At 40.9% G+C, this 523,453-nt stretch overlaps 10 protein-coding genes across 18 annotated transcripts; 7 read left to right on the top strand and 3 right to left on the bottom strand.

The window, feature by feature from the left end:
- Positions 1–67,641: 67,641 nt before the first annotated feature.
- Positions 67,642–254,838, top strand: raraa (retinoic acid receptor, alpha a). Of its 3 annotated transcripts, XM_028026871.1 has the most exons (10): positions 67,642–67,953; positions 91,334–91,403; positions 149,980–150,785; positions 234,409–234,557; positions 239,961–240,102; positions 248,395–248,555; positions 248,663–248,839; positions 248,952–249,156; positions 249,643–249,801; positions 250,688–254,838. In XM_028026871.1, exons 3-10 carry the CDS (start codon positions 150,632–150,634, stop codon positions 250,882–250,884), a joined length of 1,344 nt encoding a protein of 447 aa, XP_027882672.1. In that variant the 5' UTR covers positions 67,642–67,953; positions 91,334–91,403; positions 149,980–150,631; the 3' UTR covers positions 250,885–254,838. The 3 variants fall into 3 exon arrangements, with proteins under 3 accessions (XP_027882672.1, XP_027882673.1, XP_027882671.1); XM_028026872.1 differs by lacking the exon at positions 91,334–91,403; XM_028026870.1 differs by lacking the exons at positions 67,642–67,953; positions 91,334–91,403; positions 149,980–150,785 and adding an exon at positions 201,175–202,199.
- Positions 170,830–171,105, top strand: LOC114150469 (40S ribosomal protein S29-like). Its single transcript, XM_028026873.1, has one exon. The coding sequence runs from the start codon at positions 170,871–170,873 to the stop codon at positions 171,039–171,041; it is 171 nt and encodes a 56-aa protein (XP_027882674.1). The 5' UTR covers positions 170,830–170,870; the 3' UTR covers positions 171,042–171,105.
- A 2,118-nt stretch (positions 254,839–256,956) lies between the features above and the next one.
- mki67 (marker of proliferation Ki-67) lies at positions 256,957–267,475 on the top strand. 3 transcript variants are annotated; one of them, XM_028026869.1, is made up of 16 exons: positions 256,957–257,126; positions 257,560–257,663; positions 258,803–258,884; positions 258,972–259,087; positions 259,396–259,465; positions 259,575–259,620; positions 261,631–262,233; positions 262,338–262,567; positions 262,649–263,046; positions 263,098–263,381; positions 263,502–263,617; positions 263,715–263,892; positions 263,973–264,110; positions 264,227–265,086; positions 265,210–265,735; positions 265,851–267,475. In XM_028026869.1, exons 2-16 carry the CDS (start codon positions 257,575–257,577, stop codon positions 267,371–267,373), a joined length of 5,259 nt encoding a protein of 1,752 aa, XP_027882670.1. In that variant the 5' UTR covers positions 256,957–257,126; positions 257,560–257,574; the 3' UTR covers positions 267,374–267,475. The 3 variants fall into 3 exon arrangements, with proteins under 3 accessions (XP_027882670.1, XP_027882669.1, XP_027882667.1); XM_028026868.1 differs by having other exon boundaries at positions 256,958–257,126; positions 262,649–263,062; positions 263,114–263,381; XM_028026866.1 differs by having other exon boundaries at positions 256,958–257,126; positions 262,649–263,381.
- Positions 267,476–268,188: 713 nt separating this feature from the next.
- Positions 268,189–294,122, top strand: tut1 (terminal uridylyl transferase 1, U6 snRNA-specific). Its single transcript, XM_028028005.1, has 10 exons — positions 268,189–268,415; positions 269,393–269,583; positions 269,688–269,894; positions 271,048–271,162; positions 271,251–271,378; positions 271,465–271,691; positions 271,792–271,901; positions 274,712–274,834; positions 275,752–275,844; positions 292,759–294,122. Exons 1-10 carry the CDS (start codon positions 268,340–268,342, stop codon positions 293,820–293,822), a joined length of 2,334 nt encoding a protein of 777 aa, XP_027883806.1. The 5' UTR covers positions 268,189–268,339; the 3' UTR covers positions 293,823–294,122.
- Positions 294,123–303,893: 9,771 nt separating this feature from the next.
- Positions 303,894–306,596, top strand: LOC114150479 (peptide Y-like). The gene is made up of 4 exons (XM_028026883.1): positions 303,894–304,046; positions 304,272–304,459; positions 305,980–306,060; positions 306,296–306,596. Exons 2-4 carry the CDS (start codon positions 304,272–304,274, stop codon positions 306,318–306,320), a joined length of 294 nt encoding a protein of 97 aa, XP_027882684.1. The 5' UTR covers positions 303,894–304,046; the 3' UTR covers positions 306,321–306,596.
- A 126-nt stretch (positions 306,597–306,722) lies between these two features.
- mpp2b (MAGUK p55 scaffold protein 2b) lies at positions 306,723–361,677 on the top strand. Of its 3 annotated transcripts, none has more exons than XM_028028631.1 (13): positions 306,723–306,934; positions 320,801–320,880; positions 339,865–339,965; positions 349,729–349,881; positions 349,991–350,146; positions 351,294–351,521; positions 355,497–355,628; positions 355,716–355,818; positions 357,921–357,989; positions 358,113–358,274; positions 358,745–358,947; positions 359,447–359,575; positions 360,243–360,419. In XM_028028631.1, exons 2-13 carry the CDS (start codon positions 320,850–320,852, stop codon positions 360,417–360,419), a joined length of 1,644 nt encoding a protein of 547 aa, XP_027884432.1. In that variant the 5' UTR covers positions 306,723–306,934; positions 320,801–320,849. The 3 variants fall into 3 exon arrangements, with proteins under 3 accessions (XP_027884432.1, XP_027884431.1, XP_027884430.1); XM_028028630.1 differs by having other exon boundaries at positions 306,723–307,159; XM_028028629.1 differs by lacking the exons at positions 306,723–306,934; positions 320,801–320,880 and adding an exon at positions 328,341–328,622 and having other exon boundaries at positions 360,243–361,677.
- Positions 361,678–364,979: 3,302 nt separating this feature from the next.
- Positions 364,980–370,077, bottom strand: abi3b (ABI family, member 3b). Its single transcript, XM_028028876.1, has 5 exons — positions 369,794–370,077; positions 369,470–369,637; positions 368,294–368,473; positions 368,135–368,193; positions 364,980–367,131 (listed from the first exon to the last, which is right to left on the bottom strand). Exons 1-5 carry the CDS (start codon positions 369,935–369,937, stop codon positions 366,591–366,593), a joined length of 1,092 nt encoding a protein of 363 aa, XP_027884677.1. The 5' UTR covers positions 369,938–370,077; the 3' UTR covers positions 364,980–366,590.
- Positions 370,078–386,040: 15,963 nt separating this feature from the next.
- LOC114151374 (angiotensin-converting enzyme) lies at positions 386,041–406,737 on the top strand. The gene is made up of 25 exons (XM_028028539.1): positions 386,041–386,286; positions 391,729–391,896; positions 392,020–392,107; positions 392,851–392,994; positions 393,088–393,279; positions 393,607–393,704; positions 393,793–393,962; positions 395,370–395,593; positions 395,712–395,856; positions 396,644–396,742; positions 398,142–398,264; positions 398,350–398,555; positions 398,634–398,770; positions 399,569–399,727; positions 400,046–400,133; positions 400,257–400,400; positions 401,425–401,616; positions 402,032–402,129; positions 402,277–402,449; positions 403,421–403,644; positions 403,716–403,860; positions 403,968–404,066; positions 404,240–404,362; positions 405,093–405,277; positions 405,960–406,737. Exons 1-25 carry the CDS (start codon positions 386,041–386,043, stop codon positions 406,160–406,162), a joined length of 3,873 nt encoding a protein of 1,290 aa, XP_027884340.1. The 3' UTR covers positions 406,163–406,737.
- Positions 406,738–409,737: 3,000 nt separating this feature from the next.
- On the bottom strand, positions 409,738–449,602 carry itga3b (integrin, alpha 3b). 3 transcript variants are annotated; one of them, XM_028028234.1, is made up of 26 exons: positions 449,276–449,601; positions 430,634–430,758; positions 427,721–427,803; positions 425,697–425,934; positions 425,509–425,607; positions 424,868–425,072; positions 423,686–423,879; positions 423,356–423,444; positions 423,125–423,261; positions 422,290–422,376; positions 422,124–422,191; positions 421,867–422,009; positions 420,688–420,825; positions 420,458–420,555; positions 420,206–420,374; positions 419,937–420,011; positions 419,319–419,398; positions 419,110–419,187; positions 417,974–418,076; positions 417,539–417,712; positions 416,035–416,172; positions 413,832–413,945; positions 413,642–413,740; positions 413,428–413,553; positions 412,725–412,881; positions 411,105–411,243 (listed from the first exon to the last, which is right to left on the bottom strand). In XM_028028234.1, the coding sequence occupies exons 1-25, from the start codon at positions 449,464–449,466 to the stop codon at positions 412,771–412,773; spliced, it is 3,162 nt and encodes a 1,053-aa protein (XP_027884035.1). In that variant the 5' UTR covers positions 449,467–449,601; the 3' UTR covers positions 411,105–411,243; positions 412,725–412,770. The 3 variants fall into 3 exon arrangements, with proteins under 3 accessions (XP_027884033.1, XP_027884035.1, XP_027884034.1); XM_028028232.1 differs by lacking the exon at positions 412,725–412,881 and having other exon boundaries at positions 409,738–411,243; positions 449,276–449,602; XM_028028233.1 differs by lacking the exon at positions 411,105–411,243 and having other exon boundaries at positions 412,107–412,881.
- A 19,340-nt stretch (positions 449,603–468,942) lies between these two features.
- LOC114151388 (cytohesin-3) lies at positions 468,943–514,712 on the bottom strand. Its single transcript, XM_028028560.1, has 13 exons — positions 514,358–514,712; positions 500,720–500,802; positions 499,623–499,687; positions 498,052–498,118; positions 497,445–497,563; positions 494,296–494,376; positions 494,092–494,204; positions 483,698–483,846; positions 483,413–483,524; positions 477,599–477,675; positions 474,940–475,011; positions 474,667–474,821; positions 468,943–471,253 (listed from the first exon to the last, which is right to left on the bottom strand). The coding sequence occupies exons 1-13, from the start codon at positions 514,374–514,376 to the stop codon at positions 471,181–471,183; spliced, it is 1,185 nt and encodes a 394-aa protein (XP_027884361.1). The 5' UTR covers positions 514,377–514,712; the 3' UTR covers positions 468,943–471,180.
- Positions 514,713–523,453: the final 8,741 nt, after the last annotated feature.

Here is a 523,453-nt window from a genome sequence, read left to right as displayed (position 1 = left end):
TAAACTGGGTACTTGCAGGGCTTGGCCTAGGTAACAGTTAATGGAGAAAGGTTTTAAGATGTACGCCTTGTTATACATTCAGAGATACAAAGGTGAGTTTTACTTTCTTTAAGCTTTGTGATTAACATTAACTTTAGCTTATGCTTGTAGGCAATATTCTTGGGACATTTTTATTATAAAATTGTGCTATTTAAATATCTAAATATTTTAATCCATCCTAATGGACAATATTTTTTACCTTATTCTGTTCTTATTTTCAAGTATAGTATGTGTGTTTATTGTCGTTAGTGTCAAACTGAGACTAGGTAACTGGGCAGGTTACGGTTCTTGCTTTTTGCTTCTGAAGCATGAGGAAGCACAAGCCCCGTAGCTTACAAGTACGGCAGCTCTGGTGTCAGCTGACTGTTCAGATTCAAAGGTGTTGCTTTAAGAAAAATATGGCCGTGTTTTAAGGTCTCTGTGTTATTTAGTTTTATTACTTTTGCATGCTTCTTGTGAAGAGCTCAAATAGGACGGAGTTCACAGCGGTGTGTACAGGCGGATCAGTTGCTCGGCTGTCTGGCTGTGGTCCGCTCTCTCGTTCCCGTACACTCGCTCTTTCAGGCTGTGTTATTTCAATGACCGGCTCCTTTATTTACCATTCGTCTCCCTCCGGTAGTTTTAGGCTGAAGAAGTTGATCCGGAGTGAAATTAAGGCTGCAAACTTTGCTGTGCGACGTTAGCTTTAACTTGTAGCAACGAATATTTTCAAGCCACCGTTTCCTTAATTCAGGATGTTTGGAAATCCATGAAAACTTAAAAAGCCCATCATATTTGGAAGACAACAATGTTCATAGTATTGCTTTATTTGCTTCTAAAATACGACTTTGTACACTGCTCAAAAAAATAAAGGGAACACTCAAATAGCACATCCTAGATCTGAATGAAAGAAATATTCTCATTGAATACTTTGTTCTGTACAAAGTTGAATGTGCTGACAACAAAATCACACAAAAATCATCAATGGAAATCAAATTTATTAACCAATGGAGGCCTGGATTTGGAGCCACACAAATAACACTACATGCTGATCCAACTTTAATGTAATGTCCTTAAAACAAGTCAAAATGAGGCTCAGTATTGTGTGTGGCCTCCACGTGCCTGTATGACCTCCCTACAACGCCTGGGCATGCTCCTGATGAGGTGGCAGATGGTCTCCTGAGGGATCTCCTCCCAGACCTGGACTAAAGCATCCGCCAACTCCTGGACAGTCTGTGGTGCAACGTGACGTTGGTGGATGGAGGAGACATGATGTCCCAGATGTGCTCAATCGGATTCAGGTCTGGGGAACGGGCTTTAAAATTAACATCCATATTCCCTGCTTCTTGCTCAGCCCAGTAACTATGGCAACTAGTGACAGTTTAAAAGTCCACTGAGGCTTTCTGCAGTCCACCTTCTGAATATGAAATGAAACTGTGACTTCACAATGTGACATGACAATAAAACTCCAAAAGCAGAATTCTGACATCACCAGTGATTACATAAGTTCCTCACATCGATCTACTTTCATCACAACCTTTTAGCAGCCGTTGTTGATACGTTCCTCTTGAGAGTTTATTGAGCAGTTCACAGTAAGATCTTCAACTTTGTTTGGTGAACATTTCTTTTGGAGATCGACATCAAACGTAACTTGAAATCTTTACTGAGTTTCTAAAGAAGTGATTTATCCTAGAACCTAAAACAAGCAAAGGTTACAATGCAGTCCAACCAGCCTAGAGTTGAAGAGGTTGAATTCGACAACATTGTCGAAAGCGAATTACAGCCACCCAATCCACCCAAGCGCAAGAAGAAGAAGGTGTCATTTGCAGTCTGGTGGGAGCTGCACGCAGCTGAGGAGCTAAAGATTTCTGCTGAAAATATCCAACAGCAGGACCCTTCACTGGTGGTTGAAAATGGATCGATTGCCAAAGCAAAGGAGACAGTGGATCACAAAGGGGACAGACCGACACCTGAGAGTGAGACCAATGAGAAGAACCAGGTACCATTTAAAACCTGGTCGGAGGAACAAGTCCCCATTGACCAAGAGATTTCTGCAGGAAATATTGAAAAGCAGAACGATTCACTGCTCAGTGAAGAAGAGTCCATCACTAGAGTGCAGGAGACAATCAATATAGCAGAGAAGGAACAGCCCTCTAAGTCTGAGGAACAGCCACCAACCACCAGGCGCCACAAGAAGAAAAAGATACCATTTCATATCTGGCTGGAGAAACATGCCCCTGCTGATCTAAGGATTTCATCTGAAGGTACTGGAACGGAAGATATTTCACCAGTTACTGAAAAAGCATCGATCTCTGTACTGCAGGAGACAATCAATGTAGCAGAGAAGGAAGAGTCCTTTAAGTCTTGCCCAGAAAATGTTAATAAGCAAGATACTTCTCTGACTGAAGAAGGTGATCAGGCTGTTTCCTTAAAAAAGGAGATTTGCGCCGAGGAAACACCACTGGTCACTGCACAAGATTTCATCTCCAAAACACAGGAGACACTGGATCAGCAAGAGGAGGAACAGCCACCAACCACCAGGCGCTACAAGAAGAAAAAGATACCGTTTCAAATCTGGTTGGAGAAACATGCCCCCACTGATCTAAGGATTACATCTGAAAGTGCTGGAACGGAAGATGTTTCACCAGTTACTGAAAAAGCATCGATCTCCGTACTGCAGGAGACAATCAATGTAGCAGAGAAGGAAGAGTCCTTTAAGTCTTGCACTGAAAATGTTAATAAGCAAGACACTTCTCTGCCTGAAGAGGAAAGTGATCAGGCTGTTTCCTTAAAAAAGGAGATTTGCACCGAGGAAACACCACTGGACACTGAACAAGATTTCATCTCCAAAACACAGGAGACACTGGATCAGCAAGAGGAGGAACAGCCACCAAAGACCAGGCGCCACAAGAAGAAAAAGATACCGTTTCATATCTGGCTGGAGAAACATGCCCCTGCTGATCTAAGGATTTCATCTGAAAGTGCTGGAACGGAAGATGTTTCACCAGTTACTGAAAAAGCATCGATCTCCGTACTGCAGGAGACAATCAATGTAGCAGAGAAGGAAGAGTCCTTTAAGTCTTGCCCAGAAAATGTTGATAAGCAAGACACTTCTCTGACTGAAGAAGGTGATCAGGAAGATTCCTTGAAAAGGGAGATATGTGCCAAGGAAACGCCACTGGTCACTGAACAGGATTTCATCTCCAAAACACAGGAGACACTCAATCAGCAAGAGGAGGAACAGCCACCAACCACCAGGCGCCACAAGAAGAAAAAGATACCGTTTCATATCTGGTTGGAGAGAAATGCCCCCACTGATCTAAAGATTTCATCTGAAGGTACTGGAACGGAAGATGTTTCACCAGTTACTGAAAAAACATCGATCTCCGTACTGCAGGAGACAATCAATGTAGCAGAGAAGGAAGAGTCCTTTAAGTCTTGCTCTGAAAATGTTGATAAGCAAGACACTTCTCTGACTGAAGAAGGTGATCAGGAAGATTCCTTGAAAAAGGAGATTTGTACAGAAGAACCTGTGATTTTTACAACACAGCTGGTCAACAGAAAGAAATCCATCTTGAAATCACAGAAGAAAGTGGATCAAAAAGGGGAGAAACAGACATCAAAGACAAAGCGCATCAAGAAGACGCCACTATTATGGAAATCTTTCCCCGAGTCAGACGCTTGTGTAGATCTAACGTTTATGACACAAAGTAGTGACGTCAATAACGATCCTCTACCAGAAAAACCAAGTTATCAGTCAGCTTTGCCCAGCAGAGGAAAGAAAACATTTTGGAAAGTGTTCCCTGAATCAGAACCTCGCATTGACCTAAATTTCTTTGCTGAACATATCAAAGGGCAAGATGTTTCAGTTCCGGCAAAACACGGTGAACAGGTAGCTTCCTTGGAAAATCAGTGTTATTCCAAGGACACTGTGATTTCCACAACAAGTCAAGCAAAGTGTTTGTGTCAGGCCAAATCGAAGGAACCTGAATTGGGAAATATCGAACTACAGAAATACTTAATGAGACAACTTGATGAGATGTTCGACATAAATCGTAAACTAAGTGCTAAACTCAAATACCAGAACGATCTGTTGAAGAAAGTATTCTCAGAGCAAAGACAAAACAGGAAGTCAACGGGGTGGGGCCACGTGTGGGTTGAGTGATTGGTGGGAATTTAAAAAGAGCTTCTGATGTTGTTAATTGGACATTTTAGATAATATTAAAAAGCAAAGACATCAGTACTCATGTTCATCCATTGTAAGATTTTTATTTCTAATTCTAAACAGAAAATAAGACAACCACATTTATTAATTAAAGGGAGATTTAGAAAAAGAAAATGTAAACAACATGGAACAAAAAGAGACTTTTAGAAGTTTAAACCTATACAAATTGGGGAAAATTTAGAAAACTATTTCTCTTTCTGGGAAAGATATATCTATATCTAAATTTATGTCCCTCTCTCTATATCTATCTATCTATCTATAGAAATATATATATATATTTCCATATAAATCAGAAATATAGATTTAGATATCCATCTATCTCTCTCTATATATATATCTACATATATATAGATCTATGTCTATATACCTATGTATATGTATGTATATATAATCTACACATCTATATCTGTAGCTCTATCTGTAATCCATAAATCTATAGATCTATATATCCATAAACCTATATCTATATATATATCTGATTTATAAATAAATCAGATATATAGATTTAGTTATCTATATATATATGTATAGAGAGAGAGAGAGATCTAGATATATAGATATATCTATCTACATAGATCCATCTACCTAGATAAAGAAATATATATAGATATACATATCTATGTATATATATATATATATATATATACATACAGATAGATCTATATGTGTATATAGATCTATCTGTTTATATATCTATGTATATATAATCTACACATCTATATCTATAGATATCTCTATATATATACAGTATATAGTGTAGATATAGATATAAATATATATATAGATATCTCTCTCTCTCTTTCTCTCTCTCTCTCTATAGATATATATATATATATAATCTACACATCTATATCCATAAATATATATACAGTATATGTATATATATATATACACACTGCTCAAAAAAATAAAGGGAACACTCAAATAACACATCCTAGATCTGAATGAAAGAAATATTCTCATTGAATACTTTGTTCTGTACAAAGTTGAATGTGCTGACAACAAAATCACACAAAAATCATCAATGGAAATCAAATTTATTAACCAATGGAGGCCTGGATTTGGAGCCACACACAAAATTAAAGTGAAATAACACTACACGCTGATCCAACTTTAATGTAATGTCCTTAAAACAAGTCAAAATGAGGCTCAGTATTGTGTGTGGCCTCCACGTGCCTGTATGACCTCCCTACAACGCCTGGGCATGCTCCTGATGAGGTGGCAGATGGTCTCCTGAGGGATCTCCTCCCAGACCTGGACTAAAGCATCCGCCAACTCCTGGACAGTCTGTGGTGCAACGTGACGTTGGTGGATGGAGGAGACATGATGTCCCAGATGTGCTCAATCGGATTCAGGTCTGGGGAACGGGCTGGCCAGTCCATAGCTTCAATGCCTTCATCTTGCAGGAACTGCTGACACACTCCAGCCACATGAGGTCTAGCATTGTCCTGCATTAGGAGGAACCCAGGGCCAACCGCACCAGCATATGGTCTCACAAGGGGTCTGAGGATCTCCTCTCGGTACCTAATGGCAGTCAGGCTACCTCTGGTGAGCACATGGAGGGCTGTGTGGCCCTCCAAAGAAATGCCACCCCACACCATTACTGACCCACTGCCTAACCGGTCATGCTGAAGGATGTTGCAGGCAGCAGACCGCTCTCCACGGCGTCTCCAGACTCTGTGACGTCTGTCACATGTGCTCAGTGTGAACCTGCTTTCATCTGTGAAGAGCACAAGGCGCCAGTGGCGAATTTGCCAATCCTGGAATTTAATGACACCCCCTGATGGATACGAATTTGCACAAGGTCAGTATGAAGCATCCAGTGGCAGAAGACTCAAATTCATACCTGTAAAAATAAAGTATGAAAGAAACAAAAGTACAAAGACACAAAATGGCGACAGGCGGTAATGACCAGCATCCATTCTGAAAGCCTGGCGACTGTATTTATTGTTTCACAGTGAGTCTCTTTTCTTTTTTTTTTATTTACTGAATGATAAACTCTGAATTAAGAACACAATGAGGAAAAGATGAACAACTGGATTCATTTTTCTAATATTAAACTCAGGCTTTATTACATTTAGTGGCTCCAGGTTGACTTTGGACGTGACATTTATCTTCAGAAGTGCACTATGACATAGATCGGGTGAAATGCCCCATGAACAGCCATTTCCAAGATCCATGCTACATGTGCTAGTTGGAGAACGTTAGCCGTTTGTAAGCCGTTTGAATGTGTGCCATAAAACAAGCTCAACAACATTTCTTTCATGCCTTGCCTGGAATATCAACTGAAATTGAACACAAACTGCCTTGTTCCAGCTGTCTGGAATATTGTTTCCTTTTCTTATTTGTCAGTAGTTTGACATTCAACCGTCTTGGACTTTGTAACTGCGGAGTCACCTCTGCAGTTTCATTCTTACTTAGCCTGAAGAAACTCAGTCCATCACAAGAAGGCAAAACTGATACGTTATCTTTCCAGCATATTCTTATCTCACTGATTTCTTATGTACAGATTATGTTAAGCTAACATGGTTGGTACAAATGGAATTTTTTTTGTTATCTCAAGCTGATTTAAAAATGTTAGTTGGAAATAAAGTTAGTTTTCCATTTTCACATAAAATATTTCTCCATGTTTACTTATGGAAGCCCTGTTAGCTCCTATTGTGGTAGATATTATTCTTCCTGGGGTCCACATCACAAACATTACCATAAAATTATACTTTTACAAACATTACAAAAAATTTAAAAAAAACAAACATAATGGAATACCTTAAAACACACATAAAATCAAAATGCAAATTTCAAATAAAAAAATTCTCAACAGGTTTATTATTTCACAAAATACATTAAAACACAAAACTAAAGCAATTTCAAAGATAAATTAAAAAGAATAATAATCTTCACTTTTAGCATGAATTCGCCAGTTCAATCAAGTCAATATAATTTCATTTTCTATTATAGGTATTTATAAGGTTTGTTTTAAAGTTTTCATGATCATCAATTAATGTAATTACAGAAGGCAACATATTCCAGTAAGAACTAGTTCTATACACAACATTGTTTTGCTTTTTGTTTTTGTTCTCATTAAATATCTAAGCATGTCTTGGCGTGTAGCAGGTCTTTTGTCGCTGCTGTCTGTGACAACTGGTTTGTAAGAAGTGGCAATAGGCGAAACATGATGTATCAAGTGTGGCGTTTCTCCTCTTCAAGTCGTTGCTCCATGTCAAGATTTAAGCATAATGTAAGGCCACAAGAAAGAAGAAAAGCTGAATCCAAATTTGTGTCTAAGGATTATTTTACCTGCAACTGGAAGAGATCAAGAAAAATAAATATTGTCACTGCATAGCAAAGCGTTTCGGTCAGGACTCTGACTGGTCACCCCAGAATGTTAATCTAACTTTCAGTAAGAACAAACGTGTTGGTAAAATAAAAGGAATACTTCAAACTTTTGATCTATCAATTTGGAACAGAAGTAGTTGTAAAAGTACTATGTACATTAGTAAAACTGAGTGTCTGTATTCAGAGGCTTTTATAAATTTGCTGTAATACAAACTGCTTTCCTGCCCACAGCCACCACCATCTACAACACTTTGACTTAATATGGCTTACAATAATTTAATTTCCCTTTAGGATCAATAAAGTATTGTAGAATTGAATTAAATGTGGCACTACCAGATTTTTGTTTTGTGGGATAAGTTATTAGTATTATTTTTTTTACATATGACCAGCCTTCTTTGAATAGTTTTCTTTTCTCTTATAATTTAAATCAATTGAAAACCTAGTTTGCATTTACTTAAGTTATTTGTCTTATACATAATGGTTTTATGATCAGAAATATTTAAGTGTGGCAAAAACGAAAAGCAAAACCAATCTGTTGGTTGTTTTTAATGACCCTGTAGATGGTAGTGAAAGAAAATGTACCCAAAAAGTCCCAAAACTGCAGCCTGATGTAAGATGAAAAATAAACTGAGTCCATGGGGATCTTCTGCCTCATTTCAGAAGGAAGTGCGTGATTCCACACTCACAAACAAATGTAACCTGCATGGGCAGCTTGCCAGGAAAAAACCTCTCATCCCCTCCAGAAACACATTCAAAGAAAACAAAAACCTTTTTTCCGTGACTTGTTTGGTCTCAATGACGACAAACACAAACACAAGGCGTCTCTTCGGGAAGAGTAACCTGAGATCGATTGGCGCGGCCAGAGAAACGTGATTATGGTTTATGATTCCTCTACTTCGTCTGGAACTTGGTTAGAGTTCAAAGAGCAGAGTTTTAATCTTATCTTAATGAATCACGGCCTTAAAAAATATAGTTGTACCCCTTAAGGCTTTAGTTAATCGACATCCGCTCATTCCAGAGTATTTTTTAATAGATCAAGACAAAGTAGTGCTTCAAATAAAAAAATAAATAAAAGACACTTCCACAGCATGATAAATGTTACTGTCATTCTTTAACCTTAAAGTTGCAGTATATAACTTTAAAAAAATTATATATATATATATATATATATATATTCTTTTCTACATTTGTTGAAACTGTCACTGCCATGACAGTTAATTATGAGACAGATAATCTGAAAAAAATTGATCTCTACCTGCTGCCAGTGCTAACTAGAAACAGCCAATCAGACAGAGCCGTGAGGCGGGTCTTAGCGCTCTCAATCACAATCTTCTGTGGCTGCCCATCCTCACCTCCCCTCTCCTTACTCACTGCTACATTACAGTTAGCATAGCCTGTTGTGAATCCTCAGGCTAATTAGCAGAGATAAACTGTTTTCCTGTAATGTTAAGTTGTTTCACCGTCATTAGCAATATTTAGCAGCGAGTACTTGAGAATGACTGACAGTGCTAAGCCCCTCCTTCTGGCTCTGATTGGTTGTTTTTGGTTGGGAGTGTTGCATAGTAGGATTAAACAAGAGTTAACTTCCTCCTGCTCCTTTTCAAACAGAAAAGCAGTGGTAAACAAATGATTTTGTTGTTGGTCATGTGTTCGCATGTTTTCTTGTTTTTAAAAACCTGCTTGAAATAAATAATTAAGGTCAAATCAAAAATCCCGATTCTAAAATGATTTCATTGTTTAGTTCAAAAACATCCCCAAAACACTTAGGTTGTTTTTTTTTTTTTCAGTCATTAGCATTAAATGCAAACTTTTCACATGAGCGCATAAACGGATTCAGCAGCGTGGAAAACCAAATTAGGCAGCCGAGCAGATTGTTCCGACTCACGTTGCCGTTGGAGTCTTTATGCAACTTTGATTGCATTCAGTTTTAGTAAATATTGTCTCAGTTGGTAGGTCGACTTAGACGGGGTGTTGCATACTTTCACCAGCAGGTGGCAGCAGTGGTCCAATTAAAAACAAGTTGTGTTATGAAGCCCTAATCCTCTGAGATGACTTCATTTGCTGCCATGTTATTCCAGTGACAGATTGTCTCCACACTTTCTCATCGCCCGAGCGTCTTATTTCCCACAGAAACAATATATATTTTGAACGCATCTCAACAGGAAGCGACGCCACTCGAACACTTTGCAGCCGCACGGCTGCATAAACAGACACTGTTCTTCTCTTTTCAGTCATTTCTGCAGGGTTTTGTGTCCTGATTAAACAAAAAAAAAGAGAAAAAAGGATTGTCTTCTGAGGACTTAAGCAGTCACAGATCCAAGTGGCTCTGACTAATCTAAATACTCTCCAAAGAAGCTTATTTTAGACTCCAAAAATTCCTGTAAGACACACACACACACACGCACACACAGTCCTCCTGCAGCTCCCTGGACGCATCACATATGCAGATTGCAAAGCGGTGCAGGCTCTTTGATGTGCATAGAACAGAATTCTGGATGTGCTTTATATAACCACTGGAGAGGAAAGGAAGGGAGAGTCGAGGAGGGTTACCGTCAAAACTTTTCCCTGTTTCCTTTTGTCTGCCTGCCTTTTTCTTTCTACCTTTTCATGTCTGCCTTGTCGAGATGGATGCGTGGCTGTTCCTGTCGCTGTGGATCTGCTCCGTGCGCGTCATCCCTCTCCCACTTTTCCATGCCTTCTCCATGCCGGTCCTTAATGCAGCGAGGCTCCTGCTGCTGGAAGCCTCTCTCTCTTTATAAAATGTAGGTCATCCGTTTTTGTTTTTTGTTATTTTTTTCTTCTGCAGCTCCCTTCACACCAGCGTGGAGGAGGAGATGGAAGTGATAACATCTTTTTTTTCTTTCTGTGTTTCTTCCTCTCCACCTCCTTGTTGCTTTTGCGTGCTCTTTGAGTGAGACACTTCAGGGGCCCCCCTGTGCTCTACCTGTGTCCCCCGTGTGTCTGCCTCTGTACACACGGCGCTGAGTGACAGACAGCTCTATTTGGAGCGTCTCTGCCGTAGCGCAGGTGTTGCCCTGTCATGTAGGGGCGAAGTCTTTGCCGAGATGCCTTCATTTCGAATGGGGGTTTATTTTTAAAACGTCTTCGTTTCGCTCGTTCCCTGTCCTCCAAATATAGCATCGACGTCAACTTGGCTTCGACTTGGTTCATTCTGGATCAAATTCCAGTCAAATTAAAAGGGTTTGTTCACCAGACCTCCCCCTTAAAGAGGCAGTATTATGTGTTTTCCTGGCACATGGTGTAATTCTATAACACTACCACAGTTGTGTTATAAAAATGGTCTATATATCAAAGACTTAAAATAAAATTTACCTTGTATTTCAGTGCCTTGAAATTGGGCTTTGGTCCCTTTAAAAACTCCTGCTCTTTCTAAAACTCCGCCTTCAACAAGTCATCACAACATGGCTCCTCTATTAACCCTTTAACAATGTTTTTACCAGTGTTACACTGAGCAGATGAGCAGTTCCACCAGGTGTTTGCTAATTGCTGCTGGCTAGTCTGAAGGTGGCTGACCTGCTCTGTGAGGTGGAGGTTCTGAAGTTTGGAAACTGCAACTCAGAGGTGGAGCTGCGCCTTGGAGGTGGTGCTATGTTGCCTATGGCAACCGACTCAAAGGTTGCCAAGGGAGATTAAAGGATTTCCCAAACATGCCTGAAAGAATCAAGGCAACACTCCAGGTAGGTTTTTGATGAAGGGATAACATTATAAGATGATGTAAAACTAAAAGTAAAAATTAGTTTACATAATACTGCCCCGCTAAATTTGATCACAAAATTTAGGATCATTTGTGTTAAACAGAAATGTAACTTTGTTACTTTAGCTTTTGGTTGTTTTTTTGTTTTCATTCAAAATTTTCATTGAGACAATAAAACAAAGAGGCAAATTGATCAAATATCTGGTAAATACATTAACGTGAATTTATCTTTACATTTAGAAGAATCCAACCTTTAATTTGAGTTCATTCATTTAGTTTAAAACAAAATCTCTTCCCTGTTTCTCCATTAGTGCAGCTCTGAGTCTTTTCCTACAACATTTCACAAAGTACGAGCTTAGAGATACAGATATTTGACCATAGCTCTTTGTAACTTCTAACTAGGTCAAAGGTCAAAAGCTTGCAGATCTATATTTTTGCCCTCAGACCTGGAAAGGAACATTAAATTTGGAACCACTGAAGATGTTCAATCATTGAAAAAGTGTAATTTTTCTGTAATTATATCATTTTGGATATTTGTTTTCATTTTGCTTATTAAATTGACACCATTTAATTTCCGTTATGGGTATAAATACAATTTATATTCTAAGATCAAGGATGTATGTAGAATGAATACGTTTCTTCTGCAAATCGTTCATATTTGTGAAAAGTAGTCAGAAATGTACACAATGTGTCATAAAAAACACTGTTTTATGTTAATCTGCTGTGGAAATGTTGTCACAATATTACATTAAAACACATGAACACTAAAGCTAGCCTTTTGTCATAACTTTCATATTTGAAAACATTGCCGAGTTGGTTTGAACATTTGGTCAAAATTCTGAAATCTCAAATGTGGAAAAAGTCAAAAATGTTAAAATTTCTTCTCCCAAAATTTCAAAACTTTTTGCCGGAAATTTACTCCAATGTTTGTTTGTTTTCTCCACCTACGACCGTCAGAACCAACTGTCTGCATGTATGATGCTTCACAATCTGGATGCATGAACCTTTCCACTTCTGTAAGAAGCATTTTACTGTTGATATTCTTAATTTTCAGATTGCATTGGAGTAAAAAAAGATAATTTTCTATCAGTCTTGCTTCTAACTAACACAGATGTGACGGTAATTAAACCTAAATAATGCAGTCAGTATCTCTGACTAAGCCTGATAAAAGCTCACAAAACTGGAACGAACTTATGCAGCTGGAGAATAAATGTGCCTTGACAGCAAATACACTCCAAGATTCCCAGAAGGCGTTTTCTTTTTCTTACCCACTTAACCCTAACCTATAAATAATCCAAGCATAACTAATGTGTCTACATGTAAGCGACATCTGAGGGGGGGGGGGGGGGCTATTTAAAAATCTTTCTTTTGTATCTGTTGGCTTCTCGGCTTGTTGCTGGTTATGGGTCTATTCTATTAAAATGTCTGTTTGAGTCTACAAAAACACACATGACCTTTGAACCACCAGAGGGATTCCTAGATGTTTAAAATGGCAACTGATTGTCGTTTAGTTTGTTTTATAATGGAACAAAACAATTGACTGAATGTTAGCATGCACTTAAATGTGAGGTTATAACCAGGACTATCTCTATAGTCACAATGGCAGGTTGGTTTAAAAGACCTGGAGTAATCGCAGCAAACAAACAAAAAATAAAATGAAATAAGCAGAGCTAATATAAAAACCCATCAAAGTTAAATATAATCATGTTTTCTGTGGCCATATCTGGAACAAACTTCCAGAAAACTCCAAAACAGCTGAAACACTGACTTCCTTCAAACCAAACCTGTTTTGGTTACTGATTAATAATAATAAGTGGAACATTGATCAATATTTTTCATTATTTGATTTGATTTTTCATTTGATTTGATGTATATTTGCTTGATGATTTTGATGATGACATTTGGCAGAACGCAATATTCATGTCTTGTTTCATATTTTATAGTGACACTGACTAATTTTCTGTTTCTCAGGATCTGATGCATTTTATTGTTTTTGCTCTCAGATTATTTCTGAACGGGACATTTCTGATTGAAAAATGAATAAATACACGTAGCTGGATTTAAATTTAGGTTGAGGTTTAGGTAAAGTGCATTGAGATGACTTTATATTCTGACTTCAAACTTTATTTTCATCCCATGCCCACAATAACACATGGTGGAGGTTGCATCATGGAGTGGGGACGCTTTTCTTGAACAGGGAAAATGGCGGCTAATTTGAAGATGGGTGGAGTTGTTAGAAACTAGATCTGGTAAGACTGGAGACCGGGTTGGACGGTCATCTTCCAGCAGTGAAGGTGAACATGCAGCTTCATGTCGTAAAATGGCCTAGTCGAAGTTTAAACCTACATCCAATTGAGAATTTGTTGGTCTGAATTGAAAGAATTGAACATTTATGCACAACTTTGTGTTTTCTTCTCTCATAAAATCCCAATTAAACACACTGGGATCAAACAACAGCCTAGTTTGTTTGTAATGATGCAAAAGGTGAAGAGGCTTGAGAGTATGAATTCTTTCTAGATGTATTGTAGAAATAAATCCCTTATTTTCTGCGTTTTTATGTTTTATGATCTCAATATGATCCGATTCAAGCATTGGGCAGTAAATTAGTACAGACAGAAACATGGAGGGGTTCAGGAGATCCAGTTCTTCCTTTCAGGACGTGTAAGGCTGCGTGCGTTCAGGTGTAATCGGACAAATCAACACCATCACTGTTTGATCTGAAACTCTGGGAGAAACGATCAGGCATCTCCTAGAGCTCACAGACTCCAAATATATATATATATATATATATAATTTTCCTTTCCACCTTAGTAACTCCTGGAATGTTCTGCTTCAGTGTTCATGTGCGCTGAGAAGTGTGAGTCACTCAGCTTTCCTCCGTTTGGCTGATTATAGGAAATCCATACATCCCGATGCTCTTTAGAAGTCACACACCTCCTTCTCTCTGCTGTCACATCATCAATAAAACATTAATGACCCGGCGCCATGAGGAGTCCGGGGTGCCGCTCCTATCCGTTGAACTGACGATGCTTTGAATTGTCAACCTTTTCAAACGCTCCCTTGAGTTTTTCCTTCTCATCATCCTTGTAAAGGTTCACTTCCATTTTGATCAGCTTCCTTGTTATTCCCACGTTATCTTTTCCATAAGGTCATTTGTCCTTTGTTGAACTGGTTCACGTTGTAGAGTGTTGGTCGATTTCTTCTCCTTCTGTTTTGCCGTTGTGAAAAGGGATTTGTTTATGTTGTTAAGACATGACTTAACTGTGACTAACCACATGTTTTGATGAGCAGGTTTCAATTTGACAAGCCACACCCAGACTGGATTGCCTCTAGAATCAAGAAATCACTTGGGGTGTGTTCACACCAGCCCTGTCTAGTCCGCTTTAATCAAACTCTGGTCTGTTTGCGTAGAAAGTCCGGTTCGTTTGAGGAACGTGAGAGAGGAATATGGAATATTCATGGGAAAATAATAATACTGGAGCACAGCGGGAAAGACTGGTAAAAAACTGTAGTTTCCCAAAACGGGAGACTTGACAGGTATGAAGAGGTTTTTGTGTCGTTTCCTTCAGTGGGTCATGCTGCAGCGCCACCACAGGTGAGGAGAGGAACAGGTTTTTCAAAGAGTTGCTTCATTTGATACAGTCCAACGCGAAGGTGAACTACACCAGATGAAAATGTAACAAATATTGTGAACCAGTCAACCAGGTGAAACCTTTGGTTACTTTATGTCTGTTAACATAAAATAAGATAAAACTTCTCCAAAAGCAACGCATCATATCCAGATCTAAAGAAATTCAGAAGCATGAATGAAGACGACTTTTTACATTTGCTCAGCTTATTTTTGGTTTGATGATAAAATTTCTAGGATGATCTGAAACATTCAACTGTGACTAAAAAGCAAAAGCAGAATCAATCCATAAGGGGAACAGAGACTTCCTGACTGCAGGAGTCCTGATACTCTGAGCTCTACAGACGTTCCCGGCTCTACGGAATGCTGCGGCTCCGTTATGTAACTGTAAGTGCAGTGCTGACGCTGCCTCTACAGTGGTGCACGCGCTCACTGACCTTTAACCCTCCACATGCTTGGCCACAGAGCTGATGGCGCTCAGCTCTCTCTCTCTCTCTCTCTCTGCGGGGCTCGGGGCGTCTGTCTTCATGGCTTCACCCAGCCGTTTGGGTCACAGCACATCACACCTCACCAGTCGTCTTCCTCCATACATGCAGCTGCTACCCCTCCACCCACAGCCCCACGCTCCCTACCCCACATTACAATGTGATTGCAGCTTTTTAAAATGTTCTCTAGCCTATATTTCCTTTCTTTCATCTCTCCCTCCATCTACTATCGTCATCTTCTTGCTGATTTCTCAGCCTGAAAATATTGTGTAAATGCCTTTGGGCTCTTGGCCATGGAGCCCCATTGGACACAATGACCAGCAGAGTGGATGAGCTGACTGCTGTCCCCCTCATTACCCCCCCCACTGACAGAATAGCTTTGCTAGATGAAGACGATGCTTCTTGGCCGCCTCTCTTCTCTCCGAGCGAAGAGAGCTTTACTGTTTGATGACAGTAAATTGCCGCGGTTCGTTCGGAGCAGCGAACACATCTGGGTTTGAAGAGTTTCATTTCCACACCGGGACGTCGTCTGGACGCTGAGGCCAGAGAGCCAGACTGCAGCGTCGTTTGAACCCAGAGGTGGGCAAAGACGTTGGGGGCAGGGGAGGGTGTTGGGGGGTCAGGTGCTCAAGCTGTGCGACAATCATGAAACCATCAGCTGGCTGCCTTATAGGGTGAGGGGGGTTTGGTTTTTTTAACAGGTGAAATTACACTGTAAAAAAAAATTCAGAAGGTCCTTATCTAGTTTCTTGTACACTTGAAATAAGACAAATCTAACTTAGAAATAACTTTTCAGCAATAAATAGGAGCTTGTTTTAGGTCAATAATTCCTCAATATTGATGAAAAATTACTAGTTCCACTGGCAGATGATTTCGCTTATAACAAGACCATGTTAGAAGAGAAATCATCTGTCAGTGGAACTACTGTAGTACTACCTTGGATCATAAGTATATTTCTATTCTGATAGCTCAAGTTTTCATGTTATGATCATGGATGGATGGATATGAAGTCAGTTTGTTGAACTCTCCAGGTTTCTGTTGACTTATATTCAATGTCCTTGTGAACCTCGTGGGTGACTAACGTGTGTGTTTGCGTCCAAGTGCAGATGTTGTGTCCTTGTGAATCTAAACTTGTGTGTGTGTGTGTGTGTGTGTGTGTGTGCGTGTGTGTGTAAGGCGTGCGCCTGTGTGTGTGGAGCAGATCTGACCAGAGTGGTGTGCTCAGCAGCCGTGCTCGGCTGCACACTAACTGGATGTGACAGAGCAGAAATACCAGTACCCACCACGCTCTAGCCCACCCACCGTCGCACACAGCATCTCCACCCGTCACATCCACCACCACCCTCCTCTCCCCACCCCCCATCCCTCTCCGTGGCACGCCCACACTCCATTGGCTATCTGCTTCCCTCACTCCATGTCTTCTGCTCGGAGACAGAACCGTTCCCCCCCTTACATCCCCATGGTCTCCAGCGTTGTACCTCCACCCCCCAACGACTAAAAACATCCGCCCAACCCAGTTTGCTTATACTGTCTCTGTAATGTAAAATTGGTGCATATTATGTAAGGTGCCATTACGCTACGCCACATTTTGATATGTTCACCCGACCATTAATCAGAGATGAATTATTCTCTGCTGTACTTTTAATACCCCACCGCCACGCCCCCCTGCCCGTCTTTTACACAGTTTGCTCCCTGAACGCTGAGCCAAGGTGACAGTCACAGTAGGGGACACGTTGTTTTGACATTTGCAGCCGTCCCGGTTTGAACCCTGACCTCCGTTCGCTCAGCAGCTGGCGGCCGCTCGCCGATAGGACGGACATGTAAATACCGCGCCATCTTCTCATCATAACACAAACTCAGAGACAGCTTTCCGTTTAGCCTCTGGCCACGGTGTCAAGGAGGGGGGGGCAGATTTATCATGCGGCACCTTGCTTCATATTTAGACCATTACACTGTTTCACGCCTGGATGCTGCTGGAGAAAAGGCCGATCTGCGGCTCCTCCGCCAGAGCGTTTCACTCTCCTCATGCTCGGCTCCAGGACATTTTTTTATTTATTCATTTTTACACTTGTTGAGTGAGAAGAGTTGAATTTGAAATATAAAGAACACATGTTTGACACGCTTCAAAAATGGAAAACTGGAGCGTTTCGTATTCTAAGAGTTCGGGTTTTGGGGATGAATTTATGATCAAGTTTCATGAGTGGTGGAGCAGAGAATGTTGAGAAACCATCACTTTTATGTTTGCATGATGTTTTTGTGACGCAACATCATTAAGAAAACTGTGTAGAAAGAAAAAGAAACCTAGTATTTTTTTTAAATATCATAAATAATAAAAAAAAGAATTTCAGGGCTGAAGCAACTAATCTGATTAATTGCGACGAATAATCATTAACCACAGTAGACAGTTTCTATTTAAGGCCGTTTGCTGAAAGAACAACATATTAAGAGCAGTAATTAAGCCAAAACTGTACAATAAGAATATACATTTTGCATTAAAGATAAAAAAAACCTTTGTCTGTAAATCTGTTCTACTTAGAACCTATTTAGAAGACTTTTATAATGTGTTTATTTGCAAATGTTATGTATTTTTAATGCTCCAAAAAATAAGCTTAAGTGGTCAACAGAAAAATCAGCCGATTTCAAGTCAGGTTAATCGATTCATCGAATTATCACCAGAATAAGTGATAGAATCTTCGATTAGTAAAATAATTTTCAGCTGCAGCCCTAGAAATTTTACTGTGCCTTTACGCGAGTCAGTAGCTTACTGACCATATAATTTCACAATTTAACGTTTCGAAAATACATTTTCTTAATCGAAATAAGGCAAGTATGAAAAAACTCTCCTCCTTCGATTAAAAAGTTTCGCCGCTTTAGGATGAGGTGATTTATTGGTTTATTTCGCAAAACTACAATAATAAAAACAAATGTCCATAATATGTTAGTTTCAGATTTATTCTAGCATTTATTCATCCCAGCAAATATGACCAGTGTTTCTTTATTCTGGGACAGATTTGTTCTACAGCAGAGGAAAACAGAAATGTTTCCCTTGTTGCATAACTGTTTCTTTTTTCCTTCTCTCTGTTGATCACATTTAATTCAGGCAACTATTTAGACTGGCAACAAAAAAAAAACAAAAAAAAACAGAAATATAACCCAGTGGGAGAGGAAAAGAAGAATGGGGATCAGAAAAACAACACTGACAGACACAAACCACAAACCCCATGATGTGTGTGTTTTTTTTTTATCCCACATCATGCCAAACCAAAATAAACTCAGGAACCCATCAGTCTGAAAATGGTTACAACACCATTTCCACAACCGATCCAACAATGGAGACAATGTAGAATATTAGTGTACCTTCCCAAAAGGTCACAAAGGAATATCTAAACCATTGCTGACCAAAAGAAACACAAACTCTCATCTCATATAAATAAATAAATAAATACTTGCAGGTCAAACAAATTGTTTAAAAACTAAAATCAAGTTTTCTGGCTTTTTAAAAAAAAAACTTTTTTAACCTACTCCACAGTACACTTGGCCTGAAATATTTTAATTGAACAAATAAAATAGTCCGATCTTAGAATGTGTGAATCTTTCTTCATCCAAAATTTCAAAATGGTTGTACATGGTTTTCCCAATTTAACAAAAAAGGCAGTTACTTTACTCATTTATTTTGGGCTCGATTGAAAAAAAAAAAAAGCTAAAAAGGATTTAAGGTATTCTCTCAGTTAAAACATGAATTAGCTCATTCTTTCTTTGAAAATGCTTGCTGCCAAGTTAGCAGATGTGGATTGTTTTTTTTTAATCTTCCTTGAGATGGTTCTAGTCCTTCATTGGGGTCCAGCTGTGTTTAATTAAACTAATTGGACTTCATTAGAAAAGACACACACCTTTCCTAATGTCACAGCTCACAGTGAACAATATAGCTACAATAGCTGTTTGAATAAGGTTTCCAGCAAAAAAAAAATAACAGCATGAAAATCTGTTTAGTAGTTAACAAGTTGTTATTAATTAAATGCGCTAATATTTTATTACGTATGCCAAACATTTAACACTGAGTGGAGCGGTCGACCGCTCCAAGATGGCGGCCCTATCTCAAGTCAGCGACAATAGCGCTTTGGAACCGACGTCACTGCGTATGACTTTTACGTCTCGCGCTGTCGCTCGGCGCCATCTTTAAAGGCCAAAGACCAAAACAAACTTTATTCCGGCGTTTTCATTGTGTTGCCCACCGCAGTGAAGTTGTTTTCAAGTTGGATATTGAATATTCGCGCTCCCCGGACTGAGGGCCGTTTAGCTCAAGGTTGATCCGATTTATGAACGCTGATTCCGGCCAGCTGTTCTCTACCGCTCCCTCCTCAAGCGCTGGGAGGTTCACATGGGGACCTTCGATTTTCCAACCAAACACTCCTGTAAATAAATGCCTTGTGACCAACTGATACAAAAAGTGGTAATTCATGCTATAACACGAGGCACACTATCCTCAATTAAAAGTTTAAGTCATATTCAATATTTTAAATAATTTTAATATTAAATAATATAATTCAGCTAATTCTGTGAAATTCAGTCCAGACTGGGTGACGTCCATAGCGATGAAATTAGCATATGATGTTTGCAGTGACGTGCGGTCAGGGGAGGCAGGTGAGGCAGTGCCTCACCAGCCATCATGGAAAGAAAGAAAATATATAATCATAAAGTAATTTAAATTGTTATATTCATCCGGTGGTTTGTACTAAAAAATATTTATTTTTCATGTAGCTTCACCAATTTCGATTTTTATTTGTTCAAAATCGCTGAATTTTCTTATTTTCCCATTCAAATGCTTGGAAGCGATGCCGGTGAGGCAGCAGCGAGCTCTGCCTCACCTTGGATTGCGCAACCCCTGGCTCTGCGCTGGCTGCTAAGCGGAGAGAGCATGTTGCTGTACGGCGTCAATAAAATGGTTTAAACAAATTTAATATGTGAACTTATTTCCAATAATTTAGCTTATGTATATAATGTACAGTGCTTTTTGTCACCAACTGTGTTTGTGTAACGTGTTTCGTGTAATGAGCGATTATAAACGGCAGAGAACAGGTTCGAGGTGAGGCAGGCAGTTCTCTTGCCTCATGGCAGGGGGCGCTCAAGATCCCAGACGTTCGTCTTGTTCACTCCTCAACTGCCGAGTAAGTGACAGCGAGCTAGGCTAAACGATTCGGGAAGCAAGTCAAGTGCAGCGATAGATTATAATAGAGATAGTGATTTTTTTTCCTCTCGCTTATCCCGACTTTCGACATGGATGACTACATTACAACACTAAAAAAGTTTTCTCAAGTGGACTTTCAATCGAAGCAGGAGATAATAACCTTTATAAGTAAAGGTAAGACAGTAATAACATTTATTTTGTTTTGTTTTTTAAGGAAATGTGTGTTTTGTGAGCTACAGTTTGTATGTGTAAGGATGCAGAAGTGAAACATAACCTGTAAACTGCTGTCAGTCTATGCATCTATTTGCAAATCTGATTCTGATGACGTCAGTGCCTCACCAGCTATGAACCTCACCGCACGTCACTGGATGTTTGTTTTTTAACCGGTTTTCTCCTGAATATGGTCCAGCCGTAATTGCAGTCGCACTATATAATCACGTTGCAGTGTGATGTCACACGCAGCATCCTGCCCTTCATCTCTAGAGGGCAAAAAGCTGCTTGCTGAGGATGAGTACCATTGGTACCATTGGTGTGACATAGAAAAGAAAAAGGGAAAAGGGATGCAGTGTTTTACTAATAGTCAACACAACAATAACTAGATAACAAGGTCAGGTCAAAGTTTTAATTCAGAAAAAGATAGCGAGGAAGAGGAAAGTAGGTCAATCATGCTAGCTTGAGTTTGTCAACCTCACCATGTAGATGTGATGTGGAATGAATTTGATTCAGTTAACCAAAAAAAAAGCGACCTACACACCAGCTCTGAAAGCTCTTCAGTAGAACAAGTTTTTAAATTAGCTAAACAACCAACACTATAGTAGATGAGCTGATAGCAGCACTAGCTAATCCACAGTGATCAATTATTAATAACGGCATTAACATAAGCCCTAAAAACATAAAACTGTAACGGACTGAATGTTCTGTTCTTTGTCGGTGAAATGTTTGCATGTTTTTTGGTGCTCAATCCGGATACACTGGCATTGTTGTCAGTTGCTATGGCAATAATCTGAGTGGTTTCAGTGGTTTTTCTGCATTATTTCCCCCTTTGCTGTGGCACTATATTAATAACACCTTCATCTCCAGGTTTCATTTGATGCTAACAAAACTGTTCTACTGCGGTGATCAACGGAAAGTAAATGAATGATCTTTTTGCCCTCCATCGTTGTCCGGATGTAAACAATAACATGCGACATGTCTGTACATACATGAGCGTAAACACATACGTAAAAATGTGTTTGAATTAAAGCAACTATGTAAAGATGAATGGAACAAAATTCCTGTAAATCAGTGTCAACTTGCTTGAACATTGTGACTGAAAGAGGCACCAGCTGTTAGTCAGGGGTCAATTACCCCTTCATACAGAACCAGGCTGGTTTCTAAAGCTTTGTATTAAGGTAAGATATTGACTACACATAGGCCTTGTTGTATTTATTTTACGCAACTAATGAACACCTGTCTCCATGTCCCTCTCCTTCCCACCCACCTTCCTCCTTACAGACTCTCTCTCCCTCTCCTTCCACACCCTCTCTCTCCTCCCTCTCTCCTTCCATCTTGTGTATTTCTCTGTCCTCAGGGAGGCAGCTGCGTACAGCAGCATTGTGGATCACTGAGCTTTAAGTCACCGTCTCTAAAAATTGCTCCATTTTTCTGCAGAGCCCTGTTTTCATTTTTTTCCCCCCCAAAGAGTGCCTGAGCGGGACAAGCCGCCTGATATGATGCTAGCTACTTTCCTCCTGGAATCCGCCGTATAAATCAGGGTTTCGATACATTATGGATGCACCGTGTTTCCTTTTGTCCTTGTCACAGCTTATTAAGTCATATTTGTGGCTTTAAAAGCCTTTTTCAAATCGGCACATCATTTGATGGGAATGTTTTCAAACATAAATCTGCTGTAATGTGTAATAATCAAGACGCCCCCCGGTGGGTGCAGAGCTGCCCTCCTCCTGATTTAATCTATGGCAGTGTAGGTTTCACAGCAGCACGGCCCTGGAGGCATCCATCTTGGATCGTCTCCAGTCCAGGGGAGGCATGGTGATGGTGGGGAGGGGAGTGCACAGTGGAAAATACATCTTGGCTCCCTTCCAGTCCAGTGGATATGAAGCAGGCCTCAGAGGCTCCGTGGATTTCCCTGAACACACCATCCCGCTCTGCTCTCCATTAACCAATTAGAGGAGAGGATCAGCTTAACTGGACACAGAAAAGGCGGCGGGGTGGTGGGGAAAAAAGTCAGAAAGAAACGGAGAAAGAAAAACACACCATGGATAGTAAGAATGAGAGAAAAGGGCCAATTAGAATAACAGAAGATATTGGAGCATAACCTCTCTCTCACACACACACACATGCAAACACACACACTTCCTCCTCCCTCTGCTCCTCCGCCGCTTCTGATTCATCTCTCACACATTTCGCACTCAGATGGGCAGGCCTGTGATAGATGTTTATGAGCTAATGTCAATTTTCTTCTGCGAATTTACTGTCAGGACATGATGAATGCACTCAATATCACTAGTTATTCATCTCATCCGTTCCCGGCAACGGCTCCCGTCGGCATGGCGACGTCTCTCCAATAGGTGTCATCGTTGGCCAGCTTGTCTGAGGGGGCCCCACTGAGGAGAGTTTTTTTTTTTTTTTTTAAGTCATGCTCAGAGTGATCACATGCGGAGGCCAGTATTTAATGAAATAATGGCTTATGTCTCTTTTTTTTGCCAAAGGATGAGCTAGGCAAAAAAAAATAAATAAATAAAACATTTCTGCCACAAGACAAAAAAATTTTAGCAAAAAAAAGTGCAATGAGTCTTTTTTGCCACTTTTGGAAAATATGACTAAGGCCATAATTTTAGGAAGTCGATGATATGAGAGATTAATTCATGCATCCAGGTTGTATAAATTTTTGTGCTGCTTTTATAGCGCAAAAAAGATAAAAGCTGGTGGAAGTTTTTATATTATCAATCAATCGATCAAATCTATTTATCCCATTAGGTAGATTTGGTTACAGCGATGTGAGTCAGCTTTCTTGACAGACTGGAAACTTTACTGGCAATGAATATAAATATAACGTGATTCAAAACATTAAAACAAATTTGACTTTGTAATTTAACACCTTGAAATTGGGCCTTTGTCTCTTTAAGAAACTCCTGCTATTTCTGATACTCCACCTTCAGGAAGTCATGACAACATGGCTCCTCTATTAACCCTCTAACAATGATTTTACCAGTGTTGCTCTGAGGAGTAGCTCCTATAGTGAGCTCCACAGCTCCACCAGATGTTGGCTAATTGCTGCTGGCTAGTCTGAAGGAGCTGAGTGGGAGAGTCACTGAGGAGGGGGAAGCTTGGAAACTGCAGCTCCGAGGAGGCGGAGCCAGGTCCACCCAGGCGTTTAGCACAATTGAACGGTTGCCATAGAGATTAGATTATTTCTCAAACATGCATGAAAGAGTCAAGGTAACACTCCAGGTTTGTTTTTGATGAGAGAATAAAATTATATCATGATGTAAAGTTTAAAAAAAATCAATTTTACATAATACTGCCCATTTAAAAACCATGAAAACAATTTAAAAAATGACTTATACAGTATCCTCATTAGGACAAGATTAGAAAAACAAAATAAAATGACATTAAAACTAAGCGAAATCTAATTTTGCAAGCTGTTATAGCAACAGGAGCCAAACTCTCCAGGTCACCTTTACCTGTGTGTGTCGTCGTCCTTGTGGAAATATAGGGGACTCGCAGGCATTTGGAGGGGCCTCTGCCCTTTTCCCAGTGCTGCCTGAGAAATGTGATGTGACAAGTGGGATGAGTAAGATGGAGCGAGGGGGGAGGAGAGGTGGAGGGAGGAAGGAGGATAGGTGAGATGGTTGGAGGTAGATTCAAGGGGACATTTCAAAACACAGAGAGACGCCTTGTGTTTTGAAACACAGTGCAAACCCAGAACACACACCTGGTGCAGCGGATGGATGCGCTGTGGAACGCCCGGGAGAGAGACGGGATTAAAAATGTACTTTCTGGATCATTTCTGCTGGGAACTTATACAGAAAGTAGGAAGTGTCGAGACTTCTTTAGAGATTGTCTTTGACTTTAATAGTTTGGCTGAAACTAAAGTTTGCTGCATCACCTATAAGTAGGAAACAGGAACTGTGCCAAGTTTTTAAGAAGTGCTTCAAAAAAAACAAACAAAAAAAACCCTAATTCATACGTCCGACTGAATTTAAAGCTACAGCGTCGTTATTTTATACCAACGGATACGTCAGTATTTTGAATTTCCTGACAGGGAACATTTTTATCAATACTTTACTAAAGTTTATGGTAATTTTTCTTAACTTCTAATGAATGCGGTTACCTTATATGAAACCTCTTGGATGCAGAAAGTAATTCTTGCTTTTAGTAAAAATGTGAATGAGATGTTTCTGGAGCCTGAAGCTAACAGATCAAAGTGGACTTTTACCATCGTAAAACATCCAAAATAAAGGCAGTGTGTGCAAATGTTCATTTATGAACCTTTGCATTCTTATTGTTTTTGCATTGGACTGCATTGGACTCACACTGGAACTGATGCATTCATCTAATCAAAAAATGTCTTGATGATGCATTCTTTTGGTTCCACAAGCCCCGAGATACATAAACCGTAGTGTGTTTCTCACCATACTTTTTCTTTTCATTCAACTTTCTATGAATATGCTATAACTTTTTCACTCTATTCAAATTTTCTGACACACTGAGTTTTGGGTTTTAATTGAAATTTGTGTAAGTCATAACTTTCAAAATACACAAAAAAGTCTTGGAGTATTTTTGCTCTATGTGTAATGAATCTGAGTTTTGCTTTCTGACAAAATTGTGCTCAAAAATCAGGAGGTACATATAGCTATATATTTTGACCGTTTTAATGCGAGTCGCAGCATATTTGTGGGTAAACAGATATGCTGCTTACCCACAGCAGAATATCTGTCAAATATTCCTGTAAGATCTGTCATTCTGCTCAGTAATTTCAAACTCACCATCATAGGTGGACAGCAGATAGCAAAATATATGAATGCAACAAGACATCCATCCAGTCACCACGTCCAGACAAGGATGTTCATAGCACTTATTTTTAGAGGTCAAAATTCTTATAATCAGCTAAAACTGCATACGTACATACGTACATTTTACAAAAATATGTTGTTTTCTTTCATATTTGCTAAAACTGTCACCATGTCGTGACATTGTAAGACAGACAATCTGTGAAGAGATGGAGTTCCTTCACCTCCTCCCTGACCTGGTACTGCCGATTACAGAAATGCGCCGCTCCCGACCAAAAACAACCAATCAGAGCCAGGAGGAGGGACTTAGAGCTGTCAATCAACCTCCTGAACCTGCTGATAAAATGCGAATGGCGGAGAAACAAATTGCCGTTACAGGAAAACCGTTTGTCCGCTGTCATTGGTGGCTATGCTAACTAGCCTTAGCATTCATGGCAAGCTAAGTTGTGATGAACCAACTGTAGCGTAGCAGAGTGAAAGGGGGAAGATAGACAGTGCTAAGACCCTCCTCCTGGCTCTGATTGGTTGTTTCCTGAGGTGCGGTGCAGCAGATCCATAGAGAGAAGGCAGAAGAGCAAAAAAAAATTTCACAGATTATTTATTTTGTATTACACCAACACGACATAGTAACTGTCTCAACAAATATGTTAAAAACATATCTTTTCAAATAGAAGTTATATACTGTCACGTCTAATAATTTTTCACACGTACAAATTAGATTTTTTTATTTCTTTCAAGATTAAGATTGTAATATATTAAAGCGACTGGGAGCATGCAGAGCGTCCAGTCACCATCGTGCTTGTGTTAGCTAAAAGATTAGCAGAAGGGAACGATGGTAAGGAAGAAGATGAGAGACGGAGGAGAAATCTGTTACAGTGACAAGACGCCTATAAAGCCTGAGACCTCTGGGGACGCACTCCAAGTGCTTGGTGCTAAAATAAAATACAGAAGGAGGCTAGTGGAATGGATACAAGGAGACACATGTGACTAAATATAAAGGGAGCAGTAGGAGCCAAAATGTCAGCTGTGTATGTAAACACAGAGCCTTCAGAAATCTAACTTCCGGCCCCCGAAAAGCAAATGCAGTGTTTCAGAGTGTGAATGCATATGCTCAGAGACTGATCACTTCTGTTGTACACCGATCGACGTATGGGGGGCATGTGTTCTCCCCTCCCACCCCCCTGACTTCTGAGTGCTACCAGGATGAGTGTGTTCCAGATGTATGTCAGCTCCGATCACTCAGAGGAGACTGGGGGGAGGGGGGACAAAGCAGGGTGGATGTGGCGGGGGGGGGGGGGGGGGGGGGGCAGCAGCCGACATCGACATCAGTCTGGGATGTCGATGGGGTCTGCATCTCAGACAAGAGAGGTGAGGAAAAACAAGGGCTGCAGAGTTTCAGGAAGGAGGTGACAGACGACAGCGGCGGAAGGAGTTCGCTGGGGAGGGAGGGAAAGAATTACCGGAGCTGCTGGCTAATATTCATCCATCTCTTCTCTTTTTACAGTGCAAAAGAATTCATACTCCTCGTCCAATTGGGATTTCATGTGACAGACCAACACAAAGTAGAACAAAGCTGTGTGTAAGTAAAGCAATACATGATTCTCAGATTTGTATGCACCTATAAACCTGAACACTGGGCATCATTGACCCATATCCTGATACCCACAAATAAAATCCCCAATGAAAAAAGAAATCAATAAAATACAACAATCTGCCTTCAGAGGGCCACTAAATCAGGGGGTCTCCAAGCTTTCTCGCACTGTTATCACCTTTATGAAGGACAAATGATAAAAATAATATAATGTGTAAAGTAAGGTACATATAAAAGGAAGAGGTAAGGTCAAATAAGTTCATACTTCTGCCCTGCTCCTTTTTAAACAGAGTTACCAAAATATTTATCATGGTATTTGAATGTGAATGTGTTTGAAAATCTAAGCTAAACAAAAACTAAGTTAAGCTAAATTAAACTAAATTAATCTAAGCTACATTGATGTAATCTCATCTAAAATAAGGTAAGATAAACTAAACTAAACTAAGCTTTATAGACTGACTGCAGAGTCAGACTCTTACCGGTTCCATTTTTTACCATGGAAAGCCATTTTGGACATAAGTTGTGCGTCTCTGTGTCCACCTGATGTCAGATTAAGAAATATCACCCAGTGAATCTTCAATTTACTGCCTTTGCACCGTACTATGCATATATGATTAAAAATAATGACTATGAATAAAGGTATTCATTTATTTTTTCTCTCCTGCCATGTCGTTGTGCTAAAAGCTAAAGGACCGGTAAGCAGAGTCAACTAGTGTAATGAAACCCCTGCAGGTGTTCCATGAGAAACATGGAAGTGGCAGTATTGCACCGAGGGAAATTTTTCTTGCAATGGGGCCACTTAGAAAACATGTGCTAAACACAAGGCTCTAGGGCCAAATCTGGCCCACCTTTATTTGTTTTGTGGCCCTCTGTGGCTTAAATATTTTTTCACCAATCAAATCATATCAGTTTTTCCTGTGTACTGCCAAATCACCTCAATGTGAAAATCTGTTCCCTATTATCTAACCTTAAGAAGCGCTCACTGAATGCAGAGACTGCTATTTATTAATATGTGAACAGTCTGCTAATGGGTTTTTATCAATACAACGAGGACATTTATGATCTTTGGCCCAAAGTGGAGATGAGTTTGACACTCCTGGCTCAGACTGTGGTGAAGGTTGCTCCTCCACCTGGAGGACACAACCACATTTACAAGGACATTGTTCGGATCACAGCATACTGAAGAATGGCAGACTCTTCAGATTTTTATTGGTCTCATTTTTCTTTTACATCATAAGTCTGTGCCCCGTTGTGTTGATGTGTCACTTAAAATCCCAGTTATTTACTCACAGGTTTTTGGTTTTAATGTGACAAAATGTTCACGCCTCCTGAATGCCTTTCCGAGGCATGTTATGTATTTTTATTTCCGGCCTCTCCATATTTCTTCCTCTCTATGTCTCTCTCTCTCCCTGCCCCACCCATGTGTACTTTGACACCACACTCCCACTCAGCGTGACGAAGCCCCCCTCCCCTCCAGCCTCTAACGTCCTAGACCTCAGTCATGTGACATTGACCTGTTATGTTTTACAAGGCCTCAGTGCAGCGAGGGGGCCTCCGAGGAAAAGGGTTGAGTTCACCAGCGGCAGGAAACAAAGCAGAACTCGGAGGGGAGAGCTGTCTGTCTGTCTGTGTGTGCCTCATTGCGGGGGTGTGTGTGTGTGTGTGTGTGTGTGTGTGTGTGTGTGTGTGTGTGTGTGGGTGGGGGATCAGGAAGCAGTATTTCAAGGGATGGAACTCCACCATAAAAACTTTGACATCAAGCAGTGTGTGTAGTTTTCCAGCAAAGCCACATTTGGCGCGTGCTGTATTGTGGTCTGTAGGAGACGAAAAAAAATATTTGATCAAAGAAACTTTGATCAAAACCCTGGTTTTTTCCACCTGGCTGGTGTTGATTTTTCAACTCTTATTGGCATGCTTGGATGAGCTGAACTTTAATCTCCACCTTCCTTCACCCTCCACCTCCTTTTCTCTCTCCCCCCTTGCATTAAATCTCATGCATCTGAAGCTCATATACCACCCCAGCCCCCCGCCCCCCGCCCCCAAACCCTTTCCCCTCCTCGACTCTCGTTTATTCCCAAATGAGTTGACCTTCACCGTTGCTGGGCTCCGCATGGCCATAAGTCTGCCCTCGCCTGCTCTGCCGCCTTAATCTATGGCTGCAGACGCTGACGTATCCTGTTGCTCCCCTCCTCTGCGCCCCGCCAGTCCGCAAGTGCACACATGCACACAAAAGAGACTTCACATAGAAGAGAGTGTACATGAGGGATGACCACAGGTACTTATGGGGCAAGTGCGGACACATGCGAATGCACGCAGACTTGCACTCACGCACGCACGCGCATATATCCATGTCGTTCCTGAGAGATTTTCGTCCATTAAACCAGAACAGCCCGGTCCGGTCTCTCAGATCGCTGCCGCCCCCCATTCCTTCTTTGTTCCCCCAAAATCAGGAACAGCTGTGTTCCTCCACAGTTGTAAGTCACTCACTCAGTGGAAATTTAAAAGCCATTAGGCGAGGCCCCTCTCCTCTTCCCCACCTCTTCATGTGAAGGGGTGTGTGTGCCTGTCTCTCTTTTCCGTCTCGCTTATCTAAATCTGCTCAGAGGGACACGGACACATTTATACGGACTCTTGTGTGTGCATGTTGGAAGTCTAAAATCACCTCCCCAAACCCCTCACTCCCTCCTTCCCTCATTCATTCCACCCAGCACAGCAGAGCGCCTCTTGAAGTGGACTCGCTTATCGAATCACGGTGATCGCGGTTGAAACACCCCTAGTGAAGTGCAGACTCATCCCAGGCACTTCAGCTTCGCTTGCCCAGAAAACTTCCCCTTGTTTCAGCAAGCTGGAGGGGTGGTGGTGCGGTGGAGGAGGGGGGGCTCCCTGCAAGGGAGTTGAGCGGTCACATAAGGTTGTGTTGTCTTTGAGCGTGGGACAACAAAAACGAGGCCCCGCTGAAATAGCTCGCTGCTTGTCCATTTTCTTGGCTGAGCCGGCGAATTACTATGCCAGGAAAGAACAACAAGCCTGAAGCCCTTTTTTATGTAGGGCCACTGCACGGATGCATGCACAGCTGCACACTCTGACATGCAGATGTTCAAGGAGACACAGAGACAAGGGGGTAAGTAGAAGATAACAGAGACCATAACTTGAAAAGTTAGACGTTCTGATGTCAGGAGTCAGATCTATGATTCCTTTGGCTGTTTGTCTTTTGTAACCCCCTCCTAACCTACTGCTCCTCAACCCCTCTGCTCTATCTCCTGTGGAGATCTCTCATTTCCTGCAGGCCCGATGTTGATTTCATACTGGAGCTCAGGGCTTAAGAGTGGGAGTCTACAAGATTGGTGATGGGGTGTGGGGGAGGTAAGGGGTTGATTGGGTTCAGGCCAAACACAACTCTTACCTCCACCTCTCTCAACTGCTTTGTGCTGATACTTTTAAATCTTAAAATCACTCGCCCTTTTTTCCACCCAAGAAGACTGGGTCGCTGCAAGACTTCCAAGGTGTTTCATGATATAGTGGATCATGATAAATCTACGTAAAAAACTAGTTGGTTATTGATTTATTTCCACAGGTTGGTCTTACTAGTTGTGTTTTCATCACAAGACAAAACTATTAATATTCCGCTAATGTGTAGAAAGCACAGTGGCAGTGTGTCTGTTAAATGAGAAACACAATTAAAACCACACGTGAATAAGTTTGTTCACTTGAGAAGTCACTAAAAACATGCTGCAACATCATCCTCCAGGAGAAAGTTGTCTTCTTTGTGGTTTCTGCCAGTGGCAACATCTGGTTGTTGCTCATGTGACTCATCTGATGCGAAAAAAGAGTTTCTATGGTAGTTTTGTGAAATAAACTAATTTTGATATGGCCGAAAAGCCACCTCATCTTATAGCACCAAATCCTTTCATCAAAAAAATGTGGTTGTTTCAAAATTGACGCGTTTCCATTTAGCAATTTTATCTCTCAAAATGTCGTTATGCAATTATGTGGTCACTGGAAACACAGCTACTAAGATCAAATACAGAGAACTCCTGATATTCGTTGGGGTTGTGGGGCACAACCGACAGCCAATACCCGAGATTCTCTCTCTAAAAATGCTTAGTGTTGCCTGACATAATAGTTCAAACACCAAATATACCTTAATATGCATTGAAAAAACATATAAAATAAAAAGTTCAACAAGTCTTAAATTGTATTGGTGCTGACCTGGTCCATGCTCATAATGCTCTCATCACTCGCAGTGGGAACTATCTCGACACAACCGCAGAAGCCAACATCAACAATCAACCATATCTCCAACCTTTGGAGTACAGCCAATCGGCGACAAGGAAATTGAGTTGTAGTGTGTTTGGAGTGAACACATTACAAATTTTAGTCAGTGTAGTGTAGTTTTCAAGTGTTTATTGAACAGAATATCGCATATTTTTGTCACCCATTTCCTCGTAGAACAATAAAGGTTTTAAAAGCTCATATTAGCTGGTTTATTAGTCAGGCTGTCTGTAGGCCACTTACGGCCTCAAACCTTCCAGTATGTTTTACTGACCGATAAATTTGTGTCATGACAAAAATGCTTGCCACCTGTACCTGCTCACTAGGGTCAAATTAAAAAAATATATAAATAGTCTGCGCATCAGTGCACTATCTGACTGGCCAAAATTATCACTGGCATGCGGAGTGTGAAGGCATGGCAGTTGAAATATGATGTCCTGCTGAGTATTCCCTCCAAGCGGTGCTTTGTGATTCTGATACTGCACTTACTGACGATGCAACGACAACTGCAATTCGGCGTAGTGTGCTGCTCCGTCACAACAGCAATTATATTCCCATCCAAAAGGTGGCGCCAAATACACAGATGTTAAAGGAAAGCACGACTCAGGACATGACAGAAGAAGAACAGCATTTGGATAATGTATCTCCCAGGAATACAAAGACAGGAAAACTTGATATCACGGTAAGAAATGACTTTATTCTTTCCCTTAAGTATTTTTTCCTCTTCTTCTTCTCCTGTAGTTTCAACTATGTCTTTGTTTTAATAGTTTGGTTTAATTAAGGCAAATAGAGTATGAACAGATACTTGTGCTTGTCGTCATGGTACACAGACTCACGTTCAAGGATATGGGGAGGAATGGACCTTACCAAGCTCCGCCCACAACTGACCCACGTGACCGCAAGTCTCACAAACAAAGCCTCGCAGCGCGTTGTTTCTATGTAAACATGACTCGATTAGTGCATCATTTCTACCTTATTTTTACAATATATCAGCTACTAAATGGACAGAGGAACTAACAAGTTCATGTCATCATCTGGGAGGAGGTTACTGGTTTCTCAGTCACAAGCTGGTTGCAAACCTGAGGCCAGCAGGTGTCAGTCCGTTATGGTAGATCTGAACTTTGACCTCAATATGAGAAGCTACAAACTGATAGGAGGAACCAAAGAGCTCTGTAAAGGTAAAGGCAAATCTTCTGAAGTTGGGATATAATTAATTTAATTTCACATAATTACCACGGTAGAAGCCATTTGTTTGTTAAAATGTAATGAAATATATTTGTTCTGTTTGATGTTTGTTGTGAATGATATCAAGTTTCCAGGCTTGATATTTATTTCTCGATTATTAATCAGCGCTTCCCTGAACACAGCGATGGTTGATTGACTAGCTGTACTTGGTGCTAACATGGCTAACATGAGTAACAGTTTAGTCCAAAGCCTTTTCTGCTAAAATAAAATCTTTAGTGTATGTCAGATACAGACACATTGCATATTGATCTGTTTAGCTAACGTCAGACTGTGTAGCAGACAGGCTTCAAGGTGTAGAAGTTGTATCAGTTCTGCCATTAAGCTGTACTTAGCTAACGGGAAGCTAAGTGTGTTTGTGAGACGGCCACACACGTGACCATGTAGAATGGACATGAGCCAATGAAAAGCGGCCCCTGCAGTAAGGTCCATGTCAAGGCTTTAACACACATGATCCTGCCAATTGTACTTCTGAAAACTTCACAAGAAGTTAAATAGTGTATTAGCCTTATTTTAGCTAGCTGACCAGCAGCGCGCAGCAGATGCAGGGAGAGGGGATTACCCTACACTCTATTCAGAAACTTTTTTTTGTATCAGAGGTGCTGTGGTGGCCACTGGAGGCCTTAGTTTTTAGTTTTTGACGCAGACATTGCAGGTTCGATTCCCGGCCTGGTGATCTTTGCCGCACGTCTTCCCCCTCTCTCTTTACCTACTTTTCTAGAGGTAAAGAGCCAAAAAGAATCATTTTTAAAAAAGTTTTTTTTTTTAAAAATCCCGTCTCCTGTACCTTCTCTGGATTCTTATTAAATCTACTTTAATCTCAAAGAACTGCATGACGGGAATGTTTAGTGGTTTTGAAATGTAACATTTTAAAAACTTAGATACAGGAAAGTGGGCCACGCCTACACCCTGGCATCAGTCTTAGTGTTCTGTTCACTGTATCATGTGTTTAAAATAAAAAAAAATAAGATGAACTTTCAAAGTCCCTAAATAATCACTGACTGACACGTATCATGATTTTGACCTTTGTGGGTAAAGATAACACCTCGCCTGGCACAGGAAACAGTCTAGTTGCTTCTATAAGCGGAAACTTAAACTTAGTTGAGGCTGATTCATTCGTTGCCACACAAAACCCCGAATGAATCATTTGATCTTTAAGTCGAAGCTAAACGTGACATCCATCCAGGATCCGTTCGCGCTGTCCGTGCTTATCTGGCCAGGCTATAACCGGGGAAAAGGAAACGGCCTGAATAAAAAAGGGGGAAGTTCAAGCCCCGCACGTTGCTGGCGCACACAGACAGCGGCAACATGCGCAATCTGATATGCGCGTGTGGCAGATTGTTTCACTCAGATAACTGCGGCACATGGACAATTTCTGCTCCTCACTTCCTTTCTCTCGTTGTTAGCATAGATGGCACCTTCTAGACATGAACAGCTGCAGCCCTCGGCTTTCACTTCCCCTTCTATGAAACCACACATGTATCTGTTACCACAACAAGTTCTCTAAATGTGGCCTCTAATACCCTCTGTGCCTCCACCATGGTGGCTCATGCACGCATGTGCTGCCATGCATGCTTACATAAATAAATATAGAGAACATGGCTGCCACTGTGGCTCAAATGAAAGCAGTCTGGGAGGTGACTGCAATCTGCGAGGTTGTCCCATGTGTTCATTGTTGCAATTTAATGATGTTTCCAGACCAGTGAGTGTGCAGTGGCGAGGAGAGGGGGGTGGAAGGGAAGAGATATATTTTTTTTGTATGTGCAGCGCTTCCTGTATGCAGGTTTCTTAATATTAGATGGTAGATTTCCATGTTTGCATAACATACGGACTGAACGCTGAAACACTCGAGGCAGCACAGACATGCATGCACACACTGACACAAACTGCAGCATTGCGTGACTGAGGCTTCACACTCTCTCTCTCTTTCAGTCAATGAAAGCATGAAAAAAAACCTCACTCACAGTAACGTGAGAACTCTCTCTCTCTCTCTCTCTTGCTCCCTCTTTCTCTCCTAATCTCTCCCTCTGTATGTGTGTGTGTGTGTGTGTGTTTGTGTTTTTGGCATTTATCACCTTCTGAGGCCCATTTCACCAACCAATGCTACATTGTGAGCACCCAGCGCTTCTTATGGGCCCTAATCAATTAGTCAATCAAATCTTTATTTGTACAGCACTATTACACGCAGTGAAGTGACCAACGTGCTTCGCAGCTAAAATAGGCAAAATAGTGAAATGAAAAGAAATAGGAACACAATGTCACAAAACAAAAAAGGCAACAAAAGCTAACGAAATAGTAACGTAACCAGCCTAATTCTCCCTAGCGCCGTAGAATGGAAAGCCAAGGAAAACAAATGAGTTTTTAAGAGATTTAAATTCACCGAAGCTACTGGCGGACCTCAAGGAAACTGAGAGACTGCTCCACAATTTAGAGAAATAAAAAACAGCCCAAAAAAGCTTGATCTCTTTTACTCACCAGCTTAGTCTTTGGAACAACTAAAAGCATTTGGTTTTCAGATCTTAGCAACCTACAAGGACTGAGTTTATGTAAAAGATCAGTGAGGTAAGACAGTGCCAGACCATTTAATAATTCAAAATCCAAAAGTAGAATCTTGAAAGTTATTCTAAAAGAAACAGCCGGCCAGGGAAGACAGGATAGAATAGGGCTGATATGCTCTGGTCGTCTTTTCCCAGTTAGCAGGCTCGTAGCAGCACACTGGACAAGTTGAGGACAATTGAGAAGGTTTCTGGCTGATCCCACTGTAAAGGGAATTGCAGTAGTCCAGTCTAGTAGTAATAAAAGCACAAATGACTCTTTCAAGAGCAGTTTGAGGAAGATATGGCCTAATTTTGTTGGTCAAAATCAAATGATAAAAGTTAGACTGGACTACTGAACTAACCTGCTTGGCAAACTTGAGCTCAGCGTTAAAGATGACTCAGAGAGTCAAGAGGGCCAACAGTTCTGTTTACAAAGAAAACCACTTTGGTTTTCTTGACATTTAGACACAAGTACTTCAACGTCACCCACATGAAGTTTAGCAGATTTTCAACTGCCTGATCACCTTATGATGGTAGATAGGCTGTGTGTGCGGGCGCGTGGGCGTGTGTGTGTTGTACATGCATTCTCTGACACAGACTTCCTATGTCTTTGTTTGGTATCTGTCTTTTGTCATTTCCAAGTCTACTATATATGCCTGTGCAGAAATAGACTGAGCCTCATGTGCCCACTTTACACACTGGTGGAGGCAGTGTAGCTCACGCCAGAGAGAACCCACCTATGTTTGCATTGTGTACACACATGCTGCTCCACGTTCACACTTGAAGGCCTTTATTTGTGAATGAACTCATTGACACATCAGCTCAGCCCTTTCTTTTTTCTTGTTCCTCCTTCCTTCCACTGGGAATCTGGTGAAATCATTGCGATTTGAAGGCGTAAGCCTGCAGTCATTAACAATGCCTCTCCAGCTATTCCTGCTGAGTGTCTTGAGTGCTAAAAGGAAAGGCTCCTGTTGGCTTGAATGTTCAATTTGCTGCCAAAGCAATCTCGTATGATCTTGTCCACAGAATGAAAAAGAGCGTGTTTTGGGCGCCCAGGTGGCTGATTGAGCTGTTCCCAGGAACGGCCTGTGACAGTGTGCCATCCTGTGCCAAGGTGTTGCCATTTCCCAGGCTTCAGTAATGGATGCTTTCAGTCGCTGTAAAGCGTGTCCAATTACCCTGCCACGGAGTGAGCTCATGGTACCAGGCACATGGCAAAAGACGCGGGGTTAAGTGGGCCAGTTGATAAGAATCTATAGACGTGCTTTTCCAGACACACGTGCGCAAGCCATTGGGACCTTAATGATTTGCTCGGATTCATACTATTCTTGAGTCAGTTGGACCAATCAGAGGAATGTCAGGTTTTTTATAGGGTGGTAATAATGTACTGGTTGTCAACTGAAGGAAATACTTCAGAGTGGTTATTTACCTGGAGTTCAGTCCTTTTTTGGTGTTATGTATTCAGCAAGCATCTTTGCTGTGTTGTCTGTATACAGTTATACAGTGTAACTGTACTGTACTGTGTATATATACAGTACAGACCAAAAGTTTGGACACACCTTCTAATTCAATGGGTTTTCTTTATTTTCATGACTATTTATAAGGCAAGAAATCCCACTTATCAACCTGACAGAGCAGGTTGACCTATGAAGTGAAAACCATTTCAGGTGACGACCTCTTGAAGCTCATCAAGAAAATGCAGAGTGTGTGCAAAGCAGTAATCACAGCAAAAGGTTGCTACTTTGAAGAAACTAGAATATAAAGGGTATTTTCAGTTGTTTTACACTTTTTTGTTTAGTGCATATTTCCACATGTGTTATTCATAGTTTTGATGCCTTCAGTGTGAATCTGCAATGTCAATAGTCATGAAAATAAAGGAAACTCATTGAATTAAAAGGTGTGTCCAAACTTTTGGTCTGTACTGTATATATATATATATATATATATATATATATATACACTGTATATCTTATTGTATAACTGCAGTTCTCCATTGTTTTCAGCTTTATCGCCTTAGTATTCATTTCTGCTACAAACCATGTTCGTTTAGCGCTGTAGCGTTAGCAGAACTAATGTTTAGGATTAGAGTTCTAAGGATTTAGTTTTGCTAACTAAAACTAACATTTTAGTTAGCAGTCTATGAGTGCGTATGAATGGGTGAATGACTGACCGTATTGTAAAGTGTCCTTGATTAGTAGAGAGCTATAAAAGTGCAGACGATTTGCGACCGATATCCATTTCAGACACATTCCGTTTTATTTACAAACCACTGAGGGAACCTGAACGCATAAAAAGCCCCTCACACATAAACATGTCTTTAATTAAAAAGAAGACAAAGGAAGGGAGAAGGTAAAGTTAAGGCCTGCTTTCGAATCCCATTAAAACACTCCAAATTTAGTATTATGGGAACAGTCTGTCATCACATATCCAAAAAAAAAAAAAAAATGAGCATAATACATTTCTGTAACTAAGTATGTTCATACAATTACCTTAACTGTGTGTTTCACCTAATTTAGGTGTCATGAGTTCGCGATGCAGAAACCAGATGAAGCCAGATTTTAATGACGCAGGCAGCTGATGGCTTTCTTCTTTATTCACTCTTCAGCTTTTAAAGATCCCGTTTCATGATAGGCGCGTTTCTTCGACTCCGTTCACATGCAGTGGACGCGATTCCGCCTTCACAAAGTTTTTGGATCCTCGCTAGATATTCTTAGTCATTTACTGGAAGCAGTACCATATGTGCATCTGTGCACGTCGATATATCAAAACACACACTTTCTGCTTGTCTTTCCCCCTTTCTGTTTTCTTTGGAGAGAGTTGTATTGGGAGGGAAGGCTGTGGTGGAGATTTGCCAGCTGTGAGGAATCCGTTTCACGACTGTAAACACGGTCTGTGACACCCTCCCCCCTACACCGCTACGCCTCCCCCTCCCACCACCACTACCCCTCTAAGCCTAAATCTAATTTCTGAAAAGTGTGTCTTTTGAAATGCTTCAGCTCATGGGTGTGCCCCACAAACCTCTACAACCTACCTACCCTCTAAAGCACCACTACCAAACATCCTACCCACTTTAACCCCCCGCTCCCTTTTCCTTTTTGTGTTTCCTGTTGAGCTGGCTAGACTCCTTTGACAGATTTACAACTCGGGGGTCAAAGTTTTCCGATGGCAGCAGATAAATCTTACACCACCGCCCCCGCTCGCTTCTCCCTCACCTGATAAAAAGACACACAGTCATGAACAGCCATGCTGCGCTGCCCCCACCGTTGGCACACCACCTACCGCCTCACCCCACAACCTTTCATGTGTAATTTGCCTCTCTCTGTTTTTTTCCCTAATGAAAATTAAAGTCTTTGCTTCTCTGCATAAGTATGTGGGGAATGACTCCTGTGTTCATGTGCTGTAACAGCGTTGTGTGCTTGTGTGCTTGTGCAGAGGGGGGTGTAGGCGTGTGTGTGTGTGTTCAAGTCCCTGTTTTGTGGTTCAGAGAACCATGGAGGCAGGCCCCAGTTGTTTCTGGGGGTAGGTCCAGTCCGCTCATTCTTCTTTCAGTAATTTCTATGTTTTGGTCCCAGTGTGACACTCTCTCTGTTTTTATCTGCTCTCCAAGTAGATAAAAGGAGCAGGGGTATGCTTTATTCCTTACAGCATCAGCGGTACTTCTCCCTACTTTTGTTCTGACCCACAAGCTTAAAACACACACACACGCACACACAGCTCCGGGGGCCAGGTTTTCCCCACTCTGTCCTTTCCCCGGGTCCTTATCTGCTCTGATCTCTCCTGCAGAGGGGGAGGCGTGTATATCATGGTTCACAATCTGCAGCCAGAGCCCTTAAAACCTCTTTCAGCCAGGCTAATAAAACATACACATTACTGTACTTTGGTCTGCTCGCTCCCTTTCATTTCCCCTCCCCGTGAGAAAGCAGCATTTTTTTAGGCCTGTTTGGATTGGTGAAAGACACAAGGAGCTGTGCTAGCTTGCATATTGATGGTCAGTGTCTCAGTTACCAAAAAGTAAAGATGACACTCTATCTGTGTGTCCTTTGCAGACATGTGTGAGTCTTTGTAGATACTCTGCTAATGTTGGACAAACACAACTTTGCATTTGCTGTGTTTCCGTTAAATAAGAACAAGTTTATTCACGTGAGAAGTCATTGCAAAACATGCTGCGCCATCATCCTCCAACTACTTCCTGTTGTCATCTTCTGTAGTTTGCGCCAGCGGCAGCATCCAATTGTTGATCATGTGGAAAAAGTGCTTCCATTGCAGTTTTGCGTAGTAAGCCAATATCAATACGACCAAAAAAACCCTTCGTCCTAGTGCCAAAACGTTTGTACTTTTTTTTTTAATTGTTGTGTTTTCATTGAGCAAATTTATTTTCAAAATGTCAAATCATGCAATTATATGGTCAACGGAAACACAACCTCTGATCTTCGGCATTCAAATGAGACCCTGAAAAAACTAAAGTACTGCAGGAGTTCCGAGGAAAAAGAGGAGGACCACCATGCATCGATTTGGAAGCCCAAAAGATTTAAATACCTGTTGCTAAATTCCCCTTCACACCAGATGAAGACTGCCCTACAAAGTAAAAAGTTCTGCCAGTACACGGACGCTCCTTGTGGGTTTCCAGCGATGTCTTCTAGTGTGGAAATTGCTTGGCACTTATAGAGCTACTGCAAGTTGATGGTGGCTTTTTATTACGGAGGTAGCAGCACCTGGTGATCCTGGGTATAGTACGATGACGCCAGTGGCAGTGTCTCCATTATGTGGGGCATGATCGGAACCCCTCACCACGCCGTTGAGCCAACAGGGTTCCAAGCAAGTCCATGGAACAATCTTGACTTGGTGATTGTGTTCCACCTTTGCCCTTGCTGCAAACATTTTGGCTGTGCAACTCTCTGACAAAACTTTCACCACATGGTTCTATGATCAACCCGTCCTCAGTGGGGCCAATAAATACTGCAGCAGATTGCATCTCATCCACAGATGAGGCGAGAGAGGCTGAGCTTTCAGCGATTCGTGCACAAACAACGCCGTCCTCTTGGAATATGTGTGCGTGATTCCTTCCGATTAGACTGGCCCAGGTATGCTGACCTTGCAAAGTATTTGTGCAGTCAGCATGCAGTTACCAGTCGCTGTGAAACAAATTCCACCAGTGTAAAAAAAATAAAAACGTAAAATGTGGTTTCACAGTTGAGCCGAAACTGACAGTGGAAGTGTGGAAACTTTCTATGGACCCTTTCCAAAAGAATTTGAATATCATGGAATAGTTGATTAATTCCCATAATTCCATTCAAAAAGTAAAACGTTTGTAGGTTATAGATTCAGGGTCCACAGTATAAAACAATTTTAAGTACTTCCAGCTCATAAAACCTACAAAAACAGGAATTCAAAAAATTTGAATACTTTGAAGAAAGCTAAACTATGAAACTATAACTTTTTGAATGGAATTATGGGAATTAAACAACTTGTCCTTTCCATGATATTCAAATGTTTTTGGGAAGAGTCTGCATATACAATGACAAATTCCTTAGTATCAGCAGAACAAAATGACAAGATGTGATCTTCTAGCGCATTCCTGCATACTGTTTCAGTCAGAGGCGTAGTGAGAAATTGGTCACATGCTGAAGAATTGCGGTGGAAAGTTTCTGTTGACAGATAGACCATGGTGAAGAAACAACTCACAGACATTAATCCGATTGGACGCAGGGCTGATGCTGGTCTCCATTTGTAAGCCAAACTTAAAATTCTTAGAATTTTCCAGACTGGGAGAAAAAAAAAAAACTGAAGTCATAATTAGAACTTTCACATTTGGCTGTTTCTCAAACTGAAAATCCAAAATGGCTGCCACACATTGGACACATTATGATAGTTTGGAGGATGTTTCAAATCCAAACAGATGCATTGCTGTAAACCTGTATTCCTAATTGTCATTAGCCTTGTTATTGAGCGCAACAGTTAGCAAGTCCCACTGGGTTTTGAACCTGCAACCAGATCTCAGAAAGGCTGAACATAACTTTTTGACCTTATCTGAGTTGCGACTTTAAGATAAGTGAATTTCTCAAAGTTTTATTTTCAACCTGTGGAATGTTCTGGTCCCAATAAAAGATCAGATTAATTTCTGCTTCAATGTCATCAACTAGTCTCTCAACAATTTGCTATTTATCCTTATAACAAGAACTCATTCAAGTAAAATAATTACCCAAAATATGAACTAACGGTTCACTACGGTCCCATTTAAAAATAAACATGTTGGTCAAGTTTATGTAAGACTACCCAACGATTTGAAAGGCAAACGCCTTCAGGAGCCGCTAGAATCCTCTACAGTTGCGGTTCACCGTTTCAATGAACTGACTCGACCTCGGCCGATGAGCGAGCTGAAGAAAACATTTCATGCGTCATCGCCACAAATTCTGAGTCACAAGTTTGAAAATAAACATCGGCATGAGTCGGATGCATTTTGGAAACAAGCCCTGTGGACTAATGAGGCAAAGATGTCGTTAAATAAAACCTTTAAGAGTGCGCCGTGCAGCGGAGGGCACCGCCACGCTCTCTGGCTTGTTTCGCAACCAGAAGCGCGGAGAACAATCAGCCAGTGAAAGTGGAGTAGATTAAAGGAAGCAGCGCCAATTGTTAATAGAAAACCAGGCTTTACCTTGTGCTCCGTTTCACCTTGCGAGCCTTGTAAATCAGCTTTGATTATTTTAATGTAATTTAAGATGTCCAGCGCAAACATGTCCTAAACATTACCTAACACACACGCACACAAACACACGTCTGTTCTTCACATATTTTTGAATCGATGGGTGTGATTGATTCGGCTGCCGGCTGACAGCCGGGCCTGATCAATGTTGGATTTGGTGACGGCCACCGACCCTTCATCACTGTCGTTCGGAGTGGCCGTCCAAACAGAGCGTTACAGAGTTCTTCCATCTCTCCTGATAAATAGCTGTCTGTTTTATCACAGCGCCTCATTATGTCCGACATCAGGTTTGCCCAGCAAATGTCGTTCTTCAAACTGCGAGCAAAAGGGAGGAGGGCGGGTTAAATATTTATGCCGCTGCAGGCGCAAACTTACAAAACCTAAAGCTGTTGGCTGAAGTGATTGATGTTCCAGCAAAGGTGAAGTTATGGTTATAGTTTAAGTGTGGTGGTTTGGAGTAAAACAGAACCCTGCATGTAGGGTGATCTCAGTTTTACGGATGCAACAAAAATCTTCATTGTGAAAGCAGATCTGACTAGAGAGCAAAGTTTGACAAGTCAACGAAGTCCAAGTCTTTTTTTTTTAGCAAGTCACAAATAAGTCTCTTATCTTTCCTGTCAAGACTTGAGTCAAGTTTAAAGTAAGTGCTTGTAAGACTAACTGGAAGCCACAATCAAGACATGCTTTATTTACTTTCAACTCAAATCCAAGTCCTACATTTTAATTGTTAAATAAACAAGTCGCTCAATCTGCAGCAAACAATGTAATGCAGTGTGTTGGTCACATGCTCATGAAGCTATTAACACTATTAGTTTGAGCTTCAAACACCTCAGTCATCATCATCATCATCATAATCGTCATCATCTACATATAGAAAAACATAACTGTGAACTTATGACCTGGTCCTCTTAGCTAAACAGGAAGGGCGGTTAAGGGGAGCGTTAATCAGAGTCAACGCACTTCTTGATGACTCTGCAGAGATCCACACCTTCTGTTGCCAGAATAATTATTTTGTAATTATATTGTATTTGTTTGCAGTTTGCCTCACGTTAAGCATGTGAAACAGGATGTTCTGTTTAGAATCATCTGGCGGACATGTGAAACAGTTAACATGGCCCAGAGTTCACAGTGGCAGCATCACACTGTGGGGTGAATAGGGACATCTTTTTTGTAGCTGTAATAAATTTTTTTTGTGTAAATTACAAAGAGACTTAGTGATTATAATTGCTAAAAAAAAAGGTGATTTTATTAAAGGGGGGCTTCATGCAAACGCACACCACACTTTTCAGATTTTTATTTGTAAACAGTTTTGAAAACCATAAATCATTTTTTCCACTTTGAGGTCACGCATTACTTTGTGTTGGTGTGTCGCTTTAAGTCCTAGTAAAACATATCGCAGTTTGTATTCGCATTGTGACAAAATGTAAAAAAAAAAAGAAATCAGGAGCAATTCACACTTTTACCAGGCAGTGCTAACAGCAAATCACTGCCTTCTCTGCGGCGCAGAAATGTTCTGCAGGTCTTAAAAACAGACCTCCTGTCACTATCTGTGAGAGCGGCCATACTTATGAGACGAAGGTGCGTGACAGCCCTGCAGCGAAGCCCAAATGAATCAACTGAGTCTTAAGAAAGTCTCATGATGTTGAAACAAAGCTAAAACAAATCTAAAAGCATGAAAACAGTCAGTGAGAACACACCCAGTCCAAAGGTCACCCTGTTGCACAAACACACACACACGCACGCGCAGCCCCGCACACACACAGACTGCTGTCTTTGAATGCACCGTCAGTAGATCCAAGTTCTCCAAAGGCAAATCCAACTTTTATTTTCCCAAGAATACCTTTGTTCTAATGAGTGCTTACTAAACCCTTAACTGTCACCTTCAAAATGCTAAGTCGGTATGTAGATGAGGACACTGGTGTCATCGTGACAGTTAAGAGGTCAAAGGTAACTCCAAAGAAGAATTTAAGACGTTATTCCATTTTGAAAGCCACGCTCTAAAACGCAAGTTGCTCCTCGCAAAGATAAACGCGCTCATTTATGAGTGCACACTATCATCACAGGGAGGCGTATCAAATATTACAAAACATCACAAGGCTTGCGCAACACTCCGCGCGCCGTGGCGTATGTTCTATCATACAGTGACCCCTCCTCCGTCCCCTCAATCCCTCCCACTACCCAACAACCTTCACACATCAGTGCCATGGGAATGAGTGATATGATGGCAAGTGAAGATGTGACAGAAAAAGGCTTCCTGACAGGGAAGAGGAGAGTTAAAACAGTAAAGAGGGAGGAGCGGAGGGGGACGCGGGGTGGAGTGGGACGGTCACAGGTCTCCGGGGAAATCTCATCGGAACAAAGTGGGAGGGTTGTGGTGGCGGGGTGGAGGGGGTTTCCCACCGGAGTTAGCACATCAGAGGTGAGGGAGATTCGAGGATTAGCAAATGAACCGATGCGCCGTCCTCTCTTCAACTCTGTATTTACATCTCATGATCATCTTCTGCATGCTTGTTTTCATCGCCTCGGTAAAGTATTTACACCCCTTGGGTTTTCTCCACGGTCACTTCACACCACAACTGCAAACCATAGCATATTTTTTGGGGACTTTATAGACCAATATAAAGTTCAGAGTTGCAAAGTGGAAGTAAAATTGTTTCCCCCCCAAAAAATTGGAAATGGATTACCTACCCACACAATCATCCACACCTACAGACACACATACTTGTCTAATCTTCATAAACAACTCAAGCTCAGTCAGATGGGATGGAGAACATCCGTTAACAGGAAACTTCTCAAATTCTCAGTTAATTTAGATCTAGACTTTGATTAGACCATTCAGACACATGAATATGCTCTTCCCCAGTCTTCTGAATCAGAGTGAGACTGAATATTTCTGCATCCTTGTATCATTTTGAATTGAATTTGAAATCTATTCAGTAAGAGACAGTGACAATAGTCAACATACATTAAAACAACCAAGCAAAAACAGCAGTCGTGTTTATAAATCTGTTGTCGTTTAATGATTTGTTGATGTGGTTTGCACTTCAGGGCCACCTAACCCTATCCGATAAAATTCCAATAAAATACATTAAAGTTTGCGGTTGTAATATGATAAAATCTGGTAAAGAAAAAAAAAGCTCCATCTCAAAAAAGACGCTGAATCTTAATAAATCTTTTTTACAGGGCCAGTCATCAAATGACTCATGTTCCAAAGCTTCTCCTTCCCTCTTTGACGTTGGTTTACTGGACTTGCTTCTCCTACTCAAAATCCCACCATCCCTCATCTCCTTCCTTTCTCTCCGGTTCTGAGCATTTCTGTTTCCTCCCCTCCTCAGGGATAATAAGGACAGGATAGACAGTCGAGGAAGTAGGACAGAAAGAAAGAGAGCTTACATAACACTCTAATCTGGTTGATTTTCTTTGGCTTCGCGCACCTTGTGTCACTCCAGTGGTCTTATGTTGGCCATAATATCAAGTGACAGGCCAGCTTTCCACTTCGACAAGCCTGTGTCTCTAAAGCAGCGAGCAAGAGGGAGGCCAGCACGAGAAAGAGAGGGATGTCTGAGAATGGGTAAAAGGATGGCAAGGGAGATATTAAAAAATAATCAGATGTGAGCTTGCAGGAGGAGCAGATGAGGATATGAAGGCAAAGAAGATGAAACAGAAACAACACAGAGGGAAAAAAAGCCACGCCGTCCTGCGTCCGACGCTGCTCCTTCCACTGGGTCAGCTCCGCCCTCCAGCAGTGCAGAGGTCAGCTATTCTATACGAGCGATCCAGTGACCTTTGAGAGCAAACATTGATGTTAACTTTACTTGATTTGTTTGCTTGCTCGCTCCACCACAGCGGTGAGGGGAGATAGAATGAGCCAGGATAGAGAGACAGAGAGTGGAGTGTGTTTTTCTGAAAGTAGGCCAGTCACTGTCTAGAAATGTGGACGCTCCCGTTTCAAGCCATTCCCCAGAGGAGGAAGCCTGACTGCCGTCTGCCCGCCCGCCTGCTTGGCCAGTTCACTGTCCGCTGTGCTGCTTTCACGGTCGTCATCTTTTACGTGTTTCAGATTAAAACCGTTCACAGCCAGGGAGATGGCTGGAAGATGAGGTTTACTTACTTTAAAGAGCTGACTATTTCATGTGTTGCAAAAACCTCTAACCCTCCAGCAGTCTTAAGAAATCCATTGGACCCAGCGTCACACCGACCTCTCATGTGCTTTATTAGTTGGGGGTTTTTTTTGTGCATTTGGTTTTGTGAACTGACGGTCTGACGGGAATATTAAGAAGTATTCACATCTGGCACATCTGGTCCACTTTAAATGGACCAGAGTTCTTTTCCATCAATGACTTTTTGTGCACTCTAGCTAAAGATTTCTTTGTTTTTTAATGCCCAAAATTCACACAAGAATCAAATCTCCCTGGACCTGCTGAATAGAAGCACCCCCCACATTATGATGCTGCCACCACCATGTTTCACAGTGACACCTGTTTTTTACGCCAATCGTACTATTTTGCCTGTAAGCCAGCCAGAAAAAAAGAAAAATCTCCACCAGAGCGCCTTCTTCGACATGTTTAAGCATCAACTGCATCACTTGTGCCAAACTGTGTCAACTTTGTGAAAATAAATCTCTCATCAAAATAATTTGATTTCATCTCAAAGGAATAATAAGTGAAACTGTTTGGGGAGCCGTATAGAAGGATCCAGAAATGGGTGCTTGCGAGAAGCTAAAACTGAACTGAGATAAAGGGGAGAAAACTCTCCACCAAGGCTTAGAGCAAAAGGTTGAGACCTTCGATTGATCTGACCTGCTTTCAGAACTCGTCCCATATCTCTGACTTCATGGCCCTCTCTATAGTAGAAACGGTAGCCATGTGCAGGGAGAATGCGAGGACGATCACCAAGGCGCCCTGCCCACCCCTTATGTCTGCTTGGTGTGGCTAACCCATTAGCATCATGTAGCTCCTAGCGCTAATCCAACCAGGACAGTGTGACCTTAATCTCCTCATTTGTTTCTGAGCTCCTAACACATCTGGCCGTCTCCAGATGCCGCTGACGGCTCTGCACAGCTTGCAGAGGGCGTGATAATCTTGGACGGGTTCTACGGCCCACTCCACACACATCTCTATAGATCACCCCTCACTAGACTGCGCTCCCTAATCAGCTCTGGCATTATGCATGGCTCAGACATGATGGGGATTACAAGGAAACCAGACTTATTAGACCTTTACCTTATGGCCTACTGCTCACACATTCGACCACCAGTCTCATTTTAAACCAGAGCGTTTAGCGTTTAGCACTCACAGCAGCTACATCAAAAACCAGCAGGTCCGAGTGATTAGATTATTTGTATGTTTGGGATTGGATTGACATGAAGTAGAATTTTGTTTCTGATGATGATAATTATGGCATGTAAATCGAGCCAAATGACATTATTACAGACTTAACTGAAAACACCAAAACAGAAGTTTGTGGTTAGCTGATCAGTTTAGAACAAAAAAGAATAAACAGTTTGAATTTTAAAAGGTGTGATGTGGGATATTTATGAAACATGTAAGACAGCGTATTAACATGCTACAGAATTGAATTGATGTAGAGGGTACTGTAGTGACCACTAACATTTGCATGTTTTAGACTGTAACGTCATGCTTACGGCCTCTGAAGAGGACAGTGACGTGTCTGAAGGTAATGATTCTGATGATGATACCGATTGTGAGACAGTCAGAAAAATTTAATAGGCTACTTCGTATTAGGTCACCTTACTAATGTCCCCCTGATGGAAAAGTCTTATATGGATGACATTTTAAATGGATAACAACTTAGGGAAGAAGAGAAATAGCTTCAATTAGTCAGAACTATTTTTGGGAGTTTTATGTATTTATGTGTATGTCAGTCCTTGACCTTCACATTGCGAGTCACTCACTATATTCCAGCTCTGCTTATTTTTGTGACATCCCACAAAAAACCCTCTTTAAAAAAAATCCTGGACACACCCCTGCTCAGCTTTCTTAAAGCTGCAGTATGGTACTTTGACATATTTCTTAAAACTATAACCACCTTGTGACAGTTTGAGACAGATAATCTGTGAAAAGATCAACCTCCTCCTCCACCTCCTCTCTGATCTGCTGTTGCTGTCTGAAGAAATGCGCCGCTCATGACCAAAAACAACCAATGGGAGCCAGGAGGAGGGGCTTAGCGCTGACAATCCATCAGCTTACCATTGTAGGGAAACTTCTTATCCGCCGTCATTGGTGACTAGCCAACATTTGTGAGCAGCAGAAAGTAGAGAGATTAATAAAAAATCAGCAATATTTTAATGAAACACCACAATGTTAGTATAGACCCATGACTTTAATATGAACAGGCACAGTATACACAAAAAAGTATATTTCTGGGACCCCCCCCCAAAACAAAACAAAAAACTGGGAAGCAGTACATCAGAGGAGAAGCAAGAAACACGGCAGGAACAGGGAAATAATGACATTTTATGTGTGAAGCTTTAAAAAAATATGTTGATTTCTTTTAAATAATCAATATTTTTTTCTTTTATATATATATATTTTGACTCAGTGGATGCTACTCTGTCTGGCACCCCTGCACCCACCTCCCTTACCAGTCCCTGTGTACCATACGGTCTTTAAGAACTGTGTCAACTGTTCCCGTGTTTATTTCTTTCACTCTCCTGAATATACATTTCAGATATACTTTTAAATGTAGCACATCAAAGCTGCCAGTCAATGGCGCGGCTACATTTTTATTTCCCCTGTAATCCCTTTTTTTTTTTTTTTTTTTTTTTACATCTTTAAATCTTAGTCAGATTTGGAAACACCCAACGACCTTTCTGCAGATGAGGTTTTGCAGCAAAGTGGAGAAAAACACGAGTGTAAAACACGAGAACACACACTTCCTCTTTCCTCCAACGAGCAGACATAAAACCGCACTGCCAGTGGCAGAGACAACAGGAAATAGCTACGTTGGTATTTTTGTGAATTAACTTGGGGGCATTTGTAGTTGAAAGGTGTCTGGACATAATTTGACAAATTATCTTCCAAAATCTGTGTTTATTTTATTACTATTACTATTATTATTATTATTATCCATCCATCCATCCATTGTCTGTTCACCCTTGTCCCTAATGGGGTCGGGAGGGTTGCTGGTGCCTATCTCCAGCTACGTTCCAGGCGGGAGGCGGGGTACACCCTGGACAGGTCGCCAGTCTGTCGCAGGGCAACACAGAGACATACAGGACAAACAACCATTCACACACAACACACACCCCTAGGGAGAATTTAGATAGACCAATTAACCTAACAGTCATGTTTTTGGACTGTGGGAGGAAGCCGGAGTACCCGGAGAGAACCCACGCATGCACAGGGAGAACATGCAAACTCCATGCAGAAAGACCCCGGCCGGGAATCGAACCCAGGACCTTCTTGCTGCAAGGCAACAGTGCTACCAACTGCGCCACTGTGCAGCCTATTATTATTATATAATGCAAAAACAAAAAAATCATGATTGATGTCCTTAAAATCGTTTTCAGCCACAGTGACAATTTTGGGGGTTGATGCAGATCTGCTTTTATTTCCTATAGAAATATAGATATACATATCTCTTTAAAAACTGTGTGGGGGGGAATTGTCAGCGGAATCTTGCTGTAGAAAATAAATTCTGTGCCGACACTCATCCCTGCAGCATTTAAACTTTTTTGTTTTTTTGAGAGCGAACAATGGCTGCACAAGATTTTCCCCTCTGAGCTCTCGCTTCCACACGGAGCGAGGCGAAGGGAAGGAGTTTCCCTTCTCCGCCTCATTGAGGTGGGCTCTTCAGCAGGTTTGCAGCGGATCACCGGGAGCTATTGGAGGATCATGGGGCTGGCCCTCGTCGGCTGTTTCCGTCGGCATCTGCGCAGCCGCTGCTGTATTTGTGGCTCTGGGAAGTGCGGCAGCAGTCGCAGATGAGCAACATCTGATCCCAGGCGATCGGTATGTGCCGTATCATTTCCCATTTGCGTGCCGCTGTTCGATGACTCACGGCGACAATGTGTCAAGAAGTCCCAGTTTAGACACTGAAGCTGGTGACGGAAAAGGCCGACATGTTTGCTTGAATGCGTTTGTGTCAATTTAAAGCTGGAAAAAAAACACAATCTTCATTATTAACATTTGACTTGCTTTTTTTTTTTTTTTTACACCCCTCCAGGGGGTCTTTTGTGGTCTCTAGTGTTCCTTATATGAAAGTGGGCTGACAGGAAAGGGGGGGAAGACATGCGGCAAATATCGTGGGGTCTGGGAGTCGAGGCCTCAAGGCCTCCAAACATGGGTCACGCTATCCCCTACGCCACCACGGCACGCCTGGCTTGCTTTTTTTTTTTCTTTTCTTTTTTAAATTGTCATTAAGAGCACATGATAAAATCTGCCATTAGACTCGTTTTATCTAAAGAAAACATTCCAACACAGCCTTTGATCCCTCCCTCCCAATTAGAAGCCAGTTAACATGCAGTAAATACTCAGATATTGGCGTTTACTTCTGCTTTAAGGCCTTACTTGGAATAAAGGTTTTAGCTCTTTGCGTCTGTGAGCGTTTGTGCGCGCAGTCCTCTAGGGCACATGATGGTGACTAACACAGGAAACCCCAAACAGATCAAGCAAGAGATTTGGGTGGCGATAAAAGCCGAAACCTCAAACTTCCGTCACCGTGCACATGATGTTTTTCCTCCCGTTTCAGCAATGAACTCGATGCCGCACGTTAACGACCAAAAGTTGATGTTTTCAACAGTGGCGCGTCACTTTCTCTTTCTTCAACCGAGAGCTCTCTAAGTAAGCAAAAAGAAGAAAAAAAAAGCGTCTGGCTTTAAAAACCGGAGCTGTAAAGCAGGTTGTGCTCATGACGACGAGTGTCGGGCAGAGTTCAGTTTAGCTCTGAGGCTGCTTCCTGCTCTGCCAGGCGTTGCATCCCTTAGTTTGCATCGCATCCAGGTTTTTCTTCCTTTTGTCACAGTGGGACATGCTAATCAATAAGCAATTAAAAAGGCTAAAGGACAAAGGGGTTACACTACTTAGCTACAAACAGAGACAGATTAATGAGGATGTGAGCCCTTTGGCTAGCTTAACTGGACCATACACCCAATTTTCTCTTACACATGCAAATTATAATAAATCAATGTTGAGGTACACATCAACCTCATGATGCGCATGCTTTGTTTTTTCCTTTCTCTGAGATCCTCATAACCAAGGCTTCCTTTCTAGTGATGTCTTCATCCACACACACAAAAAAACTGACGTTTACAAAAAACATGAGCATGAGTACTTAGCCGTTCTATTCTTTTACCCCAAATTATAATCCTGAGAAACCAATTGGCCTTCAGAAGTCTCCAGGAGTCCAGCTGTGTGTAATTAGATCTCAGTATAAATCGAGTTGCTCTGTGAAAGCCTCCATGTTTTGTTTTTTTTGTTTGTTTTTTTTATTAGAGAACATTAGTATATTAGTGGAATCATGAAGACCGAGGAGCAGAGCAGAAACATCAGGTAGAGAGTTTAAAGCTGAGTTATGTTATAGGATCGTTTCCAAGGCTTTCAACATCTCGTGTACAAAAATGGAAGGTCTGGACCAGCTACAAACCCACCAAAAACATGGCCGTCCTCCTGAACCCACAGGCTGGGCAAGCTATTGATCAGAGAAGCAGCCATGCTAGCTCTCAGGTGGAAGAATCTGTCAATGGGGTGATTATTAGCTGACCTTTATGAAGACTGACAAGGCTGTGAAATAAAAAAAAAAAAATCTTTAAAGGTTATGTAAAATCTACTTTTTTTTTTTTAGCTTAATACCATGTTCTAATGTCATTACCTCACTACAAACATAGCTGGAGTGTTGCCTTGATTCTTCAATGTGTGTTTAAGAAATCCTTGAGTCTCCCGTGGCAACCATTCAGGGTTTCCCAAGTGCTTGCTCTCACAAAGCGCCGCCTATTTCCACAGAGCTCCTCTTCAGAGCTTATTGTAAACGACACAATGGAAAGGCATTGTTGTGATGAAGTCCTGCAGGCAGAGTGTCGGATAAAGCAGGAGCTTCTTAAAGAGACAGAGTCCCAATTTCAAGGCAAATTGCAAAGTCAAATTTCTTTAAGTCTTGTCTGATATTCATAAGCATTTTTTATAAAAACTGAAGGCAACACAGTTACTCGATTGTGCTCTAAAATGGCACCTTGTGGCTAGAAAATGCACAACACCGCCCCTTTAAAAGTTCAATTTGCAGTTGGCCGCAAGCTATGCAAGAGTCAGAGCAAATCGCTAGATTGGACCGGAACAGAGCTTTTTGGCCCACATGCAACACCGCATGTGAGTGGGAAAACTAACAACCTGAACACACACAATCGCCAGCTTAAAACATGGTGGTGGCAGCATCATGGTGTGGTTAGGTTTGTTTGTCCAAAAGAGGTAGGAAGATGGGTGGAGTTAAATGCAGGTCAGTCAAATCTAGATTTACATCATTAAAGAGACCTTACTATCTTTATGTATATATATGTATATATCACAGACCTATTGTGCAGGACATAGAGATCATAAAAAGCCTCATACTTTACCTCCACATCTCCTGAAAACTCACTCTGCCACTTTCAGCTTTCTGTTCAGCAGCTACAGGCTCGATGCACAACACTCTACTGACATCAGTGTTCTCTTTCGACCCTGAGGCCGATTGCGTGAATCTATGAATAACACCCCAGGTTGCAATAAGTCTTAAAGGAGCGTGTGGGGGGGGGAGACAAGCGGGCTCAAGGTCATACGATTCCCAGCGGCAACCTGAACCAGGAAGAGGCGTTGGAAACCGCCCATCCTGTGCGAAGGAGTAGCTGCCGCTGGTTTACAGGGAATTCACACGCAGCGGTCACGCTGCTTCTCCCACCCCTGTGTTCCATTGTCGCTGGGCGCCGCGGCAACCAGAAAGCAGTTTACAGTTCGGACCGACCGACAAAACCCGAGGAGCATATTAAGTTCGTCAGGCGACAGTTTAGACTGTGTCATCTGCTGAGGGAATCGGAGGGAAGCGTGTTTGAGGAAAGATCCCAGAATCCCCTTTTGTTTGTGTTTTTCAGTGTGTGTGTGGCCCGTCTCATTACAATGCCGACACCTCGTTCTGCTGTCTTTTGACCTTGTGAGACAGACAGCTGTGGCAGATGTCTCCCATCAGGCTTGTGCCGTCCACCCCCGACATCTTTGATATGACGAACCTGCTGGCAGCCCTCCCTGGGTGGTTGTTTGAAAAAAGACTTTAAAGAGAGCAGATCTGTGTGAAGAGAGTCGTGCAAACGCCTCGCGTCAAATGATGTTTTTCTACCTGAACAGCTCTCGAATCCACAAGAATTAGAATGCTTCAGTTCAGAATTATGCAGCAAGGTTTTGCTAGAAGGTTATTAGCATTTTTTTTTTTTTTTTTAATGTGGGTCAGCTATGACAGAAAGGCTTGCTATTTTCATTTAGGGTGAAGATGAGTTGTTTCTTAAGGATGAAACTAATGACTAAATAGGAGACAACACTTCTACCATCTTAACCCTCCAGTCACAAAAATGTAATAATACTTTATGTTATCAGGTTTTCATTGAGACTTTACACAGAAGTTGTTGATGATTTACACAGGATATGAAGTCAGGAGGCGGTGCACCAGCAGGGATCTTCCTGTGTGAAACATACTGAGAACAGAACATGTAAAGCATTTTCGGTCCCTTTTCACACAGGAAGCTCATTGATGGCGCACTCCCTCCAACCTCCATTTCCTGTGTAAAGGTTAATTGGTTCTCTGTTCCATAAATTAGCTTATGTATAACCAGCATGTTCATTTTTAAGCAACACAAGTCCACTTTACTATTAGTTCTTCCCAGATTGTACCTGGGTTCCAGTTTTTGGGGTCCAATTAGTCTGGATTTATTCTTACTCAAAATCTGAAGAGAGTTTTTTTTTTTGCTCTCGCTAATATGTCACCTGCTTACAGCCTTTTAACAGAACCTTAATTCAAAAAGTCCCAGACTATAGTGTTGAGAAGAAATATATAGTTTGTCATGGTGTGGATCGCCGCAGCAACTGTTGACATCATTTCTTAAAATCCTTTTTTTGAAGCAATTCTCTTTAAAGTATTTTCCTACAAAATCCAACACTGTTCTGAGAATTCAATACATTCGGATTGAGAACACTTTTTCCTCGGTGAAGCATGCTGAACTAACCAGAACGAGGACACAAGTGTGATTTGGTGATGAAGATAAGGAACGGTACGAGGGTTCACCACAAGTGGGCCATTTAAGGAGGTCGGTTGTGTTTTCTACCAAAGAGAAGGACTTTAGAGCATTTAAACTAGCAAGAGAGTAAAAGAAGAAAGAGCAATTTGGTAACTATGCAGATTAGCAATGAGTGTATGGATTTTATTTCCATGTTGCTGGTACATCTAAAACAGGCACCACTTCGGAACAGCAGTGTGTGTGGTGCTTTGGGGAAAAATAGTTGTGAACTTTTTTCAATGAGTGTGAAATAAAAATAAAAAAAACATTGGAAAAAAAGCAAAAGAATAACAAAATGAGAAAACAGGGAATTGTTTATTGGACGTTTAGCTCTAAATCAAGAGTATGTGTGTGTCCTTCTCAGTGTCTGTGCTTTTTATGTGTGCGCAGGCTCTGATCTACGAGCTGTAAATGTTCCACATTAATGCGAGAGATGAAAAACGAGGAGGGGGAGGACTGGTGCCGAACTCTAGAAAACTATTCCCTCCTAACCCTTTTTTTCTCCAACACTTTGTTTTTTACAGGCTGCCATTTCCACTAGATTAGTGCCCAGGGTTTTAATTGCAGTTTATGAAGCTCATTTATTGGCCCGAGAGTTTGAAAGTTTGTGTAATGTGGCATCCAGTGAGGCAGGCAAGCATCCAAGCCACCCTGTGGTTTTCCATTTCTATTTTTTTTCTCTCTCTCTCTCTCTGCCCCCAGCTCTGTTGTTTTCCTTCGCCCCTCCATCCCCCCCCTACTTCTTTCTTTTTTTAACACCAGAATGTTTCTGGGCTCACCCGTACATGCTGCTGTTTTTATAGAGAATTAGCACTTCTCTACCCAGCACTGGCTGTGTGGCTCCGCACTGGAAATGTTGCCTTTAAGTCAGCCGCCCCCTTTAAAACCGCAGAAGCACGTGCCAGGAACGTTTAGCACACAGAGGCAAACGTCTCTCGTGGCTCCAACCAAAGCAGTTGGTTGTAGGACTAATAAACCGAACGAGCACACGTTGCGTTGTTGACCCATGATCTTCCCTAAATATCCGTTTCGCTTCCAGTTTCCCTTCCTTTCCTCCCTCGCGTCGTTCCCTCCGTGGCGTTCCAGTGGCACCCTGGAGGCTAATTAAGCCTTAATTACATTTGTTGGAATTGATTTGTGATTTAGTCTTTCCTCTGTTGTTCCAGCTCATTGGCCCCCGCAGAAATGTCATTAATGCGCCATTATTTTCACGGGCGGTCTAATTAAAGGGACATACTCCCTGGGTTTCCTCTGATGAGACACGAGGAAGGGGAGCATGTTGGCAACTGGCACCCTGAGGATCCAGAATGGAAGACCCAGCGGGAAGACCATGTCAAACAGTTGCATGTGTAAGTACAGAGATGCTGAGTACACAGGGGCAGACAGGGTTAGAACCAGCATCCCATTCACAGTGCTTAACACATGAATGATGAGACTTATTTAACTGGTTGGTTCGGGTCTAGAAGGAGACACTCGCTGGTTGGCGAGTCGAATTAAAATGACCTGCATTGTACGATGATAATGGTTTCCTTGAAGGATTCAGAGGATTGGTTTTTAGTCTAGAAGTTTCTCCATAAGACGGGAGAGCAGAGTTAGCAGAGTTCCAAGATAAACATATTACTGATGTTTTGAATTTCTGACTTTCCGAAATGCAACAAGAATCACCAGCCGCTTTTACATCAATGATGCTTGTGTGGAGACAGTGTTGGTCATCAAACCAAACCTACCTTTGGAGAGAGGTGGGTGTATTCATGTGAATATTTAGTTTTTATGGAGTAGATGAGGTGAGGGTTAACTATGCTGACCCATTAAAACAAGTTGAAGGCATTGAAAACATTTCCGGAGGTGACCAACCAATCATCGGGTAAAGAAGGGACGATTTGCAGGTTTTCCTGAGCTGTGTCCTTAATGAGGGCTTTAAACTATCAGACCTTTTGAGGACAGGAACAGCCAAGAGAATAAAAATAACAACCAAACCCCGGACATGACAAAATCTAAGAATGTTATGGAGCTTTGGTCGCAGATCTTATACAGTATTTTTGACTTTTTCTTATCTGGATTCCTGTAAAAGCTGAGTTGACATATCAACTAGTCAACATATAATCGACAAGTGATAAGCGATAACAATCTTAATCCCTCCACTGAGAACAGCAGAGGGGTTACCTGCTTTAAGAATGTCTGCAAGCACATCCCAATCATCCTCTTGTGTTGAAGGAAAGACAAATGTAAACATTATGATGGAGAGACAAGGACAGGGCTGGACGATATCTGAAAGACATATCATAATATAATCACGTTATGATAGTTAACATTGATAATTATTGATTGTGCGAGTTACTCAACAGGTTTTCTGCTAAGTAAGCAAAGAATGAGTGAGTGACCTTTTTAATGGCACATGGGAACTGAAGTGTGTCATTTTTGGGCTGGCTGATCCGCTTGTCTTTGTCTAGAAGTTTAACTGTGTGACGGGGTTCTGTTACTGTGACTTGGACAACCACAAACGACTGGCCAAGGCCAGAGATCACTTCAGTGAAATTTATTATGCTTTTCTTCACGTGAACAAAGACGGCAGGTGCAGAATATGTACAAAGGACGTCCAAGGCAGGTTAAAAAAACAGACAAAGAGCAGTACCTTAAATGCACGGGTCCATCACCTTAAGTGTGACTTCTCAGGAGTCTAGCCACAGACTGCCTCCCTGTGGAGCAGAGCCCTGCTTTTAAAGCCACAGACTCCGCCCACAAAGGTCCAAACAAGCAACAACAACAAAACAAAAAAACTAAGCAATTACTTCTAACTCAAATAAACTCTTAAAGTATACAAAATAATAATAATTATAATAATAATTAATGAGAGAAAAAATAAATAAATTAACCTGTAATCAAAAATTAAAAAAAAACACTCAGTACGTTCTGACGACATCACTACGTCATCATGACGCTCCCTCCCGGCACAATCCAGAAACAACCCTGCTTGAAAATAGGACCGGGAAAATGTTTGAAGCTGAAAATGACAGGTTAGGATGAATGTGTTAAGTGAAGCAGAAACACCCGCGGTGAGCCGCGTCAGTTTAAGCTGCAACAAAAAGTAAGTTAGCGATTGTGTGTGTGTTTGTGCGCGTGCTGGCGTGCTGACACGAACTCGCTCGTGACGGTTCCTCCGTCACACCATACTAATAAGCTAATGCTAATAGGTTTGCTCTAGACTTCAAATACCCTCCAGATATGGTTTTCTCATTGCATATTTTTGTTATGTTTAACACACAAAAAAACCTTATGGCCCAGTGACTTTACAGTCCCGTTATCTCAACCTGCTGTACATCTGCGCTACAGACAATGTCCACAGCAAGAGCTGAACAAAAAACACCTGACGGAGCCACAGAGCTTCAGCCACGTTTGGGGGTCAAGGGTCGAGATAAAGGGGAACTGCCTCAAAGTTTGAGAAGAATGCTATCCGGTCAAAATCAGTTCTCAGCCATCAAACTGAGAAGAAGAAGAAGAAGAAGAAGAAAAAAAAAATGGTTTGCTTGCAATACACACAGAAAGCAAAAAATAATAATAAAAAAAGAGAATATTTGGTTGATGTTCCCTCGAGGCAGCCTTTGAGTTTGAGGAAGAGGAGGCCCTCTGCGAAGCATTCACATGTGGAAGGTCAAAGATTAGTTTTTTTTCACATGGCTTTTATTTATTTTATTTTTTTTAATACACTGTTAAGATCCCCTGCCTGCTACCTGCCTGCCGTTCGATTTTGGTGCAATCCTATCAGTCGTCTCCGTGTGCCCTTTTCTGTTCCTTCACGATTGTGTATGGGATTCAGTCCAGCGTGTTGGCAGGCAGGCCGACGGGTGTGTTGGACAACTGCTTCACAGTTGGCTGGCCCAGTAAGAAGGGAGGTGTACGAGGGGGTGAGAGAGAATGAGAAAATAGAGCGGAGGGGAGGGAACATCAGAGGTGGAGACAGAGCGGGAGAGCAGGGAATGGGGTCACTTGAGTTTGTTGTTTATAGGATATCAGGCTTTCTCTCCACCCCGTTTGGTAGTCTGACTCCTCTCCTGCCTCCTGTTTCTTCCAAACGGCCATCTTTGGGAGTGTTACTGCGGCGAAAACGTCCAGCAGAGAACAAGAGGCCCATGTTTTCAGTCAGCTCAGTCGAACCTCGAGTCGTCCGTTTTACTTCACAGCAAAGTTCGCAAAAAAAACAAAACAAAACCATCCCATCTTTGAAGACGATACCTAAGATTCTCTTGGTTACTTGAATGACATAAACACCCTAGCCTATTTAGTGACTCTGTTAGGGGTTTTTAATCATCGCTCATAAGGAGTTCTTCTTTGTTTTTCTGTCCAAACCCCAGTGATTGCTGAGTCATCTGGAAAAATCAGCACTCCAGCATTCTTTATTCTTGGGCAGTGCAGCATAAGGGAGCTTCCATTTTTAGCCTCACGGCAAATTTCATTAAGCCACAGTTCAATGAGTGCTAATGCTTTGAAAGTAACAAAAATTGACAGGAAGGGGTAGAAGTTTTGCCGCGTCGCTCGGGCTTTCTCCCAGCCAACCAGGCCTCCCCCTTTCTCAGCTCTGTTCCCGCTGCAGCGGCCGGTACGCCAGGGGTTAAACCTGTCTGCTGCCCACATCTGGGAGTCATTTGAAACATTCCACAAGTCTTACCACATGTTTTCAGATGGACTAAATCCTGCGAAAGGCTCGCCTGTCAGAGGGGTTGAGAAAAATCATCTTTCGCTCTCGCTCCCTTTTTTTTCTCCCACCCCCCCTCCAGGAGGAGGGGTAAAAATTGAGGAGAAAATTAAAAGTAAATAACAGGTTTAATGTTCTTGCAGGTGAGTCCAAAGGTACCGATGTGGGTGGGCGTGCAGGGGGTTGTTTCTGGGCTTGTTCGTGAAACTGGTGGCAGTGACCGTGCCCCCCCCCCAATCCCGGTTCCCCCGTTGCATGTTCATGTTCCAAAAGAAAACCGTTTCTTAACAGCTATTTGCAAGTAAAAAAACAAAAACGTCTTTGAGGCTTAGCTAACTGTTTCCATGCTGCTGATACCATCTCTTCTGCGCTCTTATTCTCTCCCTGGCGCATTTCTTTTTTATTCTTCACAGTCTAGCACCGTAAAGCCGACCGATGTGAGAGCCCTGTAGCCCTTCAGCTCGCCTCCAGACACGCAGGCGTGAAGGGCAAAATTAGCTTCTGGTACAGTAGAATGTGTGTTTTTTGTTTGTTTGTTTTTTGTTTTTGTCCATGCAAGTACAAAGATTTTTTTTAATTTCTTGTGATATATCCCGAATCTTTTATTTTCTACTGGTCCGGTAGGATAGCTTCAATTATTACACTGAAGTTCTCTTTGGGACATTAGAGGGTAATAAGCCTCAAACAATCGGTCAACTGTTATTCCAAGTAGTTTAAGAGTTAAATAGCTTAAAGGATACTTAATGATGACCAAGAGCGAATCACCTTTTTAATTGTGTAACTCCTACCTGGCTTTAGATGTTGACATTTTTTGGCTAATCAAAATTTGAAACAGGAACCATATATTTTCCCAATGTTGGCGTCTCTTCACTGGCTTCCTATTTAGTCCAGAATAAAATTTCAGATTCTCCTTCTCACGTATAATGAAGTGGTATTTTTCTCTTCATAGAAGCTGCATCTGGCCCAACAACTGAGGGAGGTATTGCTGAAGCTAACGGTTTGCTATTTATTTTTCATTTTACACCCAGCTTAAAGCTAATATGTTCAGCTGTGTTTCTCTTATAGATGAATCCAATGGAGGACTTGTTGTTTTTTTATTTATTATTTATTTAATTAAATTTTATTTGTTGTCGTTTTTACCATAGAAAATACTCCTGTATATGCTCTGGCTCCATATCAGTCAGTTGTGATCAAAAATTGACTGGTGTTTTTAGAATTCTGCTAGAAGGCTGAAGATGAACATGAGTTGCATTTACCAGAGTCCGTCCGTCCGTCTGTCCGTCCGTCCGTCCGTCCGTCCGTCCGTCCGTCCGTCCATCCATCCATCCATCCATCCATCCATCCATCCATCCATCTTCTTCCGCTTATCTGGGGTCGGGTTGCGGGGGTAGCAGCTTCAGAAGGGAGGCCCAGACTTCCCTCTCCCCAGCCACTTCTTCTAGCTCTTCCGGGGGAATCCCGAGGCGTTCCCAGGCCAGCCGAGAGACATAGTCCCTCCAACGTGTCCTGGGTCTTCCCCGGGGCCTCCTCCCGGTGGGATGGGCCTCACCAGGGAGGCGTCCAGAGGCATCCTGACCACATGCTCGAGCCACCTCAACTGACTCCTCTCGATGTGAGTCCAAGGGTGTAAGTTTGTGTTGCACGTTGGTGGGGACGAGGGAGGGGGCGCCAATGTATCCACAGTTACTGGAAGGCCTTTTCTTTTTTTGTGCTAAGAATAATGCCACAACTTGAGTGTGAATGCCATACAGTCTTATTCAATAAATTAGGATACGCCCTGATCAGGCTTGCCAGATTAATAGTACCTTTTGAAAATAACCTTTTAGCAGGTTTTAAACATACCACGAAATATAAATATGTTAAAAGATCTAATTAATCTATATAATGTCTTTCACTTGGTGATGGAATTACTAACAAAGGAACTTTTCAGTCATAATCTAATTTATATAATGAGTCTGTATTTGCTGAGTATATTTGCTTTAATATAGCAAATATTAAAGACGCAAAAACCTTTTTGGGTCTGGTTGGAGCAGTTGGTGAATAGAGAGACCATCGATGTTACATCAACGGTGGGATTTAAATGATTCATGGTGGTCAGGTTTTGTACCCTGGAATAATGTTGCTTTAACAGCAGAGGGTGGAACATTTAGATCCACTGTTACATTACACTCACCTTTACCTCACAAACTGACACATCACTGCTCTCCAGTCTGGTGATATACAGGCAGGGCTCAGACTTGGTCTTAGTAAGTTCACGGCTCTCTATCTCCAGAAATGCAAACACACTCGGTAGACTGTTCAGGTGTCACAACTTCATAAAAAGGTCAACACCTTTTTTTTTTTTTCCCTTTTTGACCTTCAATGTTAAAAATACTTAGTACAATACAACAAAAAAGTGAATAAATTGGTGAGGGAGATATTAAAAACAAAAGGCTAAATAAGCGTTTTCATTTCATATTCATTGCTCAACATCTTGAATCAATTACAAAGACTCTGATCTGGCTTGGAATAAAATTCAGCTGTCTGAGAAGAATTTTCCTGATATTTGTTTTTATGTCCTTTTAGTCAAAGCGATTCTTTTCAGAGAGGTTCCACAGGGTGGAAATAATTTTATTGTGTAGTAGTATCAGTCAGAAGATCCACACACACACACACACAAAAACACACAGCCTTATACGCTCATATTCAGTAAATTAGAAAATTGAGGTTTGCCTGTCAGATTAAAAGTACGTTTTGAAAAAGACAACCTTTAAGTAAGTATTAAATGTCCTTTTCAGTAAGCCCACATTTCTGTGTTATGTTTTTTTATTTGTCTGATGTACTATTTTTAATGTTAAATGTTGTGTTTTTCTTAACTGTGACTGGAAAAATAATCATAAATTACAAAAATTAAGGCTTGAAAGCAGAAGTCTGGGTGTAATTGATCTGCATAATGTGTTTCACTGAAATGAATTAACTTTTAAATAACAAATTTATTGAATATTACTGTATGTATAGCTTGGTACTGTGGAAACGTTAATCAGAAAGTGAAGGAAAAATGAAAGAAACGCGTCAGGACAAGAATTTCTTCAAATCTGATGACGAGACAAAAACCTTTCAGGGAGTCTGCCAGCATCACTGAAGAAAAATCTTTTCTAAAAAAAAAAAAAGAAAAAAAAAGCAATATCTAGTTTGATCAACCTCGTGAAAAGGTTCGTTATTTGATAAAATAAAAGTGACATTTTTGGGGGCACATTTCCAAAAAAATGTCTTTTGGACCAAAACACAACACCAAACCAAAGCAGCGCCATACCCAACATGATGGGGACAGCCTCTGGATCTTTATATGAAACCAGGGTTTTCATTGTAGTGGATGAAATTATGAACTCTTCCAAATATTTCATCCTAAAACCTGTAGCGGTCCTCTCCACGTTTGGGATCAAGCATGTTTACAAGGGTGTGCGCACTGTTTTAGATCCACTGCATACTAGATGGACTGGCTCATCTTGACATCAAGCCCCTGGCTCTCAGGTTTCCCCAGAGCATTGTACGCTGTAATTACCCACAGACATTCAGGAAGCTGCAAATGTTTCTGCTGGGTGAGAGTGACACCCTACACAGCTGGGGGGGGGGCTTGGTCTCTAACACCCTGTCCATTTCTTTGTAATCCAGGACAAGACATGTGGTATGTGGGCCCGTGCTGGGGGTTAAAAGCATTATCAGGTTGGCTAATGTTACTACACTTTGGAAATAGCAGCAGACTTTCACACGGGACGGTAAACAGGCGAGCAGCATCTGAAGGCTGAGCACCTGTTTACAGGGCTGCACCGGATCCCATGTAACGAGGAAAATGAGAGTCTCAGTGGCATCATCAATGACCATCTACAGGGATTATTTATCTCATACATGATGTTTCAGATTAGACCAAAAAATATGATTTAAAAAAAAAAAAAAATGTGTATACCACTGGCTTAAAGGTCAAAGAGGCAGTATTTTGTGTTTTCCACAAAACACACGACACATGGTATCACTTTATAGCACAATCATGTAACTGTTACCCTCACTTTGTTTTTATCAAATATGACTTTAAATATGTTTGTAATTTAACACCTTGAAATTTGTGCCTCTGTCTCTTTAAAAACTCCTGCTCTTACTGAAACTCCGCCTTCAGGAAGTCACCTAACATGGCTCCTCTATTAAACCTTAAACAACGTTTTTACCAGCGTTTCACTGAGACGTAGCTCAGCTCATACAATGAGCTCAGAAGATGCGCAGTTCCAGCAGCTGTTTGCTAATTGCTGCAGACTAGTCTGAAGGAGCAGCGAGGGGCTGCTCTGTGAGGCAGAAACTTGGAAGCTTGCAGGAGGAGTTTCATCATTGAAGGTGGAGGTTGGTCTCACTGGGCATTTTGCACAACCATTTGGTTGCCATGGGAGATTAAAGGATTTCTCAAACATACATGAAAGAATCATGTCAACACTCCAGATGTGTTTGTGATGAAGAAATGACATTATGGCACGAGGTAAAGCTCAAAAAAGTCGATTTTACATAATAATGTCCCTATAATACTTTCAAAAGGTACTTTTAAAGGGGTAGTTATTCAGTATCTGTTGAGATTCAGAAAGAGCAGAAGTTTTTAAAGAGATACATGCCCCAATTTTAAGGCATTAATTTAGGAAGTCAAATTTCTTTTAAGGGCAAAAGGTTGAAAATTTGGGAAATCGAGTTTTACAATTAAGAGCCAAGTTGGCTGTGAACAGCTCAACTGCTCTCTGAAGGTCATGGCTTGAAAGTCCCAACAGAACCACATCATATGGAAAGAGCAAAACATGACATCCTGAGGCTCATCTACCACATTACCTCCAGCCCATGTTCATGAACAACAACGGGGAGCAACCTGGACAGAGACCACACAGTTCTACATATACATATAAGGTATTTGAAGTCTGCAGTGACCCTATTGGATGCTGAACTAGCCTATTGGCGTAGTTCAGCATCCAATGGACCACCCTCAAAAAGTCCCACACTGCACCCCCTTATGCAAAAAAGTCTTTTTGACTGCACTTTAATGTTTTGGCCCTCTGCTTTCTCTGAGGGAAACATTTTAGAGACCACAACATGAGAATGCTAAGCTAATTGGCTACCAGCTGTTGCTCGGTTGATGAGAGATGCCTTCTTCCTGTGTAAGTATTGTCTTAACTAGACAGGACATTTTTTGTTGTTTGGCTTAACGTTCTGTTGAACTTTCTCCAGCACCATGATTTGCTTGCATTTAGTAATCCCTGAATTATTTAAATGGCCTTTTAATGTGACACACCGCTAGCTTGTTGCACGCACACGCAACCAAAGAGCACAACCAGCGCTGTGTGTGGAAGTTGTTTAATCCTTCCAGCCTTTGTCTTGTCCCGTCTGTTTCTCTATGCAACGCTCCACTGAAAGCAGCAGCAGAAACCTTGGCTCTCCGAAGCATGTCCAAATTCTGATTTCCTGACTCTGAGTATTGCCAGAAACAAATGGCAAAGTGGTAAATGCCCTGTACTGTGTATAGCGCACCTAGACAAAGTGAGTCCTACCACCGTCTCAAAGCAGACTAAAGTGTTTCCTACACGTTGCATGAAGGGAGCAATGTCAAACATTAAAAGGAAACATGCGTCAGATTTCCACGATCCTTCTGCATGCCCCTGAACATGTTTTGATGCAGCCTGTGTTTATGCTGCAGAGCATGGATTGGACACACTGAGCTGCAACGCCGTTAAAATTCAGCTCCAGTAACTTCACATCAAACGTGGCCACAAGCAAATCATGCAGCTGGGCTAAGGGTACCCAGGAGGCCTCCCTGGTCCACCTAAAGACATGCGATGGAAACACAACGCTTCACTCTGCAAATCCCCACACTGCAGGCTGGGTCCGTCCAGTCTGCACCGACACATGCTGGACACATGCGTGGCAGGCCCAGGCCCACCTGTCAGAGGGCGGTGAAATAAGACAGCTCCATCACGTCAAGCCTTGTGTTATGACAGCAGCTACTTCCACCACTGCATTCTTTTAGCGTTTGACGGCTCCGGTCCGTGGCTTCTTGCATGCCTGTGTGTCCCGTGTCACAACCAGTTTCCTAGAGTCGCATGCCTCGCCCGTGTGGTGATGTGTGACAACTGACACAGTTTAGTGTCACTCAGTGGCTTTTGTACAGGAAAGCCTTAAAGGCAGTGAGGGGGACGAGGAGGGTCCTGACGCTTACTCTCTGAGAAACATGGAGATATTGTAGAGTCAAGAGCTTTCTTTTGGTGTTATGTCCTAAGATTGGGGGTAGGGGGTATCTAAAATAAAAACTTAGATTCTGCTTGAGAGTGAAAAGGTTTCCCATGCTTTTTTATGCTTAGAAATCATTTTATATAACTTAAAGCTGCAACATGTAACTTTCTTATTTACTTATTTATTTTTTTTACATATTTGCCAAAACTGTCAGCATGACGTGACTGTGAGACAGGTAATCTGTGAACAGATTGATCTCCTCCCTCCACCGCCCTGAGCTACTGTTGCATCTGAAGAAACCAACCAAAAGCAACCAATCAGAGGCAGGGGAGGGGCATAACGCTGTCAATCAATGCTGCTAAATGTGCTAATGACAGGGAAACAACTTATTATTTCAGGAGAAATGTTTGTGTTCCACCGTTGGTAGCCATGCCAACTGGCCAGCGCATTCACAACATTTTCTGCAGCAGCAGGGAGCATGGGGGGCATAGGTGGGCGGAGCAGTGCAGAGACCCGCCTCCTTGCTCTGATTGGTTGTTTTTAGTTGGTACTGCAAGAAGACAGAGGAGCTCGATTATTTTTTCTCACAGATTATCTGCCTCATACCATACTGTCTCCAAATAGTGACGGTTTCAACAAATAAGTGAAAAATAAAATTTTTAAAAATAAAACTTACATACTGCAGCTTTAAAGTAAATGCATGTATTTCTGTAGAACTGGCAAAATGAAAAACATGTCATAAAGACAAAGGTTTTCCACAGCAGAGCGGTAGGTACTGTTTGAATTTTTTCTTATAAAAAACATCAATTTGTGCTTTAGGGTCAAAATATTGTGGACAAAATAAATATTTGTCAAATAAACAAGATTGCTTACATTTTTCATTATAAAAAACAACTTCTAACAATGCATGGAAACAAAATGTCGAGGATAAAGTACATTGTGAAAAAAACAAAAACCCTAGAAATTATGGATTAGTTTAGGGATTATTTTCCATCCATCCGTTCACTGTCTGCACCCACTTGTCCTTGCAGGGAGACAGGGATGTGGGGTGCCTCTCCCCAGCAGCCATTGGGCAAGAGTCTAGGTACGCACAAACACAGGACAAACAAACATGAACATACACACCCACTCATATGTAATGGCAACATAGAGAGACCAATTTAACTAACAGTCAAACACAGCGAGAACATGCAAACTCCATTCGGACACAAAAACCAATCTGGATATTTGTCCTTTTGATGCCACCATTACTGCAAGGTAGCACTGGCACCAACTGCTTCACTGTGCAGTGGCAGCAAGACCGAGAGTAAAGTCAAAGTACAGAAAATAAACTTCATGTCATTTTTTTGTTATCAAGATAAAATAACAAAGGAAATCAAAATACGGAGAGTTTTTTGACAACACTCTAGTAACAAAATTCCCAAAGGAACCTGTACAAAAACATATGAAAACACACACGAACACATAAATGAACGAGCTAATAAACACATAAAAAGCATTTAGTACATAATAATCGACATAAGAATCAAATGTTGCTGCTGTCGTCACACATTGCAAATCTAATAGCTTTTCTGAGACACAAAGCTCTCAGCTCGAAACGTGTTTAAAATTTCACGAGGACCCGTCTCCACTCTTTAATATCATAAGCACTTTAAACTAAAAATATACCAGATTTTCTTTACTGCCTTACTATTTAAAAGTCACAGTTAACAACATAAACAAACAAGGACACGCCGGGTCATATACGTAAAACACATTCCATGTTAGATGCATATTTTTGATTGACATAAGACCTTAAAGCATATAAAACAAAAGTGGTTCTTTCACAAAGTGATTTAGCTGCTGGCTTCCTGTCAGTGCTGTCGCTCTGCATGGAATCGATAGGATTGCTGGTCAGAGTGGCACAAGGGTACAGAACATACTGTAATGGTGGGTACTGTAGAGTCCTTAATGGTCCTCACAGCAGGACAGGGCGGCCTTGTCACGCATTGGAGGAGGGGCCCCGGACCGGTGTTACGTGACTGGTTTTGATGCAAAGACACATTTGAAATAATAAAAAAAACCCTCTACAGCAAAGATGCTGATATGTATGTAAATATACAGATGGATAGAATAGATAGACAGATAGCAGTCACAAATGTAGTTTTTTTTATTCTCCTTAAAATAAAAATATAGAATAGAACGAAAAGTATTCTATTACTAAATTGCGTGTTGCAGGAGTATAAATGTGAAAAGCCGCAGAAGAGACCACTATCTTTAAACACACTTTGCCACTCTTGAGAGAGAGAGAGAGAGAGAGAGAGCTTGTTCATATGTTTTCTTACTGCAAATGTAAAAGGAACGGCTTCCAGCATTCAGTGGCGCATATATAATAGATCTGTAGGACCAGTCATTAAAACGTCGGGCTTTTCCTGCAGCCTTTTCTTTACATTGGCAGAGCAGGGAGAAGAACATCTGGAGAGGAGCGGGACATCCACGTTTCAGCCCTGCTCTCCATATAAGGAAAAGGGGGCGGGGATCCCACGGCAAGGAGAACGTGACTGCCATAGTTGTCTTTGGTAAGAGCCGTGCCAAACTTGCTCCTGCTCTTTGAAAGCGGCTCGACTGCCTTTACCTACGGTCTGTCCTCGGGGTTAATTTCGCGCAGCCCTCGTGGGAGACGCTCTCTGGACGCTTGAGAGTCGGCAGAAAACTTTGGAGGAAAAAAGAAAGAAAGAAAGAAACAAAAGAGGAGAAGAAGACTACCGCCGGCAAGAGAGATACCAGCGGCAGCGCGACTGAACTTCCACTAGCGAGTCCGAAAGGGGGACCGGGAGGAGGAGTCAACAGGTCGCAGGTATCACCGCACACTTGCCACTGTCAACATTTGACAGCGTGTCTGAGCCAGGTGTTGTTTGGGGAGCGGGAAACCTTTTACCTGGAGGGCTCTGAATGCGTCATTAATTCATTACACGAGCGGGTGTGACATTTTCTTATTTGTGTGTTTCTTCTCTGAAATTCCCCATGTAACCGGATAATGAAAGCCGTCTGTAGCTGGTAGCGCGTGCCTACCAAGTATCCGGGTGCCAATAACGTCTACATGTCATCGTGCTCTCTGTAGGGTATTTAACGGCTTCAGACTCTGTACAGCTGTTAGGGTTTGCTAGCATGCAGAGCTAGTAAAAAAACCCAACAACATACAAACAAACAAAAAAAAAAAAACAATGTTTGAGCTGTTTAAGACATTGGCACAGATTCAGCTACGGGCTGTTTACTCGACTAAGTTAGCCTAGCCGCTCCGGCTTGGCACGACTGAAAAGCGGTGACACAAAGAGTTACAACCCTGCAACATGCACCTCTGACAACAGCCTGGGTCAGGCACACATATGAGTGTTATTCAACATTTCCAAATGTGTTACATAGGCTAGGAGGTTCAAATGTTCCTAAATATATACACTGCTAACTACTTACTACTTCAGTTTTTAAGTGCAAAACGAAAGTTAATTTATTTTAGTTTATGTTGTAAAAGTCAAACTCAAAGTGATGTATTTTAAATAGCTTTTGTTCATTGTCTCCTCTTTCTTGGAATATTTAGAATATCATGTAAACCTTTCTATATCTTTAATTAATAAAGAACAGTCTGCCTACAGAAAATACATGCATGTCCTGTACAGTGTATTATGATTAATGGAGCCATTGTAGATGAAAGGAGAAAAAAAATGGCAATGAAAGAGTAAATGTGCGCCAAAAAAACAAAGAAAAATGATTAAAGGAATATAAATCTACAATACTTGGCTGAGCTTCTTTTTGCAAGAATTACTGCATGAATGTAGTGTGGATAAAAGCTTGACAACTGTATACGTTGCTTCAGTCTACAGTAGCAGCCTTAAGCTCTTCTTCATCTTGAAAACACTTACAGATTCTCTTTGGATTTTTATGTCCGATGAGTTTTGTGACCAACAAGCGCAGTGATATCATAGTCATTAAATAAGGTATCGGTTCTTATAGCAACGTGTGCTGCTGCCAAGTCCATAAAGTGCAGGGAATCATTAAGGGCTTTTAATATTTCCTAGTTAATGTCTGCTGTAACTTTGACGGTTTGAGACAAACCCTGCACTACCGGCTCCCCCAATCATCAGCAACTGTGAGAACGTCACTATTCTGTGATTTTTTTATTATTATTATTTTTTTTACAGAAAAAAATCACATAAGTCACATTATGGTGATTTTTCTCTTGTCCTGCAGACTATGAGCGTCCAGTTGTCGTCCTGAAGGTCTGGTATCCTGGAATAAAACGTCTCCTTCTCCAGCACAGTTGATTCAAATGGCTCAATTAGCTCTTTTGCTAATCCTTCATTCATGTAATTCAAGTCTGCTAAACCAGGGAAACATCTTAAACGTGTAGGACATTCGCCCTTGAGGACCTTGTGATGTCATGAGTGTGGTTTTGCTTTACAGTAGACTCACTCTAAAGTCGCTGGTTAGTTACTCGTGCACCTTTTCTAGATCACTTTTGCCTTCCACTAAACTTTGCGTTCGTTTTCTTGGACGTGAATAGCCGGATTCTTTCCTGTTTGTGGCTCTCCCTCCTCGTTGGCTGTCTGCCGGACGGCCGTCAAGTTAGCAATGTTGCAGATGATTACGGAGACCACAATATAACATTTATGAATTTATTTGTTTTATGTAACTATTTGACTAAATTTGTGGTTTTCATTACCAGGAAGTAGTAATTCTAAAAATCCACAGATATGTTACACGCGCATAATATATCACTCTGCATGTAATGAATCCTTGAGTTTCCCTTTTTGAACTGAATTGCTGGAATAAATGAACTTTTCAGTGATATTCTGATAAACTTCATGTGATTGTCTTTTTAAAGCATTTTAAATATGCCACAACTCGGTAAATACTAAGTTTTTTATTTTTTTTTTTTTAAAGCATTTTCAACATTCCAGTGCCCATTTGTAATATTTGGCCCCGGTCAGAAAAGCTTGTGCTCACGTCAAGTCAGCTGATTTTTGGTTTAATGCTTCTTGAAAAGAAGAACCAGCGGCGCGTTGTCGTTCTACTCGGAAGTTTGAACAAGAAGTGGGAATGGTGACCTGGAATAGCAGAAGGTGAAAGACACTCGTCCTTTTCTCTGACAGCCTGTGACATTCAGAGCGGGATGCATTAGCGGAAGAGTCACTCTGTGGCAAATCTGGTGTGGATGAGGGTTTTCCCACCCTGTCACCTACTCTCTGAGTGTGATTCACAGTTTGGCGTTATGCCCTCTGCATAATTGGGGAAAGGGCTAACACTCGATACAAGGTTTACCCCATGAAAGCTGTCGCATGCAGTGACATTTTAGAAAGTTGGGTAAAAAGAAAAGGCTGCTATCTAGATTAGTTACGATGGTGGATCTCGTCCGTGTGTGTTGTATGTTTTCTGAAATTGAAGTTGAGGTAAACATCCTATTTTGGAACTCGTCTTTTTAAAAGTTGGGGTTTTTTTTAGCCTTTATTGAACAGTAAATTGAGAAATAAAAAGCAAACAGTTAGAATAATAGAAATATATGTTTTTTAACCATTTAAACCTTAGAAGCGTTTGAGATTGTAACCTGCCTTCATTTCCAATGCAATCCATTGCTGTCCACATTTCTGGTGTGCAAAAGTGTGAAACTCTTCATTTGTTTTAGCATAATCTCACACTACAAAAAAAATAAATAAATAAATAAACCCTTTAATTTCATTACTTTGACTAAGAACTTACTGTGGACACAGTGATTAGGACTCCTACCGATTCTTTGAAAATAGATGTAACTCAGTTATTTATTTAATCTACTCTGCATTTTTTAAAAATTGATCACAGTTTGGAGGAACTCTTTAATTCATAAGGCATGACTTTTTTTTTGTTTCCCTTGGGTTGAAATATGAAACGACACAGAAGTCCATTTATCTTGGCCAAGGGCTTCCAGGCTGGACAAGGACCCATATTTTATCTGTGCCACCATGCAGAGTGAGCAGGACGGTAATGGAGGTACAAAACAAATCATCATGGAGAACTAAAGCAGAGGTCCATCTTTGAGTCATCAGCATTAACACTGAATACAAGCGGGTTTGATGTAAAACAGAAAAGCAAGAGAACTCAAAAAAAAAAAAACTAAACAGAAAAACCTCCTTGCACCAGTGTTGCATACAGATCTATGATGTTTTGGGCTCATTTCTTGTTCCAGACGCAATGAGATCATTTTTGTAGAGCACAGTATAGCATGTTGTACACTACAAAACTGGTGATTTTCAAGTATAATTACATTTAAATCTTCATTTATCCCAAAGATAAATGAAATGCTGTGTTTACTCATATCATCCAAGTATCTTCAAAGAGTGGTTGTGAATGGTGAAGCCGTGGATAGGAAGGATCTCCATTAGCAGTCAGGCTTGCAATGAATCTGGAGATTTTTGCTGCATGGCAATCTGATGACCATGATGACATGCTAATGGCTCATTTTCCGAGGCAATATTCCATGGCAACATGTTTTGAATGACATCATCCATTGTTGGCAAGCACAGCTAATCCACCTCATTTGCTTTTAGAGATCCTTTTTACATCTCTGTCTGGCCGGATGGTTTGCAAGCCAGGTAGAGAGATGATGGAGTAGGGGATATGATTCTTGCCCATTCTGATGGAAGAAATGGTTTGAACTTCCTCTCTTTCTCTCTCTCTGCTCTGCATCCTCAAAATCTCCTTTTTAAGTCCTCTGGGATCTGGGTCGTAGTTCAGGCGTCAATTGAGCTTCATCAGCTGCTCACAGATGTAAAAACAATACCATATTGCCATGGTTACCCATGATAACAATAGTTGGAAGGTAAAAAAAATCCTTCCAGCTGTACAGCATTCAAAACCAGAGGGAATAATTGGTGAAACATGCAACCATAAAAGTGATGAACAAAAAGTCTAGAAACAGAACAAATAGAGCTAAAGTAACAGAGCTCCTCCGACTTGCTTTCACAGTTATAGAATGCTAGAGTTTGGGATAATGAAATAGATTCTTTCCCCACCGACTACAACGCTCGATTTTTTTCTAAAGCTTTCCATTCTAGGCAATGCCACCGCAGCCAAAGATGAAATCATTTGGTGGTAGAGAACTGCTTTCTTGTAAACGTTGTAGTTTTTCTGTTGCATCAACAGCAGCAGTATTCTCTGCCTTTCTCTTTTTTGAGTTGGGTAAACTCATGAAAACGGTGCCGTTTAGAGGCCTCATAATGACGTAGTTTCACATGGTGTAAGAAAACGTCGAATCAAAGCGAGGGTGACGCCCCAACACTTTCGTTGTGCCCCTTACCTCCTCTTCAGATTGTAACTGGAAAGGGTCTGCGTTGTCATGGGCCAATGCTGAGGCCCCCCTAGAGTTTCCTTTCTTGTGGGAACTGAAGAGTTATCAAAGTTGCTTGATCATAATTTGAGGTCTTTTAAGGGTTTGTTTCAGTCTGCTGAATATTGAAAGTCTGACTGGCCCATTTCTGATGGTGCTGCACGGGTCATCTTTCAGGTTGAGTAGATTGTAGGAGGTCTTGTCTCACAGAGCAGTATTTTAGAGATGTACTCTTCAGTCCAGAGTGTGTCAGGTGGTTTGCTCTGTTGCCACAGTGGCGTGCTGCCCCTTGTTGACGAGCCAGGCTGACTCACAAGGCTGCGGCCACAGCGCTGTGCAAACTCATCAGCGGTGACTGATGAGACGAGCTCCTCACAATGGCAGCACTCCCCGGAGATGCCACCCCGTGCTTACTTAACGGTAAACACCTCTACCCAGTCCCACCCACGCTCTGTCACACTCTGACTGCTGGGAGCGCTGCTTTTTTTTTTTTTTTTGGAGTAGGAAGTGCTCATAGTGAAAGCCCGGACTGCAGAGCGAGAGTTACTGGTACATTAAAGACGCTGGGGGTGGGTTCAGTTCTTCAGAATCTTGTTTTCATCTGTTGGGTTACGTCTAGGGGGAATAGTTTGTCAGCAAAAAACAAAAAAAAGAACTACCTCGGTTTGGAGGAACTTTTCCTTTGACACATGAAGTCCAGTGGAATGAGGCCATGTTGCTTTTGGTCCAATAAAACCAGCCTTGACCCAAATGAAAGAGGCGCAGAGTCTGTCAGAATAAGTAGAAATAAATTGGGATATTACAGCGGTTTTACTGTGGTGCCCAGTGACGTAGGCTTTGCCTTAGGGACCAGGGCTAGTGTGGGAAAAGTGGGAGAGGAGAAGGGCGGGGAGCCGGTACCAGGAGAGAGCGCAGCCGAAGTCAAGCGGGATTGTTTTATTTTTTTTATTCAGAGGGGGAAGGGATCTGCTGTGATGTTGGAGCTGTGCTTAACACTGGCTGCAACAGCATGCTGATTATTTTCTTTCTTTCTTTCCTTCTTTCTTTAGCCTGATCAGGCTGACTTGGCCCTTCTCGTCACCGAAGGAGTTAAATCTCCTTCAGCCTCCTTTTTAGTCCTCCACTTGGCTTTGATTGTATTAAATAATCTTTACGTGTCAGCTCCCAGTGTTCGTGCGAGGAGTACAAGAGAGCAATTAGGTCAGCCTTAAAGCACCAGGCTACCTTCAGAAGAGGTCCGAGGCCATTGAGGTCATCCGACAGGCCGAACGTTTTACCGTGCTGTCCTACAGTCGTCTGCTAAAATGTCCCAGAATGGATCGGTTGTATTATTTTAGGTTCCTCACTATGCTAGATTGCCTGAAGAATCAGGCCACATTTGTCTCCTCATTCTTTTTGCCTAATGAGGTTGAGCATAAAGACCTATATAACCAATTATTCAGGTTATTGATTGGGAATGTGTCGCCAGCTGCAATCAGCGTTAAAATCAGCAACAATCTGTATGTAAGTTGGCAAAAATATTTAGACCGCAATTATTTTTCTAATTTATGTTACTTGGCTTTTATGTTATAAATCTGTATAACATAAAATAATTTTAGTAATCGATCATTATTGTGACGGTTAACCTACTAACAAATAAAAAAAGCTACAATCAACAGATTTATTTAACCACTGAAACCTTTTTTATACAATACTAGAAATACATTAAAATATGCAAATAAACAAACAATTTCCTTTTTATATAAGTAAATCTTGTTACCTAAAATGCAGTAACATAGCATTCCTATTGTGAATTATAACCGGGGCAACACATATTTACAGACAAAGGGCTTTTTCTTAATTGGAAAATGTATGCATGTGCCATTCAGTTTTAGCTTAATTACTACTCTGAATATGTAGGTTTTTTGTTGTTTTTTTCAGAAAATTGTCTTTTTTGAGTCTGTATTCTCCAGCTAATGATTAATCAATTACTGAATTAGTTGGCGGTTGTTTCAATAATGGATTAATCATGATTAATAGTTTCAGCCCTATATAACCCGATGTCATGGTCATGATTGCAGATCAGGTGGAAAATTATGCATGTTTTAAAACATTTTGTTCAAATAAAAATCTGAAAAGTGCAGCATGCAGTTGTGTTTAGCCGCCATGTGCAGCAGGTGCTATTGGGTATGTCTCGACTAGCTTTGCACAGTTGGATAATAAGAAATATGCCAAATGTTTCATTAGAAGTTCAAGTTTAGTCAGATAATATGATCTGTAAACATACATTTTTAAGTCTTGACACAGATTCTCAACTTTGATTAGACCATTTGATTGGACATACACTGGGAGTTGAATCCTTCCTTTGTAGCTCATGTTGCATGTTTTGGGAGAGAGTTCCCTTCGAGTAACAGCAAAGTTTCTGCTTGTATTGACTCAAAAATGTAAAAAACTTCAGGGGGTCTGAATACTTTCACAAAGTTCCATTTGCATGTTGCTTTGTGCTGCCTTGTTTAAATGCTTAAAACAAAATACCCTTATTGGATCCAAGTGACAGTAACTAACTCAAGTTCCTTTGTTTTACTGCTTGTATCATCTGCGCTGTTAACTTTCTCACAGCCCGCCGCCCCACATTTGAGATTTAATTTCCGATGATTTGCATGCAAATGTTCTGGCTCATGTGCGCCCTTCGTTTTCCCCGAGTCGTCACATAATAACTTCATACTAGTTTCCACAAGTTTTGTACCTTGGCTTTTCACAAAACAGCCTCTGCCCAGTTGGATAGTCCCCTGGTGTGACGGCTGACATTTCCAGTGAAAGAGCCCCATTGTTGGCCCTCCATTCCCCCCCCTTCCTCAACCCTCCTCTCCATAAAACAATGGTATCAATTGCTTCCACTGAGTACATCCACAGCTCTGTGAGAGAGACAGGCTGGCTGGGCCCGTTGGATAGTTCTGCAGCCGTCCCGCTAGGCACCCAGGACCCCCTCCATACTCTCAGCGGCCGCTCCGTGCATCAGCCTCCTCAGACGCCGGCGCTGTACCTCGGTTGTAACGTCAACCTGTAAATGCACAAATAATGGCTTGTGTATACATTCATTTTCCTTGCAGTGACAGCAGAGCAGACAGATGAGTTCAACACACCTCCCCCTACCCCCCTGTCCCATACCTTCGTAATGAATGGTCTTTATTCCATTTTTCCTCTCGCTTTCCCCAAGACACTGCCATTAACCGTGACAGATGATATGTTCTTTCACTGAAACAGTGATCCCGAGCACACTGTCACTGGAAAATTGAATTCATACTCCCACCCTCCTTTTCTCCTCTTTTCCTTTTCTGCATTCTAATGTTTTTTTTGCTCCTGTTTCTCTCCCTTAGTCTGAGGGACATGCTGTTAATATTACCTATTACAGAGGCTCTGTACTGTTGAATAACCACGTTGCCCCCCCCACCCCACCCTGCTGTCGCAAGTCACACGGCGCGAAAGATACCAGGCGTCAATTATACAGATGTCTGACAAGGCACCATGTCCTACTTGGACTTCCCTGAGTTGAATGTTTCTGCAGTCGTATAGATAACTGGAGATAAAGTGATCGCTCTGGAGGGAGACACTTGGCAGCTTCTGGGATGTTAGCGCTCCCTTTCAGACCAGCATACATAAAAAAAAATTTTAAAAAAGCAAGGACTTTCACTTTTGTTCCTCATGGTTGGTCTAATGTACAGTGGCTTCAAAAAGTATTCACGTACCTTGAACTTTTTTTCACGTTATGTTGTGTTTGCAACTGGAAACGTCTTATGCATTTTGTTGGGATTCGATGTAGTAGACAAACACAGAGCAGAAGTGGAAATATTACTACTTGATTAATTTTTAATCAAATTAATTGCAGTGCAGTACGTTGGGGTTTACCCCGGTGAACGAGAGGATAGCCTCTCTCTGCCTACGGGTGGGGGGGTCCTGACTGTTGTTTGTGCTTACGGGCCGAATGACAATTCAGATTACCCGCCCTTCTTGGAGTCCTTAGAGGGGGTACTGGAGAGTGCCCCTCCTGGGGACTCCCTTGTTCTGCTGGAGGACTTCAACACTCACGTGGGAAATTACAATGAGACCTGGGGGGCGTGGTTGGGAGCAATGGCCCCCTCGATCTGAACTCGAGTGGTGTTCTGTTGTTGGACTTTTGTGCTCGACACGGATTGTCCATAACGAACACCATGTTCAGTCATAAGGGTGTCCATATGTGCACTTGGCACCAGGACACTCTAGGCCGCTGTTCGATCATCTGATCTACCACTACCTGTTGGTGAGTTGGCTCCGGTGGTGGGGGAGGACACCGGTCAGACCTGGCAAGCCCAAACGTGTTGTGAGGGTCTGCTGGGAATGTCTGGCAGAATCCCCTGTGAGATGGAACTTTAACTCCCATCTCCGGTAGAACTTTAAACACGTTCTGGGAGAGGTGGGGGACATTGAGTCTGAGTGGACCATGTTCCGTGCCTCCATTGTCGAGGCGGCTTATCGGAACTGTGGCCGCAAGGTTGTCGGTGCCTGTTGCGGCAGCAACCCTCGAACTTGTTGGTGGACACCTTCGGTGAGGGATGCTGTCAGGCTGAAGAAGAAGTCCTATCGGGCGTTTTTAACATGTAGGACTCCGGAAGCAGCTGATGGGTACCGGCGGGCAAAGCGGCATGCGGCTCAGGTGGATGCTGAGGCAAAAACTCAGGCATGGGAGGAGTTTGGAGAGGCCATGGAGAAAGACTTCCGCACAGCTTCAAGGCGATTCTGGTCCGCCATCCGGTGTCTCAGGAGGAGGAAGCAGTACAGTACCAACACTGTTTATAGTGGGGATGGTGTGGTACTGACCTCAACTCGGGACGTTGTGGGCCGGTGGGCAGAATACTTCGAAGACCTCCTCAATCCCACCAACATGCATTCCATTGAGGAAGCTGAGCCTGGGGACTCTGGGTTGGGCTCTCCAATCTCTGGGGATGAGGTCGCCAAGGTGGTTAAAAAGCTCCTTGGTGGTAGGGCCCCGGGGGGTGGATGAGATTCGCCTGGAGTTCCTTAAAGCTCTGGATGGTGTTGGCTGATGCGACTCTGCAATATTGCATGGACATCAGGAGCAGTTCCCCTGGTTTGGCAGACTGGGGTAGTGGTCCCCCTGTTCAAAAAGGGGGACCAAAGGGTGTGCTCCAATTATAGGGGGGTCACACTCTTAAGCCTCCCTGGCAAGGTCTATTCAGGGGTCCTGGAGAGGAGGGTCCGTCGGATAGTCGAACCTCGGATTCAGGAAGAGCAGTGTGGTTTTCGTCCTGGTTGTGGAACACTGGACCAGCTCTACACCCTCAGCAGGGTCCTGGAGGGTGCATGGGAGTTCGCCCAACCGGACTACATGTGTTTTGTGGACTTGGAGAAGGCGTTCGACCGTGTCCCTCGGGGAGCCCTGTTGGGGGTTCTCCAGGAGTATGGGGTACTGGGCCCTTTGATATGGGGGGAGGTGCGCGCGGAGTACTCCGATGTTGTTTTGTTACTCATTCTGCTGCAAGTTGACTCAATTTTGACGCGCAAGACGTAACCGATAAAATCCGGTTTAGGATTTTCAAAATAAAAGATCCAGAAGTAGTTTGTTATTTCTTACGCAGCCCGGTACCAATTGGTCCGTGGACCAATACCCGCGGGAGCGGGAGATCGACAAGCTGATTGGCGCAGCGTCTGCCGTGAAGCGGGCGCTGTACCGGTCTGTCGTGGTGAAGAGAGAGCTGAGTCAAAAAGCGAAGCTCTCGATTTACTGGTCGATTTATATTCATACACATTTAAGTGATGAAATCTTTTCATAGAGAAGTTTTTAATTAAAAATTGCAAGTAATGCTACTGACAGAAATTCACGGTTAGCTAGTCTTTGAAGTAATCAGTTTGTATGTGAGCTATATCTGAGCAGAACCAAAGTCTTATATTTGTGGGAGAAACTACAAATATGTTGTAGAAGGTGTCCTGTACACCAGCTATCACATCGGCTGTAGCTCCGTGTTCATTTCTAGCAGTAGATGATAAAAAACTCTTTTGTTATCAGACTGGGGTGGGCGATATGGACTTAAAGTTGTATTATAGTATTTGGCGGTACTGATGTGAAAACGATAAAAAGTGATAACAAATATTTATTAAACATTTTATAGGTAACTGCATGACTGTGACTGTGTGTCACAGTAATTATAGCCCCACAAACACAAATAATGAGCTTGAAAACTATTCCCATTTGTAATGCGCTTCTTTAGTCACATAAAGAAGGGTGATTTGTATCACTAAGCTGCACACAGTAACTATATTTTCAAATTTATTGGTATTTATCAACACTTCCATTGGATAAACTGCGGAGAAAATGGCAGAATTATCAATCCTGACAAGACAGACAGTTATGGGGCGGTTTAAACATCATTAATTAAAATCTATTGTAACAACGATGAATCAAAATCTTTATCATAAGAAATTTATCTTGATAAATGATAAAATGATAGATAAACTCTCACCCTCAGGTTGTGGGTGTTCTTCTCCTTAGGAAGGATGTGGAAGCTTGTCAGAGTCAGTTGGATGACGGGTGTGAACTCTTTTGGAGTTGAGCTTTACTAGCTACTTGAATCTGATCCTCATTCATCTCTGTGATGAGAACATCCCATCACAGAGATAAAGGTAATGAAACAAATCCAGAGTCACTCATGCTCTTTGCAGCACAGGCAACAATGAGCTCACTGCTAGCTGCATCATCATCCTCATGTGGCTCCGCTGCCCTTGCTTGCGCCCGTCAAATACAGCTTATGAGTCCCTGCTGAATATTCTCTGTCCATGGGCTGCCATCTCAGTGCAGGCCGCCCAAACGAGGAGCCATCACACCAAATCACTGTCGGCCTGAACCAGGCCGGTCTGTTGGATGACTGCATTTTCTGTCTTTGCTGCAGGAAAAGTGGCAGCAGAGCCAGAAATGCCTAAAATGGGAGCAAGTAATGCTTGGAGTTGTGCATTATTTAATGTTTTGAGTCTGGCTCATATGAAAGCTCTTTAATACATGTATAAACTGTATGTGGAGCACACGTGAAGAAGTATGTCGGAAATAGGAACTCAAGCAGAATGTTGTTGGTTCAAGATTGCAGCCCGTACTGCGACAACATCAGTAACGGCGCATCATGCGACGGCGTTCATACTTTACTTTGCGTCAACGTGATTTCCATTTTTGTTGGCTCTTATTGTCGCAGTAATAATTCTGTTATATGGCGCACCAGGCAACATATGGCTGCCATGTATGATCAACAGCCTCTGGAAGGAGGTAGCCGGGATATGCAAATGTCTGCATGCTAATGGAATTGTAATGTAATGAAGTTGGTCGTATATGGCCAATAACGAGCTGCGGTTATTGAATGTTGATGGCTTATTCTAAGCCAAGCAATGTTGTTTCACGAGCTGCAGCTTTCTCGTTTGTTCATCTATGCACACAAATGCATTATTGCACGACAAGCAACTGTGTGTACACGAGCGCACGCACACACACATAGACTTGGAAACATGAACACTGTATTGGCTGAAGAGCATATTGATAAATACCTGAAGTACGTGCCCGCTGAAACGTTGAAACTAAATTGGGCAGAACTGAGACAGATGCGGCGCAGTAAATTAAACAAGCGATCTTCTCTGTTGGGTGACAGCACAATGGTGATTAGGGTTTCATGTGAGCCGCACTGCATTATTTATGGCTGTGCTGTGGGCCCAGTTGAATAGACCCACAGTCCATTGACTGGGCATATTATTGAAGACCAACTCGCAGTGAGAGGCGGGGGTTAGAAATGGCTTTATTTCCTCTCGAGGAGGTCCATTTTCATCTAAATGAAGGTGGAAGCCCCCAAGCGAGTTGTTTCCTCGCCCTGCATGTGTGAATTGTGTTGACTGTGTTCCACAACACATCTCTGCACCCGACTGCTTCGTGTCCATCTCTTAAGTTTCATTTATACACAGCAGTCACAGTCAGGTTGCCTCTCCTGTCTGATCTGCCAGTTCAAATACTAGCTGATACCTTTGCATTCAGGGTCGTCTGTTTGCTCTATTTAAAACACACTTGCTGTCATCTCTGGCATATTAACAGGATACTTTGTAGGCTTCCATTTTACTGGATATAAAATTGGGTAGAAAAGCTTTAATTGGATTGATGTAACAAAATACTGGGCATAATAGTTTAGATAGAATTGCTCTGTTGTCAAAATTTGGTTTTAGTAATTTATCCATATCGTTTTCTACTTCTCAAAATACAGCAGGTCATTACAGACAGCGTCTGAATTGAACTTCTGAAAATAAAGTTTCTCCATCAGACTTGAGTCTCAGGTTTTAAAAACTAGAATAAAGTCCAAAGTCTTTGTTGCAGAATTGAGTTTCAGTCTATCTTCCGTACATCAGCCTAAATATATATTTTATGTTTTCTTCAACATGTGAAGATTACAAGTCTATCTGTAAGTTACTGGGAATTATTTAGCTTTTTAACATGACTTGTCGAAAAAAATAGGAAATTCATATAGCATGAATAAGAATGGGGCGTGCTGTGGTGGCGCAGGGGGTTAGCACGCCCCACGTTTGGAGGCCTTAGTCGGGAGTCCTTGACGCGGACGTCGCGGGTTCGACTCCCGGTCTCGGCGACCTTTGCCGCATGTCCTCTCCTCGCCTTCTTTCCTGTCTGCCTACTGTCGCAAAAAAAAAATACGGGCCACTATTGCTGCAAAAACTCTTCAGAGAAGAAAATGGAAAGAAAGAAGAATGGCCTTGTATATTTTAGAATAAATGCCTGACATCATAAAAAATGTTTCAGTGACTAGTTCTTCTTGTGCAATATGTTGTATCAAATAAATAATTTTCAATTTAGGGAAGTGCTTGTTGATGTTTTAAAAGATTAAAAAAGCCATTCAAGAATGATTTATAAAGAACTGCAAAGACACCCAAGCACATTTCAGTTCCTTGTGTTGAATTTTTAGTTGACAGTATAAATTCCTGAAGCCTACACAAGCTTCTTGAGTCAACAAACAGTTTTTTTCGCCTCTCTGTCACTCATGGACTCAAAGTCTGAGATGGTTCAAAGATTACATTGTTTCATCTCCAGAAATGTTTTCTAAGGCTAAAATGCATTCAGATATTGCCCTAACTATCCTCTGTTTTCCTCAACAGGAATGAAAGGCTGCTTCCTGTTCAGCTTTGCTACTTACAGAGCACTGATTCTGAACACAGAGCTTTCGGGCATTTAAATTATAGTTTGTTTGACTAGAGAGAATTTTCAGACATTTTCAGACACCGAGAGTGATTTCACTTGTTGGTCAGTTGCTATGACTAATAGGCAAAACAGCAAAGTGTCTTCTAAGTGGATGTGGTTAACGATGGTGGAAGAAAAACTGTTCGGAAAAAAAAACACTTTTTATTCAGAGGTTTTGGAGCTTAGCCCTTTTTCACACCTATTAGTAATTGTGTTATTTTGAGCTAAATGCAATTATTTGCTTCAGGAAATCCTGTTCCGGGTGCAAAAGTAAAAAAGATCAACTTTCAAGATCAACCAACGTTTGGCTACTTGATCTATTGGTTCCTGTTGGTTGATAGCATGTGCATCTTTTCATGTTTTAACAAAATAAAAACAAATTTCAGCTAGCATGGAATGGGATCAGTTTGACATATTTTATGAGGGCAGTAATTAGTTTTAGAGACTACAATTACAATATCCTAAATAGTTTTTTTGTGTGTTTTCTCAGCAACAAGGACAGGAAATGGATCGAAATATGTATCTAGACAAGTTAGTGTTGAGTTTAATAAACTCGACGAGTTTGTTTATGTAGAGACAAATCACTAAGCTGCCTCTCTTTGTTTACAAGTTATCGAAGATTCAGGGCTCCTCACCTGTTCAACTGACTTTACTCCCTAAGGCTTATGAAAATACATATTTCTCCATCTGGTGACATCAGCAGTTACTCCTTACTTCAGCAGCCTTTTTGCCACAAAATTTCTTACTTGAGTCTTTTCTTGGATGACTAATTTTAACTTTTACTTGAGTTAAAATATATTGAAGTAGTGCTACTCTTACTTGAGTGTGACTTATGGATACTCAACCCACCTGTGAGGCACATCCCAGAGGAAGTCCTTTGATCATTCAGTGCATGCAGGTTTTCTCGTTCAGCAGCTGACATCCCTCCATAGTTTTCTGTTCATATAGCTTCCTCTAACTTCTGTGATTTCTGTAACTTCATCTTCAAGTACTTCACTAGCTGCATTTCCATTACAAATGTGCGTACCACTATGTTGAAAAAACACAATGTCACATTTGCCGTGTTTCCGTTGAATATGAAATGCAATTAAAATCACACATAAATAAGTTTATTCACACTATAAGTCCTTAATAAACATCCTCCTGCCACTTCCTGTCGTCTTCTTCATTTTTTCCGCCAGCAGTGACATCCGGTTGTTTGTCACTTGAGTCTTGTGATGCAAAAAAATTTTCTATTACAGTTTTGTGAAATACACTTTGACACGGCCAAAGTATGTTGAAAAACATACGTTTTTTGTTTGTTTTTTTGAAATGTGTGTTTTAACTAAGCAAATTCATTTTTGTAATTCCAATTTGTGCAATTTTATGATAAATGGAAATGCAGCCATTGATGGAAGAAGACTATCATTGAGTCTTCTTCCATTGGTAATGACTTCCACACTGAAGAGTGGCTTTTTTTTAAGCACATAGTTATGTTGACTTCACTGATTGGAAAAAGTGTAGTCAACACTTCAGTACCTTGTAGATAACATTTGCTGACCACCACATGACGCCATGCGACCCAACTCTGCTGCTCCTTGTTCGCATCCAAGCTGCGTTATCGTTCCAAAAATATCTGGGATTTATTCTCTGTCTTTAGAAACACAACTACAACAGTTTTGAGTTTCTGGATAGCCTGTCTCTGGTGAGGGCCAGTAAAGCTGAAAATAAGGTTCTCTGAGCAATCCCAACCAGTAATCTGCTATTTGTGTGTATGTTTGTGTTTCCTTCCCCTGCTATGACATTTTTCTAGAGCAAAGCTGGCATCATACTGCAGGGTTTGTTTTTCGTGGACTCCAGCTTCCAGTTTTTCCATTGTCTTGTTTACATTCTCTTGAAGGTCTTTCAGCATCCCCAGGCATCTTGTACTGTGGGATCCCCCTCTGAGGCAGCGACAGAACACTTGACTGTGTTTAACAAAGCCGATCATTTCTATGGCTTTGGCACATCCTGGTAAAATGCCTAGAATCCTTTCATTGTGGCCATGTAAACACTCCACCTCTCTAACTGATAGACACTGAGCTGTTTCTCCGAAACTCAAAACTTTACTTGTTCTTTGTGTGTTGGAAGTGTGGGATTAACATGAGATGCCATAACAAGTAATCTATTGCATCTTTTCATCTGCTATTGTCGATAATCAGCCCATGCACATGTTATGAAATGCCTAACAAAGGGCCTGTGTTTGTGAATTATCTGTCATCCCCAATTGATAGATGGTTGCTGCGTGAGGATTTCGTAAGGATTTTTTTCACAGCAGCATATTTTCATCTCGGCTGGCCTCCGGCCCAGGATCCCACTCAGACTGTATTCTTCTTGTCCACAGAGCCAAAACAATACCAAGCCGCCGTGCTGCTGCTTCTACAGGGAAAGCTACTCTCGGAAAGTCCCCTTGGAAACTGGTCGTTTTCTGCTCTGTGTGGTTTTCAATAGGGTTTGGACATTGCCGTTCGCTATCTCCCTTTCACCTACTCGTCTTCCGATCAACTGAAATTTATATTTGAGGATGAGTGTTTTATATTGGCTTTGGCAGGTATTTAAAGCTCTAATTTGCTCCAGGTTGCGCTCATTAAATCGTCAGTATGATGTAATGTTTCACCGCTGCTACTGTGTGCCAGCATGGCATGTTTTTCCACTTAGGGATTCCAGAACTCGTCTCTCTGCCGTAAAAGCGGCGCATCTGTCGGCTTCTTTGGAGTCTGACAAGAAAATACGGCTAAATATCCGAGGAGAGGGGCTGCCTTTTTCATTCATCAGCTTGCGTAGGTATGATAAATGTTCCTGATCACCTCTTGACCCTTTGAGGTCAAGCTTTTGCCCCGTCACCCTCCTCCTCCCTGCTGACTCCATACCCTGTGGATAGCCTTTGCTCTGACCACCTGAAGACACCATGCAACACAACTCTGCTGCTCCTCATTCGTATCCAAGCTACATTATCATTCCAAAAATATCTGGGATTTATTCTCTGGCTTCAAAAGCACAATTACAATTGGATACAGTGAGCTCAAACCAGCATGCTCCACTTCCTTTGTATTCAGCTTTAGTTTTAACCTCACATGATCAACTTTAATAACCCCACTGTGGGGATAAGTACACAGAAGAAAATGTGAGATTATCAGGAAAAATAATCTTCTGCAAGACACAAATGTAACTGAAGTATTGAGGACAGATTCCTCTACACACATACATGCACACACCGTATCTGCTTTAAAGAGTTACTTCTCATTTTGTTTCCCTCTGGCATTGTAAGGAATCAAAGAGGAGCTTTTGTTCTGTTGAAAATCCACCTGATAATGTTGGTAACCAGCCAACTCCCTGCCAGAGTTGGCTGGGTTTAACAGGCGAAAAGGAGGAGGGAAAGAAAAAAGAAAAGAAAACACTCCACTCTGTAGTGCCCAGTCTGGTGTTACACACTTTGCACACCCAGCACAGTGGCCCACATTTCTGTACAATCTCCCAGAGAAACCGCTCTTGTGCTCGGAGCCTTTAGAAGAGGGTGGTGAATGTCATTTTCAAGAGGGTAACCCTTAAGAGTTGAAAAGTGCAGCTCAGGTAGTGGCACTATAATAGCACCAGCAGGATGCCAGGTATTCTGGGTTCGCAGATAGGCCCCTTACTTTCCGCTTAAAGTGGTCTGTATGAGACTGATTGAGCCATTTCTCCCAGCTAAGCTGCGTGAAGAGAGCTACTTCTATAATGAAAGAATACTGCTAAATCAGGGCTTGACAAATCTACTTTCTCCATGTCCACGCGCTGACGGTTGGAGGATTAGCCTCTAATTTTAGTGCCACTTATCTCTTTGGCTGCTTTTGGGAATTAGTTCCAAATAACCCGGCCTAAAAAGTGTGAAAAATATGAAGGGTTTTCGGGAGGTTGTATGGGAGGGCGGTGAGAGGTTTTCTATTGTCAGGGAAGCATGGCTGCCAGGAAGAGATTGTCTAGAAGCAGTGAAGGGGTTTTATTGGATAAAACATAGACATTTTACATGCACTCAACACAAATTTCGGAACCAATGAGACAACAGTTTTTAGAAACAATAGGTCAGAGCTCAGGTTTAAAGGTAATTTAAATTCAGGAGCTTGTTGGGGGATGCAGAAAGTGTGATTTCTCTGCAGTTTACTAAAAGATATTTGTTCAAATTTCATGAATGGGTGTCTGCATGTCAGCTTTTTTGTTTCATTTAGTTTAGGGTTTCAAACTCATTTTTATTTTGTGCAATGTCAAGATCATAAATGTTCTCAAGGACCGGTACCAGAATGCATTGATAAAACTCATTAAACAATAGTAATAAGTTGTTGTCTCTGCATTCAGTAAGTAAGCCTTAAAATAAAATATTGATCATCTTTTCAGATTGATCAATCCCTCCAAGATTTCTCAGTTGTTTTTGGGATTTCTATTTTTCCAATCAAAATCAGAGATTTTTGGTGCTAATTGAGAAATATCTCCAAGGAATTTTGCAATATTTGCACTTTCATATGACTTGTAAATGAATTTTTGTTACTTGCCATATCGATCATGGGCGATAACTTGACATCAGGTAAGGTTGAGGCAGCCATGTAGTAGGAGTATAAAATACAGCCTCCTGCAGGTGGGAGTTCGCGCCACTTAAACCCAGAGATTTTGACGATTTTGCAGAAAATTTACAGTAAACTCACACTTATTGAAAAATATTGGTGATTTGTTCATTTTTTGGGAATATTTTGAATAGCATAATGGCGAAAAACTGGAGGAACAAATGGATGTATTTGGCTTCTGGAGCCCAGAGGGCCACATGAAAAGCTATGGTGGGCCAGATTTTAGTTTGTCATATGGGTTTAGTGGATTTGTGTCAAGTAGAAAAGAAAATTGACATCAAATTGAAATATGTGCACTTCACTGAAGTTGTTTTGTTTCATCATTTCTGCTGGAGAAAAAGAGCAATTTCAATGCATCAGTAATAGAAACCCCAAATTACCATAGAGGACAGTTGTTGAGCAGAACGCTCAAGGACAATGTCTCAAGTGCTTCAATGACATCAGGCCGTCTGAGTTTTAAACAAAGTCATGAAAATTTACCAAAAGCAGAACCTGCTTACTTTTTTTGACTTTTTTCTATTATTTTAGTCAGTCAGTCAGGAATTTCGAGCTGCAAAAACAACCAGCGTTTTTACTGTTTGAAACCTGTAAAAACTGTGACCCCAACAGGTTGGAGTTTTCAATCTCAGGAGTATTTGACTGCGGTGACGCGTCATCAATATCAAATGCCTATCGATACGGTGCTAGAGGCAGGTGCATTTAAAACAAAGGAGGACAGAGTGTCGGTGTGAATTCAGTGCTTTTGACTAGCTGTCAGCTTATTGATTCCCCCTCAAGACGGACATTAATTCTGCTCTGCCCGCTCCGCTCTGTTTGTGACGGAGAAGCATAGATGTACATTTACAACAACAACAAAATCACCTTCTTTGCATCAGATATGCTTCTCTTTGAAAAGAATCCTTGATGTTCAGCTTGGTGTTTTGGCGCGATTATGTAATTCATCAGGGTGATGGCACAAAGGGAATGGGGCGGGGCATGTGGAGGGCTTGGAAGGGCTGCTCATCGTCTAGCAACAGCCCAAGGGCAGGAATGTTTTGTGCGCCAGTGTGTCCGACAGGTGGCTAGGAGACGCTAATTGATTAATGGTCAGGGTTGATGTATGAGCCCCCTTGGCCAACCCCAACATAAAGGCTCAGAGCGCCAGTGTCGCCCTAAATCATTTCCTACCAGGCCCGTAAACCCAAAACAGTTCCCTTCATTTGCATTTGAAAGGCCAACTGCGAGACGGGCCGCAGCTTTTAGGACCTCTGTAGGCCGTCTATTGCCAACACCCCGAGTTTGAATTAACAAGCTAGAATTTTATGTCACAGGAATAATGACAACAAAGATGGTTTTATAATAAGGGTCACTTGACACTAATGAATGATTAACATCTCTACAATCTAAGCCTCTTATGATGTTTAGATCTTCTTCTTGCTTTATCCTTGAAGCGCTGAAAACAAACCCCATTTTCCTGCTGCTGTTATTCCACAGAGAGAGAAAAAAAATCTGGAGTCTAATTGAATGCATTTTTTTTTTTTACAGATACCCTAATACCAAACTCTTTTACACCCCAGGGTGTGATGATTTACATTATTTTTATCCATATGTGTTTTTGCTGGCAAAGTTTTTTGGGATGACACATTCGGAGTGTCGGATTCTTCCTGAGTAATTGAGCATAAGTCAAATTCACCTTTCCCCTGATAATGTTTGGCTCCATAAAACTCCATATGGAAGCAGTCTTTTATTTTTTATTTATTTTTTTGTTGTTGTTGTTCCGAGCGTTCTGTCTGTCTGACTCCCTGTCTCACTTTCTGGTTGTTTGCCATTCCACTGGGGGCCTCTCGTGACCCTCCTTGTTGTTTTTGTTCGATGACTGTTGAGGACAATGGCAGTCTGGAGCCTTGGCCGACACGCAGCGTGTGTGAATCTGCATCTTTCCAATGGGAGTTCTGTCCTCCGGTGTCAGGGGAGGTTATGTGATCTCTGTGTCACTGAAGGGGCTTTCCACCGCCGCGAGTGAGTGTCTGAGGAAGAAGGGTTTATCTCCACCGAACGCTCGCTCGTGTGCGTGTGCGCGCACGTGCCTGGAGGAATTTTATGAAACCAAGCAAGTTAAAACAACACATTGTGTCTGTTTAAATGTGAGCTCATGACTGTCGCTGCAGGGCTGCCAATCCCAAAGTTAGGCACACAGTGGAAGACTGCTGCTTTTTATCAGTCGATACGAGGCTCAGGAATGATTCCACTTTGAGTCCAGATTCCAAGGCTGGTGAAGAAATTAACTTGGAGAGTTGGTTTGCTCGTCACAAAACCCAGGTGTGGTCGTAACCCCGTGCCTTGGAGACCATCTTTTAAAGTCTTCTCTTGGCGAGAAAGGGAGTTCTTGATCGAACAAGTTCTTGTTCTCTGCAGCCGATTTAGATTGCATCTGAGAGTCTGACAGAGCTCCAACAGTATATGTTAAAGGTGAATTTCTGCACTGAGTAGCTTTCGCCCTTCAGCAAGAATAAAGACATGATTACCCGAGGCTATTCCTGTCTGCTTTCATCAGTGTAGCTGCAGGGTTTGGACATGCATCATCTGAAATGCACGCAAACACACATGGGTATGCATCCACTCTGTCCTTCTTTCTTCTGGTCTCCTCTGCTTTCTAGAAATGTAACTACTCTTGTTTTTGTGGCCTAGTAAAAAGAGAAGAAAACGTTCGGTTCTAAACACCATTCAGAATTACAAACAGGAAATGAGGGTGTGTAATGAAACAGGACGTGCCAAGGCCCCTGCACAAATCAACTGACTGGGTTATTGTTGGGATGGAATAGAAACTAGCACATACACACATGCGTGCGCACACCATGAATGTTGCACATTAAAGTGTTTTCATCTGCACCAATAAACAGTATTTCATTAACAAGATCATAAAACAGACATTCAGCCTGCAACTATATGCTGTGTGTGATATTAGTTTGACTTTGAATTTTCACATGTAGGGCTCATGCCAAGCTTCTAACTACCTCAGTAATGCTGGCTCTAGGCGAGGCTGTGGTTGTTTTGGATACAGAATGTTTAAGGTTTATTGCTGGACACTTTCTTCCTTACCTTGATCGTAAATAGAAAGGAAGCCTCACAATGCAAGGTGGCATTTGCTTCAAGGCTTCGAGGCATACTAGCACAAACCCTGTCAACTTCTACACCACAGGGCTGCTTTGTACACCAGGTGTTTATGCTGTAGATGTGGACGAGCTGGGATAAGGTTATGTAAGATGAGATTACTTTTGAATTGTTGTCATTAAAATAAAACCGCTTCAGCTACAGAAAAGCTAAAGCTTATCGTGCTCAAACATCTTTGTTTTACTGGAATTTTATCATGAAATGGAAAGAAACAGAGTTTTAAAAAAATTAACAGGTATGGTGTGCATTAATGGGTAAATACTTTGTTGAGTCACCTTTTGTCTCCAAAAGCTCATTGTTCTTTTTAAAATAGCTAAATATCAGCCGGTGTCAATTGACATTATTTTTGCCACAGATTCGTATTGAATTTCAGTCTGAACTTTGACTGGGCCAATAATATGGTTTGATTTAAACCATTCCATTGTAGCTCTGATTGCATGTTTAGGATTGTGCTGCTGTAATGTGAACTTCCACTGCGGTATCTAGTCTTTTTAGTATCCTTCTAGGATTGTCTTATTTGTAGCTCCATCCATCTTCACATCAACTTTGACCACCTTCCTTTTCTTTCCTTTCCCTTCCCTGTGATACTGAATAGGAATGATCTCTGGAGTAAGGAAGTTGAAAATAAATCTCCACCTTTCCTTGTTTATTACTTTGTCTTGGTTTATCAAATTAAATACCTCAAAGCTACATAAAAAGTTTTGATTGCCACATCAGAAAATATGAAAATCTTAAAGGGGTGTGAATACTTTTAAAAGAGAGTGCACCATATGCTTCAACAGTTTATCCTCAGGAACCGGTGATAACAGACTAATGTGAAATTCATTTGGTGCTTGTAAAATGGCGCAACCTCTCCCTGAAGGAGTCTTATTTTTTTTGGGACAGGGTCTTCTTCCTCCTAGCCCTAGCCAAGAGGAATTGTTTTAAACCCATATTTTTTATTTCCCTATTTCTGTAATATTTGGATTTATTTGTTTCTTTTTAAGCACACCTTGGAAGACCCCATTCCCTTCTTACATTCTTTCGGAGCTCGAGGGATTTGTATACCCAGAGTATGTTAAAGAGAACTTTATTTCTAAATGTGATTGGTCATGATTAAGTAGTTTGGCATTGTTGTTGAATCAAATACATCCACCAGTTCTGCTTTCAACTTGTGGTAACTTTTATCCACTTGATTTAGCTTGAGACATTTCAAGAAATATGTTTCCAAGTTTTCTACTTCCACAAAGGTGCCATTTACCAGATTTTTTCAGAAGTGCCATGTGACTTTTTTTTTCCAGATTAGATCTGAAATTAGATTCTGAACATTTATTAACGTCTGACAACCTCCATGAACAAAATGGTGTTATTCTCACCCTCCAAACTAGTGTTGCTGAATCATTGTCTGCGATGGCCATTCATCTGTTCAGCGTCGGCCCCCAACTCCTCTTCTGTGAAGAGATGACACGCCACTTCAGATTTTTCTCTGTCCTGACAATGAAGGCGCCTCTGTGTCCCTATTTGCGCATCAGGCTAAGGGGATTTCTAGGCCGCCACCTGATTCACATTGCTGTAATTGAGTTGTGGCCATAAGCACCACTGTGCCTGCCTAGGCCCTAGGTAATTTACACACCACAAAAGCACTTCTTTACTCCACTTTTCACATGATGTCTGAGGCACAAATGTAGCAGAGGAGAGAGTGCAATCTATCGGAAAAAGGGTGGGGAGATTACAGAAAGTACGAGAGGGGAAAAAGAGTGTAAGAGTTTTCATGTAGCAAGGCAGGTCTATGCCAGGGAGACTTGGGAGTCTCTGAGTCTGCAGCACGTGGATAAGGCCCACAAAAGCTCTCGGTTTCAAATATCTTTCTCTCTGTCTCTCCCTCTCTCTCTCTTTGCAGAGTGTAGGAGTTGCTATCAATTCAAAGGGACGTTTCTTTGGCGCAGGACGTGGAGGCTGACGTTTTTGGGGTAAGTGGGAATTTGTTGTTGTTTTTGGCTCTGTGTAATTGGACTTTCAACACTTGCGTCTCTGGGCATTGCTCCGTCCTGTGTCACATGCCACATTTGAATTGTGGTCACAAGGATGAACTTGCAAGCTCACGATGGAGTCTGTCGCCTTGGTTTGTCCCATGTCATGCCTTCTGCTTCTTGCGGGCTTTGAGAAAAAGTCAGAGCTTGTGCGGATCTGGCTTGATGTCAGACCTGTGGAGTCACTTTTGTGCGATCTTGCAGAAACCTTGTGCGTTGCATGCTGAATGGGTAACATCGTGCCTTAATTCTGGGTCTGTTGTATCTGAAACGGAGCTGGCAGTCCAAAACAACCCAGCTGTTTGTCATTACAAACTCGTTTGTTGAACATGAGCTATTTCTCTGTGAAGACAGACTTTTGGGACTGATCCATCTTCCTAATATTAGTTATAAGAGTTTAAGGCAGTCAAAGAATTTGCGATTCAGTTTGATCTCATTCCTTCAGCTTCCCTCAGCTAGTCAAAGCAGCAGTCCAGTTTTTCCTTTTTTTTTTGTCTGCAAGTCTCGAGGTTGAGGGGCTTCTAGTGTCACTTTCTGGCATGTCTTCCGCCAGATGAATACCTGCCCTCATACCAGACTGGAAGCATTAGCAAATGGGTCGGTATGTGTACCTGCATGTATATGCCAGCCATTACAGACTCCCTCTAGAAAAGAGCCGCTTGTCAGATGCCCACATCACACCCACATAAGATGTTCATGTGTCGTAAGTGGGAATGTCAAGTGGTTTGGCGGATGTTCCCTTGTTGGCATCCAGTTTGGCAAATGGCTGGTTAAAAGCTAGCTGTTTTTATTTTCCAAGCTTACAGCTCAAAGTTTTTTGTTAAAGTCTCTTCTCCTCGTCCAAATATACAGTGGTTTGCAAAAGTGTTCATACCCCCAGAATGTTTTCAGACTTTGGCACTCTGCAACCACAAACGTCAGTGTAGTTTATGAGAGTTTTGTGTGATTCACATAAAGTAGTACATCATAGTGAACTGTAAGGAAAAGGAGACAGCTTTTTCAATTCCTTTTTTTTTTTGGCGTGACAGTTGGTATAAACGGGTTTCAGATATTTTGTTTATGTCTCTACCAGGTTTAGACATCTCTCTGACATTTTTGCCCATTCCTCCTTGCAAAAACAGCTTAAGCTCAATCAAATCAACTGGAAAACCTCTGGTAGGATTACATTTTAAGCTTTGCCACAGATTCAAAAATGCAGATTAATTTTATTTCTGGACTTTGACTGGGCCATTCTGACAAGTGAGTACGCTTTGATTTGAACCAGTCAATAGTACTTGTGGCCTATATTTAAAGTTGTTGCCCTGCTTGAAGATGAAGGTCTGCCACAGTTGCAAGTCTTTTGTATATTCCAACAGGTTTTTTTCCGTTTTTTCAACGGAACCTTGATTTGGTTCCGTTAATCTTTCCATCAACTCAGACCAGCTACCCAACCCGCATTTGAATCAACGCGTTCCTACGTTATGTTGCGACCGGTTTGTATGCCATAACATTCAGATCAAACATGGTTTAGGGCAAAATGCAAACCGGACCTTTTTTCTGGTTTTCTGTCAGAATTTCTTTCAAAAAATGTAGTCAGAGCTAAAGTAGAACACTTTAGATCAAATATTGTTTGAAAGGTCAAAGGTCAGCTTTAAATCCAATTTAGTATGGGTGGATGTATTTAAACATTAGTGTTCACAGAACTTTATCCAGTCGGACAGAGCAATCAACCAGAACTGGTACAGACATGCCTTCAAAGACTTGAAGCTAGAATTGCAGTGAAGGTTCAGCAAAGTATCGATTCATTGCAACTGAATGCAAACACCTTCCACACTTACCAGATTTTTCTTGATGAAAACATTTTCAAACCATGCAATGTTTTCCTCCCACTTAGCAATACAATAAAAGAACAGTAATATAAATCACAACAGACACGTGATCAATATCAATAGGCAATAAGTTTGGTAGAATTTTCAATAATTTCACTGAACTTCAATCCAGAACTGCACAGCATTCTGGGAGACGCAGGCAGAGGAAAGGCCTCCTCTGCTTTACCTCTCACGGCCAGCTAAGCTAGGTTGGTGGCGTCAACCAACTCACTCTTTGGTTACCTAGCAACAACCTGATGACTAACTTGCACATCAGCAGTTTAACGTTTCACCACCATGCTATATAACTGCTTAAAAATAAAAATACAGCGGCATAGTGGGAAAACTGGATAAAAGAGGAAAGCTAATGCCAGCAGTTTGGCTGTATTTCAGATATTTAAAACAAAAAACTAATAAATGCTTATAAATGCTGACTTATATGAAATGCTTGTATCGTGATAAATTTTTCAGCCATATTGTCCAGCCCTACTTAGTAAACAATAGGTTACTTTAATCTATCACATAAAGTCTAAGCTAAAAACAGCATATTGATGTTTGTGGTTGGTGCAGTGCAAAAAGTGAGACTGCTAAAGGGGATGGAATAGGTTTGTAGGGAGCTTTATATGTTTGAACGTGTTCCTTTGTTGTGTTAGCCTTAGTAAGCCAGGAAGCTAGTAATGAGAAGCAAGAAAAACATGATGCGATTCAGTGATGATGATGATTTAGCTTTGTTTTCCCATTTGTTGTCTTTCCTCTTGATCTTTTTCACCTCATTATATCCAATAGGGACCGTCGCACTTCTTGGAAATTATATAATCATTCTATTAGCAGCCTCATTTACTCATTACTGCTTTGTTTTGACAAAGGGGGAAGAAAAAGATGTTTTCCATCTCGCTTTCACTCTCTGACTGAGCAGGTTTTGGGGTTTTCTGCTCCATGTAAAATAGCATTTAACCCTCTCCTCCCATCGTAATTTAGATCCCAGTCTCATAAGTGAGTTGGAAGCAGCCCCAGCAGCTGATGTGGAACACATGCATTTAATGATTCACACTCTGTGCGGTAGGTCGGCGATGACTGCTGAGCCGGCTGCCTTTCCCCTCAGTCTAGAATAGTTCTCCACTGTTGTTTTTCAGTGCAAATGTTTCTTTTCCAGCTTCCCTACTTGCATAAAAATGTGACGGCGGTTGAAGTGTGTTGCTTCAGCTCAGCTGTTCCTGTGTAATTACGCTAAACATCGCAGCCGAAGCTAGAAGCAAAATGAATACTGTTGAAACTTTTTATTTTCTTTTTCCTGCAAGCACTTTCACCGAGTGATGATTCTACCGCTGCATTTCATTGTAGCTCATGTATTGTAAGATATTTGAATAGCAAGGTACTGTTTAAAGGTTTCCTTCCTTATGCTCAGCAGGATTGCAGACGCTTTTAAGTGCTGACTCTCAGGTAGAAATTTAGCTGTTTAATCTGCTTTTGAAAACGCCTGTCAAGGTTATGGAAAGTTGTTTTTTTTAAATGCTAGAAGTGTTGTCATACCATCTCTGTGCTTTAAATTCCTTTAAGATACACCTGAAAGTACATGAGAGACTGGAGTTTTCTCTAGTTTTATTAAGCGGAGAGAAAAGCAGCTCAGCCCCACCCCTACCTGCTGCTGTATACTCTTAGTCAGCTGGCTAAACATTTATGTTATGGCATAGAAACTAATGAAGAGGTACCCATTATGTTTACAGTGGACACTTGGACATGGAAATCCTTTTAGTCTCCCGTGGCAACCATTCAGCTGCGCAAAATACCTGCTGGGACCTAGCTCCGCCTCTTATGACAAAGCTCCTCCTTGCAGCTGCAGTTGAAGTCAAATTTCTTTTAAGGAATAATACAGAATTTTTATAACAACTGCAGTTAACATAGCTACTTGATTATGCTATAAAATGACACTATATGACTGGAAAACATATAATACTGCCCCTTTAAGATCTGTATTATAGCAATATATATTTAAATGATCTTCATTTAGTAGTCATTTATGATTCGCTTGGGAGCAGAGTTAGGATAGCAATCACTGTAAAACAGATAAAACAATTCCAGTAGTGACATTTTAAATATGTGACATCAAATATTAGCTATTAGCAGAGTTAACAGTCATTCCATAAAAAGGCAGTCTGCTTGTGTTATTACGTTTACATTGTCAATCTGGTAGAAACATCCACAAGGTATAACAATAAACTTAAGATGACTTGGGATTGGTTATTAATGCAGTCCAGTATAAAGCCATCCTGTTATGTGAAGTATCAAAAAGACCTGATTGATACTTAAAATACTTAACTTTGAGTCTTTACTCTGGAACAACGTCCTCTAACTGGCCAAAGATCAGATGTGTGAACTTCAGACCAGCTGGCAATTAATCAAGGCAGATGAGGTTGGAAATCCTCTAGTTCTACCCACACACTGGTTTCTTGTTGCTCCTGAACATGAATTAAATGGTGAGGATAGCATCATTCATACCAGCTCATCTCTATTCCTTATATTCCTTGTGGAAATAGTGAGTAAAGTGGGATCTCTTCCTTTGTCTCACGGCCCTGGTCTCACGTCTTTTAGTGTGGCCTTGTCTGACCCTTTCTTTCTCCACTTATTCACTCCCTCATCTCTCCATCTACTGACACACACACACACACACACACATAATCGCGGACTGGTCATCACACATATATGATATGAAGACAAATGATGGCTCATTGCCCAGACATAACTCTGAGTGGCTCTTTCCATTTTGCAAAGTAACAAATTTGTCTGCATCCTCAGCACTTGAGAGAGATAATGCACTTAATGGCCCCTCATAGATTAAAAAGGCTGCTCATGAACAGTGGATGGAAGAAATGGTGTGAAGCATTTATCGATTATCTGAACCCAACGCAACATAAGGCTGTTATGATCTGAGGAGGCGTGTGTGGGTGTGTGTGTGCGTGTGTGTGTGTATGCTAGGAGTCAGAACACATTACTCTTTAATTTAGCTCCCCTCCCACCATCACCCCCGCCTCCAACAACTGCTCCAGTCAGTTCACAAGAGTTATACCAGTGTTGTGTTTTTAATGTGGTGGTACTCAGATTTTACAGCACCTATAATCAACCGCATAACAAAGAGCCCCTCGTAAAATGTTGTTTTAATGAAACCTCTTCGCGCCCTTTCGTGTGTTTTCCAGAGCGTTGTTGTAAATCTTTTAAGGCTTGTGAATTAAGCTTTCTGCTGGAGCTTGTTTTACTTATTGGAACAATAGATGGTGAGATGTTTGGAGAGCTGTAATTGACGAGGGGGACCTCCCTGGATCCGAGTGTTGCTGCAGAGCTCTACCCAATACTGTACTCTGATGAAAGAAAAAAAAAACCAAAACAAAAAAAACACCCCAGTCATACTAGGCGAGAGGGCGTAGCTCGCTGTACTGAGCAGTCTGCAGTTCCTCTTTGGGGCGCCTCCTGACAGGAACTTGGCAGCAAGGAAACATAAACAAATTCCCTGTGGTGGGCTGGCAGGCTTCAGCTGCATGGTTCTCCTCCGAGTTACCATACATATTGAGTGAAGCTAAGCCTGCTCAGCTCAGAACCCACAAGCTGGGAGAAATAGATTGTCAAGGACAGGACAGGTGCTGCTGGTTCTCCTCACAGCAGCCTCATGTCTCCTGTTTACATTGTAGTCGTCATGGTTGCATAATCCAACGCATTTACCGTATTTTCCAGACTATAAGATTTCACTTTTTTGTAGTTTGGCTGAAAAACGATTTATTTATATATATATATACAGTATATACACGTATATATACATGTATATACTGTATATATACATACAGTATGTATATATACAATTTTTTTTCCCATGATGCAGTTTTTGACTTGATGCGTTAAATATTAATTGATTCTGATGGACCTAAACCAAGGATTAAACCTCACCGTCCGCAGCCACGAGGAAAGCAAATCGCAATATGAAAGCAAGATGGCCAGACTTGGAGGAACGATTCCAGTTGGGTACATAAAGAACGTCCTGCCGATGTTCTTACAACTTTTCTGCGGTAGCGCTAGGCCTGTTGTGATAACAACTTTTCCTGGATGATAAATTGTCTCAGGAATTATTTCACTAAACAATAATATTGTCATTTTGAGACCGCTTTCAAGAAATATAATAAGAATAACATATAAATGCAAGTACATGCTCTCAAAGATCAAAGAAACTTTAATTTATTAAAAAAAAAATTAATAGTGGAACTGGAAAACATTTTAAATACTACTTTGTGCTGGGCGTCAAATGTTTGCAGCGTTTCTCAAAATGCCGGCTATTCCATGATATTAAAGGGGAGCAACTCTTTAACGACTGTTGTCCAAATAGAAGTCCTCACATTCATCTTATTTGTTGCTTATTGTCAGAGGCTTACGGAGCACGTCTGTCTGTCAGCGCCAGAACCTTTGGACACTGCCAGAACACCTATTGAGGCTAGTGAGTGGTGGAGATACGTCCCCACATAACCTTTCACCAGGTCATATCATTAACATGGACGACGCCCCTCTAACTTTTAACTATTTCCAAATAAATGCTGCTTATACTCCAGTGCATCTTGCATATGTTTTATTTTCTCTTCACAACTGATGGGACTTGTAGTCTGGAAAATACGGTACTTTTTGCCCTTAATGTTTTAGACTCACAGCGATATATATGGGTGTGTGTGTGTGTGTGTGTGTATGTTGGTTCTGGTGAACAGCCCAACAACTTCATGCACACACACTGGCTCGGAGAGGAGGACTGAATGCCAGGGGTCCTGAAATGGATGGTAGAGAAAATGCTGGAGGAGCAATGATGTAATGATGTAGTGTAGAGAAACCTGAGAGTCGAGTTGTTTCAGCCATGTTAGGCCTCACGGTTGCAACACCCCCACACACACAAAAAATACGCGTGCAAACCTCCACATTTCATCAAACAAAGCATACATTACTGCATCCATGTCTTATTTATACTGCAGCTTTGTGTTCCAGGGCTCTCATGCCTGCAGTTTTTGTTTTCTTTCTTTTTTTTCTTTCCTTCTTTCCATCTCCAAACACAGTGGCGTATTGTGCTGGCTGACCTGGTCCCTGTCCAAAGGCAAAGGGAACCCAGATTGCTGAAACAGAGGGCCCGCTGCTAATAGGCCGACCGGGCAGTAGACCGCTGTGGCCGTCCAAACCAACGGGGACGGCTAGCTGGGCCAAGAAACCATGCGCGTGCATGCGTTTCTTTTTGATCAGCCGTAGAAGGATTTAGTTGGAGAGCTGACATGGCACCTCCGTGCTGGTCAGTAATCACTGGTAAAGGCATTGAACTGACTTTTAATAGGCCTCCTCCTGCATAACATCACTTAAGGGCACCAGTTATAGTTGCTCCTTTGCGTGGTGAGAGAAGGGGGGGAGACAAGGAGGTCCATCTCTTCCTCCAGTTCGTACTAGAAGGATTAAACGCTTCAGTGGTTTTAGTTGCCTGCTTGACTGCCTGTTAGTCTGTTAGTTTTTATATGATTACCTCTCTGTAATGATGTCAAACGTAAGAACTAAGAAGTCCAATGTTTTAAGGAGGCAGATTTTACCCTCATCTGCGGTTGTTTTGAAAAAGTATTCACACCCCTTTGAAGGTTTCCACATTTTATGAATTACAACCACTAATTTCAGTGTATTTTATGTAATAGTTCAATACAAAGCAGTGCTTAATGCCAAAATAGAGGGAAAGGGTTTCCTTCTTTTAAAAATGTTTTACAATGAAGCCTTTGAAAAGTGCCTTTGAGTTCAACCACCTTGGATCAGTATGTTACAGAAGCACCTTTTGGGTCAGACTGGATGGTCTTTGAACTTTGATTTTCAAGTCTAGATTGACTATTGGGATCGAAACATGTTCTGTTAGCTGTTGTAATTAATTGTGTGGGTACCAACGGAGCCGTTTTCCTGCTTCATCAACATTGCCCTTTGCTTTGCAACTTGTAGTTATTAATGAACATAGTTGGGTAACTGTATTGGGACCGACAGCCAGGCAGACGCCAGCTTCAGAGCACACCAGCAGAGAGAAAGCAGTAGGTACAACATGCTTTCACTGTAACCATCAAAGTGTGCACTTTGAATTTGAAGATTTTTCATTAAATGCATACATGACGGAGAGGTGTTCCCCGTATGAAATCTATGATATTACATGTTTTAATATCTAAACATTTCAGCCCACATTTGGGAACACTGCCGGAGTCCAGATTAGATTTTCAGTTCGGATCTGGATTTAAGTAAAAAAGTATAAATGACCAGGTGACACAATTAATATCACTGTAAAGACAGATTGTGTCTGTAGTGTCAAATATATACATTGTTAAATATTGGAATGTCAAGATGCCATGTATGCAAAATATTACATCATTTTTGTGCATGGTGGCAGGTACAACTGTACAGTGGACACGCCGCCAATTCACAGATTTTTTTTTTCTTGAAGCATATCTCAAATGTTCTACAGAACATGCAGCTTGGGAAGCTGAAGCATGGCTTTTGACATGCTATTGACTGGCTTTTGCAAAGCAACCAATCCAGAAGCACCATAAATTTTTCTTGGCATTGATTTGCTGCATTCCCAAGATATGAGATAATGAAAACTGTAGATGTTAGCTTCTGTGGACATGCTAAGGCAGTTTCCACCGTTGGTTTTAATGCATATTAAGATATAAATGGTAAACAATTAAAGTAGGCAATTATAAGTGTTTCTAGAGGGAGTTTCAAGTAGGTTGGTCTCATCTTACTAGAGCCCTTTTTACCAGATGTTGATACTTTGTTGGTATATTATGTCAAATCCCAATAAAACAAATGAAAGTTTGTTGCCATGGTGCGACAAACTTCCATCTCCAAGCATCTGAATAGTTTTGGAAAGCGCTATATTTTAGAGAGAATGTTTGTCTTATAATGATGCCTTTTGATTTTCTATTTCTGCAGTTGTTTTTCTTTTCAAACTGAGCCTAAAATTATTGTGATGACACAGAACATAGATTTTTCTTTACTTAAATTTAAAGTACATTCACTTTTAACAAGCAAGTGTGTCCAAGGTTGAGACTTCTCATGCCTTTAGTCACTTCTTTTCCTCAAGGTATTCCAGCTCTAATACACGCCCTGATAAACATGTAGACATCGTTTTTATTAATTGCTGCGCACACTTCAAGAACACGTAAAAACTGCAAGTGTTGAGAGGATTATGTCACAGGCAAGTCAGTTTGCAGAAGTACCAGTTTGGTCGTTTTCTTTGTGCACACACGTGCTCGGTTATTTTGAGACAGAGGGAGATTAAACTCCCTCTCAAGCTGTGAGTGAAGAGCAAAGTTCAGAATGGGTTCGAATGAAGCTTACCCAGTGAGGTGTGGTTGTGGGGGAATCAAAAAGAGATGATGGAGGGCAAGGGTGTATAAGATGGGACCAGATGTGAGGACACTAAAAATAGGAGTTGGAGAAAAGGAAACAAAGAAACACTCTTAATCCGGAATCCTTCTGGGAAACCATTAGCTGGCGTGGGTGTGTGTTGGGTGATACTTTTTATTTATCTTAGAACTTGTTCTAAGATAAAGGAAACTCTTCCACTGAGTTTCCTTTCCTCCTTTCAGCTTGTGTGTTCATGGTCGTATTTTGAGTAAAACTTCACACCGTTAAGGGGAGGAAGACTACATCAAGGGGCCCCAGATGCATCTTCACTCCCTCCCTAGCTTCCACGTCCCAGTAGGCACATCTCAGTAATGGCCCCCTATCGATCCTGAGGCCTCCTTGTCCACACTCAATGCCCATCGATCGGCAGCTCGCAAAGAGTCTCAGAGGCCCGCTGCACATCCTGTGGCCACGGCGCATTGTGTGCATATCTGTAAAGCAGCACTTGTTAAAGTAACCTTAATTAACTTATATTTTTCCTTTATCCGTTTAAAGAGATGAAGGCCGGATTCTGCGTGCAGCGATTTCATACGGGGAACACCTCTCCGTTAAGAGCTTGGGACCTTGAGTAGAAAGCGAGGGGCCTTGGGCTCATTAAACCGTGAACGATCTAGGCCTCTGTGAGTTAAAACCTTGCCGCATGAAGACATAAACACTCGACATAAAATGACTCGCGCAGCAACTGTTGTCTCAAGAGACGCGGGACATAAAAAGAGAACTGTTGCGTCGACCGTATTAAAAACGACAACAACTGATTAATCAGTCAAGCTGCAAGTAAAACTTTTCTTGTTATTGTTATAGCTTGATTTATTGAAAGTCTGGATTTGGGTCAAACTTCCCCCCACTTAGTCCCCTTTTCCTCCTTCCTTTTTGTTGCTTTTTTACCATCTTTTTTTCCTTCTCTCTCTCTCTCTCTACCTAAATAAGAGCCAACCCCCCACGTCTCTTCCTTTTGTCTCTCATCTGGTTTTCTGTTTTTGTTAAAGAACACTTGATTAATGATACCACAGACAAAGCCCGCAGTCTGTTCTCTGCCGGAGCTCAGATAGGACGCTGCTTTAGGTAAACCAAAACATGTGTGCCAGTGGAAAGAAAGAAAGAAAGAAAGGTGAACGACAACAAGTTAAAGACAGTAGTTGTTTGTTTCATGTAGACATAAATCTGGGTCCTGCTCTCAGAACTATGCTGGAGAAAAAGCAAGCTGTTAATTTGTGTCGTATCATTATTTTTGCTTTTTACAGTTTCTGAGCAACTGCAGTTCGGTGGTTATGTTTGAAACCCCTTTTTTAAATTTAACAATATAGGTATTCCTCTCAGCATTATTAGAGATATGCAAATCATGCTTTTCTTTCCTAAGAACAGCAGATATATTGTTAAAGGTAGTGAACCAAACAGAAAATGCATGACAGCATTTGACAGGTTTAGGGACTACAGTTACTGGCAAATAGCCAAAAATTAGTGATGGGACTCAATTAAAATTTTCAGTCAAGTTAAATGCAGTGTCTGTAATTGATTAATCACATTTTAATCAAAAACTATATATTTACAAAATAGACATTTTCAATTGGAAAAACACTTTTTACTGCTAAATTATTGAATATATAACCTTATGAGCTCAACAACAAAGATATTGTTTTTAATTTGTTATTTAGGTTATTCAACCATCAGATTTATGCAAAGTGCCATTATGACCATTCACCTTTCAGGGTTTCAGAAACTTCTGATCATCCATGTAGCAACTGACTGTGGACGCTTAGTGTTGGAGACATCTGTGCTGCTGCTACATGTTTAGCATTGAGATACTATTAAAGGCTTCGCTGATAGGCTAACTTATTTTAGCACAACTTGCACTCAACAATAGTCTTTTTCCAGCGTCCAAACTCCAGCCAACAGCCTGTCTCGTAGCGTTACGTCTTGGTATTTCAGCTTCCCAAGCTGCATTTTCTTTTGAATATTTGAGAGAGAAAAAAATCAACGAATAGGTACATTTTCCACAAACAATTTGAGGTTGCATTCCATCGCAAAATCCACAAACAGATTAAACCGCAGATAGTGAAGTGTGGTTCTTTAAAATGCTTGTACTGTTGGATTATAATGATCAGAATTATGCAACAAGCATAATTAGTGATGTCAACTCTGTTTGTGTACTTAATGTGTAAAAACATAATTGCCTTTTAGCATTATTATTAGTATTACCATAGTAGTGTACTATTGCGGCAACATTTTCAGTATTTGTTGCTTTCAATTTTAAACAAATGCAACTCGATCCCGCTGCATGGTTTTGTTTTCCTGCAGGTCATCATCATATCGTGAGAATCTCATACCAGCCCATGCCTGTTTGCCTGTCTGCCTCCAGGCTCCCCAGGATTGAGCTCAGTGCCACTGAAAGCCCTTATAGCAGCCGGGTCGCTTTGCTGAATGATAATCAAGCATATTATTCCTGTGACTGCATTGTTAGCTGTCTTCATAATGGAGGGGCTTGACACTGGTGACCTACTTTATTGCTACAATCCTCAATGTTTGCGCAGCATTGACATGGTCTAATTGGGTTCGCTCTGTGCCTAAGGTAAACATGTCCTCTGTGAAATTATTACCCAGAAGCTATATTGGCTAATAACAGTTATGTGTTTGGTTATTTCTGCTTGGCACTGACTCACTGGACCCTTCTATCTGTCTAATGTTCAGACCTTTTATATGGACTTTGCTCTAAGTCAATACAGACACACAATGGTCTTTAATTTATTGTTTAGGGATATATGAAGAATAATGAAATTCGCCTCTTATTTCTTTGCTTTTGTCTGACTGATAGAAATTGCCAGTGATGTGATATTATGGTCTATGCATCTTAGATGTAAAGACTGTGCATTAAGACAGTAGTGGTTTTCTTTTCTGTATAAAAGTCGGCCATGGCAGTTAGGTGTTAGGGGTCTTTGCAGACACTGAGGTTAACGTAGGACAGTGATGCAGGCATTTAGAGAATGTCAGAGTGGTGTGCAAGTTGCAGTATCATCGTCCTGCCTGTGGGTTGCTGTAGTTTCTAAAGAATAAATAAATAAAGTGGCTTGGTAACAACCTCCCAGTGAGAAAATGTGCTGGAGAATTCTCAGTAAACAGACGGAGGTCGGTTTGTCCCTTCGCCAACAGGAGGGATGGCATTTCCTTTTGCACTTAAAATTTGCCTTGCTAAATTTGCTTTTCAACTATGGGTTCAATTTGAATGTGTCATCACTTCCTTCCTGATTCAAGCACACACTCAATGCATCCGTTCAACTCGAAGCTTATCTGATGAACTTTTCCTCAAAAAGTCAACTCAGTAGAGCAAAAAAAACAACAACAACAGAAACGTCTTGACTTCATGTTCTGCTTTGTGTAGTTTGGTAGTATAATCATCTCCAGCAATCTTCCCGTCTTCCCAACTGTACACATGTTGTGATCTGTGCGATGTGCAGTGAAAAAAGTGTTTTGCATGTGGACCAAAAAGTTCAGTTTGGGTCAAGCGTGGCTGTCTGGTTCTACCATGTTGAAACCTAGTGGCTGATCTTCATTTTATTAGACTGAGCTTCTCTAAATAATTCACACCCTTCTGTTTCCTGGGAGGAAAAACCAAAGGCTCAGCTGGACCTGTCTTTCTTTATTTCTTTTTGCTGGACATTCTTGCCCAATTCCCATTTTGGACAGCAAGTTATTTACTCGCGCATGCCCCCCCCTGACCCTCACAGTGCATTGTGCACCTGCCTAGACGAGCAGATGATGCTATAGAGCCAGAGGCAAAGGTAGAGTATCTTTGGCATGTGTGTTTTTCATCCTAGTCGTCTGCTTTTTTTCTAAACCCATCTCTACCTGCGCTGTCACTGCACTGAGACAGTATGTACCCACTATTCATCCAATCTTCCTCTCTCCCCCTCCCACTGGAGCATTATTTCTTTCTACTTTTCTAATTTTTGCCTTATTTCCTCCTTAATTCTGAGCATTTCTGTATTATTCTCTCAGATCTTCCCTTATGTACACACACACACACCCCGTAGCTTTGATTCCTCCCCACCACTCCCACTTAACTACGTTGCATAACCACCTTCTGCAAAGACTAGGTTTGCACTCCATTCTTCCACAAACACTCACAGTAGCTGACGACCTCGCTTCTTGCTCCCTATGTGTGTCTCTTCCCCTCCTTTTCTTTAGCTCCTCCTTTAGTTCTCATCTTCTTTTTCATTCCTTTCTCTACTCATCTCCCTCTTCCTGCCTCCTGCTCTCCCAGTGGTCTCATTAGGCATGAGGGAGGCAGCCTGGTGTGTATGAGTCTGTGTGTATGCGTGTTCTCGTTGCCAAAGTCTCACTTGACTGAGCATGCCATTGCACTAGCAAGGGCCAGGGCTCCATTATTACCACAAAGCTGTCACAAATAGTATATAAAGTAACCTCCTGTTGCCAAGTAGTGTGCGAGTATAGGAGCCACTCTCTTAACATCACAAGCCACCACTGCTTCTCTTCAGTAGCACTACAGAGAGCCAGGTGTTGCTATGGTGGTGGCAGCCTGTCAGTATCTATGCACATGAAAAGATCTGGATTGCTAGACAACAACAGTGCCTTGGAAAAATATTGATTCACCTTGAACTCTTTCACACTTTAAGTAAAAAGCAGGAGCCTCCATGTATCTTTGGGAGGTATAAAAGTAGAAGGAAAGCGATGTAAGGTTTTCAAACCTCTTTCCTTCACCACCTGAAGAAAAGGATCCCTGCAGCATAATGCAGAGTCAAGTACAGTGTTAGTTTTTCCACTAAATATAGCATTTTGCTGGCCTTATAAAGTCCAGCACCTTGTTCTACTCTTTGCTTCAAACACAGGGTGTGGACCCTCAGCTATTGAGAAACGATTGCTTCCTGTAGGCGTGAACTCTGTTGAGGTTTTAAACGAGTGGATCTGATTTTACCCAATTGCTAATGTTTGGTTGTGATGTATGTAATGCGCCAGCTCAATGAAGCTTACTGGAAATTGAGTGCGTGTGAACAACCCAATGGGGAGTAGGCCCTACAATATCTTTATCAGCAATATAATGCCTTAAACGTTCCTCTTACTCCGACTTTAATTTCTCAACATTTGGAAGGCTGGACAACACAGACTGAATGCCTTTGCCAAATTACCTCTCTACATAGGCAGATCACAAGTCTACAACAGCATAGAAAATCCACCTCATCATTCCCAACTCCTCCTTCGATTCATTGATTGACGTTCAGCCGGAGAAATCCCAGCACTGAAGGGAGATGAAAATCGAGTGAAATTGTATAGGAAGATGATGGCCAGGCTAGTGTTTTGCATGTGGGCCAAACATTTTTGGTGTCTTTCAACCAGAAGACCTTCCTCCAAAGGTTTGTTGTGTTGAAGATGCTGCAACATTTGCCTGGCTTGTCCCACGATTATAGGGTTTCTTCTAGCCGTTCTTCCATAAAGACCAGGTTTGTGGACTGCATGACTAAATGTTGTCATCCTCACAGATTCTCTCATCAGAGCTGCTGTTCTCTGCAGCTCCTCCAGAGTTTCCACAGTCATCATGACTACTCTTCACAAAACGTGAATCATTTTTGCAATGCACTGCATACATTTGATAATCGTTGCAAACACATGGTGCTCTGGATGCTTAACACCACATACCAAACACATCTGTCTCTTGTCTATAATGACACCCCACCTATGTGGTCCTGCCTCTGGGATGTCGTCCTATCTCCTGACTGAATGAGTGATTACGCTGAATGAGTACGCTTGTGTGTGTGTGTGACCACAACTGTTTTGCTAGTGTCTAGTTACGGGGTTGGGGCTGTGGGCAGGAATGGTTCTTCCTGCTGCCCTGCTGGCAGGCCTGACCCCAGTGGGTCATCGTCCATTTCCACACCAAACCCAAATGTCAAGCGCAGACCCCCTGCTAAAGCCATTTGTCATCCTCTGTGGGTCAGGCAGCCTAAATACACGCACACATGCAGACATGCTCACCTGCTAATACTCGGCTAGCATGCACATCACCACACACCCCCTGTAGACGAGTGTGTCTCAGGACGGCGTTTCCAATAGCACAAAAAAAGAAGGCAAAACAAGAGAAAACATAAATGGAAGGGAGTTCCTGTGAGGCAACTAGCTTAGAAAAAGTGTGAGCTCGTGTGTTGGCGAGGTCCCAACAGCTTGTGCACTTTTCCTTGGAAAAGCACGTCGAGCCCTTCGTGCAGGGCTCCTGCTGCATCGGGGATAAAAGCATGCAAATGTTACTTTGAGTCTTGAGTGGAGAGGCATGCATGTGCATTTGGATCTGTTCTTTGTGGGTTAAAGTCTGTGCACAAGCCACTGTGTAAAGACGACTAAAAGGAAAGCTAAAAGGGGAAGGGATGTGGGTGGAGGAGGAAAAATGAAGGACAAAGAAGAAAAAAACACACCATCAGAGTCATATGTCATGTTGGAAAGGCCCTTGAGACTGCTTTCAATCTTTCAGTCAATATTCAACGTGCCGGCTTGTAAGGCATCATTAAAAAGAGGATGCTTTACTGCTTATTTATCATGAGGACACATAGCTGACAGCTTCCTGTAAACAACTCCTATATGTTTACATATGCACGCTCCCGTCTGCACTGCCCTTTATCTGTAAAAACGGATTGCTGTTGCTTAATAATGTAAGTAACAAGTGATGGAGTGAGCTTCTGATAATAGCACTCATTGCTCTGTGTATATGGGAGATGGGAGGGGGAAAAAAAGCTCTTTCCATATTGAACTGAGCTTAGGAAACTTGCTTCAGCCAAGTGGGAACAAATGAGGTGCTGTATCGTTTTCAAGCTGTTTTCCACGTATAATCACCACAGAGATCAATATTCAAATACTGAGTGAGTCACTATCATGGAGCGATTAAGGCAGAGAGATTTCAACACTTTGGCTCCTCTTCTAAATGTCTCAACTCCTGCATAGTTTGGCCCCGGACGAATCGCATCAGCAGGAAAAATAGTTACCAAAAAAAATTTTTTTAAAAAGAGAGAGGAGCAGTGCTTAGCTTACTCAGCAGTTCATAACAAGGAAGGTCACCCAGGCCTTTCATAGAGAACAAAACAGAGAGGAAACTTTAAAATTGTTACTTCAAACAATTAAAAGAAAACTAGTGGAGTGACTGGAAACTGAATGAGTCCCTGAATGACTTTTTTTTAAGCTAGTTGCCTCACAGGAACTCCCTTCCATTCATGTTTTCTCTTGTTTTGCCTTCTTTTTTTGTGCTATTGGAAACGCCGTCCTGAGACACACTCGTCTACAGGGGGTGTGTGGTTGTGTGCATCCCCCATTTTTTTATTTATTCATGTTTTAAAATGCAGGATGGTAGAGTTTCAGAATGCAGTCTTTTATATGTATATTAAAAGTAACACATCAGTGGTGTCCAAAGTGGCCTGATCTTGTGTCAGTTCAGGAAAGATACAGAATTGGAATTTGATGCAAGATGTAATTTACAATTTTCTTAGGGGATTTTTTTTTCTGAAGTTTTAAAGTCTTTTCAGAATGAAAATGTTGAGTACACTTTTTTGTGGTCTTAAAGTTAACAGGATGTAGGACCACAAACATCCATTGACATTTACCAAAATAAAGACTTGGGTACATCCATTCATCAAAGTTGGCAAAAATACTGCAACTTCTGCAAAGAAAGAATAACTGTTATGTTTCCAATCTATAATGAATTGCAGATCCCTTTTCTACAAAAATTGTAGTTGTTGTTTTTTTAATATTGCATGTCTGATGTTGGTGAAAAGAAAAAGAAACAAAAATGACAACGTAATATTTGTATTTTTAATACAGAAACTGTCCCTGGAGTAGGTTGAATGTTGCAGCCTACATGACCGAAAGTTTGAATGCTTCAAACCCTGCAGTTATGGATGTATATGCATAACATTCTTCTGTTAGACTCTTATTGTGCTTCAATTTGTTTCATAGGGGCAGATTTTCTTTGTAGCAGCACCCAATGTGAGAAAAAAGAAGTGCAGTACCGTAAGTGTTTCATAAATTAGGCAGCGGAATAGGATTCATATTGAATATTTTAGATACACAAACATTCTACAAATAGGTGAATCTATGAATATGCTTTGACAATTCAGTAAATGCAAAACATCTGATCAGCCAGTAAATAACAATATATATATATATTAAGTTACAATAGCTGGGTTTTCATTACAAATCTTTGTTGATGTTCCGCTTTTGTTGATGAAGCACAATTTCACAATTTGCAGCGTTTCCATGAAATAAGAAATGCAATTACAATCACAAGTGAATATGCTTGTTCCCGCAGTAAGTCAAAAAAATCATGACATCGACTGATGTAAACACTTGCATAATTAATATCATGCGGCGCTGGTGTCATTTCCTATTTTTCCTCTGTGTAGAAGCTCATAGCAGCGCTTAGTAAACGCTGACAGGTCTTACTTTGTTCTCAAACCGAGCTCCTATTTTTCCTTTTAAAAACAATGGAAGCAATGTCAAACCCCATTTTTCAAGGGCAGCAACCAGTAGCTGAAGCACAAGGAGTATTAATAAGACGAAGGTGATGGCAAACATAAAGAAATTAAAAAACAAACACTAAAGTGCTCTCCGTGAACAACAGAGAGCAGTTTCCGTCTTTGCACGGCCTTTAGTAATGGTGTATCAGAATAGCACCTGCACAGAGAGCCGCAAAGAACATGTCCTCTTCTTCTTCTCCTTTGATAAATGTTTCATCGCTTATTTTGTCTTTGTCCCAGGTTTTTTTTTTTTTTGTCTTGAGTATTTGCCAAGTCTGGCAAGCTTTTTTTTCCCAGAGTGTTAGTCAAGCATTTGATGTTGTTGTTGATCTGCCTCCCTGGACCAACATCACAGACAGCATCTAGCTACACAGCCACTACTGCTCGACAGTCTTCTTATTAATACTTTTTTTTTTTTTTTGTAATGGGTTCTACTTAAGAAACTACATCCTGCCCCCTTTTTTAACTATTAACAGCTGCCCTATTTTATGGATCTAATCTTAGCTACACTCAGCCACTGAACGGATGGTTTTTCTTGTTATGGAGAGGGGGGTGCGGGGGGTAGTAGAAAGGGGTGGGGGTAGAGTGATACCTGGTCGCCACAAAGACTCTGGGTTAATAGATACTTGCTGATGTCACTGTGCTGATTACTTACTTTTTTACCCTCTTTGGCCTCTTAAAGTTGCTGTTTAACCCCATTATCTGATTAGATGTATGTGTTTTTTGTTCAGGAGTGTGTGTGTGGGGACTAGAGGGGGGTCATTTTGTGTACGTATGCGTGTGATACCCTGTTGCCTCACAAAGATAAAGAGCTTTCCATTTACCTAAGGGGTATGAGGTTTGACAAAACTGTAGTCCCAAGCCCACCATCCCCCCTCTGCTGATAAATGTGTTTTTCTTAAGGGAAGGAGGTGGTTGCTTTAGAAGAGTCTGTTTTAATGTAGCTCTTTTTTTTAATGTGTGTGTGTGGGGTGTGTGGGTCTTACTAATGCAGAGCAGTGCGGCAGGGCTAGGCACACTCGGAGGCAGGCCCACAACCTCGACCCCAGCATCATTTGTTTGGACGAGGGCCGTCAGCGGCTGTCACGGGGCCCATGATGAAGTGTCAGTCGATAATTGTCCCCGCGAAGCATCCACATCTCTGGGGGTGATGGGGGAGTGATGTGGGGGTGGAGGAGGAAGGCAGAGAGCTGACACAGAGAGAAATGACACCCTGGGCTCCTCCTATTCTCTCTCTTTCCTTCTCACTTCCCCTGTTTCCTTGGAGTTTTCCTCCTGACTCCACCCACAGCTCCACCGTGCCGTCCATGGAGCCTCAGCCTTAAAGTGCCTCCACCTGATCTCCTATCAGCCAGCCTCTCTGTTCCTATTACTTAAAATAGGTTTATTATTTCAACTGCTTTTGAAAGCTCTTCAGTGAGACTTGGAATGCCTGGACTCCTGCCACCCTCTAAATATCCATATTCATGCATTCTAGGCTCGGCAGTTCTGGTAATTAGATTTTACAGAATCTTTTATTGATCGGACGATGTCTCTCTGTAATGAAAAGCTTTTATAGGAGCTTGTTGGAGAGCGATCCATAATGTCTTGCAGTAGTTTGGAGCCCCAATGTCCCATAAATTCTCAGAGGAAGTTGGATTTTATAGGCCTGATTTCAGGGGTTAATGATAGGCATGTGATTGCTGAATCGTCTAGCGGAAGATATAAAATTCTCCCTGTGTAACAAATCCTGAATACATTTTATACTGTTATTCCGATTACAAAAATATTAAATATAAGACGACAAAACATGAACTAATTATAGAGATGGACAGAGATATCAGCCAGTGACCAGAGGGAGAGTTTATTTTTAGTGCTTGATCACACCTGGCTTTTGTCTGGATGATCAGAAACTCCCAAATCCTTTTTTTTTCTCTGTCAGTGAATGCACCATATTCAGTTCCACCAGGATTATCCAATAGAAAAAGCTCTTTGGCTCCATTGTCTGTGACAGTTTGATAGGTATGTGGTTTGCTGCGAGACGGAAAGAGAGAGCAAGACTACATTGCATGACAGAAAGGCTGAACGGCGTACAGAAAAGTTACTCTGTTTTATTCTTGCAAGCCAGGGTTGTTCCCCGTGTGGCCCAGGGGCCATTTGTGGCATGGGCCCCTTACTGCAACTCTGCAGATGTTACACCACTACTGTTGGTTGATGCAGATGGAGAGTTTTGATTTACTAATCAGGATAAAATTACCAACATAATATTCTGACAACAGAAAGTGTTAAGTACGACACAAAGTATTCGTCTTCTTGTAACTTTTAAAATTAGTAGAGCCACGTCTATCCAGATACTTTGCTGCAGCCAAATCAGTTTTTATTTAATTTATTAAACTTGACTAAATATAGCAAGCATTTTGACAGGAAGTGACCCAAATCCAGTACTTACAACTGAGAACAAATTTGTTCAGTTCAGCTTAAAACATTTTAAAAACTAAATTCTCTTCTTTTAGTATCTCTTTCCTAGAAAAAAACAAGCAAACAAAACCAATCTGACCATTTCATCTGCTTGATAATTAATTTCTCTTTAGTACTTTTGACTCTACAATTTAGGCCCACGAGACAAAAAGTTTGCCCGCTCTCCTTGTTATAAGCTTTCCAGTTCTGTTTGAAAATGTTGGCAGCCTTTTGGAAATCTTAAGATACAAGTTTACTCTGCTAGGGGAGGACACACAGCTGTCAGGCTGAAACTGCAACTTTTTAGATTCTCACTAGTTACAGCTCATTTCTAGACGAGACAAAGCTGTTAGAGAGATTAAAGAGGCGGCAAAGAGAAGAGTGGTTACAAATCAGCAATAATGGAAGCCATTTTACACGGAGGAGGAGTGTAGATGACTGAATACTGAAAGCAGGGAAGGGAAGGATATGGAGATGAAGAGGAGTTTGAAGGTCTTGTCCTCCATTAATCAGCTAGCGTGATATTTTACGCATATATTCCTCACTGATCAGTTGAAATCGACGTAACATAAAAGCCACACGTAAAAATTGGATTTCCTAAGGAGACGCCAAAGGAGAAGTCAGGAGGGAAAAGCAGGATGGGGGGAAAAAAATACAGCTCCTCTTCTGGCATGTGGCCACCTTCGACACCCTGAGGACAGCAGGTGACTTCGGAGGAGGCAGATGGGAGGGATCCTCGTCCTCATCCCTGTGTGTGTGTGGAGGGGGGGTGTGCAGGTGGAAAACAGCCAGCCCCTCCTGCTCTCTGAATGAGGAGACCCTCTCCTCCTCTTCTGCTTCTCTTTCTTCCTCTTTAATGGGGCACTGGCCCTCGGCGTCCAACCGGCTCCCTCTGGTACCGGCGCACAAACACCACGCATACACACACACTGATGCCACATGACACACACTCCCTGAGTATCCTCGGTCACAGCGTGATGTGCACACACAGAGTTAGGGGGAAGCAGTGGAAACCGCAGCCCATTAAATTACGCTCTGGTCTGTGGGATGATGAATCTGGGCGGTGATTAGTTAGTCGAGGAGGGAGGAACACTGCTTGGGCTCTTTAATGGGTCATCATTTGGAAGATAACTCTATTGTCCCATCTCTCTTGACATTTAAATCCAATCAGAACGGATACTGCTGTGGTCCACAGCAGGGAATTCTGGGAGAAATTGAAAAGCTGGAAGCAGAGAACGAGTTCGTTCAAACCTCGCTGATTGCAGAAATCTTCATACCCTTTAAACTTTTCCACATTCTTTTCCATTAAAATCACATATTCCAATCTGCCTCATTGGGATTTTATGGAATACAGCAAAACATTATGAAGTTACAGAACTTTAAGATGGTTGTTTTGTGAAGACATGAGATGGGGACAAAAAGCAAATAATGGAGATGTTTAAAACAGAGATGGATTACAAAATGATATCACCGCCTTTTAAAAAACACACAGAAAAACTTGAACTGTCACATAAAACCCCCCAATAAAATAGCTTTATGACAAAATATAAAAAAGGCAGTAGTGTCCAAACTTTTTGCCTTGGGGGCCAAAACTGGCAAATTTAAACTATTGGCTGGCCACAAAATGTATTGCATTAAAAATGCCAAAATGTGTTTTATGTGAATTTGTTTTTATTTTTTTTAATGAAATCTGTAAATCATTAAAGATCCAAAACATGAAAAAATACCTTGGACTTTTGCCTTATTAAAAGAAAAACAATTTCCAGATTTTTGGGGTCAACAATTATTTTCTGTTGTTGGCCAATTTTTTTTATTTTTTATTTTTTAGCATTCTTTATTTGTGGTCAGGGGCCAAAAAAAAAAAAAAATTAAAGGCCACAAATAGGTTCTGTGTCACAGTTCAAGGCATTTTTTTTATTCAGATCATTTAAATTTAGCATCACTGATGCATATAAAGTCACATTTTCTGCACTGTATATGCAGAAACATCACAAGGGATTTTCCCCCCCCCCCCCCCTGCTTCTTATTACCCCAAATGAGATTCTCAGGTTGATTAACACTTCTTTCATCCTCTTTATTAGCAGAGGAAAGCCACATCGGCAGCTGCATGAATTAGAATCTACTTATTCCATACACTGTGACCAATTCCACACAATGCAGCTTAACGGTCGCAAGTAATAGGAAAAGGGCGTTTCTACCAGTTTCTGCGGAGGGCTCAGTGTGTGTTGCGGCAGCTGTTTCCTCACAGCAAAACCGGGACGCTCAAACGGCCTGAACGGAGTCCAACGGCAGCACTGCACGGCCTGCACGACAATCCGGCTCCACGCAGCTCATGAGCAATAAATGCGTTTAGACGAGCCAATTTCCTCTGGCGAAGCATCCTGCCGAGTGGAGGAGCCGGGCCTCAGTCGATGAGAACCACCTGGTGCTGAGGGAAGTGATTAGGGCCAGCACCGCCATGTGCAAGGAGTTGTTTTGTTTAGGAAGACTGAGATACGAGTAGAGAGGAGTCAGGGGTGCGGGGGTTGAACTGAGATAAGTTTGCTGGTGAATCATTGATGAGGAAGATCTGAGAGGCAGGATAGTTTGGTTGGTGAACGATTAGAGGGAAGAATTCCGGTTTTGACGTGTTCCGATGTTGGTTCTGTTTAGTTGTATTGTGATATGGGAGACGCGGCAGCAGTGGTGCAGCGGGTTCCACTTCCACACCACAGCCTACAGCCGGACAATCAGGCCATTTTTAACGCGCTGATGGAAGTTTTATGGTAGCGCCAGAAATTTGTCTGAAAATACCCATGCAGGGAACGGCGACTGTATCTCCATGGTAAGTTTGCTAACACTTAATTCAATCAGGCTCTCTGGATAAAAGCCCACTTAGTGGCATTTACAGTTCTTTGCCAAAGCTTTTTGACTGTGACATTGAATCAAAACAGCCATTACATTTGCCATCTTGAATGCATTAGTGTGCACAAACTGGCCTTGGCAAGATGAGCCCAGTTTTTACACCAAAGACTTCAAAGCAGATATCTTTGACCAAAAGCTGACATGTACTTTAAGAGAACCCGAGTTAGGTTTGTTTTTATAATGGAAACATTAGACGGTACCAAATTTCACTTTTCAATTAAACATACCAGCCACTTTTTGACGTCTTTTTCCTGATACTGTTGCCACATTGTTATTCTGCTATAACAACAGCCATATTGTATATAACTATTACCATTTCTTTCAATACAAACAATATTAGGAACGTCCTGTTCTGATCCAAAGAATTTGATAGAAATCCAGATGAAGGCATTTTAAATGACTGGTAATGAACTGGACACAATAGAAGACTTGCTTTAAAACCATACTTATAGAATATGACAAAATATTATCCTGAGACTTCAGTTAAGTGATCATGTTTAATAAAACAGAGTATGGGTGCATTCTTGCTTCACCGTTCACATGGCAGCTAGCTAGATAAAAAGCTAACACATGCTTTAGCCAACTTGACCCCTTTTACTGATACTACCAAATGCTTCAAAGCCAATGGCAGCATATTTTGTTCTATAAAACAGGGTGCTTTAGTTAAGTCAGTGATGGGTTTTGGGGGTTGTATGTTTTGTCACCTTTTACAGTGTAATTCACAAGGAAAGAACCAAAGAAGCTCTTGCATGTGTTCTGAAACACTGGTTCTAGATGCAGGTCAGGGAAACTACAGATTCCTGCCTCTTTGCAGTGTGTTCAGGTATCCCCAGACAGCTGTTGTTTTGTGCAAAAAGCAGCTGAAACTCTAGTCATTAATATTATGATGTTCAAACTGAATCACTGGGCTTATAAAGCAGGAGAACTCTTTCTGTCGGTTTTCCCACAAATTTCTCAACAAGAACTGATTGATATGTGTTGCTAACCAAACTGAGTCACATCAAATTAGATTGACCTGATAGCCTTAGCCTAGTGCTTCAGCCACATGAAATCACTATGAGCTGTGCTTAACATGAGAATTTGTCACAAACTGTAACTTTGTGTTTTGAGTCGGGTATGGAGTAAATGCTACAAATATGGATGTTTATGTGACACTGTTGTGCAGAAACTTCCTTTGGGACCAAAACATACATCACTGTCACAAAGAGCTGATGGAGATTACAGCATCTGGAAAGTGTTTTAAAGTAACTTGTTCTGGGTAACTGTCCCTTTACTGATCATAATACTAATGTAGACATTTTGCTACTATTAAAATGTGGTCTGTTAGTGTTCCTACACTGTAAATATACAGAATTGTTAACCATATCCACATATTAAGTTATTTGGAGCAAATTGTGTCAAATTACTCTGATTTGTATCAAAATCCGTAATACTTACAGTACTTCTTTTTCTCTTCGCTAGCCTCTAGACTGCAGCACAATTCATCTGATCTTATTGACATCAATGTTCATTTAATATATTTGACCTTTTAATGTGACTCGACATGTCAGATTCTTCTCAGGGTTCGGTGTTTGCTTGTATAAAAAGAGTCCCTTTGTGTTTGTCGTCCTGTAGGGGTAATTGCAGCTGACTGAATGTTGGCATGTGCAGAGTGGCTGATCACATTTGATGACAGAAGTCCACTGCATACCGCTGAGGATCGGGTCTGTTTGTACATTTTATAGGGGTGTGTCTATGCAGAGAGTTCGGGGAACACAACATCTTCTCGCAACTTGTACAACTTTTTCATGGCTTCATTTAAGCACAAAGCTCTTTTGTCCTCCTTCTTTCTGTTTTTCCCGATTTAGCTATTCATGAGATCTTTTTGGGTTTTTGCAAATTCCTAGAAGACATCCGCATATTGTCTATTTAACCTAATTTCTTTTTTGCAGCCTGTTTTGCGCCAAAGTCGACCCTCATTCACCGGTTAATCTCTCTTCATCTGTCCCCAGTCTGGATCTTGGCATTCAGGCTCCTAATTGAGCTGGCATCACTTGAGTACTTCATGAAACAGAAACAACAGAGAATCCTGCCATTGTGTTCAGTGCCTGGCTTTCAGAGAGGGAAGGCATGCTTTACTCTGTGTGTGGATGATAGAGGCCATTTTATTCACATATTTTTTAATAGTGTATCACATTTTTATTTGAATCCTTCTTTTATATGTATCTATTACAACAGTGCAGCTATGCTCTTAAGTTTTTATTACACTTTTTGTGACGAGTAAAGTGGACCTGCCTATTCTTGGTCCAAAATGTTTAGATTTTTCTGTGGAATGTAGCTCCAAATTGTCTGTGGAAAACCTTGTTATTCCTGGCTGATGTTTGCAAAGCAGCCAATTCAGGAGTGTCATTTATTTTTCTTTGTGCTGATTGGCTGTACCTCCCAGAGCTGAAATCAGGAAGGCTGTAGACGTTACCTTCTGCAGTAGTGCTATGATGGTTTCCATTGTGTATTAATGCATATTAAAGGGGCAGTTTTCTTTGTTTTCCAGGCACATAGTGCCATTTTGTAGTATAATCAAGTCATTATGTTGACATCAATTGTTTTTAAAATGCTATATATTTGATGTGACTTGAAAGAAATTTGACTTTGCAATTTAACTCTTTGAAATCGGGCTTCTGTCTCTTTAAGAAGCTCCTACTCTTTCTGAAAATCCGCTTTCAGGACATCATCACAACAGCACTCATCTCTAACCCTTTAACAACATTTTTACCAGCATTGCAATGAGAAGTAGCTCCTACAATGAGCTCAGCAGATGAGCAGTTCCACCAGGTGTTTGCTAATTGCTGCTGGCTAGTCTGAAGGAGCTGAGTGGGGAAGTATTGGGGGAGAACTAGTCTGTGAGACGGAAACTTGGATGCTGCAGCTCCAAGGAGGAGCTGCGTTGTCAAAGGCGGGGCCAGGCCTACCCAGATATTTGCATAGCTGAATGTTTGCCACGGGAGATTAAAGGACTTCTCACACATGCATGGAAGAATCAAAGCAACACTCCAGCTATGTTTTTGATGAGGAAATGACAGTATAACATGACGTGGAGCTCAGAAAAGTTGATTTTACATAATACTGTCCCTTTAAGATATACAGTATTTGTTCTTTGAACTATTAAGATAGACAATTGCACGTATTTTCCCAGTGAGTCTCCAAGTGCAGATTTTGGTACCTAATCTCTGCAAATACCAGAACTGAACTGTTAAAATACACTAAATATAAGTATTATTTTTTGTGTTTAAAGTTAAATCAAAATTGGAGGGATTGAAATCTCTGGTAGCGTAATAAGTTTTCAGATCTAGTGCAGACTGAATAATCAATGAATTTTGATCTAGTGCAGACTGAATAATCAATGAATTTTGATCTAGTGCAGACTGGACAATCAATGAATTAAGTATGAACATGTATCAGTCAGGGGAATCAGAGCTGAAATCGTTTGGAAATGTTTGTCCTTGCTCATCTGCTCGCAGTTTAAGATCACTCATTTTGAAAAGGAAATGCGAGTCACTGCTGTGTTCATAATCTGCTTTTAAAGGCATTTATAAATGCAGCTCACAACTTTGTTTATAAACACAAGTGATTCTTCTAGATCATCATCCGGTGTTAATAAATCGTAACTGTTTCTCTAATTCCTTGTTGCATTTATCAGTACAGATCAGAAGCCACCATAGTGTGAATCATTCTGACATGAATTGTTGTTTGGAACTGAGTTTTTTCGAAAGTGAAAATGCGTGTTTTTTTAGGGATGAATCCTATATGGGCGCACAGAGACAAAGTGATTCAGGTTTTTCGGTGATACGACGTAAAAAAACGAAACCAGTTCTCTTCCTTTTTTTTAACAACCAGCTAAGCACTAGTTGAGTACTGGAACTGCTTTTGTTGGAAAAACCTCTTCTGTTTTGTGCCTAGACTGGCAGCTTATTCCACAGATCAGAACATATAAACTCCTAAATCCCATTGTGAACATAAAAAAAAATAAATCAAAACCACAATTGGCCAGCTGTCTGGGAGTAAAGAGTTCAGGTCAACAGATTCACAGCCAGTCAATGAAATGTTGCTCTCAGCATTTAGGCAAAGCTTCCAACGAGATCCGTAGCTGGTCCCATCAGCCGTTAGTGCAAACCTTTCACCTCTGTTTGTTTTACCTGTGACTGTAATCCATTCCAGCGTTCATACTGGGTTAAAACTCGCTTACGGAATCCAAGCAGACCTCTCTTGCTCGGGAAGCGGTGTGTGATTGTGTGTCGCTGTGTGGGAGCTGCTTGCCTTTCTCTGTTTGTCAGGTGAGAGGTGGATCAGGGACGGAAGTGTGAGTGTGAATAAGGGATGGAGTGAGCTCTCAAGTTGAGGGCTGAAAGAGGAGCCACTATAGTGTAGCCTAAAGGCAACCAGCAAAGCCTACACATGCACAAAGTGCGGTGCACACCACTCTGTGTTTATGAATGGGGGTTCTCTGTCCTGCACTGTATTCTGTTTCAAATTTCAGTTGCTTTTCTGCATATGTGTGTGTATGTGTGTGTGTGTGGGGGGGGGTGTCTTTGCTCGGTCTGGCTGTCCTTTTGGCCTGTAAATCATAATGGATCTCATTATCCAGCTGGGATGGCTTGGTGGGGCCTGTCTGGCAGGAGATGATAGCTGGATGGCTGAGGGGCTCCCATCACACACACATTCACTCTCTCTCTCGCTCTCTCTCGCTCTCTCGTCTTTATCCATTTACAGCACGCGTGTTATTTAGCTACTGTAGGAGCAGTTATGTCTCATTTTCACAAAAACACGAACACACACACACACATAAAGACACGCAGCGGCAGACTTTGTTCCTTTGCAGCCCATCCAGACACAATGGACATTAGCGGCTCAGCTTGCCATCAGACAGAAGGCAAAGGGATGCAAAGAGGAGGGAGGGACGGCTGAAATATTGGCTTCATCCTCCTGCACCTCGTTTCTCGCCGACTTTCGTCCTTCAGTTCTGTCCACCGCTTGTCTCCCAAATATCTAATATACGAGAGGGCAGTTCAGAGTGCGTTTGATTCGATGCCGCATCTCTGTAAATCTCATGTTTATGATGTTAATCCACAGCCGCGTGCTGGCTGCTGCACTGCGAACACTGGAGCAACCAACTGCTCCGCCTAACGTGGTTAAGGCCTACACTATTTGTCTGGACATGACCATTACCCCAGCCAATTACTGGCTGGTGTTCAGACTAGTCGCCAGGAACCTAATGTTTTCCCGTCATGCCCGCCTTCCCCTCCAAAACCTCCCTCCCTACATACACACACACACACACACACACACCCCACACACACACACACACACACACACACACACACACACACATGCTGACAGAGAGAGAGAAAGGGGGTGAAGGCTAGTAAAAGATGGAGAGGAAGAGTGGAGGGCCTGGGGCAAAACTCCCAACCCCATCCTGACTTGACTGACTGATACAGCTAATAAACTTTCATTTAAGCTAATGTCCCCTTTGTTTTGTCCTCCATCTGTTTTTTTCTTCCTTTTATTACCTTTGTCTCCTTCTCTCAGCCATATTTATCATTCATCTCCCTCTCTCTCTCTTGCCTTTATTTGTTTATTTCTCTCGTTTTACTTTTATTTCTTTTTCTTTTTTTACATTGAATAAGGGTTTGTTTGTTAAATCATCAGCTAGAAGCCAAGTTGTGCAAAAGGAACACACCAATCAATCAGCCTGAACAGCAACACACCGGGCTGCTGGCAGCAGAGTGAGGCAGGGACACTGTATACAGCACTAGATCTTGAACAGAGGACATTGTATAAATCAAAAACACACTGTGAAACGGCAGTAAATGTCATCAACTGGAAAACAAGAAAAAATATACAACATAGATCCCAGTTCAACCTGCATTAAGTCATATAAACAGGAAAGAGTATTGTCTGAACCCATTATGAATCTTTAAATACTGAAAGTGTTCAACTAATGGAACTTTCTTGACAGGCGGTAAAGCTCTTTGTTATATGTGACTTTCCCTTTGACAGCTACTGTGTCCATAGATGTTAACACTACAATTTTTGCTTTGCTGTACTTTTGCCAGGTTCTGTTGCTAGGTTTGACCAAATTTGTAGTATCTGATGGCGTGTTTCTGCTTTGAAAGGATTCTTGAATTTGTGTGTGATTTCGGTGTAGTGTCACAAGTGTTTGTGGTGTACACAACATGTAAACAGAGTTTATGCTTCATGTTGGTGGTCATGTATATCTAGCTTTAGGTATGGTTGTCTTGGCCAGGATTATTTGTCCCATGATACCGAGAGGAGTGATGTATCATCAGGCATATGCTTGAAAACTGAGTTGATGCTGTCAGGTTCAAGTTCATTTGCATAGCACATTCCAGCAACAAGGAAGTTCAAAGTGCTTTACACCATAAAAATATCACAGTTACCAATAGTGAAACAAGCGACAAACTTCATATCTACTTCTTTTCAACAATGCTACATCCTCCTGAAGGTTTTTTTTATATCTGATAATGTGGTAGACTTGAGGACCAAAATGGCAACATTTGTTACATTTTCAGCTGGTGGTGTTTTCTTTCACTCTGCGCATCTCAAACCTTTTGAGCAACCTGTTTACCTCCTTGCCTGTGATGGTGCTGCACCAAGAACCACTGAGGAAAACGGCCTGAAAATCTCTGAAGAAGACACTGAGCGCAAATTCTTTCTTCATAAAATGTAAACAAAAATTAAGTGATGTCAAATTTTTGTGCCTGTATGATTTCTCCATTTCACCAGCTACTGCTAGACTGGTGGGTTTGTCGTGGTTGTATTTACCCAGAATGCCCTGCGCAATAGTTCACTTCCTGCTTTTTTAAGGGTCTTCAGCCCGCTTGACATTCGCATATGCATTCGAACAGCACCAGAACTGGACTTTCTAGGCAAACAAGCTAGAGTTTGATAGTGCACTAAACAGGGCTGTTGTGAATGCATCCTAACTCATCCTTGAATGATGCTCCAGGAGCTGCAGTAGCCATGTTTCTTGACAGCAACATGTATTTTGTCAACTCATACACCCCACTGTCTTTCAGTATGCTCACACCTGCTCCTGCTGATGATATTTTGTTCTATTACTAAGCATGTTTTCTGTCTGTTTTCTCTACGACTTGTAATATAATTTGACAGTAACATTTTCCAGTGCAGTTACTGTTGAGCATTCTTGGGGATAACTTAAGGAAAGGTTGTTTTGCTGCTTTATCAACTTAGCATCTTGCTTGTCATTGTTTCAGCAGCTTGTTGTTACACTGTTCAAGAACAGCACACGGAGCGAGGCATGCAACAAAATAATGTACATGGTCTAAAATTAGGCTTTGTAAGCCATGCACAAAAAACTAGCTATCATTTTAAAACGTCACACAAGGCGTGATGGCTAATACCGCGTAGCAGACCTAGTATGTGTTGAAATTCAGGGGCTACATCATACCATCACAACAATGCAATGATATCGGTCCAGAATTAAAGGCTCCTCCAAATGTGTCCTTCTTTTTGCCAGATTTGATGGACCTGACTGGCGTTTCCTTCTTGGCCAACTTTATCTCATGATTCATTAATCCAATAAAAGGTTCTACTTTTCTCTGAAAGAATTCACTGTAGTGCTAAAGGTATGCAATGAGGAATGCCATCTCTCACCTTGACTGTGAATCAGTGTGTGAGTTGTTGTCAAGGTATGTACAGCATGTTGAAGCCTTGCAGCCTTCACCTACATATTTGTGCAGCCTTTCAAAGAGTGCTTCCTCAATCCATAAGGGTGCAGCTCGGCTGTCTCCTCATCCATCCAGAAGTGATGGCCTCCGGCCTGGAATGGGAGCTCTGCTACAGTAGGTGAAGCAGACAGCGTTAGTATTTTTTAATAAGAAGGGCAATAACGATAAATCCTACAGGCTAATCACCAGCGTGCCAATAACCCCAACCCCTCCTCCGAGCCCCGTACCCAGGACGACGCGGCATTACCCCGCCACCGCTGCCTTCAATTACACCATTCATCATGTGTCTTATCTGGCTGCTGCTTTGATTGAGTGTACGGCAGGAGGAGTTGCAAATCCTGCATCCTCTATATCAGTGTTGGGTGTTTGGGTGCTGACAGCGATGGAAAACTGCATTAGGGAGGATGTGGGCAAGTGTGGGTGTATATGGGATGAATCAGTCAGAGTGCGAGTACGCACAGCAGATCCATAGGAGTGTATAAATCAAAACAGATGATCGTCCCCTGCTCTGATCCACCCTATCGCCTCCCACCCCCGCCACCATCCCACTATCCCTGTAGTTTCTTCCCGTCTTGTATTCCTCCGCCTCCTCTCTGAAACAGATTTGTCTGGGGGCCCCTGTATAATCTGCAGCAGTAGCGGGTGTTGGAAGATGGGCGACAAATTTTAATAAGCAACTGGGCGCTGTAATTTAGCAGCCTCGGAGGGAGATTAGGCTGATTGATGCTGGGCTCTCCTAATGGTCCAGCCTACGGCCCCCAACCTAAATTGGTGGTAATGAAAGTTTTGTGCAAATTGAGATGGAGGAAAATAAGGCATCCTCTCATCTCCCCTCGCTCTCTATCTTCATTCTCTTCTCTGTTCCTCCCTGCCTGTTCATTTTCCCTTCTGCACTCTCAATCTTTCTGACAAGGTGCATCTCCCCTGCTCTTTCTCTTCCCTCCTCTCTGTTTGAGCAACTTTTAGTCCATCCCCTTTTTTGTTGTATTCCTCCTTTTTCCTGCCAAGCTTCACTCAGAATTGATTTGTCCCTCCACCTGTTTTTCAGACTTTTACTCTTTACATTAACTAGTTTTTCTCAGACACTCCTGCTTCCATAAAGTATGTTACTTACTGTAATTTACGATTACTGACACCCTCATTTGTTTCCTCCATTCTGTCTTCTTTGCCTGTAGGTGTGCATTAATGTTTTGCAGATGGGAGAAGTGGTATTGACTGCATTGGATTTTGTCAGAAGAAATGTATCTAGATCTAGAGAGAAATCAATATTTCTCCTTTTATTAAATCTTCTTACCTTACATCCATTTTCTCTTCTTTGTCTGGTTTCCTTTTGCCAAACATTTTCAGCCAGATCCTTTGTAGGTCAGGTGAATATTTCTGTACAGCAACTTGGCCCCTGGCAAATTCCATGTACCTTTAAGTTTAGTCTGGCTACAGATTCTCAATTGGAATTATGTTTGGACTTTGATTGTACCACTCCAACACATAATTATGTTTTACTCAAAACCATTCTACAGTACCCATACCTGTATGTTAAGGGTCGTGGTTCTGACGGAGGACTCAAGTCATTTGCTTCCACTATTGGTATCGACACACGTGGAGCGACAGCCAGAAATTATCACCACCAAGGAAGAAACCCAATACACAGGACACAATATTGACGGCAACATTGCAAATCATACTCTCTGACCGCTTGTCTCCAGGAATTTTGATTAGTTATTAACTTGGAGAAAATTTTCACATTTTCGAAGCAGTCCATGACAAGCATCGAGGATGAAGAGTCTGGAATTAACTGAAATCTTTCTGGCACCAACAAGTTCCCATAAGAGTACCTTTTTGATGTATATCTCCATAATCATTATGAGAAGTGTCATGTAGAACAGGAAAGTCGGTCACAGCTAAAATGATGTGTTCCTCTTGGCTGAACTTGGTTGCAGTCTGCAGTTTGTAGCCTACTCTCAGCTTTGTGTACATCTGTCTTTTGTAGAGTGGTGCATGTTTAGCTCTTCACAGTATACTGCCCACAAAGCAGGGCTTCATTGGCCACTATGAGGCTGAGAAAACTGTATATCTCTGAATTGAAGGCTGTATTTCAAATGAGCTAAAAATAGCATATATAGGGTGTGTTGGTTGGTTGGTTATGTTCACAGATGCAGAGAGATAATGTCAAGGCCTTAGCAGGTTGTTTTCAAGGATTGCCCTGTACCTAACTCTACTATATCTGATTACTGTCTCTCAACATTTTTCAGCTTACCTATCATTGCTGTATCAAAGCACACCCTCCATAGCTTGGCAATGATGAGATTAGTGGAGTGCCAAACTACTAAAGACCTGTAGAGCTGCAGATTCTTTAAAGTCACCATGAGTCTCATGGCTTCTTCTCTGCTTGAGATTCTCCATGCCTTGCCTGTCTCCTTAGTTCAAGTACCTTGTATTGGTTTGTTGTTGTGCCTTCCTCTTCCCATGTTCAGATGATGGCATATTGGTTTCTAACCTAACCCTGCTTTAAACTTGTCCACAACTCGATTTGTCTGTTGTGTTCCTTGGTCTTCATGATGCAAAAGAATCTTCAATAAAAATATGTATACTTTTCTTTGCTTATCACAATAATCTGTGAATACCTTATTTAAGGCGGTGGTAATGGCAATGCCTCCTACTGAATGCCAAACTTTGAAAACCTAGGATGTTATAAGAAGGCGTTTCATCACAACTCTCTGCTTTAACTCTTGGGTTTCTATCTTTGTATCTCAGATTGGATGAGGCATAAAAGTTTAGATCTTCTAAGTTGCATGTGAGCAGATTTTTGTCTGTACTGAATCTCCCAACTCCTTTGTGTGAAACTCCTCTAACATTGAGGCATACAGTAACAGGAATAAAAGCTGTACATATTGAATTCAGGGATGGGGATGAGTGGGGTGGTGTGCTGTGGGGAGGTGGGCAGCAGTAATCCACTGGTAATGGAAGACTCCACCATTGTATATAGCATTCCCTTCATTTCACATGATGTAAAATCCCCCTTGAGAATGGATGGGCTGTTGGAAAGTCACATGGGATTTGTTGGCCCTCCAGGAATCCATCTATGATGTATTTACATGTGCTCGCTATAGAAGTTTCAGCGTATTGATGTGCTGCTATGAATGCATTGCATTTCAGCTCCTTTTTACCCTCCCTAATTTCTGTGCGTTATATATATGTGTGTGTGTGTGTGCGTGTGTGTGTGGGTGTGTTTGTGTATTAGCCAGCTTCACTTCCCTTTTCCCAACAACATAACCAATGCCTGGAGGCACTTTTCAGTCCCGTTTTCCTCTTAACTCCCACACAGCTCTCCGCCGGCTGTAATTATTTCTTAAGGCCATTCTGGCTGTGTTATGCTCCTCCTTTTTTGCTGCCACTTTGAGTTATGCACTGTTGGATCATTAATAGCTTCATTTCACCCTCTGAAGTGCTCAATTGTGCTCACTACTAACATCTTTGTTACAAAAATAAGAGGGGGGAATAACTCCATAGTTCTAATGTTTGAACATGGCGCAGCGCACGCTTTGCTTCCAATGCAGCATATGCACACCGGCCTCATTTTAAGTGTTTCTTCATATCACACAGCAAGCAACTTTTTGCTGTCTCCAAGACAAATGTGAGAACGAACAAGTGTCCTAAAGCCAATTTGCAACAAAGACTCTAAATACGCAGTGAGCTGCCTGTGAAGTTTATCTTGGCAAGAGGCAGGCCTTGTTGATTGCTTACTAGAGTCTGTGGTTTAAAACCCCAGACAACACAATGTAATCTAGCCTTCCAAGTGCCTGCAACTGCCTAAATGCAGTGTGGTTGTGGAACTGGTATGGGAAGTGTCAGATCAGATGTGGTTTGTCTTCATAGGAGCTGTTAAGGCTTTGTGAGATTCATAATTATGCTGCCAAAGTGGCTTCTTCTGTGTTTTTCTTTTTGTTTTTTTAATTTAAGTTGGTAGGAGGTGAGGAAGGTAGACGGAGGAGAAAAGAGAAATGCTTCTGTTTGAGTGCAGGATAGAGGAATACATTCTTAAGAATGTATCTTAAGATGGTTAACTCGTGGGGATTGCTAGTTTCTGGTTGTGTTTTGACAGTCGGAGCTTGCCTGATTTTTCCGGTGGTTGTCTAAAAGGCGTATATATATCTAAAATACTGTATATATCTAATGACGCTTGATAAATATAGTCAGTTTTAAATGATTTATGTTTAAATGATATGCTTCAACTATGAGTTGACTCATCACAAATTGATTTTAACATCTTGCCCGTCTGTGGTTCTTTACTGACTGAAGGTGAATTCGTTCAAACCTTTTTGTTTTTAGGACGCCAGACAGACTTAAAACCACATTGAGAAGGATGTCTAAATAAAGCACAAAAACACAATTTTCCAGAGTTTCTCCACAAACTAAATAAAACTACTGAAGATCATTGACAGCGCTTTAAAAGGTCTGCGTGTATGGGATTCTCCAAGCCTTATTTACAAGTCCTTAAACTGAAACTGAACTGGTTCACTGAAGCCCACATGCCAGAGAAGCAGTGATGAGGCTCAATACTACACTTGAAAAATAAGAACGTATCGTTTTTGTTTCATGATTGGTGGAATCTTCGAGTGACAAGACTTAATATTCATATTACAAAATGTCCAGGATGTCTCAACTTTGGGAAAAACATCAAACTGATTCTGGAAACCTATTGGATATTTCAATAAGAAATGGATGGAATTGGATCACAAGTGTCAAACTCCAGTCCTCAAGGGCCGCTGTCCTGCAGTTTATAGAAGTGCCACAGGTACAAAACACTGGAATGAAATGGCTTCATTACCTCCTCCTTGTGTAGATCAGTTCTCCAGAGCCTTGCTAATGAGCTAATTATTCTATTCAGGTGGTGCAGCAGAGGCACATCTAAAAGTTGCAGGACACCGGCCCTTGAGGACTGGAGTTTGAGACCCCTGAATTAGATTGATATTCACAGAATCTGACCTGAACCAGGTTCTATGTAACTGTATTGGAATTGGAGCTGACTGTAAAGTGCATTGAGATGACTTGTTGTTATTTTTGGTTCTATAAATGGACTGAATTGAAATGCACATATTTCTATATTAGTATCATGCTGTGCTGCTTCTCAGATGGGGCGCTTTGATAAATAAGCCCTTGTTATAGTGGAAGTTGTAGATAATGCAGCTATTTTCTCTCTTTTCATTAGATTTCGGCGTGCTTCTTTGACAGGGTGTGAAGATATGAAGTGATCACGGGTTATCTACCTCCCGTGATGCCGACTAGTGGAAGAGCAATAACGCAGGAAAGTGAGAGCGTTGGAACAGTCTCCGTTTGCTGAATGTTCTCCTCCCACCTCATCGCTTTATGGTGGATGACGCTGTTAGATATTAAATGGAGCGAACTGAATGCTTTGAAGTTCCCCTTCATAAGATCGCGGGATATGCCTGATGGTGTGATTTAAGTCGGAGGTGGGGAGTTTGTGCTTCCTCCTGGCTGGTTTCACGGGGAAGTGGAAGGCAGCGTGAGGGAATGAGGGGCATGTGACAGGCGAGGCAGGGAGGGAGAGGCAAGGAGAAGTGCAAGGTGCTGATGGGAAATAGACGAATGGCGTGCCAATGTCAGAAGTGGTCATGTGCAGAGGAAGGAGTGGAGGAGAACGGCGGAGGGGAGGATGGAAGGGAGGGCTTGACTGATTAACCTGTTTACCTCCCTGAAAATGCTCCAGGCGCCATTCTGATTAAAGTTCAGTCTTTCATCTATCATCGCCGTGACCGGCTCAAAGCTTCAGAGCCTCAGATACCAAACGCCTTCACAACCACCCAGCTTCCAGCCTCCACACAAGAGAGTCAACGCAACTATCACTACCAGGAACTTCATTTGCATATTCATTCTTCCCCGTCACCTCCTGACTTGTCAACATCAACAACAACAACCACCCACTTCCTTCCATTTGTTCTCAGTCCCCACCCTCATGCTCAGATTGTATATGTCTGTTTGTCTTCATTCCCTCCCCTCTCTCTGCCTCTAAGCTTCTTGCTCTTAAGATTCCCAGGGAACGGAGCTCGTGTGTCTCAGCCCTTTTCCTCCAATGACTTGCCTTCCCAACTTAAGGCTTTTAGCACCTCCAGCATAATACGATTACACCCATTCAGGGACGAGGGAGTTATTGTCAACGGCTTTCTATAAATAGCCCTCCAGTGTAGTCACAGCAGCACAGCGGTGCTAGGAGTGGACTGGACGCAGAGGAGGGCAGAGGCAGAGCTTCAGAAAGTGTTTTGGTCACTCAAGCACAAATGTTGCCTTTTTAAAAGCTTTTTGCACTCTCAGAAGCCCTTTTTAAGAGAGTGTGTAAGTGTGTGTCAAGTCGGATAGAAAAATGGAAAAATAGGGTCCATGGTCAAATAAATTCCAAAGGTTGAGCAAAGTATATAATATCAATTAACTCGTGTTATATGAAAATATAACAAATGTATTTAACCTCTAGTTTTGGAAACAAGGTCACATTTATTAATGTGACCTCGTTAACTTATTAAAGTTATTGTTTCAGAGAGATGTTTGAATAAAACTGACACTAATCACTACAGTAATCGGGGATATCCTGATACAACTTTTTCACTTCCGATATAATGCCGACATTCAGCTTTGAGTGTCAGCCGATACCGATATTGACTTAATATGAGTACTTTCATTACTTATCTTGAACTCTGGAATGTTAGAAAAGACTTCATCCGGTGATATTAATCAAACACAAAACACAAGTCGACAACAGTACGTATGAGAACAACTGGCCCATTCATTATTATCCAATGGGCCGGTGGACGGGATACAGAAGCTTTTGGATAGAAACGCTGAGGCAGACTAAATGCTGGAACTGTCTAAATGCTGGAGTGGACTAAGTGTTGGAGCGGAGTGCATATATCGGTGATTTTAGATGATTGAAAACTCTTTTTTTTTTTGGCTGATATCGGACTGATTTCTAATATCAGTAACAACCCTGGCAGTAATGCCCAATATTATTCCTAATGAAAGTATCAATTATCACTATTACATGTTTATTTAACCACAAACATTAGTTAAATTTTGAATCTCGTGTTTTGTTTTTTTAGGAATCCCCATTACAGAAATTTGTGCTGATAGTGATAGCTAATATTAAAATTGATGTTATGGCTGATAACCAATATATACCTATATAATTTATATTATACATATTTCACAACCCTTTTAACCCTTTTAACCCTTTTGACTCAATGAAAACCAAGATGGAAATAAATATCTGTTGTCAACGTTGGCCCAGTTTTTTTAAATCGATACCGATCTATTAAAAAATGACTAATATCAGCCAAAACTAATATTGCTGATTTTATATATATATTTTTTTTATTTTTTTTTTCTGCTATCAAAATGTTCAAGAAATATGAAATTATTTTATTATTGTCAGAGTATATCTTTGTATCAAAAGTGTGTCTGTTCAGCAAAAAATATGCAGTTATGAATATTGATTGTGTACTATAAACAAAGCTTACGTGTTTGGTAGAGACTTCTCAGTGTTGAAAGTAATTCAAGAATCATCAGATAGAGTTCAGGTCATTAATGCTTGAAAACGCTGGAAAATGAAACTGCTGAATTGTAATTAAACTGCGTACCAACGAGTAACTCGCCGAACACAATATTAGCTTAAATTGTTGTTTTCATCTGTCTACATAGTACCTGTCGCCAGGTGTAACAAGAAAGGTTTTGGTCATTTCATATCAGCGCTGACAGCTTCTATGGTGTTACAGCAACCTGTGATGGACTGCTTTCATTCCACCAATGGTTCTCCTAAGACGCACAAAGAGGGGGCTGATACATTCGTACACACAACTACACACCAAGTTAGCCCTCGGTCATATATATTTTTGTATATGTGAGGAAGATGGTGGTTTGTGTGCACAAGGATAGAAGAAAAAGGTCACTGGAGCTACCGTCGCCCCCTCCTTACTGCTCTCAAGGTTAATGTGGGACTGACTGACTGACTGGGGTGGGGGACTTGCTGTTAGCAGCTTTTAGATTAACGCCTACAAAATGCAGAGCTGATTCATCCTGGTGGCAACAGTGCATTAAGATCTAACACTTTTATTCCTTAGTGTCACTCACCCTTTTAGACAGAAGCTACATCATCATTTCACATTTCCTATTAACTTCTATTGTCTACACTCAAGCATGCTGTCCCATTAAAGGGCTAGGTGCCGCCGCAACTGCCTCATTCTCACAGGTCACTTAACAGTTCCTATATGTCATTATTTCATGTCAGCCCATTGTTCGCTAATTGAAATACCACCAGCGTTTTCCGAATGGACCATTAAAAGGATAGAAGCTCCGTTCCTAATTGTCACCACTGTGTTTGGGGCAAGCTTATTAATTCTCATTGTTTGACGTTTGGCGTTTACGGCAAGTAGGGGCGGAGTGTGGAGGGAAAAAATGCCACCGCAAGACGTGAACGTGATCGCGCCGACACCTCACCTAAACCATTTAAAGCTCATTTACATGTTAATTCAAAGTCATTAAACAGATGCTCTTACCAAGTGCGAGGTAATGTGCAGCATCATGCTCAAGGACATTTTAATGAGAGGAGTTGCAAAGTAAAGCAACCAGAGTCAGATTGTTCTTTTTCCTGTTTTAATTAGAAGTTACACTTTAGTTATTTTCTGTCCAATGTTGCCGGTTTTAAAGTGTCTGTTTCATCTAATAATCACAGTGAATGGTTTCACAATTTGCGAAGTAAATCTAAAGCTGAGCCAAGCAGTGAAAAGATAGTTTATTGTAAATCTCCCAAGACAGCAATCACAGTGAAAGTGTTTGATAGAGAGAGGGACAGTTTTTGTCCGTTATCTGCTATCTTTTTCACAGATACAAGAGTACAAGTGATGCCTGTCAGTCAATCAATTTGCCAATCGATACTCATCTGCTGATAGCCGAGAGACAATTGGTGGAGAAAAAAAAAAAACCACTACTTGAAACAGTATAACCTAGGCATGGCTGAGATTCTCACAGTATGACCACATTTAGTAGAAATCCATGTTTTCTTTAGAATAGAAATGTGCAACAGGATCTACTTAATCTAAAACAGAAATACTACAATAATTGACAAAAAGCTTCTAGTTTTGACAGTGTACATTTTTAAAACAAGAGAACTGTTAACTATTCCCTGTCTAACTGTGTAACCCACCTGACCCACATATAAACTCCATTTTGAACCTCCACCAAATGTTTTCTTTCCTTAGTTGTGCTTGCTGTAAACTTGTTTCTTCCCTGTACTCAGAAGCAGTTTGAAGTCCAGAAAAAATGAACTTAAGAATACAGGAATGTCTAACAAATACCAAGTAAAAATGAACAGATGTGTATCTGTCAAGGGAGTGAGTATTTGGTACAGCTGTGAGCATATATTGAGAATGTGTAGTTAACTGTCTGTGGAAAAAAGTAACAATATCTTATTGGTTTGGCAAGAGTTTGTGGTATGAGCACTTTGTTTAATGGAGGGTGGTATGTTTATTATGGATCTTATTACCAAAATAAACTAAACTGAATTCAGCACATGCTCAACCATCTGACTGTAGCCATGTGAAAGAACAAAAAATAGTAAATTCTTCTTTACCCCTTATTCCTCCTGTTTTCCTTCCTCCCACATTCCTTCTAAAGGAAAGCAGGATTAAGACCAGCTACATTTTTACACCATTAGAAGATAGCCCTGACTGCTTATTGAGTCCATTTATTTTGGAATGGGCTAAAAAAGGACACAGTCTTTGGATATTTGCATTCTTGTGTTAATAAGAGAAAGTTAGATTCCCTGGATAGTAAGAAGTGCCAGTAACATAAAATTATATAATCACAAAATCACTTTTTAGTACATACATATAGCTAAAGAGTAACTTACAAGCTAACAGCTACAGAGTCATTTAGCTCTTAGGTTAAAGAGCAGGTTAAAACTTGCAGGTTAAAGATTAACCTGCAAGCTAACAGCTAAGGAGTAGTGGTTAAGGAATAACCTAGAAGATAGTGGCTCAAGAATAACATAGAAGCTAACAGCTACAGAATAACCTAGAAGCTAGTGGCTATATAATAACCCAGAAGCTGCCCGCTATGGAATAACCTAGAAGCTAACCTCTATAGAAAACCTAGAAGATGGCAACTCAAGAGCTACGGAGTAACCTGGAAACTACAGAATAACCTTAAAGCTAGCGGCTGCCCCCATGCTGAGATTTGAACCAAGGAACAGTGCTGCATTGAGTAACCCTCAAGCTAATTGCTAAAGGACAACCATCAACCTAATGACTAAAGCGTAACATGCAAACAGTGAATGAGGAAATGATGAGCTTGTGTCTGAAGATACTGAAGAACACTGGAGCTTCCATGCTACATGCTAATACAGCTGCCATTCTTTGATGTAAACTTTGCTTTGTTTAACATATTAAGAATAAATCATTCTTAACCACTACCCATGTTTTGCTTCTTCTGCCGTTAACAGGTTTACATTCAGTCACTGTCTAATCAGATAATTACAAACACCACAAGGGATTTGATATTAAACAAACATCACTAGGCGCTTAATGGAGCACAAGCTGGTGGTGTCCTATCAGATCAGGGATAAGTATAAATATTGTGTTTATTTGGGGCTAAGTTGTTCACTCCTTTATCGCCCTATATTTTCAGTGAGGTAAAGGTCATTTTTTATTTCTACTATCTCCCCAGCACGGAGAATGCTTTCAGTTAATAACACTTTTTACTTGACATGTGGTCAGAGTGTAATGAGTTCTTGCAATAAAAAGCCCTAAAACACCTGCAGTCAGACTTTGTCTGGTGTTGTAGAAGTGATTATGATGTGCCTGGCATATAATGGTGAATGTTTTACACTTAACACCCTACTCTGTCTCTGTTTGAAACTCTTAATTTGAATTATAGAACAATTGTTCTGTTGTAAAGCTGCAGTGACACAATTGGCTAATAAAAATTACTCTTCAATTTAGCTGATGAGACATGGCTAAAAAAGTATTGAGGAAACCTCCACCATGAATAATCCATAAACACTGAGAAAAATCAGACTGGTTAACTAACTTTGAAGCTTTCTATTAGCGCCAAATTAAAGGGCTCTTTTGTAGATTTTAAAGAGTTGGCTGGAATGTATTTTATCATATCTGGTTTAAATCTTACTTAGAATAATCAAAAATGAAATAGATTGTTCTATGCTGAACGAAGACTGAGTGTGTTTTTTATTCTACTTGTGAAAACAAAAAACTAGTACTCTGGAGGATTTTTAGGCATTAGGAGCACCTTAGAATTAGACATGCATAAAAACAGCTCTTTATGAACCAATCAGCACTGAACTGTACTGTTCTGCTGATTTTTTCCCCCCCACAGTTTGTGAAATATTTTTTCTATTTGTGGAACAAAAACAAAACAATATGGGATCGTTGGTTTTCTTTAAAAATATGGCAAATGCTTTGTCTCCTTCTCATGAACACGAAATAGTGTACTCTCGCATCTAAATTCAAAATGAATTCCCTGTTTTGATGAATATTCCTTTAGGTTAAAATATAGAAAAAACCCTAGAATTATTCATTTATTTATTTTTTCTTTCCTGTTGTTCCTGCTCCACATTGTGACTTTAAAATTGAGCTATGTACCAAAGCTTGTTTTTTTTATATGTTTAACAGCCTACCAAACTATGAAGATGAACCCATTCTCTGATTCTTTTTCTTGCTACATAAGGGATTTTTATCTTTATCTTGCTTATTCTTGCTTATTTTCACAAGCTGGGGTAAATCACATTATATTAAACAGAACAGAAACAATTCCCACTAATTTATAATGGAGTGGAAATATAATAGTATCATAAAAGAATAATTTCCAACATCCATGTCTTTCTCATATGAAGATGCTCACATAGATCATGAATTCACTCTTCTTGGTGACCGTTACTAGGCGGAATAAGACGAGAAAACAGAATCCAGCTGTTATTTTTACCTTTTCTGCTTAGTTTCACATGTTTCCCGACTTCCAGATGGCCTGTGGATTTACATGCACAATTTATTGTGGATGCATTTGGCTTATATTTGTTCCTAATCTTGCAGCTTTGGCATTTCTCTGATGACCTCTGGACTGCTCAGCTGCACACACGCAAACACTCACCCCAACACGCAACGTTGGATAGCTAATGAATGTGTCCTAGAAAGGTCGTAGCTGTTGACCTCCACTTTGTAGTATTCATCCGTGTCAGGATTGACCTACATACCCTGACCCGCTGTTTTATATAAGCATTAATACACATGAACACACACACAAACGCATAGTGACAGTGCTCTCAGTGATCTCACTCTGACCCACATACTGCTACTGATGGCCTGCTTAGTTAGCTAATGGCATCGGTGGTGAGCTGTAGAAATATGCATTTTCTTTTCAGAGGAAAGAACGACATACAGCATGAGGGGGATGTCGAGTCCACCTCGGTCAGAGGCGTTGAATAAGGAAAAAGGCTCAGTAGGAAGCAGCTGTGGGTGCCACCATGTGACTTTTGCATACTGCAGCTTGCATGCTGACATGGTGATTTCATCACACTTTGACATGTTTGTACAAAGTGTGCAACTTCTGGTGCTTTAAAAAAAAATTTTTTTTAGGGATGTTATTGTTTTGAATCAGAACTTAAAAGCAGTAGAGAAGACATGACACAGAGGTGTTATGCATAAACGGGAATGTGGTTTATTTAGATTTTAGATGATAGACCAACTGAAAATCACTCAATATGTAATGTTATTTACTCATAAAAACATACTGGAGATTTTCCTTGATTCTTTCATGCATGTTTGAGATATCCTGTAGTCTCCATGGCAACTATTCAGCTGTGCAAAAACGCCTGGGTGGACCTAGCTCAACCTATGAGATACAGCTCCTGCAGATTCCAAGCTACCACCTCACACAGAGCAGCCCACTCCCACGACTCCCTCACTCAGCTCCTTCAGACTAGCCAGCTGCAACTGGCAAACACCTGATGGAACTGCTTATTAATTAAGCTACTTCTCAGTGCAAAACTGGTAAAAACGTCATTAAGGGTTAAAAGAGGAGCCATGTTGTGATGACTTCCTGAAGGTGGATTTTCAGAAAGAGCAGGAGTTTTTAAAGAGACAGAGGACCAGTTCCAAGGCGGTAAATTACAAAGTAAAATTTCTTTTAAGCCATATTAAATGTATATAGCATTGTCATAACAACTGATGGTAACGGTTACTTTTTTGGGTAAGACTTTATTGGAAGGTGTATGCATGAGACTGACTTGACCCTGTCATAAACATAACATAACATCTGTTATGAACATGAAGGAGTCTTTATGAATTTTTATGACTGTTGTCATGAAGTGTCATTCGGTAAATAATGACACTTTTAATGCAAAGTTGTACTAAAACTCGCATTACAAGTGTCATTATTTACGGATCGACAGGTGTTATATAATGTTTATGATGAAATTATGTCAGTGTTATGCACACTCCTTCAAATAAAGTGTTACCCTTTATGGTGCTATAAAATTTCTGTGTGTTCCTGGAAAATACATAATACTGCCCTTTTAAAGAAATAAAAATATGGAGTTTACACATTTTATTTTAAGACCTGATACCCCAAAACAAAATTTTATGCAGAACAGATGTCTGACAATTAACAAACACAGCTTATGTCCATCAACATTTTTTTTCTTTTTTTTTTTTTTTTTTACATAACTAGCCGTGTACTTTAATCTGAGTATAAATACAGGAACACAGCAGACATGTCAGGGAGGAAACAAAATTGGTGATCCATCACATAAAATCTTAATAAAATACATTATTTTCTACAATGAAATACATGTATTTTATTAAGTTAAGCTGTAACATGACAAAATGTAAAAAAAAATTTTTTTTAAATCCAGGGGTGTGAATACTTCTGCAAGACATTGGGGCAGTTTGCTACATAGCTACACAGTGTGTCACAGGTATACGTCCTTGGCCTATAATTCAATATGGTGGTATGAAGTCATTCATCACTAGTTTATCCTGGTGTCCTGGAAGCTTTTATAAATGACTGTGCCAGAGCGGATGATAAAAGCCGTGCGCCTCTCTGTGTGAATATACTGATGTACACACAGTTGCACTCAATAGTGAATTATTCAGCTAATTGAATTTAGCTCTCTATAAACAAGACTGTAACATGCCCCATGGAAATACAGTGACATTTATTCTGGTGAGTCAGGCTGGCTTTTTGTTCGCAAACACACACACCCTCTGCATACATACAGTATTTGACGGCCGCTTATTAAAAGCTCCATGTTGGCGGTTGGAGAACCTAGACGTCAATACATAAACACGCTCCTTTTGTGTTTCTTAACGCATACTGCAGAATCGCTGTTGCACAGAAAATTCTCCTTCTTATTGTATGGGTATATTGATGTGTGCAATTCTTCCTTCTTTATAGAAATGGTCTTGACATTGAGGTTGACTGCAGGTCCCGGAGGGCGTGCCCACTCTTAAGACCAGCTCTTGTTTGATCCTTAAGCAAGCAAGTGGTGGTATAAACAGGAAGGGGCCCTTGCGCTTTAGTGCGTCATCTGCTCGTGTCATTGGATCTTCTGTGTTGGAATGTGCTGGAGTGTTTCACATAACATTGTCAGCCAGATATCCTGGATAGGTACACAAAGGTGACGCAGCCATAAAGGCCGACACACACACACCGTGATTGTGTGAGCGGCCTGCAGGAAAAACAAAAGGTCTTCTTAAGGCGGGTTGTCTTTGGTTTCCTTCACGGGGGGGGAGTGATATAAAGGTCCGGACCCATATCTACAGTATGTTCATGCATAATGAGGTGTGGCAGCTTAAGTGTTTTGACTATAAATGTTTTTTTTTGTGTGTGTGTTTGAGTTTCTCAGGAATATGGACTTAATTTCTGTTGGGCCTCTTCCACTAACTGGAACCGGCCTTGAGGGGGACTGAGTTTGCCAGTCTCTCTCTCCCTCTCACACACACACGCCCCCACGCCCACGCATGCACAAACACACACAGACGGAGAATTTTATGCGGTGGATAGGGCACACTCAGCTCCCTGCTTTCAACCAGAACAATCTATTATGTTGTTATTCAGAAAAGGGTACTCTACCCTCTCCAATCATTACAAACTCATCCTTACATTTAGAAATGGCCTTTACAGTTTACTCACAATGGAGTCCAACTAATTTGAGCCATTATTGAAGTACAAAATAAATATTAAAGTGCTATTCTTTCTTCTTCCTTTAACAAAAGTCTTCATGATGGAGTCCTTTTAACCAATTAAAGCTCAGGTTCTTAATGGTAGCCTCATACAAAACATTGATATCCTCTATTCAACCAAAAATGTTAACCTTATAGTTTAACCAACATAGTAATATCAGAGCTTATGTTATTAGTTTTTTTGGGTAGCATATTGATTCTCAGGTGATATTTTATATGGAAGAGTCTTGTTCATTTTGAGTAGTTGCTTGATTTTGGTGTTTTGTTATGTAGTCTCTGCGCCCCGTTGTGTCATTAATAGGGTCGTTGGGCACCTGTTCTATGTCTTCCTGCTTCATGGTTTTCTATTTCCATACGCTATAAAATCGGACTTGTTTATGTTTTTCAATCTTCACTAAAGACCTGCACGGTAGTTAGCTCCTAACAACACAGCTAATTGGTTCGCAAGGGAACACAGGAAGCCTACCTGCCAAGGTGCTGATCCAAGTAAGAGGAACCAATCCAGTTAAGTTGCTTAGGGGAGCTAATTAGTGCGGCACAGTGTTGGTTACACTAGTTCACCGAGCATTTTCCCAACTATCCCTGTCCAAAGACATGGATGTTGTTCTGTCTGTGCAGAAACAAACAACTGAATGCCAGTGAAGTCCTCAGCCACTCACTCGGGTTTCGGCTAATGCTAGATCAGATAACAAATAGATATTTAACCAGTTGCAATGTTGCTAACCAGGGTTTTGTATAGACGCAGCCCACAGTGGTTTGCATTTCTTGAACCGAGAGGCATCTTCCATTAAACCTTCACAAATGTCATATTTTAAAGCTTGTTAAAATAGTTTACTGGATCCTCCCTGCTTGTAAAAGCTCAGCAGTCTCAGTGGTGGGTGCGTTGTTTGTCCGTGCTGCAGACTGTCATCAACACCCATAAACTCTACATGCTTGTCAATTAAACACAAGTAGTGAAGTTTGTTAATCACTGCTTGTAAAAATGAAACAAAACCTTCAATCCACATGCTGGATGTGTTACTGGGACTGCTGTTATTTTTCATTCCACATGCAAATACAGCAGTACTACTACTGTAATAAAAATAATTTACTGTATAGCAATTACTGAAAAATGTGAACAATTAAAAGAAGAACCATTACTATATACTCCACTTTGTTTTAAAATGTAGCTATTAAAACATTATCAATAACTTATTGCTAATAAGTTAGAAGGATAAAATTTAAAAAAATTAAGAATGTAAAAAGTTTTTATTATAATGCTTATGTTATAATAATAATAATATATATATATTTAACTTTTTTTAATGGATAGCTGTGGTAACTGAATATGTTTGCATGTTTAACTGGTTACTGTAAAGTTTGTGCATGCATCGTTGCTTGTCTTGTGCGTATGTGTTGCCCTTTGACCTTCTCAGTTCCCTATTAAAGCTGGACATGGGCATCAATCCCCCTGAAACCATGGAGGGATGAACTCGTGCAAAAAAATTCTCATGTTTCATATTGTACCATCCCTACTTAAATGACCATTCTGCACAGAAAATGAGAAAATGTTGCGTTTTAATATTATATTTGAGGTAATAACACAGCTGTGAAAACTCTTGGTGCCCATTAAGGGTTGTGGTGGTAAACCTAAATGAATAATTTAGATACCAGTGCAGAAAGTTAGTCTACAGCCCTGACTCATTGCTGCAGTGAGGGTTTTTAAAGATTTTTTTTTTTGGTAAGATTTCTAATGTGCTATTTTCCATTTCATAAAACCTTTTTCAGGTTTTGTTGAAGAAATGTGTCTGAAAGTTTCTGCCTGAGCCTGAAGAGGCAGAGCTGCCTGTGAGGAGGCAATGTGTGATTACTAGGAAAGAACAACATGCACTGCAGACCCCAGACCACAGGAGGCATGACTCACTCACCACTGAAACCTCGCGTCTTTCTGCTCTTCACTGCGTTTACTCTTTAGCTCCTCCTCAGGTTGTCTGTTAAGTTCGCTCCTCGTCTTGATTCGGCACCGCCTCACTCCAGGTCCCGCTCTCACCTCGCCCGTTAGCCGCCCTCTTTTCTCTTTTTCCTGACAATGTCACCCCTTCCCGCCACATCCCTCTCACTTGGCTCCCTTTCCTCTCGTCTCCCTCTCACCTCTCCACTCTCTCCATATTTCATATTAAGCAATCTTTTCCATGGAGCCAGCTGTGTAAACAATAGGGACCAGCCCTTAATGTTTTCTCAGAACCAGAGAAAAATGTAAAGGGGGGGTGGACGCAGATACAAGGAGCCGTCCACAACATGATCTATGGCCCTTTGTCTCCCTCGTCCCCTTCGAGCACGAGTGGGATTCTCCAGGCAGATTTGTTGGTTTTTTTTTGTGTGTGTGTGCAAGAGTGTGTGAGGGTCATGCATACAGGAGTGTGTTTATGCGGTTCACGAGAGCTTTCTGTTACCATAGCCTCCCGCAAATATTGACTCGAGTTGAATAGCTACAGTGAGTGGCTCAAAAAGCAAACACTGCTTTCTATGGCTGGCCAGATATGCTTGGAGTTTTGTCACCAAGTGCACTCTGACCACAAATAATTAGGCTTGCTCAATGCCTCGAGTTCACAAGTTCTCCCCACTACTTCCTGTGATTTATGCTGACGATTTGTAGGGCTGCTGAGAATGAACCTCAGCTGCTTGTCGTATATTTAGGAGATTCTGCTGTTATCTGTCGCACCATAATCCGCCTGCTTATTTTTCCAGGAGCTGTTTTCTGTTTTTTTGTTCTCCAATCCTCATGGAAGGTAGCATTTGCTCTAGAAGAAATGCACTCTTCCTGATTTGGTTAACCCGACTTGGTGCTATAGGTTTGCTAATTTGTCTTACACAACTATTACTATATAACTTTGCATTTAAAATGATCAGAATTTTCGTGACCGATTTCCAGTCTGCATCTTTTATGAAGCTGTCTTACATTCTGATTCTGATTAGTTTTTCTTCAAGAGTTTTTCATCTTTTATCTTCTACAACAGAAAATAAAAGAAGCGAACTGAAATATGTTTTTAGTATTTTTTTCTGTAAGTCATTATATTGTTCTCAGAGGTGATGTCACACTGTGTGTGTCAGAACAGACACTGTCTTGCTACAGAACAGGATTTACTGTCACCCTAAAACAAAGACAAAATGATTATCTTTTTAAACTAACTTTAGCATCTTATTTTAGTGATTCGAGTGACTGTCTGTTTGTATTGATCAATCAGCATTTTCAGTGTGTATCTCCTAGAAAGTGTGTTTATTTTAACCCTGTTTCCAAAGGGGTGCCAACTTTTAAATCCATCATGCCATGACAGGAGTGGAAAGCCTATACAGGACAAAGCAGAGATACTTTGCTTACTCTTAAGCAAAGTTTGTCTGGCCGATAGATTGGTCCCGATTTCTTTAATTTTGTGAGAACGGTGATTGGCCGGTATTTTTCAGATGAAAAATTTGGTAAAAGCCAAAATCGAAATCGGCATTAAAGTCATTTTAAAGATTTGTAATCTTTTTAGCCTTGCTATTATCTGCTTTTAAGCCTTGCTCTCGCTCGAAGCTGGAAGGAACCTAAGAGGTTTCTCATCTTGTAAAATATGCCGCTACCTTTTAAACAGCTTCACATATTGTCTAACCTCAGCTTTAAACATCTTTAACATCTTGAAAAAAGCTTTGTGTTTTTCACTCAGTAACAGTGTCGACACTGAAGAATAACATTGCTTGTGTGACCTGTAATGCCTTAGAAATTGTTTATTCACTGATTGGAAAAAGATATGATTTTAAGTTATTTTCTAAAAAAGGCTTACCAGGCTGGAACCCAACCACATTCTGGACTCCGGGCGACTTCTCAGTGCATCTCTATACTTTGTTTGCAACAATGTGCACCTTCCCAGGACTGGATTGTGTGTTTACAGATCATGCAGGTGGGCAGATGGTCCGGTTCTGCTCTGACAGACACTCTCGGGCTCATTCCGCGCTGGAGAAGCAGACGCACACACTTCCAGTGCTCATCCTCGGGTTTATTTTTTGCAGGTGCCGTGCTTGCTGGCATTTGAGATAATTAAGGGCTGACCTTTCTGAGGTGAGCAGAAATGTCACCCAGCCTGCTCCTCTGACAAGTGGATTCACCCAGCAGGGGGGGCCTTGGCAAAGCCACTGAGGATTCTCACAACCTTGAATGTTCACTTAGCACCCGTTAGCCTTTCTCAGCTCCATTCTTGGGCTGGCATTGAAAAGTAGCTCCCACCTTTTGCTCTCTCAGTCACAGTGTCAGACTCCTGTATCGTTTCAGGAGGAAGAACCGCTGAGCTGGAAGTCTGAGGAGGTCAGACAGTCTGAAAGAAGTTACTTTAAGCTTCTAATTGATGCTAATTAATGCAGTTTAGAAAAGACTACCACTAGCACATGCTGTATGCTAATATTGTAATTATGTAGCACTTAACTCATCCAGCAATGGCATTCAAGACAGTTTAGTTACTATTTTCTATATCTCTGTGTTCCAAAAGACGACATTTAAATCGGATCAGATTCTTTTGTCATGTAGGAAAAGAACAATACAACAATAAAATGCTAAAATACACATCAGTTTTAGCACAATTTCCCATCAGTCTAAAGCAGTTGACATAATGTTCTTATGATTTTTACCTCTTTGAATGGCGATTTTAAAACTTTCAGTAAAGGGAAAAGAAAAATACATATTCCAGAACATTTGGAACAAAAGTAGGAAAAAGTTGAGTCTGTTTCTTCAAACTACAACACGCATTTAACAAATGTGAACTCAAGACTTGAAGTGCACTCAGTCTCATGCTGCTTTGCCAAACTCTAAATGTATGTTAATCTAGAAGGTAAACACCCACCACTCAGACAAAGTGCACTTCTGCTAAATACAGGCTAGCTTCTGAAGCTAGAGAATCAGGCTGTTCACTGGATTTGGGTTTTGAGATGGAACTCAATATATTTAGGAGAAAATGGAATGAAAATTATTTTAGCAATACTCATTTAAAATGAGTTAGAAAGTCAACTCTTAGTAGATTTTAGTTAGTCTATACCAAGTATTTTCAGGATATATCTATTTTCCAATGACGTATGAGAATAGCTCTTAAGATAAAACACGGAATTTTTTACTCCAAAGGATCAAATAAAAATGTTAACTTGTAAGACAAATATTGCAAGATAACGTGTAAAGTCTCATGAAATATGGAGTAATATAATAAAATCAATATAATAATAAAAAAAAGATGCATTTGTGAATGTAACAACAGATTGAAATTTGCCCAATGCTCATCACTACCATCCCTCTGTTTTGGAACATTGCCAACATATCCGGATCTTTCAGGATCCAGCACCTGCTCTCAAATCTGGTGAATATGATATTTTGTGAATAACTGAGTAGATCACCTCAAATTAGAACTGCCGAGAATTCCCCCGTTCAGGTTCCAGCTCCCTGCGACTTTGACATAAATTGACCTTAACTGAAGTATGAATTTATGAATCCTGACAAAATCTCTCACAGATGCCTACGTGGATAATGTGAGGAAGTGGTGACATTTCTTGTGAAAAAGGTCAACTGTCAGCTTCATGGTGACATGGGGATGTTTTGCACAGCCGCGTTTTCTGGTTGAGTTCAGTAGCAGCGGGGAACAGAAGGAGACACGGTGGCGGCGGCGTTTCAGATGGGTTCGTGTCATGAACGCTTGTGTTGACGTAACTCACACCTCACAGCTACGGTCGACCGGTTAAGTTTTGTTGAAGGAGCACCAAACAGATGATGGATGTTTTCATTGGTTGAGTTTTTGAGGAAAGATCCATATTTGGTCGTGTTGTATTTGGATTGCATGTGTGGTCCCAGGATTTACTCTAGTTTTGTGTGTTTATATTTTCTATCCTTATAATTACTGCTGTCCTGCTACTCTTAACAGACAGAACGTAACATCATTTATATTTCTGTATTTTAATCCATGTAGTACTTGGTTCTGAACTACCCTGACGATGTCCTGTGCTACAGACTTGTCAAAAACCCCAAATCTACCAATAACACCTTTCACCTCTGAAAACATGGAGTTATTCAACCTATGTCCTACCATGATGAACTAGTAATATACAGTAAATGCAGTGAACTGGAAGATCCCTCCTTGAGGGCGCAGGGATGATACGCATGTGTGATCGAGAGCATAAAACTGGCACACAAGCCATGCGTGACTGCCGGCACCACCCGTACGCTCAGCTAAAAGTATGTTTATTTCATCCTGTGTGGATTGTGTACGTTCATTTGTACACACTGTTTAGTTTTTTTCCCCCCTGCAGCATCTTATCTCACTACTGACGTATTTATCAACCCACGCTGACGTCCTCATAAATATTGGAGAGCAGCGTGCTTGAGCGGCTTCCATTTCGTGTGCCGCTGCGTGTCCGCGCCGGGTGGCGGTGACGTTTGAGGAGGGGACATCTTTCTACCAGCCTCACTGACAGTTTCTGAGTTGAAGCGACGCCATGTAGTAGATTTGCTGGCTTTTTTTTTTTTCTCTAAAGCTTAAATGTGAAAACTCCAAGTTGTGAGTTAAGAAGTGGAAGTGAACACACCACCTTGAAAAAGAAGTCTCATTAATGTCGACGTTTTGTCAAAGTACTGCTACAAATCTCAATGGATTCTATAGGAATGTTGTATGACAGAAAAATGTTGCACAGTTTCCTCTAAAACATACATTCAAGCCTCCTGAGTCAATTCTTTGTCGAAGCACCTCTTTGAAGTCGCTCAGTTAGATTTAGGTGCGGACTTTGACTGGGCCATGCATATATTCTGATGGAAATCATTAATTGATTGTATGTTTAATGTCATTCTTAAAAGTTTAAAGCCTCCGGCGTTCTTGCTATGCATTTACTTTCCCATCAGGCGCTTTCCTTACAGCACCTATAAAAACTATTAGCGCCTCTGGATGATTTACCTTTGTATAATCAATCATGATCAGCAAACTTTGACTTTTTTGACAAAGGAAAAACAAAAAAAAAACCCAGCTTTTAATGTCAAAGGGAAAACTGATTTCTTAAAAGGATGAAAGCATTTAAATAAGAATACTAACATAAGATAAATGATTGCATAAATATTCACCTCCTTTGTAGGGGAGTTACTTTGTATTTTCACAATGAGTGGAATGTAGTGAGTGTGTCTCTAGTGACTGTAGTTTAAACACACCTGTGTGTGTGGAAGGTCCAGTCACTGGTACATCAGTTTTTCTGGCTACCATTGATTTAAAAAAAACAATAAAAGGCTAAAACACCAAACAGGGGGAATACTTTTAAAAGACAATGCATATTGAAACAACAGGTGCATTATCTTAGACATGAAGGCATCAACATAACGTATTATTCCTCCCAGCTCAGCAGCTGCCTCCGACACATTTCAGAGCCAGTTGTTCAGAAGGAAATCTGCTGCATTAAGGTTCAGTGTTGGACAGAAAATACACCTTTCTTTAGTTCTACTTTCTCTTCCTGATCACCTTTAATCTTTGCTCATGTATCCCTCCACACACTGATCAGTGTGTACGTTCCCATGTACTGGTCCGTGTGTGAGCAGAGCTCCTCTGCGTGCCATGCGTTCCGCAGCTTCCCCCCGTGGCTGCGTTTTGCGTGTGTAGCTCTCGCCTGCCCTGACCTCACGCTGCCATTTCCTGCCTTTTTTGATTATTAATTCAGTGTTTGCTGTCATAACCGATCACAGGCTCTCATGCCCCGTAACCTCTAACCTTTCCTTCCCTCTGCCTGCTATATGCCAAAGAGAGTTAAGTCCGGCTGACCCAGATTGTTTATTTTTATTTTGCCCCTCGCTGTAAGGGACGGCGTCCGCTCCCCGAGGAGACGCCCTCCATGCACCACCTTGCTTAGAAGCTGTTGAGATGAATTTGGCAAGTGCTAAGAATTCTGTTTAAATCTTTAAAAAGAAATACATTAATGATGCGACTCCAAGCCCGGGGGTCTTTTTTACTTTTCTACTTCATTGCATTTTTGCTTAATCTGAGACTGCTTTTGCTCCATAAGTGTTTATTTTTATAATACAGAAGCTCGCTTGTCAGCTGTGTATTTTTTCTTCTGTGTTCACAAAATGGCAGCAAATAGGAACGCTCCGATATGTTCATGGTGGTTTTTGGTTGACCTGTCAATAAAAAGTCTTTCTACATTTTGTATTTTCTTGTTTGGCAAAAAATGTGGGTCGCAACGAACAAATTCATGCACAGAGGCACCTCCTACTGCGAGTAGTGAGGCGAATCTGTCTATATTTATGCATTAACATGCATATTTATAGTTTTATTTTGGTTGCAAACACCCCTGCAGAGTTATATTCACGTCAGAATTTGGAACTTGGTTTCTCGGAATCCCGACGCTTCCAAAGTAGCCGTGCTCCAATTGCAATCAGTAAAAACTTTCTGGCTGCTTGTAGCATTTAAGTCAATAATGAAGTATGGCTGAGCATCTTTTGCATTCAAACTGTGTAGCAACACTTTCCCTAACAGAGGGAAAGTGTGAGATTAAAACCTTCGGAAAGCGTAATACAGTTTTTCGGTTGCCATCAGTTCATTTAAAATTTATTGCAGTCGGGCAAGTTAGAGTAAAAAAAAACACACATTAACAGTACAGCCTCACTATTTAACCAGCTAATAACAGCGTTTTGTTTCAGTGGTGGCGAAACTTTTGTAATTAGGCCCAAAGCGTCAAGTCAAAGGCTCTTTCCAGCAATAAAATGTTAATTTGAGAGGGGAAAAAAAAAAGAAATTTGCAAATCATTGTAGATACCCTTCCCACGTTTGCCATATGGAAGAACAGCATCCAGTTGGTAAATCATTGCAAATTAAATAACGACAAAATATGGGGGAAAATGAGTCTTTGCTCTGAAAACAGAACATGAACACATTATAAATAAATGCACTGAAAGCAGATTTTGGTGCAAAATTATTTTTAAGTAAAAATCAATGGACAAGGGAATGCAAAAAGTGTTATTAGAAGTTGAGTATTTTGTTTCCATCCCAAAAAGATTTCATTTTTGCAGTAGTAGTTTTTCGCTAATTAAAAATAAAATAAATAAAATAAAATCGGTAACACTTTATTTGAAGAGTTGTGCATAAGACTGATTACACTGTCATAAACATGACATAACACCTGTTATGACCATGAATGAGTCCTCGTGTCTATTTACGACTGTTGTCATGAAGTGTCATTAAGTAAATAATGCCACTGTTATTGCAAAGTTGACACTTTTAATAGATGTTTAATGCTAATTTTAATAGAACTTTGCATTAAAAAGGTCATTATTGACTGATTAAGGGAAAGTTTACACTTTTACTGGACTTTTAATGCAACTTCATTGCATTTCTGCATTAAAAGTGGCATTATATACTGAATGACACTTCATGACAACAGTTGTAAACAATCATGAGCACTCATTCATGTTCATAACAGGTGTTATGTTTATGAAGGTGTAATGTCAGTCTTATTGCACACCCCTTCAAATAAAGTGTTACAATCTACATACGAGTTAACTGCTCAAATGTGTGTCATTCATAAATTCCTAACGAGGGCCAAACAGTGGCCCCCAGACTGCATGTTGGACACCTTATGTTCTCTGTCTCTTTGTAAACTAATGATCTACACTGCAGTGGGAAACTGCAGCTAATTTTAGCAGGCTGTTGTGTCCTCTTTTACACCATGACTCTGAAATACTGGTAGTGTACTGAAGGTCCCATGACTTTGTGTGGCAGCCATGTTGGATTTTGTATTTGGGGTTTGTTAAAAAAAAAACTCCAAGTTTCCATGTAGGAATTCCATTGTCATCCCATTTGATATTTTTTGTACAGTTTGCATACTGACATATTAGAGGTCCAAATATACCAAGTCACAGTCATCATAGTGAGTTATAAAGGACTAGTTGGGAGAGTGTTTGGTTGACACCAACTTTGCTAGCCTGTTGCATATTATTTGGTCTTGCTGATGGCCTTCCACTACCTTGCAATGGCAAAACCTGCCATATATTTTGGTCACCAACATGCCGAAGCTGTACTCAGACAGAACGGCGAGGACTTCCAGATGACGCAAGAGAGAGAAAGATGGAGGAAAACGCATAACGATAATTTGTGTGCAGCTGAGCTCTGCAGAAACGGGGCAGAGAACGGGCAGAGTCGGCTCAACGGACGCAGCTGTTGTGACCGGTTTGGCCTGGAAGGAGGATGTGGAGCGTTTGTTGCCGCCGTTGGCCAGTTCCAGTCTCCCGTGTGCAGTTTTCACAGCCGATTATTCACATCATCAGTCTTACCTTGCTTCCTCCCAACACGGTGTGCGCTTGTCTCGATGCGACCATTTTGTTTTTATTATCACCTCTGGCATGGTGATTCTGTGTTCATTCTCCTGCTTCCGGAAATGTTAAAATGCCTTTTTTTTTTCTATTAGTTTCAAACATGAATTAACTCCTTCACTAAGAGCCCTTCTGAAAAGGACTTGTGGGATTAAATAATGTTCAGAGTCTGAGATAGAAAAAGAATCCTTGAGGCTGCTCTTTAGCTAATTATTGTTTTGTAATCAGGTACTTTGATGTCAGAAATCTGCTTTATACATATAAAAAGGTCAGGCTATTTAAACGTTAAGCAAATTTTCACCTTTATTTCATGACTGTTCTATCATAAGGTTTTGTTTAGTTGTATTTTTTTGTACAAAGTCTACTGCACAATGACCTTGATGTAAAAACCTCGGATGGACCGTAGTGTAGCAAAGCAGTGGCACTTTCTGCTGCAGTAGGTCTTCCCCAGCCTGACTGCTGTGAGTAAATGGAATAAGACGATGAGTTCACTACAGCAGAAGGACGACTGGTGTAAGTGCACAATGGTGTAAGATGTCACCCATCATCCAAACTGCCCATTCTACATTTGACAATGACGGTACAGCTGACTGTCCAAGTTTCAACCTGTGGGTAATTCTCCCACTCCAACAGTAAAGTACCTTATGAAGATTCTCACATCAGTTCTCTGTTTGTCTTATTGGCATTTTGAGCCAAAATACCAACCTGATGGTTCTAAATTCACCTGATGATTTTAAAAGAGGGCAGTAGTAAAATAAATATTCAACTGAAACAAGGCTTTTGTTAGTATATGTGTGAATATGTATATAAAAGACATGGCAACGTTTGTAAGACAACTGCACATCAGGCTTTATGTAACTTCAATGTAAGTTTCTTTCATGGTTTTCCATTTAATTTTGAATAGATTCGCAGTAAGGACTCCACCGAGGCAATGTTTTCTAACAGTAATAGGTATTTTATATCATACAGTCAGATATAACACCGGAAAGGTGTTATTTATATGATGTATTAGCTGACTGGAAAGGTAAGAAAAGGGGCTATAAAAGGAAATCAAAGCAGACTTGACTCGTGGCTTTAGAATACACTGTAAAAACTCACACCAATGCATTCCCTCCTTTCAGCGCTCATTTCCTAAACAAAGCAGGTAAATGGGGAAAGTGGCCTTTTATATCTCTGATAATGAGCAAATTAATAACAATTCAAATGAATGCAAAGCCTATAAAATGAATTTCTCTGAAAACAACTGCATCCTTATTCAGAATGAGGTGGAAATGCATTCATATTTATCATTTCCTCTTACAGTGAACCAAAGCTGAAGGTGTTTCTGTGGTATTTGCTTTATTCTCCACCTGTCTCACCTGTGGTTCGCCGGTGCAGCACAGGCTCCATGCAAGCGGGAACAGGCCGACCTGACCCCTCCTGCCATGTCCCCATTTCATTCTCGCTAGAGCGCCACATTCCTGAGCATACCGGCTCATGCAAAGACACATTTCTCCCGCTTTTGCTTCTGTGTCTCTTAAACCCCCGAGCCCCCCCCCAAAATGTTTGGCAACGCTAACATCCTGTTTTGTGGTAATAATTGTACTCTTCGGTCGCGTAGCTGTCAGTGCCCCTTGCGTCCTGCTCCCACTTTCTGCTGTGATCACAGATCTGTTTTGCTCCTGATTCAGAAGCCAAGCTTCCAGAATGGCACCTTGGGTCTCACCTTCCGCAAACCGGCGTAATTAGCAAAGTTTGCCTTTGTGCTGCCGTCTCGGCTTGTGTTTTGGCTCGGCTCCCACCGTGTTTGTGGCCTGTCACCGTTAATGAGCGCGCGCGCAGAGCTGCAAGGAGACATCACACACCTCCAACTTTAACACTCCATTAGATAATTAAGGAGGATGGGGTGTTTTTGTAACATTTCAGCTGAGACATTCCCATTAATTAGCGTCAGAGGAAAGGAACAGTTTTGCTCAGGCACTTTACTACAAAGGGATGTGATCTCTACCTTGTCACTGAAGCACTAAATGATCTCTTCTCTGTTTTTTTTTTCTTTTTCTATTTATCTTTCTAGGGAGACGCTTCGCAACCCGCAAAGAAGAGGCCCGACTAAGGAGAGCAACTCTTCCATGGCATCATGTGATCTGCACATTCCCTCGGCGAGCTCTACGGCGGAGGAGTGAATTGTGAAAGCATCCCAACCACTAGCAGCCCCCCTATCACCACTATCGCTGCTCCTGTTCGCTGCCATCAAAGTCTCGTCTTCGTGACTCAACTTGCCTCTTTTTCTTTGCCTTCGTCTTGAAGATAAAGAATGGCTGTGCTGCTTCCCTGCCCCTCCAACGCCTCCTGCAAATAAGGCCTTTATAGCTCGTCGAATAATACGTGAGAAAGTAGGCATAAAAGAGCTTTTTATATTTCTGCTGTGTGTGTCTTTTTTATCTTTTTGTCCGCAGCAAGTCAGCCCTAAAGACACACATACTGACTAAACAAACAGGGTTTTTTTGTCCTGCTGACATCTACAGGAGGTGTTTTCTGAACTTTTTTAACCTTAAGCGGATTATTTGACAAACCTTTACCTGGCAGTCCTTTGGAATATCTAATGACGAAGCTTCTCTATGGGGGATTAAATCATCCCAGGAACCCGTACTGACTCCTCTTTGGTTCGGCCGCATCTTAACCAGGGGTTGATTTCGTCACTGAGCTCTGTTTGTGGGCGAGCCATCATGGCCGGGAAGGGCAACCCGGTACCAGGCGGACACCTCAACGGCTTCCCCATGCCCCCCTACTCCTACTTTTTCCCCCACATGCTGGGGGGCATGTCGCCTCCGGCTCTGTCAGGACTTCCCATCAGTGGATACAGCACCCCCTCCCCAGCAAGTAAGTCAACTTTTTTCCCTCTTTTCATCTGCCTGCTGGAGGTTTTGTGTTTCAGCTGCGTTTTACAGTCTAAAGTGCAAGTTGCTTCTTGAATGATAGCAGTTGTTGAAGTTGTTTTACTTTCTTTGTGTGTGTGTGTGTGTGTGTGTGTGTGTAGCATAAGTAGAGCAATGGGCGGTGCTCCTTTAGTTTTAACGCCATGACTTTCCAAACAGCCTACTGGGGCTCTTGCAACGGTTATAATATTGACAAATATGACAATGACAACATCAGTTGCCGTATATGCCTGTTTTCTTCTGTCATATCTTTCTCATCCGTTCTTCTGTCACTCTGTGACCTTCAGCATTTGTGTCTGGTGTTGGCTTCTGCTGCCTAGCAGCTCTGCCAGCTAAATATAAGCTTGCGTTTTACATTCTAATGTAATATTAATTTTACTTAGGGATGCAAGTTGACTGATCTTATCAATCAATGAATAGTTAATTGATAACCAGCCATTTTCTTTAAAACCTGAGTTTTTTGTTTTATGAAGAGGGTTAACTGTCTTTCCATTATAAAAAGGGCAAAATGTTTCATAGTATGCTGGATGAAAAAAAGAATGAGACATAGTGAGAGTTAAGGAGCTTGTTGAGTGTTTGTATTTCAAAACCGAATGGCATAAAGTGCATTCCGCACCAAACTCTGTTGGACTGTTTTTCTTTCCAGTTCTGGTATGGCCCTGCCATATTTGTTTTTGTTTCAACTGGTTCTGCTTAAGGATGACCAGCGGTGCCCTCTTCTGGATGGCGTTCAAACTACAACAGTGAAAGAAGATCTAAGCAGAGGTTATTAATCAGTTGGAACCAGTGATGTCAGTAACGTGTGAACCACTTTTTTCAGTAACGAGTAATCTAACTCTTTGCTATTTCAAATCCAGTAGTCAGACTACAGTTACTTATCAAAATCACTTTGCGTTACTGTGCGTTACTATTTTCTTTTGTAATTTAATTTTATTTCCTCTACGCCTCTTGGGGAGTGACCGTCGTTTCTATGTGACAGTGTCAGCAGTGACAGAAACATCAACAATGGAGGGAAAATGCGCATTTTGTTGCTGGAAAAACTATTTTGTATAGTTTTTCTATACTATACTATTTTGTATAGTTACTGTGACTATATAATAGTCACAGGAACTATTTTGAGTTTTGCTTGCCAAGCCCGATTATAAGCAGCTTTGGACTTGTTTTTTTATGAAGTCGCTTGCAGTTTTAATGAGTCGAGGGTTGCTGTTTTGGGGCTTGCAAATAAGCAGACATACGCAAGTCTGACATCCAGTTAGTTTTAGTCAAAATCCTATTATATATATAATATGATTTGCCACTTTTCTGCCACATCTTTCATTTGGCAAAAAGTTCAGTTTTGGTCTACAGAGGACCTTCTTCCACATGATGCTGTTTTCCTACGTAACTTGTTTCAAGCTTCAAATTGGGGATCGTCTGACTTTTTTGCCTTAAAGTTTCATAAAATCCTTTGTGGAGTGTGTTGGAATTTATGAAAACCAAGTGAATTTATACTGAGATTATATCCACATATGTTCTGTTCTTTACTAATTAAGTGACTTCTGATGGTAGCTCTGGATTTTCTTTGTGTATTTGCATTGTTCTGGTCACATAACATCCCAATAAAATACTTGAAGAAAAAGTGAAAAAGTTGCAGATGAACTTTATGTACACTTTAGCACTGTGTACTTTGGAGCCTTCTGGTGAAAGAACACTTTCATCTCATCCTGTTCAGATCATTCCTGTTTTGAAAGATGCGTGTGTGTGTGTGTGTGTGTGTGTGTGTGTGTGTGTGTGTGTGTGTGTGCGTGTGTGTGCGTGTGTGTGTGTGTGCGTGTGTGTGCGTGCGTGTGTGTGTGTGTGTGTAGGTAAGCAAAGAGAGGCACACAAACATGCAGAGCCGCGTCGCCTCCAGCGCTGTCCTTAATTTACAAACCCACACACACATCAGCTCTCAGACACACATGGAAATTTCAGCAGAGATCACAAGGAAATGAAGCGGGACAGTCAGACAAGCGCATTGTTTGTTTGGGGAACACAAGTTTGGCAAGTGGTCCTAAAATACATTTCACAAATACTCTCATTGTGGTTGATGGTCACGCAACAGCTCCTTTCACACAGGCTGTGAAAAGCTGTGGAATTGACTTGCAAAAAAAAAGAAAAAAACAAAACACAAAGACAAAAAATGTCAAACAAGGTGAAGACTGGCTTTGAAAAGAGGAAGCCAACTTTTCTGTCATGTGTTAACACAGAAAATCTACCTATTGGTAATTAGCACATTTATTTTTCCATCTTTATAAGTTGAGATTTATAAGTTGAGAAAGTGCGTGTCATGTTAGTTCCTGTTGATTCACCGCTGCGTAGTCCTAGCAGAACATCCCGGTTCCCAGGTTAATGAAATGCGGGAAAGGCAGCTGACAAATGAGCTGGAGCAAACATTTTCTAACATCTACCACCTTGAATTTCAGTGCTGTAGTAGAACAAGAATTAGATGATCAGTTCGTTGTGCTCTTATTCATCTGCGTTGTATGATTTGTTTAAAGATGCAGTCGAGTTATCTTTTATTTTTTATCATTTTAAGCTGCTTCGATAATGGAGTACATCAATCTCGTTAGAAGTCCGAATTCCAAGTTGGAAATTTGGCTTTCCCCCATCAGTGGCTCCAAAATCCAATATGGCTGCTCTGCATATTAAACTTAGTGATCGCCACAGTAAAAAAAAATAAAAATGTTTATTTGCTGTTCCAATGTTCTGTATTAAATCTTTTACACACACAGCCTTATGCAATCTCCTTTATAAAACAAAAACAGTAATACCTTGGCATTAGCTTAGATTGCTAGCAGGTAGCCGAGTCACTCAGGGTATTAATTGGCAAATGCCGTTTGTTTTTGAATTTAGAACTGGTTTTGGTCCCCATACCTTTCCTGCCTGCCTGCCAGACTGAGACCCAGGGAAGCATTGATAAAGGAGCTAAAGATGCAGATATGGGTGGATTGTGCGAACTGGAGCTGACAGACCTTTCTTCACTATTACAGGTTCACAGTAGGTCACCGTATTGATTCTTTTATTTAGTGTCTGCTGGAGCTTGCATGTGCAGCCAGAGATGAGGGGAAGTGAAGAACAGTTGGTGCCCAGCCCTGTCACTCCCACTTCCCCAAATACCAAACACCCCGTCTCACTCACAAAGACTGGAACTCCCGTTGGATTCCTCTTTTCACACTGTCGCGAGCGCCCCGTGTGTTTGTGTGTTTGTCTTTGTGCGTATCCAGCAGTGTTTGCCTTGCGGGGAGGCAAGATTTCTTCCCTTTTGCCTGGACAAACATTTCCTGTCTGTAAACACTGGAGAGCCAGGGACACCGTGGCTTCCTGCCATGCACGAGTGAGCGCTCACATTTACGCACATGCACAACATAAACACAATCTTTGCCCTTCAGGCTGGCTCACTTTCTCTCACTCCGGTTCCTCACGTGCGAGTAACTGCAGGCACAATTCACACTTACTCGCTCTCTCTCTCTCTCCCTCTGTCGCACACACAGAGCAATCGAAACACACTACTTCCTCCTTGTCTCCTTATGTTAACTGCAACAAAGTGCTTTCAACCCTTCCTTTTCCTCTTCCTGTTCCAGATTGTATCTCTCTCCCTTCCTCTTGCTTCTTTCTTTCCCATTTATACACAAAAACTACCGTCCAGTTTTTGGACGGCAGTTTTTGGAAATGGGTAGAAAAGATTTGGATGGATGAGGAAAATAGTTTGATACTTGAATAGAGAGGGGATTTACAATATACCAGATTGAAGGCGCAGCAGTAAAGCAGAGTCCTTGATGGATTTCAAACATGACAGAGCCTCCAGTTTAGGATTAATGCATATGACGGAATGCCTTTTCAGCCATAACTGTTATTCACACTGAATATTGATTTTTTATTTTTTTTATTTTTCCCCCCCTCGCTGTGATTGTTAGCTCTTATAAATCTACATGCAGTTGAATTGTGGGAGCATTGGTATCGTACGTATTTCTACAAATTTACGCTGGCAAGCTGTGCAGTGATTATATAAAACTAAGATGTAGTGAATGGAAGCAGCTGAAAGTCTCACTTTTCTAATCGTATACATTGTTTTACTCGTGACAGCTTACTCTGTAATGTAGTAATCTTGTTGTTGAAGTCTTCTTTTTATGAAACCTGCTATCAAAACAGTCAACATCTTATCCAAAAAGTTTTCTACAGTTAGTTTTATCAGGAAGGATACATGAAGGATGTATGAAAAATAAAAACTTGTACAACTTCAGATCTGAGAAACTTTATGGTCCTGACGTCTTTTTGAGCAGACCAGATCACTCTTAACACACCACTCACTGCAGTAAGATTAACTTCAGAGCCATCCTGATAATTGGAGCGTCCTTAAGGTTGTTGGAAGGGGAAAATTGGGACAAAAAATTGGCATAAAAACGTTGCAACGTTAACTAGAGATTAAGAAACATCCATCCACTTTTTGTACCTAGAGCAGTCTTTGAAGGAGAGTAGGAGTACTCACTCTCTATCTTTGATATTGCCAATTAGTGGCTTAACATCCATGTTGTCCTTATTAATGGCCTTTCTTTTCCAAGAAAAAGCCTATGTTTCTGTTCCCACAGTCATCATTCTCTTAAGTTTCACACCACAAATCACCCATATATGGTCGTTCCTTTCCATTTTACTGAGGTTCGACTCCAACCGCTCTTTTAGAAAATGCTTATGATATGTTTATATAATTTAAAGTTGTTTTTTAAGAAGCTTCAAAGTTTTTCTGTCTCCACACTTTGATGAAAGTCTGAAACGGCCTTAAAAGCGGATAGAAACACGGAACACACATTCCTAAAGGCCGGTCTTCTTTAAAAACTCAAAGCACTTACAATTAAAACCTCGATTTGCTGACCTCCTTTTCTATCCTCCTTCACCTTTTCCTCTCTAAGCTGTTGACCTCCTCTATCTCAGCCGCTTTCAACAAACCACAGTAGACCAATTATTTCGACCAAGCCAAGCAGAAGGGTTAATCTAGCCCTAAAATGCGCTGTTTTCTCTCTGCCTTGAAGCCCAACCTCTAGGGCTGCGTCTTCACATCACATTATCTGAGAATCAACGGGTTAGGCTACTCACTGGAGCAGATCAGCTGAAGGTATTGACATTACATTCATCGCCTGCAGCTTTATTAGTTAGTTGAATATTATCAGCAGATTGATTCCACCTGTAAACCTAAACATGCACACATAATATCCTCCAGTGCTCATTACGTGCAGTTTCACACACCAGAATCCTCTAAACTCCGCTCATGTGAAGATGTTGAACTATTCAGAAATAGTATCGATTGGAGCTCTTATTATCATAAAGCAGTCCGCTGTCAGTCTAGCTGCTCTAGCGTGCCGCTGATTTACTAGGCGAGTGTTATTACGGATGGTAACAAATGGAGTCGACTTGCTACCTGCTGCCACGGCGGACTAATTGGTTTTTACCCACAGAGGCCGCTTGTTTTACCAAACACGGTAATTGTTTGCTACAGGCTGCGTTTTCCTCAGCCACCTGCCACATGAGCGCCATCTCTGTTGACTTATTAAGGCCTAAAATGGCATTTATGAATGTAGTATGAGGGCCAGTAGCAGAAACATGCTGGTTTCAGACTCCAACAAAGCTTGTGTTTGTGTCTGTGTGCTATCTGTCCCATTAAGCAGCCCGTGGTGGAACATATAAACCGCGGGTAAATGTGAATATGGTAATGTCGGGCAGAAAGGGTGTTTGGGGGTGTGTGGGTGTGTGTTGCTTTTCGAGGATGGACAGGTGGTTCCTCTCTGCCTCGGTGGTCTGCAGGATTCCAGAGAGCAAGTTAGTATGCTGCCCAGGTGGCAAAATGAACCCCCAAAAACAAACTCCTTTTTTTGTTTCTATCTCATACTCTTTTCACACAACATGTTTGGTAGAGAAAAGGATGATGAGAGTTAAAAGCATTTTAGTTTTGGTCACTATTGTGCGGGTATGGTACACAGTACCAGGTGCCAGGCTGCGTTTAGCAGCATCAGGAATCCAAACACATTCTGCAGCCTCTCTGGGGAGCTGGTTGTCATCACTGGGAAGTCATTAGAGGGGTGCCAAATTCTGCCACTTATTAAACATGGAGTGTTAGACATTTCCCGCACTGAAGCGCAGCACTTCACCACCAAATTAATGGCCTTATTAATTAATTGCTCTGCAGTGGAACGAGGGAAAAAACATGAACACGTGAGGCTTTGTGTTTGGACATGTTCAAAGGAGCCGCCATAACCGATGCCTCTACATCCCTGACACGTTTCAGCTTTTGGGACTATAAAACTGCTTTATAGTTCTTTTATTTTTATGTCTTTTCTATATATTTTTTTTTCACATATACAGAGGTACATGTTGCATACTTTCTGTGCACTTATCTGTGAGGCAGGTTTATTTTAACCCTAATCATGGTAGGAAGAGTAAGGCTGCAGCTAGTGATTATTTTAGTAATCGGTTATAGTATCGATTATTCTAACGATAAATTGATTAATTTGTATTAAAATACAAAATATTGGCACATTCTTCAGATTTTTCATTTAACTACCTAAGCCTGTTGTATATAATATTAAAAATACTTTTAAAAAAATAACATTTCAGTGTTTAGAATGCAATAACACAGCATTTCGTGTACCCTTGATTATTTGTAGAAAATGATGCATCTGCAGCTAAAAAATACTTCTAACATCAACCTGCGAAAAGCTTATCCCTTTCAATACAACGTAGGGCTAATCTGTTGATTATTTTTTAGATTAACCGATTGAGTAGAAAGGATGCTGAAAAGGGGATATATAGATTTTTTTTATTTTTTTATTTTTCTTTAGAGAATTTGAACCAGGCGAAGCTAAAACTGCCACTTGAGGAGTTTTACCTTGAATGCAAGCAATATATACTGTGTCATTTCCACAAGTGGGCTTTTTTTTTTTTTTAGTTTATATCGATTAGTCTGATTAATCGTTTCAGCACTAATGTAGAGCGTTGGCTGATTGCATGTACTGGTACTGGCGTAATTCAAATACAGCTTAGGTAAGATGTTCACATTCACATCATGACTTTTTATGAGGTGGAACCATTATATAGCACACCCTTCACTGGAATTGTACCTTTCCAACATAATCTAGCTAGATATTTAACCACTCTTCTTTTCAAACTGCTAAAGTTTGTTTAGGTATGGTGGTTTCCATTCAGTTTGATATGGAAACCACCAGAGCCCTTGCCTTACCAGGGCTCTGGTAACGCCGTTGGTGAACAAAGTCATCCTCCCTTTTTTATTTTCTGTTCTTACTTCATTTTTCTCTTTTAGATTGTTTTACAGTTTTACCATTTATTATCACACAGTAGATAGTAGTCCAAGTTTTCCTGTGTGCTCTATCTGCGTCAGTCATGCGCCAGATTTTATTTGCTTGAAAACAAACTCATTAAGATCTGTTTACTCACGGACACCTGAAATGTTTCGGAGGATATGTCGGGCGATTGGTTCCAATCTTTTCTGTGTCCTTCCAGCTCACTGAGCAGGCTGTATGAGCTCGCTGATGACTGCCTCTAGTGTTGATGTCAGAATCGCGTGTGTTTGAATGTTTCTACTACATTCATGAATGACTTGATGACATAAAAGGTCAGCATCCATACTCACTTATACTCGGGTAATGGCCTGGAAGAGGCTTCAGTAAGCAAATATTCAGCCATTAAGTGCGTAAGTCCTTCCTTGTTCACCTCTTTTTGTTTTGTTGCTCACAGTAAGTGGCCTTCATGGTTTTTATTGGGTCTTAAAGTCAACACATCTCTAACTCATTAAAAGAGATGCACCAAGGACACTGCTGTTGACCAGAATTGGAGGATTTTCAGCATGCTTGGCTCTGACCAGTGACCGGATGGACAGATATTCAAAAACCTTTATCCAGTCATCAAACGCACAATACCTAAGTACTATATAGGCCAAACCAGCAAAACTCTTTGGTGTGGAAGTTGTGACTCGAAGTCAGCTTCTTTTAGTTTGACAAGTGTTTTAAGTAAGAGGGCAGAGATGTAAGGATGTATTCACACCAGACCTGTCCAGTCCGCTTCAGATAAACTCTAGTTTGTTTGCCTAGAAAGTCTGGTTCATTTGGGAAGGTGTGAATCGAACTCTGACGCCGACCAAACAAGCGAACTCTGGTTTAACTAGAAACCTTTCAGTGTGAAAGTGAACCGCGCCAGCTGAAAATGTACCAAATGTTTTTACTCTGGTCCCCAATCAAACTGAATCTACCGGACTGTCGGGTGGGAAAACTGTACAAGATGCTATTTTGTAAAGACACACAGAGCAAGAGAGCAAAACGTTTAGCAGATAACTAGAAAGCTGATCAAAGTACTGTAAAGTTTCTCTGTTGCTAAAGATAGTTACAAATGTTAACTCAATCATTACTTTGTTTTGGTTTTAAAATATTAGCAGTAATATTACAAAAACATTTCTCTTACATAATTAATAACCTTCTCACATAAAAGCTGTTCTTACATCATCATATTAAATTTTTTTAGGGTATATTATGCACATGTCTTCACTTTTTCTCAGATTTTTCCTGTTGACTGAATGAACTTATTGAGGCTCAAAGTCCTTGTAGCTCTTACTCATTATATCAGGTGAGAAAGAGTAAAAATCTGTTTATCTGAGTCGTACAGTGCTGGGGGAGAAGTGTGACAGTGAGCACTGGAAGCATTCGGTACAGATGTGACAAGAGTGGGAGTAGAAACACACACACTTGAGACACGAGCTTTGGCAGCAGCTATGCCCTCAACCATCCTCCTGTGCCAAAATACCGGCAAGCTCCACTGACAGTCTCCTCTCCTCCCTCCCAGCTTCCACTTTCCTTCCCTCCTTCCATCTTTCTTTCATCATACCTACAGACCCCACAGTCTCCTCATTCCTCTCTGTGTCTCTATAGACCCTCTCCTCTCCATGATACTTGACAGGGCTATTATTACCATGGCACCAATTTATTTGCAGCCTATTATTTTCCATTTGCTTTGAGGAGACCCTTGGCCAAAATCCCTGCCCACAGGTCTCAGTCCCAGCCGCAGGGTTTACCCCCCTCTGAGTAGCCTGGCAAATCTGATCCACTACCACTTTTTCCTTCTTCTTTATTTCTTCCTCCTTTCTTTTTTTTACTACTTCTTCTTCCTCTCACATTCTTTCTTTCTTTCTACAGGTTTTCCCTTCCATGACCGCTTATGCAAATAGAGGCCCTCCTTTTCAAAGAGCTGTCTCTCCATAATCCGATGGATGGCTCCATTTCCACTGCTCTACACTCTCACACACACACAGAGAGAAAGAGAGTGAGAGAGAGGGAGAATCACCTACTCTATCAGGAATACAAGGACACATGCTATCTCTCATAAACATTCACCGATTCACACACACAAACACTCAGCAGACAAGATGCCCTTCTCTGCAGCAGCCGTGTTATATTTTGAGCAGCCAGCACTCTAAGCGGTGGTTGGGCCGTAACGACTTAAAAAGCCAGCAGGCTGTCGCCAGCAGCCACGCAGCACTCAGTTGGGTAAACACTGGCATAATCTAAATCTCTCTCTGATGTGCTAGAACAAGTCTCTTTATTTCTGCGCTCCTCAAAAAGGCCCCCGAAGGAAGTCAAGACAAGGGTAAAGCGATAACTCTCCTCTTTTTTTTTGTGTCCCCCTCCTCTCAGACTGACCCTTTCTTCACTCGCACGCATACATCTCTATCTTCTCACAGCCCGTTTCGCAATATTCATTTCAGAGAGCCGTAAATCACTCCGCTGCCTACATTCAAATGTCAGGGCTTCTCTCCAAGGCATCGTTCCTCCAACTGTCCTTTGATAAGCGAGCGGGAATGATGGCATCCGTAAAATATAGAGCGGTTACCTAATGGAGGAGACAGCGGAGGAAGAAGGGAAGGAAGGAAGGAGCGAGAGAGTGATTAAATTATCAAGCAGAGCTTTGCCCGTTGTCCAAAGTGGGGAGGGGGTGTTCAGAGGGAAAGCCCTTTTCTTGGAGGCTAATGCGCTTTCTCAGCCCGGCACAATGGGTCTCTGTTGAGGAAAGGAGTTAAGAGCAGCTCTGTTGGGCCAGAGCTTATGGGGCCACCAGGTCTCTCCTGGCACCTTTCTAAGGGGCCCCGGGCCACACTTAACCTCCAGCCTGTCTACCAGCATTAGCACATAACCTCATCAGGGTGGTAAGATAATGCCCTTGTGACAACATTAGCACATTATAGGTGCTAGGTGTACCACAGCCTGCCTAATGCAAATTGAGTGGTGGCATGTTTAATTAATCATTAGCATTCCAGAGGTTCGTGGACGGCTTTGCTTAACGCTGTCGTCGTTCCTTCTGTCCTTCTGCTGTTTGTTATAACATGCTAGTGTTCATTGGGAAAATGAACACTTAGCCTAGTTATCGTGTTACTAGCGGATATGCGACTCTTTAATTTAGTTTAATTCAGAAATACTTTATTAGTCCCAAAGGGAAATTAAACATAGTTGTCCTTTACTGTCAGTATTACAGTGGTTCTGAAGAAGCCTCTGACTGAAGACACTCTGTTGTTGTATAACAGACTCATGAACAGGATGCTCAGGGATGTTCATAATGTTTTTCATGTTATAGGCAAGTAAATTGAATATTTCACATGCGGATATAAGAAACCTATCTACAGAAAAGTTCAAGATGGCCACGATGACCGTCAAGAAAAATTTATTTCTGCCAATATTAATCACTAATGATTATTTTGGGTGTCAAGTCATACATAATTGGAGCCATAGAAATCATATATTAGGATTTTTTTGAAGACATATAGTCTTATACAGACATACAGTCTTTTGGTCTGTATTTTGGTCAATACAGACCAAAAGTTTGGACACACTTTCTCATTGAATTCAATGAGAATTGAATTCAATTCAACTTTCTCATTGAATTCAATGAGAAAGTCTGTACTGACTTTTGGTCTGTACTGTATATCTAAACTTTATGCCTTCATACAGGAAACCAGCTCATGTCTAGTTGCACAGTACTGACCACATTTACATTATATAGCTTTAAAAAGAATCACAAGTTCAATTTCGCAAGACCAACAGAAGATCATCCACCCATGCATTGTTTTCTGCTTGGCGTAATTATCCAGATATTCCTGTCCCATGCCAGAAGGGAAACGTAGTCCATCCAGCAAGTTCTTGTTTTCTTTCTTATTGGACATGCTCGGAAAACCTCCAAAGAGAGTAACCTCATCAAATACCCTGACAACCTCTACTACCTCCACTCCAAACTCCGCTGTGGTCCTAGAGCTCGTCAGTCTGTCTCTAAGGGTGGGTCCTGATGTGCGATGGACGAAGCTCATTTCAGGAGCCTTTTCTGGGTTGCTGTGGTCAGGATCTATCTCCCATGGCTGTAGGTGCGGTCTGGAAGGGAGACAGACCAGTAAATTGAGTGCTTTGCTTTGGCTCTGATCTTTCTGAGCCGCAACAGGCCAGAGGAGCCACCGCACTGCTGAAAAGTGAACGGATTTTCTATTAAAATGCTCATTTTCTTGAGGGACCCTGAATGTAAATAAGGATCTATTTATATCAGACAAATATATAAAGATGAATGTGCAGTCTTGGTGATTGGCTGGTGTTTACACACACACACAGTCTACGGAAGACTACAGACGTCTTCAAGATGGCTAAATAAGGAGGAATTATTTAAACCCATGGAACATTTTCTGCAGAGAAAAGCACCAAAGTTAATCTTAGAGCACAAAACTTCAAATCAAATCACCACATGTTCTCTAGCCTAGGATTTGGATCTGTGGTAAATATTTAGGGGTGCAATTATTGCTGCTGTGTAGTGGACAGGAATATAAACACATGTGCCCCAGACGGGATAAAAATTTGAGAGCAGCACATGCAAAATTAAAGTCAACAGAGCTCACTTGCTTAAATAAATTCCCTCTGCGTAATGTATCCTGTGAACATGTGCAGCTTCAGGCGCAGATGTGGGGCGTCCAACTTGGTGAGGGCCACAGATTGAAACATAATCCAGAAGACAATTTGTATACGTCTCCTAAATTAGGGGTTGGACATTTGTGGTTTGTGCTCTGTGTTGGAGCACATGTGGGGGACGTGTGGTTCATTGCACTTGTTGAAAACATTTTTTACTGATTAGCCAGGAAGAGAGTGCTAATGATCGGTTATGAGCTGCTTTTCTAAAGCTAGAAAAGTATCAGAACACAATTCGCCCTCTTAAATATTACTAATGTGTCATTTGTCATGCAAAAAAGACGCACTCAGTCTGTCAGCCATACCACTTCTATACAACTGAGCCAGAAACATGTTTTGCATTTTAAACTTTCATTACTTAATTAGTCTGACCGAAAAAAGAAGCCCGAGGTCTGTAACATGTAACACGAGGTCACCGGTTAACCTGAAGCGCAGAGTGAAGGCTTCCATGTTGATGTTTTTTTTTTTTTGTTTGTGCCTGACCTCAGGGTGTTCATTGTTGGCTTTCTCAGCTAAGCTGTTGGTGGTTGTGAAAGTAGTGTGATCTGCTGCTGCTGTGAAGCAACTCCACCACATTGACACTGACAGATGAACCTCTGCCAAGATTGAGTCTGAAGTCTGAGATCATAATTCCTAGGACTTTAGGAGAACATTTTCTCTGTCCATCAACTCTGACAAACTTGCAGTGCTGGGTTGAACTAGTTAACCCGAACTACACCAAAACATGTAACTTTGGTTTAAAAAGCTCACATGGTATGAATTTTTGACAAAAATAACCAAAGATGACACACACATGTGAAATTTATAGGTGTTATTTAATGCGCATTTTGAAGTATCACATTAGGAGACAGCTGCAAATTGGAAACTTCAAAATGACTTCCTCAATTTCGCAAAAAGAGTTTTTGTGCTCTTTTGAGGAGGTTTTTTCTGAAAAAGAGTTGATGCGCTAAAGGGAAGATGGAAATGCGTTTGCAGAATAAGTTCTGACGTAGCGAACATTTTCCTCACATGAGGTTTCCTCATGCATTGGAATATTTCTTACTTTATGTCGACAGCGTGCAGCACCGGCAATATTAGTTGACATAACAGAACACTCACAATTTGATTTTTCAGAAACGTTTGGTCCATGCTAGTTTGCAACATCTATTTCCTGTTTACTACAGCCATGCGTAGAGTCAGCTTCTGATGAAATTACGCTTTGTGTAACCTATCTGATTCGCTCCTAATCAAAAGATGTAAACTAGCCTAATTCACATTTTTCTTTTTTTTTTTGCGACACTTTCAAAGTTCAGTCAAAATTCACCTGACCATTGAATGGAAACATAGCTACAGGTTTATTTGTAGAATAAGTACACACTAATTTGGGGCTTAGTTGACATATTAGTACTTTATAGCATATAATCACACATTTGTTGATATTAGCTGTTTATGATCTATAAGTACATTTGAGTATATTTTACAGGAATTAGCTTTAAATGAAATGAGTTTTTCTACTGGAAGCTTTTTTCCCGTGTCAGTATTGCTCTAGTTGTTGTGTTTCTGGGCTCCACTAAGGCAAAGGAGTGAACACAGTTTTTTTTTCTTTTTTGTTTCTTGTTTTTTTGTTGGTTTTTTTTTTTTTTTTTTTACACACGCACACACACACACCGAGGGAAATTCGCCGCTGTGCTTGAATACTTCAAAGCTAGCTGCCCCTTGAGGAACTTCAAACGCTGGGGAGGCCATTAAAAGACAAAAATTATTTTCTGTAAGGTCGTGATTTATTTGATTGAAAAATGAAACCACTAACCCAACAGACATTATTTTCCCTTTCCAGGGCCTGCTTTACCAGGCACAACCCAAATTGTTTCCAGGTGGGAATCCTCTTAAGAGCAGAAGGGCTCTGCTTGAGGAGCCCCGGCCCTCCGTGCTTTCTCTTGTCCTCCAGCTCTCCTGGCTTTGTTTCTGCCGCTTCCTTATGTCTGTTCTTCCTCAGAGTGAAATTTCTTCATTAGCTGCATACTGAATAAACGCACAAACACACACACACACACACAGACTTGTCTGTTTTAATGCCATTGTGTTCAGCGTAGTGTAAACTCAGCCTTGGCCTGCAGCGCTCGAGTACAGTCTCGCAGCCATCAGTCAGAGAAGAAAAGATAAAAGAGGTGGAGAAAGAGGTTTGTGAGTGCGTCGGGGAGAAATGGGTCAGGAGTGAAATCCTAGCGTGTGAGAGAGCGACAGGCTTGAAGTGTGTGGCAAGAAGAGGAGACAGGTGAAAGGCATGTTGGACTGAATAACAATTTTACAGGTTTACGAGACAGGCACTGAGGAGAACTGAGTGAGGAGGACGACGAGGTGGAAGTCCAGTTAAATAATTGACTATCTGTTGTCGGTCCTTAAAAATGGAAATCCAAGGTTGGTGTCATGTATTTATGATCACCCAGAGGGAATGCATCAAGCAGCCTCAGTCTGTGAATTATTGTTTTGGCAACGCAAACTTGAGGGAAAAAAAATGTCCAAACTCTTGTTTACAAGCTGATTTGAGTTAACTTGTGGAAAAAAATGTGCTATGATCCTCCTGAAATCCCAAAAGCTCAGTATTAGCAGTGCAAATCTGTGTGTGCATTGTGCTTTTTCCAGCTTATTGCAGCAGCATTTGCCCTATGGTGCTGTTGCTGCTGACATTATTTAACTGGAAAAACACAGGCAATAGCCACAAACCTTTGCACCTTCCCATGCGACGCCACATACAGCACTCACCTAGAACTGGTGCCATTTGCCCCACATTTTCCCTAACCAAAGTTCGATTGATGTGTTGGTGCCTTGTTTTCTGGGGGAAAGGCTTCATGAGGCACTAATATTTAGCCTTCAGAGCTGCGACATGGTCTTGCTTCTGGGTTAATTTCCCAAAAATCTGAGGGTGTTAGTTTAGTTAGAACTATTGTTCATTTGCATGGAACGTCCAGTTCCATGTTTCAGAAGGGGTGAATGCGTAATCAAAGTCTGATGCGGACCAAAAAAGCAAACACTGCTCCGGCTACAGGCCTAGGTCTCAATTCGGTTGAAGTGAACTCTAGTGCAGTTTGAATGAATATGCCAAGCGGACCGAAGACCCCTTCAAAATCAGGAAATGGACCAGAGTGCAGGGTATTCTGGGTAGATTTAGTCAAAACCAATGCACCAGTCCAGCGCTAGCCGGAGAAATGGCTTGTGGTCTTTTGCCAAAGACAAAAGGGAAATCCTACAACTGCTCAAATCTCACGTCACCCGATTGTTTACACTTCTTGAAGAAGGTGGTTGCTCTCTGTGTCTTCTTCTTCAGAGGTTTTTGCGTTGTTTTCTTCAGTGGTTTTTGGTAGAGCTCCACCACAGGAGAGGAGGTGAACAGGTTTATCAAAGGGCTTGATTTATTTGAATTTGCAGTGTGAAAGCGAACCACACCAACTGAAAATAGAACAAATGATGCAATTTTGGTCCCTAATCGAACCGAGTCTACCAAGATGTGAAAACATCCTAAAGGTGTTAATTGGAGTTAGGAGAACTTGCCCTGAATCAGAGAGGGACTTTAAGAGCAACAATGTAGCATGTACTGCCAAAAAACGACTATATTAATATAGTCAAGGGGGGTTTTATGATTTTGTTGTTTGCACCAACTAGCCTTGTAGTTCCTCGACAGTGATTGCAGTGTACTTTAGAGCATCCATTTAAACTTCCATTCATTGTCTTCTGGTTATTTCTGATTGATTTGTGTGGTAACAGATCCAGAAGGGAAACCCAGTCTGCCCCTAAACCAGCGTTTCTCAATTCCGGTCCTCACGCCCCCCCTGCCCTACATGTTTTAGGTGTTTCCCTTCTGCCACACATCTGGATTGAATATGTGGGTGATTAACAGGCTTCTGCAGCACTTGATGGTCATGCAATCATTTCAATCAGCTGTTCTGGAATAGAGGTACATCTTAAACATGCAGAGCAGGGGGGCCTGACGACTGGAATTGAGAAGTGCTGCCCTAAACCCAGGTGTTTGTATTAACTCTAGAATCATTAATATTGTGTTTGTTGTTGGGTTTTTTTAATTACTACCAAGGATTCCAAATCTAGCATATTCCATAACAGAGGTTAGCAGCTCAAAAGGATAAAACAACCACTTGTCTGTATTCCCTTCTGCTTTTCTGTTGTCTTCTGAAAGTCTGGCTCTCTCTCGCCCTCTCGCAGCCTCTGTTAAAACAGATGAGATTTGAGTTTCCAAATGATTCAGTCACCTGTCAGGGCTGAGCAAGGTTAAAAGAGTGGTTGGTTGTTGGATAGCGGACCATAATAAAAATTAAACTTGGCCCATCTTTTTCCTCTCAGGGCCCCAACACAATTAACACCAAAAGACCTAAACGTTGTCTTGTAATAGCCACAATTTGACATGGAAGCACTAATATGCTTGAGTCATAATAGGATTCATTCACATTGTAAGAAATGGATGGGGCATCCTATGAAATATAATTGCAACAAAGCATTGTATGTGCTGCACAACGGATGTTACAGCTCCTCGGTGGTTGAGGTTTCTGTTGCCTTTGTTTGTGTTGCTGGCAGCAGAGAGAAGGAAGACAATCTGTTTTCCCGCATCTCACACGCCGACATTTTCCCCGACGATCCTGCGGTGTGAGCATGTCCGCCACTCGTGTCATGAATCACTCGTTTCAAATCTCTCCACGCGTTTATCCCCACTGTTTGTTTAGAAGTGCTTCTGTGTGTGTGTGTGTGTGTGTGTGTGTGTGTGTGTGTGTGTGTGTGTGTGTGTGTGTGTGTGTGTCTACACCGCTGATGAAATTGCATCTCTCTCCCCCTCATACCCTCCTCCAGCACCAGCTCCTCCTTCTAATGTTATCTCACTTCCTCTGGGCCCCTGACAAACCCACCAAACAGGGAGAAAATAGAGCACTTTATTGGGACGCCTGTCAGGGCTCCCTCTGGATTTATGACCACCAGACAGCGTTTATCACTCAGCCGAGAGAGGCAGAGTAAAAAAAAGGAGTGGTTTGGGGGTTTGGTGGTTGGAGGGCTGGGTAGGGGTAGAAGAAAACAGAGAAAAAAATGGATAAAGGAGCAGAATGAACCGGAGTATGCAGTGTGCTCTTCACCTGCAGTCAAAGATAGGAGTGAAGGTTTGCAGCCACACCTGGGAGGAGGAACAGGAGTTGATGGAACGACTGAAAAAGGAGGAGAAGCACTTAAAGCTGTAGTATATAACTTTTAGAAATAATGGTTTTGTTTTTTTTACATGTCGCCATGTCGTAACAGTGTGTTCTGTGACGGATAATCTGTGAAAAGATTGATGTCCTCCGCCTCCTCCCTGAGCTACGATTGCTGTCTGAAGAAATGCACCAAAAACAACCAGTCAGAGCCAGGAGGAGGGGCTTAGCGCTGTCAGTCATCCTCATGTACTCTCTGCTACCATTCCAGGAATACCGTTTATCTTCCAACATCGATGCTATTGCTAACTTGCCTTAATATTCATGACATGCTAGCTGCAGCGTAGCAGAGAGCAAAGGGTGGGAAAGAGAGTGTGATTGACATTGCTAAGACTGTCCACTGGCTCTGTTTGGTTGTTTCTAGTTAGCACAGGGAGACGACAGAGGTGCTCGATTTCTTTTTTTTTTTTTTTCATTTTTTCACAGATTATCTGCGATTATATATGTAAAAAAAAAAACCTTACTTATTAAAGTTATATACTGCAGCTTTGAAGGATTCATTAGTACATAGTGGCTTAACTGGCAAGATATGGAGCTGTGCTGGGTTTTTTCGGGCATCTTAAAGCTATCCTCTTGTGGACTTGAAGTGGAAGACTTTGCTCCTCTCTTGCTCTATCCTTCCTTCCCCTCAGGAGTTCCCCTCTGTGTTTTTCTCCCTCTCCCGTCTATTCCCTCTCTTCTTCTTTTCTGAATCGTCTCCTAACACCAACCCCTCTAGTTTTCGCGTTCTCCCTCCACCCTCTCGCTTTCGCTCTCTCATTTTCTCCTTCTCCTCTCCAGTGTTGAACGTGCATTAAGATTTAATGCCCCCAAACAAGCTTTCAGTGTTAGCCCACAGAGAGTGTCAGCGGGGGCTCTCTCGTTTCCCTCCCCCGTCCCTACTCCTCCTTCTCCATCTCTCTCTCTGTCTCTGCGCCGTGTGAATCAGAAATAACACACAAGCTGAGGCGAACGCCACCCGCTTTGGACTGTTTTTCCGCACACTGCACCTTTTACTTGGTGTCACGCCTGGACCAATCCGGACGCATCTCATCACTGCCCAGAGGGGTTCTCCACATGCTGCTGGAGAGTCGGCATGCACATGTGTCAGGCGACCTACCCACCAATCACATTTGGCCCTCTCCATGGGCACCGCGGCCATCAGGATAGGGTCACTCTGCCGTCTGACTGGGCCTGGCCTTTGAATCAAATACACACACATTAACTCTCCTGCTGCTGGTCTCAAGGCCTCACACTGGCCATTAACGTCATTCTAACCCATTACTCCATGATTTCCTCAGCTCCATGGTTACCCAGACATGCTGCCATCCATATATACACACAGGCTAACAGTATATAGCCTGTGTGTATATATGGATGCTAGAACTGACACTAGCTGCATTTCCATTAACCATAGAAATATGCAAAGTGGAAATACAAAAATAAATGTACTTAATGGAAACAAGGCAGTTTCGATAAGTTTTTGGTCCAGGATGAGGTGGTTTTTCTTCCGTAGATGTATTTAGCAAAACTGCAATGGAAACACTTTTTTCACATCACGAGTTACTACTAGCGAAAACCACGACAAAGACGACAGGAAGTAGTAGGAGGATGAAAGGTTTTGTTTTTTTTCCTGACAATGTGCAGTTCATAAAATGTTGTGTGTTTCATAAAAATGGCTCTGCTGGGATGGCCATTTCTAAGAAAATCTGACTAAAGCTGTTTAAAAAAAAACTTAATTGTTGAGATTTTTGCTTTATGATGGATGGAAAAAAGAATCTAAAATGAACATGTGTAGCGCCACATTCAAACAGTACCAGTCAGAGGTTTATACTCTCTTCATCAACTTGAAAGTTTTTTACTTCAGGCTCACAGTGATGAATTTGAACCGTTCTTTTTCCAAACTTATTGTAGGCTTTCACTTATCTACATTGGTCGGAAATCACGTGTAGGCTTACATGCATGCACTTTTTCTACCAGATCTGTGTTCCAGTGGCCAACAAGCTGGTATAATTCTGACAATGTTTAATCACTTGTTTTGTCAGAAAAGGTAGAGTTCTATGAAATTGGCTGGTTTCTGTATTTTAGTCATTGTAAGTTTTTAAGAGTTAAATTCAGGACCTTAGGAGCCAAACACAGACAGAAACCTGATTTCTGTCTGTGTTTGGGACCATTGTCCATTTGGAACACCTTATTTTTTCCAGTTTTCAACCCTCTTGGCTTTTTTTTTTAAATGAAGTAGAAGAGTTTGGAGGCTAAGTGGACCTCCAACTATTTCCGGTTCCACATTTTGCGTATTCACGGATTTTCCTGTGGAACGTAACTCCAAATAATTCCCAGAAAATTAGCCTACTCACAGAATTCAACAGATTAGAAACAAATAATGCACCTTGAGAAGCTGAAGTGCCTAGCAGCAATGCTACTGATGTGCTAATGGCCGGCATTTGTAAAGTAGCCAATCAAGAAGCGCCACTCATGAGGAAGAGTGTAGATGTTACCTTCTGCAGTAGTGACAAGATGGTTTCCACTGAATGCATTGATGCATATTAAGGTATATTTGGCATTTGAACTATTAAGATAGGCACTTCTAAGCCTTTTTAGATGAGATATTTGCTGATTTTAGCTATTTGTTGGGGTTGTAGTCCATAAGTCTATAATACCAAGAGCCCACTGTAATCCAGAAGCTTTGTCTGCTTCAGGAGCCCCACTGTTGACAAAAAGATCCTCAGCATAATCCTCTCACCACCATGCTTGTTAGCTGGTGTAGTTGTCTTAATTTAAAAGCCTCACCTTTCCGACACTCGAGCGAGAAGAGACAAGATGGGCCATCAGCAGCTCTTCTGGAGTCACCCGAGAAAATTCGGTCAGGGATCCCGCTCCTGCCGAGTGTGTTCAAACAGACATGGCCTGATCCGTAAATACGGACTCAATATGTGCCGTCAGTGCTTCAGGCAGTACGCAAAAGACATCGACTTCGTAAAGCTGGATTAGATGTGCTGTGCTGACATCCACTGGCTAACGACAGCTGGCTGAAATGGAAGAAATTCAACTTCTCGTCTGACCATAAACGCCTTTCTTCAAAAAGGCAGAAACTTGTCTATAACAGGTTAATATAGCATACCCATAGTTCGGTGCTCCAGACATTTGAAAACTGGTTTTGGGATGGATAAAACAGAGCAAGGTTGGGCTTCTGGAATGGTGCAGAGGTCAGCCCTACTGAATACTTATATCTAAAGAGTAAAATTGAATAGAGCTGACATTTTACATGATGGTGACATTTAGTTGCAGGAAACATGGATTCAGTCAAAAAGAGGTAGTTGGCTTTTGTTATTACACATGTGTGACCTAAATGAAGAGAGGACATGCATTAGGTGGTTAGATTTACATATCCGTACCACGAATTCCTGTTTTTAACATCTAATTAAGCCAACAATTTAGCTTAAATTAAAAGCAGTTTGAGTTCCCCAATCAAAAAAACTGCTTAAAGTGGTAAACGTGTCCATGTCTTCTGACTCTGCTCTTTCTCTTTCTCTCTTTTTTTAGCGCGCAAAACCAGAGCAGATGGCGTTCACGGCACGGCGCATGCTCACGCTCTCTAATCACGTCTTTGCCGGGCCGCTGGCTTGTCTTCTTTCGTTCTCAAACTGCGGTGACTTTACAGTGGCATCCCTCTGCCCCTCCTCCATGCCTCTGCTGCCCTGCATCACAGTTCACACCATCTTTGTTTCACTTCCAGTAATTCTGTCAGTCATTCATAAAACCACAGAAACAAACGGCAAAGAACGGAGGCCAGCGCGCCCAGCGATAGACGGAGAGAAACCGAGTGTTTGTATGCGAGAGGGCACGTCGTGCGCTGGCGTGCTCAGGCAGAAGTTGTTGTTGATGGTGGTGGTGTGTGTATGCGTGTTTCCACGAGTGCGTGTTATGTTGTTGAATAAGATGCTCAAGAGGGCTTGTTTACCATTCTGCTGCTGTGAACTTTGAGAGGCTGACTGACCAAACTCTCCTAATTAGTTCCTCTTACACACACGCACACACACATGCACACAGCACTCTCTAGAAGCATAACAGCAGCCACTGGGGGTCATTGTTCCCCATGACTCCATCCTTAAACTTTCTACGTTCTCCACACTCTGCTGCTGTTTGGTGGTGAGGGTTTGCTTGGCTGTGTTTAAGTCAGAGGTTCCTGCTGTTACCTCGCCCTCTCAAACAGCACCAGTGACAGTCAGTCACCCGAATAAATGAAGGAGATTGGGATTATGTATTTCTGACTTTGTTTATCCCATTTAACACCTTTTTGATTCCTCTAAGTAAGCGTTCTGACTGTTTATTCAAAGAGGTGTGTTGTCATCTCCTTTTTTCTTTTTCTTTTCCCCCCTCCATGAAATCTTCCCTCATCTGTGGTTTTTCTCTCATTGAGATGCAGAGTCTCGCTGATCTCCTCCCCTCATTACCTCTTTGTCTTAGTCTCCCATGCTCCCCTTTTCTCTGGTTTGCTTTCTTCTCCGGAACAGGAGCATTGACCCTCTTTTGATGGTTTCTCTCTAAAATAGCTGCCTACACTCTTCCCATTTAATTTTGAAGTTTGCTTCCTGGAAGTTTCGCTTGGTTTGTCTGTGACTTTTTCTAACAAATTATGCATACCTAAGTGAAGCCGACCCTCCACCTTCTTCAAATAAAACTAAATTGGTGCCAAATGTTTGTGCAGCAAAAATATTTTTGTGCTGCTGTCGTTTTAAAGATATTAATAAATGTTTGCAGAGGTCATCAAATGTACCCCCATATTTACAAAATCAAACAAATTTTGTGTCAGTCAACTCGGCTATGGACAACTGAATATTGTTGCTGCACAAACGTGGCGCAGTTGACTGACACCATATTTAGTTTGATTTTCTAAATGTGGTGGGGCTGGTTGACCTTTGACCCCTGGAAACATTTATTAATTTCTTTAAATTGGAAATTTTTGCTGCACAAACGTCTGACACCAATTTGGTTTAATTTGAAGAAGGTCGGGTGGGGGGGCAGAGACGGAGAGCTACACTCAGGTGTTATGCATCAGCTTCTACCTGCCTTTTTGTGTTGCTGTGACAACCAAAATATCGATTTCAACTATTGGTTGTCAAAGCAACAGACAACATCCTCCAAATTACTAATAATTTGCTGTAAGAAAATGTGGTTGTTGTTGAACAGATCGCTTTTTTTTTTTAGTTCGAACAGGTATAGTTAAATGATCAGATTTAGTTCATTTTTATGCATATTTAACCTTAATGTTTTATTGCTTTAATTTGTAACGACCAAGACAAATAAGCTGATGCAGAGTGGTTTAGCTACATTGTTTAAAAGTATGGAATGGGAATATGAGTATGCAGCAGTTGAATGTGCGCTTTGGCCTTAAATGGAGCTTAACCCAGTGTGTGTCAGTAGTACCTGAATTTAGACAGATTTCTGCAGTTCTGCGGGTGTATTAGTAGTCCATGCCAGCTAATAATGGCACTACCATTTAACCTTCAACCCTGAAGGCCAACTTACTGAGTATACCGTGAGCACATGACGGCTAATGGATTAATGCCTAATCCGTGGATGTACTAAAGCTTGTTGGGTAAAGAAACCAATCCTCAAATTGCCCTGGTTCAGGAGTAAGCATCAGCTGGTTGGTGTCAAGGCATGCCAGGGTTTTAAAAAGTCAGTCGTCTTCAGTTGTATTTTCTCTACAGTGTAAGTTCCTCTTGATAGAGATGCCAGCAAAATCGCATCATTTTCTGCATGCAGGATAGAGTAACACAACCACGCCCCTCCTTTAACTAATACTTTTTCTTTTTTTTCTTTTTTTTTTGCAACAAAGATGAATGTCACAGTTTAGAAATATGCATGATGTGGAAACTGGAAAAACACTGCTGCTGTTCATTGCCCCTTTGTTAAAGGCCTTATCTCACCTTATTTTTGGTGGTAAAATAAGATTTTGACACTTGAGGAAACGTTAGAGTGCTGTGTTTGAGGAAAAAGAGCAGAAATATTCCACGCTTACAAAAATAGCCAAACCTTCATCTATGGTCACCAGGAATATTGGCTTCCTGCTCAAAAAATGGCAAGACGGAGTGTGATAGGCAGGGGCGCCGTATAGGGGACAATTCCAGGGGCCCCTGACCAACAGGGCACCCTCCATATTATTTTTTTTATATATAAATTACATAAAATGGGTCCCTGTCAATTACAAAATTTATCATATTGTTTTTATGAGTAAAAATTAAATGTTAGCACTCCCAGACCAAAAAGCACACATCCATATTTGCACTGAACTCCCTGGATCTGCGTGAAATGGTTACTTCCTGCTTGACGGTGACGATGTTCAGCAGCAGTCAGTAGAAGACAAGAACGACTGTGGCTGTTATTTTGTTACTAAAACTTTTTTTAGAAAATCAGGTTTTCAAAAAAAATTGAGAGAGAAAGAGACAAGAGTGTCTATTTGTAACCCAGTTTTTCTCCGAGGTGGTTAGACTGTGAGATTGTCAACAATTTAGCATAGTTAGCTTAGCTACAGACTGTTTGCTTCTATGTCACTAGCAGTTAATGAATTAAGACAAGAAATTATGAATATATTCATATATTGAATTTGTCCCTGAACCTTTTACCACTTAACAACAGGTGAGTCAGTCAGCAGCAGCTCTAACTCACGTCCCTCCTGACCTGTCCTCTCCTGAGTGAAATTAAACCTGCAGTATGTAACTTTTATTAAAAAAAATATTTTTTAAAATATTTGTTAAAACTGCCATTATATTGTGACAGTTCAGCATGAGAGATAATCTATGAAAAATCTATTTCCTCTGCCTTCTTCCAGTGCTATCTAGAAACAACCAATCAGAGACAGGAGAGTTTTACTGCTGTCAATCACAATCTCATGTGGTGCTGCTCATCCTCCCTCCCCTTGCTCTGTCCTATGCTGTAGGGGGCCTTATCTAAGTTTTTGTCATGGGGCCCAAGAGTCCTAGCGGCACCCCTGTATGTATGTAAATATATATATACATATACTGTATATATATTTATGGATATAGATGTGTAGATTATATATATATATATATATATATATATATATAGAGAGAGAGAGAGAGAGTGAGAGAGAGAGAGAGAGAAAGAGATATATATATATATATATATATATATATTTATATCTACACTATATACTGTATATATAGAGAGATATCTATAGATATAGATGTGTAGATTATATATACATAGATATATAAGCAGATAGATCTATATACACATATAGATCCATCTGTATATATATATATATATATATATGTATGTATATCTATATAGATATATATTTCTTCATCTAGGTAGATGGATCTATGTAGATAGATATATCTATATATCTAGATCTCTCTCTATATATATATATATATATTTAGATATATAGATAGATATCTAAATCTATATTTCTGATTTATTTATAAATCAGATATATATATATATAGGTATATGGATATATAGATCTATAGATTTATGGATTACAGATAGAGCTACAGATATAGATGTGTAGATTATATATACATACATATACATAGGTATATAGACGGAGATCTATATATATGTAGATATATATATATATAGAGAGAGAGAGAGAGATTTAGATATATAGATGGATATCTAAATCTATATTTCTGATTTATATAGAAATATATATATATATATGCATATATATATATATATATATATATATATATATATATTTCTATATCTAGACAGATAGATAGATCGATCTAAATTTATCTATCTATCTAGGTTCTAGATAGATAGATATATTTAGATATAGATATATCTTTCCCAGAAAGAGAAATAGTTTTCTAAATTTTCCCCAATTTGTATAGGTTTAAACTTCTAAAAGGCTCTTTTTGTTCCATGTTGTTTACATTTTCTTTTTCTAAATCTCCCTTTAATTAATAAATGTGGTTGTCTTATTTTCTGTTTAGAATTAGAAATAAAAATCTTACAATGGATGAACATGAGTACTGATGTCTTTGCTTTTTAATATTATCTAAAATGTCCAATTAACAACATCAGAAGCTCTTTTTAAATTCCCACCAATCACTCAACCCACACGTGGCCCCACCCCGTTGACTTCCTGTTTTGTCTTTGCTCTGAGAATACTTTCTTCAACAGATCGTTCTGGTATTTGAGTTTAGCACTTAGTTTACGATTTATGTCGAACATCTCATCAAGTTGTCTCATTAAGTATTTCTGTAGTTCGATATTTCCCAATTCAGGTTCCTTCGATTTGGCCTGACACAAACACTCTGCTTGACTTGTTGTGGAAATCACAGTGTCCTTGGAATAACACTGATTTTCCAAGGAAGCTACCTGTTCACCGTGTTTTGCCGGAACTGAAACATCTTGCCCTTCGATATGTTCAGCAAAGAAATTTAGGTCAATGCGAGGTTCTGATTCAGGGAGCACTTTCCAAAATGTTTTCTTTCCTCTGCTGGGCAAAGTTGACTGATAACTTGGTTTTTCTGGCAGAGGATCGTTATTGACGTCACTATCTTGTGTCAAAAACGTTAGATCTACACAAGCGTCTGACTCGGGGAAAGATTTCCATAATAGTGGCGTCTTCTTGATGCGCTTTGTCTTTGATGTCTGTTTCTCCCCTTTTTGATCCACTTTCTTCTGTGATTTCAAGATGGATTTCTTTTTGGTGACCAGCTGTGTTGTAAAAATCACAGGTTCTTCTGTACAAATCTCCTTTTTCAAGGAATCTTCCTGATCACCTTCTTCAGTCAGAGAAGTGTCTTGCTTATCAACATTTTCTGGGCAAGACTTAAAGGACTCTTCCTTCTCTGCTACATTGATTGTCTCCTGCAGTACGGAGATCGATGATTTTTCAGTAACTGGTGAAACATCTTCCGTTCCAGTACCTTCAGATGAAATCCTTAGATCAGTGGGGGCATGTTTCTCCAACCAGATATGAAACGGTATCTTTTTCTTCTTGTGGCGCCTGGTGGTTGGTGGCTGTTCCTCCTCTTGCTGATCCAGTGTCTCCTGTGTTTTGGAGATGAAATCTTGTTCAGTGACCAGTGGTGTTTCCTCGGCGCAAATCTCCTTTTTTAAGGAAACAGCCTGATCACTTTCCTCTTCAGTCAGAGAAGTGTCTTGCTTATCAACATTTTCAGAGCAAGACTTAAAGGACTCTTCCTTCTCTGCTAGATCGATTGTCTCCTGCAGTACGGAGATCGATGCTTTTTCGGTAACTGGTGAAACATCTTCCGTTCCAGTACCTTCAGATGAAATCCTTAGATCAGTGGGGGCATGTTTCTCCAACCAGATTTGAAACGGTATCTTTTTCTTCTTGTGGCGCCTGGTGGTTGGTGGCTGTTCCTCAGACTTAGAAGGCTGTTCCTCCTCTTGCTGATCCAGTGTCTCCTGTGTTTTGGAGATGAAATCCTGTTCAGTGACCAGTGGTGTTTCCTCGGCACGTATCTCCTTTTTCAAGGAATCTTCCTGATCACTTTCCTCTTCAGTCAGAGAAGTGTCTTGCTTATCAACATTTTCAGTGCAAGACTTAAAGGACTCTTCCTTCTCTGCAACATTGATTGTCTCCTGCAGTACGGAGATCGATGCTTTTTCAGTAACTGGTGAAACGTTTTCCGTTCCAGTACCTTCAGATGAAATCCTTAGATCAGCAGGGGCATGTTTCTCCAACCAGATATGAAATGGTATCTTTTTCCTCTTGTTGCGCCTGGTGGTTGGTGGCTGTTCCTCAGACTTAGAGGGCTGTTCCTTCTCTGCTATATTGATTGTCTCCTGCACTCTAGTGATGGACTCTTCTTCACTGAGCAGTGAATCGTTCTGCTTTTCAATATTTCCTGCAGAAATCTCTTGGTCAATGGGGACGTGTTCCTCCGACCAGGTTTTAAATGGTACCTGGTTCTTCTCATTGGTCTCACTCTCAGGTGTCGGTCTGTCCCCTTTGTGATCCACTGTCTCCTTTGCTTTGGCAATCGATCCATTTTCAACCACCAGTGAAGGGTCCTGCTGTTGGATATTTTCAGCAGAAATCTTTAGCTCCTCAGCTGCGTGCAGCTCCCACCAGACTGCAAATGACACCTTCTTCTTCTTGTGCTTGGGTGGCTTGGGTGGCTGTAATTCGCTTTCGACAATGTTGTCGAATTCAACCTCTTCAACTCTAGGCTGGTTGGACTGCATTGTAACCTTTGCTTGTTTCAGGTTCTAAGATAAATCACTTCTTTAAAAACTCAGTAAAGATTTCAAGTTAAGTTTGATGTCGATCTCCAAAAGAAATGTTCACCAAACAAAGTTGAAGATCTTACTGTGAACTGCTCAATAAACTCTCAAGAGGAACGTATCAACAACGGCTGCTAAAAGGTCGTGATGAAAGTAGATAGATGTGAGGAACTTATATAATCACTGGTGATGTCAGAATTCTGCTTTTGGAGTTTTATTGTCATGTCACATTGTGATGTCATAGTTTCATTTCATATTCAGAAGGTGGACTGCAGAAAGCCTCAGTGGGCTTTTAAACTGTCACTGGTTGCCATAGTTACTGGGTTGAGCAAGAAGCAGGGAATATGGATGTTAATTTTAAAGCATCGGAACATCTTTACAAACATCAGAAACAATTCTCTGGCCGGTCACGATCTTTAAAAATCTGACTTGCTGAAATTCTTTTGTGCGTGTGTGTTCAAAATATAGCAAAAAATTTGGCAATCATGGAGTGACTGTTGTAAACCTTGCATGGAGAGAAGACCTGGTGGTTGGGACTGTCCATCAACCCTCAATCATGGTGGACAGTTTCTGATTTTTGTTACCTTGTAGGTAGATAAGGTTTGTGGATAAGATCGGTTCCACAAGTAAGTCACGGACAAATGCCGACCACCCAAAGGGAAGGAAATCAGGGATATGTATGTATGTACTGTATGTATGCATGTATGCATATATGTGTATGTAGGGGTGTGTGTGTGTGAATATATATATAAAATTTTTATAACGATGATTAAATAGGGCCCGCACCTTGGCTCAAGCCCAAGGGCCCACTCCGGCCCTGGATAATGGTGAGGTTTTACATGATTTTGTACCTATTCTTTTTTTTTTTTTTTGCATTATTTACTTAATTTTAAATATTTCACATGTCCTTAGTCATAACAACTGGAGGCCTGATTCCAACTTTAAAATTACCCATCACCTAGATACCTAACTAGTAAAATCAACTTTAAAAGCTTAAAAATGACTTGGCTCCACAAGTTGGCCCTTATGAGTATAGAAGTGTGTGTCCAAAACACACAGTAACAAATAGCAAGCCAGGAAGCTAACAGAACTGACCATGTGTTTTAGGTTTTTTTTGTTTTTTTTTTTACCATCAGCTTTCTCTGGATTGCAACTCAGCCAGTCGCGTTCCCCTTCACTCCTTTTCTCATCACAAAGAAAGGGTGTTTTACGAGGTCTGGAGGCTGTAAAACCTAAGGGCTATAGTGAGGAGGTGGAGGGGGCATAGAAGGCTGTCAAAGGAGATGTAAATTACGCAAATAAAACTGGCACTGAACTACCCCCCAAAAGAGAGACAGGGACCAAGCAGGATGGGTCTGAGCAGAGGGGGTGATGGGGAAGAGAAGAGGAACTGGATATTCACCGTAACTTCAGAGAGCAGAGAAGTGGGTCAGACAGCAGGATTAAAGGGGAAAAAGCAAAGGTCAGAAAATAGAGAATGTACAGAGGAGAGGTAATGAAAGTGAAGAGAGAAAAGGGAAAATATATGTGCAGGAGCCTCACTGACACCTCCTTCCTCTTCCCACAGCATTCCTTCCCTCCATCCTGAAGCTTAGTTAATGGCCGGTGTTGTCATCCTTGTGCATTTATATAACGTGGCGAAGCTGGTGCATGAGAAATATTGATCAGCTGGAAGCACGAGCCTGCGAACAAGCTGTTCTACAATCCATCGCAACAGAAGTTAATGGCACAGAAAATGTAATAAAAAAAAACAAAACAGCCTAAGAGGAAGAAGGAAACTGTCACATATCACTTGGCTTCAACTGGGCTTCAGTATGCACCACTGTGAAAAAGTATTTGTCCCCGCCATGGGTTTCTGTTGTCATGCTTGGGGCACATTTACCCAGCCCTGTTTACTCTTCTTTAAATCCAACTCCAGTTTGTTTGCCTAGAAAGTCCGGTTCGTTTAGGGAGGCGTGAATGTACAACCGAACTCTGATCCAAAAACACGATCCCTGGTGCGCCTCTAAACCCAGGTCTCAGTTCGGTAAAAGTGAACTCTGGTGTGGTTTGAATGCATATGTGAATTCCAGCAGACCGGAGAACGCTCCAAAAGCAGAAAGTGGACTACAGCGCAGGGCGTTCTGGGTAAATACAGCCAAAACAAATGCTAGGGCTAGCTAGAGAAAAAGCTTGTACTCTTTTGCCAAAGACAAAAGATAAATCCTCCAGCCACTAATATCCGACGCCAGCCCATTTGTTTACATTTCAATAAAGAGGTTGCGCTCATGTCTTCCCCAGAAACTTTTGTCACTTTCTTCAGTGGTTCTTGCTGCAGCGCCCCCACTGGTGAGGAGGTAAACAGATTGCTCAATGCTTTGACTTTTCTCTACTAATAGATGTTGTCCATAAGGCAGTTTTGTACAAGTACATTATGGAATACTGTAGCTAGTGCATACTAGCACTAAAAGCAGCTGGTGTTTCGTCGTCACTGGCTGGCAAAGCTCCCATCGGCTTCACCGTAAGCCAAGAAAGTAGTCGTGTGACCAGTAAACCTCATGGCGGCTTGGCATGGCAGAAGGCAAAGAAGTTAAGTTGATTACGCTGTGGATTTCTTCAGTTGACTAAACCAAAGAATGAAAACAAATAAGAGGGTTAGGTAAAGACACTGAAGAAAAACAACAAAAATCGTCAAATCGAGATGGCAGCTAATCTCTACCCTCAGTTTGAAACAGTTTTCACATAGGCGCTATTACTGTTCCAGAAAAAATAGATAAATAGATGTAGAAATTACCTACAAAATTATGTCTTCCTTTTCAAATGTTTCAAATGTGGAGAACATTTTTGTTTTCGTTGTACAAAGCATGTTGGACCTGTTTCTCTATCACATGTAATTGAGAAAATAATTTTGTTGCCCAAGAGTTTTGAAAGCAAAGAAAATTGTTGTAATGGGGAAAATTGTTCTCCTGTCCATTTTTAATTCAAGCTCCTGCTCTAATAATGGTACAAATTCAATAACGTATCTAAGAAGTAGAAAAGATGAGCTGCATTTGTGCGTACACAGATGTGCGGTGCCATTATGGGCCATTATTCCTGAAATCTTGTCTCTTGTTCAGTTCTTGGAATTAAGTACTCTCCTCCTCAAAAGATAATTTTGGAGCCTAATTATATTTACTACAGAGTGAGGTACTTTTATAATTGCATTGGTTACCCTGCTAGCAATGTTCCCTTTGAATCCTCGCTGAAACTTTTTTGCTCACATTCCAAAATACAAAACAAACCAATCCTTTCATGACTGCTTTAAGGACATTAGCTAATGTCCTGATGAATGGCTAAGGACCACAGTAGCCATAGAGTTCTTTCTATTTGTATCTTTCTTTTTTTTTTACCATTTCTTAGAACTGCGTATACACCCGCATTCATATCTATATGCACTTCAAAAAATTAGGGCTTATACCTCAGTTAGCTTGGCCAAATGGCCTTGAAGGCAGGTAATTAGAAATGCCGTCTATTTAAAAAGTACCTTTTTAATCCTCATATGTTATTCAATATTGGTATGAATAAAACAGCCCACTTTTATAGAAGTAACTTGCAACCAACGCATCCCCTCCTAAAAAGTATAAGTATACATTGCTGATGGTTGGGATGTTCTGGATTCCATTTTTCCAGATACTGATACTGATACTGATCATTTAAGCAGATATGAATTGTCTCTTTGAAAGTGATACATTAATATACTGTTGCTAGGGTTATTTGGATTGAGTACCTAGCATCTAAAACAAGCAGATATTTATTGTTGCCACAATTTGATTCTACAGCTACTGTCATTTAGAAGTATAGGTTCTGTTGATGGTTTTAGTACCAAAAACAGCATTTTTCCATCTTGTTTAGAGGTTTATGTGTCGTTTCCTTCAGGGGTTCTTAGTGCAGCGCCACCACAGGCGAGGAGGTAAACAGATTTTTCAAAGGGTTTGGTTCGTTTGACACGGTTCATCAAAACAAATGTTGCAATTTTGGTCCCCAATTGAACTGAGCCTCCCGGACTATCAGACGTGAAAACACCGTTGGTTTATATATGTAATATTGTGTTGCAATATAAATTCTGAATGAGCATGACAGTCAGTGTGTTTGTTTTCATGTAGTGTCACTCTTGTATGCTGCGACCTGACTCTTGGTTAACAGTGTGGTTGAATACTCGCAGCTACATCACACCGTACTGCTCTAGATCTTAACTGTATCCAGTGGAACACATGGAACTCTCATTCTAGATGCTCTTATTCTATACCTATCTACAAGCCAAGAGAAATAAACAATTTTAGAAAATATGACAAAGAAAAGCAAAATCTAAATACTTTTTTTTTTGTTCTTTTGTGGGTGAAACTCTGGCCTTTAAACATTAATGTCACTGATTTTGCCCGTGGGTGAGCGATATTGTGTGGCTTTACTGTAGGTCGCTGAACACACCCTTGTTGATGTGTACCGCTCAGCTCTTTTGCCAGATGACTGGGTTTTTGGCACACACACCACAGTAGAGAGATAGAGAGGTGGCCGCGGCCCTTTGTTATCTCTTTGCTGGAATGATCGTGCACCTGCATGCAGCTGATGGTGGGATTTGCGTCGCTGGGGGGAAGCGCCTGAAACAGCCGGGACGTGAAAAGCAGGAATGCGAGCCGCCGCTGCTCTCGCTGATTATTTCAACACTCAATCGGCTTATGTTTCAACGCCACATTCATTGCATCTTGTCAGATCTGTGGCTTTGCACATTAATACTCACTGATTTTTTTTTTTTTTTTTCCATCAAGCAAAACCACATTGCCTTGTAAAAGCATTCACACCTCTGGAGCCACTTTACATTTTGTCACATTAAAAACCACAAGCTAAAATGACTTTTATTGGAAATTTCTGTGAGAAACCAACACCATGCGGTGTAGACTTGTGAAGTGAGAGGAAAATGATACATGGTTGGCATGCATTCGTGTTGTTGTGCACCACCGAAGCAGTGCATTGTGCTACCTGCATGTAAAGCCACAAGAATCTCGCCAGATCTGTTTGCACATTCTTCCTTGTTGTAAACAGCAATTTTCAGATTCCTCTACAGATTCTCCATTGGATTTAAGCTTTGGGTTGTTGTCCTACTCTAAGGTGAAGATCCAGCCCCGTATCAAGCTTTAAACCTGATTTCACCCCACAGCATGATGCCTCCACTGTAGTGTTTTACCATGTGAAAAACACCACAGTGTTTGGTAGTGTGCTGACAGTGTGGCGGCACACTGTTTTAAGCATTGCCACCATAAAGATGGAAATTCCCGGACACGCCGCCAACATTCGCCTGCAGCAGCCAGACGGGTATTGGTTGCTTTTCGGTTCACCCACCTTTTTTCAACACGAGCGGATGTGCGTTCGGTGGCCGCTAGACATGCAAATTATTTCCAGTTATCTGCTTTTGCTGGTTAGTTGACCACTTTATGTGCCACTCCAGGAGGAATATTGATGTAAACCTATTGTGAAATACAGTTGAAAAAGCAAAAGGCAGCAGCTTCACGGACATTTATGGTGGCATGGTTGTCTTTTATTGTGTTGTATCGTTTTCCCTATGCGACTGGGTGTTTTTGACTGTTTGCGTGCTCGCTCATACTTAACAGGTTATTTAATGTGAATTTCTATTTAGGACAGATGAATGTCAGCAGATCCATTATCCTTTATCTGAACCCCTCCGAGTGCAGTGAGGAGGGGAGCGAGACGGGATGAATGAGGATGCTTGACTGGATGGATGGATGGATGAAGCTTTAGTGTCCTATGACACACTCCCGTTAACTGTCACTTTCTGTCCTTTATGAATTATTATTATACAGCCAGTGTCTTTGCCTCTGTACTGCCATCTCTAGTGTTGGATAAACCTTAGCGGCTCTCGGATGAGGGTTTGGTTTTCACATAGAGGAAACTGTCAGCTTCAGCATGTGTTGCAGGTGCATCTGAGGGATTGAGTTTAAATGTTTATTGCTTATAGGTAATAAAAAAATAATAGAAATACAGGTTCTGTGAAATTTGGTACGTCATATAAGACCATTTAAATTATTATATTTTTGTGATGCACAATAAATTGGTATTAGCATTGGTATTGATTAATATTAGTCATTTTTTAACATATTGTATCAATCTGGTAAATAATACTAGGATGTAATATTGATTTCCGTATTTTGCTGTGTGCGTTTCCGGAGGGTGTTGTGGTCATGTGATAGTGACGCAGCAAAGGATTGTGGGGCGTTTCACTGAAAAAGAGAAGCAACAAAGTGGGGTTGTCATCTTATGATGTCAGAAGGGAAATATATGTAATATCTGTAAATATTGGTAATCAGTTGTAACAGCAGTATTACTATCAATATATTGACATTGGGCCAAATATTTATGCCGGTACATCCCTAAATTTGAATACATTAATATATGTTTCAGGGCAATAAAGATGAGAACAAGCAGACTAAAAAGCACTTCCCCTTGTTTCCCTGAATACCACAAATTCATCCAAACCCTGAACAATCACCGTTTTTCTTGTTTCTAATATATATATATATATATATACTGTATATATTTATTTTAATATACTTTTTTTCCCCAAGAGTTGCTATTTTTTAAAATTTGTTATGCTTTTTTCTGTTTGTGATTCTGATATAGAAATGTCAGCCTACTGTACAGAATGTCCATGTACTGTACAGTTCATGCACTCAATATGTGGATGGGGGTTTTGCATGAATTGCTGCAATAATGCAGCGTGACATGGAAGCTCTGCTGAGGTATTCAGGAAGCCTGCACATCTGCTTCTGCCACGTTCTGTCTACTTAACCCTACATTAATATGCTCACATATGATATTCGGTGAATATGATATTCATAGCAATGACCATCTATGACTGTCCTTCCTTGCTGAGAATGTCGACGGAAAACTGTCCAGTCAGCAGGCTTCTCCATGATTCTGTGAGCCCCGATAAAACATTTCTGTGACAAAAATCCTTTCGCTATTGATGACAACTTCAAAACTACTGGAAATAAAAACTTTAAATACATCACTCTGGGTTGAATACTGAATATTTTCTCTTCAAATTGATGTGCTGGTGGAAAAACAAAACTTTTCAACAACATCCCTGTCGATGTAGGTGTACTTGTGCTTTTTAATTTAGGTGTTTATGATCAAATCGGACAAATTCCCAAAAGCACGGACGGTCCCGGACTCGCTAGCGTCGTTATCAAGACGTTTGCTGACGTCCATATTAAGGGCACTGCGGCGACAGGCACGCCAATCTGCATGCACATATCAAACGTATGACTGCCACTGGTTTTGCAACATAGGGAAGTTGCATCAAGTAAGGGGAAGTGTAGAAACCATCAGTTCTGAGTGCATTTTGTTAACACCCCTTTACTGTACGTTATACTGTCTCTTTCCATTGGGTTAAAGTTGACACAAGTATTATTGCAAAATCGGTGTCAACATGTGTGGCGGTTACACAATGCGTGAAGTGGGATGAGCTCACACCCTTTCAGTGGATCATTTCTGCTGTTTTATTTGGTGGACCAGCATTTACCGCATTAAAGCTGGTCATCTAACCTCAGGACTGCTTTTCCTCTACTAAAGTGCTCTTAATGGTTTTTAACGCAGAAAACAGCAGCCTCTTATATCGCTCAAGTATTACACGTGGCCCATTCAGAAAGCATAAGCAACTCCACTTCATCAGTCCGTTTAAGCACAGCCGAACATTAGCAAGTATATGCTGCAGGTTAGAATAACAAAATTATTCAATTTGCCGCGAGTCGGCAAACGATCCGAAGCGATTTTCTGCTCAGAGGAGAAAAAGCATTAGGAGGGAGGGAAAGATGGCAGTGATGATCCGCGCACTGAGGCGGGGTGAGGGAGAGAGGCCGGCTGCTGGCCAAGCAGGTTTAGAGGTGTTAGTGTTAACGTCTGCCCGAGTGCATAGAAACTACTCCAGTGTACAAACACACTGACCCCCGAGCAAACGCTCCTCTTGTCAGGCCGTTGCAGCCAGACACGTGGCTGGGCTTCCTTCTGAAATATGCACCATTTCTTCTTTATGTACCACACACACAAATATCAAATGCAGACCTGGACAGAGTTGTTGGGGCGTGGAGAGAAGAAGCATTTGTAAAAAAAAAAAAAGAAACGTTGGGTAGGTGGATAGTTTATTGCAGCAGCATCATTTGTAGAGATGTGAATCTTTCGGTGTTCAGTGATTTGAATCCGATTTTTTTTTCTTCAGGGTCACAATTCGATTCAGAAAGGATTTTGAATCCAGAAAATAATTTTTCTGTTCATCCTAGCGATTCTGTTTAATTCATGACTAAAAAATAAAACATTCATTTAAAGCAATTCTATTAGGTTCCATCATGTATCAAATTCAATCAGTTTTTCTGGAAAAAAAATAATTAAATTCTGTAACTTGAATTGCCAGTGTTAGGTTAGCTAGGCTGCCTTGCTTTTTGTTAAAAAATAAATGTTAAAGAATTATTCAAAATATAATTTTATAAAAATTGAAATAGATTTTTGAACATTTTGAATCTATTAAGAATTCCCTGACTAGACATTACCATTTTCTGTAGAAATGATTTTTTTCTGCACTTGTAAGTATTTCTCACAATGATCTTCAGTTTGCCAAAAACTTTCCCGGTTAGAAAAATCCTACCATTACAAACGTAAATACGCTGGCCTGTTTTTGCAAATACTTTAAACAGGTTTGCCTGATAAATATGTAGATATATCCTGAAAACTGTTATTAATGTGAATATTTCCAATATTCCCAGGATATTTTGAGTGATTCCTGTTGGACTCTGCCAGAGCACTAGTGAGGTGTCACTGGGGCTTTCAACAGCATAACGATATAAAATGTTACCAAAGCAACACAAATGGTTCACCACACACCAAATCAACTTTTTTTTCCTCCACTGAATAAATCTGCTCCATTTTTTTCTTCAAATTTTGATTGTCAGATTTCACTATGGCAGCAAATAATGAACTTTACGTCTTCATTTGATTAAACTGAGCCTACCTCAAAATAGAATATCATTTCTCAGTGATTAAAAGTTAAGAAAAGACTGAATATTGACTCGAAAGATCATTTGTGTTCATTGTCAACGAGCCGCATCCATAAATCTGCACAAACACACAACTTTCTTACAAAACCACTGACGCTTAGCTTGACGTTTTTTCAGGAGCCTTTTGGCAGCTCCGATGGAGGGACAGAAACAGCTCTAGAGACAGTAGAGAGAGAGAGAAAGAGAGAGAGAGAGAGTGTGAGAGGAGGAGACAAAGGAATTAAGGGAGTCAGAATGAGGCTCTCCATCATGCTGTCAGTGAGCTGCAGCTTTAGCCTTAGCGAGGAATAAAAAGTGTTTTTAAAAGGTGCTGCAAGGTGCAGCAAAGATGAGTCGGATAAATGACTTCTCTTTTTCATTCAAAGAGCCCACTAAAGCCCACCGGGTCATTGCTTACATGGATGTGCATGTGTATGTGTGAGGATATGGACTGAGACAAAAAAAAAACATGTCTGCGAGAAAAGGAGGAGAAAGAGACGGTCTGCCTGGAGTTTGTGTTTGAGAATGCATGCAAAAAGCCAGACTTTTGACGTTTTTGTTAGCCCTGACACTATAACATATGAAGTTCCTTTTCTGGCCGTTGTTGCTCTCCTTTCACCGCCGAGTGGGAAAAGTAATGTATCTCGGAGGAGGCATGCAATGTGGAACAATGGGCCAAAAATATTGAATACAGGCTGAAAAGGAGCATCAGTCTGAATGACAATAGGCCTAAAACTGGGGGTGAGGACTAATGATGCGGGGGGAGAAGGTCCAGACTGATGATGGATCTCCACTGGTTAAATATTATCAGGACTCCTTTTTTCATGTAGCAACCCCCAAGCCTGTCCTGGTATCAAGCAGAGAATGGCAACATGTGAGCAGATAATGATTTGCTCCTCTGTGGCTTTCCCTTTTTTTTTTTTTCTCCCCCATCAGCCTATTTACATTCTTGTGAGACAATCTGTCTTAGAGCTTCACCACACAGATGGCCCTGGTAGCCACAATAGCTACGAATCCGTTGACCGTAACATTGCACAAATTGAAAGTACAAAAAATACATTCACTTATTGGAAACACAGCAGTTTTGAAAAAATTTGAATTCTTTTGCTAAAAAGTTTTTTCACCCGTATGGGAATAGCTGTATTTCGCAGGACTGCAATGGAAACACTTTGTTGGCATCATACAAGTCGCATGTTCAACAGCTGGATGTTGCGATTGTGAAAACAACAAAGTAGTAGGAGGATGATGATTTGTTTTTGTTTTTTCTCATAATGTGCAGTTGGCTCCACCAGAGCTCTCACAGGATTACAGTTCATAAAAAGTTATGTGTAATTCCAAAGTGTGTGGAATTACACGGATTCGCTGTAAAATGGCCAACTACAATTTCTCCAAAAATTGTAGTTGTAAAAAATTGTAACCACTCCCAATTAGGCAGGGCTTGTTGCTGCAACCACTGAATAAGACATCTCCTCTGAGTCTTATGTAACTGTTTATATCCATTGCTGCCATGATTTTTAATGATTTACCACATGAACAAACTTATTCATATGTGATTTTAATTTAATTTCTTATTTAATGGAAACTCCACAATTATGAATTTATGTTTTCTCAACATTAGCGGAACATAGACAAAGATTTGCGCACATTTGTAATGGAAACACAACTAGTGACTGCAAATGGATGCTTTCAGACCAAAACTTAACTTTATTGTTCTACACGTTGAAACTTGTATCATCTGCAAAGAAAGATATTTAATATTTTTATTTGAGCTTTTTAAAACAAGGCTGGATCTGTAGTCATAGTTGAAGCTACATTCAGCTCAGTTAGTGGGAAGAAAAATGTTAATTTGTGGAGTTCAGCTTTCACACGTCTTTAACCAAATATGCATCAGTGTAGATCTGTTTATTGGAGAAGACACGGAATTCAGATTACAATATGTGTAACATTATTGAGCAACAACCCGGCATATGAAAAGCCATGTGAGGTTGATGAATGTCTACACAAAGGAGGACATGGGAGCAGAAAGTTTGACTATCTCCGAAATTCACCCACAGCTTTTTAATTTCCGGCTGCCTGTGGTTAAGACGAGTAAACCTTGGCCCGCCTAAACTACCACAACACAGGGATGTCTGCCGTGGTACGACAGGGTAGACTAGTACAGCTTGAGCTTCCAAGGGAAGCATGTCATTAAAACCTAAACAAAGGAATGTGAATATGATACTTGTTTTAAAAAACAACAACTCTGTAGTACTGTGGGGATTCAAGTAGCTGAAAGAAATGTTTATGGAGGAATACAACTAGAGTTTGGACAGACATTGGAGTTCTTCAGGAGTTTGGTTCTTAGTAAGAATAACCTGTGCAGTGGATCCTCTGGGTGAGGAACCACAACTACCTGTGAATAGTTGAAAGACTCCCTCAAACAAGGCTTAGAACTGCCTGTTTTAATAGCACAAACACCAAATATACCTTAATATGCATTAATACACACAGTGGAAACCGTCTTTGCTCTGCTGCAGAAGCTAACATCCACTGTCTTCCTCATCTCCACTGTTGGCAGCACAACCAATCAGTGCCAAGGAACATGAATGCTGCTCTTGGATTGGTTTCTTTGCAAACGCCAGCCAGTAGCATGTCAGCTTGCATTGCGCCGAGCTGTTTGGGGTTTTCAGTCTATTCTTTCAAATATTATAGATGAAAACATCCACAAATAGGCTAATTGTCCTCAAATATTTTGGAGTTCCACAAAAGAATTGTGAAATACCGAACTACTGTATTATAGCGTGTGTGTGGCCAGCCACATCAGTTCAGTCTTAGCCAACTAAGGCACAAATAACATTCCACTTATTCCCAATCCTTACCTTTCTTACCTTAAAGTTTGTGGTTACAACCACAAACTTTAATTTATTTGTTGGGATTTTACGTGATCCACCGACACAAAGTAATTGTTGTGTGAATTTGTACTCGGTCCCTCACATGATACTTTGTCAAACCACATTCACTGCAGTTCCACCTTCTAGTCATTTGGGGGTATGATTGCAATATTTTCAAATTATTGCTTGCGAAATAGCTCAAGATCAGTCAGACTTTAATTTAGGTCTGGACTTTAGACCAGTCTATAATAAATTTCTTTATTTAATCAGGTAAACCCCATTGAGATCTAGATCTCATTTTCAAGAGGGATCTGACACAAACTTCACTCCCCGTCGGGGAATCGAACCCCGGTCTCCCGTGTGACAGGCGGGGATACTCACCACTATACTAACAAGGACTGCCAGACATCCCATTGTAGCTCTTAGCACAGCAGACCTCCTTGGAGATGAACCTCAGTCTGGACCCTTTCACAGTTTTCTTCATGGATTGCCATTGATCTGCATCGGTGTTGCAGAAAGCCATAATGCTCCTGCCACATGGTGCGTTCAGGGTGATGGCTTTCTTCTCAGTTTTCCTCCCTGACTGCTGTTCTGTGGTCATCATGATGCTGATCTGTAACAAACCTCTGAGGCCTTCACTCAACAGCTGCATTTAAACTGAAATCAGATCACAAACAAGTGAACTCTGGTAAATAGGCGACTTCAAAGTGAAACTGTTGCGCTGGAATTGTTTAGGGATATCAGAGTAAAGCAGGCGGATTGTAAACACATGCTGTGCTATTTTTTTATACATATAGATTTTTGTTTTGTTTTTATTTGAAAGCTTTGTGTCATTTTAAAAATTGTGCTAGATTTTCTTTTTATATATCACAAACAATGTAGCAAAGATATGAATGAACTGTACCTTTTGGTTGTTAGAGAATGCTCATGACATACCCAATAGACATCTAGAACTTATGTATTATTATTGTATTATTATGCTTGTATTATTGACTCACTTTTTTCTTTCTTATGTATGAATCTATATTTACATATTGAAGGCCTATTTTGAGGTTGTGTGGTGGAAAATAACCAAATAAGTCCTTTCCATGACTCCCCCCCCCCCACACACACACAACTTGTTGTTTATAAAATGTTGAGAGCTCCTCCTTCTCACTTCTCTGTTCTCCTCTCTCTTAATTTCTCAGAGTCTTCCTTTGCACCATTCCCTCCTCCTGTTTGCCTCCCCAGGTCTGAATGAGACAGAACCCCATGCAGCGCCGCCCCCCTGACCTCCCCCAGCTTTTCATCCCCACCTCCCCGTACAAAGCGGGGCAACAGGGGCCACGGAGGTGACTGTGGCAGAGGCATTTGTCATGCTCCGAAGCGGTGCAGTCTGTTGCTCTCCCGAGGGCCTTTGTTGTCCCCAGCTCCCGACTTGCTGGCTAAGCAGGAGGTTTCACATGTTTTATTAACATACGAACCTGCCCAGCATTTTGAAACACTTCACAATACTTCAGGGGTTGTGCACCAAAGCGTGCGCAACTCATACACGCTCAGAATGCATCAGTGTGCAGCAAGCGAAATGCCCAGAAGAGAGAAGATGGGTTTTTCTGACAGGACAGAGTGGGATTAGAGCTGCATTAAAGGCGCCGCCACCCAGCACCACAAACACAAACACATCCCAGAATCAGACACTACACAACAATAACCCTGCAGTTTTTCAATACGAGTGTGTTTCGGTGGGGGGCGGCGGGCACACTCAGTCTTTGTGCACCAAGCACGACAATCACTGCACCCTGCCTGGCGCTGGCGTTGGGGGCACCACTCAAGCGAAGGTCATCCACAGAAGTGTTATAATGCTTTGGGTTGGGCACAACAAGACCGAGGGCAATCCACTTAAAGCGAACCTCTAACCCCCCTCACTTCCTCTCAGATCTCCTCCAGTATCACACTTCTCAATAGAAATGAGCAAATTGGCCCTCAGCAGCACCTCAGATAATAAAGCGATTGAAAGCGGCGAGAAGCGTTGAGCGGGGAATGCTCAAATCTTCTGCACAAGGCCAGGAAGTGCTCTGAACTGAGCCAAGAGGCTGAATTGAAAGCCTGAGACACAGTTCAAGTGTAGATTAAATTTCTTATTAGCACTTAATGTGTGCTTCAGTGCTGCGTTGCTGGAGATCAACTTCTGCAAACCATTTCTGATTCATCTATTGAGTCAGTTAGATGGTTAATGATAGCCTTTCTCATTGTTGTATTTCTGTTTCCTGAAATGCAATCTTTTTGCTCTACTAGTACAAAAGGGTTTAATTTCTTAGTTTCGGTCTAACTGACCAAAACTACGCCCATATTTTATCCTAAACAACTGGTGCCAACCGGTTGGTCGCCGACATTTCAACAAGTGGTGCCCGGCAACCCCTCTTTTTCTGATCTGTTCAGAAATATAGATGCTTCTGATAAATCAAATTGTTCTAATAAAACAATTTGAAGTCATATTGTCTGTTCTGTCTTGGTGTATCTCAGGGCGACACGTTTGAAAAAGACACCACAGCAGCTGTGATGAGTGTCCCTCGTCATTACAAAACACTGCTGAGTTTGTGGCCTAAAACACACATGTAGTCGGATATCTGGGGAAACAGATATATTTTTGTGTGTTCTGGCCTTTCATCCACACAAAAAGTCTATTTTTATATCACAAAAAATAATTTAGTTGAGGTCTGAGAAAACTTTGAGTGTGTACAAGGGAAAATGGAGATTTAGGGTTTTGCTCATTACTGTGTACGACCAGTAATGTGCCAATTTATACACATTCTTGCTTCAATACAATCCTCAATCAACATCGTCTTGTGTTTTTGTTTTGTTTTGTTTTTTTAATTAAGGTTTTCTTGGCCCAAATGACCTTTAAGTAAGAGAGGTCAGACAAGAAAATGGATAACAAGAAAGGACGATGACATGTGGCAAAGATCATCAGGCCAGGACTCGAACCTGTGACATCCTTCAACCTTTATATCTTTCCAAACAAGTGAACTTCTTGAAGCCTGTTGATTCCTAAAAGGAAGTTGTTCTTGTTTTGTAGTAATCTGATTGGCTGACGTAGGTTTTTAGCTTTGCACTACACTGCCCCCCATGGGTTTTTCATGTTTAAAACAATACTCAGCTGCATATTTCTGTGGGTTGATGTGAATGAAAAGTTTTCTGAAACCGATCTCGTGTGTATATATATTTTTTTTAAATGATGTGGCCGATGTTTCTTTCATAAAATCAGCTTCAGTTTTGTTTCTATGGACAGGTCACATTCCCTAAAACATTGTAGTTTTCAGATCTGTTCTATTTTACACCAAAATGGTTTAAGAAATTACCATTTTCAAATACATTTCAGTTTCAATAACTGCTTCTCTCTATGACAATACATTCTTAATTTTTCTGTTTCTTTCAGGCAGCATTCAGCTACTTCATCACACGTTTGTTTCTATTAGTGCTCTGAGTGCATCCAGAAAATAATACATTTTGGTGGTGACTGCTTGCTGTTCTAACATCTCGTTTAGCTTTTTCTTGTCAAACCATTTTACTCCTGATCTCTTTTGTCTTCTTTTTTCATGAAATGAACCTGCTGTCCTTCTGTGTGTACTCCACACCTCCATGTTTCTGACAGCTAATAGGGGCCATTCCAAGTCTTGGATGGCTTATATGAAGATATCCTTCCTCTAGTAACATCCTTTGCAATTTTCTCTTGATTTGCTGAGTGATGGACTCTATTCAGAGGGACATAGTCTTAATGATCATTGAGGATATGGGCTTTCTAACTCAAGGCTGGAGAGCATGGACGACTACAAGGTATGCGATACGCTAAGTCTCCTCCCCCCCCTTCCTCTGTCTCCTCTTGCTCTGCCGAGGTATTTCCAGAATGCCGCCGGCCACGATGGATTTATGAGAGGGGCCATACTTTGGTAAACACCGATGGTGTGCAGCTTTGTCCTCCCCCCAGTGATATAGTGAAGGTCCCCATAAAAAATGGGAAAACCAGGTTACGGCCGCAATAGAGCTCAGCTAAACAATAAAAGGCTTTATGGGCAGATATAGGCCTGTACCATAAATGCTGGAATCTGCCGTTGGAAAAACATTAAAGGGATAATGATTGGGAGGGGGGGTGGCTTTCACAAAGATGCATGTAGCCACTTAGAGTGGCTTTTTACAGAGGGCAGACAGAGAGAGGACAGCAAAGCACCAATCTGAGATCTCCAGAACACTTTTGAGGCTCTACAGTGGGTGTAATAGTGAATTTCACAAGATTTATCGTCAGATGTCTTGCAAAGCCCTGATTTCTGTCGGCATGACTTCCTTTTTGTGAAATAAGTCTAAGCCATAGGAGCCCCAGATATCAAAGTGAGTGCTTTAAGTATACCTGAATTGCCTTCTTTTTCCATGACAATTCACAAAAATTCGTGCTATGGGTTTCCTAACTAGACCTGGTGATCACATTCAGTTTGAGTGTAACAATGATCGCTGGGTGTCTGTTGCTGTTTGGTTTCTGTTTGGTCTGTGGATCAGGGCAGAAAGTCACAAACCATTGACAGTCATCTAAACCGAGCTGCTGTTGTTTATGTATTGTTGACTATTGGGCTGTTGTATTGATTTATTGTGAATCACTTTATGATTTTTATATCTTTAATTATTATTTGAGTAAATTTTCAAAGTTAAAGTTGAACTAGACCTGATTAAAACCATAGCACCGCCCCAGACAATTACTGAAAAGTTCTACCAAAGTGGGCGGAGCTAAGACACTGGGGATGAGCAGAGCAGGTTAAATGGGGGTGTGGTCACTGCTGCCAACTTAGCAACATCATTATTATATTTAGTGACTTTTCATAGCCTTTCACAATGTTTTTTCAGTAAAGCGTCTAGCGACAAAGCTAGCTGCTTTTCTTGTTATTTGAAACTTTGGCGACATGTGAAGCACAGGTCTGTCTGGGGCCATGTGTCTGAGATGGTTTGTACCTGAACACCAGAATTTGCAAAGAAACAAAAGGTAGCACCCTTAAAGACCAATTTATACAGTTTATCTGCTAAAAAGTGGACTCTTAAGTATAATTTCATTATCAGAGCCAAGCATAGGTTTTTCCTAGTACAACTAAAGGCAGCACTTGTACACACACTCAGTGACACCTATTTGAGAAACAATGTTTTAACCCTTAACTGTCAACCTCAGAACATATAGTCAATTAGTCCATGACAACACCAGTGTCCACATGAAAGTTAAGGGATTAAAATTCACTTTATAATTTCATAAAACCTTTACTTGATTTATAAATAAAAAGTTTTTCTAAAAATATTGCAAAAAGTTTGTTCCATCTCGTGCTCCGTGAATCCAGTCGTGCGCATCGTCACATGCGCCACATTGGGCGGACTGATGGAAGCGAGGTGAAAGTGATGCACAACTGCATCTTGTTCTCGCATGCAGGGCTCATTTCCCTCAGAGTCTGCTTCCTTGCTGTGGTGGAGAACAGCTGCCTGTTCAGGCTGCATCCCAGCAGCTGTGCAAACAAGCTGTGAGAGGAAGAGAGGGGACAGAAAGGTTGAGGATCTTCATGTAGACCTGAAACCCAACTGTTGGTGTGTGTTGGGGTAGGAGTACAGTCAACCTGACCTGGACGCTCAGTCTAGACCTGACCGTGTCATTAGGAAGTTAGTGATTAGGGTGGGGGTTGGAGAGGATTACGGCACTGAGCATCACAATCGCAGGATAATGCCCTGGACGTGCTCAGAGCTTTGCGCCAACACAACTCTTATCTTAGGTTCTCTAGCTGCCCAGCTGCACCCTTCAGATCCTTGCAGTGCTTCCCATCAGAAGGACTCTTCTGTTTTCTTTCCCCTGCTGAGCTTCTTTATTAGGTCACTGGGAAGGTTTAAGAAAGATGGAAAGCTTTGCTGAGGCTTGTCCCAACTTCTTTTATCGTCTGGGCATTAGCCATCTGCTGGCACATGTGCAGGAGTGCTGGGGGGGAGGTGTAGCGCTGTAGTAGTGGAGTGGTGGAGCAGTCAGCACATGTGTTTGTGTTGTAGCCACTAAGGCAGACAGGAACTCTAAAATTAGGTCCTGGCTATTCTAACTCTAACATGTCTGGCCTTATCTTGTCAGGAGGTGGCTTTTACCCAAGCAGTGTTGTCTTAGTGATACGGCAGGTCTGATCTGTTTTCTGTTTTCACATATCCTGGTAAAGGGGTCTTCGGGCAGCCAGAGCTCAGCAGAATTTTCCATGACTTTAAGGCAATATGATTGTGTTTTGATTTGGATGTCCACTCCAATAAGGAGTGCACTGTGCAGGAAGCACTCATGCCTTTGGATTTAAAAAAAAAAAAAAAAAACAACGAAAAAAACAAAACAAAAAGACATCCCTGGAGTGCAGCAACATGAGGGTCAAGACATAGTTGATTGCAGATGTTGGTGGATTATCTCCAGAGTCTGCTGAGCATTCAAGTCAAATTCTCACTGATTAGCTTGACCAAGGTCCGCTCAGACTGTTTACAGCTCTGCGTCCGTTCCCAGAGAAGGTGCTTTCCCTCCTCCTTTTATCATGCACAATAATCCAAATGACAAAACAACCTATTGTTTGTTCTAACCTGTCGGCTCATCTCCTTGGGAAGGAATGGCGGGGTGGGGGAAGTGCTTTTTACTGCTTCCTAGCACCCCTGATTGGAGCAAGCGAGAACGAGAGTGGGGGCAGTAAAAAATAGTTTGACACCCTCAAGGTCCAGCCAGCAATCTCCTCTCCTGCCCATGCCTATAAAACTCTTTGAATTCCCCTCTGAAATCCCGCTCCCTCTCTCTCCCCTCACCACTCTTTGCCTGAAACTCATTTACAGCTTTGCTGAAAACCAAGGACGCTGCGTTTGCCGCTTCTGGCGTTCCTCAAGCCATTTCTCGTTACGTAACTGTGCATTTACACCCTGATGCCACACAGATCACGCCTTAATATCAGTTTGACTCGATTTTTATGCAGTCGAAGCTCCTCGTCTGTGACTCGGCTCTCTGCGACATCCTCAAGACACTATCTCATTCTCTCAGTCTTTCCTCTGGTAAAGTACTTTTCCATGTACTCAGGAGTGTGCTGCATGTTGATGCTGGAACAAGGGCAGCCACCTGGACTGGTGTGTTAATGTGCTCTGAACCTCTTGTGGTCTCTCTTCTCTTTTTCCCCCAGTCTTAACACAGTCATGAAAATGGAGGAGAGACCACTCACATCTCTTACCTCCTTTGGTTTTGTGGCACCAGTTGTCAAACATGTTGCTCGGCACATGCATAAATGCTTAATAACTGCGCTATTAGAAATCCTAAGTTGTGGCGGCCCAGTTCATTGCCTTTCTAAGCTATTCCGCTCGATTTGAACAGGAGTGCAAGAGATGCAGGTTGACTTTGACCTCCCCCCTCCACACCGCGTAGGTCCTTGCACAGAATGGGCAGAAAAGGGCAAAAACGTGTGTTAATCCTGCTTTACAGTGTTGTTTGAAAGCAGCTTGTCTGAAAGTGGCATGAGAGTACAACGACGTACAACAGACAAAGACCTAAAGCAACCATAGCCATAAAGATGGAGTTTATGATATGCTGCTCACACGTTCTGTGAATTTACTCCTAATATCCTGAACATGGATTGAAATTGTTGTTCATTTAGGCTTTCAACTTTTTTCTGCACCCTCTCTAACTTACTCCTAGTAAATATGAATAAAGTGTTCTAAAATAAGAGGTGTGCGATATTTCATATATTGATATGGATCTGACACCAAGTAAATACAGGGACAGTATCATATTGATACCAATACTGACTATTTTTATTATGTAGGTTTAATGTAACATCAAACTTCAGGTGTTTTTGTGGCTTTCCTTTCAGTTAGTTAGTTTAAGCTTAGGATAGAATTTAATTGTCTACAAAATACGTTAGGAATATACAATATATACATAACCTTAACTGTCTACTGACTGGTGTTGAGAGGTTAAGAGTTAAGAAGTTAACACAATAAATAGAAAAAATAGAAAAGCAAAACTAATTTGTGTGCATTTTATGTCTAAATAAATAAAGTGCAAAAACTTAAAGAGCAAAACAAAATCTTTTTCGAGGTAGAGTTGAGAAACTATGATGCAAAAATAAAATAAAAGTCCAAATCTGAAACTAAAGTGTTGATTTGACCAAACTAGTATTGATTTGATACTGATACAGCCTTGTTGTTGATATTATTGATACTTTGGATCAAGCCGCCCTCCTCCACCTAAAATAATTTATCTTGCACTAAAAAAAAGCGCAAATTTCGATTAGATTTTTATAGAAATCACTTCTTCCAGTCATTGGAACAAGTGATTCCAAACGCTCCGAAAAAGATTAGCAATCCATCCAGTTCTGTTGGGGTATACACATGGTTGATTCCTAATTTGTCACAAACATTCTTCAGATTGGGAAAGATGGCACAACACTCCATCCAGCCAACCCACCTGTGTGTTGATCTTCAACAGTCAGATCACTACTTGCCTAAAATGTTTATTTTTCTACAGTCAGAGCAAGAATGAAAAAAACTAAAGAAACATAGACTGGATGAGGGCTCAAGATCTACAAATTGAGGAGGATGGTAAAGAAAGGCTCACTGCAGCAAAGTGTGCCATATTCATAAGATCGATTCATCTTAAGGCTTTCGTGCACATTCTACAAGGCATGCCAATAATAGTGGAGAATGCTGTAAATCTCTCTCTCTCTCTCTGAGATGTCTGTTAAAGGTTGGAGGGAAAAGACCTCCCTCCCTAATTAAGTAATGATCAACAGCCTGTTATCTGTCAGCTTGTCCTCTGCAATCACAGGGTATCACTCCAGGATGAATGCCATCCCCTTCGGAGAAGAAAACAGAGCCTGGAAAATTAGCATTTTCTGACAGCCATTACTCATCTGGCTAATCCTGTCGAGGAATGCGTGGCTATCAATGCAGGCGAGGGGTCGCCGCGGCCCGGGTCTGCACATCGCCTCTTATCAGGCAGGGTAAACACAGCGGGATCTGCATTAAATAAGTGTCACAGTCAGCTGGGGGTGGAGCAGGGAACCCCCTCCACTCACCCTCCCGCTCCTCCCTCCTGCTAGTCTCCATTCTGATCATCTTTTTCAAAAGCTGGCTTGGGCAGACCCAGCTGTGGCTTGTGGCTCAGGTGTAGGATCACCGGAGGAGGAGGGCTGTTCCGTCAGCGGCGTCATTTACAACACAAGTCCGTCGGCTTTGTGTCCGAACCCATAATGAAGCAGACATTTGAAAAGGTCACTCTGTTACAGTTTGTTCAGCCAAAGTTATTCTGAAAAGCCTTCATTCGTGCCGAGATTCTTCAACGTGGAACATCTTGTCGCCTGTCAGGCAGTCCAGGCTGCGTCCGCCTAACGTCATCTGATGCAGCTACGCATTCTACAGACTTTTTTTAATGCGTCTTGTCTGGCAGTATGGCACTCAGGACTGTTATGTCAATTTAAGGCCCAACAGATTTACTTTCATAAGTGGAGCATTACAGATTTAGCCATGACGCGCTACTTGATGTGAAACTTTATTAGAGGTTGCTTTGCTTTTATTAGAGGTTTATTTCAAATGTAATGGACGCAGCGAAAGATAGAGTGGTGGGGCAAAGGTCTAAAGGGAAAGAGGGAGATAAGGGTAGAAGAGAGAAGGAAGCATAAAGAGGACACAAGTCAACACCCTAGAAGTCTGAAAGAAAGAGAGAGAACTAAACAGAGGAACCACAGCAACAAACAACATATGCATATGAAGTAATAACAATAGCATCAGTCAAAACCTGTGATTGGCAGCAACTGTGCCCCAACGTAGTGCATCTGAAAAACATACCCTAAGTAATTAAACATGTAAACATGTCAGAAGTTACATATTTTTTTAGAAGTAGAGACGCACAAATCAGAATTTTCTGGTTGATTTTTAATTAGATTTCTCTCTATAAACTGAAGTGCATAATTTATTCTTTTTTTTCCCCACCAGATTCTATAGAAGTCCTAAGAAGCTCTGATTTTGAGTGTGTAAAAGTTAGAGACGTTCCTTCTTGGTGTCAGGATCATCTCTGCTTCTTCTTCTCTTCCACCGATGACGTTTGTTGTGCTTTCCGGCTGCGTTGTTCTAGTTCTAGCTTTGGCCCAGAATCCGGTTGCGAGCCTGACACCGCTGCACGCTCGCATGACGAGTCTCTGCAGCGATGCATGGAATGCTGCACAGTAAAGGTGCGAAGAACAACAAGAACAACAAAAAAGAAACCTGTAAACAACTTCCTGGGCTTTCTTCCAGCTGTAAGCAGGCTGTGAGAAACTCGCCTGCCTCTCTGCCACCGGGTGACTTCGCCACTTTCGTTTGTCGGCGTCCTCCGTCTGCGGGACCAGCGCTTGAGGAGTGAGCGCGGCGCCGTTACTCGGGGTGTACAACAAGGTGGGAAACCTTGAATAATGTGAGACGGGGAGCGAGCCGGAGAGGCGAAGCCCGAGTCAAACCAGCGGGTCACCGGGAGGTGAGGCTCGCCTTCTTCCCTGGGTTCAGCTAAAGTTCAGCAGCATAGCATTAGGCAAATTAGGGAGACAAGAGTGTTGGGGTTGGAAGGAGGAAAAAAAAAAAGAAAAAAAAAACAGGTTGAGGGACTGATTGAAGATGGTAAGGAGTGAGGAACTAACAGGGAGAAGAAAAAAATATCAGAGAGATGCATTCTGCTGCAGCTTTCATTATACCCATAAACTCCCGTGGAAAGATATGAAAGACTAATTACTGCGCTTATATAACTCAATCATGTCATGAAAGCCGTTCCTATTTAAAGCCCCCGCTGCTGGGTAGAGGGAGGGCCCCGCTCTGCCTCATTCAGGCCCTGCGTTGCAGAAAGGGACATCCATTGTCACGTCCCTGAAAGGGTTAAATATGGGCGGAGCGGCTGCATGAAAGACACGGAGGAGGAGGAGGTGGTGGTGGTGATGGTGGTGGTGGTAGGGGGGTGAAAAAGGCCGGAGCCCGCTGGAGGTGGAGCCAGATCCCCTCAGCTCAGCTGCTGCGCCTTGTCACATTTCTGCACAATATGATCGCCGCTCGTCTTGCTGTGGGAACAATTTCTCTCTCTGCAAACACGAAGCAGCCGGGAGTCTGAGTGAGAGCGAAAGGAAGCCGCCGGGTTGCTGCACAGGAGAGGAGGGGACGGCGGTGGCTGGCGGTGGAGGGGGAAGCTGACAAGGAGTCCAGCCGAGGCGGCTCGGGCGCTAACGGGACAACCGAGCGGAACCCAGCCGGACGACGGAGCGCAACTCCGCGGAATCTTAACGCCTCTGTCCCGGATCGGATTTATTCCTGCTGTCTGGGATTTAATTGCGGTTCGCAACGCGGACGGAGCCTTGTTTAAATGTTGCTCCGACTCCGATCGAGGCCGACCTGAGAGGACCGGACCGGACCGGACAGGACAGATCTATTTCTGCTGAACTTCCCTCGGTTCGGTTTGGCGTATTGTGTGTGTGTGTTTTTTTTTTCTTTCTTTCTTTCTTTTTCTTGGTGCTGCTCCGACGGACACAATGCGGACTGCTTTTTTAAATCTTCTTCTCAAACGAGGTTGATGTCTTTTTATTATTATTTTTTTCATTTTGCTGCTGCTGTCGCGGTTCCTGCAGGAAGATGCCAGATGTCCAGATCGTCCCGCTGTGTTTGGATCTATCACTTTTCCCTCGATCTTGATGCCGTTTCCCCCCTCGCTCTCCCCTCCATCTGAGCCAGTCTACCTCTGAGCACCGCTCCGTGTTTTCAGCGCCTCTCCCCCGCCGCCGCCGCCGCCTCTCTGCCGCGTATGATGTACGAGAGCGTGGACGTTGTGGGACTGAATCCCAGCCCGAACCCTTTTTTAATGATGGATTATTACAACCAGAGCAGAGGATGCTTGATCCCAGAGAAGGGGCTGGTGCCCGGGGCGCCCCATCCTTACAGCACGTCCATCAGGAACCATCACTGGAACGGCTCCAATCACTGTAGGTGTCCCCCCCTCCACCCTCTCTCTCTCTCTCTCTCTCTCTTTATATTCCCTGCAACTTCAACTCATTCTTTAGGAAAAGTTTGGAGAATTGTAGTTATTTATTCAAATATATTCCGTTTCGTTATGTTCCACGTGAAATACTCACATGCCTGTTTAAAAGAAGATGCATCTTTTCTTGTGTGTATATATAGGCTCCATCTGACCTACTTTTCTATTTCTTTCTGCGTTTGCTGCCTCACAAGGCAGGCAGCCTGCCGGGGTGTTTAGTTTTCTGTTCCCTCATCCTGAGAAACCTCAGGGTTTGCTGCCGCTCTGACCCCAGCCACTTTATCCCAGGCTTTTTCGTTCCTGAAATATGCTCTAAATACAGCCAGTGTTTTTGCAGGCCATGTAAGCCTTAATCAGCTCAAACTTCTTCTGCCTGAGTTCTCCCCGGGGTTCTCCAGTAATCTGGAGAGCTGCACCCTGAGCAGCAGCAGCAGCAGCAGCCTGTCACAACCTGGACAGCACTGTTTGGTAGTTTCTAGTCGGTTTGTGATTGGCACCAGAGCCGGCTCAAGGTTGTCTTGAGGCCATGAGCGGGATCCTGTTTTGGGGCCACCACAAAAATAATTTCTTTATTTTTGATTATTCATGCACATCAACTTTTGTATATTTACGTATTAATATAGTAGCTCTGTAAAGCTGAGCATAAATATTGCATCATTTCTTTGCTGTTCTGTTAGTAAATATTACATTTAAGCATTTAAATATTACATTTAACATATTACATTAAATATTACATTTAAGCATTTCTTTTGTATTTATTTTTCAGCCTTTAACTTCCTTTTGCATAGTTTCTCAAGGCCAAAGAGCATCATTTAATAAAATCAAATCATTTGATCCTTTACTGAACCTACTCTCAGAAAAACAAGTTATTCTAAATAAACCGTTTCTTACAGACAGTGGAAGGTAGTGGGCTGTTAAAAAGTTGCAGGTTTAAAAACCGCTGACATTTTCCGTCGCATGTTTCTAAAGGTTTTACTGCGATCTCAGAGAATGAGACGGGAAATCTGGGATTTTATCACAGGGAAACACTGCTCTGCCCCTCCCCCATCTGTTGCTGCGCACTGCTAATCAGCTAGGCTATAAGAAGCCCTGAAAGTTTTCCTCTTGATTACTGGAAAGATGAGTTTAATACAAGTTGTGAAACTAGTAAAAAAAAATGGAAGCAGGTGAATCGTATCATATTCACTTATTTATTCTGTAAATACAGTTTGATGGTTTTCAGACCTGGACAATTTTAATCTGTGTGATTGTTGGCCCCTTTCTGTTTCCTTTTGGCCCTCATTCTTTTTATCACTTTAATTCTTTACTCAAAATATTCCAGTTAGGTGGGAAAAAACAAATTTTTAACATTTTTTAATAATAACAATAGTAATCCTGATGCATTTATTTATTATACTCTCCCAGATATGACGATTCCAGGCTCTCTGTCATGTCTATGAACAGCATTTTAATATTTCATTGACTCAGATCAGTGATTTTTCTTTTGGTATGCATTACGTCGTTTTTTTTTCTTTTTTCTTTTTTGTCCTTCACGCAATATCCAGCAAGAAGCACGCATCTGCCTGGCTGATAGTCTCTCTGTTGCAATAAAACTAGCAGCAGCCCGTCCCATTATTTACTTCAAAGCAGCTGCACCACACAGAGCTTAATGGAGGAGAGTTCTGTTGTCTTTCACTGCTGTAGGAGCGTAAAAAAAAAAAAAAAAGAAAGAAGACAGGAATCTCCACAGGCTCTTAAGGGCCAATTTCCTCCCCATCCCCAGACTATAGGAACATGTGACAAAGAGGATATGTAGACAGGAATTTCTGATGTTTGGCAGCAAGAACTAAAAGCACCTAAAACACTTCTTTTTTTCTTCTTTTTTGTTGTTGTTTGCGTTGGAGTCCGTCTCCATCGTCTTCTGTCACTGCTTGTTTTTCCAAGTCAGATGAGATTAGAGTACCCCCCCTCCCCGTCCTCCTCCTCCAGCCCCCAACGTCCCCTCCTGACCGGAGGAGACAAATCACTATCAAAGCACATATCCGACGCGAGCCCAGATAGTATTTATTGAGCCGATCCACTAAACGGCTCTAGCGGCGGCATTGATTCAAACCATGTGAGCTCGTCTGAGGGGAGACGGTGGGGGTTTTTGGCCCTGGAAGAGACCTCTGATCCCTCAATTCCTCATTGTTTTGCTCAAGTGAGGGATAGCAAGCGGGGCGGGGGGAGGCGGCTCTTTCCCTTTACTGCAACGGTGCAATAAAGGATTTAATGCACATCTAGAGGGGGGGGCAGGCACTAACATCATCTGTTAGTGTCATCACGGCTCAGACACCTATAGCTGGGCTGGAAACCACACAGACAGAAGGTCGGATTGTTTTTCACTTTATTATATCAGCGATAAAAACAAATCATAATTTGAAAACAGAGAACATCCGAGGCTCAGTGGAGATGAATGTTTGGAGGTTGTTTTTTTTTTTGCTTGAGCTTTGACCTCTTGTCCACATGCAGAGATTTTTGGTCATTTGTCAATAATGTAAATCCAATCCGTTTAAATGGAGTTTTATAAAAGTTTCCACAGATTAGTAGAGGCAAGAATGCAATATGTCTCTTTCACTACATCCTGACTTTATTTCCATCAATCTTCAGGCAGAAGCTCTGGAAGCTGAATGACCAGGAAGCATGTCAAAGATGGCTCCAATTATTTTTGGCAGAATCTGTTTCCCAGCACTGCTTTAGCCACATTCACCGTCTTCTTCTGCTGTTTGCTGCTAATGTTGCCACAACCTCCTCCTGCTGCAGCAGCAGCAGCAGACATCTTTCACTCAAATCCCAGCATGCTTTTTTTCTTCCAAAACCAGAACATCAATATTCATTTTCTAATAATTAATTTTCTTATAGATTTGAGCTTTCATTTCTTAGCTCATTATGTTTATCCTTTCTTTCTTTTTTCGTTTAATTTTTCTACTGTTTGCGAGTAAATACAAGTGAGGTGGTTAGAACATGTTAGCTGCTTTGTTTTTATTCAACTTAGAACGACTTTAAGAAACGCGGCAGTTTTTTTGTTGTTGTTGTTTTCTTGCCAATTTCCTATTCATTAGGAAATTCCTTCATTTTGTAAAGGAAACTTACAGTATTATCTCCATGTAACCATTGCCAGATTTTTGTGAAAGTACATACATAACTAAAGAAGCTATTTGGCTTCTGCACCTATACACTAAATATATTGATGAATCTAGCAAAAAAAAAAAAAAAAGATATATTCTTAAGGATGAATTCCTTGATGCATCACTTAAAAAAAAACTGGATTTGCTTTCATTTTATTTCTCCTAAAGATAGCAGATTGTACTCATAATATTTTCTTACCGGTTGCCATTTGGTGCCTCTTACCCCCATCGGTTCCCGTTTATGGTCCTCTGTCTTTTCAACCTTTCAGTGTTGGATCTATTTATTCATTAGGACTTTTACAGCAGCACTGTGTGGCTCTAAGAATGCACATCTTCAGTGAGGTTGTCCAGGCCTATCGTGGCCTTCAGGACCCATTGGGTATCTGGCCGTAAATCTGGAAGGTGCGGACGCTTCATTCTCAGTGCCATTAGTTCCTTAAACATGCTTTCTTTCCAGCTGTTACTCTTTTATCCGTCAGCACACGTTTTAGCTAACTTCTGTAATCTGGTTACTGTGGGAGCGCCGATTCTTTGCATACATTTTCTTTAAAAAAGAAAAGAAAAAGTCTCAGACCTTGCAGATTAAATGTGCTTGATTTTTCACCCTCTGCTTGTCAGAAGTCTAACAACAGTTGGAGGCTCATGCATGAAAGAATGTGCATGACCTTGTTCACATGACTGTCACACTCTAAAAAAAAAAAATGAGAGGAGGGATGAAGCGAAAAGGGGGGATTGCATCAGGGGCTCAGCAGTCCATTGGGTTTTTGTTAGCTTTTTTTCTTCTTCTCCTCCTCTCAGTCTGTCCGCTGGATGAAGAAAAACGATCGCCAGGGATTTCCATAGAGAGAAGATGAAGCGGAGTGAGACGAGCTCTCTGCTAGTTTGTCTTGTGGAGAGCGGATGCAGGAGGGCTGGGCAGGGAGGGGGACATGACCGCTGTGCGTCTGAGAGGCAAAAGGGGACTGGCAGCTTAATCTGACTCATGTGGTATTTTAAGTGCGGAAGTCCTATTGCCTAGCGGGAGATGAGGCCCATGAAGAAACAGATGGCGCTTTATTGTTTGTCGGTGCGCTGATCTGGAGGGCACCGTCACCATCCATTTGAAGTCTGTCCGTGAGCGAGGCCGTTTGGCGTGATTTGCACGGAAGAAAGTCCACGCAAATTTCCCGAGTTTCTCAGACGGTACGGCGTTACGGGACGCAGCTGAAGTGTCCCTAACGGTGTGCGCTGTCAGGCTGCATGAAAACATACTAAAAACACTTGTTGATGGGTTTGGACTCTTTTTTTTTTTTTTTTGCAAGCTGGTGGTTTTGGAAAGAACTACAAAGATGACCTCTTTGCTTTGTTTTTATATGCACTTGTGTTTATTTGGCAGGGATGGGCTGAGAAGTGAGAAAACACACAGCACAGCATAAATACCTCTAATAACACAGTCAGTTCTGACTCCATGTCAGTTTCCCCCATGTTGCCCACATTTTGCCAAAGGTCATTTAAATTATTCCGTATAGTGTATTATTTCTTGAATTATGCCAATAAATGTTCTTAACATGCCAAAAATATGTATACTATGTGATACTAAATATTTTCTGAAATATTAGAATAAATGCACATAGAGTAATGCTAGCTGTGGTACTTGTTTGGACCAGATATTTCTTCTAAATTATGACCTCTGATCAAATAACCTCCATGACCTTTTGCTGTGAATTATTAACAATAAGAATTTTTCCTTACAGTGTAAGGAAAAATATCTGTAATTTTTTCTTACACTGATATTTTCTATCAGTGCAGAAAATAACCAAAATTTCAGGGTGCACCGATGTGAACATTTTGGGCCAATATTGAAACATTTCAGTAACAAGGCAGGTCAAAGTGCTTTATATCATAAAAACATTGTACACGGCAGAAAATAGTTTGGAGACTATTCATTTATTTCCCCCAAGTTCTTCCCTCCTTCTAACTCCAAATAGAATGCTCCATTAAACTTCAGGTTGATAATGATCATGTCTCATATTGTCTGGTACTTCAGTGTGTTCTCCTTCAGCCCAGCAATACCCTGAGACGACGTTCCTTTTGGGGGAGGGAAAATCAGACAATTTTCTTTGTTGGTGAAACCTTTCAGCCAATGGCGGCATTGAATAGAACCGTCAGACACAGGAAATGGTGGAAAGGATCAGATTATCCAAAGGAACACATCGGCTTTGACCTTCAGGTCTACATCCATAATGCGTTCTGTCATCCAGGTATGTTTTTCTGTCGATGGCAGAAAAAAATAATGGTGAAAGGACTTGAAGTCCTCTCCTGCTGCCTTCCATGGGAATGGCTGGGGGGCATTTCACAATCTGCCAACACTCGCTCCAAAATCAGCACCTCACCACCAACATTCAAAGCTGCCACTGCCCTTTTTAATGCAATTTACCCTTTACCGAATTGAGATGCCCTCAGAGCAGGAGACGTAGCATGTTGCAAGGTTACCCAGGGCAACTGAGGTGCACGGATCTCTTTTGACTCCTTAAGCTGTCAGAAATTTTCAGGTGTACTGAAAGGGGTGTGGCCCGAGCAGAACATGCACAAGTGGACTCCTAATCACTGAATGATGGCGCGTCCCATGTTGTGTTGGTTTTCCTTGGACCCCCCCCCCCCCCCCCCCAAAAAAAAAAAAAGGCTCTCAGGTTTAGCGACGGGCCTCGTCTTGTTTGGAGAGAGAATTAGCCGGAGGCGCTCTACTGTACACGGGCTTGATTTGTCACTAAATCCCCAAACAAGGCCTGGTGTTCTCTGCACAGCTCGCTTTGATGAACAAAGCAGGGGCAGACGGTACGGATTCAGGCAGTGTCATTGATTCACGGAGGCTTAAAGAAGCCAAGCTGATTGCAGACATTGTGACAATAGGGCCATAATCTCACTATCAATAATTACATTCTCCCTGATGTCACAAGGAGACACACACACATACACACACAGGCAGAACCACAGACACACGGATGAGAAGATCAAAAAATGTTCAGGTGAACGAGGGAAGAGAGAGAGAGAGGATCCCTATAAAATATTCATAGCTTCTTCATTTAAATCAATTCAGCTCTACAGGGGCAGTCAAGCATCAACTGTCAGAAATTGAGCTGGGCCTGTTGTAATCACTTCTTTACTTATTTCTACAGATGGCTTGTTCGCAATGGGCTCTGCATGGACAGTTCACTGACACACACACTCACACACACACCCACACATGTGCACTCCCCAGCCCCGGTCTCCATGTTTTATCCCCCAGCCCACGCTGTAATTCATGTGCGGTATTGAACTATGGACATTCATCACCCCAGAAATCATCTGCAGGGCATTTTCATTCTCAAAGTGTCTCTCTTCTCTCTCGCACTTTATCTCCCCCTCCTCTCTCTCTCTGTTACCACCTCTGCGGTGGCATCGTCTGCATGGCAGGCTAGAGACGGGCGCTTGGTGTCATGATTAATCTTTAAAGCTCGCCTGCCCTAATTTTCCCTCATATTTTACAAGAAACCCCCCAGCCCCTTACCTGCCATCACATCTGCTATATATAGAGTGATTACCCTGTGTGTTGTTTCATTGGTTGCAGGGAAAACCACCCTTTGCAGCTCTCAGGCCAGAGCTCACTTCACGAAATCTCACACTTCCCCTCTCCCTCTAGGGATCTGTGTTAACATCACATGGATGACAACTGTCCACATCTCAAGTAGTACACATACACACAACATTGTGGTGGAATGTGCTCCTATTCTGAGAGTGGGACAGCCATGAAAATAGGGTAGAGGTTAGGATGCTAAAAATACGAGAGCCTGGCAGTTTGGCGGCTGCAAAAATAGCGCCGTGTTGCTGCCGTGTCTGTCGATTCTGTTAATGGAGGCGGGACGGGAGCATACTCTGCTCGTGTTTGTGTTCAACGCATGAAACGGCCGCCGAGAAGACGTCTGAATTGCTCAGACTTAGCCCCATGTGTTCTCTGCACATGGGACAATGTGCCCCCCCCCTGTCCCCTGGCTAGAGCCATGCTTTTAATAAGCTAGCAGTCCATCTCCGAAGATAGAAGGGAGTCTCAGAGCGTCAGATGATCTCATTGTGGTTTCAAAGCTCAGACGTTTTTGTTGCTTCCCATAATACCTTTTGTGGAGATTTTCATGATTACCACACACACTAAGGGTGTATGTGTAAGGAAAATGACTATTTTGTACAATGTCTGGAGTAGACTTTTTTTTTTAGATTTTTGTGGTGAATATAACAGTTTTAGAGCATTAGTCTATCAACACTATTAAAATGTCAAACAAAACTGTGTAATATGAACAAATTGTGTTTATTTCAAACATGGAAGCAACGATTATTCCTAAAATTGCTGAAATAAAATATGGCATAATATTATTGTTACACTATGGCTGAAAAAATGAATAAAACCACATTTAATCAGTTAACAAAACTAAATTAGTAATCAAATTATTGTTAACTTGAGTATACAGACTCTAAAACATGCTTTTTGCTGAGAGAACAACACAATCAGAGCAGTAATTAAGCCAAAACTGTAAAAAAGAACATTGTGCATTTAAGATGGAAAACTTTTGTCTGTTAATATGCTGCACTATTGGCCTAGTTTTAGCTTCACCTGCCCAAGCTTTTCAATTCAGCGAAGCTATATTGAAATTCTATTTTCACATGCACTTGTTTTTGCAAGCATGTTGCTAGAAGTACTTGTCTTTTACTTTGAAAAACCACTTGTTTTTCAATAAGGTTTGGCGCTTGGATGAAGAGGACGTTTGGCCGTATTGACATTGGTTTATATCACAAAACTGCAATTGAAACACTTTTTGTTGTTTTTTTTCATTACACATCAGAAGATGAAAGATGGCAGGAAGTAGCTGGACAACGATGGCGTGGCATATTTTTTAATGGCCTATCATGTGAACAAACTCATCCACATGTGATTTTTAAATCTCTCTTGTTATTAAATGGGAACACCACATTGCGAAATTGTGTTTTTTTTAATATTGCCAATATTTTGTTTCAGCCAGCTGACCAGGAGCAAACAGTAATCTCTTTTAGCAGTGCAGTCTTAATTTTACCAGCACTGGTAAACACATCATCATATAACCATGTACATGTCTTCATTGTGGTCAAGTATTTGCATGTTCTTTTAATTTTAGTACCGGCCCCCATTTGGGCCACTTCAGTCTGCTCGACATTCGATAAGCTGGAAACGGAAAACTGGTTGAAGCAGGTACCAAACGTCCTACGGTAGAAGGCAACAGAACAACAGACCAACAACCCCTTAGGCTCTAAACCAGCAGAAAAATCTCTTATCACTCCATCTCTTTTTCTGGCATGTCACTTTAAGGAGATGATATACCATGATATAAGTAAACGGCCCTTGCCCGGTCTTGAGTAACATTGGATATCCGTGGTGTGTGTCATTTCTTCCTCTTGTCCAGGCCCATCCCTCAGTGACTCAGTCTACTCCCACCCGGTGACGGAGGAGCCATGACTGTCTTCACACACCGCTCTCCTCTGTTTCCCACAGTCCCCCTAACTCATTTCATATTCATTAAGTGTCTTGGTGCAGCCCAGCCTTTGACATTTGACTCTTAAAGACCCACCTGGGACCGGCATGAAATACACTACCACCGGTTTCTGCGGAGGTGAGAATGAAGAGCGTAGTGCTGGGTAGAGATGGATAGGACGGTATTATCCATATATTTTTTTGGAAGGAGTCTGACGGACTCCGGTTACAGAGCACTTGTTTCCTGTAACAGCGTTTGTGAGATGTTTGCGCGTCGTGGCAAATGAGAGATGCCTTGTAGTCGAGTTGCTCTGATCACAGCAAGTGAGAGGTGAGAAAATACCGAAACAACTGGATCCTGTTTCCTCATGAATGGAGCCACTGTATTTTAAGATGGATGCACTCTGATATCAAGCAGCCGGTAGTTTTAAATAGACAGTGTCTTTCACGGATCCTTGTAAATGAAGCTTATATCACACCAGCTAGCAGTTCCCATAAGGACTTTAGAAGATCCCATTGTCTAAAAAAAACACTTAGCTGCATGTTTGTTTGCCAGGAGCCATGGTGTTGGGTTCAGCTGATGACCTAGTAGTCTCTGACATTCATACCCTGAGACAGTGCTCTGGAAAAGAAACCAAGATAAAGTCATCAACATGACATGTCAAGCTCTTTGAGTAAAACAAGACACAGAAACGTCTCTGTCTATTCCTTATTCTGACTCTTTTTCAAAAGGCCTGTCATCCCGGAGATTGAGAAATATGCAGGCATGCAGCGCTGAGAGCTAAGATGTGGGAGTTCATGACACAGAATCCAGCAATGTTAGAATACCATGTTTCTTGTTAAAGTGATGTACTAGTCAGTATTATCGAGCCGTGAATGTGAAGAGTGTGCTATAAACGTGACATTGCGGGCCCCACAGTGTGGGGTGTGTCCAAATTCAGGGGCTGCATCCTTCGAAGGCCGATTACATCACAGTTATGTGACAATGCCTTTCCAAATTCGAAAGCTCCTCTAAATGCGTCCTCCTTTTTGAGAGACAGGTCTGGTGTATCCTTCTATCTAGTACCAAGATGCATTGTGGGCAGAATGGAAAATTTTTGTTCTTGCAACAATGACGTACAAAGCGGGAGACTAGAGTTGTAAATACAAGTATTTTAGTGAATTAGAAGCTTACAACATTTGTGTTGTATGGCTTTTCTAAAAAAGAATCAATTAATTTAATTAATAAAATAATTCAATAAAAATTATTTTGAAAAGCTTGTCTTTAGTTCTTTCACTGTTGCTTGACGACAACACAAACGGCGAGGTAAGGATAGGAATAAACCTGAAGGCTTACCATCCAGTACCAGCCCGTGTAGTTAACGAAGAACCTTCCGTATGTTAACTGGGTAGACTGGGTCCCTGAGTTTGAGGCCCTTATTTTGAAGTAAGAAAGAAAGTAGTTCCTACCCACTCCCGTTGTGTAAGCTAATAAAGCCTTCTCAACAGGCTGACTGTAAACACTTGGTTATAGTAGTGTTCAAGGAAACCCCCATCACTGGGTAGTTTGAAACTGTGACAGTATGGCAGACGAGAGTTGGGAGAATAACGTGTCTAGCTAACCGCTAGTTGCTAAAACTAAAGTTAGCATCTGCCTTGCATTTTCCAATTGGTGTTAAGCTATTTATTTCCAGAATTTGGATTGACTTTGATCAACTTTAGCTTCCAGTTTAAAAGAATCATATTAAGCCTGAAATTAACTTCTTTTTTTTTTTTTTACACTGAAAAGTTTGATATTTATTTAGTCTTTCGGCTGCACTGTAGAGTGGCAATCATCATCATACAACATTGGATACAACATTTGATCATCTTCTCTTCCAGCTTGTCCCTTCAGGGATTGCCATAGTGAATCATACGTCTCCATTCTGTCGTGTCCTCTGTGCCCTCTACCTTCACTCCAGCTTGTTGGGGATAAAATATAAAGAGTTGACTTTCTTTGTCGAACGTTCTTCCCTCCCGTCTGTCTCTTCTTCAGTCGTAAAGCTGACTAATGGAAAATATGACAACTATTTGAAGCAGAGCTGTCGAGCGGCGCAGCACGCCTCAGCCATCTCCTTGGCTTGTAGCTGTGATGTTCGGCAACTCTGCCGCAGCGGGACACCCGGCTTTGCCCTCGCGCCATACGTGGGAAAAACCTTTGCGGTGCAGTGCTGTGCCACTGTGGTGCTTCCACAGCGGAGCTGGATTATTGTGTCTGGGCTGTCGGCACCTCTCAGCTGAAAGAAAATGAGAGTGAAGTTAGGGGAGAGAAGTGGAGAGGGGGGAAAGAGAGAGAGGGAGAGAAAAATCATCTGGAGGGCTGACATTTTCAAACAGTAATCTCTGTGGAGCCTTTCAGGGGATTTAATGTCATTTTTGGCCTCTGGATTTTTGCCCTTTTTCCTCTTTTTGAACAAAAAAGCAGCTGAGAGCAAATATGAGGGGTAAAGAAGGAGGAGCTAGGAGAAGGGATCTAACAGAGATGGAGAGAGCCTCTCAACTGATGTGATTAGTGCGGCTGACAGGTACTTGGCCTTCATCCAGCAGCTGCCAGCAGGCCGATGGCAGTAAATGGACTCTGGTATATGATGGCCCATATAATGGTCATATTTTACACATTGTTGTTACGCCAGATTCTTCATTCTCTCAACATTTTTAGAGGTTAAGTTACAAAATTATCAATTAATAAGTTAATCTAAAGTCCATTGCCCTTATCGATCTACTAACAATTAATTGATAAGCGGCCATCTTCTTAGAAACCAGCGTTTTCTCTTATTTCAAGAGAGCTGATCGTCTTTCCATAGCAGTAAAGTTTTTTTTTTAATATGCTGATTTTAAAAACATTGTTGTATTTAACAAAAAAAATGTTTTTCTTTCATCTGTGTTAAATTACTGGTTGAATAAACAATGTGTGTATTTTCTTTTTAGCATATCAGTAATGTTTGGTTGTGAAGTTGTCACTGCTCTGCTATGCTGCACGGCTGAATGAGCATTATTAATGTGATAGTTTAAGCTTGGCTAGTGTTTGTTTCATAACAGTACTGCATAAAATGCACCATGCATCCCAAATCTGACTCCTTTTGAACTGTTCCACTTTCCTGTTCTGGGATGCCTCCGCCATGATTATTTCTCTGTCAACTGGCTCCACTTAAGGATGACCAGCACTGAAAAGGTTTAAGTGGATGTTATTAGTCAAATGGAACTAATCTTAATCTAATAAACCATTAATCGACAATTAATTGTAAGTCGATTAATTGTTTGCATCCCTAGTTGAGTGTGTAGCAGTTGTTGTAGTTGTAGCAGAAGACAAAAGACTCAGAATGGTCCTTAAGCTTTGCTAAATTCAGCTTCCTTTGTGTCAAGCTTTCATGCCGATGCAAAGAGTATTAAAGCGTTCCAAATATGTTCGTTCTGGCTACTGGTTCCAGCAGTAACCTTTCCTGTGTGAGTTATGGTTTGGCCGGGACGCGGTGATTACAGACATGCACCTGCAAACCCGTCGCCTCCAGCACCAACCAGCTAGAACTTCCCTAGAGAGGACTTTCCTGACCAAAAAAAAAAAAAAAAAAAAAAGTCTGCAATGAGCACTTTTCTCTGCCCTTTACCACCTTGGTTTGTCCTCCCCACACTGCTCATCTCTAATGAGCCTCTGCAACCATATGCATCCTGAAGCTGGGAAGAGAAGAGAGAGAGAAAAAAAAGGAATCCACGCTCTCATACACGCATGCTAAAGCCTTTCATGTCTGTAATCCCCACTAGCGAGAGGAGCTGCATGGGAATCTTGGTCAGCTGACTTTAAAGAGAGAGGAAGGGAAGGAGGAGCTACTGCAGGGTTGAAACCTAAAGCCTCCTCTTCCGTTAAAGCCTGCTGGGATTCTCCGCGGGCTCGGCTCACCCAGCCTCACCTGGCTCCATCAGCGGCTTCCCCTGAGCTGGCCTACTTGGGACTGTTTGATCTCATTGTGGAAGATGCGAGCTCACCCGCCGCCTGGCAGGCAGAGAGAATTCCTTGATGCTGAGGGTTGAAGAGGTGGAGCGGACTTCAGTGGAGAGGCTTAATAACTGTATTAACATCGCTGGCTCCCCCAGGACACACTCCTACACTGAGATGGGTGTTGGGAGGGTAGTCTAGCCTCTCTTCTCTCTTTCTGCACATGCCCTGTTCAGCTTAGCTTGTTAATTTGGAGTGATTTAAAAATCACGTTGGACTCAAACCTTCTTTTTCTTCTCTCTTTTCAATATTTATATATGTTTAACTATGCTACATCCATTTCAGTTTGCACACTAACTCATTCCTGAAGTAATCCACTTACACTAACTTCATTTCCTCAGTATATCCTGTTGTATTTTATCTAATTGCCAGTCTATGTTCCTGGCCTCTGTTAGGGAACGATCTTAACCCTTTCATGCATGAATTATGATCCTTTGTGTCAGAATTTTTTTTCCATTTTTTAAAAGTTTTTTCTTAAGGCATAAAAAAAGGTAGGAACATTTTTTGTAAAAATAATTTTTTTTATTTTCTTTTTTTTATGTGATTGTAATTTTCTCCAAATACAAAGTTGTTATTTGAAAAATACATCAGTAGTATTGTTCTTTAGGGGTTATCTGATGTCACAATACTTTTTTTACTTGCAAGAGTAAGTAAAACTCTTGCAGACTTCAGATGACTGTAAAACATGTAACCGCTTCTTTAGACTTCAACTTACAAATGTTGAAGCTGGTCCCTCCTTCTACTGTAGACGACTACAGTAGAAGGAGGGACCGGGTCGGTTCTCATGCTTTTTTGTCTGTCGGCCATATTGTATTTAACAAAAGTAATTTCTTGCATTTGCAGCTGATGGCCAGTAGTTGATGGTATATTTTATGATGCATTAGTGTCCACTTCAGTGGTCTGTGTGCATTTATAACATAAAAATCCACAGGAAGCACAAGAAAATGGCTTTTAGACAGCTGTCCACTGTAGTGACCACTATGCATGAAAGGGTTAATATTCATGCTGTTAGACATGGTGCTACGTTGATCTTTATCATGACGGATTCCTGTTTGTCCGGATTCTTGGACCACACACCCTCCACTCATTATTGACTTGGTGTGCATTCACACCAGCCTGTTTAGTCCGCTTTAATCCAACTCTAGTTTGTTTGCCTAGAAAGTCTGGTTCGTTTGTGTAATCAAGCTCTGAAGCAGATCAAAAATAAGTGATCTCTGGTCCCCCTACAAACCATCGGTCTCAGTTTAGTTGAAGTGAACTGTCGTGCAGTTCGAATGCACATGTGAATGCCAAGTGGATTGGAGAGCACTCCAAAAGCAGAAAACGGATTATATTGCAGGACATTCTGGGTAAATATAACCAAAACAAAGGCGGGAGTCCAGAACTAACGGGAGAAATGACTCGTGTTTTTTTTTTTTTTACCAAAGACAGGAGAAAACCTACAAACACTAAAGTCTGATGCTACTCCATTTTTATTTAGATTTTGTGAAGAAGGCAGTAGCGCTCAGCGTTGTGTCCTTCAGTGGTTCTTGGTGTAGCGCCACCACAGGCGAGAGGAGGAACAGGTTGCTCAAAGGGTTTGGTTTGTCTGCATTGTGAAAGCAAACTGCACCAGCTGAAAATGGAACAAATGTAGTCTACGGAACTACCAGGTGTGAAAACACCTTTGGTTTATTGTCGTGTCTTTTCTAAATGTCCTCCTGGCTACACTTTGCACAGAGTTTGTAATATTTAATTCAACTTTGAACTCAAGGTAATGAACTCTCTGCACACTTGTGTGTGGCACCTTGACACTTGAATTATACATGGGAAAGGGTTTAATAATTGACGACTCTCACTTAGCTTAATGGACAGAGCTAACTGTGAGCGCTGTGCCTTCCTATCACTGTGGAACTAGGTTGCAAAAGAAAAACCCATACCCACAGGGCCGTAATTTGGCCCAGGATTCCTGCCGAACAGAGTCAGCAGCCAGCCAACCAGCCAGCCAGCTGGCCTGGGATTAAATGGACCCCAGAGGGACGGGAAGGCCGAAGAGAGGTGGAAGCTCACCTGGACACTTGGCCCTGGTGACGTCTACTCTCCGAGTCATGCCAAGTGAAAAACTGCTGAGGTTTTGCCACACTTAAAATGGTGTGAAAATGTTTAAATGTGTCCATCTTTTAGTTTTCTCTTTGGTGCTACGAAGGGAAACTGTCACTATGAGACCTAATGTAGAGTGAAGAAACGGTAAACTGCAGAAATCTTCACACTCGGCGGCAGGAAGGAGAGCCTTTATTGAAAATCATAAGTTGATGTTCATCACTCACTCTGAACACCTCCAAACTGTGAAACATGGTAGTGGCAGCATCATGCTGTGGGGGTTATCAGCTACAGGGTGGACTATTGACAGAAACATGGATGGAGCTAAAAGGTCAGACATGGATAAGGAGCTGTTAGAGGCTACAGAAGACTTGAGACTTAGCTGGACAACATAGATCCATGTGTTCAATGTGTTGCAATGACCTAGTCAAAGTGCTGGCCGAAAATGATTTGATTTGAAGACATAAAAAACGTCTTTCAGTGTTGGGGAAAAGACACAATCTCTGGATGCGCATAGATGGTAGAGATGTACTCCAAGAAAATTGCAGCTCAGAGGGAGTTGGATAGAAATTTACGCCACACTTTTCAGATTGTTTTTTGTAAATTATTATAATTTCTTTCTGCTTTGCACTACTTTCTGCCACATTAAAAGGTGATGGGTGCATCGTGATTGTCGAAACATGAGAAATATTGCTACAGGACTCTGCATATTTGCTTAAATAACAACCCTGCCATTGTTTTCTCTTCACATGAGAAACACTCCAGGACCATTTGAAGTAATTCAACAATGCCTCCTGAAGCACTTGAGTGAAAAATAACAAGGAACCAATTTAAAACACACAAAAAAACCCTCCATTGAGCTAAATGAAACCTTCATTAATAACAGACAGGGGAACACCTTGCAGCACCGCAGTCCTAAAACTGAAGCGAACCACAGCATGCATGCTGCTTCCTCTCACCAGGTGACCTCACACGCATGTTCTTGGACTGTGGGAATGGATGGTCCGGGCGTAGAGATGACAGCGACGGCGCTCCATCACATCACTCCACCGTGCAACAATTACAGCATGTTCAAGCTCGTAATTCCTTCATTTTTCTGGGCTTTAGATCGACTCTGCCTCAGTCAGACCTGTTCAGAAACTGCCAGGCAGCCATATCACAGGAAGTAGTGTGTGTCTTTGTGTGTGTGTGCGTGTAGGGGTGTGTGTGTGTGTGTGTGTGTCATGATCAAATGGCTCCCCCCAGGCTACAGTGAAAGGTCAGGGATCTATGCAGGAAATTAGTGTCTGCAGAGGCACAGACAGCACATACATACACACACACACACACACACACACACACAGAGAGAGAGAGAGAGAGAGGGTTAAAGCAGAGCTCATACCCGAGGAAGCCAAACATGTCCTTCATTAAATCCTGGTACCATCCCACATCCCCTCCCTAACCCCCGATGGCCCCGCCAGCTCTCATCAGCCATTTGTCCTGATCACAAAACAAAATGAAAGTCCCCATCGACCAACACCTCCAGTTTTGTTCCTGTGTTTATTTAGTGTAAGCACCGACACCAAAGACAAATGATTGTGCTCCTCTCCGCCCACCTTCTCGCCCCTCGCTCTGCCCACGCCCCCCTGCTAAGGAGCCCCCACGACTCCTCACATCAGACGTCTGAATAAAAAGCGTGCCATGGCTCATCATTAGGCGGCATAAGGAGAGCAAAGGCTGGCCCAGTGGCTCTCGGGTGCTTCTAGCTGACGTTGTGCTCATTGGCTTTAGAATATTGGCTTCGCTCAGTCAGGTGAGTCAGACTGCAGCTTTCAGCTCACAACCTGATGTGGATCCACACTGAGACTGAACAGCAGGGCAGTTCGCCTGCCTTGAGGCTCAGCACCGTGTTTAGTTTATGGAACTGCAGTGAAAACGTATCCGATCAGAAATATCAGATCAGTATCAGGCAGTTGCCATTAGCATAGCTCCTCGGCAACCATGGCCTCACACAAAGATCTTCTGCAGAGCGAGATGTGCATTTACTCGAGACAGTATGTAGCACAAAGCTTTGTGTCAAGTTTGTTTTATAGAAAATAAAATCCTACACCTCTATGACATCATTTATGTTCACATTTTGTGAAGGAGGAAGTAGTGCTGAGTGTCTTCTTCAGGGGTTTTCATGTCGTGTTTGGTACAGCGCCACCACAGGAAAGTGGGTGAGCAGGTTACTGAAAGTGTTTGGCTTATTTGACACAGAGAAGTGTGGAAGCGAAGCACAGCAGCTGAAAATGTAACAAATGAAACAATTTTGGTCTCCAGTCTATCGGAGACTTCCACGTCAGAAGATGGGACATTATAGCAGCTTCTTCAAACTGGCCTTGAAGCAGATGAAGTTGTCCACAAACAATAGTAATTTTAATACCGATGAAAATGTAGTATAAATGTTGAGTTCATATCAGAAGAATTTCTCTTTTGTGTGTGTGTGTATTTTGAACACATTTTTATTTTGTTGGATGTTGGAGACCCTGTTCTTCCCTGGATCATGGAGCTCTTAAACAGGACAATGTCAGGATACAGTTTATCTACTGCGTTCTCAATCAGACCCCAAAAAACGACTTTGGCACTTTGGGCTAATTTATGAAGGGTGTTGTTATATTTTTCTGTCTTGTCTGCGATTCTGGAATGCACCTCAACCAGCTGAGACTTTAGAGCAGAGAAAGAATAACTAATATATCTCTAACCTACGTTGACAAGCGACTAAAGGGCCAAACCCAACCTTTTTTGGGTGACTGAGAGAAACGGCCCGATGACGAGGTCATTCGCTGAGCACACTTTCTCAGCCAGCCCAAGTCACGCACAGGCCGCTCCAGCGACCTCACCCCTTACTTCCACTGTCACGCTCCCGCTCTGAAGCCAAGGAGATCAAAACCCTCGTAATCTATTCCCCCCGTGATCGAGTATTGTTATCCGCAGAGGAGGAGGAGAAAAAGGAGAACATGCGTTAAGAGGAGTGTTTTAACATGACAAAGCCGTTCTCGGTCAAGCCTCTCTTTTTTGTTGTTTTTCTTACTTCTCTCCTTGTCTTCATGAACCTTTTTCTCCTTTTCCCTTGTTTTCTGCTTTTTTCCCCCTCTTTTAATATCCACCTCCCGCTGCCCCATTGGAAATCCACTTCAGCCCTCCGATGCAAATAGCCCTTTGCCCCCTCCATATTTATGATCCTGCTTCCTCAACTGTTGAATATGCGCTTAAGTACAGAGAGCTTTGAATACTGCCAGTCAGATTGGATTAGTGGGTGTCAATGGGTAGATAACCTCTCTGTTAGAGTGAGTGAAGAGCAAACACTCGAGCATAAGCATTCATGACGGTCCTTTGGCCTTCAAACACTGAGAGGCACTGTGTGTGGCACTCAGCCCAATAAAGATGAATAGGCTCTTGTTAATGTGTATAGGTGTAATTTCAGGGCTGGCAGACTAGCTTGCGAATGAGTAGCATTTTCCAGGATTTTCTTCCCCAGCAATTGTTTTTGAATGCAGAGGCCAGAAATGTGTTCACAATCACTCCGCTAATTGAAATCATCTGTCTTAAATCTCACAACAATAATGTTTTTGAATGACTTACTGTGCTCCGAGCAGGCTGTTCTGCTCCACCACCCACCTCTTTCTGATGACTTTGTCAGATGAATATTTTGGAGGCCTGTTGCGCGCTAAGACTGAATTATATGTTTCTGGTTATGTTGACATGTACTTCCATGAGAAGAAAATGAGTCCAGGCTGATTATGGTTAGACAAAAAAAAGTTGCCTTAAGACGGCTAAGAAGCTTTTACATCACACACAAAGATTGGAACTATCCACAGACTGGTATGTGACCTTCTTCTCAGATGCTTGCTGTGATATTTTTATTCACTGTTTTGTATGTTATTGTATGTCCAAACAACCAAATTTGTATTTTCCTGTAAGCAAGGAAAAAGTGCAGAAGCTATTTTTGAGTCAGTTGATTAGTGGTAGATATCAACTTTAGTGCCATTAGCACATTGTTTATCTGTTTCTACCTTGTCCCCAGAATGTCTCCTTATGCACAAGTGACCAAGTGTTTTCAGTCGGGCAACTCTAGAATGACTTCCCGTGGTACTTATAAATAAAAGTATCAAAATTAGATTCAGGATGTGGAGCTTAAAGCACCCACTACACAGCCAGGACTCATACTAATAGCTTGTACTTCGCTCAGGCTTCCCTTTGACTAGGAAAATTGACTTATTTTAATATGATGGCATCTTGTATAGGATTGTATTTGAAATGTAATCAATTACAAATTTATTGATGGAACTTGACTTAATGCTGTGTTTTGATTGTTGATTCTATATTGCATTGTGTTTCTGTATTTGTAATGATGTAAAGCACTTTGAAATGCCTTGCTGCTGAAATGTGCTATACAAATAAAATTTGATTGATTGATTGATTGATTGATTGTACCAGAGGTATATCACACTCTGGAAGCTAGAGCATATGCTCATCTGATATTTTCAGATGAGCATCCTCATCTGAAAATATCAGATGAGGATGTTTCTGTCTGACTGATGATGTAAACAATTGAAAAGCATGATTCATTTTAGCAGAAAATCACACTTGGCTCTCGTGGCTCCTAATCATTCTCATTCCTGATCAGTTGCTGGAAACGCTCAGGAAGATCTACTCACATTTGGTCTGTTGTTGATTTTTTCTTTTTCTTTTTTTTGCTGGAATGTGGAAACTGGAAGCAGGCAGAGCGGAGTAAATGATGCAGACATTTAGTTTTCTCCCTAGATGCCCCTGTTTCAGAACATTTCGGCATCGTTTCAGGCCTGCAGCAACTTGAATGAAAAGGACTCGGTTTTTGGTGCTCCGGATTTAGTAACTGCTCTTTGCTCTCTACGGACTCCCGATATGCATGAGTGCAAGTTTGTTTATCGTCTGAGAGGACAGAACCAAGCAGTCGGCCACTTTAGCGCAATCATACAGCCGACGGGGAGAAACTCAGCAAAACATTGCAGCTTAATGTTTCATGATGGGGTTTTTTTCTCTGTCTTTTCATTTTTTCCTGTTGAAACTGATACATTTTGAGATTGTTTCATATGTGTGTGTGCTGTTGTCAAGCTCTAAAGACGACCTTAAGAGACATTCCAGTTGTTAGGGTTCTCCAGGAAGGGCGTATCATTTACCTTTAAGAAAGTTGACAAAGGCAGATTGCACTCTGGTTGCACCTTCTCGGTTTCTTTCTCTCTCTCTCTTTTTTTTTTTTTAGTAAGCGGTGAAGCAAACATTGTACACTTTCTTTTTTTCTTGCTTAATCTCTGATTTTGAAATGTTTTTCTCGCATCTGGAGCTCGCCGGTGAACCCTGACCCTCCTTCCTCCACATTTCCCAACCTCTGATTGCTCATCCTGACGGTAAACAACTGATTACTACCAATAAACGTTGTGCCCGGTTGTGAATCCTCCATAATCATTAGAAGTATTTATCAACTCCAGCCTCAGGTTTGGATTCACACACACACACGCTCGCCCTACGTGTTGTGGGTTGACAGCATTACAGGCCCTTTTAAACACCCTTCCATTCCTCCTCCCTCCCTCTGCTCTGTCTGCACTCATCCTGGCACCCTTTGACCGATGAGGGCTGACTTTTGGCCTCTTTTGCCCACCGTCATGTCCCTCACCATCAACTCATGCCAGATATCTCCGGTCACCCCGGGGCATGTGCCAGCTTGCATAGCTCCACTGTCACTCAGCAGGCATTGACAGCTGCTGGGTTAGAGTTGCTCCCTGGTACTTTGCAGGGGGAGAGTTGATGTTGGAGGTCACCCGGTTCTCCCTTCCCCCCCACCAAGATGATATTTTCTCGATCCTCTCGATGCTGTTTTCTTTCCCCGATAGATTCAGAAATAATAGATGTTGAAATGATAGAACTTTTCACATTTTGTAACCTTAAACATACCTTAGTTTTTATGGGCAGATAACATAAATCTAATCTTTTATTTTTCTATCTTCACCCAGACTGTTGCAATAAGCAACCAATTAATCACATGAAAAATTAAAATGAGCTGAATTTCCTTTCTAACGGTCAAGGGGAGTTTTGATTAGACTTTATAATCCATTTTATTTATGATTTCAGTTGTTTGGTTTTTATTTCTTTATTTGTTGTGTTTTATTTCGGATATTTAAAATGTCGTCCAGTTGCGGTGTTAAGTCTTCTTTACAAAATCAAAGTTTTAGTCTTTAAGAGGGGGAACTTGCATTATTATGCCATTATATGGTTTCGCAACTATTACTTGAAAATGGTTGCGAAACAACAATTTTATCATTTATCGCAATTATTCTTGGGACAATTTATCCTTGAGTACAATTTATTGTGACAGACTTTTAATTATCTATTAAATACAACTATCTCTATGGTGAAACATGGCGGTGGCAGCATCATGCTGGGCTTTCCTTCAGTAGGGATGTGGAAGTTCAGTCCTGGAGGAGGATAAATACTTTTCTGTCATCTTACAACCATTTTAAATTCAGACGCCTCCATCCAGTCTGATTTGAAGATATTTTGAAAAGTAGAAATAATAATGATGCTGATGAGGATGAGGTCATACTTCATAAAGGCTTGTAGCTCTGCTTGCATTGAAAGGTAGTCCTGGAAAGTTTTGATGTAATGAGCTAGATGCATATCTCTGCTGGAACTGTTTAGGTTTTCATTTGTGAAATAAATATTCTAACGGTGTTAGAAACTTTTGTGATGGCGTTAACGTCTGTAAATCTTGCGATGATGTCAGTTGCAGTATATTCCTGTTTAATGCTTTCCTCGCTTTCTCATCGCCGCTTGCATCACTTTGTGACCTTTGGCCTTTTTGGCAAATGTCCATTTATTTCTGCTGCCTTGACACTCTGTCCAACTATTGTAACAAAATATAAATATCACAAACGTTAATGACTCTCAGAATACATTAACCAAACAATTATTGCTATAGATTGTGCAAAATATATATAAAAGTATATATATATATATATATATATATATATATATATTTTTTTTTTTTTTTAGAGCCTAGATTTAAACGCATTAATTTTGATTACTTTATTATCTCAAATTTTGTGCGATAAGATTTTTAACTGCATTTCTGTTTACATACAAAGGAATCTTTGTATTTGCGCGTTTCGCACAAACAACATCCGTAAACAGTGGCGGGGGGGATTCTTGAATTGATGTGGCTTGTTTCAATTAAAATGAGATTATTTCTAACTATTATAATTAATCTTGTAGATGCCTTCCTTCCACTGCGTAATTATGCGGTACGTCTTGTTGGCTGTGACGTGACAGCAGGTGCAAGAGTGGAATACTGTTTTTAGCTGTGGTCTGTGTGCTGCAGCTGTCCTCTGGTTTGACAGGAGGCTCCTAATCACCTACAACAGTGGTGGCATGTGGCAGAAGTCGCTATAGTTAACATGAAGTCTTTGCTCAATGTCTGGTCACCTTCGCCATCTGCTCAATCACTCGCCACCGCCCCACCCCCGGCCTCCTCACACCCCCTCAGACTCTAGTTTGTCCACACATGCTCTCTACTCCGTCTCCATTTGCCGTCGAGCCGATGATAGTGAAACCTGGTGTGGTGATGTGTTGGGAGCCCTGGCGGAGTGGGGATTGTCCCGGGGAACACGGCGGCGCTGATGAAAACCAGACCCCCTCCCCACCGCCTCTCAGGACCACGCTGACGCACACGGAGCGCCCGTCACTGAGCACGCTCTAAACCCAGAGGCCTTCATTCGCCTCGCTAGCAGCTAACAAACAACAACAAAAAATCCGCATGACATCCATATATGCTGTTTTGCAAAAAGAAAAAGAAAATGCATCGCTCTGATGTAGAAATGTCGTAAATTTCTCATGTTAAGTACAATCTGGTTTTTCCCTGCGTCTGCTCCAACACAAACACCAGCGTTCCCTGGTGTGGGGGAGAGAGATCATCAGAACAGGCAGGGCTCCGCCTTTCCCTTCGGCCTATGCTCAGGCCCTCGTTTATCACTCACATATGTGTTTTTCTTGCTGTAGCACTATAGATGGGCTAGTTATCTGGCACCAATTTGGAGCACCATCCATCAAGATTTAGACACGGCGGCGAACGGAGCCTTCAAACGCAGGCTGCAACGGCCGTAGCCGCAGCTGTCACTTCACATTTCTGCGCTGCTCGCGAAATTTGAATATCAACAATGTTTGCAACAAAAAAAAAAAAGACAAGAAAAACAACAAGCTGTCATTTTACTGAGACGTCAGCCGTGGCGTGCTCCGTGTCATTTCTTCGTGTCCTGCCTCTCGGTGAAACAACATCGTATAAATATGGAAAATGCTCGCAATAACCTGATTTTTAGACTTTTTATGTAGACGTGCCAGGTTTAAATTATTTCCACAAACATCAGAGATTCTTCATAAATCTCTCTCTCGCCCCTCCTGCGACTCTGACATGTCGGGCTGTACTATCGACATGAAGCAGCTCAGATGGAGCGCTATCAGGCACAGCGATACGAGCTGAGCCTCTGACGGGAGGAGATGATGATGATGACGACGAGCAGCATGCTGAAGGAGCAGTGGAAAGATTCTTTTTTGTAAACTGTGATATCACAGTTTGATTTATTTATTTTTTTGTCTTGCAATAGCATGACGGCTCCAATCTCCTGTTAAGTTGACTAACTTTCGCTGCAGCTAGCGGCTGTTTATCTATCAATCCATCCAATATTAAGACCATGAAATTGGCACATTTTGCCGATTTTACATTCAAGTCTTTTTTTCTACAATATTAAGATGCGCTCAAATTAATTTCATTCTGTTTTTAAATAAGAAAATAAAGTTTTTATGGCTCAAAATGCAATGACAGCACTGCTTTAGTGAAAACATGATGATTTGTAGCGAAGGAAGCATCTGCAGCAAAAAAAAAACAACTTCTGCTTGGCTTCACATCAGTACAGTGTAGGGTTGATAGGTTGACTATTTCTGGATCAATTTATTAATAACTGAATAGAAAAAAGGTTCATGTTAGGAGATTTTTTTTACAGTATTTGAATGGGGTGAAGCTATAATTAGGCAACTTGTTGAGTTTTCGGTAGAGCATATTTACATAAAATTCATATGTTTTTGCAGAGTTTTGGCTTAATTACTCCTCTGAGTATGTTGTTCTTTCAGCAGCTGGTCTTTGTTTTTTGAGCCTGTAGTCTCCGGTTAATGATTAAGCGATTACTACATCAGCTGATGCAGGTTTTCTCTCTAAGCACTAAAACTGTGGATGCATTAAGAAATCAGCAGGTGAGTGAATTTTAGTCACCTTTGCTGCTTTTGGTTGAGTAAGCAATTATCAGTTACTCTCATATACTAACGCTGTTCAGGGCTTTACTAATGTCGCCCTGGGCAACTGCCCAGACCAAGCAGAGAAATCATCTCTCGTCAGGTTGCGGTGGCGGCAGCAGACTTCTGTGTCAAAGTTAGCTACTTTCAGTGCCAGTAAGATGTTCAGAATGACTTCTGTGTAAGAAGTGATTTAAAAGGAAACTGTGTTTTCTGCGACATTTTAAGACGTGTGTGCAGTTCTTACAGGCTGCGAGAGAGATAACAGGAAGGCTGAACAGAATTACAACAAAGTAAGTCTGTTTTATGCTTTGGCACTTGTTGGCTGCAACTTCCTCCCTCCCACACGCAGCGTGATGTCACCGCTGCTCCTAATATGAAGACTTGATGCCCTCTCACTACAGGAAGGCCGGGACTGTAACTATATTCCTAAACGTTTCAGAGTTACAGTTCTAAAAGAGGAATCAGAACCATCAGCAACTCGTTTTAACAATGAGTTGATCACTTTCTTGACTGTGATCAACTCCTTATTAAAACATTTAATTCAACAATTAAATAACGCACAGTGGCTGTAAAAGAAACGTGGTAGAAAAATGATTTTAGACAACAAAAAGTAGTTTTGACACATTTGATGAACAGGAAGGATATGTAGAATATTCAGCATTTGACCTGCTGATCAACAATGGCATCTAAGCGAGGAAAAGTTTCCATATTTAGCCCAGTGGCCGACTGACTGATTCATTCATCTCCGTTTTGCACCCATGCTGGCATTGGAAGCATGCATTGCGAATATGACGGAATTGCTTTTGGCAAAGGAATCAGCGAGGCTCCAGATAATAAAAGGATTTTGGGTTCTTAAGATGCTCAGTGGGAGGAGGCAGGAGATGTCACTGGAAGGCTTAGAGTGGAGCTGCAGGCCGGCCTGGATGAGAGCTGGTAGACTGGATTTGGTTGCAATGAGTAGGTGTGAGGCTCAGTGTCTGCTCCTCTGGCCTGTGGTAACCTCCACTCCTTTCTCTGGTGTGTGTGTGTGTATGTTCACTTGCGCTGCCGTCAGATTTCTCTTTCTATCCCGCCTAATAAGTGTTCACACTCTGTGTTTGAACACAAACACACACCCCAGTGGTGCTGCCCCTCTCACAGCCTGTCAGTATGAGTGAGATCGCCTCACGCCCGCCCCCGCCTCGTGTCGGGACGCCGTGTCGGTAATCAGTGCGAGGGCAGCGAACAAACTCCAGCCGGTTTTTCACCGTGACTTTCTGTCAGAGAATGGCAGGATTTCCCTGGAAGCGAGGAAATGGTCCCATTTCCCCTTTAGGTTATTCAACATTGCTGACAAAGCATGCCACATCCACGTGTGTTTCACATATTCTGGCACACTTCCTATTTTCCTGCATGAAAACATTTGTACAAAGTCTGGACTGTTGCATTCACAGCCCTTTTTTTGTCATGTTACATCCCCAAACGTCAATGTTTTATTGGGATTTTATGTGATTTATGGATTTAGCTCTATCCATTTTCCCACCAACTTACACCAGTTTCCCCATCACTGCTCATCAAAAGCACCCCCACAGGATGATGCTGCCACTACCATGTTTCTCTCTAGAGATGGATTGTGCTTTACATAAAGTCCAAAGTCATCTTTAGAGACATCATTTTCAGATTGGTATTTCTAAAAAAAACATCAAATGTTGAATTGCATGTTTTGTAATTAGGGCCGAGACTTTAACACATTACTGTTGATAAATTAACTAAATAGATTTTAAGACGTTGTTTCTTTTTTGAGCAAATTAATCGCGTTGTGTTTGTTTTTTATTTTCATACAAAAATCCCAAGCTGGAACTTTTGTATTTGCGTGTTTCTTGTAAAGCTGACATACAGGCGACACCCGCTAACAGTGGTAACATCCACTTCTCTTCTCATTTTTGTTTCAAAAGAACTTTGTGGTTAGACGCTGGAGAAGACTGTTGTTGTGTTCAAGTTGTGCTAAAGAGTTACCCTGTGTGAAACTATTCAAGCCTGAAATAGCATCTCCATGCTAAACATGACGTCTCCAATGCTAATGTCAGCGTCCAGAGTCCACATTTGTAAAGACGTATTTTCTCAAAACAGTTCCGTGAATACAATTTTTAAAATGATGCTTATTTTCTCTACGTACAGTTTTCAATTAATTGCGATTAACTCTGTGAACATTTTAATGGAGTCCCACCACTATTATTATTATTATTATTATTATTTCCTTTCAAGTCGCAGTAGTTTCTCATGAGAAACACTGAGTGATTTGGAATCATTTCTTCTGTCTGATATTCTGACCTGTGTGGTTTTGCATGGTGGTCTCTCTCCCCTGACCTCTACGTTAGCCATCCAGTTGCATCATGTCTGGAACTCTCCGCAGACGGCCTGTCTGTAGCATCGTTGTCCCTTTTTGCCTGATTTCTTGGCATATGGAGGAAGCACAAATGCATCTCTATGTGCTCCCCCATGTGCTTAACACATGGTGTGTGTGTGTGTGTGTGTGTGTGTGTGTGTGTGTGTGTGTGTGTGTGTGTGTGTGTGTCCAGTTAACCTAATGGAACCTAGGGAACACAATGGACCACGACTGAGTAGGGATCAGCAAAGTGGAAGACCCTCACCCCCTCGTCCCTGCCGTCTTTATTTTCTCCTGCTCTTTTTGCCACAGTCCAGCCTGCCAGCCCGCTAATGTCGTTAGCTTCCCTCTAATGATGGCAAAATCTCATTAATATGCTTCACAGCCAGGCCCCAGTAACCAGTGGGGATGAAGGTAATCAAATCTCAAAGGACTAACCTAGAGCTGAACCCCGAGAACTGCTGGGCTGCGCCGGGCTGAGACAGTCCAGTGTCTGGAGGCTTGATAATAGCCAGTGGGCTCCAGTGTCTGTGTGGTTCTCCGCCTTTGAAGTGGTGATGTTAGCCAGGCCATCTTCTGTCAGGATTACGGCTCTGAGTAGTTCATCATCGGAACAGATTTCATTTCAGCCTGGTGGTGCTTATTTGTCCGTTTAACTCTAGCCCGGCGCTAATTGCCGACGTGGCTTCAGCCTGGGCGCGCTCGCTGCTCTTTATGTAGAGCAGAGCGAGCTTAAGCAGCATTGCTGGACAACGCTCTAACTTGAACCTAATTAAATCACTGATACTTTGACTCTGGAGCGCGAGAGCGGCTCAGAACACGAGCTGTTAAGACACTTGGGAGCAGATGAATTCCACGCCATCACGTCCAGCTCACTGTACGGGTAAAATCACAAAAACCAAGCTTAAGTATCGGCCCTGATACTGAAAACAATTCTAGACAGGGTATCAGTGACAACGTGCCTGATTTATAAGGACAGATCTATTCAGTCTAACTCTATGCTTTGTGCTCTGAGCGATGTCATGCTTTATTATTTATTTTACATATTTAAAATTCCTTTTGACCATTTGAAAAAAGTTTTGTTGCAGTTTATTTTTTGCACGTTTGACCAAAGCACTCAACCTGTTGTTTTATTCAGTTTATTTGTTTTGCATTTGGATGTTCTACTCCTAATTGTTCTTACTGAACAAATTAAAGTTGTTTTTTCATGTTTGACCAAACTTGTGGTGCTGTTGGTGTATTTGAGTGGGCTGGTGCAAAGTTGACAAATAATTCAGTACATTTGTGTCTGTTTAAAAAAAAAAAAAAAAAGAAATGTTTAAACTCAATTCAGCTGCAGATATCGGTCATTACTAAACTTCTGATATCGGTATCAGAAGTGAAAACAGTGGATCCCTAGTACACAATAACGTCATTAATTCAGCGGCCATTTTCAACTTCTTATTTTGCAGCTTTTTCTGCTTTTTAACCAGTGTATCTGCTCAACAATTAAAGCCACTGTGGCTCACCAACTCAACTTTTACAGTTCCAAGACAGATGGCTGGGGCTTCTTTAGTTTCCACACCACAACATGATGTAAAAGTGAAGGACCAACTTTACCAGATTTTATTGACTCTGCTGCTAAAAGTGTGCAAAAAAGCCTTAAAATAAGTTTTTGGGTTTTTTTTTTGGTGGTGACATAAACTTATGCTGCTCTCCACCAGTCCCACTGTGTTTGTCATAGTTAACGTTGTTTATTACTTTGAAGAATGTCTGAGACAAGCCAGCCTCTGAATCACATTATATTTGAATGCCAGAGAAAGAAGAAGAGATTGATTACTAACAATGTTCCTGGAAACCATCATGAAAGGAAGGCATAGATTTAAAAATAGCTTCAGTTTGATTTAGTTTTGTAGGAATTATTTGAGGAGCCTTTAAAGCATTTAAATGTACTTAAATCAAAAAGTTGGATTCTTAAAAAAATAAAAAATAAATTAAGTTCAGTGAATTAATTAATTTTAAGGATTTTTGTGGGTTAGGGTTAGCAGCTGCACCATATATGGATGCTATCAATCCTCAGCCGTCCAGAGTTCGATTCCCAGCTCTGACCTTTACTGCATGTCTTCCTACCTTCTCTCTCTGCCCCACAAATAAATACCACTGCAGGGTTTACCCCATAAAACCTGCTAAGCCCAGTGGTAGAGGGCGCTAGGGCAGTCATCCAGCAGCCCACCGTGTTTTTGTGTTGAAAAATGTCAAAAGTCACAAAAATGTTGATGTGCATAAACACGCGTCATAATTCTGAAACAATAGCACGTGAGTCCAAAGGTCATTTGCTTGGACAGCTGCCCCAGTTTAATGAGTCAACTATAAACCTAGCTTAATCTGTCTTTACTGTCACTCTTACTGGTGCTTTGAAAAAACTCAATTTAAAATAAACAAACGATCCTCAGACTGGTGGGGTTTAAAGTAAAGCCTGTTGGCCCACCAGGCTTATAATCCACTGGAGAAAATCCTGTCACTAGTACATTTTATTTCTAAAAAGAAATAAATAATTTTTAGGCTTTTTCCATATGTTTAATAAATATTGTGCTGTCAGACATGAGACGTGACCTCATCTGATCAGTCTGGTTTCCAGTCTGTTCTCACTGGTTACGCCTGATTGTCGTTGTGCTGTTTATTCCCAGCGCTGGGACTGGTTTGACAACATGCCGGCCGGCACGCTTTAATCCCGCCTCTGCTCTGATTAATGGTTTATGGTTCACCTTCCAACCAAGAGTCCTCAGCTCCATCATACGGCCATAAGAACCGTCACTCACGGCCCACAGTGAGGCGTTCTTATGGACAAAGGAGAGATGTTTTTCAGTGCGTTTTTTTACTATAGGGAATCTGCATTTCCAGAGGTCGCAGTAAGCTCCTCTGGTAAATCTGAGTGACTTCTTTCAGTTTCTCTGCATCCGATTTCATTTTCACTCTGCAAATGGCACAATAGTCGGGCTTGTGGGCTGCTTGGTGCTGATCAGAGTTAGGGCCAGCGAGGGCAGCCGATGGCCTAAGTAGCCCTGTCCTCGCCGCTCAGACTCTGTGTTTCTGTCCACAGGCCCGCCATTGTTTTTGCTCCATGCCTCGGCTTGACAGGCCTCCAGAAGCCAGCCATTGTATTTAATTACAGGTCGTCGGCCCCCTCACAGACTCTTGTCCTTGTGTCCTAGATTTCCATGGGTGCTCTCATTAAGAGACTGTACATTCAGTTTGTGTGTGTGTGTGTGTGTGTGTGGGTGTGTGTGTGTGAGAGAAAAAAAATAATCACTTCCTTAATTGTCCTGTGAAAACTATACATCTGAGATTTTAGTGTAAATTTCTCTGGCTCCTTAGAATATGTTTTGTTGTTTTTCTTCAGTATTCATGCCCATGAAGCACCTGAAAGCACCACGCCGTAATGAGCCCCCGTCAAGCATGGCGGGACAGCGAAGAGAACTGAATGGATTTCTGATGATGAGAAAATATGCCACGTTATGCAAGCGCTGCCCTGTTTAAGCTTAATTTGCTTGACATGAGCGTAGTGACTGCGTCGCCCAGCGGCATGGCCCACAGCCGCTCCCAATGACCCCTGCGTCAACGGCGAAGTTTCCCTCGCTGCCTCCATCTCATGTCTGCTTCACTTAAAACTGCTGCTCTGCTGTGTTCTGGAGACACTGCAGAAGTTTCTCATTGTCTTTTTGTGTGCTTCTGGTTTTGGCCTTTTTGTTTGGCTCCTCTCCTCTTTCTGACTGGAGAAACTTCTATTGATTTTTTTCCCCTTTACTCCCAGCTGCTATCTGAAACCTGCGGAAGGTGGTACAGAATATCTGGATCTTTCAGTGTTTAAACTCGATGCCACAGTGAAACCCGTTTTGTTTCAGAGCGTTTTCAGAAGAAGACACCGAGCACAAAACTTCCTCCTTCATGAAATGTAACCATTTGGCATCAGATTTCAGCAGTTGTGGGATTTTTCTTTTGTCTTTGGCAAAAGATTACTAGCCATTTCTCCTGCTGCTAGCACAAGACTCCCACGTTTATTTTAGTTGTGTTTATCCAGAATGCTCTGTGCTGTAGTCCACTTCCTGCTTTAGGAACGGTCTCTGGTTCGCTTGGCGTTCATATATGCATTTGAACCGTACCAGAGTTCACTTCAATCAAACCCAGATGTAGGTTTGTAAACATAAAATGCGCATCGGACTTCAATCACACATTTTATGTGTGATTTTTTTTAAATATAACCAATATAATCTGTTGGAATTTTCTTTTTTCTTTCTGTGATAGATTTCAGTTCTGCAATAAGATGCAATGGTACACGTCTTTACCATTGCGTCTTTAGTTAGCATCACTCATTGATGTTGAAATGAAATATGGAGCTTCCTGGAGGTGGGCTTAACTGTACCGACACCAGAAACCCTCTTGGACCTGCTTGATGTGTTTCAGATAACAGACTGCGAACAGGCATCTTACTGTGACTCCAGCTCTAGCCATGGGGCACTTTGTTATATCCCTCTCCCTCTTTCTCGTCTCGCTTTTTTCCAGGAAAAACAACGTTTCCAATGTGTGAATATATTTTTGTATTTATAAGCTGTAATTCTTCCTTTTGTATCTCTTCATCTGGAGCATGAAAGACTAGGTCTACCTCTTGAAACTAATCGTTGCTGGCAGCGAGGGGAATAAAGGAAGTAAATCTTTAGAGCTCCTGTAGACAAAGCCAGCACAGACATGCTAGAGTTTCAAAAGCTGCATAAAAACAAATGTTGTTATGAAGCCGCTTGGCAGAGCTGTACTATTTTAAAGTGTTCAAAGCGTCCAGATCTTAGCTGGTTCCACCCTCCACCCGCTTTCGCCTGACCGAAGCTGGCTTGGCATCAGCACTCGCCAAAGCAGGATTATAGACTTATTTGGTCAAGGGTTGGCTGTTCGTTGTGTGAATGCAGATTTTATAATTGATTTAAGAGCAGTGTTTTGTAACACACTCGCTATTGAGGTCAAAGTCCAACACTTATTACATGAAGACAGGTTTTGTCCTCCATAATCCCAGCGCCACATGTTGTTTGCTTGGCCGGTGTAACCTTGACAGCCACCAAGATGGTTTTTGTTGCACTTGCCGCGCGTGGCACCGGGGCCCCAGTAAAGCAGCACAGCCTCGCAGCGCGCCCTGCTTGCTTTGAACGAGTCCGTCGCAGCCTGCGATCGATCCCACGGTCAGTCCAAACACGCATGCTTTAGAGAAACACAGAATTTTTAAAACGGAGGCAGTATTCCAGGTCTTGTATCAGACAAAGCCAGACTTTGAACCTCTCTGCCAGTGCGGCCGCCTCGTGCTGCTCTCGTACACACAGACGTGTAATATGAGCTCTGAGTGAGATTTCTGCAGTGATTCCTGTCGTCGCTGGTTTGATAAGAGACATTTTTCCGCTGAAAACACCTGATAAGAAGCTCGTCTTTGACTTTAAAACTGCTTTTTCAATGCATGCCTACAAGTTAGCCTGTTGGTGATTTGTATTGGACGTAGCTAAGCATATCTGTTTGCAGGAGGAAAGGGGGGGATTGCTTAAGATCTGCGTCTGGGTGTGCGCTCGTGAGATTGTGTTTATCCCCACTTGTATCGATTAACGCCGAACGTCTGTCAGCGCCGGCCTGATAGTGTTTGCTAACCCCGCTCTCATTGCTCGCTCACATTTTTTCCCCCTCTACTCTCTGCAGCAATAGAGACCCAGAGCACCAGTTCAGAAGAGATAGTGCCAAGCCCACCCTCGCCTCCCCCGCCGCCCCGCGTCTACAAACCCTGCTTTGTGTGCCAGGACAAGTCCTCAGGGTACCACTATGGTGTCAGCGCCTGTGAAGGCTGCAAGGTAAGACTTCCCCCGGCCTTCCTCTGAATCTGCCAAACAAGCAAGATTTTCAGCAATCTCACAGCCTTTGTGTGATTTGCACCACAAAAAAAGCGGATGGGGGAACACACTCCCACCTCCCTCCCGCCGCCTTTTTAGCATTTTCAGGCCAAATTTTCACATCTTTTTGAGATTTCTCAGTGTTAGATGCTAGAATCTGATTCAGAATCATGAGTTGGGAGTTTTTCTTAAATCTAACTGGCATTATCATCAGTGGGACTTCTTCCATCACTCGTACATTATACGACAAGATCTCTCCTGTGATGGATGCTCCTCTTATCACAAGGGTGTATGAAATGTCATCTGTGCAGGATTTCAGATTTTCGCTCCTCATATCGGTGCTGCTGACATGTCCAAACCGGGGCTGCCTGTTATCAATACCGCCCTGTTGCACAGGTGTTGAAGAGGTCGCGTAACCCTCATCTGCTCCCTTATTAGCTGATAGTTGCTGTGTGTGCATACATGTTCTCCTGCTGGAGGTGAACACACAGTGTGTTTATCTAGCCGATTCCCTGGCGAAGCAGGCCGGTAGTTTAACATAGGATGAGACGAAGGTGTCCTTTTACTTTAAATGCATTCACATAAGGAGGTGCACTGATCTGATATGAGATTTTGAACAGGCCAAACTGATTTAACTGAGTTTTATTATTTTTAAAACATCGTCTGTAGCAGATCTATCTTTCTCCAGCTTGGAAATGTTGGGTAGAAAGTCTTGAAAACTCCAAAAATGTAGTGATGGTCTGGATGAATGGCTGGCATTTCTGTGGAAAATAGTTTCTGCAGGGTCTTACAGGTAAAAAATGTTTGATTTTATAGATTTTCATATCCAGTCCTAAATTCTTGTTAACTCCTGAAAAGCTTTTCCTCCCACAAACTGTCCTGTTATCGTTTCTTCAGAGAAATAAAACCCAAAGGTTTGTTAGTAACGACCATCGTCTGTGTCGTGAAAGAAAACTTACATTCAATATTTGGCTTGAGAATGCCAAACTTCAGAAGTCGACTAAAATCCATCATCAAAGCTGCGTTTGAAGGTGATGAAGCCGGGTAAACTCCAGAGACAGGTGCCAGAGCCGAGCAGCGCCAACGTCTCTGGATCTAATTTCACTGAAATTACCTGGATTTTTCTAAAAAGAAAATTCCGAAAAATTCTTGCGCTTTGATTACCGAAACAATAACTTCTGAGTTTCCAAAAGTGGGTCACTAGGTCACAAGGCTGTAGAAACTGAAAATGCTCCGATTTCCGTCACCAGCCAGTTTCTCTTGAATACTGCAGAAGTCTTTGCAATGAGAAATGATCAGAATAGCCCAGGTAACCAAAGAGTTTGTCACATAAATACTTTTTGCATAAAATAAAAATGTATAACAATTTGAAAAGGAACTAGAAGTCAGCTTGTTCCGTTGCTGAAACAGGTCTTTGTAAAACCAAAGTTTTGATGCACCATGAAGCTGTATTACAGGTCCTGTACATTATTGAGTTCATTATTTTTTCAAACACTTTGTCCTGCAACATTTACTTCCTGCTGGGGTCATATGACCTGCTTTGATCTGAACAGACCTGAACAATGAGTCATTCAGTTTGGGAGTTTATTGCAGAATTCTGTCCAGAACAAACAACTTTTTTCTCCTCTAATTATCACCAGGACAAATCTGGAATACTTTTTTTTTTACCTTAACGAAAAGGTTTCCAGTAATCAGACTGATTGAAATAATACATGTAATAGTTTATTAGGCTGTTCCTGAATCAGTCCTCCTCTAAGTACATTTTTGCTCCTTATGTTTATTCCTTACTCTGTTAGTAGTTCTCGGTGGTACAACTCTTCAAATTCTGTTTCTGGTTTAATAGATTTTTTTTTCTCACTTTTTTTCCTTTGAAAATAATAAAACAAGATGGCGGCTCCAGGTGGATTGACATGACCTGAAGTATGGAACCCCAATGAGTGCATTGGTGGAAAAAGTATCTTAATTCCCCTAAAGTTATATCTTCCTGTTACAGTGTTGGTTTAAAGCAGTGCTTCTCAATTCCAGTCCTCAGGCCCCCCTGCTCTGCATGTTTTAGATGTCCCTCTATTCCAGAACAGCTGATTCAAATGATTGCAAGACCATCAAGTGCTGCAGAAACCTGTTGATCACCCATAGATTCAATCCAGGTGTGTAGCAGAAGGGAAACACCTAAAACATGCAGGGCAGGGGGGCCTGAGGACCGGAATTGAGAAACGCTGGTTTAAAGCCTTAAAAAGTTAATAAATAAGGAAGCAGAACCAAGTCTGACTTGTATCTCTACACTAGTTGTGTGTGGGGACGAAACTGAGGCTTTAGTGGGTCACTCCCACCACAAAGCCTCATCCAACCTCTGCCGTGCGTTCCCACCTATGAGCTCACTCCATATCTGCAGTGCTAATTCGAGAAGTTTGGGGAGGCTGGGGCGTATCTCTGACTTCAGAGGAGATGCCTTGGTATAGGATGTTCAATAATTCAACACTACAGGCAACCAGGAGAATGTATATAGTGTCTCATTTGAGACTGGGGTAAGTTGAGGGTTAGCAGCATCAGCTTCGCTGCAGCATGCCAAACTACAAAGGCATATCCTGGGGGCTGCAACGAGCTGGGGAAAGGAACAGGGGGGTTGGTGGTGTGTGTGCGTGCGTGTGGGGGTGGGCGTGTGTGTGTATGTGTGTAAGGTTGGAGGGGGGTGCATGTCGAGCTCTGCTTGCTTGGGAGACAGCTCTTTCATTTGTTGTTAAAGAAGTTCCACCGCCCGCACATACTTACCAGGAATGCACTTTTTTTTTTGCCTGCAGATATTAACACTTAGCGTTAAATATGCATGGCCACCTCTTCGTGTTTATGTTTCTATCTTGGAGGCACGGCAGTGCGGGAAAGTTTGCGGTATCCAGCGCCATCAGACCCCTCCCCACCTCGACAGCCCCTCTGCAGCTCCGGTGTGCTGTGACTTTTCGGATGTAAGAAAAGACGAACGCCCTTTACGTCCGCGGTGCCTCGCGTCAGCTGCGCCGTAGCGGGGTTGAGGGTACTGTCATGGGTTCAGGAAGGTTTCCACAGACACACTCTCAGTAGGAGGCTGGGTTAATCTGGGAACAGCGTGAAAGTCGCAATTCCTCCACTTCCCGCTTAACCACACAGAGGCAAGGCGCATACGTAATGTCTCCCAACGAGAAACACACGACGAATGGAACCACCAATGTGTTGTTGCCACCTCCCATCTCTTCCCCTGCACTTCTTGCAGCTCTCATCTCCTCCGATCTCTGCAGGGCGGCTGACAGGCCCGCTGAGGGCTCTTGTCGCCGGTTGGATTAAGCGCTGATAGCAAAAGAGGCTTAAAGGCAGCAGGAAGCAATGACTCCAAAAAGGAGGAGGAGGTTCTAGTGTGAGGGGGGAGGGAGCGCCGCCCAATCAGAAGATGCTCCGAGGGGCCACCTGCACTTCGTGCGATCGGGAGGGAGCGGGTCAATCCCCTCGTGACATCCAGGTCAGGGTCAGGACTCTATCGGGTCAAAGAGGAGACCGAGACGCGCACACAAAGACCAGCAGACTAATCCCGCCACAAATAAAATGAAAACTACAAGCCTTGTTGTCCTTCACCATGTTATCTGCCCAGACTCACTCATCTGTAGTCCTGAGGAGATGCTGCCGCACAGCTGTTTCCACACTTTAACTAACCCAAAGAAACCCGTGGAATAACTGAGTAGGACATATTTGTTTGAAAATTGGACCCAGATATAGCATTCACTCTGAAATATGCTCGATAATGAGCCGTCCGATGGCACCGTCTTGCTCAGTTTGATGAGAAACGGGAGACACAGTGCAGTTTCCTCTTTTTTTTTTTTTTTTGCTGGTCCGAGGCCCGGCTCACTTCCACTCTGCGGTGGCGGACTGGAGATGTGAGAGGAAGGTTGGTGATCCGAGCAGGGAGGACAAATTGCGGGCTTATAACTATCAGCCATCTGTCGGCTAGCACGACTAATCCAGCAGCATCGGATGGGGCTCCCACCTCCTACCCCCACCAACAAAACATCAATCCTGACACTGACCTGTATTGCATCCATCTACAGCCTCTGCTTCTTTTGCACCAGTTGTTGCCTGGTTTGCATTAACTTTTTCTTTCTTTAGCAACACTAAATCAGAGATTAACAGTGAGAGTATCATTCAGTATTGAGGATGGCTCAGTTTTACAATGGATGGCTTTTCAACTCATCTGTTTATTTGTTGCAGAAATCAGCATTTAAAGTTTGCTGAACGGCTTGAGCTTCATATTAGTGATTATTCTGGCTGGTCTGAAAGATTTTAGGAACAGATGGATAACGGAATGCTAATGCTAACACCACTGTTTCACATAAAAGAGTTGCCTACAATTATTTATCGATAATTTGATTTGGAGTTACAGACTGAAGCAAAAACCTAAAGGAATACCTGCGGAATTGAGTAGAATGTTTCATCTTTTTGCTGAATATAAAAGGCTGATGTTAGCTTGTTAAGCTGCAGGGTGCATCCAACATGCTGCTACTACTTTAGCCTTGCTTAGCTTAGCTTAGCAACTGTAGCTTTCAAACCCAAAGGAGAGCTAGAGTGATCTGTAGTAAGGCACTTTTTACACTCTTTGTGTCATCTCATTAGTGTCTATAAACTGTAGGAAGAGTATGACATAATGTTTATTTTCCAGATTTGTTTGCGAAGCTTTTCTAAAAGAAAATTGACCTTGGGAAGCTGAAATAGCTTCTCAAGGTCAATAGTGTGTAGCTAGCCCACACACTATTGGCTTGTCAGTCCAAAAACGCTGTTTATTTGTTTTATTTTGGAGCTGGTTGGCTTTCAGCCCCAAAAAGTGGAGATAAACAAGACAGTAGATGTTAGCTTTTGCGGTAGTGCTAAGACATTTTCCACTGTGTAAATAAACACATGTGGAACTGAAGATCATCGCTCTCACCTAGCGCTTACAGCTTGATGTAATTGACTGGGTCGGTGAACAGTCAGGTTCTCTGACTGGTTCTGAAGGCCGGTCGGTTCTGCTGAGCTGCGGTTTCCTGACGTGCTAGCATAAATGGAGCGCACTGCGTCACAGATTAACCCTCTTATGGACTTAACTCTGTGATGGTTCGGTCTCTGTTAACCGCAGCTTTTAAGTACGATGCCATTTTGGTCGTGGGTTCAACTTCACATATTGCTAGGTGTTTTGTAGTCGTGAGGATGAACGTTTTGTGGCGACCACCGGGAAACGCTTGGAGACGGTTTGGCGGGAGGTCATGTAGAGAAAATGGAAACGGAACAGTCAGAAGCATCGTTTTTAGAAAAGAAGTCGCCCCGACTGCTGGTTTCATCCTGTTCTCCCTGTGTGTTTCTGTTCTGTAGGGATTCTTTCGGAGAAGCATCCAGAAGAACATGGTGTACACTTGTCACCGGGAGAAGAACTGCATCATCAACAAAGTCACCCGCAATCGCTGCCAGTACTGTCGGTTACAGAAGTGCCTGGAAGTTGGGATGTCCAAGGAGTGTAAGTAGGAACTCGCCGTTTCTGCAAATCCCTTCCTGCCGGGCCAGAGCGGCAGATCTCATCATGGCAGTTTTAATCCTGCAGTGTGTCACGGCTGCACAAAATGTTACATGTCCTCAGCTCACAATGTTGCGTAAGCAGTGTTCGGTGCTTGCACGCATCGGCTTTGACAGGGATTCAGGTGTGAATGCTGATGCTTCATTTAGTGATTAGTATCTCTCACTTCAGGCAGATGATAAGCTACACCAGAATAATGCTTCTGGTGCATAAATGGCTTTAGATTTCAGGATGAACAAAACAGACTTCATATGCAGTCTGGGAAAACATCTGAACATATATGGCCGTTTATAAGGAGATTCTTAAGGGCCAGGGAAAAAGTTTTTGTTTTTAAGTCTTGTTCACTGGATCCATACACCCATCTGTTCATCCCTCCATCCATACATTCATTTCATTACACTGGTGTTGCACGTAATTTTCAGTTCCCTTATTAGTGTTTATTATTCAATTTACAGAAATCCAAGTTTGTAACATTTAATTAATACACTCTGTTAGAAAACATTTTTTTTCTCCTAAAACCATTTTTGGATGAGAAATATGAACAGAAATGAACTGATGATGTCACAAAAATGTCATCAATTTTGTCATTTTTTTGTAACCCAGTGACATCCATCCATCCATCCACCCACACACCCACACGCCCACACACACACACACAGTTTAAACATGAGTTAGAAATAAAACTGTAGACTAGTGTGAACTTCGAAGACCTAAAAAATGAAGGAGCCCCGACACTAATGATGCTTTGTTGAGGATGATGGACTGGACTGTGTGTGGGGAAAAGGGCAGCCATGTTCACTGAGTGGCAGTGACAGTGTTTGCGTGTTCAGGGTCTGGCAGGCCCCTGTGATGAATTCGTTCTCACCTGCCGAGAGCCAAAGAGCAGGCGTCTGCTCCCATCATGGGGGACGCTCGGTGAACACACACCGCACACCGGCAGCCAGAAACAGTCATTGGCGGAGGTGTGACCGCTAGGAGTTCGGAGGCCAGTGCGGAGTTCAACCTGGTCACGTGACTCACCCACAGCCCCCGTGCAGCGGCGCACATCCAAACCCCATTTGTTGTAGCAAATACAAGAATCAATAAAAGTCCAATCCAGAAAGTCTCTTCCTGCTTCCTCCACCTGTTCAGACGCATGCAGCCAGCCCGTGCTGCTCTCTGCGCCTCGCGTCTTTATACAACTATTTACCTCCTGGTTGGGCTGCAGGAAGCGCTCCCCGTGCAGCAGCACTGTGGCTTACAGTAAAACAAGTTATCCTCTGAGCTCCTTACCTTTGAATGGGGCCATTAATCATGCTTACAAGTATCACAGCAGCCTTCTCTACGCACAGCTGCACACTGCATTCAAGCAGTGCTGCAGAGTGGAGCTTTAGAGCCATCTAGTGACGAAAAAGTGGTACTGCAGAAAATAGTTGCCTGAATGGACTCCTGGCTGGGGATTTAAATGTTTTCACTGGTTCGCTGAATTGATTGTTTTGTAGTTGTTGTTTATTATTATTCTGCAAGCGGTTTGTGGTCGTTTTGTGCAGTATGGGCAGATTGCTCATCCTCTGGTCAGAGAAAGTGACATTGGTCAGTGGAAGTGGCCAAAAAACCGGGAGGCCGGTGCTGAGGGAGAGGCAGGCCATCTGGGGCCCACTGGGGATTCTGACACCGGCTCGCGCTCATCACAACGCCCACTCCTGCATAGTAACGACGCTCAGGCCGCAATTATGCATGCGCAAGGTGACAACACAAGAACGAGTGAACGCGAAGGCATCACCAAGACCAAAACCGCTCTCCTCCGCACAGGAAGTGGACCGGCGAAGGGCGTCTTGGTGACCTTGTGTCTGCTGGCAGATGGCTCCAGGCGACAGCGCCAGGCCTTCTGCCAGGTGGCAATGCCAAACAAGACAGAAGAGGGGGGTTGGGGTAAAGGTCCATGGAGGCGCTCAGCAGCTTCAGAGAAAGTGCCTATAATCCTGCTGCCTGGTTAATATTAACGTGACGGCATGTGGTAAAGGAAGAGAGCTAATTATGACCTGAAAGGAAGGTTGATCCTTCATAGTTTGCATCCAGCCATGAAAAGAGGGAGTGAGACGTCCACCCATGTTTAGACTGCTCAGGAAACATCAGCTCATTTATCTTTGATCTCAGCCCAGAATGCAGTCTCACACCTAGAGGAACCTCGCGTCTCCAGGGGTTTATTAGCTGAAAGGCTGACGTTGCTTTTATCTCAGCCTTTAGTGGAAAAAGTAGGTGGGAAGTCCTACAGGGTTCATCCGCTATAAACTCAGCATTGCAGCGATTTCCCTCAAAAAAACCTGCTAAGGCCGGTGGTAGGGGGCGCTAGGCTATTCATCCAGCAGCCCTACGTGTTTTTGAGTTAAAAAAGGTTCAAAGTCCACAGGAAATTTGAAAGTATCACTAGGTAATTATGTGCTATTGGAAGACATTAACGATAACTTAACACCAACTACAGTCTTATAAAAAGGCAAACGAAGCAAAAAATAACAAAACTACAATTAAAATAGACATAAGTTCTTTACACTTCAGTTGTTTCACCCTAATTAAAGTGTCCAAAATCTTTTAATCCTTTCTCACTTTATTTGCTGAAGTTGTTAACATGTAGAGCAGTAAAGACAGGAAGTGGTTATGAATAAAGCAGACACCTGACCTCAGTCTCCCTATGTGTTCACACACTGACCATAGTACGCTGCCATTGTGCTTCCAACCGTTTCATCAAAGACACTCTTTAATATCGCTAGAAACCTTCTAGCATAATGTAAATCTGTATGAACCTTAGTCCTGTGAGCAGTCAGTATCATCAGGTGGTGTAACACCAGCCTGTCAGAGGGCAGCTGACATAAAGCAGGTTTTTATTATTATAAGTTTAAATTAAGGACATGTTGAGATAAACTCTATTTTCAACTGTTCTTTACAAAGTTCACAACATAATGGAGTTGCTATGTGCTCATCCCGGAGGAGTGGGTGCTTCAACTCAGTGACTCGATGCAGTCTGCTGGGCTTCCTTAAATGGAAATGTAATGTCCCGTTTGATAACTAGCATCAGTTGGAACGTATGTGTGTGACTGAATTGAGATTACTTTTTTTTTGTAAAGTGCCTCAAGACCACATTTGCTGTGGAATAAACTGAATTGAATTAGCGTCTTCTGTTAGCAAGTACTGTGATTAGCATCACTGAAACATCACTCTGTGTGTATTATCTCAACAATGCAGACCTTTGTCATTTTAAAAAATGTTTCACCCATTCTGAAAGTAGCTAACTTCCCTCAATAAGTGTGCACATTAAAGGATGTTACTATGGAAACCTGGTAGTGATGCATATACATACATTAGTTTTTAGCATATCAGTATTGGCTTCGAATAAATAAAACTAGGCCAACCTTATCTACAGATTTTTATTTTTTTCTTGTTGCCATGTGTTTTGTTAGGGGAGGGGCGGAAGGCTGGTCATGTGGTATTTGTTTGGTCATGTGACAGCATAGGATTATGAGGAGTTTAACTGAAGCAGAGAAGCAATGTCATCTGTGTTGTTTTCACGCTGTTGAAAGTGTAGGAAAATGCATATAGTGGTTTGAAGATCGACCCAAATTTACATATTTTCCATCCCTGGTTTATCCGTACAGTTTGGATGAAATACGTATTTGTTGCTTGAAATATAGATCCAAGAGAAGTGATCAGGGAAAGAAAAGAAAAGCAGAAGTCCAGCTGCACATTTCTGCTGTTTCCTCCTGTAAATCTTTGTGTATTGGACACGTCTCCCTCAGCTGTGTTCAAGTTCAGAGCAGTCTCTGTCCCCCAGTTACATCACCTCCCCTCGTTTGTCAAACTCCCAATATCACCCAGACGGCTACATTTTCCTCCAGGAAGGCTTTACACAACGACAGACAAAGTAATAAAAGTAAAAATAAGATGAAGCCCCAAATGATAGAGAACAGCACCAAGTGAGGATAACATCAGCAGAGGAGGCCAGATGGGGGAAAGAGAGTGGAGGAGGAATATGAGAAGCTGAGGGTGTGTGTGGGGTGGGGGGGTTCATCTCTCTGTGAGCTACAGGAGCAGGGGGAGAAACATTGACATTTTTATCTTTCCATTGAATTTAATCTGCGTGATGGACGAGCTGCCAGCGCTTTAATTTTCCTCACACGAATTATCCAAGTCTGCCTACCTCTGTCTGTTTGTGCTGCACACACACACACCCCGACGCACACAATACACACCAGTGCTGAAATCCAGCATGAGAATGACTGACTGACTGATGTCTCGTCACTGTTTTCTATGACACTCCAGCTCCTGTAAATCACATAAATGGAATAAAGACATAAATATAAACGATTTGGGATGAATGTTGCTCTATTAACATCCATATTGTCTTAATACGTTTTGAAAAGATGCATTTATTGAAGCTGACAACACTCTTACACACACAAACACGTCCGTGTAGCAGGAAACCAAGACTCATTCATTTGCATGATTCCCGAGCCCAGGCCTCCTCAACACCCCCCAAGTTATTGGATGTGGCAATCCGCCATGACAGATCGCCAGTCGCGCCTAATAGTTCTTTAATGACTTCATTAAACTGTGTTGTGCGGCATATGATTGTGCTGCCAATTTGTCAGTGCGGGTAATGTCTGGGCACTGGGGATGCCCCACTTTTATTTGTGAATTAATTGGACATGGGCTCTGCCGCTGCCCTCCACCCCTTCCTCCCCCCTGGTGGCAAACACAAGACTGATTCCCAATCAGGCCCACAAGCAGGGCTGGCCCAGATCTGCTGAGCAGCTTAACACACATGTACACAAACCTCCTCCAAAGCCGAGCGCTGTCTGACAGCCTGGACCCTTACTAAGACGTAATTATGTCATAAGCAGAAATGGAAACGGAGGATATTTTTTGCTGTTTTTAATGTGTGTGTGTGGGGGGGGGGGGCAGAGGAAGCAACTTCCTTATAAGTGTCGATAAGCCCTGGGAAGGAACACATTAACATGATCGCAGCAGGGTCGTCGTCTCACGTTGTGGCAAGCGGTGCTTAGCGGCAACATAATGCAGGATAAGACTTCCAGCCCCCGCCTTCCTGCTTGCCTTAATGTTCTCCCAGGCAGGGAGGCCTGTCTGTGGGCTGATGAATGAGCTGCAGCACAGAGCTGTGCTTTCCCCTCTTTGGCCCCAGTCCACGGCCAACCCGCTATCAGAGACAGAGACTTCCCAACAGGCCTGGCGCGCCGACCCTCTGTGGTCAAGGTTCGGATCGAGACAAGGAAATTCTGATCTTGGGTCAGGAAGAGGAGACAATGCAGGTTTACCATGGGGAGATGGAGATAATAGAGTTGATAAGAGGTGGTTGGTTTAAGGTAAAAGAGTGTTTATAAGGTTTCTCCTGATCAGATTCCCTTGGTCACAGATACTGATCAGAGTTATTTAGGAAAAGGCCTTTGCCAATACCAAGACTAAGTACAGTAGATAAGGAATACTGTAGATGTTAGCTTCTGTTGCAGTGCTAAAACACTTTTCACTGTGTGTGTTAATCCACATTAAGGTGTATTTGATATTTAAAGTATTCAAATGAGCCGCTAGAGGTGTCTTAGAGAGGCCTCGAGTATATGCAGATTGTAGCTTCTGGTGAACAGTGTGGTCACTAACCCCATGAATACCTGGGGGTTTATCCAAAAGGTCACAAGGCACTATTGACCAGGAAAGGACACAAAGCCACAATTCACATTTGCGGAGACAATTTTTGATAACGATGTTTTAACATAGTTTGATGAACTGTTATGCTAATGCTAGCCGGATAAAACACTAGTGTGAAAATCTTGCGTAAAAAGTTAGTCTGCTTCTTCATGCTGTAGAGTATCTCCATCATTACAAAGGACAAAATGTTTGGGGGAAACCCCAGAATCTGTAGGTCAACAGAATAGTCTACCAAACCACTAGTAAAACTTCCCAAGTCTTGCTTTTAAGAAAAGGTCATTAATTCTAAAAATGAATTATATTGTACACTAATAACATATCAGGAGTTGAGTTGTGTCAGCAGCTCTGTTACCAGCCATTTAAAACGGCCTTCATCGGGACATCCTTAACATCCACCATGTTTATCTCTAGAGAAGAAAGCAAAGCGAGAGAATGACTGGGAAAGTGAGAACATGTTGTAAACCAAGAGAGAGAGAGACGAGGAAAAGAAAAGGCTGGAGGCGCCCCCTCACCCTCCAGCCCCCCACCCCCCCCCACCCCCCCACCCCCACCCCACCCCCTGTTATGGGCGCTACAGCCGAGCCTTTTAAAACCATTACAGGCAGGATATTTGTCATATTATGTTATTACATTAGCTGGGACCCCTAATGAAAGTTGTGGCAATTTGTCAGCCTTATGGATAGCTCCATCCCCCTCCACTATTTATCAACTTGCACCCCATCTCACCCAATCTACACGTACACCCCCCCATACACACACACACACCCCTACACACAGCCTAATCAGAGCTGGCGTGGATAGGCTGGGAGATATGGATCAGCCTTGTAATGGGATTCCAATGCTAAACACCCGCCCAGTGTTTTTTGTCATTTGGGGTGATCATGCTCTCAGCCAGATCGCCTAGAGGGAAACAACAGTGGATTATGTCGAGCTTTTTTTCCTCCTTCTTCTTATTCCCTCTCCTCACACCATTAGCGCAGCCGTTCCTGGATGCAGCTGCCTCACAACATTTGTCTTTCAGCCTCTGATAACAAAAGGAGCCGTTTCTGCCGCCCCGCCGCACACAATATCACGTCTTTAAGGCTTTTGACTTCTGCTTTCTTTAGTTCCTGTCAGAAGATTTTAATCATGTCTGAATGGATTGAAAGATTTGCCTGATATTCAGGAATTCCCTTTGGAGGGAAATTATTGTTTTGGGTTTTTTTTCCAATTGTGTTTTTATAGATAAATACAGCGCCTTGCAAAAGTCTGCCTACACCTTGGACTCTTTCCATTTTCTCACAACCACAAACTTGATTTTAATTTTATTGGGTCTGCATGTGAGAAACAATCAAAAAGTAACACACAATTGTGAAGTAAAATAAAAGAGAAAAGATGTATGGATTTCAAATTTGTTTATAAAATAAAGCCAAGGCATACACAGGAATAAAAACAAATAAAAAATTTTTAAAAACAAAACGTTTGTTTGGCATTTACTCAGAAATCAGAGTTTTTAGAAGTCGCCTAATTGGTCCAGCAGAGTTGGTCAGAGCCATGCAGTTCATACAGCATGTGGAGGAAGGTGATCGAAATTGAACAATCCTTTTCCCCAAAGAGAAAAGGATTGAGCTTTTTGGTTTGGAAGAATGGGAGGAAAACATTAGGCTGCTAATGCAGTGTTTTTCGAAGTGGGGGCCACCAGGAGGCGCTATTGAGAACTCAGAAAACTGGAGGGAAGATGAGAAAAAAAAATGCAGTCGATTTTTTTTAATTTTATTTCATAAAATCTTTTTTTTATCATCAGTATAACATCTAAGATAAAACAAATAATTAAAATGTTATTTGACCTGTTCATCTTTCTGATTGGCTACCAGTCAAATTTATCAACTAGCTGTACTCAAGCTAGCATGGCTAGCTAAGGTAAAGCTATGAGGCCGCATTTATGCTAAATGAATGCAGCAATCATAAACCCTTTCATGCATAAATTATGATTCTTTATGTCAGGATTTTTTTTTTTTTTTTAAGGTATAAAACATGTGGGAAAAAATTTTGTGTTGAAAACAAATTCTAAGATTTTTTTTCTCTAGGCGATTATTTGTAATTTTCTCCAAATACAAATCAGCAGTATTGTTCTTTAGGGGTTACTATATATTTGTCTACCTGTATGAGTCGTCTACAGTAGGAGGGGGGACTGGATATTTCTGACTCCCATATTGGATTTAACAAAAATGTTCTTCCACTTGCAGTGACTAGCCAGTAGTTGATGATGTGTTGTATGATGCACTAGTGTCCACTTCAGTGGTCTGTGTGCATTTATAACATAAAAATCCATAAGAAACACAAGGAAATGGCTTTTAGATACCTGTCCACTGCAGTGACTGACCGCTATGTGTTAAAAACATTCTAATAGTCGTTGCCTTCTTGGTTTGTAGCGTTGTCTGACAGCAGGTCTCCGTCCAGAATCTAATGCTGCTTGGGGAAAAGTTCGTGCTTGCAGCTGTAAACGTGTCCTCCCATATAAGACTCGTTGGCATGTAACCCTTGTGTTTCCTTTGCTCTGGGCAGCGGTGAGGAACGACCGGAACAAGAAGAAGAAGGATGAGAAGAAGCAGGAATGCACGGAGAGCTACGTGCTGAGTCCCGACACGGAGCAGATGATCGACAGGGTTCGCAAGGCGCACCAGGATACTTTCCCTTCGCTCTGCCAGCTGGGCAAATACACTACGGTCAGTGAGTGGAAGTATAACCGTCTGTGTGTCTCGCTTGTGTTATTTCAGCTTTTGTTTCTTAATGTTGTGTAAGCCATTGTCTGACCTGCTAATGATCTTCACAGTCTAACAGCTCAGAAAGGCGCGTGTCTTTGGACATAGACCTGTGGGACAAGTTCAGCGAACTGTCCACCAAGTGCATCATAAAGACGGTGGAGTTCGCCAAGCAGCTGCCGGGCTTCACGACGCTCACCATCGCCGACCAGATCACTCTGCTCAAAGCCGCCTGTCTGGATATTCTGGTACAAATATCTACTCATCTTTCTGTCTCGGTTCAGAATTTCACATCAGATTTTAGTTATTTAAATGACTATCTCCTCAAAACGTTTTTTTTTTCTTTTTTCTGTTTTCCAGATACTGCGCATCTGTACACGTTACACACCAGAGCAAGACACCATGACCTTCTCAGACGGCCTCACGCTAAACCGAACCCAGATGCACAACGCCGGCTTCGGTCCCCTCACTGACCTGGTGTTTGCCTTCGCCAACCAGCTCCTGCCTCTGGAGATGGACGACGCAGAAACGGGGCTTCTTAGCGCCATCTGCCTGCTGTGTGGAGGTAAAACCCTGTCAGAGCTAACATTAGATTTGACACGTGTTTCTTTTAGCCCTCCAGCTCGTCAGCAACTTTCTTCAAAAACCTGATGTATGAAATTCTCTGCCTGCCTCTAGTGGAGTATTTAAGTAGTACAGCTGGCAAGAATCTGAGATCAATTTCTGTGTAAAAAATGCAAAATCAATAGAAAAATCATTTGTAAAGTTGTGGACAATTGTGGCATAAAAATGACATTGGTTAGAATTAAAATGCAGTTTGACACCTCACTATAAATCCATAAATGTCTAATGCAACAAGTATGAGACAACTATGGCTTTGAAGTAAAATAAATAAATCCAAAATCACATTTATTCTAGCTGCTGAAAAAAAATGTTCCAAGTTTTAATGGATGTTGTTTTTTTTCTCTAATTAGCAAAGAGACACGGCAACAGTCGAGGATTATTATCTCGTCTCTTTGAGTTTTATGTCTCTTTTTTTCTTCTGTTGTAGATCGGCAAGATTTAGAAGAAGCAGACAAAGTGGACATCCTGCAGGAGCCCCTGCTGGAGGCCCTGAAGATTTACGTACGGAAGAGGAGGCCCCACAAACCTCACATGTTCCCCAAGATGCTGATGAAGATTACTGATCTGAGGAGCATCAGTGCTAAAGGTCTGATGTTCCTCACATGTACAAACATCTCATCTTCACATCTGTCATATTTAGCTTTCAGCTGCTTTGGTTTTACTTGCAAATTAGGGCCGTCACTATTAGGATTTCTTTGATACACATTCCAATCAGTTGAGAACAATTTGCTCATCATAGAGTGTCAGATAATTCATTCAAACTAGTGGCAGATACACAACGTCATTTAAAACAATGCTAGTTTTGTCATGTTATTCAGCATATACATAGGTTGATGCTTAAAGACACTGTAATTCATTCAGCTTACATCTTGCTTTTTTTATGTAAAGCAATGCTGGAAGTGCTACGCTAATGTTAGCATTAGCCTAGTGTTTGATATGACTCAGCCGCTACCAAAACTTACAGAAAATATATTTGTCTTGCTTCATCAACAACGCTTTGCTTTGTACATGATAGAATTGAATGCCTGGAGTTTCAGCTGCTTTCTTGATTCTGAAGCAGGTCACATGACACAGTCAGACTGAAGGCTTATTGCTAAAGACAAAATTGAGCAGAAATTCCATAGATCAGCAAATTAAAATGTGGTCTTTAAAAATACCTTAAAAGTTGCTTGAGGCTAATGGTAACTAGCTGCTAACATAGCTAGCTAGCTTTTTTTGCAGCTATCATGGAAATTGATCACCAGTTGGCTGAATGAAGTTTGTACATTTCTGTGGAAATGCAGGTCTTAAATTCCGTTCACATTAGCCTTAAAGAGTCTTAAGAGGTTCAACCATTTACAGGCTGAAGCCTGTAAACGCCCTGCTACAGCAGATGTCTGGAATTGAGATTTTTGGTATTGATCGTAAGACAAAAAAAGACTGAATGAATGGACAAAAGTTGATGTTGCTTTTTGCGTCCATCCTCTCTGCAGGAGCGGAGCGTGTCATCACACTGAAGATGGAGATCCCTGGATCCATGCCGCCTCTCATCCAGGAGATGCTGGAGAACTCTGAGGGCCTGGAGAGCGGCGCGGCGGGCAGCAGGCCCAGCGGCGCCCCCCCAGGCAGCTGCAGCCCCAGCCTGTCCCCCAGCTCGGCCCAAAGCAGTCCAGCCACACAGTCACCATAGAGACGGCCCTCTCGTTTTCACCGTTTTCTTCTCTTCATGTCGTCTCCAAACAGAAATGAGGGGGGGAGGGGCAAAGGAAGGTGGGCTTCGATCCTTACTGCTGATCACAGGAGACTGGCGGAGACGCCTCCTTCTCTCCACCACACCCCCATCCTCCCACCACCCGACACAAGTCCACATCTCCTGATCTGCTTGCTGTCGCTGTGGAACACTGTCCGGACAGGAGGGGGGAGGTATGGGGGATTGAGACTGGGATGGACCGGACCGGAGCGGACTGGGACGGGACGAGAGATGAACCCCGTAAACACCGACTCCTCCTCCTTTTCCTCCACCTTCCTCAGAGTCACAGACGTTAACAAGTCCGGATGCAGCGACCTGTTCTGAATGAGTGAGAGCAGCACAATGGGACGAAGACATGGACATGGACATGGACATGGACGGAGACTGACTTGACAAACACCAGACACTTTGTTGTTGTTTCTCTACAGATTACAACTTTGAACGTTGAAGACCCCACTCCTCAAAAGACTCTGGGTCTTTCCTCTGTTTTTTTTTTTTTCCTTTTGTGTTTGATTTTCAAACAAACAAAAAAGAACAACAACCAGATTTTGTACAAAAGATATATAAATATATATAGAAGAGTTAAGGAACTATGGTGCTTGGCGTGTCCGGGAGCGAACGGCAGGCTGACACCAGGATGAGTTTACCGCACTGAGATTAGAACTTGTTGTACTCCTTCACTGTTTGAATCTTTTTCATACCTATCAAAGAATAATGAGAGACGTTTCCGTTTCACGTTTGTATATTATTCTTAATAACAAGAAGATAAACAAAAAAAAAACAAAAAAGACATTGACATTTCTCTGGAGTCGTACACAAACACAGAAACGTGCACAAGAAAACGATGAATATCAGCTACTATTCCAGGTTGGATGTGTTTTCCCTTTAATCTAATCTTTTTTTTTTTTCTGTTCTGTTTTCTTCCCTAGCGAATGAAAAAAAAAACTGATTGTATGAACTTGGTTGTATGATATTGTCACAGGTCCTTTCAAGAAATCAAATTAATGAAGAGTCATTATTAAGGTGTATTTTCAGTGGCTTTGAGTTTGTGTATATAAGCTGTATTCATTTCTTTAAAACTATGAAGAGTTTTAGGCCTCACATGATTTCTTTTTTTTTTTTTTAATTCCTCTTTTTGTGTTTTGTTCTAGTTTTTGTGATTCAAGAAAATACATTTTTGAGCACATTTTACCGAAGGAAGTTGTTTTCATGCTTTGTGTCCTACTGGAGCGTGTTGGACGAGCCCTTCACTTCACCCGTCACTCTTCACACACTATTTAAACATCTGCCCCTTCCATTCTACAGCTGTGTGTCTTCATGGTGTACAGAATGACAACTAGGCATGGGCCGGTGTGATGTCACCACCGTCTGCCGCCATATCAAAGTGTTTGCACAAAAACGTTTGTGTCGACAGGCCAAGGAAAGTGTTTTTTCTGGGCACATTAAGATGAATACGATCATCTCCGTCTGCTTTGTCAGGAATAAAAGTGCATTTTTAATTCCATTTTTAAGAATTAATAACATTTATTTATTGGTTAATTTCATTTTGATTCAGTCTTAACATTCAAGTAGCCAAAAATAACTAAGCAGAATTAAAAATGAATTATAAGCTAATTATCAGTGCCTGCTCTAGTAGCTAGCTGGCTTATAAGTGGGACTCAAAAATATTCATATCCCTGACAGATTTAGATTCCAAATTATTTTTATTCATGTTATTCAAGCAGTTTTCAGACAGGAAGTGAAGCATTTCTCTAAAGATTGTAAATATGTAAAAGCAGCATCATTTTTCTGTGTTTAAATTCTGGTAAAACAAAAAAAAGGCATATTGAAAATTAGCTGTAACCTCAGTAATCAATAGAAAAATCTATCAAACTTCCTATTTAAGACCTCCTTGCCATCACCCTAATGTTTAATTCCCTCCACAGATTCTCTGTCAGATATCAGAATGTGAATATTGCTTCCAGTCAGCAGAAACATATCGGTAATTTAAACAAACCAAAAAAAAAAAAAAAAAAAAAGGCAACACAAACTGCTGGGGATGTGAATCATTTTAGGTTTAACTCCAGTTTCAAGACGATGTTGCACTCCTTTCATTTCCCCATCGTGACTGTTGCTGGTTTTTGTGACTGGAAGTATTTCCAAATTTCACCTCATTTCTTTTACCCAGAAAAAAAAGTGTAACGGCTGTTTTTTTGTTTTTTTCAGCCAGATGATTGGAGGAAGATGAAGTCCAACCTTTTCTATTGTATCTCGTTATAAGGTCATCAAATAGAAACAGTATGCAAAAAAACACATAAAGTCTTACAAAGTGTATTTGGTCTAGTTTCTTGTGAAAATGTCTTAGAACACTTGAAATCAGACAAAACTAACTTTAAAGTAACTTTCAAGCAAGAAGTGGGATCTTGTTTTAAGTAAATCATTAATATTGATGAAAACGTACTGGTTCCACTGGGAGGTTATTTCACTTATAACGTGGGAAAAATGTCCTGTTGGAAATGAATTAATTTACCACTTTTTCATCAACATTAATGAATTATTTACTTAAAATAAGCTCCTATATCTTGCTGGAAAGTTAATTGTAATTTAGTTTTGTCTTATTTAAGATATTTGCGCCGTAAACTAGATAAAAAATAAAATAAAAAAACTTGGTAAGACTTTGTGTTTTTTTACTTTTTGGGACATTTTAACCGTCACACACATAAATAAATACTACGTCACTATTATTTTCTGTTAATGCGCTCCTGTCTGGTGTTTCTCCCGGTTAAACTCGTTTTCCTCAGAAGCTTCCAGTGAAACTGTCCGCAGCTGAACTCCAGTAACCGGTTCTGTCTCGACAGGTCCAACAGAACCACACCCCGCCGGTGTTTTGGCCTACATTGATCCGGGTAGCCGGCCCATGCCTATAGTTAATAAATTAAACACTCCTGTCAGAGCACAGCTTTCGGTTTTTTTGTTGTTTTTTTTACATTGTAGCCGAAAAAAAACGAACAAAAATGGCGAGTAAGACGGCTCGTGGGGCGAAGGAGGCTCGGCCCAGCCCCAGCAGGTCAGCTTCAGAGAGAGTTGTCATGTGAGGGAGGGTGTGTTATGACACTCTGTGTTAAACACACAAGTGTTTAAATACTTGTATTAATGTGAGGGAGGGTGTATGCGCTCTGTGTTAAACACCTGCCATGTTCTCGGTACTCTGAATGAACGGGTTTGCGTTGAACAGGGCGGGACTGGATTGTAGTTGGCGTCTGTCAGAGAAGGTTCCAGACAGAAGTTCTCCCCAGAACCAATCAGCTTTCACAACAGAAATGTGTGTCAGATCCGGAGCAGCCGGTCGCCCTGTGACCCACTTCACACTAAAACGCCTCCACCGTGAACAACGCGCCGTCCGGACCATCGTTACTGTACCGCACCAATGTCTCAGGAAGGAATCATTTATGTGTGCTTGGCCTGTTGCGTGTATTTGTTCTGTGATGCGATCCCTAAAGCCTCCAATCACAAATGCACATGTGTACACACTTCTGCTACTGAGCCCGACCTCGCTGCCCCCGAACACCCGCCCCCTCCACGCACCCCACACACACACGAATATTTCCTCCAATCACCCATTTTTGTTAAAGCCTGGCCCGCCAGGACTGATGGAGAGAGAGTCGGACTCTGAACCTCTCGATGTTGCAACATAGGAAGCCAGTGTGATTTGTACCTTTCATTTGTATGAATATATATATATATATATATATATATATATATATATATATATATATAGCTGCTTTCATCCTTTCAGGACTGTGTCCAGAACAGCGCACAACGCCCCGCCCCCTTTCACAGAGAACAGACACACCGTCAGCTTGAGAAGTATGGAATACGTTGCAGTTTTGTCAAGTTTATCAAGGAACTTTGGGGGAAAAAAAAAAAAAGGATTAAAAAAGTAAATAAAATCAACATTTAATAATGAAATGTCTCCGTCTGCCATCCTTTTGGTAAATTTCATAATAATCTGTTCTTCTGTAGCCATTGCAAAGTGTGTAATTATGTAAATATTGATTGCATTCAATTCCAAAACTGAAATTCTAAAGGTTATTAATACACAGTGATATGTTTTTAAGAGTTTATTCTTGTTCGTTTTTGTAAATATGTCCGGAAATTAGCTGATAGTTCGGTACTGAAAATAGGCTTGAATAGAATTATCGGTTTTAAATTCCAGTCTACATTATCATTTGGTTGTGATTTTAGTTTTACATAAAGGTAAACACATTCTGGCATCTGACTTTTCCAGACTTTGAATCGCCATTTTCAATACATTCTCAAATATATTCTTAATGTTGGTACACAATTAAGCAAAACGCCATGAGAAGTTCCTGGAATTGACTCTGCGTTCCCACAGCGAGTGGGTAGCTGTTACACGGGATTCGGAGAAATCTCAGCATTTCACAAAACCAATATAAAAAGTATTTTTAATAGAGAAATGTTATGTTATGGATCACATAAGACTTCTGGTTTTACAGTTGTCCAACAGTCACTGACAACCAACACCAGCAAAGATAGTCAAAAAAAACAACAAAGAAACAAACAACTCCGAGTGACATTAATTTAACATTTTAAACTGAATACAGAAACACCTTATTGGTTTTATTCTTATTTACTGCAACGGAGAAGGAGATGTCTGGTTTAGTCTATGAGTATGAATATATAACATATGCGCTTCCTTAGTGTAGAAAGCGTACAAACTTATATTTTTTATTTTGCTATGATGTTTTCATTTTTAATTTTTATCTCGCATCATTGAGAAATTAGATGATTACTCCGCATTGCACTTACTGACTTATTTGAGGTCTGGGGAATTGCTAAAATATCCCTGTGAGTACCTGGGGTTTCTGGGAACGTTGTAGTGCGCTTACACTTTTTGGCCAGTAGATGGCAGCACTTGGGTTTGACTCATTGCCAGCTTTTATCAATCTCGGACCTGTCACGCTTTACAGAACTCAATCATTTATTTTCCCTCCTCTTTTTCAAAATATGGGATCAAGACTCTAACGCAGGTGAAATGAAAGACTTATGATTTACTAGTAACTATTTAAAAAATACTTATTACTCAAGCCAGTCTAATAATTTATTATTATTTGTATTTATTTATTTGTTTTAAGTGATCCAGTAGCCAGGGGGCGCTAGAGGATGTTACAGCTCCCCCTGTATGAGTCATAGCACCTACAACTAAATATTTGCCATGTTTCCAAATGGCATAAATGCAGGTGTATTTGTCGAACTCACTCTTTATATGAGCGATTGTGGTGGGAGATATTGGATTAACAGATTAACCTAAATCTTAATAATTACTGTTACGGATACCTTCTATATCGGGTCTGATTTATTCAAAATAAGTCTTTTTTTTTAATTTTTTTTACCAAGTCTAAAAAACCAAAATCATGTATATTACGGACATGTCATTGGCAAATTCACTACTTGTGTTGCCTTCACCTCTAAATGTGGTTGAGCTTGTTAAAATAATAATAGTTTATTTTGCTGCGTCTCTGTGTGTTGAGAACTGTAGGAACAAATTATCCTTCATAGCGCCTCAACCCGGGACCATGTCAAGCAACACCATTTATTTTAAAGGTGCGTAAAACTTATTCTTGCGCCTTTGATGCAAAAATGTATGATGCATAAAAAGTATTATTCGTCTTCACTGTAGTAGCTAAGCCCCGCCCTCCTCGTAAAGCTGATCTTAAGCCAATGAGAGTCCTTCGCGCGGAATTTCAAATATTTTTCAAATTCCGATTCTTTCCACGTAGTGAGATTGCTCCGCCAAATTTGTAAACAAAGTAGTCCCTTTAAGGAACCTGTTGTTAAAATGAGAGTTTTAGCGTAAAAAGTAACACACTGTGAAATCACAGCAACATGAAAGAGTAGGTTTGACAAGCAAATGGGAAATAGCTAACGCTGACATTTCTGTGAGTTTCTGTGCGCGTGAAGTTGTGCGGAGGGATTTTTGCAGCAACATTGCGGAAGAGGACAGAGCACAAGGAACGGCTGTCTGCTGTAGTTAACGTCAAAGACTCGTCGGTAGGTTGGGTGGTCAGTTCTGTTTTTAGCCCGATTATGATGGAATTTTAAAATTAAAAGGTATTCTAGTCTTTAGCAGGTTTACGTTTATGGATAGACGAAAGACGAGGTACATTTGAACGGATCTACAGGTAAGACGTCACCGGTAATGATTGTTTAACGGAATTTTTTTTCCTGTATAAACTTAGATACGTTAGTCTTTAACGTCAATAGGTAACGTTGTAGCGAAGTGATGAAACTGTACGTGCCCTAAAGGGGCACATTTCGTCTTGTAGCATAATTACCTGCTGAGAATATTTATATTCATGCCTCTTTTTGATAGTTTAGGCCACAAAGGCGAACTTTTGTGTCGACATTGCACGTGGGCCTTGATACAGCGTTTTAACTCGAGGCTTTACAGCAATAAAGTAAAATACGGCGAAATTGCATTAATTTCTGTTATTTGATTGGCTTCATGCTTCTAAGTTTTCCAATACAATACGCCACATTCCCACCGCTATGTTCAGCTCAAATTTGACTTCTCATTTCTCACACATTAACTTTGATCTACCTTAACATTCTCAGGTAAACGCTGGTAAAATGCCTCTGCATGGTAAAATAGTGGTTATTAAGAGGAGAGGAGGAGACGGAACCGAGTTTCCTCTGACTGCACCGTGTTTGTTTGGAAGGTGAGCTCAAATAATGAATGTTTTCTATGTTTTTTGTTCTTTTACTTTTTTAGAAGAACTTATAAAACAGCAACGGTTCTTCCATAGAAATATGGAAGATAAAAGAAGTGTGGATGAATGTTGACATTCATTCTGCATGTCAAGCTCTACATTTCTTACCTATCCCATGTATCCTTCCACTTGTAGCACCCAGCTGTTTGTCTCTCATCCTCGAAATATGAATCAATAGTTCTGTCGTGGAAAAAAAAATATTTCCAAGCACTGTTCAGGTGAAATCACTCAATCCGGTTTATTCATATATTGTTCACAATACAGAGAAGCTTGTAGGACAATCAGTAATGAAGCAGGTCTGGATGAAAAGCTCTGCCAGGCAGAGAAACACATGAGTTTTATACAAAGGGATAAGGGATCCTAAGCATGGAAACAGACTGGTTCCCATGCAGCTTTGAAAAATAACGTCCAACCTTGTACATGTAACCACAATAGTTTAACTTGGTGGGAATATACAGGAACTTAGAATAAACATATAGCAATACAACTAGCAGGTGTGACCTTACTTTAATTTTTCCACTGCACCTTCCATCCAGTTATTTATCCTTTGTCTCTCTGAGTCCGTTTCTGCCGCCGTCTGTCCATCTTAGCTTTCTTTTCATCCTTTCACTTTGTGATTTTCACAGCTGTACAAATATCAAAAATGTGTATTTTTGACAACAAGGAAAGCATAGAATCTCACTTTTGAGGAACCAGAAACACAAGTTCTGTTCCTGTTGTCAAGGCGAGCGAATATATAATCAGCTTTGTCTAATGAAGTGAATAGATTTTATTTATATTTGCGGTCTTTTTTTAATTGTAAATCTTATGCACATATGTACACATCTTACAATTTATTTTAAATTACCTGCACAGTTGCACATTTCTTTTGATTTATTTTTTTCTTGGAAACAGTAAAAAAAATAAAAAAAAAAAAATATATATATATATATATATATATATATATATATATTAGTTGTCTATTTTTAAATTATTTTTAGTATTATTTTAAATGTGACCTTTAGATGTATTTTTTGCTGTCCATTACATTTCACTGTAAACATATTGAAATGCTCCTCTCGTTGACGTGTTCCCCTCTGGTCTTGCAGGAAGACCGAATGCGACATTCGTATTCAGCTTCCTCAGGTTTCCAAGGAGCACTGCAGAATTGACTTGAATGAAAACAAAGAGGTGAATGCGCCTGCAAATATCGTTTGTTCTGTCTTTACGCGGTCGTGTTGGATGTGCTTTGCGCTGACTGTTCTTTGCCTCCCCCAGATCATTTTGACCAATCTGAGCTCAGCCAATCCGACCCGTGTCAACGGCGAGGCTCTGAGTCAGTCTGAGCGCTTGAAGCACGGTGATGTGATAACTATTGTCGATCGTTCTTTCAGGTAAGCAGGAAAGTGAAAATGTTGCAGTAAGACTAAAAATATTAGATACGATTTTTTATGTCTTTCTTATTTTGTCAGGTTTCTTTCTAACCCTTACTGAGCAGAGCAGTGGTGGCCATTTATCAGCAGTGATATTATAATGTGGACATGTGTGCAATTAGCTTGCACAGAAATGAATTGATTTGTTTCAAAATGATGCTCTGACATAAAACCCGGTGAAAACACAGAGCTTAATGTGATCATGCTTCAATTTCCATCAACCTGATGAGGAATTGTGTGATTTTTTTTTTTTTCCGACAATATTTCAGGTTTGAGTATGCGCCTACACAAACACCGAAGAAGAGGTCGTCTTCTGGGGCCAAGTCTGAAACCGTTAAGGTGATTTTAGCTTTTTATATTCTATCAACATTGCCTGGCAATTAACACATTTTTGAGTCTTCACTTCTGATAAAACAAATGTCATTTAGAGATATTTGAATGTGTTTAGGTTGCCGTGGACGCAGGAGAAAAGAGAATCTCTGAGGTCTCTACAGGTAACACTGTTAACTTCAATCCCATGTTTGTGCTGCACATTTGGTTGGTAGTAGATTAAAATTTACCAATCTAAAAATAAAAATCCAAACACAAGATGACAAGTATTAGCAGGTTCTTTCTCGGTTTGCATGGAATGAGAAATTAGTCACTTAATAAAAGAAGGCGGTTAAATGTTTGTGTTCAGTATTTATTTCTGACTTGAATGGAAGTGCTTCTTGAAGATAAATATCTTTGCTTTTCCACATTCTGCTGGGATTTTAACTATCTGTTCTTTGGGCTTTTAGTTACTGACTTAACTTGCAGATAATTCTGCATTCATTTTACAAACAGGATATTTCACAGCTTTTGGGGACTCTCTTGCCTTATGGAGGGTTGAAATTGGCTGTGTTAAAACAGCAACAAGATTTTATATATATATATTTAAAAAAAAACAGAATAAAGGTTCACAATCATTGTGTGTAAGAACTTTTTCAGTGCAGAATTTGTATAGTTTTTGAAACTGAGGTCATTAAGTAAAGTTATTTTTATATATTTTTAACACTTTTGCAACTTTTGTATGAACATACATATTCTGATGAGGCTGCTACTCTTGAATTTCTATTACACTAAGAATATTTTTATTCCTTTTTTCTTTTATTCCTGAAATATTGGTATTGTATTCTGTTTTAGATTTTTTTTACATATTTCAAATGGTTTTAAAATTGAAAGATATAAACTTTTTAGTGGGTTTTGTCTCAGTTGCATCATTGTCATTTCATAACAATGATGTGTAATTGAATATATTCCCTTTCTATAATGAGTAGAGAGCCTTATTGCAAATTAGGAACTGATTAAACATGGAACACATCTGTGATGTGTTAATCTAACTATGATGTTGGATTGCTTTGTCCAACACAAATAAGCCACTGCAGTGGTGCAGGTTCTCATTAGTAGACGATCCAAACGTGTCCCAAACTATGAAATTGAGATTTTGCTCACATGTCCCAATATGTGACTTAAAAGACTGCGGTAAAGCTAGCCGCCTTTTCGAAAATGACAGTAAAGCCGGCCCGCACTACTATATGTAAAGGTCATTTTTATATGTTTGTCATATGTGGTTATGTTTATTCAGTTAAAAATGTTAACTACTAAAAAAACACAACTCACCTCCAAATCATAGTGCATATTTTGAAATGAAACATCAGATGTGGTTGACATTTGCTGGTTGTGTTCTAGAGGTGACCCTCTTCCATCCAGAAGTGACAGATGTTACTGGAAACAGAGAATTTTTCAGCAATGTGTATGTCAACTTTGGTAAAACTAAAAGGCTTTTATTTTGAAATTAAACATCAGATCGTGACATTTTCTAGTTGTGTTCTAGAGGTGTCCCTCTTCCACCCAGAAGTGACAGGTGTTACCGGAAACAGAGAGTTTTTAAGCAACAAGCACAGCAATTTAGGGGGAAAAAATAAAAGCGTGCTCTTTTAACAGGCTTTTATTTTGGAATTAAACATTAGTTGTGGTTGCCATTTGCTGGTTGTGTTCTAGAGGTGTCCCTCTGTCACCCAGAAGTGAGCGAAGTCACTGGAAACAGAGAGTTTTCAGCATTGCTTAATGTCCCCAGTTATTTCCAATACATTATTTCTTTTTGTAACTGCATAAATACAAAGTCTAAACATGAAGCCACTGGAAATCTACTTGCAGTAGATCAAACATGAACCGGATGTGCGCTTTTATTGTGAAAACATCACGTAAATGTGTGTACCGTAATGTCTTGAGCTGTCGTGCACGTGAATATTGTGTGCGGGGTTTTCGAAGAGGCGGCTAGCTTTACTGCAGTCTTAAACTTCACTTGGAACGACGAGTCAGGGCTGCAGAGCAGGTCTTACAAAGATGAAGTCCACCTCTGTTTTTCTGTGTTCAACATGGTTGTTTTGAGTACCTTTCTATTTGGTAAGAACAATTAAATGGAAAATAATGTTTCACAGTAACTTTGACATGTAAAAATATATTTTTATTTTCTTTTTTAGACCCTCATCTCAAAGATGGAGCTAACTATAACAACATCCAGCGATCCTTGGAGAAAACCTTGGAATTGGAGTCCCAGAAAGATGAGAAGAACTCGCCATTCAATGATCTGTGTCAAATGATCAAAAAGTCGTTGGATGTCAAGACACCTCGCAAGTCTTCCGCAAGTGTGGTTCAGACACCGTCCTCAAAGTTCTGCACGCCGAGACTGGGTCCGGTTGTCAAGAAGAGTGAAAAAGGGGTCGTTTTCATACCCAAGAAGGAAGAAGATCCCAAATGTAAAACCCCAGAGATTGCTAAGAAACAGGGAAAGACCTTCCAGGTTCCTTCTGCTGAGGGCCCTGGACCCACAGTGGACAAAGCTGGAAAGTCTGAAGGTACTTCACAGCAGAGAAGGATCTCAACTCCTCAGAAATTCACAGCCTCAGAGGTTATTGAGCAAACAACGGCTTCAGCATCTAAGTCACCGGTCAGAAGGAGAAGCAAGGAATGCACACCGGCTAAATCTGGCGTGTCCATGGAGCAAGAAGGACAAGCTGGAAAATCTCCCAAACTGGAAAATCCACCAAAGAGATCTCCTAAAAACTCAGGATCTGCTGAAAAAGGTTTTGTTCCTTCTTTTACTTTTTTGGATTAGCTTATACAAAACAATTAGTTGAGTACCACAGCTTGCATTTAAGTTCATGTAAAGATTTATGTTTTTTCTTAGTGAAAATGTCCAAAAAACGCAAGAGTGAGGAGCTTGGGAAAGACCTGCCGATACCAAACCTGAAAAGGAAACGAGTTTCCTTCGGAGACCACCTCAGCCCAGAGTTATTTGACAAACGCCTGCCACCTGACTCTCCACTGCGTAAAGGGGCCAGTCCAAGGAGGAGCCTATCTCTCTATAAACCCAAATTGTCTCTTCTTAGGAGAGTTTCTGTCATTGGGTTGCTAAAAGTTAGTGAAAACTTTTTCTTCTTGAAGCTGCTGTTTTAGGTCATAAAAGTGTATTTAAAATGTTTTAAAATTTTTCCTTAGGAGCAGAGGACCCCGTCACCTAAGTTCAAAAAGAGTGCTTCTCCCAAGACTCCAACAGGGAAGGCATCACCAAAATCAAGGTCCACTTCCCCTGCTGAGAAGTCTCCCAGGTCCAAGTCAGCTTCACCCAAAGCCACACCTGGAAAAAAGTCTCCCAAGGCGACAAGTCCAGCTCAGACGTCTCCTAAATCCAGGTCCGCTTCTCCCAAGGCGACAAGTCCAGCTCAGAAGACTCCTAAATCCCGGTCCGCTTCTCCCAAGGCGACAAGTCCAGCTCAGAAGACTCCTAAATCCCGGTCCGCTTCTCCCAAGGCGACAAGTCCAGCTCAGAAGACTCCTAAATCCAGGTCCGCTTCTCCCAAGGCGACAAGTCCAGCTCAGAAGACTCCTAAATCCAGGTCCGCTTCTCCCAAGGCGACAAGTCCAGCTCAGAAGACTCCTAAATCCAGGTCCGCTTCTCCCAAGGCCTTGACCAGCACAACACCAGTGAAAACACCTTTGAATTCAGGCATCCAAACCCCGTCCGTCCAAGGTCGCTTCTCTGTCTCACGTATCAGGACCCCCTCTCCAACTACAGCAGTCGCTCAACAGATGCCTTTGCTTGCTGGTACCCCAAAAATCCCTCTCAGGAGGAAGAGCATGAAGAATGCATCACGTAGGACTTCAGGTGTTGCCAGGAGTGCAGTAAAAGTCTTTCAGAGACGAAGTGGCATTTCACGGGCATCAATGAAAGGTGTGTTATATGCTGAAGTATGAAAGTAACTTTTGCTTCCTTGTGAGTACTATGGAAAAAACTTTGAGCTACTCAAAGCAGTCATATTTGTTCATTATTTGTGTTTCATTGACTCTCCAGCTCAAAGTTCCTGGGCAAATATTGTAAAATTTGGACAAATTAAGACGTCAGCTGTTGCTCCAGCTGTAAAGAAGATCATACAGAAACCCCTGAAGAAGGTTGTGCCCAAACAACAGGTTTGTTCTTTAGATTGATCTATTCAAACTGTTGTAAAACCATAAAACCACAACTACTGCTGAAGTGTCTGGGTTTTTTCCCCTTTCAATCTTTCAGACCCCTGCCAGGAAGCTAAAAGACCATATGAGCACTGGACATGCAGATTCCCCTGCCACCATCCTTGTTGGGAGAGCTCACAAAAGAACCATTGTACATCCAACTGGAGCTGCACCAAAAGTGGTCATGAATCCTGCACTGTTCAAAAAGGACATGAAAATGGATGACGATTTAACAGGTAGCTGTAGCTTTCTCTGTCACCACAGATCACATGTTGTGGATTTCAGTTTTGCAACTGACTGTATCTTTGAATTTCAGGACTCTCTGAGATGTTCAAAACTCCTGTAAATGAGAAGAGAAGAAGGTCTTTGGTCAGTGAGAGCAGTGCCAAGAAGACGCCAATAGCGACTTCTTCTATAGTGGAACCGTCGGTGCTGAACACCCCGGAGGAGCCAGGTAATTTGGCCTTTCAGGTGACGCTATTGGCGTATTGAAGCCGACTAAAATCGTAATTATTTTTGCCAAAACTGGTTCAGGGCTGAAGGTGTTCAAAAATTTAACTTGCCTTTCAGATGAAATGATGGTGTCTCCACTGAGTTTAGCGTCTACAGTAAAGAGTCAAAGGTACAACAGCGAGGCAGTCCAGCGCCTTCTCAGTGGGGGTGAAGAAGCAAGTTTTGTCGGTGATGCTCCTGCCTCGGAAGTTTGTTCAGAGTCTAAACACACAGATCCAAAGGCGGGCTCTGTTAAAACTCCCAAACAGAAGCCAGAATTACCCATCTGTCTCACTGGAATCAAGAGGATCATGAAAACACCAAGACAGAAGGCTGAGCCCATTGACGATTTGAGAGGAAAACTCTTGAAAACTCCAAAACAGAAACCTGTGCAGCAGGAATGTCTCACTGGAATCAAGAGGATCATGAAGACACCAAGACAGAAAGCTGAACCTTTAGAGGACATCCGAGGAAATCTTTTGGTAACTCCTAAACAGAAAACTGAGCAACCAGAGTGTCTCACTGGGGTCAAACGCATCTTTGCAACTCCGAAGCAGAAGGTGGAACCTCTTGAAGACCTTTGGGGAAAACTGTTGAAGACTCCAAATGTCAGACAGAGCTCTGATGTCAGCTTGGATGGTGTTAAGGAGCTTCTCCAGACACCAATTCACCAGTCCCAGATGCTGGATCTTGCCACTGTTGAGACAATGATGAAGACGCCCAAAGAGAAGACTGCTCCAGTTGTGGATGTGGTTGGTATGAAGAGGCTACCAAAAACTCCCAAACAGAAGGGTGAACCCGTAGAAGACAACTTTGGCATCAAAAGGTTGATGAAATCCCCAAGACTGAGAGGAAATCCACCAGTGGAAGACTTTGAGGGACTTCAGGAGCTCATGGAGGAGCCAGTGACCTACCTGACAGAGCAGCGGCCAGAAAAGGTAATAATTGGAGCATGAACAATTGTAATGAATTATGAAAAATCTTTATATTGAGTATTTTGTCAAATGAATTTGTCTTATTGCTCTGTTTGAACAAGTATCTCTTGCCTTTCACATTTGTAGCCATCAGATGCCATGGAAACGCAACCTCAAAGTGTCATAGAGAGCAATACAACTTCTGCCAGCGCTTCTCTTGACAAAAAATCTGTTCGGGGTAGGAGGGCAAAAGCTGTGGAACCAGAACAAGAGGAAACAAAAGAACTGCCGGAATCTTCTCAAAATGCCGTGGTGTCTGCACCACCTAGAGGAAGAAGAGGAAAGAAATCTGAGACCAAAGCACCACCTGCTGTTAGACACACAAGAGGCAGGAATGCAGAAGTCCCTGAAAGCAGAGATGTTGAAGAAAGTCTCCCAGAGTCTCCAAACGTTGCTATGAAAAGACAAAGACCTATCAAAAGAGCCCAAGAGGAGGCAATAGAGCTTGAGCAGAATCCTGCTGTTGAAGAGGTAGTGACCCCAGAACTTGAGATCAATTCAATGCCAGCCATTGATGTGCATGGAGGTCCAGCACTTGTAGAGAAAGCAGTGCTGAAGCCCAAACGAGGAAGAAAACTCAAACAACCTGAAGAACTGGCACAGCATGCTAAGAGTGAGTCATTCTTCAATGCATAATTTCCTTTTTAATCGCTTATGACATTAACTGTTTACACCTGTTTAGTTTAGAAATATTGATACCGTTATACTGACTTTAATCTTATTTTCAGATGCAGATAAAGACAAGAGTGTTAACTCATCAGACGCTGAGCGTGTGAAGCTACCTGAAGAAGAGAATGCAAATACGGAAGTTGCAGAAACTAGCTTGACTCAGAAGAAATCTGTGAGAGGCAAAAGAGCTAAACCCGTGGAGGCTAAAGAAGCTCAGAAAGCTGAGGAGACCTCCAATAGGCCTGTTCCTCCTCCAGTCAGAGGAAGGAGAGGAAACAAGATGGAAGCAACAGCATCTCCTGCTGTTAAACGGAACACAAGAACCAGAAATGCAAAGTCTCAAAACACTGTTGATCAGCCAGCTGTTGAAGCACAAGCGTTAACTGAGATTTCCAATGAAGCCGTGATCCCTCAAATATCAGAGAAGTCCAATGAAAAGACAACTGACCCTGTAAGCTCAGTACAAGTGACAACCAAGCCACTCAGAGGGAAAAAAGCTAAAGTAACATCCACTGAACCTGAGAGAGATGAATGTCCTGCTGCAAATGCTGAAACTCCTCAAGTCATTCCTTCTGTTGGTAAACCCAGGAGAGGAAGAAAAGCCAAACCTGATGTTGAGGAGCCAACTGAGGTGGCAGAAGACACCTGTCTCCCTGTGGAGACCAAGCCTCCAACAAGGGCTAAAAGAGGAAGACGTGCTCTCCCCAAAGAGGACAAACAGATTGAGGATGACAAGGTGACTTCACAGGAGCCCTCTGAACATCAGGAGCCACCTAAGAAATCACGGAGAACAAGAAAACCCGAGCAAGAGCCTCTAAAAGCAAAGGAAGACACTGTGGTCCCAGAAAATGAACCTAGTTCTGAACAAAGTTCTGGTGCTGCAAAGCCCAGGAGAGGAGGACGGAAAGCTAAAGCAGATGCTGTGAAGCCCTCAGTACTAATGGCTGACGCTACAGAGAAACCAAAACGAGGCAGAAAAGGAGAACAAATCCCTCAGAAGACTGTCCCTGCCAAGAATCCTGAACATGAAGAGATCTCTGCGCCATCTCCTCAGGTCCATAAACCTAATCGGGCAACACCGGTGAAAAGCAAGGTTTCACAAACTGCTCCAGCTAAGAGAGGCCGCCGGGGTGCAGCTCTTCTTCTGGTGGAACCCAAACAAGAACCTGCTTCAGAACCAGTCGTACCAGCAAAAAGAGGAAGACGGGTTGCGGCAAAGCCCAAAGCGGACGATGGGGCCAGTGGTGAGGCAAATCCCACCGAAAGCTCGAAGGATGACCACCAAGACCCAAAGATGACCAAAAAGGCAGTCACATTTAAAAAATACCTGGAAAGCCATGAAATTCCAAAAGCTACGTCGGTGAAGGCCGTTCGAGGCAGGAAGACGAAAGTTCCAGACCAGGCTGACACTAGAGGTAAAGACGGAACAAAGGAGGCCAGCAGCACAGAAGAGAAGACTCTCTCGCATGACGTCGTCGAGACCACCAAGAGAGGACGGCGAGGAGCGAAGGTTGCAGAGGTGGTGGCGGAAGACATTGGAGCACAGAAAAAAAACCGACTGGGGAGATCAGCAAAGAAATGACTGTTTTGTAAATACTTTTCATCCTAATTACGGTTTCCCCAAATTTTTTTGTTATTCCAAATTTTAGGTGTGAAGGCATTGTAGTAGGTAGTTTTATCTTCTGAAAATTAAGCACTGCCAGTTCTTCAGGGATTTTGTTTTCTTTTAACCCTTTCATATTTTTTGTATGGTTTTACAAATATAATTTTGTCGCTGTGGCAAAAAATTCATTAAAATTTTTTGTCTACAGTACAATAGTGCAATGGTCTCCTTTTTTATTTACTGCTAAATGGTTCTCAAGGTGCATCAGACATGATAGTTTTGAAAGCTTTTGTATAAAATGTCAATATAATTTAGGTCAAAACAATATTAGAAAATAATGAGATGTTAATATTACAGTGGTGTTATTCTGATTAATCTTAGCTGTGTTTCCAGAATTATTTTGTGCCTTTAGCATTAGGCTCCAAACAGACTTAATCTGGCCACACTTGGAATATGTCAGCATACCGACACTATGGTCTGGTGTTTATTAGTGTGCAGACCCTTAAATTCATGGAAAAAATACATTTGTACCAACAGTTTAATTTTGATTCTCCATAATAAATATATAATTTTAAACTACGCAACACTGAGTTTTGTTGAACGAAATTCAGATTGCTTGATGAAATCTCTGGTAGTGAAGTTATAGTTATTAAACACTGATTGGTTGTAATAATACAAATTTAAGCCACAGGTTTGAATAGTTCCTATAGTTCATTGTTATATACTGCTACAACCAACCGACTTGAAATCGCTTTTGCGTGGTAGGAACCTTGTCAGGAAAACATTGTCACACCCGAACAGATTTTGCTGGCGGACTGAACACAAACGAAGACCTGGCGCTGGAGGGAGATTTGACCATGGCGCAGTAAGGGTAGCTGCCCTCAAACTATCCGAGACTGAAGTGTTTAGGTGTTTCCATCAATTTTTAGATAAATACTGGCCGCCATGTCTTCAGACAGCGATATACAAACGACACCCAGAGGGTTCTGCTGCAAACTGTGTAACGTCAACTTACCGAACTGTGAGTAACATAAGCTAACCGGGGCACGCGCCTGTTTGGTTAAAAAGTTCAGCTTCAGGTCTTAACGCGTTTTAATTTTATTGGAAATATATGTATTTATGTGAACAGGCAGTCTAGTGGACAACTATGATGTGGTGGCAGCAGTTCAAAGATAACATTTAAGCCCACGAGTCGAAGCTATGATTGAAATGATCACGTTTTGGTTCAAACAATCAATCAACAATGTTGTTGTTGTGCAGCAGACAATGCAATTTACACAGAGGAAGTAAGACAAATTGTGTTGGATCCAAACATATTAATGGAAAGTTGGGTGGAAGGAGAAACTGTTGGAAAAAGGTGCACAAACAATAGGGATAACCAAAACACTGAGAGGACCCAGGACAGAGGCTACAACTGTAACCTTTGTTGTTCTCTCTCTTGTTCTGATTTGTTGGATTTTCAGTAAATTGATTTGACACTAAAAAAAAATATGTGCAAAATAAATCTGTTTGAAATGTTTGTTTCATCTTGCTGAGTTTTAGCACATTGAAAAATAATGGTCCCTGCACTGGGCATGGAGGAGGAAGTGTGACCGCCAGGTTCACTACATGGAACTGATTTTTAAAAGTTTTATTATAAAGCAAAACAAAACATAATGACTATGTAGGAGTTGTAGTTTAGCAAAATATCATTTGGAGCCTCTTGGCTTAAAACCCACCAATGTTTTTGAAGATAAACCAGAAAAATTAAGGATTTGTCAAAATTGTTTGTCACGTTTATTTCTTCATGTAACACTAATGAATTTAAAAAAATCTATTTCTACAAAATTGGAAAAATAAAAATGGGATTAAATTGTAGTCCTGTAGTTCACATTACACCAAACAGGTAATACATTTTTACAAGTATCAGACATGTTCTGTTACTCAAACGTAGTTATCTGGTCTGTCTAATAGTTGATTTTTTTCTTCTTCTTTTTTTTTTTTTAAATGACTATCCAGTGCCGAGTGTGGAGCAGCATGTGAAGGGGCGGAAGCACCAGACGCTGAGCGCCGTCCGCTCCACCAGGAAGAGCCACGAGGAGCACAGCGTGTTCGTCAGCGGCATCAAACCACAGATCTCCTCGACCGACCTGACCGAGTACTTTGAGCAGTTTGGGGCCATCTCTGACGTCATCGTGGATAAGGACAAGGTCGGTCCGCTTCGGCCGGTCGCAGTGTGCAGCTTTTGTTTTTGTGACGTTTATTAGAACTTCTTCAGAGCGACTGATGAGATGCTGAACTGTTCCTTTGCCAGGGGGTGTATGCCATCGTTCAGTTCTGTGAGACAGAGAGCATCCAGGCGACTCTGGCCTGCGTCGAGCACCGACTCAAAGGCCTGAAGCTGCGGGTTAAACCTCGGGAAAAGAAGGAGTTCAAACTGATTCCCAAGAAGAAGAACGATCCTCAGAGCCTCCAGCAGATCTTTGACCGGCTCAAGCCTGAGCTGTGTCAGCTTTCTTCGGTAAACCTCCACTTCATACCAGACTCGTTTTGCTGGAGCACATACTTCATATGATGTTGATGTCTTGCTTTTCTGTCACAGCTGGAAAATAGCATAATGCTGCCACACCATATTTACTGTCACCACACGCGGCCTTTCTTTTTTTGTAATTAGTCAAGAAGTTTAATTTTATTCTCACTTGATCTCTGCAGCTCCTCCACATCCCTGATTAACGCTCGCCCTGTCTAGCCTGTCGGTTTATCCACCATGTCTTGCTAGGTTAGCAGTAGAGTCGGGCAATGTGGCCGAAAAAAATGATCACGATGCATTTTTCTGTGTTGAACAATTTCAATCTTTCAAATGAAACAATGCAGTTCCTAGAATGGCAAGTTGAGCATGGTGGTCACTGCTGGCTAATATGTTAGTTCTGCTAAAGCGCTGCATCAACACAGTATTTATTGAAAGCTAATGCTAAACCGCTAACTTCAATTCAAATTACATCTGCTCTTGAAAGATTACATTTGACATTATAATTTACATGTTCAATAATCCTGTCTGTGTTTTCTGTCTTTCTTGTATGCTTCTTGTTTTAAATAAAGTTATGGGGGAAGAAAGAGGAAACGGACCTGCCTCCTAAACAGACTTCACCAAATTCAAAATAAGAGCATGAATATAAACGCAGTCGATAACCAAAACCTCGACACCGATCACAAGTTCACAAGACAACCAAGTAAATTATCACTACAGAGTTTATTTGAAAAAATGAATTCATGGGAAGCTTAGGGCGCTAAACGTTTTCAAAGCCAAGCTAAAAATGATCTCTGCCATTACCCACCACTGCAAGCTGAAAGAAATAAAAATAATAATTAGTAATTAAATAGTAAATAATTATGTTACAAGAAAACAAACAAAAAACTACAGTTGTTTTAAACCAGGAAAACATTGAGCTAATCCTGTGTTAGCTTGTCTCTTCTGTCTGTCCTTCTAAATTAAAGTTGTGTAGTATTGTGATGAAATGTAGAAAATCTCAAGGTGAATAAAATCTGCCAGTGTTCTAACGTTTATCTGACTCCATTGGATTCGAGTCAAAGTCTGGAAGCTGTTTAATGTAGTAAAATTGTGCATGGTTGATTGTTACTGACGCAGCTTTGGTCTACCCTGTGCTTCGTCCCAGGTGGATGCCCAGATGAAGCTGCTGGTGGAGCGACTCCAGCTGGGAGAGAATGAAAAGAAGGCCAGAGTGTTGGTGGTCCAACTCCTGCAGGAGGTCTTTGTTGAATTCTTTCCAGGTGACTGTCTCCTGCATGACCCTAGCATGAGAGATGTTCACTTTTCATGATGTTTAATGTCTATTTTCAACATTCCTGCGGGTTACAGACAGTCAGATTTTGCTCTTTGGTTCATCCGTCAACACTTTCGGCATTCACTCGTGCGACTTGGACCTGTTCCTGGACCTGGAAAACACCAAGACGTTCCAAGCACGGGCTAAGACCTCCACAGAGCAGGTCTGATGCTCTCACCCTCACCTCGACCTGTCCAGATGTTGCCCTGAATGGGTCGAGGTGAATCTTTGCTCTCCTCCTCCCTCCAGGCAGGCGAAGGCGTGTCGGACGACGGCCGCTCAGAGGACTCCATCCTGTCCGACATCGATCTGTCCGCGGCGTCTGCAGCCGAGGTCTTGGAGCTCGTGGCCACCATTCTGAAGCGCTGCGTCCCCAGCGTGCACAAAGTCCATGTGGTCAGCACCGCTCGCCTCCCCGTCGTCAAGTACCATCACCGCGAGCTCAACCTGCACGGAGACATCACGCTGAACAACAGGTTGGTGAAGAATATGTTGGGGGTTTTTTGTTGGGTTTTGTTTTTTAATCAATGCATTTTTCTGTATGTTTTGCTTTTCCCTCTGGTCTCTGTTGGGCAGACTTGGTGTGAGGAACACCCGCTTCCTGCAGCTGCTGTCGGGGCTGGAGGAGAGGCTGAGGCCTCTGGTGTTCACCGTCCGATACTGGGCCAAGCAGAAGCAGATAGCTGGTAGGATTCCAATTAAATTCCAAAAGACTTTATTGATCCCAGAGGGAGATGAAATGTTGTAACTCATATACATTTAAAAGAGTTACTGTAGATGGGGATGGCATCTTTAGATTTTCCATTTATAAATGTCAAGTATTGCATGTTCACTTAGGTTGTTATTCCAGTCTCTGACCAGCAGGTGTCAGTAGAACCACACATTCCTCCCTAACAATTCCTCTAAACTCATTTATCTTTCACTTTATTTCTTATTAATTTATTTTACCTTCTTTTTTTTTTTTTTTTACTTAAGCTTCGGCAAAGAATAAAGAAATCAAAATTACAGCTGCTTTTGTGTTGGGTCAGTAAACCTAAATGAAATCTTATTAAAGCCGTTCTTCACCTGAAGAGCACTAATTACCTTCGCTCTGCGCCAGCTCTCTTTGAACTGGAGGCCGGCGCCGCCGCCGCCGCCGGGCCTTTCATCAGAGTAGTCAGGCGAGCCTGATGACATGTAAAGCTGCAGCTTTGACCCAAAATGGCCGTCTGAAAGCAATCGCTTTGATCAGCGCTGGCAATTTACAAAAGACCCAATAATCATAGGAAATTATCGTGTGTTACAATGAAGTTTTCCCAACATCAAAACCGATTGTTGAACTCCAGTTCTATTAGTTTGATTGGGCTGTTTTATTATTATTATTATTTATTTATTTATTTTCACATTATGGCTGCAGTTCCAGTCAGATGTATAAATATATTCCTCATAGGCATGAAAACTGTATAAATATGAAAATTTTACTTACTTATTTTAAAGTGTGAAAAGGTAAAGCGACATAAGACTTCAATTTCTTTAATGCACAATATTTTTGCTTAAGCAGTTTTAATACGTGATGCATTTTCTCTAATCAGCGCACGGTCAGAAATATACATACAGCCTCAAATATAAACACTGCAGATGCAGCGATAAATCTACTGAGTTCCTTAATTTTGGGTGATATCAGTTGGTCAGTACTGGCAAATGAACAAAAAAAAATCAGTCAAAATAGGAATCAGCTGGTCAGGCTTTTTAAAGATCGGTTTGAAAACTGCAATCGGTGCAACTCTAATAAATACTGCACCGAGTTGCACCTGGACCTCGCCTCTTCCTGCAGCCAAAAGGTTCTGGAATAATCCTGGCTCCATACTTGACCGTTCTCATCAGCAGAACCAGTTCAGTTTATTTCAACTTGTTTCATCTTTTCAACATAGTTTGTAAAGTTTCAGCTGACTTCATGTCTCGGCCATTCCAGATTAACATTAGTCTGCTTTATTCACTCCAAGACTAGTTCCAGGGTGTGTTTAGACTAGTTCCAGAGTGTGTTTAGACTAGTTCCAGGGTTTGTTTAGACTAGTTTAGATTAGTTCCAGAGTGTGTTTAGACTAGTTCCAGGGTGTGTTTAGACTAGTTCCAGGGTTTGTTTAGACTAGTTTAGATTAGTTCCAGAGTGTGTTTAGACTAGTTCCAGGGTGTGTTTAGACTAGTTCCAGGGTTTGTTTAGACTAGTTTAGATTAGTTCCAGAGTGTGTTTAGACTAGTTCCAGGGTGTGTTTAGACTAGTTTAGATTAGTTCCAGAGTGTGTTTAGACTAGTTCCAGGGTGTGTTTAGACTAGTTCCAGAGTGTGTTTAGACTAGTTCCAGGGTTTGTTTAGACTAGTTTAGATTAGTTCCAGAGTGTGTTTAGACTAGTTCCAGGGTGTGTTTAGACTAGTTCCAGAGTGTGTTTAGACTAGTTCCAGGGTTTGTTTAGACTAGTTCCAGGGTGTGTTTAGACTAGTTCCAGGGTTTGTTTAGACTAGTTTAGATTAGTTCCAGAGTGTGTTTAGACTAGTTCCAGGGTGTGTTTAGACTAGTTCCAGGGTGTGTTTAGACTAGTTCCAGGGTTTGTTTAGACTAGTTCCAGAGTGTGTTTAGACTAGTTCCAGAGTGTGTTTAGACTAGTTCCAGAGTGTGTTTAGACTAGTTCCAGGGTTTGTTTAGACTAGTTCCAGGGTTTGTTTAGACTAGTTTAGATTAGTTCCAGAGTGTGTTTAGACTAGTTCCAGGGTGTGTTTAGACTAGTTCCAGAGTGTTTAGGATCATCTTCCTGTTGGATTTCCAAGTGTTCTTCCTTCTGAGGGAATTTGGTTAGCATATTCTAGAACAACCCAGGAAAAACCAAGACTTAAACCAATCAAAGCTATGAACATGCATTGATCAGCTTCACTGTCCACAGTGACATAATTAAAATTTATATATTTCAGTTTCTTTATAAGCTTCATTGTGCAGCTTAATAAAAGTGATATAAGAGAAAAAAATGTGAATAAATAGAGAGAGTTGATGAAGCTCAGCATCAGTTCAGATTTGAACCCATAAAGCAGCTGGCTGCTCGCTCACACGGCTTTTATTGGTTTACGCACAGCATGCTGGGTAAAAACGGCTGGATGTTGCTCATAGGGAGACGCTGCGCTGTGAGTCATCTCATATTGCAGTGGCTGCAGCAGGTTCAGTCAGATCCATGATGTTGAGAGGAAAAAAAAAACCAGCATATCTTACAGTGTCCTCACTTCCACAGAACATAATATCCTGATGTTTAAAACAGATTGAGCAGTCTTGGCTTAATTACTGCTCTGTGTTGTCGTTTCATCAAATGGCCTTTTTTTTTTTTAGTTTGTTTTTTCCAATTAACGATTAATCGATTACTAAATTAGCTGAAGATTATTTTGCTAATCGATTGCCCGTGACATTTTGGTGTCAGCTCTGATCTGATGGTGTAAAGTGTCTGGTTGTTTCCTGATAGCAGTTTGTCGCCTGCAGATAACCCCAGCGGCGCCGGCCCGCTCCTCAACAACTACGCCCTGACGCTGCTGGTCATCTTCTTCCTGCAGAACTGCCGGCCGCCGGTGCTGCCCACAGTGGACCAGCTCAGAGACATGGCCTGTAGGTGCTGCCTCGGTTCACCGACACCGGGCCTGCATGTGCAGAAAGCTCAGAGTGCTCTTATTTTATTAAAGGGAGAAGAAACACTGATTAACATGAGAACATTAGTCGGTCGTAAAACCACGTCGGCTGTTTCATTTTGTCAAAATGAAAACATTAAAACACATGATTCATGAGAAATACAAGATCAGACTCTCAACTGCACAATCATGTAAATCATTTGCTGCTGTGAAATTCATTCTGCCCATTAAGAGAAGAGAGGCTTGTTACCCAGGCGGTACATGTTCTAAACCCAGAGCATCAGTCAGAGCTGAGGGAGACCTGGTGACTCTGGAGGAGCTGCACAGAGCCGTAGCTCTGCTGGGAGAATCAGGGGACGACACATTTCTTTCACTTCCGATACCAATACACATATCTGAGATCCAGCATCGTCTGATCCGATACAGAAGACCAGCGCTGAATTGACTTGAAACGCTTAATTTCAAACAGAAACATAAATGTACTGAAATAAAAATGTATTTGATAACACTGCACCAGAACGGCACACAGAAAGACACTTACATACGTACACATAAAAACCGTTTAGTGTTACATAAGCATTGAATCCAATGTCTCTTCTTGATCTTAATGAATGAATTTTAATGTAGGATATAAATCCAGCTCTAACCTGTTCAATCTTTTCACCTTCATGTTGAAGCCACCAGTGATCAGATATGGTTTTCCACCATGTTTGTTCCTTTAGAAAGTTTTGTGGAACACCGTTCAGCTGCCGTCTCTAATTTGAACTCCAATGTGAGGTTTCCTCAGGATCTGAGCTGACTTCTGTCTCTAGCTATGAAATGAATTACTTTCTAATGTAAAAACAGCAAAAAAAATATTAGGAACCTTACTCTTGTTCATATGTTCATGTTTTGCAGGTGAGGAGGAGGAGTGTGTGATCGATGGCTGGAACTGCACCTTCCCCAGTCAGCCCATCGCAGTGCAGCCCAGCCAGAACACTCAGGACCTGTGTGAGTCCTCATGAACCAAACACAATTCATTTCCTTATTCAAATATTTACTGCTGTTTTTGTCTTCACACCAAGTCTTACAGGGAGTTAAGAGACAGTTGATTGTTTTTTCCACTAATAAAACTGGGTAAAAAAAAAAAAAAAAAACTACATCTGAAAATGGAAAGAGAACACACCACACTTTTCAGATTTTTGGTTTGAGAACTGAGAGCCAGTAACCATTTTCCTTCCACTTCCCAGTGAGGTTTTAGTTTTGTGGTGGAGTTTGCCAGATCAATCCAAAACTACACTGTGTTCCAAATTATTATGCAAATTGGATTTAAGTGTCATAAAGATTACATTTTTTGTTGTGCTATTAAATTTCTAGATGGTATTGTGTGTCAGGGCTCTTTGAATCACTATAATTAATTTCAGAGAGCTGGTTGATTAGTTTGTCTGATGAGCTCAATTAAAGGGAATCTACTTAAGAAGGATGTTCCACATTATTAAACAGGCCACAGGTTTCAATCAATATGGGAAAGAGAAAGAATCTCTGCTGACGAAAATCATCAGATAGTGTAGTGCCGTATGACAAGGTATGAAAACGTTAGATATTTAACGAAAACTGAAGCGTTATCATCGTACTGTGAAGAGATTTGTGGCTGTCAGATTTAAACACCTACTGAGACAGATTTAACAAACACAAGAAAGACAAGAGAGTTAGATTCTTTTGTACTCGCGAGGAGAACAGCCAGAGATGTTTTCAGTCACACATCTCTTCCGTTCTGAAAACATATGTGTCCGTTCTCCCTTTTTATTGCTGTTAGGATCCCTGTTACAGAGAGCGTCTCAAAGGGGTGGGGAAAACACTTCAATCACATAATTGCAACGCAAATGCTAGTCACTAACAAAACACTTGGTATCTACACACTAGATCATTCTGTTCTAGACACAGGATAACACAGAGCAAGTTGTACGTCTTCATGGCGACAGTTTTGTAGCTATCTAACAGGTCAAGGATGCAGAGCTTTCTGCTGAGCGATAACCTGTTGAAAGGTTATCGCTATCGGTTGTCTCTACTCTTCCTCAGAGAGGCCTTCTGAGAAAGGAATCAAAGTAATTCTACAACACGGAAACATTCTTTATGCTAAGATGAAACAAATAAAGGCGTATAAGACAAGAACATTATAAAGGTACATGAAACAACAAATATTTGATAATAATAAATACAATTTACCTAACATTCCCTCCTGTTTATCACATATTTGTTCCAATTCTCATATCCCTCCAAAACAGCCACTTCAAACGATTTCCAGCCAGGAGTTCATTTTTAGGAACGCAAATATGCTTACACTCAAGGATCGTATTCAGTCCACAGGTTAGGATCTGGATACAGGTCAGGAGAATCCTCATCAGAGTATTCTTTGTCAGTCTCAGGATCTTTGACTAACAAAGGATACATCTGTGCCATCCGGTCCTCCATGGGTGAAATTGCTGTGGTAATGAGACGGTTAAACAAGGAATGCAGACAAGGAATACAACAACATCCACACAAGGTTAGAATGGCAGCAAAGACTGCAATTGATACTAAGACAGAGGACACAAGGGTTCGGTACTTTCCAAAAACATCCATCCATGCATCCCACATGGAAGTATTCACTCCAGAGAGTTCTTTCATTTTGCCATTAAGGGTACGGAGACCTGAAATGGCCTTCGTCAGGCTCCCATCAGCTGCTGTGTTGTTTGACATAAATGTGCAGCACCTTTCTCCAAAGATGGCACACACACCCCCTTTTTCAGCTAGCAGCATGTCAAGAGCTATGCGGTTTTGGAAAGCCATTATTGAGGTAGTGGCCAGCTGCTCATGAACCGCCTTGAAACCAGCCTGTGTCCAGTTGCCCAGTTTTTGTATGTTGTAATGGATGTAATTAATTCTGTCTGCGTTTTTGTTCACCGTACACCACCAAACATCTGCAGAGAAACAGGGCTAAAGTCATTGTTTACAGTGATTACAGTAGTACACATGGTGTCTGAAAAATGTCCCAATCTTTTCCCAGACCCTGTTATATTTACACATGAGAAGTTACCCGGAGCTATCTTTTTAGAAAAAAAGGTTTCCTTTCATCTGCTGCTGTAAGGGGAAATATTGAATCATAAATCACACAGGTGCTATTAGGTTTAGTTTTAGTCATTACTTCTAATAGACATTGTTTTGTGATGGTTGCTGGAGTCACACGAAGGAGAGGCCTTGGTTCCATACATACTACACAATACCACAGTCGTTCCCTGATGACAACACAACATAAAAACAAAAACAACATATTTATTCGCCATTTCACTAAGTGTGCAAGCTTGTTCAGCTCCTAAAGACACTACCGGGTTGTGGACAATCTTCGCCAGTTTTGAGACGACTAAACTATTTGGTTTAGCCCCCTGTGTACGCTGGCCCTGTAGGTCGGTGAGCGTCCCAAACTGCTTTTTCTACTTTTGAAATGAAATGACCTTTTTACAGTGTGTCAAATGCACCCAACCTGACCTTTCTGCTATTTTTAAAGCAGTGGGGTGTAGTCAGCAACACCTGACTACAAAAAGTTTTTTTTATTTATTTTTTATTTTATTTTTTGCTGAGATTATGAACATGTTAGCATAAAAGTGCATCAAACCTAAACTATCAAAATGTTATTTAAGAAATTTAACGGAAAAGTGAAACTCCTAAGATTTAAAACAGTAAAAGTGTTAATTTTGATGATTCTTTACAGCTGCTAAAGACCCAAATTTTAGCTTCTCAGAAAATTAAAATATTAAAGACCAAAGAAAAAGGATTTTGAATAGAAATTTTACCACAGCAAAATAATCTGGCTCTTCATTGAGAGCTGTATGCAAGCATATTACAGAAAGGTGAGTGGAAGGAAAACTGTTGATTTAATGTTCCAATAGAATTTGGCACACTGTCTAAAGTACTGTCTAAACCCTTGTTTAAAGACCATTTTATCTCAGTATGTTTAGTAAGTAAACTTTCCAGATTTATTGTCAAGAGGATGATGAAAGTATGTCTGGGAGACCCAAATAGCCAATCAAGATCGAGTGCATAAACTGGACAGTACCTGGGCATTTTTGGTTGGCCAGTAGTATAAATTCCTTTGTTTTTTATTGGTCTTGTAGTCTATTGCAAACACAAAATTAGTATCTGAGAAAGTACATTTTGAGTTTTTCTTTGCCATCACTCAGCTACAATTATTAAACAATTTGTCTCTATAAAAAATTTAAAAGACATTCTAATTTACTGAGATGTATCTTTATTGTGACCCAATTAATCAATTGTCTGATGGATTTTAAATGATTAATTCTGTCAATTAACCTTTAACATGTTTTCTTGAACCAAAAGGTCAGAACTTAAGGAGAACAACAAATCAGTATCAACAAAAAAAACCTCGTCGAGTATTTCTGTGATTAAATTTTAAACAACCCAACCCCTCTGACAACATAACAAGTCTGAATATGGCCATTTTATGAATACACACATAAAGGACCTAATTATGTGTGTATTCATAAAATGGCCATATTCAGACTTGTTATGTTGTCAGAGGGGTTGGGTTGTTTAAAATTTAATCACAGAAATACTCGACGAGGTTTTTTTTGTTGATACTGATTTGTTGTTCTCCTTAAGTTCTGACCTTTTGGTTCAAGAAAACATGTTAAAGGTTAATTGACAGAATTAATCATTTAAAATCCATCAGACAATTGATTAATTGGGTCACAATAAAGATACATCTCAGTAAATTAGAATGTCTTTTAAATTTTTTATAGAGACAAATTGTTTAATAATTGTAGCTGAGTGATGGCAAAGAAAAACTCAAAATGTACTTTCTCAGATACTAATTTTGTGTTTGCAATAGACTACAAGACCAATAAAAAACAAAGGAATTTATACTACTGGCCAACCAAAAATGCCCAGGTACTGTCCAGTTTATGCACTCGATCTTGATTGGCTATTTGGGTCTCCCAGACATACTTTCATCATCCTCTTGACAATAAATCTGGAAAGTTTACTTACTAAACATACTGAGATAAAATGGTCTTTAAACAAGGGTTTAGACAGTACTTTAGACAGTGTGCCAAATTCTATTGGAACATTAAATCAACAGTTTTCCTTCCACTCACCTTTCTGTAATATGCTTGCATACAGCTCTCAATGAAGAGCCAGATTATTTTGCTGTGGTAAAATTTCTATTCAAAATCCTTTTTCTTTGGTCTTTAATATTTTAATTTTCTGAGAAGCTAAAATTTGGGTCTTTAGCAGCTGTAAAGAATCATCAAAATTAACACTTTTACTGTTTTAAATCTTAGGAGTTTCACTTTTCCGTTAAATTTCTTAAATAACATTTTGATAGTTTAGGTTTGATGCACTTTTATGCTAACATGTTCATAATCTCAGCAAAAAATAAAATAAAAAATAAATAAAAAAAACTTTTTGTAGTCAGGTGTTGCTGACTACACCCCACTGCTTTAAAAATAGCAGAAAGGTCAGGTTGGGTGCATTTGACACACTGTAAAAAGGTCATTTCATTTCAAAAGTAGAAAAAGCAGTTTGGGACGCTCACCGACCTACAGGGCCAGCGTACACAGGGGGCTAAACCAAATAGTTTAGTCGTCTCAAAACTGGCGAAGATTGTCCACAACCCGGTAGTGTCTTTAGGAGCTGAACAAGCTTGCACACTTAGTGAAATGGCGAATAAATATGTTGTTTTTGTTTTTATGTTGTGTTGTCATCAGGGAACGACTGTGGTATTGTGTAGTATGTATGGAACCAAGGCCTCTCCTTCGTGTGACTCCAGCAACCATCACAAAACAATGTCTATTAGAAGTAATGACTAAAACTAAACCTAATAGCACCTGTGTGATTTATGATTCAATATTTCCCCTTACAGCAGCAGATGAAAGGAAACCTTTTTTTCTAAAAAGATAGCTCCGGGTAACTTCTCATGTGTAAATATAACAGGGTCTGGGAAAAGATTGGGACATTTTTCAGACACCATGTGTACTACTGTAATCACTGTAAACAATGACTTTAGCCCTGTTTCTCTGCAGATGTTTGGTGGTGTACGGTGAACAAAAACGCAGACAGAATTAATTACATCCATTACAACATACAAAAACTGGGCAACTGGACACAGGCTGGTTTCAAGGCGGTTCATGAGCAGCTGGCCACTACCTCAATAATGGCTTTCCAAAACCGCATAGCTCTTGACATGCTGCTAGCTGAAAAAGGGGGTGTGTGTGCCATCTTTGGAGAAAGGTGCTGCACATTTATGTCAAACAACACAGCAGCTGATGGGAGCCTGACGAAGGCCATTTCAGGTCTCCGTACCCTTAATGGCAAAATGAAAGAACTCTCTGGAGTGAATACTTCCATGTGGGATGCATGGATGGATGTTTTTGGAAAGTACCGAACCCTTGTGTCCTCTGTCTTAGTATCAATTGCAGTCTTTGCTGCCATTCTAACCTTGTGTGGATGTTGTTGTATTCCTTGTCTGCATTCCTTGTTTAACCGTCTCATTACCACAGCAATTTCACCCATGGAGGACCGGATGGCACAGATGTATCCTTTGTTAGTCAAAGATCCTGAGACTGACAAAGAATACTCTGATGAGGATTCTCCTGACCTGTATCCAGATCCTAACCTGTGGACTGAATACGATCCTTGAGTGTAAGCATATTTGCGTTCCTAAAAATGAACTCCTGGCTGGAAATCGTTTGAAGTGGCTGTTTTGGAGGGATATGAGAATTGGAACAAATATGTGATAAACAGGAGGGAATGTTAGGTAAATTGTATTTATTATTATCAAATATTTGTTGTTTCATGTACCTTTATAATGTTCTTGTCTTATACGCCTTTATTTGTTTCATCTTAGCATAAAGAATGTTTCCGTGTTGTAGAATTACTTTGATTCCTTTCTCAGAAGGCCTCTCTGAGGAAGAGTAGAGACAACCGATAGCGATAACCTTTCAACAGGTTATCGCTCAGCAGAAAGCTCTGCATCCTTGACCTGTTAGATAGCTACAAAACTGTCGCCATGAAGACGTACAACTTGCTCTGTGTTATCCTGTGTCTAGAACAGAATGATCTAGTGTGTAGATACCAAGTGTTTTGTTAGTGACTAGCATTTGCGTTGCAATTATGTGATTGAAGTGTTTTCCCCACCCCTTTGAGACGCTCTCTGTAACAGGGATCCTAACAGCAATAAAAAGGGAGAACGGACACATATGTTTTCAGAACGGAAGAGATGTGTGACTGAAAACATCTCTGGCTGTTCTCCTCGCGAGTACAAAAGAATCTAACTCTCTTGTCTTTCTTGTGTTTGTTAAATCTGTCTCAGTAGGTGTTTAAATCTGACAGCCACAAATCTCTTCACAGTACGATGATAACGCTTCAGTTTTCGTTAAATATCTAACGTTTTCATACCTTGTCATACGGCACTACACTAAATGTATCAAGTAAATAGTGATGGTCAGTGTTTCTCACACTACCCTTTACATATTGTGAGGTTGTTGTGCCTTCATTCCACGGCAGTACTTCACTTATCGCTACATATGCCTCATAAATAACCCTTAAAAATTCTTGTAATGAGTTTGTAGCCCTTCATATCTGCGAAACATCAAGAAATGAGAAAAACAAAAACAATATGCAACAAAACTACAGATAAATGCACAGATGGACTAAGTACATGATCACAACTCAAAAGGCAGAGGAAAGCACTTTAAACTTTAGTTTTAGCTTAGAAAAGAGCATACAAAAGTTTTGACTGTTCGTATACTTTTTTTTTTTTTTTCTCCGAAGAGTTTTTGCGGCGCTAGTGGCTCGTATTTTTTTTCGACAGTAGGCAGACAGGAAGGAGGGTGAGGAGAGGGGGGAAGACATGCGGCAAAGGTCGTCGGAACCAGGAGTCGAACCCGCAACGTCCGCGTCGAGGACTAAGGCCTCCAAACGTGGGGCGTGCTAATCCTCTGCGCCACCACAGCACGCCCCAACTGTTCGTATACTTGATTGTTTCTGAGATAAGTTAGGAAACTGTCTAAAAACACAAAGAAAACCTCAAAAAAGCCATTTCTAGTAGTCATTTGTAAACATTCATAAAAAGTCCTTCTCCCATCCTACAAACAAGCTTTAGCTGGTCTGAACCAGGTGTTTATGTACATATGTGGGAACATCTGCGATAGCTGGTAGGTGCAGCCTAAAATACCTCAAACAATAATCATTACATCAGGATGAGACAGAATGGGGAAAAAAAAACAAAAACTAAACAATTATATAACAGAAACACTTCAAGTTGAAGCCCGAGAGTGGAAAACAGGACTTAGTCAAGATCTGCAAACATGATTCCAGGAACTGGTTAAAATAAGATCTAATTTTACAAACAGATCTTACAGATCTTACAGATTTTACATACAGTTATTTGTATGGATAACTGCTAAAATTACATTTTTTTTGCTGACAATATACTGGATGAGCCTGGGGGAGAGGTAACAATGTTGCAGGATTTAATACAGTTCGTCTTTCAATAGTTAGATGGGGTTGAGATAACTGCTAAAATTAAAAATGTTTTGTTGACAATATACTGGATGAGCCTGGGGGAGAGGTAACAATGTTGTAGGATTTAAAACAGTTCGTCTTTCAATAGTTAGATGGGGTTGAGATAAGAGAGTGGACATACATGAGAGATGCCTGGCAGGTGATAAGAATGTCATATTTGTCTGCAATAGTAGTGCTGAGACCACATGTGGTACTTTTAATGTTAATGGATGGGACAGAACTATAGGAGCACTAACTTCTACTGCCATAGAATGACAGCTCTCACACAGCGAGGCAAGGCGCACGCCACACTATCTAGTTTAGAAGAGAAATATGTTATTGGTCTCATTTTATCACCATGTTGTTGAACCAGTACCGAAGTCATAAAATGACCTTTACAATCTACCATCTGAACAAAAGGTTTTTTGTTTTTTTTTTAGTTTGGTGGAGCCAGTGCAGTACTTGATACAAGGGCCTGCTTTATTCTACAAAGGGCCTCTTCTGCTTCATCTATCCAAACCAGAGGGGGGGACATTTTTAAGATCTTCTTCATACATACATTTTTTTATATATATATATATAAGTTTCAATAATGTCCAATTCCCCCCTCAAACATTTCAAAAATAGAGATTCCAGTGTATTAAACCCAGGAAGCAACGCCGAGTTTCTAAGTTAGAGTTTCACTATCACACATTCCTTTGTATCGCATTTGCATAATAGTTTGGTTGTTTACATCTACCACTTTCATTTATTCTAATGCTGCTACTGTTAGTTATTTGATCGATTAACCTTGTACCTCTAAAGAATTGCTACCTATTATTGTCGTCAAATTTCTCAAGGTAAAACACTTCTATTTTAACTCCTGCCAAATGGCCATAGTTGGTTCTTCTTACTTTCTCAATGAAAATGAACCATTCCAAAATTAAATCAAGTTCTCAAATTCCTTAATTTCCCTCAATTTTATTAATTTAATTATTAATCAATTAATCCCAGATTAAAAATTTCTAAAGTCCATTCTAGAAAACACATTACTTTTATTAATTTTTAATCAATTCAGAGTAACTAGCTACATTTACTAGGATGGCTCAAAGTATCAAATTTCACTGAACTTTGCATTTCAAATTCACTATATTTTCAAATATCAAATGGTTAATAATTTGATTACTCACTTCCTATATACAGTTTGTTTGCTATTTTTATTTTTACATTTTCTTTTCTGTTCTAATCACACATATTCATATTATGTAATCACAAATCAACAATAACACAACAAACAAAGCATGAAACATTTAGTCTAGTCGTGGTCAGTCTTAAATTGTCAGTCTATTCACATAATTTTTCTTTTTGCTCAAATTGTTCATCAAATTTTACTGAAGCTACAAGAATTTTCCAAATGTTTTAGCATTTTTTAAATGTTTTAACGTTTTAAACTTTAATTTCCAAGATCTTATATTAATTAACATGTGCACTTTCTAAAAGGATATCTCTCAAGCTCATGTTAGGACCTAATCGTTAATAATTTCCTGCTGCAGAAACTTGTCACCAATTTCAATAACATGTAGATTCACTTCTTTTTCTCAGAATGAAACTGTAATTTAAATATTCAATTGAAATGGAGCAAATACTTTAACGATCCACAAAACACTACTGTTTAACTATAATTATCAACACTTAGAGATTTTAAAACAAATTTCTTCAATCAGAAAAACCCTTAAGTTTCAGCTTATTTGCAAAACTTAATAGTTCAAAGACCTCTTTCCTTCTTTCTATTTTGTTTTCAGGATTATTTTATTTCGTCAAAGATCCATGCCCTTATTCTTAAAAGAAAAGTTTCAAAACAAACAGAATAATTTATTTTCAGCATGATTGAAACCTTCAAGATTACCCCATTTACCCAAAACATTTCACCTTACAGTTGTAAAGTTCGTTATCCTTGGTGCTGTAGAACATCAAATGTTTGTCTTTAAGCTGTTCCACACTTTTTTTTTTTTAGATTTCTTTTCCCCATCTTCCCTTTTTAGTGCTAATTCTAACCAAAAATCTACATTGTCATACCCTTCTTTGCACATTTTCTTTGGATTTGACTTTGTTTTTTTTAGACGGCCGTCATAGTTATAGTTTGTTATCCATTTATCTAAATGTTTTATTTTACCCGGATCCTGTTTTTCGACATATTTCCAGTCATTTGATCTTAAACTGTCTGTTGGCTTATTTTTACTTATCCCTTTCCCCATTTTTTATGAAATTTGGCCCAGTTTGTCGACGCCTAGGGAGTCCTAAAAACTGGGGTTCTGTTCAGTAGGCCAGCAATTGAAACAACCTGTTGAGGTAACCCACGCTTCAACTCTTTCGAGTGGGGGTTCTTACCTCTGCATCCTCAAGAGGTTTGCTGGTTACAATCCTACTGTTTTATATGAGGTAAAATACCAAATGGTATTTCTACCTCCAATCACTCGCACAATCACACACTTTTTTTTTTTTTTTTTTTTTGTCGCGGAACTGTTCTTGCAGGACTCTGCTCGTCGGGCCCCATCTCCCAGAGCAGGAAGGCTCCAGGCTCCGTCCACCTAACCACGGGATTTTGCGCGAGGACTCCGCCGTCCTCCACAGATTTGGTGCAATATTTTTACCTGTTAGAGTCCAGAATTGACAGGGTTTTCTGTGCGCGCAATGACCTTCAGTCACTAGCCACTTTTAAACAAGAATCACTCACCCCCGTTGTCTTTCCCTGGAGCACCGTCAACAGTCAGATCCCAGCAGGCAGGTCGAGCTCCAGCCCTTGAACAGGATCTGATAAGTTTCCACTAGGAAACTTGCCGTGCGCACAATCTGTACTGGGGTCCACCATGCCTGCAAGAATCCTTCCGGTATATTGGTCTCCAGCTCTCGAAGGACCAAGTAACAACTCAAAGACAAAAAGAACTCATAATTGATTACAGGAGGAATAAAACGGACATTACACCACTAACCATTGGGGGAAAGTGTGTGGAGAGGGTAGCTGATTGCCGTTTCCTGGGGGTCCACATTGAGCAGGACCTCACATGGAACATGAACACTTTCGAGCTGATAAAAAAGGCCCAGCAAAGACTGTACTTCCTGAGGCCATGGCCAGGGTGTGAAGAGTCATTTAAAATGTCCAAAACTTTCTTGTGGAGCCTGGAAGTGTAAATCTGTTCCATAGTGGGGAGGGGGCAGCCTATGGTTCTCTCTGCTGCCCTAACAACCCTCTGGAGCGCCTTCTTGTCCGCGGATGTGCTACTGCCGTACCAGACACACAGACTGTACGTGAGCACCCTCTCTATGGAGCAGTGATAGAAGGCCTGCAGCAGGTCTGAGGGGAGATGGTTCTTCTTGAGTATTCTCAGAAAGTACAGTCTCTGCTGTGCTTTCTTCAACAGCTCCTTGGTGTTGGTGCTCCAGGTTAGCTTGTCCTCCAACTCCATGCCCAGAAACCTGAACACTGGGACCCTCTCCACACAGGTCCCACTGATGGTGAGAGGCTGGATGTCCATTTTGTTCTTCCTGAAGTCGATCACCAGCTCCTTTGTTTTGGAGGTGTTGAGGAGCAGGTTATTGACTTTGCACCACTCTGACAGCTCATCCCTGTACTCCAGCTCCCCCTTCCCGCCTGAGATGAGACCAACAGTCGTGTCATCTGCAAACTTTATGATCTTGTTGCTGAGGTGCTTGGAGACACAGTCATGAGTGTAGAGGGTGTAGAGAAGTGGGCTGAGCACGCAACCCTGTGGCGATCCGGTGTTCAGGCTCAGAGCAGTGGAGGTGTGGGGGCCCAGTCTGACCCTCTGGGAGCGACCTGTTAGGAAGTCCAGGATCCAACTGCAGGTGGCTGATGGGAGCCCAAGGTTTGCTAGCTTGGACACCAGACGTTGCGGAAGTATAGTATTAAATGCTGAGCTGAAGTCCACTTCAATCACATAATTGCAACGCAAATGCTAGTCACTAACAAAACACATGGTATCTACACACTAGATCATTCTGTTCTAGACACAGGATAACAGAGAGCAAGTTGTACGTCTTCATGGTGACAGTTTTGTAGCTATCTAATAGGTCAAGGATGAAACTGTTTTCAACTGTTGTTGAAAACAGTTTCTCTGCTCTTCCTCAGAGAGGCCTTCTGAGAAAGGAATCAAAGTAATTCTACAACACAGAAACTTTCTTTATGCTAAGATGAAACAAATAAAGGCATATAAGACAAGAACATTATAAAGGCACGTGAAACAACAAATATTTGATAATAATAAATACAATTTACCTAACAGTGGCTGATTCAGAACAAAGATGGGTTTGTACAGATAAAGGCAAAATGAGGAAGGCTTCTGTTAGACAAATTCATCGGATTAAGAGAGCAGCTGTTAAAATGTCCTTACAAAGCAGCAAACAGTTATTTGAAGCTGCTGGAGCCTCTGGAACCTCAAGGTGGAGGATCCTCCAGAGGCTTGCAGTGCATGAAGCTACTATTGGGCCCCTAACCAGAGGTCACAAGCAGAACCGGTCGCAGTGGGCCAAGCTGTACATGAAGATTAATTTTCAAACAGACTTGTTCACTTATGACTGCTGTGCAACCCTGGATGGTCCAGATGGACGCAGTAGTGGATTGGTGGTGGATGGCCACCACATCCCAACACAGCTGTGACGTCAGCAAGGAGGTGGTGGAAAATCATGAGGAGAGAATCATTGGTCGGCCCCTTCAGAGTCCATTAAAGTCTGAAAGTGACCTCAGCAAAGTATGTGGACTTTCTGACCGATCACTTTCTTTCATGGTTCAAAAAGAAGAGCCGTACCTTACATAGCAAAATCATCTTCATGCATGACAATGCACCATTTCATGCTGCAAGGAATTACCACTGTGTCATTGGCTGCTATGGGCATAAAAGGGGAGAAACTCATGGTGTGGTCACTATCCTCCTCTGACCTCAACCCTATTGAGAACCTTTGGAGTTTCCTCAAACAGAAGATCTGAATGCAGTTCATATCAAACCAGCAGCTCTGGGAAGGTTTTCTGACATCCTGCAGAGAAATTCAAGCAGAAACTTTCCACAAACTCACAAGTTCAATGGATCAAGAATTGTGCTGTGATATCAAAGAAGGGATTCTATGTTAACATGTAACTCAGTCTGTTATGATGTTTTTGATTGAAATAGCTTTTGATTTCAGTACATGTGAACACTTAATGCTGCACATTCAAAGAATGACTGTTTGCAGTTCTTTATAATCCATAAAATGTTTAGAAAATCTGCTCTGCATAATAATTTGGAACATTTTGCATTTTGAGTTTTTTATTTTTGGAAAAAATACTGTTGTCATGGGGAGCTTTGTTCAGTAAAATTTGATTTATACTGTAATAGATCATGACTTGAAAATTATACTTACAATCATTTGCATTGACCATTTAGGAAAATATGAGAAAATATCACTTGCATAATAATTTGGAACATGGTGTATTGACACCAAGCTGGTATGAGTTTCAGATCAATATTATAAGATCAATACTATGGTTTCAGATTCCGTCTTGAAATTTTGTTTTATTTTTATATCTTGGTTTCTCAATTTTTCTCCATTTTGTTTTGATTTGCTCTCAAATGATAATTTTTTTGGTTCTTTGCATTTTTTTATTTTTTATTTATTTTTAAATAAATAATTTTAATACTCCTCCATGGGCTGCCACCTTATCGTGGTGGAGGGGTTTGAGTGCCCCAATGATCCTAGGAGCTATGCTGTCTGGGGCTTCATGCCCCTGGTAGGGTCACCCAAGGCAGACAGGTCCTAGGTGAGGGACCAGACAAAGTGCAGCCTGAAGACCCCAATGATGAGTAAAAACATTGGACTTGGTGTTCCCTCGCCCGGACGCGGGTCACCGGGGCCCCACTCTGGAGCCAGGCCTGGAGGGGGGGCACGATGGCGAGCGTCTGGTGGCCTGGCTTTTACCCATGGAGCCCGGCCGGGCTCAGCCCGAAGAGGAAACATGGGCCCCCCCTCCCATGGGCCCACCACCCGTGGGAGGGGCCAAAGGGGTCGGGTGCACTGTGTGATGGGTGGCGGCCAAGGGAGGGGACCCTGGCGGTCCGATCCTCGGTTGCAGAAACTGGCTCTTGGGACGTGGAATGTCACCTCTCTGATGGGGAAGGAGCCGGAGCTAGTGCGTGAGGTTGAGAGGTTCCGGCTAGAAATAGTCGGTCTCACCTCGACGCATGGCTCTGGTTCTGGAACCAGTCTCCTTGAGAGGGGCTGGACATACTTCCACTCTGGAGTTGCCCAGGGAGAGAGACGTCGGGCAGGAGTGGGCATACTTGTTGCTCCCCATCTCGGCGCCTGTACGTTGGGGTTCACCCCGGTGAGCGAGAGGGTAGCATCCCTCCGCCTACGGGTGGGGGGACGGGTTCTGACTGTCGTTTGTGCTTACGGGCCGAACGACAGTTCAGATTACCCACCCTTTTTGGAGTCCTTAGAGGGGGTACTGGAGAGTGCTCCTCCTGGGGACTCCCTTGTTCTTCTGGGGGACTTCAACGCTCACGTGGGCAACGACAGTGAGACCTGGAGGGGCGTGGTTGGGAGGAACGGCCCGCCCGACCTGTACTCGAGCGGTGTTCTGTTGCTGGACTTCTGTGCTCGCCATGGATTGTCCATAACGAACACCATGTTCAAGCATAAGGGTGTCCATATGTGCACTTGGCACCAGGACACCCTAGGCCGCAGTTCGATGATCGACTTTGTCATCGTTTCATCGGATCTGCGGCCGTATGTCTTGGACACTCGGGTGAAGAGAGGTGCGGAGCTGTCCACTGACCACTACCTGGTGGTGAGTTGGCTCCGGTGGTGGGGGCGAAAGCCGGTCAGACCTGGCAGGCCCAAACGTGTTGTGAGGGTCTGCTGGGAACGTCTGGCAGAATCCCCTGTGAGACGGAGCTTTAACTCCCATCTCCGGCAAAACTTCGAACACGTCCCGGGGGAGGTGGGGAACATGGAGTCTGAGTGGACCGTGTTCCGTGCCTCCATTGTCGAGGCGGCCGATCGGAGCTGTGGCCGCAAGGTTGTCAGTGCCTGTCGCGGCGGCAACCCTCGAACCCGTTGGTGGACACCTTCGGTGAGGGATGCCGTCAGGCTGAAGAAGGAGTCCTATCGGGCCTTTTTGGCCTGTGGGACTCCGGAAGCAGCTGATGGGTACCGGCGGGCGAAGCGACATGCGGCTCGGGCGGTTGCTGAGGCAAAAACTCGGACGTGGGAGGAGTTTGGAGAGGCCATGGAGAAAGACTTCCGCACGGCTTCGAGGCGATTCTGGTCCACCATCCGGCGTCTCAGGGGGGGGAAGCGGTGCAGCACAAACACTGTTTATAGTGGGGATGGTGTGCTGCTGACCTCTACTCAGGACGTTGTGGGTCGGTGGGCAGAGTACTTCGAAGACCTCCTCAATCCCACCAACATGCCTTCCACTGAGGAAGCGGAGCCTGGGGACTCTGGGTTGGGCTCTCCAATCTCTGGGGGCGAGGTCGCCGAGGTGGTTAAAAAGCTCCTCGGTGGCAAGGCCCCGGGGGTGGATGAGATCCGCCCGGAGTTCCTTAAGGCTCTGGATGTTGTAGGGTTGTGTTGGTTGACGCGACTCTGCAATATCGCATGGACATCGGGGGCAGTTCCCCTGGATTGGCAGACTGGGGTAGTGGTCCCCCTGTTCAAAAAGGGGGACCGGAGGGTGTGCTCCAATTATAGAGGGGTCACACTCTTAAGCCTCCCTGGCAAGGTCTATTCAGGGGTCCTGGAGAGGAGGGTCCGTCGGATAGTCGAACCTCGGATTCAGGAAGAGCAGTGTGGTTTTCGTCCTGGTCGTGGAACACTGGACCAGCTCTACACCCTCGGCAGGGTCCTGGAGGGTGCATGGGAGTTCGCCCAACCAGTCTACATGTGTTTTGTGGACTTGGAGAAGGCGTTCGACCGTGTCCCTCGGGGAGCCCTGTGGGGGGTTCTCCGGGAGTATGGGGTACCGGGCCCTTTGATACGGGCTGTCAGGTCCCTGTATGACCGGTGTCAGAGTCTGGTCCGCATTGCCGGCAGTAAGTCGGGCTCGTTTCCGGTGAGAGTTGGACTCCGCCAGGGCTGCCCTTTGTCACCGATTCTGTTCATCACTTTTATGGACAGAATTTCTAGGCGCAGCCAAGGTGTTGAGGGGATCCAATTTGGTGGCCTTAGGATCTCATCTCTGCTTTTCGCAGACGATGTGGTCCTTTTGGCTTCATCAGATCGTGATCTGCAGCTCTCGCTGGAGCGGTTCGCAGCCGAGTGTGAAGCGGCCGGGATGGGGATCAGTGCCTCCAAATCCGAGGCCATGGTCTTGAGCCGGAAAAGGGTAGAGTGCCTTCTCCGGGTCAGGGGGGGTGTCCTGCCCCAAGTGGAGGAGTTTAAGTATCTCGGGATCTTGTTCACGAATGGGGGAAGAAGGGAACGGGAGATCGACAGGCGGATTGGCGCAGCGTCTGCTGTCAAGCGGGCGCTGTACCGGTCCGTCGTGGTGAAGAGAGAGCTGAGCCAAAAAGCGAAGCTCTCGATTTACCGGTCGATCTACGTTCCCACCCTCATCTATGGTCATGAGCTTTGGGTCATGACCGAAAGAACGAGATCGCGGATACAAGCGGCCGAAATGGGTTTTCTCCGTAGGGTGGCTGGGCCCTTAGAGATAGGGTGAGAAGCTCAGTCATCCGGGAGGGACTCAGAGTAGAGCCGCTGCTCCTTCACATCGAGAGGAGCCAGTTGAGGTGGCTTGGGCATCTGGTCAAGATGCCTCCTGGACGCCTCCCTGGTGAGGTGTTCCGGGCACGTCCCACCGGGAGGAGGCCCCGGGGAAGACCCAGGACACGCTGGAGGGACTATGTCTCTCGGCTGGCCTGGGAACGCCTCGGGATTCCCCCGGAAGAGCTGGAAGAAGTGGCCGGGGAGAGGGAAGTCTGGGCCTCCCTTCTGAAGCTGCTACCCCCGCGACCCGACCTCGGATAAGCGGAAGAAGATGGATGGATGGATGGATGGATAATTTTAATATGTTGATAAAGCATTGTGAAGACACATAAACATCATACAAATTCTGTCTGAGGTTTGAACTCAATAATTCAAAGGAAAAAAATACCTAAAAGTCAGAAGTTGTCAATTTGGATGAATCAGTTGAGGTTCGGATGGAACAAGCTTTGTCTTCTTCACATTGGATATTGAAGGGTTTTTTTTGTTTGATTAATATTATCAAACAAAAATGATACATATTTTCTTCTCATTTATTTTATTTTTCCTCTGACATTTTACTTGTTCAAAATAAATCAGGGTTTCACTTCCTCTCGTGACTCTTGGATGTTTGACTTGTCCTCCTCCCAGGTTCTCTGCTCGCCGGCTTCTTCTCCTTCTACGCACAGTTTGATTTTCCCAGCAGCGTCATTTCCCTCAGGCAGGGCAGCGCGCTTCCAATCACCGACTTCCTGTCGCAGACTAAAGACGGCGAAGTACCGCCGGAGGGGCCACCCTCCGAGCCTAAGCTGGGCCCCCTGAACCTGTTGGACCCCTTCGAGCTCTCCCACAACGTGGCGGGGAACGTGAACGAGCGCTCGCTGCACAGCTTCCAGAAGGCGTGCCAGGAGGCCGACAAGTTCTGCCGCAGCCTGCGCTACCAGAACAAGAGCGCCAAGGGCAAGTCGTGGGGCCTGGCCCGCCTGCTGGCCCCGCTAGGCCACGTCCAGCAGGCCAACCCGGAGCGGCTCGTCATCACCGTCCCCTTCAGGTCCGCTGCCCTCCCAGAGGGGCTCCGCGGGGAGCTGCACTCGGCAGGAGACGGTTTCAGGCTGCTGTGGTCCAGGAAGGTCTGCTCTGCCGTGGAGGTGGTTCTGAAGACCGTCCTCAGGTGTGAGCTGGAGGCTTCCACTGCATCCGGGGCGGAGGAGATGGAGACCACGCTTGACGACAGCACCCAGAGCGTGGAGTCTCACAGCGATGGCAGCCCTCAGCGCGTGGGCGCCAAGAGGCCTCTGTCGTCCGGCAGCGACGACTCAGCGACGCCTCCTGGCAAAAGGCCGAGATTGGCGAGAACGGCGAAGGACGACTTCCCGCCCTGGGTCTGTGTCCAGAAACACGCGGTGTGGGTGGGCAGGCGGAAGGTGAGACGGGAGCTGGTGAAAGGTCCGGACAGCAGACCTGAGGGCAGCTGCCTGGAGCTGGAGTCCCAGGTCACAGCGTCCATCGCCGACAAAGAGCCGGAGCTAAAGGACCCCTTGGAGTTCAAGGTCTGCCCCCAGACGGTGGGTGGGACGGAAAACACCAGGCTGCTGCTGAATGTGGAGCCAGGAAGTGACAAGGCGGGGGTTTTTCATGACTTCTTTCACTTCCTGGAAGTGTTTGTTCCCAAGATGGTGGAGACGGTGCTGGAGAGCGGCGCGGGCAGCGCTTAGCGCCAGACCCGCTTCACATCCTTCACCAATGACGACACAAAACAAACTCTGGAGGGAACAGGGAGGAGATCTACTAGTGGTTAATATTCAACTGCTCATTTCTTACTGTATAAATGTCAAGTTAGTGTTTTGTTTTATGCCGTTTGTCCTCTGAGTTGATCAGATCTTCCTCTGATGGTTGAGCCTCTTTTAAAGTTTGAGACTTGGCATTGCTCTTGGTTTGATCTACTTTCTATGGATCCTTCCAAATTATGAAAAGGGCTCATATGAAAATAAATAAATACAATTCTCATTCTGAAACTGCTGTGCATTTTATTCACTCAAACATCATGTTGAAGCCAATATTTGAACTTTCTCTTTGAGTCTAAATCCTTTGTGCTTCCTTGTCGGCTGATTTGTTCTGGTCCCACTAAGACAGATGAGGGTAATCACTCAGATAGACAGTGTGTTTTATTGCAGCAGACCAGACTGGAGCTGAGTGATGCACACAGCTCCCCTCGGCTTATTAACACTATTCATCTCACTTTTCAAAGGGCCGTACGCCCAGCCAGCAGGTCGGAGCTGCAGGTGGAGATTTGACACCTGTGGCTGTTCTGTAAATGATGCAAGAACTGCTGGATGGTTTAAGAACTGCATCTTTGTTATATGCCTGGTGTAATGGAGGAAAATACGCCAGATCAAAAATTTAGAGCTAAAGTAGACATTGTAGGTGTCTTAAAGCTAGAAAAAGCCTAAACATTTTTAAAAATCAAACAAATTTTTTTTTTTTTTTTAAATTTGAGTTTTGCTGTATGATATTGGAACCTTCCTAAAATTATGGTCCAACTCATCTTTTTCCACCTAAAGCATCTTTTGGCAAAAAAAGATTTTTAGATTTACCCACAATGCAATAGCTCTGTGAAAAACTCTTGTTTTTTTCTCGGTAAATGGCTCCCGGTATCTTTCCCCAACATTCCAGTTTTATCCAGTAGAATAGATCAGGTGTGTCTGATGTACAGCCACACACACACACACACACACACACACACGTTCCGCTCTAAGCCTCGGATTAACTGTGATTGATTTCAGAACTAGAGCTGTGTTCATTTCTGGCCAAACACAACAAACAGACCGACAGGGGGCCCTCCGCAATTTATTTATTTTATTTTATATTTTCATAGAAATAAAAGAATAATTGGGTCCCTGTCAATTACAAAATGTATTATATTGTTTTTATCAGTAAAAATTAAATGTTAGCACTCCCAGACCAAAAAGCACACATCCATATTTGCACTGAACTCCCTGGATCTGCATGAAATGGTTACTTCCTGCTTGACTGTGACGATGTTCAGCAGCAGTCAGTAGAAGACAAGAACGACTGTGGCTGTTATTTTGCTACTAAAAGAATTTTGGTTTTCAAAAAAATTGAGAGATAAGAGAGAAAAAGACAAAGTGTCTATTTGTAACCCAGTTTTTCTCCGAGGTGGTTAGACTGAGATTATCAACCATTCAGCATAGTTAGCTTAGCTACAGACTGTTTGCTTCTATTTCACTAACATTTAATGAATTAAGGAAAGAAATTATGAATATATTCATATATTGAATTTGTCCCTGAACCTTTTACCACTTAACAACAGGTGAGTCAGTCAGCAGCAGCTCTAACTCACGTCCCTCCTGACCTGTCCTCTCCTGAGTGAAATTAAAGCTGCAGTATGTAACTTTTTAAAATAATCTTTTTTTACATATCTGTTAAAACTGCCATTATATTGTGACAGTACAACATGAGAGATAATCTATGAAAAATCTATTTCCTCTGCCTTCTTCCAGTGCTATCTAGAAACAACCAATCAGAGACAGGAGAGTTTTACTGCTGTCAATCACAATCTCATGTGGTGCTGCTCATCCTCTCCCCCCTTGCTCTGTGCTTTATTGCTGTAGCTAGCAATAACGATAAGTTGTTTCTCCCCCATTAGCATATTTAGCAGTGAGTGAATGAGGTTGATTGACAGCGCTAAGACCGTCCTACTGGCTCTGATTGGTTGTTTTGGCCGAAACGCTGCATTACTTCATCTAGTAATAGTAATTCAGGGAGTAGATGGAGAAGATCGATTGTTTTCACAGATTAACTGACATGATGACAGATTTAACAAATGTGGAGAAAACATATTTTTTATTAAAGTTATATCCTGCAGCTAGAATAAAATGCAACTACATAGCATTTTTTGAGAAGTCTGGATTGCTTTATGTATATTTTGACAAAAAAAAAAAATAGTCATGGGGCCCAAGATGCCTGGCAGAGCCCCTGACAACAAAACAATCTTTATTTTATTTTTTTTAATTTTACCTCGATGAAACTCACAAGAGTCATTTCTCTCAAGCTTTCTGTCATCAACAACAGCAATCATTCTGAAGGTGCTGAAATGGGTGATCATGTCTTGTCACAGACAACAACACATTAAATACCGAACACAAACACATTACTCATTTTCTATCACTACTAAAAACCAACTTAGCCTGTAATTCATATATCTGATGAATGTGGAGGCCTGAGATGATTTATTTAGAGTGTCGTTCAGTTTGTGTCCAGCGGGAGCGTCGACATTGTTCTCCCAGAGGGACCCGAGGTCTTCACAGCTTTTTGGGAAATGTCTGCCGTTACTCCTCTGTTCATCACGGCAGCTGTGACTCACGTGGGCTGTGACGTCACGCGAGATGCGGCTCGTTTATGGTCCGGCCAGTCATCCACCCTGTGACCAGAACCGACGACATCTCGCTCGCTGAGAACATTACGGCGCTTCAGAGGGAGATCGGTTTACTAATTGCACCCTGACTTCCCAAATGTGTCTCATATTTGGGAACATCCTCTGAGGTAGAGTTGCCTCGAGCCACTCAGTTCCTGTGTCTTTACTCAGGCTCTGCTTTCCAAAAAGGGAAATGATTAAAAATAACAAACATTTCTCTTCTGCGAACCAAAGGGGAATAAATTAAGTAGCACCTTATTTGTTCCAAGCCAAAGGAGAAATGTTTCTAGAACCTCCTCTGGTTCCAGTAAGTCTTCTCTCATCTGAATTCAAGCACACAGAGTAATAAACTTTATTAGTCGTCACGTTTTTAATGACATTCATGGCTCATCTAAAGATGAAACGATGTTTGGAGGTCTGTACTGACTCCACTGTCGTCCTTCATTCCTGGACCAGCCTGGAAGTCAGTGAGATTCTGAGTGACCCATTCTGTTCCAAGCCCAGCTGATGGATTTTATAAGCTTGTGTGGAGGGATGACCCACTGACCCAATGCTTTGGGCAGTGTAGTGCTTAGTGTATCACAAATCTTATGAGAACCACATTATATATTAGGTGGTCGTACATGAACTGTATCGTTCTATGTTGATGGATTCTTTCCATAATCCATCAAATTTGCAAAATGAATTTGCTAAATGGAAATGCACCAATTTCAAAAAGATGCTATTTTTTTTTTTTTATGGTGAAATGGTTTTTCATCCGTACTTTTTTGTGTCACTCATACAGCCTGAAGTTACTACTGGCAAAAACGAGGAGAAAGATGGGAGGAAGTGGTAGAAGGATGACTGCTTGTCTGTTCTTTCAGTGATTCTTGAGAGGAGGGAAAAAACGGGCCCTATGGATAAAGCACAAAATTTGAATAAAATATACACAAAATACATTTTTTTCAAATATCTGACTAAACTAACCTGGGCCATGTGAGCACAACAATGTATGTTTTCCTGGTGTTTTCTGAATATTTTTTATTTTAAACATTGTAGTAGGGAGGGCTGCACGGTGGTGCAGTTGGTAGAGCTGTTGCCTTGCAGCAAGAAGGTCCTGGGTTCAATTCCCGGTTTGCATGTTCTGCATGTTTTCATGCGTGGGTTCTCTCTAGGATTCATGGGTTCTCTCTAGGATTCATGGGTTCTCTCTAGGATTCTCCGGCTTCCCCCCACAGTCCAAGACCTGATAGTTTGGTTAATTGGTCTCTCTAAATTCTGGTTGTGCATGGTTGTGTGTCCGGTCTGTCTCTGTGTTTCCCTGCGACAGATTTGCGACCTGTCCAGGCTGTAACCCGCCTCTCGCCCGGAACGTTAGCTGGAGATAACGTCAGACTCCTCCTGGCCCCAATAGGGACAAGGGTGTTAGAAAATGGATGGATGGACATTGTGGCAAAAACAATGGATGGACATTGTGGTAGGTGGATGGTGTCTGTACTAATGTAAGAAAGATAACAAAACATAATAATTCTAACAAGATGGTGTTGACAGAGTTCTGGGTCAGGTCCATTAATAAATTTATTTTTAATTAAATAAACAATAGAAAGCCTATTTAGAGGACAACTGAGCGATGCCACTTTGGGCGTATCTCCTTTATGACCATCCTGCACTTTTTAGGATTCATATGTTACAAAACCGACAGTCTTTTTTTTATTATTATTGTAAAAGCTTTTGTTTTGTTCCTCTTACATAACTAGATATCTTCCTTTAAAGCCAGTCACATGCTCACAGATCAACACTCCACATTATGGTGGGCCACAATCAACCCCCCATTCTGCCTCCAGAACAATGCAAACAGACCTGGCCGCATGAGAAGCACTCTGTTCATATTAGTGGCTCCCCGCTTCTGCAGATAAGGCTGACTGAAAGTGCATAATCATTTCCCCCTTTCTGTCTGTGATGGCAGGAAGGAGTTGGACATTCTCCTGGGAGATTGCTCCCACTCCACAACGGACTTCTGTGTGTGTGCGGGCGTGTGTGTGTGCGTGTGTGTGTGGGTGTGCTTAATTTTCCTATTTGGACTCAAGCAGCATGTGTGATCCAAATGAAAATGGAGGTGGGTTTTACCGTCTACAGTAAGTAGATCTCCCTTGTTATTGTCCTCAGCTGAAGTTCTAAATTGTCCGTTTCGTGCATAGCGCTCTTCCCAGACATGAGTGGCATCAGGGCTGCTGCTGGAGAAAAGAAAAGTTGCTGAAACTGAACAAGATCAAAGGAAGACAAAATAAATAAAAAAAGTTTTGGAAAATCAGCGGCTTCCCACTGGTCTCATTATCAAGGCCTTGATTGCAACTCAAACACAGGCTCCTGTCTGGGAGCCCGACTGGCTCTTCAGAAGTGCATTAGCTGGGGGTTTATTGGACTGTGACAACTCAAACTGTCTGTCCTGTCCTTTATCTGCACATTGTTGGGTTTCGCCGTGTACCTGCACACACTGGAGCGAGCTAATGAGTTTGTTTTGTGCGTGTTATTGTTTCTTGCCATTCAGTTTTTATGGGCTTTAGTAGGAATGGAGATAGGACGATTACTCTAGTAGCATTAACTAAATGTTCAGGACAAACTCAGATAGCAGTGGGTGATTACCAGGATGCACATATATGCTTCACTTCCACTTTTAAATAGCCACTTTATGCATGATGGTTTTTCTGTTTTGTTCACTCTTTATGTATTAATAATGATATGATAACAAGCAAAAAATAAAGTCACTAATCCTCTCCTAGTATTGGTTAAAGTTATTGCACAGTAATTGCTCTGAATGGTGAGAATAACTAATGTGTAACACCAAGCTTCACTTACAGCCTTTATAGCCCTTCCTGTTGGACTTTAATGGTCGTTTCTTTGGGGATTTATGCCTGAATCAAGGTGTGTTTTTGACAGGGGCTTAGGGACAGACAAAGACAAAACCTTTGTTTTTTACAGCTCTATAAACAACGTGTTAAAGGGGGTTGCCATTTTGTCCCCTGGGAGCTCAGCAGGACAGCACAACGCGTGCTGAAAGGTCCTGAGCAGTAAACTCTGAAACACTGACGCCGAGGTTTCATTTCTACTTGACGTTCCTGCTGTCAGCTGGGCGGCTTCAAGAGGTTTCGGACAATTCAGTATCTTTATTATAAAATCGATCTGTTAGAGAGACCTGCTGGCTTCATGGTGTGGATACTTGCCACAAAGCTGCATCCTTTGACTGACTGGTGGCGTCAAACATAGGAAAGCAAAGCAAATCGTGTAACTGTGTATCTTCATCCTCATGAAATAACACAAAAAAAATTCCATGCATCATAAACCCAAATAACAGAAAGGTTGATCAGGCTAACAGGATTTAAAGCAGCTGCTCAGAATTACAGCAAAGAATAAATTCTATTCTTTAACTGAGACTCAAAACGTTTTACTGGCAGGAAATAAAAAGAAAACTGTATGGCTAAAACATTTGCCAGACTAATGGACTTTGAGATTGACATGTTAGCTTTTTGGCTATAAGGTAAACTTTCTACTAGTTAGTTAACAATTTTGGTTAACAGCTGAAGCCTGTGGGCCCTAAATAGGTTAATAAATAGTGATGTTTTGGGAAAAAAAATATGAGTAGGAGTAAAAATTGTAGCAGGTAAATAGCTAAAAACCTTTAGTTGAAACATTTAGGAACAAACTAAAGCTACATTTTAGGATGACACATTTAACTTTTGAAGAACAGTTACACTTCTTAGTTGAAAACAAAACAAAACTGTTGCTAGAATGTTGCCTTTTATCTAACAATTAATTTGTTGTCCAATCGTTAAACTTGCAACAAAAAGTTAAAGTTTTTGGATTAGAAAATGGCCAGAAAAAAGGCTCAACCTTTTGAGAAGAACTTCTGACAGTTGAATTTTTGGGGGCTAGCAGTCACTGCTGCGTAGCAACTAAATTAAAACTTTAGGCAACACCGAGGCAACACCTAGAAACGCTTAACATATCTAGGTGTTGGCTAATATATGAAACATTTGTCCAAATTTATCACACACACTAAATTGACAAACTAACTGCTCAAATTATCCAGCTGTTACAGTTTTTAGCTTATAGGCTATACTAAGTTTAGAAAAGTATCACTAAGCAAAACACCATCACAGATTTGCACAAACCGTGGAACAAAATCAGCATTGTATTTTTTTGCAGAACAATGAACACATTTATTCACTTTAAGCACAGAAAATATCACAATCGTTCTGTTTGTCCTGCTGGTCTGAAATGTCCAAAACGTGAAAGTGGAAAGAATTTCATATTTATGTATGAATAAATGATTAAGAGGTTTTAACCAACAGAGAAGGCATTTATCAGTGAACAACATTTTGTTTCATGAAGCAACTATATTTTGTATTTTTTCTGGTAAAATAAATCTAGACGTATAGAAACGTTTATGGTTCCAGGTTTTGTTCCTGTCGGTTGCAGCTCTGTGGACTGAAGGTGATCCCAGGAACAGAGCTAGTTTATGTTCCAGTTCCAGTTTATTGGATGAAGTCGTTTTTCACTGGTTGATGCAAATATTTATTGGTCTTACTGGAGTACATTTTCTCCAACTTCCATGTTGACTGGTATCGGTACTGTGTAGAGCGCGATGACTTTCTTTTTTTTTTCCATCTCATGAAGAAAATTGTCGCTCAAAAGACTTTTGGTTTAGTAAACTGATAAAACTGCTTAATCATAAAAAACTGTAAGTAATGCAAACAAAGATGGCACAACAACATGAAATATACTGTGTAGTAATTAGCTACAAATAATGCCTCAGTAGGGGGTTGATTATGCATGACCTTTATATAATAAATGAAAATGGCTCCGATGCATTTCATGCAGCAATAGTTTAAGCAAATAATATCTCATTACTGCTTTTAATGTTGCATTAATCACCAGCATTATCAAAAATGATCCACCTGTTTACACACATACTCAAAATGCACATGCAAACACACACACACACTCGTACACACACTTAAAGAGGTTGCACTTGTTGGATCAGAGCTGCTTTCAGGCGTCATAAACCGAACAGCAGACCGTGAAGAGCCCAGGCAAACAGGAGCTGCTGTCATAAACGGGTTCTGAGTGAGCAGCTCATACCTGAAGGGCTTCTTTTGTGTGCCGAGTCTCTTCCTCGGAAACCTTACGAGAAAAAAAAAAAATATATATATATTGAGTTATTTTCTTCCTTAACATCCTCCTCTAAAATGTGTTTATAGTGACCTTTAATTCAGTTTAGGACTCGCCAGGCCTGTCATCTCAAAACACTTCAGAAGACAAAGCGGTCCAATGCGTACCCACTTATACAGAATACTATTCTGTCCAGATTCAAATCAAATCAAGTCAGGCATAAAATAAGATTCAGTCCAATTCAGTCATATTTACTGTACAATACAGTCACATTCAGTAGATTATGTAATGCAGACTGGTAAAGCATTCTCTAACGACGGCTTCATCATCGCAGTGAATCATTTGGTCCTGTTGTTTGTCAATAACAGCGTCTTAGAAACTTTCTACACTTGTTTCTCTGTGTGTGTGTGTGTGTGTGTCTCAAACAGAGTAGTATTATTGATCAGTGTGTAGCCTCTCCGGCCTTTCAGACGCTTCATCACCAGCTGAATAATACATGATGAGAGCAAAGCTGCACCAGAAAACGGACAAACTCATCATTCCTGGAGGAGATTCATTTCCCACTAATTAATTGTCATTTGTTCAGAGCTTCAATCAATAACAATCCTCGCTGCTCTTTAACGGATTCATTCAACCTGTGAAGTTATGAATTTTAAAATATATTTTAAAAAAACAACAAAAAAACGGCATCAGTGGCTGAAAGCGTATTATTTAGTTGTTTATTTTTTTATGACTTCAGATATAAAAACAAACCATGTTTACATGGTAATCTATTCTTTGCTCTTGCCTTTAATTTTTACCTCTGAATATCCTGCCAGTGTGGCTCACCGCCTCGGGCAACACGACCTGGGGGCGTCTGGTCCGTTCTGTCAGTTTAGAACCAGATTCCATCCGTCTGTCTACACCTGTTGACGCTAAAACTGGCATCATCTGATTTATGGTTCTGGATTCTGCCTCAAACTTAAAGAATTTTTAGCTGCATATCTAGACTGGTTCAATGTGGACAGAATTACTGTATATATAACAAACTATTCACAACTGTTCTTTTACAACGCATCATCCTGTATTAGCATTAAACAACAATTCATTTTTTTCTATCTACAGTATCTACAGTCATATTCAGTGAGGCTCATTTGTCAGGTTAAAAGTACCTTTTGAAAATAACCAGGTATTAAGCATAGTTTTTATTAAACCCACATTTCTGTATTCTAAAATGTGTTTTTATATATATTTGTCTGATGTAATATTTTAATTTAAAATGTCATGTGTCTATGAGCCACAAGGGAAAAATCATCAAAACTAACAGAAATAAAAACTTTCAAACATCCAACTGTGTGAAATTAATTTATAAAATGTGTTTCATGTAATAATAAGTCTCCTGAAATAAATGCACTTTTCTATAATATTATAATTTATTGAATTGGTCTTTATAAAAACCATCTGTTTGTGTAAAAAGCGCAAAACTGAGGTTGAAAAAACAATTCTACTGGTTCTGATAAAGTTACTGGGTCTTTTCCAGAGCAGACTCTGTCAGATCAGTGTGTGTGTGTGTGTGTGTGTGTGTGTGTGTGTGTCTGTGTGTGTGGACCGTTTTGCTTCCTATTCAGTTACATTACAAGGCGCCAAATCACAAAAAAAAATACTAAAAAATAATAATTAATTCTGGCACGTGTCACAACACAGGTTCAATTCCCATCCAGTCAGAAGTCGCAGTCACACTGGATCCAATATAAAAAGGATGATGTTGCTCATCTTGTTTCTCATATTCCATAACTCTGCTGAGTAAGAAGCATTACTGTAGATGAGCAGGAAGCTTGTTGCTGTGAGGTCATCTGTTCTTTACCTACATGAGAATTCAGCTTCCAACGGGACGTGTATTGATTTTAATAAGCTGTTTTTGCGCTGTCCGTGGTGCTGAAATCTATAATATTTCAACTTCTTTCCCCCAAAATTGCATTAAAAAAAATATGGAAATACTGGAGCAAAATTAATTTGTCATGTTTTTTTTAACAGCTTCACACTTCTCCACATTTCAACTCATTACACACACACACACACACACACACAAATTAAGCCTTCAATTAAAGCCGTGGTTTTCTCGGTGTTGCGTTTTAATCATAAATAAAGTGACGCATTCGCAGTCCAGATCTGTGACGTTCGACTTTGAGCGCGAGCCGATAAGTTTTGTGCAGATGAACGAGGCGTTTTACGCGCCGCTCTTCCAGCAGAGGGGTGTGGTTAAGTTCCCACAGCGCGTCAGGTACCGGTCCCCACGCTATATAACTCCACGGACCGGAGAGGAGAGCAGAACAGGACAGGAGCACCGAGGTGACCGAACCACAGGACAAGTCCAACTGTAAGTTTCCACTCTGTTCACTGACGATGTATTTGCGGAAAGTCTCTTCTTTTTGCGTGTTGTATTCTCAGCATAGTGTCAGATTAACTCAGGTTTATATGCTGGATTCAGTTTGAAAGCAAAACTAGTGTGTTGACTTTTTATTTACTTATTTTTCTTTGGTTGATGATGTTGTTAAAAAAAAAAAGTTGACCCTGGAAGCCTAACCCAAGCCTCACTTCTCAGATGGCCAAAATGCTGAGATCGTGGGTGATGTTCGCGGCTCTGGTCGTCTGCCTGCTGGTGTGTTGGAGCGGCTTCGCGGACGCCTACCCTCCCAAACCGGAGAGACCCGAGAGCAACGCCTCGCCGGAGGAGTGGGCCAAGTACCACACAGCTGTCAGGCATTACATCAACCTCATCACCAGGCAAAGGTCAGTCCAGAGGATCAGGGCGGAGACTTTGTTCAAAAGGTTCTTTTTGTCCTTATTTGTAATGTTTTTATTTCATGAAAATTAAGAAAAACAAAAAAATATTTTTTAACACCATTTAGATGATTTATTCTTTCAAAAAAAAAAAAAAAAGTACAGATAAGATTTATTTTACATTGAGAACCTTCTCCAGTCCCTATAATTCGTGGCACCATTATATCCCAACATCACCACCTCCAACACCACAGAGCCTCTTCTGAAACAAACAAATATTATTTACAGCAACCTTTATTATCTTACGGGGAAAAAATTAGAACTGGAAAATGCTACTAATTGAACTAGATGGGTAAATAACTGGTTGATAAGAAAAATAACAGTTTTTTTTTTTTTTCCGATGAGCCACTGTATTTTCAAGCTGCTGTATTTTTGAGATAAACCTGTCTGATCAGTCAGCATAACCGTTTTAATGTCAGCCTAATGCAAAAATAAAATGTTTTTGACAAACAGAATGCAGTTTGGATAATTCAGAGGTCAGTGTGTTTTAAACAGCAGAATGATCCATCAAATGTCTGACCAGTTTTTACATTACATTTTACATTTTTACAAAATGCGTAAGTTTATGATCAAAGTAGCCGAGACTCCTTGGCCCTTAGCCATAACTAAAGTCATATCTTGCAAATAATCAACTTTATGGGCTTTAACCACATGTCCAGATAAGCAATAGAAAACATGTTTAGGAACTGGAAAATAACTATTTTATTGCTTGGCCCCAGGCTACGCTTCTCTGGACAAAGAGCCATAACACCCATAACACAATCTCAACTTCCTCTTGGGGAATAAATGATCTCGTGTCCTAGGATTGCTTCGCCTCATCCTGTTTAAAAACCTCCACTTAGTGTTGGGCTTAGTTTCAGAAACAACTGAAACTAACTGCTGGGTTAGTATTTCTAAAGTCATGCCCTTCATCTAAATCATGAGGCATGAAATGCTGATGCTGGCCAAGCTGGACGCCTCTGTTGTGGCATCCTGAACACTGAACTGAAGACTGAGTAAAACCAGAGCGTTTATTTAGCTTCCTGGTTGTGCAATTGTCCTGTGATGGAAGCTGTGTATAGTCTTAGCATTAGCCCCTTTTCCTCTGTAATTAAACTGCCTGGATCTGCCAGTGCAGCTCCCTCACGCCCCAGGCAGACGCACAGTTTGCTTTTCAGCACACAGTCAGAGGAAACCAGTCCACCTGCCAGCCGGTGAACTTGAAAACCCTTATTTCCTTCTCAGATAATTGCACATCTCATTTGTGATTGGACTGCACGAGATTGCCAGGGCACGCACAAAGGCTTCTTGGGAGTGTGTGCAGTTTACCCGTCTTTGTTCACAGCTTGATGAGCAAAGTTCAGTTCAAAGGTCATGCCTCCAGGCTTTGTAAAGCAAAGAGAAGGAGGACACTGGAGACTTTCCCACTGATGTTTGATTGCAGTCATTACAAGCAAGTGTTTGACTTTCTTCTTTTTTTTTCTCTCCAGGTATGGAAAGAGATCTTCCCCTGAGGAGGCAGTAGCCCGGCTGCTGCTGGGCGCAAATTCTGACCAAGACGGCGAGCCACGGTGAGAAAACATGAGGGATTCACCCAGAGGGCAGAAATAATGACCATTTTCATGTCTAAAGTCAGTTTAATCTGTCAAGGTAGAAATGCAATATGTACAAGGACAGTCTTATGCTGTGTAGTGAGTATCATCAGTTATTAAGATCAATCAGTAAAACACAATAAAAAGGGAACGGTGTGATTTTATATATACTAGGTATTTTTTACAGGGTTTTCCCTTTTTTTTTGTCTTGCAGCTCCGACTATGCTGGCACATGGTGAATGAGCCCAGACTGAATCTAACCAGCTACCCAGTTTCCCCCACCCACCAATCAACAATCAAAACATTTCTCAATGGAGCACCTGCACTGGCCACTGGACACAGTCTCAATATTTAATTGTCTAATGTGCATGCAAATCAGCGTCTCTCTTTTTCTGTTTGTTTGTTTTTGGACAGTAACTGTATGTATCTGTTGATTCTCTAAAATTGTAAATAATTTGTATCTATAAAAATCTCTTCCCAATAAAGATCTAAGTGGAATTAAAAAAAAAAAAAAAGTTTGACAAGCTAGCGCTCTTTTTTTAAAAATATATTTTTCGGGGTGGATTTATACGTGTAGTTACATTTTCTACCACTAGATGTCACCATAATCATTTGCCGCGCACATTTGCAAAGCATTTGCAAGTCCGTCTCTTTGGTTTGCGGCTCCTCTATGGGTTCTCGTCGACGCCAGCCGACGGACCTTTAACTTCGCTCAGGTCTACTAGAGCTAAACACGCGTTTTGACATCACCGAGGCTTCCCGGGCTTCCCTTTGGAAACCGTACCGGTGGGTAGAGGCGGCCCCTTTGGTCAATGGAGCAGTTAGTAAGGGTCCACGCGCCGTTGTAGTCAAGGTAAAGATAGCTGTGTGTGTGTGTGTGTGTGTGTGTGTGTGTGTGTGTGTGTGTGTGTGTGTTGTGAGGGGGGCTGCTGCTGAAGTGACGGCACACAAGCTCCGCTGCGCCTCAGCAACTGACAGACGACCACCGGTGAACGCGCTGACCGTCCTGCTGCATCTCAAAGGCGGGAAGAGTAGCTGAGTGAAGCAGTCCGGATACAGGTGCCCGGCGGGCAGGCAGGTGAGCGCATCAGCACGTCGCTCTTCTGCCATGGCTGAACGTCGTGCTTAGTTTGTGTCTGTGGGTAGCTCTCACACGGCTTCACAAGCTAAGCCTTTCCCCTTTGTTGCTCAGCATGTGGTACATACACGTTGTTGTCTGCTAACTCAACTATTGACGTCATTTGTTGGCTCTTTGAGGGTCCGCGTAGAGAAATCCCATTACCACCCATCAGAATCATTTACTGTCCAATCTCAGGACTGCAACGTTCCGCACGCGACAGGCTCGTGCGCCTTATTTTCTCCCAGTCGGTAGATACTACTAATAATATAATGCTAACCGAGCTGGCCTCCCTGTGTGTTTGCACCTGCGCAACAGTCGGCGGAACGAACGCAGACTGTGTTTCATTTCCATGTTGACAAAGAATGGATGGACGTCATGCACCTGTTCGAAGCCATTGCGCATGCCCACACTTACTGAGAAGGTTGCGGAGGTGTTCGAGCGCGCGGAGCTACAGAAGGACACGTGCTGCTGTGATGGGAATGTAGTGTGATGTATGTAGAGGAGCTATAGGTGAAAATATGCTGGTTTATTTCTATTGTAATGATCCGAATTAAACATAGATATGAGCAGATGCAAATTGATTTCTAGTTAATCTGACGTTACCTTAAGTTTAGCTTGTATTTCCATCCAAAACAATACAATCCATCAGAATTTTATGTTTAAAAGAAGGCAAAGCCATGGATGGATGGACTGAGAAGTTATCACATTCATGGATGGGCATTAATTTCATACTATTTTAAGTGTTTTAAAACCTTATCAAAAATGAAAGGTTTAAAAACTAAAATCAAGTGGATTTTGAATTTATTGGGGATATTCTCTAGTACACATGTGATCAGAAATATATACTCAGGCTCATATATATAGATACATCACCAGTAATATTTGGATTACTGGTGAGTTAAATGAGTTGCATAACTCATTTAAATCAAAATTGCACCTGATACAAACAATTACAGTATAAGTGAGATTTCTGTTGTGTCATTTAAAGATCAAGTCAATTTACAGGAATATGTGTCACCACTGTAAGTATTTTACCCTGTTCTAATACATACAGCTCTGGAAAGCCGTAAGGACCACTTAAAATGATTGATTTAAAGCAGAACTCACAATTTCATCAAGAAGGTTCTGTCTCAGGAATCAGGCAAAATATGTTATTAGTTAGTTTAATAAGAAAATACATATCCCACCAAATTTTTGTTGCTAAAAATTTGTTGATTTTTAGCAACAAAAAACCATAACACTAATTTAAAAAAAAAAAAATCCCCCCAAATAAGATGAGAAAAAATAGTGGTACCACCAAAAATCTGCAAAAAGAAAAATAAATTCCAGATCTCACCGGGCATATCTCTCTTTCCTGGGTGCAAGGTTCTGATCCAGCTTCCAAACGCACAATCTGTGACGCTGGGGCGAATTCTGACTGCCGTTTATGTCTTTTCTTTTATTTTTTTACTTGTTTCAAACATTCATCAAGGCAAATCTCCTGCTGCACAGATGTGACGGTGTGTGTCTTCCTCTCCGACACACACGGCCCTTTTTATTTGGTTATCACAGCCACACCTAAAACCAGCATGTTGCTGCCCAAAAATCAGCTTTAAACAGTGGAAACTTTAGGATAATTCAACAATCAACTGAAACTGTTCTAAAAAACAGTATGATATACTTACTTTTTATTTATTTAGTCAAACATAGTGGTTATGTTACAAGTTTCTCTGATTGTACTCTATAGGTATATGTTTGAGTAAAATGAACATTGTTCTTTTATTCTATGAACTACTGACAACATGTCTCTGAAATTCCAAGCAAAACCTTTTTATTTATTTGCATAAACTGAGAAATGATCAAAATAACGAAAAAGATGCAGTTCTTTCAGACCTCAAATAATGCAGAGAAAACAAGTTCATATTCATTTAGAAACCACAATAATAATGTTTTAACTCAGGAAGAGTTCAGAAATCAATATTCGGTGGAATAATAACATGGTTCAGTGCAGTGGACTCTTATTTTGAACCAGAGCTGTATACATTACCTAGTGTAAGCATTGGTTTCATAAGTTTTATGTTGAAAACAAAAAAAGATTTAGAAAAAAAAAAATTCTGTCTAATTTTATTTCGTAATTTTATTTATCTGTTGTTTTCCCAGTTTAGTTCCTAAAATATCAGAATTCACACATAATGTCATCAGACATATTTTTGTCTATTTCATTACATTATTTTAATATATTAAATCAGATGTTCTTTATAATAATAATAATAACAATTATTATTACTATTATTTATAATTATTTTAATTTATTTTCTAAAACGTTCTAATCAGTTATTCAGTACTTAAGTAAACTTTTTACCACATACCACATGCTTTTACACTTACTTGAGTAACTTCTTGGATGGATACTTTTACTTTTGCTTGAGTGAAAATATAATATAAAGTGCCACTGTTGCGTGAATGTAATTTTTTAGGTACTCTACCATTCACTGCATAAATTGTCCCTTAACATGTTGCTAAGATACCGCAAGCTTTTGCAGGTATCTGATGCATCTGACACAAATCAGACCTTAAATTGTTTTCCTTTGAAGCATAATGCACACATTTTTAGTTCCTTTCTGCTCCTAATATCACCCTGCTTTCTCCATCACAAAATAACTTTTGATGTGTGTTTGGGATAATTGTCCTCTTAGAAGACAAATCCGTCCGAGCTTTAAAAAGCTGGATGTCATCTGAGGTAAAGTTGATTCAGAATTCCACCAACTTTGTTCAACGCAGTGTCACAATGGCCACAAAAAAAGACCCTGACATGAGCAGCCTCTTCTTTTTGTGTGTTAGTTTCATTTATTCTAGAGACAGAATATCAACTAGAGTTCAGGAAAAAAAAAAATCACATAAAAGTCTGATTTGCATTTCCTGAGAGAAATAAGTCATTGACCCCCTGCTGTTACTCACCTAATTTAGCACACAGATTACAATCAGTCAGTTAATTACAAATCTCAGGACTGAACTCCACTCATTTCATCCCACCTTCGAATAAATTAACAGTGCCTCTAATTTGTAACCGGGTTTATTATTGAATAGTGGATAGTTTGCTTTTTGTCACTCCCAAGTTTGATTGGGGAAAAAAATAGAGCCTTATACTGTCCTGCTAGATAAAACCTACTTTCCCAGATATTTTTTATTAGAAACATATGATATTGAATGACTTCTGTGAAATTATAGCTCTAAAAAAATCTCTCCAGGATGTAAAATCAAATAAAAACCCCTTTATTTGATTTTTTAAAAATGTTGAATCTTAGTCACAGAGGCCTCGTTTCAGAGCTGTTCACCGAGATGAAAGAAACTTCTTCACCCTATCAGGTTGTTCCCTTTAGTAATCCAGGGTTTTGCTGTATATTTCAGAGCCTTTGACAGCTCTGGGGGTTTGAGATAAAATCATCACGCCTGGCTATACGTGGACAGAAACATTTCAGGTCCCGGCAGTTCCTTAAAAATTTAAGAGCTCTGCTTCCTCTTGTCTTTGAAAATATATCCTTCAGTAAAAAAAAAAGATTTACTTCACATCTTTCCTTCCCACCAGAGCTTTAATTGAATAATTTTATATGAAAATGGCAGAGTGACAAAGTCACACATTCGGAAAGATTGAAAGAGCAGACCTTATGCAGCAAACTACACACCCACCTGTTTATTTTTGAAAAACTTTTCATACATGTTGAGTCTACCTGAAAAAGCTTTAAATAACGCAAAACTATATTAGGGCTGCAATGATTCCTCGAATGATTCGAGTACCTCGATTATTAAAATTCCTCGAGAAAAATGTATCTGCCTCAAAGCTTCGTTAAATTATGTTTTATTATTTTAGAGCACGTGTTCCGGCCGCGTCATTATTTGCGTTGCACAGCGTTCTCACCTCTGCCTAAGAATTGTTGCTAAGTGTTAGCAGCATAACGTCCAATTTTCAAGTTCGGTCTGGGAGGATTTTATTGATTGATGACAATGTTCCGGGGTTTTATCGTTTTTTGGGGGAACCAATAAGCATCCCTAAATTGACTGGTGCGATGCTTGGAGTACGGCAGCTTTTCTCCTCCCAGAGCTGCTGCCTGAAGAGCTACTTGTTAAAGAAATTAGCAAATTTAATCCCATTGTTGAATGTACACACATATGCTTTTCCAAGGAGTAAACATCAGATGTCTGATTGCTAGTGAATGCAGCATTAAAGGATCTACGAGTCACTGATCACACTTCTTTTTACTTCTGCATTTTGGTTTAGCATGCAGCAATCAGACTGGGAAGTGAGGCATGTTAAGATAAATATATGTCACATACTGGATAGAAAGTCTGTAATGAGTATTTTAACTTAAGTAGCTTTTACAGAAATCTCCGTTTCACATAATTTACTCTGTTATTTCTTTAACCAGCTGATGATAGTGTTTATTTTCTCAGGATCAGTCAGCAGGAATGAAAGACGGAAAGAAATACAACAATGGAAAGATTATAAAATGTTTGGGATTCCTTTTTTTAAAATCTGAAAGACGAGCAGAACCAAGTTTTCTCTGGTAGTCAACATCACAGCTCAGAAAGTGCTAATGCACTTGTGCTGCTGAGAATGTACTTCTTTATAAAAAGAATAATGTAGAAATATTGAACTTTTTTTCCCCCCAACATAATTTTATGATTTAGAAGAATATGAAATGTAAAGCTGCTGGTTTACTTGAGCTACAACATCAAATTACATCAAGGTAGCAATTGCTGCTCATCATCACAAGGCTAATTGTTTTTGTCTATTCAATTAATCAAGTAATCATCCAAAATCTATGAGTAGAAAAACATTTATTGTGTCAAATAGTACAATTAGAAGAAATGTGATTAGAATGGGCCGCCGGTTGGAGACCACCGCCACCTGTGAATAGCTGAAATCCTTCAAATGCCCTTATAATAATTAATAATATTAATAATAATAATAATAATAATTTAATATTTCAAACACCAAATATACCTTAATCCACACAGTGGAAACCTTTTTAGCTCTACTGCAGATGCTAACATCTACGGTCTTACGTATCTCCAATCTTTGGGGTTCAGCCAATCAGTGTCAAGGAAAATGAATGGAGCTCTGATTGGCTGCTTTGCAAACGCCACCCTATAAATCTTAAATCGCATTGCGTCTTGGTCAGGGTTGTCCAAACTTTCTGTCACATGGGCCAAAATTGTCAGGGACCAAGAAAATAAATACAGAACTAAAATAAAGCAAATAAGGTAGTCTGATTTTTTTGTTTTGTTTTTTGGAGTAAAAGGACATTAGTCATCGTAGATCCAAAACTTATAAAGAATTTTGCATGTTTGTTGCATTGTATGAAAGTCAAAGTTTTCAAATTGTTTAGGGCTTGACTGAACAAATTTATTCTCAGTATAAGGTCAGGAATTGGATAACTTTTTTCCAAATGCTTGATGTATTTAGCCAAGTTTAATAAATTAAATAAAAGCTGATTTGGGGGAAGCAAAGTCAGATTTTCAGTCAAAATTTCTGGTAGATGTGTTTCTACTCATTATAAAAGCTGAGTTATAACAAGATGAATACTTTGTGTTGTGCGTTACATTTTCCATTGCAATAAATTTATGTTTTAATAATTCTACCTTGATTAAAAATAAAAAAAGTCTCCATTTACATCAGCCGCCTTTTTTGGACAGGCCACATTTGTACCATTGTTGAACTCAGTCCAAATGGAACAGAAGCAGAAGTTCAATCAAACAGTAACATGATCAGTTGTTTTATTATTTTCATTCATCGTCATGCTGCTGCCTGCATTAGGAAACCTTTCAGGAGACTGAAGTCCACCTAAAACAGACCCAGTGACATCCATGCTTTGTTGATGCTTTTCCCCCCCTTAAAGCCACAATTATGTTGACGTTTTCTTCTCCACACTTTTCAGATCCTTTTACTCGTTCTTAGCAAAACAGCTCAAGTTCAGCCAGATTGCAGGAAGAGCGTCTGTGAACAGCAGCAAGTCTCGCCACAGATTTAGGAATCTGGATGCTGGATGTTGACTGTGTCCATTCTAATATAAAGAAATTCTTTCTTCTATTGTAGCTCTGACTGTCTGCTTATGTTGGTTTCCCAGCTTGAAGCTGAAACTCGTCCAGTTTGATGTCAGTTGTAGCCTCTATCTGTATTTAGCTCCCATCATATAAACGTTCCTGCTGTGATGTCCCCATGTTCTACCATGGCTGATGTACGGTGTTAGATTTAGAGATGCAAATATTTCAGTGTTTAGTGATTTGACTTGATTCAGAAACAACTTTTAATTCAGAAGTGATTTTTGATTCAGAAGCCATTTTTTTGTCGAAAAATTATCTTTAAATTATGTGACTGATGAGGAGAAGACAGTGTAAACAAATAGTGCATTTATTTAACACTATCCTATAAGGTTGCATACATACTGTATCAAACAGTTTATATTTAAATATAAATAGGTTTGTGCATAATTTACCAGTGTCATTTTAGCTTAGCAGCCTGGCTTTTGCTCAAATCAAAAAATATTTTTCAAAATATAATTTTACAAAACATTAAGCAGATTTTTGAGGTTTTTGAATTGAGTTCAAAATTCCTAAAAATAGGAATTACAATTCTCTACAGAAGCATTTTTTTCTGCACCCTTACTGCTGAAAAAAACAGGAGGAAGACTACAGCGCAGGGCATTCTGGGTAAATATAGCCTAAACAAACACTCGTGTCCAGCGCTAACAGGAAGTGTTTGCCAAAGACAACAGAGAAGTCCTACAACCAATAAAAACTGACGCTACTCCGTTTCTGTTTACATTTTGTGAAAAATAAAGTTGAAGTTAAGAATAACATACTGTAGAATAAGGACAACATTTTATATAACGTGTATAATGATGGTGTTAAACTATTGTTAGGCAGTTTTTACGTAATAACAAAAATAGTTTTAGTTTGTTCCTCGTGTATCTCAAAGCTTAGCCAGTAGTTCATCATTTACGGCATATTTTCAAGCCACAGTAAGGTTACCTTAGTTAAAATTCACCGGCTACTCACTTTCCATTGTGTTGACGGCCGCCACCGAGCAGCAGCACACTGTGTGCATTCATTTGCATGCGTAAAGCACCTTTTATTTTTGAAATCGCTGAACCGTGGAGCAATCATCCTTTCAATTATTTATTCTCTCTGTGTGCTGTGTCCCATTCGGGGTCGTAGGGTTGGGTGGTCGGTCGGAGTCGGTCGCAGATGTCTTCAGGGAGAGAAAGGTTGCATCCAGGAACGGCTGTCTGTCCATCACAGGGTCAGAACGCAGACAAAGGACAAAAATTAGACGCAAAGAAAGAAACCTTTATTTTCTTCGTCAGTTTAGTATTAACTGTACCAGAAGATAATATAAAGTTTGTTTATATATATATAGTAAATATATAATATTTATATAATATATATATAATATTTTTATCTTGATAGACAGCTTAAACCTTCAGCTTTAGTTTAATTTAACTTCTGTAAAAATCATTCCACAGTGTGTGCCTGGTTCTGTTACCTAACAAATCTGGCTTAGTAAGGCAAGTTCTTCCTCTCACTTTAATTTTGTAAAGAACATTTAACACTGGACCTATAACATGTATTAAATATCCAAAATATAATGTAAATTAAAAAAAACACACACACACACATCTGAAACCATAAATAAAATGGATTATGATGTCTCTGTAAAGAAAAAATACTCATCATCAGATTGAAAATTGAGTTCATTTTAATTAATTATGCAATTTTCATTTGTAAAAAACAATTTTCTTCCCACTTCACGATTATGAACCACATTGTGTTGGTCTATCACAGAAGATCCATAAAAAATCCATTAAGGGGCTAGCATTTGTTTTCCAGGCACATTGTGTCATTTTATTCCACAATCAAATAACTATTTTAATGTCAGTTGTTATTAAGATGCTATGTATACCAAACATGACTTAAAATAAATTTGAATTTGTAGTTTGAAATTGAGCCTCCCTCTCTTTAAGAAACTCCTGCTCTTTTCGGAACTCTGTCTCCAGAAAGTCATCACAACATGGCTCCTCTATTAATCCTTAAACAATGTTTTTACCAGCATTTCACTGAGAAGCAGCTCCTAAAATGAGCTCTGCAGATGAGCAGCTTCACCAGGTGTTTGCTAATTACTGGTGGCTAGTCTGCAGGAGTGAGTGGGTGAGTGATGGGGGCGGGATGGAGGCGAGAGAAAGAATCCAAGAAACACTCCAGGTATATTTTTGAAGAGGAAGTATCATTATAACATAATGTAAAGCTATAAAACATTGATTTTATATGACATCGCCCCTTTAGGTTTTGTGACTGTAATTGGACAATTGGAGGGGTGTGAATATTTTTGCAGTACCATGGAGTTCAGTGAAAAGTATTCTTTTGTGTTTTTTAAATTCAAATTACTTTTTGATTTGTGTGTTAAATATTTAATCATTTTAAAATGTTCTTATTGAGCAACTGAATAGACCTGAAATGGACTGCAGTGTTGACCTCTGACCTGTATCTACAAACTATTTCACAAATATTCAGATTGAAAGCAGCACCATATTATTAGGACCAATTTTAGCTCACAACTTATTATTATTTTACGCATTTTCCCTTGTTGCCATGGCAAAGCGCCGAGGAAGGGGAGGGTGGGGTGGAGACGGCAATCTCCTCCGTGGTTGTCTTGGATACGACGGTTTTTCCATGTAAAGAAATGAGACGAGATGAACCTGTGGGAGCGCGGCGCTATTTTTAGGCTCGATGCCAGCATGCATGTGTGGACTAGGGCTCGTTTGGTTGCTGCTGCACGTGCGCTCCTGTGTGTAATATGGCCGCAGAGCGAGGATGGCTGGAGGCGTTTTTTTTGTTGTTTTACGCCTGGCATACAAACACCTGAGCCACGGCCTGTGTGTCGTGGCCCCGGGACAAAGATGAGGAGAAAGGCTTTATTTGGACTGTTTGTCTCACATGTCTGCCTTCTCTACCTTCAGGGACCTTGCAGAATAACAACCAGCACAATGAAGCAATTCAGCTTCATACTGATACTGACAATATCAAGCGTTCTGTTGAGTCTGGTTATTGGTTATGTAATATTTGGATGATGCCAGGTGTCCTAAAAATGGCAGCGGCTATAATTTTAGATCTGTGAGCGTCCGCATGACAGAAAGCCGGCACACAAAGCCACCCTTTTGTTTTGACAGAGCGAGTGGAGATGATAGCAGGTCTATGACTGTGATTTCATGGCTGCTGTGCTACTGAGCCGATCTCTTCCCTGCCATATGTGAAATCTTGTGTGTGTGTAGGAAAACCAATCCAAGAGCAAAGACAGTTCATATTCCCAGGACACATACCGCTCAATACCAAATCTGAGCACAATACAGTGGATTATACTGTGTTTTAGGAACACAAACAGCATTTTCTTTAAGAAATTAGTGCAAATTGCTAAGATCATTCAACCATCTTCGACTTGTGTCCGATTCTTCCGAGACTGACATGAAAGAGGAGCGAAGCTGATGGAGATCCTGACCCCCACGACCTTCTCCCAACCCCCTGGTGTGTCAGAGCAGCCCCACAGCATGCCCGAGCGCTGCTGCAGTAGCTCTGATTATTTTTAATGAGCTCTGTCGTTTCGCATTGCAAACACGGGATGGCCTGGACCAGCCCCAGAGGACCGCTGTGTGCTGTGAAGGACTGCTTGGTTAAAAGTCCAGCCATGTAACATTGGAGTCAGGCGCATATCACTGCTTGGATGATAATTTTATAGATACATGTATAATATTGTAAATGGTTGGACAGTAGCAAGCAAAATGAAAGTGACACTGATATTAGAAAAACGTGATATTAGAAATATTTGGTAGAGTCGCTGTTTTATCCTCTCACTGATTTCTGCAAACACATATCCAAACATCTTAGAGGAAAAGAACAGGAGTCCAGTGACCTGAAGTCTTGTTTTGTGCATTTTAGTTGCAGTCAAGGACGTGTTCTGCAATGAACAGCAGATCTTGAAACTATCAACTGTAGATTTAAAACAAATTAAATCAAACTGGAGCACAGAACAGGATGCCTTAATCTACATAATTGTTCCTGCTACCAGAAAATGAGTATATTTTGTCTGTGCAGAGAAGATGTCATGCTGACCAAATAGTTTCCGTCTTTCACCGTTTCTTTAAATAGTGACGGGGAAATCTGAAGGCCATACGTCATTTTGAAAGGTTGCAGTTCATACTCCTGACCACTTGGATGCAGACATTTTCAACTTTATGCACAGAGTACAACCAAGTCAATCGATCAGTTTAAAAAAATAAATAAATTGCCATCTTCTCACTACCCAAGAGCTGACAGGTGTTGAAGAGTTCTGGACAGGAGGCTTTGGAGCGAGTCTGGTGGAGCTGAACCTCTGCTGTGGGGTTTCCTCTGCTGAAGTGAGGGCTTTGTGGGATCAGGAAACGCTTCAGAGAGTCTTTGGAGAAATGTTCCCTGATTTTAGGACTTTGGCTGAAGAGGTGCTTCTGCTGCCGAGCTCAGATTCATCCTTCAGATCAACATCAAACCCTTGAGACAATTGGTCACGCACAAGCAGCATTCATAACTTAAGTTCAATTGTTTAATTTCTTTGTTTATATGTAATTATTGAGGCCACAGTCAGTGGTTTTTGTCACTAGTTGTGTTTCCATTGACCATAAAATTGTACAATTTGACGTACCGAAAATAAATTTGCTTAATAGTAACACACCAAGTTTGAAAAAAACGTTTTTTTTAATAAAAAGTTTCGGCAGTAAGATGAGGGATTCTTTTAGCTTTATCGGATTGGTTTGATAAAGCCAATCAAAACTGCAAAGAAAACACTTTGTCACGTCATGTAATCCGCATCACAAGTCACATGATGAACAACCAGTGTTGGCACTGAAAACCATGAAGAAGAAAATGGCTGAAAGCAGCTGGAGCATCAGGCGCAGCGTGTTTTTTGAAAAAATGATTTATCATGTGAACAAATGCATTCACATGCGATTTTTAATTACATTTCTTGAATGTATGAAATGAAAACACAGCAATTCCAAGACTGCTACTTACATAAAAAATAATTGTATTATTTTGGTCTTTGGGAAATAGTACTGATTGTGGAAATTCTTTCTGATCCAACACATGAAATATTTATTCTTATTTAATGTCAGACAATAAAAAGAAAACCATTGGCCTTTTTTAAACCGTGAATATCAACATATGGTTTTATCTGCAGTGTTACATTTTTAGTTATCCATATCTTAAATGAAGAGTTGTCCAAATTCACCATATCTTTGTGACGTCTCAACCACTGAAGATGATTAGCTTGTGTCTATGAACAGAGCAGTGGCCCTGTTCACTCTGCTCTGTTTTGACCACATCATCGGTGGTTTTACGGGGTAACTACGGTCATGGCAACTGGGATCCAGTATCCTTGGATACAGTGGCATCTCCCCCATCAGCCGCTCTCTTTTTCTTCCACCATATTGTTCTCTCCTCTTAATTTTTTCTTAAACAACCAGTACCTTCTTCCATACAGCCAGTCTGATATTCATTGAAGTTGTTTTGAACACGTGAACTAGCAGCAGACGGTTTGTCTACTGCTAGATATGTAAATACTAACAGGTATTAGATTCTGGAGTTGAAGACATGTTGTGAAGCTACTTCCTCATCTACTTTCATTTGAGTAAATGTCCGGAGGCAGCAGGATTCTGTGATTTTGAATCAGGCAGTAATATGTGGCACAACAATGAATAATTATTAGAGGTGGGACTCAATTAGATTTTTTTTTAGCTAACTGCAGGCTCAGTAATTAATTAAATGCAATTAGTTGACAGAAAAGCAACTTCAACTCAAAAACACATTTTGCTGCTAAATTCTAGAATAAACAGACATAGGAGCTAAAAACAAAGACATTTGTTTTTAATCTGTTATTTAGGTTGTTCAACCATCAGATTGGTGCAAAGTGCTATTATTTATATTTAGTTTTCAAGTGTTTCAGGAACTTCTGATAATTCATGAAACTTATTCAGAAATCTGGACTGTGGACGCTGACATTAGCGCTGGGGACGTCTGTGCTTTAGCATTAAGATGCTATTTTAAGTTTGAATAGCTTTGCTGATAGACTAACTCCTTTTAGCACAATTTAAACACAACAGTATTTTCCAACATCCAATCAGATTGTTTTTTGAAGCAAAATTTAACCACCGGTGAGCCAATAGAAACAGCTTTATCATCCATTGCTGTTGATAGCAGATGTTGCTTGTGCATCAGATTTACGGGCGTATCAGAAACACATAAGTGGGACTTTTGTATGTAAAAAGAAATGTGATTAATTTCGTAAAAACTTTAATGTATTATAATCTATTATAATTAATCTAATTAATTAATCAATGTTAATGCGCTAAAGTCTCGACCCAATAATCATAATTTGTAAGTGATTATATAAAAAAAGAAGATTAGTAGCATTTTAATTTTCTTTTGGTCAAACTAGAGAGTCAGGGCGCCATCTGCTCATCAGGAGTTACGTAATACCAGTTTTACAGAACAATATGTGAAGGAATGAATCAGCATATGTTCCCAAACAGTTCCCAAATTCTGCACAAATACACAGAATAAGCACAAACAATTTCTCTCCAAATCATGAGAATTTATCAACTAGTATAACCTAAGCTAGCAACAGGCATCTATGACTATGAAACAAAAAGAATAATAAAATAAACTTATAATAAACTAATGATAAAAGTAGAAAATTATGATGAAAAATAAAAAACGATGCTTTCCATTCAGTCTGTATGAGTTCAGCTTATTTTGTGAAATAGTTTCAGTGTGTAGACATGCTAATCCGATGGACTCATACCTCAAAACGCTTTCAGCTGTATTTGCAGTCAAACGTGAATATGGACTGTGATTGTAAATGTTCACCAAACACCAAAACTAGAATTCAGATTTTGATTTATGAAAACTGTCATAAATCACATATCCTTTTCCTTCCACTTCACATGTTGATGTTCAGCTGTCACATAAACGTTTGCTAAGGTTTGTGACTGGAATTAAGTTTTTCTGCACTTGTTAAGAGTGCAGAAGTTTTCCTAGATGTCAGTAAACATAAGGGTCTTCCTTAGACACACAGATCTTAAATTGAAGGCTTATTTATCTCCGCCCAAAGCTCTGCCTTTCCTTTTATTTCACCTGAATTTTAAAGAGCTCTCCATTGACACATACTGAATCTTTCATTGTCTTGTCAGTGGAGATTCTCATTTCATCTTGCAGCCTGATGGTAAATGGAGCAATTAGAGCTAACAGACATCCTTGCTGAGCTAATGTTAGCCAGCCTGCCCACTCATTCACCCGCTTGCTAGGCCTTTCCAACTGTTGTCTAATTGTATTCCCAACGGATGTGACGGCTTAAACCAGATGCCTACAGAGCAACTGGCTGCTCTATTCATAGGCCATAATACAGGTCCCTGTCATGTGCCGGAGTTATTTCAGATTACACTGAAAATAGTGAGATTGCTGTTTGTTTTCTTTCATCCTTCTGTATCATTGGATTTCTAATAGTGTCTGACAATAACCATTTCTTCTTTTTTATTGCAGTTAATCTAAAAAGTTGTGTGGAGGATAAAGGGAAGAGCCAGACTTCAAAATGCCTGTGGCAACATCCAGTTCGGACTCCGGTAACTATCTTGTTCTCTCTGTAGCTATCGGGTCTGTGTGTGTGGGTGTGTGTGTGCGTGTGGGGGTGTGTGAACGCTTTGTGGTTGATCCCTCCTCTCAGGACGTGTATCTAATCTTCTGACTTCTAATATGACTTAATGAGCTGGCTAATGGAGCACTGAAACCCCTACTCAGATCAGTCATGCCTTGAAGGATTTGCTATCTTATAGGTTGAAGCTCTCAACTCTGACTCAAAGCTGCAGTACTTAACGTTTGCAAAAGTATGCTACTATTGTGGTCTGCAAAAGTGCACCACTCCCGGTCAAAAACAACCATTTAGAGCAGCGGTCCCCAACCTTTTTAGTCGCGCGGACCGGTCAGCCATTCGCAATTTTGCCGGTGGTTGGGGACCACTGATTTAGAGCCAAGAGGCGGGACTTAGCTCTGTCAGTAAACCTCCTGTTTGCTGTCCATTGTGGTAATGGTGGAAAAAACTGTTTATCCACCATCATTGGTGACTATGCTAACTAGCATTAGCATTCGTGGCACGTTGTGTGAGTGATTGACAGCGCTAAGACCCTCCTCGTGGCTCTAATTGGTTGTTTCTAGCTGAGTAAAGTATTTTTGCAGTTAGTACTATTAGCACTGGGAGAAGGCGGAGTCCCCCGATTTTTAAAACATTTTTTTGTCTCGCATTATACTGTTACGAGATTAGGGCTGTTGTAAACGAATATTTTAGTAATCGAGTAATCTATCGATTTTTCTTACGATTAATTGAGTAATCAGAAAATAAAACATAAAACTTTGGTAAATCTTTTTTTTTTTTTCTCCGAAGAGTTTTTGCGGCGCTAGTGGCTCATATTTTTTCGACAGTAGGCAGACAGGAAGGAGGGTGAGGAGAGGGGGGAAGACATGCGGCAAAGGTCGTCGGGACCGGGAGTTGAACCCGCGACGTCCGCTAAGGCCTCCAAACGTGGGGCGTGCTAACCCGCTGCGCCACCACAGCACGCCCCAGTAAATCTAACATAACAGCAGTTTTACTATTGGATATCAGTCCAATTTTTCACAGTTGAGCTTCCCTAACAATGACTTTTCTGTAGCTTAGAAAATTAACCGGTAACAGTAATAGCTAATTTCTAAGTTAACTTGAAAAAAGTTATACAAGAATCTGAAGTTATATTCAATTTAATAATAAAGAGGCAGGCTCACAAATATGCTAATGAAGAAATGTCTATACTCCAGCTTTTAGTTTATGTTTTCACCTTCAATCAATTTAATAGATGAACTCTCACCTTGCCCAGACATTTATAGTTTTTGTGTTCATGTTGGCGACGGGATTTAACACCTTCGTTCGTCACACACAGAAACATCTACCAGCTATGTGCCGCCACAATGAGCCCCGCCACGCATTTGCTGAGACTGGGATGATATTAAATAAATGTTCCGGTTCATCCGTAAAGCTACACTTACATTAATCATCTAATGTGCAGCCGCCCGCAGCGTTCAGTCTATCCGCTCACCTGTATAAATACACCTGCAGCGCTGCACCCAGCTGTTCGCTCTGAACCAGCAGCAGGAGAAAGGCTGCCGTACTCCAGGCATCGCTCCCGTCATTTTAAGGATGCTTATTGGTTCCAGTGGTGGCTCCAGATTTTTTTTTCCTGCAGGTGCTAAGGGGGAGCTAAGCTTTTTCCTGAGGGTGCTATGACGGATCTTTTTTTTCCCTATAGTTATCAACACATACGCATTAGTATTGTTATTTTAATCAGACTGATTTGCGTTTATTTGACGCTTAGACGTCATCATGAAGCTTTGAATCATTAGCCTCATTACTTCCAGATAATATATTACATTGTTAAAACAGCATTTATGACAAAGGGGATACCCGAGTATTGACCCTTTGCAACTGCATCACTTAATCATTCGAAGTACCATGATGTACATTGGAAGTGAGAATCTGGAGTATTGAACTGAGTGGCTGAAGTTGTTTTCCCAAGTTGTTTTCGTGTTTATTCATGGCTTCTATTTGTTTGAGTTGCACTAATTTATCTGTGAATGTCACACACATGGTTGGGTTCATAGACGGCTGTATTTACAGAAGCCTGAAAAAGCTAGCTGAGAAACTGACCCATACCTCCTCCCGCCTGATGTGTTGATCAAATTACAGACTTTGCCTGAATTCACACCACATGATTTATGTCACTGTGTCATAAACAGCGTTTCCCCTTAAACCGGAGCAGCCATAAAATCGTACAGAAGACGAGGCACTAAACATTTTTTCCATACATGCTAGGCTACATGACGGCGTAGCACTGTTTCCATGGTAACTGATGGTTAGACGCTACCTTCTCCATAATGCAATATTTTATATCTTTCTAATCATTCTTACTTATAAAGTGTATGAACGTTAATCTTCTTACCTTGTATAAAGTGTTTGCTGTAAATCCGTGGTTACACCAACAGCTGCCAGTCATTATGATTCACAGCTGCATCCATCGCAGTATCTTTCCTCGTTAAAATAAAACAACAAGCTTGGTTTTGACCCTTGTCTGTCTGTGCAGCCAACTGCGCAGCACCTTGTGACCATTTTACTGCAAAATCAACTAAATAAAAGTGATATTAGGCTACCACATGTACGCATTTTGACAGGCTTTATACAGAAGAGCATAGGTTTGGACATCCATCGTGGTGGAGACAGTGACGTCAGGTGCAAAGGGTAATTTTGTCATATTTGTTCTGTTTTGTTTTTTAATTAACTTGTGTTTATTTAATTGCCTAATTAAATAATTTGACTGTCAAATTTGACTATCAATAAGTGTCCTTATGATAAAAAATGGTATGGTTATTACCGGTTAAGTTCGTACTGACTAACATATGGTAGTTTGCTATGATAAACACTGTCAATATTGTGTTGACAGTCAGTTCATCTAGATAAGGGACGTACACTTTCTGACAAATTGTGACAGCTGATTGGTCAGTTGCTGACAAATGCCCTGGAATGATTGGGGGAGAATTGCTCCACGTGTGCATGGGGGCGGAGCCGGCATCATGTCACAGAAGTGATAATTCGCATAGACAAAGTTCAAATCCTCTTGCGTGATGTTTTAAAAAAAAAAAAAAAAAAAACTCATTATATAATAATTTTGTGTCTTTTGATGAAAATGCCACAACAACTACATATAAGTAATGTTAAATCAGATGAAAAAAAAAATCTAATATTTTTTTGGGGCGCTATGGGGGTGCTATGACTTTTCCACGGGGAGCTATAGCACCCCCTTGAGACCTCCTGGCGCCACCATTGATTGGTTCCCCGAAAAATGACAAAGACCCAGACATTATCATCAATCAATAAAATCCTCCTAGGCTGAACTTGAAAACTGGACATTATGCTGCTTACAGTTAGCTTTCGTCAATAACTCAGGCGGAGGTGAGAGCGCTGCGCAGCACAAATAATAACCCGGCCGGAACACGGTGCGCTAAATAATAAAACATAACTTAACAAAGCTTCTAGGCAGATAAATTTTCCTCGAGGAATTTTAATAATCAAGGTACTCGAATCGCTCGAGGAATCGTTTCAGCCCTATCCGAGATAATGGTAAATTTGATAAATATGTAAAAAAACCTGAAATTCTTTGTTTTAAATAAAAGTTACATACTACAGCTTTAAGACTTTCCATTACAACTGAAAACTAATCAACAGTATGCTTCTGGACGTCCGGGAAATTAGCTCTATATGTATTTATTTTTTTTTATAAAACAATCTGCTTCAGAGAGCCTTACAAGTTTTTACTTGGAGACATTAAATTCCAGAAGTCATCCACTGGAGAGACAGAGTTCCAGGGAAGGAGTTTTACTGCGATTAAAGCTGTGTGTGGCTCAAACTGTCAGTCTTGATTTGTACACGAAGTGCAGTGCTCATTCTGCATGACTGGCATTTTTAGTAACACACTGTAAATTATTTCTCCATTTCCGTTTATGTCAAGTTGCAAGTCAGACATGTAGAATGTCTCCAGCAGGGTTAGAAGAACATGTTCGACTAAGCGGTTCAAATGTTCCGTCCTTTGAAAAGGGAACGCTGCTTCCGCTCTGGCGTTGTTTTGTAGCATTCATATTTATTTATTTATTTTTTACCAATATCTTGTATTGATGAAGGGGGAGCCTGACCACTGCACACAGCCCTCTCCAGCACATCCCATAGACTCGTAAAGGAGTTATGATCCGGATTCTGTTTCTCAATTTGAGCACCATATTGTAGTAATTATCCAATAGAAGACTTGTGCCTATTTGCTGAGTTAAATCCAGGTGGAGATTTAGTTTTTGACCAGTCAACATATAATCTTAACTGGGCAAAATTGCTACTTTTATAGAACTGGTTGTTCTATAAAACTAGCAGTTTGTTTAATTTTCATGGAATAGGTTTGAACTGATGAGAGATTCTGATGCTTTTATCAAAAATAAAAAAATAAAGTTCTAAATAAAGCCTTCAATGTCCTAGTGTTTATTCACAAGCTTAAAATAAACTTGTTTTTATTTAAAACAGACAATTTTCCTCCACTGTTACTAAAATAATCAATATTAACTATTATAGATGTATAGATGAACAATACATTGGAGAAAGCACACTTAATGCACTGAATATTACACCTTTTGGCTGGTTTGCTCTTTATCTAGTAGTACTGGGAGTGTCATATGCTGGTAGCCTGCAGCCCACAGCTTGACAGAGATTTCACTTATAGCTTGGACTTGACTGTACAGTACATGGACCAAGGCTTTTTTTTTATGACACCAAACTATAAATGGTGTTTTAGATTTTACCATGTCCATTTTTGTATGATCTTATCATGTGTATAAAAGTCACATTTAAAACCTTGCTTTATTTAAACAAAATTCTTCTGTCAGCCCAGGAGCAAACAGCAAAAGAAATCCTAATAACCGCAGCCCAATCAAGTCTGTTCAGCTGCTCCTGCCTGCAGCTCAGAACCTTTAAAAGAACCCAATCAGCATTCACTGAGGTAAATGCAGCTATTTCATGATTTCAGCAGTCCAATCTCTGTGGAGCCACAGCTTACCTTTTCTTCTGTTAACACATCTACCAACCACTGACAGGGTTACTATACTGTATGAAGGTTAACACAGTTCAAATCAATGGAGATTTATACCAGTGCATTTAAATTACTTCTTTTTAACCTGACTGCTGTCAGCAATTACCATTTTAAATCACCATTTTAAACAATCTGAGCCTATTTGGTGATGGATTCACATCAGATCTGTTTGGTCCATTTCAATCAAACTCCAGTTCGTTTGACCAAAAAGTCCAGTTTGTTTGGGAAGGTGTGAATGTGCAGTCAGACCAAAACCTCGAACTCTAATTGGCCTCGGTTCGGTTGAAGGTAGTATGAATACATATGAACGCCAAGCAGACCTGAAACTGTTCCAAAAATTAGGAAGTGGACTATTGCACAGGGCATTCTGGGTAAATACAACCAAAGCAAACCTGCTAGTGCTCGTGATCTTTCACCAAAGACCAACAAGGAATCCTAGAGCTGCTCAAATCTGACATTACTCTATTTTTGCTTCCATTTTGTGAAGAAGGAAGTTGCGGTCAGTTTCTTCTTCTGAGGTTTTTGTGTCGTTTCCTTCAGTCTGTTTGGATTTATAGTCAAAACCAGGAGTGGTGGGATTGTGATATGATGCGCAAACACATACTTATTTTATAAGTTTAGAATTATAATTTTCAGCCAATTTTTATGTCCAATTTTACTACTGGCTTCTGCTGTGCAGAATTATGATGCACTTCTCATGTCAATGAAGCAAAAGTCAGATGAAATGTGACATGACTGTTCAGATTACAGGCGCATTGAAAACTATTTGGTACATGTCTGATTTAGAAGTTGCACAAGTCTGATTTTTTGGGGGGGGGAGTGCAAAGGTCACAACTGGGTCATTCAAACTGCCATGAAAAAGTTTAATATGTGTCGCATTTGCCTGGCGTGTGAATGTAGCCATAGACACACAGAGAATCGGACATAGAACAGTTTCCCTACTGCATTCGGAGTTAGTAACCATAACAACAGGATGGTTTTCACAGGGTTTGTATGCTTGTCTTTCTTTGTTATCGACTTCTGAGAACCTGTATTAGATCACCAGAACTGTTCTGGAACAATCCCTGGCTGTACTTCTTCTGTTAATGCTATCGCCACATATGGGCACTCAACGGGTTTCTCAATGTTTCTGTCAGCATTTCCATTTTGTCATCTATACGAATTTAGAAGAAACAATTGATCATGTTAGGAGGAAAAAACACAGTCCTTAAAGGGGCAGTACTATGTGTTTTCCAACCACATAGAGCCACTTTATAGCAAAATAAAGTAGCTATGTTACCTTCAGTTGTTATAAAGATGCTGTATTCATCAAATATGAATCAAAACAAATTTGACTTTAAAATTTAATCCTTTGAAATTTTGCCTCTGTCTCTTTAAAAACCCCTGCTCTTTCTGAAACTCCGCCTTCAGGAAGTCATCACAACAGGGCTCTTCTATTAACTTTTTAACAATGCTTTTACCAGTGTTGCACTGAGAAGTATAAGGAGCTCAACAGATACACAGTATGCTAATTGCTGCTGACTAGTCTGAAGGAGCTGAGTGGGGGAGTTGCAGGATGGGGCTGCTCTGTGAAGTGGACGTTCTGAAGCTTGAAAACGGCAGCTCTGAGGAGGAGCTTCGGTCCCATCAAGAACAGCTAAATGGTTGCCACAGGAGATTAGAGGATTTCTCACACATGCTCGAAAGAATCAAGGAAACACGCCAAGTATGTTTTTGATGAGAGAATAACATTATAAAAGATGTAAAGCTAAAAAAAGTAGATTTTAGATGTTTCTGCTGCTTTAAAAATAAAATGAGTAGTTCATATGGGAACTAAATCTGGACGCGTTAGTTCTTTCAGCTCAGAATCCAACACGTTAATAAATAGCTATGAATGATTTACTGTCCCACTGGAGGCTAACTGGGATGGCTGGTTTGGGATTACTGTTGTTTCCTCAGTTGAACTGGAAACATTATCTAGGGAGATGGACGCCTGGGGATCTTTGGTCAGGCCTGGAAGCCATCTTGCTCCTGGTGTCTGACATGGATGGATGGATCAGGAACCTCCATATATCTTGTTTACTTCAGACCAAATGGCAGTAAAAAAAAAGCCAGATACAGTAGATTTTCTGTATATTGGTTTCATATGTTACAGGTTCTTGGTGACTAAAATGCAGAACCTTAGCTGATGCACAGTCTACACCTCCTTCTTCCTTGCCCTAATCCTCTGCGGATCTTTTCCCTAGTTGACCCCTGCAGAGAAAACTGGACAGAAAATGGTCCTGCCTTCCTCCCTTCCTCTTCCTCTAGAAGGCACCATGCTTCCTTCTCTCTGCTCCTCCTCCTCTCTCTTTACTCACCCATCCCTGCGCCGTCCCCTTTCATTCATGCAAAAGAGGAGCCTCTCATCCCAGGCACAGTTTCTACACATTCATGTTGAGAGCAGGTAGGGGAGGATGTAGAGAGTGTGAGGATCTGTTCTGGACGGAAGAGGCGAGGATCGGTGACAGAAAGACGAAGGGGGAGATCTTACCCGGGTATTGGGCGTGTTGCTAGGAGTGCGTGCCCCGTGAGAGAGGAGTCGCTCAGCATGGCTGGCAGCCCGTTTGGGAGGCTCTCTCTGGGGGAGGGCGACTCAACCAACTCCTTGGAAGGAATAGAAGGGAAGCTGTGCGGGGAAGGTAAGAACCAGGCTTGTATCTACAGGCTGGCTCAGAGATCTTTGGATGGCTCACCACGGTGTGGAGAGGAAGAATGCTACACAGAGGTGTAGATCATAGCGAAGATGATGAGTGGATTCAGGCAGCAGCTGATTTGCTGGTGGAGCTGCTGGTGTTGGGTGGCCAGTTGTTTTAAATTTGCCTAGCACCTGCTCTGATGTAGTGCTGGGATGAAGATGATCGTAGACAGGCTGGAATCGGCGGTGGTGTGTGTACAGCATGCTGTAAACAGGAAGGAGGACAGAAAAGAAACCATCTTCTACCTTACTGAGGCGTCATAGGACTGGTATCAGAATCAGAGCTGGGGCAGGTTTGAAATTCATACTGTGTCATAAACTTGAGAAAAAAATGCATTAAACTGTAAAAACTGTAGAATATGATCTATCTGGTTTTATTTTGAACTGAATTATTCCAACTGCAGCCAATACAAAGTACAAAACATGAATTACTACAGCTACAATGGCGCTATCTATAACAGATATTTAAAGAGGCAGTATTATGTACAAATTAACTTTTTTGAGTTTTACATTGTGTTATTATGTTATTCCCTCATCAAAAACATACCTGAAGTGTCGCTTTGATTCTTTCATGCATGTTAGAGAAATACTTTAATCTCCCTTGGCAACCATTCAGATGTACAAAATGCCTGGGCGAACCTAGCCCCACCTTCAAGGACAAAGCTGCAATTTCCAAGCCTCCAAGTTTCCGCCTCACAGAACAGCAATCCCTCTGCAGTCTAGCCAGCATCAATTAGCTAGCATCTCGTGGATCTGTGCATCTGCTGAGCTCATTATAGAAGCTACGTCTCAGTGAAATGCTGGTAAAAACATTGTTAAAGGGTTAATAGAGGAGCCATGTCGTGATGACTTCCTGAAGGTGGAGTTTCAGAAAGAGCAGGGGCCTTTGAAGGGTCAGACGACCAATTGTAAGTCTGTAAGTAAATAAAAAAAATTAAGTCATGTTTGATATACGAAGCATTTTTATAACAACTGAAGGTAATGTAGTTACTTAAAGAGACACGGTTTTGCTGGAAAATACATAATACTGCCCCTTTAATGGAAGCAAAAGTGCTAAACATCTCTACAGTGCCCCCTAAATTGAGACAGGCCAAATCATACTTTTTACAGATCTGCAATTTGCTACATAGAATTCTCCCAAATGAAGAAAAAACATCTCTTGGTTGTTGTATGTCCTAGAATGTACAGGAAGACATTTTGGATCAAAAGGTCATTTTTTTGCAAGTTTTCACATGTACTCACCTTTAACAAACTCCTCCTATGGACATCGAGCCATTGGCTTCATCTTTGGTCATTACTCAGTAAAAGGGACGGGGGATTAAAATGATCAAAATCTAGATTTTGTTGTGCATATCTAGGGGCTTAGTGAGCCCGTGAACTTTTCTCTCCTCACCTACATACCAAAACATTCAAAACTGTAGAATTTGCATATAGAAAGTCCGAATTGCACCAAACGCAGCAAACACCGTATGAGTCATTCATGTTGGATTTTTAACAATACTAAGAGCCTTGGGTCGCCACATGGCCAGAGCTTGCAGCTATTTTTAAAACTGGATTTTGAAACATAGACTTGAACTTGCAGCAGCATATTTGGGAGGGTGCAATCCTGGAAGATTCTATGATTCATATTTCTGAAGAAAACTGAGCGCACTTCCTCTGATATCAAAAGGATTTTAAGAAATAGGAAGAACTTCGAAACTAAATGTAGAACAATGTTTTTAAAATTCAATACCCTTCACATAGTTTAAAGTCTGTTGAGCGCAGAACCAAAAAAAGTGGCAGTTTGCTTCTGATGTGAACGCAGACCAGCCTTGATCCAAACCAACTACAGCAACTATGATTATGATATCACAGCTGAGTGTTAAGATGTAGTAGTATCAACTACGTTTTTTGTCTGTGCCTCGCAAGAGACCATTTGCTTACATATGAAAGCCTGAACATTTCTAAAGATGGGTTACTTGGTCTGCATCTGAAAACAGATTTTGTTTTTGTATAAATAGAGAGAAACTACTCTATTTTTACTCCAGGTTACCATGTCAAGACAATTTTGTCTTTTCTCTAAAGAGGACACTAGTCATTTTTGGGTTTTTATCAACAAATAAAATTCAAATCATAATGGGAAATTAAATGTTTTTATAGAGAATATGTAAAGATTAAATTTGAGCTCTGAATCCCAAATATTTGGGACATTTTCTGTCCCACTGGTGGCTGACTGGAATGGCTGGTTTGGGAATGCTGCAGTTTCATCAGTTGAAGTGGAAGAGTTATGTAGGGAGAAGGACACCGGTGGACCTTACAATTAGAGAATATTATTCATGCCTAATTATCTAGTGGAAAATCAATAACTGTGTTTCCATTAGCCATAAAATTACAAAAATTAATTTGCTTAATGGAAACAGCGATTTTGAAAAATCTTGTTTCTTGCTAAAGCATTTTTATGCTTGGATGAGGTGGTTTTTCAGTTGTATAAATAGATGCATTTCACAGTGGGAACACTCTTTTTTTTATCGCAGTCATGTGATCAAAAGTTGGATGTTACTACTGATGGAAATGACAAAAAGATGAGAAGGAGTACGAGGATGTAACTGCTTACATCCGTCTGCCATGATTTTTAAAGAGCTATGACGTAAACAAACGTATTCACATGTGATTATAATTTAATTTCTTATTTAATGGAAACACTGCAATTGTGAAATTGTTTTTTCGACATTAGCAGAATATCGACAAAGATTTGCTCACATTTGAAATGGAAACAAAGCTAGTGAGATAAGAAGTTCTTTAGAGAAGTAAAGCATGGCGAACAAAACAAACAACGTGGCAGATCCTGTTAGAGATAATTCTGTTTGTTGAACTGAATAATAATGTCTGGATAATGTTTACTTTTCTACCATGGGAACCTCCATACTTTCACAAATAATTAATGGATTTCATCAATAATAAATAATATTGCATTTCTTGCAACAGTATTTTTTTTAAAAATGCCGTTGCTTTGGCCCCGTCTCTGTTGATTCATGCACGCAAATACCTCAGGACGCCAGCTGAGGGGATTAGAAACAAAAAACAACTAGTTTATGGTGTCATGTTAAATGAGACAAGACTACACGCTTCATCACATCACTTGCCAAGCCCACTGTGTGTCACATAACGTGCGGCATTGCAACGTATCCTCTGCTCTCTAATGTGGCCTGACAGGCCGGCGGTGACAGCCATAATGAATCACATTTTCTGTCAAAGTAGTCTGTCTACCAGTTCAGGGTGAGGGCGTGTGTAGGGGTGTGTGTGTGTGCTCCTGTTGGTTGGAGACGGTGTAGAGCAGACCTTTGCTGCATTGCACATTCACAGTGAGTAAGGACGGGGATCATTCAAATGCACAAGCCTTTGGATCAGAGAAGCCTGAAAGTGTCAAACTCCCAAACCTCACATCCTGCTCTGTCTTTCTGCTCCCAAAAGCCTCACGCTGCAAGAGAAACCCTTTGAAGGCGAGTGAAGCAGCGTCCAAGCAGGAGATGATGGATCGTTGAGTGCACTGTGTTGGTCGGATTAGACTGTCTAAAAAAATCGTTGGGGTCTCAACAGAAAAGGACAATTCAATTTGGTTCAGCTCAGGGTGTCTGATAAGGCACTTCAATGATCTCAACGTAATTTTTCATTCACAGCTGGATGGAAAACGTATGTAGAGTCATATAGGGACGCACTGATTCACTTTTTTCACTTTTTTCACTTCCCATACCGATACTCATATCAGTTTTAGTATTGGCAGATATCGATCCGATACAGAAAAACGGTGCAAAATTGGCATTTTTTAAACACAGACATACATGTACTGAATTACAAATTTATTTGACAACTCTGCATCAGTACAGCACACTAAAATACATAAACTGCTTCACAAGTTTGGTCAAACATGTTAAGACAACTTTAATTTGTTCAGTCATACAATTAGGAATAGAACAGCCAATGGAAAATAAATAATAATAAAAAGTCAAACATGTACAAATAAACCGCACCCAACTTTCTTTCAAATGGTTCAGAAAGTGCAATTAATGATTCTAAACATAATGTAAAATAAATAATAAAGCATGACATTGCTCAAAGCACAAAGCATAGAATTATACTGAATAGATCTGCCTCATGGACACAATGTCATAAATACCTGATCTAGAATTGTTTTCAATATCGGAACCGATACAGATATTAATATCAAATCCCTGTGTTTCTATAGTCAAAGTCAAAATGGCTGTCTCATTCCAGCCACTTCAGAGGATAAACTACCTGCTGCCACACAGATGAGGTGTGATTAGACTGCCAAATGTCAACAGATGAGCCAGGTCACGTCTCCAGAGGTGACTTTAATGGAAATGCAAGTCTCACCAGATACAAAAACGTTTAAGTTGACTCCGGGACTAGGCATTTTGCTTCTGCCATTGCATGAATAATTAATGTGTAAAATATCACAACTTCATCTTTACCCCAACCTGAGGGCTTTGGTTTATCCAATGAACGAGATTATTGGATCAGTTTGGCCAAATGTTCATATATAATTTTTTCATATATGCATATGCATTGGAAACACACAATATTGTATTAGACATTAAACAATGGAGAAAATTGGGTCAAATTTATTATCAGGGAAAATGAGTATCAGGCAATAATATTAGTAGCAGTGTCTGTTTCAGTAAGTCAATTTAACTTGCATTTTATAATAATGATTAAAAACAGATTAAAGACAATGGTGAAAAAAATGTTAAAAATGTATGAATTAAATTTTTATATTTCTGCCTTTTTATTGACAGACAGATGTAGAGCATAACTGTATGCCATATTTCCACTATCTTTCTGCTCACCCCGCTGATCCAAGCAGAGGGAAAAACACCTTGTGTTCTCCTTGGAAAGCAAATTGGTCGCTCTTTGGATGCAAACAGACTTTAATGTCAAAAGGCAGCAATGAACCTTCCTTCATTTTCATGCCACAGTTGCCCTGGCCTATGAAAATCTTTCCACCAGCAAGAGGAATGCGTGTATGGTGATACATGCTGCAGATTGACTTCCTGAAGGCGGAGTCTCAGAAAGAGCAGGAGCTTCTTAAAGAGACAGAGACACAATTTCAAGGCATTAAATTACAAAGTAAGATTTCTTCTAAGTCATATATATGTATTTTTATAACATACTATATGTTATAAAACATATACATAATGTTTTATAACATTATTACATATATGCTATATGTAACATTTAGCATATGTTACATATAGCAAGTAACATGCTATAAGTTACTTGATCATGCTACAAAGTGTCACTATGTGGCTGGAAAACACATAATACTTCTCCTTAAAACCACATATAACTTTCCCACCACTGTTGCATTCTCTCATAAAATCCCAGTGAAATACATCGCTGGCTGTTATGCGATAAAAATCAACATGGATACGTTTTAGGCACACCTTAACGCTGCGTCTGTCTAAAAATAAATGCAGGTAATTGAATGAACATTGGAGTTTTCAAAAAGCTTTGGTTGGCCTTGTTCACGCTGAGCAGATTAGCTTAAAAGTCAAGCCTGTACAAGTAGCTCTCAAACACACAGACCGGGCCAGTGAAGCACCGTGCGCTACACACTACACAAGCCCACACACACACTTCAAACAGCAGCCTCCTAACTCATCTGGATGAGCTGCAAGAAGATTTGACATTACTCACACACAGCAGAACAGGATCCATTTCATTCCGTGCATTCTGAGTCCTCTTTGCCAGAGAAACGTTGTCCTCTGAATTCATAAAGAAGGCAGGTTACGCTCTGCAGATGCATCAGGTCGGGGGGAAAAAAACCTTTTCTGTGGAATAAAAAGTCATCATATTCCACAGTCAGAACTTAATAAGTCTGGAACACGCCACAGCGGAACAGACTGTAACCCCGTTACCTGTATCACCAAACTGAGCCGGGTGCGTCGTTTATATCAGTATGCATCTGAACACTTTGAAGATTTCATCTTTTGCTCCTTAAGGGAGTTCTAGCAATTATAATATGCTGTAGAGCTGAGGACCGAAGGAGCGAGTTTGAAGGGTTTAATAATGCGTTGAAGAGGTGTCTGTTTTCAGGCACTTTTTGTCTCCCCCTAAGGATAAACTCAATATACTCAACCGACAGTTTAATAGCGCGTCAGTGAGCTAAGAGTGCAGTAACATCAGCAGGGAGTGTTTCAGGGAAAAAAAAACAACTTCGGTAATGTGTTTTCACTGCCTGAAGTTGACATTTTTAACTATAGTATTTTATCCAGTTGTGAATGAGAAAATAAAATTAAACGTCTCATTGATAAATTCTCATTTATACATACGCAGGTCAGAAACCGTTTTGTTGTTGTTTTTTTTCCCCATTTATTGATCAGTTATAAATTCTGGGTACTAAATCTCTCCACTAAGAATAAAACACTCCTGTCTTTTAAGGCTTAAGACACTTGTTTTGAGCCACTTCATATTAAAAGGAGGCTTGCTTTAAAGTCCTTCACAAATCATCATGATCCTAAAAATCCAGTTTCTGCCTCCAACTTTGAGGAAAGCTTTTGTTTTCTGGCTAAAAATAAATCTATAATTCACACTTGGATTTTGATCAGAAATTTGAACTGTCCCAAAAACCATAAAATGTTGTTTTATCTCCCTCAAAAGTTAGGCTTGCAGACTTTTAAATTAGAAGAGTTTTGAAGTTGCTGTCAGGCCTTTCAGCTGACCCTGAAGATCCTTCCCACTGTGTTTTGAGTAAAGGGAGGCTGCAAAATATTAGATAATGAATGATTCATGACTGAATCTATAAGTAGAAAATAATAAATATTTTGAAGGTCCTTTTTTTGTTGCTCAAAACATCTTAGGATCCTGCTGGAAAACCTCCATCTCTCAGAATGTTGTGAGCATAATGTTTAGAACTCTAGATCAGGGGTTTTCAAATCCAGGGTTCTTGTGCCGATGTCCTGCAACTTTGAGACGTGTCTCTGTTTCAGCACACCTGAACCAATTAATGATGTCATTAGCACAATTGTACTAATGAGCAGGTGGTTCAGTCATTTGATTCAGGCGTGTTGGACAGGGATACATTTAGAATTTGCAGTTGAGAGGATTTGATGGGCCCTATTGGCTTTGGTCTTTCTCTGCTTCATTTTAAAACGTTGATGTTATAAAATGCCAAATACATAGTCAAGTTAAGAAAGGAAATGTTCGTCAGGTGATGGAAGGCTGACTTTGCAACTGTCTTTATGTAACTCTGAAAGTTCAGGCCTGAGTCAATGACTGCAGCCAAATTTCTGGCCTGATCACTAGTTTCTGGCTGTAATAACTAGGTGTGTTTCCATTACAGATGTGTACAAAACTTTATCAGTATTCCACTAACATCGAAAAAACAATTCTGCAATTGCGGTGTTTCCATTAACTACGAAACGTAGTTAAAATCATATGTGAATAAGTTTGTTCAAGCAAGAAGTCATTAAAAAACTTGCTGTGCCATCATCCTCCTTCCACTTCCTGTCATTTTCTTCTTCGTGGTTTGTGGCAGTGGCAAGATCAGGTTGTTGGTCATGTGACTTGCATGATGTGAAAAAAGTGCTTCCACTGCAGTTTTGCAAAAACAAACCAATTTCGAAAACCACCTTGTCCTATTCCCATTATATTAAAAAAACAACTTTTTTGGAAATGGGCGTATTTCCATTAAGCAAATTTATTTTCAAACTCTCAAATTGTGTAATTATACGGTCAACAGAAACACATCTAGTGAGGCTGTGTGCTGACTTGATGGTTCCTCTTTGAGTCCAGAGATAATTACTTCAGTTTTGTTTTTGAGGAGTAAGAAGTTAATACTCCCTTTTTTGGTCAAAGTTAGGCAAATTTTAGACATCACTTCAGAACAAACTATCATTTTTTTAGAGGATTTATTTGCACTTTAAACCAACTTGTTTATTAAAAGTTCAGTAGAGCAGGATGTTGCATCGGCCCAACGATGGGGAGCGGAGAGGGCCAGCTGCAGGCTGCACTCTGCTGTGTCTAATACCCCCCTGAGGATTGGACATGGAGAAACAACAACCACACAGTCACTTCTCCCACATCCCTTCCTCCATGCCACCCCGGCTCCTCTGAGCATCTCCTCTCTGTTTATCTAACCACCGCTCCTTAGCAACCTTCGCTAAGTGTTGGCTGAGAGGTTTGTGTTCCTTGCTGTGAACTAACTACAAACGCTAACGGGCCAGGTTGTTCCACCGTCTCCGTCACTTTTGTAACCCTCCCTATGGGATGAAGAGGCACTCAGGCGAGCCTTTCACCGACTGAAGTAGCTTCATTTGGGTTTGCAGTTGTTAGGCCTTGCTAAAGAGGTACTTGCTCTTGTGATCTTTATTTGAAAGATTTGAGTTTTGCACAAATAACCTACGGCTGACTTCTTGTTTTAATGTCTTAAAACTCGTGGTAAGATCTCCTTATACTTTCACATTTTTGCGGAACCCCTGACGCTCATGTAGGTACATTCTGCTTGCACACCTGGGTCGCCTTTGTGTGCGCTTAATCCCTCCATCTGCTGAATGAAACTCCTCATATAGTATCAAATTCCTGCGAGCGGTATAAGCAATTTAGATCCAGCCAAGTGAAAAATTACTTTCAGCTCACCTGTAAAGGCAAAATGGATGGAAACCCCCCCCCTGAGTATGTCGTTAAGAAAAGCGGCCTTGGGGGGCTGATGGGGCGCATGAGCAGGGGAAAGATAAATACTCTGAGTTTGACTCATGCTGCTCAGCCTTTTTATGAATAAGAGGGTTGCTTTCACAACTTGAGATACAAGATGAAATCTTCTACCTGAATGTTAGAGGAAGGTTCTGTAAAAGAATGAAAAGTTTAAATTTGATACTTAGACCTCTAGTGAAGTTTTAACCTGCATGGTTCTGCTTCCTTTGATGCACTGTGTGTTTAAGTCAAGCAGAAGCTCTTAATACCCTACTATAGGTCAGGCTTTATTCTTAATAATCTTTCTAAATAGCGAGTGGACTCCAGTCATACTTGGCTGTAGGATGGGTTTTACTCCCTCCTCTTTGCCTAAACAAGTTCATGTCTGGCTCCAGATTTGATGAATTAGTTTGACATTGACGTATAATACCTGTCCGCCCTTAACGGCTCTGTTTTTTCTTGGCAGTTGTTGTGGTCCCTGCTCAGCCTAGCTTTCATATTAATTGACTTGGCTACACTTATTGGTAAAATGAAACCCTCGTTGTGCTGCTTCTAGATGTCGCCTTCCTCCATCTTGTCTGGGAGTCTCACTAAGTCCTTCATTGTTGTCAGTCATTAACAGCTCACTGAGGCAAGGTTGCTTTCCATCCTATTTTAAACATGCTGACGTAAATCCACTACTAAAGGAGTCCAATCGTGATTCCGGCTTTAGTGATAATTATTGGTTGATCTCAAAACTGCTGTTTCTTAGTAAGTTATTATAAAATGCTGTAGAAAGCCAGTTCAGATCTCTACTAAGCTACAGATCTGAACCATTTTCAGTCTGACTTTCAGAAACTGAACTCCACTAAATTAGCTCCTCTGACGGTTTACCTTTGTCTTTTAAAGTCTTCTGAGGCAGGGAACAGTTCCATAATAATTATACCTGATCTCAGTGCAGCCTCTGATTCCTGTGACTACTGTATGTTACTGAATGCTCTCAGGGTTTTAGCTGGTATCTCTGGTTCTAAGCTACTTTGGTTTCCTTTGTACTTATCATGGAAGACTTTTTTTTGTTTCTGTAAACAAGTTCACCTGTGAGATTACTGCTCTAACTTGTGGGGTCCCACAGGGATACGTTCTGGTCCTATTATTTTTGGCTGTAACATGCTCCCTTTAGCTGGCATTTTAAAAATTTTAAATTACATTATCACTTTTATGCAGATGATATTCCACTGTAATGACTTTTAAGCCTACACCACTGTTTACCTTAGTGATTGATGCTGATATGCTCTTTAGCCCTCTAAGTTTAAAATGTTCTTTGTAGAGTGAAAATCATTGACCCATTTAAATGGGTTAATGCAGTGCATTCTGGGATTCAGAGTTTTTACCAGTCTCCTTGTTCCCTATAATCCAGTTCGGTCCATTTTATCTTTTTAAAAGAGTTCCTCTGAGGAGTGATTTGCTTGAGTTCCTTATTAACATTCTCCCTGATTCTCCAAATTTCCATCTGGTTGCTGTTTTGGATCAACTACCTACAACCTACGGCTCTTCAAATAGATAAGAGCCATGAATTTCATTGATCCATCTCCTTATATCTGTTTCTGCCACAAACATTAAGAACCGCTGCTGTATTTTTAACGTCGACAACAAAGAATCCGTGCTCTGTTATGTAAATTCTTTTAGACAAATGGCCCCTATTAATAAAAACACCCACATGTCCTACTGTCAGGTCTGCTTTGATGAATTCCCCAGCAGTAGGTGATGTCAGGTACCTTAATGAGTCATATTCTAAGTCTGGAGAGCGGCATCAAACTCTCACTGACCCTCATCGAGTTGTTGACATCATCTTGTTTGTGCCCATTGATTGGTTGTCCCTCTGAGTAATGAGTTCAGTTTGATTTTGCATCTTTGAGGGAGAGGTGCATGCGTGCATGTCTTATAGTCAGCCTCATCGCAGAGGCAGAAAAAGGATGTCACAATTAAATAGCAGACACATATGAGATATTACCATGTCGTCTTATCCAACTTCCTGAAATGCACGGTGGGGATTAAGGGACGTCTGGAAACTGACAAATGTCAAAATGTTTGTTCTGTCAGCAACCTTAGCAGCTGTGTTGTTATAATGGTATGTGCGTGTGTGTGTGGGGGGGTGTGTGTGCATGTGCGTGCGTGTGTGTGGATGTAAGAACATGTGCGTAGGAAGTTGGGAGTTGTGGGAGAAAGATACTGTCTCGTCTGACAGACTTATGAGCAGAATGACTGACAGGGATAAAATTGCTTGGGAAAGGAAGTGAGGCAGTTCCCATCCTGCCTCCCTGTCCTTCGTTCTCACCCCCTCCATCGTTCAGTCTGTACATGTCCCACTACTGGAAATTCTCTCTCTCTCTTTCTCTTTACTTTTCCTATTCTCTCTTTCAGGCAAGCTTGTCCCTCCATTTTTCACACCTGACTGTCGGGGCGAGCTAAAGCTGTTAAATGAAATAGTTTTTATTGTCTCTTTTTTCTGTGCTTTATAGCCATGCATCAGGCTCTGGACACATTGAGCAACAGCACCAGTTCAACGACGGCTAATGACCTGGATCTCATCTTCCTCAAAGGCATCATGGAGAGCCCGGTGGTGAGTAACCCCCTGGACTTTATTGGTACACATACACTGATGAATAAATCATTGGATTCTCTTCATCTCCGGTTCTTGGACAATTATTCACATCCTTTGCATTCTGCTTGTTTATGTTAAAACTAGTGGTGGAACTAGATAACTGAGAAAATTTCATGGTCTGAAATGAATGAATTGCATTTTAATCTAAATGCATTTTCAATTCAAAAACTATTTTTCCTGCTAAATTTTTACATAAGTAGCTCAACAGCAAATATATTTGTTACTTTTCATCTATTACCGTATTTAGATTATTTAGCCATCAGGTTAGTTCAAAATGTCGACTCAGCTTTCCAGGGTGTCAGTACCTCCACATCATTCAGGGAACTTCTTTAGAACTGTGGATGCTGACATTAGTTTTGGGGATGTCTGTGTTATTTTATGGCTTCAATGAAACCTGCATTACTTGCACTCAAAAAAAAAGTTTTTTCCAGTGTCCAATCAGATCGTTTTTCGAAGCAAAAATTAAGCCTCAGTTGGCCAAGAGAACGGCTTTGTCGTCCATCACTGTTAGCGTGCGTCTATGGGGGTACCAGAAACATTGTACAAAGGTTCCAACTTGGGACTCTTGTATGTAAAAGGATAAAAAGTGATTAATTTTGTTAAGATTTTGAACAACTTAAAATCTATGTAATTAATTTATAAAAATTGATGCATTAATTTCCTGAGCCCTATGGCATGTTCAGATCTAACCTTCTGACCCACATGCAGAATCAACAAAGTCCAAGTTAAGAAATTGGTTTTATTTTCAAAAGAATAAGCAACAATTGACAGATCTTGATCTTTCTGGGGAGTGGTTATTGTCACACGATCGGTGGCGCCTGGAACGAGAGTAGGGTTACCGGTGGCCTGAAATGAGTTGATCTGAGATGCGATATGAAACAGCTTACTTTAGAATGGCTCTGGTGAAGCGTGGGAGGAAGGACTTCACTCTCTGCCAGGAGAACGATTGGAGAAGAGAACGAGTTTTATTTCAGGGTAAAAACTAGCAGATTTGAGCAATTCAAACGGCTCCTGAAAGTTATTGTGGAAAATTAGATATTTGAAACCAGGTGCAGTCAGACGTTGAAACAGAAATATTTGCATGACATTTACAGGTTCTGTTGAATGATATGGGTTTCCAGAGTTTTCATCGCTACTGAATCTTCTCACCAATCAATCAAGTTTTATATTTATAGCACATTTAAGCAGTAAGGCAGTTCAAAGGGCTGTACTTCAGAGAAACATAAAAAGGCGTCATAGAAACATCATGGTTGCTGAATTGTGAATTCAGTACCAATACATTTTGTCGAATGCAGTACGTCATACTGATGGTTATTCCTTAATGTTAATAAAACTGGTTATTATTTTTAATTTTTTTGGCAAAGTAGCGCAGGCTATCAGCTGTTTTCTTCTACCATTCCATGTAGCGATTTGTGAGATTAAGAAGCCAAACTTTCCAGCTCCGTTTGTCCCTCTCAGTCTGTTTCTTCAAGGAAAATGGCCTCCATGACCCAGTGAGAGAGACTCTGCTTAGATCAGGTTTCCCCCTATAGTGGGTTCACAAAGCACTTGAACAGCTGGCAAAAAAAGAGCTTAAAAAGAGAGTGGTGCTGTTGAATGAAAGGCTTCTATAGCATAACACATAGGGGTGCATGCTGCATTAGGGCGTAATGTTGCTTTTGAGGCCAAACTGGGTACAGAACCTGTGAACAGTCAGCGCCTGGTTACCTCCTGTGTGTCTTGCAGAACACAGAGCCAGAAGAAACACACTCTTATAAGAAATACATTTATATTAACAGAACCTAGAGGCTCAAAAGGCGTGTCACACTGCGGCTGCAGAACCATAATCAGGTCCCAAGACGGAGGCACTCTTCTGCACAATGGCCTTTTGCACTAAACACCTGCCATGAACTGCACCACAATATGAAACGGGAGACTGCCCTTTCCGTGCCTACAGATGGATGATTTGTAATAAATCAAATAGGAAAACGTAGGAAAAGAGTAATATTTCTGCTCTGACACAAAGCTTCAAAAATGGGAAGCCCTGGCATGACTTGTTCATCCATCCATCTTCTTACACCCTTATCCCATGTTACCAGTTTCCCTTTCCTTGCTGAAGAATCATATTCCTAAATTATGAAGCTGCCACTGTGTTTCACTGTGGGGGATGGTGTGCTTAAGGGGATGTCCAGTAAAAGTTTTCCATTTAACTTAGAATTTAGCATGTTTTAGTTTTGATCCCATCTGACCAGAGAACCTTATTCTCTGCTTCCCCTCCATGGCTTGTGGCGACCCGCAAGCATTGACCTCTTATGGCTTTCTTTCAACAATAGAGTTCTTCCTTTCACTCTTCCATAAAGGCCCAAGTTGCAGACAACAACTATGATCCACTGACCGGTCTGCTGTGTTCTTTTGGTCTGCTCAATCCAATTTGCTCCCCAAACGTCTCCAACAAACCTTTGAGGGCGTCCCAGAATAAAGCTGAATAAAAAGTACAGGACACTTTTAAGTCTTTAACTTCCAAAAACAACAAAAGACAAGAAAGTGGTTTGTCAATTTGCCACATAAAATCCCGATAAAACACGCTTGAAGTTACTTTGCTTTAAAACAAAATGTGAAAAGGTCCCTGCCTAGGTGAAACATTTCACATCCAAATTTGAAATTCAAATGTCATCTTGCTGTAACCGTCTTTAGCTCATCAATTGCAATCACATTTCCATTTCCCTGACCTGGCTTCATTTTGTTGTCATAGTCTTAAATTCATGTCTGCTCTTTTATTTCCACCTAGTGTGGAATGAAGATGGAACCTTATCCAGGGTTTCTGCACAAAATCTTTTATGTAGGAAGATTTTATTAACCCCAAACCCAAAGACCAGGATTTAAAGCATCTGCTGTTAATCAAAATTAATCCTCTCCAGATTTTTCTAAATTTATCCGCTTGCCAAAAAACACAGCTCCCTAAAATAGCTCTTTACCACAAAGCTGGATATTAATTTGGCTTCAGCATTGTAGTTTGAGATCTCTGGTGAAAAACCGCCAGGCATATGTTGTTTACTCAATGATCTATAGTGTCTAAAAATGACATAACAAATCTTGGAAATTGAGTCTGGACAGTATGTAATTTTCTACTGGTAGGTTTGCAGGTGCACTGATAATTTGAATGACTGTGGGTCGGTATGATTTTTGAAACAAGAAATCAAGGCATTTTTGGAGCTTTTCTCTGCAGTTGGAAATGTCTTTTTTTAAGCAAATCTGAACATGTTGAAGAATATGACTTTGGAAGCTCAAACTTTGCAGAGATGAAGAAACCAGGATGCTAACAGAATATGCATATATGCTCTGTCTCGTTTTCTCTGATCTCTTACTCGCAGACACTGTGTAGTTTTGGTAAACAGCATGAATCTAACAGATATGATGAGGAAAACTGCTAAATTATAACAAGATAATACACACATTTGGCTCCAGATGAAATCTGGGCTGTGTAGACTTTTTGTGTGGAGTTTGCATGTCCTCTCCTTGCATCCGTGGGTTTTCTTCTGGTAATTCAGATTCCTCCCACAGTCTGAAAACAAGCAGGTTAGGTTAATTAGTGAATTAAACCCGCTGTCAGGGTGTGTGTTGTTATGTGTGTCTGTATGAACTGGAAAATCGATTCCAGGGATCTAATGGTTTTTCTTTCTTTTGCTTTTTGCAAGGGAAATGGAACTTAAAACAACTTGGGGGTCAAAGCTGACTAGAGGAAGAAGTAATCTTTCAATAACATCCTAATACTATTAGTATTAATAATATTAATATTAGGATACTTTAGTGTCCGAAACTATTTGCTAAAAATCAATGAACAGAGGAGTTCAAGCACACATACAAGTCCAGTTAAATATATCAGTCAATATATATGCATACTCGCATAAACACACACAGAGTTCTGCTGCCTGATCTCCAGCAGGGCTCCTATAAGCTTTCACACCTGCTCCAAATCTGATCTGTTTAAAATAGACCAAGCAGCTCTGCTATAATGGCATATGTAGAGAATTTTAAAAAATAAAAAAATAAAGGTGATCTTATTAGGAGAACTGTTGTAAATAAATGTTTGTTTGGATATTCAGCTGTGTTCATTATTTAGCTTGCTTATTAGCTAAGCGGACATAAGCTACAGCCTGTGGTTCATACTTTTTGTAGAATGTCTATTTCCCGACTTTATAAATTGCTTCTTTTGCTTGTTTCGTATCAAACTCCGCCCATTTGTGGGAGAAACGGCCACTTTTGGAAAGAAAGAAACTGTGTTTTGTTGTGACCTCTACTTGTACATAGTGGTGGCATATTCAGTGCAGACATGGGCTAGTCTAAGATTCTAATAGGAAAATGTTGAGTAAAAAGACCATGGGTCTGTGGTAAAATGGGATTGATAGAAAAATTAAAATGTATATACTGAATGAAGTTTAGCAGAATGCATTAGCAGAAAAGCTACAACTATTCCTACTGCTACAGAAAGAGAACAGTTGCCGTTATATCTATTAATGATGGGACAAAATTAAATTAGGGCTGTCATGATTTGTAAAAAATTAGGCTAATGTATTGGAGTACAACAAATCATTGCTGTCCCCACCCACTGCCCCAGCCCTTGACTTTGATAGGTGAGTTTGACAGATAAAATTATTTACTGGTGAAAAACAGGAACGAGAACAATAAAATTAAATAAAATGAATATTATCACATTTGATTAATTATTTGCTATAACATGTGTGCATCTTAATGATTTAATGACATATTTAATAAATTATTTCATGTTATTATTAGTCTTTAACATAAAACCGGTCTCAACTAGTTCTCCGTGTGACATAGAGGAACAGTGGCGTCTCAGGCTATAACTTTTTGAAGTGAAAGGAGAGCTTAGCGGAGGAAGACAGTGTTGTTAGAGCTTGTTAGAGCTTCTTCCCACTACACCTCGTGTTTTTTCCCCTTCGCTTGTCAAAGTCTTTCTCTACCATGTCTTGAAAATACCACAATCTTTCATGCCCTCTTAAAAATGTGCACTCTTCACCAAGACAGCCAGAACAGGAAGAATCACAGCATTGAGTACTGCCAACATGAAGGAAGTTAACGCATTCCAAAAGCTATTTTTAACATTCTTTGTTCACCCTACAGTCATTTGTAACAGTATGCACATTTATCCTTCCTAGACTGCACCAACTTTCTCTTACATAAAGGTTTGTGGCCCCGATGCATTACTCTGTGGACTAATTCTCAGACTTACATGGAGCCAAGAGTATAAACCTTTGCAGCATCATTCAGCTGTCCAAAAGCAGCTCTGATCAGAGCATGGACTCTCTGGGGGGATTTCCAGGTAGCACAGCCTCAAGTGCTCTTCTGGTATTCCCAAAAACAAAGCCTTTTTTGCTCTCTAGCATTTTCAATTACACCCCCCCCCCAATTCCTGTCTCCTTTAGATTTTCTCTTTCGCTGTTTAGATCATCCCCTGCAGAAAACCGCTCATGTCCTGTTGTCGTGACGATGGTGTTCGTCCGCATGTTTGGCTGCGTGCTCGATGTATTGATGAGCCCGTCTCATAAAACATTCATCTGCTGATGCAGCCTTACTGAGGGATGTGAAAAGACTTTCAAAGAATATTATTTCCCTTGACCCCCTGTACCGGATCCATAAACATTTTCACGAGCTCAGTTGATGCAACGAGAGACAAATAAGGCGCCGTCACATGGACGACGTGTCATAACGTTGGTGCAGGTGCTGCAAGGATGCAGCATAATGGAGTTAGTCATAGGTGCTTGTAATTACCAAAGTGCAATCAACTCACCAATTTTAATGGGTTAGAATAGTTCTGTCAGTCAAACTGTATGGAGGGTCAGCTCACCTTGCAGCATCAGGGCAGATTTCATCTGGAAAAACTGATCTGTTCATCCTTTTGCTTAGCGACTGTATTGACATTGTACGGTGTCCAGGCAACAAAGAGGACAGGGCACAACACTTATAAGGTAATATTTAATGAAGCTAAAACTAACTTATGTCTTATGTTGCTGTTCATGCACTAATCAGTTTTATAGCTAGTTAAAATTTGGAACAAATACTCAAAATAATTACACTTCTGGGCAAAATGTTACGCCCAGAAGTCATTTTTATTTTTGCAAAGCTCAATAGTAAAAATGACTTTTGAGCTTTGCACCATGTTATAATGTTATTCCCTCCTCAAACTGTACCTGGAGTGTTGCCTTGATTCTTCAATGCATGTTTGAGAAATCCTTTAATCTCCCATGGCAACCATTCAGCTGCTGTTCCTCCTCAAGTGTCATATTCAGTCAGAGGGCGCCTTACTTGAATTTCGATTTTATGTGTGCTTTGCAAAAGCCAATCAACAATGTGTCAAATAACATTGTGCCCAGATTTTCTAGCTTTCCAAGCAAAATTTTATTTCAAATTTTTTAGATATCTGCTGCAAAAAAGAGCCCCAATAGACGGCTTTTCCTCAACAACCTGAGCTGCGAATAGGTGGCGGTCCATTGTATAAAGTAACCGCTGCTTTAAAGGGAAATGGAACTTAAAACAACTTGGGGTTCAAAGCTGACTGGTGGAAGAAGTAATCTTTCAATAACAAAAACACAAATATACAATGTGGATTTTCAACAATTATTTGAGCTTACTGTACTATTCGACAAATAGGAGCAATTGGAATGTGTGTGTGATTGAATTGAAATGATTTTTTTTTTGTAAAGTGCCTCCAGACGTAATTTGTTGTGAATTGGTGCAATATAAACTTAATTGAATTGGACAGTTGAAACAATAAAAGAAAAAAGGTGAATGTGAGATTAACTCATTAACTGGTCAGTAGTCAGGCATGGGTTTGTCAACCAATCAGAAGCAGACTCCTCTAAGCTCCACAAAAACACACACACACAATCAGAAAACCTGAAAAGTTTTTCTGATATTTCTGTAATTATTACGCAGATCTCTGCAGAAGGGAACATTGCATGTTTCCATGATTAATTTGGCATGGAGGCATGTGGAAGAGTCAGCATACTTGTGGGTATTGCTTCCTTCCCGTCTCTCTGCAGAGCTTCTTCCTCTTCTCCTCAGCAAATAAACATGGTCTCTGCCAGAACCACAGTCAGTCCCACTGGACCAATCCTCCGTGGAACTGCCTGACAACTGGGATTCTCAAGCACACAGCTTTACATGCAGCTGCCAATAGGGAATACCCCAAATGTCATACTGCATTGCATTCTGGGCACTTGTTCGCTACCCAGCATGTACACTAAGATGCAAGTTGCATGTTGAAAAGAAAGAGGGCAAATGAAAACTATGGATTTAAAATGTGAAGCAGAGCGTTGTATTTATTGTGACAGGTTGTTGAAAGAGGTTATCAGGACTAAATAAGAACATGCTGACCCCTCAGAGATTCAGTGTAAATTATTGTTTTTTTCCTTCGCCCTCTGGAATAATTGGGTTCAAACTGAGTTTAAATAATAACTAGATTTTAATTTCATTTCGCATACTATGGTTTATACAACTTACAGTTTTAGTGTGGTGTATGCTAACAGAGAAATGCTAAACGGTTATTAAGGCCGAGAAAGCCAATTATAGGCCTACAGTGGGCAGTCATCCATGAATCCTGTTTTTACCTACAGTTTCCCCCCATAGGGGCACATTTGTATGTTTTTTTGGGTTAAAATAAAAGCTGTGTTATGTAACTTTTATTTTTTTTAAAAGTTTTTTTTACATATTTATTAAAACTGTCAGCATGTCGTGACAGTTTATAGGACAGATATTCTGTGAAATGATTGATCCCCTTGACATCCTACCTGAGCAACTATTGCTGTCTGAAAAAACGCAACACTTTTGACCAAAAACAACCAGTCACAGCCAGGAGGAGGGGCTTAGCGCTGTCAATCAACTCATGTACTCACTGCTCAGCGTTCTAACGGTAGAGAAACAATTTACCGTTACACGAAAACTGGTTATCCGCCATCATCGGTGGCTATGCTAACTAGCCTTAGCATTCACTACAGTGGTGACGAGTGGCACCACATGGAGAATGATTGACAGTGCTAAGACCCGCCTCCTGGCTCTGATTGGTTGCGACTAGTTAGCACTGAGATAAAGCAGAGCTTGATTTTTTTTACAGATCATCTGTCTTATACCATACATATTCAACAAATACGTAAAAAAAAAAAAAAGTCATAAAAGTTGCAGCTTTACGAGTGCACCACATTAGAAAGTCTTTGAATGGTGATATGACCAGTAAATATTGCAATCATCATGTCGGCTGTGATGAATCTGCATTTTCCTCTCTTGTCCGTTTCATTTTGGTTTCCGTCACTCTGTGACATTTAGTGTGTTGGACTCTATCATCAAAGTCAAGTGTGGGCATTACTGCATTGAGATTCCATCCAATAACCTGAGTAACTTATTAGCATGCAGAATTCATGACACTTTGAATATATTAGTCAACAAATCCTGCATCCCAAACAGTCCTTCATGATATTTTTCTGGACATCTATATTGAGGTGGCAGCACATTATGTTCTTTAAAAAAAAAAATTTTTATGAATATGTTTTCTGACTTAGTTTGCTTTTTTGTTTTGTTTTTTTTACAGCTCAGGTTGATGACAAAGGTCAAAATTTAAAATTGAAAATACTTTACCAATCTCTGAGGGAAAAGAAATCTTGCTGCATGTCAAACAATTTTCTTCAGAGTTTTGACCGGGGTTGATGATTGTGGGCATGAAAGATCTCCTGTAGTGGTATGTGATACAGCAAATTGGAAGAAGCCTCTGACTGAAGACACTCTGTTCATGAAGAGGATGCTCAGGGTTGTCCGTAATTTTCTTGATTTGATCTGTGGAACTGCTGGGTTGACAAAAACGACTCATTCTTCATGGTTCCATCAAGCTGCCCCTGAATATTGATGCAAAGAAAAGCTGGCATCTCATTGTTCCACCGCTTGCATCACTTCCGTGTTGCGACGAGTTTGAAATTTTGCACCGTTTGTTTTTCTTCTCTCTTTGCTGCTCCTGTTCACGCCCACAGCCAATCAGTGAACAGGAGCTAAGCTTGCGTCACCCACACAAGTAGAGCCGGCCCAGCTGGCTCTACTCCAAAGCAGGGACCGAAAAAACAGGGACCGGCCTAGAAAAACTGCTGGTGGAAACGCTTGCAAAGCGAGCCGAGTAGAGTGGACCCGGTACCATTAGAGCCAGTGGAAAAAGGGCGATAATTCTCTAGTTAAAGCTGCAGTAACTTTTATTTTTAAAAAAGACTTTTAAAAAAAAAACATGTTTGTTAAAGTTATCATTATGTTGTGACGGTATAAGACAATCTGTGAGAAGATCCAGCTCCCCTGTCTTCTCCCAGTACTGACTGCAGAAACACACCAATTCCTGACCCTCTTCCTGCCATTAGCACATTGAGCAGCATCGATTGACAGTGCGTAGCCCCTCCTCCTGGTTCTGATTGGTTGTTTGCATTTGCTTTGACCATTTAGGAAAATATGAGAAAATATCACTTGCATAATAATTTGGAACACGGTGTAGTTGCACTTGATGGGTTACACAAAGGAAATGGGACAAAACATTTTTTTATTTTATTTGTAAAAATGATTGAAAACCATGTATCATTTTCATTCCGCCTCATAATTATTAACTACTTGTTGGAAAAACGAAGAACGTCATTTAGACGGAGAGATGAGGCTTTGGTTGGAGGCAGAGTGATGAACATGAGTGTTTTCTGTAACCAAGGCTCACGAGCGTTTTGAGGAACCCAAACTGGAAGCTGTGAGTGAGAACAACGTGGAGCTGGTCCAGGACATCCTCAAAGAGCTCGGTCCACTCGCACACAGGAGTCAGGCGGCCGAAGAGCTTGTCCGCATCCTCAAGGAGCCTCACTTCCAGGTCTGGACAAGTTTGCTTTGAGCTATTAGTATTTCCTAAACACACTTCGACTGGTTTATCTCAGCAGCATGTCACTGTCTGTTGTGAATGTTTATGGTTCCGTCCGCAGTCCCTCCTGGAGACCCATGATTCTGTGGCATCCAAAAACTATGAGACCCCCCCGCCCAGTCCCTGCTCCTTCATGGACGCGGCCCTCAATAACCAGCCCGTTCCGCCAGACGCAGTTCGAATGGTGGGCATCAGGAAGGTGTCTGGAGAACACTTGGTAGGAACGCACAAATGCAGTGAGATGATATGCAGAAAATCCTGATGAAGCTCATGCACTCAGTCTAATGAGATCTGCTAATAAGATGCTTAAAGGGAGAGCGAATTCAGATTTAGACTGACAGCACAGGAGGGAGGGGTGGGATTTACTGGCATGGAGATGACTTAACGAAAACAAGTACATGAACTTTGCCAGCAGCTGAGTTGCCGAAATACTGTTTAACCCTTCCAGGTGTCTTTTGCTACAGCTTTTTTGGATCATAAACACATTTACTTCCAGACACAGATAATCAGATTAAACCCAAAATGCAATTTTTTTTAAAGGGGCAGTATTATGTATCTTCCAGGCATATAGTTCTGTTTTATAGCACAATAAAGTAATTATGCTACCTTCAGTTGTTATAAAAATGTGATATACTGTATACCAAATACATACATCTTTAAAAAATTCTAATTTATAGCTTTGAAATTGGGCCTTTGTCTCTTTAAGAAGTTTCTGCTCTTTCTGAAACGTTTTTATCAGCATTACGTTGTGAGCTAATAATAATAAATATTTGATTTGCAAACAACTTAAAAAAAATCTTTAAAACCACGATAAATGACACCAAATCAAACTAAAATACAGAGCAGTGTAAATGTAAAATAGAACAGAAATTTAGATATTAAAAATCTTATTATAAGTAAGTACGTTTTAACGAATGATTTAAAAGAAGACAAGGAGACCTGTCTAGTATTTAGAGTAGCTCGTATATTGAGCTCAGCTGATGCGCAGTTTCACCAGGTGTTTGCTAATTGCTGCTGGCTAGTCTGAAGGATTGTTGGAGTCATAGGGAGAGCTGCTCTGTGAAGCAGAAGCTTAGAAACTGCAGCTCAGAGGAGGAGCTGTGTCTCGAAGGCGGAGCTAGGTCCAACCAGATGTTTTACACAACTGAATGGTTGCCGCTGGAGATTAAAGCATTTCTCAAACATGCATAAAAAAATCAAGGCAACCCTCCAGTTATGTTTTTGATGAGGGAATAACATTATAACATGATGTAAAGCCATAAAAGTCGATTTTTACATAACACTGCCTCTTCAAGCTTTACTGCTATTACAAAGGTGTTCAGCTTTGAGGTTGCCACGGGTGATGTGTGGTCGTTCCCTCACAGGGAGTGACCTTCCGAGTGGAGAATGGTGAACTGGTGATTGCCAGGATTCTTCACGGCGGCATGATCGACCAGCAAGGCCTGCTGCACGTGGGCGACATCATCAAGGAGGTCAACGGCAAGGAAGTGGGCAACGACCCCAAGGTGCTCCAGGAGATGCTGAAGGAGGCGAGCGGCAGCGTGGTGCTGAAGATCCTGCCCAGCTACCAGGAGCCACACACACCCAGACAGGTCAGGCCCTTTAAGAGAGGAACACTCTAGCCAATAGAGTTTAGAAATGTTCTCATTTGCTTAAAAGGATGCTGACATTTCCATCAGTAAGCGGCGTCCGCTTCCAGCCCTTCCTGGCACCCGCTGCGCTGTCTGAAACCTTCTATGCTGAGTTGAGAAAGTACAATAAATGTTAATGTACTTTAGTTTATTGTGTATTTTTTTCTTTAATCTCCTTTTTTAATTTCAAGAAACACCTAGAAATAACAGTTTGTTACATTCACCCTCTAGTGGTGGAACTGATCAAACTGTGACCCCGTATGAACCAAGTGATCATACATGCATTTACAAAGAGAATGGAAAGATGAGGTCAATACAAGGAGCTCTGAGGTCATTCTAATTGACTGACTGCACAGTGGGACAGTTTTCAGTTTGTTGTTTCAGAGGAAGGCGGTCTTGAATCCAAATCTCTGCCTTTCTGTGTACAATCTGAATGTTCTCTAGGTAATTCATGGATTTCCACTGAGTAATCTGATTTCACTTAGATAAATGGTCTGACTTGGCCTTGGATGTGAGTGTGTGCCTGTGTGTTGAACTACCGACACTTTCGGGGCCCACCAGACATTTTACCCATTGACTGTTGACACAACAAGCCCAGGTTCCCTGCAATCAAAAGTATGTATAGAAAATAGGCGGATGGAAGAACATTACTTTCTAAATGATATTGCATTAACTATTCCTCAGCATAATTTATTTAGCAATTGTACAAATAAATTTAGTTGTGTGAAGTGTGTTTTCTAATTACTTATCATAATCTTAAGAAAAGGTTAAAATGGCAAAAATTTTATTTCAATCAACCTGCATCTTACTGACGTCACAACTGCCGCAGATACCTGTAACAGCTTGTGAAGGTTCTGCAAAGATAGGACGCTCAGGAGTAGAGTGGTGAAGTGTCCCGTCAGACCGTCAGTTCCAGAAATCACACACACACACACACAAAAAGAAAAGCACAGACTAGAAAACACTTGGGGTGTCATATAAAACAACATAGCACTGACAGTGGGCAACATTGCTATTAATATTAATTATATTAATTCTACATTTGAAAATTGTCAGGTAGGAAAAAAAAATCAAAACTTCAGAAAGCTGTAAAGGCTCACAAGAAAAAGAAACTTAATGTCCGTTTAAAGTGTTATTCACTGTGTTCTGCCCACCAGCGCCTCTGCTAATCTCAGCTCTGATCTTTTTTTCCTGCTACAACCTTTTGGCCAGAGTTCCTAGAAGTCGTGCAGCTCTTGGAGCTGCTGCCAACCCGTAGGAACGACATAGATCATAGAAACGAAACGAACCAGAGCTGGGGAGGCAGTTAAAGAACCAGTTAAAAATGGAGGCCACCACTCAGCCCGGCAGGAAACTATAAACCTGTCAGCAGGAAGTGATCCAGCGATCCTTTGGAATACTGCGCTCGCTGTTTTCTGACGCTCATCAGCATATTTCCACCATAGGTGCTCTCTTTTCGCTAACCAGGGTCAGTGTGCTAACCTTCTGTTCACTCGTTGTGATCTTAGAGCCTTTATATAGGCCTTTCAGTAAGAGAACCTGGAGTCTCTGGGTTTGTGTGTGAGAGGGAGCTGCTGGGGGTTTTATGTTCTTGCATCAGTTCAGTGAAAAGACAACAAAAAAAAGACATCAAGTGCAGGGGGAGGAGATGGTTACCATGGATACTGATTTTGTCTCTCCCTTTATTTCTCCATCTCTCCTGTTTTCTTCTTCTAATTTCAATTCACTTTCATTTTGGTTTATTTTTACAGAGAAGCAGCGTTCAGCTTCTATGCACCACACATCTGGAACAAATTGCAGAAAACTCCAGAAAACTGCAAAACAGCCAAAACACTGAGTTCCTTTAAATCAAGGCTGAAAACCCACCTGGATAGAGCTGCTTTCATTAGTAATAACTGGAATAATGATCAACATATTTGATGTCTCTTGATGGTTTTGATGATGGCATTTGACAAAATGTAATTATTTATTGCTTGTTTCGTAATTGTTGACTGTAGACCATTTTGAACTGCCTTTTTGCTGAAATGAATTAAATAACCCGTCTGAATATATCCAGTCAAAATCTAATTTATTTTATGCTGATATGATCAGTTTCAAATCCAGTTCCATGCAGTCCAGCTGAGTCATATTTAAGATGGAAAATAAAAAAGTTTAGTTCATCATTTAATTCCAAGTGGTAAAACGTTATCTATAAGAGAGAGCAGCTGATTGCATCAAGCCGATGACTTTGCAGCAATCCCTCCTCCTAAGCATGATGTTCTCCGTCTTTGACAAAATGTTTAATGCAAGGAAATATCTGCTGGTCAGCATGAAAGATGCTTGAAGCACTGATGTAGAAATATAGCATAGTTGCAAAACAAATCTGAGGAAATAGTACATCATGACAGCTACTGCAACATGTCGGCTTGCTTTCCTCATTTGCAATGCCATGAGTTATTCTTCCTTAACCCATCCTTCTCTCCCTCTTTTCACCATCAGACTCCAATGACAAACACATTATTAACAGCTGAATCTTGCCGTCCATTTATTCATGGACTGACATGTCCATGAATAAACCTTTCTGACCTGGCTTTATGCTGCAGCTACAAGTCCTGCAGCCTGGCATTGAATTACTGTCATATAAGGCTGTCAGAGTGTGAAGTAAAAACTTTGGCACAGATTGGTCTTCCAAATGGACAGTGACCCAAAGTGGTTACAAAAAGGTCTGAGGACAACAAAGACAATGTTTTGCTGTGGCCATCATAAATGCTAGAGAGAAGTTGTGGGTAGATCTGAAACCTGTGCGCTAGCGAGACGACCCCAGTACCTGACAGAGTTCTGCCAGTTCAGTTGACTGTATGTCTACTTCTGATTTTAAGACAATAATAAATTCGTTTCTGACATGTTTTTTTTTTTTTTTATTATTGTGACTTTCAGCAAATAGAAATAATTTTGCTAAAACTTCTAAGACGAGACGTTTGATCCTGTTTAAGAGAAAAAAGGTGGATGAGTTTTTTATTCTCCAGATGCTAGAAGGAACCGGTGCCTTTAAGCCTCCAGCTGAAGCTGACTGACTGTGAGATTTTCTCTTTGAAAGAAAATCAAAGAAGGAAAACAGAGTTAATATTATCAGTAGCTCTGTCACTGACCTCATCCAGGAAAGAAAGGCAACTTGTTACTCCTTTCAAGTTTAGTCGAGGCTTAATGCAGTTCTTGGTTTCAATAGTCATTTACTTTGGACATGTCTTTATAAAGTCCCCCCAAAAATGCCATCAGAACTAAAAAAAGAGAACACAAACCTAAATTGGTTCACAAAAAATAGAGGATTTACATATATAAAAGATACAAATAATACAAACATAAAACATATCTCATTTACCGCATTGACTCAGGAGGAATAAAGATGGCAAACCTCTCACAACCAGCTTCTTCAGGTAGAATGCCTCATGTGCGCCAGCTAATGTTTCCCCAGGGCAACAATATGGCTTGTGGAACGAAATATAAGTTCCTCCTTGCATTTGAATGCACCCGTAACCAAACAAATGAACAGCAACACATATATAACTTAATGTTTCATTTTAAATAACATATATCTACTGCCACCTTGAAGCAAACAACAAAACAATGAACCAGGTGTACTACAGTTGCCTTGACGGCAGCTAATGGCTGTAACAGATCTATTAATGAAACAGCTGAACACATCAACGTGGGGAAGAAGTCCTGTCTATGCAACAAAAGACGAGATCGTAACATTCTCTGCATCTCTCTCCATCAAAAAGAGGCTTTGTCTTATTTTGTCGACCTGAGAAGGGGAGTAGGCTGTTTGACTGACTGATGCTCACCCACAGCTTGCATAACCGTAATACTCCTCAGCTTTATTCTAATATCAAGCACGGCCCATCCATTTCTCAGCCTATCGCGTTAGTTTTAACGACATTCTCCCCTGTCCCATTCCAGGCCTTCGTGAAGTGCCACTTCGATTACGACCCCACTCACGACAACCTGATTCCCTGCAAGGAGGCAGGCCTCAGCTTCACCAGTGGAGACATTCTGCAGATCTTTAACCAGGAAGACCTGAACTGGTGGCAGGTGAGTCCAGCTTTCAGACACACATCTTTGCTCCACTATTTTATTTTTTCCCCTGTTAAGCTCAAGCTGTTTGTGTTTCCCTCCAAGGCGTGCCACATAGAGGGAGGCAGTGCGGGCCTCATTCCGAGCCAGCTTCTGGAGGAGAAGAGGAAAGCGTTTGTGAAGAGGGACATGGAGCTCGCCACCACAGGTAGTCCCTCACATTTACCCACATTCCCCATCAGATATCTGTTCCTCTCTGTATCGTGCACGTATTTCTTCTAATTTCGCTCTGCCACCGATAACCGCAAAAAAGGTCAGAAATATGCATTCTGAGGCAGTATTATGTGTATTATGTGTTTTCCAGACACATAGCAGAATCAAGAAGCTATGTTAATTTGACTTGTTAAAAAATGCTGTATGTATCAATGGATTGGGCTTCTTTAAAAACTCCTGCTCTTTCTGAAACTCTGCCTTCAGGAAGTCATCACAACATGGCTCCTCTATTAACCCTTTAACAATGTTTTACCAGCATTGCACTGAGTAGCTCCTATAATGAACTCAGCAGATGAGCAGTTCCACCAGGTGTTTGCTAATTGCTGCTGGCTAGTCTGAAGGGGTAGGGCTACTCTGTGAGTTGGAAGGTTGAAAACTAGAACTTTGTAGAACTTTGGTAATGGTTGCCACGGCAGATTAAAGAATTTCTCAAACATGCATCAAGGAATCAAAGCAACACTCCAGGTTTGTTTTTGATGAAGGATTAACATTATAACATGATGTAAAGCTCGAAAAAGTTGATTTTACATGACTCTGCCGCTTTAAGCAGCAGAGTCTGACATTCATAAACCATGCTCATCAAGACAGAGCATTGATTCAGGAGAGGCAATATGAGTTCCGTAAACAAAACACCGATCGATACAGATCTCTGTACTCATGAAACATGTAGGTGGGGGGAGGGTTTGTCTTATGGGCTTAGATTCGCAGTAGAAAAGGTCTTGAGCGGCGAACAAAGCAGGCGCTGAGTCATAGCAGGCCCTGCGTCCTTCACCTAGACGTACTGTCCTCTGAGCCAGAGGACACATCTGTCTGCCAGCACACTCTCTTCTTGTTCTGAGAGCACAGTCAGAATTCCAATGTTGAAGCAGAGAACCTGGTCATTAATTTGCTGGTTCAGCTGTTGAAAAGCAGAATTAAAGCCAGATTTAACACTGAGCTCATGTTTCCTTGACCAGATAGTCTGCTACACTGAGCAGAAGGTTAACAGCTTGCCAAGTCACAGGTGCTTCCTGGAACCCAGCAGAACGCGCCGTCTGGTTAGTACTGGTGCACAGCGCCATCTAGTGGTGCCGCCTGCTTAATTGTAAACAAATTCTCTTTTTATTATGCAAAAAGAGAGATGTTAGGATAAGCAGAAAACAAAACAGAGATCCAACAAATCCATTGTTCTTTAACTTAAAATGAATTAAATTTCATGCTTTGGTGGATTATTATATTTTGTAAATTATATTTAAACTAGCACATTTGCTAAGAAGATTTACTAAAAGAAAAAAAAAAGCATTTATAATTTAAGAGGAAAAAAAAACAAAATCAAAGCTAAACAAATGGATATTTGTTTAGATATTTTATTGGAAATATCTCTGGTATAACCTGAAGAAAACAAAGAGAGTAAATAAATTTGTACTTTTAAGAAAATACATTTTTGTTATTTTATTGTCGCTCACATTTTTGCGTTTTTGAAACTGTTCTGTAACCATCCCCATGGAGATGTGACGTACTACGCAGGTGTGAAAGCGCAGAACATGAACCGGCAAATAACAGCAATAACAACGGCGGATAGCATTGTGCTGCGTTGTGCTACATTAACATAATGTTGTTAACATTAACATAAATTTTGATAAGGAATAAATATATTCCATATCATGTATGTCCACTTCATTCACGTCCACACATGAATGAAGTGGACATACAGAGATCTCATTCGATGATAGCGCCATCTAGTGGCAGCTACATCTGACTCAAGGTGTTTAGGTGGTGCTGTCTCAACATTTTCCCAGTTAACACCCGAAAAATATTGATCGTTTCCAGGCATCTGACCAATAAAAAAGAAACCATTTTAAAAACAGAAATGTGGGCTTAAAGAAAATTATGTTTCATACCTGCTTAAAGGTTGTTAATTTCAAAAGGTACTTTTAATCTGACAAACAAGTCTCATCTGAATGCTTATTCTAACTTATTGAATATGACTCAGTAACATAGATTTAGCCTACAGATGACTGCATGTTTAATTTATTTTACGTTTTCTCTCTGTTTCAGGTCCCTTGTGTGGAGGAATGGGCGGTAAGAAGAAAAAAAAGATGATGTATTTAACCACCAAGAATGCAGGTAAATAGATCTCGACATTTTGTTTCAGATGTGTATGAAATGATTACTTACAGTTTGTCATCATTTCTTCTTTGTTCTGTTTCTTATTTGTTTGGGGTTTTTTTGTGTGTCTTTTGTTTTCAGAATTTGATCGACATGAACTGCGGATCTATGAAGAGGTTGCCAAAGTCCCTCCCTTCAGGAGGAAGACGCTGGTTCTGATTGGAGCGCAGGGAGTCGGGCGACGCAGTCTGAAGAACAAGCTGCTGGTGTCGGACCCTCAGCGCTACGGGACCACCGTACCCTGTGAGTGACTGGAACAGGCAGTCTTTGGTCACACTATTCGTTTCACATGTTCTCATTTTGTCAGTTTCTGGAGATTGTTGACCGTTCCTCTGTGAAAAATAGCTCAAGATTGATCGGAGAGCAGTAGATACATGGATGTGCCGTTACTGAACAGAAACAGAACTGAAGTTATTGTCTTTCTACATTAAGAGGAACAATCTAGAGTCAACGCACAGCTTCAGTTACTACAAGTAGAAAGTAGAGATCAGGTCTGGAATCTGGGTGTAGTGATGAACTCAGACCTGAACCTTCAGAGCCACATAAAGACAGCTACAAAGTCAGCCTTGTATCACCTAGAGAAAAACTCATCCATGCATTTATCTTTAGACGCATCGATCACTGCAACAGTGTCTTCACAGGATTGCCTAAAAACTCAGACAGCTGATTGACAGACAGCTGTCTCTGTGTTTGAATGCATCTCCATCGCTCAGTCACCTCCAGGAAGCCGAAGGTGGACGAGCGAGACGGTCAGATGTACGGTTTCATGTCGCGGAGCGAGATGGAGTGCGACATCAAAAACGGCCGTTTCCTGGAGCACGGCGAGTACGACAGCAACCTGTACGGCACAAAGATCAACTCCATACACGAGGTGATAGAAACGGGAAAGATCTGCATCCTGGACGTCAACCCACAGGTGCAGTTTGTTACTTTGTTTTTATACCAGTCAATACTCACACACTAACCAAGCACATCTTTAAGATTTACCTGAAATAAATAACTGCAATCAGATGGAAAAAGACACGGCTGATATTATTAATGGTAGAGTAAGATTCTGATGTTTGGAGCTAGGGCTGCACCAATTGCAGTTTTCAGGCCTAATCTTTAGAAAACCTGATCTGATACTCATTGTTTTTTATTTTTTGTTAATGACATTGCAACGTGTCGTGGCTAAAATCTCTAATTAGAGGTCTGAAAAGTTGCTAAATTTATCAACAAAGTTGCTAAGTTTTGACAACCGTTAACCAACTCTATTGTTATCTTTGTGGAAGTAGCTCTGCCGATCACCCAAAATTTATGAAATCAGGCAGATCGGTCAGCCGGTCAGTCGATCTGTGTACCCCTACTTTTGGAGCTTTTTGAGTTTCTGTTCTCTGTTGGTTTAAATCTATCCTGTACCTGTTTTTCCTCTGAAGGCCTTGAAAGTGCTGCGGACGTCTGAATTCCTGCCCTACGTTGTGTTCATTGAAGCCCCAGACTTTGAAGTCCTCAAAGCAATGAACAGGTCAGCCATTGAATCAGGAGTCGTCACAAAGCAGATGACGGTGAGTGTTTGGATCATAAGACTGATTTCTTAATTGATCCATTATTCTTAATGATTATATTTCCTCTGAAAAAAGTTACTTAATTTAATTCATTAATTTTATTTTATGAAAAAAACCCAGTTTGATACTTACTTACTTTTAATATTTTTTTGTACTTTATGGTATCAGTCATAACTGTAAAGTGCCACCTAAAGGATGTCAAAAAATAAATATCATCAAGGCTCACCTGAGTCTTCAGAGCGTCACTTATCATCATCTAACCTGAACTGCACTGAAAAAACTGAATAGTTGATTCCACTTAAAGAAAGTACTGAAATTGGTGACAAGTAATTAAATAAAAAGTTCTTCCAATTTAGTTTATTACATTGTCAAGTTGAACAAACTTGACAATGTAAGTCTAACTTAGACCAGTGTTTCTCAAAGTGGCTCCAATGAGAGCTAAGGAAACTGAATGGCACTCCTGGATTGGATGCTTTGGAAATGGCCAGCCCATAGCATGTCAAGTAGCATTTCAGCTCACCTTATTCTGAAAAAAGCACAAAAACGTAAAATTTGGCAAATGATTTGGAGTTGTATTTCACAAAGTGACATGATAGGTGAATCCAAGTGAATGTAAATCTAGTAAAGTCTAAAAGCGCTGTTGTCCTCTCCAATGTGCCGGTCCCAGGACTCTGAACTAAAGAGGACAGTGGACGAGAGCGAGCGCATAAAGAGGGCCTACGGACATTACTTTGATCTTTGCATCGTGAACGATGGTTTGGAGGCGGCCTTCCGCAGCCTCCGGGTGGCGCTGGACAAGCTCTCCATGGAGCATCAGTGGGTGCCGGTCAGCTGGGTGTTCTGAGCATCGCCCGCAAAGAGTCGGAGGACGCTTCGTCACCGACGCCGATGGAGCCGCATGGCGGACGTCGGCACAGGCGACCAGCCTCACGTAGAGGCATTTCTTTTGTACAAACTAAATGTTCCTCTGTTCAGCTTAATGTCAAGTTGTGATTAATTTATCAAAACTGGTTGTTTGTTGAGGAGGCTTTAGAGACGACGCGAGTTGTAGTGTGATCGTTTAAATGTGGATGATAAACAGTTTGAGGGACAGTTTTAGCCTTCACAAATCTTAAATACTTTATGTAGTGTAAATGTTTACATTGGTTCTGTAGGAAGGATTGAAGAAAGATACCAAATGTCACATTTGTGTTGAAAACTTCATATTTTTGCCATTTGATCACACGGTATGATTGTACGTGTTCAGAAATGTGCTAAAAAAATGGCAATAGTTACTGAAATAAACATGCAATACACTGACTGACACACTGGAAAGGAAACACACACATTTCTGCTTTGGGAAGCAGTGGAGGATGTTCATGTTGAGACATTTTTCTTTCATCTTCTTTCCTTTTTGAATGTTGATTTCTGTGCGTTTGTCCTGACAGTTAGAGGATACAGCAGATGTTTGAGTTTAATCTGTAGCACCAGTAACAATCAAACCGTAACACCTTCAGTAGCCTAGACCTGTTGTGTGTGTTGTTTAACGAAGGGAAAACATTCAACCTTAGCGTTTACTTCTTGGACTCTTGATGGAAGATAGTTTTTTGGGGGGGGTTTTTGTTACTTTTACGTAAAACCAGTTACCAGTGGCTTCAAATTCACGTTTACTTTTGCCTTAATATGGTTCAAAAGCCAAGGAAACTATTTTTTCATCGTGGAACTTTTCATTTCTATCAGTGCACATGTTTCTTAGGAAAAAACACATAACTCTGTCCATTTAATCTTTCTTTCAGCCTGTAAGTACTGTATTGTAATAAAGAGTGTATAGAATATCAAAGAAACACCTGGTGCTCTGATGATTCGGCTGGTGTGCAGTACTCTTTATTCTGATCTTCATATCAAAAGTTTATTAAAAATGCGGTTGGTTTAAAAAATGTTGCAGTCCTTTTGTTAAGTAATTTTGATATGCATATATGCAAAAGTGTTAATATTTTTTCTCTTTTTTTAAAAATATATTTTTCATCTCACTTGAATCTAAAACTTTGGTTTATTTGCAGTTTTTTATAACGCTCCGACACAAATGATGTGAAATGAAAATGATAAATGGTTTTTAAACTAAAGTGTTTCAACTAAAACAAAAATAAAATTAAATCTGAAAAGTGTAGCACGCTTTTGTATTGAGCCATAAGTCAATACTTTGACTCATTCCTGTGGGTTTTATTTTGGGGTATCGGAGTAAAGGGAGTTGAATCAGGTTTTTTTTCAGTAGTAGAATATTTTGAAAACCAGTTAAATGTATTTTCTTCTAATATTTCAAATAAAATCTGATTGTTCAGCTGAAGGATGCTCTCCGTGAGCGGTGCTGGTTGCAGGGTAAGGCAGGTGGAGTCAGCTGTTGATGTTCCAGGGGAGTCATCCAATGAGAAGCAAGGGGCGGGGCTATTGGATACATGTGGTATGGAGGCGGGGCCAGTTTGGGGTCAACCTGCATGAGGAAGACGTAAAGGGTCACTTTCAGTATTTTGTGTCGATTTATTTAAATCAACAATTCATCCAACTGCACTCACAAGTTCTCCATACAGGTTGCTAGGCAGCGGAGGGCTAAGTGTGTTTTCCCAGACTAACATCAATGTGTTACAAGAGGAACCTGAAATTAAAGCCACAACTTCCAGGTTGCAACTTCCACTGAGCCACAGTCGCTCACTGCTAGGGGGCGCTGTCGCTTAAAATACACAGTCACAAACTAACAGAAATAATCTGGGTTAGAAGAGAAAAGAGGCTTGTTTTTTAAATCATTATAACCATGTTATTCATTCATTTATGAAATAAAATATTGAAATAGGAAGCTAAATATTTATTATACAAAGTAAACATTTAGCTCCACAATCTGTTGTTTAGCAATCTAAATATTTACTTTGAGGCTAAATGTTTAGTTTACTAAGTAAATATTTAGTTTGCAAACTGAATATTTAGCTCCAATATATTTAGTTACCTCACTAAATAGTTGGTTTGAAATTGTGATATTTATAGGTGAATGAATGACGTGGTGAAAATATGAACCCCACGTTTTTTCTTTTATGACTGAATTATTGCTGTTCATTTGTGACTTGCTGAAAACCGCCACAGAAGGTTCCTTCAGGTTTCATGCTAGTTTCACTCTAATTGTTTTTGGCAAAAACAATTTCTGTGTATTTCATTATTCAGATTTACGTCTGTTTAGTTTTTTCTTTAGTTTTTTTGTTCTCAAACACAAGTGTATATTGGTTGGAAAGTTAATTTTGGGCTAATGTGATGTAACATTGGAGGCAACTTATCCGTCCTCACCAGTGAGTATGGAGGCGGGTGTTCCACGGCGCTGTAGCCTGGAGTACGTTGGTCGAACTCTGTGTCCACTTCCTGGTCCTCTGGTCTGCATATTGCTTGGACTTGCATCGTTACCGTGGCGTCGCGCTGTTCTCTCCTCTTCTTCAAGTGATGATAGAAGCAGAGGAGGACGGCTGCGATGGAGATCACTGCCACCGGCAAACTGGGAACAAATAGTTTATTTTCACACAGAAACTCTGGAGCTCAGACGGACTCCATCTTGAATTCATTGTTAACTCACATTATTCGAAACATCCTTCAGTCACAGCTGGACTTAAGTCGACCTGCTGGCATCACTGAGAGACGTAGAGCATCATTTCACCAACCTGCTGAGCAAAACTTTTCTGTTTCCTCACTAAATCAATAGGAAACAACTGAACAGATTGATGCAATTTGTAGCCAAATTAGGAAACAATGTCCTTAATATCCCAGCTGATACTGACACACCCCAGTCAAATGATTATGATCTAAAGTGACCTGGCAACATTTCCCTCACACAAACGTTCAGAACAGACCGGCAGTATCTGAGATCCAACATTTCTAACATTCATCCTGAAACCTTAGGTGACAAGTGAAGCTCAGTCTCAGATCTATTATCTCATCACATATGTAATAATTAGACTTTGGACGTTTTAGAGACTGATCTTACCTTGTTTGAGAATCCCAAACATCCAGAAGTCATCCAGAGCCTGAGCTGCTGTCAAATGATAATGTGTCACATGAAGGAGGCAGAGTGAGCAACGTTTACAGCATCGCTGTCATGCCACAGAGGGGTGTGTTCACTCTTTGTCACACTTACTGTACAGAGCTACGTTCAAACCCCTGGCACTGTTACACATTTTGTCACAACCACATAATTCAACATGTTTTTGGGGGTTCTGTGTGTAGTGCATTTTCTACAAACAATATAAAATAAGTTTTAGATAAGAGTCTAAAAAGCACAATTTCCGTTTGCATTTAGCATGATGTCAGGTTAGTTTAGTTGTTTCTTTGGGGTGGCTTTACATATTTTGTGTTTATTTAAGAAAGCAAAGAACCAGTAAGACGACAAGAAAACACCTGCAAACATAACCGAGAACAAAATCTCACTAATTTTCTGTTTGAAAAGGAGTAGCAAGAAGTGAACACTTATTTAATCCTGACATATTTAATGCAAAACATAATCAATAATTATCAGAAATTTGTCATTGAAAAACATGTTATTCAATTTACTGTGCTGAAAAATACCTACAAATAAATTCTGTTACATAAAACAAAATGATTGCAAACTGACTCTTAACAGGACGAGAAAATTTACTGACACATAATAATGAGAGTAATAATGACGTGTGAATAACCAATGAGCATCAGAATAATCTAAGCAACTCAGCTGTTCATAATTGAAGCCAAAGTTCATATCCAGAGTGATTTTTTTTGCCTTTCTTCTTTGCTCCAGCTCAGTGAAGTACCACCATGATGCTGCCACCACCGTGCCTCACTGTGTTGTGTGTTCAGGGTGTCAGATTTCCCAGCTTGGTTTCATTTTGGTCTCTTCCTTGACATCTCTGTCTGCTGAAAGCAGTGTCTTTCCTCCCACCGTTCCTCCAGTGGAGCATCAGCAGCTCAACATGATCCATGGATCTCAGCAGCTCCTCCAGTTACTTTCAATCCATTCAACTGGTTCCACTGGGTTTCATTTGGGTGTATTAGAACAACAGAAGGTAAATCCAAATTCACAACGCATTTTACAATTTCCTTTTTTTTTTATTGGTAAAAAGTTTTCAAAACATAAAGTAGGATGAATTCATTTGTTTCCACTTTACAAAACAAAGTCAGTTCTTTGCATTGTCACATAAAATCTTTTTTAAAATACACAGAAGTTTGTTCTGGGATAAACAAAACTGTTGACACATCTGGACATATTAAAACACGTAATGTCTAGAGGAATCAGCAAGAAGAGAGAATGTATCAGCTTGAAGGAATGGGAAACTTTAACTACGCTCTAGTCAGATAAGCATAATGCTGATGTAAAGGCTCTAAAAAAAATAACCTGAACTTGAGATAATTTATGCATTTTTTGAAACTTTTTGATCACCTAAACAAATTCATTTCTTTTCTTTTTTTAAAAATCTGAATCTGCTTATACATATATAAGCAGATTATATGTATAAGCAGTACAAACAGCACAGCATTATTGTGCTGCACTCTTCTTCCACTCTGAGGAAAACAGAGGAAGAAAATGTGACTGAGTGTCGCTGACCTGCTTTAACAACCTTAAATGCAAAACTATTTTCTTGAATTTATGAAGAATCCTTTACACAATAATCCTCCACACGGTGAGACTAAGTTCTGGTAGTGTCATGCTGAGGGAATCCGTTTCTCCAGCCTGAACAGGGCAGCTGGTCAGACATGAGATAAATGAAGTTAAATCAAAGAGAATTCTGGAAGAAAACCTGCTAGAATCTGCAACTGATCAGAGACCGAGTTTCACCTTCCATCAGTAGAAGAGCCCCAACATATTTTTTACAATGGTCCAGTCAAAGTCCAGCGCTAAATGAAATTGAGAAGCTGCATTCAAATATTAAAAACGTGCCCTTTTGCAGACACTCTTCATTAAATCTGGGTGAATTTCAGGCATTTTATAAGAGTCGGCAAACTGTTGAGTTTGTCGTCGTTCAAATCTGGTAGAGACAAACCTGGAGCGACAGACTGACTCACTCAGCTGATTTCTGTCTGCAAAAATGGTTTAAAAACATATTCATTTTCATTCAGTTTGCACATAACACTGCACATGGATTTTTGTGGTAGTAACATAGCAAAATATCCTAAAAATACTGAACAAAAGTATTGTTCTAAAACAAAATTCTAAAAAAACCCTAAAATCTGAAACTTAAAAAAACCCCTAATTTTCTCTCGGGCAGCTGAATTGAATCCATTTTCTCTCAGATTAAATCGATTTAACTTCAAAAGTTCCCCTTCATATTTATCTGCGTCTAGATCTTTATTTGTACAGTACTGACGCTGTCAGGTACAGTAAATGCACTTAATTATAGAGGTTTTAAATATGACTTGCAGCAGACGGCTCACACCCTCAGTGGCCTGTTTAAAGACGCAGAGCACACTGAGGTCAAAGCTGCCAGTGTTAGAGACTTAGGATCACGTTGACCAGACAGGAAAGTGACCGCTGCCGGGACCGAGCCGCAGACCGCTGCAGTTTGAAGTAACCCTCATTACGATGAGGCACGGACGTTATGGGAAAGAGGAAAAAGTGATGGAAGAGCTGATGACAGGAAGCCAGGAATCCCTGTTTCAGCTTGTTTTGAAGGAATGCGGTGGAGGCGCCGTCGGGACACGCTGGGACGATCCCCGCCGCTCACCTTCTGTACGCACAGAATGCTGAAGGAGGGATTTTCTAAACCAGAAAATGTCACTTCGGGCTAAGGCTTTGGTATTAATCACAGATGAAACAGCTCAGGGTTCAAACACCTGCACGCGTGCACTCACACACACACACACACACGCCTGCACACCCTCCACACACCCACACACACACACACACACACCTACCCCTGCACACCCTCCACACACACACCCACACCCACAACCCCCCCCCCACGCCTGCACACCCACACACACTTTGCTTTAGTTCTGCTTCAAAGTTAGCAAAACCCTGAGTGACACAATCTACCATCTAGAAGAGAGGTGGTGGGGGAGGGGGTGGTGGTACACCTCTGGCTGGAGGTGGTGGAGGAGGAGGAGGTGGAGGAGGTGGTGGACCGGTGCTGCTGCCAGGAGGAGGTGGAGGTGGTGGCAGGAAGCTGTTGTCCGGCAGGCCGATGGCCAGTGGAGGAGGGGGTGGTGGTGGTACACTTCTGGCTGGAGGAGGAGGAGGTAGACCGGTGCTGCTGCCAGGAGGAGGTGGAGGGGTTGGTGGTGGTACACCACTGGCTGGAGGAGGAGGAGGAGGAAGAGGTGGACTGGTGCTGCTGCCAGGAGGAGGTGGAGGGGGTGGCAGGAAACTGTTGTCCGATAGGCCGATGGCCGGTGGAGGAGGGGGTGGGGGGAGATTGGAGGGAGATGGAAAGGAGGGTGGAGGAGGGAGGCCAGTGTCCATTGAGGAAGGAGGAGGAGGCAGGTTTGTGGCAGCAGCAGGTGGAGGAGGGGGAGGCAGGCTGTTCACTGTGGGCTTAGTGGGAACAGAGGGTAGAGGTACGGCGATGCCGTGGGTCAACCTGTTGAGGCACAACAACAAGACAGCAGTCAGGACTTCTACATCAGGTTCAGTTAAATCAGATGTTATCAAAAATATATCTCTATATCACATCAATACAGTAACAAAAGAAACTGTAACTCTGTAGGGATCCACAGCTTAGGTGGAAGAATGTCTCAACAGGACATATTTTAGTCAAGCATTCCTCTAATCTGGCTTTTATCTTGATCCAAAATCATTTCTAGGTATATCAATTTCATTTAAAAGACATGTAGTTAGTAAACAAGGTCTACTAACCTGTCTAATTTATTCTCAGTATATGCACAGCTGTTCTGTGACGACCTCAGAGGTTCAGAGAACATTAGTGATCACACAGAATCCACACAACCGAGGAACACGGCAGACAGATCAGAACGAAACGGCCAAGTTAGGAGTTTTCTGCAAGCCATGTAGGGAACACAGCAAAAAGGCACTACTGTCAGATAAAAGTACATTTGGACCTTATGACTTACATTTAAAATGATTTGTGTGATGACAGTCTACCAACTCACATTGCTCTGATCACACCATCACAATGGTGAAAAGGCCGATGTGTCTGAGACCAAGACCAAACCCAAGACCACATCCTCCAGAGCCAAACCCAAGACCAGACCCTCAAGACCAAGACCACACCTGCCAATCCGACCTTCCAAGATCAAGAATTCACCTTCCAAAATCAACACCAAGATGATGGCCGTACCTTTCAAGACCAAGACTAGACCCTCCAAGAGTAAGACAAAGCCGGGAACTTCCAAGACCAAGAAGAATGGATGAAGATTTAAGTTTCTAGATGGGCAAACCTAGTAGAGACACACCTCAAATTGTCTATAAAATGAATGTTGAAAAACTCTGTCATTTTCGTTTCCCTTCAAAACCTTGCACTACCTATCAGACAAGAGTCCAATGAAAAGCTTTGAAGTTTGTTGTACAAAGTACAGTATGGCTGGTCTCTGTACTGTGGAGAGATGAGATTTATGTCTACGTACACCAAGTGTTCTTCAGCTTGCTCCGTCTGTGTGTTCTTGTTGGGCTGCTGCTCTTTGACCTGCAGGTTGGGGTTTTGGGAGTTTGGTGGGTAGAAGGTCAATGAAAGTCTACAAACTACGAAAAAGATCATATATTTCTCAAACTGAAGCGTACTTCACCTGGAAATAGTGTCCAACGGTGTCCAAGATGGTGTATGATATCGGAGTTCTCATGTAACCCGTCTCCTGCTCTATGCCTGAAGGGGGCGGGGCCAAGGGTTTGGATCGGGTCTTGTCTTTGGGTGTGGTAAAGGCACCAATCTCCCTCCTTGCCACGTTCTCCAAGTGGATGGCAGCAGCCTGGATCAGAACACAGTCGACTAAACTACAAACAGCCACAATCTGCCATGACTATATGAGGGAGTCTGACTTGGTGCAAGACAAGATGATGGTCATAACCATGAATAAAAATACACTTTACCTTCATTTACATGTTTCATTTAAAATAACTGAATGACTGAATCACTTTTACTTAAAACAGAAAAGAAACAATTAGTCCTACTGCAACAGCAACATTTATTATTACACTGACATCATTTATTCATTCCTATTTTGATTGGATGCACAGATGTAAGCAAAAATATAAAACGAGCAGCTTCATTTGATAGGGTTTATTTAATCTACGTATGGAATATTATTCCTTATAGAGAGAGAGAGCAAAACTAGCGTAGCACATTGATTAAATTACATTATCTGTATGTTCAGTTATTTCAGTAATTTTAAACATTAAATAGCATTTATGATTATGAAAACCCAACATCTTCCTTCTTAGAAAAATAGAGTACTAAAAAAACAATGCAAAATATATTTTTGATAAACATATTATATTCTACACAGGAGTACTTACTTGAAAGTTGTCCATCAGTCACAGACACTTTTGTGCACTATTTTCTACCTTCTTCCACTATATATATCAGTGTTAAAACTGATACATATAGTGTCAGTAGGATATAATCATTAAAGGTAACAGCTACTTGATTGTGCAAGAAAAATGGCTTCAAACTACATAATACTGACCCTTTAAGACCAGTACTAAGATATGTTCTCCTCCTTGTCACGTTGCACTGATGCAGTAATTCATGCAAAAAGAACCACAAGCAACTATACAGTACACAGTCCAGTACATAGACATAGACATAGATGTATCGAAATGTTGTTGCTTTATAATCTTCCGTGACACTGAAGCCTCACTTTAAAATAAAATTAGTGTAAGGACCTTTTTGAGGATTTTTACCAATTTACAGCTGTGTTCAGTGGGTAGGGTTTGAGAGTTTGACGGGGTTGTTCCTGTCTCACCAGTGACAGCAGGTTGACGGAAGACTCCATGTCTTTGATCTGCATGGCCTGGGAGTCCAGCAGCCTGAGCAAGGCGCTGGCCACGCTGTTGATCTGGTAGGTGACACTGGCTAAAGCCTGGGTAGTCAGAGCCTTGGTCTCCTCCACAGCTTTGGTCGGATCATCCGCCTGTGGCAACATTATCACACACACACACACACACACACACACACACACACACACACACACACACACACACACACACACACACACACACACACACACACACACATCAAATCATGCCTGATTAAAAGCTGTTCAATGCTCACAATGGTCTTCGCTCACCTGGAGGTAGTTGTTCTCGCAGTACTCTGCCACTCGGAGAAGGTTGCTCTGGTTATCAACCAGAGCTTTCCTGGCAGCCGGCGCCTCTTGTAATATCTGACTTATAACTTCTGAGAAGCTCTTTGGTGCTGTCATTTCTCCCATGGCTGTTAAAAAAAAAAAGTTTACTAAATGGGAAGCCAACAGACGTTGTTTGGTGAGGATGAAAAAGTTTTGGGTTTTTTTTCCCGGTCCACGCAGGGAGGTGTTTGTGTCGCTGGAGAACGCGGAAAATCCCGCAGGGGAGAGATTTGAGAGCAGCTGTTCTCAGGGAAGGGCAGCTCCAGGCGGACCGCCAGTCACTCCACAAAAAAAACAGAAAACATCTGTCTCCTTTAACTAATATATGCGTGTGTTCTTTCTTTTTACACAATGCCAACTCAAACAGCGAAACTACTTTATTATTTCCGATGCGTCTCTAAGCAACATAAAACTCCACCAGCGATATTCAGAAAGTCCACCAGAGGTCAGTGTTGCCCAAAGAAATGACTTCTACATCCCGAAACTCCGAGTGACGTGGAAAACTTGCAGATTTTCACAGATCTGTGAAAATGTACAGAATCTAAGAATCTGTAAATTCTTACAGATTTTTAAAAATTATTCTTCAAAGCCTTTTTGTATTATCTTGTTGCTGAAAATGTGCTATATAAATAAAATTACCTTGACCTTTTTTCCTTTGTAATTGTAAAACTTTTGTCTTTACTCAACAAACAAAACTGTTTAAAAATTACAAAGGAAAATAAGCTCTCCAAATCAAGCTATTAATGTGTGAAAAAAAACAAACAGTTTTCCCCCTAAGCTTACTGGTTGTCACTTCACTGATATCATTGAGATTTTACATCATTGTGATTTTACATTTTCACATTTATTTTTTACTTTACGTACAGAATCAGTTCAGATCTCTTCATGACTTAAATTTAGACTTTAAAATATTCTGTTCCTATATTGTTCCTGCGTTGTTGCATAGTACTTTCTTTCATTCTTAGATTGCATATCACATCGGTTTTTCTCCTTTCGGTTTTAAATGCCATTCTTTCAGCTTCAGCTTATATCGTCCTGTGATGCATGCATTTGTTTTCTTCGCCATTCCACTCAAGCCATTAACTGCTTTCCTCCTTCTGTCAGTGACACAAGCTCAGTGCTTTGAAATTTGCATGAGACAAACATTTCCTCCACAGCACTGGAAGATGTGATGATATCAGCTTAACGTTCCAAAGTTCAGGAGCAGGGAAATGCTGCATCCAACATTGATTTTGAACAATTTTCCTTTAAAAGTTGTTCACCCCTCTCATTTCCAGCTGTTTGTAAATTTTGCATCGCTTGCAGGTTTTTTTTTTGTTTTTTTTCTGAAGAGCTTCCTGTAGTTACTTTTGGAGTTTCCTCTCCACTATCTTCAAAAGACACTGGCCATTCCTAACTTTGGCGACAGCACTGATGTGGAGGAGAACATTAACAGAAGCGGACTGCATACATTCAAATACAAGTTGTACTTTTCACAAGTGCCAGACCTCTTTATTGTCATATTCTAACGGGTTTGTGTAAACAGTCTGGAGTCCAGAAGTTGTTTTTTCCCCCATCCCATCCTACAAGTGATGTCCAGTGTCATTTCTAACTCCTCAGCACTGATTCTGCCTATTTTCAGTCAATACAAAACTTAAATGTCTTTATAAGAAGAGATCAATAAAAAAAAAAAGCAGAAAACGTTGCATTACAATTTGACAGTTGGCCGTGCAGTTGTTGATGTGTCTTTAAAATGTTCCCCCAACATCCTGACAGTTTAAAGGTTAAAGCCTTTTCAGGTGGTCAGAGTTGAGCAATTGATCGTGTATTTTGGAAAGTTATCATTACACAGCTTTGTTACCTAAATCGACTGTAACAACAATTTCAAATATTCAAATCACACAAACACAGCATGATTCGCAGTCCTTTGTGCCCTCTCGCTTTGAGAAAACTGAATGTAAAACGAGCTGAACTCGTTCAGACCACTGAACTCAGCAGAGCTCAGAAACCTGGTGGCAAAGTGTTGACAATATGACTCTTTCCTCTTCGTTCTCCTGACATTTAGCCTTAGTGAGGTTTACAGTTTTGAAGGAAAATGTTTTGTAACAGGCATTGAGGTTTCGAAGGTTGAGGTTTGTAAGGACCACTCCACAAAAAGCAGAAGGATTTCACCAGGTTGTTGCAGCGTTAGAATCTTTTTTTTTTTTAAAGCCAGAAAGGGCTTTTTTTTTTTTTTTTGAGAACCTTTTTGCCTTCATGAATCAGGGCCTAAACATGAACACTTTACGTCAGGAAACAGCTCAACGAATGTCTCTCTTTCTCTGTTTTTGTTTGTGACACTGATCATTTGGTCTTAGTGGGATGTTCAGGAGGAGTGGGTCTCAGAGACAGTTTCTACCCGATAGCAATAACAAAACTAAATGCAATCAAAAACAACCATTAATCATCATAAATGATGTATGTGAGAATGTGGCTGTTCTTATTTTATTTTATTTTATTTTTTTTCTACCAGTTGTTTGTTGATTCTTGTGTTGTGTGTGAATTGTGAGACAGTTATTTTTTGTTTTTGGGCATGTGCACCGACTGATGGCACCCTTTGAATTTCATTGTCCTTGTGACAATGACAATAAAGATTTATCTTATCTTATCTTATATCAAGGTCAGACAGGAGGGAACCCGGGGTGTTCCAGACCGCCAGACTGCACACAGGGTAGAAAGTTTGAGGGGTCAAATTGACTACAACAGCCAATGGGCTTTGATTGCTGAACTGTTTAATTAAAACAAGATGACTAAAAAACGGCAAAGAAATGATAGACATTCCCATAGTAACAGAATTGACACATTTCTGTGTGCTGGTATTGGTAATAATCTTCCAGCTATGAAAACCTTCATTTTGCCCTTTATTAATTTTGTATTTGCATGTTTCCTCTTAACTGAAAAGAAAACATGAAACCTTTTTTCTAGAGACTTCAAGATCTCCAACCAAACTGACTTCTGGTCTGAGTTCTAACATGACAGTTTAAGTGTGAAGCACTAACGGCACGACCCAAATCTCAAAATAAAGAGAGTAAAGTTGATTTATTTCAAGAGTGCCTTGCAAATGTTCCGTGCCTCCGGATGAGTTGGAAAGACGACTCCCTCCACTGAGACACATTTTGCCAGCTTTATCAGTTCTCAGTGTTGATTGTGGCTTTGGAAGACGTTGTTTGACTTATACTGGTTGGCCAGTAGGTGGCAGTGTAGGAAATGGCACAATGAAGCCCAACGACATAGGGCAAATGCTGCACACTACAAGTGAACACTTTGTGATCCACTAGAGAGACCACTAGGGATGAAAGTAAGCCTACTTATCCTGGTGCTGTTGGGTTAATTTGAGCCTTGTTAAGTAAAATCTCCTGACCTCCCCTTCCTGCACTCTGTTCTACCCACTGCACTTTTTGTTCTCTCTCAGGAATCAGAAAAAGACGTACAAGCTAATGATAAGAACCACAGTCTTGTTTATCCAGCAACACGTGACCAGTTAGACTATCAGTGGTCTCATGCACACTAAAGATTAGTTGTAATTAGACCCACGTTTGATGTGCACATTTGCTCAGCACTCTGTTGTTTAATGGTCTTGTTTAGACAGCTGGATCATCCAAGCATGAAACCAGCAGCAGAACTCAGAGATGAGATCGCCAGTTCACTTCTAATTGAAACTTACCTCACAGGAAGGTTTGGAGGAAACCTCACAATAAGGCAGTAAATACTCCATAAACCCAGAGGTCATTCAAACTGGTTGACCTATTGGATCAGACTTTATTAAAATAACAGCTGAACAAGACAATGTTTTCCTCTGGTAGGACTGACTCAAAATCACCTGCTATTTTATGTTCTGAAACATCCATTGGTTGTTCACAAACAGCAGAACCGATGGATGACCATTACAATGTGGTCCAGACAAACATGGCCGACGTCGATAGGGTTAACCGTCTGCTGCATCAAACCTTTAGCAATTTAATTCACAACGTGTTTGAAAGCCCAAAGCGACAGAAATGGTTCCTGATGAGGCGCTTGACAGAAAACAGGTGGAAGTGAGAGGAAATAAAGCTTTCCCTTAAGCTGAAGACCATACAGAGCTGACACAACACATTCCAAGTAGAAACCCAGGAAACGGCGCAGACTTCCTCTAAGAGTAGAAGTGCCTTTTAAAATACTTCTGCTTCCTGTGGCCTGATATTTTCAGCAAACCACTTTTGCAACAAGGGACTTCGGACATTAAAGCAATGTCAAAATTTTGACATTTCAAAAATTTTGACATTTTGAAATGTCAAACAACGCAGTCATCCAGAACCTACAACAGGGACATCAGCTGCACCTCTAAAGAAAAAGTCGTGAGGTGTTAAACCTAAAATTTCCAACAAATTAGCTATTTGAGATCATGTGCTACCAGTACAGAACTTGTTAACCACTGGCAGCACTTTGGTCTGAAGGCATCTTGCATAGACAGCAAAGTAAAGCTTTTCAAATACATTTTTAGTGGCAAAAAGGGAAACAAAGAGAAAAAACAAAGAGATGAGATCAAGAACAACACCAGACAGATGGACATTCTGCAGGAAGTAACAGGATGGAAGGAAGGAAACTGGTGAAAAGTTCTTTTCTCTTACAAATCTTCCCTCTGGTTGCTTAGGGCCTCCGAAAAATGACTCGCCTGGAGAGGAATAAGAACTGCTACAGTAAGCTTTATTGTGCCAACTCTGAAGAATCCTGATACAATCCATGTGTTGAGTGGATTTTTTTCTCACCACAAGGGAGTGAAGTTGGGGTGGAATCCACCCAAGAACACTGCTATGAATGCAGAGCAGGACCAAAACATCCGCCAAATTAAAACTAATTCTTCTGTGTGTTTTTCAGAAAATATTGAGGTCAGGACTTGGAGAGTTTAAACTTATGGCCAAGAAAGTTGACAGAGAATTTTTGGATAAGAAAGTTTCTTGATAACTAAGCAAATTGTGACTAACTGCCACTCCTAGGTAAAACAAAATGAAACAATACAGGTAGGAGCATCACCCAGTCTGACTGAAAACTAACTGCATTAACTATCTTCATATAAGTCCCTACAGGATGATTCAGAAGGAAATGCCCTTAATTGATCCATGTTTTCTGAGTGGCAGGTTGTTGGATCAGGCAATCCAACAACCTTCAGTAAATGAAATTGAGTAGCAGCATCTCTATTGACGATATGACTTTGTAATTTCACATTACACACACCTTCTAATTCAATGGGTTTTCTTTATTTTCATGACTATTTATAAGGCAAGAAATCCCACTTATTAACCTGACAGGGCAGGTTGACCTATGAAGTGAAAACCATTTCAGGTGACGACCTCTTGAAGCTCATCAAGAAAATGCAGAGTGTGTGTAAAGCAGTAATCACAGCAAAAGGTTGCTACTTTGAAGAAACTAGAATATAAAGGGTATTTTCAGTTGTTTTACACTTTTTTGTTTAGTGCATATTTCCACATGTGTTATTCATAGTTTTGATGCCTTCAGTATGAATCTCCAATGTCAATAGTCATAGTACTGTATATAGATGTATATACAGTACAGACCAAAAGTTTGGACACATTTTAATTCAATGAGTTTCCTTTATTTTCATGACAATTGACATTGTAGATTATATATATATATATATATATATATATATATATATATATATATATATATATATATACGGTACATATCTCTTAATATGTATAGCCATATATATATAGATTTATAGAGAGTGATATATATATATATATATATATATATATATATATATATATATATATATATATATATATATATATGCCTATACATATTAAGATATATGTACCATATATATATATATATTTATAGAGAGTGACATATATATATATATATGTATATATATATATATATATATATATATATATATATATATATATATATATAAATTTATTATATACATAATAAATAGTGTATATTTAGTAGATATGTATATTAAATATACATATATGTCTTTATATGTATAGACATATATATATGCCTATACATATTAAGATATATGTTCCGTATATATATATATATATATATATATATATATATATATATATATATATATATATATATATATATATATGCCTATACATATTAAGATATATGTACCATATATATATATATATTTATAGAGAGTGACATATATATATATATATATATATATAAATTTATTATATACATAATAAATAGTGTATATTTAGTAGATATGTATATTAAATATACATATATGTCTTTATATGTATAGACATATATATATGCCTATACATATTAAGATATATGTACCGTATATATATATATATATATATATATATATATATATATATATATATATTTATAAATTTATTATATACATAATAAATAGTGTATATTTATTAGCTATGTATTATAAATATACATATATGTCTTTATATGTATAGACATATATATATATATATATTTATAGAGAGTGACATATATATATGTATGTATATATATATATATATATATATATATATATATATAATTATATATAATTATATATATATATCTTAATATGTATAGACATATATATATATTTATAGAGAGTGATATATATATATATTGTAGATTGTAGATATATATATCTATATACATAGATAGATAGATAGATAGATAGATAGATAGATAGATAGATAGATAGATAGATAGATAGATAGATAGATAGATCTAAATGTATCTATCTATCTAGATTCTAGATAGATAGATACATTTAGATATAGATATATCTTTCCCAGAAAGAGAAATAGTTTTCTAAATTTTCCCCAATTTGTATAGGTTTAAACTTCTAAAAGTCTCTTTTTGTTCCATGTTGTTTACATTTTCTTTTTCTAAATCTCCCTTTAATTAATAAATGTGGTTGTCTTATTTTCTGTTTACAATTAGAAATAAAAATCTTACAATGGATGAACATGAGTACTGATGTCTTTGCTTTTTAATATTATCTAAAATGTCCAATTAACAACATCAGAAGCTCTTTTTAAATTCCCACCAATCACTCAACCCACACGTGGCCCCACCCCGTTGACTTCCTGTTTTGTCTTTGCTCTGAGAATACTTTCTTCAACAGATCGTTCTGGTATTTGAGTTTAGCACTTAGTTTACGATTTATGTCGAACATCTCATCAAGTTGTCTCATTAAGTATTTCTGTAGTTCGATATTTCCCAATTCAGGTTCCTTCGATTTGGCCTGACACAAACACTTTGCTTGACTTGTTGTGGAAATCACAGTGTCCTTGGAATAACACTGATTTTCCAAGGAAGCTACCTGTTCACCGTGTTTTGCCGGAACTGAAACATCTTGCCCTTCGATATGTTCAGCAAAGAAATTTAGGTCAATGCGAGGTTCTGATTCAGGGAACACTTTCCAAAATGTTTTCTTTCCTCTGCTGGGCAAAGCTGACTGATAACTTGGTTTTTCTGGTAGAGGATCGTTATTGACGTCACTATCTTGTGTCAAAAACGTTAGATCTACACAAGCGTCTGACTCGGGGAAAGATTTCCATAATAGTGGCGTCTTCTTGATGCGCTTTGTCTTTGATGTCTGTTTCTCCCCTTTTTGATCCACTTTCTTCTGTGATTTCAAGATGGATTTCTTTTTGGTGACCAGCTGTGTTGTAAAAATCACAGGTTCTTCTGTACAAATCTCCTTTTTCAAGGAATCTTCCTGATCACCTTCTTCAGTCAGAGAAGTGTCTTGCTTATTAACATTTTCTGGGCAAGACTTAAAGGACTCTTCCTTCTCTGCTACATTGATTGTCTCCTGCAGTACGGAGATCGATGCTTTTTCAGTAACTGGTGAAACATCTTCCGTTCCAGTACCTTCAGATGAAATCCTTAGATCAGTGGGGGCATGTTTCTCCAGCCAGATATGAAACGGTATCTTTTTCTTCTTGTGGCGCCTGGTGGTTGGTGGCTGTTCCTCCTCTTGCTGATCCAGTGTCTCCTGTGTTTTGGAGATGAAATCTTGTTCAGTGACCAGTGGCGTTTCCTCGGCGCAAATCATTTTCAAGGAAACAGCCTGATCACTTTCCTCTTCAGTCAGAGAAGTGTCTTGCTTATTAACATTTTCTGGGCAAGACTTAAAGGACTCTTCCTTCTCTGCTACATTGATTGTCTCCTGCAGTACGGAGATCGATGCTTTTTCAGTAACTGGTGAAACATTTTCCATTCCAGTACTTTCAGATCAAATCCTTAGATCAGCAGGGGCATGTTTCTCCAACCAGATATGAAACGGTATCTTTTTCCTCTTGTTGCGCTTGGTGGTTGGTGGCTGTTCCTCCTCTTGCTGATCCAGTGTCTCCTGTGTTTTGGAGATGAAATCTTGTTCAGTGACCAGTGGTGTTTCCTCGGCGCAAATCATTTTTAAGGAAACAGCCTGATCACTTTCCTCTTCAGGCAGAGAAGTGTCTTGCTTATCAACATTTTCTGGGCAAGACTTAAAGGACTCTTCCTTCTCTGCTACATTGATTGTCTCCTGCAGTACGGAGATCGATGCTTTTTCAGTAACTGGTGAAACATTTTCCATTCCAGCACTTTCAGATGAAATCCTTAGATCAGCAGGGGCATGTTTCTCCAACCAGATATGAAACGGTATCTTTTTCTTCTTGTTGCGCCTGGTGGTTGGTGGCTGTTCCTCAGACTTAGAGGGCTGTTCCTTCTCTGCTATATTGATTGTCTCCTGCACTCTAGTGATGGACTCTTCTTCACTGAGCAGTGAATCGTTCTGCTTTTCAATATTTCCTGCAGAAATCTCTTGGTCAATGGGGACATGTTCCTCCGACCAGGTTTTAAATGGTACCTGGTTCTTCTCATTGGTCTCACTCTCAGGTGTCGGTCTGTCCCCTTTGTGATCCACTGTCTCCTTTGCTTTGGCAATCGATCCATTTTCAACCACCAGTGAAGGGTCCTGCTGTTGGATATTTTCAGCAGAAATCTTTAGCTCCTCAGGTGCGTGCAGCTCCCACCAGACTGCAAATGACACCTTCTTCTTCTTGCGCTTGGGTGGATTGGGTGGCTGTAATTCGCTTTCGACAATGTTGTCGAATTCAACCTCTTCAACTCTAGGCTGGTTGGACTGCATTGTAACCTTTGCTTGTTTCAGGTTCTAAGATAAATCACTTCTTTAAAAACTCAGTAAAGATTTCAAGTTAAGTTTGATGTCGATCTCCAAAAGAAATGTTCACCAAACAAAGTTGAAGATCTTACTGTGAACTGCTCAATAAACTCTCAAGAGGAACGTATCAACAACGGCTGCTAAAAGGTTGTGATGAAAGTAGATCGATGTGAGGAACTTATATAATCACTGGTGATGTCAGAATTCTGCTTTTGGGGTTTTATTGTCATGTCACATTGTGATGTCACAGTTTCATTTCATATTCAGAAGGTGGACTGCAGAAAGCCTCAGTGGGCGTTTAAACTGTCAGTGGTTGCCATAGTTACCCACCATTAACTTGTTTTGACGTTGGTTAGCATGTTGTCAGCGTAGCTAGCTTGGCTACTATAACTGTTCAAAACTGAGTGATAAAATAAGTTATGCTACCCAGGGGCGCCTTATAGGGGGCAAAATTTAGGAGAATTCCAAGGGCCCCTGACCAACAGGGGGCCCTCCACAATTTTTATTTCATTTTTTTCATAGAAAGTAAATAAAATGGGGCCCTGTCAATTACAAAATTAATCATATTGTGTTTTCTATAATTGTTTTTATCAGTAAAAATTAAATGTTAGCACTCCCAGACCAAAAAGCACACATCCATATTTGCACTGAACTCCCTGGATCTGCATGAAATGGTGACGATGTTCAGCAGCAGTCAGTAGAAGACAAGAACCACTGTGGCGGCTATTTTGTTACTAAAAGAATTTAGAAAATCAGGTTTTCAAAAAAATTGAGATATAAGAGAGAAAAAGACAAAGTGTCAATTTGTAACCCAGTTTTTCTCCGAGGTGGTTAGACTGTGAGATTGTCAACAATTTAGCATAGTTAGCTTAGCTACAGACTGTTTGCTTCTATTTCACTAGCATTTAATGAATTAAGGAAAGAAATTACCAAGATATTCATATATTGAATTTGTCCCTGAACCTTTTACCACTTAACAACAGGTGAGTCAGTCAGCAGCAGCTCTAACTCACGTCCCTCCTGACCTGTCCTCTCCTGAGTGAAATTAAAGCTGCAGTATGTAACTTTTATTTAAAAAAATATTTTTTTACGCATTTATTAAAACTCCCATTATATTGTGACAGTACAACATGAGAGATAATCTATGAAAAATCTATTTCCTCTGCCTTCTTCCAGTGCTATCTAGAAACAACCAATCAGAGTCGGGAGAGTTTTACTGCTGTCAATCACAATCTCATGTGGTGCTGCTCATCCTCTCCCCCCTTGCTCTGTGCTTTATTGCTGTAGCTAGCAATAACGATAAGTTGTTTCTCCCCCATTAGCATATTTAGCAGTGAGTGAATGAGGTTGATTGACAGCGCTAAGACCGTCCTACTGGCTCTGATTGGTTGTTTTGGCCGAAACGTTGCATTGCTTCATCTAGTAATAGTAATTCAGGGAGGAGATGGAGAAGATCGATTGTTTTCACAGATTATCTGACATGATGACAGATTTAACAAATGTGGAGAAAACATATTTTTTATTAAAGTTATATTTTTATAAGTTATATCCTGCAGCTAGAATAAAATGCAACTACATAGCATTTTTTGAGAAGTCTGGATTGCTTTATGTATATTTTGCATGTTTCCTATGACTGTTGCTTGTGGGGAGAGACATTTCGGTAATAGAAAAAAATGTAAGCAACCTACTTGCATAATGTATGTGAACTGTTGGATGTAAAATTCATGAGCAGTAAATATTGTCCTAGTATCAGTATTGGACCAAAGCCAGGCAGCTGCAAGCCTTTAAAGTTGTGACGCTTTTTGTGGGTCAAATAGACTCAAAAAAATGTAACAGCAGCTGCGTGTTGGGGCCCAATCTAATTTTTTGTCATGGGGCCCAAGATTGCTGGCGGCCCCCCCTGCCAATAGGTATCCGATTCAAATGTGACCCAACATTCAGGTCACATCAAACCGACTTGAATGTCATTAACACTCGACAAATGTCCCTATTCTGCTCCCTGACACGCGGGAAGAAAAACAACCACCATGGTGGACCATATGAGGATCAAGTTGTTATTGTGCTGCTCTGGTAGGACAACAACTTCTAAATCACACGCTATGCTCCACCATTAGCATCCACGTTTACTTCCGCAAACAATGAGCGCTAGGTTTTTTTTATGGCGGTTGGGAAAACACTGAGCCCTCTCTCTAAGTCTGACGTTATTGCGCCCTCTGTTGTGCATGCGAGACACTTTCAGGTCGTTTGCAATTCACACTGGAGAACACATACAGGTCACATATATTTGGAAGTGTGAACAATCATGCCCCAAAAAAATCCAATTTCACAAAAAAAAAAAATCGGATTTGGATCACTGCGGACTGCAGTGTGAACGAAACCTTAGTCTGATGTCATTTCTTTTCTCGGTCTGACTAGACGTCCTCCTCTCTACCCGTAACATTTATCAAGTTTGGAGCTCTCTTATGGCCATTTTCTTAAAATGACATCACTAAGAGATACTTCCAATCTTGGGATTCTTTGAGAATTCGGTCAAAGACTCTCCCTCGATTACTGGAACACACTCTCTGCTCCCCGGTTCTAAAAGTTGGGACCACCACCCAGGTCTGCCATTCCAGTGGTTTTATCTCTGTCCGCCACGTAGCATTGAAGGGGCAGGTCAATATACTCAAGGTGTAACCTAAGAAAATATATTTTATTGCGTTGGAAGAAATTGGGAAAAACAGCAGGAATGTGGAAAAGGATGAAGTTACTCAGGCTGTAGGAGAAACTGCAGGACAGCAAATGCAACATTTCATTTACTCCACAGAATCCATTTTCTCTACAGACTGATCGCCTTTGGATGTCGCCGCGACAACGCCGGCCGTCACTGATCAACACATACAGGCTGGAGGAGATTGGATGTGGATGTCGACAATCACCGTCTCTCCACACTCCACAGACTTCTATTACGGGGAAAAAAAAACCCAAATTCAATTACCATAGAGACAACAGGAAAACTACAATGATTTGTGTGCAAACACACACACGCACACACACACTGAGAAAGCAGTTAAATCTCCCCGAGAATTGCTACAAGCAATTGAGATCTTAATTTCCACTCGTCTCCAGCCACCTGCTGCGCCACGCTTCAACGTCTTTCTGTCTCTGAGCAACAGGTTTCCAGAAACACAAGGCACATCCGTCCAAAGAAATATATTCCTAATAAGAGACCCGTCTTGGATCAAATCATGTCTCACCTCAATAATACGCCTCACCGATCACTTTCATTATCATTTTTTATCTTATTATCTTACACTCTCTTCTTTATGGTCACTGCATCACATGGTGCAATCACTTTATTTGTCCAGCCAGGCCATATTCTGTCAATAAACAGTCAGGTGCACATGTCAGTCATGTGTGGATGTTTTCTGGCCTTTTTACAAACTGCCTGCTGCCTCTTTAAAGCGATATCGGCTCTGTGTCCCTGCAGAGCTTACAGGAAGCCACGGAGCAATTTCCCAGTGATTCAAGGCCGAGCTGCGCCGTGTGTCGCTGTGTCACTCTGAGGCGCCCATGACTCTCTGCTGTGACCAGACAAAACGTGATGACTAATCACGCCCGTTTAGCTAATCTCACCAGCTAATGCTGATGTCTTCAATTAGAAGTGCCGCTGGCGTTTGACGGCCTCAGCAAGAAGAGTCGAACGCAATCCTTCCAGCGTTCCGCGCCAAACGTTTGTGCTCCGTCAACATGTTTGTATTCCAACAGATTTCAAAAGCAGCTCGAGAGAAAACGGCTGACCAAGATAGCTGGAGTACATTCAGAGTGACCAGCTTTAATTCGTCGAAACGCTACAGACAAGTGAACGGGACACTTGTGCTTTCAAGGTTTATCTTTGTCGATTTTTGCCAAATGTGTCGAAAACCGTAACTGAAAGCTCAGCAGAACGATCTTGGTCAACAAAAGCAACAGTTGCAGGATTTAACTGGCTCTGAATACGGACCAGTAAAACTTAAAGGAAGCTGTAGAGTCATTGTGATGAGGCAAACTGTGCTTTTCAAGGTCACATGCTGATTTAATAGAACTGTGTGGATCAGGAGAGCAAACAAACCCGAGTTTTATAAACGCCATGTGAGGTCAGTGAGAACAGGATCACACGGAGGAAAAGGTTCCAGTAGAACGACCTCACACACACAGTCAGAGCTGCATGTGTGTGTGTTAGCATGTGTGTTTAAAGACCAGACAGATATTGCATCCAGACAATTTTCACAGCGCTTCATTTTTTCCACGGTGTGTCATGTTACAGTGTGTCATATTCCAAAACTGAATCAAGTTAATCTAGTTCCTCAAAATCCTACACACAGACAGATTCCATTATAATGTGCACAAATCTTTGCGTTCTGCTAATGTCAACAACAAAAAAACACCATTTTGGCAATTGCAGTGTTTTCATTAAGTGCAATATTGAAATTAAAATCACACATAAATAAGTTTGGTCACGCAATAAGTCATTACAATTCATGGCAGCGATGGATGTAAACACTTATATTCATAACTCAGCCATGGTGCTAGACGCTTATCATCTATCAGCCAATCAGAGGAGGCGCCGGCGTCTTATTCAGGCGTTGGATCATTTTTTTCCAAGCCCCGCCTACTTGGGGAGCGGCTGCTTTGAGGAAATTGCAGCCGGCCATTTTACAGAAGGGCTACGGATTAAACACATTGAAATGAAACAACATTTTCTGAGAGTTCCGGTTGAAGCCAGCTGGACGGCCCGGCAGCTGATCACGTGACTCGTGTGACCCGAAAAAAAAAAGTTTCCATTGCAGTTTTGTGAACTACATCTGTTCCCTGTTCCAGCCCCAGCATAAATACATACATAAAAATGTATGGTTGAAAAGTCACAAATTAATAAATTAATAATCGTGATTGGCTGCTTTCTTGTGCCCTATATTCTGTAAAACAACATTATAAACAAACCGCCTGGAGTTCTGTCCTAATCTGTGTTTTCGGTGAACCACCCCAAGATAATCACTAGTTTCCCCAGGAAAACCTCCTGCAGTCATCAGTTAATATCAGCAGCCAGTGAAACCACGGCGCTGCCGTTAGAAACGGTGAAATCATCATAAATACAAGCAGAAAGCAGCACTTAGACAGAACTGGCATCTGAACTTAAATGTCAGCTTCGTCCTGTAGACTTTTATAAGAAGCTACCGACATCCAAAATAAGAGTAATTGCTGGATTTGGAACTACGAGGCCCACAATTAGGACCGTAAACGTCACTGATGCGTCTCCTCTGTAACTCTACACACACACACACACACACACCCCTACACACACACACACACCCCGACTCGTTGCAGGCAGATTGATGCGACTTCCTGTCTGACTTTGTCAGAGACTGATGACTGCTGTTATCAAGGCCAAAACTCTTATTATCTTCCTGTTTTAATGCTTTATGTCTCTTAAATATATGTAAACTTTTCTCTCTGTGGGTTTAAGTGACAACAGCTTAGCATCAAAAGCAGCTCAGTGGATTTGGCTCGTTCAGTTTTCCTAATAACTATGTAAGACACAACATTTCTCACTCCAAGGAAAATAAAGTAGAAGATCTAAAGGGATAATAATAAAGTGTCCATGCTGCTCTGTGTTTAGTGAGCAACTTCGTCCACTTTAGAATATATTTACATTCTTTTTGCAGATTCCAAACGTTCCAAAACTGGAACATTCCTGACAGCGACGCTTCTCCTCCAGATTTTCCCAGCTCTGATGCCCTCTGTGCTCCATACCCACACTTTTTCCTGTCCTCTTAATATTTAATAAATATACTATAATATGACTCAATGTGAACAGCCAGCTATTTTTTAATGACCTTGAAGTTAATGCCTGCTGGTCTTCAGTGACCGTGTTGGCCACAGCTGATGACTTCTACATTTGAAATGAATCTAGCTGCTTTCATAATAGACATTTAATAATTAAAATTGATCACTATATGATTAATGTATCCATGCACCAAGTTGGACCCCCTTTTATTTTTGCACTTTTTATCCTCCCACATTTTTTCCTTCCACTTCACTTTCCATTAACATCTGAGAATACAACACTCTGAACCGCCAGCTGCCTTTTGGTGGGATATTTATTTATTAATTTATTTTTAGTATTTTTCTCACTAATCTCTTGAATAATAACAGAAAAAATATATCTCATTATAACATGACTAACAGGAAGAAACGATTTGTTGCCTCTGTTAGTGATTCTAGGGTCTCTGTGACATCCAGTAAATTAGAATGAAAGGAAAGAGAAAACATTTATTTGCACATAAAATATTTGTGATAACCTCCGGTTATGAATAAAAGACATTATAGTGTGTAACCCCCCCCATCTCCCTTGCAGTTTCTTCCTATTCTCTTTCTCTCTTTCCCCCTCTCCTGTTTTTCTTTTCTTTTCTGTTTTTTAGCCTCGCCCTCCCTCTGTTGTCTCCAGGCTGAATCGGGGGAACTGGGAGTAAAATATGCGGAGTCCCTCCCAGACTCTCCGCTGCGCTGCTTATTGAAGAGCCGTCACTCTGCTGGCATGAAAAGGCGCACAGATCCAGCGCAGGCGGCTTCGGTGCGCAATGATCTGCACGCCTTTCGCCGATCTTTCCAGACGACGAGGCGCGTTTTGCGCACACAACTTTTTGGCGCACCGGCCTCCGCCTGGCTGCCAGAGGACTATGCAAACTCAGTCGATGCGAGGCTGAATGGATCAGTAGCCGAAGGTGGAGCGGGTGGGGGTCCATCAGACTCACCTGGCGCTGTTCTCTGCGCCAGTCCCCGCTCTTCTGATTGGTGGCCGTCATTTGTTTGGTTCCGGGCTGTTTGAAGGGGGGGCTGGAGCCAACTGGGCTGGGTTAGAGTGGCACTTTAAAGAGAAGCTCTCACTGATTCCTGTCTGTATCTTCAGTCTGGGAGGAGCGGAGGAAGGTGTAGCTGAGGCTTTGCTCCACTTAACTTTTCCATTTAAGTTTATTTTTTCCTTTCCTCCACTCTGTGTGTGATGGGAGCCATGGTTCCCGAGGCGCGCAGGCTGCTGAGAGCGGCGCTGCTGCTGCTGCCAGCCCTGCTGCTGCTGTGTGAAGCTCTGCCAGCCGCCTGGCTGCCAGGGGTCTATGTCGACTCAGTCGATGATGCCCAGAGGTTCCTCGGTGACTACAACAGCACCGCAGAGGAGGTGTCCTTCTACAGCGTGTCCGCCAGCTGGAACTACAACACCAACTTGACAGAGCACAACTCCAAGCTGCAGGTAGGAGAGCAGGGAGAGCGAACAGTTTAGTTTTCTCAGGGGCAAAGTTTCTCTTCACGGAGGTGAGCTCTGCTCCACTTGCGTATTAGTATAATTCATCTCCCTCCAGCTGCATGTGCTCATTTTCCTGCAAACGCAGGCAGCCAGGGTTATTGGAAATAAGATCAGATTGGAGAGAAATGCTGCTGCTGCTGCTTCCTTTCATGCATTATTAGGACTCTTCTTATGACTTTCTGTATTTGGCTGTGTGCAGTGGCGCAAAAGAAGAAAGAAAGTGGGTATGCGCTATAAAGGACCTAGAGGGGCGCCGTGCTAGAGGGGGCGCCAAAAAGATGGTGGAATAATTATTTCCTGTCGGCATTCTCTATATTTAACAGCTGCTTGAAAACCCCTGGTGCCTCATAGAAAGTACTTAGCTCTGCCCTGACTGTGTTTGGACCTCATTCACTACTGATGTACTTTATTGTTCTCATAGGGGAAATTTGTCTTGGACATCATCATGAGGCGTCACAATTAAACAACAGAAACACATGTTGAACGCAATAAAATCAAAATACACATGTTGCTCAAAAAAAAAAAAAAAGGTGCATGTTGCTCATTCCCACATACATTCTAACATAATTCAATATTTGTACAGAATTATCTCTGGTGACAAAAGCACCTGCTGCACACAATGAAGTTTTTCCTCTCATGCACGATGTTCAATGTCCACCATCTTTTTTCTTTTCTTTTGTAGTTTATTTTTTTGGCACCACACAGCCTGATCTGTGTGCTGCACAGCTGTTGAAACACTTTAGAGGACAGTCAAATATCTAGACACAGTGTAAAAACTGGTAGGCGGCTGTGTGTCAGTGTGTGTTGCTGGGGGGTAAAGTGCTAAATCCTGAGGAGTCCCGGTGTTGTGGAAGTGTTCACTGCATTCAAAGATTGAAGAATTGCTCAACAAAGTTTTTTTCGAGGTTGATTGTCTTTTTTTTTTCCTGGAAAGTTTAAATGCCATTTGCGGTCAGGAGAGGCGAAGCATCTTCAACTGACAAACTCTCTACTGTTGTCATTCTGATGCTGCACTGCGCTTCCACTACATGGTTCTAAAAGTTGTGCACATTTGGACATTGAACTTACAGTCAGAAACTTTCAGAGCAAAGAAACTTTTGAATACATTTTCAGACAGAAAGGAAGGTTTACAAATCTTCCAGTCTCCTCATAGGTGTCCCCCCAAAGCTTCATTCTTGGACAAATCTTCTTTACACAATTTATAATTGTTATGTCCAGATCTCTGCACCAATGTTGATGTGAAACTACATGCAGATGACTCAGTGATTGATGCACTCACCAAAAAAAGAAACAGTCTCTTTAATTCTGTCTTTGAATTCAGTAAGGCTTTGGAATAATTTTTCCATGGTGGAATCATAAAAACTGGTGTAATAAAGTTGCGTTACAGCCCAGCGTCTTTCTCACAGGGAAATATCCTAATAACTTGACTATCCTGAGGCCAAGTTCAACCTCTGTCCGACATTTTCATGGCAGTCTGAATGACTGATCTGTCACACACAAAATAATCCAATCTGTGTTTTCAAATGATCGGCAGTCAGAACGGTCATGTTGCATTACAATCAAACTTTTATGTCTCTGGCGTGAGACATGCATCAAAATTCGGCACCAGAAGAAGACAAGCACTGTAAATCTGGATGTAAACAATGGCTGTAAATGAAACTGGTGAATGTAATCATCACATCACATCACAGTCCCTCCACTCTGGGGTCCGACTTCACATCCAGACAGATTCTCTACAGTCGCTGCAGTCAATGCTCTGCAAAAGGCCACCGCTGTTAACTGTGCTTACATTTTTCTTAGGTTTCTTGATCTAATCGATCTAGTGACTGTTGGCTAACATTGCCGAACGACTTTAAAAATCCATCCACCGACAGCAGAATTCATTATTACTGATGTATGTTAGGTTCTTATTCCATTTACACAGAAGTCTGATTGCAGACCTCTGTGTTTAATCAATAGTGAGAATGACCACACACACAAAAAAGGATTTCAGCAAAAAGTTGTAATTGACCTGCTGTGTGAGTGGAGCCCACATGAACATGTTGTTCTGAACTCCATATTCTTAGAAAAATTAATGTTACAGTGGTTACCATGCCAACAGATTACTCAGAACTATTGACAATAGTTGACGTGTTGCCTACTTCTACATTCACAGGGTGTTCGTTAAGAAAAATAATTTTTTGTAATAATTTAATAAGTTAGGTCACTTCAGTTCTGAGTATGCACGTGAATGATGTAAACATAATAATGAATATGTCTGAATGTCAGAGGAAATTGAAAATGAAATGTTTGAAGGCTGAATATTAACTTTGCCTGTAATAATCCTGGCAATGCTTCACCTTTATACTGTTGATTATGCCACAATAAATGAGTTGTGGAGCGGTTAATTGATAAGCAACGATAAACAGGACCATAGCGATTGAAATAAATCTGCCACAGCCTGCAGTTATCTTTATTGTATTTTATTTTATACAAAGGTAATAACCAACATGGACGGTTTCTGGCTTTCTGGAAAAAAAAAAAAAGATTTAAGGGGGGCAATGGGCGGGTAGAGATGGTCAGAGAGGAAGAGCACAAAGGTCAGAGTTAATACATCAACTCAGAGCCACTTTTTCCTTTGACTGCAGTCTGTTGTTTCAGTGATGCTGTGGACAGAAACAGATAAGGGTCTTCAACAAAAACAGTGGAAAGAATCTACTGTTCTGTGTGTTATGGTTTGTGTGCCAGTTTTTTTTTTTTTTTCAGTTTTCATGTCAGTGTTCAGCAAATGGTAACAATTGAGTAACAATACGTTGTTTGTCCATATGCTGTCAATTTGCTAAATGTACAACATGTGTTGTTTTAGGGCACAACTCTCTTTAAAATGTCAGATGCAGAAGAAAAGATCGGTTTCCAGCAGCCTCGAAAAACACCTATTCTTTAAACACCGCCATCACGGAGCGAGAATGTCCGTGACCTTTCAGAACGCCGTAAAGAAAAGCCTTAAAGATTCACCGGAGCTGTAGGAGAGAGAGTGTAGCGCAGAGACAAAAGCTTTTTCTAAAAATATAATCTCCTCTCCTTTTTGTCAGTCACATTATTGATCCCAGAGGAAAGATGTGGCGCTATGACTGTCAGTATACAGGGACAGGCTCATGAATTGTTGTCGAGGTTGCTCTAATGGAGGATTTTGGGGAAGAAAAAAAAAAAAAATCAATGGAAGTGATGTCCGAAGCTCAAGTAAAGACTGCACCAGTAGATACAAACTGCAGGGCAATTTCCAACATGTCCAAACTGTCCCATAAGCTCACTCTTTGTTCTCTCTGACCTTCACAACTATGAGTTCCTTGCACATCTCAACAAATGATAATCATTAAAACGTTGATTTTAGTAATTCAACTCAAAATGTTAAAGTCTCATATAGATTCATTACACACAGTGATATAAACAAACTGTATATGAAAGGCCACTCAGAGTTTTATACTAAAATCTGACAACACTCCATAGGTTCTCTGTAGCGTTTAGCTCAAGCCAGTTTGCTGACCAGTAACTGCACAGCGGTGGGTGGTCATTAGAGCAGGTTCTAAGTCCTGCTGGAAAATGGGATCAGAATCTTTCAGAACATCCCGAAAACTCTTGAAAGGCTGCAGTTACCACTGCTCCAGTCTGAACAACCAGTTTACTCAGCAATGACAGTTTGTGGCTTTCCCTGCTTGTTGAGGGTGTCAGAGTTCCTCATGATTCTGTAGTGTAGACAATAACATTCCAGCATAGTGACATCCTAGAGCTAGGCTTTTTCTAACTCCAGTTTATTTAAATGCATCTGTCTGTAAAATGACATCATCTTTGTCTTTATTTCAAATCTTTAGGAACATTGAGTAACAACATTTTGTCTGACATGCTTGTTAGGCCTTTAAAGTCCAATGCACTTGGGAGCTCGCTGAGATACACGAATCAGTAATTTGTTCTAAGTTTAACCACAGTGTGGAACTCAGTTATACGTTTATAACAGCCTCAAATGGGATGATAACATGCTAGAGTCTACCGAAAAAGAATAAACTGATTCTTTTGAAGTGGGTGCAGTTCAAACGATCCAAATGTACCCAAACTTTTCCTGTGATGTCATACTTTTTTTCCTGTTTGCATCATCCTTAGGTGTAGCGTTGTCATTGCTTATAGTCATTACACTGTCAAAACTGGGTGTTTAGACAAAGGGGGGTGTTGAAGGCATGGAAGTACATAAAGAATAAGATGAGAGGACAGGAACAAATGACAGAAATATTTCTTTCAGTTAAAGTTCTGGGTGATGAGGCTGTAATGTTGCAGAAAGATAAGATGCACATTACTGATCCCAGAATTGGAAAATTAACAGATCGGGAACTTAAAATGAGAACTTTAAGTCCTTTCTCTAACTATAAATGAAGAGTTTTAATCAGTCCTGAAGCGTGAATACAGTCAGTTTTCTAGCACAGAAGGTTTTTAGGATTTTTTTTGTTTTAGGGGTGCATACATTAACTTACCATGCTATGTTGTCATTTTCAGTGCCGTACAGCTGGATGGTCCAGTCAGGTCTTCAGTACTTCTCTGCTATATGTACCATTCATTTGATATTCTGCCTTCTGTCAACCACTTGCTGCCAGAATGTAATTACTTGTATAATGATGAACTGTTACCCAAGTTCAATGTTGTTGTGCCACAAAGTAGATGAAGTGACACATTTTTGATACAACGGTCCCTGCCTACTTTCGAGGGGGCACTCTGTTCAAAGCAAACACAACCAGGCAACAATACAGGGTACAAAACAGACAGGCCCTTGAGGACCCGTATTTGAAAGACTGTGTCTGGTTTGGGAACCTTCACGTTTCGTCTACGCTTATTGCTGATGATGTAGTACTATTGGCTTTTCCAGACCACAACCTTCATCATGTTCTAGGGTGTTTTTGCAGCCAAATTTGAAGAGGCTGAGATGAAAGTCAGTTCCTTCTGATCTGAGGCAATAGGTTTCAATGACACTGTTAGTAATCAGTGTTAGCTTGATGCAGAGGAGTGGATGTGTCTTTTATTCAAGTAATTGTCACGTTATTGGAATCCCTACCGAGACCGATTCCAGGCACATCCCACTGGAAGGATAACCTGGGGTAGATTGAGAACACGTTTGATGGGGGACTGTATATTGCTTCTGACATGGAAACGGGTTTGAATCTCCCAGAATGAGCTTAGATTGTCAGGGGGTTTCCCTCCTAGAAGTCACCCCCTGTGAACTGATCTTGGAGTTAGCGGACGGTGACGGCTGTATGGATGTTGTTCAGGCTTTAATGTTTTCTAAATGGGAGGACAGAAGGGGGTTCACATTTTGCTCTAAGGCATTCACAGAAATTAACACTCACTTCTAACGCTTCTTGTCTTAAGGTAGCTGCAAGTCTCGAAGAACAAGCCTTTGTAGAGGCCTGGGGGCGGGAGGCCAAGCAGGTCTTTTCTCCGGATACCCTGAACAGTCTTTCTACAGCCGACAAGAAACTGATTGAAAAGATCAAGTCACTGGGAGCTGCCAACCTTCCACAGGCTGAACGAGAGGAGGTCTAGTACTTTTCATGTATCAAAAGGATAAATACGATGCAAAAATGCAAAGATTTACGTCACATGTAGCCTGCTTGATTCACAGAACCTGCTCATTTATCTTATCTTTTATCTTGTTTTTAGTATAACACCATCCTGAGCACCATGGACAGTATTTATTCAACAGCTAAGGTGTACCCAGAGCCAGACATAAGCTGGAGCCTGGAACCTGGTATGTAAAAATAGTCTTTAGCTTTTAAGGGGCAAGATCCACGAATTGTTTAAATGTTAACAGTTTGTGGCAGGAAAGAACTCTGCACAGGGGGAAATGTTGCACTCAAAACAGTTGTAAGTGCTTGAGATTTTATCGGTTTTTGGAAGCAACAGGATGGGTATAATTTCTGAAGAATTCTAAGAGGAAGTCTTGAGGCTGTATCGAGAGTGCTATGTGAAACACTAACGAATCTTCACGGCGTGGAAGGTACAGGCATTCATTGAGAACAATGGTCTTTTGTGTTTGTCAGCTACAACTGCTTGATGCATTTGCGAGAAAATGCTCTCCAGCACGTACAGGGAGAGTGGAAAAAGCAATCACCTTAGAGAATTGCTCATAAACTGAAATGAGCTCATTACATCCATAATGTTGAGTAGTTTATCTTTTATAGAAGCTATCCACAGTGCAGATGAGGTAGCGCCAACCACACAAGAACTCCGACCTTTTTTTTCTCCACCATTTGATCTTGTGTTTAGAAGAGATGCTTGAATGTCTATGAAAAACCTGACACTGTTAAAACCAACTTAATCTCCCAGATAAAGAGCATGTGATCCTCTTGGGGAGCAGGAAATTATGCAAGCAACAATGCATCAAGATGATTACAGGGAATTTAACATCTTTTCCCTTTGAGTTGCGTGATTGATTGATGTTGTCTTTCCTGTGTCTGTCTAACTAAAGAGAAATTGTCGTTTGTCTTGAAGAACTCACAGAAATTCTGGCCAACTCCAGGAGTTATAAGAAGTTACTGTTTGCTTGGGAAGGCTGGCACAATGCATCAGGTGTGCCTCTTAAGGAGCATTATCCCAGGTTTGTGGAGCTCAGCAACAACGCCTCAAAGCTCGATGGTAAGAACTCTAATTTGGCTCAAAATAAAAAGGTCAAAGATGTAGATACAAATGTTACACAACAAAACTTGTGAAAACTTAATTTATTCAAAGGCTTTAATGACACTGGGGCTGATTGGCGCTCTTGGTATGAGACCGAAACCTTTCAGCAGGATTTAGAGAATCTCTACAAGACGATTGAACCGCTCTACCTGAACCTGCATGCCTTTGTGCGACGCAAGCTCTACAACTTCTATGGACCCAAATATATCAACCTAAAGGGACCCATCCCTGCACACCTGTTGGGTAAGATGCACACAGTTACCACAATGAAAGCACACGTTCACCATTTGGATTTTTCTTTCATACAAAAAGTTGAAGAGGTCAGCTTTGCTTAGTTCCACTATAAACTTCGGTGATTGCAGAAACTACATTCTTACCAGTCAAAGGATCCATTTTGTCCCAGATAAACATCTCCCTTAATATCAGACAGCTGTAGCCCAGTAACATGATATAGACCTTTTATGGTCAGTGAGCACTCTACTAAAACGCACTGAAGAGAATGCCTTAATGTAGGATCTTGCACAGTGATTCTGAATGGCTTTTTAAGTATATTTCCATCCTGCCACACAGGAAATATGTGGGCCCAGGCATGGAATAACATTTATGATATGATGATCCCATTTCCTGACAAACCCAACCTGGATGTGACCAACGAGATGGTCAAACAGGTATGTGTGAAAGATGGACTTTATGCTATTGCTATGGCCTCCAAAAATAAATGATGAACTAACTGTTCAATGGCATTGGTCTTTTCAGGGCTACAATGCCACACACATGTTCCGTGTGGCCGAGGAGTTCTTCACCTCTCTGGGTCTGAAGGAGATGCCTCCAGAGTTCTGGGAAGGGTCAATGCTTGTTAAGCCTGAAGATCGGGAGGTTGTGTGCCATGCGTCTGCCTGGGACTTTTATAACCGCAGAGACTTCAGGTAAAATTTTTAACCTGTGCATCTGCTTTAGAAAACACAAACTATAGACTTATTGCATATTGTCGTTTATATCCAGAATGCTGGAGGGCAAAAAAGTGATTCTTTTATTTGCCATCCATAGCCACACAGCCACGGTAGAACAAATCCGCTACCAAAATGAAACCTGGAAATGTAGGCATTAATTTTGTGCAGTGTGCCACATCAAAAGCATAATGGCATAAAAAACTGTTGAACAACTCAAAACCACTTGTATTCTTTTTTTTTTATTTGTGTGTCGGCTATGCTACACGCAGACCCGTTGCCATAGCAACTGGCTGACAACATCTCCACTAGTGGATTGGGGTTCAACACCAAAAAATACGCAGCCATTTCCCACACAAGGAGCAGAACATTCAATAGGTCAAAAATATGTTTTCATGCTTGATGTTTATTAATAAGTGTTTTTCTGAACACTTATTGCTTGATTATCTAAATTCAACATCTGCTCTACTAATGATCTGGCAGAGTCGGTGTGGGTAGGACGCCTTTTTTGTTAACTGAACCAAACACACTGAAGTCCGCAGCACACCTACATGTTAAGGTTGTCAAAGTCAAGCTAGCATGACTTGCCTACCTTCCTCTGCCTTTCTTTTTTTTATTAAAAATTTTTAAGTTAAAAATTTAGAAAATGTATACATTGGAAAAATTTATACAAACATACATTTTGTATGTTCCTTTTTTATTTTTATTTATTTTTTTTTACATATTTCTGTTTTGTTGTAAAGCGTTTTGGCTGCCCCAGCGGTTCTTGAAATGTGCCGTAGGAATGAAGTTCATTGGTTGGCTGATTTTTCCTGACCTGTGAAACGTAATATCCTTGGACCTTGTTATCCAGTCGTCACAGTTTGACAACTAGATAACAAGTTTCCTTTATTTATCACACATGAATTTAAGATTTAGTTGACAACTTGACAGCTAGAACCAATGGTAGTCGTCGGCTAACAGTTTTTTGGCCTCCAGTTGGGAGCTGGGGGGCGGGATCTTGTGCATGTGATGTCACGTTGCAGCGTGTCTGTAGTTGTTAGCAGCAATGGTGGCAACGGAGGTAGGAACCAGTGGATTGCAGGTTGAAGCCCCGTCTGTCTGTCTCTGTATTTGTATCCTTGGGCAAGACACTTCACAGCCTTGCCTGCTAGTGGCGATCAGAGAGCCTGGTGGCACCAGTGGATGGCAGCCTCTCTTCGGTCAGACTGTGACTACAATTTGGTAGCTTGTAGTAGTATCAGTCAGTATAATGACTGACTGAATGCAATGTAAAGCCCTCTGGAATGCTTTTGAACTAGACAAGTGCTATACATGTACAGACTAAATACCATTTACAAGTCAATCTGTACATTACTATTACTGTTTGCGTTTCATCCTGTTCAGGATTAAGCAGTGCACCACAGTAACCATGGAACAGCTCTTCACTGTGCACCATGAGATGGGCCACGTCCAGTATTACCTGCAGTACAAGGATCAGCCTATAGGCCACCGCCGTGGAGCCAACCCTGGTTTCCATGAAGCTATCGGTGACGTTATGTCCCTGTCAGTTTCAACACCCAAGCACCTTCATGAGATCAACCTTCTGGAGTCTGTGACCACCGACGCAGGTAACAATCATTGAATAGCCTCCAGTTAAAGAGATGCAAACCTAGAGTACAGTCTTTAAAAAATAGAAATGGTGACTTAAATAAATTGAAGACGAGTCTTGGATTTTTGAATTTCTAGAAACTGATCTGAACTTCCTGTTGAAGACCGCTCTGGAGAAGATAGCCTTCCTTCCCTTTGGCTACCTCATTGACCTCTGGAGATGGGGCGTGTTTAGTGGAAGCATTCCTCCGGAGAAGTACAACTCGGAATGGTGGTACCTCAGGTGGGACTAAATGCAAGAAGAATTCTTAATCAAAATCTAGTTAGCCATGTTTGATAAATGCAACATGAAGGGAAGAATAAAAATAAACATTTGGAAAAATTACAGTGAACCCTCGCTATAACGCGGTTCACCTTTCACGGCCTCGCTGCTTCGGAGTTTTTTTGTGCAGTTTTTTTTTTGTTTGTCACAGTGCATTGCGTTCTGCGTCCTGATTGGCTAAACAGTCTCCGCGCTTCTTCTCTACCTGTGTTCCAATAATGTTACGGTATTTAAATATACGTAATACAGCTTGGCAAATTTTGGCAAATATTTTTACCCAGAAGAAAGAAGAGCAACAACAACTACCGATAATAACTATGTTCTTCTCCCGAAAAAACACACCTGCACCGCAGGCTTCAGGAGAAACTACTAGAGAGCGGAGTCAGGCTGCAGCGTCACAGTCAGAGGAACAGTGAAATACGCCAGTCACAATTTGTCCTATTGTCCAATGATTAAAATGAATCAATTTAATCATCGTATTGATTATTAAAATGATTATTTTACTGTAGTGATTTGTAAGAAAGCATTCTATTTGTTAAAAAAAATGCTTAGGCCTGAAAACAGGCTTTGTTCTTTGGTTTCAATGTAGAGTATTTAATTATGCTGTATAATAATTGTAAAAAATAAAGGTAACTACTTCATGGATTTCGCCTATCGAGTTCTGTTCGGAATGCAACCCCCGCGAAAAACGAGGGTTCACTGTATTTCTCATTTTGAGTCAGTGTCTCATTAACTCTTCCTTTCACAGAACAAAGTACCAAGGAATTTGCCCACCTACCAGCCGAACAGAGGAGCACTTTGATCCCGGAGCAAAGTATCACATTCCCGGAAACACGCCATACATCAGGTAGACCTCTTGCATTTACAACATTTACTACACACAACCAGTGTCACAGAGGTAAAGAAAACCTCAAATTGATAATCTGTTCAGTACTCAGAGAATAGTGTTGTTATATGTTCTATATTCAATCTTAGTGAAGATCAATCTTTTTAAAAACTTTTTTTAGAGTCTCTAGTAGTGCAGAGCAGGTAGAGATTCAGCCCATTGACCGACAGCTGCATTTACAGTGAAAGGTGGTTCGACAAAGTAGTCACTGGTTTGAATACAAATTCAGACAAACATCCACTTTGGTTCTGTTTTATAAGCTAGTCGCTTTGGTCTGTCACATACAAATCTATATATATAAGGTGAAATTTGTGGCTGTGATAAGACAATGTGAAGAGACATTGAAGCTGTGTGAATTAGTGATGAGACTCACGGCTCTTTGAAGGGAACCAAGTTAGTTCCTTTCAAAGAGCCGTTCAAATGATCCATTTTTGAAAATGTATATTTTTTCTAAGATCAAGCCATGTTATCCGTAACAGTTTTGTTTTAAATGCTTTTGTGGTGAAGTTTACGAAAACCGTTGAATCATACGTATTAAATAAATTACCGCAGCATGTTCTTACAGAAAATATTATGTATATATTTTTATAAAATTTCAGCATATAAATGTCAAGTACACATGTAGTTTTAGTATGTCTGTGTGAATTAATAACATTTTAGTGCTATTTTTAATATTGACACAAAATAAAAGGAAAATGTAACAAAACTGAGGTGGAAAAGTCGATTTAAATTTCTTTGGCAGAAACAAAAATCCTCTTCTGCACTATTAAATATAACAATTAAGGCAATGCACCAACATTGCTATCAACATTAAAGTGAAACAAGAAGAAGGGAGCGCACCGTACCGTCCAACAGTGAGCAATGAGAATTAACTCTGTGCTCGCATCTCCACCCCTTCTTCTATATTTATTCCTCGATTAAATCTATATTTTAAAGTTTTTAAATTAAATACTATTATAAGAGCTACTGCAGTGCGAGCTGAGCTTTGTAAACAAGCAAAGTTGTAAAAGAGTTCTTTCCTTCAAGGGTAAAGAGGCGGTCAAAAGAATCGTTCGTGAGCGTCACATCACTAGTGTGAAGACTTTCACACAGTTCTCTACATGAGGAGAAACTGGTTCCGGTTCTGCTCAGTACGCAAGAATGAGTGGAAACGATGCCATTGTCTGCCGTTCTGTTTTGTTGCCTTGAACCACCAACAAAGGAAAGACCTGTTGCAGAAGCCAAGGCCATTGAAGAGTTCACGTTCTGGCTTGTTTTAGGAAACGGGTGATATACGGGCGCTTTAGAAACATAGGGAACCCACAAGGTGAATCCTTCTAATGAATGTGGTATTCATAAAGTAATCTTCTGTCTCTTGCAGGTACTTCGTCAGCTTCATCCTCCAGTTCCAGTTTCATGAAAAACTCTGTGAGGCAGCCAAGCACACCGGGCCTCTGCACACCTGCGACATCTACCGCTCTGCAGAGGCCGGCGAGATTCTACAGTAAGAATGACGTCTTTATCGCACAGCATCAGTAATGCACAGTTTTGAGAAAGTAAACATGCAGTACATGTTCTGCCTTCAACAGAAAAGTTCTTGAAGCAGGTTCCTCTAAGCCCTGGCCAGAAGTCCTCCAAGAGGCCATAGGCACAAATAAGATGAACGCTGCTTCTCTGATGAAATACTTCGACCCCATAATCAAGTGGCTGGAACAACAAAATGTGAATGAGACTCTGGGATGGTCTCTATTCAACTGGGTCCCGCCCATCCCTGAAGGCTACCCTGAAGATATCGGTAATGCTGAAGTGTGAGAACATTAAAAGACCTCAGAGTATTTACGCTCTCAACTGACTCTGATTCTTCTCTAAACAGACAAGAATACAGACGAGCTTCATGCAAAGCAATTTCTGGATGAATACAACAGCACAGTGGAAATAGTGTGGAATGCCTACACTGAGGCCAACTGGAAGTACAACACGAACATCACTGAAGCTAATAACCAGGAAGTGGTGAGGGCAACAGAACGTCACCTCAGCTGCTTTACCGCGGCTGTCATCTTTAGTGCATGTGATCTTCTGTGAAGACCGATTACTAGGTTACAAAAAAAATTTTTTTTTGGAAGTCGTCTGTTTTTTCCAACCGTGTTGGTACTATTTTGTACCGCTGAATCCAAAAATAACATCCATTTTTCTCAGTCAGGTCAGGTTTTTATTCTAATTTGATTTAGATTAATCTGATTTTCTGACTAAATTGATGACATTTTTGTGACATCATCAGTTCATTTCTGTTAATATTTCCCATCCAAAAAAGGTTTTAGGAGAAAAAAAATTGTTTTCTAATAGAGTGTATTAATTAAATGTTACAAACTTGGATTTCTGTAAGTTGAATAATAAACACTGATAAGGGTAAGTACATGTGAACATTATGTCTCTGTCTCTTTTCTGTCCTGGTGGAATCTCTCCTCCTGCTCATCACTCATTGATCAAATTCTCAGGAAACCGATCCAGATGTGAGAACAAGTCCTGCATTTTGATGCTCATGTTGCTCCGTAGTTCAGAAAGTTGACCTGATCGAGCAAAACCAATGTGATTTTTGGATTCAGCTCATCAACATGACACTAAAACAGTTGAAAAACCCCAGACAATGTTTTGCCTGGTGACCAGTGTAATCAGCTGTGTCAAATCGTTGACTTGCCTAAAAATGACTTTATGCACATCACACATCTAACATTCATGTTTTGGGGCATCCTCTGGCAGTAATCCATGTTATTCTTCAGTCTTAATGACCAAGTGTTTGTTGTTCTCCAGCTTAAGAAAGACCTGGAAATGGCGGCTCACACCCTGGAGTACGGCCTGAAGGCTCGCCAATACGACACCTCCGACTTCCAGGACCCGTCGGTCAAACGCATCATCAAAAAACTCAGTGACCTTGAGAAGGCAGCGCTGCCAACTGCAGAACTGGAAGAGGTGGGAACGGAATGAGTTCATCTTGCTACTGTATAACATAATGCTGGAAACGTACTTAGCGATTTTAAGACGTATCTGAAGACAGGACAGAGTTACAGATTTGTTTCAATTCAGCCACCCAAGGCTGCCAGGTCAAACTCAGAGCTCGTTTTACTGCTGGTTCAAATAAAACATGACATTCATACTCGTACCTGCCTTCTGACAAGATCAACTGTAATTTATTTAAAATGTATTTATTTATTTATTTGTAGCTATTTTCATTTGTGAATTTCTGTATGATTGGGAAAATTTGACGTTTTATCTTTTTTTCTTTTACAGTTAAATAATATTATGTCTAACATGGAGACAAAATATAGTGTGGCAGAAGTTTGTAGGGAAAATGGCAAATGTCATCCACTGGATCCAGGTAAAGTTAAGAATTTTTCAACTTCATTAGAAACATTTAGAGATGAAATTCATGCTAAGTATAGTTCAGAACTAATTAACTAATTTTTAAGGGTAGTAATAAAATTAAACTTTCTGTTTTCAGATCTCCAGAGAATCATGGCAGAGTCCAGGGATTATGATGAACTCTTGTTTGCCTGGAAAGGATGGAGAGACGCTGCTGGCAAAGTAATTCGTGATGATTATAAGAGATATGTTGAACTGGCCAATAAGGCTGCCACACTCAATGGTATGTCATCTGGATCTAATTTTGCCCTACATGTACAATTCCCTTGTTCCTTGTCCAGCAGGAAATGTTTTCCAGCTTGCCTTTAAGGCAGGAAATGTAATTTAAATGAATGCTGACAAATATAAACAATGGGTGAATGCAGAATGTTAGACTGGTGTCTTAAATTGTGTCCTTTAACAATATGGAACACACTGCAAACATTTGGACTTTTTACTGCATAAAAAAGTTTTGATTGGCATTGTTAAAACTAGATAATTAAATTTTTCCAAGGTTTTACTGATTTTTAAACGTCGTCAATCTGGGTAAGACCAAAGTAAATTGTATCCTTTGTCAGTTATGGAGGTTTACCACAGAAACCGGCGTTTATTTTCTTTATTTTGATGAAACATTCTAAGTAATTAATACATGGGCTTTATTGCTCCGACTGGGAAACAGAGAAGACAGTGCTAACTTCTTAGCAGAACCAGAGTCACAGGAATCATCCTGTGTTGTTTATGCCAATATGTGCCAAGCTAACACAAGCTATGTTAGCAATTAGCACAAATTGGCAACGTGTGGAAATGCTGGTTCAGAGAAAATTGTTGAAAGCTAGGGCTAATTACCAATCTGTCCTAAACTGTAAATACATTTGGCATGTGATCATAAAGTGTATTTAGGATTCACTATTAATGACAGTAAGCAGAACAAGAATAGCTGTCTATTCATATTTTGTGTGTGTGTGCTACAGTAAACTATATTTACAGGAGGAAAGTGATATTTTCTGATAAGAGAACATTTATAACAGAATTATTCAGCATCTTTTGCAGCTTAACGTTATTCAGCTGTTGAAAACCCCAGAACTGGGGTCCAACAATAATTATTTTTGCTTAAGCAGTTCAAATAAATCTCAGCTGAAAGTGAGTGCAGTCAGGATAAAGTGGGTTAAACCATAACCCCGTCGACTTGATGAGGAATGTAGAGCAAAACTGTGAGGCAAAAGTGCCACTTTAAATACACCTGTGTTAACCTCTGGTGCCGTTTACAGGGTATTCTGATAATGGGGCTTTCTGGCGGTCCCTGTATGAAACCCCTACCTTCGAAGAGGACCTGGAGGCTCTGTGGAAGGAACTGGAGCCGCTCTATCTCAACGTTCACGCCTACGTTCGAAGGGCTCTTTACAAAACGTATGGCTCCGATAGCATCAACTTAAAGGGGCCCATCCCTGCTCACTTGTTGGGTAAGTGTAGAGCTTTTTGGTTGAAAACCATATGCACAACAGTAGCTTGGATATTGCACCGGCTACACGTTTTCATTGTAGAAGGATAGTGTGGAGAACAACGTCAAGCAAGGGCAGGAAAAATCCCTCTCTGGCAGAATCCTTGGAATTCTAACACTACAGCCACAACTCTCCTTTTTATATGGGAGGAAACTCCATTCATATGCTGTCTTTGGCTGCAGATGCCTTTGGATTTCAGCTAGATTACATTTTCTTTTAGAGGCATAAAGCGTGAGAATGTGTGTGACAGTTCCACACGGACTCAGTCACAATCACAAATCCCACATGGTTAAACAATGACACAGCAGTGTGACCTGCTCCCTGACCTCTTAGTGTTTGACATAAAAAGTGCTGCTATTCTGCTTCGACATTTCAGGCAACATGTGGGCACAGACATGGTCTGGAATCATGGATTTAGTCATGCCCTATCCAGATGCCACACAAGTCGATGCCACACCAGCTATGGTGTCACAGGTAAATAAATGCATGAAATATACAGAACATAATAATCGTAAGCTCATAAAACAAAGACCGTCTGGTGGTTCCTCCGTATGTTAAAGCCTCTATTGAATTCCCAGAGAAAATGTCACAGTCAATGCAGGCAATGCTGTTCTTGTTCAGGGCTGGAATGCAACCAGGATGTTTCAGGAGTCGGACAGGTTTTTCACCTCTCTGGGTCTGCTGCCAATGCCACAAGAGTTCTGGGACAAATCCATGCTGGAGAAGCCGACTGACGGACGCCAGGTGGTGTGCCATGCCTCTGCGTGGGATTTCTTTAACCGAAAGGACTTCAGGTTGAACTCTTGCTGTTGTTAGATTTTTCTTTTTCTCTAAAGACCTTACAGTAGTGATTCCCAGCCAGGGGTACTCACAGGGTTGCTAGATCTGACAGAGTTTCCAGCCCAAAAACAATGTAAAAAACCCCAAAAACTCTCAAAAACAGTCCAGTTAGTAGCTGCTAAGTGGACACATCTTTGTTTGTAGTCTGCTCATTTTGAACAAACAAAATGTTGCAGTTGCTGTGTTTCCATTATACATTAAAATCACATGTGAATAAGCATGTTTTAATGCCATGAGCATTAAAACTCATGGCACCGACGGGCGTTAACACTTACATGAGATATATTCACAATTCAGCCATGGTACCAAACGCTCATCATCTATCAGCCAATCAGAGGAGACGTCGGCGTCTTAATCAGGTGTTGGAGCGACAAGCACCGCCTACTTGGAAGCAGCTACGTATGCAGCGTTTTGGGCGAAATTGTAGTCGGCCGTTTTACAGAAGAGTTCTGGATTCAATACGTTGTAATGATGCACAACTTTTTATGAACTGTGTGATGCTGTGAGAGCAATTTTTGCGATTTTATGGTTAATGGAAACGCAGCTACTGGCACATTTTGTCAGAGACATAATGAGGAAATCTTTTAGTCTTAGGTATGAAGAACAATTAAGAATACTTAGATAATGTTACTAAGGAGGTCAGATTAGGATAAGTGACGACATGCATGCAAATAAATGTAGGAAGTGCAAGTTGGAAAAACATCTGATATTCATCTTACTGGCAACCCTCTTTCCCTGTCTGACTTCTTTCTTCTGTGAAGTTCAGGAGAGAGAGAGAATATACAAGTGAGTGTTTCTGTATTGTGGCTTCGGAGCTTCCTGTTTCTCTTTTGCTCCTTTAGAGCTTTAAGAAATAATCTTAAGGCTTATTGTCTCCTAACAAAAAAAGGCTGAGCTGTAATTGTGTGTCTTCTTGTGTTTCCAGGATAAAACAATGCACCGTTGTGACTATGGATGACCTGATCACTGTGCACCATGAGATGGGCCATGTGCAGTACTTCCTGCAGTACAAAGACCAGCCCGTTTCGTTCCGCACCGGTGCCAACCCAGGCTTCCACGAAGCCATCGGAGACGTTCTCGCGCTGTCCGTCTCCACGCCCAAACATCTGCAGAGCATCGGGCTCCTGGACAAAGTGGAGAGTAACCACGGTGAGCCACAATAAGAGCAATGCATTTGTTTTGCTTTGTTTCCAAGTAATAAATGTCTCACTCTTGTGCAGAGAGTGACATCAACTTTTTGATGAGCATGGCGCTGGACAAAATTGCCTTCCTGCCTTTTGGCTACCTGATGGACCAGTGGAGATGGAAGGTCTTCGACGGACGCATCCCATCGTCGGATTATAATAAAGAGTGGTGGAACCTCAGGTGAAGAACTTTAGCTATAAAACGTGCTTTTTATTGTAATTGCTCATCATAAAGTGGTTGATTATGCAATAACAATCAAATCTGTAAATGATTTTTGTTTATTGCAGACTGAAATACCAGGGCCTGTGCCCCCCTGTAACCCGCACCGAGGATGACTTTGACCCGGGCGCAAAGTTCCACGTCCCTGCCAGCGTGCCATACGTCCGGTAGTGTTGCATTTGCAAAGCAAATGAGACGTGTTGGAGCTCAGAACAGCTAGCTTGATAACTGCTTTGACACGCTCCAGCTATAAATAGATAAGAAAATAGGACTTGCACATTGTAAGCACGACTTGGAGGTTAAGCATAATCCTTAAAGTGCATATTTTCATATTTTCCAGTTACTTCATCAGCTTCGTCATCCAGTTTCAGTTCCACAAAGCTCTGTGTGACGCAGCTAAGCATGTTGGGCCTCTGCACACGTGTGATATCTACCGATCTAAAGAAGCTGGGAAGCTGCTGGGGTTAGTGTGCTCTGAATCCTACAGATTATTTTATGTCAAACTCAAGGCCTGTGGACCTAATCTGGCCCACCATAGATTTTATGGTGGGCCATAAAAATCTATTATGTGTTTTCCAGACAGTATGTAGCTGAAAAACATATAGAATTTTTAAAAAAAGCCAGTTGTGTTCTTAAATATTGTCACCTTCCTAAAATAAGTGATTTTTTTTGCCAAAATTATCTTTTGGCAAATTTTTTTTTCTCGGCAATTAAATTAGGAATGTGATAATATTATTTCATCAATCCAATCAAAGCAGTACTTGTCCATACACAGCCAAATCACATCAATGTGAAACGATGTTCAATGTTTCATTTTAAGAAGCACTCATTCAATGGAGAGAGCTAATTGGCTGGAGGGTTTTAGCAATACATTCTAACAAGACTGGCCCTTTAAGGACATTCGTGATCTTCATGTGGCTCAAACTGAAAATGACTTTGATGCCCTTGCTATAGGACCATCTTATGTTGACAGCTGGAGAGAAGATGTGGTGATGTGAAGAAGAAATTCATGTTTCAGAGTGATCTAATTACTGTATTAAATAACAAAACTAGAGTGAATTCAAACGCAGTATGGGAAAAGACCATCCTATCTTGCCTGGCCTTGTGTGAAAAAGTACAAACCACTACATTTTCAACAACAAACCCTTCGTCTTCCTCCTCCTGGTCTCTGCTCTGACTGTCACCGCTTGCAGGGATGTGATGCGGCTCGGTTACAGTAAGCCGTGGCCGGAAGCCATGGCCATGATCACGGGTCAGTCCAAGATGAGCGTCCAGCCTCTCATGCAGTACTTCCAACCTCTCATCACATGGCTGGAGGAGGAGAACAAGAAGAACAACGAGGTCCGCGGGTGGCCCGACTACAACTGGAGACCTTCAGGTACGATCGATGCATTCAGGCATTCATTCACACACTTTTTAAACAACCGCAGTGTTCAGTGAGCTTTCCCCTGACTGAATAATGCCATCTTGTATGCTGATGAGATCATGCTGTAAAAATGCAAGGACATTGAATTGATTTTGTTGCATCATAAAAGAACTCAGTGTATCTAGTTGGGATTTTGTGTGTTGGACCAACACAAAGTAGCGCAGAACTACTGACAAAGGACAACGGTCAACCCACTGCTGCCAACTTAGCAACTTTTTTGCTATATCTAGCAACATTTTGTCCGGAAAACTGCCACCAGTGCACCGCCACCCCTAATTGCATTGACTGAGCAAATTGAAGTTCTGTTGTGTTTGCATGTTTGATCAATATTGTGAAGTTATTGTTGTATTTAATTATGCTGTACTGGTGCACAGTTATCAAATAAATTTGAAATTCAGTATTTTTATGTCCGTTTTCTGTGAAACATTTCAAGTCAGTTTTGTTCTGTTTATCTAAACCTCAGATATCTGTATCAGAAGTGAAAAAATTGGATTGGCGCATCCTTAATTCTTACTGGGAGAAGGTCAAAACAAACAGAATGCTAAATTGATGCCAAACTTCTCCACGTAGTCGAGAGTCCGCTGCTCGGTAATCTATATAAAATGTTATATTTCCATTCATTCTTGCCTTTCAGATCCTGAAGTTGCAACGAATGATGAGAAAGTTGAGTTCCTGGGACTGAAAGTGGACAAGGCCGCTGCCAAAGCTGGCCAGTGGTTACTGCTGTCAATCAGCCTGGCTTTCCTGGTGGTCATCATCCAACTCGCCTACAAGTACAGGAAGTCCAAGAAGCGTAATAAGTCCTTATCTATGATGGAGCTCAAGCAAAAAGACTAGAAGTACTGTAAGTACAAGTACTGATTATATCGTAGCGACCACAAAACCAACCTCAATGTGAACAGCTGCAGAACGTCAGAGCACATTTTTTCCTGCATAGTTCACTATAATAAATTTTTTCCCCACACTGAAAGATGACTGAATGTCAGGAATCTCAAACTGCTTTCTCAGTTTATATACATCGAAACTAATGTTAAATGTTTTTATACTATCTAAGAAGTATATCTTTAACAAAAAGAAATAAATCTGGTGTTTCACTGATGGTTTTGAATGAAAGTATTTATTTTAGGGATGTTTTATGGTAATAAGGCATAGAAGTTATTTAGCTTTGATCTTAAACACTCCTTTTACTTCAAAGTAGTTCTGTCAGAGTCTAAGTAAGTTGAATATTAACAATTGGATTCATGATAAATATGTTTTAATATTTCTAATGTGTACTTTGCTAGAAGGGGACAAGTTTTGTCTTATGTTGTTCAAAATGTGACATTTTGTCATTTGATGTTATGAAGGCACTCAAAATAATTTTATGTAACAAATAATATATTCCAAAAAAATATAGAAATGCATATATATATATATATATATATATATATATATATATATATATATATATATATATATATATATATATATATATATATATATATATAGTGTGCACATTTAAAAGCTGTGAGTTGACAAAGGGGAAAAACAGTTAATTGAATATGTAGATTATATTTTAACTGCGTTTCTCTGGAAAAAGAATTACACATTTTTAAGTGTGTTTGAACTTTTGTAAAATATACTGTAGCTATAGGTAATTTTCTTAAGTCGTTTATTTTAAAAGGTGGAACCTGCCTCGAATAAAGAATGAAAAAATCTGACCACGGAGCTTGTTTTATTTCACACTGTAAAAAAAAAAAAAAATCTGGTTGATCATTTGTATATTTACTCTATTCCCTTGTATTCGATTTATTGCTGTCTGGCAATGCAAAAGCACATAAGTTGTAATGTAATTTATTTGTAATATTTACTAGTAAGTTTAAAAGAAGAAATGTTTTTAAAATGTATGTCTTTCATTGTGTAAACATGTTTTAATATCTGATTTCATTTCTGTAATAAAGACATTGAATTCCGCCTTGGTTGAGTAAATCAGAAAGAACATTTTAGTGTTTGGTTGAAAACGATTCAATTCAGCTGGATCTCCACATTACAAAACACTGTAAAATAACAGCAAAGACTTTCTGCATTGGTTTCTCTCTGCTTAACAAAAGTATCTCGAGTGTTACAGGACAGAGCTCAGTGGCACTACAAAGGATACACACCCATGTTAACAGGCCAAGTGTAAAACAACACCATGAAAAATCATTTAAAATCTTTCCAACTGATTACTTTAGCACAAGCTGGTAAAACCAACAATGTTTTGCACACCTTTTCAAATAACTGAACCTTCTACTCATCTGTTACAGTAAGATAATACGTGAAATAATAAACTTCAGCTCTTCTAGTGGGATGTTTACTTATTTTTGCCGTTTTGGATGATTTCAGGAGGCAAAGAATCAAAATGATATCAGGGATCAGAAAGGAAAAGGGTCCTCAAAATTTTATTCTAACAAAATATCCAGATCTTTCTAAAACTTACCTTGTGGGGAAAATATGTCATGACTTTCTGAAACCAAAAGTTGAACTTTTGACCAAAAGTCCAAGAGGCGAGTTTATCTCAAAAACAAGCGCATCACCGAAAGAACACCAGTGAGGAACTGTTCAGGTAGCGTCATGTTCTCAGCTTTTCTTCAGTTGAAACGAGAGTTTTTAATCAAAGTGGAGGAAATTATAAACAAACTGAAATACCAACTAGGTTTGATCCCAAACTTTCAGTTGTCTACTTGAAAAATGAAAATGGAATTGATTCTTTAGCAATACTGGCGGTCGAGGTGGATGTAAAATAAATTAAAAAATAATAAATCTGGCTTCACCGGAGGAAGTTTTAGATCTAAATCTGGCAGAAAATGTGCGGGAGTCACTGCGGAAAACTGAGGCTCCCCACGACTGAGATATTTGTAGAACTTCTTCAGAATATTAACAAGTCGAGCTGTGGTATACTAAAGATTCCTACCAAGGAATCTTGAAATTCAATCAAAAGGTGCTAAGTATCTAGGCAACTTGCTCAAGAATAATAGTAGTACAGAACAGGAAGTAGATGGATTGATTGGAGATTTGTAGTAGCAAGTGGTGCTCCGGTCTGTTGTGGCCAGTGGCGGACAAAATACTCAACTCAGCTTCTTATTAAGATAGTCTTATTCAACTACAAGTAAAAGTTGCTCAGTCAAAAGTTTCTTCAAGTTAAGTACTGTCTGAAATAATGACTTTTGAAAATATTAAAGTATTCAAAAGTACAAATTATATTTTCTGATGTCAAAACAATGATTGGTTTCTGGGTGCTTTTACAGAACCTTGGAACTTGCTAAAAAAAACTTTGCTACAAAAAGTCTACACCACCTGTGAAAACGTCAATATAAAAATGCAATTAAATATGACTGCTATTTAAAAAAAAAAAAAAAAAAAAAACACACAAAAAACAGAGGAGACATTCTTTATCTCCACCAACAGCAACGCTGACAGAAAAGCTTAACAGGCTAAGATACAGTCATGACTGTCCTGGTTTCTCTGCTTTATTTCACCCGACCTCAGAATTTTGTTTGAATAAAAGGCGAAATCCCAGCTGTGAGCGGCGACTGTGATTGGTTCCCCTTCTTGTGAGGGTGTGGCCAAAAGCAGTAACAGGACTGCAAAGCTTGGCTTAGCATAGCAACAAGCTTCTAGAAATGTCAAAAGTACACTGTTAGTACAGATAGCTTGGATAAGCTATAGGCTTATAATATAAACCTTATATCCAAGATCACTGTGTGAAAAGTGATCTTGGATAAGATGGTTTTTAAATAAACAGATGTGGCGCTTTAGCAAAGTATTCATTTAAGGGTTGTGCACAGTTAGAAAACCAGAGTGAATTATCTTCTTTATTTTTTTCCCCTTTAACAATGTATTTATCAAATGAATTGTACAATATATGGTCACATTTATATGGAGGCATTTAACTGCCAGAACTAGGCAGGAGCAGTAACTTTCACATAATAACGAAACATAAAACCTATTATGGTGAGAAAGTTTATAATTTTTGTATATAAAATACGCTCCTCTGACAGTTTACGACTTCTTAAAAAGCATAAAGGTTCCCCTCTGAATCCTTCTTCTCTCGTTTCTTCTACTTCAACAACCCAAGAGGTATTTACTGTGAAGATCTTTCATTTTTAGACTAGAAGATATGAGATTTATATCAAAATCAACCTAAGATTTATATATCATTAAAATGAGAAAGATTTCTTGTTTTGAATCTCAATATGCTGCTCCCAAATTTATTCCTATCTCTGGGAGTTAGACATTAAACGTGAAAAATTAATTCAGAAATGATTTATCATAGTCTAACTTTTCCAAGGGGCATTTTATCACACATAAAGACTATTGTCTGCTTGTCCAGTGCTGCAGTTGAAATTCATGGTTCCAGTGTTGGTCAACAGTTTCATATGGAAAAACGAGAGCAAAGGCCAAAAACATGCTTTTATTCAGTCAATTTAACTCGCTATTATGTACAATGTCATCTACACCCTTGCAATCAAATAGTTTCCAGTGTTCAGACTCCCTGTTTGAGATACTTAAGATATCAACATAGCATCTGTTTATCGTGTTAGCTCAGCATGGTGCAATAAATTAACAATCAAGTGTACTCTGCCGATTTGGTGAACCCTGGTGTGGAAATTATGAGAGACAATTAAAATGTGAATGATATAAGCAATATAAAACCAGAAATATAACAAAAATAATCCTGCATCTGAGGATTATCAGACCTTGTGATGCTTTTCCAACATTGACATTCAAGCAAAGACAGTCAACAACTCATAACGGAGTGGATGTTGTCAAAATATAAAATCTAGACCTTCAAGACCTGTTATATAAAAGCAAACAACAACAATGCGCAAAAGTACGGAGCCTCCTAAGGGACAATAAGGGAAGTTTTTTTCTTATGTGTTACCTTGTAAAAGTATTGCATTCCGTCAGATTGTGTGTTCCCACACAATAAATTTGCAAATACACCCAATTTAAATTTGTATATAAGTACACCTTTAAAGATCCTGAGTGAAAACAAGTTTATGTGTTCTAAACTCTTTGGTGTAAAAAACTGGTTGAAAATTGATCTAAAATCAGGGCTGCAGGTGAAAACGACTATCAGGTGCCGTGAAAATAACTCAAAATTAGTCCAAATAGTCTGGATGTATATTTTTCTTTCCATCGTGACAGAAAGTTTCTGTCATGTTTATGTTTTAGAGTAAGGATGGAAACCTGATGCATTAATCTGAAGAAAAGAGAAGATATAAGACTTTACATAATTACTTTCAGTATTCAGGATGCCTCATGATCCGACTTCTAAATACACTAAAAACGTATTGTGTGTGAATGCAATACCTCTGCAAGGTAACGCAAAAGAAAACATTTCCCCCCATGTCCTTTAGGGGAGAGATGTTGAGAGACTGAGCAAAAAAAAAAACAGAAAAAGAAAAACCTATTTAAAAAAAGATGAAAAGTTACATGCAGAGTTAACACCTAAAAACACAACAAAAGTTTACCTCTGGATGCAACATGGATTTCAGTGTACAACACTGCATTCAACAAAAAAATACAATCTCTCCAAATGTTCAGCATATTGCACAGAAAAAGTTCAGGAAATGGAATACTAATTGAAAACAACAACAACAAAAAAACAAAACAGGAAATACACTGTCCACAGTAGGTCCATGCACTGAAGTCCTTGCAGCCGAGTGAGGCCCAGTCAGGCCCAGTCAGGCCCAGTGTTCTCTGTGGCAGTAAGGGGTTCAAAGGCATCAGTAGTAGCAATGCTGCGTCTCTGTCCAGCTGGTCATCCAGTACTTTTTCTGTGGCTCCTCTGGCTGAAATCCCAGATCGAACTGATAGCGTTCAGCTCTGCGAATTCTTACGCCACGGTGCTTTGGCATTACCCGGTAGTAGATGGCTCGCTTGAAGAACCCAAGCTAGCAAGACGGAGGAAAAGCAGCAGAAATACAAAATACGCTTAGAAAAGGCTGTAAAGATGAGCAGAAACGGCAGGAGAGACGGGATTAACGACAGGGGAGATTACGGATCACAGGGCTGCGGAGAAACAGGTTTTTAGCAGTGACAACCTGCTGAAGAAGAAAGAGAGAAAAGTGAAGAACAGGACCCAAAGAGTCAAGAGGGAAGTCTATTTAATCTGCGTGAAAGAAAGTTGGAAGATTTAGTAGTTACAATAATTAGAAGCTGAGGGGAGAGACAGCTCAGTGGGGAAAGGAGCCTCACCTGAGATTATTAGAACTACAGTGCCTTGCAAAAGTATTCAAACTCAAGGATGTTTTTACATTTTGTCCCCTTAAAACCACAAACAACAACGTGTCTTGTTCAGATTTGTTATGACCAACACACAACGGCACATAATTGAGAAGTGAAAGGGAAATTATTCATGGTGTTCAATAATTATTATCTTCTATTTTTATGAATTACAAATCCAAAAAGTGTGCTGCTGATCAGTACTCCGCCAGCTTTACTCTAATACCCCTAAAAGAGAACCAGTGAAGATAGGAGTTGATCCGGCATGAAGTGTTTCCCCCAGAAAACTTGCAAAGTTTTTTTTTTCTCCCCTTCAGGGGGTCTTTTGTGGGCTCTAGTGTCCCTTATATGACAGTAGGCTGACAGGAAAGGGGGAAGGAGAGGGGGGAAGACATGCGGCAAATGTCGCCGGGTCCGGGAATCGAACCCACGATGGCCGCGTCGAGGGCTCAAGGCCTCCAAACGTGGGTCGCGCTATCCCCTACCCCACCACAGCACGCCCGAAGTTTTTAATATTATTATTTTTTAATTGTTAAATACAGTCCCAGTATTTGCAGAGGTTAGCAACCAGAATCACCAGCAAATAGGTGAAATCTGTGAGGACCTCAGACTAATGACACTTAACTGTCCATTTTAAAAGTTAAAGCACCAGACATGCCTTAACATGCATTAATACATAAAGCGAAAACCGTCTTAGCATCTCAGCAGAAGCTAACATCATCTTCTCTCTGCTCTCAAGGGTTCAACCAGTCAGTGACCAGGCTACTCAAGCTGGCTGGAGTTGAAGAGAAGCTGGTTGGAGCTGTTAGAGGGTCCAAAGGCCAAAATGAAGACTCACCTTCCAGCAAGTCTGAACATACAGTCCTAGCTGGACGGGAGTGACTCACATCAAAGCCTACGCATGTTAGAATGGCATAGTCAAAGTCCAGGCAATTTGAGAATCTGTTGCAAGAATTGAAAATTTATCATATTTTTCCTTTCGCCTCACAATTGTACTCAACCTTCCGTTGGTTTATTAATTCTAAAATTCCAAAACATTGAAGTTTGTGGTTGTTGTTTACCAAAATGTTGAAATAAAAAAACGAGGAGGTTTTATTCTTTCTGCCCGGCACTGTAACAAAGAAAGATCAGTTCTGAGGGGTGTTTTTACCAAAAGGCCCCATTGGTGAGTGCTGTGGGAAAAACACCTGGGGGCCTTAGTGGTCCTCAATCATCTTTTCTGTCTCTGAGGGCTGGATCTTCATCTCTGCCTTCTGGGCTTTGGCCTCATACATCTCCCTCCTGCTAGCCCTCTGGAAGAACCCACACTGTTTGGGGGGCAGAATGGGGGCAGCGGTTACAGGAGGAAGGTTAGAGCAATGATCAGTCAAATGAATCTGTTACGTTTGGTAGTCCATCTGGTCAGGACTCATTTCCAGGGAACTGTTCGCTTCTCAATGAAACACCAGAGAACGTAAGAACATCTGAGTCTAAAACATCGTTTTCTACTGACTTAAAAGTATGGCTGCTAAATAATCACTGATGGTGTGATTCTTATGACTAATTAGACTTCAGACTTACTTTGTTGTCACTGCACAAAGACACAACAATGAACGTGTCAATGAAATGTCGTTGCTTGGTTACCGGAGCACACAGAAGAAAAACAAAAATACAGAAAAACTAGAAGTGTGCCTATAAATAGGTATAGATATATAAAAGCTTTACTGGTGCAGGTAAGAGGGGAAAATAAATCTGGTATATCATGTGATGTGCTTTGTCCCTTTTGAAATAAATAGGCAACAATAATAGTATCAGGTATAAAAACATAACATGGAAGTTTTTACATTGTCATTTAAAACCCAGAATAGTCTCACCTTCCACAGGATAAGGATGATGATTCCTAGAAGCAAAAGTCCTGCTACAGCTGCAGAGATGATGATCCACAGCGGGAGCTCGTAGGGGATCTCCACACTTTCCTCTGGCTCTATATCCACAGCAAGCTACAAGAAATGATACAAACAACCAAAGTTAATCTGTGCTGAAACTTCTCTAATCAACAGTGTCATTGTTGTCATCATCAACACGTACAGGCAGATCGTGAGCGTCCATCTTGATGGTTGGTTTATCTGTGATGAGCTTCAGCGTGGCACGAACTTTGACTCGAACGTTCAGAGCGTTGGGATAGTCCTGCAATTGCAACAAAAAAACCCAACAATCTCTAAACAACAAAGATGTAGCATGTGGAAAGGTTTGGGTGAATCTGGCCGGGTGAGCGGACCTCCAACATGGTGCTGTTCCACAGGCGAGAGCGGACCCGAATCTCGGCCGTCCTGGACATGTTGAGCAGAGGACAGGTGAACTTCACGCATCTCGCCGTCCCCACAGAGCAGTCCTTCAGGACAGAGGGAGGAAAAGGCTTTTTCACAGCAGCACAAAGGTATCAACATATTTTTAAATACAGAATTTAGCATAAGTTTCATTTAGTTTTTATTTGCCACAAATCTGGAACAAACGTCCAGAAAAACACAGAAAACTGTTGAAACCCTGAGTTCCTTTGAATCAAGGCTAAAAACCTCAAGAATTTAGAGGTTTGATTTGTGGTTTGAACTGGAAGATTTCTCAACATATTTAGTGTAGATTTGATGATTACACTGGTCAAGAGCCAAAACATTGTCTGGGGCTTTTCAACTGTTTTAGGGTCATGTTGATATGCTAAATCCAAAAATCACATTGGTTTCGCTAAACCAGGTCAACTTTCTGGACTATGGAGCAACATGAGCATCAAAATGCAGGACTTGTTCTCACATCTGGATCGGTTTCCTGAGAATCTGATCAATGAGTGATGAGCAGGAGGAGAGATTCCACCAGGACAGGAAAGAGAATTTTACACAATGAAGACGTCATGTTTAATTCATATGTGCCCTTATCAGTGTTTATTTCTCAATTTACAGAAATCTAAGTGTGTAACATTCAATTAATGCAGTCTGTTAGAAAACCTTTTTTCCCTCCTGGATGAGAAATGCTAATGAGAAATATGTGTATGAATCACATTGTGTATCACAGAAAAAAAAACTGCTTTGATTTGATTGATAAAATAATATTTAGGGACAATTGCCAAATTTTGTGGCCCTCTACAGTCTAGAGAGCCACATAAATGGGTGTGGGGCACCGGACTTGGCTCCCGGACCTTGAGTTTGACACGTGTCAAACAAGTTGGTCTGTTGAGATCACGGGCCCTGGGACTTTCAGCATGTCAGATTCAAGCAAGGTTGAGGGCACCGTTGTCAACACATTATTATCTGCATCAGATTCTGCTGAGTAAGGTATTTTGCACGTGAGAGGGAAGTGTTAAGTGTTCACAAACATCCGGGTCGATATCTGCACCGACTTTGAAATTGATAAAAACCCATTGGATCAGCTCCAGCAGTTGAGACGCCTCCCTGTAAGTGGAATTTTACAAAATAACGTCTGCTTCTTTGTTTGTAAAACCGAAGAAACGTATTTTCCAGCCGTAGCCATAGTTGAGGCTCATTGTGTTTTCGCCCTACTGGAACTTAGGGAGGGTTCAGATAAGAACGGAAAGCTCCTCAACTTTCAAGGTTTAAAAGGTTTTTTGAAGGTCCAAGCCAGAAACGTTGGTTCCCAGAAATTTTATGATAGCCGAAGTATAGTGACTCTCCGGCTCTGTTTCCATTACAGACGTGTGCAAAACTTTGTCTATATTCCGTTAATGTCAATAAAACACAATTTCACAATTGCTGTGTTTCCAATAAACAAGAAACACAATTAAAAACCACACATGAATAAGTTTGCTCACGTGGCATTAAAAAAACATCCTCCTACTACTTTCTGTCATCTTCTTCTTCGTGGTTTCCGCCAGCGGTAACGTCCGGCTGTTGATCATGTGACTCATGTGCAGAAAAAGTGCTTCTATTGATACTTTGATACAATTCTGATTGGCTGATACATGATGAGCGCTAGCGCTGAATTATGAATATATCTCATGTAACTGCTTACATCCATCACTGATATGGTTTTTAATGACTTATCACATGAACAAACTTATTGTCATGTGATTTTGTTCCTGTTTCTTATTTAATGGAAACACTGCGATTGTAACAGCCATTTGCACACATTTGTAGGCGCAGCTAATGTCTTTCATACTTGGCTTCTGTCTCCCTGTGAGTCAGTTAAGACTCTTTATTAGACGAATGAACAACTGAATGTTCACTTGCGTACTTTGAGTATCGCCATCTGTTCTGTTAAAGTCTGGATGAGATGAATTTTTATTGCCTATATAATTTAAAGACACTCATTCTGAAAGGCCAAGCTACCCACATGGCAATAAAACGCTACACTGCCTCTGATAAATTAGTTGCGTTTATTTAAGTTTTTTAATATATTCTCTGTTTTTAAGAAGTGCATCTGTTGAACAGATGAGGGTAAATGAAGAGACCTGCCACTGATGCTGCACAGCTTACCAAAACGTAGCTTTTCCGAGGGGAGTGCAGGGTGATTGCCGCCTGCGGCTCAATGGCTTGGAGAGGAATCTTTTCTTCCGTGTCGTTTTCGTCAGTCTGCCGTTTGGACCTGGCCTGCCTGGGTCGGCCCACCGACAACTGGAAGCCGTTTCGGGGAGAAGGGTGGATGAAAGAAAGGAGGAAGGCAGAGACATTACATCAGAGGGCTGCTGGTAATTACTGGTGCTGATAAAAACATGACCATTCATGACAATTCATCTCAGAATAGCAGCGTCATTTCCACTGTCTATATGTAGGCTGCAGACACTGTGAGCTTCTATTTGGGGATTTCTGAGGTCAGTATGTGGTGACACAGTTTGTGTTTTTTTTTCCCCCTAAGAGTATTTCTGAACAGAGGTTTGGCTCTGAGACCATTTTAACACCACTAACATTTAGACTTCTTCTAAAAACATTGTTGTGTATGAGTGGGCAAGGTGCATCAGAGCCATGTGGGCTAAATTTACCCTGAGTTCTTAAGCTGGTTCAACACAACTACATCTTATGTACTTTTTAGCTATGTATAAGAGATGAAAATAAAATATATATATTTTTGAAGACAAAAGTAAACTTTTCATTTTCTTCATTTCATTAGCCGCATCACATTATGTTTGAGTGTAACGACCAAAAGTTAGCATGCTAAAGGGAAAACCATGCTAATATCAGTGTGGTTGTAACAGTTTGGAAATTAGCATGGTGGTGTTAGCATGGTGGAGGACGTTAGCACCAGGGCACCCCATCAAATCTTACAGGGGACGAATATGAGCAATAGTGCTTTTTGTGCCAGGTGGGTGCCTTTCCTGATAGTTTTTCATTATTTTTATTTCATAGCTTTAGGGGTTTTCTTTAGGTCTATTTGTTGCACACGTTAATGATTCGCGTTTTCCTACTGGTTGCACCAATCTGCCACGCCTTCTCGTCCCCCTACCCCCATTTAAGTCAGCATGGTACTTATGTTTGAGTTTTTTTCACTAAAACATTTTTAAAATGTTCTGAAAACTATCAGCAGTTAGCTTAAACTATTAACTATGCAACTGTCTATGATATGGCAGGTGCCCCTATGAGGAGGCTAATAGTTTTCTACCAAAGTCTTTCCAGGTTCTGCATCTCTAACTCCCTTCCCTTTCTGTATCTTTCCTGCCTGAACACTGTAAATAAAGGTCACAAAGTATCCACAAACACATCCAACCAACAATATTCCTGTGTGCAATAACCACTTGTCTTTTATGGGAAGATATTTTTGTGGATTTAGTAAGTTAGTGAGGAAGAGGATCGCTGGGATCACTTTGCATAACAACAACCTGAGAAAATTTGCTTTGAGTAGCCAAAAATTATTATTATTTTTTCTGTACTAAAAATATATTTTTGGCTATTTCTCTTAGCTTAGCTGTAACCAGAAGATCAATCAAAACTCAACAGATTTATGAAATCACAAAGCATTTCAACCAAAGCCATAGCAGAACCTTACAGTTAGGTTAAGCGGATTGATCACTCCGGCTGGGATGCAATCCATTTCCGATTCTCCTTTAACAACAATCTTTGTCAGGTACAGCAGCCACTTGCCATTGGGCGCTTCAAGAGGCCAATCAAACTCTACGGCGAGGGTCCCCATATCTCCCAGAGGCTCGTCAAGCATATCCACCTGGTGGCAAAAGTTTCCAGGATTACAAAAACAATATCCAAGACATAAAGCAGATGCAGTTCGGCTAAAAAAAGAAGAGTTAAACACCGAAGCATCCACCCCTGGACATGCTTACACCACAAGACAAGGCTCAATTAAAATTCTCTTTCCCACACAATATAATTTTTTTTTTTTACTTCAAAGACAGGGTGTGGATGAGGAAACTGTGGGTGAAAAGCATACATATTATAGATTAAATATACAGTTGAGGAGGTGGCTCACATTCAAGGTGAACTCCACCAGACTGCCGACGTCACTGGTGTTGCGCATGGCATACTCTCCCTTCACTGTCCCTCCAAATTTAGTTTTCTCCACAAAGTTCTTCCTGAAAAAGTCAAAGAAGAATTTTACACAATGTCCAGGGTGTTCAGCCCTGTACTGTACAGTACCTTTAACGTTTTGACACTACAACCAAAAACTAAAGTATATTTTATTGGAATTTTATGAACACTATGGGTGAACTGCAGTGGTGGGCACCCCTCTGCTAATCCGCTAATAGCCTAGCTGGTTTTTTGTTTAGAACTTTAGCGTTTTTACTTACTCTGAAAACATTTAGCGCAGTTAGCTTCCCCCCCATTCATATTTCGGAATAAATTCTAAGCCTCTAATATACTTGGCTGTTTTGTAAACTTTCACATGACTAAAGTTGGAACATCTCAGTTGGAGTTTTGGTTATCGACAATACTTCCTTAGGAAACAGTTAAACTGATATCCTGCGTTCTTCCTAACCAAAGCCCTTCTATGGTGAGCTAGGCAAAATCTGCGATCAGGTAACTATAAAACTTTTAAAAAAAAAAAACAACAAACAGAGAAAAGTTCTGTTACAAAGAACAATGTTCTGAAGTGAAAATGCACAAGTGGGTGTACAATGTCAAATTTGACATGCGGTGGGTATCAACCTGGTTGAATTTAGCACTTTAGAATGATCTTCCGCTAACTAACATGTTGGTATAGTGCTTTAGCTCCAGTAATGTTTATTATTAGTGCTTTAGAGCTAGCAGAGCTAGCCTTTTACTTAGCTCTGCTGACTGAGAACTAAAAGGTTAGTGGAGCTAACCTAATTTTTACTAATCGGGTGAACCTTTGATGCGTTCCACTGGATTATATTTAGAGGTAAACGGGAGCTGAATAAAATTCACGGCAGATGTTTACAAAAGACCTTTGAAAGCCGTTGGTCATTTTTCACCACTGAACAATGACCTACAGCCTTTTTCTTGGTTTGTAGTTATGAAATCCCAACAAAACACCTTAAAGTTTGTGGTTGTGATGTGATAAAATGTTGAACGGTTAACAGCATATTTATAGCTTTGCAAGGCACTGTTTATGCACATAACGAGCTGTTAGGAGACCACACTCACGGGAAAAAGGAGGGTTTAATGACGCTTTCAATCTGCAGGGCTGCCGTGGCCGGCCTCAGGTCACTCTGCTCACTAAGACTGAACAGATCAACGGTATCACAACACAAAGGAACCAGAATCAGAAGCAGCTACTGAAGACCACAAGCGCCTTACAGATCTCTGTTAGCCTTCAATGAACACCAGAGCATTTAGATGCATTGAGACCTTACGTTGATAGCATCAGTCGACTCTCTATGGCTGTCGTGTACAGATCGATGCCCGAAGTCTCAAATAAAAGCTGCAGCGACACCTGAAATGACAGGAAATATATTAGATGTGCTTTAGATGTGGCTCTGGGTTTTTGTGACCTCCTGATTGATCGGAGTAATGCTGGTACTGCCGGCTGCTCTTCACAAGGTTCAACATTATTCCACGTTTTCTTCATATAAGGATGATGTTTCTTGCTGCAGCCCCAAAGCCTCAGAAACACCTCTGACACCCTCCTCACACTGACAGATGGCAGAGACGTTGTTTTTCATCTCTTCTCAGATGTCTCTAGATCAGACCATGACGTGTTACTTTTTGAGAGCTTTTAGCCGATGTCAGGAAGGTTTTATTTAGGTAATCTCTTTGTTACTGGCCAGTGAAACTGAGCAAAAAGTAAGGACAGAGGACAAGTAATTCTTCCTGTAGGTCCAGGATGATATGGACTTTGCTTCAATTAATGATTTCCTTTTGTTTGTTTAACTGTATGAAATGTCTAAATGTGACAAAAAATGAAAATAAGATACTTTCAGACTAACTTTGCTCACTAGAAAGTTAGTCTGAAAAAAAGATAAAACATGTACCTTTTCTTTGGCCTTTAGTGGATTCCCCAGCTCACACATGACTGTCACATCAAAGCGACATTCTACGTCAGGGTTCTGCACAGACCATGGTCAAAAAACAACAAAAAAGAAAGTATGACTCAGAGACTTTAGGTGACTCTATTTGTTCTTGTTTAATTTTTGTTTTTTACATCCCTGTAATTTAAAAGGAAACTAAAACATTTTTAAACCGCAATTTCGGATCCCTCATGCAAGCTTCCCAGAGCTCTACTGCCCCCTGGTGGACTTACGTCAGATCTGACGCCGGAGTACTGTATTGCGCTGGGGATGGAGACGTTGAGCATGGCCAGGTGGGCGTCCTCCGCCTTCTTTCCAGGCGAGTCAAAGTTGGTAACCTCCACCAGCAGCTTTATTCTTTTCAAGCTCTTGTCGAACTGGAGCACCTGAACGAGCTTCTTCCTGAACACGAGCAAAACGAGAACGTCAGACTTAAAGAGACGCTGAATTCTAATCTGATTTTTGGTTCAGAGTGTTTTGTCTACCTGGGGACCAGGGTTCCGTTATCGTGAGCAAACTCTGCAGACAGCTGCAGGTTACTGGTGCATTTGTTGTCTAAGCCGCACGCCTTCTGAAAGTTTATCTGCAGGGCAGGAGAGCATTTTAGACACAGCTAACATGTGCGGTGTGTCCCCTTATATGTTGGGACCTTCTATCCCCAACGTATAAGGTTGGGAATAAAAGGTCCCATTAACTGAGTCATGTTGTTCTGTACCTCCGTTTTCTGGGTGAGTTTCTGCTCTGGACTTTTAGTGGGGAAGAGATCTTCGGTGCTTCTGGCTTTGCCGTCTTGCTCCGGTAACGTTACGTTGAGGGAAAAGACCACCGGTTCCAGCTTGTCCTTCACACGGTCCTGTCAATTAATCCATGTGTTATTTCATTCTTACAGCTGTAACTTTTATTTAAAAAAGAAAAAAAAAAGATTTTCCTCCATATTTGTTAAAACTGTCACCATATCGTGACAGTTTACGAGACAGATGACAGTTACAAAAAATATTTTTTGGAAGTAGTCTATTTTTTTTTTTTAACTGCATTAGGACTATTTTGTACCGCTGAATCCAAAAATAACATCTATTTTTCTCAATCAGGTCAGGTTTTTCTTCTAATTTGATTTAGAGAAATCTGATCTTCTGACTAAATTGATGACATTTTTGTGACATTATCATTTCATTCCTGTTACTATTTCTCATCCAAAAAAGTTTTTCTGTTTTCTAACAGAGTGTATTGATTACATGTTACAAGCTTGGATTCCTGTAAATTGAATAATAAACACTGATAAGGGTAAGTACATGTGAATTGAACATTTCGTCTTCATTGTGTAAAATTCTGAAAAATGCATCTCAATATAAGCATTTCATGACAGTCGATATCAGTAATTATTGATTAGTTGTTTGTTTTAGTTATTTGAAATAATTAGCAGTAATCTACCTTATAAAATCCCAATAAAACACAAAAAGGTTTATGTCTGTAACTAGGGATGCACGATGTAACACCGATATTAGTCCCAACATAATGTATCGGACCGATAGATAAAACTGGGTCGATATCAACAGCTGATATTTATTTCCATTTGATTGGCATTTATTTCTAGACGGGGAGTTTGGTCATGTGGTATGTGAAAGTGATGCAGCAAAGGATCGTGGGTAGTTTAACTGAAGCAGAGAAGCATTGGTGAAGTAAGCGCTGTGGTCGTTTTCTTCAGGCAACATTAATATCGGATATTGATATCGGCTCATGCTTTCACATCGGTGTGTCAACATCATCAAAATGTGCAAAAAAAAAAAAAAAATCCTGTATGCAAAGCCCTGAAAATGACTGACAACTACAAGTCCAAAAACATTCAAATAATGTATGTATGTATGTAAAACACATGCAATCATTGTTGGATCCTTACCTCAACACTTAGTTTTAGGACGTGACAGACGGGACTAGAAGACGGCCGGGTCAGAGTTATAATGAATTTATTGACACCGTTTAGGAATTGGACTCGAGGTTTTTTACTGTACAGCGTGTCGGCTTCAACTTTGCAAGGAATATCTTTTGCGACAAAAAAAAGACATAAAAAAAACAAATCAACAAGTTGTTTCGAAGACATCTTTTTTTTTAAAGCTTTTTATGTCAAGTTGCAAATTGTATGTGAGAACGTCTTACTGATATTTTTGTTAAAGTCTTTGTTTCCGTTGCTTAGCGTGAACGACAGGCACGCAGTCACTGAGATGCTGTAAAAGTATAAGAGAAGCCATACAATATGTTAAAATCCTACGCAGTATGATTTGTGATGATGTTTCAGAATTAGGTGTTTCAGGAGAGGCGTTACCATGGATTAGCTGTAGGACAATTCATAGGATCCACTATCTTGGGCTCAGCAGAGAAGTCTAGGGTCAGGTGAATGACAGGGCGAGCTCTGGAAGGAAACGCACAAATGCAGCCATGTTTTTCTCACTGACCTTTCCTGTTTCAGGTCAGTCACAAAAACATCTCAATTTGCCAAAAGCCAGAATAGTGAAAGTGAGACTTTCTTTTTATTCTTCTTAGGATTTGGTAGAATGCGCTTAGGAATCTACATATTTAGATCCAAGCTAAATAATTAATTAATTAACACGCTAGCAACTAGCAATTCAACGTTAACTTGCTAAGTGTAAGTTAAACCTAAATAGTTAGACCTTGCTAACTATTTAGCAAGTGTTGCAGATAGTTAGCAAGCTAAATATTTAATTAGCAAGTTAAATGTGTGCCTGGTTAACTAAATACTTAATTTATGAACCTTTATATTTAGCTTACCAACTTAATACAAACACAATATTTAGATAGCAAGCTAAACGTTTAGTGTGAAGCTAAATATTTAGCTCCAACCTAAATATTTAATTAGCAATCTAAATATGTAGCTTCAAACCAAATATTTAATTAACTAATTATTTATCTCTAAACTAAATATTTAACTATCAATCTAAATGTTCGGCTTGCTAACTAAATACTAAGTTTGAAACTTTGACATTTATAAATGAACGAATAACATGGTGGAAATATGACTGAAAAACGAATCCCCATTTTTCCCCCTTCAGCAAGGCTAAATAACCCAATTTTTTGTTTGTGAATTTTTGACAGTGTAACTTCACAAACGGCACCACATAGATATTTCTTTGTTGTTCTACCTTAGAAGAGCTACGCGGTCATCCAGTGAGCCGACCAAGATGTCCGGGTAGCCGTTGTTGTCCGTGTCCATGCCTGCATTTATGGAGTAACCAAAGGTTTGGAATTTGCCATTGATCACTGACTTCCCCTCAATTATCTGTAGAGGGCAACAGAGACACATGGCTTTAATCACAATGCCTTAACCAAAAAGCTCCAAACGAACTGCATACAGTAACCAGGACTGATGTTACCTGACTGGGCTCCTTGGAGACTCCAGTTTTACTTCCCATCCAGATGTAGAGCGATCCTGTTCCATGAAAAGGAGCTCCTACTGCAAAGTCTGCAGAAAGAAGGGAGAGATGCCTCAAGGAAACAATACTAACAACAAACAACTGAGAAATGAAAAGCAGGGATGTCTATGAAAAATTTGTTTTCACTATTTCTGACCAGGATAGAATTCCTGCACTGAGTTTTTCTAGTGCAGTGGACTAAAAAAAACACAAATAATCCTTAAGCTAAGCTTTAGAAGTGATCTCATCTTCCAAACAAATGTGATCCAAACAACAGGTTGAAGGTCACACCTTGAAATCCGTCCTGATTGACATCGCCGATGGCAGCAACTGCAGTGCCGAACCCGGAGAAGGCTTCACCGGTCAGCATCATGGAGCAGGTACTCTGGAAAGATCCGTTCTCATTCATGAAAATGTACACTGCTCCTCCCCTCAACGCGCCGCGGTCGAAGTAAAACGGAGCCCCAACGATCAGGTCGTTCCAGCTGGGATGGGAAAGAAACAAAACAACGAGAAACATCAGAAAAAGATTGAAACATATGTTCAAAACCTTTTTCAGACTACAAAGTTCAATGTATTTTTTCAGGGACTTTATATGACAGACCAAGACAAAGTAGAGCAGGATCGTGAAGGAAAAAGAACAGATAAGAATCAGAAATGTGTTGCACATGTTTACATTGAAGCTCCAGTTTGTTCCACTCAAACCTGTCTGCTCCCATCTGTCACATCCGGTGTTCCCCAGGGCCCCGTCCTGGGATCCCAAGTCTTTATCATTTACCCCTTCCTCTTGGTAATAGTTTTTTCCCAGAAATTGTACATTTTGTTTCACTGCTATATGGATGACACCCAGCTGTATCTGTCCTGTCAGCCAAACTCCACATCCCCACCTTCTTTCCCAACCTCCTGGTTATCTGAAACGCCATCCTGATTCACCTCTAAATTCCTCAAACTGAATAGCGACAAAACTGAGATAGTTCCTGTAGGAACCAAATCTGTATTATCCAAAACTGACAGTTTCTCCCTTTCATTTGATGGTTCTACACTCTGGTCCTCTCCTCACGTTAAGAGTCTGGGTGTCATTCGCCTCTCACATCAACAATGTCACCAGTTCTTTTTTTTTTAAGAACAAATTAATCGTCTTCTCAATATGAGGCAGATAATCTGCGAAAAGATTGACCACCTCCACCTCCTGCCTGAGCTGCTATTGCAGTCTGAAAAATTGCACCAAAAACAACTAATCAGAGTCAGGAGGCGGGGCCTAGTGCTGTAAATCACGCTCATGTACTCGCTGCTCAGAATTCTAATGGTGGAGAAACAGCTTACCATTACAGGAAAACATGGTGACAGTTTCAGCAAATATGTAAAAAAAAAAAAAAAAACCTTTTTACAAAAGTGGCATTTTTTGGAGCTGATCACCGTGGATGAAAGTAAAAGTGAACAGTTAAAATCCCCACAGACTGAGTACAGACATACTCATCATTGTTGAGGTCAGTGACAGCCAGGCTGCTCCCGAAGTAGGAGCCCACTTGTTCTCCCAGGATGGTGTGGATTATCTGGATTCTGTTGAGCGTCTGTTCTCCCAACCTCACAGAGCCCTTGGACTCATCCCTGGGGGACCCCGTCACAACAGTGTCATGGTCACGACTCAGCAGTTTCCGCTCCTCCAGAACTGAATAACCTGGAAAAACAAAGCAGGTGTTTTCAATCACTGGCACAACGCTGCTCACGCCAATCGTAAATCAAAACAGATCAATGGGAACACAGTTCCCATGGGAACACAGTTCCCATTGATCCATTGATAATTGCACAAGTTGACATTTCTAGAGTAAACCTGCTTAAGGGAAAAATGGCAAATTTTTGGATAAGTTTTGGCACTAGGATGAGGTGGTTTTTTTTAGGCGTACCAAATGGGTTCATTTCACAAAATGGGAATGGAAACAATTTTTTTTCCCCGACACACATGTCACATAATCAACAACCGGGTGTTACTACTGCCGCAAACCACAAGAAAGAAAACAACAGGAAGAGATTGGGGGATGATGGCACGGCATCAACAAACATTTTCACCTGTGATTTTAATTGGGTTTGTTATTTAACAGAGAATAAGAACTCACCTATATAGATGTTATTTTTTTTCACGTCATCTATCGTTTTCTGAAAAACCATCCCATAGCTCAATGGGTTTGGATCTCTCTGGGCTAAATGGACATTCCCTTTAAGGCAAAGCAAACAGACAATTACAAGGCAGGAAAATGGTTTGGTTTCAAGACTGAAGCTGGGCTAGCAGCTCCCAGCACCCCACCTGTCCAGTGATAGCTTCCCGTGGCGCCGAGGACGACATCAGTCTGACTTATGAAACCGGAGATGCCCAGGTTGCACATTCCCTCATATCTGTGGTCTTTCGAATAGTCACAGGGGTTATGACCATCATCTTGCCAGTCATCCAACTTGTCAAACGTCAGATCGTTACTCCTTACGTAGCATTTTCCGATCATCCGCCTGTCGTCTGAGCTGATCTTCACATAACGATGCCCACACGCCTGCAAACAGGAAGCCACGGTTTTAAAGCTGAGCGATGTCATAAAAATCTACTCACTCTTGTGACATATTGTATATAACAGTGACGTGCGGTGAGGTTTATAGCTGGTGAGGCACTGACTTAATCATAATCTGATATACTGACTTAATCATAATCTGATATACTGACTTAATCATAATCTGATATACTGACTTAATCATAATCTGATATACTGACTTAATCATAATCTGATATACTGACTTAATCATAATCTGATATACTGACTCAATCATAATCTGATATTCTGACTTAATCATAATCTGATATTCTGACTTAATCATAATCTGATATTCTGACTTAATCATAATCTGATATACAAATATAGACCCCCTGCACGTTATTGTTTACATAAGGAAATTTCGCGCATGCGGACAAAGCCGGAGGGCAAAAAGACTATTGTTGAACATGTCGTGATAAGCCGCGCTGCCGCCTTAGACTAATTCCGTTAACTCAATCAAACTCGGACATGTAGATATTATTAATTTCGTGCTGGGCTCCACAGCAAAGGGAAAACCCGTTAAAGTACAACTCAAAACCACGTCTTTCTCGCTCTCTGTATCAGCGCAGCTACGTTCAGACTCGTTGCCATAGCAACTGACAACAACGACACAAAAAAACCCCACTCGAATATTTCTCACAAAGAACAGAACATTCAGTCTGTTGCAGTAGTATGGTTTTAGGCTTAATGTTTATTTTGCGATGAGTAAAAAGTGATTGCTGTGATAAGAGGAGAAAACTATAAATATATCGCTGCACTTGACTGTATGGCTAGCTAGCTCCATGGCTAGCTCCATGTTACTGTCTCTTACTCTGCAGTTTTGGAGTCACAATGTCTGGAATCATGAGCGCCCCCTGCCATGAGGCAAGAGAAACGCCTGCCTCGCCTCGAATCTGTTCTCTGCCGTTTCTGATCGAATCAAGGCCGGTCCAAGCCTCCATGGGGCCCTAAGCGAAATTTGGTTTTGGGGCCCTCTAGTTCTGCTAACAATGTGAACTGACTGCAATCAGCAGTCCAATCATTAGATCATTCACACACCTGCTATAAACGTATTGTATCTCTGGCAGTGCTGTTTACATTATATACATGTATAATAAGATACATTTATTGGCCAACTGATTTATCGACCAATTTCCTTAATTTTGGGGGATCGTGATCAGCCGATACTTACACGTGAAGCTGATCTTATCCCCTAATCTCATCTTCGTCAGCAACGGTTTAAAAATCAGCCTCTGTCCTCTTCTGCTCTGCAGTGAGAGGTTTGACTGACAGACCGACCCACCAGGTCAGGTCTGCACGTTTACAGTTAACAATATTCACCCCACTGTTGCCAAATCACCGACGTTTTTGCTATATTTAGCGACATTTCAGACAAAAATAAAAATATCATATCAACTAAAATCAAAATCAGCAGGTTACATACAGTTATGTAACAGTTGTTATTTTCAGCGGATATGTTTAATAGGATACATGAGACTCATCAGGACTTATGTCTAATTTACTGAATAATTTTCCTTCCTCTTTTCTCTGCTTTGACTTTTATTGTCTGCAAAGATGTAATTGTTCTTCACAGTGGTACAAGTGGAACGGCTGTGCAGAGCTGCTGCTCCCTGAATTAAACACTTGGTGTAACGTCCATTTTGTGACACCAGAGGTTGACCTGAGCTGCGACAGTGTGACCTCACTGGTATCACTGGAATGCCTGATGTTGTCGGCGCTGATTAGTGGAGTGAACAGGGAGTCGTCTCACCAGCACGCGTCCCTCCTTCAGGCTCCGCTGGCTGGCCACCGTCACGCCCAGCCACATGCCCTCCACTATCTGCAACGGGTCAGCTGTGAATTTGTCACACGGGTTCAGAGTTAGTCTCGTTTTGAATCGTTAGCAAAATAGTTCTGAGTACGAGACACGGAAGGCAACCTGTTTGAGAGATTTCAAAGAAAAGCTCCCGAGAAAAATCTTTCTCTTGAGGGCATTCAGTCAGTGGTGAACCCTCCCGCCACCTTTTTTTGTTCACAAAATCAAGAGTTTCACCATTTTTCCCACCCTAAGCTGTTTCTATACAATACATGTAATTAAAGCATTTTCATATATTGTTGTAACTTGACTTTCTAAGAATTTTTATTACAAATCCATGATTTTCTGCTTCCCTGCAGCGTGACTACAACACCTCCACTCCTCAAAAGGGAGAAGACAAGAGAAACATGTCAGGTAAGAAAGATTTGTGTTTGTGTTCATGAGTCAGGAATTCGCAACAAGTAAATAGTGACTCATTAAAAATTCCCCATCACTGCAATTATCAATTATTATCCCCATTATTATAACATTTAAACAAACTTTGTCCGAAAATGTCCATTTAACAAAATATCACGTTGTGCGACCATCATGGAATTCCCATTTTTGGACTTATATTTTGAAATCCAGTCAAAAACAAGATGTTGCATCATCCAACAGTCCCTGGACACATCAAAGAGGTTTGTTAATTTTTCTCAATTTTATAAAAAGTGCCACTTTTAGCAGTAGGCATGTAGTTGCCATATGTGGGTATCATGTGATATGACCTCAGAAAAAAAACCCTATTAATATTTAAATATTCCTACAATTTTCTGTTTTGATTATGAATTTCATATTTGCCTTTTGTGGGAAGTTAGCTTGTTTTTTTAATGGAGGTAAATTATTTACCTGTTAATAATTACTGAACATGAAAATATCATTTGGTGCGACCATTGTAATGATACATTTATGTTCTTGAAGGTAATCTCTGTGCTTTTATTTTTGAATTCAAGACTCAAATGCAAAAAACAGTACTTTGTATTATTATTTCCAGAATAGATTTTTGTACAATTTTAGTGTTTTTTGAACAATATCATGATAAAAATACAATTGAACATGCAACATCACGGGAGCGGTTACAGCATGTATTTTGTCATTTATTGCTTAGATCTATTTCACTAGATGCCACTGTCATCAAACTGTGAGCTATGATGAAGTACCATGTGTGGGCCAGGTACTTCAGGATGTGGGAGAGAAAGTCCAAGTCAGCACCATGCGACAGTCTGACAAGAACTTGCTCACATGGTCACATGCTCATCAGAACCTGAACCAGCAGCAACCTCATTCAGTTCCAAGTTGAACAGCCAAGGCTGGGCAAAGTTCCCGAACACCTGGTTCTAAAAACTGCTTGAAAATAAGCATTTCCCTTTGTTCACATGGACATTAAAGTACCCAGGAGTGGTTGTTTACGGAGGTACCAGAAACGCGTCAAAAGAAAAAGTTTTAATGGCGTTAACATTTTTTTAAAGCGTTCCAATCTATGTAACTATTTCATTGAAATTAAAGTGTTAAAGTCTTGGCCCGAAATAAAACATGAAAACAGCTAGAATTTTCTTTGATAAGGTTAGACAGGGATAAAGGTTTCTCTTGGTAGAAAATAATGTTTATACCTTCTGTTAGCTAACTGCCTCTAAAGGAATCTGGAAGTGATGTGAGCTTCTTCTGTCACAAGTAAAAAAAAAAAAAAATACGATGAATTTTCTATTAAACGGAAAGTGTGCCATCGTTGGGTCCTTCAGCAGGATGATGACCCAAAACAGAACCGGATCGAAACAGTAAGAGCTCACAAGAACCAAACTCCACCTGCTTCCGTGTTCATGGGCGGCTGTGTTCAGAACTTTAAACCGTTTTAAAAACTACATTTCCCAAAGAGCGTATCAGACCAAATCACTCTAGTCAGCTGCTAGATTTGAATAAACAGCCAGCATGCTTCTGGAGATTTTCAGTCAGAGGAACACTGATCCAAACTGTGATAAGCCTTTAAGCCTCGATCACGCCCCGATTCACATCAACCCGCAAAAAATGTGCTTTGACTGGAGCAGCCGCCGTCCTAACCTGAACATTAAAATACATGTAGCTCCAGAAGTTTCATATCCTGGTGCTTAAAAAGCAAGATGAATAAACCTGAATGCTGAAGATTCATTTGATCTGCCACACAGAAAATAAAGGCCTGGAAGTAAGAAAGTAGGATTCATTATAAATGAGATTTGTGGGGTTTGTTTCTTATTCTTAGGCAGTCTCAACAGGCTTTGCTGATGGGGAGAAGATGTTTCATACCCAAGCATGATTGACAGTGGTAAGATCCTCCCCTTGGCTCTGATTGGTTGTTTCTAGTTGGCACTTGGAAGAGGCGGAGCAACTCAGTTTTTTTTTTTGCACAGATTATTTGTTTCACAACGTAGTGAAAGTTTCAACACATATGCAAAAAGAAAAAAAAAAGATTTTTTGTTAAAGTTACAGAGCAGCTTTAAGTGCACTTGTGTTGTCCGTTACGAAAGTGTGTTTGATCATCTGAAACATTAAAAGTTTTCATGGCACAGTGAAGGCTTTGGGTCGTTTTTCATCGTGTTGCACTTTCTAGAGCAAAGCTCATCTTTACAAATCCATCTTCATAAACACTGAGATGAAACAATGTTTTTTTTTAAGCCTATGTCCATCACAGGACAACTAAACAAGAATTTATGATCAAAACTAATGAAAAAGTTCAGAACAACCAGTCGATGGATCTGGAAATGCACAGCAAATGGATCATTTTGACCACCAGGTGGCTCTGCAGGGAAAAAAACAAAACTATGCAGGTAATCCTGTCAGGCAGCTGCGCATCATGCTTACTTGATGTGACCAGATCCATCCTGGTGCAGTCTGTGGGGTCTTCGCTGATTGGACAGGCGTACACGGCGCCTGTTTCGTTGACATTCGGAAGCACGGCTTTTTCTTTGGGCGCTCCTACGAGAAGCCTGGAGGGACACAAAGGGACAAGCAACACTTCAGACCCCGTCTGTGGGATGTTTGTTAGGTGACACATAGTCTAAAGAGAAAGATGATGGAAAATGATCTGACAAATGATTCTTGAGGCCTGAGCAAAGTTCTGGTGCAGCTTAAAGGAAGCAGAGTGACACCTGAGACGCTTGAGCGTTCCTTCACCATAACAACCTCACAGAAAAGGTCATTTCAGCTTTCGTGACCTTTTAAATACAAAAAACAAAACAAAAAAAAGAGAGTGACGCGGTCAGAACAAGTCTAGGCATCAAACACACACACACGCGCGCACGCCCACACACACGCACTAACAAATGGACACTCCCTACACCAGAACCTTTTAACACAGCAGTGAATTTTGAAGTAGAGTAATTGCTCGTCTGCCAGGGTTCACACACTGTTTATCGTAAGCACAAGATTTATTCGCTGCACTTTGTAGGTGAAAGGTGTGTATAATCTTGTTTACACAGAGCCAGTGAGAAGGATGTGATCTGAGAGCAGAAACGATGCTAAGTGGTGCAGCTTTACCTCCTGTTCATATTTGTTCTTTTAACAAAATTAGAGTCACTCATTTCTGGTTCTTTTAGTCTAAAGTATTGAGGTTTGTGATATTTCATAGATCACAGCAGCGTTTTAAAGCATCTGTGATGAATCTGGTTTGTTTCAGTCAAGGTTTGACTCCTTCTTGTCTTGAGCTAATGTGGCGCTAAATGCACTGAAAATGACCCTGTTCTGAGTTTGAATAGAACAGAAGAAATGTTTCATGGATCACAAAAGTCTCAAACGAGTTAAGATGTAACTCGTCCCCCCTATATTGTGTTTTTAGTGCTTTTCTCAAACTATTTCAAATAATTAGTGTTCAGTGTAGAATGAGTCATTAAGTATTTTACACTTTAAACTGGAAATGATGAAATGTAAAAAAAAAAAAAATCGGATTTGGATTAATCCTTTATACCTCTACCAACAACCTCCAATCAGATGCTAACTTTAGCGCTGTTAGCGGCTTATGGTTAGCCAGTCGTAGCGTTCACTAAAAAAGGTGAGTAAACAGCCACTCCTGTAATTTGGCCTCTTCTGTTGTTTTATTTGTTTATTCTTTTAAACCTGCTGGTGCCACTTTACCTTGTCCTTTGGAACACACCACTTTTAAATCTCTCTCCTGGTACCATCACCTTTTCATCCCCACACTTCTCTAAACACAACAACAGCGCCAAAATAAGAAAAGTTAACATGAGTAGCAGTAGCCTAGCCTGCTAAAAATCCAGCCACTTGGCAGAAAACAATTCTACAACAGGGCAGAAAACAACTTCTCCTGTTTGCTGATTGGCCGGGTAGAAATTCTACCACAGGAATCCATGTGAATGGGAGAAATCCCAGACTGAGCTGTAAGCAAGATTTGAATGGCCAGGCTAGCGGTAGCCTACAAACAATGTGTGTTAAAATGTCAACTGATTTTTATATGTACACAACCTGAAACATAAACTAAAAGTTTAAAAATTCCTAAGAAATCCAGAAGGATAAAGATTGTTTTTTAAAACCAGACCTAAATCTGAGAGTTTTGCCACATTTTATCAACATAATAAAAGCTGCGGTTTGTTTGTGGCTTTGGATCCTCCCTGTGATCTCACGCAGCTGATCATGTGACTGGGTTTGCAAAATAACCCAAACTGGGATGTTTTGGAGTGCAGTGACAAAGTGCCCCCATAAACTAGGAATCTTATCAAGAGAGCATCACAAGAGGCGAGACGATTTCCCTTTGACTTATCCACCAGATATAAACCTCAGATTAATTTAGTCGTTGCTCTAACATCACTGATGCTCTGAAAGCAAAACTGATCTGAGAGCAGGACACAGTTTAACATGTGCAGCAGGTGATTACACCTCGCTCATAAACAAAACAGATTCAGGTCAAACGCTAACACTATCTTTAGATTCAGAGCATCAATATTAAGATTGTTGACATCCAAGACAAAATCTTTTTCCTTTTTGCAGTTGATTCCTCTCAGTAACACCGACAGCAGCCAAGATTCCTCAGAGGTTTAAAGCATCGGCAGACAGAAATGTTTCTTGAAGCAAACACATCGAGACGCGTTCCTTTTATTTGCATTTTAATGCAAGCTGCGTTTAAAAAGAGTAAAAACCTCTGGGAAACAGATGTGTCCTTTCTGCTTCTGGTGCTGGCCGTTTCATTCGGCAGGGAGCAGAACAAATGTATCAAAACACCACAATCCAAGGTTAGAGACCTTTGTGGGAAAGAGCGAGTGGAGGAACACTTCGAGGCCAGGCGGCGGACTTTGTTCTAACCAAACAGGAATCCTGAGTTCAGCACCAATCACCCAGGCTTTAGGGACTCCGATAATCTCAGATGGAGGAAAGCAGGTTGCAGCAACTAATCATGTTAATCCCACAGAAAGGGTTTTTGTTTACATGTGCAGTTTTGTTTCCTATATGTTAGAACTTTGAAAACTACTTTAAAAAGCAAACAGATGCCCACCTGTGGATGGACTTAAGGCCTCATACACTCTACTTCCTTGTGTGGCATTCTGTTTCTCAGAGACAGGTGTGTGTTAGATGGGAGCCTCGGTTCGACTGGTGACTAAAATTGCAAGATTTGTTACATTTTTGCCTGGTGTGGTTCGCTTTCACACCGCACTGAGTCAAACCAACCAAGCCGTTTAAAAAACCACTTTCACTCCCTCGCCTTTGGGGGCGCTGCAGCGCCTGAAAGAGACGACCTGAAAACCCCCGAAGAAGACACGGAGCTGAGTTTATGAAATGCAATCAAAAATGAAACAGAATATGATTTTAGCGGCTGTATTTCTCTTTTGCCTCTGCCAAAAAGACTCGTCTCCAGCTAGCGCCAAACTTGAGCGTTTGTTTGGGTTGGATTTACCCAGAATGCCCTGCGCTGTCCTCCGTTTCCTGTTCTGTTTTAGAAAAATCCTGTCGATTTTCTCCGTCAAAGTAATACAATTCCACAAAGCTTTTCAGGCTTATGATTCCACTCGTCTACATGAAGGCTTGACCTCATGTTTTGTCCTGCAGAAACCTTCCTAAGATGACTAACCGGTGGCTGACTCGTCCATGACAGATCATCTAATTTCCTGTCCCACCTCAACAATACGTGTCTCTCCTTCTGCTCACCACCTCCCCATAAACAGGCTGTCAGTGGGGCGAGGGGCAACTGGCAGCTGCATTCCACCTCCTCCTTTGACATGTTGAAATTCGCCCCCGCTGGCTAAGCCAAACATTTACCATGGCAAACACTGGCAGCTAAACTTGGAGCCGCATTCGTACCAGGAGCAGAGAGAAAAATCACACGACAGAGACGGACCGCTGCTGTACGGTCGCATCAGCTTCCTTAAGCTAAACAAGCAGAGGTCAGTTTATCTACACAACAAGGTCTGGTTGGTTGGATAATCCCAACCTTGGAGGACATAAACTGTTTCCTAAACGATGAATACACTTTTCCATTCATGATTACTCACAAAACAATGAAAACAGAATATCTACCTTAAGGATAACTGCAGGGTTTTAGGTTAGCCATTTATTCTAAGGATCACAAATTCTCAACTTTTATTTTCTCTTTATTCTATTTTAAGACATTTTTGTTTTATAGGGGCATTATTATGCAAAGTTTGCTTTTTTGTTATTTACATCATGTTAGAATGTTATTTCATCAAAAGCAGACCTGGAGTGTTGCCTTGATTCTTTCATGCATGTTTGAGAAATCCCTTAATTTTCATAGCAACCATTCAGCTGTGTAAAACGCCTGGGTGGACCAAGCCCCGCCTTTGAGGACAAAGCTCCTCCTACTGAGCTACAGTTTCCGAGCTTCCGCCTCACAGAGCAGCTGTTCTATGCAACTCCTCCACTCAGCTCCTTCAGACTAGCCAGCAGCAATTAGCAAACACCTGATAGAACTGCTAGTCAGCTGAGCTCATTACAGGAGCTACTTCTCAGAGCAATGCTGGTAAAAACAATGTTAAAGGGTTAATAGAGGAGCCATGTTGTCATGACTTCCTGAAGGCACAGTTTCAGAAATAACGGGAGCTTCTTAAAGAGACAGAAGCCCAATTTCAAAGTGTGAAATTACAAAGTAAAATTTCTTTTAAGTCACATTTAAATGAAGAAAAGTTAAATGAATTTTTCTTCATTTAAGAAAAGTTCTTAAATGAAGAACTTTTCCAGTTCTTCATTTAATATACCGTATGTTTTTTTATTACCAACTGAAGGTTACATAGTTACTTGATTATGTTATAAAATGGCACTATGTGCCTGGGAAACACACAACACCGCCCCTTTAAGAAATATTGCTTGCATACAGTAATCTTTCCCTTTTCTTCAAACATTGTTACATAGCCTATATCACTAGTTGTAGCAATTTATAAATGAAATACAAAAAACAACTAGATGTGTTAATGACAAATGACAATATGACAAAAAGAGAAACACAAATGAAGGAAGTAAACTCAGGACTGAACAATGCAGGGAACTTTGAGCTCATGGTTTATTGTTTAACTCTCATTTATGAAGCTGGATCATTATAGCTGCTGTTAGTGTTGGTGTGCCGCGCACAAGTAAACCAGCCTAACAAGAGACGGTGATTAACTTTCAGATAAGGTTCAGGGCAACGTGTTTTTCAGAGGGCGTGACTCCTGACCTGAAGGAGAAGAAAACCTACAGAAACTCAAATCCTTTTCATTTCATTGTCAGTCATGACAGAGGCAGCAATCAATCAAATGACAACTTTTCCAGTTCTTCTGTCGTTCAGATAATCCCAGTCCCACTGCAGTCCTGTAGAGACACACAGGACTGTAAATTTTTTTCTGGCATAATCCTGTCATGGTTCCACTTTTCCACAAAGTGGGTTTGTTTCTACCAGCTTAGAGACCGACATTGCCGTTCATTCGTCTTCGCAAAACAGCCCAGGTTCAATCAGAATGGATGAAACGGATCAGCAAACATCAGGTTTCACGTATCACTGACTTTGACTGAGCCGTTTTAACACACGACTGTGTTTTAATCTACACTAATCTTTCTCGCGGTGGGTGCAAACACAGAAGTGTGTTTTTTCACTCAGTTTCTGGATTTTATCAAGGCAAGAAAAAAAATGCAAAGAACAACAAATAACAAAACCTGTGGAGTCTTATTTACACCCCTTGGCGATCGTGTCCTGACAACCATCGTTTCCCACCAAAAGAGGAAAACACGCAAAGTCTGTTTGCTTCAGCTGATTAGATACGGTGAAGCTCAGGCAGGACAAAAATTGTTCCTGAGACAAAAACTAGGCTTCGGAATCATCACATTTCCAAGCATGTATCTATAAAAATTCTCCTAACATTGAGCTCTGCCGATCTCTGTGAGCCAAGCAGCAGAGATGAGGAAGACCCTGGATGTTAGCAGGACGGCCAAGATGGTTCCAAATGTGTGTACTAATGCGTTTTATGATGTATTCTATTAAAATAGGTAATTATAAGCGTTTTACGAGGAAGTTCAAGTTATTTGTGGATATTTGCTATTTGCAGGCAGTAGTGGTCTCTAATCCCTGTGAACTCCGGGGGTCCACTGCATTCAGTTTGCAGCAGATCTGTGTTAACTGACAGCACAATCAGCTGACTGTATTTTGGGTCATACTGATGACTCACAATACAGCAAAACCCCAAACAAATGTCAGGCAAACACACTGATCCGTTTTCACTAGCTGTGTTTCCATTCCAAAACACTGTAGATATTCCGCTAATGTTGAAAAAAACACAATTTGGCAATGGCCGTGCTTCTGTTAGATAAGAAACGCAATTTGCAATCACATGAATAAATTTGCACACGCAATGTCAGTCATAAACATGTCACGCCATGATGCGAAAAAATGTTTTCCATCGCGGTTTTGTGAAATGCACTATTTTTGAAACAGCCAAGAAAAATAATCCACCTCATCCCATCAGAAAAACATTTAAGCAAACAATATGAGTTTTTTTTCCCCCAAATCAACGTTTGTCCCTTGACCAAGTTTATTTTTGTTATTCCAATTTGCGCAACTTTAAAGTCAATGGAAACGAAGCTGCTGCCAAGCAGATCAAAACACAAAATCATGAGCTGCTCATTGAAGATGAAGGACAACATGAAGACAAACCTTCAAGAACAATACAACAAAGATGATAACAAAGAACTCTAATCTGTATTAATCACTAGAGACTCAGCTGAAATCAGGACCATTCTGATCTATTGGATAAATCTGTCGATCCATCCATCTGTTTCTAATGGTATCTTAGCAACCGTTGCCTAAAAATAGCATCCTTTCTGTTGGTGTTTTTTCCAGCTTTTGTGCCTCTGGAGTCAAACTGAGTCTAAAGTCTCTTCTTAGTTGTTTTGTGAAGAAACTGCATATATACTGTAAACCTTAGCAACACACAACCTTTTATTGTTTTGTCCTCTTGAAAAGGAGATGCTATTATTTTATATAATCCTGACGGCATTCTTAGTGTCCCGGAACATTCGTTACCATCTCCTTAGACTGCTGAGGAAAATGTTCAGCTGCAGAAACCCACAAGGTTTCCAGTCCAAACAGGCCTGAAGGTCAGTTTGGCCACTGCAGACTGTAGACTCGGCTTCAGGTTCAGCTTTTCTGAGTTCCATGACAAAGAAAACAACCGAAGCTGAACTTGTCTGGGCTGACATGACTTTGTAGAAGTCTGTGTTTGCACGTTTCAAACAAATGAAGATATTAATCTCATTCCAAACCACAGCTGCTGCGTATAGCAGGCAGGTCATTCGGCCTGCGGAGCAGCGGCGGAGCGCAGAGATGTTCCAGGTCGCATGGTACGGCGCTCCACGCAACGCAAGACGCACACAACAAGATCGAACAAAAAACCAAAACAGCCTTCCACTCAGGGATTCGTGATAAACACAGACAAAACCTACGACTTGTTCTTTGCTTAAACATGTTGTAAAACAACAGAGAAGATTTCTCCATCTCCATTTAGACCCACTGCAGGGAAAGATGGAAGAGATGCAATGAAATCTGTTTCTACAGGCCAAACCACAATCCATCGCAGATAAGACAGCAAGATCTGAAGACAAGATATGTGACTATACCATAGTTCATAGTTCTTGGGAACTGACTATGGTAATGGAGACCAAAAATTTAAATACAAAGAACCTTCCAGGAAAATGAGAAACAGACGTTCTTCATCTGGTCTTTTTATTGTTGAAATGAATGAAACGTTCAGAGTTTGACTCGTCCAGGCTGGTGTGATTTTGCATGTTTGCGTTGACACACACTGATCACATATCTATGTCAAATCAAGCCACACTTGCCACGTCTGCCGATTCGTGAGAAAGGAAAACGTGTAAAGACGGGAACAAACGGGATGATCCATCAATAAGCGTTGGAAAACGAATGCCCGCCCGCCTCGGAGTTTCAGAAGCAGTAGGTGGGACCGTTGATTCATTGTCGTTTAGATGAATGGAGCTAACACTGAACACCGTGACTCAATTTGCAGATCAAATTAAGCAGCATGAGCCCAAGACAGAGACTGAGTTTGATCTCTTTATTCAACCGTCATGTTGTAATGACTGATCCAAAGATAACAAGATGTGCTGCTGTTGGCCTCACTGTGACTGCTTGGGAATACAGCGTCTGATTGACCCCTACATGAACACTCCTTTAACTTATTGACATTGAAGACAGTCGAAGCTAAAAGTACAACTCAAAACAGGAAGTACAACACACGTGTTCTTCTTCATTTGGGTTTATTTGGTTATGCTCAGTATTTCTCATGCTGCTGAAGGTCGGAGCAATGAGAGACGCCTAGCAGTTCCTCTAACCTCTGATGCAAAAGGGATGAAGAGACACAATCGGTAATAAAAGGAGGACACAGCACAGAATCAGTGTACTGGGCTCAGTAAGGCGAAATGTCAATGTTCACTGGTCCATGATGCGGCTCTGGATCTGGCTGTTTCGTCTGGACAAACATCCTGTCTGCAGCCCACCATCTGCCTTTAGTAAAACAGTAACAGGAGGGAAACACATCCAGACCCAGGCAGAGAAATGGAACGTGGGAGGCCATCTTCACGATAAAGATGAAGATCTTTGCAGCAGCAACATCAGCAACGCGTGTTCAGTTTCTACCAGAGAGGTACAGAATGTCCACAACTCTGTGATACAAATATTAATATACACAATATTAATACCACAAAGAACTGTTTGGACTGTAGTCATTATTCCAAGTAGCATTAGCTCACCAATAAGATGAACAAGCTAGCAGAAGAGAGGGTAAAGGTCACTGAGTGAAACATGGATTTGTCACAGCTCACATCACGATGTAACCATTTTTCATCACATCATTTTCTCATATTATTTTTTTGCATGTCTTTTGGAGGACCAGGAGAGAATATTTAATAGGTAAAACACCATGAAGAACACGATCCTGGCAGATTCCATGGGACGGTGACCAGAGTTCAGGGACAGAAAAAGATTTTTTAAAGTTTCAAAAACCACAAAGATTTCACAAAGCTTAAAGCCCTTTTTTAAAGAAGATTCCAGAGAAGGAACTGGAGTGACGAGGTGTTTCTCCAGGTTAGAGCGATGCAGCATTGCCCCTCCCACACCTGATGCTGACTCTACCTGTCAGCTGGCTGAAAAAAGGGCCACTACACTTTCCTCTAGCATAAAACAGACAAACTCCACTGTTGGAGAATATTCCTGGTTGCAAAACATGCAGTCGTTACAAGAAAACTAAAGTATCTCTACACATCTCTTTTGAAGGTAAGGCTGTTTAAAAACTAAAGTCGACAAGCTATGTGAGCCATGTCTGTTACAAAGACAACTATCCACTGTTAGCTTCTTATACTCACAGTGTAACTCTATGAAGAGCATTACCCTAAACAGCTACTTCTACTACTTTACTGAGGTTCTCTGAAAGTAGCCAATTATCAGTATAAATTCATTGTTATACACAAAACTGATGTTAATACAAGAATAATATTAGACGCATTAAAAATCTTCTGATCTGTTTTTGCTGCTGCTAAAGATCTCGGGCACCAAAAGATGGAGAACTGTGGCGTAGCGCGCCTTAATCTGCAGCTTCTGGGCCAGATAACAACAATGTCTCTGGCATTAAGGCGCTTAATGCTTCCCAGTTCCTCGTCACTCGGCATTTACTTGCGCAAACAAACAAACCCTGAGCCAGGTCACATGGAGAACTGCATCCAAATGCATGCATGCACACAGGAATGCACATTTACTCAAACAAACGCGGCCGGACTCCTCATGGACGCATGTCGCTTTGTGACCTCCATGCTAGCTGACATTGTGCATGCGGGACCCGGAGCATCAGTGACCGTAGACATTTTGACCTCAGTTGGGGAGAAGGCATGAGACTGATGGGTTAAAAACTTTCACCGACACAGAAGTGGGCGACCTGAACTGAACCTGAATGATAACACAAAAAAAAAAAGAAAAAGAAAAACACAAGTATGTTGGTGAAATATCTGCTTCTAGCACCTTAACCCTTAACACATTTTAACAGATTTTTATATGACATGTCATTCATATAAATATATATTTTTTACATAGACAAGCATTGATTAAGATGTTCTTTGGATGCATCACAATTTTGAGCGTACTTTGCCTGAATGCACACTGATGTAACCCCATACGCCCGGATTATTTCCCCTCGAGGTTGAAGAATGAAGGGGGAAGGTGTTGAAGCATATTGTTTTTTTTAAGCTTCAGGTAGCTGTAGCTACCTTTAGCCCCTCAGGGCACCTGCTTCTCCATCCTGCTGGGACAGAAGACAGAATCAAGCTTCGCTACAGGAACGTTGATTAAAGTCTCTCCTTTGAATATCTGCAGAGATTAGCAGGAGGCGTATAATCTGACTTGCAAAGCTTTCAACATCGTATTACAAGACATCCGTCAGGCTGTGGGACAAAAGTGGAACACATGTCCTAAAGGACTATTTACCATTTATAAACATTGTTTATTACTTATATTTCTAAATACTTCTAATTTACCATTTAAAAAGTGAACACATACTATAAATTACATATTAAACCTGCTTAAAAACAGACCACAATCTCATAAATCGCCATTTGCAAGCTATTAAGGGAGTTACTGGGATTTTGCAAAGTGCCATTAACACAACTCCATACATCACAAAGCTTCCTTTGCACATATAAGTGCTGGCTTACTGTCATGTAAAAGTGTTGGCTCTCAGAGTATAAAACGTTAGCATCTGAAGGTGATTTACGGCAGCAGCTCCATCGTTCTCCCACAGATACACTTCAGACAAAGAGCAACAGCCTCTGTGCACAGAGGAATGTTGGATCAATGCCACGTGCAAATCTATCAGCATCGTTCCTACGCTGAAAGGAGTCTTTTTTCCAACAGCGCACATGCTGAAGCTCTTCAGTGCAGATCACCTCTCTGTTCCGCAGTATCCATCTTAAGACTCAGTATTTCAGTATCAGTTTTCCACAAAATGTCGCATTCTGTATGTGGGCTAAAGTTCACAAGTTTGCTGGGTGTAGAACGTCTCGGATACATCTTAGATTGTTCAACCAGTTGCTTTCTTTTTTTACCACTAACCCATACAGTCCAGATCTGCGAAGAGAACGACTACTGGTTGTCCTGTTGACCGTTTCTCCAACCTGAGTGGTACGTTTCTCCAGTGCCTCCAGAGTCACTGGGCAGTTTCATGTGAACGGTCATATCTTGGTTGGTTTGCTGTTGTACCACTGTCTTTTCATTTCAGACGACAGCTTCAGGTGTTCTTTAATCTTCATGATGCCGTTTATTCACTAATGTTCTCTAACAAACTCCAGGGACCTTCATATCAAAGATGGATGCTTACAGAGATCTGAATCCACACAGAGACTCTATGGACTAATTAGGTGCCTTCTTGAAGCTATTGACCTGATGCCATCTGTCAATCAATCCAGTGGGTTTGTCAGTAACTGACCAATCAGCAGCCTGAAGTGAGCTGAATCTCTGACAAAATTGTCTGAGTTTGTTACCATAAATGTCCTGTGGTTATAGAGATTTGGTGGAAAGTAATCGGAAAAAATGGTTGAGTATTGTCAGTGGGGAACATGCCCTTAAGGCAACGCTTTATTCAGAGCATTTAGAGGGCAGAATGAAGTTTATATCATTTCCAAAATCCAAACCGAGTCTGAAAACATGTAAAAGATGGATAAATAACTCTCATCGACCTCATTAATAGCTCAGTACAGCAGTGATTGATGGTACAACCACCACATGTTTGCCTGTATGAAGGTTTTTGTCAAAAACAGCATGATTAAAATTCAGTAGTGCCTTGTTATTTAGCAAACAAAAATTAGACCAGAAACGTATCACCAAGTCAAGGAGATATTAAAGAAAAAACTAAACAAAAAATGTCTTTCCATCAAAGTTCCCTTGCAGACTCATAACACATTTATTTTTTAAATATTCCTTGTATGGAATCCTTTAAGATCAGAACTTTGGGCTTCCGGCACATAACTTTATGGACCTGGTGTGTGAAACATTTTAAATTGTTTTTGCCCTAATGTTGGCGGATGAGGCAAAAATGTCTCACCAAATGTCCGAGGTAGCGCCGCGAGCTTCACGACCTTCACTTTATACTTGCTGTACTTCCTGGTCGGCGATTCGCTCTACTTCCACATGGGGGCGCAGCGATCCTGCCTGGCGTCACGTCAGTTGGCAGCACTGGATTTGGTCAGCATGTCGGTGCAGTTGTTGGCATTACTGCGTTGTAGTAAAAAGGTTCTGGGTGTGAATCCAAGCAGGGAGTTCCCCTGCGGAAGTTGAGTATTGTTCCTTCCTGTGCATGCATGGGTTGTTTTCTGGGCACTCCAACTTCCTTCTACAGAACAAAAACGTTCATGCTCAGGGTTAATAAGTTTGTTTTAATTGCTTTTGGGAGTGCATGTTTCTTTGTTCCTGTGATGAACTGGTAACCTGTCCAAGGTCTCCCCAACTGAACGCTGGAAAAAGACACCCATCTATACCTGATTATAATTATGACCTGCATATTAAGTAGGTAATGAACACACTTGCTTAGCGAACAAATAACTTGTTCAACTGGTAGGCTTCTTAGAGATGTTTCTAGAGAATGTCCTTCTGAATTTACCACAGCACCGTTTTCTAATCCCTCCATTGGCTTTTCTGTGATGAATCATATTTCCTTTAGGTCCAGCTGTCAAGATTTTGCTGAATAATCTTAAAACACTTGAATCAGTGTAATGCCTGGTTCACATGACAAGATTTTATAATTGAAAGACCAAACACATGACGATAAAAATTGTAGCGTCTCCAATGTTCATCAGAATTTCTGGTGCGCAATGGTAGTTGTTTTGTCTTCTGTGTATTTTGGATTCCCCTCCATGTTTCTGTCACCTCGCTTTCTGATTGGCTAAAAGTCACATTCAACAGTCTATGCTTTTGTTGGTCCTAAAGAAAAACTTCACGCATCAAGATCAAGCCAAAACAATCCAACATGTTGATCCAAAGTTGAATATCCTCAACTTTAGACCGGATCGGTCCCAATGTCTTTCTGAGTGGATCAGATCTCCCTTAACACACCACACACTGCAAGAATATCTCCTAAGATTACCTTCAGAACCATTGTGAGTGTCGGAAGGGAAAACAGGGTCAAAAATCAGCATAATTATCTCACTGTGGCTTCAGAGAGCACGGTTGTTGTTTTCTCTACATGGCCACTGATGGACAGAACGTTTGTCCAAAGTGAACCCCTATGACACGGACGCAGGGAGGTCACGGCCTAATCAATACATAAATCACAATGTTGATCCAAAACTCGCACTCCTCTGTAAAACTTAGTTGCCAACCTGTTACTGCCAAACAAACAAGCATTATTCAAGCACAAAGAATGATTGGTCTTTCTGCCTCTTATTAGTTTCTGGTGCATTAGGGTGTGTCTTTATGAGAGCAAAGGTGGACTTTGATTGCAGAGTGAGTATTCAGTTATAGGTGCTGCATTTCAATACAGGAAGTACTGGCTGCGTTTGACATGACATCCTCTTTAATTCCGGCTAACTCTGCGGTATGAAATAAAAATAGAACCTGTTTCTTCTGCGTGTTCTGACTGAACATCAGATTAGTGTGTATACTGGAACATACCAGTTTAATTTGCACCTCACAGTGCTGAGGGGAAGACCGCGACGAGATAAGCGTCTGGCTTTTGTAGCCTCAGGCAGTCAGACAGACATGAGGCAGAAAAATCAAACGCATTTCAGCTCTGATTAAATATTCATCAGTCCGATGAACCATTTGCTTCAACTCCTAGATAGTTCGGGAACTCCTCAATTTTAGTCCCTTTTGTGATTTTTCTTTTTCTTTTTTTGCTTTAATGCCCCGAGATCATCATTCTCACTTGCAGCTTGCCTCAACCTGAAACCTGGCAGGTTGTGACTTTGCACAGAAAAGTAATACATTCCAAGCATACCACGGGGTCAAAGAAATGGAAGAGCCAATAGGTGGCCAGCTGACTGCCCAGGCCCTCCTCCCCTCCACAACTGAGGACAACCAAAACAAAAAAGAAACGGAGATTCAACAACAGAGAGAGAGTGAAGATAGACACCCCACTGCAAAATGGCCTCGGGTATCTTCAACATTGACTCCTAGAAGTAATGCCAGCTTCCTATTGGACACCAACCCCCCACTCTACCTATCAGCTCCACCAGGAATCAGGAATCTGGAATATTTGGTCCAAATGGATAATAATGAGCATTTGAACAGGTTAAAGAGAACTTTATGGCTGAATTTAGGGGATGGACACTTTCAGTCTACACTTTCATGACTCTTTCTCAGTCATGGGTGAAAAGCACCCATGACTTGTTTCGACTAGTTTATATTTCTTAGCAAAGTCTTGAGTCATCCTTCATATCCGTTCTAAGCAGCCCGACTTTCGCCTGATACTTTAAATGAATCCTAATCAATGACTCTTTGTGCTTAATAGACATTAAGCACTTTGTGTGAGTTTACAAGATTCTAAACTCAACTTATAAGTTGATATATCAACCATTGACGTTTCCACACATAGCAGATAATTTAGTTGGTAAAACCTTTTAAATTAGACCTGACTTTGACAACAGCACTCTGTTAAGAAGACGCAGACGCTTTCATTTTCATGTTGTAACACCAACTGAACAAAGATACAGTCATCAACTAAAAAAAATGACATCAGTTTGGTTCTATACCTGACAATGTGTGTCTCTGTCTGATGTTACTGACGTTCAGATACTTTCTCTACCGTTTTGGGTTCAACACACGGGGAATGACAACGACTGGCGAAAGAATCCGCCACCAAGAGGGAAAAACCCAACACATGGGACACAACAGAGACCTGACTTTGAGACAGTGACAAAAGTTGAACAATTTTCAACTGTTTTGTGTCGCGTTGCAAGCCCGCGTGCACGTTGCCGGTTGCTTGGCTGGAGGAGGGAAAGCGACTGTCACGTCATCATGCAAGTTCCATAGGAAATGAATGGACAGTGAGTGAAGTGACCCCCCGTGTGTCGAGGCCTTTAGTAACGTCCAAATCCAAATAATTCCAGAGGCATTTTCTAATTGAAAGTCATGGTCTCATATTTCATTAAAGTCATTAAAATTCACTAATAAACAATATTCTTGAGTATCTCATCCCATTTGACTCACTCATCATTGATATTCCAGATTGAATAGTGCCTGTTTTTCTGTACAGCAACATTCATAATAAATTCAGTTTTGCTGTTAGCAGCAAAATGCTAACATTGTTTTTATTTTTAGAAGCTATGGAGCAGCTAACTTTGTTAGTCGTTACTAAAACTCTGTTGTGAGTTTTGTATCCACAAAGATCCCATTTTGCTGCTACTAACATTGTTTTCATCTGGGGAAGATTTACAGTATAAGATGCTTGGCTGGGTAGCATGTTCTCTATGTTATTATATAACTTATATAACAACATTTCAACCTTTAGCACCACTGTGTGGGTGTAAAACATAAGAAAATATATATATGTTGGTAAATATTGACAGTGGAGTCCACACCTACCTTGATTAGAATTAAAATTCTTTTTTTAGCCCTAAAAGGTCTTGTGTTGTCATCCCATTTCCTTATTTTTAGCCACAAACTCTACAGTATGTTGCACTGGTCAGGTGTAGACACTAAAGAGCAAATCTGTAAAAAAAATTGAATGATGACAAATGAGTTTGACTAACCAGATGCTATGAAATTGAGTTGGCTTAAACGATTGCACAACACGGTATTCTTAGCCTATTGCCTTTATCAAATAACTATGAAGCAGACAGCAACGACTCTTTGAAGCAGCAACACAAATATGGGCTCATGCAAGACCAACATCAAGAACCAGACGCTCCATCAGCACATTGTTATGTGTCTTTACAAATTTATATAGTTTGTACAAAACCTCAGCTGAAAACGGAGAAGGGAGGAAAATGTAGGATAAAGAGATAAAGATGATATACTACCACAAAACATGCAGAGTACATGAATGTTTCTCATGAGCAGAAAGTGGGGATTTATTGCTAAAGTAAATTAAGTTCTGTAAAAAGAAAAAAAAAATAATGCTCTATCAATTGCAGCTGCGTGAAATTTGTTTTTAACTTTGCCGCCTGGCTTCCAGCACACAGCAAAGAACAACACAGAACAATGAGGGTCATTTTGTACTGTGGCAGTTTTTATCAAGAACATATTATTTAAATCCATGAGTGCATGGTCTAAATATGACAACCAAATACTTATTTCTGTCTGAACATTATTGTTAAATGATTTTTTTGCATTATTATTAGAATTTTCTTCAACGGCGGCGATCCGTTCTGGATATATTGTGCAGCCCTTTTGCACAGGACACAAGACAAAATTCTTTACTCGATAAATTTACAAACCGCAACTGAAAAGCTACTATTACAGTCAAAATGAACCAGCGTGCGTATAATTATGGTTACCGTATTATTTAGAAAAGAGGTCAATGTGTTTCCTCTTTTGAAGCTACAGACAAAATAAAGCTCAGGTTGGGAATTCCTATAAATTCTCTAAAAGATCAGTTCATGTATGTTAGTAGAACAGAAAGCAAATGCTCTGCAGTCAGTGTCTGAAAATATTGTTGCAATCGCAATAATATTGCAATATTGCTCCAAGTAGCGCGACCCTGCATGGCAACGACCCCCGAGGGACGGAGCTGGGTCGGCACGTCTACCCGTCCCGCTAACAGAACGAATGTTTTTGGTACACATTCGGTCTGGCAAGCTGCAGAAATTAAACCAGCGAGCCGTGAGCTCTGCACGGAAACTTGTGGCTGCTGACCACACAGAGGAAGCGGTCGACAAGTCTCTTCCTTGTATCAAAGCAGAACTGCAGCGCAGATAAGAGAAGGTTCTGGAGATGCTCTGTGATCAAGGACGGAGAGGCCGCTGTGATTGGCCGAGTGAAATCCAACACCAGACGACTGCGGAGTTTAAAAGAATTTCATTCATCTGGAGAAGGTTTTAGAGAGCTTGTTGTTACACACATTCACCGTCCGTAATATTCTTGTCTATGCTATACACTGCATAGCATACAGTGTATACTATACTGCAATCATTGTTCATTTCAAAGTGTAAAAGTGAAAAGAAAAAAAACCCTTAAAACCGGCGAATATTTTCAAAACATTAGTAACATTTCACTGATTGGCAACTACTTCTAAATAGCTATTTTATTGGAAATGCTGGATAAGCAACATGTGAATTAAATTGTTGTGACTTCAAGGCATCAGGGAGAATCCTGTTCATGTAAAGCCGAGTTGCTGACAGCCTCAGGAGACGCATTTTATTATGACAACTTGCTGAGCCCCGCCCCGTGTCAGCCAGAGCAAAACGTGTCTCGTCGTGTTTCTGACCTGCTTCGAGTGAAAGTCATTAGTTCTGCGACGTTCCACTGCAAAAGCGAAGTCACACACTCATTTTGTTCCAGAGCATTTTGTAAATATAGATATGGACAGACAGGTTGCATGTCATTGTTTACATGTGGAAATGACGTGCACACGCATGAAGCCAGAGGGCAAAAGGACGATTATTTTCGGTGAACAGAATGAACAGAATGAACCCTGGAGGCTTTTAGGTCAGCAAACAGAAAAATCTCGGAGGAACAACTCAAAACCACTTTTATTCTTATTTTTTTTCTCGCTCTCTGTGTCGGCTACACTACACACAGACCTGTTGCCACGACAACTGATAAGTGATTGACACAGATAATCTAATTTGAACTCCTGCTCTACTGACGATACGCCAGAGACTCGGTCTGCAGGTCGCCCTTTTCTTATTTTTTTTCCTGAACCGAAATGCAGCAATTCTACAGCACATCTATGCTGAGGTTGTCAAAGTCAAGCTAGCACAACCGACCTGCTTCCCCTTCTCTTGCTATTTTTTGTTAATTAAAACTTTTCCAGAGATTCTCTAGTTGACATAATTTTGACAGTTAGTACAACCGTACGTTGTCCCTTTATTTTCTGTATGTCACGTGTACATTTAAGGTTTAGCGCGTTATATGGACAACTTGACGGCTAATGATAGCCATCATCCACAAGCAGCTTTTTTGTGGGTGTCCATATGTTCTTAATGGGCGTTGTACATTACATATAATGGGATTAATAGGAGGTGTTTGTTTATTTTATATAGAATCAAATTGGAATGTGCATAACTGACTTTGAATCTGTCTATATGATCAGGCAGAACTGACTATATTTCTGCATATTAATTAGATGGGATTTTTTTTTGATAATGTTATTTGAGACCACATTTATTCTGAATTATTGCCATATTAATAAACCAAACTAAACTGAGTTTAATTGACTTGCTGGCCATGGTAAAAGGACACGTACAGTAAACGTGCTTAATGGCATCATGGGACAATATGAAATATATTTTTATAGTCTGTTAAAATATTAGCTATGAAAATTTTTTTCCCTTTTACTCAAACATATTAATCAATATTCAATAATTGTTAGATTACTAAATAATTTGTTACGTTGTTATGGTGAAGTTTTTTTTTTCTTTTCCTTCTTGCTTGTGTCTAAAATGGCATCACATTTCCTGCACAAAGTGTGTTAAAATCTGTATTAAGCCAAAGAAACAAAAATGGGCCCCCACGTTAAACTTTGCCCAGGGCCTCGTACACGCGTGGGCCGGCCCTGGTTCCACATGTCCTTCTTGACATTTTTTGACCTGGATGAAAGAAAATGAAATCGCCTTTCTCCATCTGCTCTTGTTTCGAGGAATGAAGTGAGTGATCCCCAGAGAGCAGGCAGGAACAGCTGATCGCATCTTAACAGCGAACGCCGCGCAGTGGCTCAGGTTGTCCGCAGGTGAGTGTGCGCCAGCTCACCCAGGTAATGGTTGGCTTTCGGCCGAACGCCGGATCTCTGCTCACACTGACAACCCGAAGGTACAATCGGGTGAAACCGAAACATTTCCCAAACACATCCCGACAAAACTTACAGATATTTGTCGGAGCCCTTCGTCTGTCTGTGCAGAGCCACCGACAATCCAAAGAAGCTCCCGTCGGTTTTCCCCTGTTTAATCACAGGAAACTTCACATCTATGTTAAATCCGTCGCAGGTCGGCGTCCCGCGGTACGCGGCCAGAGCGGTCCAAAGTAATAACCGTGGAAACATGTTTAGGTTCCTCATCCACTCCGGGTTCAGTCGGTTTTAACCCCCAACTCCGCGATCAGGTCCACGATCAGACGGGGTCCGACGTCAGACCAACAGGTAGGCTGAGCCGACGGCAGCAGAACTCATGAATCAGTGCTGAGATGCGTGTGTGTGTGTGTGTGTGTGTGTGAGGGGGGGGCGTGTGTGTGTGTGTCGCCCTCCCTCTCTTGCTCTCCTTTTCCTCTCAGCCTGTCTGAAAGCAAGTGCACTCATTCACTGTTTCTCTCTCTTACCGCCTGAAATCTTTTCTTGAACACATCGAAACGCTGCAGTCAGTGAACAACGGAGCTCAGCTTTACGTCTGAACAGGCCTGTTAAAAAAAACCTGCTACAACTTGGTAAAGATATTCGTACAGGTGAATATCTTTATTCATGGTAGCAAACTTTTTTTTTGGTGGGGGGAAACAACAAAATTCTAGCATTGGAAAGAATGCTGACATGGCATTGTGCTCAGTCATGGTCTGAGGTGCTGAAAACAAACGATCCTAAAACCTCATTTGAATGTTTAGCAGCGGGTCTGAACATTTGCAGTTGATGTTAAGAGACATTCAGCTGCGTTTAAAGGAGATTCTGTATTTCACCGCTCACTAAAACGCTCAGGCCGGTTATAAAAAACTACAGTAGTTGCGCAAATTGGTATTACAAAAATAAATGGAAACATGTTAATTTCACAAAAACGCAATTTCTTCGATAATGACAAGTCATGGCGCCTGGAAGAGATTTTTCTTTTCTTTCTGGCTGATAAATGATGAGCGTTTAACGCCATGGCTGAATTGTGAATATATCTCATTACACGATTTTTAGTGACTCATCGCGTGAACAAGCATATTCACGTGTGATTTTAATTTCATTTCTTTATTGAATGGAAGGACCGCAATGATAGCCAACAAATGATTGCAAAACAGTTTTTTTTTTCTAACATTAGTGGAATATAGACAAAGATTTGCGCACATTTGTAATGGAAACGCAGCTGGCTGCACAGATTTAGTTCTGTCACAGTGAAAAGGTAGACTAAATAAAGCCTGTCTAAAAATGACGTCTGTATCTCTGTTTGGACATGTCTTAGCTTTATAAGAACATATTTATTATTATTATTATTATTATTATTATTAGTTTTACATTAGGAGAAACAAACCAAAGTTATACAATTCAGATTTTTTTAAATAACCAAGTGTTTTAGGGACACTCGCAATATTTGGAGTCGTAAGTTCTAAGAAAGCTTTTCTAGCTCTATGCTAACACACTGGCCCCTCCTCACATGAGCTTCCTGTGACAGGCACCCTCTGCCCTGCTTTGATGCCTATTGCTGAATTTTGTGGCTTCCAATAGGCAGTTCATTAAACCCTTAATCCCCTTCCAGAGTTCCCTGAGCAAGCCAAGAGTTTTTCAGTTTTAGATCCCCTCACCCTGCCCCCATTCTGCTGTTGGGAACCTTTTTATCAGGTTCGGATCTTCGCTTCACCTCTGCACTTCTTTCTACAAGGCAGCTTGTGATCTTTCATCTCCTCCGATTCACTTCGTGGGTCTTGGCTAAACTCCGGGACCGCTGACCGCTGACCGGCCTTTAATTGATCAGATGGGCTCAAGCAATCAGGCCTTCATCTCAGGTGAACGATGCCTGGAGGGAATCGGAGTTCAGTGAACACATTCCACAGGCTTTTACTGTTTTCCACAGTTCCTCCAGTAGATTTGGAAAGATTGAATATTATTTTGGACAATGAAAACATATAATTTTGTAATAACTATTCTTTTAATATAAAGCTAATGTCTAATGTCTTGACTGAGAACACAATGGAAACACTTCAAACATTGAGCAGTTTATGTCAACTCCTTTGTTTGACCGTTTAACTAAACGTCATGTTTGCGTCAGTTATTTACAGAAAAGCTGCCAACTATTTACACCAGTAATGGAGTGGAATGGGGTGGAAAACGAGACGCTTTCTTGAATAACTCGGTGCGTTTATTTAATTAACGTAGCACAGCAAGTACGAGTTAACCGAACAGCACAATGCCGTCATACTTTCAGCGTCATCATCTCTTACTCTTCCTACCGTTTCTCATTTTCTTCTCGACAGCGGCTCCACCTAAAGGCGTGGAGTAGTATAACACAACACAACAGGAAGTGTGTCACCACTGATCTTCCTCTGTGAAACGCGCCTTTAGAAGTGAACATGTAAATGTTTCAGAGTAAAAAAGAATCGATACAAAGGTCAGTATGAAAATTATTTTACAACATTTTTACATTTTGTTAAACTGACCCTTTTTTTTCTTCCTTACACCAAGTAACAGCTTTGAGCAGAAGTACTTCACATGTTCTGTTCGCAGTCAGCACATGTGTCACAGAGGAAGATAATTGGTGGTAACTTATTTGAACTTCCTGTTTAAATAAGTCAGGTTGATTTGTGTAGCACATTTCAACAACAAGGCAATTCAAAGTCCTGCAGAAAAAGACATTATGTTGCAATGGCAAAATAAAGATGCATTGTGTTACTCTAACAGAATGAATGTGAAGTATTTTGTGGATGAATAGAAAAAAGAAGAAAACAAAGATATCCTAGCTGTTACTAAACAAAGGCAACTTTAAACAAATGGGGGTTTGGACCCTGATTTAAAGTTTTCTAGAAATCTGTGGTTTTTATGTGGAGAAAAAAAAAACTACTAATGCAAATGTGTCAATGATTAAAGGCTGGTAAGATGGTTGTGTCTTCTTGATAAGAAAGTTGCTTGAAGAAGGTTTGGGTCCCTTTTCAAGACCAACTAATCTGGATTTATACAAAGTGAGAATGCCAAGGTTGTTATAGGAACGTTCACTCTGCTTAAAATTCATGTTGAAAACAATCCTCCATATCTTCTTACAACCAGGAGTTGAAATATCTGGGCTCCAGTTTGGGGAAATTTATTAAGAATTCCTCCTAAAGTTGGGAAGTCTGTCGTTTCTTTCCTAGCCCAACCTCAAAACCCAACATGGCTGCCTCAATATATGAAAACAAAAAGTTTATTTGCTTTCCCGACAACTTCAATGTGAGATGCAAAGTCCAAATTCTGCAATGAAAAGTGCTGCCGAATGCACGAAATGACACGTGCTGATTACAGTTCCTATGGTTACGGGGGAGACAGATACAGGTTTCGGACCTGCATCTGGATCACAGTCACACTGGCTCAGATGTCACTTCCCAGATCCAATATCCAGATTCCTGGGTCACAATGTGGCATAAAATGTGCGATAAAACAAGACGGTAAAAGGTAACGTTTCTTTTTGTCCGTTTTGTGTTTCCATTTGTGACCTTACCTTGCAAGAAAAACACATCTGATCCCGAATGTGGGTGGACGACATGCCAGTGTATACAGTGTCAACATCCTGTTGCAGCCTTCCATCTGACCGGCGGACGGACACTAAGCAGATCTGTGCTGCCATTCAACCAAAGGGCCTGATTCCCAGGAGGAATTTCAGATTAAACAACAAGTCTGAACACCTCACTACTCCCAACTTCACTTCATTTCACATTCTGATAAAGGTTTACATTCTGAAAGTACCAAATCCTAACCTCTCACTCACCTTTGATTTTTTAAAAAAAAAGATCAATTATACTACTTTGTTTAGCTAAAACTGCTTTACTTTTGGGGTTTTTTTCTTTTTGGAAGTGGCAGCACATGATTGGCCCCTCCCCAACCTGCTGCTGCTCTGCTGGTCAACTGACCGCCAGATGCAAGTGTTTTCATTTATCCAATAATGAGGGAAATAGATGCATAAATAAAAGGTACAGTAGAGGGGATAAAGGAAAAATATATATATATATTTTTTTTAAAATCCCGCCTTTACGTTTTCCCCAGAGCCCACTGTAAACCAACACCCCACTCTGTGCAGCATGAGCAAAGATCCGGCTGCAGCTCCAGAATCCCCCCTGCTCTAAACCTCTTCACCCACTCAGCACACATGGAATGTACTTTGCAATTTATCTCACAGTTTCCTGTTGTTTCCTCACCAACGTGACCACAAGCCCCTCCCCCACTGTCATATTTCTGCCCCCCACGGCACCCCCCTTTTATCCCCCAAAAACTAAATACACCAGTTCCCTCACTTCTTGTAACAATTTAGCTTGTCTTTCTGTCTCATGAAGCAATTTAATTAAAACAGTTTGCTGCAGCGTATAGAAGGAATGCGTCGTTGCTGCAGCTGTGGTTTGTCGTATAAGCCGAACGGCTCCACGGAGTCCTCTGAGGGCATCCTTTGAATCAGTGGAGGGGTCTGGGGGGGAGGGGCTGTCAGGGTGGTGACTGGAGGCTTTGTGGAGCTCTTGATCAGAATGGTGATAACAATGAACAAAAGTTCTCCAGAATGGTGCTGAAATTTTTTTTACAGGGGCATCATGTGAAATCGACATTTTTGTGCTTCAGATCATGTTATAAAGTTATTCCCTCATCAAATACATACCTGGAGTGTTCCCTCGATTCTTTCCTGTATGTTTGAGAAATCCTTTGATCTCTGGCGGCGACCATTTAGCTGTGCAAAACGCCAGGGTGGACTTAGCCCCGCCTCCCTCCAGGACTCCAACACTCGGCTCCTTCAGACTAGCCAGCAGTAATTAGCAAACACCTGGTGGAACTGCTGAGCTCAATAAAGGAGCTGCTTCTCAGTGAAACGCTGGTAAAAAACGTAGTTAAGGGGTTAATAGAGGAGCCATGTTGTGAAGGCGGCGTTTCAGAAAGAGCAGGAGTTTTTAATAAGACAGAGGCCCAATTTCAAGGTGTTAAATTCCAAAGTCAAATTTCTTTTATGTTAAATTTGATATATATGGCATTTTTATATCAATGGAAGTCAGCAAAGCTCTTTGATTGTGCAATAAAACGGCTCTATGTGCCTGGATAACACATAATACTGCCTCTTACGGGGATGTAAATGTGAACTAGTTGCTAGATATTTTGGAGTAAGCATGGAAACAGAATAATACGATGGGCCACAGTGTGGCCTTGTGAATGTGGAGCAGACTGGGGCAACCAAATAAAAAGGAAACAACTGCCTGAAAATAAGGGGGGCAGCCTCACATTGATGAATATTAATCCCCATAAACGACCGTGGTGGATGTGACATACAAGACGAGGACATTGGTTGGATATGAAGCACAGCACGCTCTCACAGCCTGGCCTGGCAGCCGGTTGCCATGGATCGTGGAGTTGCTATGAAGCCAGCATGTTCTGACGGCTTGTTGTGTCTGAGCGGAGAAGACGGACTGGCCTGTTTAGACTCCAGCCAGGTGTCATGCTGGGCTGAAGTAACTCCTCAGAAAGGAATAAAAGCTGATCTTCTGTGTTCTGTCAGCTAAACAGAGAGTTTTACACAGATTCCTTCTGAGGAGTTCAGTGTTTACAGAATGCCTAGCTGAGCTTTTCTGTCCACCACGGACACAAAAGGCAATAAACCGAGAACTCCCTGCTTGTAAATAAACTTTTTGTTGAAAAATGAACTCGTCCTTTTACAAGATTGCACCAGTATTATCGCTCCTATAAATGTCTGCAGCAGCCATCTATCAACCAGGCTCAGCAACCAAATTTAATTCAGCTAAGTTCAATTTGTTTTATTTATACAGGACATATTCACGTCAAATCTCTTCTGAGGACACTTTACCAGACAAACAGCACCAATTAATGTCGAATGAAGCGTCTTGTTTAAATTTATGTTTATTAAATTGGGTCCAGTAGAATCCAGTCATGGAGTACAGCAGCGTTCGGATCCAGTTACAGTCAAATTCAAACCTAATTACAATACAGCCCAATCAAGAGTGAGCTGACAGTTTATTTCCAGACGATAAAAGGTTAGCTGTCCTGAGAACCTCAGTGATTGCATCGAGGCGTCCATTTTTCAACAGTTTTTTGTCCTCAGCCAGCTTCAACTAGAAAAGAAAAAAGAGTTGGCTACACACACACACACACACACACACACACACACACACACACACACACACACACACACTGAGCCAGTGATGATTTCTAGAGTTAATGGTGGCAAGTCAGTGGACCCTGACCTACTTGCACATTCACCTACTCCCTGAATTTTCCCTGAAAAATCTAAATCACAGAAAATCTGAATAGTGGTGGATTTTTTTCGTAGAGCGTATCTAAGATATTCGAAAATGCATCTTGAGAAGTTGAAATACTGAGGCACAATGCTACTCAACACGCTATTGGCTGGCGTTTGCGAAGCAGTCAATCAAGGAGTGCCACTCTGCAAAAACAGGTGCTTTACTGTTTTTCTGAGCTTCAGCCTTACAAGGTCAGGCGTAGCTCAGCTCCTCCAGACTAGCGGCAGCAGCATTTGGCAAACACCTGGAGGAACTGTGAGTCTGATGACTACTTCTCAGTCCAGCGCGCCTAACAGTTGTAAATGGTATGATGGAGTAGCTTTGTAATAAGGTGCTGAAGGTGGAAAGAGCAAGAGTTTCTTAAAGAGGCAAAGACCCAATTTCAAGATGTCAAACTGTGAGCACAGATTTCTTTGAAGCTGTGTTTGATATGTCGTATTTTTATTACTGGAGGTAACAGGCACTTGATTATGCTATGAAATGGCACTATATGCCTGGAAAATACATAACACTCTGCATTTGCACAAAGTACAGCACATATTCTAAACCATGTAAGTTGAGTAATTGTTTTTAATGCTTATTCTGTCCTTTAGAAGTGGGAGTGTGAAGGCAAAGTGTGTACATCAACATCAGCATGCCTGTGTTTTCTACATGTCCAACATTCTCGTGTCTTTGGTTACGTCCAGGTCTCCACTCAGTGCTCCAGCAGAGGAATGCATATCCTGGGGGAGTTAGGTGGGGCCGAGGACACACTCCCCATTGTCATGTTACACCTGTTTTTCTTAGCTTAGCTTTCCAATAAAGTCAGGGTAGCCAACAGGAAATGTCGAGGAAACAGAAAAGCTGCTATGCAATGTCATGCAGTCAAGACTACACCGAAGTATTTTCTGTTTTCTGGAAGATGATGTATCAAAGACTCATCCTGGAATTAAACCTCGATGTCAGAGGAAAAGAGAATCTCTAAAGATGTGCAAACTCTGCATGTTTTTGATTAAAGCTGAATAAAAAAGTACAGATAACAGTTTTAACAATGTGCACAGACAGGAGCTTGCCAACCTTACATTTACTGCTAAGGAGAACAAATGAAGAATATAAAGTTTCTCGGCTTTAGAATTTCTACAGGTTCATTTAGTTCCTTCCAGAAATTTCGAGGCAGTGGTGGTTCTTGTATTAATGGTACTCTGGCTCTCTGGGTTGTTCCATGATGGACTGGGGGCCTCTCCAGGGTGTACTCCACCTCTCGCCCAATGCCTAATTGAGCCAGGTACAACCCCTGCCCCCGGCCACTCAGAGGTGTGCAGTGGCTGCCCTGATGGAGTAGAGGCCAGGTTAGGTATCCCTGTTCATCAAACTTGCTAGCATCCATTTAGATTGTTAGAAATAGTGGGAATTTGTCACAGGACATGTAGGCAATTGCTCAATGATGCACTGCAGCCAACGTACGGGACGTTTGGGCGGCTCACAGAATACACCCGCGTATGTGGGAGCCTTAAGTCATATTGACACCTGTAAACGGTGCTGCTATCTTGCCAGGTCCCTCTTAAAAAGAAGTTGTAGATCTTAATTAATTTTTTGGTTGTTGTTAAATAAAGGTTATTAAAGTGCCATTTCCATGAACTGGACTGAACCTCAGTGTAGAAGACCAAACCAGGTTGCAATCCTGTCAGCAAGGACTGTTCAACCAAACATTAAATACCTTCTTGCTTTGTACCAATTGGTCGGGCAGTATGGGGGATATTCTCTCAGCACACTTCAGGCCCTTTTTACCAACTGACCACTTAAACAATAGCTTACCTGAGATTCACTCTTGATCATGTCCAGATCAAGAGTGACACAGTGTACCCTTTGTCGGATGGCTACTTCTAGCATGTCATACAGTTCAGATAAGCTAACTACTGTAGTTTGTTGACTTTCCTATTTTCCATTTGCTGGTTGGAGCCAGAGTTGGAACCACCAACCCACTGGTGACCCATACCTCCTGAGCCACCATCGCCTCTATCACAGACATGTATCAAAAACTCAGAAGAATGTTTCCAATGTCTTATTGAATCAATGTCACAAAGAATTAAGGCAGTTCTTAATGAGATATTACATTGTATTCAATTGTATTAAGTTGTATTTTTGATTCTTTAACAAATTAACAGTTTGTGTGTCTTTCAAGGTTCAGGTTTAAAAGTTGACTTGTGTCCTATCAGTCCTGAACGGGTTGAAACGGCTGCTGTACAGTTGCATCACCTCAGAAATGTTTAATCATTAAAAAGAGGGAGTCATTCCTTTTTCTGCATTCCTCCTTCTGGTGGAAAAAACAATGGTGTGTGGAGGAGTGGTGCTGGACTTGGTCTGCCAGCTGGGTTGGTGCACTAACTGTAGGATCTGATAGGGCTTTTCCTGGGAACTAACCAGCACAAAACTACCAAATTATTTGCATGCATGAATAATGGATGGATCAGGTGAAGTTTAATTTTAGCGACCATATTAGGTTTTCCTGAGCAGGATTGCTTCCAAAAGGTCAGGAGGACATTAGACGTCGTTCCTTCCCTCCTTTGGGACACATTAACTTGATCTTTAGCAACCTTGTGAAGGCCACACCGTCACTCGCCTGCTATGTTTACTAAAGGAGCAGCCATCTGTGTGTGGCCGACTCATTCAACGGTCTCCTCTTTCACCGTTTTCTGCTGCTTTCAAGGGCACACTACTGGAAAAATGACCATATTTAGTCTACATTAACGCCGTTATCACTGTAGATTATAAATCCCAAAATACTGTCTAGCAATTGTCCTTGAAAGTACGCTGACATTTCTATAATCTGATTGTTACCAGTCTCGCCACTCCTCACCCAGTGTAATAGGTAGATATATGGGGCAGCAAACCTGATGCATGGCGCTGGCTTTGAGCTTAATGTAATTCTGTGGACAGACGGTGGAGTGATGACCCAATCTGAAGGCTAAGCACTGTAAATCTGATCCGTAAAACCAAAGCTACCTTGTTGCCTCGTCGCTTGCTCTCTCTTTCTCTGGGAGCGAGGCGCTATGATTTACAGAGCCGCTCGTAAAGCCTCCTTCCTGTCTGCGCGGCATCAAGGCGGAATGGTTTCCTGAAGCTGGGACTTCTCTGGTTATTCCTGAGTCCGAATGTAAACCCTCAAGATTTTTTTCTCCCCTTTGTCTTCTAATCGCCTGTTTGGTGTGGATGTTGTTTAACCACACGGTGCCGTTGGGTTTATGACTTCCATATCTTCTGTTTTGACCACAGCACAACTGACAGATGTTTCTCATGTGTGCTCAGGTGGCTGCATTTAGCAGATCATAAGTACTTGAACTGAAATTACACAGGAAGATCATTTTCACATTTTCACATCAGCATAAATGTCATATTCATTTTTGGGCTTTTAGTGATACAACTGAACTGTTCTTTTTATAAGGTGGAATAATAATACTTCCTCTATTCCCAGGGTAACAATTGTACATACACCCTCAAACAGAATCATTAAGCTTTACTAATATTTAGATAAACCCAAATACTTCTTACAGGCATCATTGGCATAATTCCTGCTTTTAATATACTTGGTAAGTCTAATTTGTTGTTTTTTGGAGGGATGGATTGAACCTTTAAGCATTGTCAGTAGATTTTTAGTATGGTTGAGTAATGCTAGCCTGCTTTATTCATCCTCAAACCAGCTTTAGTGTTTGTCCAATGTCATTTTCCAGTTCAAACACTCAGTACTGTCAAAATTTCAAGTGTGGGTATTAACTGTCTATCTGGGCAGCCTGACAGAGCTGGTGATGAAATTGTGCAACGCCACCGTTCCAAATGTATGTCCAGGTGTTTTCACACCATTTTCAGAGGAGATAAAGCTACTTGGCCAAAGTGACAAGGAGAATGTTAGAGTGGAGAATTATCCTTTCTCCAGCTAGGTCCTTAATGTACGAGGTTGAAGAAGAGTCAGTGAGTTGAATTTATGAATTCCCTTTATTAATACCAAAGTACAGCTGGTCCATAATTCATGTTATCCTTATGGGCTAGCAAAGCAAAATGCCACCTAACAGTTTGCAGGTTTTTTTTGCTGGCCTCGATCTAAGCTACGCCCTATAGACGGCGTTCCCTAGTGTGTCATCTCCTTTAACCTTAATTTTGTGTGTGTGTGCCTGTATATATGAGCATGCAAATAGCTAAAAGAGGTAGAGGAAAACACAGAATTATTTACATTAAGAAGAATCAAAGTAAGGCTTTTAAAGCAAAAAACACAGCAATGATTGAGAAGTGTTAGAATGCTGTTTCTTCTATCATTCAACACACATTTTAAGTGTTTTCCAGCCAAGTAATGAAGACCTTCATTACAAGAAGCATAGTGGTTCATTCCCAACTACACAAAGTGGATGAAATATTGAAGAAAAACAACTAATGCTAAGTTCTTCAATGGGTGGTGTCATGCAAAATTTGACTTTATTTTGAGATTTACATCAGATTATAATATTCCCTCATCAAAAAAATATTTGGAGTGTTGCCTTGATTCTTTCATGCATGTTTGAGAAATCATTGAATCTCAGGTGGAAGCCGCTCTGGGGTGCCTGAACACTTGATCTCACAAAGCTCCGCCTGTTTCCACACAGCTCCTCCTCGCAGCTGCAGTCTCCGGCTCGGTGTAGCGCTCCCCTGCTACTCCAACACTGTTCTGTCTAAATTGCTCTTACTGGATGAACTGTGTGAATAGTTGTTTACCCTGTGTGTCTGCACACAGGAGACTTTTTGACCTGTCCGGTTTGTACCCCGCCTTTCAGCCCCCTATAAACTATCCAGAGTTAGGCCAGACTACTTTTAAGGACTGAAAAAAGTGAGGCGATGAGGTGCAACTTGCTTAGGGACATTTAGCGAATACTAACACAGCCACTTCTCTTCTTTGTTGAGTATTCAGTTGAAAGCGTGTGAACGCCTCTCTGCTGTACTCAGCCCTTTGTTTCCTACGAGTTTTGTGGAGATGTACTCTGTAGATCTGCACATTTTCCACTCAGCTGAGTGCTCCCCTCAGATCGTTAAACGTCCATTCATTAGAGGGGGACACAGCGAGGGACTTAGCGTCAAGGCAAACACAGAGAGGCCTGAGTTGGGGGGTGATAGGGGTGGCTCATTACTGACAATGGGTGCATGCTTGTGTAGTGTGTGGAAACTGCAGCAAAGTGTGGAATCGGATGTAATCACAACTGAGACACGGTTTTATATGGAAATTTTACATTCTGCGTCCAAAACTGACTGCATCGGGTGAAAGCAGTAAGCTACAGCAGAGCAACATTGTCCAGAAAACAAATTAAACGTGCAATGTTTGATTTAGAGAAGAATCTGAGTCTTCTGTGTCAGCTAGTGGAAAAGAAACGACTTGGCAAACGATGGGAACTCCCAACATCTTCCATGCTCAGACATGCCTGGAAGAGATGAAGCTGTCTCTGCTGTGTTAACAAGCCCACCAAATAAGCAGGTAGGTGTCTTACACAAGACTCTTCTGTGATTTTCCTCAACACAAAAGATTTCCAATAAGGGACAAACATAAACTTCTGCCTTTCGATGTTTGAGGAGGTGGAAAGCAGTTGAGTTAAGCCTCGTATTGTTCTGGGTTCCACGTAGACTTGCACAATGTTTGAACAAGCTCGCACACTGGAATTTTAAAAGAGGGCCTAACTTGACTAATGAATAGAACCACTGGGAACTCTTTAGTCTTATCCCTGTATTCTTACAAATCATATGCAGACACACTCGAATGAGTGTAGGCCACAGTATTTTGTAAAGAATTTTTTTTTTAATTACACAGCAATGCAAACATGCACAAAGCAGGACAGATGAACCAAGCGCTTGCAGCTGTAATTGATGCAAAAGGTGGTTCTATGAAGAATAGACTCAGGGAGTAGGGGAGCAATTTTAAGATTTTTACTAGCAAAAACATGCATTATTTTCTTTCCATTTCATAAATATGCATTACTTTCAGTTATGTGATCTTCCACATAAAATCCTAATAAAATTCACTGCTGAAGGGTTTGAGTTGTTTTGGAAGACAATGTAAAAGCATCTCTCCTGACACTCACAATGGGTCGCTGTGGCCTTGAACATGAAGCAACAAGGACGTCGTAGGGAGAACGTTTTCTTTGCAGAGATGAAATCTGGTGTCCTCCTGCCTTCAGAAGGAGATAATCAGCAGATTGGAGGGAGTTTCATCTAGTCCTCGACGCGTCTCCGCCTGAGCCAAAACAAACATCAGGGTGGAGCTTCCTGCCTAAAATCCTGAGAGAGCCAACCCAATGAATCGAGGAGACCACAGTCGTAGCCAAGGCCACAAATGCGCTTCTAAGTGATAAGCACCAAAGACTCGGTGACAAAAAGGGTGAAGGTTGTACAGCTAGACATGGCGGACTTTGTTTCTCTGGAGACTGGTGCAAATGCTACAAATGTAATGGATTTCAGTGGGAAGGAGAACGTTGCTGCTGGAGAAGGTTTTAGGATACCAACGTATACAAGCAGTGTCTTGTGGATTACCTTGGCCTCAGCCCGGGTTAGAGAGTGGCAGCAGTGAATAGAAAAGTTGGAGTGGAAGGTGAACAAAGAGGCAGTAATCAAAGAAGTCTCTCCTGTTTCTTTTGATCACTGCTTGAACAGCTGTTTCTGCAGGCCGCTCTTACTCATCCACTCTTGGCAGAGCAGAGCCAGATAATAAATGCATTCTTGTGAGCGAGATGAGGGTTGCCAGGATGGGGACACTTATAGGGATTCCTCTGTGCAGCCTCTGGTTTTAGTGCCAGCTGAGAGGGAGAGATCTGACAGCCCAAATACAACATGAAGCCTGCCCAACACCAAACATCCCAGGTCAAATCACTGTGATTATAGATGTGTGACAAGTGATACACATTGTAATCCTCAATTCACAATGTTTTCGGTTGTCCTTTATGATATTCTGACCAGAATCAGATCTCAAAAGACTTGACTTTTCGAACAGAACAATATTTGTAAATCATAAAGTTGCACTAGGATTTGTGTTTTACATTACTGCTACATAATGACACTTGATTAACCAATGACTAATCACTGGTGATGTCATGTTTGACAGATTCTAGACATTTCAAAATAAATAAACCAATAACTTAGACGCTTCATGGAAACTTGTTTTTAGAAATGTATAAGTTTTTTGCTATCTTGCAAAAATGACAATGACAATTTCAATAAAATATTATTATCAACACTTCCTAAAATCCCACCAAATGTTGTCAAAAGCAGCCCAAACTTTAGTAACCTGCCCAGAGCTTTTTTTTTTTTTTTCCAGTCAAACATGTTCAAAAGCATCCCAGTTGGGGGGAAACCTGCCTAATCTGGCAACACTGACAAAGAGGTGGTAGTGGACTGAGAAAGAAAGACTAGATATCGGGTGACGTTGCAGGTACATTAAGTTCTTGAAAAGATAAAAAAATTGTATTGTCATAGCAGATGTTGCCATGTCTGAAAACATGTTTTATGTGGATGAAAATGTAAAGAAATACAGCACACGTCCTGTAAAGTATATACAGTAAATGAACTTAATTTATATAAAGTTTTCTAGTCATAACTGTCACTCAAAGCGCTTTGAACTAGAGCCACATTCAACCAAAACGCTCACTCGCCGAGATGCGGATTGGTCGGCAGCTTGAGTTAAATGCTTTTCCCAGGGGCAAAATGGCTACTCTTCCCACTCAACCACAGTAATGCGTCGTCATGGAGACACCTATGCAACTCACATGCTATGTGCATTTTGTGCGCTTACACATCAGATCAACGTTTGTTACTTCTTGATGTTACGGTTGTAAAAGCCTTGAAGAAGGGAAATATTTCAGTAAAAGAGTGACGGACACGTTCCCTCTGCTCCAGCCTGTCTGAGCTGAGTTAGCTTACATACATACAACACAACAATCCCAAACTTGAAACTACAGCATGGTAGCTAACAACGAAGTGTGTATAGATATAGTTGGTAACATACTCACTAGCTAACCAATAATTAATAAATCAACTTACAACTGTGCATGTGTGCTTACATATAGCGTCATACCTGAAGAAGGGGAATATTTCAATAAAGGAGTCACGGACACGTTACTTCTGCTCCAGTATATTAACTGAGGAGGAAGTTCCGGTGCTCTTTACTATCGCCAGCTCTAGTGCATTGTTGACTCTAGCTTGAAATACCTCATGATGCATGTCTTGTAAATATGTTGAAATGTTGCACATTGTCCTCAGGCGTACGGTCAGTGACAGTGTACAAATGGAGCCATTCGCGAAGAATAACAGTGAGCAACGGGAAGCTCACTGTTAGCGAAACGTGACAGCAGAGAGACAAGTGTCATTAGTGCTTCGCTGAAGGGCAGCAGACAGCCAATAGCATGGATCCTCTCTGACTTCAGGTCACCAGGGGAGCAGTGTGGGTGGAAGACATCCTGCGGAGGAGCCTTTAGCTTTGGAAGGTGTTTTGGTTATGTTTGCATGTGTGAGCGTGGAGTGGGGAAAGGGAATGAACTCTGACATCTTGACACACATGTTCTGCATTACCTTTCTGACTCCTTTGGCAGCTGTTTACCCCTAGGAGCATGTTATTCTAGCTATACCTGGGGTTCTTCCTCTGCTCTCACACACACGACACCTCAGCTCAGCTCAGCTCAGCGTCCCTGATGTGAAGCAGTCAGGGAACAAGCGGGGCCTCCGTTCCGTAGCTTGGCTAACTTACAACGCCACTGGGAACCTGAAAGGATCATTTGTTCCTGCTAGACCTCAGGTCAAGCAATAGGAATGGCAGTTTTTTCACTCTATACTGAATGTGAAGTTATTATCTGACTCATGTTTTTTTTTCCAGAACATCTATCTAGACAGCCAAAACTGCTCAGAGAAAATGAGTTTCTTCCCTAAATCAGAAGCATCAGGTGATTTCCTGTGCTTTGCACACAGGTTCTCATTATGCAGATATCCTCGACTCATTCCTATTTTCTCCCATTTGATCTCAGTCCAGGGCATAACGAGGGAGAAGCAGAAATAAAGAGATACTTAACAGTTAAAAGACCTGCTTGTCTCCCACTCACGAGTGTGCTGTGACTCCCTGAGTGGGGCGTTCACGAGGATCAGCGCAAACTGACCACTGGAACTCCTTCATCTGCAGGAGCGCCGTGCGACTCCCTTGAAATTCTTCAAAGGAAGATGGAATTGCGTTGATGGCTGTGCGTGGGCGTAGGAAGCAATGAGCGGCGTTTGTTACCGTCCCCCTCGTAATTACAGTCCCTCGGGCCTCCACGGTGCAGGCGTGTGCTAGTGGGCTTATGTGGATGCTACTGACGAGGGCCCATTTGTGCTCGTGACGTGTGTAGGGGTCTTAAATACACAGACCACTGTTGCTACAATACGTCTTTAGAGCGTAAGTGGAACCATTTGTATGCACATAAATATGTGGTTGTTGACTGGTGTTTTTACACAAAACACGAGCAAAACCTGAGGTTTTCTAAACCCGTGAAGCTCTTTGCATTTTGTCACAATACAACTACGAACTTGTGTTTTAATCCTGCTTTTATGTGACAGGCCAACACAAAACAGGGCATAGTCTAATTGGGAAGTGGGTGAAACTTGTTTTACAATCAAAAATCAGAAAAGTATGTAACTAAATATTACATACTTAGTAATATGTGATGTCATTACTGCTGGTGGCTAAGCTGACTGAACATTAATTTCCCCCTAAAAGCAGAAAAGTGCAATAAACATATTGTAAAAGTACAGTAATAATATGTTGTTAGCTTTTGTACTATAAAACAGAGGAGCACAAATAAAACCAGCACAGCTGCAACTGACTATTAGCCTTTTGACCATGTTAACCTGGTGTTATTCTAGTGTTAGCATTACCTACTAGCTAGCTGGCTGCTGCCAAGGCAACAGAAAGCAACCTTGTGGAAGTACAAATAAAATGTTTGTCTGGTGCTGAGAAGGATGAAAAGACATATACAGAGAAAGAAAACTTCACCGCTTCGCTCCTGTTTTTTGACTAGTGTTTGCAGTGTAGCGCAGCAAGCTACTACAGGAAGGCAGAATGTTACTCTAGAAATATAATTTCAGCTTTAAAAGTTGTGGGATTACTTGTGTTCCATTTAGGAATATTCTGTGTTGCTAATCAATTGTTGCAGTAGGGATACTCAGTAAAGTGTGTCAGATGGATGGAAAAACTGAAGAGACTTATCCATCTGGAACAACTAATGTAACATTGGCTTTAGTACCAAGAAATAAGAGAACTAGAACTAAAAGCTGAAGCAGATTCTTAACCTACTGTTACTGTTTATGTACATTCTAGTGCTAGCATTTCAGCCTAGCTAGCTACAACAGGAAGCTAGAAAAGATGCTTTTAAAACATGTCGAAGTTTTACTAATTATTATTTATGACAGATTTCTATATATTTTTTTCTACGTGGCAAAAATGTTTAATAAAGCCATCATTTGGGGGTTTCTCTATCTGCTAGCATTGCAGCCTAGCTAGCTGCTATAAAATGAAGCTATAAAAGTACATTTTAAAAACACCCCTGAGTTTTAAAAGTTATTTCTGATCCATTTGGAGATTTGTTTTATGGCAAACATTTTGATAAAACCGACTGCCAAGCAGTTTCTGTACATGTACACCCAAGTGTTAGCACTGTAGTCCTGCTAGATGCAACAAGAGGTTAGAAAAGTAATAGTTTTAAACTCCTTCAAATCTTTACTGCTTGTTTTTTAATCAAACCGCAAGGTGTGTTCAGATGTTTGTAACTTTATTGTTAAAATGTTTTATTGATGTTGGTGATGTTGTCAATATTTGACTGCAAAACGATGCAGCCCTATTATTGGAAAAATAACTAGTTTCGGTTTCGTCAATTGACATTTTAGTTTGTTTTGTTTTTACTAGGGTTCTAACAGGGTGAATCACGTATCTTTAAAATCACAAGTTAATTGCCAAACATGAATGTTTTTTCATCCAAAAAAAAAGAAAACAAGATTTGTAAAGAAAGCTCTCTTCATCTTAATGAAGCTACTCTGAGCAAGCCGTTGTTACAGAGTGCCACAGATTTTTTGTTTATGTCATTGATTAGGGTCATTGTGGGTTTTTGGCCCAAATGGGCTCCCTTAATCACACTGATGACTCTGAGGAAGGTTTGATGAGTTTAAAACCTGGGGGGAAAATTGCTCTCATGGAGAGAAAATAGCATAATTTATTATGTACAGAAGAAAGGGGGGAAATACTTGAAACTCGGTCGGTAATTGCAGGTTGTTTTCAGGACAAAGCTCTGAGCTTTTTTTTTGTCCGGTGTTGGAACAAAGCCAACTGTTCCACTTTTACACACTGCATTAGAAAAGCACAAAACGTGTCCCTGAATGATCTCTTGTTTCTGCGTAGCGGAGAGGACTGAAGGGTGGACTTAAACTTATTAGCTTTTTGCGTATGTGGACCGATACATATCTGCAAATACATGTTGAGGATTGCGTCCGTAAATGTTCCAATTGGATACAGAAGGAAACATGTTCCTTGACGCTCTCACTTAGTCCTGAAGTTACGTAGCAACATTTGATCAGTTTAACTTTTACAACTGATAAAACAAGTCCGGAGGATGTGTGGTCCATTCCTGGACCAACATAAAGACTTATGGACGTCCAGTGTCCGGAGAGGCGGATCTGATCTGACCATCTTCACGGCTCTTCTGACCGATTTCTCTGTAAAACAAACTCATATAATCATGTCAAGGTTGTAACATTCAGTTTTTAAAAAGAAGCAATAACAAAATTGTAAAAATAAATAAATAAACGAGGTCTTTTTTACGCTGTGCCGTGTTGTTATTTTAAACGCCAAGAGAATCGGTCTTTCTCCAACTTTTGTCACTTCCGCCTGACAGAAATAAAAGTCAGTCACCAAACACAGTTTCCAACACGTAGTGTGTATTTATAATTGTTCATGGCTGATTTAAGAGGATGGCTGATAGCAGGGCACAAAAATGAAGACTTCCTGATAAGATGAGAGTGTAGACTTTCTGGTAAATCCCGTTCTAATGTAAAATATGACAGATTACTGGATTAAGGACATTTCTAGTATACTACAGGCTATCACACAACAATTTTTGAGAATTTGGAAACAGATGATCTTTATTTCCCAAACTTATGTGGGGAGGAGAGGAGAGAATGGATATTTCAGCTGCCTGAAATAATCTGTTCCCCCTCTATAACATGGGAACAAATTATTTTACCTGCAAGTCTTTAACTGTGTTTATTCCTCTCATCATCAACAATAAATCCTGTGCGAATTTCGCACAATAAAAGAGCAGATAGAACTTTAAATAAAAGGGGTTCTTTATTCTCAAAAAGAAATATTTTCTCTGAGTTGCAAGGATGAAAAATATAAAATTCAAGATATGGAGCTAAAGTTCTTTTGTCACGTGAATGGTCCGCATGATACTAGTATCTATCAGGTTCCTATAGCAACGGCTTCAGGAAAGATGGCGCGTTAGCAGCACTGTTCACATCAACAGAGACGTGGCAACGCGGCTTCATTGAAAACTGATTCATGTATTTAATGGCTTTTAAATGCACATTTTGAGGCACATGAAATAAAAGTGACTCCGTCGTTCTTTGAAGATTCTCAAATACAATTAATTTTGTTTTCAACAGCATTAATTCAAAAGAAAAGTCAAATTTCCTGTTGGGAGAAAAATATCTGTTGAAAAATTATATTCAATAATCTGCCAACTGAGTTTATAATCTGTTCTTCTGATTTATGGATTTAATGGCGGTGGATCTTTTACATCCACGGCAATGTTTAGATGTGACACCACCTGCTGGCCGCACTGTGTTACTACAAACAAAAACTCAACGCAAACTCACTTTTCTGAATTGTTTTCTGACATTGCAGAGTACACGGTTTGCCCAAACTTTTAAAGCTAATTTGAATAACAAACCGAACTTAACGCACATTTTAACTGGCATTATTGGGAATGTATGCGACTGAACTGCATTGACCTGTTTATAAAATCCCTTGAGGTGAGATTTACTGTGGTTTGGCGCTACATAGATAAACTGAATTGAATTTGTTGACAAATTAAATGAAATTTAGTTGAAATTTTCTAAATTAAAACTAATTTAATGAGGCTCCAGATTTAGGCCGCTGACTGAAGTCAGAGTATTTTCAACACTGTGGCGTAATATATAAGATCTCTGCTTGTTCTGGACCTTGGACTGTATCTATAAATCAGACTCAGAATTTTTAATATGAAGTTTCAAAACGCCAGTGATGAACTATTTCTACTCTTGTGTACAATTCTTGGCTATTCAGAACAATCTCTGCTCAGCCACAACATCTTGTTACTCCACTAAATCATAAAACACATACGTTTATCATTTTTATTGGGAAATATTCAGCATCAGGATTCTCTCACTGAATGCACATGAAGGCAGAACCTGTCACCTGTAGGAAGAATGTCACTTTATTTTTATTCAGATTGTACATCAAAGCATCTGAGGGCGATTTCCCCAAAGCAACACACAACCGTGACAAACGCAACTGCTCCAGCAGACTCAATCAATGTAATGAACCGCTGAAACGGTGAATTTCGTTTCTTTAATCCAGCACCATTTATTTATTTCCCATCATTAAGAGTGCGGAGTCTTCGTTTCTCCAGTAGGAGGCAGCAAAGACTCCCTCTTCTTCTACTGTAGCCTGGCGGACTGAAGAGTTGAATGACATGACCGATACTACAGAAGCACTAAAAAGAAACAGCTGTACATTGTATTCTATACACACTAACTGAAAGGGCGAGAAAATAAATACAAAAGATTTGAAACTAGTGAGAAAGACGAATCGTTAGAACACAGAGTCCTTCCAGGAACCTGAATTAGAACTTTTAAAAGCTGCAGCCACTTTAATAAACTCCACACAGCCGTGTTTCCGTTTCTGTGCCGTCACATATGAACTTACCTGGGTGTACTATAATTTACAGGTGAGTAAATTTACAGAGTGAATCAGAAGGATTGCATAATACAGTCATTTGAAGGCCACCAACCAGACCAGCTGACTGATGAGCTTGAGGCGTTTGGGAGTTCAGTATAAAACATTGTCACCTGTTGGCAGTGAGACGAGGTGGATGTGAGGACTGGCAACAGGAATCCTGCAGGTACCGGATGACAGGAAGGCTGCAGGAGATGGTGACAGATTTGGAATTTTCTGTTTTATTCAGTGTCTTGCAAATATATATATCTATATATATATATAGATATATATTCAAGCCTCTAGAACTTCCTTACAATTTTTCTTTTGTCTTCTTTACTGAGATAGACCAACACAAAGTAGTTCATGATTTGTACAATTTAAAACATGTGCAATTCATTTGAGTTTAGTCTCATCAATTGAATCTTGTAAAAAACCCATTCAAGTTGTGTAACATGGTGGTGGCAGTATCATGCCACGGTAGTGATTTTCGACAGTCAGGACAGAAAGGATGAGTGAGGTTATACCACCTGCAAGAAAGTGTAAGGAAACCCACAAGACTAGAGTGAAGTTGTCCTTCCAGTTTTTTTTTGTTTTGTTTTTTTTTCAATTTCACAATAGCAGATGTTCACTCAAAATCAACAGATACACACTTTTTTTTTGCGTTAATGCATGATTGTCGTGAGTGTATTGCAAATTTTTTGCAAAAATTGACCAAAAAATTGGGTTAAGTGAATTTAGTCTTAAATTAAGTGAATTAAGTCTTAAGAATTTCTAGATTTTTCTAGAAAAATCTAGAAATTCCTGAATTTCAAAAATCTGAAATTTTCAAGTTGCAAAAGTCAAGAAATTTGTAACTTTTCAAACTCAGAAATTTTCCTGTTTTTTCTAGAAAATCTTTGATTAAAACATTGCAAGTAAGAAACTTACTCTTTATTTTTCTTTAATGGCCCTAATATGCTGTCATTTTTTAAGGCTGATGTTCTGAAACGCTCTCTATTCAATCTGACTACGCTTCAACTGTTTTATAGAAAAAGAATGGGCAACAATGTCAGACCAGTGCAAAGCTGGTAGAGCACACTTAGACTTAGGCTAAATTCAATTGCATGCTTCGTTTTTCAGATCATCAGTAAAAATAATGAAAACCTTGTATTATGACCATTTTGCACTACTTTGTGTTGGTCTGTCACATAAAATCCAGATAAAATCTAGTAACAAAAATGTGAAAAAGTTCTAGGGAAACTTTTGCAAGGCACCGCATAAGGTGAAGTATGTTCAATTCCATAGGAAACCCAGCAGAGGGCAGTCTCTCCCAAGCATTGCAGAGTAAAAGCTCCCTTATTACAGTCAAAGCCGTCTCTTCTTCTGCTGTTCTTCACTGTAACTCAGCTTGGTGAAGAGTTCATTCGCACTTCCTGTCCTCTTCCTCGCTTTAGCAGAAGACTTGAGATGCAAACTGTCCAGGGCCAGAAATGACCCAGAATCCCTTGCGTCTGGGCTTGTCCCTCAGCCCTGAAAACACTGAATGGGAGACCTTCACAACTTCCGTAGAAACACACACACACACACACACACCCACTCCCCCCCCCCACACACACACCTACAGACACACAATGACTCTCAGTCCCAGATATACAGTCATCATTTCTTATTGGCTATCCTCCTCTTCCTGGTGGCCAGCATGTCGTAGAAAGGATCCCTGCTGATGCTCGCCCTGCGAAGGAGGACAGGAAGGCAGGGATTAATGGCAGAGTCCAAACGTTCGCTATGAGGGGTCAGTCTGTCAGCGCTGTGAATGTGTTGTTTGTGACTGTCAGCAAAAGTGCTTCCTGCATTGTGGTGGAGAGGGTGGCGGGGGGAGGGGGGTCCCCCAGCTGCAGCTCTGACACGAACATGAACAAAATTATTTCTGATTTAAATGTTTTCTGTTTCGTTAGTCTAGAAAACGTCTCAGAATCTTTTCTCAGCAGCAAGAGCAATAGAAATTTGTTAATGTTGTCGTAAAACATTGGCAAAAAAAAAATCTCAATCAACTCCATTTGCTGGAGGGCCTCATTTGAAGTACAGTCGGGGGCCACGCACTTATTCCAAGGTCCCTGCGTCACACTTTGGACCCCCTTTCGGTTGCCCTTTATGGTGCCTCTTAAGGCACACAACAGTGTCTGCAGCCAAGCAGAAGAAGAAGAAGAATCTGCCTCTATTTGATTGTTGGTAGCAGCAGAAGAAAGTAGAGGAAACACGTGATCCAGAAACATCTGCGTCTACTGTTAGGCCTTTGTAGGTGTTACTTTTAGGAAGCTTATGTATCACTTTCAAAAAGCATTACTTCTGTTATATTCAATGATGGATATGCCTGTGAAAACAAATTGGTACCAGAAAGTTGAGCAGGACAGAGAAAACACACACCTTACTGACAAGGTCAGCAAAATTCAACAGTTCTTGCTTTTGCAGAGGTGAACCAGACTGATCCCGACCAATTCATCCAGTCCAGTTAAGTTTTATTTTTGAAGGTGGTGAAGACTAATGTATGTCCGCTTACTGCGCTGCTGGCAGAACTAACTTTATGTTCAGCAATTTATCACTATTGCTAACTTTGAAAACGTTTGGAAGAGAATGTATAACGATAGATAAAATATCCAAAGACATTATGTAAGATGTAAATTATAATGTCAAAATTAAACTGTTGGGCAAAGGTTGTAGTTTTTTACTGGCAGATATAATATGAATGGTTTTAGCAGAAAAACTTGATGTTAAAGACTCTAGAAAGAATACAATATATAACTGAAGAAAAAAATCTGGAAATGAGGCTTTTCTTGCTGATGTCTGGAGGTGTGAATATGATATTCATCGTAAATAATAATGAATGTTCAGCATTTTAGTATTAGCTTCTGCTAAATACCATCTAGGTGTAGCGCATAAAGGTCACTATCAAAACCTTGAAGTAGGAGAGGGTGTACTTTGTTTTTCATCATGATGGTTCAGTGTTTGTCTGGTTTTTATTTGGTGGAAACAGTTTCTTGCTTTGCAGGAAAACACCAACAGGAGGGTGTGTAGAAACCAGAAACGGTGAGCAAAAACAGGCCAAGCCTCTTTATTTACAGGCGTCGTTTCAGGGATCATCTCTTCTCACCTTTCAAAATAAATCCGTCCGATTCCAGCAGCTTTGTGCGGCGTGTAAATCCATCTCCACATCAGCCCGCGCTCTCTTTAGGAAAATGACAGCCTCGTGTCGCACTCAACAAAACGCTGAATAATTAGCAGCTGACGTGCCGCTCCCCGGTTTGTGTGTGTGAACAGACGAATCAGGTTGGAACGGTGTGTGTGTGTGTGTAAGAATGTGCTGACTGCTGGGGAGCCGTCTGCCGCCTCAGTCACCCATCCAGTCCACGCCAGACTGGGACAGGACAGCTCAGCCCTGCTGAGTCCAGTTTGTGACGGCCATTATTCCTACAGTGAAAAGGACGGCCTTGGGATCCGACTCTAAATGTTCTAAACACAGACAAACCAGCAACTCTCTGCTCTGAACATGAAGCGGCCTCACCCCCAGCAGGACTCCAGGAACTAAACGGCACCACTCTCATTTAACAGACATACATCTGTCAGTGCTAAGAGGCTCCATAACATCATTACTGAATGGAAGAATGGAGTAATAGAATTTTCTGCTCTGATATCGATTGTGTGTGAAAGTGAAGCTGACTGGAGGAAAGCCAACGCAGCTAATCAATAACACACTGAGTCCAGTTTACAGAAGCATTTCCACTGACCCACCCCCACTGGATAACAAGGCAGCTGTTGGACCTTTGGTACCTTGAAAAGCATCCAAACCACTTGAATATTTCTTATTTAGTCAATAATGTGATAAAACATGTGCACATCTGTTGAAGCTTCTCAGACGCAGCGTGAATTGTGTCCACTTACATTAACTGACTTCTTTATTTGCACCGTCATGCGTCACCAAGGCGACGCTTGAAGCAACATGCGAAGGTCAGAGGACCAAGATCAAGATCAAGATCAAGACTGCTCTAATGCATCAACGTTTCATGTGATGGACCAACACAAGGTAGTGCAGAGTTATGAAGTGGAAGAAAAATGATACATCTTCCATCTGAAAAAACAACTTTAGTATCAGATTATCAGGAATCTGATACTCCTAAATGAAATCCACGGCAACCAGTTGTCTTTAGAAGTCATCTAATAAGTCAAAGAAAGAGTGTGAACCAACTATTGTTCTTATTGGTCAGAACTAAATAAATGTACTCAACAATTTGCAAATTAGATGCAGGTATTTAAAACAACTTTTACATTTTAGATCAACTATGGTTTACACATCTCTTTTCTGTAAAAACTACATTGTTATTAACTGTTTGATTCAAACATTTCATACTTATATTATTGTTTACCAGAAAACAATAACCATGGATGGATTGATAGATATATTTACATTTATATTTTTATTCAGGTCTACAAGCACATTTTATATCATGACAAAAAGTCTGAACACAATTTGTTTAGATTAAACTGAGAAGGCCCAGTCAAAGTCCAGACTTAAATCCTAATGGGAATCTGCGACAAGACTTGATGTTACCAGAAGCTCCTCATCCAATCTGACTGAGTTTGAGCTAATTTGTAAAAAAGACGGGCAAAAGTTTCAACCTATGGATCCTGTAGCTGTACTTGGATCCACCCACTGCTTTGTGTTGGTCTATCAAGGAAAATCATAATAACACAAACTGTAAGTTTGTGTTAGTAATATAACACAAAGAGGCTCCGGACACGTTGCAAGGTGCTGTGAAGTTTAAACACCTCCAAGGATGCATTCAGGCGCTTTATTTCTGAGGCTCTGTTTGGGTTTTTCTCTTTGCTTTTGAACTCAAAGAGAAGTGACCTTCTCTGGAAGAGCAAGATTACCTCTAAGTGTTATCTGCATGGAAGTGTGAGGTGGATTTACATTTAGCCACCAGCCTGTGTGTGTGTGTGTGTGTGTATGTGCATTTCTGATTACAGTCCCCATCAGTGCGAGTGTTTGTTTCTCCCAGTGTGAAGGTCAGACATGTGAACGTCTCATGTGGGCGCTGGCTAAGTGCCCTCTGAGTGGAAACGGATCCGCGCCAACGTGCCAGGTCTTACTTGATGGACTTGATCCACTCCTCCTTCTCCTCTGGGGTCGGGGCCGATATCCTGTACACCACGTGGTTGCCCTCCACCACCCGCCCGTCGGCCTCCGTCTTGCAGGCCTTGATGACCTGACCTTTGTGGCTGGGATTGTAGAGCTCAAAGCAGTTCTAGGAAGACATCATAAAGGCATGATCAGCATTTCACGGAAACAAACTGAGAAGAGATGTCTCAGTAAATCTTGTTTAGGCAACAGGAGGTGCTTGGACTGCTAGAGTTACTCCGTACTGGTTTCCTGGGCTCGTCCACCTCTCTAATGCTGAGGTTTTCAAGGGGAATAATCCCGCGAGGCTCTTTATCCTGAGGACACAAACAAAACACCGGCTCAGCGTCAACATATTGCTTGGTTTGTGAATGCACTTGCCTCCATTTAAAATCAAAACCAGGACAACATCTGATTACAAAGAAGCTAAAGATTCCACATGAAAGCATTTTTCAAACATTACAGCGCTGCTTCTGCTTTGGTTGTGAATGTAGCTTCTTTTTAATGTAGATCTTCAAGTAAAAGACACAAACTTTAAATACCTGAACATTAATAGAAAAAAGAAAATAGCTGGCCACAAAAAGGAGGTGGGTGGCAGCCACATTATTACCCAGGCACATAAAATACAAATCCATCCTTTATTTGAGTAGCATAACCTCACACTAAAATGTTTAGACAAATCGGATCTTTAACAAGGCAGTATTATGTGTTTTCCAAACACATAGCTCCATTTTATAGCACAGTGTTTTGCTCAGTTGTTATAAAAATGCTGTTAATATCAGATATGACTTAAAAGGAAATTTGACTTTGTAATGCAACGCCTTGAAATTGGGCCTCTGTCTCTTTAAAAACTCCTGCTCTTTCTGAAACTCCGCCTTCAGGGTATCGTCACAACATGGCTCCTCTATTAACCCTTTAACAAAGTTTTTAGCAGCATTTCACTGAGAAGTAGCTCTTATAATGAGATGAGCAGTTCCACCAGGTGTGTGCTAATTGCTAGTCTGAAGGAGCCGAGTGGAGGAGGGCCGCTCTGTGTGTCGGAAGCTTGGAAACTGCAGCTCAGAGGAGGAGCTTTGTCCCGGAAGGCGGGGCTACATCCACCCAGGCGTTTTTCACAGCTGAATGGTTGCCATTGGAGATGAAAGGATTTCTGAAACGTGAATGGAAGAATCAAAGCAACACTCCAGGTCTGATTTTGACGAGAGAATAAGTTATAACATGATGTAAAGCTCAAAAAGTGGGTTTAACATAATACTTACTGCCCCTTTAATTTCTTAGTTGAGTCTTTGTTCTGTCTAAATGTTCTCAAACTAAAAATATTGGGGGTTTCTTGACAATGAGAAGGTTCTACTGCAAGAAAATATTGGTTAAAATAATCATTAAAAAAATCATACCCCATTCACTTCCATGAAGTATTACTGCTCCTTTACTTTGAGGAGAGTCTGACTGAACCGAAAACCTGCCGAAGGTTAGCCGTCATTCTGGTCACATAGGGGACAGCACCTGGGGGAGATGTAACGCTGATCTCCACATTCATTCTGGTTGCTGTAGTGACGACAGCCGCCTGTCTTTACTGTTGTAGAGTGATTGTGTTTCTCTGTTTTTCACCTGGCTGTGAGGCAGATTCCCCCTCAGGGACAGAGGCTGGCAGCTGGCTCGGTGTGAACCGTGGACCCCCACCACCTCCACAGGCGCTGGTGTACGCTGGGGGATTCCAGGCTGTGGGGGTGGGGGCGTTAGAGGAGGGGGCGTGGGCTATGTCTTTGCAGTGCCAGATGTGTTGCTGTGGATTTTGCAGATGTTTCCAATGAAGTCTCATGTTAATTGCAGGAGTGTGGCTCATTTAGGTCCAAAGGGACACATCTGCTAAATAGTAAACCTGGAGGGCAAAGACTTGTGCCACTCTCTTTTATGATTCTGACATGAAAAAGATTACTTTATTTTTTGTTGCACCAAATTCTTTCATTTTGAGGTTTGAGATTCAAACAGAATTCAATAAAACAATTTATGCACATGTGATGAGCAAAAAAGTGGTAAATCATCTTATTATTACTGCTGTAAAGGCCGAGTATACATGTAGCCAGATAGCTGGGAAAACAAGTATATTTTTATGCGCTTCGGCCTTTCATCCTGTTCAGCTGTTTAATTCACTAAAAACAAAAACACTCGGGCCAAAGTGGAGATTTGAAAAAACTGTGTTTGTGTTGCTGTGTGAACGAGGGGAAAGTGGAGACTCCAGGCCGCATGCTTTACAGTCTGCGACAAATAATGAACCAATACTTATTTTCACATGATTCCCACCTGACATCTTGTATCTTATTCCTTTCAGATCAAATATAAAGTTGAAGTATTGCTAGTATAAATATCCAATATAATATAACATCCAAAATCAAGTTAAAAGTCGTTCAACCTGTTGAGGCAAATTCACATCCAGGTATCATGTTTAATTCCAAGCAGAAAGTCATGGTGGATTTGAAGCAATCTGATTGGCTTTAGCTTAGCGCCACACTGCCCCCTATGGGCTTGGAATGTTTAAAACAACACTCAGTGGTGTATTTTCTGAAACCAAAAAATATGTCGTTTATTGTTTTAAACGACATAGAGAAAATATTTGTTTTATAAAGGCTCCAACAAACTTCAATTGCATTACACTTGGCTTTGTTTTTACTTTAATGCTTTTTTACATATTTTCTAATTTCAGACATAAATGAATGTTAGGTACAAGCCATTCAGGTTTATGGTTCTCATGTAGCCTTAACGTTGTGCTCACCACAGATTGTGTTTTTAATGATTTTTCGCTTAAAACTGTTTGGTTTTCCATATACTTCTCTTCCTGTTGTGCTATTAGCAAGAAAGAGAAAGAGAAGAGTTCTAAGGATGATTAATGTACTTGCTGGTACTTACTGTTGTGTATTCAAAGTAGTAGAGGCAGTTGTCGGTTAGGATGAACCATCTTCTCTTCCACGTTTTGACTCTGCCGCCTATCGGGAAGAAACAGACGGTGTTTGAGTTTACACCGAGTTGCCAGTGGAGTTTTTTGGTTCACTTTAGAAGGTAACCTACAACACACCCCCAGCTTCATGTACCACATCTGGCTCTGATCCTCAGACTGCATCAGGGCATCTAGAACACCGCCTTCCCCCTCAGCTCCCAGCGGGAAGCAGAGGAGGTTTGTGAAGTCATTTGAACTCCGTGTTACCATCGAGAAAAAAAAGCTCCAACATGACGGCTGCAGCATAATGCCACACACTGTCTCTGACGAGGCAGTGCCAAAACGTTTGTGAGTTTGACTGGAGCAGAAAACCGATACTTCTGGGTGGTTTTAATGAAAGTCCAATTGGTCGTTATCTGACCAGAATCTTTCTGGAGTAAAATCTCTCTTAAACTGAAGTAATGGAATTATTGAATTTGATGTTAATTACCCCATCTCCATTTTATACATGCAATGATTGCACAATCTGCATTTTGTGGTTTGTAATATATTTGCTGACATTGTAGAAAGTGCAAAAAAAGAAAACTGCCGTTAATGATGTAATCGGATGTAATCTGAGGTCTCGGTTTAATTCCGCTGCAGTCGACCCACAAGCCTGTACACAGCTGCTAATCTCCCTCAGCCATATGTTTGATGTCATCCTCACAAACGGACACAATGCGATGCACAGGCTCCTGGATTTACAGGCTTCGGGTGCAGATTTCACCAGACGCCTCCTGAAAATAACTGAAAATGCTTTTCAATCATTTTCAGTTATGCTAAAAAGTCTGTGTATTGAATAATAATTTGTAGTGTGTCTTTGTTTTTACTTTAGGTTGCATTTAGTGTTTACAGAGACTGGAAAGTCCCTTCTGCCTTTAATTTGACAGGGCACTGCCTTACTTTACATTACTTTTAAATTTGATCTTAATATCTGTTCTATATCCAGTCTTCCCTCATAATTAAATTGTTCATTGTTCACTGCACAACAGACAGCGAATTTAGTATTTATTAAATTACAATAACATAACAATTTATAAATCTATTTGCATAGACTTCCAGGAGGTGGCGCTATAGACAATGACATACTTTAATTCTACTTTTTGTTTTGCCCAAAATAAACTCTAATTACTAATATTTCACTCTATATGGAGTGAGATATTAGAGTCAGATCTAATATCTCACTCTGATCAAATCCTTTTCTTTGAGCTCCCTTTGCAACAAGGATGACGTTCAAAGATAATAAAGCTAACTGGGGATGAGCCACCCAATGACCTAATGTCGCTGGGTGGCTAGCCTGGATTGTATATGAAGACAGGACATCTGTTTATGTATTGTATTCAAACATTTAGAGCGTTGACAGCTCTGTTGGACTGTTACTGTAATAACTAAAGAGTGAACATTGTGCAGCGAGGCTATAACTGCTCCAGTGGAAAAAGAGGTAGCCTCTGAAACAGGTTGCTAATTAGATTACAAAAAGTGAGTTATTTTTACTTTTTGTTGATGTAATTTAGAGCTTTCAACTTCTATGCACCCCGATTTGGACCTGAAGAGGTGAAAATATTTGCAATGTGGAAAACACACTTAGAATCTGGTGTTAATGGCTAATGGTGCTAATGGCTAAAAGCTGTTAAAAGCCGAGGGGGCTCATGTTACTTCTCTTAACTTTGACAGAAGTGTTTATTATATTACAACGATAGAAAGTTATTTTATTAAACTACGATGACATTTCCAGGTCTGCTTTGTGAGAGACACTAGTGACCGGTGTGAGAGACTCCGGTTGCCGTGAAAACGAACGGGTCTGTGTAGACGGAGCCTCAGATCCTCACTGTAATGTGTACACTTTCAACTGTTTTACCATATCGCTGTAGATACACAAAAATGTACAACGTCAGCTTATTGCTGTATGTATATTGTTGATAGATTATATAGCATCAACAATGATAAAAAAATGTATGTTAGTTATTGGAGTTATTTATTTATTCATTCATTTCCTTTTAATAAAGTTAAAATATAGGACAAACTAAATATCCACAAATTTAGTGATTTTCAAGTGCTTTTTTAGAGCATTATAACTTCTTGCTGTAGTGCTAGGAAATGAAAACGCTAATGTTAGCTGGTTGGGCTAGCTGCTCAGACATGATGTAGCTTTCTAACAGTAGTTTTAGAACAGCATCCTTTAAATATTAGTGATAGTTGAGTTTCCTTTAGAGTCTAAGCCACGATTTCCCATGGTTTTTACAGACTGACATTTTTTCCAAACATATTTGTTTTAATCTAAACAAGTGAAAAATATAGCAGCCACCTTTCAGTCAGCTGACAGGCGGCAAACTTTAAACTCTAGAAGAGGTACAACAGAACATTTCTGTGGTTCTGAAGTCATAAGTTTCGGTTAATGTAACTCTCATGCCTTGGTGCCAGTAAGGGGAACATGCCGAGTCCTGCAACAGGACAAGATGTGGCCAACAAATGTTTGACGTGCTGCCCAGGTTTGATGATGACCGGATCAGGCACGGTGACGGCAGCCGTCTCAGCCTTTGGTCACAGCGGAGGGTTATGAGAGCACAGACACGAGGCTCCACAGCAGCACAGAGCTGACAGTCCAGGAGAGTGTCTTCGTTAAGACATCAGCAATAATAGTCCCTCATTACACTCAGTTGGAGTGGCTCTGGTGGAGAGCAGAGTTACAGAGGGGACGGCATTAATGAGGAAAAAATGGTTCTGGTGAAGAGCAGCTGGGTCGGAGGGCAGGCAAAACAGGAAGAGAGCAGATATCATGACAAAGCAGTGAGAGGCTTGCAGGGCGGCAACTCAGGAAGGAGGATGAGAAGGGGCAAGGCTGTTCTTTATGCTGAATGAGCAGCAGTACATTCCCACAGCACAAACTCAAGCAGGGCTCAGGGTTCCAGCTGCACAGGGGCAGCATGATGAGCAGGCCTGGGGTTACCTGCATGGCAAGGCTGTGGATAGGCTAACAGTACCTACAGGAAAACATGTTGTAGATACCCTGGGATGAGTGGAATCCTGAAGGTTTCAGCTGTTAATTCTTGGCTAGGCTAATTCAAAGATTAGCCCAGCTGCTAATTTTTGACTAGCCTAAATACTAGCCTAAAATACAGTAACTCAGAAAATTTGATTATTCAAAGACCAATAAAAATGTATTTTTAATACAGAAATGTCTACTGAAAATAATGTCCATGTACTGTACTGTATATGCACTCAATTCTTGCTAGGGGCTCCTGTATGATATACTGCAGGAGATCAGCTGGTGCTTATGGGTGTTACTAGCCACTTTTATGACATTTCCCTCATAAACCCATAACGGCCCATGAAATATAACAGTGTATAACTAATCAAACACAAAATATATAATGAAATACATGACGTTTTTCATTATAATTTATTGAGATTCACACTTGCATTCGAACTTAGAAGCTTAATGTTAACATCTAAACAAAATATTTTCCATTTACTTAAAGACCCTGAGCGTTTAGTTTAATTAGAAGGGTAAAAAAACAGCAGGAAAGAGAAGATGTACTGAGCAGAATGCAGTTCTTGGAAAAAGGAATCAGTCCTTTGCGTGGGCACTACCTAAGATAAACCTTGTGCATCACTCAAACCCATCCACAGCCACCAGAAGAATCCAGGCAATCCCCATGCAGATCAGTTACCTCCAGCCTGCCTGTGATGGACATAACCCAGCCGTTCTGTCGCCTCACAGCTCTGATAAACAGGCCAGTTTTACGAGGTGCCCCGCACATCTGGGGCCCCGGTGTGCTCGGAGAGATATGGCAGCTATTGCTAGTCTACTGCACTCTGCAATGTGCTTGGGAGGACGAAGGAGGACGGAGTGTTACCTACCTCCTAATGCAAAAGATTTAGGAGGGAACAGCCGACGCAGAACAGAATGAAAGAACACAGAGATTTGAGAGAAAGGCTCAGAGGCAAAGGAGTTCTGAAGGATTCCAGGAAGAAGAGTGGGCACATGGCGGAGGGGATGGGGAGAGGTTTAACAAAGAGGTGATTGTGATGTTGAATTACCACAGACACGTCAGGCCCAGCAAACCTATGAAGAATATCTTAGCAACCGTGATGGAGGTGCAGAATTTTCAGAGAAAAAATTGGCAAAGGATCAAAAGTCTTGAATATTTTTTCTAAATTGATTAAATCAGAGATCATGAAGTAGAGAAACAACATTATCTGTTTTCTGGTGATAATAGCTATCAACAGGATGAAGCTGTGCTTCAACATAAATGTTGAGATTTGAATACAAAATGTGTCCATAGATACAACTTACCTTGTAGCAGGTAATAAATCAAAATGTGACAGATTAAGTTCCTGCTCAAAACTATTCCAATCAGTGGATGGTTTAGGTTTGGTGACTACACACAATGCCCTTTGGGGCTTTATTTTGTTAAAAAAAAATTATAAAATGGTGCCAAAGTTGATTCTATAAATATCCAGTTGAGACGGCTAAATCTGCACTGCTGAGTAAAGCAAAATGTTCATAACTTGTCAAGGTCCCCGACCCTCCTGTTAGCTTCCTGTTAGCAGTAACAGCTGACTGCAGATGGAAGTGGTGACCTTCCGCCTGGCGGAAAGCTTCCTCCAAGCGGAAGCAGACTAATTTCTTCAGGAAACTAGTCTAAGTCCAAACAAACTGAAACATGCTGATCTTGACTGATGCTAAAGTTGTTTTACATGAGCAGAGATTGGCAGGATGTTGTAAAAATAGATTCCAAAGCCTAAAAAAAAAGTAATAGTACGACTCTAGAATGCATGTTATTACAGGTTATTTATTGAAGAGTTCCACAAAGTGACTGAAATCCATAAATTGCATACGTTGAATAAGAAGCAAGGTCGTCCTAAACTGGCTTGAAGATTAGCTTAGAACAAAAATGGGCAAGGTAAATTTTTGTGCTAGGTTAATAAAAATGGCATATTTATTTGGGTAAAAGGATTGGATTCAAGTGAGCCTAAAGAATAGTGGTGGTGACAAAATAAGCAAGCATATATTTTTTGCAAACAATATAAAACATCTAAAATAAGTTGGTTTGAAAACAAAGTATTTGTAAATACCATATATTCAGATTCAGACTCTTTGTGACATTTATGTCTCGGTTTTGCTGATGACCTTTTGCTTTTGCTGCCACCTGACTTTAGCTTCTGATTTTGACACAAAGGTCGCAGCCAGGATGAACCTTTAATAGCTTCATCTCATTGGCTAATACATTTCATGAAAAAACGCTGTGTATTAGCCCTGCCTCTAACCTGACCTATAACCCCAAACACGTCATACATAGCAACGACAATAGCAGATTGAATGATCACCGTCTTGTAGTTTATTAGTTCTATAATCCGACATGATACGTGATCCCTCCACATAAAAGACTCCATTTTGTTGTTCACCGTTTCTTTTTTTCTTGTTGTGTTAACCACTTAATGCACATGTCCCAGAATCAATGTTTAGCGCCACTTACAGGTCTGGAGGAGTAAAAACACTGTTGAGTGTTTCCTTGAGTTTCCTTGTAGATGACAGATTAAACGCAAGCATATATGTATATATATTTTCCCTCAAAAACCAATCAGCCTCCAACATTGCCTTTGAAAATCAAAACACCAATTCAAGCAACACATATAAACACACTGACTAAGCAGAAAACGGAAAACCACCTTTTTCTTTTTTTGCAATTCTGATGCTCCGCTGACAGAAACCATCACACTCCAGGTTCTGTTAATCCACTTACCCAGCTTTAAGAGCCAGCCCTCTCTGTCCGGGTTGAAGAATGTGTGTGTCAGGTCGTTCCCGTCGTCCTCTGGGATTTTGAAGGGCTCATTTTTGATGCTGTCGTAAAGATTCTGCAGACGAGGCAGGAAAACTATTAATCAAACTGGGGGGGGGGTAAGGGAGAACATGGCTAGTTTGTGTTGAATACGAGTGGTGGAGGCATGATAGATTATCAATTATCACACACACACGCGCGCGCAAACACACACCCACTCATCCACACACACCAATTACAAACTCTCACCCTGAGAAGCTCCTCTGGTAGATCACCTCCTTCATTGATTCCCCTGTTCATGGAGATAAAACGCTCGACAGGCGGCTTGTCTCTGACGTTTGGATTGTGTAGACTGGTGTTCAACATGATGATAGCGAATGACAACACATAGCAGGTATCTGCAACGGAAGAAGATTACTTTAAGTTGATCAGTATTTAGTTGATCATTTATCAGTTCCTCTTTCTCTGGGGTATAAAACAACATTCGCTGCCTTTCCATTACAAATGTGCACAAATCCTTGTCGATAGTGTCAAAAAAACACGACTTTGCAATTACAGTCTCTCCATTACAAAAGAAACGCAATTAAAAATCACAGGTGAATAAGCCTGTTCGTGCAATAAGTCATTAAAAATATTCCGCCCCGCCCCACCATCCTCCCACCACTTCCTGTCGTTTTCTTCTTCATGGTTTGCACAAGTGGCAATATCTGGTTGTGATGCGAAAAACGTGTTTGCGACTTCGCTAAACCAATTCTGATACGGCCGAAAAAAATCATATCATCCTAGTCAGGCTTGCCAAAAACAAAGACTATGTATTAATCGCACTTCTTAAATAAACAAAGGTGAATACAAAAAAAAAATCGAACCAACTTCACAGCGTGGGAAGGCTTCATTCAACCACAGCGTCGTTTTAGTGACATCTAGTGGCGACACAGGAGAAAGAAAAGTAACGTGCAGCTGGCCCAATGAAATCTGTTTTGAGTGGAAAAGTAAACGTCGCGAGGCCTTCCTGACAGGGGCGCCGCCAGAAATCTTGAGCTCTATGACAAAAATTTAATTGCCCCCCCCCCCCCCCCCCCCCCCCCCCCCCCCCCCCCCCACCCCCCCCCCCCCCCCCCCCCCCCCCCCCCCCCCCCCCCCCCCCCCCCCCCCCCCCCCCCCTTCCACCACGCAGCTGCTGTTACAATTTTTTGAGTCTGTCTGACCCACAAAAAGTGTCACAACTTTAAAGGCTTGCAGCTTTGCTTTCTTTGGTCCAATACTGAACACTAGCACAATATTTACTGCTCATAAATTTTACATGCAGCAGTTCACTTACAGTATGCAAGTAGGTTGCTTACTGTCACAATATAATGGCAGTTTTAACAGATATGTAAAAAAAGATTATTTTAAAAAGTTACATACTGCAGCTTTAATTTCACTCAGGAGAGGACAGGTCAGGAGGGACGTGAGTTAGAGCTGCTGCTGACTGACTCACCTGTTGTTAAGTGGTAAAAGGTTCAGGGACAAATTCAATATATGAATATCTTGGTAATTTCTTTCCTTAATTCATTAAATGTTAGTGAAATAGAAGCAAACAGTCTGTAGCTAAGCTAACTATGCTGAATGGTTGATAATCTCACAGTCTAACCACCTCGGAGAAAAACTGGGTTACAAATAGACACTTTGTCTTTTTCTCTCTTATCTCTCAATTTTTTTGAAAACCAAAATTCTTTTAGTAGCAAAATAACAGCCACAGTCGTTCTTGTCTTCTACTGACTGCTGCTGAACATCGTCACAGTCAAGCAGGAAGTAACCATTTCACGCAGATCCAGGGAGTTCAGTGCAAATATGGATGTGTGCTTTTTGGTCTGGGAGTGCTAACATTTAATTTTTACTCATAAAAACAATATGATTAATTTTGTAATTGACAGGGCCCCATTTTATTTACTTTCTATGAAAAAAATGAAATAAAAATTGTGGAGGGCCCCCTGTTGGTCAGGGGCCCTTGGAATTCTCCTAACTTTTGCCCCCTATAAGGCGCCCCTGGGTAGCATAACTTATTTTATCACTCAGTTTTGAACAGTTATAGTAGCCAAGCTAGCTACGCTGACAACATGCTAACCAACGTCAAAACAAGTTAATGGTGGGTAACTATGGCAACCACTGACAGTTTAAACGCCCACTGAGGCTTTCTGCAGTCCACCTTCTGAATATGAAATGAAACTGACATCACAATGTGACATGACAATAAAACTCCAAAAGCAGAATTCTGACATCACCAGTGATTACATAAGTTCCTCACATCGATCTACTTTCATCACAACCTTTTAGCAGCCGTTGTTGATACGTTCCTCTTGAGAGTTTATTGAGCAATTCACAGTAAGATCTTCAACTTTGTTTGGTGAACATTTCTTTTGGAGATCGACATCAAACTTAACTTGAAATCTTTACTGAGTTTCTAGAGAACTGATTTATCTTAGAACCTGAAACAAGCAAAGGTTACAATGCAGTCCAACCAGCCTAGAGTTGAAGAGGTTGAATTCGACAACATTGTCGAAAGCGAATTACAGCCACCCAAGCCACCCAAGCACAAGAAGAAGAAGGTGTCATTTGCAGTCTGGTGGGAGCTGCACGCAGCTGAGGAGCTAAAGATTTCTGCTGAAAATATCCAACAGCAGGACCCTTCACTGGTGGTTGAAAATGGATCGAATGCCAAAGCAAAGGAGACAGTGGATCACAAAGGGGACAGACCGACACCTGAGAGTGAGACCAATGAGAAGAACCAGGTACCATTTAAAACCTGGTCGGAGGAACATGTCCCCATTGACCAAGAGATTTCTGCAGGAAATATTGAAAAGCAGAACGATTCACTGCTCAGTGAAGAAGAGTCAATCACTAGAGTGCAGGAGACAATCAATGTAGTAGAGAAGGAACAGCCCTCTAAGTCTGAGGAACAGCCACCAACCACCAGGCGCCACAAGAAGAAAAAGATACCATTTCATATCTGGTTGGAGAAACATGCCCCTGCTGATCTAAGGATTTCATCTGAAGGTACTGGAACGGAAAACGTTTCACCAGTTACTGAAAAAGCATCGATCTCCGTACTGCAGGAGACAATCGATCTAGCAGAGAAGGAAGAGTCCTTTAAGTCTTGCACTGAAAATGTTGATAAGCAAGACACTTCTCTGACTGAAGAGGAAAGTGATCAGGCTGTTTCCTTAAAAATGATTTGTGCCGAGGAAACGCCACTGGTCACTGAACAAGATTTCATCTCCAAAACACAGGAGACACTGGATCAGCAAGAGGAGGAACAGCCACCAACCACCAGGCGCCACAAGAAGAAAAAGATACCGTTTCAAATCTGGCTGGAGAAAAATGCCCCTACTGATCTAAGGATTACATCTGAAGGTACTGGAACGGAAGATGTTTCACCAGTTACTGAAAAAGCATCGATCTCCGTACTGCAGGAGACAATCAATGTAGCAGAGAAGGAAGAGTCCTTTAAGTCTTGCCCAGAAAATGTTAATAAGCAAGACACTTCTCTGACTGAAGAGGAAAGTGATCAGGCTGTTTCCTTAAAAATGATTTGCGCCGAGGAAACACCACTGGTCACTGAACAGGATTTCATCTCCAAAACACAGGAGACACTCGATCAGCAAGAGGAGGAACAGCCACCAACCACCAGGCGCCACAAGAAGAAAAAGATACCGTTTCATATCTGGTTGGAGAAACATGCCCCCAATGATCTAAGGATTTCATCTGAAGGTGCTGGAACGGAAGATGTTTCACCAGTTACTGAAAAAGCATTGATCTCCGTACTGCAGGAGACAATCAATGTAGCAGAGAAGGAAGAGTCCTTTAAGTCTTGCCCAGAAAATGTTAATAAGCAAGACACTTCTCTGACTGAAGAAGAAGGTGATCAGGCTGTTTCCTTGAAAAAGGAGATATCCGCCGAAGAAACACCACTGGTCACTGAACAAGATTTCATTTCCAAAACACAGGAGACACTGGATCAGCAAGAGGAGGAACAGCCACCAACCACCAGGCGCCACAAGAAGAAAAAGATACCGTTTCATATCTGGTTGGAGAAACATGCCCCTGCTGATCTAAGGATTTCATCTGAAAGTGCTGGAACGGAAGATGTTTCACCAGTTACTGAAAAAGCATCGATCTCCGTACTGCAGGAGACAATCGATCTAGCAGAGAAGGAAGAGTCCTTTAAGTCTTGCACTGAAAATGTTGATAAGCAAGACACTTCTCTGACTGAAGAGGAAAGTGATCAGGCTGTTTCCTTAAAAATGATTTGCGCCGAGGAAACGCCACTGGTCACTGAACAAGATTTCATCTCCAAAACACAGGAGACACTGGATCAGCAAGAGGAGGAACAGCCACCAACCACCAGGCGCCACAAGAAGAAAAAGATACCGTTTCATATCTGGCTGGAGAAACATGCCCCCACTGATCTAAGGATTTCATCTGAAGGTGCTGGAACGAAAGATGTTTCACCAGTTACTGAAAAAGCATCGATCTCCGTACTGCAGGAGACAATCAATGTAGCAGAGAAGGAAGAGTCCTTTAAGTCTTGCCCAGAAAATGTTAATAAGCAAGACACTTCTCTGACTGAAGAAGAAGGTGATCAGGAAGATTCCTTGAAAAAGGAGATATCCGCCGAAGAAACACCACTGGACACTGAACAAGATTTCATCTCCAAAACACAGGAGACACTGGATCAGCAAGAGGAGGAACAGCCACCAACCACCAGGCGCCACAAGAAGAAAAAGATACCGTTTCAAATCTGGCTGGAGAAAAATGCCCCTACTGATCTAAGGATTACATCTGAAGGTACTGGAACGGAAAATGTTTCACCAGTTACTGAAAAAGCATCGATCTCTGTACTGCAGGAGACAATCAATGTAGCAGAGAAGGAAGAGTCCTTTAAGTCTTGCCCAGAAAATGTTAATAAGCAAGACACTTCTCTGACTGAAGAGGAAAGTGATCAGGCTGTTTCCTTAAAAATGATTTGCGCCGAGGAAACGCCACTGGTCACTGAACAAGATTTCATCTCCAAAACACAGGAGACACTGGATCAGCAAGAGGAGGAACAGCCACCAACCACCAGGCGCCACAAGAAGAAAAAGATACCGTTTCATATCTGGTTGGAGAAACATGCCCCTGCTGATCTAAGGATTTCATCTGAAAGTGCTGGAACGGAAGATGTTTCACCAGTTACTGAAAAAGCATCGATCTCCGTACTGCAGGAGACAATCGATCTAGCAGAGAAGGAAGAGTCCTTTAAGTCTTGCACTGAAAATGTTAATAAGCAAGACACTTCTCTGACTGAAGAAGGTGATCAGGAAGATTCCTTGAAAAAGGAGATTTGTACAGAAGAACCTGTGATTTTTGCAACACAGCTGGTCAACAAAAAGAAATCCATCTTGAAATCACAGAAGAAAGTGGATCAAAAAGGGGAGAAACAGACATCAAAGACAAAGCGCATCAAGAAGACGCCACTATTATGGAAATCTTTCCCCGAGTCAGACGCTTGTGTAGATCTAACGTTTTTGACACAAGATAGTGACGTCAATAACGGTCCTCTGCCAGAAAAACCAAGTTATCAGTCAGCTTTGCCCAGCAGAGGAAAGAAAACATTTTGGAAAGTGCTCCCTGAATCAGAACCTCGCATTGACCTAAATTTCTTTGCTGAACATATCAAAGGGCAAGATGTTTCAGTTCCGGCAAAACACGGTGAACAGGTAGCTTCCTTGGAAAATCAGTGTTATTCCAAGGACACTGTGATTTCCACAACAAGTCAAGCAAAGTGTTTGTGTCAGGCCAAATCGAAGGAACCTGAATTGGGAAATATCGAACTACAGAAATACTTAATGAGACAACTTGATGAGATGTTCGACATAAATCGTAAACTAAGTGCTAAACTCAAATACCAGAACGATCTGTTGAAGAAAGTATTCTCAGAGCAAAGACAAAACAGGAAGTCAACGGGGTGGGGCCACGTGTGGGTTGAGTGATTGGTGGGAATTTAAAAAGAGCTTCTGATGTTGTTAATTGGACATTTTAGATAATATTAAAAAGCAAAGACATCAGTACTCATGTTCATCCATTGTAAGATTTTTATTTCTAATTGTAAACAGAAAATAAGACAACCACATTTATTAATTAAAGGGAGATTTAGAAAAAGAAAATGTAAACAACATGGAACAAAAAGAGCCTTTTAGAAGTTTAAACCTATACAAATTGGGGAAAATTTAGAAAACTATTTATCTTTCTGGGAAAGATATATCTATATCTAAATGTATCTATCTATCTAGAATCTAGATAGATAGATACATTTAGATCTATCTATCTATCTATCTATCTATCTATCTATCTATCTATCTATCTATCTATCTATCTATCATCTATCTATGTATATAGATATATATATCTACAATCTACAATATATATCTACAGATATATATATATATATCTGTATATATATGTCACTCTCTATAAATCTATATATATATATATATATATATATATATATGTCTATACATATAAAGACATACATGTATATTTATTATACATATCTAATAAATATACACTATTTATTATGTATATAATAAATAGTGTATATATATATATATATATATATATATATATATATATATATATGTCACTCTATAAATATATATATATATGTCTATACATATAAAGACATACATGTATATTTATTATACATATCTAATAAATATACATTATTTATTATGTATATAATAAATTTTATATATATATATATATATCATTCTATAAATCTATATATATATGTCTATACATATTAATATATATATATTTATATATATATATACATATATGTGTGTGTCTGTACATATAAAGACATATATGTATATTTATTATACATATCTAATAAATATACATTATTTATTATGTATATAATAATATATATATATATATATACATATATATATCATTCTATAAATCTATACAGACTGGATTCGAACCCCGCCCTCTCGGGTGATATACTGATGCCTTATCTATTGAGCTGGCTGGATAGCTCAATAGATAATGGTAATGGCGAACCAACCAGACATTGTCGTAGTGGATAAACAACAGAGGAAAGCCGTTGTGGTAGATGTAGCAATACCAAGCGACTGCAACATCAGGGAAAAGGAGCACGAGAAACTAGAGAAATACCAGGGCCTCAGGGAGGAACTGGAGAGGGCCTGGAAGGTGAAGACCACAGTGGTGCCTGTGGTCATCGGGGCCCTCGGGGCAGTCACCCCCAAACTGGACCAATGACTACAGTATGGCCCTCTGTCGGTCAGGGGCCAACTTTCCCCCCCTATAAGGCGCCCCTGCTTCGTGATATCGTTATTATGTTGGGTTAACTATTTTGTGTTGCTTATTAAATATGTGCTGGGAAAGCCTCCTGTGTTGCGATAAAGCAACACGTTTGTGCTGTGATTATGCAAATATGATGGGGATTAAAACATTTTACTGATAACAATTCATCCTCTGTTTGGACTGGTTCCTGTTCAAAGTTCGGTGGTGACTCTGACCATAACTGCGCTCATCTACTGGATTACTTCAGGTGCCAATAAGTGATTCTACAAACCCAATAAACCTGCTGGACCCAGAGAGGCAGTTTAGTGTGTCAATTTCCAAAGTAACACTTCAAAGACTGGTGTGATTCGTACAAAGGAATGACAAATTTATTATATTAATAAATAATTATTTATATTAATTAATAATTAATAAAATTAAGAATATTTTGGCTCCTTTCTTATAGTTATTGGTTAATATGGGATTTGGTTTGTTTAATGGTTTTTTTTTCATGGGTGTTTTCATTGTTTGTTTTGTTTTGATTTTTGTCTGAGTGTCAAGGTGAAGCCAAACATAAATTTTCACAAGTGGAGCACAACCAGTATGAAAAATGTTTTCTTTTTTCATATTGGTTGTGTGGCCTGTATCAATTTTTCATATTGACATGAGATATACTGTAGCTATCTCATTATAATGGGATAAATTCAGTTAGCTCCCTCCATCATCAGTCATCACTAATTGATTAATTGATAATTAATTTTCTTTTGATATCTTAAGTTTTTCACTTCTTTATTATTTGATGTATGCATAATTCAATTCCCAAGGGTCTTTTTTTTTACAGGTACAAATAATTTAAATTCATTTAAAATTCAAAAATACTTTATTGATCCCAAGAGGAAAATACATGTTATTGTAAGTAATTAATTAAAATTCTTCAAAGAGTTATTGTAGGTGGTGATGGCTGTTGGCAAGAAAGATCTCTTGTAGCAGTCTGTGTTACAGTGAGTCTGAAGAAGTCTCTGACTGAAGATATTCTGTTTTCCCAAGTCAGTCTCATGAAGAGGAGGTCAGGATTGACCATAATTTCTTGATTTTATGAAGAATCCCTCTTTGCATCGTCATCTTCAGATGTTCCACCGTCTTCCCCAGAATAGAACCAGAACAGAGCCAGAACAGAACCATCCTTCTTTATCAGGTTAGTGAGTCTTTTTATGTCCCTGGTTCTGATGCTGCTGCCACAGCAGATGACAGCAGAAGAGATGACCCTCTCAACAACAGACTGATAGAAGATCTGCAGCATCTTGTTGCAAACGTGGAAGGATTTTAGCTTCCTGAAGAAATCCAGTCTGCTCTGTTCCTTCTTATAGACTCTTCTCCATTGCATCTCCAGTCCAGTCTGTTGTCCAGATGAACACTGAGATATTTATATTCCTCCACTTCTTCTCCCATGATGGAAATAGGGTTTAATCTAATCATGCTCCTCCTGAAATCAACAATCATCTCCTTTGTTGTTGTTTTTTCCACATTTAAGATGAGATTATTATTCCCACAGTCCACCAGATCGCTGTACTCAGCTTCTTGTCCATCTCTGATTCAACTGCTGAGTCATCTTAGTATTTCTGTAGATGACAGAAGTCGGACTTGTGCTGGAAGTCTGAAGTGTAGAGAGTGAAAAGGAATAGTGAGAGTACAGAGCCCTGTGGTGCTCCTGTGTTACTGACAAGCTGGTTGGACACACCGTCCTTCAGTCTCACAAACTGTGGTCTGTTAGTGAGGTGGCCATAGATCCAGCTGATTGTTGAGGCCTCCACTCGTGTCATCTGGAGTTTCTCACAGAGCAACTCCAGATGATGGACGGAGCCAATTCACAGGCTGAATTGTGTTAAATGCACAATTGTTGTCATGCAGAATGGAGTAAGTCCCTGTTAGTCAACATAATAATGATACTCCACATGCTATTGACTAGATTTTAATTCACCTCAGTATTGTTGCTAATTTTCAGCATCAGACGGCTGGCTTCAAACCGACACGCACACTTTGGCAGACCCCTTTAAAATTTCTCCAGAAATGTTCTAGTTCATAATGCTCTGGCTGTTTGTTCCAGTCCCATTGTCTCTCTCTCTCAGCTCCCCGCCCTCCCTCTCCACACCTTTTGTAAAATAATTAAAAAACCTCTCTCTACTGAACACAGCACAGCAGGGGGACGTTTGTGAAAGAGGAATTTTCATGTAGTCCCACAAAGCAGGAGAAGACAGGCCACTTTCATGTGCTGGTGGTAATTAAAGACCTGCGATCATGTTGTTTTTATGAGCTCAGTGCGTCGGCATTGTCAGAGTCGGGGTCCCATGGTAACGCTCTGTCCCACATCCACTCTGACTCATTAAAATGTCCCTGTCGTTTTTGGGGAGTTTTTTCCAGCTGAGGCCTGGGATTAAACATGTACATTTGGTTCAATAAACTGTTTAATCTGGAATTTACGAAAAGAAAAAAAAAATAGGCTATCAATACTTTTCTAATATTCTTTTACCCAATGGCTGTGCATCCACGTCTCAGCAGATAAAGCGTCTCCGCTGTTGTTCACCAGGTCTCTAAAAGCCCTTTAAATATTCACTGCTAGATGTAGCTGTAGGCCTTTGTTTATCACAACAGCATGTATCACTCAGCCAGGTTGACTCTTCCTGAATAATGAATGACCCTTGTTTGTTGTTGCTGTTTACTGTGCAGCTGCAGATAAAGCGGCTAGCAAAGATATTCAAAACACTTGAAATTTCCCCGATTATTTTACACATCACAGGAAGTGAACAAGGATGTTCAGTCTGTGTTGGCCAATCTTCCAAATATTGAATTAACGTTAGCGGTCATCTTGTTTGGCTCTTCTCTCTTCGCAGTGGAGGACGGTTGTTTAGTACTTGAGTAGCGGCTGTTTTAGAAAAAGAACTGTAGAAAATGCGACAACAGCTGTAACTGCGGTGAAAGGTGATGGATACAACACTTCCTCTCACTTCACTGTCTGATGCTACTTTGTCTTGAATTAATAGTATCTTTTATAAAAATAAAATCCCATTCAAATATGTTACTAGTTGCTATTTCGTTGTACAGGTTGGACCAATATGAACACAGAAAAGGCTAAAAACACACGTCTGTTTTCATCTCCCACGTTTCCTGGTGTTTTCTCAGTCCTGCCGCTCCCCTCCCCCCTCAATACTAACACTTGTCATGCTGGAGAAACACACGAAGAGCTACTGGAGCTCATCTGACAGCTTTGTGACGGAACACCTGAGAGAAGCATTCAGGAATCTGTAAGTGGCGGTTCGTCTGACCTGTGGACTGGAAGACTCCGGGGTTGCACTGGCAGTAGCGCGAGGCAAACGCCTCCATCATGCGGTCGATCTTCTGGGCTTCACCTGGCAGACGGAAACTCCACAGGAACTGCCTGAACAGTGGAGAATGTGACAGGATGTGTTTAATATTAGACCTTCTCTTCTCTCTGAATACGAGGCGAGGGGGCAGATCTGTCTTCTCACCGCAGCGCTTGGACGAGGTTCAGGTCGGCGAACTCATGCAGCTCCACGAAAGCCTGAAGCACCTTGATGTTGAAATCGTCCCTAGATTAGAAAAGAGAATTTAGAGTTTGATTTTTTGTAAAGATTCGTCGATCATTGATGAATCAAGAGCTGTGTTTCCATTATAATGTGCGTAAATGTTTGTCTATGTTCTGCGAATGTGGAAAAACACAACGCTCATCATCTATCAGCCAATCAGAGGAGAGATAGGCGTCTTATTCAGGTGTTGGAGCAACAAGCCCTGCCTACTTGGGAGCAGCTACATTTTGGGGAAATTACAGTAATTACACAACTTTTTATAATCTGTGTGATACCGTCAGAGCTCTGGTGGAGCCAGCTGGACATTGTCCAAAAACACCCACAAAAAATAAACCATCATCCTAATAATACTTCCTATCGTCTTCTTTGTGGTTTCCACCACTAGTAACATCCAGCTGTTGGTCACGTGACTCGTGATGCAAAAAAAAAAAGTTTCCATTGCAGTTTTGTGAAATTTTGATAAGGCTAAAAAAACTGTTATTGAGGTGATGGCGCAAAAACTTGTTGTCAAAAATGTGAAGCATTTCCAAATTGGCAAATTTATTTTTGTAATTTAAATTTTATGGTAAATGGAAACGGAGCTAATGTGAATGCAGGGTAAAAGTCATCCTCTGCATTCCTGCAGAACATCTGATCCTACTGGATCCTACTGGCACATCTGATCCTACTGGATCAGATGTTCTGTGGGTCTGGAAGCAGTTGAAACAACGGGCTGACTTGGAGGAGAAACGTTCAAAAAGCTCCGCTAAGCTAAAGCTAAAGCTCTCTGTCATTAGTTTACCAAGGCGGCTCAGGGCTGGCAGAAGACAAGTTTATCTGCTTCTGTAGTCATTATATTTATCGTATAAAATCCTGGACATGTGCGTCTCCAAGCCAAACCAAAACCATTTTGACGTAGATGTTTGCATTCTTGTAACCAACATGTGTCTGAACACAATAATAATCTCACATTTCAATAACACTCTGTGCTGTATTCGGAGGCAGAGAGTGGACCTTCTGCTTATTGCTGGTTTGGATCTGTAACTGCAGCCAGAGTGGAGCAGTTATTGCTTTCTGTCCGTCACACCTAAAGCCGCCTGTCCTCCGAGGGTTTACATGTTTCCAGACGCCATTATTACGAAGGAAGTTGAGAGAAGAAAGTTGTTTGTAAAGCTGACAGTAAAATACAATAAAAATCAGAGCTCGTTTGCACGATTCCCCATCTTCATCTTGGCCACTGCTCAGCGTGTAATGATAGGTTCCTGCTTCTTGTATTAGTTTAATTAGTGATAATTACTGAGTGCAGACTCTTTAGCTTGTGCTTCATGTGGCTTCAGTGGGTAGGTGGCCTCTTTGATGACTCTTGGCGAATAAAGCCTTCACTAAATCATCTAATGTCTGACTAGAAATGCACAAACAGATGCACAAGTGGTATGTGCTTTAGCTGTTTGGTAAACACACAACAGAAGAAGCAGAGTCGTTCCTGCAGCTCCGTGCAGAACAATGCACACCTGAAATCATCACCGTCTTTGTTCTCTTGGTTTTGGGAGATAAAGATAAAAAAATAAATAAAACAGAAAAACAAGCCAGCTTCTATAGTCATTAGAGTCCACCTTTACACTTATCGGTTATCTGAATCCCTGGTAAATCGGCCGATACCCTGCAGGTTTACGTAAAGCTTTAATCAGCCGATAACGGTTTTAGGGCGTTTCTCTTTAAAGCAGCATTATTATGTATTTTCAAGTCACAAAGTGACATTTTTATAGCGCTATCAAATAACTATGTTAACTTCGGTTGTTAAAAAAAATGCTATATATATTAAATATGACTTAAAAGAAATTTGACTTTGAATAGTAGCACCTTGAAATTGGGTCTCTGTCTCTTTAAGGAACTCTGCCTCCAGGAAGTCATCACAACATGGCTCCTCTATTAACCCTTTAACAACGTTTTTACCAGCGTTGCTCTGAGAAGTAGCTCCTATAATGAACTCAGCAGATGTGCAGATCCACCAGCTGTTTGCTAATTATTGCTGGCTAGTGTTTTCAGAACAACATGGGTTTTTTTAAATGTTAGAAATCAAAAAATGTTTTTCTAAGCAACAGTACAAAAAAAGTCCCAATAGTGACACACATCTCAACCACACAACTTTTCAATATTAATGTTTCTGTTTCTTGCTGAGGTTGATGTGATTGATAGTTTGAAAATAATCCCTTCATGCGTTTAAACATCTGCGACGTGGTTCTGCATCTGGGACTCATTTAAAATGCACGACGCTTCTTCATGAATATGCAAATGAGCTCCTCCCCTTTCCAAACAGCTGGTCTGGTTGCAGCTGCTCACCGCCTCCTCTGTCAGAACACAATTTTTGTTTGCCAAACATGTTTGGGTTTTGTTGGTGCACTTTCTAAATCTATAGCAAATCAGACATTTGAGCCAAATGTTTGCATTTTTAATATTAAGACAAAAATTGGGAGTAATTTTTGTCTTAATATTTAAGTCAAAATTTGATCTCTAAATTAGAGCAAATTTAGAGATTTTTCATGTGGAAACAGTTTGTAAACAGATAGGAAATTTAATTGCGTCCCATTTCATGGAAACACAAAAATAGCAAAATTATGTTTTATTTTGACAGTAGCTGAATATTGATAAAGTCTGTGTACGTTTATAACGGAGACACAGCTGCAGTCATACAAGTTATCTGAAAAAGGAGTAATTAATGGTTCTTGTTGGCATTTTTATTGTTATCACAGTAAAATATTGTGATTAAACTTTAAGCCCACATCGCCCACCCATACTAACACCGAATTAACTGTCTTAACTTTATCTCATAAGCCTTGTTCCTGTTAAACTTTTGACTTTTAGTATTTTTACAGTCAGGCCTGCGGTGAGAGGAGCTAGATGGTTGTTTTTTCTACCAGCTTTAAGTCCATATGGGGAGCTTCACACAACAAAACACCCACACCGTCTCAGAGCTTCATTTCCACGGCAGCTTTAGTCATCTTCTCCTTAATTAGTCGACACAGGCAGTGATCTGCTTCTTTAAATCACAACGGTGGGTGTAAATCTTATGCAAAGAGGATTTTCTCCCTCACCGCTCGCCCAAGTAGTCCCCGATGACGGTCTTGTTGAGGCCCTCGCCTTTGTAGAGGAACTGGGCGATGTCTTCCGGAGTGTTCTGGAGCAGGTCGTTCTCCAGCAGGAACTGGATTCCCTGCAGGAGAGAGAGAGACACGACAAAAACACGAGCACGTTCATCTCAGCCCCGCGTGGAAACGACAGAGTTCTTTCTTCTTCTTTATTTGATTCAGACAAATAAATAAATAAAAAATACACACAAAAAATACTCTTTTGGAACATAAGAATCAGTCATTTTAGCTTCCATACTTGTCTGAAAAGAAGAAGAGGTTTACACTTTTTTTTATTTCTCTCCTTTATGCTATTCGTCAACATACTCTAATATCAAAATACATGTGACAGTATGGATTATATGAATATCTTACATGAGAAACTATACTCTATTTCTCCTAATCCTCTAGGAATATCTTGTATTATTGTGCTGTTTCTGTATACCTTCCATAAAACTACAGGAATATATATATTTTTGTAGCTTTTATTGAATCTATTTATTCTTGTTTATATTTGTTCTCACGGCTGAGTCAGTCTGAGCCTGGCGGTTCTGATGGAAACAGAACACCGAACCTTTTTGGGATCCATGTTGAATTTCTTCCTGCCCATGGCGATCTGCTTGTTCCTCTGGGACGTTTTGCTGCAACACACACACACACACACACACGAGCTTCATTTAGACCAAAGCAGACGTGAATATGACATTAAAATATGAACGATTTACTGGGATAATTCTACCTGGAGCAAAGAGGGGAAAATGACAAAGATTGTAATTATGTTAACTGAAAAAAACAAACAGAAATAAATGAAGGTCATTTAGAACGGTGCGGCCAACACTTCCTGTCAACAGCAGCTGGTGTAGCTTATCTATGCAAAAGGCTGCAGGATATGAATCCCATACAAAGACATATTTTTGTGCCGACACATTTAGATTTTCATATATATTTTAAAACTAAATGCAGCTTGATAATTGATTTTACAAAAATAAATAAATGCAAATAAGTGTATATAATTTTCAAATTGTTTTAGGATAAAAATCTGAATATTTCATCTTGTGTCGCGCTCGTTTTGCTGATGTTACATCTTTTAAATGTTTTTCGTTTCGTCTCTACCAGATTTGTAGAGATGGAAAGTTTGGTTGTTTGTTTTCGGCAAAGCAGCTCAAATTCTGTCAGATCGGATGAAAAGGTTCTGGAAGCGTCCATCGTTAGGGTTCACCTCTCTTTGGGGGTTAGGCCTGGACTTTGACTGGGCCATTCTGACACATGAATATGCATTGGTCCAAAGCATTTCATCGCAAAACCTCTAGCTATGATCCATGGACTGTGACCAGGTTCTGGCTAAAGGGACAGCATGATGCTGCCACCACCATCTTTAAACATGGAGAAGGTTTATTCATTTTCTACCACACAAAAAACAAACATATATGCTTTTCATTCAACTTCACAATTATATAAAATAATTTTTTTTACATGTACATCACCTAATCTCAATATGACATATTCAAGCGTATATTTTCACATTGAATAAACTTATACATTCTGGTGAGTTTCATTTTAAAAGTATGTTTAAAAAACAAGACTTTTAAGCAGATATTAAACTTTTCAATATGTTTTTTTAAATACATTTTTATTGGTCTAATGTAATATTATGATTTTTAATCTTGTGTTTTTATTAACTTTTAGAAAAATCAACATGATAAAGAGAATTAAAGGTGTCAAAACATCAGTTTCGGTCTAATTAATCTTTAATGTGTTTCACTTGGTGATGGAGTTACTGAAATAAATGGACTTTTATATAACACTCTAATTTATTAAAGAGGTCTGCATATGTAAACAGAAGCATTTTCCAACAAAGAGTCACTTTAGAAAAACTTTACAGCCCAAAGAGAACAATTTTCAACCTTTTTCTTTGTGAACAAAATTTGTCGTAAAACTCACATGATTCTTTTTTGTCCGTATGAACACCTACTGTAGAACTTGCTGCATACTTCATATATTTTACAGCTATCTGAACAAATAAAACCTATGGAAACACAGAGAGGGTCTACCAAGAAGAGAAACCATACACAGAAACTACTATAAGCATAAAATACAAGTTAGCACAATATATCCAAGCAACTATAACCGTGAACTTTGACCTACCTTTCCCCCACACACGTCAGCTGTTCAATCTCTGTCATGACTTCTGCGATCTCAAATTTCAGCCTCTGGGAGAAAGAAAGCCAATCATCATCCAGAGGTTCTCTGTCTTTATGTCAAAACAGAGACCAGAGCGACGTTCAGCACCGGGACATACATCAGGTAGAATGAGGAAACTGGCTGCACAAAGATCAACAGTTGGGATATTTGCATCATCCACAGCATGCAAATAGACCCAGAGAGGTGGAAGAGAGACCAAGAGCCGCTGGTTCCCATGAAATTTCAATCCAAATTCAATTCAAAAATACTTTATTTATCATAAAGGGAAATTAAATGTCTTTTGAATACCTGGATTATATCAACCCTGCAGTGAAGATGAGTAATAAAGATAATGATGTCAGTCTGTTGGAAAAGGTGATAAGTGATAACAAAGGACAGAGAAAAGGAAAACAGAAAGACTTTTTCCACAAACATTTTGTAACTTTTGGCACCATGAATCCAGATCACTGTGAATAGAAAAGAGAATAGAAGAACAGAAGAACTGCTTCAATGACAAACTGCTGCATCCTGAATGATCAAAGGAAAATCACAGATCCTTCCTCCCAGCAGCTCATAGAACCATCTTTCCAACAAACTCTATTAGTTTGTTGTTGTTTTCTTATTCATAAATATATGAGCACAGTTTGTACATTCTTCTAATTTCCTGCTCATTACTCAGGAACATTCAGTTTTGAACCTGAGTATGTCATTTTTAATAACCGTACAGTCTTTTTGCTTACTTTCCGTTTTTATGTTTTTACCTTAGTGCAGATTTCGTTTTTATTCTATGCAGCAACCCAACTTGAAGGAGTGCACAAATATCTGTGCTCAATTAAATTTGTGATTTCTTCTTTCGAATCTAAAACAAGAACGGTGAAATAGAATCTCAATAGAGACACCAAACGAAGTGGCTCGTCGTTCACTTTGTGCCTTTTGCGTTTTCAATGTTTCCTGTTGCAAACCCCAGTGAGAAATAACAAATGGAGGCCCGAGCAGCTGGTGCTGCGACTGATTCCTGCAACAACAACAAAAACAAAAAAAAAAAAAAAAAAAAAACGCACCTCGATGTCATCAAGCAGCTCCCTCTTCCTCCGCCGGATGCTGGACAGCTCATCCCTCTCCTCCAGGGACAGATCCTCTGGGACTGAAAGACAGACACGATGGAAAAAATACATCTAACTTTAACTTTCATTTAAGCAGCTGCCACATCTCTTTCCGTTCTGCTCTTCCTGCGTCTCGCCAGAGCAATAAAGTTACCAAAAACATCTGACTTTCCATGTCAAACGAAAAACAAAGACTGATCAAGCACCAAAATGCACCAGACCAGCATAAACTCTGTGAACTCAGTGAAAAGCTGCAGCTGTTCTTCCTCCTTCAGCTGGAGAGGCAAATATGAAGAGCCTGGATGTTCGTCTTAATTAACTGCAGGAAGAGAGAAGGCGAAGACTCTTAATTATTCCTGCTGAAAAGCGTTTTTACTCGTCCCTCCCCCCGTCTCCATTTAGCCCAGGGGAAATGGCGCTTAATAAAACTAATCCAGATTAGGCTTTCTTTCATTAAATGTCAATTTGGCAATTTACCACAGCCTACCACCCCGCCGACCTCCGACCCCCACGGCCTGAGTGTTTACCGCTCACAGCAAAAACAGGCGAGTGGAGGGGATGAATTTACTTTTCTTAACCCAACTTGTTTGATTCGCCACAGTTTGCCCCAGTGTTCTCCAAACACAGACGGGAAAATTCATCAAGCTAATATTGAAAATTCACAATTCACAATATAAAAATATTTCAATTCTTATATTGTTACATTTTATAATTTTGCAATACAAAATTTTACATTTTAGTTTATGTTACAATACAGAATTGTAACATTTTATACTTTACTATAATTGAATTTGACAATTCACAAAATTATTATATGTAACAATTTTACAGTTGTATACATAAAATTGTGACATATAATCTATATTTATGTAGATTATATGTCAACATTTTATTAAATGTTATGAAATCGTTACATATAATTTGCATTATATCTAAAGATATAACAATATATTAATATTAAAAATATTTAATCTATAGTTTCTCATGGATTAAATGTACCAATCTTCTCATTTAGTACATTTTTAAATTTGATTTGTAAGCATCACTTAAAGGTTTAGAAATGAATCAAAGACAAGAGAAATAAAAGATTTCTCCTATGTATTAGTAAAATCATTGAATATATATATATATATATATATAGATAGATAGATAGATAGATAGATAGATAGATAGATAGATAGATAGATAGATAGATAGATAGATAGATAGATAGATAGATAGATAGATATATTTTTTCTTAGATCACGTCAACAGCTGTTGTGTTTGTGGCAAAAAAAAAAAAAAGAGCAACTACAACCTGCTGCAAAATACCAAATTACTAGGCTGAACTTGTTTAAGTCTGCATGTATTTAGAGCAATCTGCTCTGTGTGTGGCAATAAGCAGATTCAAAAAAATGAAGGAGATTTCACTTCTTCATGAATTTATATCTGCTGACTTTTGGAAAATCTGAATTTAGTGGGAGTTTCCACTAAACTCACACCAGGAAGCATACAGGTGAGCTAAGGGCTAGCCAAGTGTTGCTGCATATGGTTGAACAAACAACACTGAAGGGGTTTCCCCGCCCTGTTGTGTGTGGTGATGGTGAGCAGCAGGTACAGCGGAGAGAGCGCTGTGGGGTTTCCTCTGTGGAACAGTTTTCAGTAGACAGCAAAGGGGGATATGAGTGAACAATGGCCGACAGTAGCAAAACAAAGACGTTAATTAGCGCTGCTGACCCCGGGCTGCCTCTCTGCTCTTATGCAACACTGCTGCGTGCGCTCAGAGTGGAGCTTTAAAGCCAATTAGAGCTTTCAGAAAGTTTCAAGGCTGTTTAACACAACTCTTTGATGTTGGACTTAAGGAATCGCTTCTAAACTTTTAGCCTACTGTTCTGTACTTACAGTTAAAGTAGAGAGAAACTTTCGTGGATTTGGCCTACGGGACTGAGATGCAGCTGCAGTTAATTAGGCTAACAACATCTAAGTGGACTGGATTGTATTGTACTAAAGTAAGCCAGGAGATACTCCAGCGGTGCATAGCCCTGTTCTTCTTCTACTGTATCTGAAGGCTTGCAGTATTGGATATCTACCAGAAACTTGTCGTTGTTTCCAATTTCACCCTAAAACCTATAATATATGAATATAAAGCAACAGTGTTCCGAATATGCCTTTTCTGACTTTCTGCTGTGAGTTATTTGTACCACTGTCTGAGGAATCACTGTGATGATCGCAGACGACTCTAGTAGCTGGACAGAGGGAATTCTGGGCCTTCCTATTTAAACTGGTACCCCTGTGACCTGACAAAGAATAGATGGATGGACCAGAGTGCTTCTTCTGAATTAACCTCTAAACACCTTACTGATACTAAAAACTTTGATGCAGCCGAAGAAAGAAGAAGAAAAAAAACACACCTCATCCCAGCAGCATAACTTTAATGGAAAAACAAGATTTTGCTACTGACTATAAAGAAAACATAACCAATGAACCAATAAATAACCAATGAAAATCAAGTGGGATGTGAGCAACAGAAAAAAAAACTCGAATCTTTGAGGGGTTAGAAATTCACAGAGGCTCCTGAGGCTTAGAAACTTCAAACCGCGTCCCCCAAGAACTAGAGCCTCCAGTAAATTCCCCCCAAAAAATCCCTCAAATTCTACTTTGAAGGCCTAATCCCCTGCTGCTCTTCACACCCAAAACTAACAACTGCTACTGACCACCCACTGGAGCCAGAGGCTTTACTGCACAAAATACCATCAGTCACTTTAAACAACTCAGACCTCCATATGGTCACACAATAATCCAAATTTAGGTTGTTTGTTGTGTTCCAATTGCCAAGCGATGAAAAAGTGATTTAGGGATTTCACTAAAACCGGCACAGAGTGAAAATCCCACGCTCACTTAACCCTGGCAGTCATCCGACGTGGACTAAGAGGAGAATCATCCAGATTCACTGGCTTTAAGCTAGCAACTTTACCCTCTGTAATAATATTACAAGTGGATGAGCTTTAAGTAGACCAACAGGTAACCCTGTTACCCAGCTTGGCGTTGGAGCGCGCCGGGTCACGTGTGTGGAAGACGAGAAAACCTCCGCTGGATCCAGATTCTAATCTGAGGCCCGCTGTCCCAAATCCCTCTGAGACATGCTCTGTGTTACGGCACGGGTCGTTCGCACAGACAGTCCGACATGTGGCGGGACCGCACAGGGGCTCAAAAGACACCACGGCCTGCTGGCACTAATCCCACACACACTCACCCTCCCCGACGCCGATTAAGCCCAATAGGCGGAAGTTCAGCGCACAGACTCCATGCAACCAGATGTTCTCTCTGCATGGCTGCAGTTCCACTTTAACCTATTTAACTTCAGTGACGCAGAGTAAAATAGCATAAAAATATCACAATTAGCAGCACAGAGTAAAGTTAAACAAGTCACAATAAGCAATCAATCAATGAATCACAGATCTTTAGCATATATTAACTTTGGTCTCTGTGAACTTTTACAGTTAGTGGAGGTACTTGCCTTAATTGTGAGGTTCCTAATCTAACACATAGAACTTGATGCCTACAAAGGAAACACAGGACATAGTTAGTGCTGTGCTTAGCTTCGTTTTAAAATGACAATAGCTAACTTTAAGTCTTCTTTCCACACTAACAATTTCCATATTAACCATGATTCCATCAGTGTTTTTTTATGCGCATTTTGAAGTCAAGGTTGATGGAAATGGAAAAATTTTAAATGACTCCATCAATTTCGCTAAATATTTTTACGCTCACTTCAAGTGGTTTTTGGCTTTTCGGAAAAAGTGTCGATGTGCTAAAGGGGAAATGGAAACACATGAACCAAATAAGTTCTGAGGAAGCGAATGCCTCCATCCACTGGAGTGTCTGTGCCTTACCAGAGGAACGAAACCCAGACAATGTCCAAACTTCCAGCTCAGATGGGAGGACTCTCCATTTTTAATTTTTTATTAGGTCCATGCTAGTTAGCAACCTCTACTTCCTGCTTATCACAGCCCAGCGTAGCGTTAACAATTACACTTTGTGTACCTGATTGATTCGCTCCAAACCAGTAGATAGAAATACAATTAGCTTACATTTTCTTGTTTTGTTTTCTTTTTATCCACATTTTAAAAGTTCATTTAAATTCGGATTACAGTTGGATGGAAACAGAGCAGCAGACGAGTCTTCTTGTTCATGCAAACCGTCAGAGTTTTGCATCGGGCAAAGTTGTTGCCTGATTAATAAACTTGGACCCTCCCTGTTTACAGTACCAGAAAAATACTTTTAACAACTAGCAAAAAAATACGTCTTGATTTCTACATTTTAAAAGCAGCAAATACGTGACTGAATCAATGTATCACAAAACTCGGTAAGCTCTGCCGTCTTTACTTCCTGCATACATGCCAGATGAGATTCAGCTGTACCTCCACACCATAGGCAGTTTCAGCCTACATACGGTGATAACGTTCCGTCCTGCATTATCACATTATGTTTGTGTTGCAGATTGTTCAATAATACTTCAGTATAAAATCCCAAGCCTTTGCGTGACTGAAGAGATTTGGGGAGCTATTATGACCTTTAGTTGTTAACCAACTCTGGGGTTACAGGCAGAATCTGGGGCTCAGATTCTACACTGATCTGCTGGTTAATCTGCAATTTCTGAAAGGACCTCCTACTGTGCCAGTGTATGCGTGGTGTGGTTGCATGGGAGGTGGTCTGTACGTTATCTGCTCTTTATATCACACATCTGCTCAGCATCTGCTCCTATGGCAACATTTGATTCAATAAGATGCGACCATAAGATGGCAGCCAAAGCAACCCTGACCCTAAACTAACCCAAAATCTGAAGATCTGATCGGCCTGAAAAGGAGTGAGATTGATGTTTTTCTTTTGGCCTCTCACAGGGTGTGTGTGTGATCCAAGTTAACTATGTGTTCACTCACAAACACAGGCAATTCTCTACTCTCAAGCACAAGTTGAAATAAATTTTTTTCTTACAGATCTGGAAAATCCAATAAGGATGAACCCAGAAATCAGCTGCTGATTTCTGCCAAAATCAGGCGTTTGTGTTAGGAATGCACCGATACACTGTTGTCCCTTCCGATACCGATACAGATATCTGAGGTTAAGTATCGGCCGATATAGAAAGAAAGAAAGTGCTTGAATAGACTCAACACATTTTTTTTTAAAGGCAAACATAAATTTACTGAATTGAAAATGCATTTGATAACTGTGCACCAGTACAACACACTTAAACACACCAATAGCTTCACAAATTTGGTCAAACATGCAAAACTAGGGCTGGACTATCTGGATGAAAAACGTATCACGATAAAAGCATTTCATATTGAGCAGGTTTGAGCCCCGTCGCCTCATAACTGGCCTCTTTTCTCTGCTTACATCCCCCAGAATTTCTGGACTGAAGGTCAGTGAATATACTATATATTGAATATTGAAAATTCTATCAGACACATTATGTATTAATACTGATTATGTATCTATTTCAATATATATAGTTATTGATTTATTGTCCAGCCCTATGTAAAAACAACACAACTTTAATTTGTTTAGTCAGTGCTATTAGGAGTATAACAGTCAATGTTAAATAAATAATAAGGAAACTGAAACTGACTAAATTAATAGGTTGACTGCTTTGCATTAACAAACATTTCAAATGGTTTAGAAAGTGCAATTAGGAATTCTAAATATAATATAAAATAAATAATAAAGCATGACGTCACTCAGAGCACAAAGCATAGAAGTAAACTTCATAGATCTGTCCTCATGGGTCGGGCACATTGTCACTGAAACCTGATCTAGAACTGTTTTCAATATCAGGACCATATTAGACCGGTGCATCTCTAGTTTATGTCTTGCGAAAATGTCATGTATCGTCTCGTCTAGTAAAGCTGGAGGCTTTGTTCCAACTATGAGTGAAAACTGACCCACTCATTAGACACTCAAGGTGCGATGAAGCTGGGTGTTTCCCCATTGGTCTTCAGCCAGAAGGCAAGAAAAACACGTCGCCCCTGAAGCCTCCGTGCCCCTCCCCACCCCGACCTCGCCCTCTCCTAATTCTCCTTCCCGTGACGTTAGGTGCAGATTATCCAGTGCATCTCTGCTGCTGTCTCTCAGTGCTGCTCCCTGATTTCATTTGTCATGCCAATTTTTTTTTTTTTATCTCTGCTCGCCATCCTGCTCTTTAAGAGCTTCTCCTCCTACTTACACCGCCGCGTAATAATTCCAGGCAAAAGCTTTGCCTGCTCTGTTTACAACAGCAGAAACACTGCCCTACAACCAGATACAATGTCTCTCACACACACGGGCACACACACACACCCAGAATGCCATAGAGATGGCAACACGTAGGAAAGCCTCCGCAGACTCTTTTCTAATCAGCTCCATATGTAGTCTCCTCTTTGAGCTGCGACTCAATCCCTGCACATCTCGCGTCGCCACTGTCTGCGTGTTTGTGCTTTGGCCTTGTTACATGTGGTATGGTGTTCTGTGTTTGGACCACAAAACCTATAATCTTCGCAGTCTAAATAATTTTCACATCATCCCTTAAGCCTTTAAACAACAGCGCCCGCCCTCTGGGTCAACCGCTGGGGTTGTAAAGAGCATATTTCAGCACCTCATAGCGCCTTCGCTTCATAGCACACAGGAGTCTCATTTGTCTAAGCTAAAATAGGTTTTTTTATTTTTATTGTTTTATTAGGTAAAATGTTTCCATGACTGTCGACACAAGCGTGGGAAAAAGTAATTACACCCCCGCTGCTCTTATGGGACATCAGAGGGCGAGCTGCAAACACGTGTCGCTAATTAGCCAATCATTAGCGGGGGTGGCTGCTAGCCGTGCGACGATAAATCCAGCTCAACGACAAGATAAAATTTTAAGAAAAAAACAAAAACAAACTATAGTACCCCCTGTTTTAGAGTGGAGGTTTCACAGATTATAAACTTTGTTTTAAAGGATCATAATTAATGCAGATTATTCCGGTCCGTGTTTAGTGAGTCAGCGGACCTCCCGTCTGTTAGCGGCTCAGCATTCGCAGATTCACCTTTTTGCGGATTTCTCTGGGAAACTCAAGGGAACAATTATTTTTTCACAGAGCAAAGAAAATCCAGCTTTGGAAACTGAAATACACAATGCTACTGGTTTCCATTTGCAAAGCAGCCAGTCCAGGAGAGCCATTCATTTTCTTTGCCACTCATTGGCTGTACCACCAAGAACAAGAGATAGAAGAGATCTTGGGTAGTTCATTAACGCGTATTAAGGTATGTTTGGTGTTGAAGCAAATATACCTGCCTGTTAAAACAGGTAGCTTAGAATGTTTTTAGAAGGAGTTTCAAGAAATCATGAATCTTCCTTTGACCCCATTAGGGTGCAGACTCAGTGAAAACAATCAGGGGTCCAAATCGGCTTGCCATAAATAGAAACTTTAACTTCCTGTTCAGCGGGGAGAACCATTGTCTAGGTTCTCCAAAGAACGAAGACAATGCAGATAAACTCATTACTGGCTTCTTTACAGCCGTTTCTCTGAACTCTAATCTTTCAAACTGGCTCACAACGAGGCTAACGTCTGCCAAAATAGCTGGATAAATAAATCATCACTAGACCTATGCCTTAGTAGAAGTGACATGAAGCACCTGAGAGGGAAAAAAACTGATGTTCTAGTTGGGATTTGACTTTCGACGAGTCGTTCACTACCAGAGGAGAAAAGAAAAAATGACAAAAGCAGGCAAAATATTTCCTTTTCCAAATCTGTTTCTTTCAATATAAAACTTATGAAACTTTAACAAAAACTGCAGGTGTGTGTCTGGTGAAATTTTTGGTTAAAACATTTTATTCAGTTGGTAGAGAATCCAGACATTTTACTAAAGAAAGAGTAGCAATACTTCATAATAAAATTACTCAAGTAAAAGTAAAAAGTACAGTGTAGTAAAAATACTCTTAAAAGTGTTTTTTTTCAAAAAGGTTACTAGTTAGTACCCAACTCTGTTCACTACCAACCAGTTCCTCCCCGCTGGCCGGCCTCCCACTCAGCTCCAGCCTGTTTGACAGCCTGACGTCCTCCCACGTACTCGCCCCGTAGCCACAACAAGCTCCACACCCTAATTACACCAACTTTTCCCTCTTAGCAACTAATCTCCCCCAGAACTGCAGCGCTGCGACCGCCAAGAAGTGACACGCATGCCGTCTGACTCTCCAAAACTGCTTTATCTTGGGTTTCAAGCCCGCCAGGGCGAATGTGATCGGAAATTTTTTGGGAAATAATCGCGCACAATTAGATGGTTATTAAGTCCACGGGGGGGTGATTGTTGAAAAGTCTGAGGAGAGATGAGATTTATTTTCTTTTTTTTAAGCTTTTAGTGATGCTGTTTCATGGGAAAATCACAAAGGAAGGGTTGTGCATTTGTGACTCTTCACCATTAAAGCTCCTGGTGATAATGCAGGCCTGCTGCAGCCTGATATGATTTGTTATTTCAGCAAACGCTCAATCTGTGGCTACGAAGGTTCGAGAACAGACAAAAGGTTTCCCATGATCAGAGAACGACGAGGACAAACATTTCAGCAAGTGTCCTTCTACAGCGAACACTGCAAAAAAAAAGTCTTTATTAGTCTATTATTTTTGGTCTAGTTTCTAGTGCAAATATCTTATAATACTTGAAATAAGACAAAACTAACCTACACAAAATTTTTCATGAAAGGTATTTTTTGTTAACTATAAGTTAGTTTTGTCTTATTTAACGTAAAGATGCATCAATCCAATATTTTTTATTATTTACTTTAAATCATATTTTGAATTCCTAATTGTACTTCCTGAGTACAATTAGTACAATCAAAATCAACCTTTCTTCAAATTTTAAAGAAATGTGAAGGAAGGACAATTTTTTACATGTTTGCCCAAAGCAGTCAACCTATTGTTTTGGTCAGTTTCTTTATTATTTATTTTACATTGGTTGTGCTACTCCTAAATGCGCTCACTGAATAATTTAAAGTTGTTTTTACATGTTTGACCAAGCTTGTGAAGCTGTAGCTGTATTTCAGTGTGCTGCACTGGTACCGAATTATCAAATAAATTTGTAATTCAGTACATTTATGTCCGTGTTTAAAAAAAATAGAAATGTTTTCAGTGAATTCAGCTGTTTTTCGGTTTCTAATCGACACTGAACCTCAGAAATCTGCATCGGAAGTGAAAAACGTGGATCGGTGCGTCTCTAGAAACTGGACTAAAAAGTAAGTGGTGAGATTTGACATTTTTGCAGTGAGGCCGTTGACAGTGGAGCTGTGGAGGAGAACACAGCCACATACTGAACGAATGAAGCTCCGCGCTGACGCTGCAGAGCGGAGAAACTTCAGGAAGGCCAGCTGTGACAAACCCTGGCCTCCATCCAGACATTCACTACTCTGCTTCCCACACCAGTTTGGCTTTTGTGTTTCTTCTCCCCCACTTCTCCATCCAACTATAAAATGTTGCTAAAATTAGACTTGTGAGTTATATATATATATATAAAAAACTATTCAAGTCTGCTGATGATTTCCTCCATGCTGAGGCCAGGCCCCGTCTGCTCTGCGGCACACAAACAACAGAGACGCGCCAACTCTGATTAGTGAGCGCAACGCAGCCGAGTATCACGTTGGTCCGGCTCATAGTTTACAACACGGGTGTCCAAACTTTGATAAACTATCTTTCAGTAGCCATTTTCTAAAAATCAGCACACCCCGGCCTCATTGAGTCACATATTTTCTTGACTTTCCAGTTTGAAGAGCAGCTAACAAAAACAAGCCTCTGTGTTACAAATTATACATTCCCCATGGAGACGGCATTAAAAAAAAAGTCTGTAATCTCTAATGTCAAACGAGTAGTGATGGTGATTTGGCAAAGACAATTACTGAAACATGAGCGTGCTAAGTATCTAAAGCGGTGCATGTAACCTTTTTGCATAAAGGTGCCAAAATGATCCCGTTTACTTAAAGTACTCACAGGCCACACAAATTCATTTTCTTAAAACAATATTATTGCAATAATTTTTTCATTTTCCCTGTACAAATACAAACATTTTTTTTTTATGTCTGAGAACATTTTTTGTTTTATTCCATTTTTTCCAAGACACTCGTGCCTTATTTAGCTGAATTTAATTAATTGTTGCGGCCAAGTCTGACCGTAAGCCACTGCGTATGTTTGACCCTGTTTACCACTTACAAAAAAATGAAAAACAAATAGTTTCATAACCTGCATTTCTCATTTTTAAAATCATTTGATTAGTCCGGCTCTTTTGGGAAAAAGCCGTTCAGCTGTGAAAATTGTCCATTTCCACTCACTGCTTGAGTTTGTTTTGTTTTTTCAACAGCAACAACACACTGTAAAAACACTAAATCCTACCAAGTATTTTTGGTCTAGTTTCTAGTTCAAATTTCCTAATACACTTGAAATAAAACAAAACTAATCCAACTTTTCAGCAAGATGTAAGAGTTTGTCTTAAGTAAATAATTTATTAATCTTGATGAGAATGTACTGCTTCCACTGACAGATTATTTCACTGATAACATGGGAAAATGTCTTGCTATAAGTGAAATAATCTGTCAATGGAAAATAGTACTTTTCCATCAAAATTAATGAGTTATTTACTTAAAACAAGACCTTATATCTTGCTGAAAGGTTACTTGTAACTTAGTTTTGTCTTATTTCAAGTGTTCTAAGATATTTGCACTAGAAACTAGATCAAAATACTGTAACTTTGTAAGACTTTGTGTTTTTTCAGTGCAGGTTCCCCTCAGACCTACAAAGCTCCACTCAGTTCCAGAAAAATGGCCGCTTTTGCTTGTGGTCTGATGCTCACCTTCATCCAGTAAAATGTTTGTCAGCCTGAACTTAACCCAATCCCATTTCATAGGTCTATAAACTGGAAGCAGACCCCCCCTCCCCCCGACCCACTAAAGGCTGCAGCTCCAGGTTCGTCTTTATTAAACTCAGGGTGTTTGGCAGAGCCAGATATAGCAGCGCTAAGTGCCAAAGTTGTGATAACCTGCGTATCAAAGCGCGGTCGTGAACGATGTTAAGTGAGGTGTGACAGTGTGTGTGTGTGTGTGTGTGTAGACTCAACAGAACTCACAGTTAGCTGTGTTAATGATTGCCTCTACATGGACAGCATGCCTCTGTTCTCTCTCACTTCCTGTCACATGACCCAGATCGATAAGAACAAACTTTATGCTCATTTGATTCTGACTGCTTATCACCCAGACTCACTGAGATGTAACTCTTGATGTAACTCTTGCTTTGTTAGTTTGTGAATATTATTACAAAACAGAGACGCATTGCTTGAATCAGATGAATTTCCGTCATGCAGGTGAGCTCATAGGAAGGTGGCGTGAGCGTCCCTCCTGGCTCTGCTGGTCTCTCAGTTTAACTGTCGCGTTGTTATCAGACTACAGCTGTTTGTTTACACCATGCTTCCTCCGCAGCCTTCAGCCCCACAAGGCGGTTTGGATTATCAGCCCAGAAACATGCTGCGTGTGTCAGAGCGTGCTTCATAGCGATGCAACGATAACTGCCGCTGCCGCACAGGTTAAACTTTAACACAGCGACACGTCTGCATCACACCGTACGTCAAAGTCACGATCGGTGACGCTGAGAGTCGGGTTTGAATCTTCGAACTTTAACGTGTTTAAAGATTTTACTCAAATATGCACTGATCTGATTTCCAAGTGCCAATTTTGTAAAGCCCAAAATACAGACGATACAGCATAAAAACATGTCATGATATAGGCATTTGATATCAGTCAATATTGATAATTATTGATCAGTCTTTTTGTTTTAGATATCTGAAATACTGCCAAACCGGTGGTGTGACCTTTCCTCTTTCATCTACAGTTTCATCTCCACACTGTTGTTTTTTATTTTTAGACACTAATGAGGCACAGTGGTGAAACCTGAAAATGCTAATTACTCAACAGGTTGTTGCCAGGTAACCAAAGAGTGGGTGAGTTAGTTGATGCCACTCAGCTAGCTTAGCTCGCTGTGAGAGGTTGAGCAGCTAAAGCCTTACCTCTGCCTACATCCCCCAGAATGCAGAGCGGTTCTGCATCGGAGTGCAGTTAAATTATTGAACATTCTATCAGATGTATTATCTATTGATATTGATCACATGTCTATTGTATTATTGATATATTGTCATTGATTTATTGTTCAGGCCTAGCCCTGAATTGCCAATACGGATTCCAGTTAATTCAGCTGTATCTTTTATAATTATAAGTAACAACACAAAATGCATCAGTTATTACATGAATTTAAATTGATCTGTCTCAATAAAATAACAACAGTGAACTAAGACGATTTCCCTAAAATGGCCAGCATGGATTGAGTGCAATGAAATACAATTTTGAGCATATCTATGTATTGACACACAATGTTTTCCTTCTTTAATTTGCCAGAATAAAAATACCCACATACTCCAGCATACTGTGTGTATTGCATTAGCTGCACGGACTCCACACACACACACACTTCCCGGACAGTTGAAGTTTCAAAGTGGAGAGTACCAAATGAATACATTTCTTGTGAAAAATTCCTGCATTTCCCACAATTCCACAGTGCTTACCTAGGGTCTGAGCTATCTGTTGCCATGTAGTTTTTGTTCTCTGAATGTTCTTATATTCCCTCATTGACGTATCGTACAAGTTTCTTTGCTCTCTAATGTCTCCCATCAAACGTTCTTTACAATCTGACTCCATTTCATCCACATAACAGTTTTTACTCAGATGTTCAAACCTCCAAGTTAGGTGTTTGAAAATCAATCCAAAACCTTTCAAAATTTGAATTCTGAGCCAGGAAGTTGGACGTCTGTCAACAACCCCGACATCCAATATGGCCGCCATCATGTAAAACTTTCACATAGAAAGCTGCTGCAAAAAATCTGTTCATTTGCATCTTTTAAAATTTGTATCGCATTAAATCCTTTACAAAAAAATAAATGGCGCATCTCTTAAGAAGTAATTCAAGTACCACAAGTGGTTTTGGTGCAGCAGCATGACGTTTCCAAAAATCACCTTGGGGATGGTGTGTTCAGGATGGCAGTTCTTCTATTACTGTGTACTAATAGTATCTGTGACTATCTACTACTGCTGTCAAGCATTTCTACACTGACGTTTGTGGTTGCACCACGACAAAATGTGAAAAAGTTGACGGAGGTTGTACTTGTTGTACATGACACTAGCTATTGCAGGGCTGCCAATCATTCAGTTTATCATCCCCACCAGTTTGCAGGCTTCAAATGGCGCCAGATGATAGTGAGCGATACATCAAAGCCCAGCTGAAAAACGTCAGACTGATGGAGAGGGAACAAACATGTTCCCCCCTCCCTCCCTCTCTCTCTCTCTCTTCATTACTTTGACGTTTCTAAAACAGCAGCAGTGAAAATGAACACTAATGAAGCTGTTAGGCTCTTTGTTTTGCCTTCTAAATGGGATTAGGCGACAGTTCATTCCGTTTGTGTTTTTTCGGTGTAAAACCTAAATAAGCACCTGAACTGTGTTCCCTGACTGACTGACTCACACATCCATCCATCATCCATCATCCATCATCCATCATCCATGGAAACCAGTGAGACCATTCTTACCATGATGGTCTTCATCCATTTCGATTGGAAGAGCGACTTCGCAGTCCAGCTGAATGTGTGAAGCCTCGCGTGAAACGTATCACACTGTGTTTTGTTTTGTTTTTTCAGTAGAATTTCACTGGGACATAAAAGCCAGAACCGGCGCTGTGTTCACAGTCAGACGGCAGAAGCGGACCGACGCGCGGCTGCTGTCAGCGGCGAAGAGAGGACGCGAATGAACGCGAGCGGAATCCAAACTCTGCGCGTGGAGTGAAGGCGAATCCTCTCGCGCGGAAGGTGATGGTTCGGGCATGAGATCTGAGGCGGCTGCTCCTCGGTCCCTCTGCTCCATCCTCTATCTGCTCCGCCTGTATTCACCGCCACACACACACATCCAAATCAGGGCGGCGTCACCAAGCTCCGCCCACCGCCATTAACAACCTCATACTTACACCGCGTGCACACATGCGCGCGCACACAATCGTTCTTCTACGTAGCTGGGTTTTGATTTCTTGTCTGGACTTTTATAGTCATTATATATATATATATATATATGTACAATATATATATATATATATAAAATATATATATGCCTTCAATATATGCCTTCATATATATATACATATATATATATATATATATATATATATATATATATATATATATATATATTCTACAACTAGACCATGACACCTCTATTTGGAGCATATTACTTTTTTTTCATAGTTTTTTATTTTATTTCACATGCTACGTATTTTTTATGACATTGTCATTCTGACTATTCAGTTTGTTAATTTAAGATATCTGAAATAGATAATAACATATCCTACATATATATAATAGAAGTAAAATATACTTTAATTTATTTGTTCGATATATTAAAGAAAATTTCAAATAATTATACCAGAAGGGTTTGAAAGGTCATTCGTTATTTTTGATAAACAAACCCGTTATTTTGAGGAAAATAAACACTGAGATGGAAAAACATCGAAGGCTCATTTGGTCTAAATAATAAAATCCAGATAAAGTGGGCAGAGGTATCGGGAGAGGAAACCTGAGAAATTCATTGGTTGCTTCGTGAAACACTTGAACTCTAGTTTGAAGTAGAAGTGGGTGACAATGAGCTGAAGATGATTAGGGTAGCGGAGGAGTTGTTTTTGTTCTTACTAGTGGCCATGATGACGAGTGTTTACCAAAAACACTGAAAGAAAGTCAGGGAAGAAATGACCCACCCAGAGGCTTTACTGTAACTCTCTACTGCTGGTTTTATTCTGTCACTCTTTGTGTTTATAGGCAACAAGACAATATAAGTCATCAGTCAGTAGTTGAGTAATAATGTCATCTTTCAGAAGTAAATCCATGTCTTCCACGTCACACTTAGTTATCTTGTATTACTTCATTTTAGGTCTTCAAATAACAATTTTTTAGTAATCGATGAATCGATTATTCTGAGGGTTAATAGATTAATTGGATGGAAAAAAGAGACATTCTACAGATTTTTCATTTATCCTCTCTTTTATATAACTTTTTATATAACTGCAAATACATTAAAAGATGCAAATAATCAAATAATTGAATTCCTTTTTTAAATGAGAAAATAAACAGTTTTATTCCTTTAGCAAATCTGAGCCAGGTGAAGCTAACTCTGCCACTTGAGGAGTTTTGGTTAAAACACATTTACAGACAAATGTGTTTATTTGTATTTTATCTTAAATGCAACCTGTATGACGTTTTTGAACAGTTTTGTCTTAAGTACTGCTCTGGATATGTTGTGTTCTTTTCAGCAAATGCTGTTTTTATGTGTCTGTATACTCCACCCAATGATTAATTGATTACTAAATTAGTTGACGATTATTTCAATAATCAGTTAATCATGATGAATCCGACTTATCGTTTCAGCTCTACTTAATTTACTGGGTTTTTTTAGGGATATTTGATATATATTTTTAAATACACGTTTCCATTAATTACTTGAAAGAAATTCCTTAGTACAAAGCTCCTGATCCTGTTCCTTTCGGCGCTCCCTCCAGATTCACATCCTGGGTTTTGGTGATGCAGGTATTACAGCATCTTTTGAGGTCAGTTCTGGCAAGGAAATTCCACTTCCTGCCCTTTCCTGCCCATATGAGCTCACTCACTGAGGATTTTCCAGCAGAGATGCCAGCCACGCCGGCCAGATGTCATATTAGAGGAGAGGAAGACGAAGGTTTGGGTCGGACTCAGCTCGACGTACTGTCCCGAGCTCAGGAAGGGAGTTGTGCCGGGGACAGATTGTGCAGGGGCACAATGGACGAAAGTTACAGGACAGGAAGTGCTGAAATGGACCTGTTTTTCTCCGCCCTCTCAGTGTGAAGATGTTTAACTACACCAAAGCTCCTCTGCAAGCTTCTAAAAAATGTTGTCAGTAATAATGGTTATTTTTATGGATCCCGTGAACCTTCGTTTTTCACGTTTAGCTTCTGTTTTGTATAGAGAAGAAAAATAAACCTAGACGGTGCCACACTTAGTGGCACCCAGAGTCGGGCAAAGACATTTCGACACCTTCCAGAAATAACAGTATGGGTCGTTTTTTTGCCAACAGTGATTTTGGCAAAAAGAAAAAAAAATCTAATGTTTCTGTCCTACTATTCCAAATGTAAACAACCAACATGTTTAGGTTTGGAATGGTAGGACAGAAAAGGCCTTTAAGAGTTGGTGTTGTTAGAAGTAGCTACATTTTTTTAGCTATGTGAATATTTATGGAAATCAACAGTCACCTCTTCAATGGTATGTTTTCTTTCCTTTCCCATTTTGAAGAGCAGCTGGAGGAAATAGACCTTTAAGTCAAATGATGTGTATTCATGGATTACGAATAAATCGATGAGATCACTGATTAGTTTGTAAGGTAAAATATGAACATAAGATTCACTTAAATTGACGGTAGAGGAATTGCCAGGAGTGCCAATAAGTTTGGCACAAATTATATAAAAAAATACAATTAACTTACTAAGAAATGTAAATCCGTATTTATTTGCAGTGCGAGATAATGCTGTGGAATATGCTTTTACATGATGGGAGCAGAAGAGGCTGCTGTCTTGATAGTTTGTGTGACTTCACACAAAACATGAAGTTTCTGAGGTGATAATCACAACTGCTGTCCAATAAACTGAGCCAAGGTTCCACTTTGGTGTCATTTTGGTCTGGATGAGACTCTACAGTTGAACACAATTTGGACATTACGCTAAAGCTGCAGTTTGTAACTTTTATTTAAAACAAAAAATCATTTTTTTACATACTTGTTAAAACAATGACCATGTTGAGGCAGTATAATATGAAACAGATCATCTTTGAAAAGACAGCGCGCACACACGGGCATGATTGACGGTGCTAAGACTCTCCCCTGGCTCTGATTGGTTGTTTCCAGTTAGCACTGCAAGAAGGCACATGAGCCGGATTGTTTCACAGATTATTTGGGTTATACTGTGACGACGTAGTGACAGCTTCAACACATATATAAAAAATATATTTTAATAAAAGTTACTGCAGCTTTAAGGTTTGAAAGGTCTACAGGTGAACGGATCCAGTTTTCCAGTGGGGAGAGGAGAGCTGAGTGTTATTGTTTGAAGAATGGAATGATGGATGATGATGAAATATGTTGCGGATAGATTCTCATCGTTCTTAAGGTCCAGGAAGATTTGAACAAATCCTCAGAGTCTGGAACTGGAACTGGCAGCTGGAGGTGAACGGTGACTTGGTATAGCCGTCTCTTAATGTTGGGAAAAAAAAAAAGAATAAAACATTCTCAACATCCCACCAGCAGATTTAGGCTGAAAGTAATCTTTCCAAAATGATTCTCCTGACCGTGTTATTGTAATATCAGCGTCTTGGAGCGGCTCCGTCAGCCCTGGCTTGAATCTGATAGCGAATCCACAACGGAAATGAAAGATTAGGGTGATGGCAAGGAGGCCTTCCGTCTTCACAGGCTCAGAGCTCATCACCATTGATTACTGAGAAAAGCATTAATACCTCAATAATAAAAAAATGTATAAAACATGCAATTTTTAATAAAATGTAAATAAAAACATGCTTTCTCCCAGCCCCCGAAATTAATCTTACAATCATTTCAAGTTGCTCGTTTCCTATTAAAAACAAACTTAAGAAGACGTGCAGCGGTCCAGAGCTCAGGTGGGAGCTCTGGATCTGCTGAGAAAAGTGTTTGTTGTGGACGTCTGGCTAAAGTAAAGCCACTGTTAGTGATCCATCCAAGATGATGCAATGTGGATGATTTCCTTTAGCAGGGACAAAACATGCTCATGAATGACCCAGTCAAAGTCCAGGCGTAAATCCAGATGAGAATGTGAATAAAGTTAACATAGTTACTTGATTGTGCTACAAAATGTCTCCATGTGCCTGGAAAACACATAAATACTTCCCTTTTAATAAACTTTATCTAATCCTCCAACTTCCTCTTGTCATCTCAAAAATTCTCTTAGAATCAGATTAAATATTCATTTGTTTTCCTCTGAAGCATAAAATAAATGTAATGTTCCTTTCCTCACAGAAGCTGCAGGCATAAACAAACACTGCCTCCACAGTATCGCAACATGTTCCGGTGAATCCTCCCGCCCCCCACGCATCCCAGCACTGGCCCCCAGGGGCCCACTTCCAGGCAGAACCCACTGCTCACTCTGAGTGAATCCTGAAAGAGAAACAGAGGGAAGACAACAACCTCATCCTCGTTACCATCGCCCTCCGCTGCTGTTTTTAGCTGCGTCTCGGCTGAAAGGTGGGGTTTGTGGCCGAACCCTTTGGGAATCATCATGTGTTAACTATGCGAGTGGAGGCGTATTCCCAGCTCTCAGCTGACTGGAACAGCAGTGGTGGATTTCAGAGAAAAGAAAAGAAAAACCAAAAAGAACAAAAACAACAACCTTTATTTCTGGACTCGAATGAAAGTTGTAAGTGCCCATCTCAAGTCAAGTCAAGTCAAGGTTTATTTATGCAGCATGTTTACAATAACCTGAACTGACCCAAGCGCTTCACAGTAAACACATCACAGGTGGATAAAAGATTAAACAGAAAATAAAATTAAGTTTGGCAAAAAAAATAATAAGACAATTATGAAATTGGCAAAAAATACCAAACACTAATAATATGCATAAAAATCCAAGGCATACTTTATTTCAGCAGCAATCCCCCCTCTCACGCCCCCCACCCCCAAAAGAAAAACTCAGACCAGTGCTAATATTGGCAGTTTATTTTTTTCTCAATTCGAACATCATTTCAAGAGTTTGTGTCAATTTGAAAGTGAATTTTTACAAGAGTCGACCTTCCCACGAATAACCTTTGACCCGCTCTTTTGAGATGAGCTCTAGCGGGGAGGAACCTGGTTTCCATGGAGACGCTCCAGGTTTAGCTGGAAGCGGGACGTTTTCCAGCGTGTCTCTGCAGCAGTGCAGGACATGTCTGCTGCTTTCTGTCTCCAGTCATACAAACTGCTGCGACCTTCTTGCTTCACTCAGCACAGAGACAAGCCTCTGTTGGCTGCAGTCATGCTCTGTCATTATGTAAGCTAGCGGTCTGCTTTGTGACCCATGCGGTTATAATGAGGCTGAGGAATACATTTCCACACAGTCAGAGGCTTTTATACAGCTCCAGATCACACTGGGGATTTATAAAAATGTTACTTTTTCACATTTATGCCACCTGCTTTAATATCTTTCACAGTGATTTTATGTAATGGAACAAGGCAACACAGTACATGCAGCAGGGGCGTCCAAAGTGTGGCCCGAGAATTTCACTATTAGCATTAGGCACCAAGGAGTTTTCTTTCCATAGCCGTGTTTACTGTTCATTTTAATTCTATAGCAAGTAGGTCTGTAAACAAACAGCAAGTCTAGGGCACATTTAAATTGAACTTAATAGAATAGTTTATGTTGCTAGGAACAGACTAAAATATTTTCTAGACCAAATCAGCTGGGGAAAAAAATACTCAAGAAGTTAGGAAACTGTCTTTTATTAAAAGAAAACAAAACGGTTGTCACTTTGTTTGAACAAAGTGACAACTTTGTGGTCGGGAGGGTTGTCGGTGCCTATCTCCAGCTACGTTCCAGGCGGGAGGCGGGGTTCACCCTGGACAGGTCGCCAGTCTGTCCAGGCTGTCACCTCAACACAAAGACATACAGGACAAACAACCATTCACACACACACCTAGGGAGAATTTAGATAGACCAATTAACCTAACAGTCATGTTTTTGGACTGTGGGAGGAAGCCGGAGTACCCGGAGAGAACCCACGCATGCACAGGGAGAACATGCAAACTCCATGCAGAAAGACCCCGGCCGGGAATCGAACCCAGGACCTTCTTGCTGCAAGGCAACAGTGCTACCAACTGCGCCACTGTGCAGCCCTAGCCACTGTGCAGCCCTAGTAGTACCATACTAGTACCATACTACCATACTATATAGTGGGCAGTATTATGTGTTTTTCAGCCACATTGTGCCATTTTATAACATAATCAATGAACTATGTTGCCTTCAGTTGTTATAAAAATGCTGTACATATAAACTATGACTTAAAATAAATATTGCTTCATGATTTAATGCCTTTAAATTGGGCCTCTGTCTCTTTAAAATACATCTGTTCTTTCTGAATTTCCACCTTCAAGACGTCATCACAGCGTCGCTCCTCCAGCCAGTGATTCGACAGCACAGCAGGTTTACCTTCTACATCAGTCAGATCTGGAACATAGATGGTTATTTGTGTGTGAAGATGACGAGCATTTGAAAGACCACACACATACACACACACACGTTTGTCTATCTTTGTGGGAACTCTTCATTGACTTCCATTCATTTCTACAACCTAAACCTTACTCTTATCCTAACCCTATCTCTATCTAAAACTCAATTCACACCTTAGTCCTAAATTTAACCCCTGACCCCAAAACAGCATTTCCTCCTTGTGGGGCCCAGGCTTCGGTCCCCACAAGGAGCAGTGGGTCCCCACAACGTAGTATGTTTCAGAAAAATGGTCCCCGCAAGGTTTTACAAACAAACGCACGGGGCAATGTGACACACTTCCTGCCTCACTGTGCTCCAGGGAGGGAATCAGGCAGAGCTGGTAAGGAGGGAACGGAAGAAAAAAAAAAGACAAAAGAATGCACACACGCAGAGAAAGGAAGCTACATTTCTGACCCGGGAACTGCATCAACGTTTGACTCGTTCAATCTGATTCCATCCCACTGTGAAAATAACTCATCAGAGGAGATCGCCGTGTGAATAGATGGGTGTGCAGTGCAGGAGTCGCAGATTGGAAGTCTCCTTTGATCTACTGACTGAAGCCCTCCAGATGGCAGAGCACACAGAGGCAGAGCAGCAACAACCCGTCTGCTGCCACCGGCTAATAAACAAACTGCTGCACAGAAAGCTAACCTGAACTAAATCCTGCTGTCACAACAAGATGTTTGAGGAAGCCCACAAGAAGCAGCTGGAGGCAGTTCAGCACTTCCAGAGACTTTGAGGGAGTTCAATTCAGAGCTGAGCTGCTTTCAAGGAATTCAGTTTTACACAGATAAATATGAGGCTAAGAGTTGTAACCAGGTATGACAGAATATTAGGTAGAGAGAAAAGAGAGGAGCACATTTCCACCAAAAGAACTCAGAAATTTTTAGATTAGTCTCAGAAATTGTCCAGAAACAAACTTGGAAACTTCTGAGTTTGAAAAGTTGAACACTTTCCACTTCTGAAAAACCTTTTTTCTAGAACATTTCTGAGATTAATCTCAGACTTTCTGGAATTTTGGAATCCTTCTAGCAAATTTCGGACTTTCAAAGCTCAGAAATGTACGGAACAGGATTAGGGCTGCTGAAAAAAAAAAGTCTGACTTTAATCTCAGAATTCTGAGATCAAAGTCAGACTTCTTTTTTTTTCAGCGGCCCTAATTGTCTTTTGTAGAAATGTCCTTGTGTTTTCTAGAATTTCTTTAGATCAATGTCAACATTTCTGAGTTGCTCGGTGGAAATTTACTACTATTGTTTTCTGTCTATGGCACATGTATGTAAAGAGCAGATTTTGAGAAAAGTCTATTTTGTCAGCCAATTACATCCATTGGGCATGTTTCCATTAACCTGACTTATCCATGTCGGGAGCTTCTGCATCATTTAAAGCTCAAGCTAGAGCTGCTGAAACCAGATCCTGTTTTTAAATATCTTTTCCAGACTGTAAGCCTGAACTGATCACGTAGACGGAACAGCAAAACAAGCGTCCGCTGCAGCCATCTGCTGCCATCATGAGCTCATTTAGCTGCTAATGCATTAAAAATGTTGACTTTCTCCCTAAATGATAGGATTGCAGCTCTGCGCCACCTTCCCTGTTGAGTTACCATTACAAAGCACATTCAGGCACTTATATGATGATTGCCTGCAGCCTGTCAGTCTGAGTCTTGTGCAAATGGGAGAACCGTGGCGAGGGTCATTAAACCCCAATGCTTATTATGGAACTAATGATCGAATGTAATGAGCCACCAAGAAGCCTCTCTGAGCTGCTGTTTGAAGGAAGATGAGGACGGACTGCGAGTGACAGCAGAGACACCAAACACTAAATAAATTACCTGCAGCAGCAGCAGCTCTGGGTTGGTAAGATGATCTGTACATGACATATGCATCTTGTTTAAATCAGCCTATGAAAGGCCGGGTTTGTAGAGGGGAAACACAAACTTAATGTATTTATTAGGTTTGTCCCCAAACTAGTCTTGCGTTGCAGACAGTGACCAACGAAAAGGGTTCCACAAAGAGAGGAGAATATCGATGCAAAAAATAGTTTTCCAATGGTTTTAAACGTCAAACCAAAAGCAATGCAAAAATCTAGAAAAGACCTTAAAAAAAACCCACCGAAATCAATGTAACTGGTTAAATTGGCAGAATGATGTTTTCCAGTCACATAATCTCTTTTTATGGCACATTAAAGCAGCTATGTTAAGTTCATTTGTCATAAAAATGCTGGGGGGTTTAATTTATGAAATATGACTTAAAAGAAATTTGACTTTGTAATATAACGCCTTGAAATTGGGCCTCTGTCTCTTTAAGAAACTCCTGCTCTTTCTGAAACTCCGCCTACAGGAGGTCATAACCACATGGCT

Source organism: Xiphophorus couchianus, chromosome 9, assembly GCF_001444195.1.
Source record: "Xiphophorus couchianus chromosome 9, X_couchianus-1.0, whole genome shotgun sequence".
Taxonomy (NCBI): Eukaryota; Metazoa; Chordata; class Actinopteri; order Cyprinodontiformes; family Poeciliidae; genus Xiphophorus; species Xiphophorus couchianus.
Note: the sequence above shows the minus strand (reverse complement) of the source record. Positions and strands in the feature narration are given on the sequence as shown.

Excerpts from the sequence above, each read along its gene's own strand:
- LOC114150469 (XM_028026873.1), top strand. The coding sequence starts at position 170,871 with ATGGGCCATCAGCAGCTCTTCTGGAGTCACCCGAGAAAATTCGGTCAG.
- raraa (XM_028026870.1), top strand. The coding sequence starts at position 202,022 with ATGATGTACGAGAGCGTGGACGTTGTGGGACTGAATCCCAGCCCGAAC. Across the intron at positions 240,103-248,394 it reads AGTTGGGATGTCCAAGGAGT|CGGTGAGGAACGACCGGAAC; the intron begins GTAAGTAGGAAC and ends TGCTCTGGGCAG. Across the intron at positions 248,556-248,662 it reads AGCTGGGCAAATACACTACG|TCTAACAGCTCAGAAAGGCG; the intron begins GTCAGTGAGTGG and ends TGATCTTCACAG.
- mki67 (XM_028026866.1), top strand. The coding sequence starts at position 257,575 with ATGCCTCTGCATGGTAAAATAGTGGTTATTAAGAGGAGAGGAGGAGAC. Across the intron at positions 258,885-258,971 it reads ACTTGAATGAAAACAAAGAG|ATCATTTTGACCAATCTGAG; the intron begins GTGAATGCGCCT and ends TGCCTCCCCCAG. Across the intron at positions 265,736-265,850 it reads ACTGGCACAGCATGCTAAGA|ATGCAGATAAAGACAAGAGT; the intron begins GTGAGTCATTCT and ends TCTTATTTTCAG.
- tut1 (XM_028028005.1), top strand. The coding sequence starts at position 268,340 with ATGTCTTCAGACAGCGATATACAAACGACACCCAGAGGGTTCTGCTGC. Across the intron at positions 269,584-269,687 it reads TCATCGTGGATAAGGACAAG|GGGGTGTATGCCATCGTTCA; the intron begins GTCGGTCCGCTT and ends TTCCTTTGCCAG. Across the intron at positions 271,902-274,711 it reads CAAGCAGAAGCAGATAGCTG|ATAACCCCAGCGGCGCCGGC; the intron begins GTAGGATTCCAA and ends TGTCGCCTGCAG.
- LOC114150479 (XM_028026883.1), top strand. The coding sequence starts at position 304,272 with ATGGCCAAAATGCTGAGATCGTGGGTGATGTTCGCGGCTCTGGTCGTC. Across the intron at positions 304,460-305,979 it reads AACCTCATCACCAGGCAAAG|GTATGGAAAGAGATCTTCCC; the intron begins GTCAGTCCAGAG and ends TTTTCTCTCCAG. Across the intron at positions 306,061-306,295 it reads GACCAAGACGGCGAGCCACG|CTCCGACTATGCTGGCACAT; the intron begins GTGAGAAAACAT and ends TTTGTCTTGCAG.
- mpp2b (XM_028028629.1), top strand. The coding sequence starts at position 328,532 with ATGGCTGGCAGCCCGTTTGGGAGGCTCTCTCTGGGGGAGGGCGACTCA. Across the intron at positions 328,623-339,864 it reads AGGGAAGCTGTGCGGGGAAG|CCATGCATCAGGCTCTGGAC; the intron begins GTAAGAACCAGG and ends TGTGCTTTATAG. Across the intron at positions 355,629-355,715 it reads AAGACCTGAACTGGTGGCAG|GCGTGCCACATAGAGGGAGG; the intron begins GTGAGTCCAGCT and ends TTTCCCTCCAAG.
- abi3b (XM_028028876.1), bottom strand. The coding sequence starts at position 369,937 with ATGGGAGAAATGACAGCACCAAAGAGCTTCTCAGAAGTTATAAGTCAG. Across the intron at positions 369,638-369,793 it reads GCGAGAACAACTACCTCCAG|GCGGATGATCCGACCAAAGC; the intron begins GTGAGCGAAGAC and ends ATGTTGCCACAG. Across the intron at positions 368,194-368,293 it reads CCGTTGGACACTATTTCCAG|GTCAAAGAGCAGCAGCCCAA; the intron begins GTGAAGTACGCT and ends CCCAACCTGCAG.
- LOC114151374 (XM_028028539.1), top strand. The coding sequence starts at position 386,041 with ATGGGAGCCATGGTTCCCGAGGCGCGCAGGCTGCTGAGAGCGGCGCTG. Across the intron at positions 398,556-398,633 it reads AGGCTACCCTGAAGATATCG|ACAAGAATACAGACGAGCTT; the intron begins GTAATGCTGAAG and ends TTCTCTAAACAG. Across the intron at positions 398,771-399,568 it reads AAGCTAATAACCAGGAAGTG|CTTAAGAAAGACCTGGAAAT; the intron begins GTGAGGGCAACA and ends GTTGTTCTCCAG.
- itga3b (XM_028028232.1), bottom strand. The coding sequence starts at position 449,466 with ATGAGGAACCTAAACATGTTTCCACGGTTATTACTTTGGACCGCTCTG. Across the intron at positions 425,935-427,720 it reads TGAAGGAGGGACGCGTGCTG|GCGTGTGGGCATCGTTATGT; the intron begins GTGAGACGACTC and ends TCCTGTTTGCAG. Across the intron at positions 417,713-417,973 it reads TGGTGGAGTTCACCTTGAAT|GTGGATATGCTTGACGAGCC; the intron begins GTGAGCCACCTC and ends TTTTGCCACCAG.
- LOC114151388 (XM_028028560.1), bottom strand. Across the intron at positions 499,688-500,719 it reads AGCTGCTTGATGACATCGAG|AGGCTGAAATTTGAGATCGC; the intron begins GTGCGTTTTTTT and ends TCTTTCTCCCAG. Across the intron at positions 474,822-474,939 it reads TGGACGAGCCCAGGAAACCA|AACTGCTTTGAGCTCTACAA; the intron begins GTACGGAGTAAC and ends ATGTCTTCCTAG.